The sequence below is a fragment of the Delphinapterus leucas genome, chromosome 12, assembly GCF_059928025.1.
Source record: "Delphinapterus leucas isolate spDelLeu-1000000601 "Yukka" chromosome 12, BTC_Dleu_Yukka2, whole genome shotgun sequence".
NCBI classification, from domain to species: domain Eukaryota; kingdom Metazoa; phylum Chordata; class Mammalia; order Artiodactyla; family Monodontidae; genus Delphinapterus; species Delphinapterus leucas.
Genome location: NC_143140.1, coordinates 69,117,795 through 69,605,381, shown reverse-complemented (window position 1 = coordinate 69,605,381; position 487,587 = coordinate 69,117,795). Strand labels below are relative to the sequence as shown.

The window sequence follows — 487,587 nt, the reverse complement described above, 5'->3', positions numbered from 1 at the left end:
ATCTCAAATCAAATGGATTTAATTCAAGGGAAGCCTGGACTGCTTTTTATTGAATTCTTCAGGTATTCAGTAACACCTGTATCTTGGTATAGAACTGATCTTTTTTCTTTTGATTTTGAAATACCTGATATTAATTTGGAATGAAGATTCTGTTATAGAAAATGTATTTGAAGACGCTAAAGCAGAGAGCTGAAACAATTCTCACACCACTAGCGGTTGAGACGTACCTCTAGGTATTTTGAGGTATTTACTATTTACTAAATTTAGAAAGTTTTTAGGTTTACTGTAAGTGCAGTAAAATTTACACACACCGGATACAGAGGAATTTTCGGTAGATTTTACTTGAGAGAAGGTGAGTATAAACCAATTTGCAGTCATTATTGTAATGACAAGAATACTGCTAAAGTGTTCCAATGTGTCTTGTCTCCTTTGTTATTACCTCAGGTTATTTGAAAGCACAGTTATACTACCTCACATTGAAAGGTGACTTCATTTTCAATGCATTTGCAATAGAATTGCAGAAAAAGGCTTAAGATAATATCCTAGCTTGCAAAGCACTCCTGTCAGATTTTTGTGTATTTTGAAAAAATGGATAAGGGCTTTTAGCCCTAAGGGGTCCCCCCCTCCCCCTCCTTTACCTGCAGAATAGTAGAGTTTTGTATTAAGCCATCAATGGTTAGGTTTTCTTTTTATTTTCTTTTAATATAGTTTATCCATTCAACATATATTTACTGAGCACCTACTAAATGCTTGGGACTTATCAGTGCACCACATAGGCCAAAGATTACTGTTTCCACATTCTGATGGTGATGATGGGGTGAGGGGCAGGCTGTACAACAAGAGAAAACTGAGAATACATTCCATGAAAATCACGTATTTTTTCCAGTTGAGCTGGTATATTGGATTGTGAGGAGAGAACCCCCTAAGTACAGTGTTAAATTCACAACTAGGGCCCAATACTGGACTGCATTTAACTGACAGAAGACTGGTTGCTAATTACAACTTTGAAATCCTTTAAGGCAGTTTACGTGCCTAAAGAACAAAGTTATAACGGTTTTAGGCCCAAAGGAAGTAAGTGCAGCAAAGTATTAATAGAAAACGTGCTATATGGCTCCTGCTGAAATTCTATCCAAATCAAATGTGGCTTGCCTATTTATAACCTGATTTATATTTTTGGCAGATTAGACTGTGTTTCTCGGCCAGCACAACTGATCGTTAAGCTTCGTGCTCTGCTTTATTTTCATGCTCATGCCAACGTCCCTAAGTTCCGAAGTGGTAATGCTTCAACCACGTCCGAGAACAAGCAGCATCCTCTGACGCTAAACAGCCAAGAAGCCTAAGCCGCTTCGGAGCACTGCAGCGTGAACTCCGCTACGCGCGGTAGAGTTGGTGTGACGCCACTCAAAAAAGGGACTTAGATCGTGGCCATTTTTCTCCTTTCTAAGTGCGTCTGACATATTTTCTATCAAAGCAAAAGCAGCACTTCCTGGTTTCCAGTTGGCGTCGGAGAACTCGGCGCTTCCTGGCGTAGAGAGACGCAGTGTGCGAACAGAGCAGCCCCTTGCCTCCGCGTCTTTTCTTCAGTGTGAGATTATCTTTTTGCTGGCCTGGTCTGAGTTGGCGCCACAGAAAGCATGGACCAGACGAACAAAAAGTGGGGGCGACAGAAAAGTCCGGAGGGTTCCCTCAACGCAAGGCAGAGAGGCCAGCGTACCCAACCGTGTGGTCCATCGACCTCAGGGCCGAGCGACAAGACCCCGCCCGCTGTCTACCGCCACCCTGGCGGAGGCGGCTGCTAAAGGCCGGAAGGCGGGGCCGCCAGATCATCGCGCGAGACCAGCCACGCGACTTCCCAGAAAGCCTCGGGAAACATCTTTTTAACGGCCAGGGAGCCGGTTTAGGGCGGAGGGGTGGGCGGGGCCTGCCCATATATTTAGCAGCACCGGAGGCCACGCCCCAAATCGGAAGTGACGGAGAGGAGCTAGCGCGTCGAAGATAGCTCTATGGTTTTCCTCCCGTGCTTGAGTCGGGAAATGGCCGCGGTGTAGTTACGAGGAAGATAAGTCCCGGGAACCGTGCTTCGGCGTGTCAGGTAGGCCTTGCGTTGCATTCAAATCACTCAAAGGGCAGTGTATGTGGAGGAGGAATGAATATTGTTGAGCCTTTTGTTGGTAGTGGCGGGTTGGCGGCGACAGGAGAACCCAGGAGACCTTGCGCCGTTATTTATGCGTTTCCCGGTCAGCTTCCCTCAGGTTTTCGAGGCACTACGGCCCGAAAAGGTGGGGGTGGGGTGAGCAGCGAGAACGGTGTGCGCGCGCGCGCGCGCGCGCGGCTCCGAGCCTGGCTCGATACCCACAGACCGCGCGGCCTTCTCATGCGCTTGCGCAGATCTCTCTCTTCAACCCTTCCCCCATTTCCTCTGCCCGGATCTCTGCTCGCGCCCGACTGAACGCTCGCCTCGCGCACGCGCGCTTCCTCCTCCCTCCCTTCGCCGCCTTCGGCCCCTGAGGCGGCCCGAGGTACAACTTGTGTTCGCCTCCCGCCACCTTTCTTCCCGGCCTTTGGGGCTTTGATAGGATCACTGACGTGCAGCGAAGTGCCTTGGGTAGGTTAGCTAACCCCTTTCCGCGTCGTTTGAACTCCTTTTCCCCGGCTTCACGCTCCCAGTCGGTTTACGCCTTATTTTGGTTACCTCACTTTGTCTTAGGATCCTGTTCCGCTCTTCAGACCCCGGCATCGCCTCCGGGGTTGCGGGAAAATTTTCTTCGGGGCTAATCTAATCGGCCCCCCCCCCCCCGTTAACTCTGCTTTGAAGCGAAAGTGCACTTTTGACTGTAGGAGTTGGTGCCTAATCACGGTTTCCTAGTTTGGGCAGCGGGCCTTAGTCGATGGATCTAAGAACGGCCCCGCCACCCCCGGGCCTAAAGGGCAGTTGTGTAGTACCCGCGAAGCCACGTCCTTTTTGCGAGAGTTTCAGCCCCTTGTACCTCGTTAGAAATGTTGCAGCCGTGGTTGGTACAGTTGGTGGTATACATGGAGGGGAGTGGTGAGTTGAGGTTAAGGACTTTGCCCTCATTTTATTTAAGTCCGTAGTTGGCTTTATTTACTTTTAAGGTTTATCTCGTCAGAATCAATTAGTAGTACTGGCAGCTACTTTTCGATGTCAAAATTTTTTTTTTTATAAATCATTTTGAATTGAAAAAACTGAGACTAAAGTTGGAGGCAGATATGACCAAAAATGATGTACAGAGATTAGCTGCTTCAGACTTGTATCTTTTTGCAGCAGCGCCTTTAAAATTTTTTTGGTATTAAAAAGCAAAACAAAATTTCTTATCTCTCAATGTAAATTTTCTTTCCCATTGGACTGTAGTTGGGAAGAAGGGTTGGGCTGCAGGTCAGACAATAAAGAACCTTTACATAGGAAAAACCCCTGCCAGTTTATTTGCATTATTATGTGATCCTAGCCAATTTAGGGTAGGTAATCGAATCGAACGTTTGTGTGTCTGAAATAACTCACTTTAGGTGAACAACCTAAAGCCTGTTTACTGATGGCAGTTAGCTTTTTTTTTTTAAATACCGCACTTTCACTGATACATTGTGGTAAATATTGAAATCCCCCTTGATTCAGATAATTAAAATGGTGGCAAAGGAAATTTTTTAGGCAGAGCTGACTCTTGACTTGGAAGAACAATAGTATTTTAGTACTTGGAAATAGACCTGTAAAAACTTGTCACTTGGTAGGCTCAGGTCTAGTTGAGTTTATTGAATGACTTAATGTGGGCAGCTAGCTGTACTAGATTAACTATGTGAGTCACGACTTACAGAAACGAAGAAAGTCTTTACAGTTCTACATAGAGCTTTGGATTGGGAGTTTCCAGAAGCTATATTCAAAATCATTAGTTGACCACTAGCTGAATTCTCCTGTGTAATTTACAGTGATTTATTAAATAACAAGAAGTAGGTAAGGGGATCAAGAAGTCCAACTTATATCTCCGGGTAGTAAGTGTAAATGTTTAGTTTATAGTTGTAGGTTAGGAATTTGTTCATTTTTCAACTCCAGTTTCTTAAACAGTGGTCATCAGTATTATGTCGGAGTCTTAAATATTAAATGTTTTATTTGTCCTCAGGGCTGGGAAAGAAACAGTCTACAAACATTAATGTAGTAATAATACAGGCCTACATTTGTGTATTATTTTGGAATTTTCAAACACTTTAATTTTACTTGATCCAGTATTTGTCCTTATACTAGGTGGAGGCCAAAAAAGGTAGAAAACTTTTTAGGGCTACATGAACCAGGGATTGGCACACCCTGGTCTAGAATGAAGGTATTCTTTCTTTTTCTCAGTTCTGTGCGCTTTTTTTTTTTTTTTTTTTAAAGCAGGCTGACAAGGAGCTGGACAAAGAACTAAAAATTTGCAGCTAAACCTATCATTTTTTAAAGCTTTTACTTGTGGAAATTTTCAAGCACAAAGTAGAGAGAATAGTGAACTGTTTGTTATCTAGGTTAAATAATTATCAGCATTTACCAATTTTAATATTTTAAAAAAATTTTTATTTTATATTGGCATATAGGTGATTAACAGTGTTGTGTTTCAGGTGTACAGCAAAGTGATTCAGTTGTACATATACATATATCCATTCTTCAAATTCATTTTTTCTGGAGTGTTTTAAAGCAAAATTACTTTTTTGTAATGCTGGTTAATGCCATATCAAAAATATCAAACTTAAATATAGTAATCATTTGAAGCAGAATTAATAAACTGCAGTTAAGACTGTCACAGACCAGGTTTACCAATAATGATAGTTAACATTTGAATGCATACCATGTGCCAAACTTTAAGTTGCTTACATTTATTAGTTCAGTTTGTTAATTTTAAGCCTATGAGTAAGTACCGTAATTAACCTTATTTTATAAATGTGGAAACTGAAGCTGGAAGAGATTAAGGTAATTTGTCCAGTGTTGGACAGCTAGTTAATGGTCAAGCCAGAATTTTGAACCTAGTCAGTTGGAGTAAGAGTCATGGGATATTAATTTTAGGATTATTAAAGATGTGAATAGCAATAATTTGTTTACAAAATCCGGAGCCCAGATTCCCTGAGTATGATAAAATTAAGATGGCTCAAGTATGCTTGAAAGGGTAACCTAAAGAATCTCTTCTGGAGGAGCTTCAACTTGGGTATTTTGTTGAGCCCAGTTGTCTTTGCTCTTTGCTCTTTCCGTCACTTGTGTTCTAGCTGATCATTATGTATTATTCCATAAACGATATGCTCTGTTAAGAGCTTTATTTATTTTTGGACCTGCTGCCTGGCTTGAGGGATTGAGCTGGGCCACATCAGTGAAAGCCCAGAATCCTAACCACTAGGCCACCAGGGAACTTTATTTAGAAAAATAAAGCCTGACTCATTCTCTTGTGTTCTTCACTGGGTGGTGAATCATTTGGATAAAGGTGCATGAAGCACTTTATTCTCTGTCTCTTTTTACAGTGTGTTAGTAAGTGATCTTGTTTAGAATAGAGGGAAGATTGATTTGACATTTTGAATTATATATGTAGGTTATGGCCACATCAGGCGCCTGTCAGGGTATCGGAGAGAGCACAGGAGATCCTGGTCAAATTCTGGATTAACTTTTTACAGTCTGTGACCATGGGCAGCCTAAAAGGGCAAACAAATCTCCTGTTTTTGCCCCAAAATTTGCACTTCTTCCAGATACTTGAGCCCAAAACTTAGAATTTAGGAGCACCATTGATTTTTCGTTTTCTTTTTTTTTCAATTCCCTGTGCTTCACACCACTAACAATCTGTGAGCAAGTACTGTTGACTCTATGTACTTCCAAACCAGATTCTGGATTTGCTTCTTTTTTCTTTCTTTATTGCTACCACTTTATCCAGGCAACCATTATATTGAACTTCAACCTTCTAGTTTGTCTCCAAGTTCTTCTTTCCAAGTTGTTCATGCTCTACCCAGCAGCCATCTTAAATCTTATGGTGTGACTTCCCTGATCAGGCTTTCCAGGGCTTTCCCATTACAGTTAGAATAAAATCTAGACTCTTTACTCTGGCCTACTTACTAGATGCTATTTGATTTGCTCCTTTCCTGTCTCTCCTGTTTTATCTTATACCCTCTCCTTGATCACAGCGCCTCAACCTTCTTACTGGTCTTTTTGTCCTGAATTTGCTACATTTGTGTCCTTTGCCTAGAATGCTTTTCTTTTCTTGGGTCTTTGCAATGTTCCTTGTCTTTAGCTTAACTGTTACCTCTTTAAACACAGTTCAAGGACCCACCGTAGTAGTCCTGCTCTTCACCTCTTGACATACTACTTTTTTGTTTTCTCTCTTCCCCTAGCTTGAACATAAGCTCCAAGAGAGTAGGGAACTTAATGTCTCACTTAAAGTGTTATATTTCCTACACTAGAATAGTTGTGCCTGGCTTGTGATAGGCACCTTTGTTGTAAATTCATATGAATTCTGAAAGCTTAAATTCATCTGAAAGATGGGGTTAAATATGTAGTTTATAAGGTTATGAGGATTAAATCAGGTGATTTTATTTAAAGTCACCTAGCACACAGTTCTGGGCACATGGTTGGTAGTTAAATTTGCTGTAATTTGTTGATTTCTGTTCTTCTTTAGTTGTTTTTGGGAGGGCAGGGACCTTTTACAGTTATGTCTCCCATAATATTTAGCACAGTGCTTTGTACATAGATTTCATTAAAAAAAAAAAAGAAATGGAGCAGATTACAGTCTTTGTACTATCTTAAATATTAATATATTATTAAATGTTAAATATAATTTACATTATATATTATTAAGTATATTGTGTGACATTTTATATATGATCATTGAGTTCTTGGTATGGATACTTGAGAATGTATTCATAGATTGTGAACAAGAATGTAGTCTCATCTACTAGTCTAACAGCCTACAGCCCCTCCTTCCTCACTGCTATTTCTAGTGTATATTTTCTTGGAACTTCAGAAAATCATCACTTGGAGTAAAGAGAGATTTGGCAGTTGGTTCTTCTCTGGATATATAGAAATTAAAATTAGCCTTTTAGAATTGTTTGGGGGAAGTGTTAGCTAAAATGAGCCTTGTATCACTTCCAGCAGTGAATCAGTAGTATTGGACTTCTAGGTCAGCATAAAGTTTCATAACAACGCACCAATTTAGATGATGAGAGTTTTCCTCTGCCCACTTGGGGGATTTGATATTTTTAAAACTAAACATGCAAGGACTTTAGAAATCTTTTTGTTTCTGTATCCATGACCTTTTGTTTTTGCTAATTTTTATTTTGGTGTATTTCCCTTAATTGCTAAGTTTCTGAAAGCTCAGATCTCTTAATCCCCTCAGCTGTAGGGCCATGGGTATTTAGGGGACATATTCTTGATTTACCAGTTTAATTTTAATTTCTTCTACTTTGTATTTTCATTGTTATTACATTTTTCATTGGATTGATAACTTGGTAAGATTCACAGATTTTCATATTAATGTTTTTTTTCATTCAAGCTGGTTTATGAATTCCTTGAGTATAGGCATGTACAATGTTAATTGTTTAGTTTCTGCTCCCCTAGTGTTTTTTGACTGTTCTTTGCACATAATTGATAATCACTGAATGTTATTCATTAGGCTAAGTTTTTCAGTAAATACTGAAACTACTTAATAGTCTGTGCAGAATTTAAATTTATTTTCATAGTAATGGTAAATTAGGAGGAGCATTGGCTTCCAATAGATATTTGTTTCATCTACTGGCTGTTCTTTTATTGGAACATCTGTACATGTATCAAAATGCTTTTAGGCACAAAATTAGAATTACTGTGATGGCTGTTAACACGAATTTAAAAAAACAGCTTCAAATGAAACCAAACTGTATGAAAGGAAGTGACCAGGAGAGAATAAGATCAATAGCAGAGCACTAAAATAAACTCATATTGTAGTTAAGTTACAAACTGTAGCGTTATGAATACTAACTATAGATACACGACATGTTTTGATATACCAAGATGGCCACTTATGCCAGCCACTTTGGAATTTTCTGATAGGATGACAGCATAGCTTCTGTTTTCTAAAGCCCAAATTGCTAAAATTAGAATTCAGGTGTTTGAATTAAAGGTGCTTCAGTTTCATAATGCACTGCTGCACTCTGATTGAAACAAAAAAAGTTAAGTTCCTTTAAGCTTTTGTGGTTAAAAATTTATTTCCTTAATCAGTTTTCCACTCCCTGAAATATTTAGTGCCTTTATTAAGAGTTTTTTATAGCAGTGTTGAGTGTGATGCCTTGTAAACAGTGGATTTTTAATTTACCATAATTCAAATTCGTATTTTTTTTTTATCTTTGCTAGGAGTTTGAATTTAGAATTTAATTTCTCAGAACATTCTCTCCAGGAAGAATTTTACAGTATCTCAAAGACTTCACTTGATTGCTTGATCCTGCATAAAACCCAAGGTAAATAATATCCTTTATTCTAGTTTTCAGTTTTGGCTTATTTAAGAAAATGTGACTTCTGAACTCATGATTTAGACTGATTAAAAGTGATGTGGTCTGAAACTCTTGGGGGCTTTCTGGTGGCTTGTATGAAGTAAGCCAGATTTTAAAAGATAGTTTTAAGGAAAAGATTGTCTATCTCTTCTGCTTCTAGGTTGTGTGCCTGCTTCTACTTCTATAAACACATCTGCTTAAAGACTCAGAACACACAAAGTTATTTAAAAATAAAACGACAAAATAACTCTGCTTATTTAACTACCTTCCTTTATGCATGCAAGAGGAGTTCTGTAACTTAGCTTTTTTCCCCTTATGTGGGTGTTAAGGTAATTAAAATTGATTGCTTATTATGTGCTACGCATTGTATTAAGTATATTACATGTATCAACTTGTTTAATCCTCACTATAACTCTGAGGAGAGTACTGTCTTTATGTATTTCCTAACTTACTTGGAATTAAGAGTGGGAGAAGACAAAGCTGGTATTTGTCTCTTTGAAGATAGATATGTTTTGTTTTAAAATAAATATTTGACACCCCTTGAATTTGTCATTTATGTGGTTTTTCGGTGAGGAAGTATGCAGACATCATTGTCTCCTCTATAATTCAGCTCATCTTAGTACTTTCAAATAGTATTTCATAATACTGAGCAAAGTCTAGGTAGGTCAAATAAGTGCCCTAAGACATTTTGGTAGTAGGAGAAATGGTTTAAATATATGGCAATTGCAGGCTATTAAGAAAGTTTAATGAGTTGTTTTCTATGGAAAAAATTACTTATTTTGTATAAGTTAGTGGAAATTTGGAAATAGTGTAGCAGGAATAAAGTTGGGAGGCATATGTATATGTTTAATTTTGTGAAGAGTAGATCTTATAAATCATTTAGTCCTGTTACTGATTTCTGTGAGGTCTGATTATTGTATTAGATACTAGGTAGTGTTTAGAAAAGTTACAATACTGGTGCCCAAGTTCTCTTTTTCCTGTAGTTCCAAATTATCTCTTTCTTGCAGCAATCTCTTCGGTTTATTCATCTTTTATCCTTTTTCATCTTCTCACCAGAAGGCTACAGGGTGAACCTAGGCATTGTCACATAAGTCCATTTTTATTCTGCAGTCATGACTATTGAAAGCAGAGCCATGGCTCCAGCTGTTCAGACTTAGTGACCTTTATTCTACTAGGAGACTATCCATCACCATTCCAAGCAGTATTGTATACATGGAGTGGTCAATTTAGTCCCATTTCAAGGCCATAAAGCACTTATGATGGCAGTCGGGTAGGTTTATTCTATATTTTTTAGTATTGCGCCACTTTACTTTCTTTTTTTCAGGTTCGTTATCTGTAATACTCTGATGTTATTTATCTTTTTTACAGGAGAGGTAGGCATTTGTATTGGGCATGGAATAACATCTAACATGCTGCTGTAGTCTGATATCATTGCTCTTTCTGGCTTCTGCAGCTGCTGCCTTTTTGGATTGAGGCACATAGGTGGGGCAGTCCATAGAAATCTTCTCTTGTGTCATCACTATACAGTACCTGTCATGTAGGTGAAAATACAGTTTTAGTTAGGGATAATTGACTGTCTTAGTACTCATATGAATAATGATGAGTAATATCCTTTGAGAAACTTACGTCTTGTAAATTCAATTTGTATCCGAAAATAAGTTATATAATTGAAACATCTTCATTTGTATTGTGATTTTAACCTTTTTCGTGCTCTCATTTGACTAGGAGAAAAGAAATGGGTCGCTCCAATTCTAGATCACACTCTTCAAGATCAAAGTCTAGATCACAGTCTAGTTCACGATCAAGATCAAGATCACACTCTAGAAAGAAGAGATACAGGTGAATTACTGTGCTTTTAATTCCTTAAATAATGATAATAATCATATCAGCTAACACTTATGAAGTGCTTACACAGAATGCTACATTCATTAACATGTTTTATTCGTAAAGAATCCTGTGAATGGACCTATTGTTATCCTTGTTTTAGAGTTAGTTCACTGGGGGTCTTGGAATGTATTTCCTGCAGATAAGCGGGAACTGCTGTAATGTTAAGAGATGAATTGGATAATGTAAGAATTATTTGGCAGTAAGCAGTCTTTGCATACTGTTTCATAGTTTCTCATTTCTGACTCTGAGGTCTCAATAGGTTTATTGTTTAAAAATGATAAACTCTGGTTGTCTTTCTTTAAGTAGTAATACATACTTAACATAGAAAATAGAGACCACAAGTAGAAAATAAAAGTGACCATAATTGCATTACGAATTAATACTTGTTTATGATTTTCCTGTACTATTTTTCTAGGCCTAAGTTTTTATTATGCATGCATTTAGCCAATGGTATTTCACTGGTGAATGTTCTTCCATGGCATTACATTTTCTTTTAACACTATCACTTTAAGTGCCTGCATAAAGGTACTGTAATTTGTTAGTGTGTCCTATTGTTGGTTGTCAATTTTTTCCCCTGTTTTCTGTGCCTTCATTCCTAAGCCCTTTATTTTCTCAATATTTACCTTAGAATTGAGATTTTCTTCATTGAAAACAGTAAACTTTTACTTTTGTATAACTGAGGGCTTTTTAAAAAATAATACATTTTTGGCTTTGACACTTTATTTACGTGTTATATTCAACCAGAAGTATTTGGGATGGTAGGATGTAATAGTTTATTTTTCTTGGATTGATATTTATTTCATTTTTAGTTCTAGGTCTCGTTCCAGGACATATTCAAGATCTCGTAGTAGAGATCGCATGTATTCTAGAGATTATCGCCGAGATTACAGAAATAATAGAGGAATGAGACGACCATATGGGTACAGAGGAAGGGGTAGAGGGTATTATCAAGGAGGAGGAGGTAGATATCATCGAGGTGGATATAGACCTGTTTGGAATAGAAGACACTCCAGGAGTCCTAGACGAGGTCGTTCACGTTCCAGGAGTCCAAAAAGAAGATCCGTTTCTTCTCAAAGATCCCGAAGCAGATCTCGCCGGTCATATAGATCATCTAGGTCTCCAAGATCATCCTCTTCTCGTTCTTCATCCCCGTATAGCAAGTCTCCTGTCTCTAAAAGACGAGGGTCTCAGGAAAAACAAACCAAAAAAGCTGAAGGGGATCCCCAAGAAGAGAGTCCTTTGAAAAACAAATCACAGGAGGAACCGAAAGATACATTTGAACATGACCCATCTGAATCTATTGATGAGTTTAATAAATCATCAGCCACATCTGGTGATATTTGGCCTGGCCTTTCAGCATATGATAATAGTCCCAGATCACCCCATAGTCCTTCACCAATTGCTACACCACCTAGTCAGAGTTCATCTTGCTCTGATGCCCCCATGCTCAGTACAGTACACTCTGCAAAAAACACCCCCTCTCAGCATTCACATTCCATTCAGCATAGTCCTGAAAGGTCTGGGTCTGGTTCTGTTGGAAATGGATCTAGTAGATACAGTCCTTCTCAGAATAGTCCAATTCATCACATCCCTTCACGAAGAAGCCCTGCAAAGACAATCACACCACAGAATGCTCCAAGAGATGAGGCTAGGGGACGTTCCTCATTTTATCCTGATGGTGGGGATCAGGAAACTGCAAAGACAGGAAAATTCTTAAAAAGGTAAGAACTAAGAGAATTTAGGTTATAATATTAATACTTCTGATCTTTGAATTCTTTTTGGATTTTAAGGCTAAAAATTGCATTGTGATATGTATTTAGCTATTTTTACTCCTGACTTCCTTCTTTATAAGATAATTCCAAGTTGGTTTTATTCATATCTTGTTAACTTTGGAAGTGAAGTATTCTAATAAATGTTTATGAAGCTAATTCATATTCCTCCTTTTCATTTTATCCATTTTTAGTCAGTCCAGAATTGAGAATATAAATGAGAAATTGAGTAGCATAAAGTATAACTAATGGTTAACATGTTGTAAAAACAGTAAAAACAGATTAATTTTATGTGTTAGCTTATTTTGTACTCTTCACCATTATAAAGTGACCTACATAAATAATGCAGTTATATTACATGTTCTTGTGTGGTATTATAAACAGTCCAGCTGCCAGTTTTTAACGAATGTGCCTGACTGTAGAAAAGATAATAAATGGTATTTCTTACTCAAGTAAACATTTCAGAGAGATACTTGGTTTGAATTCTAATTTCAAGCATTGCTAAAGGTTACTAAAAAGCTTAATGAAAATGGGTTGCTAAGGTAGTGTGATTGACTTACAAGTGAGGGAATACTGCAAGCATGCTATTTATGGTTTAGTGCTATACAATCTAAAATTAATTTTCTTAGTGGACTGATACATAGTTTCTACTTAATATTGCCAGAAAGCATCATTTTCTACTGCAAAGTATATATGAACTATTTTGTGATCTAGATAGACTATTAAATATCTAATATTAATTACCTTGAAGTCCACTTTTTTGAACTCTTATTTATATTAGATAAGTGAAATAGTCTGAGATTTTGAGTATAATCATAAGTAGAATTTTAATAGATAAGTATATTGTTTATTAGTGGTTCTTAGCCTCAGAAATTAAGCTGTGTTGTATGTTCTAGAATCTGGATTTGTTAGTGCAGAATTGTGGACTATAAATAGAACAGGTTTTTGAGACTGGCTTTACTTTTTTTAAACTTTAGGAAGTCTAATATGTAAATTTATTTAAAAACTCAGTACATAAGCTGTATGGATGCTTTAAATGCTTTTTAAAAGTGGAATCTGAAAAAGCACTTTTCAGTAGGGTTTTTTCCTCTTATTACTGGTCCTGTGATATTGGGAAGCACAATTAAGTATGCAAGTGATCTGCAATGAATGCAATCCAGAGTTACCATCCTCTTCTTTGCTTATTCACAGGTTCACAGATGAAGAGTCTAGAGTATTCCTGCTTGATAGGGGTAATACCAGGGATAAAGAGGCTCCAAAGGAGAAAGGATCAGAGAAAGGGAGGGCAGAGGGAGAATGGGAAGATCAGGAAGCTCTAGATTACTTCAGTGATAAAGAGTCTGGAAAACAAAAGTTTAATGATTCAGAAGGGGATGACACAGAGGAGACAGAGGATTATAGACAGTTCAGGAAGTCAGTTCTTGCAGATCAGGGTAAAAATTTTGCTACTGCATCTCACCGGAATACTGAGGAGGAAGGACCCAAGTACAAGTCCAAAGTTTCATTGAAAGGCAATAGAGAAAGTGATGGATTTAGAGAAGAAAAAAATTATAAACTTAAAGAGACTGGATATGTAGTGGAAAGGCCTAGCACTACAAAAGATAAGCACAAGGAAGACGACAAAAGTTCTGAAAGAATAACAGTAAAGAAAGAAACTCAGTCACCTGAGCAGGTAAAGTCTGAAAAGCTCAAAGACCTCTTTGATTACAGTCCCCCTCTACACAAGAATCTGGATGCACGAGAAAAGTCTACCTTCAGAGAGGAGAGCCCACTTAGGATCAAAATGATAGCCAGTGATTCTCATCGTCCTGAAGTCAAACTCAAAATGGCACCTGTTCCTCTTGATGATTCTAACAGGTAATCCACACTGATACCTAATAAATAATCTGTGGGTGGTTAGTTAATAATCCAGTTAATTATTTTCTGAATGTACTTACCATTTTCATATTCAAACCAATGGTATATTTTGTTTGTATGTGTCTGTTACCGATATGCTCCAGACCTGCTTCCTTGACTAAAGACAGGCTACTTGCTAGTACACTTGTCCATTCTGTCAAGAAGGAGCAAGAATTCCGATCCATCTTTGACCACATTAAGTTGCCACAGGCCAGCAAAAGCACTTCAGAGTCATTTATTCAACACATTGTGTCCTTGGTTCATCATGTTAAAGGTATGTTTAGTATGTTTCTTATCGTGAATTAAATTTATCTTGTAAGTAAAAAAATGAACAGCTATGTGTAATGATTAATGCACCCCAGGGCTAGCAAGTATATATAGACTATTAAATTTTTGGAAAAATAGCACTACATGAAAGAGATAACAGTCTGGTTAACATTAAGACCTATTTAATAAAGTGATTTTTAATATTTAATAAAGTGATTAAAATGCTAAATAGAATTAAAACATACCCTAAAAATCTGTATTATGGTAAAACATGACGTAGATTTATACAATGCTAAAAGTCTTTTTGAAATGTACCGTAATACTGTATTTGAAGTGCAGGGTGCTTACAGATTATCTTTGATTGCATGCATGGGACTTGTATTAATGTACTCTTGGCACTGGATTTATAACAAAGTGGGGCAGTATTGTTATTATTAAGAATTTCTCTTTAACTTTTAAAGAAACTTGAAACCAGTGGGGAGAAACAGTATTGATTTCCTGTGTTAATTTTGTATTAGTTAACTTGTTATAATATTTGGCTTTTTTATATGATAAATAAACAAGAAAAAACATTGTTAGGAGTTTTAAAGGGGAAAAATTTCAAGAAATTTATAAGTATGTTGGATAAGTAGTGATTCTGTGAATGGTGACTGATTAGGATAATCATTATGACATTTCTTTAGGTCCTGGGGTTGATAAGGGTGTTCGTTTCAACTGAGTAGTGATGTTCTATTTTCACTAGTATGTAGTTTTAGTTTCAAAGTTACTAATAATTTTCAAAGGTTTTAGCATGTGACTTTTTGGGCAAATAGAACTTGTTTTTATTATTTTGGTTTTGTGTTTGAAAGGCAGTTTACTTTGAAATAGCTTCTTACCCAGGAATCTCCGTGGCTGTTGCTCTGAAAAGCCGTTTTCTGAAAAGTTTGTCTTTGGATGTGAGAACAACTCATAATAGCTGAAACTTGCCTTTAGCAAATTCTTTATGCATTTGATATTTCAAAACAGTGACTAGTTAATGAATTTCATTTTGACTGTAATTGTTTAAACATAGTAACAAAAGAGTTTTGTTATTTGGCTATAACTAGGTTTGTGAACCAGTTTATGACCATATTACTGTGGTGCATAGAATATGAAACGTTAACATTTTTTCTTTTTTCACCTTTTTTTGACCTGTCTCCACATTTTACAATTTATTGGTGCATTTTGAGATCAGGTTTTCATAAAATTTTTCCTTTTTCGTTTTCCTTTTTTTTTTTTTTTTAAAAGAATTGTAGTTATGTTTCATTATTCGTATTGTGCAACCGATCTGAACAGCTCTTACTTAACATAGAGCTGAAAATGCCCAGTGATGTTTTCTTTTTCATTGTAACTAGGTCCTGGAATATGTTTTGAAATGGCAAATCCATGTTTCAAAGTAAAATAGCTGTTGAAAGATACAGGCAAAGTTGAATCTTCTGTCTTCCTGGCAAAAATGGCATAAAAACTGAGTTGCTAGCTCAAATTCCTGGGTTTCATGGAATTATGATTGAGGCACTACCCTTGTAGTGGCCGTTTCAAGTTTTAATGATTGGTTATGAGACATGTGCTGGATATTGGGCGGTAAGTTGACACAGATGTATGTTGACCTGTTAAGCAGATAGCTTGCTTCATAATGTAACATTTCATGACTTTATACGTCTTTCTGTATTACATCTACAGCATATTTTGAAATGGTTTAAAAACTAATCAGTATTGCTATTACTAATTTTAAAGTTGTTAAAAGAAAGACAAGACAATAATATCAAATGTGCTGTCAGGTTTGCCAAGATGCCAGAGTTTTGGAGTAATTAGTGAGTGTTAATTGATTTAAAAAATATTTTTCCAATTGAAATGGCAGTATTCAGTTTTTTCTTAAATCCAGTTTTTGTTGTCAACATAGTTCTTGCTGAAATACTTTGATTAGCTTACTAAAACTAGCTGTGTAGTTATCGTAGCATTTTTTGTTTCCTGCAAATGATTACTTGAAGTTAACTTCATTGGTTCATATTGGCAAGGCTTAAGGACATTCACATATTGTTCCTTTTTGTTCTGAGGAAGTGTAGTGCATTATTGAAATGGAATTAGAGACTCAATTTAATATATTTATTGTTCTTGGTTTATATGTAATATTGACAGGGACCTGTGAGGAACTTTGCATCAGTTACCTGTTGAGGTACAAGAAGTTACAAGGGACAGGGTAGGAGTTCTTTGTAACACTTGGTTCTCTTCTGCTAGGTTTCTTGAGTATTTTTATTTTCTTTTCACCTGCTACATGCCCTTCTGTCACAAATGAAAATCGCTCTTAAAGAACTAACTGGGCAGTGTTTCTCCTAAATCAACAGAGCAATACTTCAAATCAGCTGCAGTGACTCTAAACGAGAGGTTCACCTCGTATCAGAAAGCCACTGAAGAACATAGTGCCCGGCAAAAGAGCCCTGAGATACACAGGTAATGTATACTGGGCATATAAAAATGTTGTTTTGATAGGAAGACACTGTTTAAACAAGTTTATGTTGGAACTTTAGACAAGATATATGGAACTGCATGGATGTCGTGACACAAACGAACTTTGATTTGTAGCTTGAATAAATATATTTCCAATCTTGAAAAGTTTGTAATTTACTGTTTCTTTTTAATTTTCAGTTTTATTTGGTTTAAACTGGTTGTTAGAACTTAAAACACTAATTCTTATCACTTGCCAGTATGAAATTAAATAGTTACAACATCTGTATGTTGGGAGGGGGTTGGATGCCTAGAGTAAGTAACCCTTGAATTCGATTTACTTCCAGTAAGTTTGTAAAATTAAAATGCTTGGTGAAAGGTAGAATTGTTTTTCATGAAAAGATCGTGAATGTTGAAGTCAGACGGTTATGTTCCAGTCCTTGCTCTCTCACTTAATTGCGTTGTGATAAAAAAGTTATTTAATCGCTTAACATTAGTTTTTCCCATCTACAAACAAGAATAACAGTGCCTCTTTTGCAGGGTGGTGGTGACAATTAGTATTGATTATAAAGTATCTAGTTCGGTGCTTAATACAAAGTAGGTATGGTTTTGGTGGTCACTGCTGAAGAGGCACTGAGAAGATGAAACTGACACTAGCTTAAAAAGGCAAGAAAAGGCACAGAATAAAACTAAAGATCTACTGAATCTGTAAAAATATTGGAGATACTTAAGAACAAATAATCCTATTTGTGTATTCATTGATACACAATGATTATAATTGTATGATGATTAACACTTAAAATGATAATGTCCAATTTAATCAAAACATGTTTTCCTTTTTTTGATGGTTAAAGTAAGCTTGATATCTTAAAAGGTCAGGCTTCATTTATATATAAAAATTTGGTTGAAGCATTTTCATTTTTAATATAGTTTTTATTTCTTAATTATCTATTAGGAATTAGATTAATAATCTTGCTGTGCTAAATTTAGACAACTGGGAGAGAAACAACTGTCTAGTAGTTCCTTTACAAAAATGGACAATTTTAGGAATTTGTGGAACCATAAAGTTAATGTGACTACAAATAGACTTTATTTTACATTAAGGAGAATTGACATCTCTCCAAGTGCCCTGAGGAAGCACACGCGTTTAGCAGGGGAAGAGAGAGTTTTTAAAGAAGAAAATCAAAAGGTATGTTTTGAATGGACCTTTTTTTTTTTCTCATGTTAACTTCAGCTTAGTTAATGATATTGTACTAATAAGCATAGTTTGTTTAGGCAAAATGTTTATGGATATCATCTGTAACTTGTAAATACATTATGTATATATTTATGGTAGCGTATATAGTGTATTTTCCTAGAAGAAATTAAGCTGACACTTGTACTATATATCTAAGTTAAACCAAGAATAATTTTTTTAAATGCTACTGAAAGGAAGAAACTAGTTGTAAGAAAAGGGCAAAGAATCAATGAGTAGACAAAGGAAAATTATAAAAGCAAAGATATAAATTATATTAGGGTTTCTGTTAGAGGTGAAATGGATGAGCCAGAATAAATATTCCTTGATTTATGTGTGCCTAAATTAATATCTCTAGGTTCTTCACAGAGAGAACAAGAAGTAATCTCCATGCTACTGGGCATTTTTGATCTGGACTAAGAAATAAGCATTCTAAGAACTGGTTTACAAATGAACATTTGGAACAAAAACTGTGTTACAGTTTTTGTGGATTGGGGGGAAGAATGCTTTTAAACTTGAGAAAGGAGTCTGAATGACTGGAATTACTGGCGTTGGGGTCGGAGGACTCTGAGTATGGAATTCAGTCGTTAAGGGACTCTGACTAATTGATAATTTGAAATTGACATTTTCAAGGTAGATTATATGACAGTCCATAAAAGTCTAGTTGAAATGTGGAGCAAGGTTAAAAGGGAGCAACTGTCTGTTGTAGTGAAAAGGCTAGGGAACTTGGAAGCGTATTGCTTGGTTCCAATTCTGGCCATCACCGAGTACTGTCTCTGTGATATTAGGAAAGTAATTAGCTTCTTGGACATTGGTTTTCTAATAGGAAGAGTGAGAATACATCTATCTTGCAGAGTTGAATAATTGGGCTGTTATGAAAACATTGGCATTTTTATTACTAGAAGCTGTTACTAATGGTTGTAGTATATAATCATTTTAATTAGGCATGCTATTAATTCATTAGATAAGAAATTTAGAGCTTAGGAAGAAAGTGGTTTCTTTGCATGGGGCACATTAATCTTGGAAAACCAGATTCTGAGAAGTGAATGCTAATTTTGGCTTTTACTTTCAATACCTTGGGTTCAATGTTGGTTAATTTTGTTTTGCCCACAATTTAGTCTATTCTTGTACTCTGACAGAGTGAATATCTTCCTTCTCTCCGTTACTCAGACCGATTTTGATTGAGAGGAGAGAAAATAGTGATAACTAATGGAAGGACAAGAGGATATGACATTGCTTTTTATCCTTTATCTTCCTATCTGAGTGAACAATTAACATATATTTAGTACTATGTAGTTTATATATATATATATGCGCGTATATATATGTGTGTATATATATATATAGTTTGGCCTTTACAAAATGCTTTCACTTATATTGTTACTTGTGGACTTGGTAATAATGTATTACTAGGTGAATAGGAAGATTTTTGCTCTTGATTAGATTTTTATTGTTACAGTGGGAGCAAATGGGTGAGTAGTTGGTATCATTTGGAGATATGAATGTTTATGAACATTATAGCTAGACTTCCCAGAGTAAGTACTTATTGTTGAATAGTAGCAAGGATGTCCACATTGCTTAGCATCTTACTGATGTATAATTTTTCTTCATTCCTAGATGCCTCTTTCCATCTTCCTAAATTATATAGTATTTGAAAAAGCAATGGAACAAGAAGGAGGTGAATTGTGACCCAGTTAAACTAATGTCCGTTGCAATACCTGAATTGAGAAAGGGCAGTATATGGCCCAGATACTGAGTACAGGATTGGGAATAATATCTTTCTGGCTTTGTTTCTACCCTTGTTCAACCTCAGTTGGTTTCATTAATCATATTACACTTGCATGTTATGGAAATTACAGAATACTTAACTTTTGAAGTGGTTTTTATTGGGTTGGTCAACTTATATGGGAAGAGCTTGATGACAACGAGGCTTAAATAATGAGAACCATTACTTTAGGATCCCTTAGCTTTATTTATAGGCAGATGACTACACCCACAACTGAGTATAACCTCTATCATTGTTAAACTACATAAAAAAACATTTTGAAGGATGAAGGATGATAATGACGATGTGCTGAGTACAAAAATAATTGTATCATTTTACTGTATGAAAGTTTATTATGGATTGCTTTGAACAAAAACCTACGACATTTTCAAGATGATTTACCTTTTAATAATTTCCCCAGTCCCATTATACTTGCGTACACAAATGTTTAGTGAAAACATCAAGTGCATTTTTAAACAAAAACTAAGTATGGAAGTAGTATGTTACTCATTCTTTTCTGATACTAAAATGCCAGCTTAGAAACTGGCATAAAATTTGGTTTTGTGTGTGTGTATACACACACACACACACACACACACGTACATACACGCACATATATATGTATTTTTGTCCCTATAGTTTCCCTGAAATCTGTATTTTATATCTGTCTTTTTATAGGGAGATAAAAAATTAAGGTGTGATTCTGCTGATCTTCGGCATGACATTGATCGTCGGAGAAAAGAAAGAAGTAAAGAACGGGGGGATTCCAAGGGCTCCAGGGAATCCAGTGGATCAAGAAAGCAGGAAAAAACTCCAAAAGATTACAAGGAATACAAATCTTACAAAGATGACAGGTAACTGTTAAAACTGTCTGAGTTAGGTTTTAGCTTCTAATTAGCCTTTAATAATTGTCAGCTTAATTGCTTTCAATTTTGACTGTGTAATCGAATGTTTAAATTTAAACAATTAAAATTATTTGTTTTACAGCAAAAATATATTTGTCTTTTACACGGCTTATGGTGGATGAGGACAAAAACTTTGGAATAGCAAGCTAACACTGAAAAAAAAAATGACAAATTAATGTGTCCTATTATCCAGGCTACATCAGGAGGTTGGACTTCAATGCAGTGCATTTCTAGAAACAGTTTGTGTAAGAACTTTGGTTCGTTATGCTTGATTCCGCACTTTTTCAACTCATAACACCCAGAGTACAAGAATTTTAAACTGATGTCTAGTGGTTTAACATGGGAGAGATGGGGGGGAGGAAGGACTAGTTTTTTTGAAATAGCAATGTGTATTAGTCTTTCAAAGTAATGTTTCCATGGATACTGTTAGAAGTGGTAAGAGTTATCGCAGGTATGACCTTTTCGGGTGTTGGATTAGAATCATGTAAAATTGATCATCATAGAGTCAAATAACAGGAATACTAAGAAGTATTATAGATAATTGTTTTCCTTGCTATTCATTAGGTAAATGGTGCATTTTACTTGTGTTTTTTAATTTATTACTGGTATTTGTAATGTCATATGCTTTTTATTTCAATAACGGAGTTATGGCCTAAACGATATCAACTGTTCTCACCCAGGGTGTACAGACTGCATTCATTTTGAAACATGGCCTTAAGACCATTCTTACTTTTTCCTACTCTTCTCTTCCTTTCCTTAAAATAAAAATAAGTTAAAAATACTGAAGAACTGAACCTTATTCTTGAAGTTGCCAGACTGCTAGTTTCTAACTGGCATGTCATACCATGTTTTTCGGTAGTCATGTAAAACAAATATTGAAGGAGAATGGAAACAGACTATGTCAGAGTTTAACACCCAATCATTTTAGTTGCATAATAATTTTAATAGGGGATAGTTTTTTTGACTTGAAAAATATCCCTCTTATTATAAGATTCAACAGGGGGTCTTTTTATCTTTTTAAAAAATAGCACACATTTTTTGTTTGCTTTATTTTGCAGTAAACATAAAAGTAGAGAGCAAGATCATTCTCGATCTTCATCCTCTTCAGCATCACCTTCTTCTCCCAGTTCTCGAGAAGAAAAGGAGAGTAAGAAGGAAAGAGAAGAAGAATTTAAAACTCACCATGAACTGAAAGAATACTCAGGCTTTGGAGGAGTTAGCCGACCACGAGGAACCTTTGTAAGTAATAAAATTATCTTTTATCATTTGGTAGAACTTTACTTAAGAGTACTATACATAAGGAAAGTAAAATATATGTTTTAGACATTGTCTGTTGTGTGAGTCATTACTCGTATAGGCTTGAAAAATAAAATGGTATTTGATATATCGTCACTAAGAAATGCCATTTAGGGGGATTGAGGAAGGGCTGGAGCTGGGATGATGCTTTCTCCGTATATAAAGTAAAAAATAAATGTTTTTGCCTGATTTTAAAAGAATAAAATGCCATTTTGAGATTTAGAAGCATCTATATAAACTAGATAACTTTTCTTAACATTGGAATCAGTAACTGTACATAGTGCTTAGAGACCCAAGAGTCAAGCAAAGTTAGTGATTGAGATCCATTTCTTTAATCACTTAGTCCTTGAAAAAAGTCTTGAAACAAACAAAAAAATCCATATGTTCATCTCTGTATTGACAGCTATTTTCATTTTTGCCTATTATCTTCAAGTTCTTGTTTATCCGTGTATCAGTCATAGAAATTATATCTTCTTTTTATTCTACATAGCGTATGCATTATTCCCATGTTTCCATAAATTTGTTACAATTGTTAATTTAATGACTTCATAGTAGTGCATCTTCTTGACTCTTTAATTTCTAGATTCAGATTCCTACCTTGAGCAAGTATCCAGTTTGTTATTAGTGGGGTTCACTAATTAGATCATTTGGGAAAGAGAAGAGCTTTGCCTGTATGGTGATAGGTGTAGTTGAACACTTGGGATGTTAGTGTTAGGAATTAGACAACTCTTTTGGCTAGTAGAAGGGAAACAAACCAACTTGATTATTTAAAAATTTTAGTTCAGGCCTTGAAAGTGCAGTATTCTGACTGCACTGTTAACTAATTAGGTTGACTGCATTTCTTCTTAACCTACTCAGCTTTCAGTAGGCAGAATTTTTTGCCTCCTTACTGGCCTCAGTGGCCATGAAGTTGAGATTTAGGAAAGAAATTAGGGAATGTTTTTTGTTACTGCAGTAAAATTAGAGTTTGCATGTAACTTAATACCTCTTGATTTCACTACTAAACAACTTTGTTAATGTTAATCAGTTTCGAATTAGAGGCAGAGGAAGAGCCAGAGGAGTTTTTGCTGGGACAAATACTGGTCCAAACAACTCAAATACTACTTTTCAAAAGAGACCGAAGGAAGAGGAATGGGATCCAGAATATACCCCAAAGAGCAAGAAGTACTTCTTGGTGGGTGTTAGAAATCTCTGTTTATTTGGTTTGCATTAATTTTCAAAGCATACTGGGTGAATACATTTGAGTACAGGTATCCACTACTATGAGAAGATTTCACCATCATATAGGAAACTTTTAAAATAAATCATTACCCAGATGATTTTGAAGTTTTGAAAATGTGGGTCCCTTTAGTCCTGTTTATACTTTATTGATATCACCTATGGGCTGATCAGGGTAAAGTAAAAATATACCTGATTTGATAGCCACATTCAGAGAAGAACAGTAACTTGTTTCGTATCTGTCTATAAGACGGTAAAAGTTGTAGAAGCTTCTAATTAAGATTTACTTTTCATCATCGCAGCTATTGGTTTAATTGAAAGACAAGGAGAAGAATTCTTTCACAGTATATGTAATCAAGGTTCTCAGGAGGCTGTTAACTTTTATTGGAGTAAAAGGAAGATGAAAAATTACATTATGGAAAAGTTGCTAGATACACATTAATTTAGTGCTTCCTTGTGATGCTCTTCTCTCTGAAGTAGTTTTATAAGGGATGAAGCCAGAGGAGGTGGGTCCTGAAAGATTCTCTAGGTAATGATGGAAATTTTCTGCACTTTGGCATGGGAGAAGAGGGTTTTTTCCTGTATTATAGAAACTTGAGAAAACACCAAAAAAAAACTATTACCAGAATACTCATTTTTGTCATAGCTTCTCAGGGAAGTCATGTTTTAGAGACTATTTCTGAAGACTAATTGTTTTGTCGAAGCAAGGAGGAAAATAGTACTGGATTTTATAGAAATGTATCTTTCATTTGGCTTTTTATGAATATATTTGAATAAACCTGAATGTCCATGCCATCAGCTAAATTAGAGTTACAGAGCTGTGTTCTGAAGTAGATCTATATTTTGTTTGAAGAATGGGCATTGTAGCTGTTTCAAAAACTAATTTCCATTTGCCTCTTTTTGGGGTACTTTAATGACCAAGAGTCTGAAAAAGAAAAAGTTAAGCATAATGTTTGCACAGCATATGCTCATGTGAGGAGAAATTTATGCTTGAGTTGACAGTCTGGAAAGTGAAAGGCATTTTATTCAGTTACAGAAAAGTTTAAAAGACCTATCTCCTTTTCGATTTAAGAATTTATGAGTAGACTGCTGTTTATGTTGTAGATGGAAAGATAAATATTTCAATTCTTGGCTTACGAGACCTAGTAATGGAGAACATTCTAAATACATATGGTGGATTATTGCAAAGGAGATACTGATTAGAAGAGATTTCGTAGACGATTTTGGATTGAATCTTGAGCTTAAAAGATGAGCAGGTGTACTGTAAGAAAGCAGGAGTGAAACATCCTTAAATAGAGAACTCCAGTACTCAGATGGCTAGATGATTGGTGTAAGTTTGGGAGAATTAAGAAAAAGCGGGAGCCAAATTTTAGAAGGCCATAATACTTTAATAAATTTGGATGTTAAGCAGAGTTTGGAAAATCATGGTTGTGACAAACATATCTGGGAAATAATTGTTTGAACTAAGGGACTATAGGTTTGAGAAAAGTTTAAGGAACATTTATGAAGGCTTATTCAGGGAGCCACTAGTCGGGTGTTGGTAGTGAGAAGATGGAATCTCTCAAAGATAGGGAATAAAGGGGAAAGCAGCTAATTTGAGGTGAAGATTAAGTTCTGTTATTGAAGTGCCAGGCAGAAATTAAGTGGAAGTGTGCAGTAGGCAGTTGCTAATGCAGATCGAGAGAGAAAAAAGTCTAGGAGCCATCATTCAGTCACAAAGCCACAGTAAGATCATCCAGTCAGAAGAGATTAAAAGGCCAACCTTGCAAAGGAGGGGTGAGGAGTGAGTGATTGTAAAAATGCCAGACAAATAGAGCAAATGTGAAAGGACAAAAAGTTAAGAGGGAAATGAGAGGTGAACAAGTAGATAGTAATTGTTTAGCACCCTTAAACATTTTACGAATATTTAATTTAGGCCAGACCTTCATTTTTCTATGGTGTTCTTTCAGTCTCCAGTATCATAGTTTTTGTCTTAAATTGGGACATAATTATTTTTTATTGTCATATAGCTAGGCGTTATAGTAATTAAGAAAAGTGTTATTTAACATTTTATATGTTGCTATTCTGGATTATGTTTTAAAACCTCCATTTCTATATAAATATAGGCATATACGTGCATTTGTCACAGACTAATGCTTACTAGAAGTAAACGTAACGCATCACATTTTTTCTTATAAATCAGTTTCCAAAATTAATTATTTTTGTTCTTAATTAATGAGCTCTTGGAATGACAACTCTGGTTTTTACCGGGGAATTTAAAGTTAAAATATTTTGCGTAGTCTGAATAGGTCTGACTTTTCAGACAGCTAGTGTTGAGAATAGAAATATTTTAAAAAATTTGAGACTAAATGAAGTTGAAAATTATAGATTCCCCTAGGTTTTGACAAACATGGAAATTTTGTCCAGAGTAATGAAACATTGAATACTTAGTAAAAATAATGGATAGCATTTATTGAGCATATACTATGGTAGGCACCATTCTAATTGTTTCACATATATGAATTTATTTTCATGCTTATGAAGTCCTTTTGAGGTAGGACCGTTATTCCACTTGTATAGATGAAAAACGCAGAGGTACAGAGATTGAGCAGCTTGACCAAAGGTACATGGCCAGTAGGAGTGGGGTCAGGATTTGAACCCATGCCTTGGGCTCCAAAAGGTTCTTACAGCTCATATCATTTTTCCTCCAGTACTGAGTAATAGTAACATTTGTTGCATTCTTAATCTGAAATTTTCCTTCTCAGAAGTTTGATTTATGCAAAGATAAGGTAATGTTTTCAATAATAAGTATTCCAGGGAAGATAATAGTCTTTAGAACCTGAAATTCTCTGGAGAGGTGAGAGTATGTGAAGAGTTGGAGCAAGTGGAAAAGTACTAAAATGGGCAAGTTCTCCATGTTGAGTTGAAGTCATGTGAGGAAGAGAAAATCCCTGTGGGGAAGGACGTTTGGGTTGGCGCTTTAATAAATTCACTCTTTGAAACTTGATCATTCTATACAGAAGAGATCAGAGGATTCAGAAGGTCTTGGTTCTAATATGGCCTCCTTTGTTAACATATTGTTGGCTGTGTATTATAACTATCTAACATCCTCTTTGTCATCTATGAAGTAATTAATTTTAATTAGTCTGTAACAAGACTAAAATCTTGGATGTAAGAATTTGAGGATTAAGAGTTAGTATGCTTAGGGACTTCCCTGGCGGTCCAGTGGTTAGGACTCTGTGGTTTTACTGCAGGGAGCATGGGTTCAATCCCTGGTCAGGGAACTAAGATCTCGCATGCCTCTTGGCGCGGCGAAAAGAAAAATAAAAAAGTTAGTGTGCTTAGCATCAAAATGTCACTTAGGTAGCTGCTGGGATACCCTCTGAAAAACACAGTGTGATCTTGGAGCTTTTGTTTTCTTTAATTTCAGATGATTGTATATTTAAAAGTAATTGCTAGTTTAACTGTAGTGTCTGGCTTTGCCACTGCTTTTTCTGTTTCAGCTCTTAGCTACCTCATACGGTAACTATTTACTGTCACCAAGATACCTAGAAAGCGCATTCTGTGGATGATGGGCATAAGGGGCAGTGGAAAAGATTGACTCTGTGGCCTTGGGCAAGTTACTCAATTTCTCTGTGCCTCAATTCCTTTATATCTAAAATGGGGTTAGTAACAGTATTTTACAGGGTTGTTGTGAGGATTAGATGAGTAATAAGCACCATATAAACATTATCACCACCGTTGATTGCTTGCTTGTCAGGCACTGGGCTGGGCACTTTTTAACAGATCGTTTATGTTCCTTCAAGGCTATCTCTGGTTTTTTTTAATGAGGAAGTAAAGTCACACAGTTTCTGTTAAGATTTAAACCCATGCCTCTGGCTTCAATGGCTGTTTGCTTCTTCCTACAAATCCATGGAATACTGTGTAAACACCACAAACAAGAAAGCATAAAGGCTATATAGAGTTAGTTGTGTTAATACCAAAAGGGAGCGTGAAATTATGTAATTGTGTGTGCATATTATTTTGAGTGGCAGACTATTTTAAAATAGTTTATTTTGGGTTTACAGTTGAACTTTCTGACATACTGAAATTTACACTTTTGATAGTTCCTAAGTTCATTCTTTGAGTCATGCACACCTCTGCGTAGTCATCTTTTATTGGTTTGATAAAGCTAGGTTATTAGAAGTGGGTAAGGGCTCTTTCATATAGTCTGTTAATTACATGTGTGAACTTTTCAAGTGATTCAGGAGGGTGATCTGTATTACATGAATATGCACAAAGGCACATTGCATGTTTTGAAAATGTGTTCATATTATGTATTTGAAAAGTTTTAGTGACTTTTGGACAGTTGATCAATATCAGTACTCCATAAGTTGTACTTATGTATGTAGATTGTACTTGTGTACAGTATGCAACATTGTTTGCATTATGCCTGTTGTCTCATAAAGGGGTGTCACTCCCATTTTTGTAGGTACAAACTTAAAAGTAAGTTTGAGGTGGGCAGCAGTTAAATTACATTACAGGAGAACTTTGGCTTTTTGTTTTGTACTTTGGGATGTAATACTCTTCTGCTTATCGACAAAGTCAAGTACTTTTCAGTTTTGCAGATGTTTTGATTAAAGGAACAATTTGTAACTTGGGGAACATCTGTTTTTGGATGCAGCTAATGAACAATTAAGGTTGGGCTGTAATAACTGCAGTATTTTAGGTTAGTGAAGAAGAAAGAAGTTGAGATATTACTCTAGGGACCACGCCATCATGATTTGGCTTGTGAAATTTCCTTGCCAAGAAGACTGATGTGTAATACACATTGATTTAGATTTAAATCTCAGTAGGATTTTTATAACCTGTTGCTATATGTAAACTATAATTCTTATCACCTGTTTTATTTAGTAAATGTTACTGATAATGTAATGATATTTTTATGCTTTGTTGCATATTTACGACTGAGGTAATTTTTTTGGGAAAAATATCGGTTATTTTATCATTTATACACAGTATAATATACTTATGAATAATAAATGGACTTAGACTGAAAAACGGAAAGCAAAAATAAAAAATTTGAAAATTGACAGTAATTTAGCAGTTGAGATTCTCCAAAAAAATTGGACAGCTCTCAGATGCTTGGGTTACGAAGCAATCATGTAACCGTTTGCTTTCATGATGGAGTATGTTTTTGTTGAAAAATTCAGTTTTATTGGTTTTGTTTTGTGTTTTGGAACAGTACCAATCTCATTTACCCAATCTTCAGACAATTTATACCATGACTTACGATTGGGGATATAATTATCTTCCTTACAAGAAAGACGTTTCATTGATGATTGTTTTTAACCTTTCTGTAGCATGATGACAGAGATGATGGTGTGGATTATTGGGCCAAAAGAGGAAGAGGTCGTGGTACTTTTCAACGTGGCAGAGGGCGCTTTAACTTCAAAAAATCAGGTAGCAGTCCAAAATGGACTCATGACAAATATCAAGGGGACGGGATTGTTGAAGATGAAGAAGAGACCATGGAAAATAATGAAGAAAAGAAGGACAGACGCAAAGAAGAAAAGGTAGAAATTTCCAACTTGTTAGTGATTCTTATATTTTCTTATGTATGGGTTTGGTGGGCCAGTTAGTTAATTAATTTTTAGGAACAATGATTATTTTGGATCATTTTCACTCTTCATATCTTTGCTAATCTTTCTCTCTCTCTCTCTTTTTTTTTTAGGAATAGTAAATCTGAAGTGAGATTGCAACAGAGAACAGAACTTGCACCCACCATTTTTTTACATGATTTTTGTTTTCAAATAAGAATGTAAGCATTTTACTTAAATTTTACTGTTTGCAAGTAGTAGTCTAGAGAAATTTTGTTTTAAGTCTTCAAATATCCTGAAAAATAGTAGACTGTATGTTGAAAATTGTACTGAAATAAAGTAGAAAATTGTTACGTACCATATTTGTAACTATCAACTTTTAAAAAAAATACTTTTACTGTTTTTGTTACATGCATTGTAATTCTGCTTTGTCTATAAGATATGGTCAAGTACAGCTCTGTGAAAGTTATGATTCTCTTCCCTCCCTGTTTGTTAATGTTTATTCTGAAGTAAACGTTAGCTCTACATACAAATCCCTGAATAGCAGTTGTTTATAGAAACCACACTAACTATTTTAACTGTATACATCTGTTTAACATTCTCCTTAATTCAAACACACTACATTGTAGGGTGACTAATTTTTGAAGTGTACCATGGAAAAAGTTGTTATTTTGGTAAACTAAGCTAGTTTAACACCTCAGCAAATGCTTAAGAAGGAAAAAGAAACTTTGCCAATCTTGAAAAAAGTACAAGCTGTTAAAAGTTAGATTGAAAAGTATGAGAATATTTTTCTTTTTTCTTTTTTTTAACTGAAAGCAAGCAGTGGCCTATATACAAAGCATTCTTAGGAGCCTTTACTATTTGAGTTCAAAATTCAATTTTCTCTTTCTATTCTTCCCTGAAAGTTTGAGTCATGGTCTTAGATATCAGCTATTGTTTGAGAGAGGAAACTGGTTTGCAATAGTACAAATAAAAACTCCCTTCCTACTGAATGTCTTAGACTTTAAAAAAAAAAAAAAAAAAAAACAGAACAAAACCTGTAATCCTGGCATTGGTATGGAAGAGGATTATTCTGCAGAGTAACTTGATACATTAAAAAGACGTGTACCTGATGTCATACCTTACATATTTATTTGAGCTTTTGGACAGCCAAATCATTGGTTTGTAGTCTAACCATAAGGAATAATAGGCGAACAGAATATACTGCTCATTAGTGGTATTTTAAGTAACTTGTTTTTCATATGTCACCAATAAAAAGGTCTGACAGGAAGTTTGTCACAGCATTGATCTAACTTGTTTTTTATTTTTTTCCATATTTCAGTTGCAGTTTGTAAAATGGGTTTTCTTTTTCTTCCCAAGGGTTCTATTGTTCAGGAAGATAATCTTTCAAATGTGAATTGCCTTTATGTTTATGATGATATCTCTTAGAAGGAATGAAAATCCAAAATAGTAAATTTCAGTGTTTAAGTCTGTCTGCTCTTAGAGATATATAAAAGTAGTCAAATTTCACTTGTTAATTCAGCAACTGAATTAGTTTTTATGTTTGCATTAAAAGGAGATAATGCTTATTCTGTTAGTGTAAACTTTTAAACATCTTAAGTGTATGGCTCTTTCATCCTCACTGATGGTTTGTTTACAGGTGCTCTTCTAGCACCTTAACTGCAGTCAGAGGCATTAGCTAAGAGCTGTATGCGGGAAAAACATGAAAACAAAACTCAGTATATGTGATGTTCATGGCCCTAAGATCCTGAAGTATTGCATGGTTATTTTTATTTTGTCTTTCTGGAATTGTTTGAGCAGAGGAAATACTGTCAAAGCAACTATGTGTTGCATTAATCAGGGCATAACTAATATTCTCCTAGTCAGAATAATAATTACATGCTAAAAAGCAACATGGATTTGATCTCTGACACAGGAGAATTTTCACGACCATTTTATTTTATACAAATTTTAGCTTTTATTTTAACAGTTATTATTTGGTTAGATACTGAATCTCTATGCATGTCTATAAATGTGCAGTTTTGCTTTTCCATATAAGACAACAGGAAAGGGGAACCTACTGAGAAATTACTTAATAGGAAGTAGGAATAAAGCTACCCAAGTCCTACCAGCAGGTTATATTTTAAGTGCAAATGCATTGCTTTAACCCAAATATGTTAATGATTTGGTTACTTTTATTAAATAAAATTGAGGAAGGAGTATCCTATTAGAATATAGTAGGAAGGGTGATTGTGAAAACACTGCAATAGAATGCCATTGTGGATGTTATCTTTTTTTTAGAGCCACGCATATAAAAAGCCTGTGTGAATTTTTTTAAACCGCAATTTAACACCCTACTTCATGGCATGTTATAAAAGCTGAATGGTTCCTCTTGGTAAGGATATTTGTTTACAAGTGCTAGAAAATAGTAACTCCTTGATAACCTGCATTCACACTTCCTTTTGCTTAGAGAAGGAAAATAAAAATGAACCAAAGGATATTTCCAGAAAGGATTAAGAAAGCTGTTTTAAGAAGGCCATGGCTCAGTCCTTAGGTGTGTACACCTTTCAACATCGTAGGAATTTTAATTAAAAAAGCAAAATTTGTTTTTCCAGTTGTAGCCTACTTTAAGGAATTACTGTTTTTCCCCTTTTGTCACAGTTAAAATCAAGTGTTGGGAATTCAGTTATAATTTGAGTGAAAATATATCCAGTAAGAATGAATGTAGATGGCTAACTGATTCTTACTCAGTGTGATGTATAATGCAACAGGGACCCTTGTAAATTGTCATATGCCAATAAAATGTCATAAGTGGTAATAGCTGTTGTTTGTTTACCTGATTTTGAGACTATTTCTGTGTGTGTTCTGTACAACTGATGGCAATGGCTTATGTCTCATTTTAGAATACCAGCTTATCTGTTAGTAAAATTACTAACAGGGATGATGTGGCTTTTTGAGGGTTGATAAATACTTTATAAAACTGCTCAAATCCCCATTTATTTTTATTTTTTTCTCCTGGGAAAATGGGAAATTTTACAGTGGGTAATTCTAAGCCATTGTTAATACAGGAATTTCAGACTTCTAGTCTAGCCTTCCTGTTCTTGTGTTCATACAGGAACTTGTCAGCCATAATATTATGATGGAGAAATCAGCATTACTTCTCTTTCTTTCTAGAAATAGTAGTCAGTTAATAACTAAAAAGTGGTTTTTTTTTTGTTTTTTTGGTTTTTTAACTTAGTCTTTGTTCACTTTGATTTAGATCTGGTGTGATTCTTACCATGCCCCTCGCATTTTCACAGAAATTTGTGTGCTAAGACATACATTTTGACTAATACAAATGACAAGTTATTCCTTCAAAACTTTGTTAAAGAAGTAAGAACTCTGTACATGTATGCTGAACTATACTGGGTAATTTTAACACTATGTACCAGTTACCTACATAAAAATGTGCTGTTTTATTTATTAGGGACATTTATTTTTAAAGAGAGTTAGTTGCTTTTTTCCTTTTCTCTTTGGCTTTTTTTTTTTTCTTCCTTTTTTCTTTTTGGGCACGGCATGTGGCATCTTAGTTCCCTGACCAGGGATCCAGTCCTTGCCCCCTGCAGTGGAAGCACAGCGCCCTAACCACCGGACTGCTAGGGAATTCCTGTCTTTGGTTTTCAGCTGGAATCCCTTTGGGAAATACTTTGTTCCATATGCAACGGTATTTCTTTCACTTTCAGAAAGAGAAGTACAGAGACCTAAGTTTATAAAGTTGCTGAAAAGGGAAGGGACATGGAGAAATAAACTTCACCTTCATGGGATTGTATTTGACTAGACTCTGTGAGTAGTAGATTGTGATACATCCTTTAACAAAATTTTAGAATATTATCTGTTACATACATTTAGGGTTCTCAAATAGTTGAAGCCATTATTGTTAAATCTGAATGTCAAGGGTCTAATTGTTCGGTTTATTGAGGTAGATGTTAAAAATTTGGAGTCTATGTTAATGAAGTTTTAAGTGAAAAAGTTACTAGCTTCTTCCAATTCAGGAATATATTGAAATTAGTTATTGTATTCCATTGTCTGACTTGAGAGCTTTAGTAGAAGTTGTGTAAATTTATGAGCTGGACTCATGTTTTAGAAGCATTCAGTAGTGATTAGTGTGTCAGGTACGCAAGTGAAGCCAAAGTTGTACGTTAAGTGTGCTAGCTTTCTTTATATTATTGTATTACCTCCTAGTACTTTAGCTTATAAAAATGGATCCCACTGGTTAAAAAAGAACAGGCATTAGGATGCCACTTACCACCACTACTAGGAGAAAAATTCCAAACAATGTGTCTTAATTATAACGACCTGTACATAAAGATTTTTCCCAAGGATGTTTTAGGCATTTCACAACAGTGAGCCGATTTACAGTGCTCTTAAAGTGCAGACGATAATCTTGATTCTTGCAAGTAGAAAAGGGTTGGGTAAGTGGTTTTAATGGTATTCTCCTAAGAATTGGGATCAGATTTTTCTTAGTAACCTCTTAGGGTTGCCCAACTTCCTGATTCAGTAATAATGAGTCCTCCTTTTAATGAAAGTAGATGACATATATTTAAAATAGATAACCAACAAAGTCCTACTGTATTTGTACAGGGAACTCTGCTCAATATTCTGTAATAACCTAAATGGGAGAAGAAGTTGAAAAAGAATAGATGTGTATGTATAATAACTGAGTTGCTTGGCTGTACACCTGCAACTAACACAACATTGTAAATCAACTGTAGTCCAATATAAAATAAAAACAAAACAACCCCCCCAAAAAAATACCCCCAAAAATAAATTAGGAAGAGCAAAATAAAAGTAGATGATAGTTAAGTACACCGTACAGTTAGGTGACGAAAGGATGTATTTTCACAGCATGAACTCTGTATTTGGCAATGATAACTTCTTGGTACTGTCATAGTAATTGCAAATTCCATGGCTTGTAAAGCGCCACTTAAAATTAAGAATACCACTCTCACCCAATCTAGTCCTTGAGTATGGGAGGTCGTAATTTTTTCTGTCTTGTACTGGAAGGGGAAAACTAGAAGCCTTTTGTTTTTTGGCCGCGCCACGCAGCTTGTGGGATCTCAGTTCCCTGACCAGGGGTTGAAACCGGTCCCCGGCAGTGAAAGCGCCAAATCCTATCCACTGGACCGCCAGGGAATTCCCTAGAAACTTTAAGCTTCCAGGGTACTTCTAAGCCTGCCATGACGGTAATGTTAAATACACTTGGAATATTTTTGAAAGATTGAGTATCACCAAATGTAGACATAAAAAGATACTTAAAATACAGAATTTAACTGGTTAATGTCAGTATACAGTTATTTTTTTATGCCTTCATTTGGTGATACTCAACTTTCAAAATCAACGTGTTGGCTGTTTTTCACCCCTGTGATAACTGTGGTAAAGATGCTCATCATTTGCCCCAGTTGCTGCAGTATAGTCTTCTGATTTGGACAACTTGACCTTTTAATTGCCATCTGTGGGATGTTTTTCAACTGGAAGTTGTCTTTTTTAAGCTAAAAATTCTTCAATGACTTCTCGTTGCCTAAATCTTAGGATGAACTATAGGAATATCCTGTGAGCAGCTTTTTTTTTTTTCCTTTTGCCTTATCCCACTCCTTGTTCACTTACCTATCCTAAAATCTTACACCCTACCAAAAATCCTAAAAGTTCCTCTTTTGTCCTCATTCTTTTAGGCTGGCAACTCATTCTGTGTATGTGTCATGCTTTGCTAGAATAAATGTTTAGTCCTTAGCATTGTGTATTGTGTAAGACATACATACCATAGGTATGCAATAAATGCTCCTTGAGTGTATAAAACAAAGCATGTTAACTGCGTGTGGATATATAGAAATTTGATTGGTATGAGTCAGTTAACGGCTCCTGCTAAAACTTAAGTCAATCTAAGCCACCTTAAAAATGAGCTGAACTGGAGAGAGTTCAGATTGCTATGAATAGAAGAGTTGGAACCTTAATCTTTTTATACACGGCTCAAGTTACCTCTTGTGTGTTGTTTTGGAGTACTGTGATTTTAAGGGAAAACATTTAGTATATTTAAAGGAAGGAGAGCCAGAAGCTTGAGGTCTGGAATATTGTCATATGAATAATTGGAAAAGGTACATTTACTATAGAAAAGTGATGACCTGGATGAGTCCTTGATAGCAGTCTTCAAATACTTAAAGGGCTGTCCCTTAGAAGAGGAAATAGAGTAAAATTCGGATCACATAGGACCAGGAAGAGCATTTGATATCACTTTGCCTAGCCTCATCATTTTAACATGTTCCATATTTGGAGGGCAGAACCAGAGCCAGTGGATTAAAATCATAGATATATAGACTTGTTGACTCAGTGAATTAATTTTGATAACCAGATATTTAAAAAGAGTAGGCATTGACATAAATCACAGCAATATCTTTTTGGATCCATCTCCTATAGTAATAGAAATAAAAATAAACAAGTGGAACCTAATTAAACTTAAAAGCTTTTGCACAGCAAGGAAACCACAAACAAAACCCCTACAGAATGGGAGAAGATATTTGCAGACAATGCGACCAACAAGAGATTTGACTGGTATAAGCCAATTAACAATAATCTCCAAAATATACAAGCAGCTCACACAGCTCAATATCAAAAAAGCAACCCAAAGGAAAAATGGGCAGAAGACCTAAATGTTGATGGCCAAAAGGCACATGGAAAGATGCTCAACATGGCTGATTATTAGAGAAATGCAAATCAAAACTACGAGTTACCACTTCATGTGGGTCAGAATGGTTGTCACCAAGAAGTCTAGTAATAATAAATGCTGGAGAGGGTGTGGAGAAGAAGTAACGCATTTACACTGTTGGTGGGAATGTAAATGTAAATTGGTGCAGCTACTGCGGAGAACAATATGGAGGCTCCTTGAAAAACTAAAAATAGACCTACCATGTGATCCTGCACTCCCACTTCTGGGCATATATATGGAGCAAACCATTCTGAAAGATACATGCACCCCAGTGTTCATAGCATCACTGTTTACAATAGCCAAGACATGGAAGCAACCTAAATGCCCATCAACAGAGGTATGGATAAAGAAGATGTGATATATATGCACAATGGAATATTTCAGTCATAAAAAAATGAAATAATGCCATTTGCAGCAACATGGATGGACCTAGGAATCATATGATATTGCTTATATGTAGAATCTTAAAAAAAAATACAAATGAACGTAAATACACAAATAGACCCACAGACATAGAAAACAAATTTATGGTTACCAAAGGGGGAAGGGTGGGGGAGGGATAAATTAGGAGCTTGGGATTAGCAGATACACATTATACAAAATAGATAACCAACAAGGACCTACTGTAGCACAGGGAAGTATGCTCAATATTTTGTAATAACCTATAAGGGAAAAGAATCTAAATTCTTTTTCTGTATACCTGAAATAAATACAACATTGTAAGTCAACTATACTTCAATCAAAAGTAAAATTAAAGGAGTAGGCAGCTTGTGAATATCATAGTTTTCTGCTTATAGAAGTATGGAGAATCTGGATATCTCCCTAGCAGGAATACTGGGCTACCTGAAGCTGAACTTTTTTCTAGCCATCTGAACTACTTAAGAACTACATTTTACTCTCAGGTGCTTGCTTTATTAAACTGTGTGTTATCAACTGAAATTACCTGTGATAATTAAAAAGAAATGCTGTATTATTGCTACAGTTTTCAATGTGATAGGAATGAACTTCAATATTTAAGACTTACGCCGTATTCTTTTTTGAAATATGCTAAATTTTTTGATGACTGTCTTACAGTAGCAAATTATTTGCTACTGTAAGACAATATATAAGTTATTTGGAATTTTTATGAAGTAGAGTTTTTTTCTTTTTCCCGTTACTCAGACCATGAGAGTTTTGAAAATTATGAGTTGATTATTGCTAAAAAATGAAAAGGACTAAATGGAAGTATTACGAGTAAAAGATGTTTAACTGGACTGTCTGGATGATCCAGAAGCAGAGTAAAACCAGGACATCCTTTAACTGTGTTTTCTGTGTTCTAGGTTTTAATCAACTCTTTTTAAGTGTTTGAGAAAGTCAAGGCATATCTCTTTGTGGACATATTGTATCAGAAAACAGTATAGAATCTATTAAGTCATATGGATTTTCTAAAACTAATGGAACCAGAAAAATCAAGCTGCCATTCACCTTTATGCTTTTAGAGAGGTCTAAATATTTTTGTTCAAAAATAGTATGAGTAGCCAATAAACACATAAGACCTTTGGATTCAAACACTGCAATAACCTAGGCTTTTATATGTTATTTAAAGGTTCAAATAAAATAATTCCTGCACTTAGACTTATTTAATTTAGATTTTGTAATTTTAATATATCACAAGTAAATAGCAATTTATAGATATATAGTAGGTATAGATACATAGGTAGTAGTTCTCAACTGTGTTTTACGTTACTTAGTCATTTTTATTGTCAATACAAAAAGCAGAGGAGATTTTCAGGACAGTTTAGTTTGAAACATGATTTTAATATCAAGGAAAATCTTGGTCCTAATTAATGTCAACTAATACTTAAAAGTTTTGAATAAACAATTGCAAAGTTTTAATGAACCTTTAAGAAGTATGTAATCTTTTAAATAGTGCTGGTTGGTTTAAGTATACTGCATTACTACTGCCCCTGAGAGGTTTCAAGCATAGGTAGCAGAACAGAAGGAAAAAGGCCCTAAGTATTATTTTTTTTGAAATGTATAACTAAGTGAACTTTCTGGGCTGGGCATGTGCATCCCAGTCTGGATATCACCTTTTCATGACATCCTATGGTTAAGGTTGGAGAGGCTATTGCCTACTTGTTAGAATGTTACATTGTATCCTGCCCCATTAAGATAATTATAGTAATTCGAGTACTCCTAATCACCTAAAACTTAGCCTTGTGTCAGAGGCTAATGGGGTTTCAACTGGGCAGTTGGCAAGATTGAGTACACATCTTTCTAGCCTCTTTTCAAGCCAGCCCTCAGCCTCCATTTGTTCACTGGGAAAGTATGCCTAGCATTGGCTGTAAAGTTGAATAAATTATTGATCTCGGGGATCCAATACATAGTGTGATGATTAACTATAATGTATTATTAATGGTTCTGGGAAAATGGAAAAAATACATCTAGATAACAAAACCAGTTATTTTTGGACAGCATTTACAATTAAACTAGGTTACAAGCTTTTCCCACGAACCCACAAATACCGGGATGGGGACAGAAGACCAACCTGCCTGGTACTGATTTCTGTGTGAGTAGAACTTAAGAATTGGGGTAGCATCTGACAGGCTTGAAAAGGAGAATCTCAAGTGAGCCTACTAAAACTGGGAGTTTTTCCTCTCCAATAGTGAGCACAAGGTACCCACAGTAAGGATTACAGAGACTGGAATACTTTACCTCAGTGAACTCTCAAAATGGACCTGTCAAGGCAAGACTCCTTTTAAGGACGGGACCCCACACTGAGGAGAAAGAACTGAAAGTGGAATCCTAATTCGCAGGGTAGACACGGTGGATTGAGAGGGCCTAGATTCAACTGTGGGAGGGGAACACAGCCAGGAAAATCTTAGAAAGCATGCCATCAAATATTTGAACACTACTCAAAAATGACAGAAAAGGTAGAAAAGATTTACTTAAATTCTGCATCATTCTAAAAGTTCACGAAAGTAATTTCACTTAAAAGTAATAGAAAAATATTAATGTCAAATCTCGTAAAAGGTTGTCAAGATGTGGTATGTATGAATGCTTTAGTAAACAAAATGGAGGAAGGATCACTGGAGAATTAATTTTAGAGGGAAATTGTCAGCAAAGCATTCATGGAGATGTAGCATTTGACCTGGGCCCACCGTGTTGTTACCTAAATCGAAGTTGAATATTGAGCTCTATTAATAATGCACCCTGGGGCTTCCCTGGTGGCGCAGTGGTTGAGAGTCCGCCTGCCGATGCAGGGGACACGGGTTCGTGCCCCGATCTGGGAAGATCCCACATGCCACGGAGTGGCTGGGCCCGTGAGCCATGGCCACTGAGCCTGCGCGTCCGGAGCCTGTGCTCCGCAACGGGAGAGGCCACAACAGTGAGGCCCGCATACCACACACACACACACACACACACACACACACACACAAATAGTAATAATAATGCACCCTGAAGGAGGCTTTAATACCACTGGTTTCCCTTCTCATGCTCTCAAGGGATATTCTCCTTTTGCACCTATTGTGTGCTGTTTGATATCAGATTGGAAAGGGAGGAGGTTATAAGATCATTATTTATGAAGGCAAAAGGGAAGGACAAGGAACTTGAGAAAATGCTACGTAGGGTCGCTGATCCATTTGCATTCTTTTACATTTGTCCAGCACCCCTCTCCTGCTTTAATCCTTATCTAGCCTAGACTACTGGGCCTGTCACTATAATCACTGTTGTTCTGCCGGTTTCTTCGTTTCAAATCATTCTTGGTGTCTGTTTTCTCTCATCCCATATCCAATTACTTTATTCAACAAATATTCAAATAATTTATCCAACTATTTTATTGAACGCCCATCAAATATACCAGGCAGTCTTCTAAAGTGCTGGAGATACAGCATGGGTCAAAACAAATTTCCTATTCTGGAGTTTTGTTTGGCAGGAGGTGGAGCATAAATATACACGGTATAAGTGCTATAAGGAAAAATAAATCGTGGAGCGAGATGTTCTTTATATATATTGCTCAGAGGAATCGTCTCTGAGGTTTCTACTAGAGTGTAAGCTCCAGGAGGGCAAGGACCTCAGCTGCCTTGCTCATTACATTCCCTGTGCCTTCGAATGATGCCTGGGACATACTACATTCAATGTTAGTTTAATGAATAAATGTTATGGACACACAGAAATTAGTTGAAAAATTCTCCCTTTTTTTGCTGTATGCAGGCCTCTCCCGTTGCGGAGCACAGGCTCTGGACGGGCAGGCTCAGCGGCCATGGCTCACGGGCCCAGCCGCTCCGCGGCATGTGGGATCTTCCTGGACCGGGGCACGAACCCGTGTCCCCTGCATCGGCAGGCGGACTCTCAACCACTGCGCCACCAGGGAAGCCCCAATGCTCCCATTTTTTGACTGTGTTGGTCAGCAGCAGACACAGTTGATCCTAAATTATATGTCACTCCAATGCATTTCTCACTGAAATACTAGAAGCAGTAGCTGTTTTTTTTAAATTAATTTTATTTATTCTTGGCTGCATTGGGTTTTCGTTGCTGCACGTGGGATTTTCTCTAGTTGCGGCTAGTGGGGGCTACTCTTCGTTGTGGTGCGTGGGCTTATTGCTGTGGCTTGTTGCAGAGCATAGGCTCTACGCGCATAGGCTTCAGTAGTTGTGGCACGTGGGCTCAGTAGTTGTGGCACACGGGCTTAGCTGCTCTGCGGCATGTGGGACCGAACCCGTGTCTCCTGTGTTGGCAGGCGGATTCTTAACCACTGCGCCACCACGGAAGCCCAGTAGCTGTTGTTTCTTATGAAGCCAGTAACCTCAGATCAGAATTGAAAATTGGGATATCACCTGCCAGGACTTGGTGGTCACTTTACCATCGTAGGCTAGGCCAGATCAGCATTGGCAGCCTGGATAACCTGGAGCGTTTCATGAACGAACATTGTAAGTACTGCAATGCTGCAGATTCCTCGATGACAGCGTTTAGCATCTGCTAGTCGCATAAGCATAAAATAGATGTTTGCTGAATAGACGAATGAATTATTAAACAAATCGCGACATTCCACGGCAAGCGGACTTGGGAGAGCGGCCCCACTTCGGGTCTGTATGTAGAGGATGACACACTTTCCCTGCGAAGATCTGTGTGGGGCACGAACTCCGGATCGTGGGCCTGATCCAAGGGCCATAATGGCTCCATACTCTGGGCTGTAGACACCGGTATTGTAGGAGCACCCGGGAAACCTAAAAGCGAGTCTTGAGCATGCGTCATCGTCCCTGCGCTGCCTGCCCCGCCCACCTGTGCCTCTAGGCTTCTATTGGCTGCCTCGCTGAAGGCCCGCCCTCTTGAAGGAGGAAGACACTCAGTAGCCAGTCTAAATAACCGTAAATAACCTGACGTCATTACGTAACCAGTCACAAGCAACGATCTTCAGCCTTGTCCAATGAGGTCGGGCACGGGTCATGGCCCGCGGAGTTTAAGTTTAGTCGGGGGACCCGGAAATGGTGAGCCCATTGTGGAGGCAAGGGACAGGTTCGGTGGCGCACGGGCGGAGGGCCGCGCTTCCAGCCGAGTTACCCCGGCCGAGTGAGGGGCTACAGGGCCAAGCCCTGGGCCAGTGCAGGCGTCGTCACCGCCCGTGGCAGGCAAGCCGAAGCGCACGGGCGGACACGTATGGACGTCTGAGCGCTCCTGGACCAGGACGAGTGCACGCCGGGCCTAGTCCTCTGCGGATGCCGCGGCAAGGTTCCTTAGCGACTGCTTGAAGTTCCCGTGATTGCCGAGAGGCTGGGCTTCGGAGGAAGGTAAGCCAGGCGACCATGCTGGGTTAGGAGAGACGCCGAGGGAGCTTGGGGCCAAAGCGAGTGATGTGACTGGGCGCTAGTCTCGGCCTGTTATTTAGTAGTTAGGTGACTAAGTCACGTCGCCTATCTGGGGTTCATATTCTTTAAAATAAGCAAGGAGGTGGGTGGTACTCCGATACGTTAGTGAGGAAGAGCTACCGTTCCTTTTGTCAAAGCCTTGAGTCGGCCCCCTGACTGCTTTCAAGGATGGGTTGAACTCATCCCTTCTAAGAGTCTCAGCCCAAAGCTTTCGGAGAGAGGGCGCATCGCTGTTGCAACTAACTTGAAGGCTTCCCTGCTAAGTTTCCAATTTCGCTGATTGATATTTATTAACCAGGTCCCTTCAGAGGAATTTTTAATGCAACTTAACTGATAAATTGAAGTTTCTTTTACCAACCCTTCCCCATTCCCCCGTTCCTTTTTTTCTCTCCTCTCATTAAAATAATGCTGGCCAGAGAGATTAGTTGATGGTGTAATGTGTAACCAAAGGGGTTTTCCAGTTATTTAGTACAATTTTGTGCGACAGTTATTTATCAAGAATAATGTTTTCTAATTTTTTTCCCCTTAAGGTATCAAGAAACAATGCTTCCTTAAATTTGCTTCTGTATTTGCCTCATCAATGTCATTCATATTGAGTATCTTAAGAGAGATGCTGGAATATTTTGGTGTTCCTGTGAACCAGGTAAATATCTTTTAATGGATTTGAATGAACCTGTTGTATTTGTTTGAGGTCTTATTTTAGAAATGATTTATATGTCAACACTCAAGGCAAAATTGTTACTTCTCTATAGGTGTAACAAAGGCGAGTTTCCTTTAGTATAGCTTTGATAGTTTGAGTTAAAAAAGGGATAAGATTATCAGGAACCCATTTATTTGATAGGTCAAATGCCAACGAAAGATACAACCGAAGCAAAAGATAGACATGACCTTCATAGATAAAATATTTAAAAAATATCTAGTGGCTTTATTTAAGGTAATTTAAGTTTGATACTTCGATATAGAATGGCAAGTTATAGCTCAGCAAATTCAGAATAAATATTAAGGAGAGAGGTTGGCTTAGGTGCGAGAAGCATAAGCAGATCAAATTTTGTCTACTTACTGAGTAGCTATGACATCTAACACAATATGCTTGTTTCTGTAGGTGATGCAGAGTAGCAGTACATGGTTCTTGTATTCATGATGCTTAAAATATAATATGAGATATAAGAAACGTATACAGATAACTGTAATACAGGACTGAATATAAGAGAGACACAAAAATAATAGGGGGGCTTACAGAAAATGGGCAAATTGTTGCTGTTTGGTGTTGTGAATTAGAATAGACAAGGATAATTAAAATGTTTTAAACAAAAGTTGAAAAATGATGGAGCCATTAATATAAATGGACAGTTCCATACGTGAAACTACTTTGAGTAGGGAGATAAGTCATATGTGCTGTTGGAATATATAAATACAAAGGTCCTGCAGATAATTGGGTATATGGTTCTGGAATGTAGGAAAGAAAAGAGATTCAGATTTGGAGTGATCGACATTCTTTTGATATTTGACTTTGATGACGTGTAATGGAGGATGTCACTGGATGTTATTGAAGCATTTTGAATTTCAGAATTGGAGAGATTTAAAGACAACAAAGACTGAGTGATTGTTGAAGATTTGCTTTTCAGTAGATTATTGATGCCTTTAGGGATTTCTGTAGGTGGAGAGTGGCAGCTGAACTGTAGTAGTTTGAAGAATGACTGAGGAAGGGAAGTGGCATCAGCAACCTTCTTTTGAAAAGTTTGTGAAAAGCAATTGAGAGAGGCCATCAATCTGAAGGAAAACTGCTTAACCCAAAAGAGCATGTGTTCTTGTTAATGGATAGTGGGAAATGAAGTTGGATAGATAGAATAGGGCCAAGTGGCAGAGGACCTTTGAGAGTGATTGGAGAATGAATACGCAATTAATGGAGTATGTTATGACAACTGAGCTGGCAGAATTGATGGAAGGTTGTGAGGCTGGCTGATGGAATCAGTATTTAATGGTTAGAGCCGGATGCTTGGATATGATCAGATAAATTCAGAACCCTTGCCATTTAAAAGCAGAGGAATGGCATGACTTTGTGCAGAAGATTCTATGTGCTGATGACTTTCAAATCATTCTCTCTAGCCCCAGTTTTTCTCAACTAGTCCTATGGATTCGATTTTTACCTGGCATGTATTCTGTATGCTGATGATTCCCAAATCCATCTTTCTAATGCAGATTGTCTCCTAAGTTCTAGAACTGTGTATCCATCTGCTTACTGGATGTTTCCATGAGGATGCTGATAGGATGCTACCTCTATATCTGTGGCTTATAATAAACTTGGTTTTCCTTATGGGATCTCAGGAAAAATGAAAAGTCCAATTTTTAATGCTTTTTAAAGAGAGAAAATGCCTCCTTTGTGTTGAAATCACTTCCAAAAGAACAAACATTATGTCATTTTGGGGGAAGTTCCTGTGGGAATAGTTTACACTAATAGGGGAAACTCCAAGCTAAAGAACAAAGTTATTATTTGAGTTATAGAAGCACATTTCATTTCTGTTATCTTCTTAAGAACTGACTACTAGAAAATGTATTCCACTGTAAGTAAAGCATTATTTTTTCTCTTTTTAAAAATTGAAATATAGCTGATTTACACTATTGTGTAGTTTTAGCTGTACAGCAAAGTGATCAGTTATATAATATTTCAGATTATTGTCCATTATAGGTTATTACAAGATATTGATATAGTTCCCTGTGCTATGCAGTAGATTCTTGTTGCTTTTCTATCTTACACACAGTAGTTTGTATCTGTTAGTCTCATACTCCTAATATAACCCCCCTTCCCTTTCCCCTTTGGCAGCCATAAGTTTGTTTTCTACGTCTGTGAGTCTGTTTCTCTGTTTTGTTTATAGATTCATTTGTAGTATTTTTTAGAGTCCCCATATAAGTGATAATATTTGTCTTTCTCTGTCTGACTTATTTCACTTAGTATGATATTCTCTAGGTCCATCCATGTTGCTGCAAATGGCAATATTTTATTCTTTTTTATGGCTGAGTAATATTCCATTGTGTGTATGTATGTGTGTATGTATGTATGTATATCTATATCTATATCTATATCTGCCACATCTTCTTCAACCAGTCATCTGTTGATGGGCACTTGGGTTGTTTCCATGTCTTGACTATTGTAAATAGTGCTGCTGTGGACATTGGGGTGCATGTATCTTTTTGAATTAGAGTTTTCCCCAGGAGTGGGATATTACTGGATCATATGATAGCTCTACTTGTATTTTTTTAAGGAACCTCCATACTGTTCTCCATAGTGGCTGCACCAATTTACATTCCCACCATCAGTGTAGGAGGGTTCCCTTTTCCCCACACCCTCTCCAGTATTTATTATTTGTAGACTTTTTGATGATAGTCATTCTGACCCACATGAGGTGATACCTCGTTGTTTTGATTTGCATCTCCCTAATAGTTAGGGCTGTTGAGCATCTTTTCTTGTACCTGTTGGCCATCTGTATGTCTTTGCAGAAATGTCTATTTAGGTCTTCTGCCCAGTTTTTGATTGGGTTGTTTGTTATTTTGATATTGAGTTGTATGAGCTGTTTGTATATTTTGGAGATTATCCATTTGTCAGTTGCATAGTTTGCAAATACTTTCTCCTATTCTGTAGGTTTTTTCATTTTATTGATGGTTTCCTTTGCTGTGCAAAAGCGTTTAAGTTTAATTATGTCCCATTTGTTTATATTTGCTTTTATTTCTTTTGCCTTAGGAGACTGATTTAAGGAAATATTGCTACAATTTATGTCTGAGCATGTTTTGCCTATGTTCTCCTCTAGTTTTATGGTGTCATGTCTTACATTTAGGTCTTCAAACCATTTTGAGTTTATTTTTGCGTATGGTGTGAGGGAGTGTTCTAACTTCATTGATTTTCATGTAACTGTGCAGCTTTCCCAACACCACTTGCTTTTCTCCATCGTGTATTCTTGCCTCCTGTGTCGTAGATTAATTGACTGCACATGCGTGGGTTTGTTTCTGGGCTCTCTGTTGTGCTCCATTGGTCTATATGTCTCTTTTTGTGCCAGTACAACAGTAAGTAAAGCATCCTTAAACTGTTTAGGGCCTGCTTCATTTATTCCCCTTTTTATTCCTCCTTTAAAGGAAATTACATGAATATACTCTGTATTACTTCACTGCTTGAAAAATTGAAATTGTCCATTTTTCATTGGGCCCAAAGATGGGATTTTTAGCTGGGAGGAGGGGAGACAATTTTTCTGAATAAAGTTCCCCAAGATATTTGGCCATTATCAGAAATAAAACAGAATGAATTTGTGGTGCTTTCTCAAAAGATCTTTCTTCCTGGAATCTGTATATGTTAACTCCCATCCCCCTGCTTCCCACTTGTTTAAAGACAGATATGAATAAAGTTTAATTCTTTGAAGAAAATACTTTAGAAGTATGCCATTCTATATTTTCTTTTTAAAAATAAATGTTATTGCATATTTTACATTTTTTCCATAAATAATATCAATATAAACATGCTCAATAGAGTACTACTTTTTAAACAATGCTTTATGTTTAAATAGGTTTTGCAGATTTGGGAAAATAAAGACTATGGATCAGCTCGGAGTATTGTTCGTATTATTGGGAAAATTCTTCCTTTAGAACCTTGTCCCAGGCCTAATTTTGAGGTAAGTCAGTCAACATGCATTGTTTAAGTACCATGTGTAAAATTATCCCAGGTACTCCTAGGGACATAGGGTAGAACAAAAGAAGAAATGTTTCCTGCAAGCCAAAAACCTTTAGTTTATCCTGGAAACAAGTCACTTCACGTGTGTCTTTGTCTTTATTTTTTTAAGTAATTATATCCAAAGATTGGCAGATGCAAAGCAACCACTGAGTAGCTTATTTTATTCTTCTAGTTTGTGTTTTATGTTGGATGACATTCACTAGGGGAGAAAATATTGCCACATGTGTAGACTTTAGAATAATTATTTTCCTCAGTTTTTTTTCTCGCTAATAGGTGTATGTTTTTCTATTGCATATCCTTTTTCCTGTTCACTCTTGTGAATTTTTAATTTATACAAATAGTTTCCACGGGCATGTGTCTTTCCCCGACTCCCTGACTTTCTTTTTCCTTTTTTCCTTTAGCTGATCCCACTCTTGAACTCTGTGGACCCAGCTAACTGTGGATCTGTAGTTCCATCTTTTGCTGACGTTTTGTGTGTGACGAATGATGAAGAAGCCAGTTATGTCAGATTTCGGTAATTTTTCTACTTATCTTGGAAAGTGGGGTGTGGGCTATAATCTGAATTCTTCCACATGGTGAAGTATGTTCAGACTGATCAAGCCTTTTTATTTGTCTACCTCTGTACTGCGCTGTGTCCTGCTAATGTCTTCCTAATAGGGATGACTGGTGTTTTCTCATTTTTAGCCACTTTTTTCTTTTTTTTAAATGTATTTTTATTTTTTATTTTTGGCTGTGTTGAGTCTTCGTTGCTGTGCGCGGGCTTTCTCTAGTTGCGATGAGCTGGGGCTACTCTTCGTTGTGGTGTGAGGGCTTCTCATTGCAGTGGCTTCTCTTGTTGTGGAGCACGGGCTCTAGAGTGTGTGGGCTTCAGTAGATGTGGCGTGTGGGCTCAGTAGTTGTGGCTCATGGGCTCTAGAGCACAGACTTGGTAGTTGTGGCGCACGGGCTTAGTTGCTCCGCGGCATGTGGGATCTTCCCAGACCAGTGTTCAAACCCACGTCCCCTGCACTGGCAGGCGGATTCTTAACCACTGCACCGCCAGGGAAGCCCCTAGCTAGCCTTTCTTAATGCACATTTAATCCTCACCCCAGTCCTAGGAAGGAATGATATTAAAAGGATATAAAAATCACCATGTTCATTTTTGGAGAAAGCTCTTTCCTGTACTAAATACTATATTTATTTTATATATTTAGCCAAAACTTATATAGTGTTTACTGTTTACCAGGCAATGATGTTAAATATATTTCAACATTTGGATGTTTTATTGCTTGGTAGTACTAACTTAGCTGTTAGTGTATTCAGATACAGGCTGAAGTACAAAAGGGTCAGTTATTCAGAAAAACTGGCTAAATTTATTCTATATCAAATTGGTTTATAAATTTTCAAAAAATTATTAATACGGTAAACTTACCCCAACATAACAAGGAATCCTGTAGGACCTTATATTCCGAATATGTAGAATTTCTAAATAAATTAACTTTATTTCTAAATAAATCAATTTGTACTGTGTTTGAAGTTAATAGATAGGATTATTATTTTTGGTTTACAGTCTGAAAGCAAGATGTGTTCCTTCATTCACTGACCGCTTATTGGTCACCTATTAAAGTCAGCATTTGTTCTGGGTACTGAGAATATAAAGTTACATAAGATGTTGTTTGTCCTTAGTGAGTCTAGAGACCATTATAGGGTAAAGACAGCTATTCTGGTTTTGTTTTGGTATCTTTATTCTTTAACCTAAAGAATTTATTTCTAGAAAATTTTTCTTCCTCCTTCTCTCTCTCTTTCCATTTTTTCCTTCCACCTACAGAAATAGTATATGGAAAAATGAAGAAGAGGAGAAAATCGCTTCTTTCCATCCTTTGCAACTAGTTGAAGATCCATTGACACCTGCTCTAAGGCATAACAAACCAACAAAAAGTGATTGGCCTGAAAGTGAAGCTGCAATTAAAAAAATAGCTGCCCTTGAAGATGAGCTAGCTTTTCTTCGCTCTCAGATTGCTGCAATTGTGGGAAGGCAAGAACTGAGAAACAGTACAAATTCTGGTGAGTAACGTTGGATTTTTATTTCAGTTGGATGATACTCATTTAGTATTTCAGTCAGTGTGGTTCTGAGTAAGAAAAGAATGTTTGCTGCTAATGTATCTTATGAATGACATTAAATATGAAACGATGTTGGGTGTATATATGTGTTAGCTCTGATGTTTATTGAGAATAAATTAAGATGCATTTCTAGTGACAGGGATGGCTTTGGTTTAAAGAAGAGCTAGCTATGCTGCCGAAGATTGTAGTTTTGTATTTAAAAGCCGGTTTTCTGAGTACAGTTGTCCCTTGGCATCTGTGGGGTGTTGGTTCTAGGACCCCTGTGGGTACCAAAATCTTAGGATGCTTAAGTCCCTTATATAAAATGGCATATTTACATATAACCTATACACATCGTCCATCCTCCCATATACTTTAAATCATCTCTAGATTACTTATAATACCTAATAAAATGCAAGTAGTTATAAATATAATGGAAATGCTTTGTAAATGGTTGTCAGTGCATGGAGGATCAAGTTTTGCTTTTCGGAACTTTTCTGGAGTTTTTTTGTTTTTTTTTATTCATATTTTTGATCTGCGGTTGGTTGAATCTGCAGATGTAGAGCCTGAGGATATGGAGGGCTGACTGTAAGCTTTTCTAACTCCGTAGAAAAGTGTTGGACATTTAAGCGGAGGGATGCATTAATTTGAGACAAGAGTGTAGATTTGAGGCTTCATATATATATATTTGTAGTTTGAAGTTATTGCTGCTCTACTTCCACCAAATCTAGGTGAATACTGTTTTCCAGATGATTCTTTTTAAAATTTTTAGAGATGTGACGTGCTTTAAATAATATACATACACACACAATATCTGTATGTATATGAAAACATCCATATAAACACATATATAATTTATGTATTACATAATACTTATATAGTATTGTATATTTATAATTTATATTAAATATTATATATACTACTGGGTAATAAATGAGGTATGATATATACACTTTTTTTAAAGCAGTCGTGTTACACATGATTTTAGGAGCAAATCTGTTGTGAAAAAGTTAAGTATTTGGTACCCGTCTTAGGCTCCTGCCTAGAAAATATATGCCTGGGTGTTTCTACAATGTCATCATTAGAGTGAATATATCAGCTTGCATGTTTCTAGCCACAAGTTGTTGATCGTGTTTTGGCTTTTGTAATAGAGGATGAGATTCAGATTGTATGTGAAAAAAGCACTTTTAATTTTCTCTTTAAAATGCATTCTCCCCCTTCCCCTACACAGAGAATCCTAATTGGATTAAAAATGAATTTACTGTTTGCTTGACTCTTTCAGAAATTACTAAGCAGATGGGATTGCTTCACCTTCCTGGCCACAGTATCATTATTTTAGTAGCATTACAGAATTGTTCCTGTTTTGATTCTAATTAGTGTTACGTGTTATATTGGAGAAAATTTTGCATGGTTTTTCAACAGACCACATTTTCTTTAGGCTCCTTGGACTTGAAGAACAACAGGCCTAGTGGTTTGGGACACATGCCATCATCAGGGACTACTCAACTGAGTGTCGAACCAGATTCGTTTTCAAGTTCAGTGTTTCCCTCTCCTCCTCCTCCACCACCGCCTCCTCAGGTTTCTTCTCTACAGCCTCCATGTTCTCCTCTCGTGCAAACAGCCTCTAATAATATTTGTGCATCAGATAATTCAGCAACTGAAGTGAAAAAACAGCACCCAGATACTAGGAAAACCAATTTTAGTCATCATTCAAAAAACCAGAAAAATAAAGATGTTCCAAACATGTTGGATGTTCTGAAGGATGTGAATAAGGTCAAGCTACGTGCTATTGAAAGGTATGTTGTCATAATTTGAGAAATGAACCCAAATTTTATCAATGGTGTTTAAAGAAATTATTATATTTATCAAAGTAAACATAGATAAGTCTTCTCTGATTCCTCTTTACCCCAAATACCCCTCGAGAGAGAATGATTTTCAGTTTTTTGTGACTCTTTGTTCTAGTGTCCTATCTCCATATTTTTGAAACAATGTACTACTTTTGCTATTTCTTGATATTTTAGTTATATTTACTTGCAATTGTTAAAAATCTGGAATACGTTCTCTTAGACATTCTACCCCCTAACACACATGCACACACACTTCTTATTACATCTTCCCAATATGGTTAAGTCACAGTCTTTCCTTAAATCCGTGTTCAGAATTTATATCCTGACTATAACAGTAAACATTCACAGGTAAGCCATTTCATATACTATGACTACATTTTGTTTGTTACTAATTTTATTTTTTATGGCAGTTAATAATTGCCTCCTTGAATCCCCCCCACCCCGGAAATCCCCTCACGGAGCCCTCGGTCCTGTTCTAATCTCACCTGTTGCTCTAAACTTCCTGCATTGTCATCCTAAGGATTTCCTTCGTCATCATGGGCATTCTCTTTGTCCTGTGTCGCATCACCCATTTCCTGGGTGTCATATCTTCTTCCTGCAGCTTCCTGAGGAGTGCATGAAAGGTAGATTTAAGACCTTGTATATCTGAATTTCTTTTTCTTTTATTCTCACACTTAATTGCTAGTTTGGCTGGGTATATAATTGACAGAAAACCATTTTTCCTCAGAATTTTGAAGACATTTTTCCATCGGTTTCTAGCTCTCAGTGTTCCTGTTGAGAGGTTAATGTCGTTTTGATTCCTGATGCCATGTATGAAACCTGTTTCTTCATTCTTTTTTTTTTTTTTTTTCTTGCGGTATGCAGGCCTCTCACTGTTGTGGCCTCTCCCATTGCGGAGCACAGACTCCGGATGCACAGGCTCAGTGGCCATGGCTTATGGGCCCAGCTGCTCCACAGCATGTGGGATATTCCCGGACCGGGGCACAAACCCGTGTCCCCTGCATCAGCAGGCGGACTCTCAACCACTGCGCCACCAGGGAAGCCCCTGTTTCTTCGTTCTTGAAGCATTTAAGATCTTCTCTTTGGTCCTGGTGTTCTTAAATTTCATGGTGATGTGCCCTGGAGAGTTCTTTTTAAGTTTCTTATGCTGAGCATTTACTTCTTTTTAAGTTCCTTACGCTGAGTTCACTTATTGATTGAACTCAATCAGTTTAGAGTTTTATGTCCTTTATTTTTGGAAATTTCTTGTAACATTTCTCTGATAATTTTCTCCTATTCTTTCCTTCTGTTCTCTTTTCTTGGAAAGTCTATTAGAATTTTGAATGCCAGAATTATTTGTCTTATTTTCATATCTTTCCTTTACTGTTTTCTTCTCTTTGCTTTTTTTTATTGTACTTTTTGAGAAAATTCTAACTCTTCTATTGTTTTTCCTGTCATCACTTGTTTTTTGGGGGTGTGGGCTGGGGTGTGGGGAACTGTGCAGCTTGTGAGATTCTAGTTCCCTGACCAGGGATTGAACCAAGCCCTCGGCAGTGAAAGTGTGGAGTTCTAACCACTGGACTGCCAGGGAATTTCCCCCATCATCATATTTTTAATTTGCGAGACCCATTTCTTTTTCTTTGAGTGCTCCTTTTTTATGTCTTCTTGCTTTTGTGTGTCTTACGCTACTGAAAATATTAACTACAGTTTTATTCTAAGTTTTCTTTTGCTCTTGAATTATGTTCATTTTTCCTGAGTTCCTTTTCCTCTTATTGATTTTGGTCTCCATTTATAGTTTTGGAGCCTTATTTAAGTATCTGGTGATTTGCAGCTATGCATTTATATTTAAAAGTGAGGTATGGAAAAGCTGATTGAAGTTTCTTTGTGTGAGGTGGGATTGCCAGCTGGTGGGCTTCACAATTTAGTGACTGAGGAGAGGACCTTGCCATTTTGTTAGCCAGATCCCATATTTCAGTAGCTGTATGTCTTTTCTTTGGGACTAGAGGGTTTTTCTAGAAAGTTCTTCATTCTCCTTGGTCAGAAGAGTTGGGGATTACACAGGTGGTGCAAGCTAGGTAGTTTGAGAGTTGAGTGGGGAAAGGGCAAGGGAGGAGCATATCATTCCATATGTGGACTTTTCCTCAATCCGTCTGTTTTCAGGAAGGCAGCTTACCTCCCATTCTCTTCACTGTCATCAGCTTTCCAGCTTTCAACATTTTGCTGCAATTCTTATCTACTCTCTCCTCTCATAATCTCTTTGTCTTTGTGGGTGTACATCTTTTTCATTTCTTTGCTGTCATTTTAGTAGGCTTTCACAGAGATCTGCCATGTTCACCTGGAAACTCCTCAGTGAAGTTTTGCTGAGAAAATAAATGTATTTTCTATGTAATAGTGTTAGGACACATAAGTCATTTCATTATCAGTGAGGTTATGATTGATCCTTGTATGAGGCAGCTAGTACAGAGAAAAATCTTACGGTTGTAGGTACCCGTTTAGTCCCAACTAGATCTCTTACTGGTATCGTCGGGCACAGTCAGTGTAAAATGGTGACTCTGTGGCTGTTACCATCACTGGAGAAATGACTGAAACGCCAGTAGACTCCACCCTCCACCCCTCTATTCTCTCATTTTTCTAACAACTGATCTTGTTTCATATGTTACTGCTAAATCCGACGAGACTTCCCACATCTTTACATTTACAAATTTACTACCCATGTTCTCTGCCTTCCATCTTGTTATTGCAAATGAAGCATCCTTGATCATGTCCATGCTCTCCCCTTGGTCGCTGGTTCCCCTTCTCTCTAAGCATTTCACTTAAAATTCTCTCTTCTGTCTTCTGCGCCATCAAATTTTCCATCTTTATTCTTCTCTTCATGCTTGAGCATTTCCCATCTTCAAAACATGTATACCCTCAGCTATTATAGTTTCTCTGTTCCCTTTCTGGTATAAATTCTTGTTGTTGTTTATAGTTTGTTTCCATTTCTCACTGCCTTCTAGTCACTGTAATATGGTGTCTGTTCCCATCACTCCATTGAAAACTGTTCTTTCAAGGTCTCCAGTGACTCCATGTTGCTAAATCCAGTGGTCAATTCTCATTGCTCTTCTTACTTGACCTCTCAGCAGCGTTTGATACAGTCCTCAATTCCCGCCTCCTTGGAACACTTTCTTCACTTGGCCTTGAGGAAATCATGCTTGGTTTTCCTCTTACCTCATTGTCCACCTCTTATTTCTTTGCTGATTCTTTTTTCTGGGCCTGGTCTCTGAATGTTGGCATCGGCTCAGCCCTCAGCCCCCTTCTTCTGTCCACCCACATTGTTTCCTTGGGTAATCTCATCTAGTCCTAGGCTTTAGATACCAGCTAAATGCTAATGATGCCCACATTTATTTTTCTAGCCCTGACCTCTCCTCTGAGCCCCATGCCTACTTCACATCTTCATTTGCCTGTCTCACAGGTACCTCATGCTTCACATGTCCAAAACAGAACTCTTCCTTCCTACCTGTTCCGTCCTCTACCTTGAAAACTTGTTCTTCCCCCAAGTCTTTTGCTTCTCAGCAAATGGCAACAATATCACCCTCAGTCCAGACGTCTGGAAATCATCCTGTTTTTTCATTTCCTTTCTATCCCACATCCTTTCCATCAGCATACAGCTCATATTTATGTACCCTCAGTGGTCCTCACTGCCACCTTTCAATCTAAACCACTATCTTTTTTTGTTTTTTTTTTGATGTGGACCTTTTTTTTTTTAAGTCTTTATTGAATTTGTTACAATATTGCTTCTGTTTTATATTTTGGTGTATTGGCCAGGAGGCATGTGGGATTTTAGCTCCCCGACCAGGGATTGAACCCACACCCCCTGCATTGGAAGGCGAAGTCTTAACCACTGGACCACCATGGAAGTCCTGCCACTATCTTTTTTTTTGCGGTGCGTGGGCCTCTCACTGTTGTGGCCTCTCCTGCTGCGGAGCACAGGCTCTGGATGTGCAGGCTCAGTGGCCACGGCTCACGGACCCAGCCGCTCCGCGGCATGTGGGATCCTCCCGGACCGGGGCACAAACCCGTGTCCCCTGCATCGGCAGGCGGACTCTCAACCACCGCGCCACCAGGGAAGCCCCTTGCCACTATCTTATATAGCTTGGACTTTTGCAGTTGCCTCCAACCTGGTCTCTCTTTTCATTCTTGCCTCCTTATCTGTTCTTCATATAGTAACCAGAGTGACCTTTAAAAATTGAAGTCAGATCATACCATTCCCCTGCTTAAAATCCTTTGGTGGTTTTCCATTGAGCTTAGAATGAAATCTTGACACCTTGCTGTGGCTTGGAAGTCTCTCTAGGATTCAGCCCTTATCTCTCTGACCTCACGTCCTACTTCCCATCTTACTTAACTGCACTCCAGCTGTACCTGTTTTTCTTTTTTCTTTTCTCACAGGTGCCAACCTCCTTGCGATGCATCCACTGGATGTTTACACTAAAATTGACTACTTGTCATTTCCTTAAAGAGAATGTCACCTCCTTTAAGAGGCTTTTCCTCATCATCTCATTGAAAGTGCTTTCATCCTAGCCACTATCACATTTCCCTCTTTTATTTTATCCACAGCACTGGATAATTGCTGTCCAAAATGTTCTTGCTTACTTGTTTTGGTGTAACACTGTCCTGCCACCAGAGTGTTCTGTGGAAGTAGGATACTGCTCTACCCCTGAAGCGTAGAGCCTGGTAAAATAGGGGGCATTAAGATTGAATGAATGAATGAACAGTTAGCCTGATGTTTTTCTTTTCTTGAACTCCATAGTCCTTTTAAAAGTTCTTAAATATTTCTTTAAATTTTTCTACCGACTGGAAAATTAGAAAATAAAAAATAAAGATGATATTTGATAAATCCCAGGTTACAACGGATTGTGGTAGAGCCTCACATGGGCTCTCAGCTTTCTGATTACTAATCCATTGTGCCCTCCAGATTTGTTTTTTTTACAAGGCAAAACATTCCAATCTCTTGAAGATTGTAATATATTATGCTTATATTTCTGCTGTGTTTGTCAATAAGGAACTTAAATTACACAAAGTTTTAATTTATTCCATTTTTTTTTAAAGGTCCCCTGGGGGCAGACCCATTCATAAAAGGAAAAGACAAGACTCACCTTGGGATCCAGTGTCTTTAATATCCCATGCACTTAAGCAGAAATTTGCATTCCAAGAAGAAGATTCCTTTGAGAAAGAAAATAATTCCTGGGAGTGTTCTCCATTTTCTAGTCCAGAAACTTCAAGGGTGAGATTATAAGTTTAAATCTTCAGTTTTTCTAATGCGTATTGTTCATGATGTATCTTTGCCTTCAAGTTCCTTGAAGTAATTAATTATGCAGAATGGGCTTAAAATTGTTGATGCTCTGTGCTGCTAATGTTTCTGTTGTTTGTGTTGACTTTCACGTTCATTTTTAGCTTTTAGCATACTATGAAGTTTTTTTGAGGTGAGACACTTGATTTGAAAAGTACTTGTGCATAAGTTTATAATGGTTTATCCTGGGCACGTGCTAACTTGACATTGCTGTCTGCAGTATGAACCGGGTGTCTGAAACTTTGAGAGGACCAGAGAAAAATGGTGTGATAGATTCAACCTAACCATATTTAAATGTGAATATTCCCAATATTTTTTCCGGTCAAATATGAAGATTGGATTATTTAGATAAATAGGACATTAACTGTGCTTTTAACAAAGCAGATGAGGTCATAATTACTTCAATGACCATGCTCATTGGATACTTAAAAAAACTCATAATATATTTCAACCCTTAACCCTTAAGATTTCTTCTTTCTTGAAGTGTCTTTTCTTTGGTTTAGATACAATCCAAATTTGGGGGGTGGTTTTCCATCTCATAAACTAGTTGAGGTAGTAAATAAGAATAAGCCTTAGGAATGAGAGGAGAGTGAAAGATGGACAGTATATAAAGTCCAGTGGGTGGCTTTAGAGTGGCGGACATCAGTCAGACAGCAAAGGAGATGGAAAAACTAAAAAGCAGATGGCAACTCAAAGAGCACAACAGAGCAGGGGAAAATCGTTCTACTCAGTTTCAGTGCGTGTGTGGTTTCTAAGTTACCGTTGTGCCTGTACAATAGCTGATGCTTATCATGTTGACTCAGAAGATTATATTCTTAACTCTAAGAAGGCAAAAAAGTATATAGTTTACTTTAGAACTGTTACAATTAAAATTACAAATGTGTCCAAGTGTTCAACATTTGCATAGAAATTTGTAACTGGCAAAGTACTTTTTTTACTCATCTCATTTGACCTTTGCAGCAATATTTTTTTCTATCGAAGTATAGCTGATTTACAGTATTGAATTAGTTTCAGGTGTACACCATAGTGATTCAGTATTTTTGCAGTTTATACTCTATTATAGGTTATTACAAGATAGTGGCTATAATTCCCTGTGCTATACAGTATATCCTTGTTGCTTTTCTATTTTATATATAATAGTTTGTTAATCCCATACCCCTATTTGTCCCTCCCCGCTTCCCTCTCTCCTTTGGTAACCACAAGTTTGTTTTCTATATCTGTGAGTCTGTTTCTGTCTTGCATATACATTCTTTTTGTTTTGTTTTGTTTTTAGATTCCACATATAAGTGACATCATACAGTATTTGTGTTTCTCTGTCTGGCTTATTTTGCTAGGCATAATATGCTATAGGTCCATCCATGTTGCTGCAAATGGCAATATCTCATTCTTTTTTATGGCTGAGTAATATTCCAGTGTGTGTGTGTGTGTGTGTGTGTGTGTGTGTGTGTGTGTGTGTGTGTGTACCACATCTTGTCAATCCAATGATTCGTTGATGGTCCTTGGGTTGCCAATATTCCCTCTTTTACACATGAGGAAAATGAGCGTGAAAGTGGTTAAGTGATCTGCCATCTGACATCTAAGTGGCAGAGCAGTGTATAGAACTTGGTTTATTAAAATTCTAGGATATTTGAAAACCTTCAGTTATCTCAGAAATTCACTTAGGTGGAACACATAGTTTCCCAGGGATAGTGGATCAAGGAGGTATTACTGGTTTGTCTTACACTGTTCACTGTTCTTTTCACATTTTCTTTCCAGCCAACTACAAGCACCTTAGAGAAAGAGCCATCTCTTTTTGTAAATTTTATAGCACCTTGCTTAGGGATGGGCACATAGAGACTCAAATTGTAGTCTACGGAGAGCTCAGTCTGTGTAACTGTGACTGTCCTGCTCACTTTCATGTCCTCAGCCCTGACTGAGCACAGTGCCTGACATGTAACCCGCTCTTAAACAATTACTTACTGTTGAGTGAGTTAAGCCTCAAAGGGTTATTTGGTGTTTGTGTTGCCATTCTTTTTTTTACATCAGAATAGTTTCTGTGTTAAATATTTGCTTCATTTCAGTTTGGACACCATATTTCACAGTCAGAAGGACATTGAACTAAAGGAAGAACTGACAAACACAGCAGGTATAGCCCAAGCCACGAGCTACAGGGCTTGTGTCTGCACCTACAAGGCAGGATTGCAGAAGTATGCCAGCATACTTATCCCTACATGTGAAAGGATCTCACCTCCTGTTAAGGAAGTTAAATGTAGTCTATACACTGAGGTATATTAGTGCAAAGGTCTGAAGGATCTTGACTCTTAAGAATACCTGTCTCTGGTTTTAGAAGATCCAGCAGTTAACTGGCTACTGATGGTAGTTAGGGAAATGGATCTTTTTTTTTTCCCCATGTATGTTAATGTTATTAAAAGCTGAATGTATACTTTGAGTGATTCTCCTAAGAGCTAAATAGTAAATGATTTAATGTTTCTCATTAGAGAACAGTAAGGTCTCATTATAAGGTGACCGATGCCATTTAATGGATTAAGAAAATGTAAACTAAGTCTGTATTGTACTACTCAACAGATGATAGTACATTTGGATTTTTAAAAACAATTTCTTAAAGCAGTTATGATTTTCTAACTTAAGAGCCTTTGGATCTTTTAAAAATTGGTAGTGATTGGGGCTTCCCTGGTGGCGCAGTGGTTGGAAGTCTGTCTGCCGATGCAGGGGACGCGGGTTCGTGCCCCGGTCTGGGAGGATCCCACATGCTGCGGAGCGGCTAGGCCCGTGGGCCGTGGCCGCTGGGCCTGCATGTCCGGAGCCTGTGCTCCGCGGCGGGAGGGGCCGCAACAGTGAGAGGCCCGCGTACCGCCAAAAAAAAAAAAAAAATTGGTAGTGATCTGGTTCACTTGGCCTCCAGCAACTTGGAGATTTTCAAAGAATATAAAATTATAATTTGTTCATTAAGATAGTCATACTTTGAATCATAGATTGAACCTCCTGAAAAATCTTCCTGAGGTGATAAAAGAATTAGAAGCTGATTTTGACCGTTAAATGCTAGATTGTAGAAGTATTTAAAGAATCTTCTTGATAAGTTTTGCCTACACTTGCTATGTAAATATGTACGCTTACCACTTTATTTCCTCTGTTCCTTTGTAAATAAATACGATTTTTTGAACTTGTTTGTGTTTTATAGCAGTTCCAATTCACGTTCTCTCCTCACTACATTTAGAACGTCTGAACTTTTTTTGGAAAGAGGGTTCTGTAGTTAATTTCTTGGTCAATGCAATGAAACACACAAAAGTTTGGAATAGGTGTTTTGTCCTTCTGCCAATACTAATGTGGTGTGGGAATTTACATGTTTCTCTAGAAATGGAGCTTAGGTTCCATTTGGAGGAACTCAGCACCCACCCATTTTACAGGCTCTCCCCTTTCGGAAGAGCCCAGTTTGCTCACAGGTTTCATGTTATTGTGGTAGAGAGTTGGCTGCCTGGTAACCCCTATTTCCGACCCCTTTCTCCTGGCACCTTCCAGTTAGGGGTGGCTGTGCAGCATCCATCTTATAGCCATGAGGAACGGGCTTGAATCACAGAGATGTAAACCCTGACATCACTGAGCTGCTGAACTAACACCAGCAAGAGCCATTTCCACACTTCTTGTTACATGAGAAAGAGAAATAAAAAAATATGCATTGTGGGTTTTCTGTTACTTGCAGCCAGAGGCATTCATGATGATACAGCAAGTACAGCAGTGTGACTTCCATACCTGCCTGTTACTCCTTCTGTGTAGTTTTCTGATACTTCTTATCCTGTGTCAGTAGTTTGTTCTTGCTGTTGTTCCCGCCCCTCCTAGACATTGCTCCCACCCTGCCTTTTCTTCTCTCTTGTCCTTGTAATTAGAGTCCTCTTCCTCTGAAATAACTGCTTTTTATCCCCTGGGGTAGTCTTGCATTTTCAGTTTTATAGTTTCCTTATTTAGAAATGTTTAAGGAACAACCCCTCCCCATCAGCCAGCAGAAACCTTTGGAAGATACCATTTTCTGCTGGGTGAAGTCCATTTCTTAAGAAACCTCAAGTTAGTTTTTTGGGGAGGCTTTTCTGTTCTACTTCAGAATGAATTTCCTGCTTGCCCAAAGCACATGTCAGCACCATGATGCATCAAGATTGAGTTGACTTTAGATTCACCTCTATTTAGAAGTCTCACTTCCGATGTCCTGGGGGACACGAGACCATGCCCTGAAATTCCCCTTCGGGAGGCCTTCTGAATAGCCTACACTTGGGCTTCTGGTGACTTAATGTTGACTGTAGAGTTCGTGAGGGTTTAGGCTTTCATTATGAATCTATCTGTAAATTATCTAATACCTAAGTGTTATTTATAACATTTTATTCTATTTTAAACTTGTCTGAACATATAGTGAGTGCTGACACTTTCTGTTCTTGCAAGGTATATAAACGCCAACTTCTTTTCCTGACTCTAAAGCATTAATTCTCCCACTTGCCCTAGAAGAGTCCCTCCTCTCTCCTCCCTTTTCCTTGGACGCCTTAAACTAACTTGCATTCTCTTTCTTGATTGGCTGCTAGTTAATCCCTAGAAAAGAATCAGGGCATTTGACAAAACATTCTAACGCTATTTTATATTGGAAACAATACTGGTTTTGTAATATAGACCACAGGAAGTTAAAGCTGTTTAAAATCTTGACTGGTTGAGATGTGCCGATGATAGCAGTGATTGTCAAGGCAGGGAGGGGAGATGGGACTTCCTAGGAGGATGTAGCAGCATCTGGAGGGCACCCGTAAATTGAAAATATTGGCATGGGACTGTTACGGGGATGGAGTATCAAAAGACTTTGCTTTTACAATGAGAATGCATTTGTGCTTTAATTATGAAATTTACGTAAAAATAGGATTGGGAGAGAATTACTTGGAGGATGATTTAGATGAGAGCAATGGGGAAAGAAGACTTTTAAATGTGTTTTGCTGGATATTAAGCACAGACTCTCCTTAGACTAGAGAGGTTACATATGCAGTTGCGTTTCTTATAAATTGAAAATCAATAAAACAAAATGAAAAACGGGTCAGTGGGAATGAGGTGTGAAATTTTTATGTCGGAAAAGGGCTACTGCAGGTTGGGTCCTCTCGGAGGTAGACTGTGAGATGGCGATTAATGTGAGGAAGTCTATCTGGGTGTGTTCTCAGGATCACACCCCTGCAAGGGAAGGAAGCAGGATTGGGTGAGGGAGAAGTTGGGCTGTAATGCAGCCTCGGCAAGGGCCTCAGCACACCCTGGAGGGTGCTCTGAAGCTGGGGTAGCCCTCATAGTAGTCTCCCATTGCTCTGAGGGTGCTGGGTCTTTATGTCTTTACATTGACCAAACATTGAGGAGTGGGGCATGACCTTGAGCAAGGCATCCTTCAGCCAAGGGCATTTCCACAAGAGGTTTATCATAGTGGTGCATCACAGTCCATTAGAAGATTAGCCATCCACAGAAGACATGGGTTCCAAAAATGTTGCAGGGCCCAGCCTGCCTTCCACTGCCATTAGCCTTCAGTAGTATTGACTGTCCAGAATTACCAGAACCCATTACCCTGTCGTCCTTCTCCCAGGCTAGTTCTTATACTTATTTTCTTTAAAATTTTTGCAGTTTAAAAATTGGGGACGAAAGAGGTGAGAATGCCTTTCTGTCTCCAAATATCCCCCTTCAAAACCCCCCACCCCAGGGTTTCTGTGTGGGTAACCTATGGTTGGTCTTTCACAGCTTTGTCCTTTTCTCTTCATGGAAATTACTAATGTTTCCAAGGACTCAGAAGCATTAAACAGTTATCGCATTGTGTGGCATTGGGAACCAATGGAAGAAGTGCTGGAAATGTGCCGGGAGAACTGAGTTATTACTTCTTTGGACCCCAAGCTCCTCAACTGTAAAATGAAGAGGCCAAGCAGGGTGTGCCCTGGGGTCCAATGTGTGATATTAACATTCTATGACTTACTTGCTTAGGTAAAAAGAGACATAATCATAGCTCAATTGAAATGGAGAATCATCTCCTGCTTCAATCTACTGCTGGATAGGAACTAATCAGAGAGAGAGGCAGAAGATGGAGAGAGGCAGAAGATGGAGAAGGAGGGCATCCAGGGCTTTCCTGATCACAAATCTCACCTCCATTCCAACTCTCTTTATACTTTTCTTGCAAAAATAAAAATAGAAATAAGGAAGTGGTGGGGTTTCCAAAAACATAAATTGTAACTTTCAACCATCTGGGGAAGGCAAAAATCCCATCCACCGCAGCTCTCAGTTTGAAAGTAAAGTTGTACCGCACACAATCAGGATGTTACTTAAGCGTGCTCTTAAAAGAACACATTGTGTGTGGCTGATAGGGTTTTGGTGCTTCGGCAGGGTGTCAGGCCTCTGCCTCTGATGTGGGAGAGCCGAGTTCAGGACATTGGTCCACCAGAGACCTACCGGCTCCACGTAATATCAAATGGCCACATAATATCAAACGGCGAAAGCTCTCCCAGAGATCTCCATCTCAATGCTAAGACCCAGCTCCGCTCAATGACCAGCAAGTTACAGTGCTGGACACACTATGCCAAACAACTAGCAAGACAGGAACACAACCCCACCCATTAGCAGAGAGGCTGCCTAAAATCATAATAAGGTCACAGACACCTCAAAGCACACCACCGGAGGCAGTCCTGCCTGCCAGAAAGACAAGATCCAGCCTCATCCACCAGAACACGGGCACTAGTCCCCTCCACCAGGAAGCCTACACAACCCACTGAACCAACCTTAGCCACTGGGGGCAGACACCAAAAACAACGGGAACTATGAACCTGCAGCCTGCGAAAAGGAGACCCCAAACACAGTAAGTTAAGCAAAATGAGAAGACAGAGAAACACACAGCAGAAGAAGGAGCAAGGCAAAAACCCACCGGACCAAACAAATGAAGAGGAAATAGGCAGTCTACCTGAAAAAGAATTCAGAGTAATGATAAAGATGATCTGAAATCTTGGAAACAGAATGGAGAAAATACAAGAAACGTTTAACAAGGACCTAGAAGAACTAAAGAGCAAACAAACAATGTTGAACAACACAATAAATGAAATTTAAAATTCTCTAGAAGGAATCAATAGCAGAATAACTGAGGCAGAAGAACGGATAAGTGACCTGGAAGATAAAATAGTGGAAATAACTACTGCAGAGCAGAATAAAGAAAAAGAATGAAAAGAATTGAGGACAGTCTCAGAGACCTCTGGGACAACATTTGAATTATAGGGGTCCCAGAGGAAGAAGAGAAAAAGAAAGGGACTGAGAAAATATTTGAAGAGATTAGAGTTGAAAACCTACCTAATATGGGAAAGGAAATAGTCAAGTCCAAGAAGCACAGAGAGTCCCATACAGGATAAATCCAAGGAGAAACATGACAAGACACATATTAATCAAGCTATCAAAAATTAAATACAAAGAAAAAATATTAAAAGCAGCAAGGGAAAAACAACAAATAACAAACACACAAGGGAATCCCCATAAGGTTAACAGCTGAACTTTCAGCAGAAGCTCTGCAAGCCAGAAGGGAGAGGCAGGACATATTTAAAGTGATGAAAGGGAAAAACCCTACAAACAAGATTACTCTACCCAGCAAGGATCTCATTCAGATTTGACAGAGAAATTAAAACCATTACATACAAACAAGAGCTAAGAGAATTCAGCACCACCAAACCAGCTTTATAACAAATGCTGAAGGAACTTCTCTAGGCAGGAAACCAAAGAATAGGAAAAGACCTACAATAACAAACCCAAAACAATTAAGAAAATGGTAATAGGAACATACATATCGATAATTACCTTAAATGTAAATGGATTAAATGCTCCAATTAAAAGACATAGACTGGCTGAATGGATACAAAAACAAGACCCGTATATATGCTGTCTACAAGAGACCCACTTCAGACCTAGGGACACATACAGATTGAAAATGAGGGGATGGAAAAAGATATTCCATGCAAATGGAAATCAAAAGAAAGCTGGAGTAGCACTTCTCATATCAGACAAAATAGACTTTAAAATAAAAACTATTATAAGAGACAAAGAAGGACACTACCTAATGATCAAGGGATCAATCCAAGAAGAAGATATAACAATTGTAAATATTTATGCACCCAACATAGGAGCTTCTCAATACATAAGGCAAATGCTAACAGCCATAAAAGGTGAAATTGACAGTAACACAGTCATCACAGGGGACTTTAACACCCCACTTTCACCAATGGACAGATCATCCAAAATGAAAATAAATAAGGAAACACAAGCTTTAAATGATACATTAAACAAGATGGACTTAATTGATATTTATAGGACATTCCATCCAAAAACAACAGAATACACTTTTTTCTCAAGCGCTCATGGAACATTCTCCAGGATAGATCATATCTTGGGTGACAAATCAAGCCTTGGTAAATTTAAGAAAATTGAAATTGTATCAAGTATGTTTTCCGACCACAATGCTATGAAGTAGATATCAATTACAAGAAAAAAATCTGTAAAAAATACAAACACATGGGGGCTAAACAATACACTACTAAATAACCAAGAGATCACTGAAGAAATCAAAGAGGAAATCAAGAACTACCTAGAAACAAATGGCAATGAGAACACGACGACCCAAAACCTATGGGATGTAGCAAAAGCAGTTCTAAGAGGGAAGTTTATAGCAATACAATCCTACCTCAAGAAACAAGAAACATCTCACATAAACAACCTAACCTTACACTTAAAGCAATTAGAGAAAGAAGAAAAAAAAAAACGAAGTTAGCAGAAGGAAAGAACTCATAAAGATCAGATCAGAAATAAATGAAAAAGAAATGAAGGAAACAATAGCAAAGATCAATAAAACTAAAAGCTGGGGACTTCCCTGGTGGCATAGTGGTTAAGAATCTGCCTGCTTAAGAATGCAGGGGACACAGGTTCGAGCCCTGGTCCGGGAAGATCCCACATGCCGCGGAGCAACTAAGCCCGTGCGCCACAACTACTGAGCCTGCGCTCTAGAGCCCGTGAGCCACAACTACTGAAGCCTGCGTGCCACAACTACTGAAGCCCGCCTGCCTAGAGCCTGTGCTCCACAACAAGAGAAGCCACCACAATGACAAGCCTGTGCACCGCAACGAAGAGTAGCCCCCGCTCGCCTCAACTAGAGAAAGCCTGCGTGCAGCAACGAAGACCCAATGCAGCCAAAAATAAATAAATTTATTTAAAGAAAAAAGAAAAAAAAACCTAAAGCCTGGTTCTTTGAGAAGATAAACAAAATTGATAAACCATTAGCCAGACTCATCAAGAAAAAAAGGGAGAAGACTCAAATCAATAGAATTAGAAATGAGGTAAGGAGAAGTAACAAATGACACTGCAGAAATACAAAGGATCATGAGAGATTACTACAAGCAACTATATGCCAATAAAATGGACAACCTGGAAGAAATGGACAAATTCTTAGAAAAGGACAACCTTCTGAGACTGAACCAGGAAGAAATAGAAAATATAAACAGACCAATCATAAACACTGAAATTGAGACTGTGATTAAAAATCTTCCAAGAAAAAAAAAAAGCCCAGGACCAGATGGCTTCACAGGCGAATTCTATCAAACATTTAGAGAAGAGCTAACACCTATCCTTCTCAAACTCTTCCAAAATATAGCAGAGGGAGGAACACTCCCAAACTAATTCTGTGAGGCCACCATCACCCTGATACCAAAACCAAAGATGTCACAAAGAAAGAAAACTACAGGCCAATATCACTGATGAACACAGATGCAAAAATCCTCAACAAAATACTAGCAAATAGAATCCAACAGAACATTAAAAGGATCATACACCATGATCAAGTGGAGTTTATCCCAGGAATGCAAGGATTCTTCAATATATGCAAATCAATCAATGTGATAAACCATATTAACAAACTGAAGAATAAAAACGATATGATCATCTCAATAGGTGCAGAAAAAGCTTTCGACAAAATTCAACACCCATTTATGATAAAAGCTCTCCAGAAATTAGGCACAGAGGGAACTTACCTCAACATAATAAAGGCCATATATGACAAACCCACAGCCAACATCCTTCTTAGTGGTGAAAAACTGAAACCATTTCCTCTAAGATCAGGAACAAGACAAGGTTGCCCACTCTCACCACTCTTCTTCAACATAGTTTTGGAAGGTTTAGCCACAGCAATCAGAGAAGAAAAAGAAATAAAAGGAATCTAAATTGGAAAAGAAGAAGTAAAGCTGTCACTGTTTGCAGATGACTTGATGCTATACATAGAGAATCAGAAAGATGCTAGTAGAAAACTACTAGAGCTAATCAACGAATTTGGTAAAGTAGCAGGATACAAAATTAATGCACAGAAATTTCTTGCCTTCCTATACACTAATGATGAGAAATCTGAAAGACAAATTAAGGAAACACTCCCATTTACCATTGCAACAAAAAGAATAAAATACCTAGGAATAAACCTACCTAAGGAGACAAAAGACCTGTATGCAGAAAACTATAAGACACTGATGAAAGAAATTAAAGATGATGCAAACAGATGGAAAGATATACCATGTTCTTGGATTGGAAGAATCAACATTGTGAAAATGACTATACTACCCAAAGCAATCTACAGATTCAATGCAATCCCTATCAAACTACCAATGGCAGTTTTCACAGAACTAGAACAAAAAGCTTCACAATTTGTATGGAAACACAAAAGACCCTGGATTGCCAAAGCAATCTTGAGGAAGAGAAATGGAGCTGGAGGAATCAGGCTCTCGGACTTCAGACTATACTACAAAGCTACAGTAATCAAGACAGTATGGTACTGGCATAAAAACAGAAATATAGATCAATGGAACAGGATAGAAAGCCCAGAGATAAACCCACGCACATATGGTCACCTTATTTTTGAAAAGGGAAGCAAGAATATACGTTGCAGAAAAGACAGCCTCTTCAATAAGTGGTGCTGGGAAACCTGGACAGTTACAAGTAAAAGAATGAAATTAGAACACTCCCTAACGCCATACACAAAAATAAACTCAAAATGGATTAAAGACCTCAATGTAAGGCCAGAAACTCTCAAACTCTTAGAGGAAAACATAGGCAGAACACTGTATGACATAAATCACAGCAAGATCCTTTATGACCCACCTCCTAGAGAAATGGAAATAAAAACAAAAAGAAACAAATGGGACCTAATGAAACTTCAAAGCTTTTGCACAGCAAAGAAAACCATAAACAAGATGAAAAGACAACCCTCAGAATGGGAGAAAATAGTTGCAAATGAAGCAACTGACAAAGGATTAATCTCCAAAATATACAAGCAGCTCATGCAGCTCAATATCAAAAAAACAAACAACCCAATCCAAAAATGGGCAGAAGACCTAAATAGATATTTCTCCAAAGAAAATATACAGATCGCCAACAAACACATGAAAGAATGCTCAACATCACTAATCATTAGAGAAATGCAAATCAAAACTACAGTGAGGTATCACCTCACACCAGTCAGAGTGGCCATCATCAAAAAATCTACAAACAATAAATGCTGGAGAGGGTGTGGAGAAAAGGGAACCCTCCTGCACTGTTGGTGGGAATGTAAATTGATACAGCCACTATGGAGAACAGTATGGAGCTTCCTTAAAGAACTAAAAATAGAACTACCATACGACCCAGCAATCCCACTACTGGGTACATACCCTGAGAAAACCATAATTCAAAAAGAGTCATGTACCACAATGTTCAGTGCAGCTGTTTACAATGGCCAGGAGATGGAAGCAACCGAGGTGTCCATCGACAGATGAATGGATAAAGAAGATGTGGCACATATATACAATGGAGTATTACTCAGCCATAAAAAGAAACGAAATTGAGTTATTTGTAGTGAGGTGGATGGACCTAGAGTCTGTCATACAGAGTGAAGTAAGTCAGAAAAAGATAAACAAATACAGTATGCTGACACATATATGAGGAATCTAAAAAAAAAAAGGGCAGGACAGGAATAAAGATGCAGACGTAGAGAATGGACTTGAGAACACGGGGCGGGGGGAGGGTAAGCTGGGACGAAGTGAGAGAGTGGCATAGACATATATACTCTACCCCATGTAGATAAAATAGATAGCTAGTGGGAAGCGCCTGCATAGCACAGGGAGATCAGCTTGGTGCTTTGTGACCACCTAGAGGGGTGGGAGGGAGACACAAGAGGGAGGGGATATGGGGATATATGTATACATATACCTGATTCACTTTGTTATACAGCAGAAACTAACACAACATTGTAGAGCAATTATACTCCAATAAAGATATTTAAAAAAAAAGAAAAAGAAATGGTTGCCATTTCAGTTTCTGTACTCTGTGCCAAATATTCTTACCAAGGAGATGTGGTCTTGGGCTGGACACTGCGGGGAAATTGTCTGTGCGTCCCTGAAAACTTCTGTTACTTGGGAGTGGGCTGTAATTTACGTTTCAGGTGATAGCAAATAGCTGTCATTTTGAATGGCACTGATGTGTCAGCTCCTGTTCTCTTAGTGCTTAACATACATTGACTCATTTAATCCTCATAACAAGACAAGGTACTATTGCTATTCTCATTTCACAGATGAGGATTTAGACGTGGGGAGCCAAAGGAACTCCCCCAGATTTCCACAGCTGGTACGTGGCCGAGGTGGGATTTGAACACAGGCAGGTGGGTTTTCAAACACACACACACACACACACACACACACACACACACATTTTCAAACGCATATTTTTAACCCCTGGGAAACACTGCGCATCTTGTAAATTTGTTTACTTGGGTGTTTAGAGTTTGCCTTTTTCTTGAAAGTATTTAAGGCAGGATAAAACCTGGCAAAATAAACTGAAAGAGGGAAAAAACCTATATACTGCAGTTTTCTGTACTTGCCACAAGAGGGAAGTATAGCATTAGAGAGCACCTAGGCTGGTGTTAAAGCTACTAACTAGTTATAACATTTGAATGTCAAATTTTTAGAAGTTATAGACAAAATGGGGTTGGATTTAGTATAACGTGCAAAAGCATCTTATTTTAAAGCATAATAATGAATTACAAATGACCATGGCCTTTATCAATCTGAGATTACATATGTTATCAAGCTAATTCAACTTTTTAAAAAATCGAAGTATAGTTCATCTAAAAAATTTCAGGTGTGCAGCAAGGTGATTCAGTTGTACATAACAGAATCAGATTCTTTTTCAGATTCTTTTCCATTGTATGTCATTATAAGATATTGAACTTAGTTCTCTGTGTTATACAGCAGGTTCATATTGTTTATATGCAGTAGTGTGTATCTGTTAATCCCAAATACCCAATTTATCCCTTCCCCCTCTCCTTTCTCCTTTGGTAACCACAAGTTTGTTTTCCATTTCTGTTTTGTAAATAAGTTCATTTTTATCATGTTTTAAAGATTCCACATATAAGTGATATCACATATGTCTTTGACTTACTTCACTTAGAATGATAATCTCTAGGTCCATCCATGTTGCTGCAAATGGCATTATTTCAATCTTTTTTTATGGCTGAGTAATATTCCAGTGTATATATTTACCACATTTTCTTTATCCATTCATCTGTTGATGGACATTTAGGTTACTTCCACATCTTGGCTGTTGTAAATAGCGCTGAGATGAACATTGAGGTGCATGTATGTTTTTGTAATTCAGCTCTTTTCCCAACAAAAAATAAATATTCTATAATTCAAAGATAAAAGCAGGAGATAGCATTACTTAATTGCTAAACTTAAAGATTGCAGTGAGATTCTCCTAAGTTCTTCAGTATGAGTACAGCTATTATTTCACTACTAGAGAAAAGCACAAGGCTTATTATGAATAATAGGATTATAGTTTTTGCTTTTATTCCAGTAATAATTAGTACATTAAAGTGGTGGAATTTTTATTAGGTATACCATAACTTACACTTGCAATTATGTGTTGCAAAGACATTATAATTGTTTAGAAGACCAGCCTCCCTTCATTCCTCCCCCACTTTTGTGTTAGCCCGGCATCTTCCTGCAGTTGAGATAAGCCTTGTCAAAAGCTAATCTGGAGAGGGGTATCAGTGATTTCAGATCCACCTGCTGGGGCATGGAAGAATGGTGTGGTACCGGAGGGTCCCCTGAGTGGGATGGCACTCTGTCCCATGTGGTTTCAGGCTTTGACTAGGTCTCTGCCTAGTTCCCCCAACTAAGGACACTTGAGTTCCCCCCTCATGGTCAGGTTTTCAGCCTTGCCCTAAACAGCTGGTAGCCAGGGAGCCTGTATTGTGTCTGCTCTAGCCAACCCTTCTTCTGTGGAAACCAGACCAAGGCTTCTGCCCTCCATGGTTCTGCTGCCTATGGTCAGTGATAATGATAATCAATCATGGTAGCTAAATTCATTGAAAATGTAATTTGTGCTGGTCTCTGCACTAGACACTTTACAAGTATTAACTTGTTAAGTCATATTCCCTTTTTTACAGATGAGGAAACTGAAGAGCAAAGAGGTTAAGTACTTTACCCACGTTCATTTTACTAGTAAGCCGCTAAGCTAGGGTTCAAACTCTGGGTTGCAGAGTCTGAGTTCTTGCATGATAAACCAGCCCCTTTCAACAGATACCAACCACTACCTCATCTAACCTCCAAAGGCAACAAGTAATATTGGTCCCCAAAGCGCCATGCTAGCCTAACTCTGCTATGGCATTTGCAATGTGAGGATTCCTACTCATTTAAAACCCAGTTTAGACAGCATTTTTCTCAGAAGCCCTTTTTTTTTTTTGGCCATGCATGTGGCATCTTAGTTCCCTGACCAGGGATCGAATCCGTGCCTCCTGCAGTGGAAGTGTGGAGTCAACCACGGGACCACCAGGGAAGTCCTCTTGGAAGCCTTTTCTGACTCTCCCTCTCCTCTAAACCCTCCAGCAGATGTTACCACTTACCATCAACCGGGCTCTTCTCTCTAATTGCTTCTGAGTCTGGCTTGTCCCAACTCCACTGGGTGCTTTTGAACAACTTGAAGGTAGATACTGGGTCTTACTCATCTCATTTCCTTCTACATCCAAGTGCAATCATAGCAGCAATTAGTGAGCACTTCGATGTGTTAAGAACGATGCTTAGGATATGTTATCTCATTTAATCACAACTCTTCAAGAGAGATATTTTTATCCTCATTTTACAGACAAGAATGGAGCTCAGAGAACTGCAACCAACTGGAAGAGCTGGGCTTGAACCCAGGTTTGTCTGACCTGAGAGCCTGTGCATGTAACTACTAGACTGTGTCTTTTGTTGACAAATGTGATAGAAAATGACTTGACCTAAACGTATTTAGTTAAACTGCATCTGTTATTTAGTAACAGACTTTATCCAAAAGTATAAAAAATAATGCAAGTTAATTGCTCAAATTCAAGAAGCCAGAAGATTTCAGAGCTGAGGTTTAAACCAGGGCTGCTGAGGCCAGGGCTGTTGCCCTCAGTCTTTGTGGCACGTATTTGGAGGGAAAGAGCTTGCTCAGGCCAGGCTTTCTTGGCTGGTAGGTCAGGCTGGAACCACTGACTACCTGAACCACCCACGGGATGGTGAGGCCTTCGGCCCTCACAGGACCACCAGCCTTGGGCCCCTGGTTAACACCCCTGACCATGCGTAGACCCTGGTGAGCAGGTCTGCCCCGCCTAGATTCCCTCCCACTTTCTGCTAGGTCTGTGTCCCAGGATGTATAACAGGAGAGCCTGCTCAAAAATTGCCTCAGAGTCTTTGGAAAACTACTTCAGCAAGAGTATCTTTTTCTCCTCTGAGGATGAATTTGATTTCTGGAAATAGACAAGTGCCAAATCTGATGAATGAGTGGATGGATGATCAAGCTGGATGATGTCATGACTGGTCACAAGTGACCTACGACTTGCAAGTAATTCAAGTGATTTTTCTTGCAAGGACTGTTGTAATCTGGCCCTGAAGGCATTTCCTGAAGGCTGGTTCCAAAAATATTTTTGAGCAATGGCTACATTGGGCACATCATCCGGGATGACTTTTGGAAGCAAAATACTCATTTAAAGTATTTTAAATATAGAATTTCTGATAGAAGTGTCAGTGCATCAGTCATAGGACTTTAAAATCATCCATGTGTTCTGTGATTGGTATTGCTTGGATAGGTGTTTGGTCCAAGATTTAAAATGTTAGTTTTAACAGATGATAGAGTAAAATTTTGGATGAAGATAAAATATTCTTGTCTACTTGGGTCAAAAGCAGGTTAGTTTTGATAAAAGCTACTGAAGTATTATGTCATAAATACATCTGTTTTCCTATATTTTTAAAGATATACGTGGGACTTTCATACCTATTTGTTATTTTCTACTTGAACTGAATATTCTGACCAAATTTAGTCATTAAGAAAGTAGATGGAAGGTAAAACATCACAGATGTTGATTTCTTTTCCTTAAATGAAATCTGCCTGTGGTCAGGAATCCCTAAACTCATAAATTGTTGACACTGGTGATAATCAATTGAACGTGAAAAAAACTATTTTCTTGAATTCTACCAGTCTTTGTACATTTCACCTACTACGTGCTGTGTTAAGTATTAGTTTCATAGTTTTTATTTTTGAATTTGTTTTGGCTCGCAGCTTGTGGGATTTTCCTTCCCCGACCAGGGATTGAACCCGGGCCCCCTGCAGCGGAAGCGCGGAGTCCTAATCACTGGATCACCAGGGAATTCCCAGTTTGATAGTTTTTAGTGCAAACTTTATTTTGTAAGAATTCCAGATTTAGCCTTTTTCCACGTAATTTCAGAACTAGAGTTTTAAGAAAGCATATTAAAATGGGCTCCTGTGCATTCTGTTACAGTGGTTCGTCTCCTTTTCCTCTGTCCTGATGTGACGGGGGCAGTTGTGATGAATTGAAAGACCACAGACTGGACATTGGGAGACTGGGGAGCTAGTCATTGCAGTGACTCAGATGTATCAAATAATATTAGCTGAGTCTTAAATACTATATGATATCATTTATATGTGGAATCTAAAATATGACACGAACTTATCTACAAAACAGAAACAGACTCACAGATATAGAGAACAGACTTGTGGTTGCCAAGGGGGAGCTTGTTAGGGACATCAGCCTCAAGACTATCTAGTTATATATGCTATTGAACAGATATAACCGGGAAATCCTCGTTTCCCCTGGACTGAACCATATTTTCTCTATGAGCATTGGTTATCCATCTGAGATGCCTTCCTGGGGTTAGATGTTTTCAAAAACGTAGGGAAAAATATCAGTTGTTTCTGCATCTGAGGTGCTCTTTCCCTCTCCTGCTCCCCAACCTTTCCTTCTACTCCCGCAGCTCAGACTTTCTTCCAAACACGAGGGCAGAAAGAACCAAAACCCCTGAGGATCTGAGAAAGATGGAGGGTTCATTACTAAGCCTTCCTATGAATCTCTTCTGCGGTACCTCCAACTGCCTTCTGCAGCTGGAACAGAGTTGCTTCTTTATACAGACGGCTAAACACTGATTTTTTTTAGAAGTATAGAGGTAATAAAATCATATTATCCCAAATCAGGAAATAAAGCAAATTTGAGGAATCCCTTGCTAATATGACTACTTAACAATTTACCATAATTTATTTCGGCCCCCTTTCCTTTTTTTGTACATTGTGGGAAAACCTAGGCTTGGTTGCTTCTTGTCTTTCTATGCCGTCTTTGTGAAAAGAATCCATTCAACTTAGTCATTGGGAGTAAAGTAGAAATTACTGACATTTTCCCTGGGAATTTGGAGGAGAAGCTCTATAGGTTCAGCTTCTGCCCCAAAGGGCTTATTGAACCACTTCTCAGCCAAGGTAGGTCCCCAATCCCACCTTCAGAAGAAATGCTCATGCCAGCTGCTAAGAAAAGACAGTGTTCATGTTACTGCGATTGCAATCACACTGCATATACAGTATTTTGCTCTTTCATTAACATTATCATCTAAACATTTTCCCCTTTCTCTACCCAGCTTCTACCTCCCCAACTTTTAGTGATTGTACAGTATTCCACTGAAGACGTATCCTCTTATGTACTTATCCATTCCCCCAATTGTTAGACACTTAGATTGCTTTTTTCTTTTCTTTTGTTTCCGATTGATCAATAATGAATATTTTATTTTCATTGGGTTACTTACTTAAACATTTTAAATTTTAGTTTTTTTAAGGTATGCTTGGTTCACACATATATGTAAAAATGTAAACATGACCAAAAGATTTACAAATCAAAACACATTCCCCAGCCCCCAGCTCTCCAGGTCCCCTCTTCAGAGGCAACTGTGGTCATCAGGTCCTTCCATAAGCAGTCTAGGCTCACTCTATTCGTGGATGTATGTGCGCCTCTTTCTGTTTTACTGCTATGAGGCTATAGGGCTGCTGCGTGCAATGTGTGGTTTGTGCAAGGACCCTGCCCTGAGGCTGCTTCCACTTAGAAAATAGGGCATGGTTTACTTCCACCAGAGGCTATCCATTCTCTAAGCCGTGCGTCTGCAGGGGGCAGAGGGTTAGAGCAGAGGATTCAGCTTTAGAGACTAGAGCCCTGGGTGGCTAATCCCATATTTAACTAGTTAGCTCCTGATGGAAATTTGGGTTATTTCCTGTACAAACTACAACCTTGGTACCAAAAAATGTCTGCATGCATATTTGTGGATTAAATTCTTGGAAGTGCAGTTGCTGACAAAAAAGGCATATGTAACGGTACCCCAGTTCACACTGAGGAAGTTCATGACCAGAGCTGGCTGGTGATGTAAAGACTTGCCTGCTTCGGAGACTTCAAGCAAGGGCACTCTTCAGGGAGAGTCTGAAGGGCCGTCCAACCCTGTCAGGCTCTGGAGCCAGGTGGCCTGGTCTCAGTGCCGCAGACGGTGATTTAACCCTTTGGTCCTCAGTTTTCTCACACTAGAAGAAACCAGAGGACCAACTTCACAGGGCTGTTGTGAGTTAATTCATTCAAAGCTCTTAAAACAATATGTTGAAAAGTGCTTAATAAATGTTAACCGTTATCATTATCGTGATCGTCGGCCTATTCCTGGAATTCTGGGCAGGCTCTCTGAGAACCTCAGTGAGGCCTGCGACGCTTTCACATTTTAGGTCCTTTTGATTTGAGTAGCATCTCAGGTCACTGGATTTCAGTTAGGGTCGACATTTGTGACGAGTTCTCCCTCTGATTCCCTGTATAACTTGCCACTGGGTTAGCTGTCAAAATTTGAGACTCTCTTGGGCTTATGCTGTGTCCTCTCTGCAGGGTGGAGTTCTTCTCTGCCTCTTAGTAAGACCGCAGCAGTGTGCATAGTTCCAGCAGTGTGTGTGAGTGTGTGCGTGCGTGCGTGCACACGTGAGGTTGGGGCATGGGGTGATTGCAGTTGTTGGCCTCGTTCTCTGGACTGTCCCTAGCCAAGATCCAGTTGCAGGGACCTTGCCAGTGTACTGCCACAGGCAAATAAGCTGTGGGCAAGGAGGAGCAGGTGTCCCCACTAACTGACTAATTGGCCTGGCTCTTGACCTCAGTTTTCCATGTTCCGAAAGGGTTTCGGCAGTAGTACCAACTGCCAAAGTTAGCTGAATGCTGCATGTGTATAAAACAGCTTGTGCTCCATCAGAGGTTGAAAAATTGCTTTTCCTAAAGGCCATGACAATTTTCAGTGTTGCAAAGGGAACAAAGGCAATATTTGCAAATTATATTTACACGTACATCAGTACGTGTAGATATAATTCAAATAGCAGAAACAAGGCATGGGAGTATGGTCAGTCCTCTTCTCCACATGGAGATGGTGGGTGTGTGAGTTGCCTTCTCATTATGGTGTGGCTGGCAGTACCCACTCGGGGCCTGGGGCTTCTGTTGGTAGTTTTTGTTTATGTCATTTTTGCAAAATCAGTGCGGGTGTTTGAAGCACTCAGGTTTCCTAGAGGCTATGTACTTGTTACAGATTGCCTGTGAGCATTCCACGAAGGTTCACAGAGCTGCCTTTGGTCAAAGGGGCCTGTTTCAATAGCTCTAAATCGCTCTCGCCGTCTGAGCTCATTCACGTCTGGCGCTGAAGACAGATTGTGCCCTTTCTGTAGAGCCTTCATTTTTTACTCCTTCCTTTTTTCTTCTTCTTTTAAGGAATGGGGCTCTGTCTCCTTTGTTTCTGCCTGTCTATGAGATGTGTATGGGACTGAAGCTGTGTCATTACATTTCCCACCCAATTAATTACACAAGTATTTCTGGGTGGGCGCAAAGTTAATATGGTCTCATTTCTTTCTATGTCCCCCAAATATTTCCCAGTGATCTCAGCAGGGTCATTTCTGTGGCTTGCTTCTGGTTTCACTAGTCTTTTTGTGAATGTGTTTATTTATTTTCATTGTGATCGTACGTAAAATGCAATTTTAGAAACATGTTCTTGTTTTAAAGAGCAAACCAGATGTCAAAGCCCTTTGGTTTTGTTGGTTTGCTGTTCGATTCTCTGGTAAATGTCAGAATGACTGTTAATCCTGGGCAGGATTTTACATGAGAAAATTGAAAGGAGTCGTCATTTTCTTGGAAGTTGTCAAAATATTACAAAATCAGGGTTCCACATTGAGCGAGGCCTTTGTTCACTCCAGCCCTGTGTCCACTTTGCTATTGACAATAAAGGGTCATTTATAATAATGATGATGATTCTATTTGTAAACTCTCTACTGTCTACTGGGTACTCTCATGGATGCAATCTTATTTGTCCTCCAAACTGTGCTATGAAGTATGAGGTAGAAGCATAATAATTATCTGTGACCCTTTTTGACCCCCTCAAAAAAAAGGCAATTTTAAAAGACTCTACTAAACAGAAAAGGTGGCCATGCAAGCTAAGTGACAGAACCTAGTCCGAACCCCAGGCCTTGTTTCTGATGCCAGAGCTTCTGCTCTATTGAGGGCTACTAATCACTGGGTTTGCCTGAGACTTAGGGGGTTCCCAGGATGTGGGCCTTTCCATTTTAAAATGGAGACAGACCTGGACAAAGCAGAGGTATTGGTCACCTGCCACTCTCTGTCACCCCAACAGACACCTGTGAACGAGGTTGCTGCTCTTCTTTCAGGGCTCTCCATTCATCACACTGCCCCTTACTGACCCTACCTTCTCATATGCGGGTCCCTGCCAGGCCTGCCTCCCATCCCCTCACCAGCTCTTATCTTCTATTTTTCTAGGGCAGGGCTTAAATCAGAGAGGGCCCCCATTATAGGAGAAAGGGAGCTGAACTCAAAACCAGACGTCTAGTCCCAGCTCCACATTTTACTCTCTGTGGGACCTTGGGCAAGTAACTTATTACTGTCAAGTCCCAGTTTACTTGGTTACAAAATGGGGATCATAAGTCCTACTCTATCTACACGACAGGGCCCTTTTGAGATTCTGCTGAAATAATGTATGTGAAAGCAAACATGAAGAAATACAAACTTGCTCATTTTGCACTTTGGAATAAAATTTCTGCATGATTAAACTTAGGGCACCTGACGAAGCTTTCTAGTCTCATCTCTCTCTGTGGATTTGCCTTTTTACCTTCAGGCCTTTCCCATTTGCCAGATACCCTGGGAACTAGCCTTGCCCCAGTGACTAGTTGTCTGTTAGTTCCAGAAGTGACCGTGAAGCAGTCATTTGTTCTATTTGGAAAGCTCAGCTCTACATTTGTCTTGGTAGATTATCAAAGTCCCCCTTTACTACTACCTGGAAACTTCTGTAGTTTCTATAGTCTTATTATTATTACTAACTGGGCCTAATTTTCTTGATTATATGATAATGCATTATCTCTTTTACAAAATGTGTTCCGTAAATACAGATTTCCTTCACAGAGAATTTAGATTTCCTCTGCTCTGCTGTCCCATCCTCTGGCCCGCTGCTCTCTGTTTTGAATTCTCAGATTTGTAGCTTGGCGATACCTCATCCCATGGCCACCTTCCTTCCACCAACTTCTGAGAGCTCCCAGCCAATGAGGGCTCCTAGAAGATGAAGCATTCCAAATTCCCCCTGTCAGTTCTTACGTTCCTAAGGAAACAAAAATATCTTGATTTCTCTCTCTCTGCTTTATCTTTCATGCTTTATCTTGGGGGCTAATCACTTAGTCAACACCATTTCCCCCACATCCTGAGCACTCCAGCAGGACCTTTTTCCTTTGACCATGGTTACACCTTCAAGCTGGGCCTGTTGTGGCTTTTTCGCTGGCCCTACAGTTGTACAATGATTGCTTTGTTGTTTTACTATTTACTGAACAAGTTCTTGTAAAAATCCTTCTCACAACCCATTTATAAATTCATAGATACTTTTAACTAAGTTCACGCACATATCTTTTCTCGTCAGTGGGAAACTTGCTTTCATTCTTACAACTCCAGAATCTTTTTTGACTTCTGAAATGTGGAAAAATATGGAAGCATCAAATTAAAGGAATAAAGCTCATGAAGCCACTTACAGCCAGCCAATCTGGTTTCCAGGTATTAAATCATTTGCTCATTCATTCATTTTTTCATTTTGACAAACTTTTCTTGAGCACTGTTGTTTTAGGTGTTGGGTTTCTAACAGCAAATAGTACACAGATTATATTCTCAAATTGCTCGAAGTCCAGTCAGTGAGACATACACATAACCAATGGTGAGAATACTGAATAGTAAGTGCTATGGTAAAGGGTGCTATAGCTGTCCAATGGAGGGTCGCCAAATCAAACAGAATTGTTTGAATTGGTCCAGAAAGGGTGAGTTGAAGAATCAGCATTCCCATTGGAGAAAACTGCAGGTGGGAGGGCTCATAGATGGGAAATAACACGGGAGCTTCAGAAATCAGCAAGTGTTGACTGGACTCAAGACTGGGGGGAGCTGGGGAGGCAAGAGGGAGGGTGGGTGGGATAGTGATTGCGAGAAGGCTGTAGAGATTGGCAAGCGTTCAGAGTATGGACCTTAGTGTTCCAAAGAGTTGAATTTTTCCATGAAAAGCCACAGGGGGGACCATTAAATGGTTGCAGAAAGGTTAATTAGCTTAGCATTCTAGAAAGACTACTGGATTGGCAGAATGACTGTGATATATTTCAGATGGGGAATTATGAAGCCTGAACAAAAGCTGTATGTGCGAAATGGAGAGGGGTGAGGGATGAATATCTAAAAGGTAGAATCAATAGGGTGAGAGAGAAGGAGGAATTATAAAAGACTTCCAGATTTGTTTTGGTTTGGCTGACTAGGTGGATGGACACCTTGATCATTCACCAAGATAGAAAATAAGAAGCTTCTTTTGTGGAGAAGATGTGTTCTGTTTTGATACATTAGGCTATATTGGCAGTTTGGGTTTGGAGAAGATGTAGATTGGTAACCATCATCCAAATATATCAATAGTTTTTAAAGTCTTGAGTTGAATGAGGTCACCAACGAGACTTTATAGGGTGAAAGGGTCAGAGGGCCAAGGATGGTACCCTTGGGACACTGACATTTTAGTAGTAAGTGGAAGACACAGAGACTTCAAAGGAGACTTAAGACTAGGGTGACCAACTGCCCCACTTTGCTCTGGAGTAAGGGGTTTTTCGGGATGAGGCACTTTCAGTGCTCAAACTGGGATGGTCTCAGACGAACTGGGATGGTCGCCCCAGAAAGGAATGGCTAGAAAATGTAGGGAGAACAATCTGGAGAATATGATGTGAACAAGAGTGTTCAAAGGAAGAAAGAGTGGGCCCCAAATGACAATGCAGGGAGCATGTCAGGTAAGCATAGAAACGCCCTCTGAATTTGGAAAGATGAGAAGTTTCAGGAGCACTCTTTTCTTTTTTAAAAAATTTATTGAAGTATAATTGATTTACAATGTTGTGTTTAATTTCTGCTGTATAGCAAAGTGACTCAGTTATATATATATTCTTTTTCATATTCTCTTCCATTATGGTTTATCACAGGATACTGAATATAGCTCTCTGTGCTATACAGTAGGACTTGGAAAAATTTTTCTTCATTTTTAAAGCTGAATAATATTCCATTGTATGTTTGTACGACACTTCATTTATCCATTCATCCTCCAATGGAAACGAGGGTTGCTTTGATCTGTTGGTTATTGTGAATATTGCTGCTACAATCATGGGTTTACAAATATTATTTCAAGTCCCTGTTTTTAATCCTTTTGATATACACTCAGAAATAGACTTGCTGAATTATATGGTAATTCTGTATTTAATTCTTGAGGAACTGCCACAATATTTTCCAAAGTGGCTCCACCATGTTATGTTCCCACCAACAATGCCTCAGTTTCCAATTTCTTCACATCCTCATCAACACTTGTCTTTTTTTTTTTCATATTAGTTATCTGAATGCCTGGCAAGTGGTATCTTGCTGTGGTTTTTATTTGCATTTCTGTAACGAAGAGTGATGATCACTTTTTTCATGCTCTTGCTTGCCATTTGTACATGTTTAGAGAAAGTTCTCTTAAAGTTCTTTTCCCACTTAAAAATAAGGTTGGTTTCCTTTTGGTTGAGATGTAGGTATTTTTATTTTATTTTTTAAATTTTTATTGGAAATGGGTACTTTTAAGATAGAAGATAAGAGTTCATGAGAAGTGAAGACAGAGCTATAGGATCTTTTGCAGAGCTTTTTAAATAACAAGATTCTAGTCTTTTTCCAATCTTGGTTATTCTGTGCCAACTATTGTAGAACGTACACAAGAAGTGAAAATGATCTCAGGTTCCTGGGTGAGGGAAAGGTAAGTTTTCTACTGTTTCTATGCCTAAATTATATCTGGTTATGTTTTGATAAGCTCTTATGATTCCCTAAGTGAACATATTTTATTTGAGCCAAGACCGTGGACGACCTGGCCCTTGAATCCCATTGAATCTGGCTTAGGAAGTTGTCCTTTCTCATTCTCCTTTCCATAAATTGTGCAAGCCTCTGATGGTTATTTTTCCTTTACATGTTTCCTACATGACTGGAAAATGAATACTTGCAGTATTGAGATATTAGAGTTCTTAAGATGAAAAAAAAAAAAGGCCTTTAAACATCTTAGGATATGCCTGAAACTAACACAACATTTAAATCGACTATTCTTCAATTAAAAAAAAATCTGAAGTATGACCACAACCAAAAATTTTAGGAAATGGAGGAAAAATCAGAGAAGAGCATGAGGTGAGAACTGGAGAAGAGATGAAGGAATTCTGCTTGGAGCTTTGTGAAGAGTACCTCTGCCACTGGAAGCATAGAGTCCTCATTAAGACAGAGAGGGCTCCATTCTCCTTGGCAGTTGCTGTCTGTGTCTTGTTTGGGACTCTTCCAAATGTTGTGCTTTTGCTCCCATCTCACCAAGACGTTGGAAGTTTGCCTCATTTATTCCTAGTAACTTTTATGGCTCTGTTCTAAGCAGCTTAGTGATTATGCTTTACCAGCATGGGCAAACGATGATGAAGGGAACATGATCGGGTAGGAGATAACTTGAAACAGGAGCTGGAGTTACAATTCTGCTCCCAAGTGTTGGTTTACAGGTTGCTCTGCCCACTCCTTGGTTGGCCGCTCCTGGATATTTCCTTTTTTTTTTTTTGCACCCTTTCTCCTTTTGATAGCCTAAGTCTTCTGTGACTATTTTGTCTGAGGTTCCATTTAGCTGAACAATCATTCTTGGAGGACCTATTATCTGCTAGACATTTTGATCTATTCTGGGTTTGAAGAGATGAATCAGACAGTTTCAGGGAAGACAGGTATCTGGAAGCATCGACCCCAAAGTTAAGACAGTAATCTTGCAACATCTACCATGGAAGCAAAAACTGAAATATATACTGAAAACGTTGCATACAGTAACCCTCCCTTCTTAAGCTCTGAGCAAGGTGAGAAGGTCAGGAGAGCATGTTTTCATGTTTCCTGTTCATATGACCATTTAACAATGAAAAAACTTATTAAGCTGCTGGTATGTGATCCACACTCCCTTGATCCTTGTAACAAACCCATGTGCGGTACTGTTATTACCCCATTGATGTAACAGGGACACAGAGGGATTAAGAAACCCTTCAAGGGGTAAACAGCTAGTAAGTGGCTGAGCCAGAATTCCAGTTCAGGCAATCTGCCTGTAACCCCTCCTCTATGCTGCGTCTCCACTGATCACCACTAGAAATCACTGGAGTGGTACACAACTGCTCATTAATCATTAATCATGGGGGGATGGGGGAAGGGAAGAGTTACATCTCAAATGTTGGATTCTTTGGGTGCGTGAGAAACGGTAGTAGCCATCTAAAGCCATCCTCTATTTTTCTACCAACGCTTTTTTGGACTAATCCAACGTCCTAGTATAACTTCAATACATTGTATTTCAGTGTAATGATTACCGACTTGGGTCTTGATTTGGAAATTACACTGTAGTTGAAATTGGTGCTTGTTCTTGGTAGTAGAATTACCATATAACTTTTTCATTTCTAGAGAATATTGGATTATAGACCCTGTGATTCTAGGAGGAAGAGGGCCTCTGCACATAATGTTAGCAGAAGATGTGGTTGCATTGGAAAATCTTGACTGAACTCTCTGGGATTCTAAATAAAAATTCCAGGAAGGCTTGAAGGCTTCTGGGCAGCAAGATCACTTCCAGGGAAAAAGAGATATTTTCTAGCAAGTTCTCAAATTTCAAGAATGGCCTCTTTCTTAAATTAAATGTTAATAAGAAATCACTGTACACGGGGTTGCTGTCTAAGCAATCTCTTTCTCTTCATGTTCTCCATTGCTTTTTGAGAGCCAACTCTGATTAAACGTAAGAGGGCTTGAGTGGAGCCATTTTTTCCCAGCTATTATCTGGGGCTCTTTTTCTCCCTGAACTGAATGTGGCCGGGCACAGGACCCTGAACTTAGATTAAAATATGGATGTTGCTTGATTTATACTTTACAAAGGGATTACATGCATTTCCAATGTAAGTATTTATCAAAAATCATTTACTTATTAGTATCCTCTTTTAGTCTTTGCTGCTACATGATGTTCTCCATCATTAAAGAGTGGCCCACTTGCTTGGTCAGGGGTAAATTTCTTTCAATTTTTCAGACTTACTATATACCTTTCCATTTCATCCAGAAAACTGGCAGGTTTGATGACCCTTCCTATTACAGCAAGCTGCCTGGGCTCACAGTTGATCTCTGGAGACATAGTACAAAGGAGACTTAAAAAGTGTTAGCTACAGACCCTATCTCTGCCTCCAGACTACACACAGAATCTATAACAGTAGTATTGCTGGGCTTGGAGTCCCCAGAGAAGAAGCAGAGCTGGTTGTATGCCAAGATCTCCAGGTCATTGCTGTTTCTTAAAGAGCCTGATCCCACCACCCCTGCCTAGCCTAGGTTCTCTGGGTTTGGAGCCCCTAACCACTCTCTGGGTAACCGCATGTAAATTGCTGATGCCCAGAACCTCCCTGGGACCATCACAGTCAATCCAGACCATAAGTCACCTCGTCCAAGAGCTCCGGGCTCCCCTTTCCCCTAAGGCTTGGAAGTGGATCTAGGAGGACTCTGTAAATCCCTGAGGGTCTCCTTTCAGCCACAGAGGGAATGTTCAGACCAGTTCTCTGGGCAGTTGAATGTCCGGCTTAACCCACCCTCCCCCACCTGTTTTACCACCTAAGAATAATGCTTCCTCCATTCATTATCTTCTTCCATTGCCTCATACCCCATGTTCTTCTGATCTAACCTTCTTTTACCAGAGTCCTCCTTCCTGACCCTTATATTATGTTCTCTGGAGCTCCCAGAATAGGATAAACACACAATTATGCACTCTATCTCTGCACCTGACATTCCTTTATCCTTTATGCTTCAATAGAAAAACTGTCCCACCCCCAAGACTCTGCTTTCAAGATGCCTCTCAAATGGAAGCCATTCGTTGCCAACTGTCCTTCATGTCAGTGTTGGGAAATAGGATCAGTTCCCCCTTACATCTTACTGCCACTTCTCGACCATTATTTCTCTACCCTCATTAAGGGATCAAAAACTCTAAAACTCTTCCTCCTGGGGTTCTTGACATGTAGCAGTACCACCCCCTCGTCTCTGCCATCACTGATGTTCCATAGTCTCTATTTCAGTTACTGGAGAGGTCCCAGGCTTCTCACCCCAAGTCCTGCCATCATCCTGTGTGTCACGATTTTATTACCAAGTCGATAACTCATCTGCCACCAGGTCCTTTCTTTTCTTATCTACATTAACTTTCTCCTCCATGTCCTGAAGCTACCCACTCCTGTGGCCAACGCTCCTGGATCTGTCCTTACATCTAATTGCTTTGCTTCCAAAAGAATAAATGAATAAATAGATTGGAGTATCTGGAACATTAATGATGATGAGAGTGAAGAAGCTGAAATGTGGAATAAGAATAACATTGTCATCTCCAGATGGCAGAAGCTAGAGGGATTTTCAAGACTTTTACTTTTTTTGTTTTCTAAGACAGATCTGAATTAGTAAGGGAAGAATATAGGAGAAAGAAACAAAGATGTGCTTTTGATCCTCCTTCCTGTAAGACTTCTCCAGACTTTCCCCCCAAATATGCAAAAACAACCATATCTCAAACCTGAAGCAATCTGTCCCAGTAGCCTCACTCAGGGGAAATCTGGAAGACGTGTAGGTGCTGTGTGTGTGTGTGTGTGTGTGTGTGTGTGTGTGTGTGTGTGTGTGTTGGGGACGATGCCATGGGAGGTAAAGCACAGGGTGGATGGGTGAGGAGTGTCAAGGCTGAGCAGCAGCCCCCTTCCCCACAACATTCATGTTCACCTAGAACCTCAGAATGTGACCTTCCTTGGAAATAAGGTCTTGTAGATGTTATTGGTTAAGATGAGGTCAGACTAGATTAGGGTGGATCCTGATCCCATGACTTGTTTCCCAAGGAACACCTGGAAACCACCAGAAGCTAGAAGAGACAAGAAAGGATTCTTTTCTGGAGCCTTTAGAGCACGCAGGCTCCGACAACACCTTGGTTTCAGGCTTCGGCCTCCAGATCTGTGAGAGAATGAATTTCTGTTGTATTAAGCCACCCGGCTTGTGGTAATTTGCTACAGCAGCCCTAGGACACTGATACAGCAGGGGAGTAGTAATTTTGTTTCTGCTTGGTTATTCTTCCTTAAATGCTTATTTTCCTTCACATGTTAAAGAACAATCAATACAAGCTCACTCACCTTGCCATTTCTCCTCCTTGCCTCCTGTCTCCATCGACAGCCTCATTTGAGTTAGAAGAATTGAATAACCTCTTGCAGCAAACGGAGCATAGCTCCACCAGTGTTTTTAGTTGATAAAAGCTACTAAGTGGCAATAGTATACAAAATAGTGTGCAAAGCACTCCGAGTACATTAGCTCTAATTCTCACTCCAAAGCTGCAAAATAGGCTCTATTATTATTGTTTCTGAAGCGAAATTAAGCCTCAAATATCACTTTTTACAAGTGATTTGTTTTATATGGACAAAGTTGAATGATATACTTGCCATCTGGTCAGAGCCTTTGCCAACCATGTGTAAAAAATTTGTGTCCCTAAAACAGCTCTAAATATAACAAGGAAGAAACAAGGACTATGTCCAGTCATTGCTTGCTCCGTGCTTTGTTTTCTGGCCCCAATAAAACTTTATTAACATATTCAAGTCAGGTGTCCTCCCCTTCCCCCTTAATCCCAAGGCAATTTTCCGTGACATTCGCACAGACCCAAACTCTCCGCAGACTGAGGCCGGCACACAGCCCTTGCTCTGTGGGCTGCTTCCCTCATTGGAGGCTCTTCTCATCTCATCTTGCTCAGAGGCTGGTACTGGGGCCTCCGGGATTCACTGTGTAGAGACTGCGATCACCATCAGGGCAATGGCCTTTGGCTGTCTGCCTGGCTCTTATGTAGGTGGTTGGTAGAGTTAAATGTTCCCTCAATCATGCTAAGAACTGGAAACCTGCTGTTAAAGTGAAAGTTGATCAGAGTGAAAAAAAAATCTCAGCCTTCCCATTAGAGTTTAAGATCAAGAAAGCTTCAGTTGCAAAAAGTTATTTTTTGGTAAACTTTTAGTGGGATGATTGATACATTTTTAGTAACTAAAGTCAGTAGAAGCATCTAAGAACTATTTCACATCATGTTACATAACCTGAGAATTGAAAGATCTATCAGAACTTTTTGTTCTTCCCCAAGTCAGTCAGGTTAACACTTGAAAATTCGTCTGTAATTCTAGAATATATTTCTCACTTATGCTAGTATGTGATACCGTTGGTATTTTGTTTGCATTTATAAGTTATTTTTCTTCAAGTGTGGATGAAAGTCCATTGATATGTTAAGTCTGACTCTCTGGTTAGAAAGGTCCAAACAAAAATGTAACAGTGGGAAGTGGAAAGGGATAAATAACCCCAAGAACTGACCCTTCATTTTGATCCCTTAGGCATACTTTGCTGACAACTTAAAAAATGCACATGTAGTTGCTTCCTGGGAAAAAAAAAAGCAGGAGTCAGTTATGTGTGATTGCAAGTGCTTGAAACAAAGATAAAATAGGAGATTCATCTGCTGCTCTCATGTTCCTTTGTAAAGATGAGGGTTGGGATTTATCTCTGTCTTTTCTTGGATTGTGTATTACTTTTATTAGCTCTGCAAAGCTTATTAGCTCTGCAAAGGAAGTAATTTAGTGGTCCTTCTGTAGGTTTTTTTCTATTTGGATGGGAAAAAAATAGAAATCTTTGGGCATCAAGTTTTTTCAGGGGAATTATCTTTGCCCTCACCACTCAGAAGAGTAGGCTCATAAACTGGGAGGAGAAAACCTGTTGTCTTCCTAAGTCATGTTCCTAGAAACAAAGCAAGTCTACTGGATAGAAATCAGCAAAATCAAAAAACAACATCTGCATTCAAATTATCGGGACATTTATTGTTCCAATAGGAACTTGTTTGTTTGGATTTAAATGTTAACATATTTTTCTGATATGATTTTCAATTTATCAGTCAAAAATGTGTTTTTTCATTTAAGAAACATTTGTTTTGTACTTTCTGTACTACACTGTGGAGAATATATTAAAAAGGATAGTTATTCCTGTTATCAAGGAACTTGTAGATCAGGGGGCGAGGGAGATGTTGGGTTTTGCTAATACTTAATTGAGTGCTTTCTGTGTGCCAGGCACTGTTCCAAGTGCTTTATATGCATGAAATCTTTCCATCTTCAGAAACTCTATGAAATAGGTATTACTTTCTATCATCATTTTACTGATAAAGAAACTGAGGCACAAAAAGTTTGGAAGCTTGCCCAAGGTCAGACACCTAGTAAGTGGTAAATTCAAGCCACAAACTCAAGCAAGTTAACCACAATGTTATATTAAATCTCAAGTTGGGCAGAAAATACACACACATATCAATAATAAATAACTAATAATCACTGACAAAACTAAAGCAAATGATAAACAGGGAGATCATTGTGGGTTGTGGTCAAGGAATCCTTCATGATATGAAACCAAAATTAGATCCAAACAATATCATTTATATTGTCTTCTTGGAACTGTGCATTAGCATCTGGGAGGTTCAGAGAAGCATGCAGGAGAGGAGCCTGGGTGTTTAATCCATTGTTTCTCAAATATCTTTGGCTATGAAGCCATTTTTTTTTCAAGGAATACTTAGCATCTTTTAGCATATGCATTATCAAGCATAGTTTGGGAGAAGAGAATCTATTTTAGGATCATCTATTTACAGAGACTCCCCTGGATTCTCCACCTCTGCTGTCAGTGGCCAGAATCTAATACTACAAGAGGAAGGGCCACTGGAAATTTCTATGGATAGAATTTATAGGATATAATTGGAATTCATGAAAAACTTGACAGTGTATCAAGTTTTGTTTGTTAACTAAATAACCGGGTTGTATTATCATTACCTCTAGGAAAGGCTTGACAGACTGTTTCTCTCTGGTTGGGCTGAGGAGTACTTACTTTACAGTCAGAAAAGACAGTTCCTTATTTGTCCCTGGTCTTATTAGTGTATCCTTAGTACCCAAGGGACACTGTCTTCCTCTATAATCATTTTTTACAATATTTTGTCCATATTATAAGGATTGTTTTATAGTCAAACTGGTCACCTGTATATATAATCATGCTCAATGTCTAGTAATGGGTCTTGTGTTTTCTTTTGCACAAAAAAGTACAACCTAGAGAAAGCAAAAGTCATATCCCAACTCCCACTTTGTAGATTTTTGTTCTTTAAATGATGTAAGAATTTATATTTGCTGAGTACCCTCTTTCTGCTAGAACCCATGCTATATGTTTATCTATGTCCTCTAATTTTGACCTCACACTGCCCTGGGAGGTAGGTGTTCCCCTCGATTTATACATTTGGAAATGGAGGCACAGAGAAGTTAAACTGACTTCCTGGGGTTAAACAGCATGTGATAATGAGGGCTTTGAATTCTGGTCTGTCTGACTCCAAAGCCTTCACTTTTGAAACTCTACCGTACCACTTCCTTAAAAGGAAAAAATTATTGGAGATTAAATCAGCACTTGCAATACTAGAATTTAAAGTATTTCAGGCAATTGAATCAAAAATACACTGTTGCTTAGATGACTAACTAAGCAAGGCAATCATGCATCTGCAAACCATATCAGCTAAAACTTAAAATTTGTCTAATAATCTCTCTGGTTTACTTAAAAAAAAATCATGGACTGTTTCACAGCTAAAAGCTCCTCATTTAGTCATTATTCAAATGTTTGTCTATTACATTCCCACGGAGGCAGGACGGAGTCTTCTCCCTCCTCGGACACGTTGTTAGGAAATGCCTCTGCATTCCGTCCTGCTCTAGGGCAGGCAGTAAGCTTTAGCTGAGAACACATTTGGAGATGTGTGAATGAGTGAACCAAGCGTATCCTGGAAGCACCAGCCCATGCCTGCTCCTGCAGAGCCTGTGAAAGCCCAGCAAACTTTTTGGGGACTGACGCAGAGGACCAGAGCTATCACCAGCTGGATCTGGGGCTTTGGTGGCACAGATGAAAGGGAGATAAATGCCTCATATTTTGTTCTTAGGAGCTGTTTCCTTCACAGAAATTTCTGACAAAACTGGTAACAAAAGATACACTATCTTCTACTCTAAAATACAGAGGACTAAACAGAAAAGTAGGCTGTAGTTGAGGCAAGAGTTTTCATTGAGTAATCTTTTTACCCAGTCTTGCCAATAAATGAGTACATAAACTAATCAATCTGTTTTAAAAAAATATATAGAAATGAGTTTGTCTTCCCAGTGTAAGATTACTAGCATCTCTTTACTACATTATTCTCCATATATTCTCCACATTCTTACCACGTGTGAATGGCTATTTGTAAAGCATCTTATAATTTAACAGGAGGGAACTTGTGTCTCTGAAAAGCCTACCACGTACCAGACAGAGTGCTAGGTGCTTTTTGTATGCAATCTCCTTTAATTGCCGTAACAAAACCAGAAACAACACCAAAACCATAACAAAACCATTATTGTCTAGAAATAATTTTGTAGAGGTTCAGTAACTTGCCTGAAGTCACAGAATATGTTAGTGACAGAACCAAGACTGGGACCACTTTTGTCTCCACATCTTATCTGCACTATATTACATTGTTCTCCAGGAGGTAAGCCCTCACAGATGTCCTCATGAAATCTCTAAGAAGAGTTCACTGGTAGTGCCAATCTCTGACACAAGTCTGAACACTCTGGAGGGATTGGGTCTTTTTATATCCCAAGTATCTAGCCCAACCTCTGGCACATAGTAGATCCTCAATCAGTATTTGTTGATTTACATTATTCCAATTTCCAATGCGGAAAAGGCAATTGTGGCTTGCTGATCTCACAAGGTTACTGACTTTGGTTGTGATAGTCCTAATTTTTCCAATCCTGTTTTCATTGGGGTAAGGCTACACAGTTATGGAATCACTCTGACTGCCCAGATGGCATTTGCTTTTACTTATCCCTGTATAGTTCATGTGTGTGTTACAATCCTAGGTCAACACCTTTTACACAATAAATAGATTCTTTTTTCCCTTGAATTTCCTACTTTATGGCAGTGACCAATATTGCAATCATGACAAAGTTTAAATCAAGCAGTGTTGCAGTAAGCTGAAAGGAATATAGACCCTTGACTTGAAAGACCGTGGTCTCATAAGAGTCTACAGGAGTTAACAATTGTCAAACGGAAATTTCTTTTTAGTGAATTCTGTTTTCCAAATTTTTGACTGTGTGACGTAGCAAAACAGCTTGTACAAATACACTTACTTGCTTACGTTTCTACATGTAAATAAAAAGATATTTTGTGAGAGACTGAGAGCAACAAATATTGTTTGTTGAAATTTATAGTTTTACACAAATGAACATACATTACCAAAGAGAAGAACGAGTGCCAATGTTTTTCTGTATTATGGAAATTCACACACACACACACACACATACATACACACAAAACAGATTAAAGGACACTACAAAATATTTTGCTTATTGGCACCACGTAGATTTTCACACTTAAGACATTTTCTGTCATTTTTAATATTAATATTTGATTGGATAATAAAAATTTGCCAATTGAACTATTCTTTAAAAATATACTTTAAATATAAATACGAATAAATAGCTCTATTTTGCCTCTTTGGTATGAAACAGCATATACTATATTTATTGCAATAAAAGATTTTTCTTTAAAAAAAATTCGTTGATTTAAATTCAATTGCTTACATAGGCTTGGCCTATTTGACGATGTGTCTGCTAGGTTCCTGGGTACATTTGAAAGTCATGTCTGACCTTTACTTGGGAAACCACTGGGGGGGGGTGTCCCACTTTTTTTTTTTTTTTTTTTGCGGTACGCGGGCCTCTCACTGCTGTGGCTTCTCCCGTTGCGGAGCACGGGCTCCGGACGCGCAGGCTCATTGGCCATGGCTCACGGGCCCAGCCACTCTGCGGGCATGTGGGATCCTCCTGGACCGGGGCACGAACCCGTGTCTCCCGCATCAGCAGGCGACCTCAACCACTGCGCCACCAGGGAAGCCCTGGGGTCCCACTTTTGATTTTAATTGGATGATATGGAGTGTGGACAAATGAAAAAAGTGACTTTGCATTCAGACATGGAGAAGCATTAGGGTATCAGTGAGATTCTGAATACAAATCTTAACAAAATGAACATGAGGAGACTATGTAAAGATATAAGACTGTTCCTGGGAACCATGGGTGGTGGGTTTTTTTTTTTTCTCCTCTATTTCCAGATAGATTTAGACACTCAGTTGTCCTGCCTGAACTGTTCTATTGTTCTTGCTGGCTTTCAATCCTGAAATGCAAGACCATAGTTTTCACAAGTAAGTCCACTATGTTTCCACAACCTAAAACATTGTACCTCATTCTCATTCATATATGAATTTGACAAATGTGGATCAGAAAAATATCAGAACTCAGGGGAAATGCAGAGCTGAATGGTGGCCCTTTTTCCCTATCTTGGTACTAACTGGCAAATGATGGCTTCATGGACATGGCTGTTTCTGCAGCCCCTGGTGGAATGAGTCCCATGGATCATGGCTGCATCTGTGCTCTTGACCTTGACCTTGAATCTGATTGGTTGGCTGGTAACATGTTACCTGGTGAGAATCAGAATATTTTCATATTGCAATATTTTTAAGAAATTATCTTTATTTTTAATTGTTTATCTAGACATGCCAATGGATATTTCGGCCACATTTTGAGCAAAAATTCACAAGGTGTTTTTTTTTTTTTCCAAACCTCACGTGTGTACACAAAACAACACAATTGTAAGGGTTTGCGTAAAAGAACAAAGCATAAGAAATACAGTGAGATACAAGCTCATAACCAATGTTCAAATCAGTGAGCAGATCTGATTCAACATGAGAAAAGTTACAAAACAAGTCTGTGGCTTGTAGGAAGCACTACCTGGTGACAGCTTTGCAGGACACGCTCCACATCCCATTGCGGGAAGCCTTAGGCAGGTAGAAACAGAGCAGGATTTTCACTCAGCCTAGCAGGGAGTTATGGGGAGGTCAGCGTTCCAGGAACAAGGTTCTGACTGTTCACAGGTGCTGTAAAAAGAAAAAGGCTTTGCCTATCAGGCCTGGCAGTGATATCTATTCTCTCTCTCTTAATTTGATTTTAACTTTAGCTTTCACTTACTAAAAATAGCTTTTTGATTCCTTTCTTCTCAAGCATTGAAGGAATTAAACTCGGAAAGTCAGCTCTTGATGGTCCAGGGACTAAGAGAAAAAGAATGTGAAGATAAAGCCCACGGATAATCCAACAGCTGTGTCTTAACTAGTAATTGGACACTGGACACCTTCTATTGAAATATTGCTAGAGAGCCACCAGTAGGCAGGAAAAAAAAGAGTTTTCATATTCTTTTTCTTTTTTTTTTTTTTTTTTTTTGGTCAAAAAGTGAGAAACTCAAGAAATCTCCAGATGGTTGAAAGAAGGAGACAAATGTATCTAGTTTATGCATCACATCTCATTTTACTTCAAATTTGTATTGTACTAGTAGCTGCTTCATAGGCTCAACTGTTAGATATTTGGTAGTTTTCTCTGTGAGCTCTTCTTCAAGACCTAATACACTTTTGTCCTATAGATTTGGAACTACTAAAACCACGTCCAGTCTTATTTATTTAAATTATTATATAAATATAGTTTAAACAAAGTCCATTTCCTAAACTCAAAGTAGAGGCTCCATTAGCTAAAATAGCATCTTCTTTCTTATCTCTACTGTATCTTCCCCAGTAATTGCTTTCCTTGATTTGATCTCATGTACATTAAAAATAGACTGCTCAAAAGCCCAAACCAAACCAAAATAAGAGAGGTTTGGAAGCAGAAATACATTCAATACATTCTCTTTTGGGGCTTCACCAAGCTGAGAGCTTCAGAGTATTAAAGCAATAAAAAATCATGTGTCAGTTCATAGTTATTACAGGAAAAAACCCAAAGTTAGTGTTAAGTTTTCACAACTTCCTTTCTTACCCATATCAATAATTTCAACTTATCATCCACCCATTTCATGAAGTTTTCACACTTTCTTTAGTACCATCTGACAATCTCTTCTGCTTTAATGAAAGTACGACTAACTTTCCAAATTTCCTCTAAACCTTTATTCTGCAAGCCTCAGTCTTTCTGCAGGAACTTAATACAATCCAGTCAAGTTTCTAACATTTCATTTGTACGTTAGGAGGAAAGAAAAAAAAAAAAGAGTTGCACTTAGGAAATGAGAGTTAGCTGACATTCTATCAGCTTGCGAAACACCTTGATAGTGGCAGAAACAATCATAGTATCATTCTCCCACTACCACATTGTTTAAGGTAAAAAGAAAGGGGGCATTGCCAATTTTCATCTAACATTAGTTATGCTAGAACTTATAAAGAAAATGCACAGAGTTTAGCTGACTAGAGAAGAATGCTGTAATAAATTGATTTTCCGGCCAAGTATATGCAGAAAAAATGGCAACAAAAACCTACCCAGGAAGGTAAATTCTATCAGACAACTGAAATATTTTCTTTCCTTAAGTTATGTTAACGTCTGCTAAACAGTTGCGTAGTTGTTCACATGAAATGAAGGAAAAAGGAAAATCCAGTTACTATTGACACCAAAGAAATGCACGCCAACCATAAACCAAAGAAATGCACACCAACCATAAACCAGAGATGCTTTGGTACTGTAGCCAGAACAGACGACAGCATGCTAGGGGAGCAGGGAAGTCCCTGATGGATAGATGACGGGGTCACGGAAGGTTTGTGAGACCTGCTATGTGTCCCGCGAGGCTGACACACTGCCATGTCCATGACAAGAGTCGTATAAACACAAGCTTATCAGCTGGCTTGTTAAAACAGAGTGCAACATCGCTGTGTTGAAAGTGACTTCAGGCTTGCTGAAGGGTCTTGTTCATCTGAGGAAACAATGCTTGGTGCCACAGATTAAACACTATGGTCTCAAGCGGAATGCATGTGAAGTTTCCAAAATATTTCCTCAAAGACTTTATTCAGTTTTGCTTTGTGACCTTAGCTGGAAAGCATAAAGATGGACATGGGAAGGCAGTTCAGAAGGACATCTGTGAGGATTTAAGTTGGGCAGCTTTCAGAAGATGAAAGATGTTTAAAGTTAAGGCCTTTATCTGCAAACAATAGTATATTAATAAACTCTATACCATATTTACAAATGCATTCTCTTGTATTAAAACTAACAAACAGTATTCTGTTCACAGTGCCATTGTTTATACAGGTAGCAATCCCATAATACTCATGTATTTTGGCATGGGAATCAGTAGCGCTTGATATTTACAGAGAATGTACAGGTGTGAATATAAACATGTCACTGAATCTGAGTTATCGATAAAAGACAGATTGGCAAATGGTGCAAAGGAATGAACTGTACAGCACCTTCCCCTTGGATCGGATAGGAAACGTGGTTTCTTAATTGAGAAGATGCCAAATCTCTGACCCAAAGTGGCATAAAGTCCGTAAGAAAACAGTGAACCCCCTGTTCGAGTTTGGGTACATTGAGTAATGTTTGCCCATAGTCTTAGATCCATTGTCTAGTGCATAAAATAGAAAAGTTAAAAAGATTTATTATTATTTTTATAATAATAATTATTATTAAAATAGAAGGTACTTTCTCTCACGCTCTCATTTGTGCTTTTGCACCTGAAACCAATATCCTTGGAGTTCCAAATATGCTGGTGTTTTTGTCATGCAGATCAGCAGTCCGAGGGCCAACGCTAAAAATGCTCTGGACTTAGGAAGTGCCGCCTGTCTCAGTATGACCCAGGACCCGAGGGGCCCACGGCAGGAGCACCTCTTTCTTACTCCCCAGTCTTCACCTCGAGGGCCAAGCCGGCCCCTGGAATCAGCTCCCTCATGGCGGAATGGAGCTGCTTATTTCGGCAGCTAATGCTGAGGTGACGGATGGCTTCTGTACACTTGGAAAAAGGAGGGAGGCAGGTGAGCGGGAGGAGGGTGGCGTTCCAAAGAGCCCCAGGACGACACCCAGACAGGGGCTGGGTTTACCGGCAAGAGCCCCTCAGAGCATCTGCCCTCCCAGAGGCCTCTGCGCGAGGAGGCTGGCACTCTCAGTGTGCAGAGCAGGGGGCAGGCCTGGCTGGCACTACGGGGCGTCGCCTTCGGTCACGGTCTGCCCCTCAGCCTCGGTCTCTGGGCCGGTGTGGTCTGGGCTGCCGCTGCCACCGCCACCGCTGCTGCTTCTGCGCTGGTTGGGCAACAGCCTCTTCCACTGGGCTTTGTTGTGCGCCAGGTGGCTTAGCATGCTCTCAGACAGGGCGCTGTGTCCCGTGAAACGGGCCCATTCACGGAAGAGGGGCTCCACGATGTAGGTCATGAAACCTGGAACAGGCAAGGCCAAGCTCATCACCAGCAGGGCAGTAAGACCTACTTCTTCCTCCCTAACAAACATGACTGGGCCCACGATGTGCTGGGCCCGTGCGTAAGAAGGCCACCAAGATGCAGTCCTTGCCCTCAGTGTCGAAGCATAAGATATGTCACCTTGGGCTTGGCATCTAACCTCTCAGTGCCTCAGTTTCTGCAGTTGTAAAAAGGCGTTAAGAAGGGTACCAAACCCATAGGGTTGTTATGACAATCAAATGACTTAACACACGTGAAGATGCTTAGAAAGCTCCTGGCACATAATAAACACTCAATAAATATTGGCTATTATTATTTGAAGAAGGGAGAAGACATATAAAGAAAAAAGTAAAAAAAAGTTTGTGCTAGAACTAAGGAGGGTGGGTGGGGGATGGGAGGAAAGATCAAATGATACCAGGAAGGGGCACCTCGTTGATTTAGACCATATGAAGAATTGATACATCTACTCCGTAGGGTATTTTTTCAGGGTTATCATTTCACAGTTTTGTCTTACTTTCAATTATGTTAAACAACTAGGTGTAGGCAATAAAAGTTCATTCGTCTTCAATACAGATTTTTACCTGCATAAATGTTCTGCTTGAATGACTAGATAAGATGGATTGATATGAGACTTCTTTGTTTGCATGTCTGTTCTCTTAATTATTTTAGCCTTGCTGCTTTCTAACCATGTTTCACTGTTAATGTGCCTTCCATATTAAACATGATGTATTAAAGCAAAGATAACTTCCAGTCTAGGCTGGAATAACTGGACTCATCACAAATTTGGATATATTTAGGTTTTATTGTATTTCCCCGAAATGTAGGTATGGGGAGAAAAGGCAAGTGTTTTTCAGCTAACGAAATCTTCCAACAACTAACCCTGTATGTTTACAGGCATGTGAATTATAAGGCTTGATTTGATTATCCTTTTATTGGACGAACAGCAGATACTTGGCCTTTGAGGATGCTATAGAGATGAAAAAAGAATGCAGCAAAGCAAAATGTTATTGTACATGCCTGCATCATCTCATCAGATGTGAAATATGATTTGAATAGTATAAGATTATTTTAGATTACCTGAACCTGAGGAGGAAGGTTAAGCCAGTGACTTACTGTCTACATCTTGATAAGGTCATACAGGGAGTCAGCAAGAAAGGATTTCATTTTGGAATGTCCTTGCTTGCTATTCTTGAATTTTCTTCACCTCCTTCACAATCTCCATATCTAATTTTGATATCTTTCATCTTAAGAGAGATTAGATATTAGGTATCTAAAAAGATAGTGTGCAATATTATACTATTCTAAAGTTTAAGTTGTGAATATTTATCAGGTTTACCTTAAGTATAAAAAAAGTTACAAATCCCACATTTAAAAATCCAGTACTTAAAAATCAACTCATTTTCTTCCTGAAATTACTCTGGAATTACACCTCTGTATTTCTACTCGTCAGATATAAAGACCTCTTATAGGAGATAGAAGAGTGATTTTAAAGTCTGAAGAAACACCATGAGGCAGTTTTTCACATGAAGAAAGGCTTCTGCACTTGGGAGCCTGCCCCATAGGTTCCTTGTGTATTTGTGCAAACCTCCCTCTTCTATTCAAGTGATGTAGAGCCTGACTTTGCCGGGATATTGTCTTCCTGGAGTGGTGGGAGTGGGGCAGGGGAGAAATGATGGCTTCAGAGTACACAGGGATTGAAGGAAAGCCTCTTTCTCCTCATCTTTCTATAGGCTGCACCAATTAGAGATTCATTTGATTTAATGCCTTCTTTTTTTTTTGCGGTACGCGGGCCTCTCACTGCTGTGGCCTCTCCCGTTGCGGAGCACAGGCTCCGGACGCGCAGGCTCAGCGGCCATGGCTCACGGGCCCAGCCGCTCCGCGGCATGTGCGATCTTCCCGGACCGGGGCACGAACCTGCGCCCCCTGCATCGGCAGGCAGACTTCCAACCACTGCACCACCAGGGAAGCCCTGATTTAATGCCTTCTTTTTAAAATGTAGAGTTTGATGGGGAGAGGGGAGGAATATGGGTGTGTGTGGGGGGTGGATATTAAATCCCTGTCTCACTTGGGTAAATATGAATTACTTAAACAGAAAATCAGGTCTAAGCCTGAGATGGCTCTCAGGAAATCCTCACTGTGGATTGGGAAAGGAAAAAGAGAGGGGACATTTTCAATCCCAGGGTAATCAGAATGGAGGAACTAGCTGCATTATTTAGCACCCACTGGAAAAATCCTTGTCTGGGAGCCTGGAGCCCACAGTTCCCATTAGATTCTGTTGATCTGTTTGGGTTTTTCCAGTTTAGTCTGATCTACCTATGCACACCACACCTCCCAGCCTTGAACCTACAGAGCTGGGAGATGTGGAACAGAGACAGAAAGATTTATCACTAAGGGTTGTTTTATAACCACCTCTTTCTCTTTATTGGTGTGCTGGTGTAGCATCCATGGGATTTTCCTTTTCATTCAATCCCCATCCCATTTTAAAAACAGGTATCTATGGTAACCACATTTTCCTGAGCTGAAAATCAGGACATATGATCTGACAAAATAAGTGTGTTCTCATGACAACAAGAGAATAGAATCTCCGAAATCAAGTCTGTCTTGCAAATCTAGGTTGTGTGCTTAATAATGTGAATGCTTTTCTCTGGGGGCTCAAAATGTCTTTAACAGGTGCCTGGCAAATTTCTTCCTAGCCAGAATTTAGCAAGCTGGGTCCCAGGATTAGGATTTTGGTTGGGGGTCTATTCCTTTTGAATTGCATCTGCAGAATTTCCTACTTGATAGGGCATTGGATCCAAAGAGGCTGAGGCTGCATTTCTGTTGATGTTGATGCCCTTCCCCCTCCCCTTCAATTCTGTAGCTTCATCTGCTCTGGATTCTTGCAGGGTTTTATTTTTTATAACAACACCCCTCTCCCTTTTTCAGGTGGATGAATCGGTTTAATTGTAAAAAGAATGTAATGATATTAAGGGCATTTTGGAAAAAAAAGATCACCAGTAATCTCAGAGTTCCAACACATCTATTTTAACATTTGTATATTCCCTTCAAATTTTTTAAACTAGATAAATTTTGTTCCTATTTCCTTAGGTTGACTTTGTGACTCTTGTGGGACTGTGGGTTCAACTTGACCCTCAGTAATTGGAAGCATATCTTTCTAACTGGCTCTGGTTTTCTCAGTTTTCAACTGATGTTTTCAGGTGACCCTTTCACTCCCAATCTCCAGGCATTAAGCCTTGAGCTTGCAGAGGTTTGCAACACTGTGAATGTGTTAAGCTGTCTGAGGTCTGTGGGAACTGGTGAAAAACATGAAATGGTACATGTCAGGGCCATAGTTTATAAGTAAAGAGTTAAAGTTCTGAGTTTTTTTTTTTTTGTAAGTTTATTATCTCTGTGCTAACAAATCTTGAAATTAACATGCAGCCTTTAACTGCTATATTTCACTTATGTGGCAACATGTTTTTATTTTTATTTTTTAAATTTTATTTATTTATTTTTTATACAGCAGGTTCTTATTAGTTATCTATTTCATTTATTTATTTTTTTACATTACCCAAAGCAATCTATAGATTCAATGGAATCCCTGTCAAACTATCAATGGTATTTTTCACAGAACTATAACAAAAAATTTTACAATTTGTATGGAAACACAAAAGACCCCGAATAGCCAAAGCAATCTTGAGAAAGAAAAACGGAGCTGGAGGAATCAGGCTCCTGGACTTCAGACTATACTACAAAGATACAGTAATCAAGACAGTATGGTACTGGCACAAAAACAGAAATATAGATCAATGGAACAGGATAGAAAGCCCAGAGATAAACCCACACACATATGGCCACCTTATCTTTGATAAAGGAGGCAAGAATATACAACGGAGAAAAGACAGCCTCTTCAATAAGTGGTGCTGGGAAAACGGGACAGCTACATGTAAAAGAATGAAATTAGAACACTCCCTAACACCATACACAAAAATAAACTCAAAATGGATTAAAGACCTAAATGGAAGGCCAGACACTATAAAACTCTTAGAGGAAAACATAGGCAGAACACTGTATGACATAAATCACAGCAAGATCTTTCTGACCCACCTCCTAGAGAAATGGAAATAAAAACAAAAAGAAACAAATGGGACCTAATGAAACTTAAAAACTTTTGCACAGCAAAGGAAACTACAAACAAGACGAAAAGACAACCCTCAGAATGGGAGAAAATGTTTGTAAATGAAGCAACTGATAAAGGATTAATCTCCAAAATATACAAGCAGCTCATGCAGCTCAGTGTCAAAAAAACAACCCAATCCAAAAATGGGCATAATACCTAAACAGACATTTCTCCAAAGAAGATATACAGATTGCCAACAAACACATGAAAGGATGCTCAACATCACTAATCATTAGAGAAATGCAAATCAGAACTACAATGAGGTATTACCTCACACTGGTCAGAATGGCCATCGTCAAAAATCTACAAACAATAAATGTTGGAGAGGGTGTGGAGAAAAGGGAACCCTCTTGCATTGTTGGTGGGAATGTAAATTGATACAACCACTATGGAGAACAGTACGGATGTTCTTCAAAAACTAAAAATCGAACTACCATATGACCCAGCAATCCCACTACTGGGCATATACCCTAAGAAAACCATAATTCAAAAAGAGTCATGTACCACAATGTTCATTGCAGCTCTATTTACAATAGCCAGGACATGGAAGCAACCTAAGTGTCCATCAACTGAGTTTGGTTTTAATTGGAGGGAACTGCAAGGAACAGAAAGACTTGCATTGAACGTAGATGGAATTGGTAGAGTGTTTCAAGGAGTGATAGAAACAAACAATTACTTTAGAGGCATTAACATCACCGTTTAACATTTTAGTGCAATTGACACTTGAGAGTGTGGTCCTAAGAGAATGAGACTGAAAATCCATTTTGAAGTGAAGACTAGAGAAGCATGGGATCCCATGTCACATGGCTGGTGGGGCCTGGGCCTGGGGACCAAGCCCCTAGTATTGAACATTGAGGATGAAGGGTAATGACCAAATTGGAAGGATCCTGAACTGCAGATTTCCCACCCTTCATGTCCTAAAGAGAGTGCGAGCTAATCCGATCTTCAGCAGCCAATAGTTGATTCTTGTTACTTTCCTCTACTCATTTGGTTTTGATTCAATTCTGAACTACAAAGTTAGTACAGGTTAGTTATTAAGGGTCTGTAACAAAGCCTTTACCCTATTTTTCATCTCAGTTGGTAATTAGTCATGACTAGAGTGTTCATTTGGACTCAGCCATTCAAAGGGCCATTGATTAAACCTCTCATTTGGATCTTGAGAAAGCTGTGTGTAGATCTTCTTAGTGACTCTTAGCAGAGGTGCTGAAACTGTTGATTTAAAATTAAAATTGAATTCGACTCACCAATTTGTATACTAGGGATTGAATCTTTCTGTTGATTGCAAAGAGGACTGATTTCCAGTTCAAATTTCTGTTCAAGGTCACCTAAGAAGAAAAAAGAAGAAACACATTGGTAATCGAGAACCTATGAGTGTTGATAGTTTTAATGATCTAGTTGGAAGAAGTTATCTGGGAATTACTGTTCCCTGCCTTATCACTAGGAACCCTTTAGCAACAACTGGCTCTGCCCTGCTCTGGTAGCTTCTGCGAAAATTTAAAATATCAGAGTATCGACGATCATTTACAATAGGCTCATTGTAAATAGGTATGCTCTGGGATTAGAATAAGCTTTTGAACAAAAATCTATAAAAACAAGAAAACGAATGGCCAGTTTCCTAATATGAGATGGAAGTTCTGGTTTTAAGTTGCAGATTAAGAAAACAGGTTTTACGCTTTTTCCCTCCTTTCACTCTGCCTGACCCTCATCTGGTTTCACCTGAACCACCGGGAATAATTAGTAGGCAGGAAATCGGGAAGAGGAAGTAGAAAGATCTCATTTGAAGAGCATCTCTGTAGCTACAAAATGAATCCAAATTAAGGGTCTGGTATCTTTCATTCTTACTCCTTAGAGTTTTACTTAGTGTAAATGAAGGTTAAAGAAAGTATAAAGCTCAGGATGATCTTTCTTTTTAATGTCTCCATCAGCTAGAGCAAAAAAGAAATACATCATGCAAAGCTTTATCAAAGTATTTTATCAATTCTTCCTGAAGGTGAAAAATTGTGCATAATTACTTCATTGGGAAAAACAATCTGGTTAATCAGTACAGAAGCTGGGTCTCAGAAACACTTAGCTGAGTTCAGTTGTGAGTGCACTCCTCTAAACTAGAGGAGAGAAACACATAACATTTATATCATGCTCACTGTGTGTCAGGCACGTTCTAAGCATTTTACCTATTTAATTAATTTAATCCTCATAACAACCTCACTATAACCCCCATTTTACAGATGCCGAAATTGAGATGAAGCGTAGGGAAATACGTTGACCTAAGGTCCTTCTGCCAGTGAAGAGGGGAGCCTGGATTCCAACCCAGAAAGTCTGGCTTCAGAGGGTCTGCACTTAACCATTAAGCTAGGATCTTTTGAGATGCCACATGTCTGTCATTTTCCCTAAGACTTTAGCCATGGCTCCCATGGTCTCTCAGGCCCTCGTGATTCTCAAAACTGATGTGAGGAAATCACTTTGGCTTAACTGAGGAGTTCAGGGAAGTCAGATGATAATAGCCTTCTGAGGGCAGAGCGTGACACCATTTAATATTAAAATGAATTCTCCTAAAGTTGGTTTTACTCCTCACCTCCATAGTTCTGTTAATAGTGATTTTTCAGTTAAGTCTGACACTTTGGAGGAGTTGTCTTTGATTTTTCCCTTCCCTCTACCCTCTGTATTGAGGAAGCAAATCCTGTTTACTCCTCTGTTGAAACATCTATTTTCCCTACTTTCACTCTGCCTGACTCTAGTCTGGTTTCTTTCTTTCTTTCTTTCTTTTTTTTAATTGAAAAATAGTTGATTTACAATATTATATTCATTTTAGGTGTACAACACAGTCATTCAATATTTTTATAGATTATACTCCATTTAAAGTTATTATAAAATATTGGCTATATTCCCTGTGCTGTACATTACATCCTTGTACCTTTTTAAAAAAATTTAATATTTATCTTTATTTTATTGTTTTTTTTGGCTGCACGGCATGTGGGATCTTAGTTCCCTGACCAGGGATCAAACCTGCGCCCCCTGCAGTGGAAGCATGGAGTCTTAACCACTGGACCACCAGGGAAGTCCCACATCCTTGTATCTTATTTATTTTATACCTAGAAGTTTGTACCTCTTAATCCCCTATCCCTATCTTGCCCCTCCCCCTTCCCTCCCCCCGCTAGTAGCCTCTAGTTTGTTCTCTGTATCTGTGAGTCTGTTTCTGTTTTGTTATATTCATTCATTTGTTTTACTTTTTAGATTCTACAGATAAGTGAAAACATACAGTATTTGTCTCTCTCTGTCTGACTTATTTCACTAAGAATAACACCCTCTAGGTCTATCCATGTTGTTGCAAATGGCAAAATTTCATTCTTTTTTATGGCTGAGTAGTATTCCATTGTACACATACACCACATTTCCTTTATCTGGTTTCTTTATAACTCGTTCCGATTTTTTGCTTCTTAGCTAGTTTCTTTCGTATTTCTTCTGCTTCAGTTATACATTTTGCCCTAATTGTACTTTCTAAGATGACTCCCACTGCCATGTTCTCTACTTTTAGCATGGTGTACAGGGGCCTCAACAGATCCTCATATTCTCACCTTCTATGGGATCAAGCTGGTCTATGAGGCAGGGGGATGGTCTGCAGTGCTTCTGTCCATTTCTGCTCCTCTCTATCTAGACCACTGGGACTGTCTGCAATGATGGAAATGTTCTCTGCACTGCCCACTATAGTAGCCCCTTGAAATCAGATCAAGAAAACTGAGGAACTAAATTTTCCATTTTATTTAACCTAATTAATTTAAATTTAACTAGCTACATGTGCCTCACGTTTATCCTATTGGAAAGTGCAGTCACTACACATCCTTGAATACCCAGCTCAGATTCTGCCATCCTCAGCACTAGGTCTTCTCCTGTGACCTCTACCACAATTGGTCTTCCAATTGGATCATTTAGTCATTCACTTATTTCAACATATATTTACAAAGCACTGCACATTTCAGACACTTTGTTAATCAATGTAGAGAATACAAAGAGGAAGATTGGAGTTTCTCTCCTCCAGGAACTCTACTGGTTAGTATTTTGAGCTTATGAAACATTAACTATAATTCTTTGCCTCCTTCATGACACCCCCAGTGGGTCTTTGCACATAGGAAAATCACAGCTTTGCTGAGGATTAGACAAGGCTGGAAGCAGATGTTCGATGAAAACTTCTGGGAATCTTGGTTCATTGAGAAATACCAATCTGCAGTTACAACAGGACAGAAATTCTACTTTTTTAAGGCACTGAGGGGACGAGGGTGAATGATGTTTGAATCCTAATGTCTGTTCTGAGAATTTAACACTGTCTTCCTAATTCATGGGATCTCATCTTCCTTTCCCCTTCTGTCCCTGACCTTGATTTTAGGGTTTTTCCTTTGCTCAACATCACAAATCATCAAAGATACTTTGGCTGGGACTGTTAGCAGTCTGTGGAAGCCCAAATCCTAAACTGAAAGCCAGAAGAAGATTAATCAAAGTGATTACAGAATTTCTAAAAAAATAATTCAGTATGGAGGACAAGGAGTTTGGATAACCCGAGAGTCTGGTCTTCTCTTAAATAAGCTGAACTTCTGCTAGACCATAAGGCTATTAAATAAAAAGGACCCGACATACCCTCTGAATTCTCCTTTCTCTGCTAGGAAACATGCCACAGCAAAGTGTTTGAAAGCTCACCTTTAGTGATCAGAGTTACAAATATTCTAGGTTGTTCTGTCTTATGATGCTGCACATGCATATTATTATGAGGACAAGTTTTTGCCAAGACATCTTACAGATTACCTTTATTGGTAGATCCCACTGATTCCATTTAGTTAACAACTTCCACTCACCAGCTCTGTGGGCCTTACCATCTGCCCAGGGGACATGGTCCAGGCCCCAAACTGCTCATAATCCAAATAGGGCTCAAGATAAGCAAATGAAAGGGTTAAACTCCAATCAATGCCAACAAGAACGCATGACTGAGTCAAAACCAAGAGGGACAGAGTAGAATCATTGCTTGATCAAGGATGAAGATCCCAGCCCTTTTCTCGCTATGCTATTTCCATATTTTCTGTATCTTATAGTAAAGAAAGTATTTATCTTATCTAACCTGAAACCTCCTTGCTCTAAGTTCATCATATTTCCTTTTGTTTTTCTCTCAGTGGAGATTTTATATCATGGGCAAGTAGAACTGGCCTTTTGTTTTCTAACCACTCACACTCATTTGAAGTGAAAGTACACAGAGAGGGAGCTCCATGCGTGCTTTTACTCAAAGGAAAGAGATGCGGAGCACAGCCTGCTGGTCCCACATGAACCCTATCCGTTCTGCTTTGTCTTCTGTCTTTGGGACCATCTCAGTGTCACTGACACATCTTTCTACGGAGGCTTCTCCAAAAGGCTCACTGTTGCTACTTGACCTCCCCACAGAACTGGTATGTGGGACACTTCAGGCTTTATTTGTTCTCAGCCTCTCAGACCTGATCCTGTCACTAACATCAGGGCACTGTTGTGCCTGAAAAAACATACCGAGCACTGACACCGGGCCTGAAGAAACAAGCTGTGTTTAAAGGCCAAGATCCCACCCGACATCAAGATCCTGCTGTTAATTCACTGCTTTACTTCTGAATGAGGTTAATCTCTTAAAATTTATACCCTAACTTGGGGCCACTTGTCTTTTCACTGTATATATTTGAGAGGACGAACACTGGCCAGCTGTGCTCTATTTCATTATTCACTTTATTTAAGAAAGTGAGGGAAAGGAATACAAAAAAAAAGTCTAAGTCCTTCTGTCAGAGTGGAAAACATTGATCCCAAATGGCATTTAGCATTTAGGCTGTGCTCAGCTCATAAAAATGAAGGTCAGAGTAAAAATCAAACAGTCCTGCACATTCTTATATCCACAGAGAAAAACCATTAACAAATTATATATATATATATATATATATATCCCCCTTTTGCTCATTTTTACTGTACCTCATTATTACCTGTTTCTATGGTAAATCAGTGTTATTTATTAATATTTTCAAATTATTTCCAGAAAAGGGCTGGATGGTTCGCAAGAGGGTTAAAAGAGAAAGGCTGGGATAATACGAGTTGATGAAAGAACAAATGTCATGATAGATGATCCATTCCCTGTTTTCTTAGGATAAATGCCTGAAAGGAGAAGGGGCAATGAAAAGTCAGCTGTCGGGTCACTACTAACCTTGCCTGTAGAATTCTTCACAGACCCTTTCACTCCATTGCTTGCTCATCTCCCAGATTCTACAAGGATTGCAAATGTCAGCACACTTCAAGGCAATCTGAGAAATGACAGGGCAGGGAGAGAGGGTCAGAGAATGATCTTTGAGCAGCAAATGCACCCCAAGCCCAAGGGGCCATCAGACCTGCCAGTCGGCCTCATGGTACCAGGCCTGTATTTATAGAGGCTTCCCTGACGTGCCTCTTCAGGAAAACAGCACTTATTCATCACGGCACAAAACCTTCATTCAGAACTCCCACTTTATAGCAGTGAGAAGGAGAGAAGAGCCATCGTCCAAGGACACGGAGCTACCTGGAGGAGACTTGGGGCAGGCAGGCCAAGGAAAGCCGTGGCCTGCCCTGTTCCTGCTGCTCCACTCCTTGTGGGCCGGGAGGCCGCAGGGGCCCCAGCCAGGCTCAAGTGAGATCATTGGGACCTCACTCACTCTCACAGTGGCCACACTGACCGACTCCATACATTAAATTATTTGTGTTTGCATTTATATGCCCGTGTCTGTGTGAACAAGCTCAGACTGCCAGCCAGGGAGCTAAGTCATATCAAGCCTAGGAGTGTTTGGTTTGCAGAGATAAATCTGGGCCTTCTTGGCTTTACTCACATTGGGACCTCACTCTCACAGTGGCCACACTGACCGACTCCATACATTAAATTGTGTTTGCATTTATATGCCCGTGTCTGTGTGAACAAGCTCAGACTGCCAGCCAGGGAGCTGAGTCATATCAAGCCTAGGAGTGTTTGGTTTGCAGAGATAAATCTGGGCCTTCTTGGCTTTGCTCACACTGTTCTGCATCTGGGATACCAGCTTTTGTCAGAGATGCTGACCCTAGGAGGGTTTCCTTGGATTTCCAGAGAAATAAGTTCTCCCCCTTAACTACCAACTGCCAAGAGCCCACTTCCCAGATGGGCTTTTGGTGGCATGCCCATCCATCAGCAAGGTCTGTTGGTTTGGACCGAGTTCTTTGGGATCATAGAACTGCCAGCAGTGCTGGGGTCTGGGAGAGCCTGAATCATATTAAGTTGCAAACCTGGTTGGTTCTTTATTTTCTGGTGAATGGGGACACCAGTACATGTTGGAGTAGGTCAGGGGCAGAAGTCCTCTCCAGGTTCCGCCCTTGAGGGATTCGTGTGTGTTAGCAAGTTTTCCTTTTGAAATGCAAGTGTCCAGGCCAAATCTTTCAGCTAGTCACAACTAGGCTTGAGTCTCTAAAATCAGGCGTCTGTGGCACTCAGGGACGAGAAGACTAGTTTGGGAAGAAAGAAGGAGGGAGATACAGTTTTACAGCTGGGAGGAGGGTATTTCCTTAAAAGGATGGAACAGTTGGACAGCTTCCGAAGGCAGCCTGAAGGCATGGAAGGGAAGAAACGGTATGGTTCAGTCTCCCACGTGCAGGTCCACGTCCGTGGTTAAAGCTGGCCTATCTAGATGCATCCAGGATTCACTCATTCAGTCTTTTGTGCCAAAAGGAAAGAAGGAAAATGAGAGAAAATGGAAGACCAAGCAAAAGGCTCTGGTTTGGATACAGCAGGTCAGACCTCTGCTTCCAAGGTCCACTTCCCATCTTGTTCTTTCTTAACTTTCACAAATGGCTTTTTGCCATGGAAGGAAGCAGAAAGGGTTGGGCTTGATATGATTCAATTCATTCAATTAAACTTAAAATCATTTATTTATTGGTGCCTAAAAATGGTAAGACTAGGTAAACACGTCTGAGCCTCAGATGAAAATATGAGTTAAGGTAGTAAAAGGAAGGAAAGCAGGGTTTAATTAAATAGGCTTTAGGTAAAGGAAGGATACTCGTTTTTCAATTTTCGTTAGTACTATAGTTAACATAATATACTTTTGTATTAAAGAAACAGTTTTCTACATTGCACAGGTATGATAGTGATCAGCTTTATATCAAGGCAGAAAATGTGGTAGATTCTTACTGCATGCAACTACACAGCAGAGCTACGTTGTGGTGAAGCAGTTACCAAACAAGGAAAAATGAGATATTGTCAACTTACTGACGTGAAACCCAGATTTTACTTGCTTGGAAACCACTTAAAAATTTCATGTCTCAAAGTTTTTAATAAAGTAGGTCACCGCTCTAGCTTATACCATGGGAGACATTTCTTCTCAGATGCATTAAAATGATGGATCGTGTCCTTAAGTGTTATTCCCAGTGAGGGTAATGACTTCTTTTTGTTGTTGTTGTTTACCTGAAGCATAAAGTGCCTGTCGTGTACATCCTCCAGGCTTAAGTCTTTATTGTGGAGGTGAGCTTTCAATCTGGTCAAAAATTCATTCTGTCTGTTGATGTCTGTTGCCAAGATCAAGGAGCCCAGCTGCTGTTCAATATCCTGTCTGCATCCACAAGAATGAAAGAGAAAACACACACACAAAGCAAATTCCTCTGAGGAGGGTGATGGATTCTGTCATCATCAGGTGGCTTGTACTCTCATTTCTGCCTCTGATTCTGTTTATTACACAGAATCCCAGTCCTTGCAGCCCGAGAGTGATTCTTTCACCCACCATCATTTCTGTCCTTGGATGGGATGTATGTCAAGGACTGGACAAGAGATTGAAACCATGGGTGAACAGAGTTGTGGCAGTTTATACATTCCCATGGTTCCTATGGGTGGGAAGATCGAAAGCCAACGAGAAATGTATGCTTTAAGGAGGACCCAGAAAGACTCACAGAATCACAGGCATTTGAATTGTGCTTTTTATAGAGTTCAAACCAACTCAAACTTTAAGATTTGCATGGGGAGAGAAATGGGCATGATAATAGTAACAGTAATGAAGACAATAATAGTGACTGATTCTGTGGAATGGAAAGACCCCTCAAGGGAACAAAACTGATAGGTTGGAAAGAGATACTGGAACTTAAAAAAGAATCACAGTTGATTAAGGCACCATTAAAAAGCAGTGGTCAAGCAATATATTGGTCAACAGATGATATATGGAAAATGGGATATTTTGGAAAAATAAAACAAATCAGAGCTTATCCTCACACATGGAAAGTAATCAATGGGAGGAATATCCGTACCTATTTCTAAAATTCACCTTTAAAAGTGAAGTATACTTAAGTAGAGAGCATAGAGTACACATATACAATTTAATGAATAAATATCAAATAAACATCTTACAATCACCATCCAGGTCAAGATTGTTGCCTGCCAGTACCCCAGAAGGTCCTCATTGTGTCTCTCATCCAACCCCACCTCCCCTCAACCCCTGAAGTAACCACTCTCTTGACCTTTGTTTTAATAATTTCCTTGCTACTTATAACAATTTTACCACCTGTGTATGCATGTTTAAATAATACGGTTTAACTTTAACTGCTTTTGCACGTTAAGTTATGTGATAAGTATCAGTTTGTGACTTGCTTCTTTAGCCTAACATATTTTTGAAAGTCACCTAAGTTGATGTGTGAGCTGTCGTTCATCCATTTTCTTGATTATATTGTATCCTATTGTAGGACTATACTTCAATGTATTTATCTGTTCTACTTTTGATGGTAACTTGAGTAGTTTCTAGCTTTTGACTACTATGGAAAAAATGACACAATAAACACCCTCATGTACCTCCAGTTACACATGTGCAAAGTTTCTCTAGGGACTATATCCAGGAATAAAATTATTGGATCACAGAGATGTTCATCTTCAATTTCTTAGATATTGCTGATTATTTCCAAAACAGTTGTATAAATTTACACTCCACAGTAATAGATGAGGTTCTCATTGCTTTATAGTCTTACACTTTACATTTTTTTTTGCCCATTTGCCAATGTCGCGCAACTCATTATAATCTTACTATGAATTTCCTTGATAACTAATGGGGTTGGACATATTTTCATGTGTTTATTGGCCATTTCTATTTTTTTGGTGAAGTTTCTATTCTAGTCGTTACCTACTATTCTATAGGGTGGTTTCTGTTTTGTTTATTGCTTCTAAGAGTTTTTAATATATTTTCAATAATGGTCTTTTGTCACTTATGTGTAGCAAATATCTTCTCTCACTCTGTGGCTGGTCTTTCTGTTTTATTTATGATGTCTTTTGATGAAAGGAAGTCTTAATTTTTAATATAGCTTAACCTATAAATATTTTTATTTAGGTTAATATTTTTCTCCTATTTAAGAAATCCTTCCTACCTCTGATGAAAATATTCCCCTACATTATATTCTAAAAGCTTTATAGTTTCATCATTAACATTTTTGTTTTTAAGCCACATACACATCTTTAATCTACTCCTGGACATTAGAAATAATCTCAGAAAACAGGCAATTCACAAAAGAAATTTAAAATGTTCCCAAAATATGAAAAGATATTAAATATTCTTAGTATAACAAAAAATATGAGAACAGCGATGTGATACTATTTCCCACACTTTTATTGGCGTGGATTAAAAGTAACTGCTAAATAATATGATGAATTAATTAATGATTGTGATACTTAATGCTGTTGACGATATGGGGAAATCTCCCTTCTTATTCTCTGTTAGCCAGAGTGTAAACTGGTGCAGTGTTCCTGAAGGGTAATTTAGGAATTAGTGTTAAAAGCGATAAATATAAATAATTTGACCAACAGTTCATCTACAAATTTACTATGAACATGTTAGTAGAGACACAGTTAGTAAAGATATATGTTATAAGAATGTTTATCCTATTGTTGTTTAAAATAATGCAACATTCTAGGGAGAAAAATATCACAAGAATTCATAAATAGGAGATTGGTTAAATGAGCCATGTTACAAGCATACTATGCAATTATTTCATATGATGATGTATAGCTATATTTATTGACATGGAAAAATACCATGTTTTACTGTTATGTTAAAAAACAGGATACAAAGTATGTAAGACATGATCTCTATGGTCATAGAGAAGAATTTGGAAAGACATATAATAGGGGAATTATGAATGATTTTCACTTAAAAAATAATTTTCAATATTGTATGAATTCTTTAAAAATGAATATTTATTAAATTTATAACCAGGAAACATAACTATTTTAGTTAGGTGAAATGTTGCATGAACCAGGTTAAAAGGCAAACTAAAAGCTTCAAATAATATTTACAACATATAACAAATGGTTACTGTAGTTAAAATACAAAAACTTCTTACAAATGAATAACAACACTCATAAGAAAATAAGAAAAGATCAAATGCAAAATTTTGTTCTCTAAAGAAATAACAGTGGCCAGTAAATGCATGAAAAATTTTTAGTTTCATTTGTTATCAACGAATCTCTCTCTCTCTCTCTCTCTCTCTCTCTCCTTCTCTTTCTTTCTCTCTCTCTCTGTCAAATCTGCAAATATTTTAAAAAGGTAATGGAGATAAAACTCAATTTTGGTGATGGTACATTGGTAGATTTTCTCATAATCTACCAGTGGGAATACAGGTAGATGTAGCTTTTTGGAAAAGCAATTTGATAGTATACAACAAGAACCTTAAAAATTCACACCTTTCTTTCTGATCAATAACTCCTAACCACAAACAGTTTCTGAGAAAACAGAATATCGTAGTTTGGGATAAAAATATATGTTTAAGGATGCTTGTTAAGCATTATTTGTAATGACATAAATTTGGAAATCATCTAAATTCCCAACAATAGGCAATAGTCAATACAATTTGATGCAATGGAATGCAGTACTTTATTTTAGCAGCAGGTTTAATGATATGGAAAAAGGCCTTTACAGTAAGTGAAAAATAGCAGGACATACACTGTATGAGATAACTTCCCCATTTCTTTAAAATATAGTTATACTGAAAAAAAGACTAGAAGGAAACAAACCAGCCAGGTTAACATTTGCTATTCCTGGACTGCCGGATTACCAGTAATCTCATTTTTCTTCTTCCTATTAGGTTGAATCATATGAAACTGCCAATATTCTACTGTTCTGGGCTCTCAAAAACAGCAGCTTCATATGGTGCAAACTAATACTTTTCTGATTTTTTCCTTAGTGTGTATGGTTAACCTGTCTTTCAGAATCAGAAAAATGATTTGAAGGCATTTACATGAGGATAGGATACTCACTATGAGTAGGATGACCGTAAATTTCATTATAAAGTCCTTTCACGTACATTATTGCATAACAGTTTTTCTTCTAGCAAAAGCAATTTATAACACTATGTTCCACAAAACATATAAAAATATAGTATTTTTATTTGGAATCCATAGGGATGAGTAGAAGTATCTTAGGAAATGAATATTAATTGAGCAACGAGCAGGACTAAGGAGGGCGTTACAGGGACAAATCTGGTCCCAGGTTCCTCCTCCCTTTTTCCTGTTGTTTAATTCCTTCCTGTCTCCTTCTCCTTCCTTCCCTTCTTCTCTCTTTCTTTGGCTTCCTTACCATTCACCTCTTCCTTCCTCCTCCTTCTTACTTGATTTTTTGCTCTAGTTTTTAGTTCTTTTTGCACTTAATTCTTTCGATCTTTGCAATGTATTGTTTTAGTAAGAGGCACGAGTTTTTATTCCATGTGTGAGGATTGGTTTTATTTGGTTTCGGGGGTAAAATTTTATCAGAATTGAAGTTCCTTCCACAAATTCCACTTTCTTCTGGGTGCTAGGGAACAGCATGAGATAGAATCAGCGTGCCAGGGGTAAACGTGCGAGCCCAGAGCATCCTGCCTGCTTTACCGAGAGACCCCACGTGGTCCTTGACCTTAAGTTGTGTGCCCTTCAGAAAGATGGTGCAGGGATCTATTTACTTTTTCCCTCCTAGCTACCCTGGGTTCTGTGCATTTGAATTAAACAGATAGGAATTAGCGGTGACCTTGGAAGACAGTGCAGCAGCTAAATTAAGGCCAATATGGTACAGCAGCTAAACTGAGGCCAGGTGGAAATGAGGCCATGGCCTTGGATTTAGTAGGACTCGACCTAAATACCTGGGCTAACGAACAGTGGACCAGGAAACTAGTATTTCCCTTTCTGTTTAAAATGCAAGAGACATAGGTAAATTCCTGGTGAAAAAAATTGCTGGGGCCAATTCAGTTACTTAACAAAAGACATTTTAGAAAAGAATTCCTGACTTCTCCTTTTGCTAAGACTGGCAATAACAAAACACGCTTTATTGAACTAGGCTTCAGTCTAGCTTGGGAACTCCTGTGTTCCTTCTTGATAAATATTTATTATTTGGATCTACACAGGAGGACAATTTTGCTAACATAAAAGACAGGAATTTGGCAAAGCACAGCGTTGATGCCGAAGAGTGTGAAAGCTGAGAGCTGTTTATTATCTCTTTTCCTGACGTTAGGTCCTACACTCTCCAGGCCCTTTCAGAGTTCACAGAGGGATTCTGGTTTCTGGGTTGCTGTAACTGACACCGCATCTCCTCTGATAGGCAACCAAGGCAGCACGGGCCCGGAAGCACAGCGGGCTGGCTCCCTGCCATTAACCCTGGCGGTCTCAAGCCCAAGAGAAAGCGGCTTATCTCTAATGTGTGGACATCGGTATGTTTCATCTCTACGTCACTTACGTCATTTCCTTTGGCAAGTGAGCCAGAAGTCTTGATTCTCGAAGCATGCCGATCGTAGATCGCCAGTGGTGATTCTCCAGCACAGACATATTCTAGAAAGAAAGAAAATTAAAACTATAAATGGGGGAGAAGCCAGATACCGATCTCTCTCACTGAACACAGCTCCGTGGAGGCCAGTATTTTCCCTCTGGCCAGTTGGTACCTGATGACATAGAGGCAGTGCAGAAATACAAAATAAAACAACCGCAGGCCTATTCTCAAGGCTATAATAATAGTGTGTGTGGGGGTCAAGGCCCCGCTGACCTTCCACCAGAGGGCTGAATGCGGGTCTATTTCTAGCAGCCGCAGTCCTGTCTCTGTCTGGTTTTGAAAGCGCATTCAGGTAACAGTGTAGAAGAAAGAAAGTGAGGCAGTAAAAGTAGGTAGTAATGGATACCGTAGGGCTATGTGCATAATATAATCCAAAATCACACTACTCAACAGAACAGAGGCAGGCCTCACAACCTCTGGTGTGATATGTGCCCCAGTCAATGCAGTCTTGTTTTGGTGGCTTTGTGGTGATTTATTATTGTGGACACTAAAGTCTGAGAACCACTGTCAATAATCTTCGTGATCAGTATATCGGCACTTAGCCCATTAGGTCTGGGTTTGAATCTACAGTTGCTTCCTTGTTCAACTATCTTGATATTTCTTCCTTTGTGGAAACCTCTACTACATCCAATCTCTCCTTTGACCTTAAGTATGCTGCCTGTCTGAACATTAGCTAACCATTTAAATAATGAATATTTCTTACAACCTATTGTGTTTTGTTCTATATTAGCAAACATTATGGCCTTACCACTGACTTCATTTACAGAGAATAGAACTCTTCTAGTCTCCAAGAAATCTTTTCCCTTTATTTTCTTATTTATTTATTCACTCTCCATTTTGTTTCAAGAGGTGTTATAAACTTACAAAAAATACGGGAAGATAGCATTTATTAAAAGTGAGGCTAAATTGTCAAGGCATGGAAGCAGCCTAAGTTTCCATCAACAGATGAATGGACAAAGAAGATGTGGTGTATATACATACATATATATGTGGTGTATATACACACACACACACACACACACACACACAATGGAATACTACTTAGCCAAAGAAAATAATGAAATTGTGCCATTTTCAGCAACATGGATGGACTTGGAGGGCATTATGCTAAGTGAAATTAGTCAGACAGAGAAAGACAAGGACAGAGATATCACTTTTATGTGGAATCTAAAAAATACAACAAACTGGTGAATAAAACGAAAAAGAAACAGACTCACAGATGTAGAGAATAAACTAGTGGTTACCAATGGGGAGAGGGAAGCGGGGAGGGGAAATGTAAGGGAAAGGGATTAAGAGGTACAAACTGTTATGTCTAAAATAAGCTACAAGATATATTGTACAGCACAGGGAATATAGCCAATATTTTGTAATTGGCTATACTGGAGTATAACCTTTAAAAACTGTGAATCACTATAGTGTACACCTGTAACATACAATGTTGTATATCAACTATACTTAAGTTGAAAAAAGTAGGGGGCAATTGTGTGATTCTGCTTATATGAGGTACCTGAAATAGTCAGATTCAGATTCATGGAGCCAGAAACAATGGAAGTTCCCAGGGGAGCTGAGTGAATAGGGAGTTACTGGGTTGGCCAAAAGGTTCGTTCGGGCTGTTCCACACCATCTTCCGGACAAACCCGAACGAATATTTTGGCCAACACAACATTGTTTTGTGGGCACAGAGTTTCCGCTTTGCAAGATGAATTCTAGAGCTTGATTGGGGTGATGACTGCACAACAGTGCGAGTGTACTTAGTACACTGAATTGTACACTGAAAAACGGTTAAGATGGTAAATTTTATATTATGTGTATTTTGCCACAATTAAAAAAAAGTGAGGGGGGCTTCCCTGGTGGAGCAGTGGTTGAGAGTCCGCCTGCCGATGCAGGGGACACGGGTTCGTGTCCCGGTCCGGGAAGATCCCACATGCCGCGGAGCGGCTGGGCCCGTGAGCCGTGGCCGCTGAGCCTGCGCGGCCGGAGCCTGTGCTCCGCAACGGGAGAGGCAACAACAGTGAGAGGCCCGCGTACCGAAAAAAAATTTAAAAAAAAAAAGTGAGGGGAAAGCAGCAAGGAAAATAATATGGAGACTGATGGAGCCAGGACAGACACTGAAAACTACTCCATCATTATGCAACCCCACTCTTCTTGCCACTATATCTGTGCCATCTGTGTAATGCTCAACTTCTTCAGCAAATGGGAAAAGAGAATCCCCCAGGAGTGACACAAGCTAGGGTCTATTAGGAAAAAACAAGTTCAAGAAAACTGCCACTATTCTTGGTTCTAAAACCAGGTCATGATTTCTCCCCAGGACTTTGTAGAATGAGTTTCACGAGGTGGAGTCTTATTCCAGCTCTCTCTGTACAGGCTGCTCTATTGCCATTCATTTCTCTTTGCCAAGGAGTCATTATTCCTTACGCACCACTTGACCAGGTTTGAACCTGTGATGAGATTTTGTTACTTTTATCAACCAGTCTGTTATCTCCTTTTGGGCATGAGCTACACACAGCAAAAGACAATGTTTATGAGAAATAACATACTAGACTAATTTGTTTTGATTGTAAAGATTTATGAGAGCAGAGAGTGATAGGTTAGTGTGATGTAACAGATGTTCTATCCCTGCTGTGACATTTAATTCAGTCACTCATGAGCATTCACTTGCAAGACTAATTCAAGTGGATGTGACATAAGTGCCCTCACGTGAGTTTTTCAAGGGGCCGGAAAACTGTAACAAGACTTAATGATAAATGACGCCATATCCCTGTTGAGTGGAACAAAAGCGTCTGGAGAATTGCCTTAAGCATTGTTATTTATGCCAGCCTGACTTAACATCTTCATAAATAATCTTCCTGAAGACAGAATAAACGGATACTTGGGAAATTTGCCGGTGAAACCATATTTGGAGGTTAGCACCAGAAAAATGGGAGGAAATGGAGGGGGCCTGGATGCTGGCACAGAATAAAAGAAAATAGCATACATATTACAAACACAACCTTTCATGGAGCTGTCATTATAAATAAAGTATGTTTTGGCCAGAATTGTGTTGGAGGTAGGGGTACTCCACTGGATGCAGAAGAAGAAAAGAAGTTTAGGGAGGGGGGATTAACATTTCTGAAGCACCCACTGTGTGCCAGGCCCTTTACATGATCTCACTGAATTCTCACATAACTGTCTACTGTTTTAATCATTAGCTCACAGCAAATGAAACCCCAGGTTTCTCTGACAGGCCACATAGCTTAGTCAGTAACTGAGAAAGGCCTTCAACCCAGGTCTGCCAGGCATCAAGACCTAAGCTTTGCACACCTCCACTTGCTGTCTCCTAAGAATTACCTCTGTTCACCCACATCCAAGCATTCAGAGGCCTGACATTTATAAACTGATGAATGCCTACAGTTATACTTAATTTTTCCCCAAATCATCTATAGTTGCTGCTTTAAAAGTCAATGGTTGATTGTTTTAATTAGATGTTAGTTTCTAAATCCACACTGGAATCTTTGCACATACCTCCAAATTTGGTGTCACTTCAAAAAGTCTTGTAGTTTGTGTGTGTTATGAGTTGAGGAGATTTAGATTGTCTTGGGGGAGAATTCATCCTTCAGCCACTCTCGACCCTCACATCTGACCAGTCTCCGAGTTCTGTTGGTTCTTCCTTCATGGCGTCTCTTATACCCATCCTTTCCTTTCACTGAAGTGACCATATTTTAGTGCTTTATTATCCTTAATTATCCTTCCTTCTATTCATCCTCCCTACAACTTCCAGAATGTGACTTGTTTATTTGACAAAATTTTTTACCATCTCCCTAATCATTGGTTGGAATGTAAACTAGTATTTTTTTGAACACCTCCTAATATGCCAGGTGCCATGGCAGGCACTGGGGGTCTAAAGGTGAGTAAGACAAAATTGCAGCCCTCAAGGAGCTCACCTAAATTCAGTATGATTGTGCCATCTGCCTTCTCCCATGCCCTGCTCCAAACTCTACCTTGGTGTCCTATCAGATAAATTAAGCTTAACTCCTTAGCTCGGCATTCAATGCTCCCTAAAAATGGTCCCAACTATCATTCTGCTCCTATATGTTTGAGATAATTGAATACCTTTACCTTTCCTTTCCTACAAAGGTCTTATAGTCCAAATAAATGACACCATATTAATACAACTATAACTTATTATTGACATTATTAAATTATTAATACATGAAAATGTCCTTTCCTTTTGCCACTTTCATGCCTTTCAAGGTAGTTTATGTTCCTCAAACTCCTCTATGTTTCCTTATCAAACTAAAACCTGTCTTCCAAAGTCCAATTCAAACACTCCATCCACAAAGCCACCTGGAATGAGTCCAGTTAGAGGCGAACTTGCTCTCCTCTGAGTCCTATAGCTCTTTTTCTCGGCATTCCTCAAGTCCTGAGGCCAGTTGGTCTCAGTCCCGTTGATGTGTGTGTCAGTTGTGTATGTACTTCCTGTTCTTCTTACTAGATGATAAACTGTACGTGAGCAGGAACCCTGCCTCGTTCCTTTTGTATCCACTCAACTGTGTGCCTTCCACAGAGAAAGTGCTTTCTATTAATTTGCTAAGTATATAACTGAACAAATTACTTGATTTCATTCGGCAAACATATTGAACACTTACTATGTTCCAGGCACTGTAATATGTGCTTGGAATATATCAGTGAACAAAAGAGACAGAGAACTAGAGGTAGCAGGGATAGAGAGAGATAGATAATAAACAATAAGCACAAGAAATACTTTGGGAAAAAAGTATAGCATCCAGAAGGTAGCAAATGCATGGAAAGAAGGAAAAGTAGAGCAGAATAATGGGGATTTGAGAGTCTTTGGAGGGGTGGGATGGGGAAGGTAAAGTAGTCAGGGTAAGAGGTGAGATTAGAGCGAAGACTTGAAGGTAGGAGGAAGCTCACCATGCTGATGAGGGAAGACTGTTCCAGAGAAAACAGCTGAAGTAAAGGCCCCCAAAGGGGAGCAAACAGCTGTGAGGTCCATGTGCAGTGAGGGAAGAGAAGTATCGGTACAAGGAGTTAGAGAGGTAATTCGATACCAGATCATGTGAGGTCTTCCGGCCATTGTAAGGATTCTGATATTTACTCTGAGAGAAATAAGGATCCACTGCAGACGTTTGGGAGGAATGAAATTATATGACTTAACCGTAAGTAAGATCACTTTGGTTGCTATGTTGAAAATAGACTTTGGTAGGGGATAAGGGTAGAAATAGGTGTAGAAGGTGGGGGGAGAGGGCAGTTATCCAGGCAAAAGCTGATAAAGGCTTGGACGAGGAAAGTGGAGGTGGTGAGATGGTTGATTTCTGGATCTGCTAGGATGGCTCAGTGTTTAGAAGAGTCTCATCATTGTCCAGAATAAAGATAACATTTCCCAATCTCCTTTACAGCTAAGTGGAATCATCAGGCTAAATTCTGACCTATTAAATGTAGGCAGAAATGTTTTGCGGGATTTTAAGGAAAGTTGTTTAAAGGGAACTGTTTCATCTGGGAGAGGCTTCTTTTGCTTTATCCCTTCCTTCCTTCTCACTGTCTGGAATGCAGCAGGAATGGCTAGAGCTCCAGCAGCTAGCTGGGCAATGAGGACAAGTGTCATACCCCAGTGATAGCAGACTGAAGAACTGAAAGGATCTTGGGTCACTCATTCTTAATTTTGTGAAGCCACCACGCCTGCCCTGGACTGCCAGTATCCAAACTTCTTTTATAAAGGATAGAAACAAACTTCTACCCTTGTTTAAGTCACTAACACACCAAATTATTTAAAGTTGCTTTATTATCTTCCATATCATCCCAAAAGAGTTGATAAAAAGACCTTTTCAATGTCTTAATCTAGAATAATGCTTGGTTTTTGCATAAGAATCTTAATAAAGAATTTTATAACTCTAAAAAAGAGTGAGGTGAAATCACCTTGGTAAAGTCTGAAACGCACGCGTGGGCTCACGCGCGTCTGCGCGAGGGCACACACACACAAACACACACTTCTTATTTCTGAGATCAAACATTGCCATCTACTAGGAAAGACTTTCCTGGTTCTCCAAACAGAACTGACAGCTCCCTCTTCTAGCTCCCCATTCCCAACCCAAGCTTCTATCCTACTGTCCAAAACACCTTATAACAACTTTGTTCACTGGCCTTGCTCCTACATATAAGTAATTTTCACATGTTTTGTTCATTTACTCTTAAAATAGTCTTGAAAAATTATGGTCTCCCTATGCTTTTAAAAATTGATATCTGAAATCACAAATTTCTATGGTAACAAAAGATGTAATAATGTCTTGCATTTTTGTGAATATTGGTGTTTTAATATAAAATCATTATATAACTCTTTTATGCATTAAATGTATCTAAGGGAATCAAAATACCAATGGCATTTAATACCTATTAATCACATGTTTAAGAAAACACATGAATAATTTATTTTTTAAGTCAAAAATTTTAAATTGATTTTTTTCCCTCTAGAACTTACATTTCCATTCTATTTCCCCATAGAATTTTATTTTAATGTAATATATTTTGATGTGTGAAATTCTTTCATCATCACCCTATCATATCTCTCTGAAACAAAAATAAGTATTGATATATAAATTGAATCTTTAATTTAACAAATTTCCTTAACATCAGGCTCTAAGTAGTAAATATTTTTCCAGCTTGGGTTTACAATGCAATTGCTATTGGTAACTAATTGATGAAAATACACGTATACTGCAAATTTGGAAAACATTATGCTTAAGAATAAAAATGTTTTGGGACTTCCCTGGCGGCGCAGTGGTTAAGAATCTGCCTGCCAATGCAGGAGACACGGGTTCAAGCCCGGGTCTGGGAAGATCCCACATGCCGCAGAGCAACTAAGCCCGTGTGCCACAACTACTGAGCCTGAGCTCTAGAGCCCACCCACCACAACTACTGAAGCCCGTGTGCCTAGAACCCGTGCTCCACAACAAGAGAAGCCACCGTAATGCACACTGCAACGAACAGCGGTCAGAAATAAATAAATAAATAAAAAGAATAAAAATGTTCTGACAATGCATTTATTCATGAGATGGCTGGGAGCATTATAGTACCTCAGTTATAGGAGATTTCCTTGAATATTTTTAGTTGTTCCTTTGGTATTTTTTCACACTGGGGCAATATACAATATTAGTGCAATTGGAGCAAGATGCAATACGCAGAATGGATAAGAGATATGTCTTTCTTTTGTACGGTGGGAACAGGGTAACTGTGAAAGAGGAGTGGAAAGTAGAATTGGCTTGACTGTCCTGCAAGCACATTCCAGGTAGTTCAGTTTGAGGAGCTGAAAATGAATTCTGTTAGCACTATTCATGCCTGTGTACTCCTGGGAAAGTCTTCGCGTATCCCCATGGGCACACATGCCTGGTTTGAAGCTGCTGCCATACATGATTGCCACTGAGAACAAGGAGCATACCTTATTCATCTTTGTGCACCAGTATGTGGCACAGTGCCATCTAAATAAATATTTGTTGAATGGATACTAAGTCATTAACCTCCAAACCCCCAAAGTTGCGTAACTGCAAAAGTTTAAGTAATTGTATAAGTAACAGAGTCCTGTTAATTGTTTGGTCAATAGCTGATAAAAGCCAGACCTGGAATCTTCTGCTGTGAAATCCTTAGACTCAGGTAAAAGTCAAAGAGCTTTTACAATTATTATAGCAATGGGCTCTCTCACTATTCGCTCACAGATGACCAGGATCAGGTAAACGACTCCAGAAATAACATATATCAGATAGCATTTGTCAATTGCAAGATAAACAAATAGGAAGATCATTATAAAGAATTTTCCACGTTGCTTCTCAGTCTGCATGGTGTACTCTTGATGTAGGGAAGTAATAATGCAATAATTAGCACAAGTACCTACTAAGTGGACAGTACGGGGATATGCTTTCTCGTCTGCGTGCTGCTGTCTCTCAGATTTCCCCTCTGGGTCCCTGTGTGTGCTCACTGTGGCCAATATTCCTCATTTTTCAGTGTTACTCCGGTTCTGTCTTTCTTGCTGCATGGGTCCAAACTGTGCATCCATCCGTCTCTCCATCCATCTATCCACCCACTTACTCATCCAGCAAACGTCCCACCACCCAACGAATATTCACTAAACGTGAGGACTGTGCCAGATGCTGAGGATACAGCAGCGGACGAGGTAGATGCCTAGAAGCTTGCAGGCTATGGGGGATATGGACGTCTAATCAGGAAATGGCAGTTTAGAGAGATAAACGCCGTGATAGGGGAAGTAAGAGAGGGCTGTGAAATCATATAGCAGGGGCATGGAAGATGGATTTTTAAAGGAAAAGAAGGCTTTCAGGAGGAAGATCTGTCCAAGTTGGGATCAAAAGGATGAGTAAGTTAGAGAGAAGTCCGAGAATGCAGGCAGTACAGAAACTATAGCACTGCCATGGTTACATTTCATTAAAACAGGCGGAAGGAGGAAGAGCACGTGTGTGAAGACCTGGAGCGTGAGGGACACTTTATACCTTCCCTCCCTGTTTTATTTATTTTTTAATCATTAGAAATGATCACTTTCAAACATACTACATATTTCACTTATTTTCTGATTCCCCTAGTAGAAAGCAGGGATTTCTATTTGTTTTGTTTATCTTCTGTACTGCCAGCACTTGGCACATATGTCGGCTCTGGGATTCTGAAAGCGGTTCAGACTGGATGATGCATAGAGCCTGGGAGAGTAACGGTGGGAAGTGGAACTGGAAAGCGTAGTGAGGGTCAGATCATAACGAGGCTTGTAAACTGGGTTAAGATATTTGGACTTAACCCTGAGGGCAATGGGATTTTAAGCGGGCATCTAAGTGTCACAGTTGAGTTTCAGGAAACTCATTCTGGCTGCACAGTGGCGGAAGGGTTGGAGACAGGCAAGGCTGAGTGTAGATGACAGGATGAACGATGTTGGTGCCCTGCTCTAGGGGAGGATCTGGCATGAGCAGGCTGGGAGGTACTGGTATGTCATAGGCAATGGCCAAATTATCTTTGTCTTTCTTAAGAGGGAGGTGGCTCTGCTCCTACAGACTCACTGGCTTTCACAGCAGCTCAAAGACCAATGTCAGCAAAAGGTAGATTGAAAAAAAGAAGATGCTCATCAGAAATGCTCATGGAGATCTGAACATAGGATGAGATGATATTGCTTTAATAGCCATTTAAATCCCAGCACTGTTTTGGAATCCCACAGTAGGTACAACATCCCTCTACCTTCAGAAGCAGCAGCTCAGCAATCTCACATCATTCCAATGAGAATGTGTTCTAGTGTCACAAACTCTTCATACCTGTAGTTTTATTAATAAGAATAATCTTCACTGTAAAGTTGAGAGAGTAAGCATCCACCTTTGTGGCAACAAAACCTACCGGAATTTATATTGAACAAAATAAAACTCTTCAAATCGCTACTGCAAAATCTTTATTTCCCCTTTTATCTGAATAATCAAGTATTATCCACCCTAAGAAAAAAACAGTCTCTTTGTTCTAGAATAACAACACATCTGGCATTTAATAAACCACCAACACAGGTTTTCAAGTTAAACCGAGAGTCTCTTTGTCAAAGAGAATCTGGCAGAGCAGATCTGCTATCATACAGAGCAGCTTTAAACTGTTGTTGTTTTTTTTCTCCTATTTACTGGACACTTTCTTTGATTAAAATACTTAGAATGACGTTGATAAACTGAGTCTGGTGTACAACAAGACTCAGAGTCAATTACACCTTTTAAACCAGTGGAGGCAGGAAGAAAAACAACAACAGGAACATAGTCTCTGTTTTCATTTTTAATTGCTCACGAAACCGGGAGGCAAGACTCCAGAAGATAATGAAGTCACTGAGTTCTTCCCTAACAAGCCCAGTGGTCTCCTTGGTAACGCTGCAAGGGCCCCAGCCCAGGAGGTCTCAGAGGAACAGAAGCTCCTTGAGTCCTAAACAAGAGCTTGGCCCTTGAAGAAACTATAGCACTGCCATGTTTCCTGCCTGTTGGAAGATGTCTTTCTTTTGTTTGATCTGCATCTGCCGAAGACACTGCTCTCACAGGGAGCCCGAACATTGATTGCTGTCCACGGAGCGGGCCTGTGTTCAGATCAGGGCCATGGATGTGCCACATGCCAGCTACCTCACTATGAACAGTGGAAACTTTATGAAACAGAAAATCAAATTTGAACCTCCTTTTTACAATTTTCACTCCACTTGCCAAAAACACCTTTCATGAGACAGAAATCATGAGGTTACATATAATCTTTGCAATTGCTTGTTTGAGTAGAGGTTATAGGACCATATGGAAGGAACACGTCTTCTGGCTCTAACTTCATATTTATGGTGCAGAGTCATTAAGAATAAAAAGTGGTTAAAAATGCTGGCCTCTTCTAAGTGCTTGTGATAAGTGACCAAGAAAAATGATTATAAACTTCTGCAAGACAAATAGAGAATGTAATAAATACAATGTTTCATGGAACAACTAATTATTATTTTATTCATTAGGTTGTTCTGTCACTAGTTAATATGTAGTTGGACTCTATCAAAAGGAATTAACTGTTTTATATGGTTTATTACAAGGTATTGAATATAGTTCCCTGTGCTATACAGTACGTCCTTGTTGTTTATCTGTTTTATATATAATAGTTTGTAGCTGCTAATCCCAAACTCCTAATTTATCCGTTCCCCCCCGGTTCCTCTTTGGTAACCATAAGTTTGTTTTCTATGTCTGTGAGTCTGTTTCTGTTTTGTAAATAAGTTCATTTGTATCGTATTCTAGATTTTAAATTGAACTGAAAGCAATTCCTTTTGCAATTGTAATAAGCAATATCATGTCTGATTTAACGGTTACTTTGCAAAACTGCTGAACCCACATGTTGGAGGATTGGAGGGTGGAGGGACAGAAAATAAATTCTCAGCTGTATCTCTCACATCCTGTTAGGTACACTCAGTCCACCACGGACACCTGGACTGCTTCCAGTCTGATGAGAGTAGTGCCAGGTGGAAATGCCTTTATGGTCTTCATGTTGAACTTGGGTTGGCAGTTCAGCTAGTGAGTCTGGCCCAGACAGAGGACAATGGGAGAGAGCCCTTTAACTTGGCCTTCACTCCAGCTGCCCTGGCTCTCTCTTTATCTCAGGGCAGAAGCACAGGCTGGGTCTTATGCAATGATCTTCTTATTTATTAGAACTAAAAGAGCACAGCCAACAAAAGGAGGGAGAGGAAGCCCTCTTCCATTTTATCTCATTTATAGTAAGTCTGGATTGTACAAAGTCACGCACAGGGTGTTCTCAAAGCCCCATAATTCCTGGCACATCTTCTTGGCTATTCTCGACCAAATGTATGTTCATGTGCATGTACAGTGTGTATATATATATATATATATATATATATATACACAATATATGTATATGTATTGTGTAATATATATGTATATATATGATGTGTATATATTTTTTTCACTCGTTATCACAGTTCTTAATATATTCTGGATCTATAAAACTCATTTTAAAATATAAGTCATGGATCCTCTCCCTAGAAAAATGTGTAAAGGTACGTCGTCTGAAAATCTGCATATAGTTTCCTGAAAGCTTATTTATGTCTCAACCAACAGGCCCTTGGTAGGCTAAAAGGCTGTATTTCCAAAGATTTTAAAGCATCATGTGTTGTTAATGATCTTGCTGAGTTGATATTTTATGTAACACGATTTTTTTTACTTGAAATTGAAAACCTAAAGAGTTATGCCAGTTCTTCACTGACAATGCGAAATGATTTTCTGACCCAGATCACATTCTGTACAGCTAATCTACAGTGTCTACAAAAGGGAGAATATACACTTCATCATAACATGCCCAAGTCATTGAACGGAGAGCAGGGCCATTCGCGACAGGACTATATTCAGCTCAAGGACACAGAAACAGTCCATTTGCAGTTACTCTGGAGTTGTGGGCTTTCATCCCCAAAGTACACCAGTTTATGCTGCCTTTGGTGTCATACTCTCTGCCCTGCTACTCAAAATGTTACTCACACTTCAAGGCCCAGTTTATATTACTCTCCCTCCATGAGGTTTATTTTTGTTTTAATTTTTTTTATTTCCAGAAACCATCTGCAGAATCAATTTCTCTTTTGGCTCTGTCTTCCCATCACATTTTGTTTGTAGCTAACTACCGTAGAGCACTTAGCAAAGGCTCTCCCACCTTAAGCTATTGATACATGTCTATAACCCTCCTGTCTCCCTCACTGCGATAGGAGAACCTGGAGGAGAGCTCTTACTTTCCTGCACATCACAGGTGATCAATATGAATTTTAGAGGCGGTATGTACGGTGCTTAGGCACATTTGGCTCTGGAGATAAAAGTCTTGAGTTCTAATTCCACCTCTGCCATTAATTAGCTGTTTATTTTCAGGAAAACCCACTTGGATTTCCTAATAACAATTTTCCTCTTTCTGGAAAATAGGTATGATGATAGCACCCACCTAACTGGGCTATTGTGAAGATTAAATAATATAATAGATAAAATCACTTAGCCCAGTGTTTGTTTGAATCATAGTAAGTGTTGAATAAAGGTTAGTTATACAATTCATTGAACTGAATTTTAAAGGGAATTTTCTTTATCTTTTTGGAGCTCCTTCATATAGTTAATAAGAACGGTATTATAGCCAAATGTAAAAGCCATCATACATATATATTTTTGGACAAAATTAAAATCTCATATTACTTTTAGGTCCTCTTAACAATTTTTACTTTAATATGTAAAGTCCCAAGTTGGCTGATAAAATTTCATCTTTTATACTAGCCAGCTCTAGGATATTGGAAGTATCTTTATGACATTAAGTGATACTGGTTTGCCCTCAACACTGTTCCTAAAACCTAGAGACATGGATCTCTAGCCTCCAAGAGAGCCTAAGACCATTTGAGCAGGGGACTGATGAAGATAGTCTCTTGAATGTGGTTTTTGAGTCCTGTATGCCAACTTCTGTCTAGTCATTATCAAGAGGATCCTTCTCTTTCCTATCGAGCATCAGGCCAGACAATTCAGATGGATAAAGTCACTGCTAGAAAAAAAATAATAGCTCACTTTATTGTTGTAACATCTTTGAATACAAAGAACAGCATGGGTAAATTTTGTCTTCAGAGGCTTTAAAAAAAAGTTGTTTCTAGGTATGTATACAGAGATATACATGCATATCTTTGGCTAACTAACTCACTCCTCTAAACTTTTTCAAACTGGGATTAAGTTTTCTTGGATTCTGCACATTTTGAGCATCTGAGTTTGAACCAACGTCCAAGGGCTGGGATTATATTTTATTTATCTTTGCACTCCTAGAGCCTAGTATATCATCCGATGCATGCAATCAATAGTTGCTAGTTCAAAATATACAAGACTGTATGTTGTGTTGAAAAGGCTGCAGAATTTGGTTGTATAGGAATGTTTATTTTTAACAAAGCGATTAAATATTATCAAAAATTATCTGTACTTCAGAAGTTTGAGTAAGGAATCCATTTACTTGAGAACATTTTTAGTATATGAACAAGTAATTGCAGTATCTTTCTTTTGAGAATCAATTTTTGTTAATTAGCAATGAGTAGTTAACGAAATTCTACATTCTTGGTTTTTACATCTTTAACATCTGGCATATTTCTTTCTGACTTTCTGTCTAAATGTGCATTCATTACGTGTTTTATATACACTACATGTCAAAGCACAGCTTTACGATCCTTATTTTCATGTACAAATCAGTCAGCAGCAGTACATACTCTCTTAAACTCCATTGATGTGATCTATTTGATGATAAGAAATTAGAATTAGGTAAGCATTTACATTATATGGAAGTAGATCAAGTAGCCAGTCTTGTTGCTTGATTTTCTTTATTTAATTAAAGACATTTGAAAAGTCAGAATTAAAATATGACAGGAATAGAAAATCTATTTGGGAGCTCTCAGTTCAGTCATTCATTTTTTTTCCCCTGGTCAAATTTTTAATGTTTTCCCCAAGCAATAAATTTAGCTTCTGAGACTGTTTAGAAAGTTTAGTTTTCATTTTATTTGTTTAGTTTTCAGCTCATCATCAAAAGTTTTTCTAAATTATGTCACCCTGTCCCCTCATTATGGTCATTTCTATCCCAGCTCCAGGTGCTGGCTGACAGACCAAGAGAGCCGAGTGCTGAATTATGTCCCAGGGGATCCATAAACCTTGGAATGACAATTCCTACCTGGACCAAAAGCTAATCAACTGGATGGAAGAAAGCTCTGTTTCATGTTTCAGTTGTACTTTATCCTCAAGCTGCACTGTTTTGTATAACGCAACTGTTTTACGGGAATCCTTTAGAAATTCTTCCCATACTGAATTTTTTCAAAAGATGCACTAAAATTGAGATCAATGACTCCTTTGAATGCAATGATTTTGTTAATGACAACCAAAGGTCTCCCCCAAACCATGTTGAAAATTCTGGGAATAATTCATTTATGATATAGGGTTATAATATCTGAAGTAATATCATAGATAAGAGTTCTTTGGGCCAATCTACTCGTGCTGTTGAACAATTTTATAACAACAAAGTATGCCTGTTGTCTTCAATAACATACCTCTGACTCAGAGGCCAAAATGTTCAGAAATGGCCCTGGAGAATATAGCCAATATTTTATAATAACTATAAATGAAGTATAATCTGTAAAATCTTTGAATCACTATATTGTATACCTGAGACTAGCATAATATTGTAAGTCAACTATACTTCAATAAAAAAATAAAAACATGATTAAAAAAAGAAATGGCCCTAGAGATGTAAATCTGAATTAGGATTGCACCTGGTAGTATCATTTATAGAAGTTCTACAAGGACTGGCTTCAACTGGCCATTATATATTAGATGGTTCCTATGGAGACAGATAGTCTCAGACCATGAGACAGTAGACTCAGGAATCCTGTTTGACTTAGAACAATTTCAGACCTGCTTCAGAGCACATTGAATTCCTTGGATATCCTTGTAAACCAGTTTAATCTTCCCTGGGGGACACTCTGAACCTATTTCAAACCCATGCTCTTTGGCTGTGGTCATCATTGAGGCTGACCCTGAATGAAGGCTATCTCCAAGGGTGAGATTCAGGCTACAGCACCGGGCCTAAAGCAGTTAACCATATTGCATCATGTTGGCTCCCTTACCTGATATAGGTTGGCAAGGTGGTGGTTTGTTTTGATCAAAAATGGCTGGTTTACCCCTGGATGGTCAACATCGTGGGCTGCGGCAGCCAGCAGTCCAAGCATGATGTCCAGAGGTGTGAGGGAGCTGGCGAGCTGTTAAAGAATTGAATGGGGAGATTGACTGGTGTGTTTCCAAAAATAGGTTAGCATTTGTTTTGGCTAAATTGCACTGAATGAATCATCATAGTATCGTTCAGGCCTTTCATCCAGACCTTAACCTTCTGAAGCTGTCAATAAGGTAATAAAACCATGGAATCGCAGGAATAAAGAAAGGGCTGTGAGGAAAGGAATTAAGCAACTCAAATTGTGTAGCTCATCCAGGTGGCCTCCCCTTCCTGCTGCTACTGTCTTGTTTTGTTGTTGTAGTAGTATTACCTGTTGGCAACACTGCTCTATAGTGGGCGGGGAGAAGGCAGAGTCTGAAATCAATCAGCCTTGCTCCTAGGAAAGCTGTAAGTGAAGGAAAAAGCTGAAGCCAAAGCGATGGAAAAAATCCCTTGTGTATTTCAACCATCCAATATATCATTGCCACTTCTTCGAATATGAAATCCACAGTGGGCTGAATTGCAAACTTTGCATATTTCTTCAATGTGTAATAAATAAAGTGGGGGAATGTGTGAGAATCTGTCTTTTTTTTTTTTTGGCTAGCTAGGAAAACAAGCAGGAAAATGGGAATCTAGTGTTAGCTTTAAATACACAGCTGTGCAATCTATACAATTTTCAAATTACTTAGGGATTAAATAACAAAACCTTTAATGTCTTTGGGATATTTTATAAGGATGAGGCATACCCAGTTTTGTCTTGGGAATGCCTATCTGGCATCTGTATATTTAGTGGTTGATGTTAAAACTGATTGAACTAAACAGAGTCTTGGACTGAGATATCATTTTCCTTGGATATCCAGGGTTGGATAACCCTAAAAAAACCTCATCCTGTATGTCTTAACAGCTAGGTTTTATATGGCTAAGAAAGGCCTAGGTTTTAAGTAACGAGCATTACTATCATGTTTTAAATTTTGGATTAATACATTGCATCTAGGCATATTTTTAAAGAGGTTTTTGATGTTCACAATTTCTCTTGGGCCTGAATCAGGATGCCTAGTTGCCTCAGTAGGAAATGCAGCTGAGTCTTGAGGAGTTTTAATTCTATTTGTTGATCAAAGACCACGAGGTGGGAGACTTCCTAGAAAAGTTCAGTTCTGGTACTGTTTGTGGCAAAGGTTCAAGGCAAAAGCAGCTAACTTTTGTGATGGTTGAAGATATCTAGGACGTAGATTGTCATAGAGAGGGTTGTTTTCATCCTAATGCAGCCTTGAAAATATATAAATTATGAAACAGAACCTCTGAAAACTTACATCCTCTTTCATGACTATTATACAGTTTTCAGAGCTGATACTGAAACCTTAATATAAGCAATTTGTATTCATGCTCTAAATTGGCCCATAACCCAGTCGCTCTGATATGTCAGGTGATTTGGGACCCGGCAGGTAGTTTACATGGCATTTCCAGATGGCCGAGGAGGCAGCGGGTCTTGCCTTACCTTTGGCTCCTTTAGGTAGCAGTGCATGGCCTGGGTGACGTCGGCCGCGTGAACAGCATTGTGGTAAGGGTTTTGGCTGTGGTAATCTTCTTGAACCATGACTAGGAGGTAAACAGATAACTCAATCAGCTAAAAACAAAACACAAAGGACATACTAGCTCAGACTTATTGAGGGTCCCTTTTGCTTAAAAATAACAGTGTCTCCAAAATGTGCAGCCTGGGGATGCTTTAGAAATGGACATGATTTGCCAGCTTGGCAGTTCTACTGGGTTGATTTCAGTGGAGAAGGAGGGGGAGGGAAGAGGGAAGAAAGGCTAAAAGGATTTGTGAGGCCCTTGGGATTCCTCACCACCTTCATAAATCACCCCTCTCTGGCATTCATGAAGGCTCTCATTCATTGGAAAAATAAATATGTAGGAAAAGGGCAACTTTATCTCACACTATAGTTTAATTATTTAAGTTTGCTGCCATTTAAGAATAATGTGCCAATAAAAGAGGTTTCCTTTTAAAGAGACCTACTCTCATCCAAAGGTTGCTTTATCACTTAAGTAACAAATACTGACCAGAGCAAATCTGGGGATTCTTCAGGCAGAAATTCATAGATCCAGCTGAGGAATCCTTGGATTTATTTCTATCTTATTAAATGATCATCTTTCTTGCCCTTCCAATCTAGGGACCGGAGTGTTCTTGGAACCAAATAGAGACACAAGGAAGGCAATTTGAATTTGCTATTTACAGAAGCTACTTGCCTGCTTCAGCTAATAACTAAGGCAATGACTAGGATGCAATATATTCAGTGTGTATAGAATGTCCTGGCTTTCAAGTGTGGCTTTGTTCTCTCAGCCCAGCTATGACTCTGGCTCTGGATTCCAGTGTTATTTCTGTCATTGAATCTTTGCCTTTTCCCCATGTACTCTGGGTGCATACACACGTCCAAAGTATCTGTGCTCTCCCTCTTTAGACAAATCAAGATTATTTGGCTCTATTCACGGCCATTACTTTGCTCAATCAATCTGAACACAATTAGCTTGAGGTTATCTGTGTTTCTGGAATGAGCCATGCTCTGGCTTGTTTCCAGTATTTCTGTTGTGCCACATGTACCTTTTAATCAGCAGGTTTATTTGACTATTATATGAACCCTGGCTCTATTACTTATCTGTATTGGGCAAGTTACTTAACCGAAAGTTTCCTCCCTTTCCTTCTCTATAAAATAGGGATAACAACAGCTCTGATCTCAAAGAGGTGCTGTAAGGATTAGATGTGTTAATATATGCAAGTTCTTAGAAGACTTTCCAGCATATGTAAACACTATATAAGCCTGGTGGTTGCTGCTACTGTTGTTATCACCATCACCATTATTTTATCCTTGATGCATGAAGTCAGCTTCCAAATGCAAAGCACTGCCATGTGCCAAGTCAAAGAAACCAGGAACACACTAAGAGGCAGAGGAAAGTCATTTGGTGACTAGAAGTGTGCCCTGGATAATTCACTGGAAGATAAATAAGAATACGCATGAAGTCAAATGAGATCTGGGGCTGCTTCTTGATGCGGAGAGATGGTGGAGTTGAGTGGGAAGACGGTAGGCTTTCAAATCAGACAGACCTGGGCTTGGACTGCAGCTCTGCCAATTATATGTTGTTGACATTGAGCAAGTTACAAAACCTCTTTGTACTTCTCCTTACTTATGGGCCAAATGGTGATAATGGCCAACTTGCAGGGTTGTTGACGCTGTTAGAAATAACATACCAAAAGCCCCCTGTGTACAGTGGGTGCTACACACATGGTAGTTCTTATCATTAAAAAGAAGCCTGTTGAATATTTCAACAACTCATATCCAGAGTGGCATTATTCGAGGAATATTTTCCGGGATTTTGTTCATACGTGAGCAGATCAGTAACTTCTGTGACAGTTATTTGCTCTTGAAGGTTGTCTTTACATAGCCTTTATCTCTTTTAAACATAACTAATCAGGTAAGCATTTTTTCCAGTGATTTAAATAAGTAAACTTATTTTAAAATTAAGATGAGATAATTTAAGACTAATATGAGGTCTTCATCTACCAGGCTATGGCTCTTGCCAATTTATGTTAAAGAATATTGTAGACTGCCATTTTTCAGGGGCAAGGGGGTAGAAATAAGGAAAAACGGACTTACCTAAGAACCTGTGTAAGGTCACCATATCTAACTTGAAGTGGTGAATGAGCCCATGCGCGTTGAAGAGGTGGCACAGCAGTGTTACCAGGCTGTTTCCTATAGGGGAACAGCCACCTGTTTTAATCCATTTTCATCACCATTAAAATATCAAGACTAGCAATAGGAGCCAAAGTTTCTGTAATGAAAGTTCTCTGATAGGATCATTTCTTTTCCCCTTTAGATTTAAAATTATTCAAGTATAAAGACACTATTACTATGATCTGGTCCCATATTTTCTCTTACTGTACAAGTAAAATTAACTCAGACCTTCTCCCTATACCAAAAGGCAATGAAAACATTAAGAGTTAAAAGGAGTCTGCCTACTGCAGTATCAGGGACACATACACGTGTGTGTGTGTGTGTGTGTGTGTGTGTGTGTGTGTGTGTGTGTGTGTATGGTTATTTTTTTAAAGACATAGTTTAATGGTCACTTGAAATGTGTCTTAAGTTGCTTCCAATTGACTCTTACATTTACAGGGGTATCTAAGCCACCACAGTGCCTATTCTTCTTTTGGAAAATCACCCAAGATGAAATTTGACTGTGAGATATTTTATAACTCAAGCCAGCAGAGGCGCAAAATTGAAGCTACAATAACTTGTAAGCATTCAAGAAATACTGTTCATTAGAGATAAGGATTTTAAATATTAAAAGCATTATAAAGTTTATGAAAGACTTTGAAATGTACCAAGAAGATGACTGGCTGTCTTAATTGGAAAACTAGGTGTTGCCCAAGCACACCCTTCCAGGGTACCTGGTTCTATGTGTTTCTGTAGCTTTCATCATCTTTGAGCTATTTCACGACAATCAAAGTTGTAGATAACTGATATTATTGCACATGATTCTTGGCTGTATACATGCAAATGAAATTAGTGATTTCCCCCTCCCAGTTTCTCACCTATTTACAAATTCATTTTGGCATTTCTTACTGCTTTTATATGTATGGCTCTTTGAATATTCCTTTGGACTAGCTGTAACATTTTACTGGATCTCTAATTAATTGAGTTTAATAAAATCATTGATGTGATCACTTCATATCTTTATGAGAGTCGTGATTATACTCTCTTTTTAACAAATACCATTGAACAAATTCTTTTGTTCATGGCTAATTTCATATACTGGTCCCCATCTCTCAATTGATTTGAGCAAAGTGAAATGCAAGATTATGAGATACAGCCCTATATGGTCTAGTTATCTTTCCACAGTGTAAAGCCCAGTTTCATGGTCTTAGGCCGTATCTCTCTCCACTGTGTGTTGTTTGTCAAGAAACAGAATGCTGAGAAAACCATCTGTAATGACTTAAAACACAAGCCTGTAGATGATAGGACATGTGACGGTCAGCATTAAACGTGACGTCTTTCATTGGCTCCCTATTATCAGCATTCGTTTAATGGGCAGATGAAAATATTATAGGATTTTGTTGTTTTCTTAAGGGAAGCCTCTATAGGCACAAAAATTTAAAAAGTGGAAACAATAAGAAGGTCTACTTTTCCCTTCAGCTGCAGCCTAAGTGTTTACACTCTATCCTCAGGAGTTGTTTTCTTCTCATGATGCCAAACATATCTGAACAATACCTGTAATGGGGCAGACTCGCTCACTTAATAAAAGTGCAAAACCATTGGCCCAGTAAGAGTCAGGACTGATCAGATGTGTTTTTATGTTTCTAGTTTTCATTGACTCACAACAAACTCCTTCCTTTTGCATGTGGCCAAAGTATTCTGCAAGGAAGGAATCTAATCTGTGGTTTCTAAATTGCTTTGGAAACAGCAAGACCAGAAGGAAACTGTCTTAAGATTTGAGGTCCAAATTCAACCCTTCTTTTTCATTTGAACTAATTTTCCCTTGCCCTGGTCCTTCTTGAGTGGCTGTAGATTTATGAATGTGGGAAAAGAAAGAAAAAAGAATAACAGTGTTTAAAAATATATTTTGTTTTTCACAAAATTAATCCCACTTTAATGGTGTGTACTTTAGTGAGAATTCTTTTGGGTGACTTACCATTTGTCAAGCGATCAAACAAGAAAATGTCAAAATCCCACATTCCCACTTTGGAGAGCATATGCTGAAAAGACAAACAAAAACCAGCACTCTCATGAATCATATCGGAGACTCAAATATTTACTTTGAGACATCGTGAATTAAACAATTAAACAGTTGAAAATAGCATACTACTATCTATGTACAACTGGTTTGTAGTAAGACAAATCTTACTCTGCAGCCTAATAACAACAGTGTTAAAGGGACAGGCTCCGGAATCGGACCGCCACATCCTATGTCGGCTGCATCGCTTACTGGCTGTGATACCTTGGGCAAGTTCCTTAACTCTCTGTACCTCGGTTTCCTAATTTGAAAAATGTAGCTGATAATGCTATTGCTTCAGAGGGTTGTCGTGAAGATTAAATAAGGTAAAACACGTAAAAGTGCCTAGAGCGGTGCGAGTACATAGTAAGCACACGATAGATACCTTTTAAAATGGTAGTTCCGTTAAGTCTCTACATCACAAACTACTATGCACTTAGGGGAGGCGGTTTACAGTGAACTTAAAAAAAAGAAACCTAGACGATGATGGGCACACCACTCTGCTCCATGTGGGCGAAATGTGAAATTAACCCCTGTAACAGACAGGAAACGGAAGTGTGGGCAATTGAAAATACTGGGTACTCTAAAGACCTACTGTTCAATGTCGACTTACTGTGCTATTTTTCTTTTTAATAATACCCCCTGATTGGGATTAGATGGTGTTAACTCTCGGACACAAAGTTGCAGTTGCTGATTCTATCCTCACTGTAGCTCCTGCGACTGCTTTCCTCTCCTCTCACAGGCCCTGCTTCCCGTAAGGACCAGCTCACTCTCCTCTACCTGCCCTTGAATGGCCTCCCTGTGTCTTTTGATAAAATCCAACGGCCTCATCATGGCACACAAAGGCCTTCAGAACAGCATCAGAAAAATGAAGGGATAGTAGGGTTTTGGTGAAGTCTAGTTTGAGTGAGTTTTTATCCCAAAGTCACACAATTCTAAAGGCGGAGCCAAAATTTGATCTCTGATATCCTGATCCCTGGTCTGTTGTTCTTTCTACATCTCACCGTTGTCTTTCTTGAGAGGTCCCCACAGAGAGTGCTCTGTCACGGATGCTCCAGCACTGGGAGCTTAGCCTTGCTTTCTCCTCCTCTCACCAAATGAAACAACCAACCAACCAACCATTCACTCAATCTCAGACCTTGGGCTGTTAGAAGGAGTGATATTTGCTTTCTTTTTGTAGACCTAATGTGGGGAATTAGTTCTTCTAACATTACTTGCTGCTTATTTCTTAATAGTATATACCATTAGAATGTACTTCTTAATTGCATATAGACAGCATAATATTCCTTATCATAGGAACTATAAGATATTACCTTTGACTTCTGTTTAAACTGAGGTGGTTTATTCCTGAAATTTAAATTCCTTTGGGAGTTTGGGCTAGAGATAACCTCTGAACTTTTTTTAGATTGTCACACATTAGATTTCTACCCTCTGTTGGATCAATGCTTTGCAAAAATAGTTGTCAAATTAGTAAAATTTTTTTGAATAAATTAAAAATTATAAAAAAGACAGTGCACTGTATTGATAGCCTAAAGTGGAATTAAGAGTTAGTAATTACTGGGTTAATTTCAGGGTAGCTATTATGGTGAGATAATTCAACGGGTTAAAAAATTTATTCCTTCACTGGTAATCGGCCAGTCCAAAACTTCATTTTATTTAGTGTTGTGCAAATGTGTTTTGCACATTTATAAAAATCAAAATAGCTAGCATGTGCTGGGCATGAGTATATTAAGCATGCAAACATGCTTTACCTTGTTTAATCCTTGTACCACCCCTATGAGGTGAGCGTTTCTATTACTTCACTTTATATTTAAGGAAAAAGTCCAGATGTGTTGAATAACTGTCCAGAGGCACGGAGCTCTTCAGTGACAGAAGTAAAGACTCAAACCTAGGTGCTATTGGGGGGTCGGGGTGGGAGGGATGGGGAGTAGAGGGGGGCACATGCTCTCAGCCACTGGCCTGGTATGAGGCGACAGAGGGGTAACTAGCTCACCCTTGCTTGTCCAAGGTAGTCTTCATCCAGCAGGTGGAGCGGGGCTTGCGGTATAATTCCACGGAGCAGCCTTGATGCATGGAAGTATCTTTGAAAGCTTAACAGTCTTTTCACCTTTTTCTTGGTGCCAATTTCCCCTGAGTGTGTTGTATCTGTGGAAAGTAATCAAATTCAGAAGTTATATATTTAAAAAGCCCCATTTTTCTCCACTATGTAAAACTACAATGTACTATATAAAGGAGAGAAATCCAAGAGATGCTCTCACAGTGCTTTCTTAATACAGACCATTTAACTCTGCATTTGCAATTTTTCTAGAAAAAATGATATTTCGTATATGTTACATTCATTAAAATGAGATATTTCTGACTAATTTTGGAAGACATGAAATACATGAATTAAAAACTTCATTTTCTTGTTAATGATGCTGGTAAACTTAGTGAGTGAATTCACATACTTCTGCATGCATTTAAGGAACAGTTATGCTTCTTTTTCTGCTATACTGGAGCTGAGGTTCCAAAATTTAGAACACGTTCTCATCCTATCCTCTCTCTAGTCTGATGAAATCCTTCACCTGAATTAGAAGAGTTGAGAATACACTAGCTTAGACATGAGGAGATGTTTCCTAATGTCCCAGGAACATCAGCGGTAAAGGAATTAAAAATCTCAGCCCAAGAGTGACCTAGATTGCCATGACATGAAGCAGAGTGGGTGTTTATTTCTTGATGGAGTATATTCTCTTTTACTGGTGGCCATAAAAATCTGATCCTGTCAGTACAGATATTTTAATACTCCTGTCACATGTGCCTTTTAAAACTTGACTGTTGATTGTCCAGAAATACCCCAAGCACATTATTTGAATGTCTGTCAAGGTATGTCTCATCTCAGCTGAAATTCTATGAATCATTCAGCCACATAAGTGACGTCTGCTGCCGATTTTAGATCTGGAGTCAACTGAACAGTCCTAGTAGGAAAACGTACAGTTCATATACAAAGAAATTTTGGGCTCTCTCGTGCCTCCTCCCATGTCCCCTTTTCCTTTATAGAACTCAAAATCACAGTGGATATTAGAAGCCCAGGAATCAATGGGCAAGGGTCTCCTTAGCAATGTGGCACTCCCCAAGGGCAGGGAATGACCAAACTCAGTTCATTACTTGGATTAATTATGCACGCAAGGACTTAATTCAGGGCAGACAACACCTACTACTTTCTGAAAATGCCACCTGATTAAAATTCTTTTTATTTTAAAATGGTTCTAGATTTCATGTGTGGGGAGATGTAAACAAAAACATAAGGAGATAAGAGGCGTAAACTGAAGTTGGGTGCTTAGGCTCACATCAATATTGAAAATGGCATATATAGACTCAGTTCTACTGATGGATTCTCACTCATTTCTATTTGTTTATCAAGTTAAGGTACAGGATAAAGTGGTTCATTCATTAAAAAAATGTTTTGAGGGGGGACTTCCCTGGTGGTGCAGTGGTTAAGAATCTGCCTGCCAATGCAGGGGACACGGGTTTGATCTCTGGTCCAGGAAGATCCCACAGGCCACAGAGCAACTAAGCCCGTGCGCCACAACTACTGAGCCTGTGTTCTAGAGCCCCTGAGCCACAACTACTGAAGCCCGCGTGCCTAGAGCCCATGCTCCGCAACAAGAGAAGCCACCACAGTGAGAAGCCCGTGCATGACAACGAAGACTAGCCCCCGCTCGCTGCAAGGAGAGAAAGCCCATGCCACAGCAAGGAAGACCCAATGCAGCCAAAAAAAAAAATGTTTGAGGGAATTCCCTGATGGTCCAGTGGTTAGGACTCGGCACTTTCACTGCTGGGGCCCGGGTTCAAACCCTTGTCGGGGAACTAAGATCCTGCAAGCCGCTTGCCATGGCCAAAAAAAAAAAAAAAAAAAAAAAAGTTTTGAGTGCTACTAAGGAACAGGCACTGTTCTGATGCTTGGTGAGATCCCTCAGTTCTAGATCCTCCAGTGAGCAAAACAAAGATCCCTGTCCTCAAGAAGCTTGCATTCTAACATAGAGAGATAGACAATAAACAATAAACAACAAAAAAGAAGTAATGTATAAAAGTGTATTAGAAGCTGGTATGTGCAAAGGGTGAAGGAAGAAACGCAGGGAATGAGGGATCCAGGGTTCTGTGTTAGGGTAGTCAGGGTTGGCCTCATTAGAGGCTACGATTTGATCAAAATTGAAGGAGATGAAGGAGCTGGCCGAGCAGATATCTGGGGAAATGCCTTCCTTACAGAGGGACCAGCTCGAATAACCCTAGAGTGGGAACGTGCTTGGTTGGCTGGCATGTGGGGTGAACAGCAGTTCAGTGTGGATGGGGAGGAAAGGAAAAGGAAGGAGGAAGAGATGTGGTCATAGAGCAAAGTGGGTGTGTGTGTGAGGATTATGCCCTGAAAGCTATTGTGAGGGCTTGGGCTCTACTGTCAGTGAAATGTGAAACCACCACAAAGTTTTGAGAGGAAGAGTAATATGGAAACACTTAACATTTAAAAAGGGTCACTGTGGTTTCTGTGTTGAGAAGAGATTGTAGCAGCAAGCTTTGACGCAGTGAGATCTGTTATGAAGCTATTGGAATAATCCAGGCAAGAAACGACGGCTGGTTAGATCATGGGGGGAACAGTGGAGAGTAGAAGTGGAGGGATTCTGAATATACTTTGAGTGCCTTCAAGTTTTTGGCCTAAATAACTGGGGGAATGGAGCTACCATCACCTGAGATGGGGAGGGCTACGGGTGGAGCAGGTGTGGGGTGGATTTCAGTTTTGTACATGTTGCATTTGGATGTCAATTGGAGATTCAGTTGAAGATGTCAAGTAGAAATAAGTGGATATAAAAATCCAGGGCTTGGGGGAGAAGACTGGGTTTGAGATACAAATTTGGGAGTTGTCAGATGAGATTAACCTAGGGAGGGAGTGTAACTACAGATGAGAAAAGCATCAGAATCTGAGTTCTGGAGTACTTCAACTTAAAAGGGTGTGGAGAAGAGTAGAGAGAACCAAAGGAGATTGAGAAGAAGTTATCCTGCGGGGATGGACGAAAACCAAGAGTATCATTTCCTGGAGGCCTAGTGAAGACAATATTGCAAGGAGGCAATATTTGCTCCTCAGTTTCAAATGCTGCTAATAGATCAAGTATAATGAAGACTGAGAATTGACCATGGGTGTATACATCTGTAAAAATTCATTGAACTATGCCCTTAAAAGAGCACGTTTTATTGTATGTTTAGAAGCAACAACACCCAGTAGCTACAGGCACATCTAGCACTCAGATTTTGTTATTTAAATACAAGTTATCACTAAAATGAACCAGATAACCTTGGAGAAATGGCCAAGTCTAGGACTCGGGCAGGCAGAATCAAGATGAACTGTAACTTCTTGTAATGCCAGAAAATAAGGGAGAGCTCAAAAAATGGTGGGCTCATAGAAAAATGACAGAGGAGACAATGTGAAGGGGGTCCCTCTGAACAAATACGGGAAAAGCTGAAACTCAACATGGATAATAGAAGAGTGGATTATAAACCATCGACTGAAAGAAGACTCCAGCAGTCCATACTGTTAGTAAGCAAGCGAGTAAATAAATAAGGGAAAGCTCTTCCTTGCAGTGAGTGCTGACCAATAAGGTAGAAGAAATAATAAGAGTTAGTTACCATTTTGCAGCCTTTATAGTAATAACTGATTCAGGCCAAGATCATTAATGGACAATAAAATTGTTAAGTGAAAGCTTAAAAAGCAACAGGATAATTACACAGCATCAAAGTATCTCTTCACAGATAACTTATTAATCGGAAAAGAAAAAATGGACAAATATAGAGGGGGCACCATCTTCACTAACTATTCAAAGTTAACATCACCGGTCATAGGAAAATCTGGCATCTTACTCTTCCTGATGTAATTCACTGAGGACACAACATCACCTATTCAGTGTTCCTGCCCCAAATGCACATCCCATCCCCCAAAAGAGAAAACATTAGAAAAACCCAAGCTGAAGCATACTCTATAAGTAAACAATCGGCCTGTACTCTTAAAAAAAGTCAACGTCATAAAAGGCAAAGAGAACCTCAGGTATTGTTTCATAATAATGGATACCAGATATAGTGCGCTAAATGCAATGCACGGCTCCAAACTGGATCCTGGATCAGAAAAAGATTTCCATAAATGACATTATTAGGACAATTTGTAAAATTTGGATATGGACTTGTGTATGAGATAATAATATCCTATCTATAAATGTCTTGAATTGGATAGCTGAACTGTGGTTACATGAAAGAATCCCTTGTTCTTAGAAAATACATGCTGAAATATTTAGGGATAAAGGGGCATGCTGTGTATAACAAACTCTCAAGTGGTTACGAAGAAAGTAGCAGCAAGGCAAATTGGGCAAAATACAATAATTGGTGCATCTGGGTAAAGGGTATATGAATGTTCTTTGCTCCATTTTTGCAAATTTTCTATAAATCTGAAGTTATTTTGTAATAAAGAGTCTAAGAAGAAAGGGAACGGGAAGGGAGAAATCTGAGGCAATGACATGGAGTATATTCAGCTCTCAAGGAGTTTTGCTACGTAGGGGAGCAGAGAAACTTGGCGATATTTCTATATAGAACTATATAGAATGAAATCAAGTGTGTCAGTAAAGAAATGAAATTAATTATTCCTGTGTTATGTAAACCTAAAAGGAAATATCCATACAATGATTTATTCCTTTTTTTTTTATAGTCTATGAAAATCGCCCAATTTTAAAATGCTAAAAGAGAATCTCCTATGTGGCTGAGAGCATGCTGTGTTTACATAATAGAATGTAAAGCAAGCAACTTAAGACTGGATTATGGAAATATGCCACGAACATAGCAAATTGAAATTATGGATTATTTCTTTGTCAACTTCCATTCAGCTTTGCAGGTGGTATATTTTAAGCAGAGTCATAGTTAAGATAATGACACTTGTCATATACAGTAAGTATAGCTGATAGGAAACAATGGTTTTTAGCCACTAAAATTATCATTTTGACTCAAATATTGCTAATCTAATGATGCTGTGAGCTGGAGATATCAAGTTGAGAGCCATTTTTTTTCCTTAATCAAAGAGGAAAACAGCAAGATTCTCTCCTTCCCTACTTATTATTTTCACCTTGTCAAATAGATGATAGTCTACCAACATGATAATGTATATCTCTTTCAATCTTTATTTCATTTTTTGATATTTTTTGTCCTAATTTTTATTTTAAAAATATTATGTTAAGAAATGAAATATTTTAATTACTGAATCATTTGGTACCTTCTAAAATTTTGAGCCTGAGATAAGTGCCTCACTTGTCCCAACCTCGTTTTGGCCCTGTCTTGCATCTTTGCAGCAGAAGCTCAGATAATGTAAAATATATTTAATATTGAAATAAATCTATGTATAGATAGATTTATTTATAAAAACTTCTCATACTTAATTTTTTTATGGTAGTGTGTAGGTTAAAAAAATGTAGCATATAATGTCATTCACTGTGAGAGTTTCAAAGTTTTGGAACCAGTTAGCTGTAATGATGTGTATTGTTATTTGTGCAATTTCAAACTTATTGTCTGAGATGAGCAGGTAGATATCTGCCAAGTTACAGTATTCACTGGTGGCCAATATTTTCTAAAATACCAAGGCAAGTCATGACTATGCCATTTAGTACTGCTATCTGGGTTATTCCTTGATACACAAGAAAATAATTCAGAAGTGACGCTGGGTGACCATTTATAAAAACAATAGGGCTTAATTTTCTTATGTGAGGACGTTCATAAAGCTAAATGAAAAATAAAATCCTCAAGGTAGCTCTCTAAAGAAGAAGAGCATTCCATAATGAAAGAAAAATAAATTCATTTTAAAACAATACTGATAACTAATTTATCAACTGTCATTTAGGGAGCATTTTGTGCTGTGAGATAACGGAAAAGTAGGATATAAACTGAAGGTATAGTTGGGAGAAAAAATCCATATAAAGAACAAATTGTGAATAAATCACCATGCTGTATAATAATCCTAAGTATTACTTTTCGAAGTGCCAAAGTGTTTTATACAGTTATTGAATAAGACCTGACACATTTGTTTCCAAAAGGACTTTCAGTGAATAACTAGCATATTTTTGCTTTTATTATTAGGGGTAAGTGATAGGCATTTCTGGAAAGAAATTTAAATGATTAGCTATGCTAAATTTTGCAGATAGCTCAGTTAAAATCAGCTTGCAAAAATTTAAAGAATCTTAACAATGTGCGTAATAATAAAATACTGGGTTTATTTAATACTTTTATATAATTAAAAACTTATTATTTAAAGGCATTCACAGCTATCTTAATGGTGTTTTTTGTTTGGATTTTGTTGTTTTATAGGCTATGGGTCTCCATAGTCTCATTTTGAACAGTTATAAAATGGTGCTCCAGAATGTTTCATTGCCTAATCTATATGCACATGGACCCTGATTGTGAAATTCATTTTCTGTTTACTTGTTCTTTTACAAATTTCACAAATTGTGCATATTAACACATTTCTGCACTATTTAGAAACTAATTTTAGGGTTATGAAGTTTATATTGGCACTGCTGATATGGTAAGTTTTAAATTTCACAAGTTGGGGTCGGCTTAAATGCAAAAAATGTTAATAAAAATTATTTTCATTTTGAGTATCTTCTCTATGGCATATTCTCTTTACGGGGGGCTGATAAATTTTGGTACTTGGAGAAATCTTAAACCTAGAATAAGTATCTGGGATAAAAAAAGTTGTAAGCACACTTATATGATGAGGCTGTTTCTGTCGACTGTATACATAGTTCTCCAGCAATGTCTATATCTACTGTTCCCAGAATTTGAATAGTTAGTAATTGGTGCAGAAGGAGCTCAGGTGATAGTAAGAACAAAAAGCGCTTTTCGGTTTAAATGAGCAGAATTTCCTTCAAGCAAACATGGAGACCCAACTCCACAAACCTAATATCAATACTTTCAGAGCATTAATTCTACTGAATACTTAAAATAATGTTATTAATAAATGCCCTAGGGCTTCCCTAGTGGCGCAGTGGTTGCGAGTCCGCCTGCCGATGCAGGGGACACGGGTTCGTGCCCCGGTCCGGGAAGATCCCACATGCCGCGGAGCGGCTAGGCCTGTGAGCCATGGCCGCTGAGCCTGCGCGTCCAGAGCCTGTTGCTCCGCAACGGGAGAGACCACAACAGTGAGAAGCCCGCGTACCGCAAAATAAATAAATAAATGCCCTAATCTGATAATTATTGTACTAATAATTATAATACTTATATATTATGTAAGTATTATATAATTATATATAATTATTATATCATAATAATTATAATGAAACTCCTTGCTGGGTTAGTGGCTATTCATATGCTTTCTATATTCTTACAGGATTTTAAATATGTCGTACTATAGAGATATTGGTATAAATAACTTATTACTCCTCTAGGTGAGAAACCATCTTATCAAACTTTGTAACCCTTTGTATCTAGTGCATAATCTTGCTCATAATGGAAGTTCCATACAAAATTTGTTGCTTTAATCTGAATCAGTTCTCTTAATTAGTTTATAGAAAAATCATTATTGAATGTCATTTTAAAATAATAAGCCAATTTGTAAAGTGTGATTCTAAAACTTACACTTGTACGTTAGCTTTTTTTGGATAAATTTATTTATTTATTTATTTATGGCTGCATTGGGTCTTCATTGTTTGGTCTTAGTTGCTGTGCGCGGATTTTCTCTAGCTGCCGCGAGCGGGGGCAGTGCGCGGGCTTCTAATTGCGGTGGCTTCTCTTGTTGCAGAGCTTGGGCTCTGGGTGCGTGGGCTTCAGTAGTTGTGGCTCGAGGGCTCTAGAGCGTAGGCTCAATAGTTGTGGCGCACGGGTTTAGTTGCTCCGCGGCATGTGGGATCTTCCCTGACCAGGGCTCAAACCCGTGTTCCCTGCATTGGCAGGCAGATTCTCAACCACTGTGACACCAGGGAAGTCCCTGTACCTTAGCTTTTAAAATCATTTTCTCAATCCCCCAAACGGAGTTCCAGGGACCATGTCCTCCTGCTACTGCCATTTCCTGTGAGTGACCTCCACTATAACATTGTGCCCCGTGTGACTGCAAATTTACTCTTATTTACACATCTTACTTTCTTATTAGGCTGTAAGCTCTCAGAGGCCAGATTCCTGCTAGTTTTCTTTGAATTTCCACAATATACTGCAAGATATAGGTGTTAAATATATGATGATGGAATTAAATAACTTTCCTGTGTCTGTGCTCCAGTTTTAAGTTCAAGAATGATGAGTCTTGGAGAAATCAGGTTGAGATTCTAGTTTTAAATATGTAGTTTTAAAAAAAGATGAAAAAAGTTAGTTAGTGTGATTTTAGGGGCCCTGAAGCACAAATAGCAGATTTACAGTATAACTTTTTCTCTTTTATTGCCAATTCTACTAGTTTAGGATTCAGGAGTCCTGCAAAGTTGGAAGGTTAGTGGAGTTATCCAGGATGGCAATTTTCTTGAAAACATTCATGAGGGTTTTAAGATTGAAACAACCACATGCTAAGATGCAGTTTCCCTGTAGATATAATTTTTAAGTAGACTACTTTTAAAAAATGAAAAAAAACCTAGTAAAGAGGTTATGTGTAGAAAACAATATCAGTGGATTTCAAAAGTGTATAGTGTGGACTTCTAGTTTTTTTGACGAGGTGCTGAATGAGACTAGTGCTCATTTCAACATGTATTAAAGACTTCAGTTTCATGTGCTTCAGTCAAATCCCAGCTTTCACAGATTAGTATCTCTAGACAATAAAGTCTCCATTTCTTCCTAAAATAACCAGATGCTTTAAAATATAGAAATGATATTATGATTTTGATACATGATATATATAGAAAGCCCTAAAGACTCCATCAGAAAACTCTTAGAATAATTGAATTCAGTAAAGTTGCCAGATAAAAAATCAATACACAGAGATCTGTTGCCATTCTGTACACTAATAACAAACTATCAGAATGAGAAATTAAGAAAACAATCCCATATACAATTGCATTAAAAAGAATAAAATGCCGAGCAATAGATTTAACGAGGGAGGTGAAAAATCTGTATACTAAAAATTGCAAGACATTAATAAAAAAATTTGGAGACAAATAAATGGAAGGATATTCTGTGCTCATCAACTGGAAGAATTAATAGTGTTACAATTTACATACTACCTAAAGCATCCTACAGATTCAATGCAATTCCTATCAAAATTCTAATGACATCCTTCACAGAAAGAGAACAAACAATCTGAAAACCATAAAAGATCCTGGATAGGAAAAAACAACCTTGAGAAAGAAGAACAAAGCTGGAGGCATCACACTTGCTGATTTCAGACTATTTTACAAAGCTATAGTAATTACACAGTATGGTATTGGCATAAAAACAGACAAATAGATCAATGGAACATAATAGAGAACCTAGAAATAAACCCTTAACATATATGGTCAATTAATTTATGACAAAGGAGCCAAAGTTATACAATGGGGAAAAGATTCTCTTCAATAAATGGTGTTGCCATTTGTGACAATATGGATGGACCTTGGGGGCATTATGCTAAGTGGAAGAAATCAGTCAGAGAAAGACAAAGCCGTATAATCTCCCTTATATGTGGAATCCAAAAAAAAATCAAGCTCATAAATATAAGGAACAGATTGGTGGTTGCCAGAGGTGGTGGGTGGGGGTGAGAGAAATGGGTGAAGGGGGTATTAAATGTTAAAAAGAAAAGAAAAGAAAATACTATGTCTATCCCGATCTTTCAAAAATCATCAGTGCTCATAAATGACCATATTTGTTTATTTTTCCTGTACATATTGCCAGCAGTCAGAAAATGGTGCATAGAAACTAATAATGACCAAAGATATTATTTGTCCTGTAACATCAAGTGTGGAGACTGTTCTCACGTGGGTCAACATATATTTAAGACAAAGTCAGTACAAGTGACCTTTGAGATCCTGGAGTAATTGGATTGAGATAAAATGTAAATTAAATTCCTTCTGGAGAATTTAATCTGGAGCATTTTCTAAGGTCTTTAATAGAAAAGTAAGAAAATCAGTTGTGATATCAAAAAACAAACAAAAATACACACAACGTAACATTAACAATAATAAACACACACACACACAAAAGGAAAGAAACAAAAGGAAAACAAACCCAAACCAAAAGAAAACTCATCATTACCTTAAAATTTAACTTGAAGTTGGAAAATCAATTTGGGTTAAAAGGAGCTAAGTTATTTTAAGTTTTCTAAACTCAGGTCTTGAACAGAGATGTATTAAAGCCGCACGTCATTAGCTCTTCTACGTATGACAAATACTCACGACTTCTTGATGGCTGTCACTAGAAGAAGAGTTTTGCTTCAACACTGCCACAGAGTGGGAAGAGGTGGAGGAAGAGGAGTCTTCTTTAAGGCAAAAGGAGAATTGTTTCTCTAGCTCTACTTTCTAACTTGTTTATTTATTTTATTTTTAAAAATTTTTATTGGGGTATAATTGCTTTACAATGGTGTGTTAGTTTCTGCTTTATAACAAAGTGAATCAGTTGTACATATACATATGTTCCCATATCTCTTACCTCTTGCATCTCCCTCCCTCTCACCCACCCTGTCTCACACCTCTAGGTGGTCACAAAACACCAAGCTGATCTCCCTGTGCTATGTGGCTGCTTCCCACTAGGTATCTATTTTACGTTTAGTAGTGTATATATGTCCATGCCACTCTCTCACTTTGTCACAGCTTACCCTTCCCCCGCCCCATATCTTCAAGTCCATTCTCTAGTAGGTCTGTGTCTTTATTCCCGTCTTGCCCCTAGGTTCTTCATGACCTTTTTTTTTTTTTTTTCCTTAGATTCCATATATACGTGTTAGCATACCATATTTGTTTTTCTCTTTCTGACTTACTTCACTCTGTAAGACAGACTCTAGGTCCATCCACCTCACTACAAATAACTCAATTTCGTTTCTTTTCATGGCTGAGTAACATTCCATTGTATATATGTGCCACATCTTCTTTATCCATTCATCTGTCGATGGACACTTAGGTTGCTTCCATGTCCTGGCTATTGTAAATAGAGCTGCAATGAACATTGTGGTACATGACTCTTTTTGCATTATGGTTTTCTCAGGGTATATGCCCAGTAGTGGGATTGCTGGGTCGTATGGTAGTTCTACTTTTAGTTTTTTAAGGAACCTCCATACTGTTCTCCATAGTGGCTGTATCAATTTACCTTCCCACCAACAGTGCAAGAGGGTTCCCTTTTCTCCACACCCTCTCCAGCATTTATTGTTTGTAAATTTTTTGATGATGGCCATTCTGACCGGTGTGAGATGATATCTCATTGTAGTTTTGATTTGCATTTCTCTAATGATTAATGATGTTGAGCATTCTTTCATGTGTTTGCTGGCAATCTGTATATCTTCTTTGGAGAAATGTCTATTTAGGTCTTCTGCCCATTTTTGGATGGGGTTGTTTGTCTTTTTGATATTGAGCTGCATGAGCTGCTTGTAAATTTTGGAGATTGTCAGTTGCCGCATTTGCAAATATTTTCTCCCATTCTGAGGGTTGTCTTTTCCTCTTTATGGTTTCCTTTGCTGTGCAAAAGCTTTTAAGTTTCATTAGGTCCCATTTGTTTATTTTTGTTTTTATTTCCATTTCTCTAGGAGGTGGGTCAAAAGGATCTTGCTGTGGTTTATGTCATAGAGTGTTCTGCCTATGTTTTCCTCTAAGAGTTTGAGAGTTTCTGGCCTTACATTGAGGTCTTTAATCCATTTTGAGTTGATTTTTGTGTATGGCGTTAGGGAGTGTTCTAATTTCATACTTTTACATGTAGCTGTCCAGTTTTCCCAGCACCACTTATTGAAGAGGCTGTCTTTTCTCTACTGTATATTCTTGCCTCCTTTATCGAAGATAAGGTGACCATATGTGCGTGGGTTTATCTCTGGGCTCTATCCTGTGCCATTGATCTATATTTCCCATGTTTATTTTTTAAAATTGCCATTTCTCAAACCAAGCTATGGTGACAGGTTGAGAACAGTAGTTATTTTTGGAAGGTAAACACCTGAAAGGAGACACTAGGGGAGTCTTGGGTGCTGTAGCTTATCCGTGTGCTCGTTGCACTGGTGTGATCGGCTTGTGGAAATTTATCAGGCTGCAGTCTCATGGTATGTGCACTTTTCTGTGTGTGTATTATATTTTCACTTAAAAAACTTTTTTAATGAACAAAAGTGAAGGGTCAACTGCAGATGTCCAGCCAGGACCAAATCACCCAGCTGGCCCTCAGACTCATAAGCAATAATAAATTCTTGTTTTAAGATTAAAAAAAAAATTGCCATTTCTCTTTTATGTTCTTGACAGTGAAGAGAAAACCAATATGGCTGATATGAGTCATAGAATAAACTCCCCCAGTTCACTGTACCCACACCTGCTGCTTCATTTCTAGAAAACGTGCTCAGAAAGTATTCAAGAGGGTCAAAATTCTTGTCCTCCTCAACCATCCAATGAACTGGGTTTTGGCAAAATGTGCTGGTTTTAGTCTATTGTTTTGCCTACCAAAAATTCCATTCCAACCCATGGATTACGAATCTCTAACTTCTGGGGTTCAGGGATAGTTGGAAAACTATTATTTCCTTTTTGTAAGGAGGGAAAAAGTCTTTAAAAATAAGCTCTTAAGATTTCTCTGGGTAATAGAGAGGTTTTTCAAAATCCCAGTTTGAATGAAATTTAAATGAATTAGTAAGCAGATCAAATTTCCTCAGTTTTAAAGGAGAAATATGTGCCAGGCACAATGTGGTTTTATTGAACCCTCTGCTTCTCAGAGTTTGAAATGTTTAGCAAATCCCAAATTTTGAGGGCAATGGTTTGTGGTGAGCAAATTGAGGTGACCAAACTTTCAGTCGATTCTAAGTCTCCAGAGGTTAAAAACTGCTGCATTAACTCCCTAGTTCTCAGCATATATTTAAAGTAAGTGTGGTCTTTTATCTGGTGATATGTGTTTGGATTGTTATATTTCACTACAGAAATTCCAGATGTGTGTTGTAATGTACGTCTGCTCCTCGCCTTTCACTCTGTCTGCCGGTTCTACACTCCCCGCCCCAGGAGAGTAGACTAACCCTCTGATTGTCTCCAGTTGTCCCCTCCAATCTCTCTCACCTACCACTGACAGATTTATTCCCCAAGCTCAACTCCTACCATGTCAGCACCCCCCACCCCACTCCAAATTCTTCACTGGCTCCCCAATGTCTACTTAGTTATATTTATAATATTTATTCTGGTATTCATGGTCCTCCACAATGTGATGCCAACTTAGTTTTCCATTTTTGTCTCCCACCAGTCCCCTTGCAGATAGATAGGTCTCTGTTTTTGCTGTTTTTTCCCCTGCCAGGTCCCTCAAACTTCTGTATGTTTCCCATACTCCTTCTCAGTTGAATACTATCTCCATCTATTGAAATGCCATCAGCCTTTCAATAGCCCACCTCAAGTAATTCCTTCTCACTTCCCAGTCAGATGCATTCAGATCCTCTGTGAGTCCCCCTAATGCTTTACAGTTGGTATTGGAGTAACCTGCGTTCTTAGCTCTCCTGCTATGTAGCATTTGCTGCACACATTACTGTGAGCCCTGTCAGGCTAGGATCATGTCTGTACAGTATGGTGGCTGGCTTAAAAGGTGTTCATTGAATGAGGGAATGAAGGAATAGGTGAGTATTTATTATTAATTTTTAACCATTAAAAAAAATGGAAGTATGGTTGATTTACAATGTTGTGTTAGTTTCAGGTGTACAGCAAAGTGATTTAGTTATACACATATATACATCTATTCTTTTTTCAGAATGTTTTCCATTATAGATTATTACAAGATACTGAATATAGCTCCCTGTGCTATACAGTAGGTACTTGTTGTTTACCTATTTTATATATAGTAGTGTGTATATGTTAATCCCAAACTCCTAATTTATCTCTCCCTGTCCCCTTCCACCCCATCCCTGCTGGTAACCATAACTTTTCTTTCTGTATCTGTGAGTCTATTTCTGTTTTGTAAACAAGTTCATTTGTATCATTTTTTTAAGATTCCACATATAAGTAATATCATATGGCATTTGTCTTTCTCTTTCTGACTTACTTCACTTAACATGACAATCTCTAGGTCTATCCATGTTGCTGCAAATGGCATTGTTTCATCCTTTTTTATGGCTGAGTAATATTCCATTGTGCATATATATCTGTATACATATATATATCTCACATACTCTTTATGGAATAAGGTGATTACTGGTTGAGACATAAACTTTTTGTTTTTCTTTTCTCCTGTGGCACATTATCTTTCTCATGATAGATACCACCACAGAGTTGTTGAATTGAATGAATTGTCCAGAGCAGGGAAGATTCATTCATCTTACACAACAAATAACAGGGTGATCTCCTGTGCAGAAGAACTTGAACTTCTGTTTCTTCTCTGAATTTGTTGGGTTTTCTGAAACGATTTTAAGTATATCTTTAGAATAGTGGTAGGTTAGTACTAAGTGTACCCATTAGTAGAGGCCTGGATAGGAACATGGATCTCCAAAAGCTTTCAGAAAAGGATCATTTATATTTTATTCTTTGGAAAGGGAGTGCATCTAAGTGAATTCCTTTCTCTTTATGGGTTACGATAGCTGCTTGAATTATAGTTCGCTTGAGTGGATCCTCTGATTTAATGGATTGAATCAAGTGGGTATTATATGAAGGTGGAATATAACTCTTTAAATGCAAATATCCACTGTAGTTTAGCAGAGCTTGAGATTTTTACTTGTACATTGAGATTTGTCTCTTATGGCACATGGCCGTCTATGGGTTACAGTGGATCTTAGTTGTAATCACATCGGCAGCTCTTGGTGTAGGACACTGTTAAGGAAACGCTCCCGCTAAGACTCACACCATTAACAGGCCATGGAAAGCTATAGATTTTCATATTGAGTTAGATCAGAGAGAAGAAGGAATTGTTTTAGATGGTTATTCCAGTGTCCACTTGCATGGGTACCTGAACTGTCCCCAAAGGTATAACTGATATACTTAATCTAGAACAAGCACCCCTGGCCTCCTATTCCAAGCAAAAACAGGGCTTGGGGAAAGGGGGTGATGGGACTAAGAAATATTGAGCACCTACTAGTTAGCTTACATATGTCATCCTACTTAATTTTCAGAAAAGTGAGTATTGTGAAGTTGGTATTACTAGGTATATTCTACAGATGAAGCAATGGACTTGGAAAAGTTTACTAATTTATCCAAAGTTGCACAACTGATAAGTAGCAGAGCAGGGACTGGAACCCTGGTCTATCTGATCTTTCAAGATGCTCTGTTCATTATATTCTGCTCTTTACAGGAAAGGACAAAGGATAGGGGACATGTGGCAGTCCAGCATGGGATCGTAGTTTCCCTGAGGCACAGTGATGCATCAATACTCAAGGAATCTCAGATTTCCTTCCTTTTTTAAAAACATAGTAAAACAAAAGCAAAAGACGGACACTTCAATGTAATTCATAAATACAAGTGTTTTAAAAACAAAGATTTAAACGTTGAAGATTAAAATCGGTATCATTGAACAGGAATGTCAGAGTGAGAAATACTGTAGGGCTAATATTGAAAGACAACCTGTAAAATAACTAGAGAACAACCAGAGAAATAAATTCATAGCAAAACTTGGAAGTGATTCTTTGTGTGTAACTTTCCTGTTTCTCTCACTAAATGTACAAATGGAATATTGGGAGGTAAATAATAAATCACTTGTGGGTTTTAAAATTGAAAACACATGTATTACTGACACTGACTTAAATGTGATTTGATTATTATGTTATTACACAAAGAAATTCACAGACATTGGTTAGTACCTCAAGCTTTGGAAAAGACATTTTTGTTGTGTACATAGAACAGAGCGGCAGTTTCTGGGGAAGGGAAAGAGTGGGAGGTACTTGGGCAAACAGGCTGCTCAAAATAAAACTGTGACAGGATGCACACAGGCCTCGTGTTTAACCATTTCTGAGCCGGGCCTTAAAGTCTCCTAGGATTTTTACCTGAAGGGCGTCTGCTGATTCCGACGTGGTCTGAGAGTGTAATCTTACACTTGTTTCACATGGCCCGTGGGCTTTCTCTCCTTTTCTCCTGTCTTCTTCCCTCTAGAAGACACATCTATCTTTTATGTGTTTTCTAAATATTTCTAATTACCTCTATAATGTTAAATAATATTCTAACCAGGAATGGTTATTTAATAAATATCTAATATCCTTTGGTAGGTGTCAATGAATGAAAATGAAGTCCTTTAGGCATGAATTGGCTGGTTTTTTTCTGAGTCTCTCTTGGTGCTTAGATCTAAGCAGTGTGGTAAACACTGGGAAAGCTCCACCCACAGATATTCATTGAGCACTTACTCTGTGCAAGCTACTGTGCACTTGAATCCACAGAATTTTCAAGACAGTGTTTCTGCCCTCAACTACTCAGAGGAAGGCGGTGGGATGGCCTCGTCATCACCTTCATTACTTTTGTTTCTACTTCAGCTGTGGTGGGTAAGGGATACTTCAATATAAAAATGCCTCAAAATTATCATATAAAGTGGAAAATATGAGCAAGAGAAAGATTATTTGTCTAGTGGGCTCTACGCTCAAGAATATGATGATTCACTTTGCCCCTTGCCCTGGATGGAGTCAGAAGCCTGTCTTTCCACAAGGGATAGAGGCTAGATGGTGCCTGGGATGTACGTAGGGGACGTGGCAGGGTGGAGAGGGTGAGAGGACAGAGCAGGAGAAAAGGAACGAAGAAGGGAGGTCAAAAGAGGAGGGACAGGGCTTCCCTGGTGGCGCAGTGGTTGAGAGTCCGCCGGCCGGTGCGGGGGGGCGCGGGTTCGTGCCCCGGTCCGGGAAGATCCCACATGCCGTGGAGCGGCTGGGCCCGTGAGCCGTGGCCGCTGGGGCTGCGCGTCCGGAGCCTGTGCTCCGCGGCGGGAGAGGCCACAGCGGTGAGGGGCCCGCGTAGCGCAAAAAAAAAAAAAAAAAAAAGAGGAGGGACATACAAGCACCCGTTGGAGGTGGTCTCTGTACTAACGAAAGCCAATCTGAGAAGAAATGTAAGGAATTTGTTGTAGCACCCTCTGAGTCCCACATGGGTTTGCGATTTCCTACCAATGAGGTCATGTTTTTCCTGGCAATGGACTGGGTCTTGCATGTTCTTCCAGATGAGGTGAAGCCTAACTGCAGGGGTAGAGTAGTCAGTAAGAAATATGTTCTTATTCTTAGGACTATAGAGTCCATAGAGCTCTAAAAACAAGCTTATAGCAGCCTGTGTTTAAAAAAAAGTGAATATACGTACAACCTGGTAAAGCTGTAGAAAAACCCACTCAAGTAGGAGCTGTGGAGATGCAAATAGCAAGGAGTGAAAGTGGAGTGACAAAGAAATGCACGAAGAAGTATATGAAGTGTCTGTGCTGAGGTTTCTCTTGCCTTCCCTATCGTTGCTCATTAGCACTGGATTGCTCAGAGCAAAGAGTTTAATTATGCGCCTGAAGGAAGGGCAGAGAGGGAGGGAAGGCAGAGACATGACAGCTGTGGAATCAGTTCAGCTAAAGGACTTGTGGAGAGACCCAGAGGAGGACTGTCCGTGATTGTCTCAAAAGCTCATCTCTCCTTTTCCTTCCCTCCCCTTCCTTTCCCTTTCCTTCTTTCTTCCTTCCTTTCCTTCTCCAAACATTAAATAAGGGTTTACTTTGGTCCAGACGCTGGGTGGTGTTGGGGGTGAGGGATGATGATGACATGGCCTCTTCCCTCAGAGAGTTCCCTGTCAAGAGGGGAGCCCACTCCTGTTCCTCCACAGCAGTAATAGTCGAAAACCGGAACCCTGGCTTTGGAGGGTGATATCTCTACTCTCTTGGGACCTCCAGCTGCCCTTCTAGCAGGCAGCTAGTGTCGCTGGTAACTAAGCAGTGCCCTCAGGGTGTCTGGGTCTCCAGGAGCGGCTATGACGCCATGATGGTGCTTGTGCCAGCACTTGTCCCTTCTTCACGTAGATGAGCCGTGTTAGCACGGTCCTACCGCTCTACTTGGAGTCTCAGCCAGTGGGGCTATCTAGCTAGGCAGAGCCAACAGACTGTGATAAAAGAGTGTAATTCCAAGGAAAGAGGCTTTGGTCTATACTGAGCTTACCAGGCTCAAGCCTTGGTTTTCCCATTCATCAGTCTTCTGGGTAAAAGAATTGAAATTAATCCACACAGTGCATGCTCAATAAAGATTAGTGGAATGGGTAAGGAAAGCCCTAGTCAGAATGCAACTGTCATCTGGGAAGAGTCACTTAACCAATCAATGAATACCTTAGCTTGACTTAGTTCACAATTAGATAGGCAACATCAAACAGATAGATTCTGATGGAAGGGGCAGAAGGAACAGTCTCAAGCTTGGGGTTCTATCTCAGAAGGGCAGCCTCTGCTTTGGGGAGAGCTGGAAGTTGGGGTGGAGAGGCTGAGAGAGGAGATAGAGGATGTTGGAAAGTCTTCTCCATCCTTCCCAGTGGTGGCTGGTGTTCTGCACTGGGTTCCCATAGCAACCCCACCTCTATGTTCAGCAAAGCAGTTATTCATGCAAGGCAGAATTGTCATATTTACTTGTTTTCTCACCCACTAAAATGTTAGTTCCTTGAGGGCAGGAGCTATGCCTTAATGACCTTTTAATCCCCAGCATTTAGCACAGTGGAATGAGTTAAGGTGTGAAAGTCGAAGAAAAACTTCATCGATTTGGTAATTTTGCCCAGAGTTCCCAGTTCTCCAACAACAACAACAAAACCCTGAACTAATAATAGCTATCCTTATTCCAAGTTTATAAGCAGAGAAACAGAGTACCGAAAAGGTTAAAGAACTCAGTTAAAAAAAACCAAAACAACAAAAACCTAGAACAAGTAGAAGAGGCATCAAGAGTTCCCACCTCTCAGTAACTGATATTGTTTCTTTGTCTCCCACAATAGAATTAATAATTTTAAAAAATCAGGTTCTGCTTCAGCTGAGGTGTTTTAAACTTTCCATTTTCTGCAAATAAAGCTCCGTTAGTTGTTTTCAATGATCAGCTTTCTGATAAGAATTAAGAGGATGGATGTCAAATGTCACTTTGGTAGCTTGTGTTTGATTCAAGTGTATGTGCTAAGCCAGCTTTCCCAATGTATAGAAATCAGTCCCTTTCTCAAAAAGCCAGGGTCTCGCTCTTGGTAAAAAGCAAAATCTGCCCAGCTTCTTCAGTGTCCTAGAGAACATCCCTCTCTGTATGACAAGTCACAGTCTGCCCTCTTGATGACCTGGTTGGGTTGACAGATTTCACACTGTTTAAGAATGAAGAGTGAGGAGTGTGCTCTCTGGAGACTCTCCAGAACGATTCTTCAAAGTGTCAGAAAGATCACAACAGGGCGTAAAGTTCAGAAGTTCAGTTAAGTTTAAGGTCCCTCACCCTGGAAAGTTTTCATTAATTTTTTTTTTCTCTTTCTTGTACATCCCAATGAATGCTGCAGTTGCAAATTTCTCAGCATGACTTGGTCAAAACCCACTCAAAATTATGCCAAGAATCTGCTTTTAAAGCTATGCTGTCAAAATTTGCAGCCCTAGGAGGCTTAGATAATTCAGAAAGTATCCGATTTTCAGTAACCAGATTTCTAGCTATATTGAATTTCAGATTCTTTCAGGAGCCCCAACTCTGAAATATTTTTCGTAAAAGCAACCAAACTCTCTGAAATTTACGTTAAGAGTACTTATTCTCTACCAACTGTAAGCCAACAAACTTTACAGTTAACAAGCTGTAAACAATAAAACTCCTGTAATAATAACAAAATAGAATATTTTTATAGTTGCTTTAGAAGCCATAGAGCTAATGTTTTATATTTAAGATACTTTAGAACCAAATGCTGTCACTGATAAATAGAAAGCTCAAAGTGGATTAATGACTACCCATTAGTTAGCAGTGAAGAGCTTAAACAACGAAACCCAGGAGTGCTACTGGATTTATGAGATCAGCGTGGGAGGCACTTGGGAAATGTTGGGGGCATTTTTGGTCACCACAACGACAGAAAGAGCCTGAACGGAATTCAGTGGAAGGGAGCCAGGAACACTGGATGTGCTGAAGGGTGTGGGATAGTTCCACACATCAAAGAGTTGTCCTGTATCTTGTTCCAACTTTTCAACGGCCACTCAGGTATTCATGTAGGTGAAAAGTCTGTTTATAATTATCTGAACCTGGAAGCTACTCCTGTTTCCTTGTTTTACATATAAGCACAAAATATTCTTTTGCAAAGTTTAATATTCCTTTTTCAGGAATGCAACTACTATGCAAATTAAGGGAGGAGTGTAATTTTGGCAGGGAGGGGTGGTGGGCAGGACTTTATCAGAAGTTGTTCTCCATCTTGGGAAATCACCAGTGGCAAAACTGCTTATGATGTTGGATTGCGTTACCTACGTAACACCCTTGCGCCAGTCTGTAGTAGTAGCTGTCATTCACAGCGATCCTGCATGGAGATGCAGTATTTGACTACATCATTGTGCCTTCTAAGGTGGTTATCCCCAAGGATTTACATATTGAAAACATTATTTAAGTCACATGTTGCCTGTATTGTATTTTTGCTTTCTAATACAGCCAGGACCTTAGATTGATTTTTTTTTCGAACTTACGTGAACAAAGTAGGTTACAGATTTCGTTTCAAGGTAGTATAGGAGGACATTATAAATTATGTGCTATAAAATGGAAGCACTGAGTCTGAGAAGGTTAAAAGCCATTCTACCATATAAAAACTTAGCTGGTGAAGGTGGTAAAGCAACAGACTTCAGTCTGTTGACGGTCCTCATAAGGATGCAGCATGTGTCTTGCTCCAAGCAAGAACTAAAGTCAGAGTCTCCCCCAGTTTCATTCATCCACCAGACATTATTATGGTCTTTACCATATCTACTTACACCACTGTGTACCTAGTACCTTTCTTTAAATCAAGTGAGTTCATTTTTACTTAAGTGTATCTTGTATTAATTTGGTATCAATAAAAAATAGATTTGATGTGCTAGTTACATTTTCCCTAGTACATTAAAATAAATATGTAACTATTAAAGGAAAAGATCTTCCTGTAACAAGAAGATCTTCTTGTGTAGCCTTTGGTATGTACATCACACTTTGGGAAATGGTGCTATAAATGATACATACTAACGAAGGCTGTAGGCTTGAAAATACAGCTTAAGGGCAAAGGATGATGCAGTCATATGTTTGTGGGTTTTTTGTGGTACGCGGGCCTCTCACTGTTGTGGCCTCTCCCATTGCGGAGCACAGGCTCCGGATGCGCAGGCTCAGTGGCCATGGCTCACGGGCCCAGCCGCTCCGCGGCATGTGGGATCCTCCCGGACCGGGGCACGAACCCGTGTCCCCTGCATCGGCAGGCGGACTCTCAACCACTGCGCCACCAGGGAAGCCCCAGTCATATGTTTTAATTTTCTTTATTCCTTACAAAGAACATATGTTCCTTTTGCTAAAATATATCCTATATATTGCATTTCAAGTATTAATGCTGTGTCACAAATACGAATACTTTAGAATGGAATATATGTAATATGGTAGCTGTACCACATAATGTTGCTAGTCTTCATGAAAATACTCTTTACTCAACTCTTATTTGAAAAACTTCTTGTAACAAGGCAAACCTTCAGCCACCGTTGTCAGCATATTATGTACAAATTAACTTTAGTAAAAATAGAATATGCCATCCATAGTAACAAGTCTTTTTGAATAAACACTTTAAATAATATATTTATTCATTCAACAAATATTTGTCAAGCCCCTACCACGTGCAAAGCATTGTTCTGGGCACTAGGATACAGCAGTGAACAAGATAAAGTTTCTTTCCTTGTGTAGCTTATATTCTATTGACATAAGATGGGAATAAAAGCAAAATTGATTTTCATTAGTTCCGAGGAGGAAGACTAAGTTTGGCATCAGGGGATGTGCACACATGATACTGTCATTTGGCATTTAATTTTATACAGCAAAGTGATTTTAATGTTCTTTTGTTTAATGTTTAATGTTCTTTTAACAATATACTATTTTGTTGAACTCATACAGTTCAGTACCAAAAAAACAAACAACCCAATCAAAACATGGGCAAAAGATCTAAGTAGACATTTCTCCAAAGAAGACATACAGATGGCCAATAGGCACATGAAAAAATGCTCAACCTCGCTAATTATTAGAGAAATGCAAATCCAAACTACAAGGAAGTATCACTTTTTGATGATGGTCAGATTGGCCATCAGCAAAAAGTCTACAAACAATAAATGCTGGAGAGGGTGTGGAGAAAAAGGAACCCTCTTGCACTGTTGGTGGGAATGTAAGTTGGCGCAGTCACTATGGAGAACAGTATGGAGGTTCCTTAAAAAACTAAAAATAGAGTTACCATATGATCCTGCAATCCCACTTCTGGTCATATATCCAGAGAAAACGATAATTTGAAAAAATACATGCACCCCAATGTTCACTGCAGCACTATTTACAACAGCCAAGACATAAAAGCAACCTAAATGTCCATCAACAGATGAATGGATAAAGAAGATGTGGTATATATATATACACATACACACACACACACACACACACACACACACACACACACACTGGAATATTACTCAGCCATAAAAAAGAATGAAATAATGCCATTTGCAGCTACACAGATGAACCTAGAGATTATCATATTAAGTGAAGTAAACCAGACAGAGAAAGACAAATGTCATATGATACTGCTTATATGTGGAATCTAAAAAAAAGATACAAATGAACTTATTTACAAAACAAAAATAGACCCACAGACATAGAAAACAAACTTATGGTTACCAAAGGGGAAAGTGGGGGAGGGATAAATTAGGAGTTTGGAATTAACATACACACACTACTATATAGAAAAGAGGTAACCAACAAGGATCTACTGTATAGCACAAGGAACTATACTTGATAATTTGTAATAACCTATAAGGAGAAAGAATCTGAAAAAGAATATATATATATATATATATCTGAATTACTGTGCTATATACCTGAAATTAACGTGACATTGTAAATCAACTATACTTCAATTAAAAAATATATATATATATATTATTTTGTTGATGCTTTGCACATATGTCTCATCCTGATTTAAAATTCCACTCCATAATGTAAGAAGTAGAATTTAAGAATTCCTTAATACTTCAGCTCAAGTTTTCATCTTTCATATGCAATTTAAATTGTCCTTAAATCACCTTGAGTCACCCTTCCTTAATATTCATGCCATTAATATCATTGGTAAATGGTTATCAGAGCCTCTTAATTATCATTTAAAGGAGTATAATGTGCCTTCTCTTCATCTTCTCTATTTAAAACACTTAAAACATAATACCAATGGGTGATTTAAGGTGGTAAGAGCTGTTAAATAGGTAGCTCAAAAATACTCTAAGAGAGCATTCCTGTCATAAGACTATAGTGACATGTCTTACTAATTTCCATATAGTGGGTGCTTTTTACTTACCCAACTATTAATGTTAGATGAAATTCATCCATTGTATTACTCTGTTAGTCATTTCCAAACAGCTGAAATAAAAACCCACTGCTTTAGATTATTTTCAAAGTCTCAGGTAGTACCACTGGCCTGTGCAAGTTCAGCAAATGGGAAGTTTACACATAAGAAAGCTAAAGTCTTCACAAAGATTGTTTTGAAGTTCCAGGTAATAATTGCTATTAAAAATAATTGACTCTGAAGAATTCTAAGATTCTGAGAAGTCATGAGTCACTGAAGAAAAACTAAAAGTTACGTCTCAAATAGCTTTTGTTTTAGGAATTTTTGATTCTATTATAATTCTTTCAAACCAGGCTATTTGTGTTTGGCAATTCCCAATTAAGAGAATATTCAACTGACTAGAACATGCTTGTCTTTCAATATATTGATCAACACTTATCTTTTAAGACATTTCCCTCTGAGGTATTATCATTTATTTGTCTTTGAAACTAATTTTTTACATGAAGATTAAGATGCTTTGGCAGTGGTATCAAGAATAGTGTTTACATTTTGGAGACCTAATATTTCCCCTTAAATAATTGTTGCTATAATCAAGAGGGACAAATGTGGTAGAGAAAATACTCTAAGAGAAGAGGTCCTTTAAAAGAAGGAAGTTTGTTTCCTTTCCACTGTCAGAGCTAAGCCCTTAGAACACTGCCTGACAGAGTAGGTGCTCAATACATATCTATTTAGTGAATAAATCAGTGAAAAAGAGGATCCCAGCAGCCTTAGTGTGTCTGGAGACCTGCCTAAGGAGGATGCCATCGTCATCAGGGCGCGTGGTGGGGAGCCTTCCAGCAGAGGGTTATGGGGGATGATCCCTAGAATCTACTGTGTGGCTTTGCAACGTGACTGTGTCCCATACAGCTATGTGGACTTCTGCATCTTCTTGGTGCCTCCACTGCCTCGTGTCAATTGAAGATAATAATAATTAACAGAACCTACCACATTGTTAAGAGGGATAAATAAGGTTATACATAAAAAGTGTTTAGGGGCTTCCCTGGTGGCACAGTGGTTGAGAGTCCGCCTGCCGATGCAGGGGACACGGGTTCGTGCCCCGGTCCGGGAAGATCCCACATGCCGTGGAGCGGCTGGGCCCGTGAGCCATGGCCACTGAGCCTGCGCGTCCGGAGCCTGTGCTCCGCAACGGGAGAGGCCACAGCAGTGAGAGGCCCGCGTACCGCAAAAAAAAAAAAAAAAAAAAAAGTGCTTAGCACATTGAACCCTCTCAATAAATATCAGCTAATTTGAGTTATAATGATACATTTTATATTGATATCGGATTGAGATCCTAGACTTTCTATGTAACAATTTGAAATAGAATTGGACATCAAGAGCAGTATGTGGGGTTTTTATAAAGCATGTCATTAAAGGAGTCTTGCTCTTAGGTATAGGAGATTGGACTAAAGGTGTTGAAGTGGTACAGAATGCACTTTCATTGTACAGCCAGGAATCACTGGCCATTCCTTTGTAACTTAGTTTTAATATTAAAAAGAAGCAACCACTTGCTGTGCAAGGAACAAGGGAGGAGAAAACGTATTTTTCTTTACACACAAGCCTTCAGTGAGTCTCCATTTTATTTTTTACAGAGTAAATGACAAAACTGATATTCAAGACAGCCCCTGGTATAGTTCTAAACAATCCCCATGGTTTAGTAAAAGTTCAGCCTAATTTTACATCAATTCTGATTACATTCTCTCCAACTGTGCAGCTCTCTCCCTTCAACACTGCACATTCACTCTAGGATTTGAAGGCACTCAGCTTTTGAATGAACCCAGCTTTTCCCCACCTCTGGTCTTTCTTTTGAATGCACTTTAAAAAATTTCTACTTATAAAAATCCAACTGCTGTCCAAGTACCAGTGCCAACCCCTCCATGAGGTCCTTCACTAGAATGACCAATGCTCTCTCCATGGGAGCCTCCTTGGCACCTGTCAGTTTATCTGGTGTTAATTTCGTTGGTGTTTGTCTGAGTTGTGTACCAGCCTTTCCCCAAACTTTCTGTTTATCTTTTATCTCCTGTAGCTCATATCCTGGCACTCAGTATATTCTCGATAAATATGAATTGTTTAGTTTACCTTTTCTTCTTAAAAAAAGAGAGAGAGAGAGAGATTTACTCCAGGTCTTCCAAGGAGAAGGTGTTTTGGGTGGATTTTTAGTTTCCTGGTCTTTACCAAGAATTGTCTCCAAAATAGAAAGCAAAGCGAATCTGCTAAGGCACAAAAGGAAAGAATGAGAAAAGAAGAAGAGAGGAGATGGGGGGACTTTGCTTTTTCACTTGGCAAGGATTGTCAAAAAATGGTAGGTGGGAGAGGGAAGGGGGGTACTAGGGCTTGCAATCTACACTAAGGTTAAGTTTGTTCTACTTGACTGATTCTTGGTGACTCTTGGGAGAGAAGGTGCTAGAAATCTTCACATTGCCACAGAATGCATAGCCACTGGGGGAAGAAGAGCAAGGAGGAAACGTCTCCCAACCCCCGCCTAGACATAAATTAGCTGCTGCCACAGCTGTCTCCATGTGATGAATTGGCTCCTGGGGGTGGTCACGGGGTGGGTGTGCAGGGCAGAGACACTGGAGACAGAAGTAAAACTTATTTTCATCACTGGACATTCCTTACAGATTATATTACCCACAGAGCACAAGTAAGCCCAAGAAAGAAGAGAGGAGTCTTTGACAGGAGGTTATCATTTCCTTTGTTTTCAGTTTTGCACTGTGGGAGATGTGGGAGAGCGGGGGCGGGGCAGGAATGGTGACAAGCTTATCTATACTGTGACAAGCTTATCTATAATGGTCCACACTGTGAGAAAACAGGAAAGCAATGACACAGACTTAGCTGTCCCAGGTGGGGCCAGGCCACCATGTTGTTGCTGGAATTTTCCTTTTAGTGGCACCACAGCTGTGGTCCAACAGACGCTGAGTGCTGGTGGCCAGGTGGAGCACAGAACTCTCTCTCTGGGCCACAAATGCATGGCCGTCAAGCTCAGAGGGTCCTCCAGTGCCCTGTCTCTACCACCCTCCACCTTGCTTCCTACTTCATGGAGAGATTGAAAGTCACTAGGTGGGACATTCCTTACCATTTTGCTACAAAACCTGTAAAACCTCCTACTCTGCAGACATTCTTGTCTTCGTTCTATCCATTCTATTAGATGAGCTGCCTCCTTTTCTAAGGCCAGTCCCCCTACTATGTTTCCAGGACATTTTGCTCTGTTGGGGCCCCAGGCAGGTCACCCCAAAATATGCCTCAATGGCATATTGATTATTTTGAATTAAAATTACTTAAGAAACGGCCAATGTAAGAGGGATGCTCTGATTTTCCTCTCTGTCACCCTGAAAGCAGGAAATCAACCTCTCACGTGAAAGGTGCACTCCTTGCATCTGGAGGTAGAAGGACACCCTGATCATGGACGACTGGGAATTTGGGCTGAGATGCTTGCATAAACAAACCTTATTTCTTCTTCTAATTTACAAGCACAAACTCTGTTTAGTTTCTTCACTAACTGGGCACCTCAAACCTAAGTTTCTTCATCCTGTCAATTCTTCACAAATTTATTTTGTGTAAAAAAGTATAAAAGTAGCCTGCTTTGGCCACTTCTTAGGTTCCATTTCTATGAGTCCTTCATGCACATGAATTAAAATTTGTTTCTTTTTCTCCTTTTCATCTGTCTTGTGTCCATGTTACTATTTGTCTCTCCACAAGAACTCAAGAGGGGTAGAGGGGGAATTTCCCCCTCCCTAACAACTCCCAGTTATGACTTTTCTCTCTCATATATTCCATTGTTTTTTCTCAACTAGATCTTTCTCACCATAATTTCAGCATGCTTAAATGTCTTGCAAAAACAAAACCAAAATACTTCCAATCCCATGTTTCCAGCTACCATTTTCTCTCTACCACTTTATTTAGAAACGTACTTGGGAAAGAGATGTGTCTGGCATTGCAGGGGGAAGCTCCATAAATATTTGTTGAAAGAACGAATAAGTGAAAGAATGAAAAACTGAAAAGGGTTAATGAATCACTGCCTTCAGTATAAGTCAAATGTGTTATGTATTGTATACTCTTCCCACAAAGCACTTCTGCATGTGGTCATAGAGAAACAGAAATATGAATAACCGTAATAATAAAAGCCCACAGTTATTGAGGACCTGTACTGGGATGGCTACTGCGCTAGCACTTTACACACATTTACCCATTACTTTTCACAATAAGCCTATGAGGTCTGTACTCTTCAGTCCTTTTCCGGCCCAGGAAGCTGGAGCACAGAGAGGTCTGGGCAGCCGCTGCTGCCAGAATCGAAACCCAGGCAGCTGGTTCCCACCAGCTTCAGGGAGAATCCTTGTTTTATCTTTCCTCTCATCACAAGTGGTAAAAGTTATTTTATATCTTTAAGTTGACGTTTAAATAAGGAAGGCCGTGTGACTGTGGAAAAACAATGTCAGAAGGCCCGAATCCTTACTCTTTCATTACCTTGCAGTGAGTCACTTGGCCTCTCTGTTGTTTTGCTGGTTGTTTTTTTTGCTTGTAAAACTGAAAAACAGGGCTGAAACATCTCGAGTGCCTTCATTTAAAAGCTTTGTCAAATGTAAAGTGCTGTTTAAATGTGAATTAGGAGTTTGGTTTCATGTTCTTTGGAATAAACTTCATCTTTAAAGGACAAGCCATCATTGTGAAGTACCATACGTGGCTTCGATAACTACCCAACCTCACAACTTCCAATCAGTTTTCCAAGGTAGCCCAGTAAATAATGTTTTCTGGACCATGGCTGCAACTTCATTTTCTGTGTGCTGATATTACTTTATTTAGGAAAAAAGGTAAAGATTCTATTTCTGGTCAACAGTGAGTTTTTTTCTTTTCAATAAAATTTCATTTTTTTTCTGAATATAAGAGGAATAAATGCTTATGATATAACAAATAGAAAAAAAGAAAAGAGGGAAATAATAATCATCTAGAAATAATCCCTGTTAAAATTCTGGTGTATTTTTAAAAACATAATTGAGATCTTCTTTTAAGTTACGCGATTTGTATCCTGCTTCTTTTTACTTCATGTATTATAAACATTTTGAGAAACTGTCTTTCAACGATGCAGTTTGCATGACAGGAAATAACCAACTCCCCCTGGAGAAAAATTAAAGCAACCAGTGGCAGCCTCAAATCTGACTTAAATTTGTCACAATAGTGATTCCATTTCCTTCTTCTTGGGGACAGTTGACAAGTGTCCTCAGCTGTCACCACCACACCCTTCTCTTTCTTATCAAAGAACACAAGGTCAGGTGATGAAATGAGCAATTTGTCACTCGGCACCGTCTGCCAGAACAGTAGGAATATTGAAAAACAGAGTTGAAAAGTTGCAAAATCTCGTATTTAGGTGTATAATTACACATTTCTTGTTAAGTTATAGAAACATTTGTTCAATGATATTGAAGCATTTCATACCAAAAAGGGAATTGTCTAAATGTACTATAAAAAGAAAATAATGATTATAATGTAAGAAAAATACTTCATATGAGTAACTGGCACCTAAAAGGAATGTATGGCATACATGTATTGCCTTTGAATATTAAAATCCATATATAGAGAAGAATTATAGTCCAGGATGGTTAAGAACTTGTGCTCTGGCATTGTATTTTTGAGGTTTGAATTCTGACTAACAAGTTATTTCCTGGGAGAGTTATTTCTCCTCTTTGGGCTTCAGTTTCCTCATTTTAAATAGCAGTGCCTACTTCATAGGGATCGTGTGGGGATTAAATGAGTCGATCTGTGCAAAGTGTGTAATACAATGTCTGGAACCTAAAGGCTCCACACATCTTAGCTATTATTATTATCATTTGATATGATATGTGTGTGGCATAACTGACCTGTGTCAGTGGTTTCCAAATACTCATAGAAGGTCCAGGTTTGCTGCATCAGATCACCTCAGGATGTTTTGAGAATATACTATCTGGAGATTCAGGTTCAAAGAGTTTGCAGTTACAGTGTGATGGATACTTTCTTGGAGATATGGTGGGAGCACAGAAGCGGGAATAATTAGTTAGCTGGGAGGGTTGAGGGAGTCTTCATAAAGGTCATAATGCTGGGCCAGAGCTCGAGCGGTGAAGACAGACAGACAGCTCTCCCTATCCGCAGGTTTCGTATCCGCGAGTTCCGCATCCACGGATGAGGAGGACGGATTGTAAGGGATTTGATCATTCGCCGATTTTGGTATCCGCGTGGCCCAGGGCTCCTGAAACCAATCCCTTGTGGATACGGAGGGACGAATGTAGATGTCTCCTAGGAGGAGGTGGCCAGGTAGGCGTATACTCAGCAGAGGCAGTAGGTACATCCAAAGTTAAACTACATCTATTGAGGACCTATTAGGAGCCAGACGGGCTGCTGGACGCATTGATCTCATTTACCTCTCACCGTGACCCAATGAGTCTGATGTTACAATGTCCTTCCATATGTGTGGACATTAAGTAGTTTGAGCATATTTCCCACACTCACAAAAGATGTAAGATTGAAACTCAGGTCTGACTTGCAAGTTCATCGTCTTTTTGCCAGTCTCCTTTGCTGACTGCGGTTCAGTGGGTGCGGGGATCTAGGTGGGCAGCCATGGTGGACCCGGCAGAGAAGCAGCCTGCGGGGGTGTGAAGGCCTCTTGTTTCTAGTGCTCGCAGCAGCCCTCCTGTGCTTCTCGGCCTTGGGGAGCCTTGCCTGAGAGGGCTCCACCGCCAGCCACCTGCATCCTGGACCTGGGGTTAAGCACCTCCTAGGTTAAGGCTGTTGTGGTGACCGTTGTTAGGTGCAGTGACACTGGCCACCTTCCCTTGGGATTTTCCTCTGTAATAGCTGCCACTTTCCTCCGCATGTGTTCTACTGCCCTCCCTCCTAAGGTTGCTTATCAGTAATAAACCACCCAGGTGTCCCAAGGCAATCTGGTTTGCTAGTTAGAAAGAAATCAAGATCTTGATCTTGTGTGTTAACCGTGAGATCTCAGTTTGGAAACACACAAAAGATTTTAAGGATGGAAACACTGTATTTTTCCATATATAGTTCAATGGGGACCATGGTGAGTCTTTTAGATCTTCTGAAACTTTGAGAGTAGGGTGGCAATCAGAGGACATAACCCCTCATTTTGTTTATTTAATGAAGCCACAAGAGATCGGCTGTGACTGCTTCTGGGTAGGTTGAATTTAATTTTATTTAACAAATAAGTCATTCTAGCTCAGTGACTCAGAGGGAAACTTCAGTCAAAAAAACTTGACTTACTCTTGCTTCCCTCTATATTTTACTGTCTCCAGAAATCCAAAGACACCACTATGCCAGAAATACTCTAGGTGGGTTAGGGTTTTATTCAAGGAAATGCTGCAGTAGAAAATTGCCATTTCTCTGTGCTGTGTTCAGGTGAGTTAGCAAACCCTCTGGGCTCTGATATAAGCAGCCACGTTTGTACCAAATAGAATCCATGAGGGGAGGGTTGGGGAGAGGTGTCTGAACTGTGATGTCTAAATTATTTCTCACAGAGGAAAAGAAATTGCTGGTGAAACTTCCTTCCTTGTGGGCTTTCTTGTCAACTGTCTTGTGCTTTGCTAAATCAAGCTTATTCTAAACTAATACTCTAGGAGCATTTGAACAAAGTAGTCGTTGATTTTGTGATACCTATTCTGGCCATATGGCTCATGGACGGATGTGACTCCCAAGTGGCGCTTCCAAAACAGGCCTCTCTGCCCTGCACTGCAATCCCGTATTTCCAGCTTTCTCCTGGACATTTCCACTTGACTCTCCAGCAAACAACTTGTCCTGACTGAGCTCACTATACTTTCCCCACCACCCTCCACCTTCCTCACCGCTGACCTCACCTCCAGATTTTCAGATGACCAGACCAACCCCTGGAACGCCCAGTCTTCAGTATCAGCATTTTATCTCCTTTTCTCCACATCATGTCTGGATTTATACTTTATTTCTACTGCCATCATAGTCTGCCACCTGACTATATTCCTTTTGATTCATTGGGTCTGTTCCCCTAACATACGGATGTGACTTAATTTTCTGAAACGCTACTTAATTCACGTTTTTCTTAAAATTCTCTAGCGATCCTCTTTGCTTTATGAATCAAGTTCAAATCCTTTATCTTGGCATTCCAAGCCTTTTCATTTTCTCTCTAGTCAACGTATTTTACTACTTTTTGGAACTTCTTCCTACTCAGTGCTTAATATCTCCCATATGTCAGCTCAGTCTCGCTTCTAGGCAACTCCTGAACCAGCCAACACTCTGCCTTATCTTCTAGATTTCAGCATGAGACCATAAAGTCCTGTTCTCCTGCTCAGGGCAATTCAGTAATCTCTGCCTTCTCTTGTCTTTGATTTACTGTCCAGTGTCATTTACTTAAGAACTAGTTCATTTATGCTCTTGTATGGTCCTTGGTATAATGTGTATTTGTCTTATCCATCTAATAAGGTTGTTAGTTCTTTGAGGGTAGAGGAATATCTCAAAGTTTCCTTTTAAGCACTCGGAATCTTCAGCCCAGGGATGTAGTAGGTGCCATCCCACCCACTCCCCAGTCCTTGTTGCCTGGAAAGGAATTATTTGGATATTTGTGTTTGGTGCATCTGGCAGACTCCAGTCCATTGTCGTCGGAGACAGGAGCTAGCCATCATGTAAAACGCTGTCTCAGCCCGGTGGTTATTGGTGTGGCCCACGGCACCTTGGCCTCACGGCCTGCTGGGCATAGAGCGAATGTTTGTTGAATGAGTGGATAACAGCCAAGAGGAAATACTGGGCTTACGGGTTCAATTTTCTGTTTTTCATCACTCAGATAAAAAATCAATTTGTTAAATGATGTCAGCCAGGTTAATAGAAGGCAAGGGCTATTTTCAGTTCTGGCTTTAGAGGGTGAAAACTCTTTCTTTTTGAATATGGTTTTCCTCAGACAGTCAGGGCTACGGCATGATCTCTCCTGCCTTCTCTGGCTCCTCCTTGAATATTGCATCCCCCAATAACATTTACAGCTAGTTGAGTAGAAGGGTGGACGACTCTTTCCTGGTTCCTTAGGTCCCGAAGCCCTAAACACTGGCCTCTGTGTGCAGCCCTCCTTCACATCATCGTTGTTTCAGAGCTGCTCATGTTTTAGTTCCTCCAGAAAGCCTTCTCTCATTTCCCAAGATAGAGTTAACTCTTCCTTTCTTTAACTTCCCCCAAGTTGATCACTCTCTCCTCCGAACCTTGTTTACACATATGTTTCTCATATTATGTGTACTCTTATTCTAGACACATGTAGTATTAGATGTATCAGTCATATCAAAACGTATTTGCTTATGTCTCTGTAAATTCCTTGAAGGCAGTGGTTATGTCTCACGTATATTCGTGTCTTTGGGGCCTGGCATACTGCATATCCTGAGAAGTAGTCCGCTGATGGCCAGTGATAAACAGTGACAGGGAACGAGGGAAACAGTGCAGACACCATCAAGTCTGTCTTCTGCAGTGCAGTGGCATTTCGGTGGCTAACCATCCTACTGGTCTGGCACTTCCGCATCTGAAGTGCTGGGGAGCCTGCAGCCAGAAACCCTGAGTGTCCATCACGGAGTACGTTCCAGGTGAGTCAGAAGGCATCACAACCACAACCACAACCAATGCCTTGCCTTTCTCCCAGAGGAAGGCAAATATTGAACTTTGAAATTGTGGGGCGTTAACCTTGGAGAAGTCTGAGCTGATCCCAGCCAGCACCTCCCTTCTCTGTTTGGGGAGCACAGGGCTGGGGGCCGGGGTTTGGGGCTGGTGGGATATCATCCTCTGAGCATGACTCCTTTCAAATCACAGTAACATTTTTTAAAGGATGTTTTTATTTTATTTTCTGTTTCTAATATATATATATTTTTGGCTGCGCTGCACAGCATGAGGGATCTTAGTTCCACGACCCGGGAGCGAACCCATGCCCCCTGCAACGGAAGCACAGAGTCTTAACCACTGGACCGCCAGGGAAGTGTCTATTTTCTGTTTTAAAATTTTTATTTTTTAAAACAATTTGAGATATAACGACATAGAACATTGTGTAAGTCTAAGGTGTACAAACGTGTTGATTTGATACCTTTATGTATTACAATATGATTACCACTGTAGCGATAGTTAACACCTCTATTCCTTCACCTAGTTATCATTTCTTTTTTGTGGTGAGAACAATTAAGAGCTCTTGGCAACTTTGAAGTATATAATACAGTACTGTTGACTAAAGTCACTATGCTGTGCATTAGATCTTCAGAACTTATGCATCTATTACTTGCAAGTTTGCACCCTAAACAATATCTCAGCTGTCACATTTTAGTTTAGGTTCTTTACATTTTGTGTGGCTCTCATAGGTAACATTAGAAGTTATCATTCAAGGGATAAATTAGGAGGTTGGGATTAACATATACACATGACTATATATAAAATAGATAACCAACCAGAACCTTCTGTGTAGCACAGGGAACTATACTCAGAATTTTGTAATAACCTATAATGGAAGAGAATCTGAAGATAATATGTATATTTATATTTATATCTATATCTGAATCGCTGTGCTGTACACCTGAAACTAACATGACGTTGTAAATCAACTATACTTCAATTTTAAAAAAGTTATCTTTTAGAAGATTACTGAAAGGCTGTTACCATCTGCTACGAATTCCCTCTTAGAAAATGGAGTTTATAATCAAATTGCCGCCCCTCCCTCTTTAAGATGGGGATATCACTTAGCACCAGATGGTTTGTAACATGCAGGGTGGCTTTTGGGTGACTATCATTTTGTGAATGTATTTTATATTTCTGCAACGTGTAATGTGTTTAGATGGAAGCTTTTCAAAAAGCATTAACAAAAAAAAAAAGGATTTGAGTCTCTGGGTCAATTCTTCATAAAAAGGTCAATATATATATGTTTGCAAATATTCTATGTTGGAAATAACGATCAAAGGAAAATATTTTGGTAGTGCTACTAAAATTACCTCATGCTTGTGCAGCTAAAATGGCCCTGCCTGGAGAGGCAGATCTGGAGGAATAGAACTTTAAACATCAAGATTAGCAAATTAACTGACAGGAAAAGCCAAATAGCCAATTAACCTACTATTGCACAGCCCCGGGGCTGGTCTCGAGCTCCAGGCTCTCTGTGGCAGCTGATATCTGGTGCCCTAAAACCTCCAGCTGATGCTCCTTCTTTCTCTCAAGCTCCACAGTCACTGGGCATGTTTGTTTTGTATGTCACTTCCTTTGCTGAGCCAGTGTGGAAATCACATCGTGTTGCTCTGAAGTGGTTGCCACGGGAACATCTCCACCTAGTCATTATCTACTCAGGCTCCTGATTATATTAAGCCAGGAGACAGAGATGTAGCAGGGGTCACTGGAGCCACCTGCTCTGCAGAAACTGTAATTGCTTCTGCGACGTTCATCTCTGGCCACCCGTCTCTCCGAACACTCCTCTACATTTTCCCCTCTCTTGTTTCCCCCCAAAGAAAGTCAGTAAATGAAGTCAGTATGTAGGAAATCAGCATGGGGATAAGATGAGCCATTACATTCCCATCCCTCCTGCCCTTCCTCCAGTTCTCTGTTTTAGAACCTCATGTGGATTAAAAATAACTGTCACCCTTTTCTCACATTCTGTTCTGCCCCTCCATGCTTAGAGATAAAGATGACTCTCTTCTTTAAAAGTCTATAATTCCTGTGTCCCACACAATGGTGCTGAAGTCACAGTTTCCTGCTACTTATCCAGAGAAGCTTCTAGAAATTCACATAGATGCCTCTTTTCTAAATTGTATGAAATATCAATAGGACATGAAACTGGCTATTAACAAGTAATTTTATCCCACATGTTTCTACTGATCTGGATGAATTTCTTATGAGGAGGATTTTCTGATCTTTATTCTCAGATTGCATGTGACATAGGAGGGGTGTTGTCTCAGAGTACTTTTTGGGGGAAAAACCATACAATCCATTGGCCTTGTAATTTATTGCCCAAATAAGGATGTTTTGGGAGTTGAAAAGTGGCATTATTAATAGGTATGCCTAGACAACAGGTGTAAATTAGGACTATCTCCGGCAAACCAGGTATATATTGTCACCTTAAATGTAGATGACAGGTACATGGGCATGGTAGTACTATGCCCTCACAGAATATGGGGAAAGGAGCACCTCTTGCAAGAAAAATTTGTGCATTTAGAAATTATACTTGCGGAGTTTAAAATCTGGATCAGCAGGAGTTTCCCTTTTTGTTTATACTTCTACTGCATGTAAATTTTGTTAATGTGAGACCATTCTTAATGTAACGTGATGGCACTGGGAATTGAAAAGAAAAAAAATATGACATTAACAAAGGAAAACAGACTGGACTAAATGTGCCTATATTGATGTCATAAACTCTTTTACCCTGATTAAAAATCTAACTTAAACGTTGGTAACTTTTTTTCTGTAAAGGGCCATATACTAAGTATTTGGGGCTTTGTGGGCCATATGGTCTTTGTTGCAACTACTCTGCTGTTGTAGGGTGAAAGTAGCTGTGGACAATATATAAATGGATAGGCATGGCTGTATTCCAATAAAATCTTGTTGACAAAAACAGGCAGGGTAGGGACACAGATTTGGTGCATTAGCTGTCGTTTGCCCATCCTTGTTCTAGTTCTCTGTTTGAATATCTAGAGACTGTGTTCTGATAGAAGGAAAGTTATTTTAGATATGAATTCTGATGTCTCCTGTCCTGTTGGGACAGGTTGGGGGCTGTGGCTAATGGGGCCCATGGAGAAGTACAATGGGTCTTACTACTTAGTGTACATTTTTGCTTAGGCATGTTTCAGCCATTCAAGGCATAGCTGAGGTGGGTGGTAGAGGGTAAGCCATCAGGGACACTTTGGACAGGGAATGGCAGCCATGCAGGTTTCAGAAAGCCTTTTAGGAAGAATGCTGTAGGGATGCAGACACAGGGAAGAGAGGCTATGGTGATTCAGTTTTTCGTACAAACGTTTTTTTAAAAAAAGTCCTAGATGAGATTCTACCTTGGGAGAGTGTACAGAACTGCAAGCACCTGAGGAAAATGTGTCTGTGCCTATTCTTGGAAAAAACTGACTCAAAATTAAGGTAAATTACATTTAAAAATCACTTTAGTTTGGCACTTATCACGTAGAATTGGAATCAGCTGGTAAAACTAAAAGCTTTAGGAGGAAGTCTCAAAATATTCTCAGGGGTTTATTTCAAATTTTTTATAAAGTTATATTTAAAATGTTTCCCTTTAGGCAGAAAGCACACACTAACAACTCAGGCAAACCACAGCAAGGACATGAAAGAGATCAAAGAGAATTAAGTAGACTGTATATGATAAGGCAGTAGGAGATGTGACACATGTATTATATCTTATGTGACTCTATATAACATAGATATGCACACATCTGCTGCTACTTGGTGACAATCTGCTTTAACTGTAGACTAAGGAAACTGTGGAGAGTGACCACAGTAATGTCACTGGTTCTAGACAATGGAATGGGTAGTATCACAAATAAGGAAAAATCTCAGAGGGCTTCAGTTCTATCTGATTTGTTTGGTTAAATGAAGAGGATGATTGACATTTATAATTATTTAATATAATCTTTTCAAGGGGACCCTTTAATTGGTCAGTTAACAGGAGTTACTAAGATGTCAATAACTCTAAAGAGAATATCCTTTCGGATCTTGTAGTCTATCTTGGGATGTGGTTTTCTGTATAGAGGAAAAAAAATTGAGACCACTTAGAAAACAAAGTACAGTGAAGGCAAATTATTATTGCCTTAGCATATGTTACTGATAAAGAAATACAAGTGAAAGAGTTATCCAGAGTGGAGTGCTGAGCAGAGGAGAAAGGGAATTGCAGGATGGATGGCCAACACTGTCACTCGGCGGGTGGGAGGTCACGAGCAACAGGCAAGGTGAAATGGGGCTGGAGGGCAGAGAGTCAGGGGAAGGAGGCTAGTGTTGAGTCCAGGTACCAGGAAGTTCCTGGAGGACCTACGGCAGAGGGATGACAGGATGGCACCTGCTTACAGGTGATCTGATATTACGCTGTGAATAATATAACAGCGAAGTATTATCTGCATTGAGTTTCTCTTCAAATTTTTATAATTTCCAGTTTTTTTCAGCTTAAAAAGTGAAACAAAGTATTAAAAAAAAAATCCAAGCGTTACAGAAACCTAAGATGTGGACAGTTAAATATTCCATGATCCCACCTGCAAGGATAACTATCATTAGTAGCTGATGTTGCTCATTAACACTAAGATAAACCAAAAAAGTTTATCATTTGGAACCTTGGAATTTTAAGGAGAAATGTCTCCTATTTTCCTAATTTGTTCATGGCGTATATTAGGACCCATGATATAACATCTCATTTACTGTTGAAAAGAGGCTTTTTGGTTATTTTCTGCCTCTGACCCTAGGTATGTGATGCCGTTGAGAGTCCTGGTCTATATGAAACAGTGAATTGGACCCTTGCTTATCCCCGCACTGCTTGGTGGGACCATATGGCTAGGACCTGGAAATCCATACAGGCTAGGGGCTGTCAAAAGGATAACTTCCATGGGTAGCTGGAACAACGCGTTCAGGGTTATAAGGCGGGGTAAGAGACACCATCAGAGCTCCCCATAGGCTGTAACCAATATTGCATTAGTCTAGGAACTTGACTGTATCCTCTAAAATGCATTTTTTTGGGTCTGGGTGGGGGAAGTTGTCTCTAGTATGAAAAGAGTTACTCCGAATCCCTGTGTCTCTGAAAGAGCTGAAAAAACAGATACTGCACAGTGATATGGGAAGTGGACAAACCAGGAGAAATACACACGTCCATCTTTCACTGGCCTTTGGCAGATCTAAGGATCAGAAATAGCAAGTTCCAATTTCTCCTAGTAATTTTCGGGGGTCAAGGTAAATCAAATTACCTCTTGAGTTGAACTCATTTATGCCAAAGGAATGTAATATTTTGTGGGTACAACCCAGCACTTTGAAATTTATGGATGGGAAGTGCTATGAGAACCACATACCGAAAACCTTGGAGCAAGTTGTGAAATTTATCCATTTTCTTCATTCCCCACCCCCAAGTCCCAAGTGAAGGATGATTGTGATAGCTAGAAGACATGAAATCTGGAGGGGTGACTGGTACTGGTTTGGGTTTCCAAAGGAACCTGAAATTAAGAGAATTATGAACCAGAGGTTGAGCAGATCTCCAAAGGAGGAATAGTATATGAAGGGGAAAGTTAGAAATAAATGAGCTTCTGAAGCAGTCATGCTGGAGGAAGCAGCAGCACGTGCAGACTGAAAGGACTTCGCCATGGTGAAGCGTTTTACCAGGGATGCAAGAACTCACCTCAGGACTTAGATTAGACAAAGAAAGTAAAATTAGATAATGGATGGTTACTAAGGGCAGCTGTACAATAGGTTACCCTGTGGGGTTTTAAAAATAAAATAGAATCTCCTCTAGTCTAGTCCCGGCTGAAGGTGGAGAGAAGGTCCTGGATAATGAAAGGAATAGCTTCCTCGTGTCAGGCTTCACTGTTTTCAAGATTTACATTTCTAAAGCTGGCGTGATTTCACTGGACCCTCATTGAAGCTCTGTGAGGTAGGGCAGGGCCCGAATGACTTCACTACTAAGGAAATCTAAAGACCAAGGGTTAATTTGCAACTGGGCAGGGAGAGATGGAGGAAGGAAGGCGGACCTCCAAGGGTTTTGAAGTTCAGAGGGAAATGAGAATTTTTTTTTCAAGGAAACATTTGTTCCTTTCCAGGTACACTTGATTACTCACTGTTAAGGAGGCGGAAGTCAATGAATGGGTAGGAGCCGCGGCGTTCAGCAGGAACCCCCGTCTGACCCCTCAGTCGTACATCTCCTAGAAAACAAAATCCAAGCAAATGTTTGAAAACGTTGCCAAGTGTATTCACTTTTCCTCTGTAAATCCTCTTACCCACTTATGTCACTGGAACCTACACCAAATAACGGGAAAAATGATTCCATTCACCTTGTTTAAGAGAGCGCTGTGTGGGAAGGGATATTTAATGAATGCTGAGTGTAATGAACTTGGCAATATTCTAACAAATGAAGCAGCACTCCTTTATATTTGCCGGGAAGATAGGTCTGTGAACATTTTGGTAACTTACAAGGTTTCCATAGTCCTTTTTATTCTTCCTAGTGCCATAAAGATGAAGCATCTTAATCTGGAGGGTGTGCTGGGATTATAGCTTTTATTCTAATTAGAAGTTTTAATTGCCCACAGTGCTATTTTTCTTGGTTCCAGCACAGTTTTGTTTTGTTTTTTTTTCTGGCTGGCATCCACCTTACTTGTTTCTCAGGTTGTATCATTCATTGACCTGCTTGAGAATCTGCTCAGATCAGGGCCAGTCTAGCTCCGGATACTTTAGACCCTCAGTCTCCCTTGCACTTATGAGTCTGTAGAATTTCTAGTCCTTATTCATTTGTAGGTTTCCTTTAATGTCTGTGTTCACTTTCCCTGATTAAGGAAAGTAGTGAAGTTGAGTGGAAAGGTTTCACGTGGACTTCAGAACAAGGTAGACCTTGGATAAACCTGGCTCAGACCCTTGCTAGCTGTGTGATCTTAGAAAATGTATTTCTCTGGGCCTCAGTTGCTTCACTTCAAGGTGTCATTGGTTGGAGAATCTAAAATAACACTTGCTGCCTGGAAATAAATGCTGGTTTTACTTCCTTCTACAATCCTGCAAGGCAGGGATAATGCATATTATGTGTTTTGCATTTCTCTGTAGTGCTTTGTGTGTTGTCTGGTACTCAGCAAACTCTAAGTGAATGTCTTCTATTAACAAGAATAGATATAATGACCAAATTCACCAATTAGTACATATAATACGGAATCAGAAGAGAGGTAAAAATATAGTAGACCTAATGTATTTCCAGAAGACTTGAATTGGGGAAGGTTTCAGTTCCAAGAGTGATGCCTCCACTTCCATAAACCACTCTTTTCCAGGCAAGAGGTGGCACTAGGGCCTCAGCCTACGAGTACAGAGCAGGAACAGTCTTCTCTCATTAACTCCTGGAGTTAACCAGAGCCTGGATGAGATCTCCATCAGCTGTAACCCATGCAACTGACAGTGTTTAAAATACCCCTCACAGATGGGCCTTGTGTACACATGGGCTTGTAAACTGTAAGCTGTGAGCCCTTGGGCTATTCTTTGCTTTGAATTTTATACTGATGCTTTATTTAATGTTTTGTATAATCTGATACTGTAGTGCCATATTGATATTAAAGAACATTATAATTTATGGAACACAGTAAAGTGGGAGGAGGAGAGAAGAGACGGAAAAGTACAGTTAAAAATATGAATATAAAAATATGAATATAATCTGACATTTAAGAAGAGAATGCTAGTATTTGATAAATTCGTGGGGCTGGATGGTCAATAGTTATAGGAAAGCCACCAGAAAAAGCTGAAGAGTTTTCCTCTCCTCGAGTTGTCTTCAACACCTTATGTTTATAACTCTCTAAAGAGTTTACAAAGCACTTTCACAAACATCACTGTATATTTATTTTCTTGTTTTTCTCATTGGATCTTCACAATAGCCTTGTGAGGAGAGTCATATTATTACCCTTACTTTATAGGTGAGAAAATAGAGGCTCGGAAAAGAGGGCGAACGATTGCTATTCACCCTACTGGCCCCAGCTCAGGACTCAGACCCCTTAAAGGCACTCAGTAGACTGACTTTATGTATGTTTAAACTTTTATTATTTTTTATTGAAGTATTGTTGATTTACAATATTATATTAGTTTCAGGTGTATAGCATAGTGATTCAGTGTTTTTACAGATTATATTCTTTTAAATGTTATTACAAGATAATGACAGCAATTCCTAGTGCTATACAGTATATCCTTGTTGCTTATCTATTTTATACATAGTATTTTGCAGCTCTTAATCTGATAACCCTATCTTTCCCCTCCCCTCTTCTTTCTCCCCTCTGGTAACCACTGATTTGTTTTCTGTATCTGTCTCTTTCTGTTTTGCTATATACATTCATTTGTATTAATTTTTAGATTCCACATATAATATCATACAGTTTTTGTCTTTTTCTGTCTGACTAATGTCACTAAGCATAGTATTCTCTAGGCCCACGCACGTTGCTGCAGTGGCAGAATTTCATTCTTTTTTATGACTGAGTAATATTCCATTGTGTATCTATACCATGTCTTCTTTATACATTTGTCTATTGACTTTAATTGACTGCCTGAGTTTATGGTGCTTTAAGCTTATAATTAGCAGGGCCAGTCCTTAAATCTAGGTTGTTAAACTTCATAGGCAAAGATCTCTCCTCTCAATACCATTGATTTTTGACTATGAAGTGTGCGCACCTGGTTTTTAAAAAAAGTCATAGACCTCCACGTGATAGAAGCTATGCTTTTAGTATTTATCAAGAAAATACAGCATGTTAAAAATGATACAACAAATGCAGCACTGCCTTTGAATGAATTTATATTTTATGAGTGACAGTAAGATAGACACACACTTGAAAACCTAGGCAGACTGGGACTTCCCTGGTGGTGTAGCAGTTAAGACTCCACACTCCCAATGCAGGGGGCCCGGGTTCGATCTCTGGTCAGGAAAATAGATCCCACATGCATGCCACAACTAAGAGTTTGCATGCCACAACTAGGGAGCCAGCAAGCCACAGCTAAAGAGCCAGCCTGCTGCAACTAAGACCTGGCTCAACCATATAAATAAATAAATAATAATAAAAGAAAACCTATGCAGAGATGAGACTGTCTTCATTTGGTCTAAAGCTGGCTCGGCTTGTGGATTTGTTCACCTGTTGTGTCATCCCTTTGGGCTTCTCCTATGGGTTTCAAGCTCACTAATTGGAACTCACTTCCTCACTAGTATTTGCTTCTCAGTGTTACCAAAGAGTTCATCCTGACTTTGTAGTTCTGAAGATACTATTTTCCCAGAAAATTTCTGTCTAATATCAATGTGAGTTTTAAAGCCTCTTCCAGAGTTTATTCCATTTATCCATCTGAGGGTCTAAGGCAGAGGTGGCCCGTCATCATGACTTTAGATTTAGACTTCAGATTTAGAGAAATCGTGAGGAGACAGCACCAGGTGGCGGAACGGGTAAAGGGGGGGAGGGCGGTGGTGATACGCTGAGAGTCAGGAAACTCTTGTTACTGAGAGGATCAGAATTTTGCCACCTTGGTGACCTTGGGCAAATCAATAACTACTTCGAGGTCCAGTTTTCTAATATTTAAATTTGCATTATATAGCATTCCCCCCCCCCCCGCCTCCCCACAGGATTGTTGTGAGGAAATTATCAGGTGCCTGAAAAATAACATGATGATTATTACCATTATTGAATACTTATGCTGTGCGGAGCGTTTTACATGTGTTATCTCATATCATCTACCCAACAACCCAATGAAGGAGGTATTATTATTATACCATTCACAGATGAGGAAACTGAAGCTAATGGAAATTTGATATTTTGTCTGTGCTCAGAGCTAATGAGTGGGGAGCTCGCGCTCAAACTCAGAACTGGCTCCAAACCCCATGTTCTTAACCAACCATTCTCCTATAGCATCAGGATAAAAAAACTCTATAAACAGTTAAGCATTAACTTTTTATTGCATAATGTATGCTCTGATTGCTAGTTGCCCATAAACCAAATATATATTCATCATGATTCCAGGAAACTAAATACCAGGGGAATCTACCCCCTTGATGGATTTGAGATTCAATCAGATAGATGCTGTTTATTCAAATAGCAGTTCAGTGGAAATGGGCTGCATGAATAAGACAACCAAATCCTGCTCTGGATCAACAAGGCATCTCTTATTTTCAAGTGAGAAATGGAAAGCGATTATTAAAAATATTATTTAGCAGAACTCAAACGACCTGGCACCTAATTTACCGAAGCTCTTAATTAAGATAATTTTTTTATGATGCCAGCCCACTTTTGAGAAAAAGAGACAAGTTAACAGTGAAGCATGTTGATAGAAAAGATACCTAAACAAACAAGCAAAACAAATCAACAGCAACAACAACAAACTACAAAACCCGAAAGGTTCCATTGCAGTGTTTATTCTTTCTGTAACTATTATTATAGTCTTGGAAGCAGATACTCATAAACCTAACGATGGCCTTTAGGTGTGGCAGCTAATTGCTTTGAAGAAGGATGAAATCATATTGAAAATACTAATGAGGCAGGAGGCAGGACAACTGTAAGTGGGCTAACAATGCATTTTAGAAATTCTTCAACATGAAAAGTTAAATACAAACAAACCAAAGATTCCGTATCTTCAGTGTTCTATTGAATCAAAGCTTGAATGGGGTAAAACGAATGTTCTCAGTATGTATTTCTCATATAGAAAGTTCTTGCTCCTTCTCCCTGCTTTCATGAGCCCCTTCTGATATTAAATTGCTTCAATATGCTCGTGGGAAGAGAGAAATCATTCAGTAACCATGGTCCCTGGAGGAGCAGAGGCCACTGGTCCGAAGAACAGAACGAGTGGCGTCCTACTGCACTGCTTTTACTGGCCCACGGTCTCAAGCAATCATCTGTTTACCTAAGGCCTTATATCCAAGCTAAACAATTACTTTGACTATTCATTAGACCCTTGTATAACTGAAGCAAATTTTTTTCTGGCAAACGGAAGGTGCAGTGGAAGCAGGGAGGAAGCGTTGACAGCTCAGAATCGTGTCCTCGCTCTGTTCTTATTGTGTGCCAAAAGGAAACAAACAGCGGGGGAATTCTTATTTTGAAAGGGCTGCTTCTCTTTTGCCCCTTCAGGCCGAAAACATAACATGTCGTCCTCGGGTATTTAAAGCTGCCAACACAGGCAGAGAGCTGAGACAGCCACTCACCCTCCCGGGGGACGAGGTTCCAGGATGGACCTCTTGCCCACTTGGCCTCTCAGGCCGTCTCTGCTTAATAAAAGCTTGGGAGGGAGCAGACATTATGTGGCCTCTTATGTAACTGGCAAAGAGGGTGGAGGCGCTGACAGCGATGACAACTTACAGTGGCTGAAACACGGGCCACATGACGAGAACCAGACTTTGGCCCCAGTCATGGTGTCAAGGTCATTTCAGGGTGGGGAAAAGAAGCAGAAAAGGAACAGAGCAGTAGCTACTGTGCTCTGATCGCCTCTGAGACGAAGGAAGAAGATAACGAGAACAGCTGCAGGGACCACGGGATAGACATTCATAGGGCACCACAATGAACGAGGAAGATGGTCATAGAGTCAGAAAGGTGCTATTGAGCCACCATTCTGGCAGGAGAGAAGAGGCTCCCGTGAAAGGTATTCCTTTGAGCTTCCTTAGACATTTCTAATTCATGTCACTGCCACAAACTTGCAAAATGAAGGCAGAGAGAAGTCAGATCCCCAAATCTCACACTGGAACTTTCAACAGGCTGCACTGCCCCCGAGCTGGCGGCTGTGAATATTTCAGATGACTACTCTCGATTAGCAAAGTGAATTATTTCTCCTAAGACGTTTATCTAGCCAAATAAAAAGGAGAAGGTTTGTGCAATTTAATCACTCCACAGATTTATGGGATAGGACAGGCAGCCAGTGTAGATGAGTCAGGCAGAGAGGGCTGTTCTGAGTACTGTGAGCCCACATGAGATCCAAGATGGCTGATGGAACCCCAGTTTCCCACCCAGAGGTTCAGTCTTCTGCTTTACTTTCCTGAGTGGGGCTGGGCCTGTCTCGTTACTAAGAACCTCTCCAGTGGTCTGTTGCCCTAATTGTGTCTTTCTGGGCTGTCGCTGAGAGAGCTTTGTGTGTTGGAAAGAGAGGAACCAGGAGTTATTTGTCCAGAAACCATGTTTTTGGCAAAAGGAACAATATAAAGTTTTCCTTGCATGTGCAAAAAGTCCTTTTTTTCTTCTCTTTGAAAAAACCTTGCACTTTCTGTCAAAATCAGAGAAAGGGAAATTTCACCAAGTTAGGGTTAATATTCTATTGCCTATACTGTATTACCTTGCAACATTAGAATTATTAAATACTTTGTGACAAATGCACATTTGGGGACTTAAATGCTGCAAAAGTGAATATATAAATAGCAGTGCTTTTATTTTTTAAGGCGGGTATGGTATGTTTTAACTCAGACTAGACATTCTTTAGCTTGATGGTTTTACAGGGGGAAATGAGAAAAAAAGTTACAATCACTAGGAACACAGAAGACTAATAAAAAAAGATATTGAACAAGAAGCAGCAGGAATGCCTAAAGAGAATTCCAAGAAGCTGTAAAAGAACTTAAAAGGACACCAAGCACATGTCTTCTTGCAAAGATTGAGAATAAGGGGAATAATCTGAGGAGTCAGTTTAGGGAATACGTGATCTGGATCTGCCTTAAGTAATGAAAACACCAGTGTAAGCTTGCACATTATTCACTTATTTCTGGGATAATGCTGTTTACCTCCAGAATCTCACCGAAGCAAAGCTTGCTATTTTTTAATAAATGTATAATACACACACACACAATGCCTGGCATGTCATAGGCACTCAAAAAAAACTACAAAAAAACAGTAGCTATTATTATTATTTTGCTGCTGTTCTGAGATTCCTGTGCCCTCCCCCACCACAGTAGGTATTATTTAGGAGAATTTCAAAGTCAGGAACTGTTTTAAGGACTGTACATGTATGAGCTGGTTTAGTCCTCAAAACCATCCGCCTGAGGTAGGTATGTGTAACATCCGTGTTGTGCTGAGGAACACAGAGTTTGTAAGTCACTGAATTGGGATCAGAAACCAGGTGGCCTCGGGAGCCATTGCTCTCTAAACCACTGCTGTGCAGAGCCAATGTCTCCATTCTTTACAACAGTGACCAGTCAGATCACCCATGACGTTTTTCATGGCTTTCTTGACCTTCCAAGGCTGTGTTTTTCCTCCCTCTGCTGGGCAGGTCAGGGTTAATGAAAGTCAGTACCAAAGCTACGTCCTGAGGAAATCTTGATGCTTCATGTCAGTACTATAAGCCCAGGACCACAGGGGGTGCCACAGATCATGACACTAGAAGCCACGAGTCTCAGATGATGCAGGTTAGACTACAGGGAGTCTAGACTCCACTGGAGAGCTAGGTATCTTGTAGGGAAGTAGAACTTTGGGGTAAGTGTGTCAGCAAAGGGGCCAATTCTAGAGCAGGCTCTGAGGAGACCCTAGACTAATTCAGTTCATTTTGATAAACTGTCATGCAAAACATTATACAAAGTGTTGGAAAGTAGGTGGGGAAAGGGAAACACAAATGAACAGAAGATGTCATCTTGGCACTAAGATCATTAATAATCTAGAAGAGATTCATAGAAATGAGTAAATATGGTATAAAGCCAGAAGGAATCTAACTTTTAGTGGTACTGGGATATTTGGGTTTGGATCCCTGTCTCAGAAGTGCTGTGAGGTTTTATGATTTTATATGCATAAATAACTTGGACATTTCTGGGTCTAAAATAACTTCCTAGTAATCTACAAAACTGTTGCAGTTAGTAGAACTGAAAGAGAATCATTTAACCTTCAATTAAACAATTTAATATAATTTTACATTTAAAAGGACTTCACATTTTAGAACAACGATTGAAGGTGTGATTTAGACTCTCATACCAGGTCTTCAGTAAGCAAATTTCTGTGGGTACAGGCAAATAATTTAAATTAGAACACTCTTTCTGAAACCACTTGTCACTAGGAAGAGACGTCCTTTGGATTTCATGAGTATGTTAGCTTTCTGGAAAAAAAATATACATATAGCAGAAGAGGTGGGGGAGGAAGAAGCACAGAATGAAGAGGAGGAGAGAGAGAAGAGGCTACAAAGGAAATGGACACAGGGAGGGACCGAATCCTGCGGCTGAGGGAAAGGGAGGCATCAGAGATAATTTGTAGATTTTTGTCTTGCATAACCGGATGGTTGGTTGTAGCCATCACAGAAAAAGGAAATTCTCAAAGAGGAGTCATTTTATGTCCTTCATTTGATAAATGATATTTAATATAAATGATATTTATGAGACATGATATTTTTGGCAGGCAATACAATGGTGAAGAACCTTGGGAACAGTCTTTGCCTCATGGAGTTTACATTCTCTTGGAGGGGACAGCATAGAAGAATTATATGCATAAATGTAAAGTTGCAACTTTGGGTACTGGAACAAAAGAGAGGTCTATTGATGTTAAGAAAGTTACAATGAACTTCACTTTGCTAGGGAGGTTGTTGTGAGCCTCCCCGAGAAGGTGACATTTGATCTGAGAGCTTGGGAATGAACAGGAGTTAATTTAAGGTGAACATATGTCCCGATTTGCCCTGGAAAGTCTTGATTTAGGCCTATTGTCTCTCCTGGTGTAATTAGTAATAGTGCCCCTTTCACACTTGGAAGTATTCTGATTGGATCGTACATTACATGATTACCCCGAGTGTGGCAATCCAGGCAGACAGGCGTGCATGTCCAAAGGTTTTATTGCATCCTTACTGCAGAAGGATGGTGTGTCTGAGCTCCTGTAACAAGGCCTACTGTGTATCATAGGAAAGAACAAAGCGACGTGGTGGGGCATGATGCACGATGAGGCTGGAGAGGTGTCAGGGCTTTGCAGGACAGGCTGAGGAGTTTGACCTTATTCCAAAAGAACTAGGAAGCCATGTGATGGTGTTAAGGGTGAGATGATATAACTGGATTCGCATGTTGAAAAAAACAACTTTGGGTGCACAATAGAGAAGGATTGGAAGGGGCAAGAAGGACTAGTTAGGGGATCATTGTATTGACAGTAGTCCAGGTGAGAAAAAGTGGTGGCTTGGAGTATGGTAGTGGTCCTGGCAGAGAAGTGAATAGACTTTAGACATATTTAGTAGGTAGAAATGACATGTGGAATTGCCTGGGAGGTCTGAGGGAGAGGGAAATATCAAGGATAATTCCTAGATTTCTGGCTTTTCGTAACTGGATGATTGATTATGCTAACCACAGAAAAAGGGAATTTTAAAAGGACCAGATATGGGAGAAGTTCATGTGATCAACTTTGGCTACACTGAGTTTAAGTGTTACTGTTATTTCAAAGCAAAAATGTCAAGTAGGCGGTTGGACATATGGGTCTGGACCCATAGGGAATGTCTGGGATGAATATATAAATTTATAAATCAAATAAAACTACAGGCATGTATAAATTTGCCTAGGAAATGAAGTGATAAGTGAATAGGGCCTGGCATCCAGGGTTAAGCAACTCTAACATTTAATATCTTGCTGGAGGAGGAGTCTGTAAAGGAGAAGAGGCAGCCATAAGATAGGAAGAAATCCAGAAGCTCATTTTGTCATGGAAGAGAGTAATTCAAGAGGGAGGGAATGGCTTTCAGATAGATCTTGCTGAAAGCGTAAGTGAAAGGAGGATTGAAAAAAGTCCATTGTGTTTAGCTGAGTGACAGTAGTGTGAAATAGAAGCAGAGTCCTTTGGGCATCACATGGAGTTGGGAAATTGGGAAGGTTTTATTAAGGAGCCAATATTTAGATGATCTTAAAAGATATGTAAAATTTTGAAATTTTACAGTGTTGACTTGCAGTTGATCCAGCTATGATGATTGAAATGAAGGGAAGAGATTTTAAGGAAAAAATCATGCTGATCTTAAGAACATTGGTAATCCATAAGACTGATATTAATAACAAAATATAATTTGAAAATTGCACAGAGGATAAAACAGCCCTGGTCATGAAAATGCCTGCAGATTTTTGCAAAATATAGTGATACCCCGTCCAATCACTTCCTATACCTAAATATACTTCAAGAAAAAATAAATAGTCTCCTGGAAATCAGTGTCAAGGAGAGTATTTGTTGGGAAGAAAAGGATGGGCACATTAACGAGAAGAAATATAATTAATAAGATAAAATACCAAGTCCTAATATTGTTGAATAATTTCTTGTTTTCTTGAACTTTGAATAATTTGAGAGAAGTGTTTCAATGTATTGTTTGTTTTCATGTGCTTCTGAACTTCCTGATTCTGGCCGGGAACAAGGACAGACCTGCCAAAATACTGCAAGAAAAGATGTTGCTGATCACGGGCAGGAAATACTCAAAGTCCCACGAGATAGCCTGTTCTTAGGAGACTTCCACATGAAGTCTGCTGACCTCAGAAGGACCATCAGGCCACCACACTCACTGCTGGAGCCTGCTCAGGGTTAGGAGGTGTTTGGGAGTTCTTCATTCCAGGCATCCGTGCCAACATGGCACTGGAGATTCTTTTAAACTCCAAGTGTTGTTCATTTTTTGTTTTTCAGAAGGGAAACAGATGGCAAAAACTGGACTGAGTTGGGAAATGGTTGAATCTATTATGTTACATCCATGTTATAGGATGTTATTTTGCTATTAAAACCTGTCACTTATATTTCTATAGTAATCGCTAACATTTATTGAGCATATAGTGTGTGCTAGGTAATGTCTGAAGTACTTTTCATGAATTAACTCATTTCATCCTCTCAATAGCCCGCTTAAATAAGTACTGTTGTCTATGTCGTACCTGGAAGACAGAGGTGTTAAATTACTTTTCCAAGATGATGTAGTCAGTGAGTGTGAAGGCAGATTTGCAACCAGGATGACTGGCTCCACAGCCTGTGTTTTCAACTAATATGGTACAATATGTCTGTTCAAATATGTCTTGATCTGAAGTGAGAGCCATGGTATATTGTTAAGGGAGGGTGGGTATTACGTAGTATTGAAAAACTATCACAAAGAAGAAACCAATAATATGAGAAGCTATTTACTACCTCTATGAACTTGGGTAACTATTAGCCATTTTGGGTTTCATTCAATCTTCTGTTTTGTTAAATAGGGATAATAATATCTGCTCTGTATACCTCATAGAAGGTAGGAATCAAATCATGTGGATAAAAGTGCTTTGTCAATCGTCTTGTAATAAAGTTTATTATTAAGAATATTCTTATTGATATTGCTATATAAAAGTTAAACATACATAATATACTACACATTATATGAATTCTATATTGAATTATATTTTATATATTGTATAAATAATATTATTGATATTGCTATATAAATCTAGGTCATTGTTAAAATAGATTCAAACAGAGTAACATTACTGTTTGATATATAATTAAATGTGAATTGGGGCTTCCCTGGTGGCGCAGCGGTTGAGAATCTGTCTGCTAATGCAGGGGACACGGGTTCGAGCCCTGGTTTGGGAGGATTCCCACATGCCGCGGAGCAACTAGGCCCATGAGCCACAACTACTGAGCCAACACAGCAAAAATAAATTAATTAATTAATAAACTCCTACCCACAACATCTAAAAAAAAATGTGAATTAAGGGTGCTGTAGTCAAATGTGCTTGTGAAATGTAGAGGATTAATAAAATTAAACTTTTAAAAGTTGCAATATTATGGGCTAAATTGTGTCCTCCATTCATATATTGAACGTGTAACCCCCTTAGTACCTCAGAATGTGACTATATTTTGCGATCGGGCCTTTAAAGAGGTGATTACGTTAAAATGAGGCCATTATGATGGGTCCTAATCCAATCTGACTTGTGTTTTTATAAAAAGAGGACATTAGACACACAAGGAGACACCAGTTTTGTGTGAGCCCAGAGAAAAGGCCATGTGGGGACATAGTGAGAAGGTGGCCATCCGAAAGCCAAGGACAGAGGCTTCAGAAGAAACCAGACATGTTGATACCTTGATCTTGGACTAACCTCTAGAACTGTGAGAAAACAAATTTCTGATATTTAAGACACTCAGTCTATGGTATTTTGCTAGGTAGAGAGGCTGCTTCTACTGTCAAAGAAGACTCGTCGGAATTTGGGGGTTCAATGTCCCCAGCTTCATCAGGGCCTTCTCATATGTCTCCATTCCAATTTCCAGGGTCCCATTCCTTCCCACTCAAGGCCCTCACTTTAATAGTAAACACCCTCCAATGTTGGAAATTCAATTTGTTTTGTAATTCAGCCATTAGCCGGATGAGATTCTGGGCTTGGCTTTCAGGAATCTCAGCTTTGCAGCTACAGGAAATGAGTCTCTTTCAAGGCAGACATAGAAGCTTTCAGGGTCATTTATACAGCACTTGAGCTGGAAATTTGAATCCCTGAAGTCATTCTTTTCTTTTCCCACTTTGTCCAGCAACGTTAGGAGTAACCAGCCAATCTCATTATTCTTGTTAGTTTGACAAAAAATTTGAAGGGGTTACATACATGCGTACCCAGAAACTTGCCTCTTATACATGTTTGGTTAGGAGAATCTATTGTTGATATTTTGCATATCTCTATTGCCACATCACACTATGAACTCATCAGTGTTCCCTTTACTAATGGGAATAATTAGCATTCTTAAATCTAATCATATTAGACAGCCAATCCCAGACAGCCCAGACCAATTGAGAAAACCCATCCTTAAGATTCTGTTCCTCTCGAACCACTCTTGTTACCAAAATCTGTTATTAGTCAGGGTTTTGTTTCTCTGAAGAACCCTGACTAATACGTGTGAGATTTTTTGGATTCTTCCAATTATTGAGCTTCACTGTGAAGGTGAGATCATACAGAATTTCCCAAACACCTTTGTCCACAAAACAAGTTTTTCAAGTATCTTCTAAGATGACTATTTTGAGGAAAATAATTGGGTATATACTGTTCTACATGGAGCGTGTGTGTGCGTGTGTGTGCGCGCGCGTGTTTGTGTGTGTGTGTGTGTAATACTTAGGTCAAAATCTCAGCACTGGAAGGAGCTTAGAGGTCCCCTGGTGCCCTTCTCTGGTACCATCACTCTGCATTCTTGTCCTGTATGACTAAGTCTACACATCTGGTTCTAATTGCTTTTTTGGGGTACAGACCAACTGGATATTTATTCATTTATTCCTCAAATTGTTTTGAGTGCCTACTATGTGCCAGGCCCTATTCTAGACTCTGAGAATATGGCAGTGAAGAGAACAGACAACATGCCTGCTCAGGTTCCAGTGGAGGCAAGACAGATAATAGACAAAATTAACAAATACATTGCTGATGGGACCTGATGTAAGTGCTCTGGGGTGAATAAAGCAGGGAAGGCGTGGGGGAGTTCTGGGTGGGCCGGGTGGGAGGTGGGACTGAGGTTTAAATAGAGGAGGGTGTGGGAGGGCTGCTCGGAGGTGCCTTGGAGCAAAGACCTGAATGAAATGTGAGAGGAGCCATGGGGCCATCTGGGAGGAGCATTTCAGGCTCAGGGAAGAGCAAGTACAAGCCTGATATGTTCTAGAAATAGCAAGGAGGCCAGCATGCTGGAGCAGAGAGAGTGTGGGGAGGAGATAAGGGCAGAGAGATGACAAGTGGGGAGGGGTGGGCAAGGAGGGGAGTCAGAAATATCAATAGCTTAGAGACTCAGAGAGAAACGGAGACACAAGAAGGTTTTGAATAGAGAGTGACATGATCTGACTAATGTTTTTAAAGGATGGCCCTGGCAGCTCTGTTGCTGATCTCGGGTGGCCTCTGTCTGCAGTGGCTTGAAGCAGGATTTCGGTTCCCGGCCAGAGGCCAGACATTGAAGTCAGGCCGTAGCAGTGAGAGTGCTGAATCTTAGCCACTAGACTATGATGGCCAGTGGCCAGTGACAAGGCCCTGGCCCGTCAGCTTTGTAGAAATAAATTTCCACAAAGAGACGGAAAGAAGTGAATCAAGTAAAGTGTTTATTAGGAGGAATAAAAGGGTATGTGTGGACAGACACACGGGCGGACTCAGAGAAGGAGTCACTTCTGGTAGTTTGAATCACTTATATGGGGCATTTCTTCCGGTTTCCTTTGGCCAGTCATCTTTCTTTGCCTGGTTCTGAGTCCGTATTTGGTTTGTCTCAGGGTCCTCCCATGTTGGTGTGCGCATCTCTTAGCCAAGATGGATTTTAGCGAAGAGGGCTTCGGGTAGGTTGACATCACTCCCTTTTTGATCTCCAAGGAGCCTTTCTGTGCGTGTATAGTCGGGAAGGTCTCCTTGAGCTTGAGAATGAGAAATATGTGGTCTCTATCTTTTACCTGGGCAGGGCTCAGCTCTTCTCTCCCTCCTGCTATTTTGGAATATCTGTCCACAGGGGACAAACTCCAGCTGCTCAGCCAGGGGCCCATCTATCTCCTGCCTCATTGGGAATAGACTGTTGGGGAGTTTATACATTTAGTAGATTCCCAAACAAATGTGGTATCTTTTCCTATAACCCAGGCGCTGTCTTGTGTCCTAGTTATGACAAGTCCAGTCAGCCATCAAGGCCTGTTACTGTGTGCCGCTCCCCAACCCCCAGAGTTGGTCTTATCACTTAGCAGGGTAGGCGCTCTAGTAAAGCCTCTATATGCAGGGCCCTCTCTAGGAAAGGGGGCTAAGGCCCAATCAACATTCTTCTGGCATCATGGAAAAGGCAGAAAATTGGTCAAGTCACATGATCATGTGGCTACTTCATTCATACAAGTTCCCATCAAATTTATAAGTATGTAGGATACAAATACATCTATTTAAGGGAGAGGTGTATTTTAGACTATTTTATTATCTGTAAAATTAATTAAACTGGTCCTAGCAGAATGTATACTTGGAAGAAAGACCTTGCAGCATATTGACTTGGAATAAGAACTATTTAAGAAGCAGATAAAATATAAAACTCAAGAAACACTGGCTCCTATAGAAACGGTCCCTGAAACCTGCCCTTCTGTGCCTGGACTTTACTTATGATAGGGTTGATTGGAACATACATTAATTTGCCCACTCAGGACTCTGCTCCCTTGCTTGTTTACACAGCCATCATAATTACCCTTGGTGACTAAGCTGAAGTAGAGGTACTTTATAAACAGAGATCATTTGATTTTTTTTAACCAAATAATATTCAGACAGCTTTTGCCTTTTTTCTCGTTTTCTGACACTTTCCAACTCTCCATAATTCCACCAGGATTATTGACAGGAGTTTAGCAAATATATCTGCGAATAGTTGGGCTTATAATTCACTAGACCCAGAAACTTGAATTTTTGCAAAATGGCCCTTGTTTTTGTCTATTGGCCCTTCGTTTTTTTGCTTTCTTGGGCTTCCATTCCAACCCTCTACATTGACCCTGTTTAAAACAAAGCTATACCTTTTCTACTTTGAATTCATTCTTTTGGACAAAAAGAAAGAAAGAAAAAAGGGGTGGTTCCTGGGCCATAGGCTGGTTCTTTTCCATCCTTGTTCTTTAAAAAGCATTTTAAGAACTTCTTTAAAAAATCCTTTCTCATTGGTTTGCATCACACATTTGTGTTTGCCTTTGGTTACATGAATCTTCCTCTGTCTTTTGTGCATGTTATTAATAGTTTAAAAAATATTTGAACTCATCAGAGAACTTTTTATACACCTTCATTGACTTCTTCAGGTAAATCTCTCTATTCTTGCTTACTGAGATACCTTGTGATCTCGATATAATGTGATTTCTACGTTTCTTTCCTACAAACCCAGAAGTCCGAGAATACATCTTAGTTATCACTGGGAAAATTATGCCTGAATTAAATGAATAAATACACATTCTAATAAGTTTGTATTTTAGATTTTTCTGTCCTTATCAAGTCTTACAGCCTTTTAGAATCTATTTTGATGGCAATATACATTTCCCTTTATGAAATTAAAGGCTAACAATGTCCCGAATTCCTTTCACTACATCATTTTCCTCTTGTGATAATTAAACCCAGGGAAACAGTTCTTCATGTCCAAACCCAATTATGTGATTTTAATCTGTTTGAATTTGAGAACTGGAACTGAAAAACAGATCCAAATATATGAACTCATTCTTTTGGAGATGATAAATGAATAAACAGTAATATTTGTTTTCAATCAATGTTCACTGACTACCAATTATTAATCTATTGTACTCATGTATTATTATATTAGGAATTTGTGAGCAATATAATATAATGCTCCCCTCAAGTGATATTGGGGGACAAGTCTTTTAGTATTAATTGCTTAGTTTTTCATACCTGATATGCTGCTGCTTATGGCTTTACTCTTAGTATGATTGTAACTGATGGATGGATTTTGGCACAGTATGTAATTCCTTCTGCACTGAGTAAAACCTGGTGCTCTGTATTGCTTCTCACTTTAGACACTCGAGATTCTACCATCAGTATTTCTCCAGGACTTCCCTGCTTTTTCACTTCATATCATACATAGAAGATAACATTTGATTCCCACTGGGTTGAATGTATCTGGTTGCTCAAGTTGAGAGCCTTTAGAACTGGGATCTTGGCTGCCCCAGGCTTGCCTGGATACCCCAGGGACTGAGGGTGATCAACATCTCAGCACACTGGAAACCCATTCACAGCACATTGGTTGGGAAACACTGATCTGTACAACTAAGATGAAGCTACCTGGATACAGCCCTCAGAATAGCTTATCATATGTTTGATTTATTAGAATATATACTTCTTGAGGTCAACAGACTTCACAGAATCATAGGGTCAGTCTTCAGAAAACTATTCACCAGCAGGGGTTGGGCAGGGTGGGGTGAAGGTCATGGAAGATTGGAGTAGAAGGAGTGGACCGTCATTGAAAGCAAATGTTTTATTTCTCTGAACTGACATGGCAGTGACCTGGAAAAAGATAAGCTCTTGCCTACCTTTAACTTTCTAGTCATATGATTCAGCAGGCTACTTAAAATTATTTTTCCCATTATACTTTCAAACTGGTCAGAATTTTCCCTCTGCATCCCAGGATGGGAGCGAAAAAGAAATTAGACTAACATTCTACTCTGTTTCACAACCATCAAAGATCAGTTGTTTTCAATCACATCTTCTGATTTAATTGGTCTGGGGTGAGTCTGGGCATAGGTATTTTTACAAAGCTTCCCCAGTGACTCCAATGGGAAGACATGGGTAGGAACTACTGATGGGTATCCCATTTTGTAGCTGAGCACATATGTGAAAGGACACATCCCAAAGCACAATCATCCAGCAAAATAGAGATGAGACATGAGGCAAAAGCAAATAGTACAGGAAGCAAATATTTATGCTAAGCATCATCTTTGGGCATTTCTGAGTTGTGTCTCGTGGGATTTGGGCACCTTAGTTGGGGAAATGGATTGTCACTGCTCTGGTGAGCTAGGAGAGGTTCTGTGGAACAAATCAACTTAAAGAACATTTTGAAAGAAAAAGGTAGTGAAAATTTGGGGTATGAATTCACAGACCAGGAAAAAGAAGGGCCAGAGCAGCAAATGGAGAAATAGATGGAGGAGTGGTTTGCTGAGTGAAAGAGAATTTGCAGGGGGTGGGCAGTAGAGAAATGGGAGATAAAGACTCTTGGCCTTCCAACGAGGAGCTCAGTCACTGAGCAAAAACTAGGGTGCTCCACAGGTGGCCTGGTTCAGATTTAGAAGGGTAACTGGCACATTTTTTCTTGGATTGGGCAATCAGAGCTGAGGAAGGACTTTGTCAACAATAATCTGTACTCACACTCAAAGAAAAACTACATCAAAAATAATACAGAATACTACCATGGAAAATGTTTACTGACAAGATTAAGAGTGCAATAAGGTACAGGTATATTTCATATTATATAGTATAAGGAAGTTACAATTCAAGTTCTGAAGAAAAATACAGGTAACGATCCAAAGCCTAACTTTATTATACAGCATCTGTGAAGCCATCTCATATCTCTATAATCCCTCCAACGAGAAGCACAAATTCTCCAAATTCCTAAACAAAGAACTTTAGCAACGACTTATTACCAGCTTTATTGAGGATTTACTTTTGGATCTTTTCTAGAATTTTCAGTGTCACTTTTTTCTCTAAACCTTAATGCTCCACACATGTTCGGGCTTTCTCATAGCTAAGTGAATGGCCCCATGCTCCCCCGTCAATGGAAGGGTATTATTCCTGAGGGTACAAAATGAACAGTCATTTCTGGGTTTTCAAGGTTAGCGCTGATAGAGCACTCTTTGGATTAGTTTAAAAACCTCATTTGGTGTCTTGCAGTTATCTCAGAGGGTCTACACAATCACTAGCCATCACTGTGTGTATCACTAAGACAGACAGTTCAGAAAGACGGACAGTTCCAGGGGGATTATATGCCTGTGACTGGGCAGAATATTCGTAACTCCAAATAGCTAAAAGTACCTTCTGAGCACTAGAAATAGAAAATAAGGAAGAGAGAAAAAGACACACAAAGAAGGAAATGTTTAGAATGTTAAGCCCCCGAGGGTGAGAGTTCTGCCTAAATGTGACAAATATATGTCATAAATTAAAAATGTTCAATAAATATTATGTTATTTTATTTTATTCAAATGCATTTTTTTCCACTTGGGAATATGCCCGATATAAAGATGCATAAAATGTTCACTTTGGCAAACCCATTTCCATTCATTTCTTGTTTTTCGGCATTCGGAAAATCTACAACGGTGTCAATATAACATTCTGATTTTGTTTTTCAACTTCCCCATTCATTTACTTGGCTTTATACAAAAATAATATTCAAAAGATGGCCCCAAAGAAAATATGCTGGGTACCAGGGTCATCAAGTGAACAACTGCATCTTTCTCTGAGAAGGGAGCCGGGGAAATGGACCAAATTGCAGGAGGTAGAAGCACATGTTTGTAGTCTTCTCTTTTCTCCATTTTTAATAGCACGGAACCATTTATTTATTGACTGCTTGAAATAAATTCAAATAGAAGAACTTTGTAAATGCTGCAGTCTCTGGTAAGACCTACCTGGTGCCAATCTTTTTTGTTATTTATGAGAGGGCTTCAGAGAGCTTGAATGTCTACTCTTTTCATCCAAGAGCTTGTGTTGTTGTCAGCTAAAGCACTTTTGTCTGGAAAAGATGCTGGATGATAATTCACAGGCTCACAATTCTCCTAGGACTGAATTGGGACCCCATCGAGCCTTACACTTAAGTGGGTTCTCTGAAGAGTATTTCACTGTTTCTAAGCAAGCAAGAGTATTTCACAGCTTCCTCTGTTTTGTTCCCTGTGGGTAGGTGAGAAAAGAGGGCAGGCTGTGGGGTCAGGGTCCTGACAGGGAAGACTCCATCCCTGGAGTTCTTATGGCGCCTTTCATTTACTTGGCTTTTCTTTCTCCAATTTTTAAATTACCTTAGATTTTTAAATAATGGCTTTGTTAAGATATAATTTACATACCACACAATTCACCCATTTAAAGTGTACAATTCAATAGTTTTTAGTACATTCACAGATATGTGCAACCATCATGACAGGGGATGTTCAACTTTAGAACATTTTCATCACCTCAAAAAGAAACCCCGTACCCTTCAGTTATTAACCCCGTAGTCGTCTATCCCCACCCTCCTTGGCCTCGAGCAGCCACTCATCTACTTCTGTCTCCACAGATTTCCCTGTTCTGGACATTTCATATAAATGGAATCATATAATATGTGGTCTTTTGTTCACCTGAATTTTTTTTTTTTAAGAAATTTCATCTGTTTTTTTTTTTTTTAAGAAGATGTTGGGGGTAGGGGTTTATTAATTAATTTTTGCTGTGTAGGGTCTTTGTTTCTGTGCGAGGGCTTTCTCTAGTTGTGGCAAGCGGGGGCCTCTCTTCATCGCAGTGCGCAGGCCTCTCACTGTCGCGGCCTCTCTTGTTGCGGAGCACAGGCTCCAGAAGCGCAGGCTCAGTAGTTGTGGCTCACGGGCCTAGTTGCTCCACGACATGGTCTGGTCCTCCCAGACCAGGGCTCGAACCCGTGTCCCCTGCATTAGCAGGCAGATTCTCAACCACTGCGCCACCAGGGAAGCCCCTGTTCACTTGGCTTTTAATCCCATTTTGTCTTATGACATTTGTAGTCATGTTGTCTTGCATTATTGTGCTTTGAAAACTTTCAGCGTGTCCCTGCCTTTTCGCCTCACGTAGCTTATGGTCTCCCTGAGTGAGGGCCACCCGGCAGAGACGGCACACCTTCAGTCAGTGTTTGTGAAATTTTGAACCAGCTTCTCTTGTTTCCCCTCCTAATACACAAAGAGCGGTTCTCTGCAATCTCTCTCTAAAGAAGGTCGTCCCGCTTCACTCCCGCATCATGAAGCAGTCTCTTCTCCCTCCAGCACGATGAGACTTCATAACACCTATAGTACATGTACAGTACGTGTGACCACATGCTAAAAACCCAGGTCTTCATCTCCTGTCCTAAGCTTTCACTACACCTATCTCCGTCTGCTCCCATCTCTATTCTGTCCAATTTTCAGGAATGTTCCTTAGCAGCCTACTTGCTTGGTTTGAAGCTATCCTGGTAAAAGAAATCAGAATAACACTGAACTTCAAGTTGTGTGGATACTGGTATGCTGGCAATAGGATGGATTACTCCACAGGAATGCTACTGATGGTCTACTCTTCCTTATGTGATTTAGAGAAAAGACTTCCTCCCACCGGGAGTGACTTGTTGAAACCGTGGAAAGTATGATCGTTTTACTTATTTATTTATTTGATTTTCTGAGATAGTTCTAAGAGCAAAAGATTTACCAATTTCAGTTGCAGAACATAACTCCGCTTGCTGCACATCCACACTGCATGAAAATCTAAACAGGCCTATGAGAACAAATTGCCCTCAGACTAGGAATACGCATATGTATATATTTCTCAAAGGGACATATGCATGTATGAGCATTCTTTTTTACCGCCCTTTTGGAGAAGACTCTGCTATTTAATTAGGAAGCTTTGCATGCCTTAGACATATTGGAAAGGAGGGACATGAGGTTATTACTTTCTAATTGTTTGTCTAAGTTAATGCTTCGGATCTCAAAGAACTGCTTACGTACAGCCAAAGTGAAAGTTAACTAGGCCTCATTTTTACAGAATTGACTTAAATTCCAAGCCTGAATAAAATTTGGGGAAAATATCTTTTGCTCTTCCTACTTCGTGGTAAACAAACTTAAAGGAAAATGTACTTTGTCCTCTCTGCTTGGAGGTAAAAAAGAAGTTTCTTAGGGAAATTTCGAAGCACTGCTTTTTGTTAGCCAAAATTTCTGGTTCCCAGCTAGCGAGCTTGAGAAAATGGATTGACCCATATGGGCTGGTGCATTAGTCACCCTTTGAAGTTCGCCTGTGTTTGTTTATATCTGCACCCTTCATCAACCAAAGATGCCAGCCAGGCTATAATCAATATTTAAACCATAATATTATTTGTTACAACAATGTAAAATGAAAGAGAAAGATGTTTCCCTCTTCAGTATCCTCTCTTTCTCCTTCCAACCTGTGAAGGGAGAATGCGTGATTAAAGAAAGGAAAGGACATAAGTAACTGCTATAATTTTGACACATAGAAACGATAGGGCCCCTTTCTAGTTGGCATGGGAAGGCGCTCTTTCCCCCAGAACTTGGCCCAGCCTTCCTGCAGCTTGGATGGTGATTGGCGCATTCCCTTGCCAATGGGAATAACAGCTGGCTTCTCAATATTCTCCTAAAGCAGTTGCCGCATCCACCTTGGCGCTGGTTGCACACAGCTTTAGCCGCTGACGTTCTCAAGCTGTTGCTAAGTGTCTCTAATAACAGTACTTTCCATTTTACGCTTTTTCTTCTGAGCAAAATACATGCATCTTCAACCCTTAGTCAAAGGGGGTGCAGTGAAAAATAACCCTAGGGTGAAAGGCACGCTCAGAGTCAGGTCAGTGTCAAGCTTTCTGTAAATTACTGTGGTCGGGAAAAGAGAAATTGGATTTCTATATTTACGAATATTGTGATACATGCCTTTTGGAAAAGTTTCAACTTGAGGCCGAAGTGGAATAAAAGAAGAGTGAAGGAGAAAAGCAGAAGTGTATGGGACTATTTAAAAGTCATTAAGAAATGAATTAGAATACTGAAAGTGTAAGTTGCATGTAGACAGGGAAAGGAATACTAGCATAGGAGGAGATGCAAGACAGGTCCAGACTATGCAGAGTGGTGCAGAGTACTAGAATATTCTCCAAGTGCAGGAGTTATAACTCCAGTTACCCAGATACACAATCCAAACAGAGAAAATACAATAATTGGAAAAGGTCTCTTCTGACACAAACACATCTTGATGGGGCCTATCGGGAAGTGCTGCAAAAGAACTGTGTGTTGGACAATAATTAAAAATACCTATGTAAGAAAGAAAGCAATCACAGCCTAGCAGGGGATTGTAAAACTTGGCCGATAAAGCAACGCCATAAAGGTATCTGGGGTAAACATTTTGTGGATAATACTCCAAAAATCTTACAAAGCTCAGAGTTTAATAATCACCTGCAGGTGGCATGAATTCTAGAATACTGCTGAGTTCACAGTGTGGCGTCTGCAGCTCAGTCAGACTCTGTCGTCTCTGCCCAGTGAGGTAGAGTACAGCGAAACCAGGGATTAAAGTGGGCAAAGACACGCAGTAAATACAACACCTAACATTCGCTTCCCAGTATTACATGGGGAGCTGTTCTGGGAAAAGGGTGAGAGCTTCATAAATTCATTTCACTCTTCAATATTGACTTTTCTCTCCACCACTTTGCCTCAGTTCTTTGCCTTTAGCCCTGCATCCCCTGGATAACCAGCATCCTCCTGATGAAAGTCAAGATTTCCAAATCTGCCTGGGGATGTTAATTGAGTCCAGCAGCCAAAAGTCAGCCTGGCAGGGAGCTGTTTATCTGAACACCCAGCCGCCCCATGCATCACAAAAACAAGACCAACTGGGCTACCAGCTTAGAAGTTTCTGTCTTTGCTTTTCACAAATCCCCATAAATTTCAAAACAGACTAGTACCAGGACAGCACTTTTGGCATAAGAATGCAAAGTCAAGACACAAAAAAAGAATTTCCTGACTTATTCTCTATGTGTAGTTTCTATGAAAAGAAAAATTCCTTTTTTTTTTTTCCTCCTGCTTCTGAGAAGTGAATGGTGTGGCAGGAAAGAGTGGTAGAATTTTTCTTTTCCTGTTTCAGAGTTGGGAAGCGAAGTCAGACTGTGACATAAAAGGCTCACCAACAAAAAGGTCCTATATCTTTGGTGCCTCAGTTACTGCTTTAAGACCCTATGAAACGTGTCTCAGTACAATAGTGCACTTTTGAAAAGATTTATCGTCAGGCTTAACTGGGGTGGGACAAATGCCGGAATGATCATCTCCAGGATGTGCCCTGCCCATTCCACCTGGCTTTCCTGCAAATGCTAGAACTAAGCCATAGTGACCTGCCATCAGCCGGCCTGGAGCTGAGACCCGGAAGGTAAAGGAGGGTGGAGAGAAAGGGAGGTGGTGATGGGTGTTTTGGAGAGAAGAGGAGGGCATGGAGAACTTGTGGAGTGTTTCTTCCACTCCTTGAAATGAAATGAAATTAGTGTCTCCTTGCCCCCAGATTATATGGAACCAGTATTATTCCTAGGCTTTGATTTACTAAAGCATAACAAAAAATTCTCCCTAAAGGGAGAACATAAATACTTATACATTTTAGATGCCCTGGCCTGCAAAAAGATTCCCTAAACCAGCTGAAATACGATAGATTTCACAGTTTTGAGGCAGTGTCTGGCACTTGCTTTTTACCCCTAATACTTATACAACACTTTATACTTACAAAATGTTTCACAACCACCTATATCAGCTAAGCCATAATTAACCATTCTGACAGAGACTACTGTTGTTTATCTTAAATCTCAGAAACATGAAATTGCCCCCAACTATGAGGTAATTAATCATTGAGGCAATAGTGTTGATCTTTCAGGCTGTGAAATTTCTCTTCCTTGTTCTTTCCTTCCCTTCTTGGAGATCTTATCTCTAGAGTTCAAGCTGAAGGTACATTTCTGGTACAGTTCTCTTGATATTTCATATGCAAGTGCGTTTCAATCCATATTAAGTAATTTCCCATGGTATCAATTGATTTGAGATAGCATAGATTTGGCCAGTAAAAGCTTCTGTGTCAGGAAGACCACTCAACTTCATTGAGGTTGATCTCACTTTTTTTTTTTTTTGCGGTACGCGGGCCTCTCACTGTTGTGGCCTCTCCCGTTGCGGAGCACAGGCTCCGGACGCGCAGGCTCAGCGGCCATGGCTCACGGGCCTAGCCGCTCCACGGCATGTGGGATCTTCCCGGACCGGGGAACGAACCCGTGTCCCCTGCATCGGCAGGCGGACTCTCAACCACTGCGCCACCAGGGAAGCCCTCATCTAACTTTTAATGAACTGGGATATTTGGGTTTGACTCTCGTTCTCAGAAGGTTGTGAGGCTTCATGACTTTATATGAATAAATAACTTTAAAATTTTATGGATCGAAGTGACTTCCTAGAGACTCTTATAATGTCCCAATGTCCCAGTTAGTACTATTGAAAGAGAAATATTTTAATGTTTAATTTTTAAGTCAAACAAAATTGTACATAGAAAAGTCCTTCACATTAAGAACTATGATTTGAGGTGTGATTCAGATTCTCACACCAGGTTTCCAGTAAGCAAGTTTTTATGAGCACAGGCAAACAATTTAAATTCACCAACTCTATTTTCAGAAACCGTTTGATATTTGGGAGATGTGTCTCCTGCGTCTGATGAGTTTATGGCTGTCTGAAAACCAGATAGAGCAGGGGAGCTGAGGAAGGGAGAGAAAGACAGAGGAGGAGGGCAAGAAGGGAGAAAGGAGGAGGAGAAGGACATGAGGAGGCTCCAAAGAAAATGGTTAGTGAAGGAGAGCCAATCATAATCCAGCTCTTCCAAGCCAACCAAAGCATCTGGTTTCTTTAATTTAGTACACTTCATACTAAAAGGTCGGCTTGTTTACACTGTATATTTTGAGTTATTTAAACACTCTCTTCCAAACCATGGGTTTGCAACTTCAGGGGAGGCTTTTCAAATGTGGCTGAAAAGTATCCCCACATCAATATCACATGGCATGAACGATATGGAAAATAAGAGAAAAGTTATAGACATTTTAATAGTCGTTAGCATGCCATTTCAGACTATTTTATTGTAATTTTCTGAGAGGACTGAAAATGTCCCCAAGTCAGCCTCTATACCATGCAAATGAAGCCCTGTTCTCTATACAGGTGGGCACAAATGCAAGTGGGCATGTGCACGCCCTCAGATGTATGGGGTATCTATCCATAGGCTACCCTAGCCTGTGTTCCAGAAATACTATTTACATTTTAACCAAAACACGAACCGAAAATACACAAAGGTATCAAATCCAAGAAGAACCTATTTGGAACCTTCTGGAAGGACTGTTTGGGGTTCAGTCCTCAATCCTCTCACTGTTTCTTCACAGACCCTCTCTCAGTGAACTCCTCATTGACAGGGCTTCAGTTTTTCACTTCTAAGTAGGGGTGACCCAGCAGGATCCTCCAAGCCACTGTTCTTACCCAAACTCTAGTCCTAGATTTCCAACGATTTCCAAACACTTCCACTTCATTGCCCCACTATCACCAAGATGTCCAAGACAGAACTCAGCATTGTACCTACACCAATCCTTCCTCGATCTTTATATTTATGTAACTGATGCCATCCTTCTCCTGGTCAAAAGAGCTGGAAACCTGAGAGTCCATTTCAACTACCTTGCCTCATCCCATATTGCCCCCATGTCAAAGAAGCCAAGCCTTTTACCATTTTCTTTATAATATTGTTTAAATTTGTCCCTTCTTTCCATTCCCATTGCTCTCTCTTCACTTGATACCCAAATTACTCGATAATTTCTTGCTTGATTTTCCTGTATGAGAGACTGAAAGATATATACCTGAAAGGCAAAGACCAGAAAAACTTCTGAATATCATGAGTAAACGGAAGGAGCTTAACTCTGCCTAGAAGCGACCCACAATTCGAAACCACTCACAAGAAAACAAATTCATAGTGAGGCATCTGGCAAGCCATTACGTTCACAATGTACCGTGAGACAGGTTCTTACCCATTTATCTTTTCTGTGGTCCAGGCCAACTGCATGACTGGACCTGAGATGATCACTGCAGCCCTTCCAGTGTCTGGCAATATTTGGCAAACCTTGCCACTTTCTCCAGGTTTACTGATCTTTGACTTTTAAACTCAGGTAGGATAGCAGTTCAGACAGAGGAACGTTTGCTGCCATTTCTCAAGTCTCTCCAGCTGGGACTGTTTGATCTCATCAAGAGCCGTAACTGCAGCAACTTACAGACCAATAGCGACAGCAGTGCCCAAGGGGGAATACAGCTGATAAACAGGAGACGAGAGCTGGGTGGTGAGGGGATAGCCATAAACACTTAAGGCCTCAGTGTGACAACTTTGTGGCCTATGTAATTCCCATTGACGTCAATTCCATGTTATGGATATGGAATTGTTTAGGACCACAGGAAGAAAACCTTACATTGCTTCACGGATCAGAGTTACTCTCACTCAGTCAAAGCTCAGAGTGTGGTCCTTAGACCAGCAATATTGGTAGCGACTATAAAGTTGCTAGGAATGCACATTCATGGACCCTGTACAGACTGACCTCCTGAATCATAATCTCTGGGATTAAGGCCCAGGAAATTAGTTTAACAAACTCTCCACCTGATTCTTATTCATGCTATAGTTTGAGAACCACTGTGCCAATGTATGATGATAATAAGTAGATAATAGCAAACAATCAAATAACTACGCAAATAAAAATGAGATAAAGAACGATTTGAATAAAGGGTCTATTTTCTCTTGTACTTACAATTCTTAGCACAGAATAAATTTCAGTAAACATTGTTGACTAAATGACTGAAAGGGTCTTATATAGGTTGATGCCAAAATTAAAAATATTGCACATAGCAAATGATGTCTTAGATTTCTTTGTTTTGAGAGTCACTGAAGTCTAGAAAACAGAACACTAATCTGAGAGGCAAGGCTTTCAAGGATAATGAGAATCAGTTGCGATGTTCATAGAACATCCAAAATGTGCTCTTCTTCTGTTTCTTGCCTTAAGAATGTTTCAATATTTCATATTTCAGATGCCAGTGTAGATGTTCTGATAATAGCCACCCCTCCCTCAAAGCAACTCTTAAAAGACTAGTTTATTTTATAATCACTCAGTTATCCTTGAAACTATTCTAGTTCCCTTCCATTTGCCCAACTGGTTATCAGATCCTGAAAATTTTACCTCCTAACATTGAAATCATATCACTGGGCACTTTCTAGACCTTCAATACCCCCTTAATTTAAGCATTAATTTCTCGTTTGAGGCACTGTAGTCACAATCAGTATGGTGTCCCTCTCTCTCTCTTCTCATGTGTGTCCCCTTTTAGTCCAACCCCTACAAACACACCACATAAATCTCTCTGAAATTGAGTCTCTCTTGTCATTGCCATGCTTAAAAGCCTTCAATGGCTTTATATCACTTTCAGAATGAAATACAGGGTCTCTCATCATCTGACCCTGTCTGACCTCCAGCCTTATTGGTTTATTGTACCAACCCCACCACGTTATCTGCCCTTCTACAAACATTGTGCCATTCTCCTTTTTCACTGTGCTGGGACAGTCCTTCCCACCTTCACTGTTTGGCTAATTCTTAGCTATCCTTTAAGACTCAGTTCAAGCATCCCCTCCTGGAGGAAGCTTTCTTAGACCCCCTCCCCCTCCCCCATTTTTCAGTGGGTGCCTCTCCTCTGTGCAGTATTCCCTCTTAGCATTCATCACATCTTACTTCTCTTTTTCCTTAGAGCTTCTTAAGGATAGGAGCCATTTCTCATTAATGTTTGTAAAAATGACACGGCTCTCTCCCTGGTGTATAGCAACTGCTCAATAAATGTTTATTAAGCAAAGGAATGAACAAATTAATAAGTAAAGACGAGAGCCCTTCCAAAGACTGCTCCTTAGGATGCAGAGATGAGAAAGACCTCCATGTCACACGGGTATCACTGAACACAAATGGCTCATAAGCAGAGATAAGACAGTTCATATCAAATGAGAAATGACTCCAAGTCTTCCTACAGACCTCAAACTGGGCCATTTTGGGAACCTATAGAAATTGAAAATCGCTTTTCATGCTAATATTTTCTTCTCATATTTCCATACTCCTATTAGGACTGGGGGAAGACGTGTTGAAATGAAATCCCAAAGGCCATTTGGAGGGAGTTAAAATTTAAGTGGAAGGAGGAAGGATAAGAAACCTTCTGTGAGAATGTTTGTTCTCACTGCCAAACTTTTAGTCTCCAGAGATTTAAGAAGGGAGTTTGTGTGAGACTGGAGAGCATGTAACTTTAGGTGCTTATTCAAGCTGAACATAAATTTTGAAAATTTGAAAGTTTATCTTCTCAAATTATTGGAACAAGCCTGTGTATTATGTTCCCTAGAGACACAGGGACCAAGAAGGGGGAGGGGTTATTTGCTCAGCCTGAGAACATGATACTGAACACATGTTTTTTTTCCCTTCTATTCTTTTCCTCATCGTTATAGCATAAGATCTAGAGGAACTTCAGGTGGATGGTTGGTTTGGATCCAGTTCCCAGACCCTGCTGCTCATTAACTGTCCTTGTTTTATTTATATTCTGAAATTTGGAGTGATTTTCCCACGCTGAAGTAGGATGGGACCCAATCTACCAGGCAGCACCTACCCTCAAACTCTCATACTCATTCTGAGTGAACAAGAGCCATGATATCTCAATCAATGGAGCCGAGTGTTATGAAGAGCGTTATTCTGGTCACGAGAACATCTGGAAGTCAGGATCTTTGAGAAATCACTGGAAATGGTGGGAAAGGCTTCCTCTTTGCCTTCTTTATCCAAATGGCTGGTTGCTGAGTTGTGACTTCTGGCTTCTACAGTGGGATTTAACCCTGCATTATGTTGACAAGAGTCAAAAGTCAGAGCCCTTGGAAAATTCAGGTGTTTCAATAAAACCTCAGCCCTTAAGTGGTCTGTGTCTGAGAAACATCTGGTTCCAACACAGTACTGTCCAATAGGATGTTCTGCAATGACGAAACTATTCAGTCTTGTCCTATAGTGTAGCCATATGTGGCCACTGAGCCCTCGAAGTGTGCTTAGTGTAACTCAGAAACTGAATTCTAAACTTTAGTGAATTTTCATTAATTTAAATTTAAGTAGTCACACATGGCTAGTGACTACTGTATTGGACAACGCAGTTTCAAGATATGGTATTAATGTGTAAAACAGATACCCTGAGCGTGCAAAAGGATGGTTTTTAAAAAGGAGAACACATCTTCTTTATCCATTCATCTGTCGATGGACAAGATATGGTACATATATACAATGGAATATTACTCAGCCATTAAAAAGAATGAAATAATGCCATTTGCAGCAACATGGATGGACCTGGAGATTATCATACTGAGTGAAATAAGCAGACAGAGAAAGACAAATATCATATGATATTGTTGATACGCGGAAACTAAAAAAAATGCTACAAATGAACTTATTTATAAAACAGAAAGAGACTCACAGACTTAGAGAATGAACTTACGGTTACCAGCGTGGAAGGGTGTGGGGGAGGGATAGATTGGGAGTTTGGGATTGACATGTACACACTGCTATATTTAAAATAGATAACCAACAAGGACCTACCATAAAAAAACGTCAAAAAATAAAATGTGCAGGAGACTGAGAGAAGTACCCTCACCCCAGAAAAAAAATTAAAAAAAATAAAAAGGAGAAAAAAGGGCTTCCCTGGTGGCGCAGTGGTTGAGCGTCCACCTGCCGGTGCAGGGGACACGGGCTCGTGCCCCTGTCTGGGAGGATCCCACATGCCGCGGAGCGGCTGGGCCCGTGAGCCATGGCCGCTGGGCCTGCGCGTCCGGAGCCTGTGCTCCGCAACGGGAGAGGCCACAACAGTGAGAGGCCCGTGTACAGCAAAAAAAAAAAAAAAGAAGGCTATTTAGGAGTTGGGGTAGGTTTTCGCACACAAAGTTGGGTGTCCCTCTTGCTAATCAAAACACCAAAGAGATTCTTTTTCCTCTTGTCTCCTTCAGATACTAGCTTTTTTTTTTTTCAGGGTATTTAAAGTTTTTCACCAACATTGGAATTCTGGGATACCCTTGCAGTATCGTCACTCATCTGGAGCTGGGACGCTCAGATACCCAAGACTACTGTAACATTGAGGTTTTTCAGGGAATCAGTTAGGTGTGGACTAAACAGGATCTTTCTGGGGTGGGTGCAGGAGGCGTTAATGTCTGATCCTAAGAGTTGCCAGGTGGGCACTCGTCTATTTTCCTTAAGTCAAAGGTGTTGTGAAGGATGAGTGGTCTTAGCTAAATGTTGGAAAGGCATTCTAAGAATACAGTCTTCATCAGACACCTATCCAAAGACGAGTATAGCCTGTATTCAGCCCACACTGGCATAGGGAGTTTTTTCCAGATGAGTCAGTCCTTTGAAGTCCTGCTAAGCCGTATATATCCTCTTTGTACCTAACTTACAGCTCTGCTCAGTATTCTTGCAGAAGAGGACCTATGCTAAAACATCAACCTCATGTGATCTTTCTTTCTTCGATTTATCACCTGGCTTCCTGAAGCACTCAGCTCACACGGAGCTCAGCACCAGGCTCACAGTCAACTGAACTGAACATTCCATCTAGTAGCTAACCTCAATTCACCCTGGGATGAGATTAGAATCAGGCAGCCTGGCCAGGTTTGAATTAGCGATGCATGACTACATAGGATTTCAAATAATCATGGAAACCATTGTGCATGTGTGTGAGCCAGACTGGACCTTCAATGTTCATGTTCATGATCAAGGAACTCAGCTTTTCAATAAACAGCAAAAGAAAATATGCCTTACATGAAAAACATAAAAATCCAGGATTGATGGAACCTCTTTACAGGCATAATTAGAGGAACATTATACAATGCGATAATAATTTTAAAGACTTACATTTATAAAATTCTGCTTTTTGGAATCTTTAATATTTATTAAAAATACTTTTTCATTTAAAAACATGTTGAAATATGTACTTCATATGGGCTAAACCTAATATTTTAAATTTAATTTAAACTTTTATATAAGTAATATGGCACATAGTTTAAAAAAATCAAGTAATACTAAGAAGCTTACGAGAATCAAAAAGCCATCCCCTTTCTCACCATCCCCTCCCAGTCCCCAGTCAGACACGCTGCTGGTGGTTACTTTTAAGAGTTTCAGTTTTTTTAAATGATAGTTACCTCCATATTTCTAAATAATATTTTTATATTTCTGTATCTTGATTTTCAGTTTTAGACAATTAGGAATTAGCACTCTTATACATCCTTCTCCCCCACGCTTTCTGTTCTTTAATCATTCCGAGTTAAATCATATGCATTATTATAGTCTTAATATTTCACAGCTGAGCCACACCGGGTACTATGTTGACATTTTCTTTACTGTATACTTCTTTTTAGTTTGCTTAGTTTTCTGTGTATCCTAAATCATGATAAAACACATTAATATTGCCCATCCCCAGGTGTCCCCATGTTCCATTGTCCAGAACCTTGCTGGCTCAACCTCCCCAGAGAGTACACCCCAGTATTATGCCAGGGTAGAAGGGGAGGATTTGCTTGCGTGTGTATGTGGGGTGTGTGTGTAGGGAAGAGATCTGGGGATCTAACTGCAACCCACATAGACTTTGTACCAATTCTTTTATTTTTAGCACTCTCATATCTCCTTTGCCCCTTGTTGATGGCTTCAATTCCTGAGGGTTTTAAGGTTTGAGACACAAATCTTCTTAGTTTGCCCAGGTGTCCCCCTTCTGCACTTAGTGGTACTAAGAAGTAAACATAACTCAGGCATCACCCTCCCATCCATTTTCCATCCTCCAAATGTATCTCTTGCTTATTGGTGTCTCCTTCTACACTCTTATGTCTTTGGGGGTTTATTCATTTCTTTTTACTGTTGCCCCATCATGGGCTTTTTGGGATAAACAGGTGTGTTCAATCTACCACATTTATCTTCCCTATTAAAAAGTAAAGACAAAACATGTTGTCACTGCATAGATGCAGAAATTGAGACACAGAACATAAGATACATAATCAACACCCTAAATAAATGAGTGATGTAGTTAGGGCCAAGGTTTGCTTTCTTTGCCTCTGAGCAGTCCTGCCTTTTCTTGAGGCATTGTCTGTCCTTGAGGGTTTGTTATGTAACCCAGGTAACTCTTCTCAACGGTGAGTACCATTCCCAGGGATCACTCTAACAAGAGGGGTTCCTAGAAGAGGGAAAGGATGAAAGGGAAGGGGCAGTTAGGGAGAAAAGGCCATCAATCCATATGTATTGTAGGCATTCTGAATTGTAATCTGCAACCACACTTCACCCAGTATTAGGTCTTCAAATGGTAAAATGGTGCCCCTGCAAATTAGAACACACAAGACCCCATACAGCTGGTGGAGAGATGGCACAGCTCTCATCCTTGCTATAATGTGGGACAGTGAGAGCATCGTGGCCATGAGTGTGTCACAGCTTTGTGCCAGCTCTAAAATATCTCATTTATTATGTACAAAAAGGAGAAGTCATCAACAGATCTAAGCAATACAGTTCAACACACTTTCCTTTTTGTGAGAATCTCAAGGGGGTGGGTCTTTCACTTTACCTAATGCTTTGTGATCCTGGCACATTAGTAATAATTTACATGACACTGCAGCTGTCAGAGAACACCAAGATAATTTTCTGATTCCTCCAGTGCTTTAATGTTTTGAACAATTCAAGTTTAAAAGAGTCTAAAATATGCTTTTGCTGTGGCTAAAGAGAAGCACTCAGGAGAGGAGAATCAGAGACATTAGACTGAGGGAGACCATGGCTTGAAAACATTTTATTCATTAACAAAAATGTCGATCGAAGTCTTTGATTTATGAAGTTGTTTCAGAACTTTTCCCTCGTTACAGTTAACAACTGAATGATCTCACGTAGAGGAAAGAAACCTAGTTCTCCCAAATTTCTTTTTGTCATTGGAATGGGGTGGGAATGGATTCTCTACCGAGGAATTAGGTCTATTGGGTAGCATGTGGGGAGTAAAAGTTTTCATTTGATTCACATATGGAATTTCTGGTGAAATTTCATTTTTTTCTGTTTGCATTTTACTTTCATAACAAGTTTTTAGAAAATAGGTTGAGATTCTTAGCTAGAAAGATTTAAATGATCATCACCCATGGCCACTTATACTCTGATACACTTCGGTGATTTACTTCTAGATTTATACTATATGTGGCTATAAAGATACTGATATGGGCTGAATTGTGCCCCCCCCTTCAATTTCATATATTAAAATACTAATTCCCAGTACCACAGAATGTGACTGTATTTGGAGATACGGTCTTTAAAACGGTAATTAAGTTAAAGTAAGAACCTTAGGGTGGATCCTAATCCAATATGACTGGTGTCCTTATAAGAAGAGAAAATTTGGACACAGACAGGCACAGAGGAATGATCATGTGGAGAGAATGACCATCTACCAGCGAAGGAGAGAGGCCTCAGGAGACACCAACCCTGTAGATACTTTGGACTTCTAGCCTCCAGAACTGTGAGAAAATAAATTCCTATGGTTTAAGCTACCTGGTCTGTGGTACTTTGTTAGGGCAGCCCTAGCAAGCTAATACAGATGCCCTTATTTTGGGACTCAGGAAAGAAAATTTTCACCTTTATTTAACCCAATCACATTCTTTACACAAAAGGGGGGATGTCTTTAATATATGTTGTCCCAAGACCTACCACAATGCCTGGTATAGAGAGGCACTCAGCAACACACTCTGAGTTATGTACACCCTCCTCAACATCATTCAGATGGAGATCCTCGGTTGTGGCCCTAAGTTGTGTGATATTGCGGGACAGGAACAGGGCCACAGTGACCTGGATTGTGAAATGGAAGGCAGATTTAAGGGCAGCTGCCCCTATTGACACTGCCACTTCAGATATTCCGTTAACACACTTTAGCCAGGAGAGTAGGCCAAAGTGACGTAAGAGCCAACACTGTTCTCAGAGCAGACCAGCCACAAGCAACACTACTCCCTGGGACTTTTTCAAAAAGAGGAGGGTGAGCTGAGTGGCTCTTAGCTGTTCCTATCAGAATGTACAGGTGAGCCAATAAAAACCACATGACCAGCTTTATCCAGAGCTGCTGACGAGCCCGAAGGTCCAAAATGGACACCTGACCCATGTCTGTTGTCAAGACATTATCCACCATGGCATCCGGGCCAGTTTCCACTGCACATGCTGCCCTACAGCTCAACTGAAAAGGATCAAGAAAGTCAGGATTCCAAATATCAATAGCATCACCCTGTCAAAACCCCTCCCGTGACCTTTCTCAGAAGAGGAAATGTAATGACAAAGTGAAAGCTAGCCGGACTATCCATGTCCAGAAAAGTCTTCAGTGGTCTAGCTTCTGTCTGAAATACTCTGTCCTACCAGTCGGTCACAGTCTTTCCAAAGGGTAACGTGGCACTGTGAAACTTATGCTAAAACTGATAAGTTTTTGGAAGACATGTTTTTTCTTTCTTAAGATCAGTGGAAAAATAAAGCAACAAAATTCAAGCATCAGCTAATGCTTTGAGCTATCTAATCAGGTCCCCTCCTCCCCTGCTATTTCCTATCTGTGAACCTTGTTCAATCCCTTCATAGCACTGATGACAATTTCTATCTGTCTCTCTCCCTGTCTTTCACCCACCCTCCCCCTTCCTTACTTATTTTCTGTTTTCCTCATTAGATTGTGGCTTCCACGAGGGCGGGAACTATATTTGTTGTGTTCGCCAATGTATATTCAGAACCAATTATAGTGCTTGCTGCATAATCGTTGTTCAAAAAATATTTGTTGAGTGACTGGAAATTAATGAAAAATATCAATATCCATGGAAACTAAGGAAAGAAACTGATATCTATTTAGTTCTTACTGTGCTGTGTACCTTATAAGGCACTGTCATAAACTCATCTCATTTAATCTTAAAATATGAAAATGATGTATTCTGAACACCATTTTTCTGATGAGAAAACCGAGGCCCAGAGAAGTATCATTTCTTGGTGCTCCTGTAATTAAAGTGGAATGAACTATCTCTCGTTTCCTCTCTAGTACTTTGAAAATAAAATGCCTAATACTTTGGAATTCAGCTTTATTTTATATGCATATGTGTGGCTTCCCCCTACCTGCCCCATCTTTTCCTCTTGTCCAAGCTTTCTGATGCTTTAGTGATTCTAAACTTAGAGAAATGCTGAGGTGAAGGTGGAGGTTGGCTGCAGAGACCATGGCAGCTCAGCTACAAAACAGCCTGTGTGATTCTGTTTGCATTGGTTATTTTCAATATATTTATTGGTTGGTAAACTGAACCATGTTGACTTCCTCAACCAAGTTTCTTACAGTGCAAATGGCACATTAACTATGCAGGTATAGTGAAAGGAGTTAGTACTCTTAGGTGAGTGCCTGAATCTGGAATACAGCTGGGTAAGCCATGAGTGGGTCGAAGGTTCAAGGCACTCTTTTCCAAACCTCTCTGGTTTGGAAATCTAACTAGAAACCTCCTGGGGTCAAGGTTTCTGATGAGATTCCTGGAGCTTCTTGGTCCAGGCGTGGGTTTGGAATACTTGGGAAACAGTCGACCACAGGGATCTCAGGGCTCCTCATTCTGGCTCGGTTGGGAAGTGCTGAGCTGCATGAAAAGTAGGACACTTGAGGGGGTTGTGGAGACTTTTTCAAACCTCAACAGGAATTTCAATTGTTCATTTTGGGTAGGAGTTTGGGTTTGGTTCCTACTAAGCCCAAATAACTTGTTTTCTACTGACTTTAGATTTTTTGATTTGAGTCGTAAGTGTTCAAGTAATATTACGGTATTTTAGTTTGCTGATAATAAAAAAGTCAATATGCTGCAAATTAAAAAAAAAGTCAGAGTGCCATTCTAAATGATCAGAGAGTTGTTTTTTTCTTTTGTGCTCTAAAGTATACAAAAATATGGCATAAATGAATGTCTAAAATGCTCTTCCAGCTGGATCAATTACTGACCTTTTTAAATAAAGGAGATTAGAGTACACTTAATATTTTTTTCCTTTGAACAATATTGTCATTAATGAGATCCAATTATGCCAGTATTAACATTTGAGAACCACATATTAATATAATCATACAAAATGTGAAAAATGTAGGTCTGAAAGCAAACTGTGTGGGTATTCATAGAGTTTAATAAATATTCTACCTGGACACCATTGTGAAATTATACATAATTTGCCTTAACCTACTGAATCTCATCCAAAGGAACTCAAATGTGATGGATTTCTTTCTCCTGTTCAATTGGAATTTGAAGACTCAATCCACTTCTAATTAAACTTTTCTTGGTGTCACATCAGTATGTTATGTTACCACCTGTTTCTGAGTATAAGTAGCTGTTTCTTCAAATTGGTTTTAAATCTTGCTTCTGCTTTTTTAGCCTTTGATTCTTTAAAATACAGTGCACTATATTTTAAATTGTCTGTAGCGTAATATGTATGTTCAGGAAGAGTTGACCAGTGGTGGTAGTGGGGAATTTCTAATTTTTGATATTTATCAATTTAATATTCTTCAAATTTTGGTAACTTTTGTGCTCAGTTTAGCTTAGATTTGCTGTTTGAATAACACTTTTCCTTAATGGTGAATCAGATTGGAGATAGAGAAAGGATATACCACCTCTTTAACTTTAAACCTTATATGTACAATTCTGAATTTATTTATTTATTTATTTATTTATTTATTTATTTTTGCGGTACGCGGGCCTCTCACCGCTGTGGCCTCTCCCGTTGTGGAGCACAGGCTCCGGACGCGCAGGCTCAGCGGCCATGGCTCACGGGCCCAGCCGCTCCGCGGCATGTGGGATCGTCCCGGACCGGGGCACAAACCCGCGTCCCCTGCATCGGCAGGCGGACCCTCGACCACTGCGCCACCAGGGAAGCCCTGAATTTATTTTTTTAACATTCATTTTTGTGATATTTTTACCAAGGCAATTTATCTCTGAGTTATTTCCTGATGGAGATACTGTGATTTTAACACAGTAATAAAAACAGAGAAATAAACTAAACTTTAAGATTATTTTTCATATTTCATGAATGTATATTATAGAAAAACGTTTTCAAAAACGTTGGAAGCAATTCATTCATGAGACGCAGTTTAATTTAATTGGCTAGATATCAATTTAAAACATTTAAGATAGACAGTACATTACTAACTGCACTCTTGAATGCCCTCAAAACTGCACATTTATATAACCAAATGCTTTGCAAGATACCAGTCATGCATTGTTGGGGACAGGTTTAAACTGGTTTATTTCAAGGATTTAAGTTGAAGGGAAAAATCATGACTTTCTGTTTGAGGACACGTTCACTGCCGATTATTTTCAAATTCCTCCTTGAGTGTGATCTAACATGACCTCACGTGTCCGTATTTACACACACGCGTGCAGTCACACGCAGTCTTTCAAATGGTTTAAAGATTGATTCACAGTGCGCAGAGAGCATTTTCCGTCTTATGATTTGTCCCTGTTTGCTTACTGCTTCCAGCTCCTCTGCCTTTAAAGTTTCATAGAGAGCACATTTTCAAGTTATTTCAAGATTGTTTTTCCTTTGCTATGAGGATTAATGCGATGTGGGGCAGCTAACCATTGAACTGTTTTTAGGATGAAAACATAAATCACGAACTTTCCTTTCAGACTGAATTTCTATTTCTTCTTCTCCTGAAGAAAATCAAGAACGAGAATTTCAGTTCCTTCTACATTAATTAGAAGATCATTGTTTTCTGCTTTTCCTCTTCCTGACCTTCTCTTTTCATTGACTCTGAAAGGGAAGTGTGTGCAGCACTCGTTTCAAAGGAATGATTGCAATTTGGCGGTAAATTATGCAAACTCCAATTAGTGATCCACAAGTTGTTGAAAAAACAGGGTCCGATGTGTGGGAAATACTGGGCGGCTCACTTCCAGCAACTTGAAAAACACCTTCCTTGCTCAGATGTGAAGCCACATCTATATCAACATGAAATGCTGGTCAAAGTCACATCTGCAATAGTTGAAATGGAAAACCAAACCAAACCAAACCAAAAAAAGAAAAAGTAGTAGAACACCTTCATTCTAATGTTTGGTGCACAGAAGTCCTTACACATTGCTATTCAGGTCTTAATTAGAATGTCCTATATAGTTTTCGGTTTTAAAATTTATTTTTTAAATTAAAAATTTTTTTATTGAAGTACAGTTGATTTACAATATCATGTTAGTTTCAGATGCACAGCACAGCGATTCAGTTATACTGAATATGTATCTATACTTTCTCAGATTCTTTTCCCATATAAGTTATTACAAAATATTGAGTATAGTTCCCTGTGCTATACAGTAGGTCCTTGTTGGCTATCTATTTTAAATAACAGTAGTGTGTATATGTTAATCCTAAACTCCTAATTTATCTTCAGTTTTATAATTTAAATACTGTTCACTTCTCATTCACTCATTTTGATTAAAAATATTTATGTTAAAAAATATTTACGCTCAGTTATGGGTGTACAGCTCTTCATAGAGTCTGGAGTCCAGTGAGACGGGGGTGAAAGTGGACAGTAGAAAACAACAAATGCAGACGGTTAGAGTTGAGAAACAGAAATTTCATGCTGTCTCACTTAGAATTGGGATTATTTAGTCTGGAGAAAAGTGGGTAAACTGTTACTATAAAGATGTCTTGGGCTGAAACATTTTATATGCATACCTTATCTTTTTATCTGAAACGTTTCTGAGAATGAGGGAGAAAAACATTATTTCTAATGTGTGAAGGAATTTTCCTACAGAGATAAGAAGTGGGTGTCCAGAGGAATACTCCGGGAGTCATTGACAAAGATGCAGCCAGAACTGGCTGGTTTGTGCTCTATCTCCCCGTCTCTTCTGCTTTGGTTGCTATGTGATGTGGTACAACCTTATTTTTCTCTTTAAAGAATATTTACCATGATACTGTATGTAACAGAATATACTGCATACGTGACAATTTTTTTTAAAAATTCCCTTTTATTTTAGATGTCTTTTTCCATAATTGGATTGCATTTGCATAGTGAGGGCTGATTAACTATTTTTTCTGTTGCCTAGGCCATGCCTGTTCCATTAATTTGTCCAAAGCATCAGATTCTCTAAGGGCTTTGCATTTCTCATAATTTAAGGAGGCTCTAATAAGAAAACGATGGCTTTGTATATGAGCATCAACAAGGTTTCATTTCTGTTCAGGGTTTAGTTCAGAATCGTCCCACATTCTCTGACCATACAGCTGCCTTCTAGAAGTACCAAATCAAACCCAAATGGCAAACAAGACATCCAGGGTGCACCTTTGTTCTCAGGGCTCACTGAGTCATCCTGGGGTGGGAGGGCAGGTTGCCCTGCCTCAAGGACAAAAACTTGGGCACAGCACTCAGTGCTGCTGTGTAAGGAGGATGCGGACGACTGCACTGCCTCCCTGGTACTTCCTTCTGGACTGCGACTACGTCAGACTGACTGAAAATAAAAAAAGAGCCACATGGGGACATGCCTGGATAGCACTTAAAAAAAAAAAAGAAAGAAAGAAAAACTTTTATGGAAACCATTGGAATGTAAGACGCTTTGAGGAAGCCCTGTGGCAGTGGTGTGTGAAATTGATGACCTGATCGTAAACCACCGGTTAGAACTCTGAAAATCATAGGAGGAAACACTATTTTTGTATTATTACTAAGAACTGATAAAAATATAGAGCATAGCTTAGCGCTTAACTGTTCAATGACAGCTGTTACTCTAGAAAATGGGTTTTCTGAGATTTATGAAAATCCTACTCAAACATTTTTTTTATCTAGAACAAAATATTTAGATGAACACATCACAGAACCACCTTTCCACCTGATCAGATATACTGAATTGTGTAATTTAATAACATTATTGCATATACAGCCATGCACCGTGGATTCCTTGTCTCCTTCTTGGGTTGGGTTGGGAAGGCAACACCTTTGGCCTCAGGGTATTTGGAAGTGGTGGGAAGATTCTGAACAGAGTCCTTCAATGCTTCCTAAACTGGAGGTAAGGGAACAATGCTCCCGGCACCTGGGATCAAATTAGATGCTTGTTGAAGATCATTAGACTGTCATTAATTACGATAGAAGCAGTGGACTTACAAAATAGTCAAATCAAGTCTAAGGTCTCTTCGTAAATTAGGCTGACGCTCACAAGCATTCGCATGGCTTCTCATATGAGGGAAAAAGGATGTCAATTTCAGTTTTTTCTCATGTCATTTTACTCCTGGGACTTCGCCTCAAAGGTAGTTTTGTGAAGCGAATGTTTGATAAGTTTATTTGTAGGAGAAATGGTTATTAACATAATGATGTGACATCTTCAAGGTAAACTGAGAAAACCCTGCAAGCCCAGGTTTCAGCAGCATTCCCAGGGAGCTGCTGCTAAATTCTCCCGTCCCCAGCTGAGTCTAAGTAGGTGTCTCATCCACGGACTTCTAGGCACATGTGAAATTGTGCTCTGTGGTACTTGGGCTATGGGTCGTCTATAAAGGCTAAGTGTAAATGTCACACACACACATACACATGCCACCCTCATAAACCTACAAACATTTGGACTCTGTTACTTGCATTGTTTATTCATTATTCACAACCAATATTTACTGAGACTCTACCATGTGCCAGGTACAAAGCAGTGACAAATACTGTTTTTGTCCCTAAGGGGCTTACAGTGTTTTGGGGAAGGGTAGAAATTAAACATATAATTACCGGCTTCATAAAGGAGAATGGAGGGTGCAACAGGAACATGTCTTAGAGACCTAACCTATCAGGGGCATCAGGGAAGATCTTCTGGAAAGAGTGACAATTAAACTAAAGACAAGGAAAGCAATGCTTTATGGGCTGTGAGATGGACTCCCTTTTAGAAGGAGGGGAAGTAAATGGAGCTGATTGTCTCACCTCATTGTCAAGTTCTTGGTCGAGGTTCCAGACATGAAGGTAGAGACAACTATTTGAGACAGCTGAGAAGGGGTCAGATCAGGCCAGGGAACCAAATAGGACTCAATCTGAGACCCTCAGAGCTTCAAGAGAAGAATGGTATCCACTCAGGCCCCACGTTTGAGGGAAGAAGTGGCCTGTTGTCGGTTCCTCCTCTTGAGCCCCTTGTCCCCAGCCTCGTATCCAATGAACTTGCCACCAACAGAGAAGCAGGCGGGTAGCTTTTGCATCTACGAGAATTTTTTTTTTTTTTTTGCCTACTGTTGGGTGATTTGGGGCTCCTCTCACGCACAGACAGAAAGTCATTAGAGGTAATTTGGTTTTTCTTCTTTTAAAAGCATTTGTTCGACCTGTTTGTGCTTTTCCTTTATAGCAGCAATGTTAATACAGCTGCACTTTCAGAGAAATTTTAGCTACTAATGGTCTTCTGTTGTACACGAAAACAAATCCCCGGGTAAAAAGATGTACAGTTAAGAAGTTGTGAACATTTTGATAGTTTTATCACATGGTAATAGAATCCTAAACCAGATGCTATTCCACACGTTGTATTAAAAAAAAGATTGTGTTCTTCGTTCAACCTTATTAATTAATTAAATAAACGTTAATGGGTACCTGCCTTGCCTGGGACAAATGGGTGTTGGAGGGAAATTTATTATGTAGCCAGGGAAATATAAAATATACAGTAATAACTATAGCACAAGCTAGAAGGTAAAAAAGACAATGTGATGGGTCACAGGTGTGGAGGTGTTTATTACTGAGATAGTAGGGAAGGCGACATGAAGGTGGTGATTGGGCTGATCATTGAACAATAAGGGCATCTGGAAATTAGAGGTTTGGGGATGAGGCATGAACGTCCACGGGAGATAACTTTGAGTAAATGTTCAGAGGGAGGAAATAACAGTGAGTATGTGAAATAAAAGTATTCTGTTTTGCTGGTGCAAAGGGGAGGTGAGGCAGAAGAGTGGAGTAAGGAGTGGGGCCAGCTCATGGTTTGTCTCAGATGTCAGGTGAATGGGAAGCCGCTGGAAGACTCTGCGGCGGAGCGGTATAAGCAGAACTCCGCCTTGGATGGGGTAACCTGTGTTTAGGATGGATTCGTCTTTAGGACGTACTGAAAGCAGGGAACTCAGATAGAGGACTAGGGCAGCAATCTATGTATGAAATAAAGAGGTCCTGACTTCCCAGGGTGGTGGGAGACATGGGCTGGAGTGTGTGGGTGGGAAAGATATTAATGGTTGTATACAGTTCCTTTGACTTTGTAAGATATCTCTGGTTTACTTTTTAATCTCAAAATATCCAGTTGTGGTTTCCAAGTGCTATCTGTGAGCTTTATCAGCTACTGGGCCAGGTTCTCTGCGTGCCTACATTAATCAAATGCTGTTAACTCAGGCAACTCTGCTCACTCTTCCAAGCCGCTGGCTACGCGTTTGTAATTCCTTGCATTATTTTTTCCCTGTATTTACTTGAAATTCATTTTCACATATATTGTCCCTTATAGAGCCTTGTTTATGTAGGCAGGGTAATTAATATTAGTCTCATTTTACTGAAAACCTGCCCAAGGTTATAACAAATATTCGATTAAAGGTTCTTTTTCACTGTTTCTTATTGTCTTCTCAATCTGCCTCAATTTTGAGGGTTCAAGCTGATCTTGAGACTCTGGAGTGGCCACAGGAAATCTACTCCAAACTCAGATCAGTGTGGTCGGTTCCTGCTTCCCTTGTTTCTCCTCCCCATACCCTTCTGCCCCACAAGAATGCAGGATGGCCTAGAATCAACTGATAGATTCTAGTGCATTCCTAGGACTATATCAGCCTTCAGTTCAATCCGGGGCCTTGGAAATGACTGCAGATCCACTCTCGAGAGGGGGTTTGGACTTTGAGGTTGGGCTAGAGCCTAGCTGGGCATTGGAGGTGGAGAGGAGGGGGTGGTGGGAGGGAAGGGATCTTTTCAGGACCCCAGAGCTGCTGTTCTCAGGCCTAAAATGGTCTTCTTCTATTTTGTTTACTTGGCAGCTCTCCGATCCTCTGAAAATCCTCCATGGAAAGAGGCTTTGTGCCATCCTGGTTAAGTGTGGGCTCTAGAGACCCCAAATGTGAGTTCAAATTCTGCTTCACTAGCTGTGTGGCTTTAAGACAACTATCCTAACCTCTTGGTGGCTTCATTTCCCTATCCACAAAATAGGATAATAGGATTTACCTCATGAGGGTGGTGAAAGGATGTAAAACATTAGAACACAGTTTAGTTCATCACCACACTGCACCCTCCAAGGCCATTAAGCTTTCACTCCTCTGTTTTCTCACAGACCCTTGCCTTCTATCACAACAAGCATCACATAGTATTTTATTATTTCCATTTCTGTCTTTTCACTAGACCATGAGCTCCTTAAGGGTTCAGTAATGCTAATAACCCATGTTTGAGGTCTGGCAATGTACCAGGAACTGTGCTAACTTACACACTAGAAGACTGAGGACGAAGAGGTTAGATGGTTTGCCAAGAATCACATACGTAGTAAGCAACAGACCAGGATTCAAAGCTGGGTAATGTTGAGCGGCATTCTCAATCGCTGGCCTGCTGTATCCTAGTCTTAGTCATTTTTGTACCCCCTGGGGCCTGGTGCAATGCCAACGTGGATTAGATGCTCATTTAATGCTTAATGCTTGATGAACGAGTTTGATGGCTTCTACCCTATGGGTGGTCGAGTTTGAATACATCTCATGTGACCTCTGTGGGGTATTGCTAAGTAGCTGAAAACATTGAGAGGTACTGTTGTCCTGGTTTTCACAACCTCTCTGACTTTCAGATTTGGCAGGCAAGCCCCTTTTTCCTTAGATGGGGGAGGGAGAGAGGAAGAAGAGTCATTAAAGGTTAAGTTCATTGCCTAAGAATTCCTGATTTTAGACTAGTTCTCAGGCCTCTCTAATCTAAAACAACTGTCCTCGAACTGGTGCAGAATTTCTTATTCTCTTGATGAGACTCCCCTGTAAACAATGCTATTAACACTAACATTGATTCATTCGGAAGTAAAGCTGTTTGTTACGCTACTAGCTAAGAACTGAATTTATTTAAGAGTCAAATAAAACAGAGGGTGGCAGTCATTTGTCTCATTCATTTACATTCATGAATTCAAGAAATCATTATTGAGCATCTATTACATGGCAGCCACCACACACAGCATCATGTTCTAGGAAACAGTATGACAATCCTCCCGCTGGGGTTTGCCCTGAAAGAGCAACCAAAACAACTCAAAGGACTTTACTTTTCTTATAGAAGTAGAACGTATCAGGGAAGTGAAAAGAACCCTGGATTTGGAATCAGACGCAGAGGATTACAGTCCCTGCTCTGCTGTACAGCGATAAAAGCTGGAGTTTACTGAGCACCTACTCAGCGGCAGGTATTAGTCAAAGCCTTTTCATTTACTATTGTTATTAAATGTAAAAAACAGCTTTATTGAGATTCGTTGACACATAAAAATTGTATACATTTAACACACACAACTTGATGCTTTGTTGTATGTATGCATCGTGAAATGATCACCATGAGCAGGCTAATTATCATATCCATCACCTCCATGTAGCCATCATCATGCGTATGTGTGTGTATTGAGAAGATGTAACTTAAGATCTATCCTCTCAGCAAATTCCACTATACACTGCGGTATACTGTTGGCACCATGTTGTGCATTAGATCTCCAGACTTTCTTCACCGTGTGTAACTGAAACGTTGTACCCCTTGACCAACATCACCCCGTTTTCCTCTCCCCACAGGTGCTGCCAACCACCATCCTAACTCTCTACTTCTACGAATTTGACTATTTTAGATTCTACATATAAGTAAGATCATGCAGTACTTCTCTTTTTGTGTTTTGCTTCGTTTGCTTAGCGTAATGTCCTCCAAGTTCATCCACGTTGTTGCAAATGGCAGGCTTTCCTTGTTTTTTTAAGACTGAATAATTTCATATATACGTTTATGTATATATGTTAAAAATAAATATATATGTATCACATTTTTAAAAAATCCATTCATCCATCGAAAGACATTATATGTTGTCTCCATACCCAGAGACTTATTTCTCATTTATCCTTTCATCAGCTATGTGCTTCGGTTTCCCATTCATGAAGTGGAGTAATAATTCTGTATCTACCTCACTGGTTGTTATGAGGATTAAAGGAGTTGCTACAAATGTGAAAGCTCCTTGCACACACTAAACCTCTATCTCAAGGAATCCATTATAATAAGCTTTTTTTTTTTTAACCACAATTTATATTTTCTTACAATTCATTCTTTTTCTCTAATTTATTGCCTTCTTATTCTGTTAATAAAGTGATTTTAGGTTCTTGTTTGTAAGCTTCTTTTTAAAAAAAATTTATTGAAGTACAGTTGATTTACAATGTTGTGTTTAATTTCTGCTGTACAGCAAAGTGACTCAGTTATACATATATATATTCTTTTTCATATTCTTTTCCATTATGGTTTATCACAGCATATTGTACACAGTTCCCTGTGCTATACAGTAGGACCTTGTTGTTTATCCATCCTATTTATAATAGTTAGCTTCTGCTAATTCCAAACTCCCAATCCTTCCCTCCCCCACCTCCCCTCCCCCTTGGCAACCACAAGTCTGTTCTCTATGTCTGTGAGTCTGTTTTTCTTTCGTAGGTATGTTCATTTGTATCATATTTTAGATTCTACATGTATGTGATGTCATATGGTATTTGTCTTTCTCTCTCTGACTCACTTCGCTTGGTATGATAATCTCTAGGTCCATCCATGTTGCTGCAAATGGCATTATTTTGTTCTTTTTTATGGCTGAGTAATATTCCATTATATATGTATACACCACACCTTTTTATCCATTCATCTGTCATGTTAGCTTCTTACATAAAGCCACTATCTATCCTAATTTAGCTGTTTATTTATAAATATGACTTTTAATGTATTAAGTTTTCTTAAGATGGGCAGTGAAGAAGAGAGGGCAGAGGAGACAGGTGGAGAAGAAAACACAGGGAGAGGAAAAAAATGACATAAATCAAATGGAAGCAAAAAGAATCACCCCTTCCTCCATCAAAATTAGGGACAGGATGAAGGTCTGGGATTATGACCCAGATTTAGAAATAACCCTTATTCAGGAAAAAAGCTCTGCAAAATGGTAATTAGCTAAGGAAGAAGGAGGGATTAATTAGATATTCATTTTTATCAATTAAATTTAAAATAATGATTCATTTTGATTCTGATGCATTCTAATTTTTCAAACTAATATTCTACATCAGAACACAAGGGTTTGAATTGCTACTTATGTTTCATGCTCAATTTCTTGATTCCAAACTGCACTGTAAATTCTCAAGAGGAGGGGGTTGTAATCTGTATTTCTTTGTATCCCTCTCCAAGTTTGGCAGACGTCTAAGTTTCGGTAGATGGGGAATGATCAATTTATAGCAAATACTTTCAGTAAAGTGATGTTCAATGTTCCTAGTAGCATCATCACTATTTTCTTAATTGAAAAATAAGATTTTAGCCTTTTATCTATGGAAGCAGTTCATTTATTTCAACTGTGAGGAGGTGAGAGCTAAAATCCTGAATGTGAAATAGTTATGAAAACTGAGAAGCATGATTTGGGGAGATTAATCAAGTGGACTTTAGGATAGTATTCAAACAGCCACTACGTTCTTGGAGTTTGCATAATTAAAACGGAGAAATTTATGCCTAGCGCCTTGGTTTTTCTTGATCAAATGCGGCAAAACACCCCCTCACCCCTACCCCAGCCCTTGCCAAAGTTGTCATTCCGAGCTTAAATCAAACGTGGGCTCGGTTTCAAGTGACTGTGCCCTCCTGGCACGATTCCACCAGAGTTCCGATCTCCACGGTTCACACTTTGGCTGGCTGTGGTGCAGAGAGAGGAACGTTTACATCTGCATAGCAAGTAGGAAGGTGCCTTTTGATTCCACATCCAGGGATTTGATTAATTCTGCATAATTGCACTGAGGAACTACAGAGCGATCAGAGCCAGGGATGGAGTCTGCATACATTCTTCTACCTTCTCTCTGCCTCAACAATGAGTCACTTCTAATTCCTACCCTGTAAAGTTACTATTACACCACCTCTGGTCCAAAGCACAGGTCAACCTGACATGTCAACACCGCTCAGGCTGAACAAGTGCTCAGGGTGGCTCATTCATAATTCATGCATCTGAAAAGTAGATTATGTGTATTTAGGTTGCTGACTTCCCAATCCTATTTCTGATACTTTCATAGAAGAACCTAAAAGCCTTACGTTCTATTAAACGACTTTTTATGTAAATCACTTTTTTCTTTCAGATGGAATTCATTTTGGTTTAGTAGACGTTTAAAGTAAACAAACATGGTATAGTATGTTTTCCTCTGCATTCCGTTAAATACCACCTATGAAAATTCCTCTTCCCTCTGCCCCTCCCTTTCATCTTTCCCAAATCCACGTTTTACAGCACGAGCAAATACCAACCAAGACTTGAGCTGATAAGAGGTGAGGTATATAAGCTTCCTGAAACTAACATTGCTCAAAATGTTGGAATATCGTATATTAGGGCTACAAATGAGTTGTTCATTCTGAACAACTGGGATAATTTTTACTAGTCCTATTCCCCTAAAAGCAGTTAACTAGATATTTTTTTTCTTAATTCCCTTTGATTGTTATTTCTACCCTGCTGCTGAGTTCCCAGGAAATAGATCTTGGAGGTGGGATGGAGGCACAGTCTTTGTTCAACAAACATGCTGGTAGTTCTGAATATTTTCAGGTGTCCTTGGACATTTTGGGGAGAGCAGATGTTATATGACTTCAGGGTGTCCTTTGTCTCCAGTTGAAGATCGTCCAACCTCTGAAATCTCATGAGGAAATCTAATGGTTTTTCTTCGACATAACTAGAAGACATCAACTCCTGCCAGTTTCATTAGGAAATGAGCTATTATGTTGATCTCCTTACAAAACCCCTGGTCTCTGAGAAGTTTCTCTCCCTGTGGTAATTTGGATAGGTCTGCTGCTTGTCAAAAGTGATCAGTCTTGATTCCTAAAAAGCTGTGGCTGGAATTCTAAGGGCAACCTGTTATGAATTGGCTTTTTGCATTAATAAGTCTTAAGTACATACTGTCCCAACAAAATGGTAATCTAGAGGCTAGATTCAAGTAAAAAACCCTTTGTGATTAAATAGGTTTTTGATGTTAAGTGGCCATTCATGCCATAAATAATTGACTACTCAAAGATAAGAACACAAGCCTCTCACATTTTACCTCATTTCAGCTAAGGATTTAGTTGACAAATGAATACTGGCAAATTCAGTGTGCTTTTAGAAATTACTTTTGCATGTACTTTGACCCAACCAAAACTTAAATTCCATTTCTTCACCCCAAATCAATCACAACATTTTGGCAACTGCATGATTAGAAGTATTAGTTTTCATTGTATATGGTGACGTATAATGGATGAAAGTTTGATTAAGAATGATAAGTAAAGGGTACTTTCAAGATTGTATCACTGGAATTGCAAGTATAATTAAGCCAAAATTCTGTTCTATGACTTTTCTTCCCACTTTATTTATGACTCAGAGTAATGCACCTTAGATGAGGGAATGTTAATTAAGTGCTCCCTGCTTTTTCAATGATAAACTAAAAAGCTACCTTAATACTTCTGGGTAATTATTAGAAATAAGAACAGTGTGGGATAATAATCATTAACACTTACAGAGTACTTACTATGTACTAGGAGTATGCTAGTTTCTTTACAGAGATCATCTGACTTAATCCTGCACCTAAATCAGTTTCTATTGTTATTTCCATTTTACAGATGAGAAAACTGAGGTCCAAAGAGTTTAGTAAAGATACAAAGCAGTCTGACTCCAGAGCCCATCTTTTAACCATGATAATGAAGTAAAGAGAAGTGTCCCCAATGACAGGGCTAAAGGGGAGTGTAGGGTAGTAGGCAGTTATTAAGTTTTCATAAGATTAAAAGAAAAGAACATAAACCAGAAGCACAAACCCTATAAAAATGGAGTCTATTCCCCAAGGAGTTGAGAATTGAAGCCTCTCTGAGAAGTGCAGCTCTTTATAGTCTTTAAATTTCAGCTTCGCGGGGACAATAGCAAATATCAACAATGACTACAGAAAGAACTCAGCACCCTCACAGGTGGGTCCAGATTTATCCTGATTTAAAGTAATCTTACAGTAGTGAGTATGCCGCACACATGGTCTGCATGCATGCTGGTCGGTCCTTAGTTTAAGTTTGGTTTTCAATTAAAGTGCAAGGTTATTCAACTTGGTTAGTTTGGCAAAGACTGATAATACAAATGTATAGCAACTGTTGATAATAAAGGGCTCACCTTGACCTTGGCGAGCTGTGAGGAAGAGCAGCTCAGCTCTAAGAAGTTAGAAGATATAGTATATGTAACAAGTCTTTCTAGTGCATCCAGACTCCACCTCCTCTATTTTCTGTGCCACCTTTGGCATTATCTAGCTCAGGCCTCTTTCTTCCTTTCTAAACCCCATTGGTCTTTCCAGAAAGCAGGTGTTACCCTGCTCAGTTATGCTTCTTCTCATCTTTCAGTCTTCTATTCTTTTCCTTACTTATTTTGCAAGATCATCGTCTGGTATATTATACTTGGACAAAGCAAAAGCCTGTTTTCTAAGACTGACATTAACCTGCCCCAACACACACTGGTAACCCTCCTCGGTAAGTTTATCTGGAAGTGGTCTCAGAAAAGATGTCTGGACTGCACCTCTCAATACACTTAATACCCAGCTGCTCATCACTTTTGCACTGAGTAGGAATAAATCCACTTTTTTTTTTTTGCGGTACGCGGGCCTCTCACTGTTGTGGCCTCTCCCGTTGCGGAGCACAGGCTCCGGATGCGCAGGCTCAGCGGCCATGGCTCACGGGCCCAGCCACTCCGCGGCACGTGGGATCTTCCCGGACCGGGGCGCAAACCCGCGTCCCCTGCATCGGCAGGTGGACTCTCAACCACTGCGCCACCAGGGAAGCCCAATCCACTTGTTTTCAATACTTACTGTGCTTCCTTGAATACAGTATTTATCTTTTAATCTAGACACATACATTCTTTCCAGTTGTCTGAATCCTCGGGAAGTATTAAAAGGATTTTGACTGAGCAGAATGTTAGGTGAAGTGTGGGAAGTGGGTTCAAATAAAATGAAATATGCATTCAGATATTATTAATTCTGAACTTTTAATACAACATGTATGTTTTGAGTGTCTACATGGGTTCATACACTGTAGAAACACTGATGAAATAAAGGGCTTAGTTGTGGTACTCAAAGTAAAGCGTATCAGGTAAAAAACCTGGTAAAGAGTCAAGACTCACCTGAGTTAATTAGGACCCCTTATCGATGTGTATTTAATTAGAGCCAAATGTCCGGCACAACCAGAGACAAATATAAAAGCACTTCTACCATCTAAGAGGAGGAATTTGCTTCTTAATTTTTCTCTTTCCATTTTAATGATTGTAATGGCAGGTATGACCATTAGGAGACTGGTAGAACTGTTTGACATTCCAGGGGCTATGACCTAACTTTATACATTCAGAAGAGCTGAACCCTTCGCTGAAGCTACATGCTTTCATTCTCACTCCTCACAGTTTTACACATGTTCTTGACCCTGTTTTACGTCTGACCCCTTATTGTGTCAGACCACCCCAAAGCCACAATGAGGCCACCTCACTTTTGGCTCCCAACGAATGGTCTAGAGCTATGGAATCATCTCTCACTGAGAAAGTCTGTAAAACTCCCTCGTGGTGAGGCACCTCTTCACAGCTGCATATCAAACTCCTTGGAAGGACATCCTCCATTATTATACAGAGAGCTCTTGTCAAAACTTGCTCCACATACCCGAAGCCAGGAAAAACTTTTTTTTTCCCAGCTACAATGAACGCTGCAACCATCCTGTTTTCCATTTTACCTTGCCTGCTGGTAAGTTCAGATCTCAGTTTTGCTCAATTACTTTGCATATTTGTTCTCTTTCCCTCCTACTTTACTGTATGGTTTTTGTTTTCTATCAGGACAGGATGGTTTTATGTCTTTGGGTCCTTATGTTTTATTATAACCTTCTTAGAAGCTTACAAATCTTTTTAGAAATAGATGTTATATAAATAAGTTCTTATTCTCAACCTTTTTTATTTTAAATTTACATCTAATGCAATATTGATTTAAATCTTGATTTAATCTCTTACCTCATCCTCTGAGCAGCCCATACATGTACCTCTGCTTATGATCTAATGGTTGAGTTCCATAGTTTTGGTTCTGAACTTAGGAAAACTTTCCATAGGGGAATTTATTCCCCATGTCATTTATATCTAACCAACCCATACATATTTTATTGCTGTGGAATGGAGGTGGTGGTGCCCAAAGAAAGGTGATAGTAATGATGACTGGAGTTACTGAATACTTTGGCATATTTTGGGTACGGTAATGTATCTTTTAGCATATTATCAGAGACATTTCATAGCCAAGGCTTAGTTGTCAAGATTGGAAACGTTAAACTTTGGGAAGCAAACTCATTTTGAGACAACCCAGAGTTAGTTTCCTACATCTTAACTAACCGTCAGCTTCATCCAAGATTTACAATGCACGAAGCAAGCTGAATTGACTATAGGACCAATGTAGAGGCTCTGTGTAATATCTTTGAATACCTTAATGTTGACATTCATCCATAATTCACAATTTCAGGATATGCTTCTTGGGGGGAAAGAGAAGAGGGCAGGGGCAAAACAACAATGCGAGAGTTCAAAAGGGTTGAAGATGCACTTGGGGTATTTGGATTGGCACTCTAGCGCTCACGGATGCTTGTGATTGCTTATCTGACTTATCTAAACTGCTGACGTCAAAAGAATTAGGCTAGAAATCTTATGATTACAGCTTTTCTTGTGATCTTTTCTGGTATTTCCTGTTTCCTGTCAGGCCAAATATACTTCGAGAGAGGGTTATTTTATGGCATCTCACCGTTTCTGTCTCAGGGAGAGCCAGAGGTACAGGGAGCACCAAGTAAAAATAATGAACGACATCACAAAGCTCTATCCGCCACCACTCCCCCATAGTCACTGACATTTCTTCTTAAACATCAAAAAAAGTTTCTGTAATGGTTCAGAGTAGGGTCTTATTTTTAATGGAACAAGGTCTATTATTCATTAAAAAGAAGCCACTTCAATTGTGTTTCTAACTATTACCTTATTTGGGTGACAAGAAGCAGGCAGGCTGTGCCTGGTAAAATGCAGACAGCCAAGAAGGCTGCTGAGAGAAGGCAGACAGTTTCAGAGGAAAAAGGAGGAAGAACAGCCTCGAAAGCCTACACTTTTCCTCTGGAAACACAAACACCTTCTAGAAGCAGGAAAGAAAAAAAAGGGCGGGTGGGGATGAGCTTCATCAAATCTTGCCTAAACGTTGCTAAATCTTCAACTTGCTTTCTGAGCTCAGCACCGTGTTTGCAAAGACAGCCCAAGGGATTGAGAGGTTAACCCTCAATGGTTTATGGGCAAATGCACTGCAGACCCAAGCTTCCAACAGCCACACGTACTGGCTCTGTCTGGCCCACACCCCCCTGCAACTCTATCTCCAAGCGACAGGTGGAAAGAAGAACCATGGAAAAGGATCACAGAAGCATCTCATTTATGATGGTTTTAGCAACCAGCAGCTACCATCTCTATTTATCTCATACGTAACTTCCTTTAACCCCACGATCCTGTTTAAATTCTCAGCTCTAGTATTCTTTCCTGGTGAACAACTCACCTTTCAGTGCATCGCAGGCCCTCTAGATGGGGAAATTCACAAAGAGAGGGCTTGGGATATGCCCCCCACCACAATTCACAGTCAAAGTATGAAAACAAGGAAAAGATGTGTATACATACACGCGTAAGTATGCGTTTACGGGTACATATATAACGAACTCTTGTTCGTGTAAGATGAACACCACACGCTATAGAACGCAATCACAGAGATGTTGGCGCTCGGCAGTGAAAAGGACAGAAAAGTAGAATTAGAGAGATCATCACGTAGAGAGGCATTTTTGGAGTGGGGAGACTTAAAGTTTAGACCACGGCAGAAAGCATGACTGAGTCAACAGCACGGCTGTACATCAAGGAACCTCGAATTGTCTCCAAGCATGTTGTGTAACCTCCAAGTACATTTAATTTTCTTACTTAAGAAAATGCAGTGGTTTAACTAGAAGATCTTAAAGGCACTTTCTATTATACAATGCAAAGAATGCTCTACTTTCCACTTAACAATTTTCAACGGTTCTGCAAAAGTTAACATTTCTTGTTCAGGGGCAACCTGGTCTTATTAATGTCATGTCTTTCTATTTTTCTGTATTCTTTATGCCAAACATCAGACCAAGTTAACTTGACTAATCTCCATTTCTCCATCATTTCTTGTGATTTTCTGCTTCTGTACCTACATTCATGTTAATTCACCAAGAAAGTCACCTTGTTACATCTCGTTGAGATCTTAACCATTTTAAAGACATAGTTGTAATGACCAGTCCACACAGAGCCTTTGTAGGTCACTCTAGAGAGGGATGAGTTAACATCCAGTCCTCATGGATTATCTGTCACACTTGGTTTATATTTGAGGAAGTAGTTTTACCTAACTCAATACATTATAAGCTACATAAGAATTGTGTTTTTCTTACACGTTTTCTTGTCCATCCTGTGGCATTTAGCCTTGAAAGAACAGTTTGCTTAAAAAAAATGGCAACCTGAATTCAGGGAGAAACGTGACTTGACAAATTAGGAGGGATAGGCTGTTCTGAGATTGTGAGGATAAATTGTGTCAGGTTTTGAATTTGGGGAAAAGATGAGCACGACTTTGAATGGGAGGTCTGGATGAAAGAACATTAAGGATGTAAATCCTTCAGGACAGGCTGGTATCAGGTGGTACAGGGTGTTGGCTTGATGATTTGTGTATTATCTCCTGTAAAATGCTATAGCACTTGGGAAAGTTGGTTTGTAAGTTAAAGAAAAAATATTCATCGTCTCAAAATTCTCAACATCTACCTAATACGGTCAATGAACACCAAACTGATGGTTAAAAATCCATTGGTATCCTTACCCCAAGTCCAGCTCTCCACCAGCCATTGTTGCTAGAGCAACCTTTCGAAACTAAAATTTATCACTTCCCACTTACATTATTTGAAGCCTTCTCATTGCCTGGAGGAAATACTCCTTAGAAAGGCAGATGAAGCCCTTGGTAACCTGTCCCCCAGTTTGCTTCTAGTCTCATCCCTAGCCGTCTTCCTGATATACTTCATATCTCACGACTTGGCATTGCCCAGAATTTCTTGCATTTGGTCCTACTATTTCTTTTTCCCGAAACGTCCTCCATTTCTTCTTCATTTGGAGAAATATAACTTACTTTGAATGGTACCTCAAAATAACCTCCTCTCTGAAAACTTCTTTACCATCCATAATACAGACAGAATTAATCGCTCCCTTGTGTGTTGGCACAGACTTTGTGTAGCTACCTCCAGTGTAACATATGTCACCTACCTAGCTTGCCCTATCTATCTATCTGCGACTGTCTGTCTGTCCAACCATTCATTCGTCCATTTACCTCAACTTTCTTGGTTCATGAATTTTTATTTTTTTAAGGAACCAAAACGGTGTCTGGTACATGATAATCACTAAAAATCTTAGTTGAATAAGCAGTCTTAATCTTTCTTCAGTGTTCCCAGAGAGTATTATTTCTACTGTATGTTAAAACATATGCCATTCTGCCTCGGTATCAGTAAGTTGCTTACAGATCTGTGTGTTCTAACAGGTCGTAATCGCTCTTCCTTCTGCTTTCCTCCCTGGTACATTAACAATGCTACACACTGAGTAGACACTCAAAAGATAATTATTCAATTGAATAATTGAATAAACCTAGAAATTTGAATTACTTACTTCCTTTTCTAAGTATCTTGAATAAGCAACCAGTAAATATAGGTCTCAATTTCTTCTATTTCTAAATGGGGAATAAATTCCCATTCAACTGATACTTATTGTACAGTAGAATAAGCTAAATACTTGTATGTAACATCAAAACATCATTTTCTATTCTGTGACCTAGAATGTTCCTAATTATTTTTGGAGTGTTGGAGACATTTTCAAAGCAAGATTTGTTTTAGTCCAATTTTGTCTATTCACATTCTAGGCGCATTTATCACCAAATCAAAGAATAGGGCATTTAGGATGAGAGAGGGCAGAAATCACCTGCTTTAGAGTTTATAAAGTCCAGTGAATTCACAATTCTTGATTTTATATAACAATTTAATTGACAAGGAAATATTTTCTTTTGTTCTACTGTAGAATTAGGGATTGATCCAAGAAAAACAGTGCTGAACTCAGCTAATATTCAAGAGAGATAACAAGGGCAAAAAAGATAGGTGTACCTAAACCTCAGGTGAGTTACAGAGAGGATAGGGAAGGAGACAGCAGTTTCTGTGTACCAGCTACCACGAAGGAGGCAATAATGGCTCCTATGACGACACTTGAAAAAAAAATTGATCCCTGTTATCATATGTAAGGCTACTGTTCTTTCTACCAGTACACGCCTCCCACCCCATCTTCTCCCTAGGGGCCAAGGCGCAGAGAAAGGAGAAGAACTCTAGAAATTTCCAATTAGCACATTTAAGCGATGATAATGTAGCAGACCTGACCAGAGTACAATGCACTGTATGATTATGACGACAATCCTAATTTGCATTAGATAGAAAACCTCAGCTTTCAGTGTGGAACCTGATCATAAAGGTGTGACTTGTACACATCCTGCTTTGTGCATTACGATCATTCAGCTGAACTTTTCAGTGTCAGAGTCCTGAGATGGTCACTGAAATGCACATGCATATTTCTGGAAAACGAGAAAGAGGGAGTAGAAAGCGGAGAATGATTGGGTTCGGCACATGCATGGGAGTGTAACTAAAATAAATAATATCGAGCATGCGGTACTCAAGTACAGGGCTCAGCACATGGTAGCACAACCAGTGGATAACGGAGAGCATGTTTTTGGAAATATATCCATGTGATTTTTCTTTTGCCCTCTCTTGTGTGTATCTTCCCCATCCGTCCCACCAGAGGCAACCATTAGGGATGATTAGGAACGCTATAGCAAGAAGGAAAAGAGAGTGAGTCAATATTCATAATTTCATCTTCAGAGTAAGGGTTTTCGTTTTTGTTTGTTTTCATTTGTGTGTGTGTATGTGTGTGTGTGTGTGACAGAGAGAGAGAGAGAGAGAGAGAGAGTTTGTAGCAGAACAATGATCTTAATAACTGGTCTTTGTGGAAAGATAAAGAGACTCTCTACAGTCATTTATCAGGTCTCATTAACATTGAGAGGTAGGCTGTGGATATGGTTTCTTGTCCCTTCCACATTCAGGCTTCTTTCTGGAAAAGAGGATATGGCACAGAGTAAGGCCATCTACCCCTGACACCCTGAAGAATTGTCGGAAGAGAAGCAAAGGCAGAGCCCAGTGGTCAGATGGACATGCTTCCCCGTCTCAGACCGGCACTTTATGTTGCGTGTGGTCGAAACATTCAGATGAGTGCGCGGGAGCCCAAGACACATTCAGCAGATAGTACCTTGGAGAGGAGCAAGGGGAAGGAAAGTATTTATCCAAAGAAGTCATTTAATCCAGAAGAGACTGACCACCACCTCGTTAACTAGCAAGTTCAAATTTTCTTACCCCTCATTAGGGTGGGTTCAAGGAAGATTTGATTAGTTGAAGAAAAGAAACAGGCTACATGTATTGTACATTTGAGTGTGGAAATTTGAGATCCCTGTGACAGATGTGTTTAACAGTGACTGTTTCCTCTTCATTTCTGTATGTGTTTTTGATTCCTCTTCTTACACTTGGATCCACTTTCTTCGCAGTGTCCTCACCTCACTTCCTTCTCCTGGGTGCTCTATGCTTGGCCCCACCTGTCTCCTTCTCTTTGCTTTCTCAATCATTTTCTTCCTCAATCATTTTCTTCAGCAAATTCTATTTACTTTTCTGAATACATTTTTTGTCGCAGATCCTCTAAATGAGTATGTCTTTGGGTTTTCCTAAGTGCTCATCAAGTCTGTAGATTTCTGTGAGATAGCTGTGTGCCATCCAAAAAAGAGATGGAGAAGGAAGCAAGAAAGAGAATCTTGTGCTTTGGCTTTAATTCCAGAGGTCGAGGAACATCTGGAGATTTAATGGGAAAAGTTCTAACGATTACATTATATGTCCTATTACCCTTGGTTATTGAATTTTCTTTTAAAATACCCTGACTAAAGTTTTACATTCATTCCCATTATATCTCTCACCATGATTTTACTTTACAATTTTCTGGATTCTTTACCTTTCAATTTCTACTACCGGGTACGTGCAACCGCATCCTACTCAATCTCTCTTGAAATCTGTCCTTTTCTTTCTAGGCATTTTGTTTTTCTGGAATAGCCCTGGACCCCTGGACTCCTTTTAAGGCCATACAGAGCTAAACCCTGCTTTGCCTTTGTCAAGTATGCCTTCCAGTTGCATACAAGGTTGACTTTTAGGTTTTATCTTGTTACGAATGATACAGACTGTCGTGTTCCCTTAGCACTGTGTGAGAGCCCAAGAATAACAAAATGTTCAGGACAGGAGCTTGCTTTATAAGCTATAAAATATCATGCCATGTGGATATTTTAGGTGAGGAGAAGTACTCTGAAGGAAGGGTCTCTGATAATTTTGTATTTTGAGGAAATCTGAGACAAGTGCACAGATACAAATCCAAACTCTTGGGGTGATCTCTTAACATTTTAGAGATGGAAGTCAATTCTAAATAGAAATCCATGGAAAGGCAGAGAGAGATAAATAGAAAAACAAAGAATAAGGTCTACATTGTGTGTACATCTAGGCTAGGGCATTGTATTAAATCACAAGTACTTTGAACTTTGCTCCCTATCATATTTTTGATATGGTGATACGCACTACTATGTATTATGAAGTAGACTGATAATTAAAGAGAGAAAATATCAGATAATAGGAGAGGGCACACACTTTGAGCTGCTTTTGGTGTTTTAACAATGAAGCTTCTAATGTTTTCCTTTTAGAAATTAGATGCAAAAGTCAATGCTTTGCTGCTCAGTGAAACCAGTCTTGTTAAAAAAAATAAGAAAAAAGAAAAGAGAAGCTGTTTCCAGGCAAAGAGCAGAGGACATGGGAATAACATCCTCTATTCAGCTCCATCCCCTCAAAAGCTCATTTGTAGAACCGGGTAAACACACACCTTCCGCATTCTATTTTTGAAATTACATTGAGGAATATACAGACTGTTATCTGTAAAAGAGCAACTTTTGAAACTTTAGTTGATGTAAAATGTTCCAAGATTTATGAACAGAGTAATTACTTTAAAAGTATATAAAAGCAGGCATAATTTACATGCATTACTCTAAAATTTGGTAATTATCAGTAAATGACAACTCTTCTATATGAAGAGAGAACTGTCTCATATTAGTTTTGCACATACTTTATACCTTTTAAATGGTTCTGACATCCACTCTTGTGTATTCTTTTCTTTTACTTTAAAAGCCGTAATGACTAATACTGATCTTCTGCCAGAATATAAGTTTAAAAATGACTCCATTAAAAGCAAGAAATAGAATTCATATTTCTTAAGTAATCGTGCCTAGAAAAGAATGTTCATTCATGCATTTAATGGCAACTCATAAGCTATTTTATTCCTTCTGATAATTTTCTTTCTTTCACTTATCAAAGTGTATTGAGTGGCTGACATGTGAAAGATGATAGGGAGAACACAAAGAAAATAGAATGTTCTCCAGATTCTCAAAAAGCTGAAAGTCTAGGAGGGGAGGAAGAAAATGTACATTAATTATAATACAATAAAGTGGTTTGCCTGTGAAATAAATACAAAGAAAGTTCTGTAAGACTTCAGAAGAGAAAGGCACACCCTTCCTCGGTAATCTCAGAAGGGCTTTGTGTGGGGAACGGCGTGTGAGTGAGGTCTTAAAAGATGGCAGAAGTTGGGGACATGGAGGGAAGTAATTTTAGGCATTGGCAACAATGAGCAGAAAGCACGTAGGAAGCTGTGGGATGCTTGTCCTATCCGGGTGGAATATAAGTGACAAGTCAGATGGGAAAAGTGAGCTAGTTTCAGAGTGTGGAGTGCTTTGAATGCAGGATGGTAGAATTTGGATTTTCTCTACAGACAATGGAAAAATCATTGAAGGATTCTGACGAGGGGGGAGATCTATTCTGATTTTTCTTTTGATGTTATTGATCTAAATGATGGAGGAGAAAGAAGAGGGGTGGAGAGAGTACTGGAGTTGGAGGCTATTGGAAGATAACAGACCAAACAACATGAGGTTTGGCTAAGGGCCACGTAACTGAATAGAAAGAAAGCAATGAATGTGAGTAAGTTGTTGAGGAAATAGCAGCGATATCAGTAATTACGCTAGTGAGCACTTGCTGAGCATGTGGTAGGATGTAGGCTCTTTTTTAGGCACTGTTTTGTATTATCTCACTTAATCCTCACCTTTTGCAAAGGTGCTGCTGTTATTCCCCTGTTTTTTAAAAGAAGGGGAAACAGAGGCACAGAGAGGTGAAGTAATTTGCACAGTTCACACAGTCCATAAGAGAGAGGCAGGACTTAAAATTTAAAAAATCTCAACTCTGCAACGACACTCTTAACCTATTCTATGGAATTGGAGAACTGGTGGGAGCGGTGTTTTGGTTTTGTTTTTTTTTAAATGAACAAGTGAAGGTTTATGTAATCCACATGAACTGGGAAGTACAAGGGAGCAGTTTTGAATCTGGGTTTCTGCAGGAGTGATGCCATTTATGAAAACTAGGAGGTCTGGTGAAGCACAGGTTTAGTTCAAGGCGTGATGACGTGTCCAGTTTTCACTCAAATTTGCATTCACATTTAAAGAATGGATTGACTTGTCAATGGTTATTATCTAGTATAGCTACAGGATGAGTGGAGGCTAATGTCTACAAGAACATAGAAAAATGCTTTGAATTAATGTCAAGTTATCTACTGTTAAGACTAACTGATTCTTTGATCAAAGCAATTTGTTCTGCTTTGAATGAAATCATTAATATTGAGGAGTATTTGAAAGAGCGCTTGAAGTTTTTACTAGTGTTTTTGAATTTTACTGGCCAATTTTTATAGCCAGTACTTTCAGCTGACATAGAGATTGAAACTAACAAATGCTTGTTTTCACATTGAAGTTCTAGATAGAATTCTGATTCATAAATTCATAATTGTTCTATTCTTATTAAGTTTGATTGCTCCCCGAATCTTTGGTGCCTACCACAGTCCGTGGTATACACTACACGTCTAATAAATGCTCCTTGATTTATAATAATAAAAGTGTTCAGTCTTCAACATATTTAATTTATATCATGCTTGACACATTTAAAAATAGCCTCTTTGTCAATCTGAATTGTACAGTTCTGGAATCAGCGAATTGTTTCAGAGATTTTCCCTTCCGAAGCTGTTTGGTTTTTAGGGTTCAGTATAAAGCAAATTTCTGAGATTTTTATTCTTCTTGAAGACAGGACAAGTTACAATGGCTATGGGGAAAATGAATGCTTTTTTCTTTTGAGAGAGGTGTGTGTTTTATACATTTCTGTAACCAAAGGCTATTGAAATGGAAACAAGCTTAATAAATAAGTAAAACATAATGTAAAATTTAGACCAGAGATACCAAAATGAATGGTAAGTGCCACAGCTGCAGAGTTTGCAGGTATTTGGTTGAATTCTGAAGTCAAATTATTTATTCAACTAAGACCAAGTCCTGCTAGGGGATGTCTAGTCTTAGGTTGCTGACTAGAATCACAATTAGAATAATATTTGCACTCAGAGCGTTTAAGAAACCGTTTATTTATTCCCCATCCTTCTTCCCTCTCCTCACTCCCCACTTCTGGGCACACTCTGACCACCATGCTTTGAAGCTTATTTTCTATTGGTAATAGATGGATAATCTCCCCCTGGGAATCTTCTCAGCACTGGAAACTTGGACCTAAAACTAAAGCCCACAGAATGAGTTTAAAAATGTAAAGGAGGCACAATTCTTTGACTTATTTTCCATGGTAATATTTTTCTGCTCTGACCAAGGCTTATATTGCATCCACAGCCTCCGTGTTTGTCCAGCTACATGTAATCAGTAAAACAATATCTTGGTTTAAATTGAAATTACCCAGCTTGTGCCTCAATCATGTCAGTTCTGTGGATTAGACTTGGACGACTGAGATGGTCTGGTTCTGACACAATGTCAAGGTCCGGACGAGTTGTTTAGTCTCTAGCTCATTATTCACCTCGTTTGTGTTAACTAGACAGTTAGACCATCCTTTGTTTGCTTCATAGAGGGAAAATGATGTGAGTATTAATACAATTAAATACTTGGGTAAGGGGTAATGAACTGAGCTGACACTCCAACTTTGGGCATGCCGATACGTTCCAGAGTCCCTCTCCAGGGCAAACAGTGCCTCTGCCCGTGTCCAGCTCCTGGGGGCACGCTTAGAAGCATGCACCCGGAGGTGTGACTTTGAAGAGCCTCTCTTCCTCCTATCATCCCCCATTCCCTCCTCCAACCTATTGCTTTAAAAGTCGCTTTAGCCTCCAGCAAAGATGTTCCCACTTCCCCCTCCCTAGCTCGTCCTTGCTCTCTTCAGGGGACTCTGTTCCTGTCTGTCTTCCGTCACTCACAGTTCAGTATATTTCATCTTAAACATCTCTCATGAGTACATACGTATGCATTTATTTTTCCATAAATCCTTTTGCTCTCTCCCTTTATTACCTAAGCAAAACCTCAGGACACTTTTCTATTTCCCTTATGAGAAACAAAGTTCCAGTCTTGACTAAGGAGTATGAGTACAAATAATGATGCCCTTCACTAAGGAAAAAAAAAAGCTGGAACTTTTAAAGTTAAATTCAACTTATTAAGAACGGTGACATCCGTCTCTAAAGTTCTCGGGACTGTTGGTTCTCTTCAGAAGTTCTGCAAGTTCATGGTTTTTAGAAATGTAAACTCATTTATCTGTTATCACAAGCAGTTGAAGTATACATAAAATGTTATAGTATTTAATTTTCCTGTTTTTAGTTACTAGCATGGCAACAAATTGTGTGCTGTGAGTGTAAGATGTTAAGTTCCTACAGGCAAAGAGAGTAAAGGAGGGGGAATAAATGACTGTGGGAGAAGATTTGGGGGTGGGGATGGAGATCAGAAAAGTCATTACAGAGAAAGGGATGCCTGAGCTGGACTTTGTATTTGAATAGAAATTTTCAATGGCCAAAGCCAAAAAAAGACATTCTAAGCATAAGGCAAGGCTCAGAGGTAGGGCACCACCTGATGCACGTTGATGAACAGTAAACTGTCCCATGTCGTCAAAGCATAAATTGTTTGAGGATTCTGAGGCAAGGGTCAGATTCCAGAAAGAGAGGGAGGGAGGGAGGGCGGGAGGGAGGGAGGGAAAGAGAGAGAGACCACCATGTATCTTGGTGTTTTCTACTTAAACCCCCGTACTCAAAATGAAGACAGTTTAAACCATCTCCTTCTAAAAGTGGAACGATTCCAGGCTTTTGGAAATATTCTACCCTCACCATCACGCTGTTACGGTGAGAATGGCACAGAAACTTGATGTGAGGAGGAAATGCAGCCTCAGCAACAAGATGAGAGAAACAATAAGACAATTTGGAAAGTGAAGCAACTTGCCTTTGGGGTTTCAACGTATGGCCCCATGCTGCGTATATGAACGATAATGGCTTTATGTCCATGTCAGAAAGTGTGAGCCCCCTCATCTCCTTGAGGCTGGGGAGGCAGGGAAGGAAGAAGAGAAGGTAAACAGATAGCTTGTGGGGAGGTGTTGAAATAGAGCTTGGCCTCCTGGCAGGCAGGATGAAGGGACCAACAAAGCAGGGGCAGTCTCCCTGGGAAGCAGCATGGCTGCTGAGATATATTCCACAAAGGGTGAGGCAGGGGTCCAGGGGCTCATTAAGACTCAGTTAGCTCAACTTCATAACATCCAGAAAAATGTAGCTTTTAAGTGACAAAAAGTTAGAGGGGTTTTGTTTTCTCTCTGTAGTATTGCTTTTTCAGGAATTAGACACCTGCTAGTATATAATATAAAGAATAATACACACATATCTCTACAGACATGCTAACATCTGTTAAATTAAGTAGTTTTACCAAAAGTGTAATTTGAAACATGCATTTTAATCACTTAATATACTGAAACAAACCAGAGCAGTAGAAGTTGAAGTGTCACAGTTAAGTTTTCTGCCCAGGTGGGTTTTTCCATTTTTCTTGTACTCACATGAAATATGGGATGGCTTTAGCATTACCTCATTTTTTCTGACCAGGACCCATTTCCCTGGGCATCCATCTCCCAAATGCCACATAAACGTCAGTCTCATTGATTTCCTTCTCTTTCCTAAGTATTCGTTGTTTACTGGAGACCAATACTGTTGTTTTTTTAATTCCTTTCCAATTTTTTTTTCTTGCCCAGAGCATTATTTTTTAATAATGTTCATTTTAGATCATTAGGCAACTTAAAAAAGGTTTCTGCATAAATGATTAAAAACAAGATTAGCCGAGTTTTGATTTCCTAGTCTTTTTCCACGAGAAAAAAAGAGAGGTACTTTTTGGTATTGCTTTTCCATCTAGGCCCCCATCTCTCACCAACAATGGCATGTCAGGATTCCATGCACAGGGCTAGCCAAAACTTCAAATGCATAAACACATGCTCACATTCGTTCTTCTAAAGCAAACCATCACTTTCCAAATATCTACCAACATATTCCCCTAAGGAAGAGTGCATCCTGTATTCTTAGTGTACGGAGTTATCTGAGTCCCATCCTCCACAGGGATCCTAGGTATGTTTGTGGTGTGGTACTCCCTGTTAAAAACACAGCAAAGTGCTCCTCAACTGTCCCAAACACAGCACATTCTTATAACATAACAAAGCTCCTATGAACCATCATTTCCAAATCTGTGAGTTGATTTTTCCTGATATCAATGGAGAAATTTGTATTATTGTCATTTGTCAAAAGGGAAAACTGAGGCAAGGAAGTTTATCAACTTTCTCATGACATAAAAAACAACCAGGCCAAACTCAGTCCTGGGAAGATTTATACGTGCTGTAGTTCCACAGTTTAAAATGAGAAAATATATTTTACTTTCTATAAAGCATTACAAAAAAGCAACCCAAGAAGAATATTCTCTCAGAGGTAACTGTCTTGTCAATAAGAAATTGCAGAGGCAGGATAGACACCCAATTTAAAGAGCACGCAATTTCATCCCCTGCCTATGGAGACTGAAACTTAGGAAATTTCACTTGTTTAAGCCACAGGGCAAACAAGTGACAAGCTAAGCCCAGATCCCAGGTTTCTTGATTGTCCGTCTGTTCATGCTCCTACTCCCACATCGCTCTTAATTTTAAGATGCATTTCTGTAATAGAGCAAACGTTCATTAACCACAGCCCTCGGGCCCTATGCTGCAGTCTGTCTTCCTTCCTTTTCCCATTTTTATTTCGTGGGCTCTCCAAGGAAGGGACTGAAAGTCATGAGACTTGGCCCTGGTACCTTTCACACCTCCCACAGCTGATTTACCTGGAAAGCTGTGGAGAGCATCTTCATTCTCCAGAATGCCTCTCTGTTTGGTCGCCTGCAGCTCACTTTTGGATTTCCAAACCAGCTTTACCATCCTGATCATCTCTGGCAAGTCCCAGGGCAGCGGCCCCTGCTGGCACACCGGCCGGCTGCCCAGGGAGGAGGGCAGCACACCTTCTGGGGCCGTCCACCTTCTGCCCAGCTCTGCCGAGTGGAAATAGCGCTCGAGCACAGGCATTCTGCCCTGGTCTCCAGAAGAGGAGGTTGCGCTGCTGCTGCGGCTGCTACCAGAGGGGAAATTCTTCCCAGGCAGGGGAAGGCGAACCCCCGGAAAATCCTCTCCAGCTTCGGAAAGGCAAGCCTCCTCCAGCCTGGCAAAGCCCTGTCCCTCCAGTCCCTCCACAAACACTGACGATGAGAGCGACTCACTTCCCAAGGTTTCTCAGTGGTGAGAACGGTTCCTGTCCTCCTGCCTTAGAGAGAGAAAGCATTTTTTTTCCCCTTCTCTCTCAGGCACTGACTTTGCAGCACTTAATTAAGCCCAGGCTACAGCTGGAACGACAGCAGGGGGGAAAAAGGCCATGGAGGCTTTAGCCTTCGCTTTTTCTCTCTTCTGATTTATTTGTTCTCGAGTCTTTTTTGGTGCTTGTCAAAGTTTGTCAAGTGGCTTGTTTAGCCCTCAAGGACTCAGGCAAAGATGTGGGGCGGCGCCCCTTTGCCAGCCTCCCAGGGGGTCCTCCAGAGACCAGTTACCTGAAGGTGTCAGGTAAGGAGTCACCCCTGTGGTGCAGGAAACCTAGACGCTTCCCTGGCTCCAGCCCTGCAAGCATCAAGGAGAAAACAGGGGAAGCTCAGCATCGCAGCTGCTTCTCTCCGGAAGGTCTGGCTGGGGGCCACCTTACCCTCTCACCACAGTGTGCGCTGGACTGGGGCTCTTCAGAAGGCTCTTGGGTTGGTCCTGGGCACCACGGTTCACACACTCCCCTCCTCCACACCCCTCCCCCTTCGCTGTCACTTGCTTTTCAGCAAACTTAACTGGGTTTTGGCCTATTAGTCAAATCCCTTTGTAACCTCAGCTGCCCTTCAGCTGGAAGGGAAATAACACTGAATCACATTCCAAAGCTAACTGTGAAAGAAGTGAATTGGGGAAGCATCAAGGTCCTCATGCAAACGTGCGGTGCGGTTGCAGAGTCTGGACAAATAGCTGGGCATGGTTAAAAACTCATTTCAAAGGACTAGTAATCTCCTTTAATAATAATTTTAAACTAGATTTGTTGGGGGCATAAATGACAGTGAAAAGAAAGTGTTGAAGGTTCACTTTCCAGAGACAGAGCGCTGTGGACATAGTATTTTGGCCACAAACTGCTCCCCCCACCTGACAGTGGTTCAGTTGAGGACGATCACGGGCCATGTGTCTTGGATCCTGAGGCTCAGAGCTGGAGGCACTTACCCTAGAAGTCAGAACCCGTGCAACAGAAAGGGGTGGCCCCTGGAGCTAGTGTGAAAAGCCCTGGACACAAACAAAAGTGGGATGGTATTATGTTTGGTACTTTTGCCAGCAAATTGGGTTTGTAGGAACAATTTGAACTTGTGCATTCACGTGAATAGCTCCTATTTTCTTGGGGAGGCCATTGTAACAATCCCATCTTTCTCTCCTTTTCATGTCTCCGTATTGCAAAGTGCATTATTTTGCTTGGCATTTTATTTTGCTGGTGCACAATCGGTTGCTTCTGCTCTACGTTCTTTTTGGGGCTGTTTTATCACGCAATCATCTGATGTTTCTTTAGGGGAGAGCAGAGGGGACTTGGAGGAGAGGAGAAAGACCATTGTAGGGTGTGTATTATTTTCATCGCCCTTACCTCATACTTCAAAAGTTGAAACTAGCAAAGGCTACTGTAATTTTGTTGTTGTTGTTATTATTATTCCTCTAAACCCATGGTTAAGGAGTTTAGTTTTCCACACTGAATTAAGTGGCTTTTCTTTTTTCTGGATGGAAAAGTACACTGGCAAACCTACTGTCTTTCCTAATAGGCGAAGAAGGGTCAACATCCTTTAAGGATAAAAAACAACAATAAAAGACATGTAAGACACTGCTTCTTGTGAGTTTCATGATTAAAATATCGATCAAACAGCTCTTCCTATTAACAACCAGATATTCATACAACCCAACTAGGGGATAATCAATGATCCACTTATGAGAAAGATGTGCCTTTTTAAACTTCCCTCTTTATAAGGGATGAAGGGATTTAAGCCTCGGTCTGACAGTTTCACCACTTTTGACAACCCTCCCAATTCTTATCTTACCCTTCCATCAGACTGGAGGCATTCAGGCTCTCTAGAATTGAGACACTTTTATTTAATAAGCACATGTAGGCTGTTGTACTCTATTAGCATATTTCCTGAATAATGTCTTATACTCACTCCTCAGTCACAAACTTCCTTGACATAACAACCGAAGAGTTTCCTAAGTGTTTGACTATTTTTATTTTTGTTCAGTTATTTTGCAATAGTACTTTGCATCAGGATATCCTGACCCTCAGAACAAAGGGGTTAAGAACAAAGAAAACAAGTATATGGTATAATATGTCACATACGCTAATGTATTAAGAATATAACTCTTCATTGCACATATTTCTTCAAGAATGGCTTTCTTAAAAAATCCAAGGATATGAGTTTCCACTGTATTTTCTATATTGTCTTACATATTTCCTCGTAAAAATATCTTAGAGAAGTTGCAAAATGTTGAATCACTGAACATGAATACTTCCTAGTGGAAATGAATTAGGGCCAAGCAAATACCATCTCACATTTTCATTCTCAAAGAGGAATCTCCTTCATCTGGGTATTTGAAAATTAAAAATATTCCACAATTAAAACCAAAAATTCTCCCCAGCATGGGATTATCTTCACTCCAGGGTAGAAGTGCAGAAATACCACAAGGAAGGTCATTCTCATGGTATTTCTGGCTCACATAGAAACAGGAAGTACAGGAAATCTTGCGAGAAAGCTTGGCTCAGGAGAATTCTGGCTCAACTGCAGGTTCAAGAGAGTGGGATAAACCGATGAGATGCTAGCACTTGTTGGACTAATATTACTATCCCTCACAAATTCTCTGAAAGGTGGCTTTGTTCCATTCTGTAGGCTGGCATCTCTTTTGTCTTAAAGACAGTTACTTTAGAAGAGCATGTCTGTAAACCTATGATTTTTCCCTTACTCGGTGAACATCATTCACCTATTATTATACTAGGGATGGGGAGAAGGGGCTGATGGGGAAGTTCTGTGCCCTGAGGACTCATGGAGCAAAGAGGTCTATGTGACTCTGTGACTTGTAAGATTCTTATAAGTCTTAACATTTGTAACTAATGTGCTACAATTAGGAAATTTAAAATGGACTTTCAAAATAATTGCATTTTTTTTCAGGCATTGTGAGTCAACCTAACATCCTGGTAAGAGGGAAATAGCGTAGTTCTCTTCTTGTGTGAAGGAAATGTAATGAGAACTAACAAAGTCAAAACCACCAAAAGATACCTAATTTTATCAAAAATACTTTGCTGTGTGTTTGCAGCTATAAAGGAAAGAATTGATAACCACAATGCTGAAGTATATGACCAAGAAAAAAGATTTGAAGACATAATGTTTTAGAACCTGGATTATCTTGAAGAATTTCTAGTGTTCTGGGGGCTATGTAAAAATCTTGTGGACTTATGGCTAGGCAGATAAGCCGTTATTATATATGATTTTTAAAAGAAAATATTAACAATATTAAATATTTCTAATCATTTTAGAGAATGTACATTTTTAAAAAATGGAAACTTAGAAATACACATTCATTTCAATTTTAGATTATTTTGAGTCTAGCAATAGATTTTCACAAAACGTCATTTTAATTAATTGAAGTATTCTCACTCAGATATTTCGCAAGTATTTTAAATACTTATTTTTTTGCAGTACTAGGGCCTCTCACTGTTGTGGCCTCTCCCATTGCGGAGCACAGGCTCCGGACGCGCAGGCCCAACGGCCATGGCTCACGGGCCCAGCTGCTCTGCGGCACGTGCGGTCTTCCCTGACCGGGGAACGAACCTGTGTCCCCTGCATCGGCAGGCGGACTCTCAACCACTGCGCCACCAGGGAAGCCCTTAAATGCTTATTAACCCTCATCCTGCTTCTATATTTAAAGAAAAATTTCAAACTATTGTGGGAGTTTATTCATTTGTCCTGGCCTTTTCTCTCCATCAGTTCAAATACGGATGTGTAAACACACACACACACACACATGACCACCCGAGGTTTCACAAATGCAATTCAAATGAAATTCAAAACGAGCAAGGGAGGAAAAACCGGTCTTTCAACTTTGTTTAATGTAGTCTAAGTAGAAGAAGCTCAAACAATTTACAGTGTCCTTCAGGAGAAATAGAAATGTAATAACTGTGGCCTTAACTAATCTCAAGGAGTCATGCCAGCAAGCAGGGAAAAGGACTTGGTCTACAGACCGACCGTAGAAGGCAGCACACATTTCCCTTGTCACGTGGAAAGGGAGGAGAGTGGTGGGGCAAGATGAGGAAAGGCGAGGTGCGGGGAAGTAGAAGGGGGCTGAGCTGACAGATTCATAGTTTGATTTCACAACAGGTTTCTAAACTACAACCAATTATTCCCTTATTCACTCTGCAAATATGTATTAACAGCTAGAGCAACAGCAGAGGAGAGAACCTCTTGTACCAGCCCTTGGGTCCTTTCTCAGGCACCTGGGACCTGTCTGGCCTCCCTCACCTCGTTTCTGATTTTCACTGTGGGTTAGGTCTTCTATTACTTTTCTTTGGACATTTAAAGAGAGAAATCAGGGTTCGAGCTGGCATCAGATCTCTATCCTGGCTCTCAGATATCTAACTAATGCTGTTTACTGTCTCTGACAGTTAACCCACAACAAATGAGTCCAATAACACAAGGGTTGAGAACAAAATGGCTGGAAGGGGCTTCCCTGGTGGCGCAGGGGTTAAGAGTCCATCTGCCAATGCAGGGGACACGGGTTCGTGCCCCGGACCGGGAAGATCCCACATGCCGCGGAGCGGCTGGGCCCGTGAGCCATGGCCGCTGAGCCTGCGCGTCCGGAGCCTGTGCTCCGCAACTGGAGAGGCCACAACAGTGAGAGGCCCGCGTACCGGGGGAAAAAAAAAAATGGCTGGAAGAGTTGATTTTCTCCATCTGGCTCCTCCTCCCTGCTGTTCTTTCCAGGACTAAACACCTGATGCTTTGCTGTGTGATGATGGCATCCTCTGGCTGAAACCTTCCTGGGATTTCAGAAATATTTCTGATTGTCAAAGATTGTAAGTGGTGGTGGAGTACATTTTTCATAATTTCATGTTTGAGGGCATGTCACCTTCTTAAAAAATAGCTACAATGATGAAATCTCCAAGAAGTCCTTCAAGACTACTTATCTTAGGGTTATAAAAACTGTACTTCAGTCTCAGTTCACCACTGAGCTTTGCCTCAAACTTAAGAGATTTATTTATAAATGGGTATGATAGCAGTAACGACCTCATCTATCACATGGGGATCTTCTAAGAGTAAAATAAGATTAAAATGTGAGTGATTCGTAAGCACTAGTGCGCTGTAAAATTTTTGAGTGATTGTTTTTAAGCTAAGAAATCATAATTGACAATTTATCTAAACTCAAATTTTGGCTCTACTTTCCTGGGATCTATAAGAAAACTGACAAGTCAAACCCCCCATCCTTGAGTTAGGTCCCGCTTTGGAAATTCATGTTCCCATGAGGATGCAGGAGTAGAGGAAATCAGAGACAGGGGTATTGGAGAGAGTATTGGAGAGTGGCCCCATGGGAGAGATAGTGAGGGATTTAATGGTACAAAGGTGAGGAAAGGTGGGCAAAGCGATTGACGCGTGAATGAGAGTAGATAGATAAAGGACAAAGTACGTGTTAAAAGAAGGGTCCCAGTAGGATAAATATTCACTGTAACTGCATTTTGGAGGTGTGATAACGGTCATGAATCCTGTCTAGGGTGTAAGCCTGCAACCCTGCTTTATCATGGGTTATTTAGTGTTCTGTATCTATTCCCTTGATTGGGAATTTCAATTTCAGACCACAGTGACTAATGGGTATGTTTGATGTTCATGAGCTGTACAGCTTTGTGTCGTGTGCTGTGGTAGTGAACATGCGTCTTAGGCCTCCCCCGGCCTCATTTCTCTAAACAAGTTATGTGGGCCTCCAATTTTTTGCTTGGGGTCTATATTCCTCAAACATTTTAATAATTTTGACAGCTCCTAGCTCATCTCCGTTTAATTGACAAGTGTTTTTCAAGGTAGTATAGTATGTAAAACCAAATACAGTGTTTCAAAAGTGGCTTAAAAACAGTCTGACATATGCTTTACTTCTTTTTTAAAAAAATGTTTATTGGAGTACAGTTGCTTTACGATGTTGTGTTAGTTTCTGCTGCACAGCGAAGTGAATCAGCTACATGTATACATGTATCCCCTCCTTTTTGGAGTTCCTTCCCGTTTAGGTCACCACAGAGCATTGAGTAGAGTTCCCTGAGCTATACAGTAGGTTCTCATTAGTTATGTATTTTGTACATAGTATCAGTAGTGTATATATGTCAATCCCAGTCTCCCAATTCATCCCCCCCTTCCCCCTTTGTTCACTATGTCTGTGTCTCTATTTCTGCTTTGTAAATAAGATTGTCTATACCATTTATTTTGCAAGTGAGATACATGGATTCTGGAAGCTCTCAAGAATTAGCCCAGGCTGAGAAGACCTCAAGGAGGCAGGAGGGGAGATTGCCCAGACATCTTCAAAGACCTGCTGGGAAATGCCCGAGTGAGGATTTTTCCCTCTTAATATAATCAAAATAAACTAGTAAGATAGAAAAATATTATTAGTATAAACAACATAAAAGGAAAGTGAGAAAATGGTAAGGAATAAAACCTTCTAACAGTACCAATTTTCCCCCCTTGGCATTCATTTATGTTTATGTTTACGGAGTTCAAAGTCAATTTGGAAGAAGGAAGTTTCAACTATATGTGTATGAAGTGTAATCCTACTGCCTCTTCAAATTATTATTTATTTTTCCCTCTTTCTTTCACTTATTACCTCCTGGTGATTATGAATTACATAAGACATCTATGCCAAAAGGTGTCTCTCAGATGCTGTTTTGAGCAATGCTTTTCAGATGTTAGTGTGCAAACAAATCACCCGGAGATCCTATTAAAATGCAGATTCTGTTTGGGCAGATCTGGCTGGGGACCTGAGACCCTGCATTTCCATGAAGTTCTCTGGGGATGACAAGGCTGCTAGTCTGCGGTCCACACTCTGAGTAGCAAGGCTAGAGGATTACTATGTGGCAGGTATTTTCTGCCTCTTCCATGTTAGTTATTTATGAAAGAAAATGCAGCAAAAGTGCCTACCTTTACGGGAACATGTGTTAAGACTTTTTTTTTTTAACATCTTTATTGGAGTATAATTGCTTTACAATGGCGTGTTAGTTTCTGCTTTATAACAAAGTGAATCAGCTATACATATACATGTATCCCCATATCTCCTCCCTCTTGCGTCTCCCTCCCACCTTCCCTATCCCACCCCTCTAGGTGGCCACAGATGTGTTAAGACTTTTGAAAACGATCAATAGTGGCTCAGGATAAGTACTCTCAACTGGAAATAAGCAACCAGGACTGCAATATAAGAGCAAGGACTATATGTGCAGGGACATCCATGATATTGAACCACTGCTTGGCTTTTGAATTTTGTTTCATTAATTTCTTTCCCTTAGAAATTAACTTTAAAGATAAGGTTGAACATCCAGTATTGGCCACTATGATGAAGAATATATATACAATGGAGTCAACTTCAAAACCAAATGGCCATTTTTGAAAGTCTTTCCTCACCAAATGTCAAACAAAATTTACTTAGGCCAATTTTGCCAACCCTCTGTCTTTCCAGCATTTTGTTGGGCTACTACTATTGCTATTTTCAGAATGACTGAAATACAGGCAAGGCTCTGAGTCTTTGATCTTCATCATCAGGGATATTCTCACCAAGACCTACTCCTTCATTTGATTTATTAAAGTCTATGTAAAGCGGTCTTTGGATGAAGCCTGGTAATCTTTCCCACTGTAATATTCCATGCATGAAAGAATGGTGACCAGATGATTCCACAAAGCAAAGACGGAAGAAAAGAAAGTAGGCATTCATGGCACTATAACCAGCGAGTGGCCCATGGTGCTGCTGACTCAGAGAGATGTACTGTAATTTCACAGTCTCAGCGAAATACGAAACAAAACACGAAAGATAAATAAACTCTGCAATGAGCTGCGCTCTTTACCATGTATCACCTGGAATTCATGCAGCTCCTGGCATGGTATTCGTGGGAAAGTGATGCCAGAAGCAAAAGGCATGTGAAATCAACTGGAAGACAAGAGTAAATCCAGAGCACAAGGCTCGAACACTACCAGGTTTATATGATTAAAAATTTGTACAGTTAACTGAATAAGAACGCTTAGAATAAATGGAAGCATCTGCTGGTAATTGGAAACACAGTTTGCTGTATTTTTTTCCCGTTGTTTTCCCTGGTTCTTTCTAAGGCTAAGCGCTTTGCTACAGTGATGAACACCTATTTTCCTGTCATCTACAGGAGTAACTAAAAAAAAAAAAAAAAAGGGAAAGCTGGAAGATAATGGATTAAAAATGAATATATATCATGGTTATTTTTAAGGTAATTTTAGAACCTGTTTTCCTCTGTGATGGCAGGAGAATCAAGGGTGAAAAGTAAAGGTGAAGCTTTTTAATGTATAATGTATAGACAATATATACTACTCTCTGTGTAGTATGGTACAGGGGATCCAACTGAACCCCCTCCCCCACCCCGCTTTTTTTTTTAACATCTTTATTGGGGTATAATTGCTTTACAATGGTGTGTTAGTTTCTGCTTTACAACAAAGTGGATCAGTTATACATATACATATGTTCCCATATCTCTTCCCTCTTGCATCTCCCTCCCTCCCACCCTCCCTATCCCACCCCTCCAGGCGGTCACAAAGCACCGAGCTGATATCCCTGTGCTATGCGGCTGCTTCCCACTAGCTACCTACCTTACGTTTGCCCCACCCCGCTTTTTTGATATGTAGTGTTGCTAGAAGAATAACAGCAGTATCATCAATGAAAGAAAGCCTAGCACACTGGAGTACTCGACAACATTGATGCACGTATGAGATCTTAACCGTCTAAAGATTCTCTAAGAGTTTCATTGTGGTAACTTTCTTTTCCATCCCACAGTTAAATTCTAAGATTTGCTCCTTCTATTCCATAAAATATCTAAAATGATTGCAAATCTTTCTGTCTCTAAGATATCGTTACCATGGGTCTCACTCTATTTTCTCATCTGGACCTCTGGGCCCTCCTACTCTCTGTCTTCCATGACCTTCTCCCTGAATCCATTCTGCAGTCTGATCATGAGACTTCTTGCATTCTTTGTCCTCTTATACATCTTTGTTTCTGACATTCATGTTCTGTTGCCTGTTTAGTGCAAGGTAAAAATACCTACCTTTGACTTGCATGTGTTCACATACCTTGCGGCTCTTAGGTTTGTGTGTCTGGATTAGAGTATACGGGGTCAACTCCAGAACCACCTATAACTAGGTTTTTAATAAATACCTTTTTAATGTTGTTATTACTTCTTTGCTTTCAAAGTTTGAGGAGTAAGTTGATTGAGCTACTTCTAAAACGTGTTTTTCAAGTCTCTCATAAACCATTAAAAAAAGTTCAGTGAAGTCTTATTTATCTTTAAAAGTTTTGGTGTCGTGAATTAGACATACCTTATAATCATGTCATTTTCTAATGTGTAACAAGTAAAAAGTGATGGCAGATATTAGTACTAATTCGACACAAAGAGAACTATTACTTAAAGAAACAGTACAAATCCCTTTGCTGGGCATTCAATGTTTTCAAAAATAAGTTGCCACTGACCTAGTCCTGTAAACTCACTCAAATTTTACATTTAACACTCAAAATTCCTATGGAAATCACACCGTTGCCCATACATGCTAGATGCACTGTGACATTTTGTGTGGTAGGCAGAATAATGGCCTCCCAAAGATGTCCACATCTTAATCCCTAGAACCTGTGGATATGTTAGCTTACGTGGCAAAGAGGAGTTAAGGTAGCAGATGGCGTTAAAGGTGCTAATCAGCTGACGGTAAAACAGGGAGGCTCTTCTGGATTACCTGTATGGCCCAGTGTAATCACAAGGGTTTTAAAATGTGGATTCTGGGGGCAGGAGAGTCAGTGCCAGAGTGATAGGATGCGAGAAAGACTCAACTAGCCAGTGCTGGCTTTGAAGACAGAAAGGAACCCCCAAGCCAAGGAATGAGGGCAGCCTTTCAAAGAAAAAAAAAGGCAAAAGCTGGATTCTCTTTAGAGTCATCAGAGAGGAACGCAGACCTGCAGACACTGTGATTTTGGCCTAATGCACCCATTTTAGACTCCTAATCTCCAAAACTACAAGATAAAACATTTGTGCTTGTTTTAAGCCACTGAGTTTGTGGTAATTTGCTACAGCAGCAATAGAAAACGAATATGTTATTGCTCACATTATCCTCCTCTTTACTGGGAAAGAGTTTCCCATTCATCTAATCTGAAAAAAGTCCCACTTTCTTCATGAAGTCTTTGTGCCCCACTTCAAATTGCCTCTTTTATTTAAATAAAGCAGCACCTCATCCATTTTATTTATCTGTAAAATAACTTTACCTGTATCACTATTTGCCTTTGATGCTCTGGCTTGTCTTTCAATTTAGACTGCATTGTTTCATACTTTGTAACATAAAATCCTGGTGATGTATCCTTCCTTCCTTCATTCATTCTGCATTTACTGAGTGGTTAATAATTTACTGAGTGTCCCATGCTAAGTGCTTTATATACCAAACCATAGTCCCTGTCTTTAAAATTATTTACAAATTTAGTGGAGAAACAAACATATATAACTAACCATAAAGCACAGTGAACTGTAGTGTCAACATATAATTGTGGACAGAACAGGTCTCAATTAGTGTTTGTTATTAATAACGATGAAAACCAACTTTCTTCATTAAATTTTTTCTCATTATCTTGACAATTAAGACAATGTCTAGAACTCCTTTTAAAACAAACAAAAAATCATGAACTATATTAGAGTTTGTATATCTCCAGGATAACATGGATAGTTGATTATATTTTTGTTATTTTTTACGTGCTGATAGGATTTCTTTAAAGTTTAGCTGTAATGACTTCTAAAACTTCAAGAATCTTCTCACCACTTTTCTCAGGTGAGGTGACACTGTGTTCCTAGTGAATTGGCAGCTTAGGAAAAGTTCTTGCTCCTAGATAGCCAAGAAAGACAAATCATGTAATGCCAGGGTTTTAAGGGACTTTAGAGATAAATTAACCATTTCAATTAGATCATGCCTCAGCTCAGGCTGACGACAGGCTGGGTGGCTTAAACAACAGAAATTTATTTCTCACAGTTCTGGAGTCTGAAAGTCTGAAATCAGGGTGTCAGCGTGGTCGGGGGCAGGTGAGGCCCCTTATCCCAAGGCTGCCTTCTTGCTATATCCTCATGTGGTGGAGAGAGATCATCTCTCTCAGGTCTCTTCTTATAATCTCATTATGAGGGCTCCACTCTCATGACCCAGTTACTCGCCACATTTGGATTAGGGTTTCGAGATAGGATTTTTTGGGAGGACACAAACATTCAATCCATAGAAGATCACTTTCTAATTTTACCAATAATGACAGCATAAGCCCTGGATTCTCACAGACCTGACCTTAAGCGTTTCCTTTGAGTGCTTATGTACCCAATACGGTACTAAGCATTTTATATGAAATGCCTTATTTTATCCTTACAAGAACCAGGATGAGGCAGGTATAATCGTGATCCCCTGCGAAAGTAATCTGCTCAAGATTCAAATGCTATGAAGCTTTAGAAGAGTGACTTGAGCCAGGGCAGGCTGATTCTAGAGAATGCTCTCTTGACGCTACGCTACGCTATCTGTGTGGCTGGGTGTTATACAAAGCAGTAGGAACTCTGTTGGATTCACAGACTGCAACCACATCTGGCTGTATCATAAACATGTACGTGAGGCAAGTCAGAAGGAAAGAAAGAAAAATTATGACACCCCAGCACCTATTTCTATAACTGTTCCGCATGGCAGGATTATGTCTTGTGTTCCTCAAGCCATATTCACTGTGGTTATGACTGTAGCCACCAGGTTGGACTTTAGATTTCTGCCACAGCCTTCATCCAGGAAGTGCTGAAGAAGGTCTTCCTCTCTCAGGATGATTGGAGAGAAAGAACGTGGTGCACATAGACATTTTTTTAAAAATTAGATGAACGTCTGGTCTCCCTTCAGTAATGGGATGGTTTCCTCAAACCAGACTGTACACTCCTAAAATTACCTTATCCCTTATGAAAAGTGACTTGATTTACCCATACCATCCCTTGTGATTGCCAATGCCTTGCACTGGAACTATTCGGGGTAGTGATGGAAGAGTATCAGAGTAGTTTCTATGTGATTTAAACATAACTGCAGCAGCAACTCTGCCGTCTCTGACCTAAATCTTGGATCTGAAGAACCAGAGAACAATGATGTGAAATTGGTGAATGGAGACGACTAGATTTACTCAAGACACTGGAGGGATATTTTCCTTTTGGAGTCATTTAGCAAGGCTGCTTACAATATCACAGTGCCAGCTGCATCTGTGCTTTCTAAACAGCTTGGCTAGAAACGGGGGAAAAAAGAGCCTTAAAGTGTTTCCAAGTGTTAAGGAAATGACTTGGGTCACTTTTTGTATGTACGATACATGTGGGGAAATCCAAATCTGGTCCCCAGCTGATTTCTGTCCTGGGGTAACAGATCAGAGATGAAGTTGAGGACAGCTATGTTTCCAGTGGGCCAGGCATCTTCTGTTTTCTGCCTCAGCTCCTTTCTTTGGCTTTACTTCCACATGGTAGATTTGGTTACCTAGTCATTTATATTCACAGTCCTTCTACTAGGGAAATATAAACCTATAAATTTCACAACATCTTTATATAGGACCTTCTTTATAAGTTGTTGCAAAGTGACAGAACTCTTCAGAAATGTCCCTAAAGAAAGGAAAGTTCAAGCCCTGGGGCAAATCATTCCGATGTTCAGAATGCTCAGCTTCTTTTGGTATTCACCTAGTCCTGTCCCCAGTAATACTTTATTAATAAATTAATTCACTTATTTGAAATCACAGTAAATACTCTAAATCTTTGCCTGACAAGACCCAATTAAGTCTAACTATTCCATTTGTCCTTCTACACATTTGTCCCTCTATCAATTATAACCGATGCCTTGTTTTATTTAACAGTTGTCTCTGTGTTCATCTTGCATGTAAATTCTGTATTTCATTTTTGTGATGTTACACTGAGTACAGGTACTCGTTTCTTTGATGGCTTCCTTAGAGCACCTCTCAAGTGGTCAAGGTTACAATGAATGCTGAAATAGCACTATTGTTTCTGTGGTAAAAATAAGAAGAAAATTCTGTGGGGCATAGCCACTGCATTTCTGGGAATCCTCAGAAGGGATACTTGGTGTTGCAAAATCAAGTACTCTTTTTGACCTAAACCATATACTGGTTTTCCTGAAATTATTGAAGGGTCAGAACTTTTCCCCACTAACATGGTTGGTAAAGTCACGTTTTCCCTCCAAAAGCACAAATGTAAAAATAAAAGATTGGTTATAGAAATCTACTTGAGATTCCTTACAGGCCCTACCCAGTTGTTTCTTATCTCTAACCTATTGGTCAAATGTGCCTCTTACATTGATTTTCTTCAAGTTGGCATGTCTTGGGAACTTTTCCTTTACAATCTTTGGAAATAGAGTTTTCAGAAACAAAACAAAAACCAAAATAGCCTCTATCTTTCAGTAGAACCAGGGTGTTGGAAAAATTAGACTGAGCTCTTGGGACAATTGAGAGGACTAAGTGAGAGCATTCGCGGAAAGTATGTAGAGCAAGGCCAGGCGCAAAGTAGGCATTCAGTAAAAGCCAGCCATGATCATCTCCTCCAAATTATCTGCTCTCTTCTGCATGGAGCTGGCACCAATAGCCCCTTTAGCTCTGGGTGTTATTGGTAGAACCAGAAAGTGATATACAGAGGGTAAAAGATAGAAAAGGTTAAAGTGGAGGTGGGGGGGATAAATTAGGGGTTTGGGATTAGCAGATACACACTACTATATATAAAATACATAAACAGCAAGGACCAACAGTATAGCACAGGGAACTATATTAAATATCTTGTAATAACCTATAATGGAAAAGAATCTGAAAAAGAATATATCTATATGTATAAATGAATCACTTTGCTGTACATCTGAAATTAACACACCACTGTAAATAAACTATACCTTAATAAAAGATTTTTTAAAAAGAGGTAAAACTAAGGGAAAAAAAGGGGGTGTGTGTTTGGTATGGAATGGTCAAGGAGATGGGGGAAAAGAAGACAAATAAAAAAAAAGAAACTACAGAGAAAAGAAAAAAAAGTATGGCTTTTCACTACCAATGATCATAAAGGTTACTCCAGGACCCTGGAGAACATCAGTTGCTGGGCCCTTCTGTTCAATAGTGGTCTGTTTCTATCTCTTTTTCTCATGTTCTAACTTCTAACGTGAGTTTCTGATCATCTGGAAGGTTCTCCAGATGCAGTTCTATAAAACGTGGGTTAAAATTATTTTTTTCTAGTGTGGTCTAAATAGACAGCCACAGACATTGAGTACTGAACTAGTTTCTCTTTAACTCTCTAGAAGCCCATTACAATGTAATTATTCCTAGAGAAGAATTTTTTTTTAAGTCATTATTTCCTCACTTTCCATCAAAGGATGTAGTTACTGAAGTATCAAATCTTTCTTGGTAAGGCACAGTCATCTGTAAATCAGTCCCTTAGGACTTTGCAAGAAGCATGCTCCTGGCTGGTAATTAAAGCACTCTGGGAAACTCCTTTACCTCTTCAGGCCTTAAGAACATCATTTAGGGCATTAAAGTACCAATTTTCTAAACAATATCCCTGTGGTCTGAAAAAGGTAAAGCAACTTCAAAAAGACTTCTTTTTTTTTTTTTTTTTTTGCCATAGGATGGTTCCTATAATAAGAGAACCCAGAGCTTTCTTATGAGAGTGTGAATTGACTTTTGCTCTAGAAGAGATTGTAGAAACTGACTGGGTTAAAACAAACTAAGAGAATGGCTTTCTTCTCCACCACCAGGGGATCAGGATGGTGAAGGAAAGGTGCTCTGTTCAAGGAGCTTTGGGAAGCTGTAATTATAGAACCACTCTGAACTGTCCTTTCCTCAGCCCCTCTACTGAAGACTGGAGAAGGGCTGTTGGTGAGACTAGTGTGGTGTGGGACCAGGGGACAACTCGGGAGATTTGGGGGCCTCAGTCCTACATCAAAGATTCAAATGGAATAGTTCTAAGCATGAACTTTTCTTTAGGGTTCTGTTCAACCTACTTTAGGGGTTGAAGAATATCTTTGAGCTTGTCAGACCTGGCAACATCCTGCTGTTCTGGGGTCTTCTGCACAGAGAGATGAGCCTGGACCAAGAGTGACATTACTACCATACCATCGATCAGAGCAGACTGTTTTCATCAGGTGTAGTAGATACCTGTTCAGTGAATGAATGACCATGTACCCCCAAGGGGCCTGATGGGCAACTAAAAACAGTTCCATAATTTGGGAAAAAAGCAGGAGTGTCACAGTGGCCTGATGGTAACTCAGACAGTGTAGGACTGTATTAGCAAACAGTTGGAAAGAAAGAAGGTTTCAGGGTTTCCTGGCAGTGGGGTAAAATGGATGAGTGAGCTGATTTTTCTTTTTCTGAGACCACCCTGTTTCTCTCTGTCTCTTTCTTTCTCTTTCTGGTTTCCACCTGTAACCTCTGAGACTTAACAGAAATAGTGTTCTGTAGTTTCTCCCACCCTCTCTGCCAGCACTCTCTAGTGGAACAAGTAAATCTGATCTCAGAAGGAGCTCAGTCACTACCCACCCAAGGTCTCAGGCCAACTCTGGGAAAAGGTCAGGATTTTGTGCGTGGCACACACAGGCTCTGCACTCAGCCCTCACCAAGCTGCTGGCGCCGGACAGGGAGGTCAGCCCTTCTGATACCTGAAGAGCGGTGGCTTCCACCTCCTGCACTGCGGGTATCACTGCACATGGTCAGGGCAATGGCACAAAAGGGATCACTCTGGCTCTACAGGCGCCAAGATGAGGAAAATCAACCACAGGGCCCAAAGAATGCAACCGCTGGGGACAAAAGGTTACTACACATTAACAATCAGTCTTCACAGAAACATTGAGTAGGTGCTCGAGGGTGGAAAAGACATGAGATCTTTTGACCCTAGATGACAAATCGTTTTCAGGTAGACTCTGAGGCACAGGACTTCATTCATCTTGCACTTGTCAACAGCCAAGGCAGGAAGGTAAACTGAACAGCGCTGAGCAACAACCATTTATGAAGCACCTTATGAGCCTGCACTAGTCTAGGCAGGAAGCGAAGCTTTAAACAAGTCAGACTTTACATTCCAGTGAGGAGAGCCACAAAGGAAACACATAAACACGCACACAAATACATTAACAAGACTATATTCTGTCGTTATAAGAGCCATCATTAACAAAATTAATTAATTAATTAATAGACGCTAAGCGGGTATTTTCATTGTATGGTCAGTAGAGGCCTCTTGAACTAAGTGATGTTCAGGCTGAAAATTAATGACAAGGAAAAGCCGTCCAGGCAGAGATCTGGGGAAGAAGATTTTAGGCAGAAGGAACAACCGAGGGAAAGACCCTAAAGCAAGAACTAGCTGGTTGTGACTGAGAAACGAAGAAGAGTGGGTGACAGGGAATCAGTGAGTGAGGGAGAAGGTGGTGTGAGATGAGGTTCTGAGCAGACGATGTTGGGCTGCGTAGACTAGAGATGATCTTGGATGTCATTTCAAGTGGGATGATAAACCGTTAGAAGCTTTCCAGAGGAGTGGCATGATCAAATGTAGTCTGTATAAGATCATGCTGGTAGCTCTGCTGGGAAGGGATTTTATAGGATCAAGAGTAGAAGCAGAAATTCGCTAGCAGGCTAATAAAATTCAGGAAAGAAAGAACAATGGCTTGTCTAGGGTGAGGCTGAAGGAAAAATGCTTTTAGGAACTATTTTGGAGGTAGGTCTATAGAATATACCCATGGATTGGCATGTGAGGGAAAGAGGGCAGCTGAGTTCTAGTATCCTAGTTATTTGTTGGAATGGGAAGAATTATATTTAGATGTGGTGCTAATCAAGCATTTAGCTGGATATTGGGAGTTTGGGATGCCTTTCGGATACCCTAGTCAATGTTAAGTAGATAGTCCCAGTATAGAGTATAGGGGGAAAGTCAGTCCTTACATATTAATTTGGGAATTATTGGCATATGAAGGGATTTAAAGAAAAGAAAACAAAACACTTTGTCCAGTTCAGTCCAACTGCTTCCATCCCAAGTCAACACTTATGGAACTAAGTACAGTAAGTGCTGAAGGTAAAGAGATCAGAAAGCCCATAACCCCAGAGGGAGGGGCAGAACAAAGTGTGTATGATTGGCATAATGCAATGGTAAAATGGAGGAAGGAATAGATACAAAGCAAGCTATACTATGGGACAAATAATTATTCCTGGAATGCCCAGGGACAGCAGAGACAAGAGGTGAGCTGAAAGACAGTCATTTGATAGGAACAATTTTCTTGTGAGTCCCTTGCTTTTAAAATAAGAGCTTATTTAGAGACCATAGAAAGTAGATGGGACTGGTTGCAGAAGTTTTATGGACAAAGGAAAATTCCATTTTTAATGGCTGTTTGATTTTGGAGAAGGCAGTAATCACTCTAGGACTTATTCTCCTCTGTGAAAAGAGAAGACTGAGTTGAAAGCAGTTTCTTGCCCCAGAGAGATGGTAAGATAGGGAATCATGGTCTGTAAGTTATTTTTCTGATATATTTAAAAGCTATCTTATATTATCATACATATTTCAATATAGTAAATGGCTTAATATATAGATATGTATATATTTATAAGCCCATTATACATATGTCTAGCAGAAATAAAATATTTAGCCTTGATATACTAATAAATTAATAAAATAAATTGCCTTATGCAGATTGCCAAAAATGTCAAATTTTTAGTTTTAACTTTAGTTATATCAGCTCAGTGAAATAAAATTGTTAACACCTTGTTGAAAATAAGGTCTAAGTGATTGTCGTTAATAAAGAAGGAAAAGGAAAAACGAAATAATTATTGCCAAATTAAAACAGTTTCATAGACAAAATATTTCAAACCGTGGAGTACTTTGGGGGAAAATGAGAAAAGGCATATTTGGAGGTGCCCATTTTGAGCCTCTTGTGGCTGGGTGATAAAAGTATCAATGTCAGCCCTGACAGCTATACTAGATGCTTGACTTCTCTGTCACTTAATTTCACTCTTTGTGAAATTTAAAAATTTGTTTTCTGGGAATTAATTTCTTAATCGTATAAAACAATGCAATTCTCTCAAGGCACCCTGTAATTTACCAGAAGAACGTTGGTTACAGAGTCCTGGAATGTCCTTTACTTTATTCGTCTTACAGGGTTGAACCATTTATTCCCAGAGAGTCATTTACTAACCTCACAAGCCGGTCAATTTTAAGAACAATACTTGGCATTTCTGTAGTATTTATTTCCAGGATTGTATTTAAAAAAAAAAAATCCACTTAGTAGTGCGCATATTGACTCCATGAAGTGGATACAAGAGGAGACTACATTTTTATAAAAACAGAGAGTAAGCTGGATGGGTGGCCATGAGACAGTATTGGGCCTCTGGGGGGAAGGGGGGGAACCAGGCATACATCACCGAAGGTGAGAGGTGCTTGGCCACCAAGATCAGTTAATACATAGGCTAAATCCATATGTAGGGGATTAATGAAGCAGGGTCACCAAAATTTTCTTATAATAAAGATGTGTTTTTTGATATATATATTTTTAAAGTATGGAAATAAATATCTTAAGAAACATCAGAACTTTGCTGGACTTCTTTTTTTTACGGTACGTGGGCCTCTCACTGTTGTGGCCTCTCCCGTTGTGGAGCACAGAGCGCAGGCTCAGCGGCCAGGGCTCACGGGCCCAGCCGCTCTGCGGCATGTGGGATCTTCCCGGACTGCGGCACGAACCCATGTCCCCTGCATCGGCAGGCGGACTCTCAACCACTGCGCCACCAGGGAAGCCCTGCTGGACTTCTTTAAGGAGATGAAGATTTCTTTATTGTTTTGTTTTGAATTACTTAGATGAGGATGCGCCGTGTTCTCTTCGTTGCTTAAAGGGTTCAAAGGTTTTCATTTGACTTTAAATGTCATGATGGTCCAGATACATGCTAAGTGTTGGCCTCCTTTTTCTTGATTGGGTTGGGGTCAGGATTGTTCATGATGCTGAGGGGCTGATCACATTTAGTCAGGTTGGCCATAATGCTCAGGTGCTAAGTCCACTGTATGATTTTTCCATGTCTGTCTAAGACCACCTAGGATAAGGACCAAAGGTCTTCAGGGGAAGAACGTAGTCCCAGAGTGATCACCTATTGATCTAATCAGCCTGGAGCTACCAGGAAATTGGGATATATAATAGGAGTCTGAGACTAAACAGGGAACGTGTTGGAGTAATGCTCTAAACAAAGAGACAGGTAAAAGGAACATCAGTCCATCTCTCAGGTGATGTTTTGTCCGGTCCTCACTTATGAGTTTCCCAAGGACTCTGGTTGGGTGGGGGGAGGTGTGTCTTGCTGATTTATGCTGGATTCAGTAATCTGCATTCTGGGGCTGAATACATTATGTCTGCCTATCATACTGAGATTGGAATTCTTCTGGGGATCAAATGATTTGTTCCCAAACGCATGAAAAGCTACAGGTAAAAGTCAGAAGACAACTATGCTTTAAAAAATCCTGTTACTATTTAATAATTAACAAAATTTTAATTAATTGAAATTTTCCCTGGTTACCTTATCCACAGACATCATATTCCCTAACTTCTCAGGGCTGTCAGCTAATGTTGTCAAAGTATGTTGAAAGAACCTGTTCAGTCAAAAATGCTCAAGGTAGGTGGGAGGGAGGGAGACTCAAGAGGGAAGAGATATGGGAACATATGTATATATATAACTGATTCACTTTGTTATACAGCAGAAACTAACACACCATTGTAAAGCAATTATACCCCAATAAAGATGTTAAAAAAAAATGCTCAAGGTAAAAATTCTTAGGAGTTTCCTTGTTTCCAGACAATGTGCTCATTTTCTTCCTGACCATACTTTATGATAAAAGTTGCCAATTCCTTCTTAAATGGTGCAAGAACCCATTTCCCATGCTAGTCAGTGAATGTTTGAATACTGCCTGATGTAAGAATTGCCTTTGGTACAACTTCGATCAACCAATTCAAAAAATTATACACAGTGAAATAAAGTCCCACAAGCCAGAAATTAGCTTATGTGGTCAAATTTTCAGGATTAATAATGAAAAAATTAATTTTGTCAAAATCCTTTAGTTAGCTAATACTACCAGCAGAGGAAGTGTATTTAAGTGATTTTTTTTTTTCCTGCTGATACTTCTTATTTAAGTCCCTGACCCAAAAAGAATAATATTTGGATGGAATTTGTTTTTTATATGAACTGTGTAACACATTTCTCTTCTAACAATTTAACAGTTTAAATGACTTTATTATGACAATTACTTCAAGGACTCCTATACTAAATGGATCCAGGCTACTATGGTTTTTAAAAATTTTGGGTCAGCATTTGGCAGGATTTTGGAAGTCATTTTTCTTGCTTTCAAGGCAATTGGCTGTAGAAACCTGTCCCTACCTTCTATTGCTTCAAATCTTTTAGAGTTGAAGGAGATCTAGAGATATAAACTCCTCATTATAAAATAAATATGTCATAGGGATGTAATGTACACTATGGTTACTATAGTCAATGATATTGTATTGCAAATTTAAATGTTGCTCTCATTATAAGAAAAACAACCTTTAACATTTTATGGTGACAAATGTTAACTAAACATTGTGGTGATAATTTTCACTGTATACAAATATTGAATCATTATGTTGTACACCTGAATGGTATGTCATATATCAATTATACCTCAATTAAAAAAAAAATCTTCTAGAGGCTGTGAGACGAGATAACCAAGCTGGTTAAGTATACTTGAAGCGCATTATGCTTGTGAATAAGTAGGCTTAGAGATAGCTACTGGGACTTTCTCTTAGAACGCACAGGTGAGAATGCCAGCTACCTTGTCTTTTATTTTATTTTGGTTTACTTCTGATTTCCCTGTTCTGTTCCAGATGATCGAATTCACCCAAGGCCTGCCTGACCAATACCTCATATACTTCAGTAGGTGTGGCGTGTGCAGGGTAAGGCCAGGAGCTCTGGAAAGGATCTCAGTTGAAATTCTGGCTCTGTTATAAACCTGCTGTATGACATTGGGCAAGTTACTTTACCTCCCAAGCCTTAGTTTCATCGACTGGAAAATGAGAATGAAAATAAACACTCTTCTGAGTTATTGTGAGGATAAAACGAGGTGTGTGGTATGATAATAGCTAACATTTATAGAGCATTTATTATGTGCCAGGTATGCAGTTAGCACTCATAAATGGTAGCTCCTTTAGACATAACTGGCTTTGTGCCCTTACCAGTTGGACTTAACACAATTAATCCACTGAAATCCTCACACACTTTTTTCAAATGCCATAGAAAATAACAAGAAGATAGTAAGGAATGCATCAGAAAGAATCTACTGTGTACATTCACCAGGTTAGAAATTTTACTAATATTGTATCATCTAATCATCTCCACAGCCCTTTGAAATGGGACCTATTATCTCCATTGCACAGATGAGAAAAGTAAAGGCCCAGAGAGGTTGTTTTATATTTTCTTTTACATGATAACAGAGAAAGCAGCCATATAAACAGAACACATACAGTACAATTGAGAACTTAATTCTGTAAGAGTAAATTACAACACTCACATTAATAATCTAGTTAATTTCTTCTTGTTTATTGGCAAATCATCACATTTTCTCTTATGGAGTTAAAATAATAAAATGTAAAGCATCTGTCCACATATCAAAAATAGAGATCAAATTCATTTTATTCTGCTTAACATAGATGTTCTCATAGATCCTTGCATGAGTAAAAGGCTAAATTCCTTTGTTTCAATCATAATACACACTGAGGCTTGCTTTTGCTGCCAAAACTGTTCTCTGGTTTAGAAAATTTCCCCTAGGTCACTTAGAAGTATTCCCAGAAAAGATGAAAATGCCAAAAACCTGGTCAAAAAGTTTTTCAAGTATTGCACCAAGTACGGAAAGAATCCGGGAATCAAGAATGTATATTTATCTGGTCACAAGGAGAATAGGGGTTATCTGAATGCCACCGACTCAGTGTTTGTCACTGTCATAGTTGGCAATTTCCCCCTCATTCTCTTGCTAATTTCATGTACGTGTGGTCAATCATCCTACCTTTCTCTTATTTTCAATTTTATTACTTATTCTCAGGAGAAAAGGCACTTGAGAAAAATTTCTTTTGGGGGCTCCACCTTTTCAAAGGAAGATGCAAATTCGATGTAGTAAATTTGTAATTCTATTTCCATCTTTAAAAAGAAATAGCATTCAGGCATTGGTCTGCTCTGTCACCTTGAGTCAGAAAACAGCTCCATCTGGTTTATTTAGTTTTTGATAGCTCACACTTCAAAGAAAGGCAAGGGTTATATCCTCTGACAACTGTGCAAGCCTGCGCAAGCAAAAAAAAAAAAAAAAAAAAATCTTCCCCAACCCCTGCAGTGATCAGTATGTATATCCTGAAGCACCAGAGATCTGATGACGTCTGTTGTGGTTTGCTGACTCCCAACAGACTTGATTCTGCAGGCTTAACTCAGGAAAAAAAATCCCACTAGCTTCAAGTGAAATTGTGCCCAAGTAAAGATTACTAATAAAAATATCGTGGAATTGGGCCCTGGTGCTACTTTTGGTCTTAAAATTCTGTGTGTGTAGCTGTATGTTTGCACATGGGCACACCTATGTGTATTTTAACTTCATCATACATATTCAACGTAATCTTTTAGCATTCCCTGTAGCTCTAACACACCATTTAAGCTTTCAGGCAAGAGTCTGGCAGCAACTCTTCATATGCAACTGGCTTAACTTTCCATTGATACCCATGTGGACTCCCCAAGGTCAGATTTGTTTCTTAATTCATGGAAAAGTAACAGAGGGCCGGTATGATTTATGCATTATCATTTCAAAGAGATGAGGCTTTTGAATAGAAATATAAATCACCAACTTTTAATTTCACCTATAATTTATATTCTACCTACTTTCACAATAACCCCAGTATATTTCTAGCTTTGCCTTGGTTATGCAATCGCTGTCTGCTTTGGATACCCCATCTGCAATACAGTGATAATAATACTTGCCACCTACGTCATTTCACAGTGGTGTCTTAAAACTAATGAATAGAGGCCGGCATGAGCCCAAGGCTCTTTGAAATACAACAGCTTTATAGCTTACGAATTATTTTCAACTGGGCTGAAAGTTACACACTAGATATAGTTCTACAAAAAACTGCAAAATAAGAATATACTTGTAAATTATGTAATTAAAATTGGTTTAAAAATAAATGGTATATTACATTGCTAAAATTTTAAATTGCTAAAAAACTTATTATGAAATATTTCTATAGAAAGCCTGAGAAAATAATATAATGAATATTCTATGCAAATTAATACTGACAATGGTTATCAGCATTGGTGGTGTTGTAGGTAATTTTATTTTCTTCTATATAGGTTTCCTCTATATTCCAAGTTTCCTAAAATGAATATGTAGTTTGTCCAAAATCAAGAAAATAATCTCAAATATTTTTATAAAATTTAACTGGACAAGATAGAAAGCAAATGTCAGAGCTTTTAAGAAAAAAGCCTGGGCTTCCCTGGTGGCGTAGGGGACACGGGTTTGAGCCGTGGTCCGGGAAGATCCCACATGTCGCGGAGCAACTTAAGCCCGTGCGCCACAACCACTGAGCCTGCACTCTAGAGCCCGTGAGCCACAGCTACTGAGCCCACGTGCCACAACTACTGAAGCCTGCGCCCCTAGAGCCCGTGTTCCGCAACAAGAGAAGCCACCGCAGTGAGAAGCCCGCGTACCGTAACAAAGAGTAGCCCCTGCTCGCTGCAACTAGAGAAAGCCCAGGCACAGCAACAAACACCCAATGCAGCCATAAATAAATAAATAAATAAATAAAATTTATTAAAAAAAAATTCCTTTGAATTTTTTGGGATTCGACATTAATGACATAAATGCCAGTCCTATAGGACTTGAGTTTGAACCCAGTTTATAACAGGAAGCTCAGAGAAAACCTATCATTTAAGGAAAATATTCAAAGTCTTTGTCCATATCCACATCTAGTTTTTCTTTTTATTCACAAGTTTGTATGGTGTGTCAGCAGTTAAAATTAGTCTTATCTATTTAACTAGCACACTACTGAGTGTTCATAAACTTAATGTATTCAAAAAGTGCAAAAGGGAGACTCTAACAGGTAAGTTATTACTGCTCCCCACCACGCCTGTCACACTGGATTTCTCTGGATTCTAACCAATATGCTGCCAGCTCTCTCATCTCCAGGTCTTCTCACATCCTGTTCCACCCTTCTGGAACATTACCCACACTCCTTCACCAGGCTCATTCCTACACATATTTTAGTTAGTTTGGTCCTCACCTCTTCCACAAATTGTATCCTGATCCTTAGACCAAGTCTGATGGCCTCCCATATGCTCCCCAACATGGATGGCCGTCCATGTTCACCCCTAAGAGCACGCTTATCTTACCTATAACCTCTGATCTGAAAACCACTTGAAGGCAGAGACCTCTGTACTTGGCACACAGTAAGTCTGACTCACTAGATAAGAACTGCTGTGACTTCTCCAGTGCAACAACTCTTTCTCTCTACTGGATTTGGGAAGAAAGAGAAAGACTTTAGTCTTGGTCATTGTCATCATGCCTTGTGTTTTTCTCCCATAAAAGAAGAGAGTGAATGAAACTTTTAAGATTTATTACAAGGAAATTTTAATTTAACTTGTTGCATAATTTATTTAGTTAAATTTTTTATTCATAAAAAACACCTTGGCTTTGTCTTAGAGAAATGACTACATACACAGAGGAATTTTAAAATAAAAAAGATGAAAAAGATTTTTTTTCCCCTCTGACTATTGTAAGTCTCAAAGGCAGGCATTCTGTTAGTTCTACACATGTTACATCAAAGATAACATGATTTGTGCTTCTTCTTTGAAAAATATCCTACATCTGTAAGTCATTAGCTTTTGTCTGGCTCTTTTGTTATACTGGATGAAATCCTTGAATGCTCTGTGTCTCCATTTTTCTAACTGTAGAATGGGGCTAATTTCACTCTCCATAGTGAAGATAATGTTAGAAAAAAGTTCATGCCGGAATACAGATGTTAGCTGGCTACTAATTAAAATGGAGAAAATTACTTTCACATTAGAGTTTTTTTGGTTAGAGTATTCTCTTTAACCAAAGGAATTATAACCTTCTTTTTCTTATATGTTTAACTAGCTCTTTCTGCATATAGACTTTCACACTTCCCTTCTTCAGTTCCTAGCTAAAATGACGGAATTGCTGAAAAACCACAGTATGGTTGAAACGTGGCTCCGTAAGCACCCACAAGAAAAGGGAAAAGACATTAAACACATATTCCTCACTCCTTAACTTTTCCATATCACAACTCTGAAACCATTTGTGAACAGACATATTCATAAAATGAGTAAGTTAGGTCAAAGTAAGCAGTTACTTAAGCCAGTCTGGTTCCGTCTCTCTAGGTTAAGTCTGCATGTCTGTCCCTGAAGGAGTCTTGATTTCTCCCATTCTCTAGACGTTGCTGATAATGCGTAGGAGCCACAGTTCACAGTGCATGGGGCCGAAACCAGACCAGAAGAGTGCAAAGAGAGTCATAGGAAAAAGTGAGCCCCGAAGGCCTCATTTTGTTCACAGTGGCTCCTCCTGAGCAAAGAGAAGGTGAGAAGGTGACTGTGGGCCGTGGGCTGGGAAGGGAGTGGGCCCCCAGTGGAAGGTACTGAGTTGAGGGAGAAGCTGGTAAATCAGGGAAGTGAAGGGGTTGCTTGAGTGCTTTTCTTAGTTTATTTTTCTTTTCTTCAATTGTCACAAATATGTTATTGGCTTGGAATTGGATTTGCCATCTCATGAGACAGGCACACACAGAACAAAGACACTAAAGTCTTAACCAAGGGAGACACATAAACCATATTCTAAACCATTATCATTTCCTAAAAACTTCAATTCCCCCAATCCAATAAAAGCTACACTCTTAAACTTCTTCCTCTTCTTCTTCTTTTCCTTTTTTTGAAAACAAGAATCTAACAACAGATGCCTACACAGCCTATCAATCCAAGCCCAACAACCCTGGATAACATCAGAGATGAAGACCTAACTGAGGCTACTTCACCAAGTTAGCCACTATCCATATGGCTTGTCCCATGTTAGTTCAGGCACTTAGAAATATACACACACCTTAATGCTTCCCAACTCTGATCCATCCACAGTAAGCCTCTGGTTAGCCAAGATAGACAAGTTCGGGTAAAAAAGGAGAATATTATTCAAAAGGCCAAGATCCACATTTGGACACAGGGATACTGCAGTCAGGCAAAAGAGTGATTGCAAGGTCAGGCTGCACAGCAACTGTTAATAATAAAGGATCTATTATGAAATGATAATTATATTTTCCATTACTTTTTCTATATGATTCAGATCCTGTAATATTTCAAATAAATAGTGATAACTGAGCCTTTCGTGACCTCAAGTTAGTCTTACTCTGAGAGGAAAGATGCTCCATGTTTAAGATTCACTCGAGAAGGGAGATGACTAAATACTGGGAGTCATTGAGTATAGCCAACTCTGTAACAGAGTGGCTTGGGAATTCAGGGCAAATTGTACACATATTTCTGCTATAAAGAAGAAAAAGGAAAGTAAAAACTATAAATATATATATATATATATATATATATATATATTTTTTTTTTTTTACTGTTAGAAGTGAAAAATCACTATTAGGATGAATTTCTTTCCCCATCAACCATGTGCAAAAGTAAAGCAAACAAACCCCAGTTTGTGATTAGGCCTGAGATGTGAGTAAAATGTAAATTCAACTGCAAAGTGGTCCATTCAGCACATGACATGGACTAGAATTCTGGGTGAATGAACCTCCCCTGCAGGAAATCTGGGAGCACACGTGCAACCTCACCAGGCCTTCAGGGGCTGGACTCTCAGACTTGTTTCTCTGGCCTGACCTTGTTCTAGCCCTAGATCTTGGACTGTGATGGTTTCCCCCTAACCTTCTGACCCTGACCTCCTATGCTCCCAGTTCTGGAATCCATTTCTCATTGCTGTGTTTCTGACCTTACTTTCCATTTAGAGCTCCTTGCCCTCTTTGATTCAGCTAACAAACCAGAAGCTGACTTCAAATCTTATTAACTTTGTCAAATTATTGGCTAAGCCTAAAATATTTCTTTTAGGAGATAAGAAAAAAGCTAGAATGTGAATTGAAAGAAGGGCAGGGTCTAGGAATTGGACCAATTAGGTCCAATGCCTACCCTTGCCCCTGTGGGTTAGAAGTTCCTAAATCCTAGTATAGACTGTTGAAGTGTTGACCTCAAAAGGCAAACAAAGATTTATGAACTCTGTGATTTTTCTTTTTTAATGTCACCTGGTGGTTTGTGAAAGCTTCCAGAAATATCTCTCAGGATATACACTATCTATTCCCTCCCCAAACTAGACTGAACCCCAGGCAACTTAGTTGCCAAAATCCTTTGATTTTTCTAGTTCCGAAGAGTCGTTACTTGCCTCTTCACCTAGGAGTCTGTGGCACAGAAAAGGTCATTCTGTTTTCTCTTCCTTAGCATATAGGAAAATTATATTTCCCAACCTCCCTTGTAGTAGATTTGGGACCCATATTTCTGAGTTCCTTCTATTTCTTTCTTTCTTTTTCTCTCCTTCCTTCCCTTCTCCCTCCCTTCCTTACTTCCTTCTTTCCTTCTTTCCACTGTTTGAATCAGTGATAGAAAAGGAATGAGAATTGTAATGTTCTAGTATCACTTTTTGGAGTTTTAAAGCTATGGTTGTCAATTTTAAGGAAAGGTTGAAAAATAGTGCAAAATATATATCACATTATACAGATAAATGGAAACATTTCATTTATTAAGATAACTAATTTGCATTAGTTTTTTACTTAGTCTACAGGAACCAGGCTCACCACAGTCGTCACAGTTTCCTTCACTGTGGTCAGAATGCCAACCGGTGGCAGAAGGCATGATGGCCAAACCGTCTTCACTATACAGGCTGACCTGCAAAAACTATGAAAGGCCCTCTTCCTCTACCTCCAAGAAATACTGTTATATAATCATATGGGATTTTTTTTTTTTTTTGCGGTACGCGGGCCTCTCACTGTTGTGGCCTCTCCCGTAGTGGAGCACAGGCTCCGGACGCGCAGGCTCAGTGGCCATGGCTCACGGGCCTAGTCGCTCCGCGGCATGTGGGATCTTCCTGGACCGGGGCACGACCCCGTGTCCCCTGCATCGGCAGGCGGACTCTCAACCACTGCGCCACCAGGCAAGCCCTGGGATTTTTAAATTAAAATGATTTCAAAATACATTATATCAGCTAATTCTAGCACAGTCTTATGAGATAAAATTACCATAGCGTATGAATAGAGCATTGATTAGAGATTTTCCTAACACCATGCAATTTACAATGGTAGGATAACTTGGAAAATAAGTTTTCTGACTTCATTTCTAGTGGTTGCGTGCCTGTGTGTGTATATTTGTTCGTTTTGTAAAATGTGAGAAATGCTTCGTGTAATAAGTGGGAAATAAAAAGGACAATATTAAGACGGGAAGAATCATGTATAATCCCCCGCCCACCAACTATTGTTGGCATTTCCTGTTTTCTTTCTAGTCTTATCCTGACACATGCATAATATATATTTTATATTATGCATATATAATAGTTGGCATGATATCATGTATACCATTCTGTGTTCTTTTTCACTTAACATTGTAAGAAAACAGTTCTCTTTGTCATTAAAACTTTTCACAAATGTAGTGTTTAATGGCTTCATGATGTTTCAACATATGCTTCTATGATAATTAAATTCATCTCTTCCCTATTCCTAGGCATGTGGATTGTCATTAAATTTTTGGTTCTTATAAATAACACTGCTGAAACATCTCTGTACAAAAACCTTTTATGTACTTTAGATTATTTTCTTAGGATAAATTCTTAGTAATGGAGTTACAGAAAAAGAACAAATGCGTATGTTATCTTTCCCAAATGAACTACTTCCTCTCCTTCTTGAAATTATTACACAGTCAGTAAACAACAGCAACAGTAACAGTCTAGCTCAGAAGCACAGGCTTGAAGCGAACAATGATTCCCAGCTTCCTTCTGGACCGGGAAGATGGACCTGAGTGATGTGCCTGGGTGTTTCTTATCAGCCTTAATATTTGGCCACAGTATTATATTTCTAAAGAACTGTAATTGGAATTTATTGTGACTAACCCTCACAGCACCCCTGTGCTCTAAGTGGGGATTGTTATTTCTTAGAGAGGGAGAACGCCAAACAATATATTCCCTGTACTCTGCTCTGGGCCCTTCAGATTTACTCATACAACTGCTGTGCACACTGGAAAAGAATTAGGGTAACTAGCTGGATTTTTCTTCTCTGTATTGGATCAAAACAACCAGGTCAAGATAAAAGACTACATTTGGGGTCAAATGGGTATATTTCTGCTGTTTAGCATTCCACAATGGGACAGAGAATGAGTTAAAAGAGAGGATAGGACACGTCTCTTCTCTGCAACAAAGCTAGATTGTTTAAATGGGTTAAATCAACAGTGAACAAAGTCACAAAACACTCCGCCTTGTCCTATATTGATAAAAATCTGCACTTTTGTCTCTGTCATTTTCCTGTCCTTTGTAATGGTAGAATACTAATATATTACTTTCTCTATTAGCTTTTGGGTGTCTATACAAATATATAATTTAAAGGAAATCTAAATATATCATATAAAGTAGTTGGTGGCTGGATCATTTGGTAAATCAACAGGTTTCTGAGTGAGGTTAATTTTTGCTCAAAAATATTTATGACCTAAATAAGAGTGAGTATCATTGCTTGATTTATTTGAATAAGTAAAGCTAGAACTCTAGAAAAATCAGTTTGAAAGACAGGCTTGTTTATAAATGAGCCAATAATCATGTCAAAATGTAAAGTCATGATTTTGAAATTAGAAAATTCTACGCTATTATTCTCAACATATTTATTTATGTTTGCATATTTGACACTAAGGAATCTACGTCTTCTGGGAAAGGTTCTTGCATCTAAACATATATCAGCAACAAATAGAGATGTTTTTCTCAGTTAAGGGTGAACTTTAAATGAGATTTAATGAACTTGGAGGAAAAATTTTTTAAATCAATCTCTCTCTTTCTGTGTGTGTGTGTGTGTCCCTTTATTTAAAGAAAACTGAGAAATTAAGTGGTAATTAACAATTAAATTAAAAAATAATTCCTATATAACAGGATTTTAAAGAAAACAAACTTTTAAGTTTATTTTAATTCCTTTTCCACTAATTTTTATTTTCATGTATACCCAATTATTCCGCTGACAAATGTTAACTAGAATATTTATTTATAACTCATTAAAATTATGTTATAGTAAAAAGCCTTTATATGTAATAGATAATGGCCAAGGCTTTGAACTGGTGTCGCTGGGCTGGTAAGATTATCTGTTTCAGGCCAGTCAGCCACTCAGGACAGAAGGTACGTTGTTCTGTACATGGCAGAGATAGTAGGTACGTTAGTCAGCTTTAAGAAGTTCGCCATGGCTATCTTTTTCTAACAGCAGGGAATACTTTTCTGTTCTCTTCAGAAAAGACCAAATTTCCATTTGTACACATGGCTTTCCTTGCCCACTGTCACCCCTGAACTAGCTCACAAGAAGGATTCTTACTGGCTCTGGTTCCAACAAAAAATAGTATTTGTATCTCTTTCAGAAGTGGACCTTTTAGAAAATAGCTCTTTTAGAATCTTTAATGTTTTCAAGATCCTGGGATTCAGGCACATTTCTAGGGACACACTCTGCTTCCTTTTCTTGGGAACTGAGTAGGTCTAAGCATGTGTGTGGCTGGGGGGTTAACATTTGCAAGGTGGAGGTGGGGGCTAGAGGACCCTGAGGCCTGAAGGAGCCGCCTGGTAAAGTCCAGGGCAGAGGCGGCTGTGAAGGGGCTTGGTCTCATTGACTATAAACTGCGGAGTTGGGGGGCGGGGGGAACACACGACAAATCACAATGAATGGGTCTAATTCTGAATAATCTGATTCTGGGGTGAGGAAGCTCGACTTGATTTGATGGTAATGGGCAGCCAGTACTTACTACCGGTGAGAGCGCCGTTTTATAAAAGTTTGCTAGAATGAGCAAAGAGTGAAACTGAGCCCTAGGGCTCTCGACCAGCTTTGTTTTCTGTCCTTCCAACTGCTGACAGTACTCACTGTTTCTATTCCACATTTCTTCTTCAGTAATGGCATAGATTTAAATGAGAACTTTAATATCTGCTGTCTTATATAATATGTCTGTTATATTGTGTAGAGTTCTCTGCTTATTCAGTATGTGTTTTGTAGCTATTATGAGGAGGTCCTATGTTATTTTTTTCTCTCGGCAACGTCAAAACCATGATGGATCCTCAAGAAGCACGTGTTGAATAAAACTAAAAACATGAGCCTCTTTCCCCTTCTAATGTAATAAAGGCAAGTTCCTGACTTTAGAAAGTCTACTCCAGTTGCTTGTTTTTGGTGTATTGTGGGTTCGTCTTCTATAAATCGTGGAGACATTTCAGTTGATTTTGAATGAGTCAATGGTTTTCTGATTATGAATCCATTTATATAAGGGCTTAGCTGCAAAAGGTTAATTAGTAATTAGATATCTCCTTACTCCAGGTCGGGTGCGGTCAAATATATCTTTGGTGAAATAGAAACTTCAGATGCAATTTGTATATTCAACCCTATTAAGGAGTACCATCTAATTTTTTCCTCTAGTACTGTAACTTTGTATGATACATTCATCTCCTCATTTTTATATGAAATGAATTATTTCTTTCTACTGATCCACTTTAGTACACTTATTTGTTCTTAGGTGTTTCCTTAATGGGACTCTCTCACACATATGTACATGTAATCCAATATAGGGAGAGGAAAGAGCTATTGATAAAATTTCTAGGGGTTTCCTTGTGCAGGGGATTAATAAAGGAAGGGGTAGTTTAAGGACAGACCCTAGGTCCCTCTTAGATTTCTAGAAGTTGTTTTTCAGGCTGCTGTTTATTACTTTGCTTACTCAAGTTAATTATAGCTCTCCCCCTATGTCTATCTGGATAGACCCAAGTTTTTATAAGGGCTGGTCCATGCACATTTGACTGGTAAAGGAAAGAAAGCATCCTTTTTATTACCACCAGTGCTTGTCTTGTGAGAGATAGGAAACTCAAAGTTAAACTTGAAATCTGTACCTCCACATTGGTCACTTTGTTAATCTGCCCGAATTTTGAGGTTCAATCTGCCTTAATGCTCACCATTAATTCAGCCCATCAGTTAACCATAAGCCCTTTAATAATAGCCCACAGGAATTCCCTGGTAGACACAACTTTCTGGCTTGTTTGGAAATTATACAAGGCCTCCACATAGAAATGGCTGGGACTGTCAACAGACATGCTCTTTTTACCTAGTTTGAGGAGGAAAAAAGGTGGCTTCTGTGCCAGTTTATAACAGCCTCGCTTCCATTTCAGCTGTATCAGTGGATCTCAATCCTGGCTGTACATTCGTCACCTGGGGAGCTTTAAAAAATATCAATGTTTGTGCCCCATCTTAGACGCACAGGGGGCGAGGCTAGAGCATCTGAATTAAAAAAAACTTCCCAGGTGATTCTAAGGGTTAGTCAGGATTGAAAAATCACTGAGTTTAGGACCAAGAAGATATACTCCTCTGAAAGAGGACATAGGTGATACTTTCAGTGTTACTGTGGCGCGCTGAGATGTTGATGAAGACTAGACTTTCCATGTCTACTTTTAGAGTCAGATACAGGATAGCCTCCATCTCCCTCCAACCAAGAGTCGACCTATCAGAGAGCTCTCTCCTTTCCTTTTATGCCACCTACTGAAATGTGACCTGGCCCAACACTGTGGAGGTTGACCAGACTTGGGGGAGTGGGGCTGGGAGGAGCTCAGCTCACAGTGACAATGGATGAGGTAACTGAGCACGGGTGACACAAGCATCTGGGACAATAATTGGTTTCATAACTCATTGTGTGACGTTGGGCAAACCACTGAATCCTCCTAGACTCTTTTTTTCCAGTCAAGTACATAAGAGGTAATAACCCCATGCCTACTTCACAGGGCTGTTGGGAGCATCACATGAAATTGTGTCCCTGAAAGCACTTTATAAACTCTGAAGTTTCATATTTCATTGAAGGTAATATTCCCACTTGTGTAACACAGTTACTTTGAAGTGTCTTGTGTGTTCTTTCTATGGACCAAACACTGGAAAATAATATTTTAATATCTGTAGATGAAACATGAACAGACATGTAGCTCATATCTTGCATCATATTTTCCTACATTTGTTATCATTTATCCTGATGGTAAACCATTCACGAAATCTAGCTACAGGGAACAATTAAGTAAAAAAGAAAAGCCAATCTGTTTATTCTGATATTTCAAAGCTAGAACAGAGAAAACCTAAAGTATTATATTATCACAAATGCTACTGAATATTTATTGCCCATGACTATGTGTTAGGCATTGTACAATGCAGGCTTAAGTTGAATTTAAAGAGATTATAAACTAAAAATAAACTGAAGCACAAATAAATGATACATATTTGAAATCTAAAATGATCTGGAGTTGTCACCTAAAACAGACTACTTATGAAGTGGAATTTTTTAAAGAGACTGCTTTGGTGAAAATTTCTAGACTAACGTAAGTGGGAAGGAACGGAGAGGCAGCCACCTTCAACCTTTGCTTTGATTTATCACAGTAACGACGAAGATGGATAAACTATGGATTACAGTGACAATTTTGATTGACATATTCTTCGGCAAGGAAGTTCTTTTGTGGATTCAACAACAATAAAAATAAAAACAAACTAAAAATCCTCAAGAATCACAGAAACAAAACAGTTCGATTTTGTAGCTACAGGGGGGAAAAGAATCCGTTTTCATGAAGGTCTTCAAATGAATACACTTGCTGAAGGTAATTCAAGACACGGCTGTAAGGTCTTGAAAGCTCACAGCCTCTTTTTTCTTATAGCTCCCTGATCACTCCCATCATTGGAACCCCTCTCTTTCTGCCTTCAGCTAGTATTCTCCTGTTTGTCATCACACTTAGAAAATGATTTGTTATGCATGACTAAGAAGCATCCACAGAAAATACTACCTTAACCATGAGCTGTTTTAATCTATTATTATAGTACCTGTAAAGCCCTCACCATGGGTTTCCAAGAGAACACAAAGCTCATCGTTCTCAAAAGTGAGTGTGCATCAGAATCACAAGGAGTGATGTCAAAACAGATTACCCTGCCCCAATTCCAGAGTTTCAGATTTAATGGGTCCCATGTTGGGCCAAAGAATTTGCATTTTTAACAAAATCTCCAGTGATGCTGAAGGAAAACACTTTAAGCACCATCACTTTAGACTGACCTTCTGTGACTTTGTCGTGTCTCCCATTTTATGGATGAGCTACCTGGGGTCCAGGATGCTAAATGACACCCAAAGTGTTGATAAAAACCTAGGGTTCCTATTCCCAGGCCAAAGTTTTTTCTTACTGAGTTCTCTACCTTCATATAATGAGAATGTGTGTTCTATTCTCTCACTTCAAGGCATTCAAATGCATATTTTTTCGTTTCAATTTCTTTTTCATACTGTAACCATAGTCTGCAACAATGCACTCCCTATATAATCTGTATTATCCATGCTTTTGCCTTTTATAACCTTTGTTTCTGACCCACAAGCATTTCAATGAAGCAAACTTTCTTCCGTTAATGGAATCTGTTAGTAAATTTCCCCCTAAATCTAACTGAACTTTTCAGAAGAGGCATAACCAATATTCAAATCTAATTTGAATTTCACATCTTATTAGACATCTGCTGCTCATGCAATAACGCAACAGCAAACAGGAGGAGGAAAACAGAAAGAAACGAAAGGCCCTGGATGATGCACTAAGTGGGTAGTTCTTGAAAAACCAACATGGACCACTGTAATTGAAGCAACTTTCTAGTGTGAATTTGATTGATATGTTTTTAAATACCTCATCAGTTGAATCATTAGCGCTCTGAAAATAATTTCTCATTAATTTGATAAATTTGTATTGAGCTCCTGGTAGCGGGCACCACAAAACACAAGAAGGAATACAGTGAGGGATAAAACAGATACTGTCCCGTCTTCATTATTTCAAATCCTAGTAAGTTTACTCAGTCATTGGAACCACACACATTTTATCAAGGTCTAATCGATATCCATTAGGTTGGTTGGATTTTCAGTTGGTTTAAACAGAACTGAATTTTTCAGAAGAGAGAGTAAATTAATTTGTACCTTGTTAGAAGAAAGTGAACTCATATATTTCCAATATAAAAAAAGAAAGACCGGGTGCTTTATTCTAGAACTTCGATTATTTAAAAGTAGGCAAGATTACATAAGGGATACATTTCCTTAGTACTGGCAGATAACTGATAAGACAGACCAATCTTAGCTTAGATTGAGATTAATTTTTCTTACAGCAGGCTTAGTTACTATTTTTTGGGTCATGAACCTCCATCCGTCCTTCCTTTCCATAGAAAATACACAGTTCATGAAATAAACAAAACGTATGCCCTTAAAACAAAATAAACAAAACAACAACAATAAAACTCTTATCTCATGATTCACTTGAGATGAGATTTTTCCTAATTATCAACCAATTCCTTGGTTTATAATTCTTTTCAACCACTTGGTCTGAAAATTATATTTCCTTTGAATGCTTTATCCTAAGCGCACCCCTAAAAGGAAGAGCACATTTTGGATCCCCGCTCCTACCCTTCATTTAACACAAAAGAATATTGTATATTTGGCCCTTATATTCTTTCTCCTACTCATATTTGGATCACTTAAAGGCTATCATTAAAGGCTGAGCTCTTAAAACATAGCATCTTAGGGTCAGAATGGACTGTGGAGAGATCTGGTCCCAAGTTCTGCCTGATCAAACTCTGCCGCTAGAATGTCTCTGAAAGAACATTGTCAGTCTGAATGAGTTCAGCGCTGAAGACCTTACTATCTAATTTGGGGGCAGTTCTCTTTATTAGAAAGTTCTGTCTTATACTTTTCCAAAATCTACCTCCTTCTAATTTCCACTTATTCCACTCTGAAACTATAAAGAAGTCAAGTCCTTCTTCAATATGCAAGTCTTCAAATATTTTCAACAAATACTTGTGGGCTGTGTCCTCTCAGATTTTCCTTCTTAGCTTCAAAGAGCTCTGGTTCCTTCAACATCAATACCGCTTATGATATGATTTCTAGTACTTTGGCTGGTTAATCTCTTTTCTCTAGATGCAGTTCTCCTTTTCATCAATCCACATGATCTAGAGTGCTTAGATCGGTCATAATATTACAGGGAATAGTACCTCTTTAAGACTTTGTGTAATTCGCAAATGTGATAAGCATGTGTTATGGACTGATTGATCGGGTCCCCTGACCCCCAAATCCATACGTTGAAGCCCTAACCCCCACTGCAATGGGATGTGGAGATGGGGGGTTTGGGAGGTAACTGGATTAGATGAGGTCATGAAGATAAGGCCCTCATTATGGGATTACTGCCCTTATAAGAAGAGACCCCACAAAGCTTGCTCTTTCCCCTTCTCTGCCACAGCAAGAGGGGGTCCTTCTGCAGACAGGCTCTCACCAGGACCTGACCATGCTGGCACCACAATCCCAGACTTCTAGCCTCCAGAACTGTAGGAAAATAAATTTCTGTGGTTTAAGCTAGCCAGTCCATGTTATGGCAGCCCAGGCAGACTAAGACAGTTAAAAAGAGAGGGAAAATATAATTTTGACTGCTTGGTGAAATTACCGTGATTTACTCAATAGATTATTTGAATTTTAAAAATACACAAATACCTTGAAAATCTTGCTTATGATTTATAATTTTCACTTTGAAGTTCTATGACTGTTCTGAAAATAGACAGCTTTGATATATAGTTTCCTTCCCTTTTATCACTTACATAATAAATGTGTGTGTGTATGTATACACACACACACATATGTCTTTATTGTTTGTTTCCTGCTTGGCAAATGTTCACCTTCTTATGTATTTATTAGCGAATCAAAGCATAAAGATGAGCCACCCTATGTGGAGAAATGCACCTTGTTCAGTTGAAGTGTCTTATTCTTTCTCCTTTGGAAGAAAGAAGTGGGAGTAGTTTTTGCAACCAGGTTACTAGCTGTCATCACTGTGATCATGAACGCAGCCTACCTTGGGAGCAGATAAACATCTCCAGTAACAAGTGGGATCTGTCATATGCAAGTTAACTCAACTACCACTGTCTGCGGGCGTCCAAGGAGGGAAGGCTCAGGTCTGGTTGCCTCTACACTCTGCAGTTACAGATACAATGCACGTGTACATAGTGTTGGACTCTAATATTAACTGTACAGGGAAATCCCCAATAATCTAATCCGAGAGCCACACCATTCATCTCACAAGTCGGAGGCCTGGTACTCACACTCAGTACAGATTCCAGAGGGATTGTGCCCCCAATTCCTGTGAATTGGCATCACCTTATCCTTGCCGTTGACTCAGAGGCACTCCTTGCAATTCTGACCAACTTTCACCTGAGCTGAGACTATGATCCTGAGTCATTTAAAAATGGCTAAACTCTGTTCATGATTGTTCCTCTAAATGTGTCAGCCATTATAGATCTGTTACAAGGTTAAGGATCACTTTTGTTACTGCGGGGAAAGTTTCAGTTACTAGTAAAGATAACCTATTCTGGACAGAGTTATTACTTCAAAGATATTAGGTCTACACACACCCTCCTTTAATAAGGTAGAGCAGCAAGTTTACAGGATTATCATAGCTCCCTCCTAGAAGTTTCCAGAGTAAACTTATTTGGAGGTAAATGTACCAACAACAATCTTGTTTCCTCTTCTCACCCCTTCTGCTCCACATGTAACAAGACTGTCCCTAAGATAAGGCAGATCACAGAATGGGGATATTTTATTCTCTTCTCCCCCAAACTGTGGTCAGCCTCATCAGATTCTTGGTCTGAGATAGACTGGAACTTTGGGAGGAAAAAATAGGCTATCCTAATGATTAGAACTCTGACGAATAATATAAAACATTTTATCGGAACATCAACATTCAGAATTTGTTTCCTTCATAACACCCCTTTCTGAAAGAAGCTTCTTCAAGAAATGGACATGAATACAGGCTCACCACATAAAGGAGATTTGGGAAAAATAAGCAGGGAAAGAACTGTGATTGTATTGTTCTCGTTTCTCCTGTGTTCTTCAGACCTGGCAGATGGAGCTGTCCAGGGCGTATTTAGCATCAAATATGAGTAGAGTACCTGTGTCACCCTGCTTGGAGCCATCAAGTGAGGATGCCGACACTGAAAACATAACCGTATTTTAACTTCCTAAACACTAGCCTGGTCCTGTTCTGTAAGCAAAGCTTGATCAAGTTTCTTTAGTATCCAGTTTGTAAAATGCTTGCTTAACTTGGTTGCCATTACACTTTTCTAAATGTTTTCCCTTAAATAAACTATATTAATAAATTGACCCAAAGTCCACCATTTTGCAGTGTTCAGGAAGAGCATTTTGGTTTGGACATTTTCACACAATGCACTCAGAGGAGAGGGCGAAAAGGAAAATGTCATCATCTCAGTTACTGAAATTACTCTCATTTTAGAGATATTTTGGTAAACGAGTCAAGGCAGCTCACACAGCCATCAGCCAGTCTTCCCTGCACATATTCAAAACAAGCTAGGTTTGTCTTCTCCGCAGATTCAGTAATTCGAAAGCTTCAGCGACGACGAGGAAGCAGACACTGAACAGAGCTTTGATTCCAGGGTCTCTGGTGAGCAGCATGGGTACCTTCTAAAACGTGCAAGGCTGAAATCTCTGCTAGAGAAGTAACTGCATTGTAATTGGATCCCAGGAGTTTTATGAGCGACAAGCCTTGCAAACACCCTGCTCTACGGGATCCGGAGATGGAAAAGCTGTTCTCCAGGGCTCAGTGGCCCCTGTGTGCTGCTGCCCTGATCAGGACTATCAACAAGGGTGCTTCTCTGACCCATAAACTTGCCAGTGCACTGAGGAAGTCTTCAGTTGCTCTGAATATGAAATGCTTAGGATTAAGCCAGGCTTGACTTGAGCTAGCTAAAAGATCACTGGTTCTATCTTTCCTACATTCCAAATCCATCCAGGGGATAGAAATACTTTTGGGCACTCCAAACTATGTTTATCTGTCTCATCTTTTGTGTGGATGCAAGTAATGTGGTTAGATGAACTAAAATTGTCCAGAGCAACTTTACTTTTTTATTTTGATGCAGCAACTTTGCCAAAGTGGAGTCTATGTCCAAAGAAATCGTTCCCTTTCGAGATGTGAAAGAGAATCTTTGGACTAATCTTTTTGCTCCTTCCCAGCCCCCTCTTCCCCATCCATTTTCATTTCTCCACCAATCTAGAAAAATGGTAGAATACTTTGGATCCCCCAGAGTAGTGACATTTTTGGGACTGTCTGAAGACTTCTAGTTTTCTCTCCTACCCAACTGCAGAAAGCTGCAGCCTGGGGGTCTTTGGGGCCCCCAACAGCTTGGTTCAGCTCAGCCAGGAGGGCAGATGGCACCATAGGACAGTTGTGCCTGAATAGGGGAAACCAAACTATTTGGAGGGTTTTGTTAATTTCCCAGTGGGGTTTCCCCTCTGAATTTGTGGCAAATACAGTAACACGACACTCTCTTTCCTTTCAAGAACAGTCACAGAGAGAGGAATGCAAATGATCAAAGTGTAAAGTCTGGTGCTTAAGCAGGGTTAGCCTGGTAGCAAAAGGGCAGGTGAAACGGGTGGTGGTGTCCAGTTTGCTTACGGAAGACTTTAATTTCATTCCATGGCTTCTAAGGGGATGACAGTGTCTAGAAATTTCTCCAAAGCTCCTCCCATCTTCCCTTCCATGTAACCTTTGAATTTTTATTTGTTTGTTTCTGTTCTGTTTTCCTTAGGATTGGTGAAGATTGGGTGAAGCTAGGCAGGTGGGATCAGAGCTGTGTAGCACCAGCCTTAGTGCTCTGAGCTCTCCCCAAGTGCCCACTCTGTACTTCACCCACGTGATCTCAGCGTACCCTCACAGTGACTGTTTCCATAATTGCAGGCGACGAACGCAGCATGTTACAAGCAAGGAACTTTGTTATCAGAATTCAAGCTCATGTTTGATTCCAGAGCCCAGGTTTGTAACAACTGCAATAAGGAATCATCTTTGCTCTTCTCATTTTTCTTACATTAAACCCCAGTCTAAATCTTACTTTCTATATGAAAATTCAATACTCTTTTTTTGGCCTGGAAGGGCCCTGGATTGGGTCTGTACAAAAGCCACCACATGCCATGTGAGACACCACTGGTCATTCATTCCATGGGCCCCTTTAACTGGTAAATTAATATAAGCATTTGTCAACCAATTTCTGTAATCAGGGGAATTAACTGTTCAAACTGAAAATGTCTGTATGTCTTAGATTAGATGAAGATATTTTGAAAGAGAATAGAAATATGGTCTGGGAGGTTCTAAGTTAGCAGTAGCCAGGAGCTATCATTTCTGAATGCGTGCTAGCATCTGAATGACATGAAGCTTTTTTTTAAAAAATTGGGAGATTACAATCTGCTTCCAGGTCTTCTGATGAATAACCTTGATGTCTTAGGCAGGGACTCCAATATGCGTCACTCCTTACCTCAAGCAGACTGTTTTATCAACAACGCTGGCTGATGAAAAATCTTCCTGCAATTGTTTTATTCTTATTCAAAGCATGCCACTTTCCCCCATTCCGGCTGGTCTAATAGGTGGATAAAAGAATTGCTAAAAACACACCGCAGGAGCATCTGCTTCTGAAGAAAAACACACCAAGCTTATCTGCTTCGTCCCTGTTCCTTCAGAATTTGTAGTATATGAGGAAGTCTATTTTGCAAGAGGTTACTAACGACGGGAGTAAATGCTCTTGGCTTGGCATGCAAGCACACACGTATGGGAAATGAAGAAACTTGAGTAAACACTGAGTCTTGATGGCAGCAACTGACATCTTCCAAGATTTTCAGGCCCCTGGGTGCAAGAGGCAACGGATGCCTGGAGCGTTTTGCAGTGGATTCCAGGTGTTTATACTGAAGATCAATACATTTTTATCTTTAGGAATCAATGAAATCTTACAGAGTCTGCAGAGAATTTGGGAAGGCTTAGAGAAATGCCTATAGGATAGTTGGGAAGTACTTTCATTAAAATGCTCGGATATGAGACAGGAAAAAGAAGGCAGTTCTTATTTAGAAAAGTTTAATGCCATGACCAAAGTATTTAAGTTGGCTTAAACATTTTTTTAACAGGCTTTAAGACAAATTCAGTAGTTACTTAAGACACATATTAAACCCTGCAATGACCAAGAATTCAGGTGCACAGCCTTGCCCCTCCTTATTCTTCTGCTGGCAGAGTGTTTATATAATGTGGGTGGTTTTCCTCCTGAAAATGCTCAGCTGCTATTATGCACATCAAAATGTAGTTTTGAAGGTAGGAGACAGATTCTGCATAAATTACCTGGATAATTTCAGCTGGGACATAGCCAGGTCTCTTTGGCTACCATCCGTGGTTCTGATGCTGGTTCAGAACCCCGTAGGTAATGCTGAGCCAGCCAGAATCCATGGCTTTTGTAGACCCCAACTGAAATTTGTGCACCTTTACCTGTGATATTTTGAGACAATGGGTAACACTGTGCCTATCTTGTCTCACGGTTTTTCTTTATCTACTTGCCACAGTGACTGAAATGGCTCCATTAGATATTCATTCCTTTGGGGATATAGCATATTCCCTTAAAGAAAAAAAGCAAATATCCAAATATTTCTTAAATATTTTGATTTGATCAGTGTTTGCCAATTAAATTACCATTAATGATGTGGACTGGTTCATCAAATCTCTTTTCTCCATGAAAACTAGGTGAGAACCAACACTTAGGGATTAGGAGTTTTGATGAGGTGAGTTGTTAGAGGATGGTGAGAAACTAATTATTTAGAGAACATAAGGGTCTTCTCAGAGAGGACAGGCACCCCTGAATAAACTCCACTCCATGACAAGGGGAGATGAGCACCCAGGGGCCAGAAGAAGGCCATGAAGTTATGTGCTACACTTTGCAGGGAAAAAAAATGGAGTCACTGTATTGGGAGACGCTCCAGCCCACATTCCATAACTGCTATATGGGAATCACAGACCAGCAGCAGCAGTATTACCTGGGGGCTTGTTAAAAATGCAGAATCTCTGGCCTTATTCCAGACTTAATCAGAATTTACATTTAAACAAGATGACCATGTGATCTGTATGCACGTTGAAGTTTGAGAAGCACGGGTCTCTAAGACTGGATTCCTCTGAGTTATGGTGTCACACGTGAACCACCCCCTAGTGGGTCCTGATTGGGCAAGAGATGTACACCGGATCCAAGCTGGGCCAATCAAATTCTCACTCTGTATTTATATATTAAGACAAAAGCAAATAAGAGACAGGGAGAGACGGAGAAGCTAACATGTGGACCTCAGAGTCAGAGAAAGCTGGTCTGCAGAAAGAGAAAAAAAACGAAGCAGAGGTTCAGAGAAGCAGACACAGGCTCTCTAATTCCTATTTCCAGTTCCTTCCAAGTCTGGCCAAAAGACTTACTAACCGTGAGTTCCGCAAAGCCCCCCTGGGTCCTTATAATAACCCCTCCTTACTTTGTGCTTAAGCCAGCTTGGCATTATGTTTGATACTTGGGGCCAAGAGTCCTAATAAATAGAGCTGGCATGAGTCTGAGTTGGGTCTAGAAAGGGGAGGCAGGTAGGGGCCAAAATATAACTACAGGTTTGTCTGATTTAGCCCAGGTAGGCACAAGCGATAATATACTCATTATGTGTGAATGCTCCACAGACCTTCTGAACTAATGAATTGAGGTATTGTTCTCAATCTTTTGAAGTGCATTTTTATGCTAATCTCAAGCAATCCCACTTCAAATTCGGAGTGCTTGAGAGATGGTCATCTGAGTTGGCCAGTGGTTTTTAAACTACCCACCACTTTCTTCTCCGTTTCTCTCGTTTCTTACCTCATCCTATTCACTGCTCCTGTTCTTGGCCTCACCAGCTCTTAGTGATAATAAATTGGTCTCTGTCCCCAGTGTGGCCCAATGGGAGCTCTGTCAATCACGTTAGAAGACCCATCTCACCTTTGACTAGGGTCTGGAAGCTACTCTGTTGCTACCTTCTCTTTGATGAGCATAACCTTTAGGGTCTGGGTGAGTGAGAGGTGGCATCCTTTAATGTCAAGAGAAGCAAGCCTGTTTGACTAGTTTTCTGCTTGGGTCTTTGGATATTTGAGTCTATTCAAGTTTTCTTGGTGGAGCTATATGTAACCAAATCTGAATCCCAGCAGAGGGCAAAAGGATTCTGGCCCCTCATCAAATTCCTTCAAGCCTATTTCTTTGGAGCTGGGTGATGTGTCCACCCATCTTCACATGACCAGGGCTGGATCCCCAGACCTATGATCCCATAGTCATCACTGATACTATGAACCTCCCAGGAGTCCCTCCCCCATACTCCAGACTGTTCGTCTGCTCCAATGGGTTGGCTATTGCCATTGGATTAACCAGAAGCGGGATGACTCTGTCTCTCTGCACTACACGATGTAGCCTCTTGGCTTCTTGCAGGGGCCTGTCCTTGTGCCCTAGCTGATCTCAGCTCCTTTTCTCCCCCTTGTTAACCATAATACTGATAGTTGTGACAAGCTGACCTTAAGCTCTATTAGAATACACAGATTTCAGAGGATAGATTTCTCTTCCTCCGTATCTGAACATGCTCATAGAGGTCTAATGCTAGGTAAAGTCACCAATGCCCATTATGTAGTGCTTATATGTAAGGACTTCTAGATAATGAATGGGTAGAGAGTACATGATTTCAGGACCTAATATAGCCTGGGTGAACCAGCAAGAAGCCCAAACCAAGGGAATGGTAATGCTGATATCGCCAAAGTCATTACTGTATTCCTTGGATATCACAGACTATTTGAGAATCATGAGGAATTGACTGCCAAAGCAAAAAAAAAAAAAAAAAAGCAAATTAGGGAAAATAGCCCAAGAACTGAACTCCAGGTAAAGAAATCACACAGGACCTCTGAAACATTTGCTGCTGTTTAAAAGATGACTGAAGAAACCTTCCCATTTCACTGTTTAAGCTGTCTAGATGCCTTTTCAGAGATCCAGAGAAAGGTATAACAAACGAAGTCTAGAGATCTAAAATGATCCAGGGAAAAGTATAACAAATGAATTCCAGAGACCAAAAAAAAAAGACAAAAAGAATCCTGCATCTTTCTGGAGCTCTGTTGCACCTGCTTCCTCTCTGCCCTGCTAATAGGTGTCTTATCACTGTAGAGTCTCCCCTGTGAGAGGTGTGGAACAGAGCTCCCAGAAGCAGTCATCAGAGAAACAGTGAAATTGGCCCCTAAGGACCACTATGAGAGCTGAGAGACTATGGTGATGACCAGAGGACCCTCAAAGCTCCCCCTTTCCCCTCTTCTCCCCAAGTGGTCCAGGAAAGCAAAAGTTGAACTGTGGAGAGCACTAGCTAAGGAATAAAGAGTAAAAGTTCAGAAAGAATTAATTTTCAGTTCATTCCTTCTTGATAAAAATCGTTCTAAGGGATTACATAGTTCCCTGGCTTCTATGAGTATGCCAAACTCATTTTAAAATACTCAAGGTCCCTGAATGATGATGGTTTGGCTAACGATTTTTCGACTTTACAGTGGTGTAAAAGCATTATGCATTTAGTAGAAACCATACTTCAAATATTGAAGTTTGATCTTGTCTTGGGCTAGCAATATGCTTGAAGATCCTCTCTCATGATGCTGGGCAGTGGCAGCGAGTGGCAGCTCCCAGTCACATGCAATCAGGAGGGGAAACAACTGATACACTTACAACCATTCTGTACCCAGACAGCCATTCTGTTTTCACTATCAGTACAGTGTTCAATAAATTACATGAGATATTTAACACTTTATTATAAAACAGGCTTTGTGTTAAATAATTTTTGCCCAACTGTAGGCTAACGTAAGTGTTCTGAGCACGTTTCCGGTAGGCTGAGCTAAAGCTATAATGTTCAGTAGATTAGGTGCCTTAAATGCACTTTGATTTAGAACATGTCCTACTTAGGATGGGTTTATTGGGACATAACCTCATTGTAAGTTGAGAAAGATCTGTAATTTGATTATCTGTGATTTAATAAATGGGTTGTTTTCAGGGCCCCCTATAAATAGATTTCTCCGATGTCTGCCGTGGTTTGGATACTAGAACACTACCATTTCTGACTTCTCTGAGCCTTGCTTTTCAGTAAAAAATCTTCATATAGGGTTTCCCAGCGTTACCAAATCCTGCTTTCTGTTGCCATTCGCTCCTTTGCCTGGTTGGAGACATCCTCTGTAGGTTACTGTAATATCTCACCACTGTGAGTCTAGGTCAGGTCCATTTCTTTACCATCCCAGTCCTGGCGATGGTGCCATATTTGTTATGGGAATTATATCGGTTCTCTTGATTTAATTGTTTTCTCTACTCTCACAGCTCCCAGATCTGTAATTTTGAGACTTATATTTCATTTAAAATCTACCCTAAATTTCTTAAACTTAATTTGGAAGGCTTGCTTTTCCCTTGAGCCCGATACATTGAAAATAGAGATCTTGTTTTCATTCTCCTGACTTTCTTGTCTCTGTCAGAGGCCCCACAGTGATCTGTTAAGGGCATGTGAACACTGTAAGGCTCTCCCTCCTTGGAGAAATTCAAACCTGCACTCATTCTTGTCTGTGATGGTGTTAAATTACATATGGCTCTATCCAAAGGCAGGAGGGAAGGGGCTGGATTTGGGTCTTTAAAGGACCTACTTTTCACTTTCTCCAAAGCTCAGACCCTTCCCAGTGGAAGGGAGGTGCTTCTTGTGATGTCCCTCTGTGTGTGAGAGAGCAGAGAGGAAAAGCCCTTGAGGGGAGTGGGGTAGAAACATTTTGGAACATCTCTCTTCCCCCTGAGAATCCCTAAAGCAGAAGTTGCAAAATGGTGGCCTAGTGAACTTGGCTGCATTGTATTTAAAAGAAAGGAAAATGACATGACCTGCCATCATTTACAAATCAGGGTATTTGCACAGATATCTGAATTTCCAGATTTTCTTGGAAAACTCGTAGACTTGGCTACGTGAAGTTGGCATTCCCTCCTGGCATCGTGTGCAGGAGCTGAGCTGCGTGCTGCAGGTGGGACACTTACTCTCCAGGTGGCCTCAGCGCTGCCACTGTGTCTTGTATTGAAGCCACTCAGTTTCACTCTTATACATCACGCCTCTGGCCTGGAGGCATGTGAGTGTGTGATCTCCAGGAGCATCCCTGGAGAGGGACATTTGGAGGTTTGCAAATCCACTCATAGAATCAGCAGCACCATATTTGGAAACAATAAGAACTTGACACATGCTTATTGAATTGATGTGATTTTGAATCTTTGGACGAGAAAAGGTTACACGAGGAGGACTCTAGACTTGAATGATAACAGTGATTATATAGCTGTAGTTAAAGAACTATAAATCTTGATTTTGTTCAAGTACAAGAAATGTCTGTCACATATTCCTGACATATTGAGAATACACTTTCTGGGATTTAAGTGCCTTGTTATTTTATCAAGCGTCCTGCTAAGAAGTGACACACGTTTCCCAACCACCCAGCCTATAAAAGAGAGCCAGACCGGTGCATATACAATGCTGACTATTTCCCAGTTTGTTCAGTCTGAGCCACTGGGGAGAAATAGTCTACTTTCATTTCTTTCACCTTAACCAGCAACATCTTTGAATATAAATCACTAAAATTTTCAGCAGTAATTGCCTGGTAGCTCAGGGTCAGTGTCTTAGGGGACAAAGTGAACATCCATAGGATGAAAATAAGAAAATCTAGTATTTGGAAGATAAAGAGGATGAGATAAAAAAATATATATATATACATTTCGTTCAATTTGAATGAGAGGAAATTGATAGCATTTAAAATATTCCAGGTTTATTTTGAGGATTGATGAAAAATAATGCATGGAAAGCACATTGCACAGTCTGGCAACTAGAAGAGTCCAGTAATTGTTAGCTATTGTTAGTTAGTTTACAGATTAGCCTTGCTCTAAGTATCTGAAAAGAACCTATCTTGAACACTATATTGTTAAGATGTTAGGGGTGACTTAGTCTTGGTCATTGATTGGTGTCACTCTCCAGTTTGGAATTTCCAAGTCTCCACACGGGGGCTGAGGACCCCTTGGACATGGAGACTGAATCATCTTCCTGCTCCTGTAAGTGGGGTTCAAAGAGCCAGGTAGCAGAAGTAGCTGGTGGTGCCTCAGTCTAGTAATTGTTCTCCATGAGGTGACTAAACTGTCACAATTCTAACAGTCATCTTCTAACAAAACATAATTTATTACAGAAGATGAAAGACAATATTAAAGGGATTAAAATAAGCCCCCAAGACCTTGGGTGGAGTGGACAATTGTTTTAATTGCAATTTCTGGGCCTTCCTCTCCCCATACCCTCCCTCTTCCCACCTTAACTGTGCCAAGAGCATCATAGCTGTCATCTGTCTGCCTTGGGTTTCCTTTCTATTCAGTCCATCACCAAAGCTCAGGAAAACCTCATGGCTTATTTCAATGAGCTGCATAATTTGATGCAACAGTGGTAGCTAAAATGGTTCACTTTCAACCAACAGAGTACTGATTTATAGAACTGACACGGAACTTATTATTTTTTAAATAAGAGTTCCTACAAAAAATAATACTTCCCATCCAAACAGTTCTGAGAAACGTAACGTGATTTTTTGCTCTTGTTTTTGTTTTGTTTTTTTTTTTGAGGGGGAGTGATTTAGCAAACAAACACACTAACTTCAAAGATTTCCATCTTGTTTTCATGTAACCTAAATGGGATTAGATGACTAGTGATTTATGCTACCACAATCTTCTGTTGCTCCCCACTTTAAATAAAAGTATGGTTATAATTAAAATCACATGAACTTGATTTTTTAGCTTCTAAAGAACAAGATGGATGACTTGATGATCGCCAAGAGAGGCTCTGGAGTGTCCTCATAACATCAAGGCACGTGGCTCTTGAGCTGCATGTCTGGGGTGTGCGTATTGTCCATTCACTAAGGCATTAGAGCACAGTCTCTATTAGAGCGGAAACAATAACCACAGCAGCGGCAACAACCAACCAATCACCACAACTCACACTTACATAAGGCTTTGTACTTTGTGAACTACTTTCACTTGTATTTTTATTTGCTTTGGACCGCTCAGCAGCCTGGTGGGGTACGTGCCATGGGTACTCTTGTTTCCATTTCTGATGAGAAAACAAAGGCTCAGAGAGTCGAAGGGACTCCCTCAACATCGTGCAAAAAATAAGTGGCAGACTTAGAACATACTATGTCTTTTGAATTCTGATCCAAGGATCTTTGTACTCTAACCCTGCAACTCAATCATGTCACTACTTTCTGGGGTTTAAAATAAAATTTTCCTGTCATACAGAGTGAAGTAAGTCAGAAAGAGGAAAACAAATACCATATGCTAACACATATATATGGAATCTAAAAAAACAAAAAAAAAATGGTCATGAAGAACCTAGGGGCAAGACGGGAATAAAGACACAGACCTACTAGAGAATGGACTTGAGGACACGGGGAGGGGGAAGGGTAAGCTGGGACGAAGTGAGAGAGTGGCATGGACATACATACACTACCAAACGTAAAATAGATAGCTAGTGGGAAGCAGCCGCATAGCACAGGGAGATCAACTCGGTGCTTTGTGACCACCTAGAGGGGTGGGATAGGGAGGGTGGGAGGGAGGGAGACACAAGAGGGAGGGGATATGGGGACATATGTGTATGTATAACAGATTCACTTTGTTATAAAGCAGAAACTAACACACCATTGTAAAGCAATTATACTCCAATGAAGATGTTAAAAGAATAGATAAATAAAATAAAATTTACCTTTGGACACCACCCATTCCCATGTCAGGGCTTTCACACATGTTCATGTGCTGTTCTCTCTTCCTGGAATGCTCCTTCCCCAGTCATTAAAGTCGACTCCTGCCCAGATAGGGTCTGCCTCAAACAGTGCCTCCTCTACTGTTTTAGTTTGCTGCTATGGCAACATAACACAAACTGGGTGGCTTAACCAACAGACATTTACTGTCTTACAGTTCTGGAGGCTAAAGTCCAAAATCAAAGGGTCGATTCCTTTGTGGGCTATAGGGAAGGGTCTGTTTTAGGCCTCTCTCCTTGATTTGTGGATGGCCATCATCACGTTCATATGGCATTATCCCTACAGACACATATCTGTGTGTCCAAATTTCTTTCTTTTTTTTTTTTTCGGTACACGGGCCTCTCACTGTTGTGGCCTCTCCCGTTGCAGAGCACAGGCTCTGGACGCGCAGGCTCAGAGGCCATGGCTCACGGGCCCAGCCTCTCCGTGGCATGTGGGATCCTCCCGGACCGGGGCACGAACCCGTGTCCCCTGCATCGGCAGGCAGACTCTCAACCACTGCGCCACCAGGGAAGCCCCAAATTTCTTTTTTGTATAAGGACACCAGTGATACTGGATTAGGGCCTACCCTAATAATCTCATTTTACCTTAATTATCCCTTTAAAAACCCTGTTTCCAAATACAGTCACATTCTGAGGCACTGGGGGTTAGGACTTCGACATACGAATTTGCGGGGGGGGGGGGACACAATTCAGTCCTGAACACCTGCCTCCTCAACGCATGTCTCTCTCGACCCTTCAACCTCCTGCTCCCATCTCAGTCAATGGCATCACCGTTTAGCCAGTTGCTTTGGCCAACTCTTCACGATTCTCTCTTTTCTTCTGTTGCCTACATCCCATGCATCAGTTAAGTTTTATCAGCTCAACCTTCAAAATATTGCCTGATTCCAAACTTCTCACTACCCCACTACAGCTTTCCTAGCCCAAACTACTAACCTGTTTGAACTAGCGTCATCATTTGTTTCCAGCGGTCACGTAGAATCTGTTTTCTGCACAGAAGCAAGTGTGACCTCTTTAAAACACAGGTTATGTTATGCCAGTCCCTGTTCAAAACACTGCATTTCGAACAAAATCTGACCTTTTTGTCATGGATGAAAGACCTGCTACTTAAAATGTGTTCCTGAGATCAGCTCTATCAGTATCACTTGGGAGCTTGTCAGATACATGGAATCCTGGGCCCTGCTGAAGACTTACAGACACAAAATCAGCATTTAGCAATATTGACAGGCGACAGGTGTACATTTTAAAGTTTGAGAAGCACCGGCCTAGAGAAGCCTGCAGGACCTCCCATGTGTGTCTTCCAGCTCAACTCCTTCCCACCACTCTTACTCTTGTTCTTCCCATTCCAGACTCTGGCCTTGCTGTTCCCACCCCTTCCTGGCTCCCTCTCTCTGCCTGGAATGCGTTCTTAGAGACGACCCTATCTCCATCTCTCCTATCTCTAAGGCTACCTCCTCCATGTCACTCTGTATCCTCCTTATCCTGCTTTGTTTTTCCTGCATAGTCTCTATTACTACCTGAAATTGAGTAAGTATGTGTTTACGTAATTTTTATTTATTTCCATCAATCAAATGTAAACTTCACGAGATCAGAGATCTGGCTTACTTTACTCATGGCTATTTTCTCCTAGGCAGAGAAGAATGGTTGGCACGTCGTAGGTACTCAATAAACATTTGCTGAAACAATAAATATCTAGACTTTTGGTACAAGATAGGTCGTTGTTTTGGTGCTGATTCAATTAATTATTTTCTTCAGTAAACACTCAGGCTACTGTTGACTACAGCATGGCCTTTTACTAATTTACCACTCTTCATAATTATCCCACTTGGGTTATTTTTCTTCTCTTCTCATCCCATCTCCCCTCCTTCCTCATTGGAAGAGCCATGGGGTTATTTTCCATTACACAGTACATTAAGAATGGCTAGGAATGATAAAACAGGCAGCTTCTACTAAACTTTCCAAAACAACGTGAAATAATATAGGCTTAATAATGATTTTATTGTACGGTAGTTACTAGCTAGAACTTCTGAACTTGAAGTTTTGAAATCTAAGAAACTTTTAAAACTCCGATCTTACTATAAGATCTTGGCAGTAAACTCAGCACAGATGGTAGCAACATTTCAAGCTGTGCTTACAAACTAGTGACCTTATCTTTTGATCTGTGAGACCCCTTTGCTCTTTAACAAGCCAAGGAAGATTCCGAAATACCATTAAGTACCAGTGAGCTCTGATTAGTTCTTCCTTACAGAGAAGGTTCTTTTTAAAGCTATCCCTAGAAAAATACATATTTTAATACGTGTATATGATGCGTAGGAAGAGGCCATTTTAAATTGAGATTCTTGAGTCATTTGTTTCAATATGAATTTAAATCTGCTTCAGTGTGGTCAAAAGCAGGCCTTTCTTCAAAAGCCATAGTATTCTTGCCAAGTCTTCTGAACAGACTATTTCTTCAGAAGTCACTGACTTTCTCTTTTCTCAGCTACCTTGGCTTGGGGGCTTGGGGACTTGCAGTCTCAGGGGGGCCTTCAGGTCCAGCCCAAGTGGCCTTGGGTCTCTTTTGTTCTCACTTATGTCTTTTCTCACGTGATCTCTTGCTGTTACTTCTTTATCCCAGTGTTCATTCTGCCAAAAGCTTTCCTACAGCATCAATGTGTGTTTTTGGAAAGAGAGATAAGCCAAACCATTCAATTGAATACAAATTAAGCATTGGTGATTTTTAAAAAGGACAAATATGGACATAGACCCTAAAAAGTTAATCAGGAAATTTATTCCAGGGATATTCGCTGGCCAAGTCTGCTAGTGGCAGTGCCCGATGGCAGAAATGTTGTCACTTCTGACCCCAGATTCAAGACAGCCTCCTTCAGATCACTGTCTCAGCTTTTTGAAAGTTGAAATATTGGTGATGGCAAGTCTGTTCAATTAGTTATCTTGCACTGAAGGTAAACTACAGCAAAAGCTAGTTCACTCAACTACCTTACCTGGGTCTAGACAATTGTTTTTTCCCATGTGCTTTACTCATACCACTTTATCTTCAAACTCATAAGCAATGTAGTTAAAGTAGGAGTTGGTTAGGGGGTTGTTCGGAACATTTGAAGGACAAGGCATTTGAGACAGAGAGACATTGTGACGTAGTTCTTAGGGGAAGAGGCAGGACATGAAATCAGGTCTCTGGACTCTCAATTTAACACATCCATTAGAGTTTTCTGGGCCCATCAGTGCTTCACCGGGATTAGCATGAAACAACTCAGAGGGGATGGCCAGGTCCTGGGCTGATGTGTGTCCATGAATAATAGCCACACATTTTTAAGAAAAATGCCACTGCAGGGAAGGGACCAATCATGTCCCATTCTCTGCTACTACAGCCTTTAGCTTTAGAGCTGAAGGGGCGGATGGTATAATGCTAGAAAATAAGAAGGTTGGGGAAGGGGGACATCACTATTTCTTTCTATCTCTGCTACGAAGCATTAGTTCTAGGATTACAGTAGATGCTCAATTATTGTTGGCTGAACTGAACGGACAACTGTATATTGTGTTTTGGGACTCTTTCTCTGAGTTACGTTATATTGTTTTGTCTTAAGAAATTCTCACACATCTTTCTTTTGAGGTAAAATTCAAGTGAATGGGAGTGGAAGAATGATGGTATTCTCATTTTCTAACTGAATAAGTCAAAGAATACATTGGCATCTGTCCATGGCTCTCAGACAAAGTGGGCTTCAGAGAAGCCAAGTCCGTAACGACGTACTTCATCCTCCTTCTCAGGGCCCACGTTGCAACTCCAGGGGGCGCCATTCACATTCCAGTCTAGGTCAAGGGCACGGTGGGGCTTGTGGGTGCGCCGCCTTCCAAGAACCCGGTGTCTCCACTCTTTGCCATAAGACTCTCGGGCCTTGCTTAACTCTGTTAGTGTTTGTAGACACTTATTTTATTTTTTTAATTTATTTTTTTAACATCTTGACTGGAGTATAATTGCTTTACAATGGTGTGTTAGTTTCTGCTGTACAACAAAGTGAATCAGCTATATGTATACATATATCCCCATATCCCCCCCTCTTGCGTCTCCCTCCCACCCTCCCTATCCCACCCCTCTAGGTGGTCACAAGCACCGAGCTGATCTCCCTGTGCTATGCGGCTGCTTCCCACTAGCTATCTATTTTGCATTTGGTAGTGTATATATGTCCATGCCACTCTCTCACTTTGTCCCAGCTTACCCTTCCCCCTCCCCGTCTCCTCAAGTCCATTCTCTACGTCTGTGTCTTTATTCCTGTCCTGCCCCTAGGTTCTTCAGAACCTTTTTTTTTTTTATAGATTCCATACATATGTGTTAGCATACGGTATTTGTTTTTCTCTCTCTGACTTACTTCACTCTGTGTGACAGACTCTAGGTCCATCCACCTCACTACAAATAACTCAATTTCGTTTCTTTTTATGGATGAGTAATATTCCATCGTATATATGTGCCACATCTTCTTTATCCATTCATCTGTCGATGGACACTCAGGTTGCTTCCGTGTCCTGGCTATTGTAAATAGTGCTGCAATGAACATTGTGGTACATGACTCTTTTTGAATTATGCAAACACTTTTAAAGATAATAGAAAAAGGAGAGTTTTCCCTTTCCTTTGGTTTTTAATGAAACTGGTTTCCTGAGTAGACCATTAACTATGATTCTAAGCTACTATTTAGGAAAGTAAAGAGTCTAAGAGGGAAACAAAACAGAGATGGGTCCTTCCATTAAAAAAAAAAAAAAAAAGCCACTCTAAGGACAAGTTAAATAAAGAAAGAACTCCCTTAAGGAGGGAAAATTTTCTAGAGGTGAGATTGCCAATTACCTTTCTTTTCTAAATCCTAATCACTTTAAAGTGATAGTTCCTCTTGTTGAACTTTCTAAGTTAGATAAACATTACCCATTTCAAGTATTTGGAGCATGTATATAACATACGGTGTTAAATCTGTTCATCGTTATTTTCCTAAATACATCCTTTCAAGTACCCATTTCAGGACAATGGGAATATACTTCTCCAAAACCATAATGCAAGCACTCTTTCCTTACTTTGTTATTTTTTAAAACGAACATAATATATCCAGTACTTTAAAACGGAAGTCAGCTCATGTGACACCAGTGCTCAAAAATTTCTGATGGTTCCTCCTCTCCGGATGAATAAATCCAGAGGCCTCACAATGACTCACAAGGACCTGGCTCCCAGGACCTCTCAGCTCTCTTCCTCGTCCCTGGGCCTCTGCGCACTCCTCTCCCTCTGCTCCTTGGGTTGTCCAGGCTGCCTGCTGCTTCAGGACACTCTTCTGCAGAGCCTGGCTATGCTCACCTCGGGGGAAGCTTTGTCAGCTCTAGTTAAAATCTGCACCACCGCTTCCACCCTTACCATCTTTACCCTACCCTTCATAGGCACCCTGCCTTATTTCTTCCTTAGTAGAATTTCTTCCATTGTCATCTTTAAAATTCAATATAAGATTTATATTATTTACAGCCCATCCCCCACCCTCATATGCCCCTAGAATCTAAGTTCTGTTAGGTAAGGAGTTTTGTCTGTTTTACTCACTGCTGTTTTTCTAGTGCACAGCAGAGTATACACACTTGCTAGGTACTCAATACCTATTTTTGTTGGACAAATCAGCATTATCAGATCATATAGTTATACAATATTATGTTTTATAAACTCTGGATTAACCAGGTTCATATTATAAGCAAAATGTCACACAATTTTTTCTTCCCTAATCATTAACTTATAAATGTAGATTAGAAATCTTAGTATAGTGCTACCGTTTAATTCTGCTCTTTGTCAAGACAACGGTTATGGGTGCGATTTAGAAGCTGTGTATTTTTAGGGAAGTCACTGAATTTCCTTCCAGTGGATGGTTTACTTTAAAAATGAACCCAGAAAACCCTTTTTATTTGAAAAACAGATGGATTGCTACAGGGGTCACAACACATTTTAAAAATGAACCCAGAAAACCCTTTTTATTTGAAAAACAGATGGATTGCTAAAGGGGTCACAACACATTTTAAGCTGCCTGTGAGAAGACAGTAAATGATAGAGCCTGAACAAAGGCTCGCCTGTCTCTTGGTTCTCAGAAAAGCTTGACACCAAGGTCCTGTCCCTGGACAGTCTCTGAGAGCCTCTGCGGAGCTTGCCGAAGCACCACTACACACTGCTTTCAGCCTCCCCCCATGCATTTTTACCCCTCTTTAATGTTTTTAAAGTTACAAGCAGCCCCCCTCCCCCCCCAGATATACATAACTTCCGCCATAATCAATATCCCCCATAGAGGGGTACATTTGTTACAATCAATGAACCAACATTGACACACCATCATCACCCAAAGTTCCAAGTTTACATGAGATTCACTCCTAGTGTGGCACATTCTGACTTTGGACAAATTTATAATGACATGTATCCACCATTATACAGAGTATCTTCACTGCCCTAAGGTCCTTCTTTTATGTTTATGTTTTTCTATTATAAGAGTAATACACACTTGACATACACACGCACACACACACACTTCCAAAAAAACACAAATAAATAAAAGTAACACATGCTGATGGTAGGAAAGCTGTGAAATACAGAAAAATATGATGAACCAAGTAAACTTTTTCCCTACCACTAAAAATTATACACGCACGTATGCAACCTTTCACATTTGGAAAACCACAGTATATATGTAGTTCTTTAAATAGCTTTACATCAGCAGAATGTTCCTTTATTTGAGACAGACTTTAGGACACTCAGAGCCATTAAACATTTCTCCTTGTCTTTTCTCCAAATACTGCAAGTAAACTAACTGGTGGTGCAAAATAACTACCTACATATCTTTATTCCCTTAGACAAAAACCTTGTGGTTTTTGGGTCCCAGCTGAGAAGATAGGAACAAAATAGAGATCTTGAACTTGGAAATGGGCAATTGCCTTTGTGCGTTTTTAGCCTAATGAAAGCTGCACTCTCTTGAAATAACTGAAACACTTCTTGGTACCACCTCGAGGGGATCTCTGGGGTGAAGGCAGACTACGTGTGTGTGTGTGTGTGTGTGTGTGCGTGTGTGTGCGTGTGTGTGTGTGTGTGTATGTTCCTGCATGCATGTGTATCTGTGTGTATGTTACATCTTATAATTCTGAGAACCTAAGGAAGTTCCACAATGTTTTGTTCTGCATTGTTCTATAGCATCTGTGCAATGAGCTCTCTCCCATCCCTGATGCAATGGGCTCTTTAGTGTGTTCGTTCTGGAAGGCTTCCATTTGCCACAGAACCACAAACCTCAGTTACTTGACTTTCATATTGTTTGGCGACTTCTGCGCTATTTCATGGGCTGTGTTTCAAGGGATGGCACTTTATTTTTTATTATTAGTTAAAAATTTTTTTATTGGAGTATACTTGATTTACAATGTTGCATTAGTTTCAGGTGTACAGCAAAGTGATTCAGTTATACATATACCTATATCCACTCTTTTTTAGATTCTTTTCCCATATACGCCATTACAGAGTATTGAGCAGAGTTCCCTGTGCTGTATAGGATGGCACTTTAATCTGTGACACAAGGCACAGGATTGCTGGGATGACATGCATTCTGCAAAGGGAATGGCTGATCTCAGAAAGTCCATTTGTTTGGGAGAAGGTGACTCTGTGAGAGAGAATTCAGTAAGAGCCCAACCCATCTCCAAGATGTAGCAAACGGAGTAGTGGTTACCCCAAGGCACAGTTCATGTTACAAACACCTCTTCATCTATGTCTAGCTCGCCACCAGAATAAGTTTGGCACTTGTCAGGTGTAGGTTTTAGTAAAGGAAACAACAATAAAAAACAATCTTTGTATCCTTAGAAATCAGAAAAACTGCCTAAAATCTCTCTTATTACAAAATGAATGCTTAATTTTTGTTGAACACTTGAAAAATATAGAGAGACAAAAAGAAGGAAATAAAAATCATCCATTATCCCAACATCCACGTAGCCAAAAACACTTCTTGAGTATTGGGAAATTATAATTCTCTCATTTGACTCAATTCTGATATTGACCAATGGTGATCTTCCTATCTCCACCTGGACATACCCAATACTGAGAGAAACGCATAAAAAGAGCAAAATGGGGCTTCCCTGGTGGCGCAGTGGTTGAGAGTCCGCCTGCCAATGCAGGGGACACAGGTTCGTGCCCCGGTCCAGGAAGATCCCACATGCCGCGGAGTGGCTGGGCCCGTGAGCCATGGCCGCTGAGCCTGCGTGTCCGGAGCCTGTGCTCCGCAACGGGAGAGGCCACAACAGTGAGAGGCCCACGTACCGCAAAACAAACAAACAAACAAACAAACAGAGCAAAATGAAAATGATTTGTTGCTTCATTCCTAAAGCAAGCGTGAATAAAACCCACGAAAACAACATATGAGGGTTAAACTTCGAATCACTATGGCCATGTGATTTCATAGTGAGGGACTAGCCTCTTGATTTTTCAGAATTAGATGTTGTAATTATAATTTTCTAGTATAACTTCTATTTTATAACTTTAGATCTGTAAAAATGATAGTTGTGTATTTTTTAGCAAAAGAAAAAAAAAAGGAAATTATTTATCTCAACAAAAAAGAGTTTTTATTTATGAACTGGGGTTTTGCTGTGGGCGGGGAAGGACTTATTAGGATCATTTGTGGGATATTTAATTCCAAGTGGTCAACAAAGAATAACTGTTCATTTGGTTTAAGCAACAAACTCCATCATCTCATTAATGTTCATTGATAATCAAAAAATTAAATGTACCTGTTTTATTGCTACTATTATCAACGTGATGATTTGTTTACATAAATGCTAATCGTGATCTTCATTAAAGGCTATTACATGAAATGTTGTTTGTGTTGAGTTGAACGATGATTTATGTATTCTAACTTTTACCCAATGATAATTATCGAGTGTTAAATTGTTTATGGGACTTTCATACACAGCTGGTGGAGGGTAAGTGGGTACAGCCACTTTGGAAAACTGTTTGGCAGAATCAGTCTAAGTTGAATATGGACATGCCCTATGACCCAACAGTTGCAATTCTAGGTAAGTACTCAAGAGACAATGTGTAATTTTGTGCACAAAAAGACTTGTACAAGAATGTTCACAGCAATATTATTTGTAACAGTCCCAAACTAGGGAGAGCCAAATGTTCATTACCACTAGCATTAATAAATAGTCACATGCACATACACATACATACACATACACTGGAACAGTCTGCAGCTGTGGTCAGAAATCTTTTTCTGTAATATGTTAGACTTTGGAAATCATGTGGTCTCTAACACAGCTACTCAACTCTACCAATGCAGTGCGAAAACAGCCTTAGACAATATATAAATGAATGGCAATGGTTATATTCTAATAAAACTTTATTTACAGAAACAAGCGACAGGCCAATTTTAGCCCATAGGTCATTATTTGCTGATCTCTATTCTGTAACAAAAGAAAACAGAGAAAGAATGAACTATAACTACGTGCAACAGCATGGATGAATCTCATAGACAATGTTGAGTTAAAGAAGGTAGACAGAAAAATATATATACTTTTTGATTCCATTTATAAAAATTTCAAAGTTAGGGGATAGTGACAGAAGCCAGTGAATTAGTACGGATCTTTGGGAGGTGATGTCTGGGAGGAGGTATGTGTGAAGCTGTCTACACTGATCTGTGTGGTTTTACATGCATGTGTTAACTTTGCAAGAATTAATGAGGTGTACACCTAAAAATTGGATATTTATCATAATTTAAGCTATATTGCAATAAAATGTAAGAAAAATTTTCTATCTAAATATATCAGTAGCTAAACAAACTAATAGCAGGGGAGTTAGAAGTGCCAATAAATATGCAAACTACAATTTCAATTGTTGAGGGATATCAGGCTATTGATAAATATAAGCTTGGACACATGTACACATATTAGTTCATATATACCAATGTTAAATACATTAATTGAAAACTTGCTCTTTTAAAGATGCTAACATTTGAAATGCATCTTCCAAGAAGTTTTCCCTAAAAGAAAGTAAAGAAAATTGGCACGCATAGTCAAACTTTCTTTTTTTAAAAAAAATCAGACACTTCTCCATTTCCAACAGTACAATTGCTACAGGGAAAAAAATTCCTTATTTATTGTAATGGCCTAAAATTTACACAACTCTGTGTGGTTACAAGTCTGAGCCCTGACCCTGAACTTCTGGAGTCCAGGCAGGTGGATTAGGCTGAGAGAAATGACTGGCTCCTTCTCCTACTTGACTCTCAAAGCTGCTTTCAATCTTAAACGCCTATGAAAGCAACATCTGAAAAAACTAAGCTCCTTCAAATATTGAGAGATTTGCTTTAGCCTCTGTGATGACCAAGTTCCAAATGTCTTTGCTAAATTACCCACAACGTGATCATAGTCATTCATATACTGCTTCCCAGAATCACCTTGGCATTTCATTATCGACCATGTTGTACGCATGATCCATGAAAGAAGACTCCTTGACACGAAAAGTGAGACAGCAGACAGAGGACAATACCTTTTCCCACTGACTGCTTGGTAGAATCAATTATTAACAAACCTGTTCTATAAAGAAAGTAGTAATTCAGGAATAAGATGTTGTACTTTTCCTGAGAAATGTGGAAAATGTACTTTTGAATTCAATATCTACTTCCAAAACGTTCAACTACATTTTCCCAAGTATTTGATTTTCTAAAAGAAGACAAAATATTGAAATGCATTCTCTTGACACTGCAATATAATTTTATGGTTTTAAAATTTTTTTCCAGCTCTACTAAGGTACAATTTAAAGAATGTATATATTTAGGTTGCACAATGTAATCTGTTAAAGATTTATGACCTGATGGTTTAACACATACATATATAGCAAAATGATTACTACAGTGAAGTTAGCACATCCATCACTTCACATAGTTACCATTTTTCTTTTGTGGTAAGAATACAAGATTTACTGTCTTAGGAAATTTCAAGTACACAGAGTCTTATTAACCACACCCACTATGCTGTACATTAGAACACTGTAACTTATTCATCTCATAACTGGAAGTTTGTATTGATGGAAGAAATTTTCACATATTGAGGTATGGGGAAGTCATTCTGGCTTATACATGATTTAACTTGAACTTTTGGCTAACCAAAACAGCCTGTCTGTGGCCTATTAAACATGCATCGTGCATCTGTTTGAACCATTAAAGAAAAGAATGCATTTAAAAATCAAAATGGAGTAACTGTGGTTCAGGCACCCAAAATGGAAGTAGGTGGCCATGGTGGATGTGGTTTCAGACACGTTCCTGTATTACTGAGAGCTTGAATATCTTGAACTGTATCAGACTCAAGGACATCACCAGCTGTTCTCAAAACAGGATCTGCTAGCAGATGCCAGCTGCAACCTCAGAGTCTCAAGGTCTACCCTTGTAACTATGCAATCATTTCCAACCCCAATCCTTGCTTAATAAACACTCTTACTTCTTGCCAGCTCCAATCCTAATTCTTGACAAATGACTTATATAATTTTGTGGGTTTTACCTTTATAATCTCCCCCGCATTTTGTAGTCTAGCAGAACACAATTCAAGTACTTCTTGAATCTGTGCAATATGATTTTAGAAAGAAGCTTGGTATGGGAAATATTTTTATAAACTTACTATACATATTGCAGAAACTCTCAGATTTGTAGTTTATGATGATCACTGAACAATGAAGATACTCATGTTCTCCAATCTTATGGAATTCTATATCCTATTAACATTTCTGGCATTATTTTCTTACACTTATGAATGTGAGGGTCTCTTTCGGAATGAAGTTTTCTGCTGTGCCAAATAGAATTAGAACCCTCAGAGTCCAGAATTTAGTTAAAGGTAAAATGACAAATATACAAGATTGCATAATGTTAACTACCTCATTAGGTTACACGCCATAAAACCTTTTAAATGTTGACTAGACACCAAATGTAGTAAACTCATATGTGGTTGACTACCCAAACGTAGGCAAAAGCAAATTCTTTGCATTTGCTTGTTATATATAACATACCTTTACATTTGCTTTTAAGATTTTTGCAGTAAAAACTCAGTAATTAATTTTGATAGTGTCCAAGCTAGCCTCACAAAAGTTGAAAACTTGCATTAATCTGTCAGTGTAAAAGCTTTGGGCTTATGGAAACTGAGCTTTTCTTTATCACCAGTTAGCTGTCTTGTTGGAACTGATATCCTGGCAAGTTAATAAAATATCTTTTGACATTTAGATATGACAAAATCTTATAGCTCAAAGACAGCAATTGATATAATGGGAGCAAATATTTATTTCATCTAAAATTATCTTTTGGTGTATCTTTGATAATATATATTACATTGTCTCATTCTTTGAAAATTTCTATATTTGTGAATGTTTATAATCTAGACACATTAGAAAATATTATATACTTACAGCTGGCAAGGCAGGTGGTTTGAGGTTGACAAGTTGGGACCTCTTAAGCCATGCTGAATAGCTAGCTATCATGTATAATTTGTCTGTTAAAAAGATTTAACTATTACAGGGAAAGACAATTATAATCTGTATTCCTTCCAGTAAAAAAGCCCAACATTGTTTTGGGGTCAAAACAGAGATAACATTGTCTCTGAAACATTATAAAAAATGCAGTTTGATGTACACAAGGATTCCTAGGGGGACTCATCCTGAGATCAAAAAGCCTTTGAATGAAATTTGTGAGAGGGGAAAGTGAACCGGAGAAGGAGTAGCTGAGGAGGAAGAGGGAGTTTGGATGTGATTAGCCAGCGGTGGGTGCAGCTCAGGAGACATTGGTACTGTCAGAGCTCAAATGACTTAGCACCTTTGGTCTCCTTGACAACTGGGAAGTACAGGTGGAGGCATCCCCTTTATGAAAGGCAAGTCAGAAAAGAGAGTTCTTGACGCACCACGAGGTCAGAGGAGGACTTAAGAGCAGAATACATAACCTTACACTTTTCTTCTATCTTCATTCTGAATCTTTTTGGTGCTTCTTTGGAGTTTTAGGCCAATTCTGGGTGCTAGGGATACAAAGATATTTAAATAAAATGGACACCTGCTCCCTTGAAATATGTAGGCTAGATGGAGGAATGGAGAAATAATTCAATATTTGCAGTATGAGAGAGAGGGGCTTGTGAATTAGGGTCAAGGAAGGCAGCCCCCTGACCATTGCAGAAGGAGCAGGCATCAAAAGGAGAAAAGGGTAGGGTGTCCGTGAACAGGGAGCATCTGAAATGCGTGTTGGAACACATAGCTTGCGTTTTACATTTTATTTTTAGTGACTGGACATTAGTTCATAAATTCTAACCTTAGAACTGCTTCAAATAATTACCCATTTACCCCTCTTTAGTTGGTTCTTTCTCATTTCCTTCATTAATTTCAGACCTTCACCTACCACTTTCTGCTTGCCTCCGCTACTCTCCTTACTCTCATCAGAATGTCATGCTTTCTTCTCAGAAAGAAGGGAAACAATTAGATGGATTAGTCTCAGTTTCTGCCCTCAGATATGTGTCACTACGAGAGCTGTGTCTCTATCCTTACACTTCCTTGTCCACCATCACCACCTTTTCCCAGTCACAGTGTGAGGGGGGTTTAAGGCTCACAATTACTCTCCTTCTCTTCAGAAATATCCAACCACTTCCTCTACTCGCTCTTTCCTCTCTGCATCAAAATATCCTCAACCCTTTCCCATCTTGAGAACTCTTTCCAGGCACTGTCAGATTACCCACCTTCCTTTCTAAGACAAATTTCCTGAGAGAGTAGAACCCCTCCTCGGTTCTCTTTTTTTTTTTTTTTTTTTTTTGCGGTACGCGGGCCTCTCACTGTTGTGGCCTCTCCCGTTGCGGAGCACAGGCTCCGCCGCCATGGCTCACGGGCCCAGCCGCTCCGCGGCATGGGGGATCTTCCCGGACCGGGGCACGAACCCGTGTCCCCTGCATCGGCAGGCGGACTCTCAACCACTGCGCCACCAGGGAAGCCCTCGGTTCTCTTTATTTAGCTCCATACTACCCTCCTGACCCTTTGCCCTTCCACTAGCTATGCTCTTGCTGATACTATATTACCTTCAGGTTGCTCAGTCCAAGAACACCTTTTAGGCTTGATCTCATTTGACCTCTATGGTGTTTCACATTTTTAGCATGACCTTCCTTTGGAAGTCTTTCCTCTTGACCAAGATGATAGCACTCTGTTTTTCCTTCTGTTTCTCTTAACTACCTACTTAATCTCCTACCTATTTAGGCTTCTTTAGACTCCTCTTGAACCTGCCCAACTCTCTAGTGATGTTTCCAAGTGTTATAAGGTGCATCTCCATCTCACTCCTCGCCTTCCCTGGCGTGTCATCATCGTTGATATGTAGTCACCACTGCCTACCAGCAGATCACTCTCCTGAGCTCCAGACTCCCTTCTGCACCTGAGAAGTCCTTGGGCATCTCAGTGTATTATGCCCAAATTTAACTCACCATTTTCCCCAACTGCAAATCTGATTCTCGAATACTCTCCACTGGGAGTAGGTGGGGGGAAACACATCTCTATCTGTTCTCTATCTACTTAGCTATATTTCCTACATTCACTCCATTGTAAAGTCCTATCATCCTCTCGCAAAGTCCGCTGAATCTCGTACCTTCTGTCCTCCCTGACATTGTCTTAGTTCAGGCACAGACTCATCATTTCTTTCCTAATTATTGCTGCAGTTCCTTAAGCTGGTTTCTTTCTTCAGTCTTGTCCTCCTCCAGTGCATTCTCTATTCTGACCAGGTGATCCCTCTAAAAACTGTATTTCACATTGTAGCTCCCCTGCTTAAACATCCCTAAATGGTCTTTACCCTGTTATAAGACCCCTGATAATCTGCCCCACCTTCCTCTCCACGCTGATTATCTTATCATTTCTTTCCTCTTATTCTGTTCTCCAGGTATAATGACTTCCAGTTTCTCTAACTGGTCACATGAAGCATCCTGTACCCGCCGCTCCTGTTACCTAGAATTGCCAATGCCTTTCACAGCAGGCTGCCCTTTTCCAGCCTCACAGGGCTGTGAGCTGCTTCTCTTTGACACTCAGCTCCTTATCACCACTTGCACAGACCTGTCCTGACACCCTTCTCCCTCCCATAACACCCTGGCCCATCCTTATGATGGTTTCTCATGCTATGTTGTCATTGCCTGTGTCGTTGTCCATGCCCCACTGGATTGGGAGCTTCTTGAGGGTAGGAACCAGAACTTCAATGTCTTTGTATCCCTACACTGGCACACAGTGTGCACCTATAAATGTTGGTTGATTGAATAATTTTTTTGAAGTGTAGCTTTGTGCGAAGGATGATAGGTCTCATTTTCTCTTCCTTCAGACCGAAAATGAAGCTAATACAAGACTGGCACATTTATATTTTAGGGGTTTGATAACTTCAGTTCTGATAGCTTGACCTTTGCTTGTGGTGTTGTTCTGCAGCTAGCTCTTATCTGAGTTCTGGTTTTCAGCTGCAAACAAAAGTGTGGTGTTTGGTTGCTGTGGAAATGCTGCCACATTCCTCGGAAAACAACTGTGAAACTAGCAAACTTATTTTCCTTATGCAAGACAATATTGATTTCCAAATAAAAATTTTTGAAAGGCAGCAAGAGAATGTAAAAGCCTTTTAAATGATAAACCTCAGGGTGAAATAATACTTTGTATGTTCTTGTAAATATAGAGAAGACGAAATAATAATCCTCCTCCTGTTTTCTTAACCCAGTGTTCCAGCTGCAGAATAAAGGGTGGTGACAGGGATTCTACCTAGCTCACTATTACATCAACTTTCAGAGTAACACTAGTAGAGGGGTAGGCATAGAGTAGTGCTCAAGAAATAACTGATAATCACCTGTATCTTTAGGATATGTTCTAATTGTCTATTTGTAGAGAACTATGTATTTCTCATCCTGTAACCCAGAGTAGTATGCTTGGGAAACTCCCACTTAGTTCAATTAGGAGCTGACCCATTCCTTAGCTGAGTTAGCAGAGGGTTTTAAATGCTATACCCATCAGTCTTTGGCACATCTGGGCCATGCTTTACAGACAATTGTGCTGTTTTGACAAATGTATCAGCATGTATCTCTTCAGCAAATATTAAGCTCCAGTGAGGGGCTAGGTGGCTGGACCCTCTTCCAGATGCTGGACACTTAGCAGTAGATAAACTAATTCCTTGTTTTCATGATATTTACATTTACATTCTGTATATATGGGTGTGTGGTGCAGTGAGACTGGGAGAGAGCGATGAACAAACAAACGAATATAAAATACATCATTTGGTGATGAGTGCATTGAAAAGTAAAACAAGGCCAGGCCCTGGGTGAGAGATGAGGATAATGCCGTCTCTGCCTTCCCTTGGGAATGTCCAGGTTTCAATTTGTTCTCTTTTAGAGTTAGAAAATATCATCCTTGGACATGCATATAGGAGTGAAATGATGTACTCACATGATAAGAATGAAGTGCTTCATAAATGTAAGACAAAATTAATTAGTGGGAATGTAAATTGATACAGACACTATGGAGAACAGAATGGAGGATCCTTAAAAAACTAAAAATAGAACTACCATGTGACCTAGCAATCCCATTCCTGGGCATATACCTGGAGAAAACCATAATTCCAAAAGATACATGCACCCCAATGTTCATTGCAGCACTATTTACAATAGCCAGGACATGGAAGCAAACTAATGTCCATCAACAGAGGAATGGATAAAGAAGATGTGGTACATATATACAATGGAGTATTACTCAGCCATAAGAAGGAATGAAATTGTGCCATTTGCAGAGATGTGGATGGAACTAGAGACTGTCATACAGAATGAAGTAGTCAGAAAAAGGAAAACAAATATCATATATTAACACATATATCTGGAATCTAGAAAAATGATACAGATGAACCTATCTGCAAAGCAGAAATAAAGACACGGATGTAGGGAGCAAACGTATGGACACCAAGGGGGCAAAGGGGGCGGTGGGATGAATTGGGAGATTGGGATTGACAATATATACACTACTATGTATAAAATAGATAACTAATGAGAACCTACTGTACAGCACAGGGAACTCTACTCAATGCTCTGTGGTGACCTAAATGGGAAGGAGGGGATATATGTATACGTATAGCTGATTCACTTTGCTGTACAGCAGAAACTAACACAACATCGTAAAGCAACTATACTCCAATAAAAATTTTTAAAAATTAATTCAAATTCCCAAGGCATTTTAATCTCAGTAAATCAAAGTTAAGCAACTTGAAAGCTTTTGTCTTTGAACATAGACCTTCACTTTTGTAAAGTTAAGTGCACATAAAGTAGTCCTTACAATAATCTTTCTTTAATAACCTATGATGATAATATGCTTATTTCTAGATTGCAAACACGTACTTGAAAATATCTATTCACTTGAAGCAAACTGAAACAGTTTAATATTGAAAGTATATCAAAGCTGTCAGTTTGCATAAAAATACTACTAATATTAAATTAAATGCAAGAACTTAGAACATTTTAGTTATTAGTATCAATAAAATAATATTTATATTTCTAGGCCTTCTAACAGTTTACTGAATGCTTTAATATTTGTTGTGTTATTTGATCCTCAACAAACCTAATAAGGTAGATAATAATATTGTTATTATTACTTCTTATTCCATTTTAGGGAGGAATAAACTGAGATCTATAACTGTTAAGTGACTTTCCTATGACCACACAGTTTTTAGCTGGTCCAGATATTTAAATGCCCTGTTCTTTCCACTATGCCACCAAAGTAGTGACCTACTTTGATAACAGATATTATGTTGCCTTCAAACAGACTGCGTATTAAGTTCTAAGAAAAAATGTATAGACCTCAAAATTGTCCACATACAAAAATCACAGGCAGATGCCAGTGATAAGAGCAAAATTTTAAAATAAAAAAATCTCCCAATTTTATTAGATGAAAAAGTGAAAAAATATCAATTTTTTCCAGTATAAAAGATGACAATATTGTACTTCTTAAATAAAATACTATGATATCTGATATCAAAGAGAAAAGATAAAAGTAATATTCATTAAAATAATCAAGCCTAGAATTCAGGCCATCGGTTTCAAATATACATTGGGTTAAAATTATTTAATTTCACAAGTATTTGGTGAACAGCTGTACTGAATACTGCCCCGCAGAAACTAGTTTATAGAATATTCTATAATACCCTCTATGTAAATTTAAAAATGCTCGCTAACTGACTAAATAAAAGAGACCAGAACGCTCTTTCGTTTGGTACTTCTGTCCTTTTTATAGCCAGTGGTAACAGTCAAACTGTCTATAATAAGGCCTCAAATTCCTTTCCAATTTATCCTTTTATACTCCTTGTGGCCTGAAACACTTACTTCTTTCTCCACTCCTCAGTTTTCTTGTATTTGGGCTTTTAAAAATGGTCATGTATCTACCTAGAATGCTGCCTCTTTCTTGGTCTTTGCGTATCAATCCACGTGTCTTCATATCCCAATTGTACACACTCTTTTCATCTTCTGAAGTTCCAACACACTTTATTTCTTTTTCTATCATTTGTCACTCTCAAGCTAGCATTGCAGACTTTGGGATTTGGGGCTTGAATCTCTGCCTGGAATGTAAACCCTCTGAGTGCAGGGCCTGTGCTCCCCTGGTCTTTGCATTCCCAGTGCCTAGCATAGTACCTTGCATATAGTAGATGCTCAATGAATATCCTTTGAATGAATATTAGATGATGCCTTTGAGGTATGACAAAATTTTGAAGAACATATTTAATATTTTTTAAAATTGCTCTCACATTTGCATAGTTTTGTCTTTTCAATTGCTTTTCTAAACACTGTTAATGTCATAAATAATTTACTATTTGGTTGTTTATTATTGCTTATCATCAATTTGCTTATTTTCAGTTGTTATTATTTATTTATTAATTTATTGATGCATAAACCATATCTAGGGCATCATAGCAGGCAACGTCTCCTCACAGAACATCACATTCTGTATTACCAGGGCAACCCCTGGGCTGGAAGGGACAGACATTTTTATTACCACTTTGCAGAAAAACTATAACTTGAAGTCTGAAAGATGAAGCAACTTCTCAAAGTACACAGTTAATTTTTCAGAGGTTGGACTACAAAGCAAGTCTCTCTGTGCTCATGTTAAATGTTAATAAAATATTGATCTTATGGTATTCTATTTCTTTGAAAACTGACGATCTCTTGAAATGATTTATAAAAAATTTCAACCAGAAACCTGACTTCATATGAACACCCCTTTCTAAGCCATGGCAGATAAGAAAGTACAACCTTACATTCTAATGATATGACACCAATCAGCATGAAAGGAATCACACATGAAACAAAAGCAGGGCCACTGAAAATTTCAAATTGTAAAATTACAAGGGAAAGAAGGGCACCAAGTCTGATCGGGAACTCTTTTTAGAAAGTTTCTTTTCCCAGGATTTAGCATTTCCCAGACAGAAGTTAGCAAATGAACTAAGTGAATTAACATTGATCATTTTATGTAGTTTCTTTAAATACTCTTGGCTCTTTGTAGGAACCGGCCACACCTCATACGTTAATTGTGTAATGAGAGAGAATTTCTCTTTCACTTCCTTCTTCCCTTGGTTATCAATTCATTACACCTAATTAAGGTACACATGTTACTATAGAGTTGAGTACCCTTTGATATAGTTCTGTAAACTTTGAGGTCTATCTTAATTTGAGAGAAATCTTATGGCTAAATTGAGAAAAAGGAGGGGGGAGGGAATTAGCAGTTTTGAACTCCTTAAGGGTGAAGGAAAGAACAAAGCAGCATTTATTACAATTTGGTACTTAACATTGCCTACATTTTACCCCTCTGACAGAATTTTAAGGAATAAATAGTAAATACTCAGTGTAGCCAGCTCTGCACTACATCTTTATTTACCTTCATATCCAACATGAACTATTCCCCTGAACATAGAAATGATTGCCTGTAAGGCCCACATATGACAAGAGTTTGCTCCCACTTAAAACTGCTTTGAATTCAGTACTTCAGAGTAACTTCAGATGAATTTTACACTTATGTCTCATTGAATGTAATGAGCCAGAAGTATGAGTTTAATGAGGATAACTTCTTCATGGATGTCATGAGGTAAACAACTCAAAGCATAAAAATTGTATTTTTCAGAAAGATCTGGGGAGACACCGGTGGGACAGAAGAAAAGTGCAAATGGTGTGCCTGGCTAGTGACCCTCTTCCCTGTTCCATCTCAAATGTGCTGAAGCACAGCTGGGGCCAAGGCAGGGGCCCCAAACCTGGCGTGTGAGTGGGTAGAGAGGGAATGCCGGAGGGGGTGAGCCAAGAACTTGACACTTCAAAGCTCTGAATGTCTTAGGTTGGCCTCCATTAGGGATCTCAATATTGGGGTGGCATAAAGATCAGAGTGAAGTTTTGGAAATGCAGACTTTATATATTTGGTTTTCCTGTTTCAAAATTTTGACTTATTCATAAAAAGGTTATAATGTGATCTGTAAAAACACAAACTACATTCATGACTTAGAAACACTTAGAAAACTTAACAGTCCCTTTAAACAGCAGAGACTCCTTATCCTTTACTGTTGAAGATATAAAGTTTTCTCAAGAAATGCTTCGGGAAGTCATAAGGGCACGATCACAGGTTCCTCTCGAAGGAAGCAACAAACTAACTCAGATAAGACCTCAGACAGTGGTGAAGCGGAGCTTTGTTGTTATTTTTCTGTTATGTAGATGCCCCTTCTTGATAAGATATGTGGTCTAAGATGTGGTCTCAGTTTTAGTGAGTTACATGTTCACGCCTTGAGTTTCTCTTGTTTCTTTTAAGGGAATAAATCATTCAACTTTTTTCATTATCTTGCACACTATTGCTGTGAAATGGTAGCCTTTGGCTTCAGGTGGACACAAGCTAATGGCGGATTGATCCATCTGTATTGATACCCATAATAGTTTTATTTTGGTATTCTCTTTCATCTAAGATTTCTCTTTCATCTCAGATTTCAAAGGACTCTGTAAATGTTTCAGTTAAATTTTGTAGCAAACCTCTTAAAAAGAGAAGTAGGAAAAAGTCTAAGCCTTCTTATGTGTAAGCTCCTTGAGGGCATAATTTTCATTATCGGAGTAACTCCAGCTCACTAGACATAGTAATATCTTCAACATTCAATAAATATTTACCATCTACTTTAAAGGTAAAATGTACAAGTGTTCTTCCTATTCCATCTTTAATTATCCCATGCCCTTAAACTAATAAAAACTTCCATTTTCATGGTTCCTTTATATTATTTAGTTCTATGTCCCTAAGAAAATAGAAATCTAATAAACTAATGAAACCTACAAGCTTAATAATATACTGCTATTGCCAAAGATATCTATATTTTGAAGGAGAGGCTATGTCTTAATTTACTTAGAATAAATGATCTAACTATGTAAGGTACTCTGGATGGACTTCATCTGTGACATATTTAAGTACTCAGTTAATTGTAAATCTTATGACAGTGGTAGTAATAGAAAGCTGATTTATATAAATATTCTTCTAATTTGGGGAATTTGTATAATTTGGCAGATTCACTGGGGAAATGCATTTGGTGGCCAGGAGTGTCTTCTGGTTAGGGTTATAAACCACATCATATCATCCAGAAGAGATGGAAAGATGATTGACTTTAAGTGAATTCAAGTCTATAGGCAGTAGTAGACAGTCTATTGCTGTCCTTGTCCTAGCTATAAACTAATCAAGCCACTCACATGAGAGCTAGTACAAGGAAAAATTCATCAAAATAAGTTATGTGTTCATGTGCTTAAAGTCATCATGAATTAAAACTGATTCATGTTAGTAGATCATGTAGAAGCTATAATCAAATAATATTTTAGTGGGATTAAGGTCCTATAGTATTCGATCATTTGTCACAAATTTCCTTCTGTAAAATGAGGATTATAATAGCACCAAACCATACTGCTATTGTGAAAGTTAAATGAGTGAGTTGATGAATAGATCTGATGCGGTGATGAGATGGTCTCCCACATCCAAAGCTGGGATATATGGCTGGACAAAGGAAGTTTTTCTGCTTCCATCTCTCTCTCTCTCTCTCTCTCTCTCTCTCTCTCTCTCTCTTTCTGTGGTTTGTACCCTGCACTTAGCATTCTGAGGCATTTTCATGGTTAAGGGAAAGGAATACTGGACATTTGAAATGGATTTATGGATGCTATGCTATATTCACTGTTCATGTGCTTCCAATAGAATGTTCATTTTCCAGTGACTATGTTACTATATAGCCCCATTTAATTAAAATAAAAACATATAAGAACTGCATCAGAAAGGTTTAAAATACTAGCACAAGAAAATAAGAAAGATCAGAAGACCAGGAAAATACAGTGTTTGTGTCTGGTTTCTGTTTTTGGTTTGTTTTTAGGTAATGAGCAACTTTTGATTATTTATTACCTGATTATCTTGAATTATAAATTACCAAGATGTTCCCCTGCCTCTATCTTGCTGTCTGCTTTTGAGCCATCTTACCAATAACCTAGGCTGCCAACATATGAGGTAGCCAGAGAAAACAGAAGGATCTAAAATGAATAATTTTTTTCTTTGCTTATGAGTATGGTTCAAAGTTGGAATGGATTAGGGTGAAATTTTGGTGAAAGTCAAATTTAAGGATTATTTTTATTTATTCATGCTACTGCTTTGTTCTATTACTATAATTACCTAATTAAAAGTTCATTGAACATAGTTTAGTGGCTCAAATAAGATCTAAACACTAGACCTAAATTTTTACAGATTAGAAACTTTCATATCATGATTTGGCTCATTTCTCATCACTTATATTCTCTGTACTAGTTTTCTACTCTATAAAATGAGGAAAATAATATCAACTTCATCTCTTAACGGAATATTATATATTAAAGAGTTTGTGAAAGGCACTGATGATATATCATCCCACAAGAGCAAATGATTATTCATTATGATGCTGCAATTTTTATTACAAATGCAGTGTGGGTAACTGCGGTGCTGACTTCAGTTTAGTTCAAATGTATATTCCTCCCAGGCATTGTAAGTAAGGGCTTTGTGCTGTGGTGTAAATACTTAATAGTTTACTTGCCTAGCATATGATCTCTAGTTTAGGAATTACAATGTGATTCTTCTTACTTTCTCATCACAGCTGCCTGAATACAAAGCACCCAATACTATGTTATGTTGATGATCCAAGAAAAAATTTGAAAGACTCAGAAGCATGGTTCCTGACTTACTGACAGTTATTAAAATCAAACCCTTTCTTTATCATCAAGTGTTCCACATATAAATGTGTTATAGCTGTCTATAAACCTATAAAATAGCCTATTAGCCTCTGCAATATGGAACAAGAGACAATCAGTAAGGCAACAGAACAACAGTAAGCTCACATGACATCAGCATGCTTAATAGATTTTAAATGAGAAGTCTTCTTACCTAGCATGCAAACACATTTGACATTCTGATCAGGGTTTTCAAACAAGATTTCGCCACACCTCTGAAATAGAAAGAAAGCCATCATTATTTTAAGATTTCCTATCAGGGTTCCCAAAGCAACACGTCCATGCAACCTGACATCACCATGACATTATTCTGCTCTTCATGTTTTCTTTAGTTGCCTGAGTCTAGGGACTTATGTCATGAGCAGAGACTTTCCTCGTAGTAAAATATTTGAGAGGTAAATTGGGGACAGACTGTTCCTGCATGCCTCATGCCCCTGCCTCAAGCTGATCTGTGTGATCCTATGAGGGGTCATGGCCAGAGACGCACCCAGTGTCCAACAGTTTCTATTTCAATGGAAGATACACAGTCTATTAGATCTAGTAATCTGAAGTTAATGACTCTCAAAATTGGCTCTTATTCAGTAGTGAAATTATCCTAAGCTACCTACTCTGCAATCTAGCAGACATTTTCAAGTACAAACCTAGGTGGCCTACACTTAACTCTCTGAACTTGGGAACTCTGAACTCTCTGCACAAATAAGGAAATGATGAAAAAGTGGCATTCATAATCCTTTTCCAGAAGCATCGACTCATGGAAATATCAACTCTCTTATCTACATCTCAGTTTTAACTTGCTTCTTAACATTTCTGTACAGGGCAAACTCCAGAGATACAATCAGTTATTTAAGAATAGACCACATTTATGCATATGATTGACAAATGGTTAGTACCTGAATGTATAAATAAATCCTCCAAATCAATAAGAAAATAACAAATAATCCAATGGAAAAGTGGATAAAGGACATAAGCAATTCATGGAAGAGGAAATCTGAATGGTCACTAACAGAGAGGATATATTCAACCATACTAATAATCAGGAACCAGCAAATGAAAGATAAAACGAAGCCTAATTTGAGCCCATTGATTTGGCAAAACTTAGAAATCTGGCAAAAACAAGTTTATCAAAAATGTAAAGAAGTGGATCTTCTCACACACTGTGGGTTGCAGTATAAAATGATGGAACCATTTTGGAGAAAAACTGGCAAAATCTTACTAGATTTCTACTTATTACTTACTAGATTTCATTCTTACTAAGTTGAAATGTGCATACACTATGACATAGCAGGTCAACTTCTAGACTGATAACTAGAGAAACTTTACTGTTCAGCTACAAAACAGATAAATGTTATTCATACATTGGAGTGCTACATGGCAGTTAAAAGTGAAAATGGGAGGAACACTCCCAAACTCATTCTATGAGGCCACCATCATGCTGATACCAAGACAAAGATGTCACAAAAAATGGAAACTACAGACCAATATCACTGATGAACACAGATGCAAAAATCCTCAACAAAATACTAGCAAACAGAATCCAACAGCACATTAAAAGGATAATACACCATGATCAACTGGGGTTTACCCCAGGAATGCAAGGATTCTTCAATACATGCAAATCAATCAACGTGATACACCATATTAACAAACTGAAGGAGAAAAACTATATGATCATCTCAATAGATGCAGAGAAAGCTTTCGACAAAATTCAACACCCATTTATGATAAAAACCCTCCAGAAAGCAGGCATAGAGGGAACTTATGCCATATATGACAAACCCACAGCCAACATGGTGGAAAACTGAAACCATTTCCACTAAGATCAGGAACAAGACAAGGTTGCCCACTCTCACCACTATTATTCAACATAGTTTTGGAAGTTTTAGCCACAGCAATCAGAGAAAAAAAAGAAATAAAAGGAATCCAAATCGGAAAAGAAGAAGTAAAGCTGTCACTGTTTCCAGATGACTTGATACTATACATAGAGAATCCTAAAGATGCTACCAGAAAACTACTAGAGCTAATCAATGAATTGGGTAAAGTAGCAGTATACAAAATTAATGCACAGAATTCTCTTGCAGTCCTATACACTAATGATGAAAAATCTGAAAGTGAAATTAAGAAAACACTCCCATTTACCACTGCAACAAAAAGAATAAAATACCTAGGAATAAACCTACCTAAGGAGACAAAAGACCTGTATGCAGAAAATTATAAGACACTGATGAAAGAAATTAAAGATGATACAAATAGATGGAGAGATACATCATGTTCTTGGATTGCAAGAATCAACATTGTGAAAATGACTCTACTACCCAAAGCAATCTACAGATTCAATGCAATCCCTATCAAACTACCAATGGCATTTTTCACAAAACTAGAACAAAAACCTTCACAATTTGTATGGAAACACAAAAGACCCCGAATACCAAAGCAATCTTGAGAAAGAAAAACGGAGCTGGAGGAATCAGGCTCCCAGACTTCAGACTATACTACAAAGCTACAGTAATCAAGACAATATGGTACTGGAACAAAAACAGAAATATAGATCAATGGAACAGGATAGAAAGCCCAGAGATAAACCCATGTACATATGGTCACCTTATCTTTAATAAAGGAGGCAAGAATATACAATAGAGAAAAGACAGCCCCTTCAATAAGTGATGCTGGGAAAATGGGAGAGGTACATGTAAAAGAATGAAATTAGAACACTCTGTAACACCATACACAAAAATAAACTCAAAATGGATTAAAGACCTAAATGGAAGGCCAGACACTATCAAACTCTTAGAGGAAAACACAGGCAGAACACTCTATGACATAAATCACAGCAAGATCCTTTGTGACCCACCTCCTAGAGAAATGGAAATAAAAATAAACAAATGGGACCTAATGAAACCTAAAAGCTTTTGCACAGCAAAGGAAACCATAAACAAGACAAAAATACAACCCTCAGAATGGGAGAAAATATTTGCAAATGAAGCAACTGACAAAGGATTAATCTCCAAAATTTACAAGCAGCTCATGCAGCTCAATATCAAAAAAACAAACAACCCAATCCAAAAATGGGCAGAAGACCTAAATAGACATTTCTCCAAAGAAGATATACAGATTGCCAACAAACACATGAAAGAATGCTCAACATCATTAATCATTAGAGAAATGCAAATCAAAACTACAATGCAATATCATTTCACACTGGTCAGAATGGCCACCATCAAAAAATCTACAAACAAGAAATGCTGGAGAGGGTGTGGAGAAAAGGGAACACTCTTGCACTGTTGGTGGGAATGTAAATTGATACAGCCACTATGGAGAACAGTATGGAGGTTCTTTAAAAAACTAAAAATAGAACTACCATATGACCCAGCAATCCCACTACTGGGCATATACCCTGAGAAAACCATAATGCAAAAAGAGTCATGTACCACAATGTTCATTGCAGCTCTATTTACAATAGCCAGGACATGGAAGCAACCTAAGTGTCCATCAATAGATGAATGGATAAAGAAGACATGGCACATATGTACAATGGAATATTACTCAGCCATAAAAAGGAACAAAATTGAGTTATTTGCAGTGAGGTGGACAGACCTAGAGTCTGTCATACAGAGTGAAGTAAGTCAGAAAGAGAAAGACAAATGCTGTATGCTAACATATATATATGGAATCTAAAAAAAAAAAGTCATGAAGAACCTAGGGACAAGACAGGAAAAAAGACACAGACCTACTAGAAAATGGACTTGAGGACACGGGAAGGGGGAAGGGTAAGCTGGGACAAAGTGAGAGAGTGGTAGTGTATATATGGACATATATACACTACCAAATGTAAAATAGATAGCTGGTGGGAAGCAGTTGCATAGCACAGGGAGATCAGCTCGGTGCTCTGTGACCAGCTGGAAGGGTGGGATAGGGAGGGAGATGCAAGAGGGAAGAGATATGGGGATACATGTATGTATATAACTGACTTACTTCGTTATAAAGCAGAAACTAACACACCATTGTAAAGCAATTATACTCCAATAAAAAAGTTTAAAAAAATAAAAATAAAAGTGAAAATGAATTAGGGCTACGTATAGTGTAAAAACATGTTATATGTATAATATACACATATAAATATATAATATTCAAATTGTAAAATATTTAAATCTTATAAAATATATAATGTTCAAATTATGTAAAATATATAATATTCAAATCATATAAAACATATATAATGTTTAGGGACTTCCCTGTTGGCACAGTGTTTAAGAATCCGTCTGCCAATGCAGGGGACACGGGTTCGATCCCTGGTCCGGGAAGACCCCACATGACGCGGAGCAACTAAGCCTGTGCGCCACAACTACTGAGCCTGTGCTCTAGAGCCCGGGAGCCACAACTACTGTATCCGTGTACCACAACTACTGAAGCCCATGTGCCTAGAGCCCGTGCTCCGCAACAAGAAAAGCCACTGCAATGAGAAGCCCGCGCACAGCAATGAAGATCCAACGCAGCCAGAAGTAAAATAAATTAATAAAAAAAAACAAACATATATAATGTTTATATCATGTAAAAGTATCATGCTAGGTAAAAAAAACTGTCTCCATGTTTTAATGAAGTTGAAAATATCTAAAAATAGCACATGTTGTTTATGGATACATTAATTTATAGAAAAAGCATAAAAACAGGCAATGAATAAGGAACATCAAATTCAGGGTGGGGGAAGATATACAGAGTAATGAAATGTTGGAGGGCATACAGGGGTTATCAACTTTTTCTATAATGATTTGTTCCTTATTCTCTGTTTTCTGTGCTTGAAATATTTCATAATAGGAAAGAATTGTCCCCATTTGCAACATTGTGAATATAAAAATGGCCCTTCATATTCTGCCTCTCTACACCCGTCTCCCATGGGCTTACGGATGTCATTTAGTACCAGGCTGGACTTGTTTTTACCATTTATTTCCTTGTCCTTAGAAAGACTGAGGGCATCTATTTTGGTCCATTTTCCTCTTTCTTTCACTGTTCACAACTTGGTTAATTCCACTCCCGTCAATCTTTATTGTACTTACACTTAAACTATTATAAGACAAAGTAATTTCTGGGCAAAACGATTCCCAGATGAAAGAATTCATATTCTTCACACCTAATGATGCAACCTCCTGGTACACAGAGGCACAGGTAGAGAGGAGAAAGGACGACCCAACTACATTCAAATCAACCCATTTCCTGAGATGACCTACACTGTGCACAGAGATGGACAGTTGGTTCAGGACCATGAAAAGGAAGGAAGCTGCTGGCTTGTTAAGGCTCCCTTTGGCAGGTCAAGCGAATGGACTGTGGAGGAGGAAGGCTGGGTGCACCCGAAGGTTGCAAAAGTGCATTGAATACTAAACAGAAAGTACATAGCATGAACTTTTACCCTGGCTACTCTGCTGAACTAAATATCATGTGATATTTATCATGCTATTTAATCTCTTCAGACTTCATTTCTCTGTAAATAACATGGGGATGCTAACAGATGCCACAAAGTCAGATCAGAGAGCAAATGTGAGGATTAATGATCCGTGGAGTCTGATCTGACTGTTGCTGTTTTGTTTGTGTTTTGGCAGAGTTTAAACCCTTTCGAATTGCTAAGATCCATTTCCTGTATTACCTGCTTTTTAAAGTGGTATTTTTTTTATGACCTGAGTTAATAATTATTTTTAATTGAAAGATCAGATGTTTCTAAAGTGTTTTCAGCCTCTTGGTGAAACAAAGTGCTAGGAAGCTCTATCAGTCCATATTCTGGGTCCTACAGGGAAATAACTCTGGAGTGATTGCTTGCCCTTTGTTAAGGATGAAAGCCCACGCATGTGCTAGGATGGAAGAGCTTTCCTTCTTTAATTGCAGGGGCTTGCAGTGGATGGTGGCTAACTTCCCACAGCTACCCAAGTCCAAGGGCAGCCTTACATATACCCTCTCTAGATGCAGGTGGTGTGGGTGTGGGTGTTCCATGGGGCTCTTACTCCCTTTCCTGGATGCTAACAAATCCAGGAGAAGTTTGTAAAATTCCCGCGAAACTTGCATTCATTAAAAGCCATGGCCTGCCTGGGTTCAGTGACCACACGAGCTAATGACCAAGCAGCAACAGTGGGTGCGGTGGCCCTTCCAATGATCACAAGACAGTCCTTTTCCTTGTCTTCATCTCCTTGGCTATCTGGGAAATGGCGGAGGCACCTCTAACTAATTCTGTAATTGCCCTGCTTTGTAAAGTTACCTGATGATGGTACCAGATTTTAAAGCTACGCCCAGAAGGGAATCTGATTGTTCTCAGTTCTCAGGACTTGAAAGAAACCAGATTTTTTCCAGTGCTTTTACTCATTGATACCAGTGTTTACAGGGCCTTTGCTGCCAGGTTCCTGCTTGCTGTGCAACCCAGGGTGATGACCCAGTTTAGGAGATTAATTGGGCTAAGCCACAGGCTTCAACTCTCAGAAAACCACAGGATCTGCCGTGGGGGAAGGTCCCATGCCTTCCTGGGTTCTCAGGGCTGCAGCCCTCCTCGCTTGCGGCTCTTCCTGGTCATGCATGCTGGGACTCCCCAACCCAGCACCTTGCTGCTGGATGACCCTGACTTTGATCCGGTTCTGATTACCAGGCTTCTGCCTGATTCTCAGAATCCCATCTCTCCAAAGAATCACCATCTTTGTTTTGTCTTCTGTGCCTAAAATAACGAGACCACCTTGCCTCGCTTGTTTCCATCACTCCCAGCTAGCAACGCCCCTAAATAACGACATGGTTACTGAAATTCCCATCCAAGGGGCTGGAGCCCTGCTAGCAACAGAGTCTCCTGGCACACACTCTCCTCCCATAGCACAAAGGCTAGGCTACATATGAGCTCAGGTGTTCGTATGCCTATTTTCCTCACAGACCGTGAAGAATCAAACCACTTTCATTGTTAGCATTTTTAACATGTCTCATTATTATAACCTTTGTGCCTTATATATACCAGACCCTTAATAAATATTTGTGAACTAGCTAAAATTTCTTTAGCCCATACTGTGGGCTAAGCATTGTTCTATGGGCTAAGCTATGCATCTACCATCTTGTTCTCTGATCATACCCTTTTAAGAGAGTAGAAAATTGAGGCACAGAGAGTACTACTCACTATAGAATACACCCCGCCCCCTCCGCACCCCCCCCCCCCAATGAGTGAGAGAATGAAAGCTGACAGCTTACTTAATGCTTGACCAGATTCCCAAATGCGGGCTTCGATATTGCCTTGGCCAAGTACACCAGGTCTATTTACAGCCCCTCCTCTCACTCATTAGTCACTGCTGTTTGCACGAGTTGCCACCTATTAGAATACAGGCTTTGGATTAGACTGACCCAAGTTCAAATCCTGTTGCTTCATGCATGTACTTACTATACCGTCATGGGCAATTTATTTAGTTTTGCTAAACTTGCTCTCTCATCTGTAAAGTAGGGTAATATTATCTACATCATAGTATCATTGCAAGTTTAGTTTTTAATTATAAGCAAGAATGTACCAATTTAAATTACTGTAGATGACATAATAATACAAAAATATGAATTAATAAATTGAACTCATTCATTATAATTTTATTTTAATACCCATATTATTATTTAAGATTAAAAATGAAGAATTTTTAAAAGTCAGAATATTTCACAAGTTGGTTGCTAATTTTATTTACTAAGAATTTTCTATATTAAATCTTAAATTTACCTTTTAGTCAGGAAGAACAAGATGGATGTTATAAAATACTGCATCTATTCTAGTACATTAAAAATTTATATCAAAAATACTTAATTTTCATTAGTTTAATTATGTGTTCCAGCAAAATGTACAATAAAGTATATTTCTCTTAAGTAGACTGTATATTTTCCATTACTTTCATCATAAAATTAGTTGTGAAAAATTAAGTATGATTCAAAAAAATCACATTTAAGTACTCGGCAAACCTGTTTTCTTAAGGGGAAGTTATATCTGAAGTGAAAATAATATTCAAATATTAATAATAGTACCAGATTATACTCTAAAGAAAAAAATTTAAAGACAGTGAAAAGTTTACACATTGTTCAATTGGCAGCACTCCTAACTTTCTTAAATCAGTTAATGTTTTTTTTTTTGCTTCACATAAGATTTCATACTCTTTTTTTTCTGAATATTTGTTAGCACTTGAATGTACAGGCATACCTCATTTTACTGTGCGTCGCTTTATTGCGTGTTTTACAAATTGAAGGTTTGTGGCAACCCTGTGTCAGGCAAATTTATTGATGCCATTTCCCAACAGCATTTCCTCACTTTGTGTCTCTGTGTCACATTTTGGTAATTCTCACAATATTTCAAACCCTCCACCAGCAAAAAGATTACAACTCACTGAAGGCTCAGATGATGGTTAGCATTTTTTACAATAAAGTATTGTAAAATTAAGGTATGTACATTGTTTTTAAAGACATAATGCTGTTGCACACTTAATAAATGATAGTATAGTGTAAACCTAACTTTTATATGCACTGGGAAACCAAAAAAATTCATGACTCGCTCTATGGCGATATTCACTTTATTGCAGTGGTCTAGAGCTGAACCCCTGATATCTCTGAGGTATGCCCATGTTGTTCTCTCAGCAGGCCTGCAGCAACTAGTCTTTTCAGGTCAGGTATCTTGATATTTTTGGATGGGAGGAAACATTAGCAAACAAATAAAACCCAAGACAGAAATCTTTTTGGCTTGGAGGTTTTCTCCAGTATCAGCTGAAACAATAACTGTTTTCCACAAGCAGGTAATGTTAAATGTTATCAGCAAATAATTAATAGGCTGTGATTCTTTGATTATTTCCTTCCCACACTTATAGCTTTTTTTTTTTTTTTTTTTTTTTAAGCAGAAAGGAAATTAGGTGTTTATAAAATCATTGGACGAGCAGGCTATAGGCTGGGCCTCCAGGAATGACTCAGACAAAAATGCAGAATTGATTTGTGAGGGGAGCTGATGGTGGGCCACAACTGGGAAAGTGGACAAACAGAAGGCATCGCTGGAATTGTTGGTCCAAGGTCACATCACCATGGCAGTGATCCAGGGATTAGACAGCTCTGGGCACAATTGCCTCTTGACACCCATGGAGCTAGTGACTGAATGTTGGATGCTACTGTAGATTTCAGAAAACCCAACATCTCCATGACTGTACTTGATGGAGCATTCAACCAAACAGAGCAAAAAGAGCCTCTGACATATGATTAGACCTTTTTTAAGAAAAAAAATAAAAAGAAAACTGAGTTTCCTGATCTGAAGACATGCTAATCATGGTCACTGGTGGAAAGGGAAGCCTATCTCATCTGCCCCCAGAGGCAACCGAGACGACCTGGAAGAGGCACGTCCTCAGCACAAGTTACCTTCATTCTACCCTCACCCCATATTTAAGTACTTGGATTCTGCAAGTTTGCCATTCAATATAAGAACTTCTCTAGTGAGGTTTTTACTAAATAAGGCCGATGCCTGTATGCTGATGCATCTGTTTTCTTTGATCATCCCTTACGTGTCTATAGCACAATGAGTAATGCGTAACGGCGCTCTCAATGCTAATTAAATAAGTGAATAAATAAATCTGTACTGCAATTCTGTGGGACACAGTTGAGATCTGGGATTATCTGGGGCAGCATGAGAGGAGATTTTTTCGGGTTATTTATGTATACACACCAGTGAGTGCTGCATTCTGTGGGACATAGTTGAGATTTGGGATTATCTGGGGCAGCATGAGAGGAGATTTTTTCGGGTTATTTATGTATACACACCAGTGAGTGCTGCATTCTGTGGGACATAGTTGAGATTTGGGATTATCTGGGGCAGCATGAGAGGAGATTTTTTCTGGTTATTTATGTACACACACCAGTGAGTGCTGCCATTAGATGCAGCCATGTGATGTGGAGCTGCAAAGGGGTGATGAAGGAGAAACTTGACATTGAGAAGACATCTCAAAACATCTGGGTCACCTCCCATCTCACATTTTCCCCAACAAAGAACTGAATGGTACTAATTAAAGACAGACTCCTGGAAGATCAGCCCAGAGAGAACATGGCTTAGGTCTGCAGATCATAAAAAGATAGGTTCTGTTAAGGGACTGCACTCCCTAAAGTCTTAACAGGGCCTGGAAACTTGGGACTACATTACTATCTGTCAAATGAATGAATGAATGAATGAATGAATATTCAAAAAGACACCATTATCAAGTGCCTACTCTATGTAGGCATTATATTGTGAGGATGGCCAAAAAAAAAAAAAAATCAAATGAGATTTAGGCTAGATCCTGTCCTCAGGAAGTTTAGAGCCTGGTCTGAAGTCAGAACATGAAAGGCTATGGGCACCCTCAATGGTGGGCACCCAGCACTGCCTGGGGCTACCAGAAGGCTTCTAAAAACAGATGACAACAGCAAGAAGTTGGCTGGCAAAAGAGAGGGCTCCTCCTAGCAGAGACAGCTGGCTGTGCAAAGCCCAGAAACCCTGTTAGAATCCTTCGGTAGCCTCCCAGGATGGGAGCAAAACTGGGATGGGTCAGGGCGAAGGGCTTAATCAAAGTGGCCGTCACTGGTAGTTGGGAGGAAAGTAGAGGATAACAGTGATTCTAAAATATATATATATAAATACATATATATTTCTTGGCTGGGATAGTGAGGCTGGGTTTGCTTTAGAAGAGCCAAGATGCTCAATGAATTCTTTTAGCAAGGTGACAAATAACTACAGTACTGTGGTACCAGATATCACTCACCAACAGTATTGGCTGCAATCTTTTTGTCCATTTCTACCTCAAAAAAGGTACCAAGACTGAGGTGTTTTTTAATTCCTTTTTCTTGGATCATATGCCTACGGCCAAAAGAACAACCCCTAACTACCCAGCTGAAACCTCACGAGAGGCCGACTTCTGCTACTGATGGAGCCATTAGCACCTAGTGTTGATCCCCAGCTCCCAGAGGTGCATCTTCAGAGGCTCCAACTTCACAGTGGCCGAGTCCCTTCTACCCTGTGGGTGGCATAGCCAGGCCTTGATCTCTAACGACTGTGCAGCCCTTGGCACTCTGGTGCCACAGGACGGCGGATTTGGACCTGGGGATGATTCCAGCTCAAGCTCATGTTTTCCTTTCTAAGTTTTTCCAGTGAAAGAGCAGATTTCCACCCCATTGCAGGCTGTTAAAACGTCAGACTAACAAGTTTTCAACAATCTGTCAGTGCAGATCTCCAGCAACGACCTGGCACTGTCTGTGAATCGGGGCCTCATCGTCCAACCCAACCTCAGCCAGTCAAAATAAGAGACACACCAGCAGAAGAAAAAGAAAAAGATAATCACCTCGAGCTGAGCAGAAATTCTTCACAAAGCCATTGTTGCCAAGAGTCAATAGCAAATCTGTGGGCTGCCTAACCTGAGATGACCCATCAGGAAGGGCCATCCCTCATAAACCTCTAATTAGCTATGGTTAGGAGTGACTTGAAAGATATTAATGCTATTGCTATTGGAAAACGAGCCCACCAGCTTTTAACAGCTCTGTTTTTTTCTTCAGTCAAATGTTAGCTCAATGCGTATGCTTTCTATTAGAGCAGTGCCAGCAGCAGCAACCTCCAGAGAGTCTCTCAGCATTTTATTACACACCCCTGTTTTTAAATGTTTAAAAACTACTTATTATGAACCAAAACTTGGAAAACCCAATTTCAGCCCAAGAGTAAATTTTTTTTTTTAAGTTTTTTTAAGTTATTAAACTAACATCCAGACTACAGAACTGTGTTTCCTGCCATGTCGGCCCTGGACAGTAGAGGGCACCAGGAAGGCTGTATCTCTAACATGCAGTTGGACCCCCTCAAGGGAGATCCCGGGATTAGATGGCTCAGGTTCAGCATCACTGTGTCAGGTTATTTTACGCCCTTCGGTTCCTGCAGACCTTCTCCTCGTACCACTTTTAGTCTTGAACTCCACTGCACACATCAAAATGCACATTGAAAACCACATTTTTCATCGTGCAAAACAGTGGCAATAGCCTCTGGGTAAGCCCAATTTTAGCAGAACCTGTACCTGTGAGGGCTGATGGCATGTGGAATATAACTGGGGTATCTCTCTAACGCACCCAGTTATAGGAACTGAGTGGGGATCTTGGTCCAAGGCACTTTGGGTTTCTGGTATGAACTCTGAGAATTCTCCTCCATCAGACACAAATAACTATGCCACAAATCGTGATAAACAGAGCAAAAATTGTGTCAGAATTTTGCAATATAATTTCGTCTTTCATCCTCTCAGAGCCCCAAGTGTTGATAACAAGCTACAGCTAGTTTTCAGTGAGAAAGATAGACACTTCTGTGAAAGCAGACAACTAAAGCCATAACCATTTCGCTCTACATAGGGACTTCTGAAAGGTGAAGTCCATAGACGCTTTGTGTTAGAGCAAACAGAAAGCAGTACAGAGAGAGGACAGATCGGTACATATAGTGGAAAGAACTTAGAATATCTGGATTCAAATCCCAACCCTATCCCTCACTAGCTGTGTGATCTTAGGCATGTCTTATCTTTTTGAACCTCCTTGTAGAAAAGAGAGGGTAACAATGCTCACCCTTCTACTGAAATAATGTAATATGTGCGAAAGCATCTTGAGTACTCTGAAACCCACCATGGGGCCTGGAATTTCTTCCACAAAACAGGTGGAAGTAGGAGAGGGCCATTTGGTGGTACTGTGTACAAGAGACAGAACATGGGATTTTATGAGGAGAAAACGTTTGCTCCTCCCATAATGGAGAGCACTGGTCCTTCAGAGGGTAACCTGCAAAACCAGAGGTCTAGAGAACAGAGGTCCATGGGGCAGGATAGAAGCAGTAAGCTCGGGCTGGGTACGAGTAGCAGCCTTTGAGAAAGTATTTGAGAAAAAGAGAGGAAGCAAAGTCTAGTGTGAGGTGCAGATCTGAAAGAGTGCAGGAAAAGGAAGAGGGCCTGTGTGAGGATTTGCACGTTGGACAGGGCAGCTCCAGTACCATAAACAAACACTGTTAATCTGGGAGGGATCTGGGAGACCATTGTGGCCAACTAAGTCACTTTATAGATGCAGCAAACAAACAAGTCCCTGTGGGGTCAGGTGACTTTCCATTCCAAGGTGTTATGATGATCAGAGTATGGGCTCTTGAGTTCAAACTAAGACTTCAGTATTTACTAGATGCATCACCTTGGGCAAGTTACTCCGTAATTCTTTGCCTCAATTTCCTCATATGTAAGATGGAGATAACACTACTGCCTACATCCTGGGCTCCTCACGTGGATCAAATGAGGATTAATAAACACCTAGAATAGTGTCTGGTAGAAATAAGTACCCAATAAATTATTATTTTTAAGAGTATACAATTATTTAGAAGCAGAGAAGCCATGAAAACCATAGCTCTTTCAACTGCCATTCAGTGATGCTCCATGTTACCTCCTTATTTTGGACATTGAGCCATTGTCCGGGGCTCAGGCCCTCTGAAGCATGCATAAAGGGACAGAAGCCCGCGGTACCCGCTAGACGGGAGTGCCCAACAAATATTTATTTAATGAATGAATGGGAAATCAGAGGGCAAAGAGCAGATTGAAAACTGGACCAATCCTTACTAGACAACCAGCTCCAGTTCCTGCAAGGGAAGTGTCTGAAGGTCTAAAGTCAGGTCTCATTTTTTTTTACTGAATATTTCATTCAAAATATCCATTCAGCAAAACTTCACTGGGGGCTTTCCAACTCAGTAAAGATGCTGACGTATCTGTAAACGGCTGCTTCTGCTGAACTTGTTAAGTTCAGTAAACCTACCTCCATTTCCATTACATTATTTTCAAACAATTCTTGTGTGTGTCTGAAGTCCTAATTAAGGAGGAGTAAGCAGACTTTTTGTGTAGTGGAGCTGCTGACTGTAGGAGGTTCCTATAGACCATTTGGTTACTGGACTAATGCCCAGGGACTATCTAGCCCTGCCCAATGCACCCTTATCCTTGGCATCAAGAAAGAAGGAAGAACCCAAATAAGTTTGGGGAAGTGGAGATTTCTCATAGGGGATCAGGTACACTGGCTACATCCTGATGGGTGTAGAAAAGCTTCTGAATAGCGTATTCCGATTGGATAGGGCAGAGAGGAACTTGTTATTAATCAGGTCCTCAGTGGGCGGGGGGAGGTGTTGAAGATCACGAGATAAGCTGGAAGGGTGTCTCTTCCAGGTACCATAAACTGTAGGTGCAAAAGCCTAAAGGCGATTGAAGAATTGAAGGAAGTTAAGAATGGCTAGAAGGGGGCTTCCCTGGTGGCGCAGTGGTTGAGAATCTGCCTGCCAATGAAGAGGACACGGGTTCGAGCCCTGGTCTGGGAAGATCCCACATGCCACGGGGCAACTGGGCCCGTGAGCCACAACTACTGAGACTGCGCGTCTGGAGCCTGTGCTCCGCAACAAGAGAGGCGGCTACAGTGAGAGGCCCGCGCACCGCAATGAAGAGCGGCCCCCGCTCGCCGCAACTAGAGAAAGCCCTCGCACAGAAACGAAGACCCAACACAGCCAAAAATAAATAAACAAAAAAATAAATAAATTAAAAAAAAAAAAGAATGGCTAGAAGGAGATGAGGTTCAGAGAATGAGGAGAACTGGGGAGTAGAGAGACAGGAGGCTGGGGAAGTTGGCAGGGACTACATCATGTGCGGCCCTGTGGGACTCCATTTAGTGATTGGACAGCAGCCTGGATTCTGTAGACCCTGGATCTGAAAGAAGTCACTGCAGGTCATGAGCCATCTGTTCAAGGCAGCAGAGAAATCCCAACAGTGTTTAGAAAGCTTTTGTAACAGGAATACACGTTTGCTGACCCGTGTTGTTCTTCACAACTCTTGGCAGTACCCTTCGGTGGCGAGAGAGTTCTGCTACGTGAGGGAAGCACCATCTTATAATTGAGTGTTTAATGACATTATCCCAATTATCCCTAATACTTCTGGCACTCAACGAAGGCAGGGAATTCCACAGAACTGTTCACCCATTCTCACTCTGCAGTATTACCTCACACAGGGTGTTTGCAATCAGATAGATTTCTCTAGATGTAGTGCATTCCATATGACCCTTACGAAGGGCAGATCATGGAAATGAGACTGTGACTTGCTATCTTTCCGAGTCTGGCAAGAATATATTATGGAGACCAGGGCCTTTCAACTCCTGAGTATGGTGAGGGCTGGGAAGGCATGGAAAGGGGTGATTAGCAGTCAAGACCCTGGATGCCAGGAGGTAGAGGAACTAGGCGCCTGGAGCGAAAGTCCTTCCCTAACACTTGAAAAGAAATCTCCTCAGAAACGACTGGGAAAGCACGCTGTACTTCAAGAAAATCGTTCCTTTCTTGGACTGTCACCTTCAGAGTGAAACTGAACCAGAACAGGACTCCACGTTCCTGCCCTTCAGGCCGACGCAACGTGCAGCAATGCCCCGCTCTGTCCTCCCGCTGCCCCTGGAAGGCTGACGCTGAGCGCCTGGAACAACAGCCTTTTTGTCTGACCTGTGTGCTGCCAACAATATGTACTCACAATGGCTCAACTCCAGCCATCTGGTCGAAGGGTCCAAGCTTTGGACATTGTTTTTCTTGATTTACACTGCAATTTCCAAGCTACTTTATATGACCCTATAGACAGCAAAACCTTAATAGATAATATCAACAGTATCTCCAAATCCTCGCACAGACGTCATGATTCAGAGATTCATGGGACCTCATCCAGCCTGTAACTGAATGAATATTTACTCAGGACAAAGGAGTACTTATAATGTGCTCCCTGCAGCTCAGGGCAGTAATGCTCCTGTACATAAACCAACAATTAAATGTAATCCTATACACTTATAGTTTTAAAAGAAATTCAAACCAGTCCTTGGAATTAAATAACCCCAGTGCTAGAGAAAATGACTTCCAGAACATCAAGCCTAACATGCAAACACAGGGCCTCTGAGCCACAAAGGAACAAACACTTTTCCACAGGGATAAGGGCCTGTTGTATAACTACTTGTGAGGTCAAAGATCCAGATGTTCCCATAGACAATCAAAAAACTATTGCTGGTCAAACCGTATTGACCATCTCCATGTGGACAGCTCTGAGACATGGATCTGGCCTCAGAAAGGAGATTTCTGTAAATTCTACTGGCAATCAGTGGCAACCCCAGGCTAGAGCTGGAAAATCCAATATCTTGGAGAAGTAACCTGACAGGTTTTATAAGCTGCAAGTGAAAATGAAAATCCATGAAAATAAGTGTTTATTTTGCTAACAGTTATATTCTGCTTTGGTATCGCTTACTCATTCTCACAACCTACTTTGAAAAGAGCAATATTAGATAGTCATCTCCTCTTGGGTCTCTCTCACTTCATGAAGGTCAAGACTTTTGGTCTAGATCACTGCTGTGCCCCAGCTAGATCAAGGTCTGTTACATCCTAGGCTCTCAATAAATATTGCTTGAAAAAAGAATGAACAAATGAGTTGGGACACAAATACACCCAATCCCTTCATTACTATATAGCAGTCAAGTTAAAAATCTGTGATATGGTGTAAATTTAAATTGAAAGACAAGAATAAAGGACTAAAGTTATACTTAAATTTTAAGTAAGCTCATTTGCAAGTTTTGATGCCGTTACTCCATTAAGAAGTTGGCATCTGGGGTTGTGCAGTGAATCTATATACTATGAATTCGTTTAAGTGGAGTCCAACCCGAAGGCAAAGATTTCTCCGAGTATTATAGCTTTGAAAGATAACTGTCCCTGGGGAAAGCAAGAAACATAAATGCTTCTATTCTTTAACCAGCCGCCCTTTCCACTGACAAATATTACTAAAATTAAACAATGAAACAAAATTTCTCTTAACTCTCCTTGTCAGAGTCCATGTCAGGAAAATAGAGGTAATACCTATATTTTATCTCCTTAGTATATGCTGAAGGGTTAAACCAGCAAAATGCTTCCAATGTCTGAGAAGAAGAATTGTATAAAAGTCACTTGGGGATTATGTGGACGGGCTGTATTGTTGATAGGTTATGGCTCTCATTTTAATCACTTTATTGCCTCAAGATCCTCTGCAGCCTTCTTACAAGTAGAGATGATCACTGATTTAAGATTTAATTCTTAATGGTGTCAGTGAACTCGAGGAATACTGAAGATCATGCTTTGTTAGCTTCCCAGCAAATCTCCCTGTGAAACTGACATTGCAGTATGACATACATTCATCAAATAATGCTGCTCATTAATTAACTAATGCTCGGCAAACTAGTAGGTTTTGGCTTATACTGAATCTTTTTAACCTAATGACATAAAACTGTTTTCTCTATGTATTTTTAGCAAAGCAAGAGAGAACTTGAAACAATAATAGCAAATAACCTTAGAAATAAAGTAATGCTTATAGACCCATTGTATTAATTTAGCAACCTTGAATTTCAAAAGGGTAGGCTATTTAATTTCAGAGGCTGTGTCTTAGCTTTGAATTTTGGTATCCAGCAGAATGTTTGGCATAAAGCTAGTGTCCAATAAATGCTCTTTAATGCATGGCAGAATGCAGAAAATAACACAAACCAAGGAATGTGATCAGCACTTACGTTCTACTAAACTCAAGACATGTCAACACAAGCATTTCTGGATATCACTGTTAGGTATGAAACACGTGTTTGTGTGTGTGTGTGTGTGTGTGTGTGTGCGCGCATATACACATATGTATACACACATATACTATATATATCATATTCATACACATACACGATGTAAATCACATAACTCTGCTTTCTAGGGCATTGTAGTTTAGCAGTTAAGAGTCCAGGCTCTTGTCTGGAGTCTCATGACAGTGAGTTTGAACCCTAGCTTCACCACTTCCTAGCACTTTGACCTTGGAAATTGGCTTACTCTTTCTCTCTAAGCCTGTTTCCTTACCTAAAAAACTGAGACAATACAGAATTGTTAGGAGATTAAATGAGATAACACACATAATATTCTTAGCGCAGTGCCCGGTACACAGGAAGTGGACAACATATGCCATCTATGACTATGATACCCTTACCCTCTGGCCTTCATCAGGTCAAATAAACAAAGAAGGAAAAGGCTTCCTTTTCACTCTGGATATTGTGAAATTCACCTTGCCCTCCAATCAAAGTGCATATTTGCTGTTTCCTGAGTTTGTCTTGCAAGTTCATGTCTGCAAATCTTTGAGGAAGTGTAAAGAAGTGGCAACAGAGAGCTTGGGCTTTGGAGTCCAGTGGCTGGTGGGTGATGTCTACCAGCCATGTGACCTCAAGAAACCCTCTGAACTTGCTTCATTCTCTCTAAGTTAATGTGATAAAATCTACCTCACAGGGTTGTCCTGAGCATTAGACGTTATCAGTAAAATTCTTGGATCCACAGTATTATGACATATATGAACACATCTATGTAGTTATCTATCTCTGCTCTAGTTTTTTAACTTCAGTATCTTTCCTTCTCCATATGTTCAAATTATCCCTATTTTTCATGGTCTGAATAAAATGGTGATCCTTTATGAAGCTTTCTAGATTTTTTTGGAGCCTAAGTTAACCTTTTTCTCTTCTGAATTTCCTGTAATTCTTGTAGCTACCTTCCACTTTTTTTTTTTTATTGGAGCAAAATTGCTTTACAGTGTTGTGTTAGTTTCTGCTGTACAATGAAGTGAATCAGCTATATGTATACATATATCCCCTCCCTCTTGGACTTCCCTCCCACCCCCTGCACATCCCACCTATCTAGGTCATCACAGGGCGCCACCTTCCACTTTCTACTTGACATTTTCGTTACTTTGTCTATTAGGCCATCTGGATTAAGACCTAAATCCAGATCTACTTTATTTACTTATTCCATTTATTTCCCATTCAGCCTCTGGAATAGTGTATATATCTCTCTCCGTGAGTGTGCGCGCGCGTGTGTGTATGTATACGGTAATGAAAAATATTTAACAAGCATCTGTTTTTAAAATCTTGTTACTACTCTGCCTTAGTCTACAAAGATGTTGAGGTAGATGTTTGTTTCTCTTTGTGCGCATATGTGCGTTTTTATATACCGATCATCACCCCCATACACACACCTACACGCATGTATATTTCAATGGGCTTAAAGTCTGGAATTAAAACCTCAAAATGTTCCAAAAAAGAATATGTAGTACACAGTGTTAAACTCATTGTGGAATTCTGTTCTTCATGTTGAAATCTCCTATTTATTTTGAAGTGATTAAGAGAGGACACATTCTCTTGTAACACTTCCTGTAATATATTTTGTTATTATTCCAGGAAAATTTTTGATCACTGTTACTCACTTATTACAAATGAAAATACTAAACTTTTGGAATCAAGGAAGTAATAGTCAGTTGCTTTCTTGGCCTGCCACCGTTCATACCTTTCACTTTTACCGCTGCCAACATTCTTTTACAGCCCTTTGTTCCCGAAACATTTCTTCATCTAAACCCCAAGCGTAATTCTTTTTATTTTCAAAATGAACGATCTTGATGTTGGATAACACTTTCAATGTCATCTCTACAAATAGGTCATCAGTACTTCATATGCTATTATCTATATCAGATAAAGAATATTCTTTTAAAGAGAGCACTTAGTTGAAATTGATGAACAAAGGAATAAAATTATGAAATTTGGTTAAAAATAAAGTTCTAAAATCAAGATCTGATTTTGAGTATTTTTAAGTTAACTACTCATTGGGTATATGTGTTAGTTTCATGAAATAATTACTAGTCTTTATTTTATTTTCAAATTTTAGACCTTTATGTGGCTTCTACTCCCTGAAAAGGAAAATTAACATCTTTTCTGACCTTTAATGTGCAAAACCTTTAATGTAAGGCAACTTTTAAGGAAGACAAAGTATCAGCCAACCTATTAACAACTGATGTTTCAAATAAGTGGTTAGGTGAGTTGGCAAGAATGATTCCTCATAAGGAAACTATTTCGATGGTCAGAATAATAAAGCCAAAGAGTTCTGGCAAATGATACTTTGAAAAAATGAACTATAACAGACTTTCAATTGCCCATATAGCTCCAAGTAGCCCAGAAATCTTATGGTGAGTAATAAAGTAAATGTACATTAAAGTTTTTGTCATGAATACACCACTAAAATATTTGGAATCTGGGAAATAATTTTATAACATTTTTGATTTCTCCCTTATTTGCTAGCTCAGTTGCACAAGCCAGAGTCCTAGGTGTCTTCCTTGATTTCTTCTCCTGCTGCTTCCCACTCTTATCTCCTTCAGCCTCAAAACAATTTAATGAATTTTCAAGTGCCTTTGTTTCTACTTCCCAAATCCATCTACTTTTCCCTATCCCACCTCCAGCACCTCAGTTCCCATAGCACTTTCACCCTGTGCTTAGATTTCTGCACAGCTGCCTCATAAATCTTTTCTTCGTGTCACCTCCCTCCATTCTAATTGTCACATAGCAGCTAGAATGGTCTCTGAGTCTGAGTCCATCACTTCTCTGCTTAAAAGTCTTCCACGGCTACTTTTCTTATCATCATAACCTAGAATTCTTAGTCTGGCACACAAGGCCCTTCATCCACAGGCTCTTGCTCCCCAATTGTACACTTGCTCTAGGCTTACTAAGCTACTTTTCCAAAGCTTTACTGTTTTGCCTCACCTGCACCTTCACCAAGGTGAAGCTCCTCCTTATCTATCTTTCAGGTTACAGCTTTGACATCACCTGCTCCTCCTACGGGCCTTCTTCAACCTCAAGGTTCTACTGAGTGCCCCTTCCTAGTGTCCTGGTAGCACCCAGGATAGACATCTATGGACCCATTAATCACATTGATGTCATTTCCTAGAGCAAAAGTCAGGTAAGGCTCCTAGCTTTTTTCCAGTTACTTTCTTGGTGCCTTATGCAGTGCCTCCTACTTAAATGTTTGCTGAATGAAAGAAGGAAGGAAGGAAGCAGGGGTAGAAGGACATATGATACTAATAGAACAAAAGGGAATACAAACAGAAGTCTACCTAGTAATCCAAGAGTGTGTCCAAAGTATGAGAAAATTTGGATTCAAAACAACAGCCAAATAAACAATAAAAACCCTTGACACTTTTTTGATACCAGAGTTTTTGTCTTGCTGAAGAACAAAGACTTTTGGGACTGAGAGTAACGTAGGCTAGGTGCATCACATACTTATTATTTGTTAACAGCCCCCAAAAATATCATTAAAAAAGAGCAGAATCCAGTGTAGGGGGATTGGTTTTGGTTTTGGACCTCTGCTTATTGTGTAAGTACAGAGACATAACTTGCATGACCTGTTGGCATTTTAAAGTTTAGATTTATTAAAGAAAAACCGTCACGATCAGAAATTTCAAGACTAAGTACCTCCTTTCTCCATATCAGCACACACTAATATATTTGGGGACCAATCTTATATATGACTAAACATAGAGCTAAAAAATTATACAAGCAGTTACAAATTTTTATGAGAGGCAAATATCTAATCATTTGCAAGTTTTAAAATACGTATAATTATCATGTTAATTTTATGGTCTTGCCACTTTTCGTTTTTGAACTAGACTCTTTTTGCTTACTCTCAACCCAAAAGAGATAAGGAAATTTTATATCTTTTTGAAAAATAAATTCAATTAAGAAAAAGACACACTTTCTGTTCGAGGCGACTTCATTTAAAATGGCTGAAATTTAAAACACAAATTCAGTATTAAGCAGCGACAGTGGCCTTTTTAGGTGACCAATACTGATATATCATTGCATGTGAATAAATTTCACCTGTCCACAAGATCCAGCTTCAAGACCACCTTCCTGGTCTATCACCCCACCCCTCATGTCACACTGCTGTATTAGCCATATGTGATTTCTCTTTTCTCCAGATCTTCAGGCCAACTTTCATCTTTCTCTGATCTGCATTGTCTGTATTATAAGCAACATCTTTATGCTGGGATTCATGACTCCTATTTAGATTTTAAGCTCATTAAAGGGTGGAAATACTTCTTCTCTTTGGATCCACAACATGACCTAGATAACACAATTAATTGTTGAATTAAATCTCTGACAAATAAAAATAACAAACATTTATTTGTTTTTGCTATTGTGTTTCTCATTTCATTACTAATAACACTAATAAAATTCCAAGGCTTCTAGTAGCGTGAAAACTCGGCAGTTACACAGTAACGCTTATCTCTTGAGAATCCCTTTCTATGTAATCTCTTTTTTTTCCTTGCTTCCCAGAATGGTTCCTAGATCCTACTGATACAATATTCTGCATATATATATATGTGTATATATATGACTTATTCATAACCACTTCTGTGTATTCATCCAAGATGAACTCTTACCTCATCTAACCTCAATAATGTGGGACCATGGCACAGTTCACTGGCTCACATACCTTCCTCCAAGAAGGCTCTTATAATTAATCTCTCTTAATTTGGATCAGTTTTCCAAATTGCCTACTTCAATATATATTTTATTTAATATACTTTTTGTATTTAAAGAAAATATTCTGCGTGATATGTAAGATGTGTTGATTCTCAAGCTCTATTTGGCATAAAAGTTATCTGATGTGTTTGCTAAAATGGGTGGTCCTGGGCTGTACCATGAGAGAGAAAAAGAAGAGGACCCAGGAATTTAAACATCTAAGAAGCACTCCTGGTGATGCTGATGATAGTATCCTTTGATGTTACCTTGGGAGATGCTGGCAAAGCAGAACACATTTCTAAGAGTGAGGAGATCTGGGTTCTAGAGCCAGCTCTGATCCTGGGCAAATTCCATGGCTTTTGTGAGCCTTAGCTTCCTCATTGGGAAAACAGGAGAGTTAGGCTAGATGTTTCTCAACTCCTTCTGATCCTAATTTTTTTTTTCTTTTGTGATTTTCTTCCAAACATAGTCTAGTAATAAGCAAGGAGCAGACCTTCAAACTGCCCCCAAGTCCCAGGAATATAGAAATCCTGAGTCCCAGGTCCAGCTCTGTGACCTTAGGCAGGTTTCTTACCACTCATGGTACATGGTACAAGCAAGGTACATCAAGTACGTAGAAAAGCAGTCTGACTAGAAGTATACTGTTTTGTAAGCAGTAAGCCCTTTAGTGACTACATATTCTGATTTTTTTCCCAAAAGAATCATTTTTAATTCAAGGAAAATGATTGAAATTAGCTAGGAAAATGAATTTGAATATTATATTGCAATGACCAGACTTAAAATAGGCAGAGTTCATATATTTTTAACAAAAAGGGAATTTCCCAGTAATTCTGTAAAACATCACTCATCTTGCCAACTTTTACACCTCAGAAAAATATTCAAAATATACTATCAACTAAATTTTCTCCTCCCAAGATCAGTATTAACAAACATAACTAACCTTATGAACTACAGGAATTACTGTACTTTTATAAATGTGCTGAAAAGAGTGGTTTAAAAATATAATGTGACTCTTGGTAGCACTCTGTATTGTAGACTGTAGCCTAGAGAAATAGTCTAGAACTGAAATTTCATTCTACCTTAGCAAGATAGGAACTATTAAAAATATACTCTATTTAAAATTGACGGATACACACAAATCACTGAAGTCAAGAAAAGTCTAAGAAAGGCCTGTTTTACCATCTGGATGGAATATAATCCAGTGGAATGATAACAAAATATTGGTTTTGGTTTATATTTTTTGTGTGTTTTATGTGATATTTCACTGCCTTATGGGAACTCTTCTGTTAGTCTATTAAGAAACACCTAGTGTTGACATTCAATTCACTATTTCAGAAAACATCTTACTAATAGCTTGCTTCTTGCGAATAGAAATTTGCTTCTTTTGGCAATTTTGTTTTTAGTCATTGACAGAAGTTAAATGGCATGTAGCAATAGGATTTAGAAACCCCAGAAGGACAAAAAGACTGTTTTGATAGTCACATTTAAATAACCATAACCTGTGTTCACGATTAAACAACTTCTTAGTGTCTATACATATCTATACATCAGAGAAATGCACATCAAAACCACAATGAGATACTACCTCACACCTGTCAGAATGGCTATAATCAAAAATTCTAAAAAATAACAAATGTTGGCAAGAATGTAGAGAAAAGGGAAACCTGGTACACTGTTGGTGGGAATGTAAATTAGTGCAACCACTATGGGAAAACAGTATGGAGGATCTTCAAAAACTAAAAATAGAACTACCATATGATCCAGCAATTCCACTCCTGGGTATATATCCAAAGAAAAAGGAAAACACTAATTCAAAATGATACAGGACCCCAATGCTCATGGCAGCATTATTTACAATAGCCAAGATATGGAAGCAGCCTAAGTGTCCATCAACATATGAATGGATAAAGAAGATGTGGTATGTATCTACAATGGAATATTACTAGGCTATAAAAAAAGAATAAAGTGTTGCCATTTGCAACAATACGGATGGACATGGAGGGTATGATAGTGAAATAAGTTAGACAAAGAAATATAAACACTATATATTTTCACTTATATGTGGAATCTAAAAAAAAAAGAATGTAACAAAACAGAAACAGACTCACAGATATAAAGAAAAAACTAGATATTACTGTGGGGAGAGGAAGGGAGGAGTGGCAAGATAGGGGTAGGGGATAAGAGGTACAAAATTACTATGTGTAAAATAAGCTACAAGGATATATTGCACAACACAGAGAATATAGCTAATATTTTATAATAACGTTAAATGGAGTGTAATCTATACAATATTGAATCACTATGCTATACGCCTGAAACTAATATAATATTGTAAACAACTATAATTTTAAAATAAATAAATAAATAAATAATTTACTTGGAAAAAAACTACAGTGAAGAAAAACAGATAAAGTCTATAAAACACTCAGAAAATTTGCCTGTCACATAGAAAATGTATAATGAATTTTAATTACTGAATGAATACATGCATTTAAAAAATTATTTTAGTGTTTCTGAGACTTTTGCACTTTTTAATATCTCAAGAGCCTTCTCTCTTGTCATTTTTATTAAAAATATTTCATCCTATGGATAGACTTTAATATCTATATTTCTGTATAACACAACAATTAAGCTGTTCCCAGTTTTTTAAATAATAAAGAGCACTGTGATTAATGTATTTTCTTGAACTTTTTATCTTTTGCTCATAATATATTTATTTACTTATTTTTTTAACATCTTTATTGGAGTATAATTGCTTTACAATGTTGTGTTAGTTTCTGCTGTATAACAAAGAGAATCAGCTATATGTATACATATACCCCCAATATCCCCTCCCTCGTGCATCTCCCTCCCACCCTCCCATCCCACACCTCTAGGTGGTCACAAAGCACTGAGCTGATCTCCCCGTGCAATGCAGCTGCTTCCCACTAGCTATCTATTTTACATTTGGTAGGGTAGATATGTCAAAGCTACTCTATCACTTTGTCCCACCTTACCATTCCACCTCCCCGTGTCCCCAAGTCCATTCTCTACATCTGTGTCTTTATTCCTGTCCTGCCCATAGGTTCATCAGGGCCATTAAAAAATTTTTTATTACATTCCATATATATGTGTTAGCATACAGTATTTGTTTTTCTCTTCCTGACTTACTCCACTCTGTATGACAGACTCTAGGTCCATCCACCTCTCTACAAATAACTCAATTTCGTTTCTTTTTATAGCTGAGTAATATTCCATTGTATATATGTGCCACATCTTCTTTATCCATTCATCTGTCCCTGGACACTTAGGTTGCTTCCATGTCCTGGCCATTGTAAATAGAGCTGCAATGAACATTTCGGTACAAGACTCTTTTTTTTTTTTGCTGTACGTGGGACTCTCACTGTTGTGGCCTCTCCCATTGCGGAGCACAGGCTCCAGACGCGCAGGCTCAGCGGCCATGGCTCACAGGCCCAGCCGCTCCGCGGCATGTGCGATCTTCCCGGACCGGGGCACGAACCCGTGTCCCCTGCATCGGCAGGCAGACTCTCAACCACTGCGCCACCAGGGAAGCCCAAGACTCTTTTTGAATTATGGTTTTCTCGAGGTATATGCCCAGTAGTGGGATTGCTGGGTCATATGGTACTTCTATTTTTAGTTTTTTAAGGAACCTCCATACTGTTCTCCATAGTGGCTGTATCAATTTACATTCCCACCAACACGGCAAGAGGGTTCCCTTTTCTTCACACCCTCTCTACCATCTATTGTTTGTAGATTTTTTGATGATGGCCATCCTGACTGGTGTGAGGTGATACATCATTGTAGTTTTGATTTGCTTTTCTCTAATGATTAGTGATGTTGAGCATCCTTTCACGTGTTTGTTGGCAATCTGAATATCTTCTTTGGAGAAATGTCTATTTAGGTCTTCTGCCCATTTTTGGATTGGGTTGTTTGTTTTTTTTGATACTGAGCTGCATGAACTGCTTGTAAATTTTGAAGATTAATCCTTTGTCAGTTGCTTCATTTGCAACTATTTTCTCCCATTCTGAGGGTTGTATTTTCGTCTTGTTTATGGTTTCCTTTGCTGTGCAAAAGCTTTTAGGTTTCATTAGGTCCCATTCGTTTATTTTTATTTCCATTTCTCTAGGAGGTGGGTCAAAAAGGATCTTGCTGTGATTTATGTCATAGAGTGTTCTGCCTATGTTTTCCTCTAAGAGTTTGATAGTGTCTGGCCTTCCATTTAGGTCTTTAATCCATTTTGAGTTTATTTTTGTGTATGGTGTTACGGAGTGGTCTAATTTCATTCTTTTACATGTACCTCTCCCATTTTCCCAGCATCACTTATTGAAGGGGCTGTCTTTTCTCCATTGTATATTCTTGCCTCCTTTATCAAAGATAAGGTGACCATATGTGCGTGGGTTTATCTCTGGGCTTTCATCCTGTTCCATTGATCTATATTTCTGTGTTTGTGCCAGTACCATACTGTCTTGATTACTGTAGCTTTGTAGTATAGTCTGAAGCCAGGGAACTGATTCCTCCAGCTCCGTTTCTCAAGATTGCTTTGGCTACTTGGGGTCTTTTGTGTTTCAATACAAACTGTGAAATTTTTTGTTCTAGTTCTGTGAAAAATGCCAGCAGTTGTTTGATAGGGATTGCATTGAATCTGTAGATTCCTTTGGGTAGTAGTGTCATTTCACAATGTTGATTCTTCCAATCCAAGAACATGGTGTATCTCTCCATCTGTTTGTATCATCTTTAATTTCTTTCATCAGTGTCTTATAGTTTTCTGCATACAGGCCTTTTGTCTCCTTAGGTAGGTTTATTCCTAGGTATTTTATTCTTTTTGCTGCAATGGTAAATGGGAGTGTTTTCCTTAATTTCTCTTTCAGAGTTTTCATCATCAGTGTATAGGAATGCAAGAGATTTCTGTGCATTAATTTTGTATCCTGCTACTCTACCCAATTCATTGATTAGCTCTAGTACTTTTCTGGTAGCATCTTTAGGATTCTCTCTCTATAGTACTATGTCATCTGCAAACAGTGACAGTTTCACATCTTCTTTTCCAATTTGGATTGCTGTTATTTCTTTTTCTTCTTATTGCTGTGGCTAAAACATCCAGTGCTATGTTGAATGATAGTGCTGAGAGTGGGTACCCTTGTCTTGTTCCTGATTTTCAAGGAAATGATTTCATTTTTTCATCTTTTCATATTTTTTCTTTGTATTTAATTTTTGATAGTTTGCATAACATGTGTCTTGGTGTTTTTCTCCTTGGATTTATCCTGTATGGGACTCTCTTCCCTTCCTGGAGTTGACTGACTATTTCCTTTCCCATGTTAGGAAAGTTTTCAACTATCATCTCTTCAAATATTTTCTCAGACCCCTTATTTATCTTATCTTCTTCTGGGACCCCTATAATTCGAATGTTGGTACAGTTAATATTGTCCCAGAGGTCTCTGAGATTGTCTTCAATTCTTTTCATTATTTTTTCTTTATTATGCTCTGTGGTAGTTATTTCCACTATTTTATCTTCCAGGTCACTTATCTATTCTTCTGCTATTGATTCCTTATAGAGGATTTTTAATTTCATTTATTGTGTTGTTCATCATTGTTTGTTTGCTCTTTAGTTCTTCTAGGTCCTTGTGAAACATTTCTTTTATTTTCTCCATTCTATTTCCAAGATTTTGGATCATCTTTACTATCATAACTCTGAATTCTTTTTCATGTAGACTGCCTATTTCCTCTTCATTTGTTTGGTCTGGTGGGTTTTTACCTTGCTCCTTCATCTGCTGCATATTTCTCTGTCTTCCCATTTTGCTTAACTTACTGTGTTTGGGGTCTTCTTTTCACAGGCTGCAGGTTCGTAGTTCCCATTGTTTTTGGTGTCTGCCCCCAGTGGGTAAGTTGGTTCAGTGGGTTGTGCAGGTTTCCTGGTGGAGGGGACTGGTGTCTGTGTTCTGGTGGGTGGGGCTGGATCTTGTCTTTCTGGTGGGCAGGCGTGCGTCTGGTGGTGTGTTTTGGAGTGTCTGTGAACTTAGTATGATTTTAGGCAGCCTCTCTGCTTATGGGTGTGGTTGTGTTCCTGTCTTGCTAGTTGCTTGGCATGGGGCGTCTAGCACTGGAGTTTGCTGCCCGTTGGGTAGATCTGCATCTTTGTGCTGAAATGAGATCTCTGGGAGAGCTCTTGTCAATTGGTATTAAATGGAGTCAGAAGGTCTCTTGTGGTCCAGTGTCCTGAACTTGGCTCTCCCACCTCAGACGCTCAGGCCTGACACCAGGCCAGAGCACCAAGACCCTGTCAGCCACACGGCATTTAAATTTCAAGTACTTCATCCATTTCGGTGACAAAGGTGGTTTAGCAGCTATCATTACATTCCTTTAAACTTCAAAGTGCTTTGGGTCCTTCCAAGATGAATGTCCTTTCTTCCTTGCCTCTCATTCCTTAACTTATCTTCTGAAGATAGCAATGTTTACAACATGCCAACCCTCACACCCCAGTCATCACACTTCAGGATACAAATGCCACACAAATAACACCCCTTCCTAGGGAATCTTTTACCAGGTCAGGTACGATGATGAACTGGTGAGATCCCTATGGTGTCCTCCCTTTCGTCTTTGCCCTCACACAAATTCACTCCCCAGTCCACAGCAGTATGACTTCTGCTAATACCATTATATTAATCCAAGAGTTCTTAACCTAGGACAGTAGAGTCTTAGGTTTTCAGACAAATCCACAAAGAAATGTCTACAGTGTAAGTTCCAGTTTAATCAGATACCTGAGGGGCTCACACGCCGCTGCAGTGACTACCTTCGCCGGCCGTTCCGTACCGTTCCTGGTGATCACAGCCGCCGCCACCGAGGAACTGACACTGACTAACAACAGCTAACTACTCGCCGCTACCGAGTCCACCGCGCGCTCCTGGCCGCCCATAGCCCCCAGCCCACCAGCCTGCCCGCCTCCTCCCAGCCCCGTGCGCCCTGTATTTTTACATAAATGTCTTATTATTTGTTCAACACACTTTTCTAGAACTGGCATTATTGGATCAAATAATATTATAATTTAAAAATTTTCTTAATACTTACTGTCGAATAGATTTCCAGAAAATGTATTTTAATGTCAACTAGAATTGAATGAGGCTGACTGTGCACCTTCGTAATCTTAATCACTATGTATCTTAAAAAACTGTCAATTTGATAAGCAAAAAATTATTATTGTTGCCTTAATTAGATTTCTTTGATTACTAGTGAAGCTTAATGTATTCACCATGTATTTCTAACTGCTATTTTTTTCTACTACATGATTAGTAGTATTAGTTGATTCATATCAAATCTTCACTTATTAAGGATATTAATTTGTTGTCATATTTTGCAAGTATTTTATCAAGTTTGCATTTCTGTTTTAGTTTTACAAAATTTCTACATACAACTTCTACATTTTTATACTGTCAAATTTGACATTTGGTCTCTCCTCCATGACTTTTATACCTAGAAATTCCTTTGCTATGCCATTTATACCACTTTCTCATTGCTTGTGAAGCTTTGCTCACCACATATTAGGTAATTTCCCATGTAATAAAGTCATCTAGCCTCAATTTTATACACCTTTAAATACTCTACCAAATATGACGTTATACAGATATCTCCACAGATCTCATAAATTACTTTTGATTATTTGATTCAGTTTTTTCTGTGTAGCTCCTCCAAAACAGGTCAGACATCTTCTTGGTGTCTGCCATACCTAGTGCAGAGTTTGGCACATAGTAGGCACTCAACATACAGCTGTGGAATTGCATGAACTTTTTTCATGAGAAATGTTCTATTCTGTGCAACAAAAGGAGGAGCACAAAGCCGGCTACATAGACTGTGTTAGCTACTTTAGTTTCTTTTCCTTCTTTCATTTTAAAATAAACACTAATAAAACAGGATTGATATCTCTTGAGAGTTCTAGTAAAGCAAGGAGATTTTCCAGAAGGTGGTTTCATCCTTTTATTAAGAGCATCTGTGTCACAGCCCCTGGCATAGACCCAAACAACCTGAAGTGGCTGGCTCTGGGAAATCACAGAGATAGAACACAGCCAAATTCTGAGATGGAACAACATGCAAAATCATACTGCATCTTAAATTGATGACCAAGAGGAAAGATCTTTCTGCCTCATCAAATCTTATAAAGCAAGGTGATTTATGATGTCCTTGTGAGCCTAGTAGGTAACAAGAAAAAAATATAATAATGCTATTTCGTAGACCTGGCATAAGACTCTGTTACGGTATTTTGTAATTAATTTTTCTACTTTCATTTTCTCTCTCTATGTTTGGTTTCATATTCGGTGTTTTATAATAGATATCCATTTTCCGTGAAACACTCTTAAAGCATGGAAAGAAATCCTCTGCGAATATCATCTTAGTGAATAGTCACAGCAATGAAGTTATATATCTCAGAAGATGAAAATGCCATATACTTCCTCTCCAATACGATAAATAATTACTGAGAGTCAGCTCTAGATGATCTGTATAGTAGAGTGGTAGACAGCATTTAAAATCATAGCTGAACTCCGACTGATTTATTAATTTATTTATTTTGGAATGGTTCCTGTACTTACATATGAAGAAGAGAGTGACTTATCCCCTTGGGAATTCACAGCACATCAAACCAAATTAGGAAGCCAGGCAGCTGTGACCTGCTTTTGTAAGGGCCAAGAAAGCTATAGAGTTTCACTATTGAACCCTGCAACTCAAAATGATTCCCTGGTTCCCATGCCATTTGGGACCCAGAAGCAACTCACTGACCCCTAAAAAACACCACTCTGGCCCTGTGTTTTCTCTTACAGTATCCAGAATTGTACACGAGGAAATAAAGACTTTGATGTGAGAGGTCTTGAGAGTGGCAGTCTGCAGAAGAAATGGACATAGGAATTAGAATGAACAATGTTAGCTAAGAAGAACTTGGATTCAAATTTTACCTTACACAGTGGAAAGATTTACCTCATGTGGTGAAAATAACCCTCGTGAACTGAGTTCTAATGCCAATGCTCATTTCATGGATGTTGAACTGCAGGAGGCAGAGTCAGTCAGCTGCCTATTCTGCTGAGTCTGAGTCAGTACATTTTATTTTTCGTTGTTTTAGGGATGATCTTGGGAAGGATAGGAGAGGGAATGAGTATTGAAATTAGAGGGTGGCATGAGAATACAAGGGAGAGTTGAAGCTCTCTTTGGTAGTCGGAAGGGAAATGGAGAACAGGTTAGAAAGAGACTCTAGTTTTCTGTTATTTGGGGTTTGATAATATTCCTCCAAATTCTGAAGCCCTCACAACCTACAAGTAAGTGTAGCTTTTGGAACCTAGTTTAACATTCTCTGAAGGCACTGAATAAAATTGTGAGCTATATTTTATTCATCTTTATTAGCATGTCAGCCTTGTTTCTTGAAGAAGATGAAAATCCCTTCCTACAAACAACAATTCCTCAGGTAGTTTTCCTTGAAAAAATAAAAATACCAACACTTGGAGTATCCAATATGTATTCTGTTATGAAAATTTTTAATATAAGGGAACCTATCATAATGGAAACAGTTTAATAAGCAGGGAATTTTCATGTGCTCATTTCTATAAAAACTCTACTATTATTTTTCTTCCTAGTTTGGTGACAAGCAATATGTTCTCTTGGCTTTTGTTCAGGGATAAAGCTTGCAAAACCGCCTGTTGGTTTCTTTCATTGTTATTGTTGCCACCGGAGGAGCTTTCACCACCACCATGTCACCCCATCAGCCTCCTGAATACTCCCATTCATCTAAGAAAAGCGTTCATTCCAAGATAACCTTTGCCATCTGGATTCTACCACAGAGTGTTAGGATGGAGACTGAAACAGGAGACAAGCGGTGGTTAGTTGGAAATAGCTTATTTTCCAAGAAACTCCATTTCTTTACTGATGTTGTACTCAAGGAGGAGTGAAACCAAACCAAAATATTGTCCTCAGCGCTCCCTGATTTTAATAGGTGATTTAATAGGTGGCGTCTGACCACTCCCAAGCTCTTTCTGCCTTACTCTCTGTTGCTCTTTAAACAAAGCTTAAAAATGAATTAGGAATTTTGCTGGTTCCTCCTAAGAGAAAAAGAATTCACCAGTGGCAACCACCAGCACCACATTGTTTATCAGAACATAAAGTTCGGTAGAAATCCCACAGTGATGTCATCCCCCAGCACTTGCTGATGAAGCTGGAGACGTTTCCAAGACATTTTCAACTGGATTGGACACTCTTTGCAGGAAATGGTCAACCAGCTCACACTTCAAAGGCCTTTCCTTTACTAGGTTACTCATAAAAGAAGTGGAAAGTAACCTAAATCATAGACTCAGTCTAAATCGGTATTAGAAGGATTCCAAGAAACTTCATGTGCTGGGATTATTTTTCCATGGGTCAATAAGTTAACTATAATTACTGATATTTAGGTGAATCTCCTTCTGAAGCATCGTTAAACTAGTAGAGCCTTGCTATGGGAATGGAAAAATGCTTAAGAAGACATACATGGATAACACACAAAATCAGTCCTAGAGAGAGATTTATCTTGCCAGAGGTCAAGCCATAAATGGTTTGAAAGGAAAATTATCCACATTGGTAGAGGGGACCGTGTGTAGCTGGGAGCTGAAACCTAGGATCAAAGAAATAACTTTTCAGAAGATTAAGAAATCAAAAATTTGTATATATTTATTTAGAAGGAAGAAGGTGCATGGAGAGGAACTGACATGCTATATGCCAGCTGAGGTGCTACACCTTTAACTTGTTTTTCATCTATTATGGTAAGCTGTTCTATATTCTAATTGTAAAGGATGTTATAGGGGACTAAACAGATATAGCCACATTGTCTATTAGTAGAAATACATCATAATCTTGAACTCTCTTCTATGAAGGAAATTTTTGGTTGACACTAAAAATATCCTTATTAAATTATTATTTAAGTTAAGTAGATGACCAAGCTACACTTAGCAAAGGCTCATCACCAGCATGAAGAATGTCTGAGTGTTTTAATATTCAGAGGAAAGCTGAGACAAAAATACAGCCTTTTAGAGTTAGAAGACCTACAGCTAAGTTTGGTTTTCCTATTATAAAGTAAGGATAACAATATCTACTTGAAAAATCTATTGTAATGACAAAATAATCTAATTTTAAAGAGCTTTGTAAACGGTAATAGTAATGATGATGATAAAAGCAATAGGTTAAGTTTTACTGAGTGCTTGCAGTAATGCCAGGCAGTATTGCCACCTGAATTAGTCCCTTTAATTTTCACAACTCTCTTGTGAAGCATGTACTATCCTAATAACCATTTAACATATAAAGTGAGTCAAAGAAAGGTTAAATAGTTTGCTCAAGGTCATTTAGCTATTAAATGGCAGAGTCTGAATTTAAACTCGGGTCTTGTGTTTCTGGAGTTACTTCCCACTGTAAAGTTCATATTGAAATATTAAGAAAAACAAAATACAGCGTGTTTTGCCTAAAGACCGCCTGTGTAGTAATCACAAGTGCTCTAATGGGGCTTGTGCAATCACAGCAGGAATGTACTATTGTCATGTTGAGAAAAGAATATATCTAAAAGTGGTTGTAGGGAGAGATAGAGCAATTTGCAGCAAGGACATGATTACTTAAGTGTATAATTTACATAATCTGTAATAACATTTTATTAGGTGGCTGCATCTTAGATTTTTTTCTCTTAGCAAGATTCAGGAAGTCATAACAAGACAAAGTTACAGACGTAACATCCGGAAGACTGGATCCTTAGGTGAGCCTCCTGAAAGGCTCCTTGTTAGATCAAAAGGCATGGAATGTTCGTTATCTGCTGCCCTTAATTTTCAATTGAAACTGAAGTAAGAGGCTTTCAAAAAAGGAGGCGTACGGTAGCACAGGTGGAAAGATTGGCTTGGATTGTTATCCTCTCATATTATAGCCGGAGGAGTTCTTTTATTTTGAGAAGACATTTGTGATTCTTTCTACAAGCTGAACACACATTCACCCTGGAGAATGACTCCCACATGTGGTTGACCTGAGAACGTGGTATGATATCTTGATGCTTTCATATTTCCCCCTATTAGGAATAATAATTTGGGGAGTGTTTTAGATTAGTACACAAGGCAGTTAGCTTTAAAAAGTTCCCATAAGACCACAGAGGAAATAAACACAACCAAAACATTCCCCATGTTAAAACATAACAGCAGACTTATAGTGATGATCTGATTGGGAACGTTTCATTCATTATAAAATGTTAGATGCTTTATTTCAAACATCATAGGACTCTATACTTACTCTCTGCCCAAGCAGAAATGGAATGCCTTAAAAGCCATACATATTGTATGTCTACTTTAAACAAGCACCTTTGTGACATCTCTATTAACCATACGTAAGAACTGTCTATGATAAAAAAGTAAATTTGCTTCAAATAAAATTGAAATTTCAAATATTTTTCAAAGTTCCCTCATAAAATACATTCTAACATAGAATCGCATCCTACAGGAATATAAACTTTAGCAGGACATATGCTATCCTAGAAAATACTTTCACTCTGCTTTATAGTTGCACATATGTAAGTAGCAGTAAAGAAACAAAATCGGAATTCTGGTTTCAGAGATGACATCAAATGTGAAAGATGAAGAAAATGTCTGAGGCCTAAGGCTTAATATGCTTTTTTTCATATTCATAAAAAATGACAATGGGTAGCTTCCCTTCCCAGCCACAATGAAGGAACCAATAGTGATGAGCTCATCTGGCCATAAACAATGGAAAGATGGCAAAATATGTGAAGCAACTGCTCTTGGATATTGGAAGATACTTAGCACAGAACCATGGTCGCTGAGAGGGAGGAATCACATGATGAGAGCTCCTTGATTATCCCAGATATATGCACAGACACGGGGAGGTGGAGCCAAAGCAGCACACAGTGCTCTTGCCAAGCTAAGGAGGCAGATACTCCTTGGGGCTGATGGAGTGGCTAGAATTTTGGAGGAGACTCTTGGAGAGAAGAGAACTGGGAAGTGCATAAAGAAGAAACAACAGAAACATCCAGGAAGGTCGCTTTAAGGCTTCGGAAAAATACTAATCTGCTCATGCCCAGGGCAAGACCTGTGAGGTACGGCAGGGTGGAGCTACCAGGGAGCTGGGAGCAGAAGGAAGATGCCAGGGGTAACTTGGGCTGGGAGTTGTAGGAGGTTTCACCAGCTAGAGTAGAGAGGCCTCACTGACACTCTTGATGAGCAGTTGAGATCTGAAAATCACCACACTTTAGGAGGAAGGCCATTCTTTTCCTAGAGTAAGGGTTATACAAAACCTACCCTAATGAATCTTAATAACAAGCCTTAATAGAGTTAACTGATTCATAAATAACTTAACCTTCTAGAGAACAGAATTCGATAATTATTAAAGGAAGACAACAAAATTCAGATTCACAGCAAGTCAGAATTCAAAAAATCCAGCATACCCCCCCAACAAAACAAAACAAAAAAACCCCAAAACACTAAATGTACAAAGGAATAGAAAAATTTAACCTGCAACCAGAAAAAATGTCAACAGAGGCAAACCTGAAATAACAAAGATGCTAGAATCAGCAGAAAAGCTAACACTCCAAAACGCCTCTTTTTTATACCTAAATCTTACTCAGCCTTGAAGGCTCTGGCCTTGACGAGATGGTTTGCACAATAAACCTTCCATATTGGGCAAAACAGTATTATTCACTTAAATGAACAGTAGGTTTTTGAAGGCAGGGGCCAAATTGTCTCTAGCAGAAAAGCCAGTCTATTTCCAGCAAAAGCCATTAGAAGCCTAGCATAAGAGTTTACCATGTTAAAAAAAAAAAAAGAATATACTAACTATTATCAACATGCTAAAGGATTCAAAGGAAAAAGATCAATATAATGAATAAATAGATGACAAATCTCAGTGGAAAACTGAAAAAGACTACTAAATGAAACTTTTAGAACTGAAAAATTCAATATCCTAAATTAAAGACTTGCTTGGTGGAGCTTGGCAACAGATTCGATATAGCAAAAGAAAAAAACAAGTGACACTGAAAACTGGAAAATTAAAACTACACAAAATTGAAGCACAAAAAGAAAAAAAAGTTTAAAAATTCCCTGCAGACTTTTGTAAAATTTAAAAGTTAATTCTAAAACATATATGAAAATGCAAAGGATCAGACCAACCACAAGCAATGAAATTGAGACTGTGATTAAAAATCTTCCAACAAACAAAAGCCCAGGACCAGACGTCTTCACAGGCGAATTCTATCAAACATTTAGAGAAGAGCTAACACCTATCCTTCTCAAACTCTTCCAAAATATAGCAGAGGGAGGAACACTCCCAAACTCATTCTACGAGGCCCATCACCCTGATACCAAAAACAGACAAAGCTGTCACAAACAAAGAAAACTACAGGCCAATATCACTGATAAACATAGATGCAAAAATCCTCAACAAAATGCTAGCAAATAGAATCCAACAGCACATTAAAAGGATCATGCACCATGATCGAGTGGGGTTTATCCCAGGGATGCACAGATTCTTCACTATATGCAAGTCAATGTGATACACCATATTAACAAATTGAAGGAGAAAAACCATATGATCATCTCAATAGATGCAGAAAAGGCTTTTGACAAAATTCAACACCTATTTATGATAAAAACCCTCCAGAAAGTAGGCACAGAGGGAACTTACCTCAACATAATAAAGGCCACATATGACAAACCCACAGCCAACATCATTCTTAATGGTGAAAAACTGAAACCATTTCCTCTAAGATCAGGAACAAGACAAGGTTGTCCACACTCATCACTATTATTCAACATAGTTTTGGAAGTCCTAGCCACAGCAATCAGAGTAGAAAAAGAAATAAAAGGAATCCAAATTGGAAAAGAAGAAGTAAAGCTGTCACTGTTTGCAGATGACATGATACTATACATAGAGAATCCTAAAGATGCTACCAGAAAACTACATGAGCTAATCAATGAATTGGGTAAAGCAGCAGGATACAAAATTAATGCACAGAATTCTCTTGCATTCCTATACACTAATGCTGAAAACTCTGAAAGAGAAATTAAGGAAACACTGCCATTTACCATTGCAACAAAAAGAATAAAATACCTAGGAATAAACCTACCTAAGGGGACAAAACACCTGTAGGCAGAAAACTATAAGACACTAATGAAAGAAATTAAAGATGTTACAAACAGATGGAGAGATAAACCATGTTCTTTGATTGGAAGAATCAACATTGTGAAATGACTATAATACCCAAAGCAAACTACAGATTCAATGCAATCCCTGTCAAACTACCAGTGGCATTTTTCACAGAACTAGAACAAAAAATTTCGCAGTTTGTATTGAAACACAAAAGATCCCGAATAGCCAAAGCAATCTTGACAAAGAAAAACGGAGCTGGAGGAATAGGCTCCCAGACTTCAGACTATACTACAAAGCTACAGTAATCAAGACAGTATGGTGCTGGCAGAAAAACAGAAATATGGATCAATGGAACATGATAGAAAGCCCAGAGATAAACCCATGCACATATGGTCACCTTATCTTTGATAAAGGAGGCAAGAATATACAATGGAGAAAAGACAGCCTCTTCAACAAGAGGAAAAACTGGAAAGCTACATATAAAAGAATGAAATTAGAACACTCCCTAACACCATACACAAAAATAAACTCAAAATGGATTAAAGACCTAAATGGAAGGGCAGACACTATAAAACTCTTAGAGGAAAACACAGGCAGAATGCTCTATGATAGAAATCACAGCAAGATCCTTTTTGACCCACTTCCTAGAGAACTGGAAATAAAAAGAAAAATAAACAAATGGGACCTAATGAAACTTAAAAGCTTTTGCACAGCAAAGGAAACCATAAACAAGACAAAAAGACAACCCTCAGAATGGGAGAAAATATTTGCAAACGAATCAACTGGCAAAGGATTAATCTCCAAATTTACAAGCAGCTCATGCAGCTCAATTTCAAAAAAAACAAACAACCCAATCCCAAAATGGGCAAAGACCTTAATAGACATTTCTCCAAAGAACATGTACAGATCGCCAAGAAACACGTGAAAGGATGGTCAATATCACTAATCATTAGAGAAATGCAAATCAAAACTACAAGGCGGTATCACTTCACACCAGTCAGAATGGCCCTCATCAAAAAATCTACAAACAATAAATGTGGAGAGGGTGTGGAGAAAAGGGAACCCTCTTGCATTGTTGGTGGGAATGTAAATTGATACAGCCACTATGGAGAACAGTATGGAGGTTCCTTAAAAAACTAAAAATAGAAGTACCATATGACCCAGCAATCCCACTACTGGGCATATACCCTGAGAAAACCATAATTCAAAAAGAATCATGTACCACAATGTTCATTGCAGCTTTATTTACAATAGCCAGGACATGGAAGCAACCTAAGTGTCCACTGATAGATGAATGGATAAAGAAGATGTGGCACATATATACAATGGAATATTACTCAGCCATAAAAAGAAACGAAATTGAGTTATTTGTAGTGAGGTGGATTGACCTAGAGTCTGTCATACAGAGTGAAGTAAATCAGAAGGAGAAAAACAAATACTGTATGCTAACACATACATATGAAATCTAAAAATAAAATTTAAAAAAATGGTTCTGGAGAACCTAGGAGCAGGACAGGAATAAAGATGCAGATGTAGAGAATGGACTTGAGGACATGAGAAGGGGGAACGGTAAGATGGGACGAAGTGAGAGACTGGCATGGACATATATACACTACCAAATGTAAAACAGATAGCTAGTCGGAAGCAGCCACATAGAACAGGAAGATCAGCTCAGTGCTTTGTGACCACTTAGAGGGGTGGGATAGGGAGGGTGGGAGGGAGACGCATGAGGGAGGAGATATGGGGATATATGTATATGTGTGGCTGATTCACTTTGTTATAAAGCAGAAAGTAACACACCATTGTAGAGCAATTATACTCCAATAAAGATGTTAAAAAAAAAAGATGATATGAAAGATAGCTATGACACTTGGTAAGAGGAAACAGCAAGGCCCAAACAGTATGTAAAGGATTAAATTAAATAAAATCATATTTAAAAATAAAAAAGAAAACGCAAAGGTTCTAGAATTGCAAAAACAATCTTGAAAAAGAAAAATGTTGGGGGATATTTGATTTTAACTTTTACTATAAAGCTTCAATAATCACGATAGTGTAGTATTGCTCTACCATACATACACACAAAATAATTTTATGTATCTCAGACCTAATGTAAAAGTGAAAACTACAAAGTTTCTGGAAGAAAACATAGACTATCTTTGCAGCCTTGGCGTAGGCAAAGATTTCTTACATAGAATATTGAAAAGACTAACTTAAAAACATTTTTGATAAATTAGACTTCATCAAATTGAAACATCTGCTCATGAAACATATATTTGTATTTTATAAAATATATTTATTCATGTATATTATAAATTACATTAATATATTATAAATACATTATGTAGATATACAAGTAATATATAATATTATATTATTAATATATCATATATTACATTACATTATATTTACTTATATTTTATTATGCTTTTTCCAAGCCACACACACAGAGAGAAACATATATCTGACAAAGGAATTGTATACAAAAATATGTAAAAAAAACAACTACAACTCAGTCAATGAATTACAGTTCAGCAATAAACAGATAACCCAATAAAAAAAGCCAAAATACCTGAGCAGATCTTCATGAAGGAGAATATACAAACGGGCAAATAGCACAGGATTAGTCATCAGGGAAATGCAGTACCACCACCACGAGATATCACCACACACCCATTAGAAGGGCTAAACTTTAAAAAAAAAAAAAAAAAGGAAAACAATTTGGCAAGGATGTGGAACAACTGAAACTTATACTTTGTGGGTGGAAATGCAAAGTGGGAAAGCCACTTTGGAAAACAGATTGGCAACGTCTTCTAAAGGTAAACACGTACCTACTCTATGACCCAGTAATTCCACGGCTAGCTATTTGTTCAAGAGAAATAAAAATGTGTCTTCACAAAAATGCTTGAACAAAAATATCTGTACGCGTTTTAGTCATAGTAGACAAAACCAGGGAACAACTGAAATGTCTACCAACAAGAGAATGGATAAACAAATTGTAATTTATCTGTATGAAGGAATGCTAGTCAGCAATAAGAGGAAATGTCCAACAGATACTCGTTGCAACTTGGATGACGTTCTGAACACATCAGGCTGGGTGAAAGAAGCTGGCCATTGATGGCTTCTGGAGGAGGAACCAAGACGGCAGAGTAGAAGGACGTGCTCTCACTCCCTCTTGCGAGAACACCAGAATCACAACTAGCTGCTGAACAGTCATCGACAGGAAGACACTGGAACTCACCAAAAAAGACACCCCACATCCAAAAACAAAGGAGAAGCCACAATGAGAAGGTACGAGGGGCGCAATCACAGTAAAATCAAATCCCATAACTGGTGGATGGGTGACTCACAGACTGGCGAACACTTATACCCCAGAAGTCCACCCACTGGAGTGAAGGTTCTGAGCCCCACGTCAGGCTTCCCAACCTGGGGGTCCGGCAATGGGAGGAGGAATTCCTAGAGAATCAGACTTTGAAAGCTAGTGGGAATTGACTGCAGGACTTTGACAGGACTGGGGCAAACAGAGACTCCACTCTTGGAGGGCACACACAAAATAGTGTGAGCATCGGGACCCAGGGGAAGGAGCAGTGACCCCAGGGTAGACGGAACCAGAACTACCTGCTAGTGTTGGAGGGTCTCCTGCAGAGGCAGGGGGTGGCTCTATTATACCGTGGGGACAAGGACACTGGAAGCAGAAGTTCTGGGAAGTACTCCCTGGTGTGAACCCTCCCAGAGTCTGTCATTAGCCCCAGCCCCAGCAAAGAGCCCAGGTAGGCTCCAGTGTTGCATTGCCTCGGGCCAAGCAACCAACAGGGAGGGAACCCAGCAACACCCATCAACAGTCAAGTGGATTAAAATGTTACTGAGCTCTGCCCACAAGAGCAACAGTCAGCTCTACCCACCACCAGTCCCTCCCATCAAGCCTCTTAGATAGCCTCATCCACCAGAGGGCAGACAGCAGAAGCAAGAAGAACTACAATTCTGCAGTCTGTGGAACAAAAACAACATTCACAGAAAGACAGACAAGATGAAAAGGCAGAGGGCTATATACCAGATGAAGGAACAAGACAAAACTCCAGAAAAAAACAACTAAATGAAGTGGAGATAGGCAACCTTCCAGAAAAAGAATTCAGAAAAATGATAGTGAAGATGATCCAGGACCTCGGAAAAAGAATGGAGGCAAAGATCGAGAAGATGAAAGAATTGTTTAACAAAGACCTAGGAAAACTAAAGAACAAACAAACAGAGATGAACAATACAATAACTGAAATGAAAACTACACTAGAAGGAATCAATAGCAGAATAACTGAGGCAGAAGAATGGATAAGTGACCTGGAAGACAGAATGGTGGAATTCACTGCTGCAGAACAGAATAAAGAAAAAAGAATGAAAAGAAATGAAGACAGCCTAAGAGACCTCTGGGACAACATTAAATGCAACAACATTCACATTATATGGGTCCCAGAAGGAGAAGAGAGAGAGAAAGGACCACAGAAAATATTTGAAGAGATTATAGTCAAAAACGTCCCTAACATGGGAAAGGAAATAGCCACCCAAGTCCAGGGAGAGCAGTGAGTCCCATACATGATAAACCCAAGGAGAAACACGCCGAGACACACGGTAATCAAATTGGCAAAAATTAAAGACAAAGAAATATTATTGAAAGCAGAAAGGGAAAAACGACAAATAACATACAAGGGAACTCCCATAAGGTTAACAGCTGATTTCTCAGCAGAAACTCTACAAGCCAGAAGGGAGTGGCATGGAGAAAGCAAAAGCTTTACAGAAAAGCAAAAGCTAAGAGAATTCAGCACCACCAAACCAGCTCTACAACAAATGCTAAAGGAACTTCTCTAAGTGGGAAACACAAGAGGAGAAAAGGACCTACAAAAACAAACCCCAAACAATTAAGATAATGGTCATAGGAACATACATATTGATAATTACCTTAAACGTGAATGGATTAAATGCTCCAACCAAAGACACAGGCTTGCTGAATGGATACAAAAACCAGACCCATATATATGCTGTCTACAAGAGACCCACTTCAGACCTAGACCTAGGGACATACAGACTGAAAGTGAGGGGATGGAAAAAGATATTCCATGCAAATGGAAATCAAAAGAAAGCTGGAGTAGCTATACTCATATCAGATAAAATAGACTTTAAAATAAAGAATGTTACAAGAGACAAGGAAGGACACTACATAATGATCAAGGGATCAATCCAAGAAGAAGTTATAACAATTATAAATATATATGCACCCAACATAGGAGCACCTCAATATATAAGGCAATGGCTAACAGCTCTAAAAGAGGAAATTGACAGTAACACAATAATAGTGGGGGACTTTAACACCTCACTTACACCAATGAACAGATCATCCAAAATGAAAATAAATAAGGAAACAGAAGATTTAAATGACACATAGACCAGAGAGTTTTAATTGATATTTATAGGACATTCCATCCAAAACCAGCAGATTACACCCTCTTCTCAAGTGCGCACGGAACATTCTCCAGGATAGATCACATCTTGGGTCACAAATCAAGCCTCAGTGAATTTAAGAAAACTGAAATCATATCAAGCATCTTTTCTGACCACAACACTATGAGATTAGAAATCAATTACAGGGAGAAAAACAGAAAACACAAACACATGGAAGCTAAACAATACGTTACTAAATAACCAAGAGATCACTGAAGAAATCAAATAGGAAATCAAAAAATACCTACAGACAAATGACAATGAAAACACGACGATCCAAAACCTATGGGATACAGCAAAAGCAGTTCTAAGAGGGAAGTTTATAGCTATGCAAGCCTACCTCAAGAAACAAGAAAAATCTCAAGTAAACAATCTAACCTTTCACCTAAAGGAACTAAAGAAAGAAGAACAAACAAAACCCAAAGTTAGCAGAAGGAAAGAAATCAAAAAGGTCAGAGCAGAAATAAATGAAATAGAAACAAAGAAAACAATAGCAAAGATCAATAAAATTAAAAGCTGGCTGTTTGAGAAGATAAACAAAATTGATAAACCATTAGCAAGAGTCATCAAGAAAAAGAGGGAGAGGGCTCAAATCAATAAAATTAGAAATGAAAAAGGAGAAGTTACAACAGACACCACAGAAGTACAAAGCATCCTAAGAGACTACTACAAGCAACTCTATGCTAATAAAATGGACAACCTGGAAGAAATGGACAAATTCTTAGAAAGGTATAACCTTCCAAGACTGAACCAGGAAGAAACAGAAAATATGAACAGACCAATCACAAGTAATGAAATTGAAACTGTGATGAAAAATCTTCCAACAAACAAAAGTGCAGGACCAGATGGCTTCACAGGTGAATTATACAAAAAATTCAGAGAAGAGCTAACACACATCCTTCTCAAACTCTTTCAAAAAACTGCAGAGGGAGGAACACTCCCAAATTCATTCTTTGAGGCCACCATCACCCTGATACCAAAACCAGACAAAGATACTACAAAAAAAGAAAATTACAGACCAATATCACTGATGAATATAGATGCAAAAATCCTCAACAAACTACTAGCAAACAGAATCCAACAGCACATTGAAAGGATCATACACCACAATCAAGTGGGATTTATCCCTGGGATGCAAGGATTCTTCAATATACACAAATCAATCAATGTGATACACCATATTAACAAACTGAAGGAGAAAAAACATATGATCATCTCAATAGATGCAGAAAAAGGTTTTGACAAAATTCAACACCCATTTATGATAAAAACTTTCCAGAAAGTGGGCACAGAGGGAACCTACCTCAACATAGTAAAGGCCATATACGACCAACCCACAGCAAACATCATTCTCAATGGTGAAAAACTGAAACCATTTCCTCTAAGATCAGGAAGGAGACAAGGACGTCCACTCCTACCCCTATTATTTAACATAGTTTTGGAAGTCCTAGCCATGGCAGAGAAGAAAAAGAAATAAAAGGAATACAAATTGGAAAAGGAGAAGTAAAACTGTCACTGTTTGCAGATGACATGATACTATACATAGAGAATCCTAAAAATGCCAGCAGAAAACTACTAGAGCTAATCAATGAATTGGGAAAAGTTGCAGGATACAAAATTAACACATAGAAATCTCCTGCATTCCTATACACTAATGATGAAAAATCTGAAAGAGAAATTATGGAAACACTCCCATTTACCACTGCAACAAAAAGAATAAAATACCTAGGAATAAACCTACCTAAGGAGACAGAAAAATATAAGACACTGATGAAAGAAATTAAAGATGATATCAACAGATGGAGAGATATACCATGTTCTTTGATTGGAAGAATCAATATTGTGAAAATGACTCTACTACCCAGAGGAATCTACAGATTCAATGCAATCCCTATCAAATTACCAATGGCATTTTTTACGGAACTAGAACAAATCATCTTAAAATTTGTATGGAGACACAAAAGATGCCAAATAGCCAAAGCAGTCTTGAGGGAAAAAAAACGGAGCTGGAGGAATCAGACTCCCTGACTTCAGACTATACTACAAAGCTACAGTAATCAAGACAATATGGTACTGGCACAAAAACAGAAACACTGATTAATGGAACAAGATATAAAGCCCAGAGATAAACCCAGGCACATCTGGTCAAGTAATCTATGACAAAGGAGGCAAAGATATACAATGGAGAAAAGACAGTCTCTTCAATAAGTGATGCTGGGAAAACTGGAAAGCTACGTGTCAAAGAATGAAATTAGAACTCTCCCTAACACCATACACAAAAATAAACTCGAAACAGAATGTAAGGCCAGACACCATCAAACTCTTAGAGGAAAACACAGGCAGAACACTCTATGACATAAATCACAGCAAGATCCTTTTTGACCCGTCTCCTAGAGACATGGAAATAAAAACAAAAAGAAACAAATGGGACCTAATGAAACTTCAAAGCTTTTGCACAGCAAAGGAAACTATAAACAAGATGAAAAGACAACCCTCAGAATGGGAGAAAATATTTGCAAACGAATCAATGGACAAAGGATTAATCTCCAAAATATATAAACAGCTCAAAAAATAAATAAATAAAATAAAATAAACAGCTCATGCAGCTCAGTATTAAAGAAACAAACAACCCAATCCAAAAATGGGCAGAAGACCTAAATAGACATTTCTCCAAAGAAGACATACAGATGGCCAAGAAGCACATGAAAAGCTGCTCAACATCACTAATTATCAGAGAAATGCAAATCAAAACTACAATGAGGTATCACCTCACACCAGTTAGAATGGGCATCATCAGAAAATCTACAAACAACAAATGCTGGAGAGTGTGTGGAGAAAAGGAACCCTCTTGCACTGTTGGTGGGAATGTAAATTGATACAGCCACTATGCAGAACAGTATGGAAGTTCCTTAAAAAACTAAAAATAGAATTATCATATGATCCAGCAATCCCACTACTGGGCATATACCCAGAGAAAACCATAATTCAAAAAGACACATGCACCCCAAGGTTCACTGCAGCACTATCTACAATAGCCAGGTCATGGAAGCAACCTAAATACCCATCAACGGACGAATGGATAAAGATGTTGTGGTATATATATACAATGGAATATTACTCAGCCATAAAAAGGAACAAAAGTATGTCACTTGTTGAGACATGGACGGATCTAGAGACTGTCATACAGAGTAAGTCAGAAAAACAAAATCGTATATTAACGCATGTATGTGGAACCTAGCAAAATGGTACAAATGAGCCAGTTTGCAGGGCAGAATTTCAGACACAGATGTAGAGAACAAACACATGGACACTAAGGGGGGAAAACCACGGTGGGGTGGGGATGGTGCTGTGCTGAATTGGGAGATTGGGATTGACGTGTATACACTGATGTGTATAAAATTGATGACTAATAAGAACCTGCTGTATAAACAAACAAACAAACAAACCGAAAAAACAACTAATACTAAACTTTCTTTGGGTTATTTGTATGGAAATATGTTAATATAAATGTTTTAGACATTACATGAAATTTCTAAAAATCTTATATGTTCTGGTATAATGTTATGTCATAATTCTAGTTATTACTTTAAAATTTATATCTCAGAAATAACTAAATTTCCCTGTCAATTGCATTATCATGAACTTTCATCAAACCTTTAACCGTGGTCATTTTTAAGTCGTCTGTCATTTACAGACAGTTCTGGGTGTACTCTGATGATTTTGCAAATATGTTCCTATAAAAGGGTTTCATCTTCAAGGAATTCATGGAAAAGACTCTGACAAGTACAGGTTTCTGGTAACTGACTCTACTGCTGAACTGAATGAATAAGCCTTTTCAGAACGCTAATGGAAAACTGATGAACTCATAAAAGTGCTAACAAAAGATCAAGATGAAAAAAAAATTAATTACATGGCACTGAGTGAACTGATGAGGATGATTATAATTTTTGTGACTTTCTGTTTGAATAAAAAGAAGAAAAAATCCCACAAGGACTCAGAGGCAAAAAATATACAAATCAATTTTCACTGCAAAGTAAAGGAGCTGTTACAGTGGAGCATTACTGGACTAAGTGGGAAACACAACATAACATGTCAATATTATGACCTAGTATGAGTGTGTTTCGTGTTTGGAAATTGCAATCATTGTTGCTTTTGTTGTGGTCATCCATTTACAATGCTTGGTGTCAGTCTATTTATCTCTTGTAAAAATAAAATACAGTGTGTGTGTGTGTGAAAAGAAAAAAAGGAGCCGGCCATAAAAAAGTATACTCTGCCTAATTCCATATATATGAAGTTCTGCAACAGGCAAAAATAATCTATGGTGGAAACAATTCACAACAGTGGTTTGTGTGGTGGGGGGAGACTGACAAGGGTACGAGGGATTCCTGGTGGGTTGGCGGTGGTTTATACCTTGATCTGGTGTGGGTTACATAAGGGGTGTGCATTTGTCAACTCACCCAACTGTATCATGTGAGAGCATTGTACTGTATACAAATTATGCCAAAAAAAGAGACCTATTAGTGACATTTCCAAGGGAATGCAAATGAAAACCACAATGAAATACACCTATCAGACACATCTCCAGCAATGGTTAAAATTAAAAAGACAGATGCCGAGTATTGGCAAGGATATGGAGAACCTGGAATTTGCCCATACTGCTGCTGGGAATGCAAAGTGTTATAGCGACTTTGGAAAACGGTTTGGCAGCTTCTTATAAAGGTAAACATACACCCACCCTATGACCATTCCTAGGTATTTTTTCAAGAGAAGGGAAAACATACATCGACGCCAAGACCTGTTCACTGCAGTTTTATTTGTAACAGACAAAATTCCAAATGTCCATCACCTGGGGAATGGATGATTAAATTTTGGTATATCCATACATTGGAATAATAATCAGCACTAAAAAGAAGTAAATGCTGAGAGATGCAACAATAGGGATGGATCTTAAAAACATTATACAAAATGAAAGAAATCAGTTCAAAAGGCTACCCACTGCATGATTCCATGTCTCAGAAAAGCAGATCGATAGGGACAGAAAGCAGATCACTGGTACCAGGGGCTCAGAGTGATGAATGGGATTGACAATAAGGGAGCACAGGGAATTTTTTGGAGTGATGGAAATGTATATTTTGATTGTGTTCTATATGCAGTTGTGTGGAGTTTTCAAACTCAATGAATTCAAAAGGGTGAATTTTAGTGGATGTAATTATACCTCAATAAAAAGGTGAACAATTTGAATATTCAACGTAAGTATTTTTTCCCTCTGAAGTGGCAACTACATGGCAACACTGCTTAGAATATGCAACTACGGAAGACTGAGGTGTGAGGAGAAAGAAGCGACAGGGCTTAAAGCCATAGGTAATAAGGGAATCAAATAAATCCTCTGGCCTCAGCCATGGGCCAGCAAGATCTCTGGGGAACACTATTGTCCACTCAATTCTGCATTTCTGGAAAACTTTATGTTAATCACTGTGCCAGTGATGAATGGGTTACAGAGAAAAGAAAGTGACACAGACACTGTCATCCAGGAATTTATAGTTTTAAGAAACCGACAAGCTTGCCGACAAGCTTGTCATTCATATAATGATAACAGGAACATGGAGTAAGCTTACATATCTGTTCATACCTCAAATGGCACCAAGAAGTTCTGTTCTGTGAATAATGCATATTCCTTCAAGGAACATTTTTTTAAAAAAGCAAACTATATCAGAGAGGATAACAAAAAGTAGGCTTTTATTAAAGCAAGCATAATTGCTTATAATTTTAAAAACAAGTTGTGTGGCGACTCTTGCTGGTACATGTCAAATGAGAAAGGGTACTTTTTTTTTTATGTACCTTTGAAGAACTCTTTTTGAATCAGAACACCTACTAGAAGGTAGGACAGGCATCGGCAGGATTTCAATAAGAGAGGTTATTTCAAATGGAGACCGGCAGGATAAAAGCCAGGGGGAATGTTTCATGCAGTAAAGAGTAGCTGCAGTAGAAGCTGGGTGCTGGAGATGAAACCTATGAATTCCAGTTAAGCTGGGTTTTCATACTAACATGACAGAACAATAAATGGATGAGGCAGAAGGCCCAGTGGGGACTGTGGTCCTGTGCCAGCGTATGAGACGGCAGCTTGCATGGTGGGTAGCGGTGCTGGCCCTGCACTGGGATGGTCTGAGTTTGAATCAAGTTTGAATCCAGGCACTTACCAGCTGTGTGACTGGGTAAGTTACCAATGACCTGGGAGACTTAATTTTTTTTTTGTCCAGGTTTTTTGGAGAGAAAAATTAGGTAAACTTATGAGATTGTTTTGCAGATTTAAAAGATAATTATGTGAGGTCCTTACTATAGAGTTTGTGGCACACAGAAAATATTCAATAAATATTTGTAATTATTAGTAATGCAAAGAGAATGGGACTTAAGAGTCAGAAGATATAGGTTCAATGGAGGGTGACCAGCCGCCCTGGTTTGCCTTGAACATTCCTTCTTCTAGCACTGAAGCTCTGGTGTGCTGGGAAAACCCAGTCCTGGGCAAATTGGACCATTGGTCTCCCAAGTTCTGGACCCACCATTAACTGACTTTGATCTTAGGTAACTCTTAAATTTGGGCCTCAATTTCTTATCTGTAAAATGGGAATAATAAAAACAGATTTCTATGATGATGAAATAAAACAATGCCTGAGACGAAATCTTTGTAATCTAAAAGCTATTTAAAAATATTAATTGTTGTTATCAATAGCACATTTGTCACTATTCCTCCTAAAGACCCAAGATTATGTTTTTCTTTCAGCTTTTGCTCAATTTATTTTTCTTATCCAGAATGCCCTTCTACCTTCCCTCCTATTTTCCCTCAATGATCTCGCTTGCCTGTCCTCTCAATTTCTTCTTTCAGTTATGCTCTTCTTCTAAGTCTCCAACTTATGTCTCATAGAACACTAAGAAACACTAGGTAGGAGATTCTTCCCAATAATGTCAAACCCTTTTATATCAGTTCTTCACTGAGACTGCTCATAGATGCATGGAAATTTGTGTGAGTGTGTATGGTGGAAAATGGGGGCTAAGGTGAGAACATATAAGAACTTTTACATCATTCACTTTTGAAAGTCTCTTCTAGTTGGAAATTCTATAGCTCTAAGACTCTGACTTCTTTTTAAAAATACTTCCACATGTGCTTTCGGCCCACAAATCCAAAAGGCCGTTTAACATAAATATATGCAAACTACAAATACAAGCCACATATGAAATTTAAAAATTTCTAGTAGCCAAATATTTCTAGCGGTCAAAAAAATTATCATTTCAACATAGAATACAAAATTATTCATGAAATATTTTCCTTTTCTTAATTCCAACTCGATGTGTATGACCTGTGGTGGACGAGACCATCCAGTAGGAGAAAAATTCACTACCCGTCTAAAATCAGAGCACATGTTGGGTTTGCTTATATTTTCCCCTGAACAGCTGTGGGTATGGAGATTTAATAGACCACCTAGAATTTTCCTGCCACAGTTAATTACTCGTAGGGACAACTTACGACTTAATTAGAGCTCTCCAGCCTTCTTGCAAATAAAGACTATGTTTAATGAGGTGTTCACTGTAATTACTGAATCCTTTTTCATAGTCAAATGTTTTTGCTTTTTTCTATTATTCTAACATTTCAAATATTTTTCCTTCTGTACTCTTTATTTATATATACAGGCCTGGTAGAACCTTGTGCTATCAACTATATAATTACTATTATGTAATTATATACTAACTTATTAGTTAGTAACTTATTTTTTAACTCTTTCTTAGTCATGCTTCTGACACAAGAATGTAGGTTAATTACGCAGCATTAATACTCTGATATGTTTTAACGCTATGTGGTCACTCTTAGAAAAATTTTCTTCAGGTCATAAAATAATATCCTTGGCTGTGTAGTAATCACGTAATCAAAGAAAGATTAAAAATACAGTTAGTGAGGATTTGAGTATAACCATAGGCGGTACCTATATTCCTAAAGTAGTGACTGTGATCTTGGTTTGTAGAGGAGTGGGACACGTGGATACCAAGACTGCCCCAATGTCATCTCAGCACAAGGTACTGGCAGATGAGAAGTTGGACGCATGCTGGATGTTGCAGCGAGTCCTCTTTGGAATTTATGCTTCACACTCCCTGGTGTGAACTCATCTGTAGTCTTAGTTTCGACTGCATATTGATAACATCTATGTGTCAAGCTCAGACATCATTCCTAAATTTTAAGCTTGTATTTCTAATGGCAATATTGAACATCCTCACCCGTTTCACAGACACCTCAAAAGCAATATGTCAATCAGGGATTCCGGTCGCAAGCAACAGGCACTCACTCTGGCTTATGTAAGCAGTTAAGTATGTTACTACCGTGATAACTGGTAGCTTCTGGTATATGTAAGCAGGACAGAGTGCTAGATGTGGTCTACTCATCCTAGAACCACTCCCAAGATCACATTTGCATGTTTGTTGAGGATCCCAATGCTGCAGCTGCAGGCTTTTAGATGCTGACCCTTACATTCTTCTCCCCAGCAGCCCTGGGCTCTGTACCCTACCTTACCACTGGCCCTTGTTGCCCAGACACTTCATTTTCCATAGCAACTCCAGAGAGCACTTAAAAAAATTATATAGCTAAAATAAAAATATAAATATGGAAAATAACATATATTATTGTGAAATCTGTATATATATACCCAGAGAAGAGGGTATACATATTTATGCACAATTTAAAGAATATGGTAATAAAGCACCCAGGTACCCTCTGTAAGCATAGAAAACAGAACATCACAGCACCACATTTTTGAGATCCCTTCTGTTTTCTTCTACACTCATATCCCCCTCATTCCCTTCCATCCATCCAGAGGAAACACCCATTATAAAATCTGTATTATAATTATCTCCCTTTTCTTCTTCACTAGACCCATCCATATAGATATCCCCCAAATAATCTGTTACTTCATGGTGCTTGGTCTTGAACTTTATGCAAATGGAAACAAACAGTTTGAATACTCGTGCTTCCTTCTTCCAAACATATACATTTCCAAGCTTCCTCCATGGATGCAGCTGTATTTTTTTTTCATTTTTACTGTGGTATGGTACTCTAATGCGCGAACATGCTACAACATATTTATCTTTTCTGCTGTTGATAGACATTTGGGTTGCTTCTAGTTTGGTTTGTTGTTTTTTTTTTTAACTATTAGCAATGATAGTCTTATGAACATTTTCACCCACATATGTGTAACAGTTTCTCCAGGTAAATACTTAGGAATAAAATTGCTGGCTTGTAAACTAGATGATGACTTAATATTTTCTAAGGAAACTGAACTAATATATATTCCTATAAGCAGCTGACGAGCCTTTCTGCTTCTCCACAATACTTGACGTTATCTGATTTTTAAATTTTTGCTGATTTGGTAAGTGTAAAATAATATCTCCTATGAACTAGACTTTGCATTTCCTGATTTCTGGTGCAATTGAGCATCTTTGCAAATGTTTATGGGCCATTTTCTATTTCCTTTGCTGTGACACGCCTTTTCAATCTTTTGCCCATGCTTCCCCTATGGGGGAATTAATTTTTTTCATCTAAGAACATGACATATCTTTTTAGTTAAATTCTTCCAAAACTGTTTATTCAATAAATTTCATCATTTTCTCTGTAAAATTCTTATACATCTTCTGTAGTATTGTTAGGTGCTTTACACCCTTCTATTAAATTATAAATGTAAGTTAAATTACACTGTCTAACTGCTTTTTTCCAGGTATATAGAAATGGAGTTGATGTTATATATTCAATTTTTTAGCCAGCATATTGTGAATACTCTCTTGTTAATTATAGTAATTCAGGAATTCCAGGCCTGAGCATGGTAGAGTAGCTCGTATTGGACCAAACTTCCTTCTGATAATAGCTAGATAATCCGAGTTAAAAATGCAAACGATTGACTGAAGGCACTGCACAGCAATGAGAGCAAGCAGCAAATGGAATGAAAATGATCCTTGAAAGAAGGGGGCTCCATATTTCTTTGGGGTGCCAGGGAAGAAGTTCAAGTGGAAAGGCACAATTTTACTGGTTTAAGGAAACAAGAGGTCAGAGTTTAGGGCTTCAAGAAGAGATGGAAATAGAAGGGAACTCCAAAAAAGAAAAAGCCATATGGGAGGAACCCTAAAAACTCTGCACAAATTCCTCTTAAGTTACTGGCTGACTCGTAAATTGTGCGCGTGCAGGCAGGGTCTCCAAGAATCCTACGGGAAGCAGCACAAAGCTGTAGGCAGGAGTTAAACCAAAACTAGGCAAAGATTTCAGCAGAGATGTCCTGGTGTGAGGAGTTCACCAACTGCGAGGCTACATCAGTTATTTGCCTCTTGACTTACCAAGTCATTCTTCTCTTACCAAGCTTTTCATGAGCTGGCAAGAGCAGGTGGGATGGGCAATTAGGAGTCATTTTAGCTCGTTCAGTTGGGTTACCCTACCAACTGTAATGTGGAAGTTAAAAACGCACATGGGCTCTAGAGACACCTCATTAACCACATTGGCAAAATGGCATCCTGAGAAAAGCCTAGAGGATTCAAAACAAAGCCTCGTTAAAATCCAAGTTAAAATAAGAAATGTAAATATTCATGTCATTGAAAATATTTGTGTGATTCATTATGTGAGGACACTGTGTAAGTATGTTCATACTGTTTTTTGCAGTATATGCTTACAGAGAAAATGATACATACTCCAGAACTTCAACTCTCTCTTAAACCGAAGAATAAAATCCAACAAAAACTAGCAAAATAGGGAAGATATAAGGAACCTCTTTCTCAGGGAAGGTTTTATATATAAGGTCAGTTCTCAGCAGAGGAGACTGTGTGGGCAGGAGTTGAGTTTTGGTGGCGGGATGGGGGAGTGTAGCATGCTGAATGTTCAGAGGACTGAGACCCAGACTGACCAAGTGTTGGCCAAATACCAAGCATCAGGATAAAAGCAGAGCTTGGCATTTCTCCAACAGTGTAACACTGTAGCCAGTGGATCTATAAGCAGACCAACAGGTAAAAATTTTGATTACTGTTTTGTAAAGAATTTTGAATATTTTTTGATAAACTTTAAGATACCTTGAAAAAAATTCTGAATTTTTCTCTTGCGATTCTGTACAAGAAGTTCTCTAAAATGTTATTTGTTACAGGGCTTTTTACTCTCCCACCTCAGGCTTCGTCATACGACTGACTGAAATGCCCCCTGAGTCTCTACAGGGCCCTGTTCTGCTGGGTCCTCTATCATGTCATTCTGAGCACACTTACTGAACCGTCTACATCCAAGCAGCCAGAAAGGGAGGGTTGCACTTTCGAAATAACAGCATCCAATTGAGAAAACTGGGTTGAAGAATTCTGAATGTATGGGATTCCTGTTTATAATCTGAACAAAGAAGAGGAGGAGAATTACAGGGCCGCAGAAGTACAGAGAGGGAGGCTTGCTTTCTGTCCTTGTTCTGCCACTCCTTGAACAATCCAGCAAAACGATGTCCGCTAACACCGCTCCAAAAAGTGACCGGCGTGCATTCCAGCGGCTCGGCACACAATCAGTCCTTTCTCTGCACATGAAGGCCTGGGATTCATGCTGGCTTTTGCACAGTGCATTGAGTGTCATGTCGGCCCACTCCCCACGCCCTTGCACCCACACAGAGAAAGAAAGAGAAACATGGTAAGACTGTGCTCGCTGATGGCTAAGAAGGCCTTTAGGCCCCTGTTTGTCTGGCCATATGCAATCTCAACTTTGGTGACATTTGCACATTTGCAATATTTTTATAAACAACAATAGTCCAAAAATAAATAAGAGAGGATTATAAATTCTCTGAAAGAGAAGAAGTCATGTAATGATTATCCTGAAAGGAGACAGTACTGAATGTTTTAAGAGTTTAGCTAAGTTAAAAGATTTTGGAATCTGGTTGGTCTTTCTCTTTTCTCACTTCCCTCCCACTCAATTTACAAAGCTTGTATATATACATCAATATACATGTGTGCATGTATCACATAATACATTAGAGAATTAGATCAGTTTAAAAAATAGAAAAAAAATCCAAGTATATTTACTAAATGGGACATCCTACTTGGGGAAAACTCTCAAATATGTTAGTGGCACTTCAGTTAGTTTTTCATTTTAGTTCTTATACTTTAAATCAACTTTTTGTACTTGCTACATTAACATTACAATGTGACCAAGGCTAGCTACATAATTTGCAGATCATACAGCAAAATGAAAATGCAAAGCCCCTTGTTCATTAAGGGGCTTCAAGGATTTCTAGATCCCACAACAGACTGTTAAACCAAGTATGGGCCCTTCTGAGCGCTAAACCCTTCTGAGTGTTAAACCATGTATGGGGCCTGTGCAACTACTCAGGTCGTGTTCCCATAATCTAGCCCTGAATGGGGCTTGCAGGAAGCTGAAAGTTCTAGAACCCAGATTTACAAAGGATAAATAAACCTTGCATCCACAGAAGGTAAATGAACTCTGTGAGGTTAATGAACAGCAGTGGGTCATATATTGCGTTACTCATGCAAGATGAACGGGAACAGCTTACGGGAACAGCTTATCTCTGATCTTGGGTGTATGCAGACCTGTTCAGAGATCCCTGTATATCCCAGGAAGGACAGAGAAGTTAAAAACTGCATTCAAGTTGTGCTGATGCTGTGATTAAAGGGAATACTATGTTCCTACACATGTCAAAGGTACTTTACATCAAAACATTCGATGTAATATTACACTACAGCTAATATATTGTTGGAAGGCCATGATATAGTTGGGAAGACTGTTTATTGAGCCCATTTTCGGTGAAAGTTGTTTAGAAATGTTATTTCTTATCAGAATGTCCATTCAAACATGGGTAAAGTATTGACTGAGGTGACTTGGTGTCTATAAGTATTTCTGGGTTTTCAAGAGCTTGTGGTGGCCTGGAAGGTGATGAAATTTGCAAGATCAAGTGCATAAGGGATGTGGGCTATGAATTAGGGAGAGAGATTCTCCGGGAGACCCTCACTCTCAATATGTATAATCCAGCCTCACCACCAACAAGGGAACAGCTGTCCCTAGGCTAACAGATGGTGTCTGGGGTCTCAGGAACATTTGTTTCCATTTCCAGGTGGAGGTATTTACTTATTCTAACTCACCACAAGATCAGGTGCTTGCTCCACTTTGCAATAATTTGGTCTTTGGCAAAGCAAATACTCTGGCCTTAAAAGTCTTGAAAAAGTCCAGTTTAAACATACAATTTCTTGCCCATTCCCTGTGGTATTTAAATATAAATAAGACATTTGACGTGATGTGAACCAACTCTGAAAGGAGGACAATTTAAACCCAAACTGCCTTTTATTTAATTGGTAATATTTTTGAGGAAAAGTGTTCTATTCAAATAGAGGAAAAATAGAATAACTTTAAATGTATATTACATTTTGATTTTGAAAACCTTAAAGTACTTAAATATTTCTCATATATTTCACCTTTTAATATTTATAGAATGGTTGTTCTAGGACATCATATACTGGATGCTGACTTCCATTTCTGCACATACTCATGGAAAACTGCAATTTAACTCAAAATTTCTATTAATTCATCTAAAAATACCAGAGCATATATACAAAATACTGAATTCACTCACAATTTCTTTAAAAGGGAATTTAATGTTTTGATGCTTTTTTTAGATCAAATAGATACTAATAATCAAAATTATGTTAAAATTTGTCCATGGACCACTTTGGACCTAGACTTGTATGCAGTCCTCCCAATACTGTTTGGGCCATGCAGACTACAGTGGAATATAATAACAGACATTCTCAAACACAGAAATACCTTTTGGTAGCAGCACCTCTAAAACAATTCTAAGACCTTCCCAGATACTGGAGGCACTTGTGCGTGCCCCCCTGCTTTAGCCAAGACAGTGAACTCCTAAGTATTTTGTTCACTCATGCTCATGGGGGCAGTGTGTGTAGAGAAGAAAGTGCAGGTGGTAGAAACACACACTTGGGTTAAAATTCAAGCCTTTATCAGCTCTGTGATCTTCAGCAAGTGACAACCTCCCTAAAACTCAGTTTCTTTATCAATAAAATGTCACCGATACAACTCTGCTCATACAGCTTTTATATAAATTGAAGAGATGTGAGTTGTCTAGCACAGTGTCTGGTCCAGTATAGATGCAAACAAAATCTCAATTCCCTTCCCTATCTATTTACTTTGTTTCTATGTCTCTATTCCACATCACCTAGTAACTGACTGTTCTCAGAATCTAGAATGGTCAGGTACCATTAAATGATTTTTGAATGGAAAAATAAACAAATTACTCTCTGGATAGCACAGTGGTTAGATTTTGAAGCCAGACTGCCTGGTTTGGAATCCGAATGCCACTAGCTCAGCAGTGTGACTGTGGACAAATTACCTCACTTCTCAGATCCTCAGTTTCCTAATCAGAAAAATCAGGAGACTAACAACACCAACCTTACGGGGTTACTGTGAGAATTGAGCCAGGCTGTGCCCATAGCACGTTAAGAGCTACGTGAGTGTTAACTATTCTTTTTCTTATAGCCTTATTTGTATTACGTAGAATGCAATTACCAGATCTATTTGACTTTACTGTGTGAAGCTGAGCTGAGGACAAAACACAAATTATAATTTCTTGCCAGGAAAGTCCTTTAAAATATTTTCAAGAGCTGAGCCATAAACCCAAGATGTATAATAAAATCAACAGCATGATTGGTGATCAAAACTAGGATCAAAATAAGAATAATTAGGTGTGTTTTTCCAGTTGTCCATCTAATGATTATTTATCAGCCTTCTATATTAAACTTAGGAGGAGGTATGGCAAGAGAAATATTACTTAAAGAGTGTTCAAGAGTCTCAGACATCCTGTGTTTCACACAACTAAGTCCTGTTTTACTTGATGTGTAAAAAAGGAGATCTTGCTTTATTTTCCACATTATGTCTATTGCTGACTCAGGGCACAAAGAAGAACAAATTGTGTAATTTAAGTTGAGAGAAATCATTTTTGCAGTTGTTCTTTAGAAAAAGAAAAAAACCCTCACAGAATGAGCCAAAGCTCGCCTAGAGATCTGTGTGCTCTGCTTCCATTGACGTCACTTGGAGGTTGTGTGGGCAGAAATTGGCTGCCTTCCTCCAGCGTGTCTTTTGAAAACTGAACATATTGAAAAAAATGCACCCTTTGAATCTCAAACTACAGTGGGGAGAGGAGCATTCTAAGCAATTTTCCTGTTTACATCTAAACAAACACCTATAAAGTTCTGAGAGACACATTCACAGAACAAACCTTCTTAGTGTCCAGTAAAGGAAACTGTGTGTTTTCTGAAAAGAGAACTGTAGGGTGTTACAGCCAAAGCACCTTTAGAGATGATCGTGTTCAATTTCTCCATTTTTCAGATATGGAAACTGAAGCTCAGAAAGATTCAGAAATATTCTCAAGGTCTGACAGGGTCTAAGGCAGGGTTAGAACCCAGGCATTCTGCTTTCCAGTTCCTTGCATAGTTTAGGGCAATTGGGCATATAACAATCTATGTTTCTCTACATTTATCTCTCATTATATAAATCCCAAGCACTGAAGTGACTGTCCTTGAAAACTAGGGGCTTTGTTTACTGCAAAATTTATCAATTGCTGTGATACAACAAACTGAACATGGTCTGTAGGAACTGAATAGATTGTGGAGACAACTGGAGGCTGCTGGGTACAGCTGCTCCCTGGAGATGATGCTGCAGATAAATATGGAGCTTGCACCTTTCACCTGGGCCCTTCTCAGTGCTGTGTGTCCTACTCCCCATGGCTCAGAGATGCTACCTTGTGGGCACAGGAAGAAGGGTGTAGCCCCAACTTCACCTCAGCTCTCTACCTCTTTCAGGTTTATTTTTCCAAAGTTATGGTCTCTACTCATTCAGGCACTCATTGAAAAATATTTATTGAACATCTACTATGAACCAGGCTGTGAACTTCCAGCAACTGTAAACATATTCAAATTCAGTTTAAAGAATCACTTAATAAGGTTATATAATTACTATTTCTCCCACCAAATAAAGATCCCATATAAACCATAGTCAATTTCAGCAATCATCCATCTCACATACAGAGGAGAATATACAGATTTATTTGGCTCCTGAGTATAAATTATTACCTATTATTTAACTAGCCTTGTAAACTTAAATCCATAGGAGAAGCTCTCATTGCTGCTTAGCTCCATTCCATTTCTTCCTAAAATGAAGCATTCGTCATTGGCAGTAGGTCACCTCCTCTGTGGCCATCTGGTTTGAAGACCCTAGCTGTGGCTGTCACTTTAGTTTCTTTGATAAATGTCTGTGATGGTCAAATACACAGCTGTCCTGTAAGTGGTGGTTCAACATCTAATTTTCCCCACTCTAGCCATTGGTGCTACATGGACTGTGGCAACCAAAAATCTTTGGGGAAAAAGGCTGGGCAAGGCTTTTGAAGGCCCAAGGGCATTCAGATTCGTGGTGTCAAAGAGTCAGATATTGAGAATAGAAGATACTGCATCAATCTAACAGAAGTAATCCAGTTGAATATCACCTAGACACTAGAAATGGAGCTAAGAGGATCTGCCGCCGATCATCAACACTGAAATGTGAGAAGGTCCAAGTTCAACCAAATATTCTATCAGTTTGGAAAAACTGAGTATGCAAAGCTATTCTATATATGAGGATTTTGAAAAAAATTACAGAATAAGGTAATTATCTAAAAATACATAAGAAAAATAATTATTGTCACAACTAAGAAAAAATATTTAAGAATCTGGCTCCTAAAACAGGCAGCAAGTAGGCATGCCTTTCATGAAATAGGAGCAGAAAGACATAAGGATGCAGAAAAGGCAAAAAAAGAAAATCAGGATGAAAACCAAAGACAACAAGCTGAATTAAAGATAACTGGGTGAAATAGGGTAGAATTGAAAGAAAGCTGTAAGTGCAATAGAAATATCTGAATTCTCATCGGGAAGAATTAAGATCAGAATTAATACTGTAGAAAATTGAATCAGAGATAGAATAAACAAGAAACTAAGAATGTAGCTTTAAAAAAGACCTGAAAACAATGATGGCAAATATGATAGATATGGAGGACAATATGGTAAAAATCCAACCTAAAGTTGTTCCTGAAAGAACAACTGATGCTCCTAAAGAATAAAACATGGAGTAATGAAGACACAGCTAAAGAAATATTTTTTGTGCTAAAAAGATACATAGACTCAGATTGAACATGCTCGCTATGCCCTAAGAAGTTAAATTTAAAAAGTAAGAATGCCCTAAGAAGTTAAATTTAAAAAGTAAGAAAGAGAAGTGTTAGTGCTAACAAATGACCTGGCCAGAGGTTTTTCCTTTATTAAAAAATAAAGAAAAACTTTTTAAAATGAAAAACAGGAGACAAGAGGGAAAAGTTAGTTACAAAGGAACAATCTTAGACTAATTTTAGATCGCTTGTGGACAACATCATATTCTTGAAGTCAAACAGAAAACGGCTAGAATTGGAGGTTTAAAAGGGTGTTAACAAAGAATTGTATACAACATTAAATTCCAGAAGTCATGTAAGGAAATAACCAAGAGTTTTGAGATGAAATGAAGGCTAATAAAGAATCACAGATGCAGAGAGTTGTCATCCATGGACATACGTGAAACCAACAGAAGGATGTTGTGGTATGTGAAATGGCTTTGAAAATATACCGCCCATGGATATTTCTTTAAAAGTTTGCAAACGGCCTTTGTTGCAAATGAAAGAGGGAGGAATCAAAGACTACTATAAACGAAATTGAGTCCAAAACCAAACAGTTATATCCTTGTTCTTATTTCATAATTAAGATTACTATTCATAATAAAGAGCTTTTATAAATCAATACAAAAAATATAAATATGTCAGTGGAAAATAGATGAAGGATATAAATAGGCAATATGGACAAAAACACATATAATTTTAATAAGCCATTTTAGACTATGTTTAGTCATACAAGTATATCACGTATATAAAAGTAAAACTAATAAAAGCAAAACTATAAATTTATTAGTTTTTAACTTATTCAATTGCAAGGTAGATTTCAACTGCAAGGTAGATTATACATGTGGTGTTGGCAAGGGTGCAGGGAAAATGGGATTCTTATTTACTAAATTGCAGAACTCTTCTGAAGCATAATTTGGCAGTATGTGTCAAAAATCTTGAAAATGTTTATAACATTTGTCATCAGAATTTTACTTCTAGGATTTTTTTCCCTAGGAAATAATAATAATATACTCCCAAATGTAACTATAATATTATTAATCCTAGGGTGCTTTATAATGGAACATAAACAACCTTAATGTCTAATAATAGGAGATTAAATAAATTTTGTACACAAATTTCTAACCATGACAGATGATGTTGGGTAGGAATTTCTAGTCAAGATAAATGGCTACGATTTTTTCCTTTTTTTAAAGTATGATCTCAATTTTGTGAAAATGTTATTCTTTCTCTCTCATCAAAATGGCTAAAATTTATCTATGTTTTATGGATGGTAGAACTGTAGGAGATAATCATATGCTATGTGCTGAGTAATTTCTAAGTATTCTACAATAATATATATAACTGCCTTCTTCAAGATCAGGAAAATAATATTTTAAATAAAATACTCATCACCAGAGGGCATGATTAGAGATCCTTACTGCCTTACATTTTATAAATTTATTTTCCAAAATCTTCAGTTACTTTTATAAGCAGAAAAATAAAGTTTGTGTTTTTTCCGAAGAGTTTAGTTAGGGGACCAAATATGTGTTTATTAATTCATCAAATAATTATTGAAGTGTGTGACAAATTTCTGCTGGAGTTTATATATTTATTGGCAGACAATGAAAACTACAAACTACGAGTGTCAGTTTCCTATCCAATACATACTGCTTTTTTCTTCCTTGCAAAACCAATGCCAGTTTTGACCTGGATAGCAATGAGTCCTGCCATAGTAGGACAGATGTGCTCTAAAAAATTTATTATTTTTGTCAAAGAGTGTTCTGCCTATGTTTTCCTCTAAGAGTTTTATAGTGTCCGGCCTTACATTTAGGTTTTTAATCCATTTTGAGTTTATTTTTGTGTATGGTGTTAGGGAGTGTTCTAATTTCATTCTTTGACATGTAGCTGTCCAGTTTTCCCAGCACCACTTATTGAAGAGGCTGTCTTTTCTCCATTGTATATTCTTGCGTCCTTTGTCATAGATTAGGTGACCATAGGTGTATGGGTTTATCTCTGGGCTTTTTTTGACCAACCTCCTAGAATAATGAAAATAAAAACAGAAATAAACAAACGGGACCTAATTAGACTTAAAAGCTTTTGCACAGCAAAGGAAACCATAGACAAGATGAAAAGAAAACCCTCAGAATGGGAGAAAATGTTTGCAAATGAAGCAACTGACAAGAGATGAATCTCCAAAAGCTTATGCAGCTCAAAATTAAAGAAACAAACAACCCAATCCAGAAATGCGCAGAAGACCTAAATAGACATTTATCCAAAGAAGACTTACAGATGGCCAAAGGCACATGAAAAGATGCTCAACATCACTAATTATTAGAGAAATGCAAATCAAAACTACGATGAGGTATCACCTCACACCGGTCAGAATGGCCATCCTCAAAAAATATACAAACAATAAATGTGGAGAGGGTGTGGAGAAAAGGGAACACTCCTACACTGTTGGTGGGAATGTAAATTGATGCAGCCACTATGGAGAATAGTATGGCGGTTCCTTAAAAAACTAAGACAACTACCATATGACCCAGCAATCCCACTACTGGGCATATACCCAGAGAAAACCATAATTCCCAAAAATACATGCACCCCAATGTTCACTGCAGCACTATTTACAATAGGCAGGACATGGAAGCAATGTAAATGTCCATCAACAGAGGGATGGATAAAGAAGACGTGGTACATATATACAGTGGAATAATACTCAGCCATAAGAAGGAACAAAATTGTGCCATTTGCAGAGAGGTTGGATGGACCTAGAGACTGTCATACAGAGTGAAGTAAGTCAGAAAGAGAAAAACAAATATCGTATATTAACGCATATACGTGGAATCTAGAAAAATGGTACAGATGAACCGGTTTGCGAAGCAGAAATAGGGACATGGACGTAGAGAACAAACGTATGGACACCAAGGGGGGAAAGAGGGGTGGGATAAATTGGGAGCTTGGGATTGACATATATACACTACTATGTATAAAACAGATAACTAATGAGACCCTACTGTATAGCACAGGGAACTCTACTCAGTGCTCTGTGGTGACCTAAATGGGAAGGAAATCCAAAAAGGCGGGGGATAAATGTATACATATAGCTGATTCACTTTGCTGTATAGCAAAAAGTAACACAACATTGTAAAGCAACAATACCCCAATAAAATTTTTTAAAATTTTATTATTTTATTTTTTTCATTATGGTAACATTGGTTTATAACATAATATAAATTTCATGTGTACAACAAACTAAACTTTTGGAGGACATATGCTTTTAAGACTGTCTTCCAGCTAGAAGTGACAGTTTGCCATAGTTCTAATCCATAAAACGTAGGAAGGAGTCTGTAAAGGCTTTTCCTTTTCCTGATAATAAGCAGCAAACATGGTTTTTAAAGTATCCCTTTCTTCATGTCTTAAACCTGGATGTGATGTCTGGAACAGCAGCAGCAATCCTGAAACCATTATAGGTGAGAAGCCTGAGGAAAAGACCAAGAGTCTTGCAGAGATGCTGGCTGGCCCCGGCACAATTCAGCCATTGAGTCAAGGCTGGCAGCCACTTCAGACCTCCGTGAGAGGAATAAACTCTTATATGTTTAAACCACTGTGAGCCAGGTTTCCTACTGTTTGCAGGCAAATGAATACTGATAAGCCATGGTACTGAATGGTTTCTGATTTTGTTTTAGTTGCTAGGGAGCATTACTAAATCAAGTGCCCAAATTGAAGTAAGTAGTTCATTTCAAGTGAACTCTTCCCTTTATGTTGCCTCAGTCCAATATTTATTCTTAATTGCCTAGCTTTACATTGTTTAATTGTGTTAGAATCTCAAATCCTTTAGCAAGTTGGTGAGATCCAAATACTAAATAAATGTGCACTTTTCTCTGTTGCCATCTACCCCCTCACTGCCTTTCTCTTCTGTAGAGTTCACGCTCATGGGTGTATTCAACGCTGACTTGAAAATAGGGCCATTTATTCTGGTGCCTTCAGCAGGCAAGGGGCTTTGAAAGAGAACGCTATAAAACTAGAAGACACTGTTCCTATTCTCACAAGACATGAAATCAAGTTGGGAAGATTAAAGCACACACTTTTGTCCTCTGTATCTGTCTCTTTCTCTCTCTTACACACACACAGACACACACACCAATGGGAAAACCCTTTTAAAGCTTCAAATAAGCTGCATTCAGCAAGCACTCGCAGTCTCTGCCTGTGCCAAGCTCTGTGCTGGGTTGCAAATGTGAAGGTGAGAAATACCTTCTTACCTCCTGAGGCTTATTGCCTGGGTGGGAACTCACCTGAAAGCGGGCACTGTGACACGATACTATTGCGAGTGCTCTGGGAGGGGATGCGCATCAACTGCTGTATATAAGGGGGGTACCAGGAAGTCCTTCTTGAGGGAACCCACATCTAGAAAAGTGAGGGGAGCTAAGCTACCTTGGTGACAGTATTTCAAGCAGAGGAAAGAGCATGAATACACGCTGAAGAGGAGGGAGTTGGTGGACTACAAGTGTTTAACTATTACTGTAGCATTAAGTGAAAGGCAGGGAGGGCCGGAGATGGTGCTGGCAGGCAGGCAGCAGCAGAACTGTGGGGGGCTTTGGGAAACATGCTGAGGAACTGTTACATGGTATGAGTTTGACAGCAGTGAGCCTCGACTTTGGAGCCAGACTTATTTTGGCTTAATTCTCAGCTATATCACTATTTTTGCACTCTTAGGCAAATTCTTTCATCACTCCATGCATGTCTCCTTTTCTTCATCTATAAAATGATGATAACAATATATACTTTAAGTAGCAATGATCTTAGTAGATATGTTTCAAGCATTATAGTAGGTACATGTAAAGAAAGCATCTACCATATTCCAGGCACAGAGTCAATACTCAATAAGTGGTAGCGATGATTATAACTGAAAGTTTTTAAAGCAGAACACTGACTTGGCCAGATGGGAACAGGGGTACAATAAGAATTTGGGCTGTGAATGTGAGTGCTAAAGTCACAAGGCCTCACAACGTGCTTACAGTGGCATTCGTTGGGCCAACTCTAGGGAGCAGTGGCTTAGAGTAGCTATCTTGGGACCCAAGGAAGATGTTTCTGGCAGTGGCCCAAAGGACTGAGTCAACCTATTCTGTATGAACAGGTTCATGTGAACTAAGGCTCATAAACGTTAGTTCTATCTCTGGCTCCAATCCTCCGCAATCGTGAATTCACCAAAGCAAGGATAAGGAGCTGTCCTCTGCCCACTTGCTCACATATATTGTCCCTTGGCACATTCTAGGTCCAACCTCTACTAGAAATTGTCCTCTATTTGCTCAACAGTTAAACTTCTCATAAGTGGCTCTAAGTTTTAAATCTAGTTTCAAAGAAATATATCAGAAGCAGAGAAAGATGCGTGGAAAAGGGTGAGACATTCTCAAGATGTCTGTTTCACACGACGTAAGAAGACTGGTACAGCTGAACAGGAAGGAACACTTGGGGCAGAGATATGGAAGGTGATGGAGCATGGGCTAGCAGAAGGGAGTAGTTGAAGGAGAAGTACGAAATACAAGGCTATGTTTTTTTCTGTCAAAATCTCCCTTGTATTCTTTTCGCTTCCTACCTTCTTCTCTTGGCCCGTTCAAGAACACTAAAGCTAATGACTTAGCAAGCTCTCTCAGTAAGCAACAGAAGATTTTACTTACAGGTAGAAAGCTCTGCCTGGTCCTAATGCTAAATTAAGTGTTTTCATGAGGCCTTATTTCCATTCCCAGGCTACAATGAATGCACCTTTTAGCCAATATTCCCAAACCGTTCTTGCCCATAGCAGCCCTGAAGAAACTTACAACCACATTTAATTCTGATCTTTGTTAAAACTCTTACTGGCAGGCCAGCACCGAACTTAAAGAACATTGGATAAAGGACTTCTTTCTGGGTTAAGAATGGGCATGCTAGTGTAACTGAATCACCCACGGGCCCGGCAATGTTGGCAGCTATCGAAGAGAGGCCACGGGGCACTGGGTCTCTTTCTAGTCCAAAGGCAGATCTTTCTCTCCCTGATCCAGTTATCATGGCACCTCACGTTTGGTAGCAACTTCATCTGGTGTGGTAGAAGTAAACCTGAGTTTGTTTTCCGGGGCCTGATTAAACAGCATTGACTTTGGACGTGAAATCCTTAGCTTTTACTGCTCATTATAATTATGAGTAGATTTCCAATCATTTATTGGTTTCTTTCTGGATGATATAAAGTTCTTTTCTTCTTGCATGTGGGCCTTCTAAAAGCTGAGGGGCAACCTTCATGTTATTGTCAATTCAGAGCCTAAATCTCAAATATACGTTCATCTAATTCCTTAATTTTTTAAAAATTACGTGACTGTCTTTATTGAACAAACAGGATTTGTCTGCTTTATCTGATCTGACTGCTTAACCATATTTTTAATGAGAATTCATTAATAAAATTTTATTGTAATCTCATCTAAAATAAAAAGGCATTAAATCAAATGATCCAATATTTAAAGGCAATCTACAACTCTTTTTCTGTGAAATTTTTCCTTAAAAATCTCTAAAATCAATTTGTAGTTTTGTAAGCTAGATTGGAATTTTATTTCATAGTGTTGTAGAAATTCTGATTGAACCCACCTGGGTAAAAATGTTCCCACATTTAGCAGTATCCATCTTGTACTGAGGTGTCTAAATGTTTCACTTTCAATTTAAACTACACGTTCAATATGTACTGTACATTTCAACATAGCTAGGTGGAAAGTTAAATGTCTGCCACACAAACCCTTTGGATAGGTTAACTGTGCAAAGCTCACTGGAATCATGCAATTTGGTAAGTGCACTTTGGATGGGGGGAAGATGGGAGCCTTTTGTTGGGGGTCTCCTCTCTCCCTGTATCTCCATTTGCCTCATGCGTTTCTTAGAATAGAATTCTCTTGTTTCCTTGGAGTCCTCACCTTAAATCACCTTTCAAGAAAAATGGGAACAAGTTATAATTCCTGTTATGTAGCTTTGCTGAGACCTTAAAGTGTTTGACTTCCCAACCCATTGGAATTCTCCATATTTAAACTCATTTGAAGCCAGGAGTCAAGGTATTTAAATTCACTGTACAGTTCATAGCATTTAAAATAGTGTAAATTAATGGTATGGATTAAAAAATAATATAAAATGCTATATTTGAAATAGAATCATAATAACTAGCTTACAATATTTAACAAATACACCTCCCCGAACTCTACTTGATGTAGAAATAATGCATATAGGTATGGTCAATGTTTTGACCTATAAACATTTAAACATTTAAAAATATCAATATCAAGGTAAGTTTGGGAATAAAACTATTTTGTGATTGGTTTTGTTACTGTATTTCAGTAGTTCTCATAATTGGCATCATCTTAATGGCTCCTTCAATTAATTTCTGGAAGTAGGTGGGATATAAATTATGCATGAATATATAAATGGATCAGGTTTTTAACTAGAATAAATGCCTTTGGTGACAGCTTAAAAGAGCCACTTTAAATCAGCTTATAGCATCTATTTTTAAAAGGCTTCCAAATTCAAAGTTGAATGTTCTCTTTTTACTTCACTGACAATGCTGTAATTATTCTTGGGATTAAGTACATATTGTCATTATTAATTTCTGGATAACAGATTATCAAGTCAAAGATTCTATAATTGCGTACCTGCTATGCACCTGTCATAGCAGGAGACCCAGGATGAATAAGAGTGACTCCTATTTCTACAGGTGTTTGCAATTTGGTAGAAAGTCTAAAAGAAGACAGAACAAGGTAAGTGCATAAATGAGCTACAGAATCAGTGTATGTGGGTTCAAAGAGAGGCAAGATCATAGGTAGAGGGAGAATAGGAAAGACTTTATGGCACATAAGTTCAATAGTGAAGGTGGAAACAAAACACGCATCTCGCTTATACATCTTCTACTTGGTCGATTGCAAATATACTGCCCCTAAAGCATAAGCATCTTTAATAAAGACATTGAGAAATAGTCTCAATATCTTATTATAATTCCGTGATGTTAACTAGCTGAGCATTTCAATTCATATCTTCTATATACGAGCTTGGATGATAGATTATAATAACAACCCACATTTGATCAATTTTATCATTCCTGGTTATTTTCAGTTATCAGTGAATGGTATTCAAATAACATGGAAAAGGTGGGCTATTGTGTTACCTTACCCAACGCTATGCCACTGCTGATTGCAGTAATTATTTAATGACTAGAACGGCTCTTATTTCCTTTCGTGTACTTCACTAGAACATATAAGAAGTATCTCCTCATAACAGAAGAAGGTTTACAGGATCTTAGAAGTCATGGTTCAAATAGTTTTTGATGCGTGTGTTATAAAAATAAAGCAGTACGCTAGTCCTGGGAGGCAAGATTGATTACTAATGCTATTTAGGAAGGTACCTGAAGTAATAGCATCAACTGTATCTGCGTGTTTTGCTGCTTCAGGTTAGTTGTTTGATTCCCAAGTTTCTGAAAGGAGGTACAATTGAGTTATTCTCACCAAGGCTGGTAAACCAAAGATGTATTTTACAATAGCCCAAAGAGAGAACGTGAGTATAAAGTAATAAGGTTGATTTCTACAAATACCGCTCAAAAACCCCTTAAACTTCTGTCTAATTTTCAAAACTCAGGATGTTCAGTCAACAAACATTTCAGACCCATTAAGTATATAATGAGTAATAATAACAAGGGAAAAGAAAAAATTAAGTCTGTATATAGATAATTAAAGTCTACTATTCACTTTTTTTTTCGCCCCACGGCATGTGGGATTTTAGTTCCCCGACCAGGGATCGAACCTGGGCTCTCAGCAGTGAGAGCACACGTCCTAACCGCTGGACCACCAGTCATTTCCCCCTAGTATTCACTTTTAAAATTCAATTTCTTGGGCACCAACCACAGACCTCATGCTCTTCTATCTGGGGGGGTGGGGGAGAGCATGAGAAATTACAGTAATGAATAAAACTAGCACACACTCTTCTTTTCGGAGGCTCATAGTCTCGGTGGGCTAATGACAGCAAAAGACACAAGGTGAAAATGGCAGGCTCCTTTCAAAGGAGTTTGTGATCTAGTGAAGATGGCAGATATGTAACTACAAGGTAGAAAATGCTTTCTTTTCTTAACTAGAGTTATCATAAAAATCACCTGGGGAAAAGTTTTCAAAATTCATATGCCTGAGTTTCATTCCAGATCTAAGTGAATGAAAACGACTGACAGTGGAACCCTGGATTGAACATTTTGAAAGGCTCTCTCCAGATGATTCTGTCTTGGACCTCTGGTTAAGAACTCTTAGTCTAGAAGTCGTTCGAATTGCTTGTCTTGGTTTGCTGACTTCATTACCAATGCGTTCATAACTTTATAATGCTCAGAAGGTTGCCTTGTTTTTCCCAGCATTATTGAGACATGTAGACAGAATTCTTAACCCACGGTAAGAAAAGATACAACTCACTGGCCATTTCAATGTCTGGCACATACATTCTTCCTTTGGTCCTAATGACCTATGACTTTATGTGCACTCATCTCCACAAAGATTTTCATTTTAATGAGCCTCACTGTTTCAGATTCTCTTCATCCACCATTTTTATTATTCTTTATAACTGTTGCTTCCACTTTGAAATCTAGTTTTCCCTAACTCAGCACGATATTATAGTTAAGTTAATCAGAAAGATTAAGACTGTCTCCACTCTTTGGCTTGGGCTGGGAGAAAATATATTGTACCTGTAAATGCAGCATTACCTGTGGAATGTGTCCCAGTAAAGCCAAGGCACATGGTACTGTGGGAGGGTATACATCCCTAGCCTATTTGCAGTAGAAATCCTCTGAATCCTGGGAGCAGGTGAAACAGCTTTTCTGCCATGTGGCTTATGATTACAGAAAAGGAAAATATGCCTTTCTTTTATACTATTGACTTTTAACAATAACATGCGAATAAACACTTCAACTTTTAGTAGTTTCTTGAAGGACGGGTTGCTCATGAGTAGAGAGGCACAAGTAGAGCAGGGGCACCCAAAATATCATAATACTAAGTCTACCAGACTCATTTTCACGTTAGCAATTTGCATCTTCCTCCATGGACCTTAAAAAGTGCATATTTGCTTTCCTGGACTTAATGCAACTTATCTCACACCAACAAAAAAGGGGAGGCTTCTTCATTTGATCCTTCTCCATATTCTCCTCCTTCTACTCATTTTTGTCAATCTATAGCAATTTTAGGGAAGATAGTGCTGATTCCTTGGAGAGTTTATGATGCATACTTTAAAATGCCAGGTATACTGATTGCCATGCTGGGTTACCGGTGGAATCAAGCTGCACCTTTGAAGCTATGCACATTTTCTTCCTTCTGTTTTATCTCTGGTAGGACATATCCTGCTGACCATGAATCATTTACGCTCACCAGGGTGAAACAAATCAATAGCAGTGCCCTGGTCTGCTTCTTTGGCCAGTTTGAATGCACAGAAGACCTGCAGCTCCAAACACCACAGGGAATGCCTAGAATCTGTCTAATAAACATACTATGTTAATAAATCAGAGAGTAAGAAACAGTTTTGTCAGGAAACTCTGGACTTGTTCACCACATCCCAACATTATGCTTTTTCAGAAATCTCTGATAATAGAACTTCTTTTTTGAAAATGTCATTGGTTTATCACAGCAAGTTTATAAATTCTTATGAATCATGTGTAATACAGAGTAAAAAAGGAATATAACTGGTACCCTCATGTCCCTGATCTATTCACACTGTGAGGCTGGTATGACAAAGAAGTGAGATCCTCCAGCTGGAGCAAGCTGGATGGGATGGACCAAGCCAGGGTCCTCCCGGTTCAGCAACAGCCTGAATGCATTTAGACCTACACTCTGATGTAAGCCTGGGGCCTCTGTTGGTGGATCATATTATCCAAACCTCAGGACTTCTCTAGAATGAGCCAGTTTCCTGAAGAGAACTTAAAGATGCTCTTGAGAATCTGCAAATTGGCTTGACCCATGGAAGATCAGACTGTTGAGAGAAGAGATTCCATTTATATTCTCAGGCAAACTCCAGATAGTTTGTTCTGCTCCAAACAAGTTCAGCTCAAAAACAAGTATTGTAGAATATGTTGCTATCATAGTAAAGGAAGATTAGAAACAAATATTAAAATTAAGTGGGGTAGAAGAAAGACATGAGATATAGGGACTCCCTCACTGTAGGCTAGTCAGTATAGGTTAGTCATCTTTCTTTTTTAAAGCTTTACTGAGGTATAACTTATTTACCATAAAATTCACCCACTGTAAGTCTAAAGTTCTATGATAGTTAGTTTATCCAGTTGTTCGACTATCTCCACAATCCAGTTTTAGAAACCTTCTATCATCCCCTAAATTACCTGCTGTCAAGATTGCAGTGAGTCCCTACACCCAGCTTCCACAGTCACTCATCACTCATCTGCTCTCCGTCTCTATACGCTTGCCTTTTAAAAGACATTTTCCATAAATAAAATCAATACCTGGTCTTCTGTCTGGTTTATTTCACTTAGCATAATGTTTTGGAGGTTATCCAATTGATGAATAGTATTCTGTTGTATCGATATTCCATATTTTGTTTATCCATTCGTCAGTTAATAAACATTTGTATTGTTTCTAGTTACTGGCTATTGTGGATAGCCAACAACTTATATGAACATTTACATACAAGTCTTTGTGTGGACATCTGTGTGAATTTTTCATGTGTGGATAACAAGAAGTAGAACTGCTGGGTCATATGGTAAGCAAACATGATTTATCTGTTTAAGAAACTGTTAAACTGGTTCTCTAAAGTGCTTGTACCATTTTACATTTCAATCAGAAAGGTATGAGAGTTCCAGTTTCTCTATACCTTCACCCACATTTGGTATTGTCACATTTTTTGGAATTAGCCATTTCCAGTGGGTATGTAATGGTCTCTCACTGTGATTTTAATTTTCAGTTCTCTAATCACTAATGATGTTGACCATCTTTTCATGTGCCTGTTGGCTATCTGAATATCTTGCATTTTGGAGACAGAATTTACCGACCACTTCATGTCACTTTAGCCAGAAGTGCCACTCATTTCCGGCTTCTTGAAATGTTCCCTCTCTTTGTCTTCTGGGGCACCATATGCTTATGTTTCTCATCCTCTCTCTCTGGCCACTGGTCATTCTTCTTTGTTCACAACTCTTCCTCCACTTGAATTTTAAAAGTTGTGTTTCTCACAATAGCAAAGATCAATAAAACTAAAAGCTGGTTCTTTGAGAAGATAAGCAAAATGGATAAACCATTAGCTAGACTCATCAAAAAAAAAAAAAGGCAGAAGACCCAAATCAATAGAATTTGAAATGAAAACAGGAAAAGTAACAACTGACACTGTACAAACACAAAGGATCATGAGAGATTACTATAAGCAACTACATGTCAATAAAATGGACACCCTGGAAGAAATGGACAAATTCTGAGAAAAGCACAACCTTCCGAGACTGAGCCAGGAAAAATAGAAAATATAAACAGACCAATAACATGCACTGAAATTGAGACTGTGATGAAAAATCTTCCAACAAACAAAAAGCCCAGGACCAGATGGCTTCACAGGCGAATTCTATCAAACGTTTAGAGAAGGACTAACACCTATCCTTCTCAAACTCTGCCAAAATATAGCAGAGGGAGGAACACTCCCAAACTCATTCTACAAGGCAACCATCACCCTGATACTAAAACCAGACAAAGATGTCACTAAAACAGAAAACTACAGGCCAATATCACTGATGAACATAGACGCAAAAATCCTCAACAAAATACTAGCCAACAGAATCCAACAGCACATTAAAAGGATCATACACCATGATCAAGTGGGGTTTATTCCAGGAATGCAAGGATTCTTCAATATACACAAATCAATCAACGTGATAAACCAAATTAACAAATTGAAGGAGAAAAACCACATGATCATCTCAATAGACGCAGAAAAAGCTTTCGACAAAATTCAACACACATTTATGATAAAAACCCTCCAGAGAGTAGGCATAGATGGAACATCGTCATCAATGGTGAAAAACTGAAACCATTTCCACTAAGATCAGGAAGAAGAAAAGGTTGTCCACTCTCATCACTATTATTCAACATAGTTTTGGAAGTTTTAGTCACAGCAATCAGAGAAGAAAAAGAAATAAAAGGAATCCAAATCGGAAAAGAAGAAATAAAGCTGTCACTGTTTGCAGATGACATGATACTATACATAGAGAATCCTAAAGATGCTACCAGAACACTACTAGTGCTAATCAATGAATTTGGTAAAGTAGCAGGATACAAAATTAATGCACAGAAATCTCTTGCAGTCCTATACACTAATGCTGAAAACTCTGAAAGAGAAATTAAGGAAACACTCCCATTTACCACTGCAGCAAAAAGAATAAAATACCTAGGAATAAACCACCTAAAGAGACAAAAGACCTGTACGCAGAAAACTATAAGACACTGATGAAAGAAATTAAAGATGATACAAACAGATGGAGAGATATACCATGTTCTTGGATTGGAAGTATCCACATTGTGAAAATGATGCTACTACCCAAAGCAATCTACAGATTCAGTGCAATCCCTATCAAACTACCAATGGCATTTTTTACAGAACCAGAACAAAAAATTTCACAATTTGCATGGAAACACAAAAGACCCCGAACAGCCAAAGCAATCTTGAGAAAGAAAAATGGAGCTGGAGGAATCAGGCTCCTGGACTTCAGACTATACTACAAAGCTACAGCAATCAAGACAGTATGGTACTGGCACTAAAACAGAAGTATAGATCAATGGAACAGGATAGAAAGCCCAGAGATAAACCCACACACATATGGTCACCTTATCTTTGATAAAGGAGGTAAGAATATACAATGGAGAAAAGACAACCTCTTCAATAGGTGGTGCCAGGAAAACTGGACAGCTACATGCAAAAGAATGAAATTAGAACACTTCCTAACACCATACACAAGAATAAACCCAAAATGGATTAAAGACCTAAATGTAAGGCCAGACACTATAAAACTCTTACAGGAAAACATAGGCAGAACACTCTATGACATAAATCACTGCAAGATCCTTTTTGACCCACCTCCTAGAGAAATGGAAATAAAAACAAAAAGAAACAAATGGGACCTAATGAAACTTAAATGCTTTTGCATGGCAAAGGAAACTATAAGCAAGACAAATAGACAACCCTCAGAATGGAAGAAAATATTTGTAAACGAAGCAACTGACAAAGGATTAATCTCCAAAATTTACAAGCAGCTCATGCAGCTCAATATCAAAAAGACAAACAACCCAATCCAAAAATGGGCAGAACACCTAAATAGACATTTTCCAAAGAAGATATACAGATTGCCAGCAAACACATGAAAGGATGCACAACATCACTAATCATTAGAGAAATGCAAATCAGAACTACAGTGAGGTATCACCTCACACCATTCAGAGTGGCCATCATCAAAAAATCTACAAATAGTAAGTGCTGGAGAGGGTGTGGAGAAAAGGGTACCCCCTTGCACTGTTGGTGGGAATGTAAACTGATACAGCCACTATGGAGAACAGTATGGAGGTTCCTTAAAAAACTAAAAATAGAACTACCATATGATCCAGGAATCCCACTACTGGGCATATACCCTGAGAAAACCATAATTCAAAGAGTCATGTACCACAATGTTCATTGCAGCACTACTTACAATAGGCAGGTCATGGAAGCCACTTAAGTGTCCATCGACAGATGAATGGATAAAGAGGATGTGCCACATATATACAATGGAATATTACTCAGCCATAAAAAGAAACGAAATTGAGTTATTTGTAGTGAGGTGGACAGACCTAGAGACTGTCATACAGAGTGAAGTAAGTCAGAAAAAGATAAACAAATACCATATGCTAACACATATATATGGATTCTAAAAAAAATGGTTCTGAAGGACCTAGGGGCAGGACAGGAATAAAGATGCAGACATAGAGAATGGACTTGAGGACACAGGGAGTGGGAAGGGTAAGCTGGGATGAAGTGAGAGAGTGTCATGGACACATATACACTACCAAATGTAAAATAGATAGCTAGTGGGAAGCAGCCACACAGCACAGGGAGATCAGCTCGGTGTTTGTGATCACCTAGAGGGGTGGGGCAGGGAGGGTGGGAGGGAGACGCAAGAGGGAGGAGATATGGGTATGAATGTATATGTATAGCTGATTCACTTTTTTGAAATGCAGAAACTAACACACCATTGTCAAGCAATCATACTCCAATAAATATGTTAAAAAAAAAGTTGTGTTTCTCAAGGTTCAGTTTTTAAATTCTCTTCACTTCTAACTTTATTGTTTTCTCATTCATGTTGTTTTACTTCAAATGCCATAGTCATGATGTTAATTTCCAAATTTATAACTGTAACGTTGTCTTCTCTTGAGAGGTATAGTCAGTATACTGACTGCCTTCGTGAATACTTCACTTGGATATCTCATAGAGATCTTACATTCCAAAACATGCTCCAAATGGAACAATAATCTTCCCTGTAAGATCTCTTGCCCCCCTTCCTTCCCCCTACCTCCCTTCCTTTCGCCTTTCCTTCCCTCCTTCTCCCTCCTTCTCTCCCTCCCTCTCCCTACCTCTCCCTCCCTTTCTTTATGCTTCCACCTTCTTCTCATCCTCCTCCAGTCTTTCCATCAAAGTAAATGATACCATATGCTCAGCTGCTCCGGCCAGAAACCTGGGAGTCATACTTGATACCTTTTCTTTGTCACATTCCACATTCCACATTCACCAATTCCTGCTAATTCTATCTTCAAGGTATGCATCAATCTGTCAATTACTTTGTATCTCCTTCCCCCCACCCTAGTACAGCCATCCTTTCTAAGGCTGACTGCAAGAAGCTCCCTACAAATTCATTCTCTACACACCAGTCAGAGAAAGATATATACATTTTAAAATATGATCATGTTGCCTACTTTTACACACATTCTTAAAATCCTTTAACTGCCTCCCATTTCTCTTAGACCAAAATCTGGAAAACATAACATAACCTAGAAGGTTAGCACTCAAGTCTTGTCTACAGCCACTTGAGAACCCTCTCCCTTCTTTCTTCGGAAGTCCTTCTCTTTCTCTTATGAAATTGGGTAGGTACTATTCCCTCTGTCAGCTATGTCTCTCCCCGACTTGATTCAGCTGATCAGCTCCTACACATCTCTTGCATCCCTCCTTGCATAAATGCCTCCTCATCAAGAAAAACTTCTTGATTTACCCATTATTTATTCCCCCACTTAAACACTCCAGTTATAACATACACGTCTCTTTAAAACACTTAGCCCAGTTGTAAGCAAATAGCTATTTGTGTGATTATTGATCTAATGCTTATTCCTCAGATCCTCAACTCCATGAAAACAAGAACTCTGTCTTTTCACCACTATGTCTCCTGAGCCTAGCAGAAAAGCTAGCTCAAAATAGGTGACAGTGACTATTTTTCACCTAAATGAAGTTATAAGTGAATTAATGCTTTTAAGTTCTCTTCAAGAGTACCAAGACTATTCTCAGAAATATTTTCTTTAACCAAGAGGGATAAATAATTGGAAAAAGCATCTGGGCTGGATATTTTAAAGAGTTTACTTCTAACTTTCAGAAATCACAAACTTTAGATATATTTATAGCATCTATGTTTGTTTTCCTTAAGTGTATATTCTTTGGGGTAGATCATATCAATCACTTTTATCTTCTGGGTACCCAGAATTACATAGATGGAAACAGATTTACAAACACAGAAAAACAAAAACAAAGCTACCATACTTCACTGTTGACACTAGTTTTACTTCTTTGATCTATGTTTCTAAATAATCCAGGACAGTGACATTTGTTTTATACCTGTAATAACCATAAATGAAATATCAAGAACCTATTTTAAGGGTTTACTGGGGCTCAGAGATGTTGGATGATTTTTCTGAGGTACAAAGATAACTACCCAGAGCTGTAAGTCCTTGGAAGCAGCAGAACATAATGGTCAGACACCTAGACTTTGCAGTTAGACAGATTTGATTCATTTTGTTTTGTCATTTACTGATTGTGTGACCTTGGGCAGATTACTTAGTCTCCCCAAGCCTTAATATTTTTAATCTTTATAATGAGGTTCACTGGGTTCATAGGCTACCATAACAATTACATGAGATAATACGGGTGAAAGCGCTCAATGCAGTAGTTGACATATAGTAAGAATTAAATAAGGTCAGTAGTACTATAGTGGAGAGAATTAAGAGATGACATTCCAGGAGAAGAAATGATGTAAGTAAACAAAAAGATATATCCAGGGAAATCATAAGCATGGTGGAATAAAGCGTTAGAGAGTGGTGGGAGATAAATTGTCAAAAGATAGGTTGTGACCAGATTATGGAGAAATTGAAACAGGCTGAAAGACTGAATTTGGTGCTGAAAACAATGAGAATCCATTGAGAGAGGACTATGTGAGATTTTTTAGTTTATAGGTTCAGACTTGACTACAGCAAGAAACTGCCATCACTTATGCTTATTTAGAGCAACTAACTACACTTTTCTCAAATGTGGACAATTGAGAGGATATAGATTAACATAACCAATCAAGCGTTTTCAAGAAAAGCCCTTAATTAAAATATTCTTCATAAATACAGGTTAATTACTAAGTAGAAGCTTTTGCTTAACAATTTTGAAAGCAGAATATAGTACAGACATTTAAATACATACCAACACCTCAGTGTGTATTTAATATATACTAAACAGATCCTTTCATGTTCTCTTATTTTTCTTGGTAGGGTTAGAGTTTAGGGAAAAATTCTTCTCTCTTAGGCCTATGCAATTAATCTGCAGAGAAATTGTAAGATACTCAAAAGCGAGACATTGTTTTATATATATAGTCCCTAGTACACGGCCTTGTACAGTACAAATGCTCAGCAAATACATGCAAATATTTGACTAGGGAAAGAAGATAGAAAGGAAGCAAAGAAGGAAAAGGAAGGAAATATCCCTTAAAATACTGTTACTCTCGCAGAGAGGTCTATTTGTCACAGATGTTGCCTCCCCAAAGGGCTGTCTTTTATTTTCCTGAACGTTTACAAACATTTAAAGAGAACTGTTTATAAATGGAGATAAACACTGGTTTTCTGACAGGCTGATATAGGAAAAGTGATATTTCAAATATTGAAGCATAGAATGGGCTGATAATGGAGAGACCAAAGCCTGGAAGATCATTGAAAAGGTGTTTATCGTTACATGTACAGGTTCATCAAGATGCAGCTCTAGGCCAAGGTGGTGGCAGTGAATTAAAAAAAAAAAAAAAAAAGCAGATTCTCAAGGCATCGTGAAGAAAGGCTCTACTGGACATTGTAAATATTTGGCTCCAAGGGTCAGAGGGAAGCAAGAAATTGGGAGATGCTGAATGTGACTAAAATCTAGGCTCTGAAATCGAGAAGAATAGAAATGTGGTGACAGAACAAGAAAATCAAGAGGAGAGTTGGGTCTGGGCTTTAGAAGATCCTGAATGACGTTCTGCACAAGTTGAGGAGACAGCGTGTAAACTCTCTGGCTTTTACGTAAGTTGATGTGGGCTCTGCCACTGACCAGCTGCAAGATCTTAGGGAAGACACCTAATTGACTGGGTGTAATCTCCTCATCTGTAGAATGCTACTTGGGTTAACTGGTACTATTGTTCCTTCTAACTCCAAGTTTCTATAATTTTACTAATTTGACTCTTAGGAAGACAGCTCAGACGAAGAGCATGAAAAACAAACGATGGATACGAGTTCAGGGATGATGAAGAGCTATGGAGAAGACAATAGGAAAGATATACACAAGTAGGACCTTAGTGTTCAGTAAATACCTGTTGACTGATCAGTAAGATCAGAAATAGAGAATGTCCCCACGAACAGGGAAGGGAGGGTTCCAGAAATACTGCTAGTTGCCAACAATATGAAATGCTACAGTTACTAAAAGAGAATAAAACCCAAAAAGGGCTCTGGGATTTGGTGTGTAGGATGCCAGTGACCTTAAGGAAGCATTGGGACCAGCGTACATATTCTGGCATGAAACCCAAGAGCCATGATTAAGGAAGGGTACAAAAAGGGTCCAGTTTGAGTGTGGAGGGCCCAGGGATCTCGGGAAGCATTTCTGTGTTGTAGAATCAGAAAAATTATGAAAAATCAATACATACTAAATGGTTACTAGGTAGATCCAATTTATCTAGTGTAAATCACCTCTGTTGTCTAAGGGAAATATGAGGCTAGTGTGAATCTATAAAATATAGAGAGGTTTTTCTATATTTATTCCACATGGACAGTATTGGTACCCAAATTCTATGAATGTGTGGGATGTGAGCTGCTAAGATTCAGAATGGGCAAGAATTTATCTATATATACTAAGATTCAGAGATTATTTTACATAAAACATTTATAAAATAAAGTCATATTCTGTGTATCAAATGAGTTCTTCCTAACGAATACAAAGCAAAGCTGAAACCTGAAAGACTTTGCTGATATAGAAGTCAATCATGCAGATTTAGTCATGTCTATTCAAGCTGGTGAGGCTGGGCAGAATTTGATGAGAAACCAACTCCCTTCACTGGTGATCTGAGTATATCATAGTGCAGGGCCCCAGAGGGTAGGGGCTCAGCACTGCCAGGGAGGCCCTGAAACAAATGCTGTAGGTCTCAGTGGAGGACATTTTGTGACCTGAGACTATGTGAATTTTCCTTGTTTACTTTGACCCATATTTAAATCCCTATAAGAGTCTGCACTAAGGACTGAGAACACAGCTTAGCTCAGTGGCTGGCCCATGTGAGCACTTGATGAAAGTTCTTTGAATAAAGCAGGTTTCTCCTTAATCTCATTGACAAAGCTTCTTCACTATAATTGCCCTGTTGACTAAAGCATTGTCTATTCCAGGCCCATATTTCAAGCAATAAACCTCATCAGATTTTGCAGACACAATTAGAAAGCACTTTTCTGAGAAATTTATTTTACCTTCCAATGACTTGATGGCCCAGGAGAATTAATATAGCTTATTAATAAAGATTAGACATCAAGAGATGCTCTGTCTCACTTAGCTTTGCTGAATTATTTGATCGATAGAAAACATAAGCCTATGTGGGCTGGGCAGCCTTCAGGGTCTCCCATTGAGGGCTTAATGTCACCACCTTCAACAGAGCTGTTAGGACACCTAGTATATGTCCAATTGATGCAGCAGCTTCTTTAGCTGACAGTGACCCACGTTCTTGGGCTATGTGTTTAACAGGTCTTTGGGAAGAATGTCCCACTTTTAGGATACACATTAATATTTTAATGGCGGTCATAAGTTGTGTATGACCAATCCATTCCCCCAGATCAAAGACAAGATTGAAATAGGAAACTTGACAAATTTCAGTGTATCAGTAAAAGGAAACCATGAACATGAAGGACCTGGATCCTTTGGCATTTGAGATCCCTTGGCCTGGAGTCATTAAGGATGCTTAGTCTGAAGAGTGGGAGATGTATCTTCCAGTTTCAACCTCTGCCTTATGAAAGGGAGAGGACATTTGTTCTCTGTTGTAGTAACAGAGAAACATAGACATGGATTTCAGCTCAGTCTAACGGATACTTTATAATAACTGGAAATGTCAAACTACTGGCCTTCTAGTGAAATACCGGGGTCCCCACTGGTCACTGGAAGTTTCTAACAGGGAAAAGTGATAATCTTCATTCTCACTATAAAATAGATCTAGGTAACAAAATAAAAATTACAAATCAAGGATGGTAAAGATCTTGCCTTCTGAAGTTGCATGGCACACACTGGGCAAAAACTGCTTTAAAAACCTGCGTAGACACTCTGCAAGGGTTGAATACTTTATCATCATCACCGTTATTTTGTTTGAGAAGTGAAAATTGCTATACATGGAAATCTTAAGGGAAAAAGTCCTGTAATCCATCTGTTCAGTCTGTGAAGTATGTTTGTTATTGAATAAGGTTTAAATTGGGGAAATTCTTAAGGGAAAGTGGCAGAAAAATTGATGAATGGCAAGGGAGAAATTGAGAATGTTCAAACTGAAAGAAACAGTGACATCTGATTTGATATTGAAGGGAAACAAACAAAAATTGGGCAGGAAGCAGGAGAAACACAGAGGGAAAGGAAGTTGAAAACAACCTTTTCTCAGTTGAAGACTTTTTTTTTAACATGAATTACATAGAACATTTTAGTCAGCACTATGAGGAACTCAGGGAAACAGGAGACAATTTAACAAAAGTCTTTGTTCAGAGGTGGTCACACGGCATGCTAACAAACAAGAACTTGGTGTGCTGTGGATATCCAATAGGAGAATTAACTGCAAATCGTACACTTAACGGGCTTTGAGAGATTCCTCTAGACGAATCAGGCCAGCTGCTCCTGCTGGCCTTACTTCCCATCCCAAATCTAATCACTTGCAAATTTCAATCTGACTTAAGGAATGGTTCCAAAGCATATTATTAAAAATATAGTAAAAGAATTTTAGCTCTACATAATAAAGAGTACAGCCATCCCTCCTTATCTGTGGGGGATTGGTTCCACGACCCTCCACGGATACCAAAATCCATAAATTCTCAAGTCCCTTATATACAATGGCATAGTATTTGCATATAACCTATGAACATCCTCCCCTAAACTTTAAATCACCTCTAGATTACTTATAACACCTAATACAATGAAAATGCTATGTAAATAGTTATTAGAGGTAAATTAAGGTTTTGCTTTTTTGGAACTTTCTGGTTTTTCTTTTTTTTTTTTGGAATACTTTTGATCCACAGTTGGCTGAATCTGGTAATGTGGAACCCGCGGTTATAGAGGGTCAATTGTACGCTTATTCTAACCCTGTTCCACAAATTAAAGCAAGTGAGAGGATAGAGGAGGTTAAGGTAAACAAGTTTTTCTCAATTTTGTTTTAGAAAAATTTTCAAACATTTTTAAACAATGTGTCATGAAATAATTATGTAATTACTTCAATTACACAATACAATTATTTCAACTGCATTCTTCTAGAATATTTTGAGTCCCTCTAAAGTAAAATCCCATATAGCATAGAGAAAGAGAAGGGAAAAGTCCAGAGATGCTAGCGACTTGCTAACAAATTGGGTCCTGGGGTCAGCACGTTGCTTTATTTACATTAAACTTTGGCTTTATTAGTGTATAGCCCCTTTGGTCTTTAGGCCAATGGCCACTCTAGATTTACAGGTCACTCCAGTAGGTATTTGTTATTAAAAACATATTGCAGGACCTGGATATTAGCATGCAGCCTCCAGCACTGGACTTACTATTTTTTTTATATATTGTGTTTCTAACACAAACTCTCTCAAAGATATGCCCCCCCCCATGTAACATGATAAAACAGCACATGCCACTTGCATGTTTCAAAACTGAAATGTCATGAAAGCAAACGATGCACAACCTCTCTGTGGGGCCTCTGTATCTCCCAGGCTCTGAAATACATTGAGGAAAATGTGCAAACACCAAACCTGGTCTGAGATTTACCCTGAGATGACTCTTGCTTGGAAAAGAAAAAAAAATCCTCTTCAGCATCTCTGGGATTGGAACTATTAGCAAACTTATAATTTTGTTTATTCATTTGCTGAGCTCTAGTATTATCTAGATTGCAAAGAAAATATCCAGACAACTGCCTTCTTCCTGCTTGTTTCACCCTCTGAATGCAACTCTCCCTCTCTTTACCAGCCCCAAATGGAAATTATTCAGCTAAGTTCTTTGAAATCCCCTTTGCTGAAGGATTTCTTTTATGTTGGAAACTTGGCGTTAACTCCCTCTGCCTTCCTCAACTTCAGGGCCAGTGGAAGATCAGCTCCAAATTCTCTTTTTCTTAAGCTCCAGGACAGAAAAATAAAAATTCACTTCTTCATATTCATGATGGAGCTTCCAAGCATTGCTTTCAACACTGTTTTACTTTCAGTTTTCCCACTGTCAATCTGAAACCTCTTCCCCGCCATCAGACTATGTCTGTGGTGTTTTCCTTAGATCCACACATCCAATTTACCATTCCAATGTATCCTACTCTTGCCTGACAAATCACTTCTTAACTTAAAAAGTGACTCTTGATCCCACCCATCTAAACATATGGTGCTTGAAGTATGCGTTTGGTAAGTGATTACTAGATGAATAAACTCACGACTCCCTCAGTTATACACCAACATTTCTGCTTCCAAAGTATGTGGCCCAGAGCAGAGACTTCCCCAATTAGATTTTCTGTTTGGTGGATCATCTGTAGTCCACTGTTTTCTCCTTTTGATCTTCCCTCTGAATCCCCTTATGTTGACAGGCAACTCAAGCCAAAGAGGGTCAGGCTGGGCAAGTGTAGGAGGAGTGACTGTCAGCAACATCACTATGTGATTTGTGGGATGGAGTTTTACTACATATACAAAAACAAAGATAAGTGATTTTTCTAGGGCATCTGCCTTCATGGCTTACTCACGGTTCTGCTCTACTACATTAACATAAAAATATCAAGATTTTGGGGTTGTCCTTATTTCTTTAATTTTTTGGTAGATATTTATATTTTTACATAATTTTATACATATAAAAACTTATTTATATTTATATCTTTCCCACTGTCCAAAAGTTCTTTATGTCGGCAAATGTCAATATGGTCTACAAGATTACAACTAAAGGATTCTCTGCATTGAACTAGTATAATACTGTCGATCGCTACAGGGCCACTGAGTACTGTTTTCCCAAGCTGTCAGTATGTGTATATACACAAGGTCTGTCCCACACTATTTGTCTTCAAATTATTCTTTGTTTCATTTATGGATATTTTGCCTCCGCTGTTATGTATTTCCTTAAGGAAAGGGATTGTGTCTTAAACAGTATTCCCTTTCATCCACGTTTAGTGAAATCTGGTCATTACAGTAGGTGTATAAAAAATGCTACTGAGATAAGTCTTGGTTAAGCATACACAAAAATGCATTTTGAAAAAAACCCCTCTTTTTGTAGGTCTTTCAGGATTTACCTCAGCTCATAAAGAAGTGGCACTGTTTGACAGTCTTAGAGTATCAGTATGTAAACAGACCTTGAGTTCTAGGCCTGGGTTTTCTTGCTGATGACTTCTAAATATTATTATTTACTGTAAGTGTTGATGTTTTGACTGGTTTATGATTTTCCTTAAAAAAAGATACACAAGTTTGGAGAATTGTTATCTGTTCCCTTGTTTGTTTATAGAGGGGAAAAGGTCTATTTACTTCATTCCTTCTACAGAACAAAATATTTTATATTTAATATGATACTTTTTGAAGCAATAAAAGGCTTCTCATTCATCTTTGTCCTTTTCCTTCATGCCATGGTATATACAGTTCATAGTGAGTATTCAATAACTGCTTACATTCTTTTTATAATTAATAATTATAGAAGGTTTTTTTAAAAGCATGATATGAAAATGAGAAACCACAAAATCAAAACTGGATGAAATTGGTTACATAAAATTTTACATGGGTAATAAAACACAATAAACAAATTCAAAAATGAAATATAAACTTCAAAAAATATATTTGAGATATATAACAAAGGGGTAGTGTTCATAATATAAAAAAGCTCTTATGAATCAAATTTAAAAATGAGAAAACCTATAAAAATATTAGCAAAAGTCATACAAGTGAATACCAATGAACAGAAGCATATAAAATTACTTGTCTTCACTAACAATTAAAATAAAACAAATTAAGTAACCTATTACTTTCACTCTTAAGATCATCAAACAGTCAAATGATTGATATTACACATTTTTGGTAAAGATAAGGGAAAAACCTTCATTTGCTATGGGTGAGAATAAAAATGGTTAAAAAAAATTTAGGTGGATTTGGTAATATCTTTTAAAATTTAACTGTGCTAAAAGTTTGACTCATAAATTCCAGTACTAGGAATTTATTCCAGAGATATACTATCAATAAATATGTAAGAATATAGGTGAAATAATGTTTATTGCATACTTTGTAATAGTGACATCTGTAAAAAATTATCTAACTGTAAGAATTTGGAGAAATAAATTTAAAAGAATGAGTAGACCTACCTATATGTCTGGTTATGGAAAAAGTGTCAAAGTTGTTTTAAGTATAAGAGCAAGTTATGATGGCATATTTAGTATGACCTTATTTTATAAAATTAAAGCGTACATTTAAGTATCTTAGAATATTTGTTTCAGCAACATGAAATCTGACCTAGACAGACCTCTTTCCAATTATAAACACATATAAAAATAAAAGTTTGATTAAATATGTAGCAAAAGTTGTAAATATCTTGTGAAACATAAAAGAAAAGAAAGTCCCAGGACTTCCCTGGTGGTGCAGTGGGTAAGAATCCGCCTGCCAATGCAGGGGAAATGGGTTCGAGCCCTGGTCCGGAAAGATCCCACATGCCGTGGAACAACTAAGCCTGTGCACCACAACTACTGAGCCTGAGCTCTAGAGCCCGTGAGTCACAACTACTGAGCCCACGTGCCTAGAGCCCGTGCTCCACAACAAAAGAAGCCATCGCAATGAGAAGCCCGCACACCACAACGAAAAGTAGGCCCCCGCTCGCCACAAGTAGAGGAAGCCCGTGCACAGCAACGGAGACCCAATGCAGCCAGCCAGCTAGCCATCAATCAATAAACAAACAAATAAATAAATGAAAGTCCCTAAGAACCAGAGTGAAGAGGGAACCTGAATCCAGGTGTTCCAGTCATGAGAGAACTGTGGCAACCAGCGGGATGCTGTAGCAGATGCTGTGAGCTCCCAGGCCACATCCCTCAGGCCTCTTAGGGTGCTCCTGCTGCTTTTCAATGGCCAGGATCCACATCTCTGACTTCGGGCTTTCTTTCCCTAGAACTCTGGAAGCTGCTCTGATTAAATGCACATGGCATTTTGGTAATGTCAAAGATATCTCCTTCTCCCCCAGCCCTAGTAACCCTCACCCAGTGATTCCTCAGATATGACATATAAATATAGCAGCTCCCTCACCCTTTGTGGTGGGTTAATTGTGGGCATGTGTTTCGAACCATTTCCCAGAGTTTAACACTTTAATTGTCCACTGACATAGCTGGTGGACACAGCATATTGGTTTCCTTCACCTTTCTTCCACTCACTTTCCCTCTGTCTTACTGGGGTTCTGTGTACCCCCCAAAGGGTCTATATGTCCTTGAGTCCTTGTCTCAGGACCTGCTTCTGAGGGAACCAAAACTAAGAAAGATGTTAATGACTTATAAGATCTAGGGTATAGGACTGTGGTTTTACTATCTATTCAGAAGAAAACTGGAACCGAGAGGCTTATAGTAGCATGACGCTGGGCTGTCCCTCGGGGAAAGGAGAAATAAAGCTCTTGGCTCATCATTCCAGGGAAATGACAAGCCAGTTTCTCCTTCTGTTATAAAGGGAATATAGAAAAACTCACACGAGAAATGGAAAACCAAGACCTGAGCCTGGCATTTGAATGGTATAGGATCGTAAAGTGTAAAAAATGAATGCGTGGACTGGCTCTACAATGGCAAAATTCCTAGGACACTGTTTGGAAGAAAACACGAAACACGTAAGACGTGAAAAAAGTAACTCTCTGCTGAATATAAGCTAAGCAATGAAAAATACAATAAAAAGGAAAGAAAATTCATCAAGAAAGAGTCAGCAGACAGGAGAACTGGAACGTTTTGAAGGAATCCATAAAACAAGTAGGCTAAACATTATTGGAGATTAATGAAAGGATCAAAATTATAGGGAAGGAACAGGAACACTGACATAAGAATGGGTAACTTTTCCAAATAAGACATGAGAAATAAGATAATTGAAGAGAAAACTCAAATATGGGTCAGAAGCCTTTTAGACCTAGCTCAAAAGATTATGGAGCTGGAAGAGAAATTTAAGGAAAATTTTCACAATAAAGTCTAGTGAAATAAAGATATGGTAAATATGAAGGAGTGTTTGAGAAAAATGGATAATGGAATGGGAATGCAGCACATATATCTGTAACAGACATTCAAGAAACTGAGAAAGGGTAGTAGATACAATTTTCAAAGAAAATGTGGCTAAAATTGTACCATATTTGATGACATCTGTGAAACGTAGGATAGGAGAAATAAGAGTATAAAGCAAGATAAATAAATCTAGATGTTTTAGTGAGCCTGCAGAATGTGAAAGACAGAGGGTGGCAACCCTCAGCTCTCATCCCAAGAGAGGACCTGCCACCAGCAGGGCAGTCAACTGACAGCCTCCAGTGGCTGCACCTTCAGGCTCTACAACAGTGGTCTCACGGAGGCCACTCTCTCCAGATGGCTCCCAGCCAATGTGGGGCATGATGGGGGTACCATAGCCGAACCCTTCTGGTCCATGCCAAACTCTTCCAACTTAGGAGATCCCCACGAGCCTGGCCAAGGATCTCAGAGCTGCCCTGCAGGCTAAGCCTCTTCCTACACCAAACGCCTTTCGCAGAGTCAGATCTGTATTGTGGTTTGAAGGCTCTCGCCGTCTACTCCTGCTCCCTTGGCCCTTTATCCATTTTCCCCAAGAAATCCTTTGTATTTCTGTCTTGGAATGTACTTTGCAGAGGGCCTGAGCAGACACAGAGGGAAAAACCTTAAAAGCAACCAGAAAAGACAGTGCACTACAAAGAAACAACAATTAGACTCACAGAAAAAATTTATCAGCAACAATAGAGACTAGAATGCAAGGGAATATTACCCTCAAAGTGTTGAGAGAAAATGACTCATACTTGGAGAATTCTATATCCTGTTAAATCATCATTCATGAGTGAGGATTAAAAAGAATATTGACAGTCTAAACATTGAAAGTATTTACCACTTTCGGATCCTCAAAGAAAGAATGTGAACCTAAAAAGAAAGAATGAGAAGTAGGAAACAATACTGAGCAATGTTGGAAACCATAGGTAAATTTAAATAAGCATTCACTATAAAAATTCTAAAAGATGATAGCTCAGGGTTTAATAATGAGGTAGAACTCATACAGATAAAATAACATAGTTGGGGTGTGTGTGGACATAATCTAAGATGATTTAAGTAAGTTCCTTATATTATTCTGGGGTGTGATGTTAATAGAGAATACATATAAATTTACTTATATTTTCACTCTACGGTGAATGTTAAAAATTTAAGGGTACTCACTGAAACCATAAAAAAATGAAATGTCTAATCTCCAAATTAGTGGAGAGAAAATGAATTAACAAACTCAAATCCAGGGGGTGGGGTGGGATAAATTAGGAGTATGGGATTAACAGATACAAACTACTATACATAAAATATAGGTAAGCAACAAGGATTTACTGTAGAGCACAGGGAGCTATATTCAATATCTTGTAATAACCTATAATGAAAACTATTCAGAAAAGAATATATATAACAATCATTTTGTTGTACACCTGAAGCTAACACAACATTGTAAATCAACTACACCACAACTAAAAAAAATCCTCAAATCCATCCAGTAGAAAGCAGAAAGAGTAAATAAGAAGTAACAGAAAAATGCGATGAATAGAAAACCAAAGTTTAAATTGAATAAATTTTAATGTATATTAAAATATATATTAAAATTATACATTAAAAATTAAATTAGTTTAAAAATAACTAAAATTTTAAAAATTAAATTATTTTTTATTTTTAAATAAAAAAATAAAATTCAGCTATATGTTATCTAAAAAGACACACCAAAAATATGCACTCACAGAAATGCTGAAAGCAAGAGGATGAAAAAAAGATATGTCAGGGAAATAGTAACCCCAAAGAACTGGAATAGCAGCTTTTAATATTAGAATATTTTCAAAATATGATTACTATTTTAATACTAGATGGGATAGACTTCATAGCAGAAATAAGAATAACGATTACCAGGAAGATAATCATTCTGAACATTCATTCACTTACCAGGCAAAGCTCGAAGTGCACAAGGCAAAAATTGACAGAAATACAAGGAGAAATTCACAAATCCACAATTACAGCAGGAGATATTAGCATGCTTACTGCCATCATTGATTCAGAGTCAGAAAACTAGTCAAGGGAATAGACCATTTTGACAACACAGTTAACAGGCTGGAGCTGACGATTTTATATAAACAATTACAGGAAATATATTCTTTTCTGTCTCATATTGATTTTTTTCACAAAAATTAGCAACTTAAGCTACAAAGGAAGTCTCAAAACTCTCTAAAAATAAAAATAATCTAAGAATCATTTTACATAAGCAGCATTCCCTGAACACAGTGCATCAATTTTAGAAATCAACAATAAAGGAGAGCAATCTCCTTTTCACTCCCCACACTTAGAAATTTAAAATAACCACTTCTAAATCATTATTGAATAGAATAAAAATCATGGAATTTACAAAATATTTAGAAAGAAACCACAATGAATATATCATATTTCAAAGATTACAATGTCCAGCTAAAAATATACTTGGAGGGAAATTTATAGTTTGAAATGTATGAATTAGAAAGGAAGAAAGATTAAAACTGAGCAATAGAGTAAACCAAAAGTCAGTAGAAGAAAGAAAACCACTGGATTAAAGACAGTAATTGATGAGGCAGAATAAAAGAGATAAAGGAGAAGTTCCACACATCAGCCACACACCCATCTCCGGGCATTGGCCTTGCTGTGCCCTCTGTCTAGAACTTTCTTTCCCCAGGTATCTGCATCGTTCACTCTCCCAACACTTTCCCATGTCTTTTCTAAAGTCACTTAGTGGGATTTCTCAAGCAACCTGTTTAATATTTCATGCCCAGCTCCCCAATATCCCCTAACCATCTTCCCTGCTCTCCTTTTTGGACAGCAATTTTCACTAGCTATCATCTTTTACACGTGCATTTTACTTATTGTCTGTGTTCCCCCATTATCTGTTTTGCTCACTGCTGAGTCTACAGGTGCCGAGAACAGTCTAGCTTAGCAGTTTTCAATAAATGTTTGTTAAATAAATGATTTTATAGCTATCTAGGTGGTGCATATACAGACGTCTGTCACATCATTTTCTATACTTTTCTGTACATTTGTAATATTTGTAGTTAAAAATGTAAGCTTCTTTAATAAAAGAAAAATATCTAGGTCTATGAAGTGTTAACAATGATTACCAATATTTACATCTTCATATTTTTCCAATTACGTTTATATTGCTTCTACAATCACAACAAAATGAAAGGAATGCCACCAAAACAAATCATATATGCCTAGTTCATATATTCAATATATTTTGTTATTGCACCTGTTCTTCTCCAGAATTAGTGAAATTTCCAGAACTATATCATACTATATTAAAGACTGCAATAAAAGAACATTTAAGAATCCTTTAAAAACACTTTAGGCAAAAAACTCCATAATCAAAATATTCACAGGATACTGTATTATTTCAGTGAAAAATTTTTTGAGAATATTCGTGGACTCAAATGTTGACTCCAAAAAACCTAGAAACTAAGGGTCACTTGAAAGTACAGGGAAAATATCTTTACCCCCATTCTTAGATATTTTCATCTATCATGTCATTTTGTGTTTGCTGATGGTTCAGGAATTCAGATATGTTTTCTGACAGGGAAATTTAGAAGCTCGTGGTAGAGAAGAGGGAAGGAAATGAAACAATAGTTGCCACTTACTGCTAGATCACTGGATCAGTTTTGCTCTCTGCTCTGTCCTTCCATCTTCGGTGTAAGTACAATAACCTGATACCTTTATTGTAGGGAGTGATTGTGTACATGAACTGTTATCAGAGTGAATTTTTCATGCTTGAAAAATTTTTTCATTAATACAGGAAGAATGACAGAAAATTAATTAAAATCAGATGATCAAAATACTAATGCGTTAGACAATACACCAAGACACAAAAATGGTTCTGTTACATAGAACCCTTTTTATTCACAGAATAAAATAAAAACAGAAAAATCCTCATTAGTCCAAGATAATTGTAATCTGCTGATTGTGAGGTTTTCAAAAACAACTTAAGTGAAAGATCTGGATATGAAGAAATGAGAAATACTGCACGTTCACTCTGTAGTGGTATGTAAATGGTGGTGTTAACTCAGGTTATGTTTTCCAAAGTTCACACGCACAATGAGTACAATTTATTACGTATGCACTAACCAAAAAGTCGAGTAAGTGGGCAGAAAAGCGAGATTCCAGGTGAAACTACTGTGGTAGACTTCAATTAACAAGTTCACACAGTTCTTGGTAGTCTTTATCTAACAGACCCAGTTCAAACATAGAATGAATTTGCTCTGTGAGACTTCTGTAAGTACGGAGACTCCGCAAAGTTGTGTTTCCTTCCTCGTGTTGTCTTGAAGCAAAGGGCATTAATTAGACAGAATAAAAAGGAAACATCTGATTTCTAACCATTTTTAAATATTCTATGAACACCTGTCCTTGATGTCTGACAGTACCTTAAATGAAATCGAAAGCATCCTTAAAAAGACAACAGCAGAGTTAGTGTGATATGGACAATACTGTATGAGAAAAGTTCAAGTAGTGTCCATGTTGGAAAGTCATTGATAAAATTATGAAACCTTAAACAGTAATTCTCCCTGGCTGAGTACACAGGGCAGCACTAAAATGCTAAATAATGATTTGTAATGAAATTCTAGATTGCTTTCCTGAGGTAAATTATAAGGCCGCTACTGATTATATTTACATAAGACAAAACTTGCTAAGGCAACTGAACTCTGCAAGCACTCAAACGCTTAAGAAAGCTGGAATTAGATCATTTTTGACAACTCACTGAGCCATCTGTTAGGAAAGACTGGAAGAGCTAATGAGGTGACCTAGGAGATATGGGGATATATGTATATGTATAGCTGATTCACTTTGTTATACAGCAGAAACTAACACACCATTGTAAAGCACTTATACTCCAATAAAGATGTTAAAAAAATGTTATTATGAATAGAACTTATTCTGTATTGTTGGAATTAGTTGTTTCAAATTTCATTTCTGTTATTATTGTTCCACATTATTAAAATCCAGCCATTCATATTTTCCTAAATGTCATGAATTAAAATAAAAACCAAAGAGATGGTATGAGGATATGAGATAACAATAATGATAAACAGTAATTAATAGTTACTTAGATTTTTCTACCATTCACAGTCACACACAAATATATTTTACATATATATGTATCTCAACATATGTTTATATATACAGATAATACATATACATATAATAAATCTATTTTTAAAATAACACTTTGAGGGATTATTATAGCCAATATAAAACAAGTGGAAACTGAGCTACAGAACACTTAGTGACTTCCTTGAAGTCATAGCTTTGGTGAATGTCAAAGCCAAGACTAGATTTTGAGTTTCCTATCTTTCCCCTGGATTCTTCTCCTCAATTCATATACCTGTGTTTTTTACAATCACTGACTATCTTTTATGTAAGTGACCGTGGTCACGGGAGCGCCGTTCTCTGCCCCCTGACATCTCCATCCAATAGGCAACTCTCTATCCTTACTTGGAGGAGGAGAACAACGTACGCCTGGTATGTTAAGAAACCAAAGCAAATTTTTCCATAAATGTTGTTCCTTGTGTTGTTTAGGGTCTACGTATTCTTTGCACTTGAATTTCACATCCTTGTGGGTTACATAGGCTTTGGTGGGCTGACTGGAAATCAGTAATGTAATATAGTGTCTAGGGAATGATTCTTTGCCAGTTCTAGACTTTTGTATCAAAAGTGTTTGTAAATTGTGTCTTTGTAAATTGGAGGTGCCATACTTTCATGTGAAGGAAAATATATAATAATGGCACAATTTAAAGCAGCTGAGTTCTCATTAGGGGCTACGTATAACTATGATTGTACTTAAAAACATCTACGAGTAAACATGGAGCAGCATATTTATACCACAGTTTCTTTGTGCTGCTCTCAAGTATGTATGGAAAATTCCTGTCGTCGGGGTCCAAGCTGGAAGCCTCAGCCCCTTCATACTAGGAATTTATAAAGAGGCTTTCTTTCATGTCTACAGAGTCTCCTGAAGCACAAGCTCTGGCAAGGCTCCAATAATATAGGCAGCACCATGTAAAACCCAGATGCGTATGCATTTGAATCATTTCCTGGCTCCTCCCCCTCTCCCCACCTTTTGATGCTGATGGAAGGCTCAGTCCTCCATCCTCTTCCTATGTATTTACATTGTCTTCCTAGGTGATCTCATTCAGTGCCAAGGCTTTAAATAGCAAATGTATTGATAGATCTAAGTACAGTTCTGATCTCTCCCCTGAACACTGCACCTCAAACTTAATGCGTCCCAAATAGGACTCCTACTTTCTTCCTGCATCTCCCTTCTCCAACCTCATCGTCCCTCAATCTTCCCCATCTCGTCAATGGTACCTGCAGTGATGTAAGCCAAAAATCTAGAATTCATCAATTGTTCTTTATTTAATTGACATGTACGCAACATAAGTAGCACTGACTACTGAATGGAGTCCTAAGTGCACACACACACAGATGCACACGCAGACACACACTCAATCTGTATAGCAATCCTATAAGGTAGGCATGGTTAGCTTCTTCCTCCAATTTTACAAGTTGGAGAATAGATTATTCAAACAAAGTTACTTGTCCAAGGTTACAAAGCTGGTAGGAGGCTGAGCCAGAATATAAACCCAGGGAGCTTGGCTCCAGAATCTGGGCTCATAAGCACTGTGTAATGCTGTCCTTCCTTTACAGCCAATCCACCATCCATTCCTATCCATTATACTGTCAGATACTCACATCTGAACACTAACCATCACTCCACTGTCTCCGCCTCAATCCAGGCTGCCTTCACCTCTCCTCTCCTGCAATAACCGACAGCTGCCCGTGACGGCTTCTATAACCCAGCCTGCACAATCCATTCTCTGCACGGGAGCCAGAGTCATCACTTTAAAGCACAGATCAGTTGAATCTCTTCCCTGTCGCCTTGGTTTCAGTGGCTTCCCATTCCCTGTGAGAAGAGCAGAATTCAGACCATGCCTGGTGAAGGTGCATACGGTCTGGGCCCTGTCTTCTTAGGCTCACACATCTCCTTCCATCCTAGCATCTCATTTTGCTCCAGCAGCCCTGGCCTTTCTGTCTTTCAAACAATGAAATTTGTTTTCTTTTTAGGGCTTTGCTCTTGCTCCTTCCTCCACCTGGATCACTTTTCTTCCAGGTCTTTGCATGGCTGCATACATTTAATTATTTCAGACACAGACAAGACTCCACTGACCTCCCAGTTACACGCCCACATCTCTACTGCCAGCAACTAGCCATCACACTACCCTGCTTTATTTTCTTCACAGCATTTAGCAATATCTGAAATGATCTGTCTTATCTACTTGTTTACATGTTAACTGTCAGGCTTCTCTCACTAGAATGCAAGTTCCATGGAGACAGGGACTTTGTCTTTTCTATTTTTATATCCCCAGTCCCTATACCACATTAGGTCCCCAAATACTTGTTGGTTGAATAAATGAATCCTGACTCTGTCATTTAAAAGCAGTGACCTTAGGCTAATTATTTAATCAATGGGAGCCACAGTTTGCACATTAAAACGGGGCAATTATACCTATGTATTGAAGATTTTATGAGGATATTTAGAGATTTAAGCAGAAATTAGAATTTTTCTCAAGACCTTAGTGCCCATGAATATAATATACAAAAGCTTTGGGCTGATTAATAGTTTGTTATATGTGCACGGCCTGTGTTTCACATCAATTAAAAGAAGTCTACACCTATCCCACTTCTAAGACCTAACACAATTACTTGTAATTCTAGCTTATCTTAATTAAAGTACTAATATTGTGTGCCAATCATCATCGGGCTATATACTTTCATATGGGTACATGTATATACACACATATATAGATATTTCTAGCTGTATCTGTATCTATATTTATATATCTATACCTGTCTACCTATATATATTCACATGGACACACACATATGTACATAAACTTGTATCATATGATTATCTGAGGCACTCATAGAAAAAAAATAATAATTGAGCCAGCATACTTAAGGCATCTAGGCCAAACTAAACAAGAGAATATGTAAAATATTTGGCCTAAAATTCAATTTCAGTTAAGCCTGTGTAAGAGTTCACTTGGATTGAATACTGGGCACGGTTCTGATGCTGCCTGTGCATGATGGGAAAGTCAGAAGAGACCCACCATATTACAGCTCTGGGTGTTCATGCAAGCCCCTCAACCAATATTCTTCTTAAATCGTTTCCACATGCTGATTTGTCAAGCCTGCTTCTTGATAAAATATAGGCACTAAAAGGAATGATAGTCAAAATAGTTAACCAGTAGTTTGACCAGAGGCAAAAGATGGGTATGACCATCCTGGCATCAAGCAGTAGAACACTGGCTCAGGACAAGGGCAAGGATGCAGAGAACCCTTACTATGTGGAACATGAAACTCATCTCAGCCATACAGGAAAACTTCTCCTAGCCTGAAACTATAATTAAAAAAAAAAAAAAAAGCTATGATATCAGATTCTGGTTTGGAAATAGTGACATAATTTTAGGACTGTTTCACAGCTAGAAAATAATTGAAGTCATCTTGTGTGCTCAAGATTGCATGAATAACTTAAATGCAGGTCAAAATTACCAGGTTTATAAATTTTTTTTAAATTTAAATTCAACACATTAAATTAGCTTAAAAATTATTTATGAATTCCTTTTTGATTTCCTTAAGGAAGAAACTAAATACCTGTGTTAGAAACAGAATAAATTACTCATGTACCTTTTCACAAGAATTTGCAATTAAAAACTGTGCAAAAGTGCTATTTAGTTACTCAACAGTTTGTAATAACTCCTTGTTGTTACTCTATGACGTAAATTCTTCTCAGTTTAAAAATTCATGGAGTAACACATAAAACTTAGTCTTTTGGCTTAAATATTAAGTCAATTCTCCTTCTTTTCTGTTACCTGTAATGTATGATATTATCAATTCAAAACAGCATATTTTATAAAAACATACCACTTAATATGTTTTTAATTTAATATGCTTTAGCATACATATAGTAGGCTAAACAATGATTCTTTTTAAATTCCATTTTTTTAATTTCTATTTTGAAAAGAAAAAAATGACATGAAAGCTAGAAACACACCTATTTAAAAAGAAAATCAATAAAGCAGGATATTTCAAGCATATTTTTCCTAACTGTTTTTTTCTCTAAAAATATATATTTTCTAACTATTTTTAAATTGCTTGTAAATAATTAATGATTGGACTCTAGGTTAAGGACGTAGCATATTTTGCATTTATTAGCTATAATTTCAAGTTCACCTGTGCTCCAAAGATAACCCAGCACTGGAAAACCTGCATAAAGTAGTACCAGGAAGACACAAATGCCCAAGGAAAGCCAGCAAACTGGCAGAGGCACTAGATAAATACAGAACAGCGAAAACCTGGTTTTACATAACTAGACGAGGATTTGACTCTAGCGTAGCTAAGTTTAATCCTGGGTAGAGTATTTTTCTTGCAACTATTTAAATAATAATTTGCTCATTCCACAGGACATAGCTAGTGTACTGAAAATAAAATTTTTTGAGTGTTTACAACACACGTGGACTAACACATAATGTCTCATTCAGAGACATTAGATTTTGCTTGCGTGGAACTATAAACTGTGAAACAATTTGGATAATGAAGAAAGTTGCTAATAGCGCATCGTACCTAATTTATATCAGCTACTATATAAGATAACATTAGCTTCCATGCAAAAAAGCCATAAATCAAGACTTAAATGATGCATCTTGGTAGGTATCCTTGATTGGAAATGTGAGGTGCAGATGAAAAACTGTCTATTAACAAATAGTTATTTGACCCAAGATCTCTTTAGGATATGAGCAATCTCCAAAATGATAACGTTTCTCAAAGTACTACTGGCGAATAATAATTATAAAATAAGGGAATTATACTGATGCAATCGTAATTCTGTTTTAAAATTTTACATAATGGATATATGCCCATAGTGAAATATGGGAGGTAAACACATACTTATCTTTATCTACTTAGTTCATGATTTTGCTGAAAACAACTTCTCATTTTAAAATTTATTTCAGATATAAGAAAAAGACAATAAAATGAAAAAAAATGAGAATTACTTCTGGTGCATACTGGAGTTTTTTAATGCCATGGATGTTATCCTTAGTTCTTTCTTCCCTTTCTCTCTTTCCACATCCTTTAAAGGAAGCAATGAAAGGAAAAAAGAGACAGTTGCACAGTACTTAGTATGTGCCAACCACTGTTTTAAGCATGTCATATACATTCATTCAACACAAAATCAGGACTATTAAGACAATCAGGACCATTAGTGCCACCAGTTACTTGGCAGAAACAAATGTAAATCCTATCTGGAGAAAGATAATATAACACTAGGCCTCAATCTATCTCCATATTTTTTATTTATAATGTCCAGGGCCCCATCAAGAATAACCAAGCATAAGAAAGGCAAGAAATTTGAACCAACCAGGAGCAATAGCAGACAACAGAAACAGACACTTATAAGATATAAATAAAACAAAGACTTTAAAATAATACATATAATATATACAAGGATATGATAGACAAGATTGAGAATTTTGCCAGAGATCTAGAAACTACCATAAAAAATCCAGACTCTAGGACTGAAAATTACCATCATCATCATAATAAGAATATATAATATAATAAAAAATATATAATAATACAGAAGACCTAAATAGACATTTCTCCAAAGAAGACATACAGATGGCCAACAAACACATGAAAGGATGCTCAACATCACTAATCATTAGAGAAATGCAAATCAAAACTACAATGAGGTATCACCTCACACTGGTCAGAATGGCCATGATCAAAAAATCTACAAACAATAAATGCTGGAGAGGGTGTGGAGAAAAGGGAACCCTCTTGCACTGTTGGTGGGAATGTAAATTGACACAGCCACTATGGAGAACAGTATAGAGGTTCCTTAAGAAACTAAAAGTAGAACAATCATATGACCCAGGAGTCCCACCACTGGGCATACACCCTGAGAAAACCATAATTCAAAAAGAGTCATGTACCACAGGGTTCATTGCAGCTCTATTTACAATAGCCAGGACATTGAAGCAACCTAAGTGTCCACTGAGAAATGAATGGATAAAGAAGATGTGGCACATACATACAATGGAATATTACTCAGCCATAAAAAGAAACGAATTTGAGTTATTTGTAGAGAGGTGGATGGACCTAGAGTCTGTCATACAGAGTGAAGTAAGTTAGAAAGAGGAAAACAAATACCGTATGCTAACACATATATATGGAATCTAAAAAAAAAAATGGTTCTGATGAACCTAGTGGCAGGACAGGAGTAAAGACGGAGATGTAGAAAATAGACTTGAGGACATGGGGAGGGGGAAGGGTAAGCTGGGACGAAGTGAGAGAGTAGCACTGACATATATACACTACCAAATGTAAAATAGATAGCTAGTGGGAAGCAGCTGCATAGCACAGGGAGGTCAGCTCGGTACTTTGTGACCACCTAGAGGGGTGGGATAGGGAGGGTCAGAGGGAGACACAAGAGGGAGGGGATATGGTGATATATGTATATATATAGCTGATTCACTTTGTTATACAGCAGTAACTAGCCCAACAATGTAAAGCAATTATGCTCCAATAAAGATGTTAAAAAATAAAATAAAATAATACCTAAATATATATATATATGGATATATATAATAATAAATACAATGAAAACCACACCTAAGCAATCATGGTAAAAATACTGGAAATCAAAGATATAAAGAAAGAATCACAAACAGTCAAAAAAAAGGACAGACTGCTTTTAAAGGAGTATTTTCTGACATTAACGAAAACAGTGAGTTATAAGACAATGTAATAATGTTATAAAGTGGGGAAAGAAAATTACCAATCTAGAATTTTCTTCCCAGGAAAAGTCCATGTAATTAAAAAAAAAGGTAAATATATTTCAGATAGAAAAAACAAAAAAACAAAATTGAACCAAATTATCACTATACTAAAGGAAATCCTATATGTAATCTCAGAGATGCAGGAAGGAAGAAGAGTATACATGACTGTATGAGACCATAATAACAATAATCATTGTGGAGCTTAAATTACATAAAATTAAATACCTAAAAATAGAATATAATTCTGAAGAGGCACAAAAGTAGTTAAGGTATTCATCTAAGGTTTTCAAATTTCCCACAAAGTGATAAAAGTACTAATTTGCATTGTACTATCATTAGGTCAAAGATGAATCCTGTAACCTCAATAGTAACCAGTAAAACAATGTAAAAGAATGTAAAAATAACAAGCTAATAGGAAAGGGGCAATGTAATTATAAATATACTCAATCCAAAGACAGCAAGCAAAGAGATAAAAAGAAATATAGAACAGGAAGGGCAAATATTGGGTTGACCAAAAATTTCATCCAGGTTTTTTGTAAGATGTAACAGAAAATCCCGAACAAACGTTTTGGCCAATCCAATAGCATAGTAAATCAGCATATTTAAACTCAAATATATCATTATGACATTAAATGTAAAAAGACTAAATACTCCACTGACAAGACAAATATCAGACTGAATGATAAAACAATATTTACTTATCTGATGCTTGTAAAGAGAGACATCTAAACCATAAACATATAGAAAATTAAAGACTAAGAGAATGAGAGATAAGTCACACAGACACTAACAGAAAGCTAGTGGTACAGATTTTAGTATTAGTCAAAGTAGACTTGGAGGCAAAATCATTAATAGAGAAAAAAAGGGATATTTTATTATGAGAAAAGTTTCAATTCAACAGGATGATATACCAGTTCTAAATTTGTATCTAAGTATTTGTCAACCTTTTTTCCATTATCATCCCATTTCCTTAAGCAGACTTTTTAGATTTGTTTCTCCTAATCACTTCCTTCCCAAACGGTTTAATACCATATACACTGTATATCTGTTTATGTACAGATTATATACATATGGCCCTCTTTGGAAGGCCATAGACCATTGTGATATGTATTGATTTTTTTGCTTCCTGAGAGCCAACTATTAGATTTGAATTATTCAATTAATAATTTTCTAATTGACTTGTATAGAGCGCTGTACCTAACAACCACAGAATCCAAACTCATTTCAAATGTATATGAAACATTTATAGAAGTTGGCAATATGTTGAGTCATACAAATAAGATACAACAAATTTCAAAGATCTAAATCATGTATGATCAATTATGATCTATGACCATGGTAGAATTATACTAGGAAACAATGACAAAAAGATAACTAGAAAACCTCAATACGTTTGAAAATTAAAAAATGCATTTCTAAATAATCTAAGTCCAAAAAGAGATTACAATTGAAATTGTTTTGAGCTACCTGATGATGGAAACTCTAAATTTGGGGATGCAACTCTGTTAGAGAAAAATTTATTGGTTTAAATATATTTATTCAAAAAGAAGAAAAACTGAAATGTTATGAGCCAAAAAAAAAACAAAAACAAAAACCTGAGAAAATAGAAAAAAAAAGCTCAGAAAAGAATAAAAGGAAATAATAAAAGACTAAAATTAATAAATATAGACAATAAATACACATAAATAAAGAGGATTTAAGGGCTTCCCTGGTGGCGCAGTGGTTGAGAGTCCGCCTGCCGATGCAGGGGACATGGGTTCGTGCCCCGGTCTGGGAAGATCCCACATGCGGCGGAGCGACTAGGCCCGTGAGCCATGGCCGCTGAGCCGGCGCGTCTGGAGCCTGTGCTCCGCAATGGGAGAGGCCACAACAGTGAGAGGCCCGGGTACCACAAAAAAAAAAAAAAAAAAAAGAGGATTTAAAAAGTCAAAAGTTGTTTACTTGAAATATCTAATAAAGTTGATATCCTGTCAAAACTATTGGAGAAAAACAATAAAAACAGAAATGGCACAGTAAACTAACAGTAAAAATAAAAAGTTAGACTAATATTAAAGCAGGGAATTATGAACAACTTCGTGCTAATTACAAAATTTTGATAAGATAGTTGACCTAGAAATACACAACTTACCGAAACTGAAAATAAAAGTAGAAAACCTGAATAACCCATAAAAATGAGTGAAATTAAAACCATAATTAAAATCTTGCCCACAAAATATTCCAGGACCAGATGGATTTGTTTACAATTTCTAACAAATATTTAAGGAAGAAATAACATGAATCTATATAAATCTACCTCCTCCAAATTTTTAAAGGGTAATATTTTCTAACTATTTTTATGAGGTCAATGGAACCTGGTTGTTACCAGAAACAATAATTTTAGGCTAATTTTTTTATGAACATAGTTGCAAAATCCTAAAAACTATTAGCAATCCAGAAACAAGGTAATAATGGATTAAAAAAAAAAAAAGCATAACACATCATGACCAAATTGGGATTACTCCAGGACTTCAAGTTTGATTTGACATTGTAAAATCAGTCACCACCACAACAGAAAAATAGAGAAAAATCACATGGTAGATATCAGAAAGAACATTTGATAAATCAAATATTTATTCATGATAACTCTTAGCAAACTAGAAATAGAAGAAAACTTCTCAATATTATAGAGAATATAATACTGAATGACAGAATGTTGAAAGCTTTCCTTCTAAGATTGAAAATAATACATTACCCACTGTTACCTCTTCAACAATTTACTGAAAATCCTAGCCAGTACAATAAGACAAAACTCTCAGTATTAAAAAAGAATATATATGCCTACCATTATTCTTGGATAGCATGATTGCCTACATAGAATATAAAAAGAATCTACAGATAAAATATGAGAATTCCCAAGTGAGTTTAGTAAGGCTGCTGACAACAAATTAACATACCAACAATTAATTGGTTTTCTATATATTAGTAACAAAAAGTAAAAATTGAAATTGAAGAGATAATATTTAGAATAGCATCAAAATACTAAGTGTTTAGTAATATATCTAGCAAGGAATGTGTAAAATGACCACAAAGCAAGCTAGAAGATATTATTCAGAGAAATTAACAAAGACCTAAATAAATAGAGGGATATACTATGTTCATGAATTGAAAGACTCAGGAAAGATGTCAAATCTTCCCAAATTGATCAATAACCAAAATTTCATTTTTAGGTGAGAATCTTAAGTTAATTCTAAAATTTATATGGCAATGTAGAGAATGAAGAATGAACAAAATAATCTTGAAGAAGAGAACAGGAGATTTTACGAATGGGAGATAACATATATAGCAATCAAAGATATTAAAATATATCAAAAATTCCTATAAATTAATATATAAACGACTTGTTTAGACACGTCACAAAGAGGATATTTACGTGGCCAATATATATGTGCGAAAGTGCTCAAACTTGTCAATAATCAGGAAAATGCAAATTAAAACCACCATAAGCTATCACTACACACCTCCTAAATGCTAATATGTAAGGTTAGTGAGGAAGGGAATTATCATACATACATTGTTGGTGGGAGTGTAAATTATTTTAACCACCTTGAGCAGTTTTGAATTTTCTACTCAGGTAGAACATAAACATTCTCTGTGGCCCAGCAACTAATTCCTAGGTGTATGCTCAGCAGAAATACATGTACAGGTGTATCAAAAGAATGCTCAGGCCAGTATTATTCATAATATTAACAGCTAGATACAACTGAAATGTTTTTCCACAGTAGAATGGGTGAATAAATTGTTGCATATTCAAATAATTAGACACTATGCAATAATGAAATTAAATTAGAGCCATATGCAACAACCTAGTAAGTCTCACTGTATAATGGTGAATGAAAGAATGGAGGAGGCTTGATGGGATTTCTGAGGTGGCAATAATGTAATAATGTTCTATTTCTTGGCTTGGGTAATTGTTATATATTTGTTCACTTAAAATTAGTGAACCATTCTGTACATTTATATGTTGGGTATTTCTCTGTATGTGTGTTATAGTTTAAAAATAAAATAAAAAACTATATTTCTCTTAAATGTTCAAAACATCCAACAGGACTACGCCCAAAATAGTTACAACTCCATGAAATAATTTTTATAACTGTAAGCAAATAATACCAGTTGATACACACATGATGCTTACTACCTTTCATGCACCGTTCTAAGCATTTTACAGACAAAACTCATTTGATCTTCTCAACAACCTTATGAGGCAGATATTTTAAACACCTTCATCTTATAAATAAGTACAGTGCGGGCCAGAGAGATTAACTGGCTTAGGATCCCAGAGCTAATAAGTGAACCACAATGAATGGTGCCAGATTCTGCACTGTTCATCATTACGGTTACACTGCCTTTCAGAACAAAACTTCTGAAGTTTAAAGTGTCAGATTCACCCACTGCGGATGAACTTAAAATGAAATAATGTTTCCTCTATACACTGGAACCTCATATAAATAAATACATTGTGTAGATTGCTTTAACATTTTGAAATAGATATTTTTATGTCTTGTATACTAATTTCAAAAGACTCTTCCTAACTCATGCTTAGAATGATCAAAGATGGATTTAAACACAGTGCATTTGAAACGTATAAAAATAATTAAAAACTGTCATTAAAAAAGCTAGGGTTGAATTTCAACTCTGTTAGTTTTAACTTCCGTAAACCTCAATTTCCTTGCCATTAAAGTGGGCATTATGGGGTTTCCCTGGTGGTGCAGTGGTTGAGAGTCTGCCTGCCGATGCAGGGCACGCGGGTTCGTGCCCCGGTCCGGGAAGATCCCACATGCCGTGGAGCGGCTGGGCCCGTGAGCCATGGCCGCTGAGCCGGCGCGTCCGGAGCCTGTGCTCCGCAACAGGAGAGGCCACAACAGTGAGAAGCCCGCGTACCGCAAAAAAAAAAAAAAAAAAAAGTGGGCATAATGATTCCTCTCCTAATAGGAATGTTCTAAGAAAGAAGTGACTTGACATTTGTGCCCTGAACTAAGCGACTAATTACATATGAAAGCTAATCCATCTGCGTGTGTAGTGAGTAAACCTTAGAAATTTTAGAACATAAAGGCACCTCATTTTAAGTTCACATTTAAGAGACTTAAAAAGTCAAAAATGCTAAATAACTTGCCCAAAGTATTACACTTAGTAAGGCTAGCATCCGGAACTTGAACGCAGGGATTTAGGTTACAAGGTCAGCGTTCCTTGAAAAAAGTTTGATTCTCATTTTTTTCTTCCTCCCTTCCCCCCTCTCTCCACACAAAATACACATTTTTATAAATTACATATTGTTGCCAATTAATTCAATAAACGTATCTGACCTATTTTTAAAAAGATTTACGTTAAAGGAGACATTTTAAGTAGGCTATATTCTCCAACTGACTGTTTTTGACACAAATACCATTAAAAGTTTTTATAGGGCTTCCCTGGTGGCGCAGTGGTTGAGAGTCCGCCTGCCGATGCAGGGGACACAGGTTTGTGCCCCGGTGCGGGAGGATCCCACATGCCACGGAGAGGCTGGTCCTGTGAGCCATGGCTGCTGGGCCTGCGCGGCCGGAGCCTGTGCTCCGCGGCGGGAGAGGCCACAGCAGTATATAGTTTTTATATACATTTGTCTTCAAGTTTGAGAAGGGTTTGCCCTCTGTCTCTCTCATGCACTTACAGAGACACTCAGGGGCAACATATTAATGAAAAAGAAGATAGTATTTTTCAATTACTTTATTATTAGCCATTGGATTATTTTTAAATGATTAATAATTTTTTTAAAAAATTAAAAAGGATTTGTAGAGAAAAATTCAGAATGTCATTCAAAACTATCATACATTAAAAGCAGATAAGTGGTTGTTTCAGAATGGAGAGAGGGGTAGAGGGAGGGACTACAAAGGCACAGGAAAAAACGGGGATGATGGATATGTTAATTATCTTGAATGTGGTGATGGTTTCACAAGAGTATCAAACTTATCTAATTGTACACTTCAAATATGTGCAGTCAATTGTGCGTCAATTATGCCTCAATAAGATTGTTTAAAAAAAAACTCCTATCATACAAATTCCAATCTGTTTTGTGTTTATCCCTTTTGTTTTAACTTAAAGATTGTTCTTTACTCCAAACACAATAAAAGTCTAGAAAAATAGAAAATAAAAATTACTAAATAATTAAAATAACTAATACTTATATTTTCCAAATCAAACTAAAAACCAAATTAAAATTGTTTTCATTTCATTGAAAAAGCAAGAAGACTAGTCTGAAAGACATGGAAATATACTATATTTCTATCACATGGAAAACAACTTTTTCCTTAAATTTAATGACCTTTTCTAAATCAAGGCATTCTTTAGACCTCTGTATTACTGCAGCATCTCCTTTTATGAGAATACATCTACACTTTTGTGAATGACTGAGTTCTTTCATCTGGCTGGACACAGTTGGCAAGTGGCATAATGGGAAAGGGAAATGAAAGTCTTTTTTTTGTTTCTCCTGAAAAACCAAGAAAGGTATAAATCATATCGAAACTGAAGCATTAGTTGCTTGTATTACTGCACAAGCTACACATCTTAATACAAACAGTGTTTTCTACTGTTTTATGAATAAATGGTATTATAGCATACTTTAATTTTAAAAGTCCATGATGTGTGGTTTCCTTAAACACTATTTGAATAAATATAAATTGTGCATATTTAATTAATTTGAAAAATTAAACCAAATTGACCAATTCTAAAAGAGAAAATTTAGTTAAAGTGTTCAAAGCAATAAAATACATACAGTCAAATATGTACATTTAGTTTATGGAGAAAGGTCTCAAATAGTTGGGCAGGCAACAGGCCAAAAAGTTTTCTTATGAAAACTTTGAAACGTATATGAAAGCTGGAAGGAACTTTGAGCTTGACTAAGCCTCTCCTTTTGTACATGAGGAAACTGGTGCCCTGAGAGATGATTGGCCCAAAGTTACTCAAGCAGGAGAGCTGGGCTATCTATCTCCTCACTTCCTGGACTCTTTCTTCCGGGGCATGATGGCCTCCCTACCTGTGTTAAAGGCACACGGGAGAAATTCAATATGATTGAAGGAAGAAGCTAATGAAGCAATTAAAAAACAGAACTCTTTCTTCTTTTACTTTCTAATTTTCCTCTCAACTTTAATTTAAATATCACGCAGTAATAAATAAATATACATAATTTTTCCACTGTGTATGTAATAAACTTATGAGGAGAAAAGCTGAACAATTCTAAAGTATATACCTGAACAGATAGTCGTTCCCATCCCATGCTCAAAGTTCTCCTGCCAGAGGCTTCCACTGCTAAGTTTTTTTATTTGAATTTCTAGAAATTTTCCATCAGTGTGTGTGAATGTGTATATGTAGTTATACAAATGTTAATGTTATACAAATGTTGAAAATCATTCCAGACTGTGCATGTAGATCTAGCTTATTCTTTTAAGTAACTATATAGCATTTTATTGTATGGATTCAAAATAATGTACTCAACAACTCGCCTATTATTAGTTTAGGTAGTTTCTGAGTTTTTATATTACAAAAAAGGCAAAAATAAACATAATTTGATATCTTCTTAGACTAAGATTTACTAGGGTCAAAGAATATGTAAAACATTGAAAATTTAGTATCTTTATTTTAGATATCAAATTTTGACCAATTCAGGTATATGTTAACCTCCTTATGTCTACACCTGAACCCATGGAAATACCTCTCACCCCAGACTAACCCTGGACCCGACCTCCCATCCCAGGGGAAAAGAATGTTTTTTAAAACTCAAAACTCTTAAATATCCTTCAGTATATTTAAATTATGTACAAACTCCTGTTTTGAACCGAATCCTTTTTTGTGTGTCTGAAGCAGTGAGCAGGTAATGATGATTTTCATCATGTAGAAAGGATACCTTACATATTTATTTACATGTTAAATGTGAATGTAAAACACAAAAGGTATTAATAAGACAAGAATCTGAGCAGGAATTTTAATGAAAAATTTTGCACATATTCACCAACAATTAGAAAAGAAAAACTAAGACAAACATTACTTCAAATTTTACAAAAGGAAACTCCATCAAAATCTCATTACCAATCTTAATTTTTTCCATCTTCTCCTTACAAATGCAAAAAAGGGAAGAAAGGGAGGCAGGAAGGAAGGAAGAAAGGAAGGGTGAAGGGAGCGTGAAGAATGGAGGGGGTATGTATGACATAAACTTTCTTTACTGGTATATTGACTAAGGCTATTATTTTCATACTTCTATACTGTATGCAAATAAATTTATAAAGCATTCATGAAAGGGTTTTGATTTTCAATACTGGGGTATTTATACACTAATATATTAAGAATTATATATTGCTTAATAGACTTATGTGTGTTTTGTGTCATGTTATTTTTAGGTTTATCCAAAACTACAAACCCTGTCCCCTATTCTCCAAGCTTGAGACGTTATCTGTAAACCATACCCAGAGGAGATGCCAGAGGAATGCTCTGACCCAAGTAGGATCCAACCAGTGTCTGGATTAGAGTAACTCAATTGCATCAAATTCCACCAGCAGGATGAGGCAGCCACCTTGTACCATAGGCCCCAGGTCTCAGAGCAGATACTCAATGGACAACCAAACCAAAAACATCTTTCTTCTGAGGATTCCTCCAAGTTAGTTATTAACAAGTTTTCAGTTATTCCCTAAAGAAACCAGAATTGGAGCGGAAGAGATATTAAAGTGAGATAGCACAGAAAATCTAGGACAATGATTGGCACTTAGGAAAAAGACACTTGTCACATTAAAGTCTCCAGCTACAGTGAACACAAAGCACATCCCTTTACTGTCTGAAGGGGAGCTACAGCCACAGAGCAGCACATCAGCCTCAGAGGAGAGAAAGGGGGCGAGGACAGGTGGTCTTCCCTGGGGAGCAATAGTCCTCCTGCGGAGAAATTCTCCAAAAACCAGGGACTTGTTTTTGTTTTTCCTTAGCAATGAGGGTATTTTGGAGGTGAAATTGCATAAATTTGGATAACTGAGTAAAGGCAAACTTTTAAGGGAAATGGTAGAAATAAAGGATGGGAGAGGTGGGAGAATAAAAAGAAATTAATGCTAACTAGTCAACATTAATCTTGTCAGGGTAAAGTTCAGAATCTGGAAAGGAAAAAGGCATCCCAGAAGTATTCCAAAAGCCTCATTTTAAAGAGGAGGCAGTCAGGGCCTCCAAAGTTTAAGAAATTTGCCTTAACTCACACAGGTCTTCTCTGAAAGTTCTGAGCCACTTTGGGAGGTTTCCTGCCACCAAGAACATTCCTGCGACACTACAAGGCATCAGTGGTCAAGCCCATCACAGCTTGGGAATCCTCCTTGCTTGCACCAAATGGCTACTGGAACCTGGGGCTGTTGTCAAAGTTCTCGAAGGACTCCTGCTTTCTGGAACTCCTAGGGGTTCCAAGTCCAAGTGATGATGGAGAAGATATCAGTGCACTGATTTAATTCACCATTTCAAACCTATACAGTAGTTTAATCAACAAAAGGGAAAACTTTGGCTTCCTTTCACATTATATTTTTTAAGGACACCATTACAAATATATCATTTCAAAAGAATGACAATGCTTCCATTGGTCATATTAAAGACTACAATAATAGGCGTAAATATTTATATAGATGGAAAATTTAGATTTTTTTCTTGAATTCAGTTGCATAAAGCCACCTCTTTTGTTTTTCTTCATCACCACCTCCCTTCCAAATTCTCTCTGTTCCTCCATTTCTCTGCCCAGGCTCCACTATTTGTTTAAGTTCAACCAGAATGTAAGTTTCCTGAAGGTGGGAATCATTGCTTATCTGTCTTTTTATTCACTTTGCCTCTGTAGACATAGCCCTTGACATGCTGAAAGCACACAGTAATTTTTTTTTAATAAAGGTTTAACACTCACATTTTTATATACAAATGGAATTTTTTTAAAAAAACTCCAAATAAGAATACTGTAAAAAGTTTCATCTAAAAAAGGATTGTTAGAAATAACCCAATACAACCAGTTTCATTTACAGGTGATGAAACTGAGATCAAGAGTGAGCAAGTGGCTCAGAGTCATCCTACTAGTTAGATCCTGAATAAGGGTGCCCACTGGTCCCCTGCCTCTATCTACTGCTCTTTTTAGTGTGCTCCATGCAATCACTTTCTACGTACAAATTAAATCATCTAGATACCTAAGCGATTCTTGGGAAAGTATAACTACATTGATTATACACTAGAACTTTGACGCATTTTGTTGTACTCTTTGTTCAAATCTCTAACAATGCCTGGAACGTAGTAGATATTGTCAGTTTGGGTTTCTACATCCCTTTTTCCCTTCTATCCCCCAAATTTCCATATTGACCACTTTAAAGATTGCTAATATACCAAGTATGCATCACCGCAGGAATCAAAGTTAGCATGTTGACAAAGCCACCTAGGATGCTTGTAAAGCCAATGGTCCTGATGCCTGTAAAGCACCCCAAGGCTTCCTCCCACAAGAGGGATGGGCGTGCTCCCCAAGACACATTCTTAGGAGAAGTGAGGATGCCCAAGGGGAAGCTCTGAGGAGGAATGGGGATGCCACTACGGGGCGGCGCTGATAGAGAGGGTCTCATCTCGTTTCCAAATGCCAAATCTCTTCTTCTTTAGCTAGACTTGCCTCCTAGAAGAGAGATTCCTACTTGTCTGTGAATTCTCTGGGATATATAAGCTGAATCCATGGGATGATGGAGTCTTTGGGTAAAAAGTTCTGAACATTGAGGGTCCTTCAAAAAGTTACCCCCCAAAAGTCAAGGTAAGTTGAACCACTTAGAATACCTGTTAGCTTCTACATTTAGATGTTCTAAAGTCTATTCTGATTCTTAATTTTGACACTTCATTTTAATATAATGAGGCCCTTTTAGTCTTGCTTGGGATTAGTTTACTGCTTAATAAATTCCTTCCAGCACTATGTTGTCAGTCAACAAGCAGCTTCCCCTGTGATTTGAGCCTGCTTAACAACAAATTCAACTTTGGAAGATTAATTACTAGGCAGAGGCATTTCCATGTGGTACATGCTCACTTTGAGGAAACTTGGTCATTTTACTTTTGCATCTGTTTGGGGTAACAAGGTTCTCTGCCTGAAAAGAACACCAGTCAATGTTGCAATGCCCTCCTAAATAGATTGTACTTTAGGTTGGACTAACACAAAAGCTTTTTTCAAAGACAGTTGAAAATGCCATATTTGAAATTTATTTAAATAATTTACAATATATGAAGGGTAGTAAATTCTCAGCAAACATTTTAACTAGGTATTTATTGAGAACTGACAATGAGTAACTTTGTGCTGAACATCGTGAAAGGCATTACAAGATGTACTGGTGCAATTAATTTCCCAAAGTTGGTGTCTGCTCCTGACACATCTTGGATTTTTCCACCCTTGCCCTAAGTCACTTGATTCAAAACAGAGTTTCTCCCAGCTAATTGGCTGACATATAGTCACCACTGATTTTGTCTCATGCTCAACTGAGTACACTCTGAAATCAGACAGCTTACAGTGTCAGGTAAAAATCCTTATAAAGAGGATACAGACTTTGGAGTTGCACCTCGTCAACTCTGGGCTTCTACTTCAGACAAAAAGCGACTTCATTTTATTAGAGAAAATGTCAATCAAGACGTTACTACTGACACCCCTCTTTGTTTCACCAGCCAGTAATAAAAGATAAAGCAGAGGAAATGGAGGAGCTGCAGTTAGGCATTTGCAACACACAAAGTCCTTGTTTTCCCAGTAGGCGCTGCAGAAAAGCAATTGTCCATTCACAGCACATCCTCTGCATTTCAGACCTAATATTTTTGCAGTTCTTAACTTGGTACATTACACTCTTATGAAGTTAATTTCATTAATTCTTTGAAATTCACTATGTGTTTTACACCTTGCTTATTAATCTTACTGCTAACATGACCCAGTTTTAAAAATTTCTCTTAACGTTGAGAATAGAAACCTTTGGGGAAAAAAATCAAGCAATTCTGGAAACAGTAATGGTTTCAAACAATCCTGTCTTACTTGCTATTTTATAACTTTGAGAAGGGTAATAAGGAAATCCATGTGAACCATATATTACTTGAATTGCTCTTACAATAACTGACTCTAGATAGGAATGATTTTTAGCAGGGGTCCCCCTCAACCCATAATCATAATGTGTCACTGAAAACAATATCAGCCCTGGGTTTAATTGCCCTGCTTCCCACCCTGGCAACGTTTAGTGGTTTACTGTATATAAATGCATATGCCTGCCTTCAGGGGCAAAGAGGTTTACTGTAACATTTTAATAGTCATGCTGGCTGAACACATGAAGAACAGAATCTATAGAAGATTAATTAGTCCCCAGGCTCAATCACTCAAGTGCCTAATTAAATATCTCACTCTGCTTTCAACTATTGTAGGAAAAGATAATTAGCAAATTTGCAGTGCTAATAAAGAAGTTTTATTCTCCTTTATAAATAATGAGATCTAAATCATTGGTCATGCAACTCAGTGCCTGCATCTCCCCTGTTGACTTCTAAATCCAGAACATTTTAAAAAAATGCAACAAAATGATAAAGTGCATTTTCCTCAAGAGTTCATTTTTCTGACACACCTCGTATAGGTTTTTCTACCTTCAATCTCATTATTAGCTTCCTCCTCTCTTCCTACTAATTTCTTCATCTTCTATCAACCAACATGACAAACTCAAGAGAAAAAAGGATTTTCTTTTTCTCTGTTCTGCAACCCTCACTAATCTCTTTACCAATATTTTCCTGTCCTGTCCCACCAAAAAGAAAAATTGACTCAACTCTAAGATTTACATTGGAGAAGAAATATTGCATTCATTAAAAAAGAAGCCAAAGGAAAAAAAGCAACCCTCCTCAGGAGGGGCTCAAAGTGCAGCGAAAAGGCCAGAGTATCTCATTAGGCTGCTTGGAATGAAACAGTTAATTCAGGGTAAGTGATAATGTTTAGTCAGTTCGCCTAGAAAAAGGAAGGAAATTCAAAAGCTGGTTGCTGTAGTAACAATCACAGACCAAAAAATATATACATACAGGTTCATTTAAAATAAAACTCCTGCCATCTCTCTGTGACTCTGTTCTCTCAAGAAAAATGAGTTGCCGCTGAAATCTCTTGTACCTACCTCAACCATTAAACAAGACATTTAACCATAGTGGCAGTTCTGTGACCTTTGAATGCCGTGAAATCTCTGAGCGGTGCTGCTTGTTCATGAAGACTTGTGCTGCGGAATCCAGCAACTTCATCCAGGATTAGGAATATAATTAAGTAAAAAAAAAAAAAAAAAAAAAAAAAAAAAGTAACACAAAAGCACACAGAGAGATCGGGGAGGAACGAAGGTAGAAAGAAATTCTCTCTGGGTGAGTATAACACGTTTCTTTCTCCCAGGCAAGTGCTGGGATGGAGCCGAGCCTGCTGCAGTGCCCAGACCCACCGACTGGCTGGGGGAGCAGGCAGCCGGCCTGCTAGGCTGGGAGGTGCTGTCAGTTGCCACAGGCAAGGAAAAGCGGAGACCAATCGGCTTCAACTCTGGCAGCTTACTGGAGTGGAGCCTTTTCTGTTTCTGTTTCCTCATTTCAAGAGTGACGTCAAAGGGTTTAGTTTTCCTCTGCATGTGCTATTAATTTTAAAGTGCTGTGCTATGGGAAGAATGTGTGTGTGCCTGGGCACCCCGCTCTCGGGAGAACCCAAGAGACATTTTCTATTTTCGGGAAAAAATTTTAACAATTGAAACTACCTTGTGGTGAGGTGTACCAAAAAAACAAAATAGACAAGAAACACTGAGCTAAAAGATAGCAGAAAGATTTATATTTTTCTCCAATGTGAGTGTATGTACTTTTGCCCACTTCCCAGGTGTTGCTTGTGTTTGAACTAATTCGCTTTTACCCTTACCTAAAAATGAGTTGTTAATCTTGAGAGCTGTGGAGGGAGACCTGCGCAAACGAGCTGGTGAACAATATTACGTGCAGTGAAAAACAGAAATCATGTTGATGCTGCTGGTCCCTGCTTTCCTCTCTTTCCTACAGCTTCTGTGGTGAAGCGTCAGGATTATTCATGCCAGGGAGATCCCGCCTGCAACTCCCCACAGAGAGTCATTCAAGAAGCAGGGCCACACAAGCATGCCTGGGGCTTCAGCACGTTCTCTCCCAAAGTGTGCGAAGGTACAATTGTTCAGGGCTATTTCCCCTACCAGGGCCCCCAGCTCATCCCTGTATTTCTCTTCCCACTCTGGAAAATCTCGGCGGTGGCCATCTGTTGTTTCTGCCTTCTCCATATCCTCTCCCTTCTCCCCCTGCCCCATTCTGCTAACAGAACCTCTTTTTTTTCTTCCGGAACCGTTCCCTCCTCTATCTAGAGATTGCATAGCCTTCACCCTAAGACCCTCCCCTCCAAAAGAACCATAAGGGGCACGTGAACCAGACTGATCGATCCAATTTTTCCGTTGCTTTCGACACGGAAAATGTTTTAGGGGTAAGCCCAACATTCGAGAAAGGTGAGTCCTTTTCCAAATATGAATGCTGATTCTTTGAGAAAGAAGGTATTTATACCTCCCTGCGATCCTACATGCTAGGGTTAAGCAAGCCATAGTGCTTGGGGTTCCTCTTTGACGTTGAAGATACAGCAGTGAATGAAACAGGAGTTTACATTTTGGGGCAGAGGGAAGACAGGCAATAAAAAGAAGTAAATATATAATGTCAGTTGATCATAAGGGCTTTGAAATAAAGGAAAGTAAGGGCACGGAGGTGTGTGTGTGCTGTTTCAGGAATGATGATCAAGGAAGCACACCTTTAAAGCAACTGGGAGCAGAGGGCTGAATGCAGTGAAGAAGCAGGTCACCTGTGGTGCTGCATGCCAGGTAGGGAAGCAGTGTAAAGGCCTGAGACAGGTGAACGCTTGGCATATTCAAGAAACAAAAGGGGAACTAGAATGGCTGGAAGACAATGAGCGAAGGGAAGAAATGAGTTCAGGGAGATATGTCTGGGACAAGATCAGGAAGTATCTTACAGGCCATGTAAAGGACTAGAATTTATTCCAAGATGGAAAACCTATCAGAGTGCTTTGAGCTATGGAAAGCCTAGGATCTGACATAAATTCTATGGGATTTCCTCTCTCTTCTGAGTGGAAAATGGCTCTAGGGGAGCCAGGGTAGAGGCAGGGAGACCAGTAATGAGGCCATTTGCAATAATGGCTTGAATTTGGGTGAAAGCAGTGAAGGTAAGAGGGCCAGATTCTGGAGGATGTGTGTGTGTGTGTGTGTGTGTGTGTGTGTGTGTGTGTGTGTGTGTGTGTGTGTGTGTGTGTGTGTGTGTTGCCTGTATGTGCACATAGAATTGGCAGGATTTCAAGATGTGGGGTGTGAGAGAAAGAGAGGCATCAAGGATAATTCCCAGGATCCTGGCTTGAGCAAATTGGAATAGAGTTGCCACTTACTGACATGGGGGAGACTAGGGGAAGAATCTGGTTTTGAGGTGAACTAAAGACTGGTTTGGGGGCTTCCCTGGTGGCGCAGTGGTTGAGAGTCCGCCTGCCGATGCAGGGGACACGGGTTTGTGCCCCGGTCCGGGAAGATCCCACATGCCGCGGAGTGGCTGGGCCCGTGAGCCGTGGCCGCTGAGCCTGAGCGTCCGGAGCCTGTGCTCCGCAATGGGAGAGGCCACAACAGTGAGAGGCCCGAGTACTGGAAAAAAAAAAAAAAAGAGTGGTTTTGGACCTTCGTTCAACAGCGACAAATATTTATTGATTGCCTACTGCGTATCAGGCACTGTTCTAAGTGCTGGGGATAAAGCAGTGAAAAATACAAACAAATTAACCAAAAAGCTCTTGGCCTCATGAAACTAGATTCCCTAGGTTCTTCTGAGGGGAGACAGACTATAATAGGATACTGAATAGTGATAATATCGTGGAGAAAAAAATTATGATAAGGAAGGGTTACTGGTCAGAAGGGGGCTTGCAATTTTAAATTGAATATCTAGGGAAGGTCTCACTGCAAAGGTGATATTTGAACAAGACTTGAAGTTGATGAGGAAAGATGTAGGGAAAGTGTTCTGAGTGGGGGGCGGGTGTCGCAGGTGAGCAGGAGATGGCAATAGGCCTAGTGGGCGCAGATCATGTAGGGCTTTCTTGGTCATCCTAAAGACTCTGGCTTTTACTCTGAAAGAAGCAGGGTTTTAAGCAGAGGACGGAGGTGATCTGACTCGCATTTTAACAGGCTCACTGTGGCAGCTGTGTGGAGGTCAGACTGGAGGAAGGGGAACTGATGGAGGGTTTACTGCAATAAAACAAGCCAGACATCATGGTGGTGTCGACCAGGATGGCTTTGGTGGAGGTGGCTAGAAGGGTTTGGCTTCTGATTATATCTTGGTGTTAGAAACAGTAGGGTTTTTTAAATGGCTTGGACACTAGGTATTAAGGGAGGTAGATTAATGAGAGGAGCCAGTAACATTTCCAAAATGTTGGGTTCCATTAAATGGAAGAATGGAGCTGGCATTGACCAAGAGACAGTGGGAAGAACAGCCTTTGTAGGGAAGATGAGGCGTCTGACAGTGAACATGTTACCTTTGCCTATAAGATAGCTACATGAATACATTGAAAAGGTAGTTGAATATACAAGCTTAGAGTTCAGGGGACAGTTTTAGACTACAGATATAAATTTGCAAGTCGCTGTATATTCACGGTATTTGAAGCCATGAGATTGGATATGATTACCAAGGAAATGAGTACAGATAGAAAAGCCTCAGGTAGTCTAAGTAGTCAGGAACATGAGGAAGACCCAGTAAAGGAGACTGAGAAGGAGTCTCCAAGAGTTAAGAAAAAACCTAAAAGGGTAATGTCTTGGAAGCCAAATGAAATTTTCAATGATGAGTTTTGCAAAATGAAAGTTAGATGAAGAGTGAAAATTGACCCTTGAATTTAAAATGTGTAAAATCATTTGTGCGCTTGACAAAATCAGGTTCAATATGCTAGAAAGGGTGGAAGATCAAGAGAGAATGGAAGAACAATTGGAGATAGAAAACTATTCTTTCAAGGTGGTTTTCTCCAAAGAGAACAGAGAAATGGGGCAGTAATTGGAAGGGAAAGTGAAGTTAAGGAAGCATTGTTAATATAGGAGAAATATCAGCATTTTGTGTGCTGTTCGAAAAAATCCAGGTGAGAGAAACAATGTTGAAGAGAAGAGAGGGGGAAATTGTTGGAGCACAAATGGAGTGTGGGATAGGCAGAATGGCCCTCCAAAGATGTCCACACTCTAGTCCCTGGAATCAGTTGAATATATTGTATTACATGGCAAAAGGGAATTTGAAGATACAATTGAGGTTATGGATCTTAAGAGAAGGAGACTGTTCTGGATTATCTGGGTGTGCTCAATCTTATCACATGAATCATTTTTATTGGAGTATAGTTGCTTTCACATGAACCATTAAAAGCAGAGAACTCACTCTGGCTGGAAGCAGAAGATTGATGCAGCAGAGTAAGTTAGAGAAATTCCAAGTATCAGAAATATTCAGCACACCACAACTGTCTCTGAGATGTAGGGCCCATGTGCACGGACCAGAGAGAGGCCTCTAGAATCTAAAGGCCATCCCACTGATAGCCAGCAAGGAAACAGTCACCTTAGTCCTATAGCTGCAAGGAATCGCATTCTTCTAACAACGTGAATGAATTTGGAAATGGATTTTCCCCCAGAGCCTTGAGAAAGGAACACAGCCCAGCTGATACCTTGTTTTCAGCCTTGTGAGACTCTAAGCAGAGTACCTAGCCAGGTCCACCTACAGATCCATGAACTAAGTTTGTGTTAATTTATTACAGCAGTGATGAAACACTAATTAAAAGTGACTGGCTTTAGAAAGCAGCATGGATGATTCATCCATAGAAACAGAAGAGAAGGCAGAGTAAATGATAGAGCTAGTGCTGGGTGCATTGTGGTGGTATCACAAGATTGTGAACAAAAGTTCTCTGTAACTTCTAATTTCTCAATGGAATGAGAGTTAGGAGCATTGACTAAGAGAAAGGATAGGAGAAGTGATGGAGGTTTGAGGAGACAATATGTGAAGTAGTCATCCAGAGAGTAAAGTGCAGGAATTATCAAAGAAGTGTAATATAATGATCAAGAGCAGTAAGGGCATATTTGAGTTCAGCTGTCATGATTTAAAATGATACCACACAGCATGTGACCTTTACAATATGCATGAGACATCGCAATGGAAAGGCCACGTGGGCAATTTAGATATAATTCTGGAGAACCAAGAGCAGATAAAATGTATTGAATGCCATGGGTGAGCATGAAATCACTTAGGGAATGAGAAGAGATTCAAGGTCTAAACTCTGGGATCTCCCAATGTTTAGATATTGTGAAACTGAGGATGATCGGAAACCACAAAGGAGTATCCACAGAGGTAGATGCACAACCAAGATAGCGGTCTCTCAGAATTTAAGTTCCAACAGTCAGTGCTATGGACTGAATTGTGTCTCCCCTGTCCCCACTCCACCCCAAACATATAGTTATGCCCTAACCTCCAATGTGACAGTATGTGGAGTTAGGGTCTATCAGGAGGTAATTAAGGTTAAATGAGGTCGTAAGGGTGGACCCTATATCCAATAGGTCTGGTGCCTTTTAAGAAAAGGAAGAGACACCGGCATTCTCTCTCTCTCTACCATCTGAGGATATAGCCAAAAGGCAGCTGTTTACAAGCCAGGAAGAGCTTCCGCCAGACATCAACTCTGCTGGCACTTTGGTCTTGGACTTCCAGTCTCCAGAAGTGTGAGAGAATAAATTTCAATGGTTAAATACCTAGACTATGATACTTTGTTATACAACCGGAGTGGACTAACCCAGTCAATCATGTGAGTCAATGAACTCTCTTTTTTGCCTGCAGCCATTTCAGTTGGCTTTCTGTTACTTACAACAGGAAGAGTCCTAACAAATTCAATATACAGTGTCAATGTTTCCTGGAGGTGACTCTTCTCTCCCTGATATAAATACTACAGCACTTGCAGCTCAAGAAAACTTTAAAGATATATCTATATCTATCTAACCACTTTTAACAAACACAGTAATATCCATCTGAGACTACTGTGTTTAAAATACTAACTGGTTTTCTCAGGCATCATTATTTAATGCATACTTTGGAATGTTCTTTGAAACACGATTTGAAGTGACCACATTTTCTACAATTTATTAGGTTTTTTGTTTGTTTGTTTGTTTCTTTTTTTGCTGTACACGGGCCTCTCACTGTTGTGGCCTCTCCCGCTGCGGAGCACAGGCTCCGAACGCGCAGGCTCAGCAGCCATGGCTCACGGGCCCAGCCGCTCCGCGGCATGTGGGATCCTCCCGGACAGGGGCATGAACCCGTGTCCCCTGAATCGGCAGGAGGACTCTCAACCACTGCGCCACCAGGGAAGGCCCCAATTTATTAGTTTTAAAAATAATCTTAAAGGACCCACCTAATTTCAGCCTCTTCATTTTCTTCCCAAATCCCCTTCTTAAATAGCCTATGACTCATAGAAATGACCACTCTTAGTCATTTTCTCTGCTTTACAATTCAACTCTCTATTTTCTCTATTAATAGAATAGAAAATATGATCCTTCTCTTGCTGCATCTCTAGGAAGATAAATTTCTCAGTGACCTTATAGATGTTAAATTTGTTCTAGAAATACTGAGTATATATTACTGGCAAAATCCAGTGCTATATGTTCAAGATACTATTGGGGTCAACAGGGATCAATAGGATGTGATCTCTAACTTTAAAAGGTATATACTTGGCTTCAAAAAGAAGACACATGTTTTTTCATAGTGATGTCATAGTGATAAGAGGAAAGATGCAACAAGTGCTCTTAAAGTAGAAAAGATACAATGGAAATTCAGTACAATACAATACAATACAAAGAGAAAAGGGAGATTACTTTTACGTGGGGGAATATGGGAAGACTTTGCATAATGTTGGAGATTTCATCCCTCAACATAGTGTGTGTCCCGGATAAGAAGACACACATTATGTTGAGGGATTGACCTGTAGGTTAAATATAATGGGAATATGAAAAGAATAATACATTGTAACCCCAACATGGTAGATTAGTGAAGAATTACAGAAAGTTAAATCTGGAATCTGACTTTTACTGATTAAGGAATGAGGGATTACTAAAGGTTTGTGAATAGGGAATTAAAATAGCACTAGTGTATTATCAATACTATTAGCAAAATGGCCTCATGCTGGATACAGACATGGTGATTACAATATGGTGGAATATGTAATGCGAGAGGGGAAGTTCAGGGTGATTTGAGAGCATGTAGGAGAGAAATCAACACCAGATTTTTAACTCAAAAAGACTTCTCCCTGAGGAAAGTGACATCTGAGATGAGGTCTAAAGGATAAGTAAAAGGTACTCTGGTAAAAAGGAGGGATACTTGAGACGAGTAGGAGAAATGCCAATAAAAAGAGGGGGTACCAGGGATGCAAAAATATTGCACGCTGAGATGATAACACAAAGACAGACAGGTGAAGATGAGCATGGTTCATTCTAGGGACCAAAGCGAGCTCAGTTTGGCTGTAGTGTAGTAAAGACACTATGGGGACCTTTAATCGTGTTAAGAAATTTGGACTTTGTTCCAAGAGAAATGGGGATATAGGGAAGGGTTTTAAACAATAAAGAACATGACCAAATCTGTATTGAAGTATTAGTTTATTGAAATATTAGTTTGACAGTTGTGTGGAGACCAGAAGAAGGAAGTTTGGAGACAGGAAGACCAGAAGAGAAAGTATGGTGGCTTGGAATAGAGTGGTAGTGATGTGGAAGGAGAGATATGAGCAGATTTAACAGTTGGTTAGGAAATGTCATCAATAAGATTTGGTGATGGATTGAAGGTAAAAAGATGAAAGATTTACTGTGAGATGAGAATAAGGAATGAGACTGTCAAGGATGGCAGGTTTCAGGAGTGACAAATGGGTGCCACTTGCTGGCAGGGAAGATAATAAGTTCAGTTTCAAACTTAACATCAAAGTGAAGATGGATATGTTGTTATAAAACTCAGCAGAAAAACTAGGCTAGAAGCTTTCATACCATAATATTGGTGAGAGAAGCCATATGAGTCAATGGGATCATTCAGCAAGTGTGCCTAGTGTGAGTCTGGGGAAAAACTGAAAAGGAACCCCAATATTTAAAGGGTAGACAAAGGAAGAGAAGCCTATAAAAATATGGACAAAGTGGCAACATGAGAAAAAAAGAAAGAGAATGTGACGTTACAGAATCTAAGGAAAAATGTGTTTCAAGGTGTAAAATGTTAATCTGCTAAGAGGGAAACAGAAGAACACCTTTTATATCTACTAAGTGGCTATAAAAATTATAACATTATGGCATTGGTGTAGACATAAAGAAATAGAAAAATAAACCAATGGAACAGAATAAAGTCTGAAAGAGAATCAGCGTATACACCAAAACTTAGTACATGACAAAGATGGTGTTTTAAATGAGCGGAGAAAGAATTTACTTAGTAAATGATGTTGGGACAAGGCCAGCCATTTGCAAAATACAACATCCAGACAAGTTAAACTTAGATTTATTCTAAAATCCATTTACATATATAAGCTACAGTTACTAAAGACTTGAGAAACCAAAATGATAAAGTTGTTGGAAAATATATGACTGGATATATGTGATCTCAAAGTAGAGAAAACCTTCTTCAAAAAGACAAAAAAGCAAAGACCACAAAGAAAGTTGATAAAGTATCTTACAGCAAAGTTAAAGTCTTCTGCATGATCCAAGACATTAAAATAAAGTTAAAAGACAAGGGATAGATTTAAAGGTGTTTTCAACCTACATAAAACGTATATAATATGCATTATAATAAACATATAATATATAATATTATAGATTAATATATCACTCTCAGGTTTATAAACCAGAAAAGAAGGTCTGGGAGAAAAAAACAAAAGGAGCACCAATATTTAAGGGGTAGGCAAAGGAAGAGAAGCCTGTAAAAAGTAGCAATTTAAGATGGGAAGAAAGAAAGTTGTATCACAGAACCGCCCAAATGTGTGTTTTGAGAAAGGTAAAACAGCCAGGGTTTCAAAATTCAGATGTTTTAAGACTTTAGAAAGGTAAGATGGGTATAACCCCTAACACCCTCAGGGGGTCCAGGGCAGCCCCTCAGCCTCTCAGCCCATCTCTCCTGGTACAAAGCCCCCAGGGCTCTGGTCCTCACCCTCGTCCTGGACCTGACCCTTCGGGCACATGCCACCCTTCCAAATCTATCAACTCGCCATTTCAGTCAACTGAACCTATATTCCATACCAACCTCTCCTTTCTGTTTCATTATAATCCTATGTGCCAATCTGAATCCTTCTCCTTGTTGATGACAGAATAGTGGGGCAGTAAGAGCACATCTTAATGCCTTTGAAAATGGAATTTTTACTTCTTTACAGGAAAGCTATTGGTAAGCATAAAGTAAATAATATTTACAAATATTTATTGAGTTAGGCGTCTACTATGAGCCAGGGCTTATATCATCGACAACAAAATACATTAAGAATGAATTACTTAAATTTTGACGAGAGAGAAATATTGCCCCACTACCAGATTTCCTCCTATTCATTTAAAATCATCTTCTCTTTTCCTTCTACCACTACTCTCCTTTCACCAAAACTGTTTCCTAAATCAGTTTTTGGAGATCGTGCCTCCAAAGTGCTAATTCAGCTCAGAACCATGGCAAAAACATCAAATAGAAAGACTGGAAAACAAGAAGTAAAGAACTTCTAAACTCTACCATTTAATGTTTAACATTAACCATTCCCCACCAGGGCAAATTTGTAAATTACAATTTAGCTTCAGTTACACACTTCCTCCTGTGTAATTGGACTCTTTCTCAGCCTGAAGGCATCAGGAGACATTTTCTGCAGCTCTGCCGCCCTCGCCTTCATCCAGCTGCCCGTGAGCACACCTTCTTGAGGGCAGCTCCTTGGCAGCATTTTCGAGCCTAATTCTTCCACTCATCTTCCACCCATTTTGGGTCCATTTTCCGTTCCTCTTATCTCTGCTGTCCATAGTGGGAGCTGTTACCACATCATCAACCAATTTTCAGAAAGTGTCTATTGTGAATGTAGCAGTTATCTGATAACCTACTCAACACTGAAGTTTTTATAGGAGAAAAGAAAGGTTGCATCATGACTTCTATGGCTATTTATTTTTGAAATGGAATTGTCTAATCTAGAGACATGTTATGGGCTGAATTGTGGCCCCAAATCCATATGTTGAAGCCCTACCCCCAGCACCTCAGAATGTGACTGCATTTGGAGCTAGGGCCTTTAAAGAGGTAATTAAGTTAAAGTGAGGTCATAAAAATGGGGCCCCAATCTAAAATCAGGTGTCTTTATTAGCAGAGGAGATTAGGATACTTACAGGTATAAAGGGGACAACGTGAAAAGACATCCATCTACCAGCCAAAAAAAGCCGCCTCAGAATAAAACCAACCCTGCTGACATCTTGATTTTGAACTTCTAGTCTCCAGAACTGTGAGGAAATACATTGCTGTTGTTTAAGCCACCCAGTCCGTGGTATTTTGTTATGGCAGCCCTAGCAAACTGATACATGGCAGAACATAGGTCCTATGGCAAAGACTTTGGGGAAAGTTGTTTCCTCAAACACAAGAGGTAAAGGTCCTTTGTATTGGGCAGCTTGTGTGTTTCTTTTCATTGTATCAATGTATATTTTTGCAAATGTATAATTTACATTTTGTTTTTCCTATTGATTAAATTTTTATATTGCTAAAATTTTTGCTTTCTGTAATACAGAAATTATAATTTTAAAGTCCTAACATTAAAAATAAGTTAATGGTTAATTACTTTCTTTGCATTGTCATATCAGGATTCCTTTAAATCGCAATTACCCTGGGAACATTTAAAATAGAGATTCCATTTATAAAGGTTTACTTTTATGCATTTTTTTTAAATGCTGGAATTTTTTGAGCTATTTATAAAAGTGACCAACATTAAGAATAATTATTACTGCAAAAGTTCAGATTCATAATAAAAATTTTAAAACTAAAGTTTGATTATTAACCTTATAGGATTCTCTAAAATAGCAAGCTTGCATAAGGGCATTTAAAATCTGAATTCCATTTGAGAAAAGTTCAACTCACATATTGTTTTTTAGTCGTCTTCTAGTGAGCAGGAAAACACTTCATCTGTATTTTAGGAAAGCACATACACATCTTTCTTAAGTATTCAGTAATATACCGCCATTAGGTAGTAAGCTTTATGAGGTCATCGAACCAAGTCTAACTAGATATGTTATATGTTCCCAGCACCTAGTACAGAACCTGATTCCATCAGTAAGTAGCTCTCTTTGATGACTGAATTGATGAACAAGCAAGAGTAGGTGGAGAATTAATGTGTGTCAAAGGATGTGATTCAAAGAGACTAAAAGGAGGTCCTTACGACAGCATATCCAGTAACGCAAGAGCAGTTAAACTGGGCTGGAAGTCCAGATTATGTGAACCCAGGGAAAAGAAACTGGATACTTTATTGAGTGGCCAAGGCATGGGGCTCTTATTTTACAGGAGGACAAAGATTTTGATGGGGAGGGGCAGTGGAACAAATATTCCACTGAGCATTAAACTCAAGCTATAAGAAATTACGTCTCAGGGAGTGTTGCTAGCAGCCGGAAACTCCACCTTTACATTTATTTTGGGGACCTCAGAAGAACAATGGAAATACATGCAGAACTGGCATAATGTGGGTGTAGACAGTAAAATGAGAAGTAGATAATTCTAATGATAGCAAGCCAGATATTTCCTGAGAAATAGATCCTTGTATTAGAGGGGCCAATTTATTCATCTCGGGTCTCTTAACTCAGTGTCACTAACTGGCTTTAACCAATCACTTAAGAAATAGAACAAGTGTGTACATCTTGCAGCTTCATGACTGAGGAGATGACTAACTTTTAATATTATCAGATCTACCTAGATATGGCTAAGTCCCTACCACATATACTACAGAATCCCTCTGTTAAAAACCCCAGGGGTGTGTGATGACTTCCCTCTTTAGATTTACAATCACACTGTGGTGATTTTGAACATTTATCTGAAGAGAGCGGCAAGTGGAGATGCCCGGGTACAGTGTGGATCCTGCCATGTTGGCTATAACTCATGTATTATGTAAAATTTATTTTAAAATGTTTACATCAAGTAAATCACATTAAAATTAATTTTGTGACATGAAAGCTATTTCCAGTGTTTACTATGTGAACATACAGACACATGCATACAACATTTTCAATGCCTAGAATGGCTCTTTCACCTTACTGATTGAGGTAGACATCTGTCAACAGGAAAATATTCTTGATTCTTAGGTTAAAAAAAGCTAGGGACATGTTTCAGCAAGAGACTGAAAATATGGGTGAATTGTTCTCGAGAGTGGTCAATTCTTTTCCCCTGTTATCTCCCATGTCTGCTGGCTGCCATGACACAAGCCATCCCCACATTTTCTATGCTGCACGATCTTAAATCAATACTGATTTTCGCACCTTCCCCCTACCATACGCGTGGCTGGCCAGTGAATAAGCAGGGGGGGCCTGTAACTTTTTCGTTTCTTAAGAAGCTATAAAATTGATCCTATATATATCATTCCCTGAGTCTAATTTGAACAATGGTAAGCTTTTCATTCTTTCCCAGGCTTATTCCCCAAGGCTATGCCGGAACTCTCTCACCCAGTTCCACTGAGAGTTAATGGAAACTTTCTAGCTGATTTACTATTGAGTTCAGGCCGAATTGCAGCCCAGGGAATTCCTATCATCCCCAGGGGTCCTTCTCCCCTGACTCCCACTGAAATCTCCATGAACTTCCCATTCCTGGTCATAACCTACATTGACTTCCTTGAATGGGTTCTTGTTTCCAAACTATTCCTTACCCTCTCTTCCCCTGAACACACTCTTTTCTTCTTGCCATGACAGCTCTCTCACCCTGATTAAAGTGTCAGGCTGTAGAACACTTGCTTCTCTCAGTTACTTCCCTTTGCCCCCGCTTCTGCCCCATTTCTGGTCACCAGCCTGCAAGGCTGTTATGATCTTCTTATTCAATTTCTGGGAATCCTTGCTTTCGTGTTTATCACTCAATTATAAAATAAATCTCAGGGACATTCCATCTTACGTATGACAACATTTTGTTTTCTCCCAAAGCAGGAGATAAAACGCAAATTTATGATAGGAACATTTTCACATGTTTTCATAGGTAGTATTATGGCTTTAAGAAAAGCTAGAATGCTAAAGATAGCCAAGACTCCTACACAGAAACAAATGGTCCATATTTATCATCATTTGTTGTATAGTTTGTATCCTTCATTGTGCAAATCCTGGTTCCCTGCATGTAATAGGTACTCAGTTAATTATTCAACACTTTTCTCAAACTCTTTCCCTCTGCTACTCCTAAATGTCGCATCAGATTGGATAGCCAGCCTGTTGTATCTGCAGAGAATACATAACCTTAGCATGTACAGCACTCATCTCCATGGATACCAGATTTCTGTGAATGGCTCTTCGAGTGAAAAAATCTATAGGGGGGAGGCTGAATTTTGCTCATTTTTCCAATTCAGGTCCTTCTCTTCCTAACCCTTTTTTTCCTCCTACATTTTCCATCCCAGTCTATGTAGGGCAAGGATCCTGGCACACTTCATGCAATAGATAACCCTTGTATTAGGATCACAGGGAATCATGTTTGTATCTTTTTGACCCCGCTGTGAGCATCAACCCTTGGAAACTGAAGCTGCTGCCAGAAATGGGACAGTAAAAGTCTATTTTTGACAAACTCTAACCAGGGATCCCCACCTTGAGGAGCTCAGAAACCTGGGGTTTAGTAAGAACAGTAATTGCAGAGGAGGAAAGGAATCCTAGAGCAGTTTTTATATCTTTAAAAAGCTAAATTGCAATAATAAGCCATCACAGCCCCCCAAAATTGTCAAAGTTCTTCATATTTGGCTGGAACGTTATTAACTTAGTTAGCAAATCCCTGTTTACCATCTTGTGCTGCTTAAAGCTGTGAGAGATTGTTTCTTTTATCCTTAAATAATAAAGACAGAAAACATGTCAATTACTATAGCAAAAGGGGATATATTTATGTGATATGAAGAGAAACCTAAGGAGGATGTCAAACTTAATTAAGGTAGTATGTAGTTTTCTTTACAGATGAAATCTTTCAAAACTGTAGTATCCATTAAGAAACAGAAAAGGGTCCTTGATGATCAAAAATTTTCTTTGAGAATAACTGTTTTTACCCAATGCTTTGTTGGTTGGTATGTTCTATTTTAATGCCTATACTTACTTAAGAGCAGCAGAGACACTAAAGGTAATTTCTGACATGTTATCATCTTGGCTGTTTGTTTATTTTGAACTGAAGAAGGGAGAGTAGATCTCTGACCGTTAGGTGAGGAATCAGACATGACGGCCCTTGCTCAAAGACCCCATGGCAAGACACTGAGGGGCCTGAGCATGGGTGCCTAAGAGACTAAAGCTGAAGAAGGCGAGGAGATGAGTGCCCCACAGATGCCACTGGGACTGCAGGCAGTTGTGACCTTGAGCATGGCATGGTGCCAAGTCTATACCTCAGCCCCCATGGCTCTCAGGGTACAGCCAGTTGGGACTTCCTGGAAGGACTCTAATGGAAGGAAGGAAGGAAGGGCAACCTGTTAGGGAATGAATGTTATTTAGGGATCAGTTTGGATTATGCTGGGGTCAAGAATAGGGTTGAACACCAAAAATAGTTTTAATTATCAGACTGTCTTCTTTTTTCTCACAAAAATATATGCTAAGCTTGGGATATAAAGAGGCTTTCCCAATGAAAAAGAACCCATCTCCATATTCAAAAATCATGCTACCGACAGGGAGATCAGCTTGGTGCTTTGTGACCACCTAGAGGGGTGGGATAGGGAGGGTGGGAGGGAGATGCAAGAGGGAGGAGATATGGGGATATATATATATATGTATGGCTGATTCACTTTGTTATACAGCAGAAACTAACACACCATTGTAAAGCAATTATACGCCAATAAAGATGTTTTTTAAAAAAAAATCATGCTACCAACAGTGACAGATAACTACAGGTGAGAATGGCTAAAAATTCCTCCCTGCATACATCTGTCAGAGTCAAGCTCCCTCCCACACTGTAGGGATGGTAGACAGAGCAGAAAGGAGTTCTGGGAAACATTCTTGCCTCTGCCATCGTTTCAACATTTTGAAGCAAATCGAAGGAGTATCTCTTCTCCTTTTCTCCCAAGTCGGGCAAATACAGAAGCCCACATATTTCTTTTTTTTTTTTTTTTTGCGGTACGGGGGCCTCTCACTGCTGTGGCCTCTCCCGCTGCGGAGCACAGGCTCCGGACACGCAGGCTCAGCGGCCATGGCTCACGGGCCCGGCTGCTCCGCGGCATGTGGGATCTTCCCGGACCGGGGCACGAACCCGTGTCCCCTGCATCGGCAGGCGGACTCCCAACCACTGCGCCACCAGGGAAGCCCCACATATTTCTTATTCAGTAGCAGGTCACTATCAGATACGCCTGAGAGAGACATGGGCTTCGTTCCTGATCTGTATAAAATTTAAAGCTGGGAAAAAGATAGTCTCAAAAGAGATCAAAAATGTGTAAAGGGAACTTCAGAAGCCATCACTCTGGGCACATCCTGACTTCAATATCAACACACCCAGTGAGTATAAAGGAACATAATAGTACTCACCACAATGATAGGAACATTTCTTGAAAAGGAAGAGTTTATGAATTGGATGACATCAACTAATTATATCCTGGAAAATGTCTGTCAACTCAGACAAGAACAATTCAAACAAACGCTAGGAAATAGAGTGGGCTAAACAGCGGTATATGATTCGCTTCACTGAAAACTGCAGAGTGCATTCCACAAATCAAAGGTGAGCTTAACTTTGCCTTGACTCCCAAACAGAAGTGAATGCCACAATTTTCTCTGTTTCATTATATACAGCATAACTAGCTCTATTATAATTATTTTTTACAAATTCATTTTTTATATCAATCAACTTTTAAGAATGTAACAAAAGCAAATTTTTCTTTTTGTTTTTACTTTTATTTTTTTTTCCCAACTCTTTGGTCTACTTCTCCTTTCTCTCCAAAGCTGGAAAGCAGATGGACCACAGTGAGGAGAAGCGGTAAGTTCCTCAAAGGAGGAATCATGTCTTATATTTCTTTGTCTTATATTTCTTTGCATTGCTTCATACCATGCTTGGCAGATTTAGGGACCCAGAGAGTGTTGTTTAAAAGGTTCAGTGGATGAGCTGAGGAATGCGTGAATGAATAAATATATGTATTTTATCCTTCTACTGTAACTTAGGGAAAAAAAAAACATGTTGCCTGACTGTTTATTACAACTCTTTTGTTAACACCATAGAGGATGGGTCGATGGACCACGTAGAGGTAGAAGGAAGGGAATGGCATTTGCTACACACTCAGAACATGTCCTGTGCTGGTGTTTTCACACGTGATCATAGTCAATCACCATGGTGGCTCTGTGAGAAAGTATCATTATCTACCCTTTACAGATGAGCAGATAGGGTCCCAGAGAGAATGCTAACCTGTCCAAATGCACATGGCTAGGAATTAGGATTTTAAACTCGAGTGCTTCTTCAAGCAGCACACCTTTCCCTCTATTTCCTCTCTAAACAGAAGAGCAAAGTATAAAGATTAAATCACTAAGAACTCAGGTTGTGAGACTGTTAAAACTCTTGGCACTTTAAGTGGCCCCTACCAATTAATTTATTTATTGAGCACTCACTGTGTACAAAGTGCATTTGCAATGCAATGGGGCACAAGAAGGTAAATGTCTACTCCCTTTTCCTAGGGGCAGTTGAGTCCCAATGTCCATGATCCGGATAACACAACATTCTGAGTGAACGAGATGCTATCAAGATGATTAAAGAACTTCAAACATCTTTTAAAGTAGTCAAAATAATCTATCCTGAGACTAACAGCAATTTTCTCTCATTAGTATAAATTAGATTTAGTGCTAAAATATTATCTTCATACGCGTAATAAACATTAGGCTAATTTTGTATCCAAATAAACTTCTGAGGCTAAAAATGTCATTAAAATGGATGAACTTTTTGGAGAAGTTTTTTTTTCTTTTTTCTTTTTCTTTTTTTTTTTTTTTTTGCGGTATGTGGGCCTCTCACTGTTGTGGCCTCTCCCGTCGCGGAGCACAGGCTCCGGACGCGCAGGCTCAGCGGCCATGGCTCACGGGCCCAGCCGCTCCGCGGCATGTGGGATCTTCCCGGACCGGGGCACAAACCCATGTCCCCTGCATCGGCAGGCGGACTCTCAACCACTGCGCCACCAGGAAAGACCTTGGAGAAGATTTTTAAAGAGTTTTCTGGACATCTAAAATTTTTGCTGGACCACTAGAGGTACCCGGATCCTGATGGTTACCACCTTCCTTTCTGCTTCCTCAGAATCCAATCAGAGACAATCAGGATTACAGAATTTTGAGAAATGCTGTCCTGTTTGCCATTTGTTCCAGTTCTACCACAGAAAAGCTATGGAAACTTGGACTATCACAGAATCAGGGTGGTTTCTTAGAACAGTCTCTGAGAATGTTTTGACAATGTGTGAAGGGGGTATGTTTGCCAGGGGTTCTACCCTTCCAAAACTCAGTGCCATTCTGAGAGAGAAAATACTTGTCTAAATAAATAGCGCTTCTGGAAAGAACTTTGCCCTGAATCTCTGCCTTTCTTGCCTCCTTTTTGTCTTTAGTCTAACCTAAAGTTCTCCTTTCTCTACCAGGATGGGTACAGGCTTAATGCTGTTTGGCAGCTAAGACTGCAAGCCAGTTGATGTCAGGACCAAGAGGCCTTAATTCTCACCTCAGTGGGGTACCCAGGAGCACACAGAGGGTCACAGACACAGTTCTGGGGGAAGCAACACCCGGATACAGGTCAGGGTAGAGAACAGTGGAACTAGACAGGGTTGGTCCATCGCCTCTCGGTAGACTGAGCCAGTCCTGGAGGTGGGGCTGGCATTTCTCAGATGCTCACCACAAAGTAAATGTGCTGCCCACAACTGTGATCCACCGAGGCCTCTAGGTCCTGTGCTGTTCAGCCATGGATGGTGGGCGAAGGGAACGCTTCCCAAAGCAAACAGCTCTTCCTCAGCTAACATTCACCTGGGCGGTGGCCCAGGCCAAACTGGGGAGCAGAAGTGGGAGGAAAATCCATTCCAGACCCTTACTGGGCCACCGACTCAGAAGGCTACATGCCAAGCTACTAAGTGTCAGGGTCCAGCCAACCCTTCCTGACAGGGCACGCACCTGTCAGGCAAACACTGTTCTCAGTCAGACCTCACATCACAAGAAAAAACTCTACAGCGTAAGCATGGCAAGATTCTCTCCCTTGTCTGAGATGCTATACTGCTGCATTTGTGTCCTCCCTGGGTCTGGGGAATCTTATGTCCCTCTCAAACCTGTCAAGAAAAAGGCCCAGCACAATATTAAATGCGTAGTTTTCTGGCCGCGAGTGAGTAGAGGTCCTCTTATCTACCTTCCTGAACTGAGAGAAAATCTTTCAGGAAGTTTTCTAATGAAAACCTCAGGGAGACAGAAGGAAACTTTAATTTTTCATGATTTATTCTTCTCAAATTTTGATTTTTCACAGGAAGCATGCATTACTTTGTAATAATAATAAAAAGAAGGTCTAGAAGGAATGAATTCACTTCACCCATTTCACAAAAATCACTATTACGAATGGGTTTAAAGATATTAAATATAATGCGTGTATGTTATTGAGTGCTGAGGGAAGTGGTACAATTTAATTGAGGATTTCCTGTGCTGTCTGGAGCTGAGAATAAGGGATTGTATTGTGGCCTCCCTGCCCGTTTTCCCTTTCCCCCAGAGCCTAATATATCAATCACATAAAATTAGTGTAATTAGGAAGTCGACTAAAGACAGAGAGGCTCTTCCTGTAAATTTTTCAAATGAAAACCGAAGCACCATTATCAAGCAAAGAGATTAATCTATTGATTGAAATTAAACGGATATGATTGTGGTAACTTTAAGGAACTCACATAATTTGAGATTCAGATCATTCAAAATACAGATGAATTCTTAGAGAATGAACACAGGCTTTGATGACAAATGACCCATGTTTCCTTTGGGGCATAACTGTGTGACTCCCGGGCATGTGTCCTTTGTCTTTCCATGGATGCCTGCTCGCATCCCATAGTTAAGCCCAACTCACCCTCTTCCTACCTCAGAGGGCAGGGGTCGGTGATGGGGTGACGGTGTGACCACTGGCTGGGCTCACAGAGGTCTGTTCCTGGAATATCAGCTCAGGAGAACGTGGAGCCCTACAGGGGCCGTGGGGAGCAATTTTAAGAGGGTGGCAGGAAACTCAAAAGGTTGAGCAGTGAATGGGAGCGGACGAGATGGATACAGTCAAAGAGGACTAAGTTCTCTTGGCTGCAGAGGAGAGGGTGAGGGCAGCCGCAGCTTGAGGAGGCTGCCAGGTCATAATCAAGTTACTTTAGGTTCGGATGAATTTAGTCTGTTTATAACCTGAGGGAAACAGCCAGGGAAGATGGGGACCTCTAGTTTTATGTTCATCCCAAATTTCCAGTGAGTTACTTCAGATTGCAAAATATTTGATCTGTTATTTGTTTAAGAAACGGAAATCTCTTTTAAGTGAGAGAATAAATCCTCCACGCATCTCACTACCTAAATTGCAGGTGCCGGGGTCTCTGTGGGTCAGAAAAGAAGACAAACCCTGGCAGTCACCCAGTGGCGAAATCACCACAAAACTTACCGTGTGGCTTTTAATACGATTTTACTGTATTTTAAAATAATAATGTACTTTTTCCCCCTTTCACTATTCAGTGCATGTAAGGTACTTTCAAAAGATGCCTGTATTTTTCTTAGAACACTACTCAGATAGTGGTCTTTTCTGAAATAAATAAAGCAACCTACAGCTTCTTTATAAAATCTTAAGTTATTTTTGTTTTTCAAACTCTGCTGTAGACAGACCACCACTATGAAATGTTTAAACGTGGAAGAATTAGTGGCTGCTAACTGCCTAAATATATGCTGATAGTACTAATTTTTTCATTTATTTTTTATTGAAGTACAGTGGATTTACAATGTAGTGTTGATAGTACTAATTTTAAGATTTCTTATAATTAGTGCTAACCAGTTGCTGAGGGATTTTTGACCTATGATGCCAGGTGGTGTCCTTGATGTCCCTGCAAGAGATATTAGCTAGTAGGAATCAAATACATTCTAGTCTGTGAAGTGAGCATCACCAGGCCCATTTTATGAAGCAGAAATTGGAGGCATAAAGGCTACAAAGCTCACACAAATCACATGGCTGGCTGGTTAAGTGTCAGAGCAGGACTCAAATCCAGGGAGGGCTGGCCACAAAGCATGTGCCCTTTCCCATTATGCTGTAGCTCTCGCCTTCTCAAGGAAGAAAGGGAAAATGAAAGCACCAAAGGTCACACTGTACAACAGCAGAGATGGGCTTGTTCGAGCAGGTCCCTTCTGGGATAATAACTGTACCAGTAAAGCCGCACTTGATTGTCTAAGGACATCTGGCCCAGCCTGGCCCAGCCTGGCACTACTCACACCTGCCGCAACCTGCTCCTCATGTAACCTGATTGCTGAAATTCTCCTTTTTCCTTTTCTCTAAATTAGTTTCACTTCACATGCACCAAAATGCAGCTAATCCAGAAAGATGAGATCTGTGCTCTTTCCCATATCTGATTGTTTCCGTCTATAATTTCAAAATCTTTGCGATCTTCTTTGTCCTATTTCATATCCTAAATGGCTAATATCCAGGTTACCTAACTGATATACTAAAGTATATCCTGCCTGTTCTTTCAGATACAGGTTAATGGTGGAATCAGAATTGGATAGGCTTTATTATGCTTCTACACTATGGTGATTTGCTAAAAATTTTAAATCTGGGCATGTAATGTACAGTATGGTGACTATAGTCTATAGGCTATAACGATACTGTATTGTGCATTTGAAAGTTGCTAAGAAAGTAGATCTTAAAAGTTTTCATCACATACAAAAAATCTGTAACTATGTGTGCTGATGGATGTTCACTAAACTCGTGGCAATCATTCCCCGATATACGCATACATCAAATGATTATGTTGTACACCTAAAACCAGCACAATGTTACCTGCCAGTTATATCTCAATTAAAAAAATTTTAAATCTACCTCCTTATTGGCCATGGCTATCTTCTCTGATGAGACTTTAATGAAGATTTGCTGAATGAATGCACAAAAGCCTAACAGGTAAGCTTTGCTACAACAGTATATTCCAGCTGAAGTGATGATCTGAAGAAATCATGCACTGATATATGCCAGAACTCTGCAAAATCTAGTTTTGCCTTGGAGGGAACAGAAGTGTCAGTTGCCTTATATCATTTTTAATTTCATAAAATAGATAAGGACAAGAAATGTTTGCACATTGTGACACAGCTGTGAAAGTGCAATTTTTAGACATTTGCTACTAGATCGGCTTTGGCTGAAAATGTTTTCACAGCCTCTGGTCTTCATGTGCTTCTCCATGCTGTCAGGCACAGAACAACTTTTCCATGAAAACAAAACACTTCCCGAGGAGTGTTCTCAGAAATTCTCAAGAACTTTAAAGGAGCATCCTAAATCCTCACGTTCTGATGGTTTCATAACTCTTACACTGCTTCCAAGTTCCCCTGTCCCTAATTTGTTCTGGTGAGTTTTTGTTTGTTTTCACTTGGAGGGTTTTCTCAACTGGGCTCTATAGCTCATGTCAGCAGAGAGTCAAAAATATCCTTAACTGGGCGCCAAGAAAGCGGTAACCACACACATACAAAATAGGACCGTCCTACTGGCTTTCTGCTCCATAGACATGAAGGCACATTTCTTGTAGCCTAGCTGAGGAATTTATACGAGAATTCTATTTGAAGTGGGAAAAGTATTAGCTTAGTTATCTTGAGTCTTACCTGTATTAACAGAGAGAGAGAAAAACAGAACAGGATGTGGTGGGTTTTGCTTCCGACTGCTCTGGGTTATTTGTGTGGAACATGTCTTACGAAAGTAGCATTGGCAAAAATGTACCCACAAATATGTTTTGAGAAGTAAGCTATAGAGTATGTACACAATATGACACAGAATTACTATGTGAGGAAGTCAAACTCCTGCTGCAAATGTTTTGCATTTATAATGTCAGTGATTGGCCTTGTGTCTCTCCTCCCAACGACGTTTATTCTCCCAGCGCCCCCCCACCCCCTTAACCCAGTCAGATGGATGAAAAATTAGCCACATGGTTCATTCTCTTGCCATTTAACAACTATTTATTGCATCATTACTACTCGTGTATACTGCCTAGTGCTATGTTCACTAAGGATAAGACCCTGTCCTGCATGAAGGTGCTTTGATACCTTGCAAACCTAAGGTGCTTTGATACCTTGCAAACCTAAGAAGAAAGGAACCGGGCAGAGCATGGTGCGTGCAGGAAGGGAGGCCCGGCCAATGACAGGGACCTCTTTCTCAGTTAGGAAAACTGCATGTGGACCATAACTGTCATTTCACCATGTTTGTATTTCTGTTGTTTGCTTTTTATTTCTCCTCAGTAATATTTTTAAAAAACATTAAAATAAAGTAAAAGGAGAGCCATTGACTTGCCTTCTGGACTGAGTTCTACTCTGCAGCCAGATGTGAAGACAAGCTAGCAAGGGATGAACTCTATGGAGGAAACTCTGAGAAGAGCACTGAAGGATGGAGCTTCTGCGGGGCTGACCTGCACCACGAACTGATCCTGTAGGCACACTGGTGGACTGGTCTGTTCATGGAGCTGACAGCTGAGCTTCACTTATGAATATCTGAAATGATCCTTTCAAAAGAATTTTTCCCTTTTTGAGCTAGATATCTTAGAGAATGTGTATTAAACTTTTGAATCAATTGTTGAGAAATGGAATGTTTAAGAGAAAATTTCTCTATCATATTGAGGTCAATCAGCATATCCTTTATGTACCAGGTACCATGTTAGATACAGAGGATCCAGAACTGAATAATGTGTATGTTTCCTGCCCGCAAGGAGCTGACATTCAGGGTGGGGAAGACAGGTGAACAGCTGACACATATATATGGCTGGTGTTATCTATGACTTAACTCTGATATGTTCATTTTTCTGCTTGAATAGTTCTTAAGTTCAAGTTTTGAAAACAAATTCCTTTATGTCATGAGACAAAAAAGAATGTTCTCTTTAAAAGATACACATATTGAAAATTTATTATATTTTGCACATTTCTTGAATTATCATTTTTCTGAGAAGTTTATGGTCAATTATTCAAATTTTTTTGGTGTGAGGCATGGTGGAGAGGGATCATTCATTATGGAAATTGCGTTTGCTAAAATACTGAGAAACTAAGGTTGAGAAACTTTAGGCTCACTTCTTAGCTCACGGCTACATCTTTTGAAGAAAGTAATTAGCCTGGACCCATTAATTTTCATGGGAAGAGAACAATTTGACACAGCAGGGAGAAAACAACAACCCAAGTGCCTTGTAAAAAGCAGGACCAAGGAAAAGAGAAAGAGGGAACAGGATAAGTTAACATAATATACTTTTTTTATGAATACAAACTGAGATTCCAGCCATTGATGAGAAAAATTATTCAGAGATATGGTATTAGAACTCATTTTTTGGTTTTTTTCTTATGTTCTTATGCTATATTTTCTACTGCTAAAATGTTAACATTTGAGGAAGCTATGCTAAGGATGCTCCAGAACTCTTTCAGTAATTTTTACAACATTTTTATAAACCTAAAATTACCCTGAAATAAAACCCTAAGAAATATGGACAAGTAATAAGTTCAAACAGAAACTAGCAGAGCCAAGATTCAAACCTAAATATATTTGACCACAAAACTCTGCATCTTGACCACTGTTTTATTCTATTTCCCTTTCATTACACTAGATGATTCTATTCCTACTTATTCTTCAGTAACTGTGTTTTGTACCTTTAACCTTAGCTAGAGGGGCCCAAATTTCTAAATCACGAGCTCCAGTTATTTCTATGATTGGGTGGCTTATTTGGGGATTTCCTGCCATCACTTACTACTGAACATGATTTACTAACCTCTTCAAAATACTCCCTTTTAGTCTTGGATATAGGATTAATTATCTATTACCGTCTAATAAATATTCCATAAATGTAGTGACCTAAACTAATGACAAACATTTGATTATTTCCGTTTGTCTGGAATTCAGGAATGGCTTGGCTAGGTGGTTCTCGCTCAGGGTGTCTCATGAGGTTGCAGTCAAGGTACTGACCAGAGCTCAGTTATCCGGAACTGGAGGATCTACTTTCAAGATGGCTCACTTACAGGGTTGGCAAGTTGGTGCTGGCAGTAGAACTCAGTTGCTCTCCATGGGGCCTCTCTCAGGGCTGCTTGAGTGTTTGCAAGACATGGAGGCTAGATTCTCCCAGATAAAGTGGCTCGTGAGAGAGAAAGCTAGGTGGAAACTATCTATTTTAAGACCTAGTGTCAGAAGACGCATAATCATTTCTGCCATACTTTTTTTTGTTAGAAGCGAGTCACTAAGTCGGGTCCATAGTCAAATGGAGGGGAAATTATATCCCACTTTATGAAGGGGTGTGGAATGTCAAAGAATTTGCAACATATTTTAAAATTACCCTGTGTGGGTTGGGGCCAATGATGCATATCCTATCTATACTTCATGCCATGGGTACGTCTGGCTATGGATTAATATTTCTGATTACTGTTCCTTGAAATAATCTGTCCCAGAATTTCTTTCCATTTTCACACCTAGGACTTTGCCAAATCCTCTGAATGGGAATCTTTATTTAAATGACTAATAACTCAAGCAATACCCACTTAGGACAAGTGGGCATTTATTGGCTCAGGTAACCCAAGGACGTGTTGAACTAACCAAATACCAGGATCGGCAGTGATCCAGAGAAATAAGTGGAACCAGGGCCTTGAATACCAACAGGACTATCCTCCATGTCCTGCCTTGTTTTTCCTGGAGTGTCAATCTTTTGCACTTTGGAGCAGTTTTCCATACATGGCAGGAACAATGGCTACCTATACCGTCTAAATTTTACATTCCACAGCTTCTGCCATGGGAGAGGGTCTTCCTCATACCCTGTTTGATTCCAAGTTACACCAAAGAAGAGCCTGGGTGGCTCATGTTGGGGCCAAACGAGGGGCAGGATCCTGTAACATGGTAGCTCCTGCAGTTACCACAAGGTGACCATGGAGGAATGAATGGTCAGCTTTCAAAAGGAAAGGGTGCCCTGGAGGAGTGGGGTGGGACTAGGGCGAAGAGTGATGGAGAGACAAACACAAGAGTCCTTTAAAGTGTCTCCAGAAAAAGTACTGATATTGATAAGTATTGATATTAATAATGAAAGTAGAAATAGCATTTTTATGTGTTTTCTGCATATCTCATTTAAAATCAAAATAGTGACAGAAAAAAAATAGTGACAAACATTTATGTGGAATCCACACACTCTTTGTTTGGATGAACCTCATTTGTATGGATATTCACAGTCACAGCTGGCATTAATGTTAATAATACACCTTAATTAGAACAGCATGGTCAGTGGGTATGTTGTTAAGTCTGGATTTGAACCCCCCAGCAAGGATGTAAGAACTGGTTCTATTCTTTTGTCAATTATAAAATACATTTCCTCCCCTTTGGCTTTTTAGCAATGTAGGAGCCACTTTGACAGTATTTTCATTTATGACAGGTAGACCACATTTCCCAGAAGGGCAATGAGCAACCGGTAACACCCAACTTCCAAGAAGTGAAAATCACCAGACTTTCACAAGACAGCAATTCTGCTATCAGTTGAGTGTGTGTATGGGTGAAGGGGAGATAGGGAAATACTTAGAGATGCAACTTTAGGAAGCTGTACACACACCAATATACCTATTTATTTTTGAATTTTAAGTAGTCCAAATATGATGAGTCAGACAGTTTGAGGAAAAAAGTCTATGAATGCTAGCTGCATAAATAAAAGTTTTCAAAGAAACACACGCCACATTCTTTATACTTTATAAAATACACATATACATGCACTCTCTTTATAAAATTATATTTACTTTAGACGTTTGACTTTGGGGCAGGCAATTTCTTCAGCTCTTGCTGTGGCCTGGTTCGCAAATATCACCTCTCTACGATAGTTATTAGTCACACTTTTTAAAGTGTTTTTAAAGATCTCCCTTTTTTTCGAATCATCATAGCAATCGACCTTTCCCACTCCTAGCTCTCAAATGAACTTCCTAACATCTCCTCTTTCGTTCTGACCTCTCCAGGTTCTTCAATGATTCCACATACATACAAATGCTACCCTGGGTTCGTTCTATTTCATCAGCCATTTCTGGTCAATGCTTCTAGTAAAGCAATAGCTCTTCTTTAAACACGTCTCCCAGCAGCCTAGATACTATGACAGCCCACATGCCAGCTACCTACTTCTTCGCTCCCTCCTCAGAGTAACTGATATGTACAGAGCTTCATTCAGCACTTCTCATTCCACTCTGTGGTCCAATCTCCTGCCAACCCCCAGGGTACCTTATAGATGCTGATGGCTCTTCCCTCACCCCCACCAGTTTACATTCCTACCTTCCTCCCTTCAACTAAAATCTTAAACAGTAAAGCCATTCATTGATATGTAAGCCTGAAATAATAGACTAGAAGGGGAAGAGCATTAACTTGTAAGCCTGATGAATGCCCCCAAACTCCTAAGAAAGTTGACTCTTAGTCACTGGACTACACAGTGTTAACATTTTAGTCCTTGGCCTAAGTGGAGCAAGTCCACTTTAAGACTGGAGTCAGGGGGCTTCCCTGGTGGCGCAGTGGTTGAGAGTCCGCCTGCCGTTGTAGGGGACACGGGTTTGTGCTCCGGTCCGGGAAGATCCCACATGCCGTGGAGCGGCTGGGCCCGTGAGCCATGGCCGCTGAGCCTGTGCGTCCGGAGCCTGTGCTCCGCAACGGGAGAGGCCACAACAGTGAGAGGCCCGCATACCGCAAAAAAAAAAAAAAAAAGAATGGAGTCAGGGACTTCCCTGGCGGTCCAGTGGTTGAGACCCTGCGCTTCCAATGCAGGGGGCACGGATTTGATCCCTGGTGGGGGAACTAAGATCCCACATGCTCATGGTGTGGCCAAAAAAAATAAAAAAGAAAGGAGTCAGGAGCTGTAGGTCTTGCTCTCCAATTTTCTTTGTCTTGTCCTCAGAGAAATTGCCTCTTAGAGACTTAGAGATCATGCAAGTCCTCTTTATTTACCCACAGCCGAGACAGGTCTTTCCTCAATAGCACAAACAGCCCTGACAAATCTATAGCAATTGTGCAGTAAGGACATTGCTTTGAAATTGCCGCCCATCGGTCAGAAAAGAAGACACTCATCTTTAAGACGTGGGCCCTTCGACTCATGAAAGAAAGGCTTCAAATGCAGCCTGGGACCAGGCCCCCCAAACAGCAGCACTCCTCACCAAGTTATCTCTTGGGTATACTTTCAAGGGCCAGACAGACAAGGCCCTGCCCAGTATCTTAGCTCACATTCAGCCACACCTAGGGCTTCAGCTGCAGGCTTCTTCACTGCCCGCCTGCAGGTGGGGGCTGTAATACACTGCTTCACAAAACTGGCCTTGGCGTGGTTAACGTGCTAGGCAGAGGGACATTTGTTGTCACTTCCGTTACTGGTCTGACTCAAGGACACATCTGAAGACTGAACAGTGTGGGGGTGCCGACCGCCAGGTCCAGAAACTCATCTCCAGGTCTGGCTCAGGAATAGAGCCCTATATCCTGATCAGAGATGAACATAAATGAACTTGCTCATTCAATCATTAAGTTATTCAAAAATACAAAAAAGAACTGAATGCGTACCAAGTACTTTGCACTCTGCTCACAGATGAGTTCCAGGAGGGCTTACTCACTGCACTCGGGGCAGCCCTCTGGGGTGGAAGTAGCTCTTCCTGTCACTCTGGATTCTTTCACCAATTCTTTCAGATTAAGGGCTCATCGTGATCTTCTTCTGGGGTCTTCTGCCCAGAAGTTTGCTTAAAGTCGGGGGTCTCAGTGGCAGCCTACCTTGATGCCAACCAGGTGCAGTCTTTAAAGACAGTTTGAGAGAAAACTGAGAAAAAACATGATAAAGAGAAGTCCCTTTCAAAAAATATTCTTGGTCAGGCCAGATACAAAACAGGTTTATCACCCAGTCAAATGATAAACCTGACCTTTCTGCTCCACCTACCCAACAAGCCTAAATGACAGATCTATCCCTTTGGAAAATCTGGAAAGTTTATGGACTTGGGATTGACAATATGGAACCATAAGCTTGTGTCTAGCACTGGGTGGAAAAGCCTTTCTGTGGCCCTATCAAATACAAGGCATTTAAACATTTTTTGTTTTGTATTTTATTTTATTAAGACATTTAAACTTTAAGACTTTTTTTCTGCACAGTGTTGCTTCAGCGAGGTCATTCAAAGTCAGCCTCATACATTTAACCTTCAGGTTTTAATACCCTATGCTAGTATGCAAAAACTTCTCTTTCTAAAGCCACCAAAGACTCATCAGAGAGATAGTTTAAAAGAAAACACGTTCATAGTTATTATCAACAAACCCAATTATGGAACTGTCCAAGACACTTAGATAAAATAAATCAGAGAAAAAAATGTGTTTTCACGACCTCAAGAAGGTTAGAACGATAGACAGAAAACACTCACAAGGACATATGATGTTTGGTCCTCTCTTAAGGGGCCCTTAGGGTTTGGGTAAGGAGGTCTGAACAAGGTCAGGGGAATCCTCCTAAAACTGTGAAGACTGAGGAAAGTCCCCAGAATGCTTCAGAAAGTGGGACCAGCCTGCTGAGAAATCAATCAAACAGGCCTGGGGCTTTCACAGTTCATCTGTGATTGCTCTACGAGCCGAGATGTTACTTCAGTGTAGTTTTGAAAAATATTAATAACAGTAACAACTAAAATTTATAGATGAGTCACTTGTGAGAGACCCTGTTCTAAGTGTTTCCCATGTATAAATAATATGAGAATGAGGGTGGTGTGAGACAGCTTCAGTGGGAAGGAAGCATAGCACAGAACCTGGAATTTGGGGGGACGTGGAATTTTGAAAATAGGCATGAAAAGAAGAAACTCAGCAAGTATGAAATTTTGTTGCTGTTTGTTTTTGTTATTTCAGGCATGTGCAACTCATTCTCACAACACAATCTGACTTTTGTGATGCTAAGCGGTGATCTACTCAATGGTGTGATTCTAGCCGTGGTATCCCTGAGGCCCTCTCTAAGGTTGTGTTAAATGACTAAGATCGGGGCTGGATCTTTTGGTTAGATGATTGCTAATACTGATAAAGTCTAAGGCTGGATATAGACTTAGTGGGCAAGACCAAGCAATACTGTTTTGCACTGGCTCACAAATCCCCTTGAAAATGGAGGAATCGATATACAAATAAGGAGAAAGTGCAGAAAAAAGACTAAACTGGAAGGATAACTGTGGAAGGATAACTACCTGGGGAGGAGATGGGTAGTTGTTGGAAATGCACATTTCCAGGTCCCTCTTCCAGAGAACCTGATTCTGTTGGCAGTGGGTAAGAAGTGGGGACTAGAAACATTTTGGGCAAGTACACAAGCGGCTTTGATGCACGTTTCAGAAATACTTTGAAAGTCTCAGCAAAAAAACAGTAGAGAAAACAGTCCGCACAAAATCTAAAAGGAAGAAGGACAGGAAAAGCACAAGATCCAGTCATCAGGAGCCCGAATAGGAATTATATTACAAAATCACACAATCAGTGATGAATTATAATGAGCAATCACGACTTCTTATTTAGTTATTGTTTACTCTCTGCCTACTTCCATTAAAATGTCTAGGAAGGAAAAGGTTTTACACACACACACACACACGCACACACGCACACACTTGGGAGAATAAAAGAATAGAACATCTATTTTGAGAGAAGATATCTGGGACAAGAGGAAGGAGTGATGGAAAATATATCACCTGTTGCCTAGTATGAATGCCACATGCCTTACAGAGCTCCAGAGCCTGCTTTAATTGCTTACTTGTAAGTCTGCATTCCTGAACGATTTCCTAGCTGCCCCGGGGCCTGGGGTTCATCTCAGGTGTGTGAATCTAATTGATTCATGCCCGGTAGGATAAGAAACACACAAGGAAATGCATCACTACTGATAATACTTGATATTTGAGGAGAAGGAAGGTAATGAATAATTAACTTTGAGGAATGTAAATGAGAGAATTTCTGTTTTAAACTTTTTATCACTGGAAATATTGGTCCAATAATTACATTTAGTATTCTATAAACAAAGAAATTATTAGCAGTTTTCAAAAAATCAAGCAGTGATAAAAAATAATGGGCATAACTATTTAATCTCTATTAACTTTCTTTTTAAGGCATCCATATCCTTTCAGGACTGAATCAAATGCGTAGAGATTCACTGCATGGAGGAGCACATAAAATGGATAGAAATGACTGATTAATATGAACAAAAAGTATAGCATAATGTGATCAATACATTTTTTTTTTCTTTTGCGGTATGTGGGCCTCTCACTGTCGTGGCCTCTCCTGTTGCAGAGCACAGGCTCCGGACGCGCAGGCCCAGCGGCCACGGCCCACGGACCCAGCCACTCCGCGGCAGGCGGAATCCTCCCGGACCGGGGCAGGAACCCGTGTCCCCTGCATCAGGCAGGTGGACTCTCAACCACTGCGCCACCAGGGAAGCCCAATCAATACATTTTAACTAAGTAAAATATATTATTCCTTATATTTAAAAAAGTTTTTAATATTAACATCCTCAGTATCTATTCTGTCACATGTTCTATGAAGAGAGCTGTGGAGATATAATTTTTTTTTCAGTAGAGTCTTCTTGTATTATTTCACCAAGACTCACTATGTAATGAAATAAATTTCCTTTAAGAAAGGTAAGAAAGGTAACCAACCATACTTGATTGAACTGAAGGACAAACTGTATGAAAATATCTTACAGTGAAAAAAAATAGACATCAGTAAACTGTTGCCTTTTTAAGCATCATTTCCCCTGTAATTCAAAATTCTTTTTCTGCTTTCTGAGCCGTGTGCCACTGAGCTGCCAGCAAGAGCCATAATCATGGGCAACACAAGCCAGACACAGGGTCAGGGCGAGCATGTGGCCAGCGCTGGCTGATGGAGGGCTGGGCCTTGTCTTCCTGGAGGAGTGGCTCCTTCTACAGGGGAGAGTGGTAGAGATTTTATTTGAAAGTCAATTACTTGTGAAAGAGAAGCGGATGTAAAGGGTAAATCTCAAAGGGACGTGGAAACAGTAACCGTTGCTCTCATTCCTCTTAAATAGTAAATGCTCCAAAAACTGAAAAACAAACAAACAAAAACAACCACCACCAGAACGAACATGATGGGAAAGCTCGAGAAGACCTGTATCTTGGGTCAAACTATTCTTTTAAAAAATGTCTTATGTAAATAGAGTAATAATGAAAATGCCTAGATTGAGAGTACTAGACACACACAGTGACGGAACAGAGTAAAGTTGTGTGGGAGTTAAATACACCAAAACTTGCCCACCACTGATTTGAAATAACCAGGCGGAAGGGCTGGGCATGGTTTTGGGGTACAGTGAATGGTACTCCAGGGTCCACTTACCCTCAACCTATTTGTAAAACCTACTATTAGTGGCAAGTGACGGAGCAGGGGGTGGGCTGGAGCAATGTGAAGACTTTTCCCTTAAGCGCACATTGGTAACTAACGTTATATAATTTCCTTTTACTGACCACAGAATAGCTGGTCATTATAGCATCTAGGCACTATGCATCGTTGTTGTCATGTAATACCATACACAATAGAGTTTACCACAAATACTGCAATGAAACTTTAAATGGTAAAATCCTAGTAAAATACTATGATTTGTAGAGCAATAGTTCAACAGGAAGGAAATGTGTGACTTTCTGTGGGCATTTACGGTAAGTGGGGAAGCATAATGATGATTATGGGTATTTGAAATGTGCTTTTGAGTAGAAAATTTCAAAATAAAGAATAATAAATAAAAATACTATGCATTAACACTTTAAACCATTTCATACAAAATTATTTATACCAGTAATTGTATTTTGTTCTCACAATTCTGGGTTCAAGTGTAATTATGTGCAAGTTATCTTTCACATTTCCCATCTTCCTGTTCTAACTCCTCAAATACTCAGGTTATATGAACTGCATCCTACTCCCCTCAACACACACAGATTAAAATTTCCCTTCTGAAAAAGGATCTTAAAAGCTAAACCATACTAAGGTGTAACTGATAATGATCTTGATATCCTACCTGTTTCAAAACATTGGCCATTTAAGTTTTAGAAGGCTTAACTCAAAAGACTGAATCAAAAATGCTATAATGTAAAGAATTCCTGGATAATTTCTCCTGTATCTCCACACACAGTCCCTATTGGTTTCTCCTTGCTGCCTCAATATGACCATTATAGCTATAATTTCTAATTTTTCCTTATTAAAATGCCAATATACTTGGGAAGAAACCGTTATTATGCCTTATTAGCCAATAATACACGAGCTGAATTTATATGATCTTTTCTCTGAAAATTAATCAAAAGTGGATTTGTTAGGGAACAAGATGGTGAGATCAGCTCTAAGAGGAAAAACAGAGACGTTCACTTATTGAGATCGTTATACGCCAAGCGTAATGCTGTATCAATATGGTACAAGGCTATGTATATTATTTCACTTAGTTTTCACTTAAGTGGCATGATGTAGGTAGCTTATCCATTTTACAAATGAGAAAACTGAGATTCAGAGAGGTAAACCTGAAAGCAGAAGCTCATGAGTGACAGAGATTCAAACGAAAAGATGTGTGAATTCAAAGGCCTTCCTTTTTCAAGGAGCACTGAAATCCAAAGGCTCGAGGCCCACAAGCCCCACTAGAGTCCAGCAAAGTTGACCCTGCCATTCGCCCTCAAAACTGGACCAGGAACAGATCTCCGACTTCCTGACTCCTGGCTGAGTATTCCTTCCACGAGACCACACAGAAGTCTCTTATGCAATCATCAGGATTAGGGCTTGGCTCCCTTGCCCAGCAGCCAAAGCCAATCTCCATGAGTCAAGCCAGACCTTTTATACTGGTATGGGGCAACTGGAGGTGAGAGTCAACCTGTGCAATGCCTCTTCTGGAAATGCAAGGGGAAGGGAGCAACAGGAATTTGGTTTTCTCTTCAAACGCCTCTGGAAAAGTATCAATTAGTCTTTCAAGACAATTGTTCTTATATGTGGTGCTGAGACATAGGGGTGTGTGTTGCACTTGACAGAGGCAAGGCATAGACAGTGAGCCCTCATCAGTCATGGGGTCACCATCCTGAAAAGAACCATAGCTGAGGAGGCTATAAGATCTCACCAAAAGCAGGGGGAGGGAGAATTAAATTAAATTAAACCAGTTATTTCATTTGAGTTAGAACAGTAGAAAGTCTAGGAGAACATCCACTTTTTTATCTATTGATGTTACAAATCTTCTCCAGAATGCCCTCCCATAAATCAACTTCCTTCATCCATCCAGTGTTACTGAAGCATCTAATCAAGTTTGATGTTTATAAAGTACAAATGCAGGTAAACAAAAAGGTTTTCTTCTCCAGCTGAACAATTTTCTTAATTATCTGTACAACCAACCCTCTATTCTAGTTCAGGTGATTGTGAGACCCAAGCTGACTGTAATAGTTTCTTTAACTTCACATTCTTGTGAATCCTACAGAAATTTCCGGTATAATAAATAACCTGTACTTCTTTCATCCTCGTGGAATGAAAGGAAGCTGAGAGACCAGTATGATACCTTTGCCATGCTTTCTCCTGGGGTTTTAGATTGCTCTTATCAATTTGTACAAACTCATTGTGTTTTACATACACATTGTAACCATTGTATGTTATATTTGTGTGGATATTCCTTCTCAATTAGTTATTTTAACTTTGGTAATTTTAATGTAATCAATATATTGGTGTTTTGTAATTTCTCCAATGATTTCTAAGCTAAGAAACTCCTTCCTACCCAGAGATAAGCTAAATATTTATCTACAGACTTTACAGATAAATCTATAGATTATCTTTTGTATTTTTAGTGTAATTTTTTTTAGCAATTCATTCTTAAATCCTATTGGAATTAATTTTGCATTTGGAATAAAGTGATGATGTAAAGTGATTTTTAGACAAATAATTAAACAATTTTTATTAATGCTGTCTACTGAATAATTGATTCAACTTCCATAATGATTTGTGATTTTTATTGTATCATATCACTATATATATTAAGATGTACTTTGGGCTACATATATTTTTTCCATTGGTTTGTCTGAATTCTCTTGTAAGCTGACACAAAAATATGAACTATTTTATGCCTGAAAAACCAAGCTGACCTATATTACTTTTCCCCAAACTTTAAAAAAAATATATATGAGTGTGTGTGCATATGTATTTATATATATATGGATATGTGTACATATATATTCACATGTATACATATTCTCATGCTACATTCTCATATGGGGTTTGGTTTTTCTTTTTTTTTGGATTACTTGATTTTTCATGCAACAATATCTAAAAACATATGATAGAGGGGGAGCTTCAAGATAGCAAAAGAGTAAGACGCGGAGATCACCTTCCTCCCCACAAATACATCAGAAATACATCTACATGTGGAACAACTCCTACAGAACACTTACTGAAGGCTGGCAGAAGACCTCAGACCTCCCAAAAGGCAAGAAACTCCCCCACGTACCTGGGTAGGGCAAAAGAAAAAAGAATAAACAGAGACAAAAGGATAGGGACGGGACCTGCACCAGTGGGAGGGAGCTGTGAAGGAGGAAAGGTTTCCACACACTAGGAAGCCCTTCGTGGGCGGAGACTACGGGTGGCGGAGGGGGAAGCTTCGGAGCCACGGAGGAGAGCGCAGCAACAGGGGTGCGGAGGGCAAAGCGGAGAGATTCCCGCACAGAAGATCGGTGCCGACCAGAACTCACCAGCCCGAGAGGCTTGTCTGCTCACCCACTGGGGCAGGCTCGGGCTGGGAGCTGAGGCTCGGGCTTCGGTCGGATTCCAGGGAGAGGACTGGGGTTGGCAGCGTTAACACAGCCTGCAGGGGGTTAGTGCACCACGGCTAGCCAGGAGGGAGTGCGGGAAAAGTCTGGAACTGCCGAAGAGACAAGAGGCTTTTTCTTGCCTCTTTGTTTCCTGGTGCGCGAGCGAGGAGAGGGGATTAAGAGCGCTGCTTAAAGGAGCTCCAGAGACGAGGGCGAGCCGTGGCTAAAAGCGCGGACCCCAGAGACGGGCATGAGATGCTAAGGCTGCTGCTGCAGCCACCAAGAAACCTGTGTGCGAGAACAGGTCACTCACCACACCTCCCCTCCCGGGAGCCTGTGCAGCCCGCCACTGCCAGGGTCCCGTGATCCAGGGACAACTTCCCCGGGAGAATGCACGGCGCGCCTCAGGCTGGTGCAACGTCATGCTGGCCTCTGCTGCTGCAGGCTCTCCCCGCATTCGTACCCCTCCCTCTCCCCGGCCTGAGTGAGCCAGAGCCCCCGAATCAGCGGATCCTTTAACCCCGTCCTGTCTGAGCGAAGAGCAGATGCCCTCCAGCGACCTACATGCAGAGGCGGGTCTCTGAACCCCGGGAGCTGTGCGAACAAAGAAGAGAAAGAGAAATCTCTCCCAGCAGATCAGGAGCAGTGGATTAAATCTCCACAATCAACTTGATGTACCTGCATCTGTGGAATACCTGAATAGACACCAAATCATCCCAAATTGAAGCAGTGGATTTTGGGAACAACGATATATATATTTTTTTCCCTTTTTCTCTTTTTGTGAGTGTGTGTATGCTTCAGTGTGTTATTTTCTCTGTATAGCTTTGCTTTTACCATTTGTCCTAGGGTTCTGTCTCTCCGTTTTTTTCCTTTTTTTTTTTTTTATTACTTACAATTTTTTTCTTAATAATTTTTTTATTTTAATTATTTTATTTTACTTTATTTTATTTTATCTTCTTTCTTTCTTTCTTTCTTTTTTTCCCTTTATTCTGAGCTGTGTGGAGGACAGGCTCTTGATGCTCCAGCCAGGCGTTAGGGCGGTGCCACTGAGGTGGGACAGCCACGTTCAGGACACTGGTCCACAAGAGACCTCCCCGCTCCACGTAATATCAAACGGCAAAAATCTCCCAGAGATCTCCATCTCAATGCCAAGACCCAGCTCCACTCAACGACCAGCAAGCTACAGGGCTGGACACCCTAAGCAAACAACTAGCAAGAGAGGAACACAACCCCATCCATTAGCACAGAGGCTGCCTAAAATCAGAATAAGGCCACAGACACCCCATAACACACCACCAGACGTGGACATGCCCACCAGAAAGACAAGATCCAGCCTCATCCACCAGAACACAGGCACTAGTCCCCTCCAGCTGGAAGCCTATACAACCCACTGAACCAACCTTAGCCAGACACCAAAAACAACAGAAACTACGAACCTGCAGCCTGCGAAAAAGGAGACCCCAAACACAGTAAGTTAAGCAAAATGAGAAGACAGAGAAACACACAGCAGATGAAGGAGAAAGGCAAAAACCACCAGACCCAACAAATGAAGAGGAAATAGGCAGTCTACCTGAAAAAGAATTCAGAATAATGATAGTAAAGATGATCCAAAATCTTGGAAATAGAATGGAGAAAATGAAAGAAACGTTTAACAAGGACCTATAAGAACTAAACAGCTAACAAACAGTGATGAACAACACAATAAACGAAATTAAAAATTCTCTAGAAGGGATCAATAGCAGAATAACTGAGGCAGAAGAACGGATAAGTGACCTGGAAGATAAAATAGTGGAAATAACTACTGCAGAGCAGAATAAAGAGAAAAGAATGAAAAGAATTGAGGACAGTCTCAGAGACCTATGGGACAACATTAAACGGACTAACGTTTGAATTATAGGGGTCCCAGAGGAAGAAGAGAAAAAGAAAGGGACTGAGAAAATATTTGAAGAGATTATAGTTGAAAACTTCCCTAATATGGGAAAGGAAATAGTTAATCAAGTCTAGGAAGCACAGAGAGTCCCATACAGGATAAATCCAAGGAGAAACACGCCAAGACACATTAATCAAACGATCAAAAATTAAATACAAAGAACAAATATTAAAAACAGCAAGGGAAAAACAACAAATAACACATAAAGGAATCCCCATAAGGTTAACAGCTGATCTTTCAGCAGAAACTCTGCAAGCCAGAAGGGAGTGGCAGGACATATTTAAAGTGATGAAGGAGAAAAACCTAAAACCAAGATTACTGTACCCAGCAAGGATCTCATTCAGATTTGATGGAGAAATTAAAAACTTTACAGACAAGCAAAAGCTAAGAGAATTCAGCACCAGCAAACCAGCTTCACAACAAATGCTAAAGGAACTTCTCTAGGCAGGAAACACAACAGAAGGAAAAGACCTACAATAATAAACCCAAAACAATTAAGAAAATGGTAATGGGAACATACATATTGATAATTACCTTAAATGTAAATGGATTAAATGCTCCAACCAAAAGACACATACTGGCTGAATGGATTAAAAAACAAGACCCATATATATGCTGTCTACAAGAGACCCACTTCAGACCTAGGGACACATACAGACTGAAAGTGAGGTGATGGAAAAAGATATTCCATGCAAATGGAAATTAAAAGAACGCTGGAGTAGCAATTCTCATCTCAGACAAAATAGACTTTAAAACAAAGACTATTACAAGAGACAAAAAAGGACACAACATAATGATCAAAGGATCAATCCAAGAAGAAGATATAAGAATTGTAAATATTTATGCACCCAACATAGGAGCACCTCAATACATAAGGCAAATACTAACAGCCATAGAAGGGGAAATCGACAGTAACACAATCATAGTAGGGGGTTTAACACCCCACTTTCACCAATGGACAGATCATCCATAATGAAAATAAATAAGGAGACACAAGCTTTAAATGATACATTAAACAAGATGGACTTAATTGATATTTATAGGACATTCCATCCAAAAACAACAGAATACACATTCTTCTGAAATGTTCATGGAACATTCTCCAGGATACATCATATCTTGGGTCACAAATCAAGCTTTGGTAAATTTAGGAAAATTAGTATCAAGTATATTTTCTGAACACAACGCTATGAGACTAGATATCAATTACAGGAAAAAATCTGTAAGAAATACAAACACATGGAGGCTAAACAATACACTACTTAATAAACAAGCGATCACTGAAGAAATCAAACAGGAAATCAAAAAATAGATTTTGAAACAAAATGACAATGAAACAAATGACAATGAAAACACAACGACCCAAAACCTCTGGGATGCAGCAAAAACAGTACTAAGAGGGAAGTATATAGCAATACAATCCTACCTTAAGAAACAAGAAACATCTCAAACAAACAACCTAACCTTACACCTAAAGCAATTAGAGAAGAAGAACAAAAACCCCCCAAAGTTAGCAGAAGGAAAGCAATCATAAAGATCAGATAAGAAATAAATGAAAAAGAAATAAAGGAAATGATAGCAAAGATCAATAAAACTAAAAGCTGGTTCTTTGAGAAGATGAACAAAATTGATAAACCATTAGCCAGACTTACCAAGAAAAAATGGGAGAAGACTCAGATTGATAGAATTGGAAATGAAAAAGGAGAAGTAACAACTGACACTGCAGAAATACAAAGGATCATGAGAGATTACTACAAGCAACTGTATGCCAATAAAATGGACAAATTCTTAGAAAAGCACAACCTTCTGAGACTGAATCAGGAAGAAATAGAAAATATGAACAGACCAATCACAAGCACTGAAATTGAAACTGTGATTAATAATCTTCCAGGGGCTTCCCTGGTGGCGCAGTGGTTGAGAGTCCGCCTGCCGATGCAGGGGACACGGGTTCGTGCCCCGGTCCGGGAAGATCCCACATGCCGCGGAGCGGCTAGGCCCGTGAGCCATGGCTGCTGAGCCTGCACGTCTGGAGCCTGTGCTCTGCAACAGGAGAGGGCACAACAGTGAGAGGCCCGCGTACCGCAAAAAAAAAAATCTTCCAAAAACCAAAAGACCAGGACCAGATGGCTTCACAGGCGAATTCTATCAAACATTTAGAGAAGGACTAACACCTATCCTTCTCAAACTCTTCCAAAATATAGCAGAGGAAGGACCAAACTCATTCTACAAGGCACCATCACTCTGATACCAAAAACAGACAACGATGTCACAAAGAAAGAAAACTACAGGCCAATATCACTGATGAACATAGATGCAAAAATCCTCAACAAAATACTAGCAAACAGAATACAACGGCACATTAAAAGGATCATACACTATGATCAGGTGGGGTTTATCCCAGGAATGCAAGGATTCTTCAGTATACGCAAATTGATCAAGGTGATACACCATATTAACAAATTGAAGGAGAAAAACCATATGATCATCTCAATAGATGCAGAAAAAGCTTTCGACAAAATTCAACACCCATTTATGATAAAAACACTCCAGAAAGTAGGCATAGAGGAAATTTTCCTCAACATAATAAAGGCCATATATGACAAACCCACAGCCAACATCATCCTTATTGGTGAAAAACTGAGATCCACTAAGATCAGGAACAAGACAAGGGTTGCCCACTCTCACTGCTATTATTCAACATAGTTTTGGAAGTTTTAGGCACAGCAATCAGAGAAGAAAAAGAAATAAAAGGAATCCAAATCGGAAAAGAAGAAGTAAAGCTGTCACTGTTTGCAGATGACATGATACTATACATAGACAATCCTAAAGATGCTACCAGAAAACTACTAGAGCTAATCAATGAATTGGGTAAAGTAGCAGGATACAAAATTAATGCACAGAAATCTCCTGCATTCCTATACACTAATGATGAAAAATCTGAAAGTGAAATTAAGAAAACACTCCCATTTATGATTGCAACAAAAAGAATAAACTATGTAGGAATAAACCTACCTATGGAGACAAATGACCTGTATGCAGAAAATTATAAGACACTGATGAAAGAAATTAAAGGTGATACAAATAGATGGAGAGATATACCATGTTCTTGGATTGGAAGAATCAACATTGTGAAAATGACTCTCCTACCCAAAGCAATCTACAGATCCAATGCAATCCCTATCAAACTACCAATGGCATTTTTCACAGAACTAGAACAGAAAATTTCACAATTTGTATGGAAACACAAAAGACCCCGAATAGCCAAAGCAATCTTGAGAAAGAAAAACGGAGCTGGAGGAATCAGGCTCCCTGACTTTAGACTACACTACAAAGCTACAGTAATCAAGACAGTATAGTACTGGCATAAAAACAGAAATATAGATCAATGGAACATTATAGGAAGCCCAGAGATAAACCCACACACATATGGTCACCTTATCTTTGATAAAGGAGGCAAGAATATACAATGGAGAAAGCCAGCCTCTTCAATAAGTGGTGCTGGGAAAACTGGACTGCTACATGTAAAAGAATGAAATTAGAACACTCTTTAACACCATAAACAAAAATAAATTCAAAATGGATTAAAGACCTAAATGTAAGGCCAGACACCATCAATCTCTTAGAGGAAAACATAGGCAGAACACTCTATGACATAAATCACTGCAAGATCCTTTTTGACTCACCTCGTAGAGAAATGGAAAAATAAACAAAAAATAAACAAGTGGGACCTAATGAAACTTAAAAGCTTTTGCAAAGCAAAGGAAACCATAAGGAAGATGAAAAGACAACCCTCAGAATGGAGAAAATATATGCAAATGAAACAACTGACAAAGGATTAATCTCCAAAATTTACAAGCAGCTCATGCAGCTCAATATCAAAAAAACAAGCAAACCCATTCCAAAAATGCGCAGAAGACCTAAATAGACATTTCTACAAAGAAGATATACAGATTGCCAACAGACACATGAAAGCATGCTCAACACCATTAATCATTATAGAAATGCAAATGAAAACTACAATGAAATATCATCTCACACCGGTGAGAATGGCCATCATCAAAATATCTACAAACAATAAATGCAAAGAGGGTGTGGAGAAAAGGGAACCCTCTTGCACTGTTGGTGGGAATATAAATTGATACAGCCACTATGGAGAACAGTATGGATGTTCCTTAAAAAACTAAAAATAGAACTACTATACAACCCAGCAATCCTACTACTGGGCATATACCTTGAGAAAACCATAATTCAAAAAGAGCCATGTACCAAAATGTTCATTGCAGCTCTATTTACAATAGCCAGGACATGGAATTAACCTAAGTGTCCATCAACAGAAGAATGGATAAAGAAGATGTGGCACATATATACAATGGAATATTACTCAGCCATAAAAAGGAACAAAACTGAGTTTCGTTTGTAATGAAGTGGACGGACCTAGAGACTTTCATACAGAGTGAAGTAAGTCAGAAAGAGAAAAACAAATACCATATGCTAACACATATATATGGAATCTAAAAAAACAAAACAAAAACATGGACTTGACGATACGGGGAGGGGGAAGGGTAATCTGGGACAAAGTGAGAGAGTGGCATGTACATATACTACATACATTACCAAACGTAAAACAGATAGCTAGTGGGAAGCAGCCACATAGCACAGGGATATTAGCTTGATGCTTTGTGACCACCTAGAGCGGTGGGATAGGAAGGGTGGGAGGGAGTGAGATATAAGAGGGAAGAGATATGGGGATATATGTATATGTATAGCTGATTTACTTTGTTATAAAGCAGAAGCTAACACACCATTGTAAATCAATTATACTCCAATAAACATGTTAAAATAATAAAAATAAAAATGATAATTCAATACTAACATACATAATAACTAACATTTGTTGAGAGTCTGCATATGCTAGAAATGATTCAAAGTGCTTTGTATATTGCAGCAGTCAATTTTACATGTCAACTTGGTTGGGCCACAGTGCCTACATATGTGATCAAACATTATTCTGGATGTTTCTGTGAGGATGTTTTAGGATAAGATGAACACTTAAATTGCTGGACTTTAAGTAAAGCAGGTTTCCCTCCATTAATGAGGGTGGGTCTCATCCAACCAGCTGAACATCTGATTACAACAAAAGACTGACCTCCCCAGAGCAAGAGGGAATTCAGTCAGCAGATGGCCTTTGGACTTGAACTGTAACACTGGCTCTTCCTTTGGTCTCCATCATGATGGTTTTTGGACAGGTCTGTGGCACTGACTTTTCCCTGGATATCCAGCTAGATGGCCCACCCTACAGATGTTGGACTTGCCAGCCTCTATAATCACATGAGCCAATTCCTTAAAATAAAATATATTTCTCCTCTGTCTCTCTTTTTCTGTATGTCTGGGGAACTGTGATGCACATATATGTATAGAGTCACTTTTTTCATGACAACAATCCCAACGGGTAGGTATATTTTTACCATTTTCATTTTACAGATAAGGACACTGTGTCTGGGAAGCTTAAATATCTTGTCCAACATCACTCAATCAGTTGGTGGCAGGATGGGGCTTCAAACATCATTGTCCACAGTTATAAAAATGGAAAATACTTTTTAAGATCAATGAAACTAACTTAAAAATTATTTTATTTCTCTCTTGAGAAAAAAGAACAAAGCTAGAGATGTCATGCTTTCTGACTTCAGACTATACTACAAAGCTACAGTAGTCAAAACTGTATGGTACTGCCATAAAAACAAACTATAGATCAGAGGAACAGAATAGAAAGCCCAGAAATAAACCCATACACCCATGGTCAATTAATCTATGACAATAGAAGCAAGAATATACAATGGAGAAAAGACAGTCTATTCAATAAGTGGTGCTGGGAAAACTGGACAGGTATATGTGAAAGAATGAAATTAGAACATTTTCTCACAGCATATACAGAAATAAACTCAAAATGGATTAAAGACCTAAGTGTAAGACGAGATACAATAAAGCTCCCAGAAGAGACTATAGGTGGTACAGTCTTTGACATAAATCATGGCAATATTTTTTAGGATATGTCTCCTAAGGCAAAAGAAACAAAAGCAAAAATAAACAACTAGGACCTAATAAAGTTAAAATCTTTTGCACAGCAAAGGAAATAATCAACAAAGTGAGAAGACAACATACTGAGTGGGAGAAAATATTTGCAAATGATATTAACTAATAAGGGGTTAATATCCAAAACACATAAACATCTCATACAAGTCAATGTAAAAAACCCCCAAACAATCCAATTTAGAAATGGGCAGAAGATCTGAACAGACATTTTTCCAAAGAAGACATACAGATGGCCAACAGGCACATACATGAAAAGATGCTCAATGTTGCTTATCATCATAGAAATGCATATCAAAGCCACAATGAGATATCACCTCACACCTGTCAAAATAGCTATCATAAAAAAGTCTGCAAATAACAAATGTTGGCAAGGATGGAGAAAAGGAAACCCTAATACTCTATTGGTGGGAATGTAAATTGGTGCAGCCACTATGGAAAACAGTATGAAGGTTCCTCAAAAAACTAAAAATAAAACTGCCATATGATCCAGCAATTCCACTGCTGAGTATATTTCCGAAGAGAACAAAAACACTAGTTCGAAAAGATACATGCACCCCAATGTTCATAGCAGCATTATTTATAATAGCCAAGATCTGAAAGCTACCTAAGTGTCCATCAACAGATGATAAAAAGGATGTGATATACATACATAGGATTATTACTCAGCCATAAAAACGAATGAAATTTTGCCATTTGCAGCAACATGGATGGACCTAGAGGATATTACGCTTAGTGAAATAAGTTAGACAGAGAAAAAAATAGTCTATGTTATCACCTATATGTGGAATCTAAAAAAATAACACAAACGAATGTATATATCAAAACAGAAACAGACTCACAGATATTGAGAACAAACTAGTGGTTGTCAGTGGGGAGAGGGAAGGGGTGGGCAAGAAAGGGGTATGGGATTAACAGATGCAAACTATATTTATAAAAAAAAAATAAGCAAAAAGGATATATTATACAGCACAGGGAAATATAGCCATTATTTTGTAATAACTCTAAATGGAGTATAATCTATAGAAATTTATGTTATACACCTGAAACTAATATAATATTGTAAATCAACTATATTAAAATAGAATTTGTAAAAATTATTTTGTTTCTTTAAAAGCAAAATAATACATTGTAGTTCCTTATTTGGGTTTGATACCTTTTTAGGAAAATCAAAATACTTCAGAAGGTAAGTTCTTAAAGTGGTTATCAAAAAGCAAATACAAATAAATTATTTGCCTTTCTCACTCTCATTCCCTCATGAATGTACAGTTAAAGTTTTCAGTAGCTACATGACATATGATGTCAGTGCTCTGATGTTAACAAGTAGTATGTTTATTTTTGCTAATTTTGAATAAATAAAGAAATATTTAGAAACTTCTCAAGTTTAACTTTTAATTTAGTAAATACTTATTGATATAATCCTCATAAACAAAAGCCCTTTGGTGTACTAAATAATTAATGAATTTAAAAGAGATTCCAAGGTCAAGAAGTTTGAGAACTGCTGTTTTAGAGACATTACAAAAAGTAAGACACTTTTGTTAAGTGAATACTGTTATTTACAGTTTGGCAGAGGCATTTTTACAGTTTTTACAGGGTTCTTCAATTCTTCTCACAGTCAAATCTGAGCAAGAGAGGGAAAAAATAAACCTAAAATGAATCTTCACAAATATCTTCAATGCTATTTTCAATTTTTAATGTTTTTACTTGGCCACAGTCAGAATAATTTTAGGCCCCGGGTCTATAGTTCAGTCATAATTTTTCCAATTTTATCCAATTCCCATTGGGTAAATGTTAGCTTATCTTTTTACAATGGTGAATAAAAGACTAACAAAACATAGCTCCATCTTTCTCAAACGTCAAATAGCGGACATTAGCAGGAGAGGCCACTGAAGGTGTATGTGGTGGAGAAGAGATCTGCATGTTGGCACTTGGGTGCATGGTGACCCTGCACTTTCTGGTCCAACCTCCTGTGGGCTGCCTTGGGGGCGTCCATATCCCCTGGGTATTCTCCCAAGGGTGGAGCCACAGCCATAACAACTGAACATCACTTTGCTGAGCATTGCAGAAGAGCAGCGGCAAAGATGAGGCAGAGTGTTCTTAGACCGCTGACCTCCTCTGGAGATGCAGCTTGGCTCGGCTCCAGGGACAGAAACAAGAAGGAGTTCAGAAGGCTCATCTTCCTTCTCCATATTTGATAAATGTGTGCTCTCCCGTACACCAGGGAAAATGCAGCGTAGAGTCCTTGCCTCAGTGTTATTAGATGAGTCAATGAGATGGAACAAAGGAATCTCGACGGACTCCTTTCTCTCACCACTGTTTGTGGAGAGTCTTGTTCTGTCGAAATCCGGTGCTTAACACTCCACACTTCCACTGCAGGGAGCCTGGTTCCATCCCTGGTTGGGAAACTAAGATTCCACATGTCGCCCTGTGCGGCCAAAAAAAAAAAAAAAAAAACCATCGACAACACCATCGCTCCTTGTGTTTGTATAGAATGTCACAGTTTATAGAGCACTTTCACATTCATTATCTCTCAAGGACACTGTGAAGTAAACCAAGCAAGTATTGTTATCCCTTTTTATGGATCAGAAAACTGAGAATCCAGAGTGTCGAGCAATTTACCCAAGGTCACAGGTAGTAAGAGCCTTGCCACACCTGGAAGCCAGCGCATCTGATTTCAATCCCACATCAGGTCCACTGACTACGCAGATAGTACACCTTGCTGGTTTCCTCATTATGTCTGAAATTACCTAACCGCAGGCATGTTTTGGCACAAGTGTATTTGGAAAGAAGGTAGAGAGACAAAAAGAAAAAAGTGGAGATTGAAAAGGAAAAGAAAAAGTAATCACAGGGAAATGCACATCCTTTTATAAAATTTGTGACTATCCTCATTTCTTAACTAATAATGCAAAGAAAGTCTGAGGTCATCACTGTCAACTTCCAGAGATTAAAACAAATTTTTTACATGCACCGAAGTAATCATTTGAAATAGTAATGAAAACACCTGTTGATACAAGTTTTCCTTTATGGGTGTCAGTGGCCAAAATAAATCAGGGTGCTTCAGAGGTTCCAAGATTAAGATAGGAGTCCTTTGGATTCTCCAGGATGCTCTCTTGAGGTCTACTAGCATGTAGAGGCAGTGGCTTTGGTTTCACAGCTCGTGCTGAATGCAGAATGGCCTTCTGCAGGATGTGCTAGAGTTTCTTTAGCCATTAATTACTTTTACAGCTGCAGCTCTAAAAATGGAAAGGATAAAAATTGCACTGTTTGTTCCACTGAAAGTGCAAAGGGGACCAGCAGAAAGAAATCCACGGACTCTGCCTTGAAAATGAATCAAATAAACTTTTCCTTGAATGTATTTTTGATTATCTGAAAATCACTTGTAAGAGAGTGTTAACAAATAACAAAATATGCATAAAAGAAAGTTCAACGTCACTGATGAGGTAGGAAGTGAAAAACTGATGGCCCAGTGAGTGTGAGGACTTGCAGACATGGCATCTGGAGTGCTTTTTTTTGCTGAGGAATATGACCATGCTCTGTCTCGGTAGAATGAGAGTTCACAATAAGTTAAATTAAAAGGTACTTTATAGAAAAACAAAAATACATTTCATCTTCACTTTGTTTTATAGGTTGAGATGGGTACTTGCTACACACATAAAGACTTGACTATCCACCCTGAACACCGTTACCTTACAGCTGTATACAGTCATCTTCGTTAGTTATTTCTACCTTATTTCCCATTCTCTATCTTCTAGTCTCTTCTCCATTTAGCACCAGCTTTTCACAGCTGCAGTTTCAGGGCAGATCTCTCATTCTTCCTTCGGAGGGACATTTATTTGCATAACCATTGCTGCTTCCAGTTACTCCACCGAATAAGTGCCACTTAGGATCCTCGTAAGCCTGTTGTTACTGCTATTCCAAAGTAGTAGAAACTTTGAACGCCTGGTTTGAAAAATGTGTTTGAAACTAGGGAAGACATTTTAGAAGAAATTAAATGTGAATACCTACTCTTCCAACAATTCCCTTGTGAGGGTTTTTCAAATGACGAGTTGATTAATGATAACATGAAAATCATCAACCGAAGCAATCCCCATACTTTGGAGATGCGGTCTTTAAGTTACTGACCTCTATACACTCTGATTTCTGATTCACATGGTCTTTTTAAAACTTCTTTAATTGGGCATATAGTAATTGTTTTATGTAGTCAGACCTCTTCATGGGGTAGGTCATACACTGACATTCTGTTCGTAAGTGCACACCTTGAAACTACTTTATGTTTACACCTGGGCTAAAAAGATAAATTATTGGATGGGGTGCAAGATTTTCTAAATCATATCAAATTCTCTTTCATAGGAAATATGTTACATCCACGTTCTAGTACATTAATGTGTGGTGACAGTCTTCCTCACACACAAGTCTGAAATAAAACCACTGCAACATTCTTCTTTGACAGGTAAACTATAGCAATAAAAAAGCCATTATATAAAAAAGAATGTCAGACTTTTCCTTTCAGTTAGAAGATTTGTTTCCAAATGAATTTAGAACCAACGATCATATTCCGTTATTAATAGTGGCTAAGAGTATGGGCTCTGAGGAGACAGACCAGGGATACACTATTGGCTTGTCACTTTGGGCTCCTTTGACCTTGAGGAAGTTCCTATACTCCTCTAAGCCTCAGCCTTCTCACTTGTAAAATGCAATAATAGTAGTGCCTATCTCATAACGTTGCTATGGGCATTAAATAGATGATATATATAAGAAGTTCAGCACAGAGGTAGGTACATAACAAGAGTTCAGTAAGGGAGAGCTACCATTTTTCTCTCCAGAATCCCTTTGTGCTTCCCCTTACAGAGAGGTGGCAGAGAGTACAGCATGTTAATTCTGCCCCATAATAAGCCTATATATGAATATGTATTTGGGAAATGGGGGATGAGAAAAATGATAATATCAGGATCGTTTAGCTGAAAGGGTAAGCAGTTAATGGGAATTTAAACAGCAATGTTTACACTGACGATAACACAAGAGGAAGTTTAAACTGAGGAATATAAAATTTAGGTTCAGATTAAATAATTCATTAACCACAGCTTCTCAGTTACCTATTTTTGTTGTTGTTGTTGTTGCTGTTTGTTGATTTATTTGTTTTTCTTTTAGTAGTTCTCCTTATTATCTAGCCGTAAAATCAGAGTCATTATTTTTACTTCCCACTCCAATCAGTCAATGTTTCCTTGTTCACATCCATCGGTTCCTTTTAATTCCCATCTTACCTCCCAGGCTGAGTTTCCATCCTGTCACCCCTAGATTAATGTAATACCCTCTTAGACATTCTCTCAGGCTTTAAATATCTTCCTCCTTCTATTAAATCCTGCGTTCTGCTATCAGATTAATTTTCCTCAAATGCCACTTTGTTTCATCTCTCTGACTTCAGACTGCCTACATGGTAAGACTGGAATTCCTTGGTTTAGCTTTCAAGACTCTATACAACTTTAACCCACCTTTTTAGCTTCTTTTGCCCCATCCCCCCATCCCCTCTAATCCACCCGAGTAAGAGGGAAGTGGTACAGTATGAAAATGAAAACGTAGACTCCAGAGCACGCTACCTATGAGTGAACTCCAGCTCCACCACCAAACAGTTTTAAACTACAAGTTCAGATATTCTGAATTGTGGAAAAAGCAACACATGTACCTGCTGAAGGTGGAAATGAGGGCTTTATCCATTGGTAAGTGTCCTACTTAAACATGCCAAATGGGCAACTAACCTAATTTCCATGTTTAAAGTAATCCTCTAGATGGAGATTGCAAAAGTTCCAATTCTAGAGAGACAGAGGATGGCTGGCAGCCAGAGGTGGGATTTAGGGCATCAGCAATGAGAATCTTTCATGAGTCCCTTTGCCAGATGCAGGAGGTCTGCAGAGTCAGTGGAGGAGGGGTGCTGGGATGGAGGAAGCTAGAGATGGCAGGGCTGGGAGAGTAAGCTCGCTAGAGGGCGAAGAGTCTGCCTGTCCCTTCTGTACTCTTTTCTCCCCACTCCCAGACAGAAATGAAAATTACAGTGTCCCAGGGGTCTGGACTGCTACCAACTCAGGCACCTGAAGCGCTAAGAACCATCCAGTAGGTGTTGCTGTCACAGGTCACAGAGAGCCATCGCGTTTGGGTCTGGACCTTACTCAGCAGACACTGAGGGCAACAGCTCCCTGGCCAGTTTCTTAGAACCTGTGGGAGAACAGCTCTCCACGACTCCCTTGAAGCCCAAGACCTCAACAGTTCCCAGATTTCTTCAGCCCCACCGTGATTTGCTCATGAATGGGCTTTGGGAGTGGTGTTTAGACCATAACCTGCCCAGAATCCCCTATATTACCTAGATGACATCTATTATTATTATTTTTTTTTTTTTTTTTTTGCGGTACGCGGGCCTCTCACTGTTGTGGCCTCGCACGTTGCAGAGCACAGGCTCCGGACGCGCAGGCTCAGCGGCCATGGCTCACGGGTCCAGCCGCTCCGCGGCATGTGGGATCTTCCCGGACCGGGGCACGAACCCGTGTCCCCTGCATCGGCAGGCGGACTCTCAACCACTGCGCCACCAGGGAAGCCCTATTATTACATTTTTATATCAGACGTTCTTTGGAATAATAAAAATAACATTTTTGAGCTCCTACTATATTTAGAATCCAACCATATCGCCTCTAACCTTCACTCAGCAGCACCTCCTCTTCATCAGTGAAGAAACGGAGACGCGTTTAGCTTAAGTGGCAGAACCAGGATCCTAACCCACACCTTTCTGCCTCCAGAGCAAGAAGCCTTGCAGCCTTCTTCACACGGATCTCTTGATCTCTTACTTTCTCATTTGTTTCCCACAGCTCTGACCTGCCTCTCATCCCCAGCCAAGTCTGAACACGAATTCTGGCTCTGAACTGAGGCACACTTCATGTAACTTCCTACGGCTCCTTCTCCACCCTCTTTTAACATACGATGGGCTGAGAGGATGTGAAATGTAAACGTTACAGTTCCTGTGCTATTCCTCATAAAGATTTAAAAGAAAATACAGAAAGCAAAGCAAAGCAAAGCTAATAACTCCAGGTTGTGTCTGGTAGTTACAACACGATAAAGGGCAGAGTCAGTCCTACCATACAGCTAAAGTTACATTTAGAAGATAAATGCAAGATATTTAGAAAGCACCTCATAAAAAAATTTATGCTGTACTATTATGGTCTTCAAGCCAAGCAGTCGTTGTGTCAACAAATCTTTACAGGGAAGCTATTATGTGACAAGCGTGGTGCAGGAGGCTGCAATACGTCTGCCTTGATTTATGAGTTTCATCTTTCCTACTGAGTTTCTCATAAACTTTTCAATATTCCTATATTCAGGTTAAAGATTCTAAAATTTTGAATAAATTATGTTAAATGACATACTAGCATACTAGTGACTACTTTTATAAGACTGTGTTTTATTCATTCTATTCATTTTTATGACTCTTTTGCAGGAAAGATGAAACACTTTTTCATATGCAATGACACTCTTATAACTTATAAGTTGGTTAATAACTACAGTTTAGAAATTTATTTTTTACTTCAAGAGCTGATATTTGAAGGCTGGATCAAATCGCTAATGACTTTTCTGTAGCTCTCTTTTCTCCAGATCTACTTAACTGACGCTCTATTTAAGAAACAAACCAAAAACACCAACACTGGCTCTGTCACTAAAGTTTTATCAGACTGGCAATCCAGGTCATAGAAACACCTCATAATGAGTATCATTAAAATATATATATAATAATAATATCCTTTACCTGTTAGAAAATATTTCATTAGCAAGGAAATGTCTCATTTTTTTAAAGCTCGACTTTAACCACTTTATCCTCTTGATTTATGTCCCGTTGATGCCTAAATTATCGGCTTAGCTAATTTGGTCCTGTGTCAACACGCACTGTGAAATCCCACTGAGCGGGGCCCTAACGGATGTTCTACTTGTCAGGTGGCCTTCTGCTTGGCTTCCCTTTTATCTTTTCTCATGCCCCCTTTCCTAGGGGAGTTATACGACTTTGTGTGAAGCACTCAGTTACAGAACAGAGCTACACCAAGAATGTACACACAGACAAGTGGGTGAGGGGTCCACCAGAGCTGAGGGGTCTTTCTCTGTAAAACTTAAGGACAACTGGCCTCTCAGTTGAAAAACATCAGAACTCTTGCACTGAAAACAAGGCAGCAATCCAGCTTTACCCGGTTGCTATTTTTTTTTGGTATCCATTCTAAGAAGTTATCATTTTCATGAGAATGAGGTGCTTATTCCACCACAGAAATTTTAACTTTGGAAAGCATCTCTGTGTAGTTCTAATTTCTTCGAGGGCACTATTTTTCAGGCTTGTTTTTGTCTTTCATGTTTGGACATCTAAGTTCTCACTTTTTGAGGCTTCTGCTTCCTCAGTACTCTATCCTATGGTAGTTATGCTAGCACTCTATAATGAAAGCAAAAGCTGAAATGGAAGTTAATTCACACCCAAATCTATTTTCCTCATTTAACAACTTTTCTTTTGCGATACCTATAAAATTGCTTCAATCACTACTTCATTTAGGAAATGCTAATTTTTTATACAGTGCTGCTTCTTTTTGCTCTTCCTCCAGAAAAGTGAGCGATATAGTTCTAAAACAATATGGCTTATTGGTAGCACATCATTATACTTTTGTTAATAGCAATCCCTAATACATTGAACATTACACAAAAGTTAATAAAATATCTTTTTATGAGTACTGTTAATAAGGTAAGCGTATCAATAGCTTACTAGGATATTCAGTTTATATCATTTTTATGTAATATCTTGAACATGAAATTATTTCTGTTTGATCCAATGACCTAATGAGAACCTGAGCTCTGAGAATCAGAGGTTGGTTCATTCCTGTTACGTAAAGCAATGCATTATTGATTTTGGAGTTAAACCAAACTGACATTTTCATGACCATTATTGACCGAATGCTTGTGTTCCCCCACCTCAATTCATATATTGAAGCCTTAACCCCCAGTTTGGGAGTATTTGGAGATGGAGACGCATAAGGAAGGAATTAAGGTTAAATGAGGTTGTAAGACTGGGGCCTTGATCCAATAGGACTAGGGTTTTATAAGAAGAGCCACCAGAGAGCTCACACTCTTTGCTCTCTCCCCATATGCATGCAACAAAGGAAGGCCACGTGAGCACGTGTGAGAAGGCTGCCATCTGGCACCCCAAGGGGAGAGGCCTTACCTGACACCAATCCTGCTGGCACCTTGATCTTGGACTTCCACTCACCAGAACTAGGAAAAAATAAATTTTTGTTGTTTAAAACACTTAGTCTATGATATTTTGTTATTGTAGTCCAAGAAAACTAATACAGTGACGAACCTATTTTCTTGAAAAACGTTTAGCTAGTTATTCGTAAATTGGGCAATGCACAAAATAAAGATAATACAACTTTAAGTTTTCCAAAATAAATTTCTATATTGGGGTATTCAAAACTGTGATCACGTTTTGCTTTGGGTTTTTATCTGTGAAATGCCACTGTAAAATGAACATGACAGTTGAAATCTCATTAAAACCAACTTAAAACTTATCTAGGAATATCTCAGCAACGACATTCAAGTTCTGGCATAGTTTTTAACTTCCAGATAAGGTGTAGCAAGAACCATCCAGTTCATTATCATATATAGATCTGTAGAAACTGCTAAGAAATTGAAAGTAAAGAAAAAACGTTCATGAGTTCTAGACAGTTTATAAACAAGAATCTTGCTTTCTGATATTTATTAAATTATTTATAGTTAAGCAATATTAGCTATATAGTTCCGTAGTTAAGCAATATACTTATATGATTAGGTCAATAAAATTGAGCAAATTAAGTAACAATTGCACTTGCAGTATGATCTGTACCTAAGAGACATCAAACAAAACTTGCAAGAGTAATGATCTTTTTGTTTGATAAGAAAACATATAAATTATTTGGTTGTTATAAAACTCAGAACTGTATCAATCTTTAGCATCTTATGCAATAAAGAAGTAATTTTTTCCCACTGCTTTCCACCGAAGAATGAAGAAATATAATTTTCCTAAGGTCACAAAACACTGTCTTTGAGGAATTAACATTTAATAATTATGTATTTTATCTCTGGACTTTTTCTTGAGTCAGAAAATAAGGATTAATTTTGTACTTAATTAGTGGAGAAACAAGCCTAAAAAATTGTAGATGAGGGACTTCCGTGGTGGTGCAGTGGTTAAGAATCCTCCTGCCAATGCAGGGGACACAGGTTCGAGCCCTGGTCCAGGAAGATCCCACGTGCCGCCGAGCAACTAAGCCCATGCGCGCCACACTACTGAACCTGCTCTCTAGAGCCCGTGGGCCACAACTACTGAGCCCACGTGCCACAACTACCGAAGCCCACGCGCCTAGAGCCCGTGCTCCGCAACAAAGAGAAGCCACCGCAATGAGAAGCCCGCGCACTGCAACGAAGAGTAGCCCCGCGCACCGCAACTAGAGAAAGCCGGCGCACAGCAACAAAGACCCAACGCAGCGAAAAATAAGTTTTAAATAAATGGTAGATGAAATTTTCAATCAAATTGTAAATAAGAGGGAAGAGATATGGGAACATATGTATAACTGATTCACTTTGTTATAAAGCAGAAATTAACACACCATTGTAAAGCAATTATACCCCAATAAAGATGTTTAAAAAAATTGTAAATAATTGTAATCCAACCAATAAAAACTAGTTCATTGCCATACTGAGCAAAAGTATCAAGTCAATATGGTATTTGTTCAACACCAGCAGATGGACTGGAGACAATGTGACCAAAAACTGACAATGCTGTCACAAAGTAACTATACCTGGAAATAGTATACTGCCAAATTCAAACTAATTCCTGGTACTAGAAGGGACCTTGATAAAGTGCCATTTCCACCTCCAACCAGGTTAATTTGTACTCTCATAATAATACACTCTCAGGCATATCTTTGCTTTTTCTTCATGATATTTGTCATATTTACAATTAAAGAACCATTTGTATAATGCCTTGTGTGACAAGAGGCTCTAAGCTCCACTGGGGTGGGGCTACATCTGTCTTGTTCACAGCTGTGTCGCCAGTGCTTGCAGCAGTGAGCTCTCAGTAACTATTCGTCAGATTAATGAACAAATGGAAGGGAGAAGATAGGAGTATCTATAGCTTAGTGGATCTATAGATGAATGCAATACCGCCAGATAAAGTTGTCAAAATGACAGACACAACAGAAAGAAGACCACACTTCAAGGTCATCTGTACATCAGAAAGTGAAGAAAAACCTGAGGACCTTCGGAAAATGATTCATTCATTCTATTTCCTAATGGAAATCTCCCACCTAGTAAATTCAATCTATTTTTTTAAAATAGCAAATACCTAGTTCATACTAAGTTTGGTCAGGAGGCAATCTGTAAGAATATTCTCCATATTACTGTATGGAGTAGCTCCAGGGTTTACAAATATTTCAAACTAATTTAAATGAATGAATCAGGAATTTTTGAAAACTCCAAACTGTAGCATGAAAAATCATGGCATACTGAAAGGCTTATGAGAGAACATAAAGCCAGGATTTAAATAGTTTCTTACTCACTAGATTATTAGTGAACTTGATTCTTTGTGGAAGATGTTATTCTTCGTTATTGAGAGAATTTTCTGAATGAAAGCAGTCAAATCATGGAAGTGTGTTCTAAAGGCCTAAGTTATTTCTCAGTGCGGATAATAGAGTTATGTGTTTTAAAGAAAAATTCAATGCAACTATTCAAAGGCATCTTGTAAGAACAGAGATTGAGGGGACATTATGTGCTTCATAATAAATATGCGTGTGTTTTCCTTCTCATCCTGTTTCTCTTTTTGTTTCTTAAATTTGCTTTTTGGTTTTTATTTTGTTCCGTTCTTTTAAAAATTCAGATTTTCTCTTACTATCTTTTATTGAAGTATTGCAGTTTTTGTTTATTGTCCTAGGAGTTGATTCCATTCATTGATTGACTAAGAACGGTAAGGTCATCCAGCAGATGTTATGGGCAGTATTAGTGATTATTAGCTTCGACAGATTAACAGCCCCTCATAAACTAGTGGTCACTGAAATTGTAGCCCAGGGAAGCAGCATGTGAAGATGGGCTCTGAGTCTGCTTCTGGGTGTCAAACGTAACCGTGGCAAGAGGAATCTTAGTATGCATAAAGCTGCCTAACTAATGAGAATTCATGCTAGATAATCCCGCCAGGTTTGCTTAGCTTGTTTGCAAATGATGGACATATTTCCTAAATTAGAATTTCAGCCTGGTAGGAGACAGTTTAACCTGGTACACAGGTGAACTTGAACAGTTATTGTGCAGATGCATTCTCTGGATCATTTTGACTTTTCTGATCTTAGTAACTTCCCTTATTCTGGAATACTTAGTCAATCACAAGAACTCAGTGAGAGTTGTTAAGAGGTCCTGAAACAAACAAGGGCATGAGCATAGTAACTGCTTAGCAGGGCCTGGACAGGAAATTCTGACTTAGAAAGGCAGGAAACAGATGCTGAAGATAGCTCACGACTTAAAAAAAAAACACAACTGTGTATGGGAGCATAATAAAAAATAATTTAGTCTCAAATTAAGCAAATATTTGAGCACTTATTATATGATGAACCTCACATACAGTAAAATGCCAAAGATTAAATGAAAGGCCTATGCATTGTGATAAGTTTTGACAACTGTATATAACCATGAAACTCAAATTTCTATTGAGTCTATAATCCTATCTATAATCCCAGAATGTTCTCTCATGCCTTTCCCCAATCAACCTCTATGCCCTCTACCCACAGGTACCACTATTCTGATATCTTCAATCATAGATTAGCAGAGTCACACAGTATGTACTCTTTTGCTCTGGCTTCTTTGACTCAGCATAATTTTTTGAAGTTTATTCGTGTTGTTGTTAGTATCAGGAGCTAGTTCTTGTAATTGATGAGTTACATCAATATATTGTATGAATACACCACAGTTCCTTTATCCATTCTCCTGTACGTGGATATTTGAGTTGTTTCTAGTTTCTGTTTATTTATGAATAAATTTGCTTGGAACATTTTTGTACGAGTCATTTTATGTATATGAGAAAAATATTTCTCTTGGATAAATGCCTAAGTGTAGGACTGCTGGTCCTACGGTAGGGTATATGAGAAACTGCTAGACAGATTTGCAAAGTTGTTATATACCATTTTACAAGTCCTATCAGCAATGTATGGCAATTTCAGTTGCTTCATATCTCCTCCAACATCTGGTATTGTCAGTCTTTTTAACTTTGCCATTTTAGTGGATCTGTAGTCCTATATCATGATCATTTTAATTCACACTTCACTAATGATTAATAGGACTGAGCACTTTTTAACGTGCTTATAAATTGTTGTGCATATCTTTCTTTATGAAGTATCCATTCAAGTCATTTACTTATTTTTATTGCGTTGTCTTATTATTGAGTTGTAGGAGTGTTTGTAGGTTTTTAATAAAATCCGTTGGGTTGCACATATTTCCCCCAATCTGTGGCTTTCATGTTTATTTTCTAAATGTTAGCTTTGATAAGCAGAAGTTTTAAATTTTGATCAAGTCCACTCTACCAAATTTTCCTCTGATGATTAGAACATTTTGTGCTCTAAGAAATTCTTCTCTCTCCAAGGGTGGCAAAAAAAATCCTCTGTTTCTTCAAGAAGTTTTAGAATTTCATCCTTTACATTTTGGACTATGATCTATCTTGAATTAATTTTCGGTATGGCTTGAGGTATTTTTGTTTTCATATAAGTTGTTATCTTTTCCAAAAACACTTGTTAAAAAGACTTTCTTTACCCTATTAAGTAATGTTGGTACTTTGGTTTAAAAAATAAAAATCAAGTGACTATGTAAATGTGGATCTGCTTCTGGATTCAATATTTGCTTTCATCTATCTATAAGTCTCTGTTTATGCAATATAACACAATCTCGATTATAGTAACTTTTGAAACCAAACTGTATAAATACTCCAAAGTACTATTTTATTTCAAGATTGTTTTGGGTATTCTGAGTAGTTTATATTTCCACATAAAATTTAGAATTATGTTGTCAACCTCTATCAAAAAAAAAAAAAAAAGAACCCTGCTGAGATTTAGTTTGGGAACTTTGAATTTATAGATAAATTTAGACACAATTCACATCTTAAAAATATTGAGTCTTTCTCTTCATGAACATGGTATATATTTCTATTTATTTAGGTCTTTTTTATTTTTCCAGCAATATTTTTAGTTTCAGTGTAACAGATCTTGCACCTATTATTCTTAAGCATGTTATTTTATTTGATGCTATTATAAATAGTATTATGTTTTTTATTTTCCAATTGTTCTTTGCTAGTATATAGAAATAAAATTGGTATTTTTATATTGACCTTGTATTTGCAACATTGCTTAAATCACTTGTGTCAGTTGTATTTTTTTAGATTATTTAGTGTTTTCTACACACTTGATCATGCTACCTGTGAATAAAGATAGCTTTACTTCTTTCTTTTTAATATTAGAAATTAGAATACTTCTTTTCTGTCTTTTCTTTTTTGCTCATCTTATAGAACTGACTGAAACTTTTAGTAGAATGCTGAATTTACTGAACAAAGAACACATTCTTGCCTACTTCCTAATCCTTAGGGGAAAGTTCTGTGTGAAAGAGATGGCTAGATATATATTGATACATGGGCTGTGGCTAATGGCTTGGTTGGATGATCATCAGTGAAAAGGAATGTGATTGGAAAATTGATAATAGTGAGGTCTGGGAAGAGGTATGTGGATAGACTTTGGGCGTAGATCATGAGGATAGTTCAATCCCACATCAATGCTCACAAAAGAGCTGTTGACTTGTAAACCGGCCCCTGGACACAGAGAGCAAGGAGAGACCAAAGAAAGAAGCAGACCACTCCAGGTTGGGAGGTGGTAGTTTTAATCAACAAGGGAACTTACTTAGGAGATTTGTCTCTGCATCCACCTGCCATAACCTTAAAAGTTTACGTAGAGGCCTTAACCAGGTTCAGTCATGTAAACTGTCCAGATGGGCTCAATGACACATTTATCTCTCAAGACTGTGTCCTTGGGACAGCTTCTAGCGCAGGGAAGGCAAGCAGAATGCACATTCCAAGGACGGGGAAGGAGTGAGGAGCTGCAGATTGTCTGGGTCCAGCTTGCAGCAGGTCAACTGGTGGTCACAACCTCTCATGGCCTCCTCCCGCAAGAGCCACTTGAGCAGCAGAGGAGGACACGACGATCCACTCTGTGGGCATGAGTGAACCTGTTTTTGCAGCTCCCCCTGTCTTTGTCCAGTGGGCTCATAAACAAAGTGGCAGTGGGCAGCAGGGAAACAGGTTTTGCACAGGCTAAACTATGTACACTTCCATGCATCAAGGCTGATTTGACAACAGCTACTGCTGAGGGCCCAATCTGCTGTCAGAGATTAACACTGAGCCCCGATAGGATACCATTTCCAGGAGGATCAGTCCAGCTACAGGGTAGTAAGTAGATTATATTATTTCCATCCTAGAAGGTGGATACTTTGTTCTCACTGGAAGAGGAATTTACTATGGATACAGATCTGCCTTCCCTTCCTGCAACGCTTCTGCCAAATCACCCTCTGTGGACTTACGGAATGCCTTATTCCCACCGTGACATTCCACACAGCATAGCTTCTGACCAAGGAAATCATTCTACAGCTAAGGAAGGGCAGCACTAGGTTGGTGTGCGTGGAATTCATTTGTATTATTATCTTGTCCATCACTCTGAAGCAGCTGACCTGACAGAATGGCCTTTTGAAGACTGGCATCCATGCCAGATGGATGACAACACCTTGAAGGGCTGGAGTAATGTCATCCAGGGTGGGGTATACAGTCTGGGTCAGTGTTCAGTTTATGGTGCTTTTCCTCTCATAGCCAGGACTCACAGGTCTGGGAATCAGAAGAGAAGTAGGAGTGGCTCATGTCACTATTAACTGCTAATGAGTTACCAACAAAAATACTGCTTCTCATCTCCACAAACTTGGTTCTTCTGGTTTAAAGGTCTTAGTTCTCAAGAAAAGTATGATTCCACTGGGGGACACAGAAATGGTTCCATTAAATGGGAATTTGACACTGTCATTTAGCCATGTAAAAATACTCATGGTAGTGAACCAGTGAGTAGAGAAGGATTTTAATCTGGCTGGATTGATTGATTCTATCAACAGGCTGTGAATTTTCCACTGCATTAGGAGGGTAAGGAGGAGTGTGTCCGTAATTCATAAAATCTCTCAGGACACATCTTAGTACTTCCATGCCCTGTGGTAAAAGTCAGTGGAAAACTATAGCACAACTATAGCACCCCTTCAGGGGTGAAGAATAGGTTTATCCCACTAGGCGAAGAATTATGACCAGGCAAGGCGCAAAGAGGATATGGGTGGCAAAATGAAGCTTACAAATACTAAGTGAAAACATGTGACCAGTAGCAGAAATGAAGACTGTAATGTTTGAGTATTTCTTCGTTATTTTTATATGAATAATCTGTATTTTTATTAACCAGCTATATTTTTTCTCCCCTCACCCTCCAACATATAAGATGTGTTAAGAGTAGCTAAACTTATATCTCAGGATTTAAGTTAGAGTATATCAAAGAGGGAATGCGATTCAGCTAGAAGAGAAATGAACATTAACAAAAATTGAGTAAAGGGATTTTATATCTTCTTTTTGGGAGAGTGTTAGCATGATTTTATTTGTGTATCAGATATTTTTATGTTATGGAGAAAGATGTTTTTACTATTACATTTATTTGGAAATTAAGTATGGTTAAAAGAGGTATATATGGGTGCCAAGTTGTGAAGGGATGGACTGTGGTAGTTTTGTTTTGTGTCAGTTTAGCTAAACTGGAACCATTTCTCAGAATTACATTCACTGTATCATTGGCCACAACAGAGATATGCGTGAGGTTAGGAAGGTGGAAAAGAGGCAACAGCCAGTTTTCACACACTGAAGGTTGACATAGGGCAAGGCATGTTGCAGCTCGTGTGTGCAGTTACTGATCTGCTGGTCCACCTTACTGGTGTTGGGGAACAACAGGAGGGCTTAGAGTTCTAACCAGAGCCGCTCTTTCAGATCCTGTGAATCCCAGGCCGGGTCATGTACATCTTCATAAAAAAAGTTGACAACTTAGCGTTTAATTCACTCACATCATCAAAACTGAAGGGGATGAGATAAACACACGTTTTATTTGTTCTAGTGGGTTCTAGTTTTTCCTCATAGATTTCAATTTTCTGCCACAGGTTCCTTCAAGGTTCATCCTTGCTGACTTCAGTCCCAGTACCAGCACAGAGGCAACAGCCTTATGGAGACTGCTAACGAGCTCCCACAATGCACAAAGTCTAATCCTCAAAATAAATTTCTTATGTATATCACTTATAGTAGTTCTTTTACCTGATTGGATCCTGCTATGCCCCGGTATGGACTTCTTTGTGTTTATTCTGCTTGGAATTTGTTGAGCTTCTTGATCTGCTTGAAATTATACCATAAGTTATGGAAACTCCATTATTATTTTTCAGCTGCTTTCCCATGCTTTAGTTTTGATAATTTCCATTGCTCTATCTTCAAGTTTACTGATAGCTTCTTCTGCAGTATTTAACATGAGGTTAGGCCCATTCAGTGAGTTTTTAATTTTTGATATGGTATTTTTTACCTCTAGTATCCCCTTTTTTATAGTTATCATTTCTCTGTTGAGGTTTCATATTTCTCTTTTTAAAATCTTTTTTTCCCTTTAAATTCTTGAGTAATTTTATAACAGAGCTTGTAAAGGCATGGTCTACTAATTTCATCATCTGTGTCATTTCTGGGTCTGTTTTTATTGAATAATTTCTTATAATGGTTATGGGTCACATTTTCCTACTTCTTTGCATGTCTAGTAATTTTTTATTATACACTGGACATTACAGATGCTTTATTGTTGACTGAATTTTATTGTTTTCCTTAATAGACTGTTGAGTTTTGGTCCTCTATGCAGTGAATTTACTTGCAGTAGAATTTGATTCTTTCAAGCTTTGTTCATAAATAGGTCAAGAGTAACATTTTTTCTAGGACTAGATTAGCCTTTTTGGAGTTTCTACTGCATCTGCACTGTTCATAAAGTCCTTTCATCTTGGCAGGTCGGCACACAAATATCTACCTGCTCTGTCTAGCTCTGGGAGATCAATTCTCTGCCCTTCAGTATTTGTTCTTTTCTAGCATTATACTTTGTCCCACCTCAGGGAGTTTCAACCTATGTATACACTGCTTACTATTCAGCCAAAGATTCAAGGGGTCCCCTATGCAGATTTCTGGAATTGCTTCTCTGCACAGCTCACTTCCCTCTAGAACCTTGCCATACACATTCCAGCCACCTCACTGGCTGTGAGTTCTGACCTCTGTCTCCTCAGCACAGGGAGACTGGGGTGCTCTGTTTGGGTTCCCTCTTTCCTGAGCCACAGTCTAGAAAGTGATGCCAGGCAGAAAGCCAGTAAAATTGCAGGGCTCATCTCATTTTTTTGCCCTTCTTTCAGGGGTCACAGTCTTGTGCTGCCTTTTGTTCAACATCTAAAAGAAGTGATTTCACATGTATTTTTCCAGTTTTATAGTTGCTTACGGCAGGAGGCCTACTGTGATACCAGTTCCTTCATCACGGCTAGAAGTAAAATTTATTTGCTCTACTCTTGTTTAATCCTTACAGCAAACAAATCTATTTACATATATTATGTTTTTAGAGACTTAATATTAAACCAAATGGCATAAACTCCACAGCAAGCAGAATCACTTAAAATTTCTCTCTCATCCCCCTCTTCACCCCAAACTGCTGAGGGTTTGATCATCTTAAAAGCAGAACCATTTGAATGCTCAGATATTTGCATGTAAGTTTTTATTTTGTTCCTTTTGTTCGCTCAGTGGTTGTCAAAATTTACAGTGCATAAAAATGACTATACAGATCAATGATCCCCGACTTAATGGGATATTTAAAGGTTGTTCTAGGATAGTTTTGACTATAATGCATTCAATTTTAGCCCCAGTGTAAAATGTGAGTCTGTTGTATGTCTTTTGTAGATACCGGGGTGGACCGCATTCTGATTTGCTTTTCCTAAGAAAACTTTCAAGGACAACTCAATCCTGTGGAAAGGAGATTTTGTGTGTGGAGTACATAGAGGGGAAAAAACCCACAAAGAAGAACCTAGAACTGAGACACTAGACCTTAGAAAGAAAAATATAATCTATGTCTTAACTTCTCTTCCAATTTAGATTGAAGATTATATATGCCTAAGAAATGCTCTAGAAAAGTAGAGTTAAAGACAGTCTCCTACACATGGAGGAAAATGAATGAAGTTGTTTTATCTTATCAGTATATGCCACTCTGACTATATCTGTATCCTTAGTATTTGTTTCCCTGATGCTATTTCTTAATAAAGGCTTCTTGATTATTTGAGCTTCCAAGCAGTGCTTTCAAATAATTTCTTACCTTTTGAAAAAACTTTAGTTTGACGTAATTTTAGACTTACAGAAAAAATACAATAGTGCAAAGATTTCTCCGATACTTTCACTCAGATTCTCCCAATTAATATTTTATCATATTTGCTTTCTGTGTATATATGGGTATGTGTAATTTTTCTGATTTTTTGAGAATAAGTTATAGACATAATAACACTTTATCCCTAAATGCTTCCATGCTATTTCTTAAAAACAAGAATATTCTTGTATATGACCACCATACCTGATCCAGGATGCAATCCAGAGTCACAATTTGCATTTGTCTTTAATCTTTAACCTATGTCTTTATCTTCTTTAATTTAATACAGTTCTTTAGTCTTTATTTGACTCACATGATCTTGGTATTTTTGAAGAACATAGGTCATTTATTTTCAAGGATATCTCCCAATTTGGCTTTGTCTAACATTTCCTCATTAGATTCAGGTTATACATTTTTGGCAGGAATATCACAAAAATAACCTTCTAGATGCAACACATCAGGACATTGCCATATGGTGACCAGCTTCACTTAGTTTTTTAAAAAGAAAATCCTTTTTACTATTTACAAGGTACCACATGATTTGGCCTCTGCTCACTATAAACTTCACTCACTGTGCTATCTCCTCTCATTCTATGATCTGGCACTGGACATACCTGTTACTTAAAGAAAAATATTGCTGAAAAAATGCCAATTTCTACTATAGTTACTATCTCTAGTGAGATCTGACATATGTTGAAGTTATGTTTTAATTTGGCACACAGCATGTTCAATGATGGTTACTCTCCTAGTACGAGAAATGGAGAAGAAACCTTTGGGTACAAAACAGATGACACATCCTTCTGTTCTGCAATATATTCTGGCATCGTTTTCTGTGAATGTGGTCAGATAGAGTTGTTTGGGGTCTTTTTTTTGGTCTCTTTTGACAGGGCGGGAGTAGGCTAAAGCCATAAGAGGAAAAATGTGATACGTGTGTCTAGTATGTACTATTTTATCTTTGTTTTGTAAGAGGAGTTGAACTGTTTTTGAAAACATGAATAAATGGTGGAAA

General features: G+C 38.9%; 3 protein-coding genes across 7 annotated transcripts; 2 read left to right on the top strand and 1 right to left on the bottom strand.

The window, feature by feature from the left end:
• Positions 1-1,961: 1,961 nt before the first annotated feature.
• On the top strand, positions 1,962-31,521 carry BCLAF1 (BCL2 associated transcription factor 1). Of its 4 annotated transcripts, none has more exons than XM_022557383.3 (13): positions 1,962-2,092; positions 8,333-8,436; positions 10,195-10,308; positions 11,166-12,077; positions 13,317-13,982; positions 14,126-14,295; positions 16,649-16,754; positions 17,853-17,937; positions 20,426-20,601; positions 21,711-21,891; positions 22,976-23,122; positions 28,488-28,700; positions 28,859-31,521. In XM_022557383.3, exons 3-13 carry the CDS (start codon positions 10,205-10,207, stop codon positions 28,862-28,864), a joined length of 2,766 nt encoding a protein of 921 aa, XP_022413091.1. In that variant the 5' UTR covers positions 1,962-2,092; positions 8,333-8,436; positions 10,195-10,204; the 3' UTR covers positions 28,865-31,521. The 4 variants fall into 4 exon arrangements, 3 of the variants coding, with proteins under 3 accessions (XP_022413091.1, XP_022413106.1, XP_089777769.1); XM_089921643.1 differs by lacking the exon at positions 1,962-2,092 and adding an exon at positions 2,117-2,605; XM_022557398.3 differs by lacking the exon at positions 22,976-23,122.
• A 104-nt stretch (positions 31,522-31,625) lies between these two features.
• On the top strand, positions 31,626-146,719 carry MTFR2 (mitochondrial fission regulator 2). Of its 2 annotated transcripts, XM_022557364.3 has the most exons (8): positions 31,626-41,207; positions 41,816-41,928; positions 45,836-45,940; positions 46,401-46,513; positions 47,807-48,042; positions 49,517-49,874; positions 54,990-55,164; positions 126,523-146,719. In XM_022557364.3, the coding sequence occupies exons 2-8, from the start codon at positions 41,866-41,868 to the stop codon at positions 126,622-126,624; spliced, it is 1,152 nt and encodes a 383-aa protein (XP_022413072.1). In that variant the 5' UTR covers positions 31,626-41,207; positions 41,816-41,865; the 3' UTR covers positions 126,625-146,719. The 2 variants fall into 2 exon arrangements, with proteins under 2 accessions (XP_022413072.1, XP_089777779.1); XM_089921653.1 differs by lacking the exon at positions 126,523-146,719 and having other exon boundaries at positions 54,990-56,691.
• On the bottom strand, positions 81,316-239,601 carry PDE7B (phosphodiesterase 7B). Its single transcript, XM_022557350.3, has 12 exons — positions 239,197-239,601; positions 174,709-174,792; positions 135,394-135,545; positions 133,320-133,383; positions 131,288-131,383; positions 129,136-129,236; positions 127,558-127,689; positions 112,329-112,420; positions 107,066-107,210; positions 104,816-104,912; positions 99,867-99,947; positions 81,316-94,445 (listed from the first exon to the last, which is right to left on the bottom strand). Exons 1-12 carry the CDS (start codon positions 239,432-239,434, stop codon positions 94,210-94,212), a joined length of 1,518 nt encoding a protein of 505 aa, XP_022413058.2. The 5' UTR covers positions 239,435-239,601; the 3' UTR covers positions 81,316-94,209.
• Positions 239,602-487,587: the final 247,986 nt, after the last annotated feature.

Bases quoted from the DNA above. Each gene is read 5' to 3' on its own strand.
- BCLAF1 (XM_022557383.3), top strand. From the start codon at position 10,205: ATGGGTCGCTCCAATTCTAGATCACACTCTTCAAGATCAAAGTCTAGA. The intron at 10,309-11,165 runs GTGAATTACTGT...TTTCATTTTTAG, and splicing joins TCTAGAAAGAAGAGATACAG to TTCTAGGTCTCGTTCCAGGA. The intron at 17,938-20,425 runs GTATGTTTTGAA...GTCTTTTTATAG, and splicing joins TTAAAGAAGAAAATCAAAAG to GGAGATAAAAAATTAAGGTG.
- MTFR2 (XM_022557364.3), top strand. From the start codon at position 41,866: ATGTCATTCATATTGAGTATCTTAAGAGAGATGCTGGAATATTTTGGT. The intron at 46,514-47,806 runs GTAATTTTTCTA...TTCCACCTACAG, and splicing joins GCCAGTTATGTCAGATTTCG to AAATAGTATATGGAAAAATG. The intron at 55,165-126,522 runs GTGAGATTATAA...TTTCTATCCCAG, and splicing joins CTAGTCCAGAAACTTCAAGG to CTCCAGGTGCTGGCTGACAG.
- PDE7B (XM_022557350.3), bottom strand. From the start codon at position 239,434: ATGCCTGTGCTCGAGCGCTATTTCCACTCGGCAGAGCTGGGCAGAAGG. The intron at 104,913-107,065 runs GTAAACAACAAC...GTCATTTCTCAG, and splicing joins ACAGGCACTTTATGCTTCAG to ATTGCCTTGAAGTGTGCTGA. The intron at 94,446-99,866 runs GTGAGTCGAATT...TGCCTGTTCCAG, and splicing joins AATCCCTAGTATACAAATTG to GTTTCATGACCTACATCGTG.